The 514,840-nt window shown below is 56.3% G+C and overlaps 6 protein-coding genes and 4 long non-coding RNA genes across 62 annotated transcripts; 3 read left to right on the top strand and 7 right to left on the bottom strand.

Moving 5' to 3' along the window:
* Positions 1 to 57,954: 57,954 nt before the first annotated feature.
* Positions 57,955 to 226,821, bottom strand: ARHGEF10L (Rho guanine nucleotide exchange factor 10 like). 29 transcript variants are annotated; one of them, XR_015150051.1, is made up of 29 exons: positions 226,629 to 226,787; positions 171,989 to 172,064; positions 163,299 to 163,484; positions 162,608 to 162,647; positions 150,902 to 150,993; positions 149,127 to 149,210; positions 139,937 to 140,109; positions 131,845 to 131,953; positions 129,185 to 129,291; positions 126,742 to 126,819; positions 125,394 to 125,573; positions 124,492 to 124,608; positions 123,185 to 123,277; positions 122,274 to 122,447; positions 117,113 to 117,258; positions 115,006 to 115,020; positions 114,605 to 114,786; positions 111,201 to 111,316; positions 110,651 to 110,778; positions 109,246 to 109,346; positions 102,716 to 102,837; positions 97,252 to 97,338; positions 95,639 to 95,865; positions 93,694 to 93,848; positions 86,639 to 86,787; positions 74,486 to 74,587; positions 68,145 to 68,319; positions 60,459 to 60,581; positions 57,955 to 59,079 (listed from the first exon to the last, which is right to left on the bottom strand). XR_015150051.1 is itself a non-coding variant. In XM_086364597.1 (29 exons), the coding sequence occupies exons 2-29, from the start codon at positions 172,020 to 172,022 to the stop codon at positions 58,541 to 58,543; spliced, it is 3,849 nt and encodes a 1,282-aa protein (XP_086220723.1). In that variant the 5' UTR covers positions 172,023 to 172,064; positions 226,629 to 226,770; the 3' UTR covers positions 57,955 to 58,540. The 29 variants fall into 29 exon arrangements, 26 of the variants coding, with proteins under 26 accessions (XP_086220723.1, XP_086220545.1, XP_086220500.1 ...); XM_086364597.1 differs by lacking the exon at positions 74,486 to 74,587 and adding an exon at positions 134,835 to 134,951 and having other exon boundaries at positions 226,629 to 226,770; XM_086364419.1 differs by lacking the exons at positions 74,486 to 74,587; positions 226,629 to 226,787 and adding exons at positions 196,688 to 196,742; positions 197,330 to 197,548 and having other exon boundaries at positions 139,937 to 140,106.
* Positions 150,934 to 152,642, top strand: LOC147377243 (uncharacterized). Its single transcript, XR_015150072.1, has 2 exons — positions 150,934 to 151,072; positions 152,360 to 152,642. It is a non-coding gene; the product is annotated as an uncharacterized LOC147377243 (long non-coding RNA).
* A 16,871-nt stretch (positions 226,822 to 243,692) lies between the features above and the next one.
* Positions 243,693 to 269,835, bottom strand: LOC147377241 (uncharacterized). Of its 15 annotated transcripts, XR_015150010.1 has the most exons (7): positions 269,322 to 269,829; positions 268,664 to 268,792; positions 268,065 to 268,554; positions 265,706 to 267,076; positions 259,645 to 260,796; positions 258,346 to 258,436; positions 254,052 to 257,822 (listed from the first exon to the last, which is right to left on the bottom strand). It is a non-coding gene; the product is annotated as an uncharacterized LOC147377241 (long non-coding RNA). The 15 variants fall into 15 exon arrangements; XR_015149993.1 differs by lacking the exon at positions 268,664 to 268,792 and having other exon boundaries at positions 265,706 to 267,908; positions 269,322 to 269,835; XR_015149994.1 differs by lacking the exon at positions 268,664 to 268,792 and having other exon boundaries at positions 269,322 to 269,835.
* A 13,483-nt stretch (positions 269,836 to 283,318) lies between these two features.
* On the top strand, positions 283,319 to 309,141 carry RCC2 (regulator of chromosome condensation 2). 3 transcript variants are annotated; one of them, XM_086364270.1, is made up of 13 exons: positions 283,319 to 283,374; positions 284,522 to 284,807; positions 289,628 to 289,721; positions 293,276 to 293,419; positions 296,386 to 296,517; positions 296,884 to 296,972; positions 298,294 to 298,408; positions 300,083 to 300,249; positions 303,436 to 303,616; positions 303,899 to 304,004; positions 304,873 to 304,945; positions 306,329 to 306,406; positions 307,022 to 309,141. In XM_086364270.1, the coding sequence occupies exons 2-13, from the start codon at positions 284,529 to 284,531 to the stop codon at positions 307,124 to 307,126; spliced, it is 1,563 nt and encodes a 520-aa protein (XP_086220396.1). In that variant the 5' UTR covers positions 283,319 to 283,374; positions 284,522 to 284,528; the 3' UTR covers positions 307,127 to 309,141. The 3 variants fall into 3 exon arrangements, with proteins under 3 accessions (XP_086220396.1, XP_086220387.1, XP_086220402.1); XM_086364261.1 differs by having other exon boundaries at positions 283,319 to 283,484; XM_086364276.1 differs by lacking the exon at positions 293,276 to 293,419 and having other exon boundaries at positions 283,319 to 283,484.
* An 880-nt stretch (positions 309,142 to 310,021) lies between these two features.
* PADI6 (peptidyl arginine deiminase 6) lies at positions 310,022 to 330,316 on the bottom strand. 2 transcript variants are annotated; one of them, XM_086364250.1, is made up of 16 exons: positions 330,005 to 330,222; positions 329,071 to 329,254; positions 327,229 to 327,301; positions 324,524 to 324,588; positions 322,976 to 323,084; positions 322,074 to 322,199; positions 319,176 to 319,366; positions 318,872 to 318,975; positions 316,521 to 316,632; positions 315,095 to 315,202; positions 314,741 to 314,895; positions 313,897 to 314,053; positions 313,693 to 313,816; positions 312,613 to 312,683; positions 311,437 to 311,598; positions 310,022 to 310,494 (listed from the first exon to the last, which is right to left on the bottom strand). In XM_086364250.1, exons 1-16 carry the CDS (start codon positions 330,094 to 330,096, stop codon positions 310,261 to 310,263), a joined length of 2,067 nt encoding a protein of 688 aa, XP_086220376.1. In that variant the 5' UTR covers positions 330,097 to 330,222; the 3' UTR covers positions 310,022 to 310,260. The 2 variants fall into 2 exon arrangements, with proteins under 2 accessions (XP_086220376.1, XP_086220383.1); XM_086364257.1 differs by lacking the exons at positions 310,022 to 310,494; positions 311,437 to 311,598; positions 312,613 to 312,683; ... (8 more) ...; positions 322,976 to 323,084; positions 324,524 to 324,588 and adding an exon at positions 326,536 to 327,137 and having other exon boundaries at positions 330,005 to 330,316.
* A 3,721-nt stretch (positions 330,317 to 334,037) lies between these two features.
* PADI4 (peptidyl arginine deiminase 4) lies at positions 334,038 to 362,306 on the bottom strand. Of its 3 annotated transcripts, XM_086364228.1 has the most exons (16): positions 362,102 to 362,306; positions 358,955 to 359,135; positions 356,706 to 356,772; positions 355,127 to 355,194; positions 353,206 to 353,320; positions 351,705 to 351,830; positions 349,817 to 349,995; positions 349,597 to 349,700; positions 348,579 to 348,690; positions 346,366 to 346,473; positions 340,388 to 340,542; positions 338,067 to 338,208; positions 337,709 to 337,811; positions 336,810 to 336,880; positions 336,168 to 336,308; positions 334,038 to 334,776 (listed from the first exon to the last, which is right to left on the bottom strand). In XM_086364228.1, exons 1-16 carry the CDS (start codon positions 362,191 to 362,193, stop codon positions 334,543 to 334,545), a joined length of 1,998 nt encoding a protein of 665 aa, XP_086220354.1. In that variant the 5' UTR covers positions 362,194 to 362,306; the 3' UTR covers positions 334,038 to 334,542. The 3 variants fall into 3 exon arrangements, with proteins under 3 accessions (XP_086220354.1, XP_086220360.1, XP_086220370.1); XM_086364234.1 differs by lacking the exons at positions 356,706 to 356,772; positions 358,955 to 359,135; positions 362,102 to 362,306 and adding an exon at positions 355,633 to 355,815; XM_086364244.1 differs by lacking the exons at positions 334,038 to 334,776; positions 336,168 to 336,308; positions 336,810 to 336,880; ... (2 more) ...; positions 340,388 to 340,542; positions 346,366 to 346,473 and adding an exon at positions 348,105 to 348,380.
* Positions 362,307 to 388,334: 26,028 nt separating this feature from the next.
* On the bottom strand, positions 388,335 to 418,239 carry PADI3 (peptidyl arginine deiminase 3). 3 transcript variants are annotated; one of them, XM_086364174.1, is made up of 16 exons: positions 418,094 to 418,239; positions 410,786 to 410,966; positions 408,469 to 408,541; positions 406,240 to 406,301; positions 405,191 to 405,308; positions 403,764 to 403,889; positions 402,229 to 402,407; positions 401,918 to 402,021; positions 401,665 to 401,776; positions 399,670 to 399,777; positions 397,337 to 397,488; positions 396,044 to 396,188; positions 395,857 to 395,959; positions 394,012 to 394,091; positions 391,265 to 391,390; positions 388,335 to 389,598 (listed from the first exon to the last, which is right to left on the bottom strand). In XM_086364174.1, the coding sequence occupies exons 1-16, from the start codon at positions 418,183 to 418,185 to the stop codon at positions 389,365 to 389,367; spliced, it is 1,995 nt and encodes a 664-aa protein (XP_086220300.1). In that variant the 5' UTR covers positions 418,186 to 418,239; the 3' UTR covers positions 388,335 to 389,364. The 3 variants fall into 3 exon arrangements, with proteins under 3 accessions (XP_086220300.1, XP_086220314.1, XP_086220307.1); XM_086364188.1 differs by lacking the exons at positions 410,786 to 410,966; positions 418,094 to 418,239 and adding an exon at positions 409,166 to 409,416; XM_086364181.1 differs by lacking the exons at positions 410,786 to 410,966; positions 418,094 to 418,239 and adding an exon at positions 408,999 to 409,148.
* A 2,280-nt stretch (positions 418,240 to 420,519) lies between these two features.
* On the bottom strand, positions 420,520 to 465,137 carry LOC147377236 (protein-arginine deiminase type-1-like). Of its 3 annotated transcripts, XM_086364198.1 has the most exons (16): positions 464,949 to 465,137; positions 443,618 to 443,798; positions 442,450 to 442,522; positions 441,772 to 441,833; positions 440,335 to 440,452; positions 440,129 to 440,254; positions 438,030 to 438,202; positions 437,783 to 437,886; positions 436,712 to 436,835; positions 436,225 to 436,332; positions 434,326 to 434,477; positions 430,086 to 430,230; positions 429,173 to 429,266; positions 425,712 to 425,791; positions 424,939 to 425,064; positions 420,520 to 422,378 (listed from the first exon to the last, which is right to left on the bottom strand). In XM_086364198.1, exons 1-16 carry the CDS (start codon positions 465,038 to 465,040, stop codon positions 422,145 to 422,147), a joined length of 1,992 nt encoding a protein of 663 aa, XP_086220324.1. In that variant the 5' UTR covers positions 465,041 to 465,137; the 3' UTR covers positions 420,520 to 422,144. The 3 variants fall into 3 exon arrangements, with proteins under 3 accessions (XP_086220324.1, XP_086220340.1, XP_086220332.1); XM_086364206.1 differs by lacking the exons at positions 420,520 to 422,378; positions 424,939 to 425,064; positions 425,712 to 425,791; positions 429,173 to 429,266; positions 430,086 to 430,230 and adding an exon at positions 434,082 to 434,233; XM_086364214.1 differs by lacking the exons at positions 437,783 to 437,886; positions 440,129 to 440,254; positions 440,335 to 440,452; ... (2 more) ...; positions 443,618 to 443,798; positions 464,949 to 465,137 and having other exon boundaries at positions 421,996 to 422,378; positions 438,030 to 438,136.
* Positions 465,138 to 471,324: 6,187 nt separating this feature from the next.
* LOC147377235 (uncharacterized) lies at positions 471,325 to 479,226 on the bottom strand. Of its 2 annotated transcripts, XR_015149889.1 has the most exons (4): positions 476,940 to 479,226; positions 473,987 to 475,605; positions 473,211 to 473,874; positions 471,325 to 472,107 (listed from the first exon to the last, which is right to left on the bottom strand). It is a non-coding gene; the product is annotated as an uncharacterized LOC147377235 (long non-coding RNA). The 2 variants fall into 2 exon arrangements; XR_015149880.1 differs by having other exon boundaries at positions 473,211 to 475,605.
* Positions 479,227 to 485,635: 6,409 nt separating this feature from the next.
* On the top strand, positions 485,636 to 494,240 carry LOC147377234 (uncharacterized). The gene is made up of 2 exons (XR_015136346.1): positions 485,636 to 486,030; positions 493,929 to 494,240. It is a non-coding gene; the product is annotated as an uncharacterized LOC147377234 (long non-coding RNA).
* The last annotated feature ends 20,600 nt before the right edge of the window (positions 494,241 to 514,840 follow it).

Below are 514,840 nucleotides of genomic sequence, written 5' to 3'. Positions count from 1 at the left end.
AGGCTATTTATCACAGTGTCCGTTTGTGGACACATGTTCACCATGAATAAACAATTCATCGATTCTAAGACCCACATGTTTTCACATACTTAAAAACAGCTTGTGTCTTGCAGTCCATGGCATCTCACAATCTCCTTGGACAACGGCTGTGCTGACACAGTCGTCACAGCCTGTGCAGGAGGAAACCCGATCAAAAGGGTTCGTATTGCCGTCACTTCCACGTCTATGTAAGTATCAAATAGCTCTTTCCATAAGAATAAAAAAATACAGTGAGCTGAGAAAGCATCATGTCATACTTCAGTTGGCAGTCACTTTTCTTTCTTGGTGGTACATAAATTAATGGTGTATCTTACAGTTGATGGTTTCTCAGATTTGATGAAATGCAGTACAGTGTTATCATCACAGGCCTGTCTGTCTTCCCCCAGAAGATGATTAGATTATTGTTCCCTATTCTTCTTGCTTCCCTATTAGAAAGTTAGACATCTGTGCCTTTGCCCTGTGACTTTGCAGTGCCTCCCACTAAGTAGAAAAGGAAATTCCCCCCGCCCCATCAGTGCAGAGTTTGGCCATGTAACTTGCCCCAGAATTTGAGAAGCAGGTCAGTGCACCAATTTCAGCATGAAGGCTTAGAGGATACTGTATATTTATGCCCAGTCATGGAAGCAGAACTAAGTAGCCACCGTTAGAAGGCGATGGAGACAAGGGAAGCCATACTGGACCCAACCTGCAGCCTGAAGCAGAGCCATTCCAGCCGACCCAACCACTGTGAGCAAGAGGAATAATTGCTTAGAGTTATAAGCCACTGAGATTGGGGGGACTATTTGTTACACGGCATTAACATAGCAGCAATAGCTAGTATACTCTCTACACTATGAGCGCTTTGAGGGCAAGGCCCAGAGTCCATTTACATCTGTGTCTCCAGTATCCAAACTGGTACTTGGACATAGCGGGTGCAGAGGGTATATTCAGAGAGATATCAGAGGTGGGAAACGGCCAGGTCTGGAGTTAAACAGATCTAGATTCAAATCTCAGCTCTGCGACTTAGAAGATGGGTGACCTTGGGAGAGTAGTCTAGAGTTCCTAAGTCTCAGTTTCCTCATCTATAGCATGGAGCCTCATACCCCAGGTGCAATGAGAAGGGAAGCTAAGGGTGTACAGGGGTTTCACTCAGTACCCTGTAGCAGCAGGCTCTCCAGATGCACACCAGTTCCCTCTCTTCGTGATCAAGTACATAACTGAGACCCTTGTAACCCATTTCTACATTCTAGAACCTTCCAGAACACTCTCAGATGTTCCTGGTACATGGCAGGCAGGATCTGGCTAGGAGGAGACATCCCTGAGATGGATGGTCTGGCAGAAGCCAAGACAGACAGTTTCCAAGCTGATCCCAGCAGTCCCCCAGGGACCCTTTTGCTGCTGCTAAGTCACTTCAGTCGTGTCTGACTCTGTGTGACCCCATATACGGCAGCCCACCAGGCTCCCCCGTCCCTGGGATTCTCCAGGCAAGAACACTGGAGTGGGTTGCCATTTCCTTCTCCAATGCATGAAAGTGAAAAGTGAAAGGGAAGTCGCTCAGTCGTGTCTGACCCTCAGTGACCCCATGGACTGCAGCCTACCAGGCTCCTCCGTCCATGGGATTTTCCAGGCAGGAGTACTGGAGTTGGAGTGCCATTGCCTTCTCTGAGGGACCCTTTTAACTGATTCTATTTCCAGCCTACCTGATACCCAGCTGCCCATGTTAATGCCAGACTCAAACCTGGCAGACTCTGTATTCCCCCAGAATTGTCTTCTCCAGTTATTCCCTGTGGAAACACAAAGGTAGATAAGCCGGGGGTGACAGGGTGGCCCATCCGGCCCAGGCAGGGGCAAAGGCGGGTCAGCTCTCCTGGCAGTCGGTCAACCAGCCCAAGGGGGCTATGCACACAGGAGGCCTCTGGACCAGGGCATCCCAGGACACCCACCGGAGGCTCCACCCTGGGGGAGAGTGCTCAGCAAGGAGGCTGGATTCCAGGCCTGAGTCTGGCACAGCCTGCTGTGTGACCTGAGGCAGGCTCCTTAACCTCTCTGTGCCTCCATTACGCTTGTCTCTACAATGAGTAATATCTAGGAATTTTCCATGGTTCAGGTTACAGCCCCATCTAAGAAGCTGGGGGAAGCCATGGACAGCCTCCCAAGAATAATGCATCTAACTTCAGTTGTCCAGGACCTGGGAGCAGACGACCCAAGGGAGCCATCTGGTGGGTACTGAGAGCCCTGGGCTCCCTGGAATGTTGAAACCGGAGGCCCAGGGGCTTACCTCCCACTCAGACCCTCTTTGATATCTCTCTACCAAGAAGCCTCAAGAGGGCCAGGGAAACAAAGCCCAGTGGGCCTTCCTCCTGGGCCTCTTTCTTGGTCGCCTCAGAGATACCGTGGTTCCTGGCCTCTCCATTCCTGCTCGTTAATTGTCTCTTTGTTGCCATGGTTTTTCTGAGCCTTCCACAGACAGCAGGCCCAGAAACAAGCAGTGAATCAGATCATCAGCTGCTCTTGTGCTGAAGGGTCTTCAGAGGTGACCTACACACACACACACACACACGTGCACACACGTGCACACACACGCATGCACACGCACATATACACATGTGCGTGCATGCAAGTGTACATGTGTGCGTGTGCATGCACATACACACATGCTTGCTTGTGTTTGCACCTGTGCACATCCACATATACCATTACACATGTGCACACACATGTATACCTGTGTGCACACACAGGCACCCAGACACTATTCCTGTGCTCAGCCCTACACCCCCCTGCACATGCCCTGACTGCTCTCCCTCCCAGAGGCCCAGGGACCACCACCACCACCGTCACATCTTCCGCTCGCCCCCCACACCCCCTAGTCCCGCCATTTCCTTTCTGGCAAAGCCTTCGGTGCTCACCGAGGTCACAAAGCTTCAGGGGACACAAATGGTGAACACTGGCCATCTGGGAACCACAGGATCGTCAACCCTGTCACGCCCTTGCTATGTGACCTCGGAGCTGTCAATGATCTGCTTTACGCTCTCGCTGATTTACGTTTCACACAGCCTTCAGCACGCATCATGTACCATGCAAAGTGCTCACCTGAATTTCATCCTCACAACCAACCTGCAAGGCAGATAGCATTATCCCCGTGTGTTATGTACCCACTGCTGTGTACCAAGTTACTCCACAACTTTGCAGTTTAAAATGACAAACACTGATTATCTCCTGTAGCTTCAGAGGGTCAGGAATCTGGGAGTGGCTTAGCTGGATGGCTCTGGGTCTCCCATAAGGCTACAGGCAGGCTGTCAGCCAGGGCTGCTGTCCCATCACAAAGTCCAACGGAGGTCAGGGAATCCACTTCCAGGCTCATCCACATGGCCATTGGGAGGTCTCAGCTCCTCCCCACGTGGGCCTTTTCATATGCTGCCTGAGTGGTCTCAGGACAAGGCAGCTGGCTTCCCCCAGAGCGAGTGGGAGGGAGAGACAGAAACTCAAGATAGAGTCTCAGCATCTTTGATAACCTAGTCTCCTAACTTTGGAAGTGGATACCATCCCTTTAGACATGTTCTGTTGGTCACACAGACCAAATCTGGGACAATGTGGAGGATACTGAAAAAGGGTGTAAATAGCAGAAGGTGGGGTTCAGTGGAGGCCATCTTGGAGCCTGGCTATCACACCCCATTTTGCAGATGGAAAAACTGAGACTTGGAGAGATTAAGTGACTCGCCCAAGGTAACACAACCAGCATGTGATGAAGCAGAGATTTGAATGCAAGACTGTCTACCTCCAATATCTATACCCTTAACTGCGTATCTTCTCCTCTATCTGACCTCAATGTCCCCACATATCAGAGACGTTAGAGGAAGAAGTTAAACTGGATAGTCTTTAAGGTCGTGATCCGCCTGTTGTAAAAGTTCAAAGGCTTAATTAACAAGGAACAGAGTGAGACCTGAACCTCAGTCTCCTGATTTCTAACCATCAGGCTCTTGTCTACTTCAGTGTAACAGCCCTCATCCCCAGGGAGCCTCTCTTCTGTGTAAAATTGGCTGGAGCAGTCTCAAACCAGCTCTGGGTCTCAACTACCTCCTCTGGAGAATGGGAGCAAGAGAAGGCCTAGATGACAAGCTCCGGGGATGGCGCCAACCCATGAGGTCAGCGACGACGATGGTGATGAAAATGATGCTGATGCTGGCGATGAAGACGGTGGAGAGGAAGCAGCGGTAATGACGGTCGTGATGATATGAGGGTGATAAGCAGTATGTACTTCGAGCACTTCCTACCATGCTAGGAACTTACATTTCATCTTCACCACCTTTGTCGTTCCAAATGCGGTCCATGGGCCAGCAGCATGAGCAGCACTTGAACACTTACCGGAAATTCAAAGGTTGCCTCACTTGCCCACTCCAGGGGGTCAGCGTGCACAGCCGAAGTTGAGGAGTGCTTGAACCTCTCAGAATTAAGAGCCGACACAACCATCCAGAAGGGGACATACCATTCTTGTCCCTACTTTGCAGATAAGAAAACTGAGACCTGGAAAATCTCCCAGCCAACAAGGGGTGGCTAGTCGCTCAGTCGTGTCCGACTCTTTGCGACCCCATGGACTGCAGCCCGCCAGGCTCCTCTGTCCATGCAGATTCTCCAGGCAAGAGTCCCGGAGTGGGGTGCCGTGCCCTCCTCCAGGGCATCTTCCCAGCCCAGGGATCAAACCCCAGTCTCCCACATTGCAGGCGGATTCTTTACCATCTGAGCCGCCTGGGGAGCCCAACAAAGGGTAGAGCCAGACTACAGGTCTTGATCCTCACCCCAGACCTCTCCCACTTCGACCCCAGGACCAAAGACTGTGTCTGTCCTGGGCGAGCTGAGGTTAGGTTACAGCCAGAGGAGGCCTAGCCCTGAAAGCCTCAGGTCCGGTCCTGGCGCCTCCTCCATCGGTCTGCCTCTTGCTGGCTCAGAGCCCCTCCGCCTGGCAGGGCCGCCAGCAGGTAGACGAGAGGCAAGGAGGCCGCCTGCTAACCAGTGACCTTGTTCCAAATTACTCCGGGGGGAAGGACGTTCGGAATCAAGAAAGAGCGCTCAGCACAACAGCGCACAAACATTTCTGAAAGAGGGGGGAAATTAAGTCTTTGAAATAACATTAATCATGATAATGCTTTTGCTGGTTCCTTCCCTTGGTGTTTGCTGGGTGTTCTTTCCCAGGGCAGCTTTAACCCTTGCCAGCCCGGGCTCCCACAGAGCCCAGGGCTCCATCCTCTTCCCACCTTGGCCAAGAAACTCACCTGCACCCTGAAGCCCAGCGTGCTCTTCTCCCGCCTCTCACCAGCCTTCCTAGGACCAGGTGTCCCTCCGAGGCAAGGTCAACATTCAAGGGCCAGGCAGGTGAATAAATGAAGGAAGTGTGCTGTGATTAGGACTTGAGTGTCCAGCTCATCCTGGGTTTTGCCTCGTTTTAAAACTGAAAGACTAGAGTCCCAGGAACCCCCTCAGTCCTAAGCAAATCACGAAGGGCTGTTGTTGCCGTCTAATCGCCAGGCAGCTGCGACGGGCGCGCCAAAGCACAGGCGAGAGGAGCTACCCCACGTCTGAGGTCGGGGGGGTGGCCGAGAGGAGATACCCAGCGTCCGAGGTCAGGGGTGACGAGAGGAGATACCCCACGCCCTTAAGCCCGAGGCCAGGGGCGGTGGCCGGGAGGAGCTACCCCACACCCCCTAAGCCTGAGGCCAGGGCTGGTGGCCGGGAGGAGCAACCCCACGCCAGAGGCCAGGGGCAGTGGTCGGGAGGACCAACCCCATGCCGTGGCTGCGCGGGCACAGGAGGGCCTAGAGGAGCTATCCCACGTTGAAGGTCAGGAAGGGCGGCGGTTAGGAGATACCCCTCATCCAAGGTAAGAAGCATTGGCTGCACTTTGCTGGAGCAGCCATGAAGAGACACCCCACGTCCAAGGTAAGAGAAACCCAAGTAAGACTATAGGTGTTGCAAGAGGGCATCAGAGGGCAGACACAATGAAACCATACTCACAGAAAACTAGTCAATCTAATCACACTAGGACCACAGCCTTGTCTAACTCAATGAAACTAAGCCATGCCTGTGGGGCAACCCAAGATGGGCGGGTCGTGGTGGAGAGATCTGACAGAATGTGGTCCACTGGAGAAGGGAATGGCAAACCACTTCAGTATTCTTGCCTTGAGAACCCCATGAACAGTATGAAAAGGCAAAATGATAGGATACTGAAAGAGAAACTCCCCAGGTCAGTAGGTGCCCAATATGCTACTGGAGATCAGTGGAGAAATAACTCCAGAAAGAATGAAGGGATGGAGCCAAAGCAAAAAGAATACCCAGCTGTGGATGTGACTGGTGATAGAAGCAAGGTCTGATGCTGTAAAGAGCAATATTGCATAGGAACCTGGAATGTCAGGTCCATGAATCAAGGCAAATTGGAAGTGGTCAAACAAGAGATGGCAAGAGTGAACGTCGACATTCTAGGAATCAGCGAACTAAAATGGACTGGAATGGGTGAATTTAACTCAGATGACCATTATATCTACTACTGTGGGCAGGAATCCCTTAGAAGAAATGGAGTAGCCATCACGGTCAACAAAAGAGTCTGAAATGCAGTACTTGGATGCAATCTCAAAAACGACAGAATGATCTCTGTTTGTTTCCAAGGCAAACCATTCAATATCATGGTAATCCAAGTCTATGCCCCAACCAGTAATGCTGAAGAAGCTGAAGTTGAACGGTTCTATGAAGACCTGCAAGACCTTTTAGAACTAACACCCAAAAAAGATGTCCTTTTCATTATAGGGGACTGGAATGCAAAAGTAGGAAGTCAAGAAACACCTGGAGTAACAGGCAAATTTGGCCTTGGAATACGGAATGAAGCAGGGCAAAGACTAATAGAGTTTTGCCAAGAAAATGCACTGGTCATAGCAAACACCCTCTTCCAACAACACAAGAGAAGACTCTATACATGGACATCACCAGATGGTCAACACCGAAATCAGATTGATTATATTCTTTGCAGCCAAAGATGGAGAAGCTCTATACAGTCAGCAAAAACAAGACCAGGAGCTGACCGTGGCTCAGATCATGAACTCCTTTTTGCCAAATTCAGACTTAAATTGAAGAAAGTAGGGAAAACCACTAGACCATTCAGGTATGACCTAAATCAAATCCCTTATGATTATACAGTGGAAGTGAGAAATAGATTTAAGGGCCTAGGTCTGATAGAGTGCCTGATGAGCTATGCAATGAGGTTCGTGACATTGTACAGGAGACAGGGATCAAGACATCCCCATGGAAAAGAAATGCAAAAAAGCAAAATGGCTGTCTGGGGAGGCCTTACACATAGCTGTGAAAAGAAGAGAAGTGAAAAGCAAAGGAGAAAAGGAAAGATATTCCCATTTGAATGCAGAGTTCCAAAGAATAGCAAGAAGAGATAAGAAAGCCTTCCTCAGCGATCAATGCAAAGAAATAGAGGAAAACAGCAGAATGGGAAAGACTAGAGATCTCTTCAAGAAAATCAGAGATACCAAGGGAACATTTCATGCAAAGATGGGCTCGATAAAGGACAGAAATGGTATGGACCTAACAGAAGCAGAAGATATTAAGAAGAGGTGGCAAGAATACAGAGAAGAACTGTACAAAAAAGATCTTCACGACCCAGATAATCACGATGGTGTGATCACTGACCTAGAGCCAGACATCCTGGAATGTGAAGTCAAGTGGGCCTTAGAAAGCATCACTACGAACGCTAGTGGAGGTGATAGAATTCCAGTTGAGCTATTCCAAATCCTGAAAGATGATGCTGTGAAAGTGCTGCACTCAATATGCCAGCAAATTTGGAAAACTCAGCAGTGGCCACAGAACTGGAAAAGGTCAGTTTTCATTCCAATCCCAAAGAAAGGCAATGCCAAAGAATGCTCAAACTACCACACAATTGCACTCATCTCACATGCTAGTAAAGTAATGCTTAAAATTCTCCAAGCCAGGCTTCAGCAATATGTGAACCGTGAACTTCCTGATGTTCAAGCTGGTTTTAGAAAAGGCAGAGGAACCAGAGATCAAATTGCCAACATCCGCTGGATCATGGAAAAAGCAACAGAGTTCCAGAAAAACATCTATTTCTGCTTTATTGACTATGCCAAAGCCTTTGACTGTGTGGATCACAATAAACTCTGGAAAATTTTGAAAGAGATGGGAATACCAGACCACCTGATCTGCCTCTTGAGAAATTTGTATGCAGGTCAGGAAGCAACAGTTAGAACTGGCCATGGAACAACAGACTGGTTCCAAATAGGAAAAGGAGTTCGTCAAGGCTGTATATTGTCACCCTGTTTATTTAACTTCTATGCAGAGTACATCATGAGAAACGCTGGACTGGAAGAAACACAAGCTGGAATCAAGATTGCCGGGAGAAATATCAATAACCTCAGATATGCAGATGACACCACCCTTATGGCAGAAAGTGAAGAGGAACTAAAAAGCCTCTTGATGAAGGTGAAAGTGGAGAGTGAAAAAGTTGGCTTAAAGCTGAACATTCAGAAAACGAAGATCATGGCATCCGGTCCCATCATTTCATGGAAAATAGATGTGGAAACAATGTCAGACTTTATTTTTCTGGGCTCCAAAATCACTACAGATGGTGACTGCAGCCATGAAATTAAAAGGCGGTTACTCCTTGGAAAGAAAGTTATGACCAACCTAGATAGCATATTCAAAAGCCGAGACATTACTTTGCCAACAAAGGTTCGTCTAGTCCAGGCTATGGTTTTTCCTGTGGTCATGTATGGATGTGAGAGTTGGACTGTGAAGAAGGCTGAGCGCCGAAGAATTGATGCTTTTGAAGTGTGGTATTGGAGAAGACTCTTGAGAGTCCCTTGGACTGCAAGGAGATCCAACCAGTCCATTCTGAAGGAGATCAGCCCTGGGGTTTCTTTGGAAGGAATGATGCTGAAGCTGAAACTCCAGTACTTTGGCCACCTCATGCGAAGAGTTAACTCATTGGAAAAGACTCTGATGCTGGGAGGGATTGGGGGCAGGAGGAGAAGGGGACAACAGAGGATGAGATGGCTGGATGGCATCACTGACTCGATGGACCTGAGTCTGAGTGAACTCCGGGAGCTGGTGATGGACAGGGAGGCCTGGCGTGCTGGGATTCATGGGGTCGCAAAGAGTCAGACACAACTGAGCGACTGATCTGATCTGATCATGTCCGAATTTTTATGACCCCATGGACTGTAGCCCACCAGGCTCCTCTGTCCATGGGATTTCCCAATGAAGAATACTGGAGTGGGTTGCCATTTCCTCCTCCAGGGGATCTTTCCAACTCAGGGATCAAACCCACATCTCCTGCACTGCAGGCGGATTCCTTACCACTCCGGCTAGGAACCCCGGCCACAAAGCACAGTCACCCTAGCTGGGACTGTTGTAGCAGGAGAAAACCATCCTGTCCGAGGAAGCAGCTGCTGTCCACCCTGGGCTGACGCTCCACCATGGTCGTTTGGACTGAATTGTGTCCCCTGAGTTGAAGTAGTAGCCCCTAGTGTGACTGTGTTTGGAAGTAGGGCCTTTAAGGAGGTAACTAACTAAGACTGAACGACGTCTTCAGTGTGGGTCCTGATCCTCTTGGACTGGTGTGATTGCAAGAAGGAGCACACCCCAGAGATGCCCGTTACAGAGGAAAGGCCACGTGGGGAATCAGGGAGCCACTGTCTGCAAGAGAAACCGCCCTGCCAGCGCCCTGACCTGGGACTGCCAGCCTCCAGACCTGTGAGCAAACGGGTTGTGTAAGCCACCCAGTCCATGGAATTTGGTTTTGGCAGCCCTAAGCAGGCTAATACCCCTAGGGGAAAAAAATCACAATAAGAAAAGGCAATATTGACACAGCCCTCCCTGAGTTCCAGACACTATTCTAAATCTCCACGTGCACTGACTTATCTAGTCCTCACAATGACCCTGTACAGTAAGTGCTATCATCATCCCCATTTTACAGATAAGGAAACTGAGGCACAGAGTGTAAGTAACTTCCCCCAAAGACTCACAGCTGGAAAAGGTCAGCACTGGGACTCGAACTCCTTCTGACTCAGGGCGAAGCTTGGCCCTTTGCCACTAAGTTACTCTGGGAGTAGGAGCCCATGTTGCCCTACCGTTCATTTTTCCAAGGGAAATTGAAAAATTGCCTGATTCGTAAATGCTGGTTGTTAATTAAGAAAAAACAGTATTTATGGAGATGAACAAAAGAAACCTGTGTCTAAGTCTCAGCTGCCAGCTTTGAGTTGCCGTTCTTTGAGAATTTCCACAAGTCAGAATTCAAGTTGTGTCCAGTGCCACCACCCACACGGTGAGCGCTGCTTTCCAGTATGAGCGCGAGTCTCACAACTCTGGACACCACCCACACGGTGAGCGCTGCTTTCCAGTATGAGCGCGAGTCTCACAAGTCTGGAGTTGACAGACTTAAAAAACCATTGGAGTTTTTTAAGTCTGTCAGAGACCACTGGAGTCCAGTGGGAATTCAGAGAGTATGGCGATGAAGCCCTCATTTCACAAATGAGACTACCATGCTCAGAGGCGTTCAGAGTGTCACTGAGGGCACGCAGCGGGGTGACGTCGGGGTCAGTGAGGACTGCTCACTGGGTCCCCGCCACATCAAGCCCAGAGAGATCTGTGCAGCCTCTCTTCATTGCCTGTTTCCTATGTCCCCACATTTGGCTTTCTTCATCTGTCTGTCCACCCGTCCATCCATCTCTCCATCCATCCATCCAGCTGCTCATCCGTCCACTCTGCCAGCCAGTCAGCCTTGTTCGAGGCTTGCCCTGACTGTGAGCATCTTGAAGTCACAGGCTTTGCCCTGCCTTGCGTATTTCCAGCTGTTATGCAGCACAGCGTTCAGCACACCCTTCTCCAGCTTAACCCCTACCTGGCTGCAATCCTTGGAAAGGTGCTTCACCCTCCAAGCCTCAGTTTCTCCATCTATAAAAATGGGGCCATGACAGGGCCTGCTCTGCAGAGCCATGAGGAGAAGGCAGCGACGTGGGCGCGTGGTAAGTACGCGGTAACCCAATTGTGATCATCGGCTGTCCTGCGGGGCGGGAGCCCATGTTTCTCAGGGCCCTTCCAGCTCCTTGCTGCTGGTCTGTGCTCTCTGAGGATGCCACAGAGCAGGTGGGGAGCTTTGCTGCAGGAGAAGGAGTCGAGGGCAGAGAACTGCAGTGAATGTAGGAGGAGCACAGGCCAGGGCTGTAGAAGGCTGACTGGAGAGTTGACGTTCCAGAAGACAAAGAGGGACAAAGGTCAGCCCGGTCGCAAGGGATGCCAGGCCGGTCAGAGTGCGGATGCCTGGAGGGGAGCAGAGGACGCAGCCTCAGACCCCGCCCGGAGCCGCACGTGCTTTGGAGGCGGGACCCGCGCCCCCCGCCCCCAGCCTGGTGCAGGGGATGCCAGGCCGGTCAGAGTGCGGATGCCTGGAGGGGAGCAGAGGACGCAGCCTCAGACCCCGCCCGGAGCCGGAGCCGCACGTGCTTTGGAGGCGGACCCGCGCCTCCGCCCCCCGCCCGGCGCTGCTTCCAGAACCACGTGAGGCTGCACTGGTTTCCCATCATCAGCCTCCGAGAAGAATCGACTCTGATAGCTGAACTTCTGCTCCGTTGTTGTTATTGTTTTTAATTATACTTCTTTTACTTTTTGTAGCTCAGGAGCCAAATTGGATCCAACCAACCTGAAATTCATTAGTGGCATAACGCGGCGATGGAGAAAACTGGGCCATCCGCTCTTGGGCTGCTGGGAAAAGGAGGCAAGAAGCCGGGTCTCGGGCCAGAGGCCAGAGGGGACGCAGGGTCCTTGGTGATCACCTCTCAGCTCCTTTGCCTCCTACACTCCCCTTCCCTGGGCATATATGCATCTTCCCACAACTGCTGATAAGCACCCACTAGGCACCAGGCCCCAGCTGGGCATTAGAGACATTGCTGTGAACTAGGCGGTCAGGGTTCTTGGCTTAGGAGTCTGCAGTCCAACCTAGTCATCAAGACTCAGATTCTAGAGGAAAAAAATAAGCCACTGACCACTCCTAGTTGTTTTCTCCAGACCTTCTATCAGCCTGAGATTTAGTGCGAGATTATGTTGTTGTTGTTAAGTCGCTTCAGTCGTGTCCGACTCTGTGCGACCCCATATAGGGAAGCCCACCAGGCTCCCCCATCCCTGGGATTCTCCAGGCAAGAACACTGGAGTGGGTTGCTGTTTCCTTCTCCAATGCATGAAAGTGAAAAGTGAAAGTGAAGTCGCTCAGTCATGTCCGACTCTAGCGACCCCATGGACTGCAGCCTTCCAGGCTCCTCCGTCCATGGGATTTTCTAGGCAAAAGTACTGGAGTGGGGTGCCATTGCCTTCTCCGAGTGCGAGATTATACTGAGGCCTTAATTACATCTTATCAAAAGAATAAAAGATGCCTCCCGTAGCCTTCGCTGGGGCAGGCACTTGATACAGATCATCTCATGTGATTGTTAGGGTGTTACTAGCACACCCACTTCATAGATGGAAAACTGAGGTGCAGAGAGTGAGGAACCACGGGAGGCTTGCTTCCAGTGAGGAGGTGACCAACGCGGGCCTTACACCCAGGTCTCAGTGATCCTGTTCTTATAACTATCAGGTGCTTTGACTCTCCTGGATCCATGCTCCCAGAGCAGACCCACACGTGATCCCAGAATGCCCATGACTGGAAGTGAGTGGTCGAGGGCCAAGATGCGGGGACACCAAGGGGGGTGGTGGGCGTGGGCCCGGCCTCGGCCTTGAGGGAGCGGTGCCCCGCCTCGCCCGCCTCACCCACCTGGACGTGGAGACACGTAGCTGGCCCGGGGGCAGCCTCTCCTCCTCCCTTCTTCTCCGTCCTGTCACTGATGGGGAAAGACACTTTCTCCTCCACAGAACCGAGACTGCAGGAAAGCCGATGTCTGGGACCTTCGGCTCCCGTTTCAGGGCACAGACAGCATTAAGAACCCACAAGGGGCTTCAGGCTCCCCATCCCCCCATCCCCAGGAAGCCCGGGAGTCCTGGGGGCAGTGGGAGCTTTTTTCCGAGACTAGATTTCTCTCTACCTCTTTGTACCCTCCCTTTTCCATTGATTTAGTGCATTTTTGCTCAAGGCAAGGCAGTGAGCAGGCCAGCCCCTCCCAGTGCCCCAAGCTGGGAGAGCCCCTCAGGGCAGCCAAGCCCCGTGTGACTCAGGACTCCCCTTCCTGCTGCCAAGAACTCCCCCGTCAACCATCAGCGGTGTGTCAGGGTGCCCACCCCACTGCTGGGTTCAGCACGTTCCTCCTAAGGACACCAGGCTCCCGGCGGCCCGGCTCCCTCCCCTTCCCCCCTCAGCTGGCGTGCAGGGGCATCCCAGGGGCACCAGGCCGCTCCCCGGGAAGGAGGTTCCCAGGAAGGGAAGGCCACCTGCTTCATTTCCTATCCCCCTGAGCTTCATTTCCCAGCCGCCATTTCCCGTTTTCCTTTCAGCTAGAGTCAACTTGGAATTCGAAATATAACAGCCTCAGTAAATATGGTCTGTACAAGATGACCTTTAAAAGGAATGTGGTGTTGGGACAAAAATATATACAGACATTAAACTGCGAACAGCCGGTGTCTTTGAGAAGGGGGAGGGTTACCAATGACTTTCACCTTCTATATTAATTTTTTACTATAAGCAAACATTACTTTTCTAATCAGCAAAATGAAATAAAGCAGTCTCAAAAACACAAGCCAGAAACTCCTGGTTCAGTCTTCGTTTGACAGTCAAATCTAGCACAGGGGTCAGTAAACCAAGGCAGGGGGGCCAATCCAACCCGCCATGTGTTTTATAAATAAAGTTTTATTGGAACACAGCCACACCTATTCATTTACATATTGTCTACAGGCTCTTTGGCCACCTGATGCAAAGAGCTGACTCCTTGGAAAAGACCCTGATGCTGGGAGGGATTGAAGGCGGGAGGAGAAGGAGACGACAGAGGATGAGATGGCTGGATGGCATCACCGACTTGATGGACATGAGTCTGAGTGAACTCCAGGAGTTGGTGATGGACAGGGAGGCCTGGCATGTGCAGTCCATGGGGTCACAAAGAGTCGGACACGACTGAGCAATGGAACAACACAGCCCCTTTAGCCCTACAACCGTAGAGCTGAGTAATTTTTACAGAAATTGTGTGGCCCACCAAAAGGAAAACATTTACTATTTGGCCCTTGGAGAAAACGTTGACCAAACTCTGGTCTAGAAGAACATAACTTTGTGAAGAAAATATTAGTCTGTGCCCAGTGTCAAGGCAAGATTACCAACACTCATGGGCTGGTGACCTGGGTGTTACAGAATCCTGTGTCATTCGGGATTCAGAGGCCACCCAGCCCATCCCCCACGTCCGTCCCCCATAGATGAGGTCTCCTCTGCTCTGACCCATCACCCAGGGAAAGCAATGCCACAGCTACCCTCTGACGAGGGAGGTCCTTCCTTAAGTCTAACTAAAGTCCGGCTCCCACAGTCCTGCCTTGGGGCTCAGACCCTTGGCCCAACCCCATCACTTTGTTGGGTCTCCCATTGTTACTGACCAAGGCTTGGACCCTCCTCAGTGCCCCACCAAAAAACAAGATCTCAACCATGAGAAGGGGAGGTGGCATCACCCCACTTCTGTGCTCCCTGGGCTCCAGGACCTGGCAGCGTACACAGGCAGGGGCTGACCGATAGGGTCGGCCACACCAGCATCAGGAGGGAACTGATGGCTTTGAAAGCAATTGTTACTTCTGGAAGAACGATTACCTTCGCATCGCATAAACACCCATCCAGACCCGTTCCGCAGGGGTAAATGAAAGTACGAGAGCATCTGGGCTGATTTATCTCGGCCAGAGGAAGCCAGAGAAATTCATTCCCCCTCTAAACGATCTGCTTCTGGTCCTAAATATTCAGTAATTTCCTAGCTGGGAAATTATTTCCTCCACTTCCCCATGGCAGACGGTTTTCATTCTTACGCCTGACGCCATTGAGGTATTAAGGGGCACACTTTACAGCAGGCTCTGGGCTGCAACCCCTAACCCAGCTCAGGCAGACCTAGCAGCTCGTCAGGACCACAGAGGCCTTCGGAGCAGCGTCAGGGCAACCCTGCCCCATTCCTGAGCCAGGCCTGCGGTGACGGTCCCAGCCCAGGCCACTCAGCGCCCAGCAGATGGACTGAAGAGGATCTGATCAGAGCTCTGAGCCCCTGAACTGTCGGCTTGTCTATCTTCCCCACTAGGGGATGATTCTGACGGCAGAGATGTCTCGCGTTTACTTCTCTGTCCCCTCTGTATCCCCATGTGTCTGTGACGTAGAAGGTGGTCACTATTTGTTGAATGGGTGAACGGGTGGATGAATGAGCAAATGAACAGGGAAGGAACGGAAGGGTCGATGAATGGCACCTTCAGCATCACTGACTTGACTCCTTAGGGTAAAGACTGTGATTTATTTCTCACTCTGTCTCAGCGCCTGAAACATTACTGGTGGCCCATAAATGTTCATTGAATTCACGTCTCAGAGAATGAATCAGGGTCGCTTCCCTAACTAATCTTGAGGGCTGGGCTTCCTGACCCAACCAAGATCGGAAGCTCCTCGACGGGGACTCTGACCGTTGAGTAACCCCCAGCTGCTCCAGGTCCGTGAGGAGGGAGAGAGGCAGGATGCTGGAGTCTGCTCTGCGGGCCTGGCCAGGGAGGGAATTGGCATCCGTCGGCAGAGGAAGGGAAACCAGTCAGGCTTCCCCAGGGGACTCGTGGAGCTTCGGGCTTAGAACACGTGCATCAAGAGGAAACGGATGTGGCCAGAGAAGAGGGATCCAATCACGAGAGATGCTTCCAGAAGCCTCAGGGTGGTCAGGGGTCTGAGTGTGCCTGGAAGGATGGAAATGGGCCAAGAAAGGGAAAATGGAGAGAGAGAAGCAGAAAGAAGTGGACAAAAACAGAAGATTGAGATGGAGAGAGAAGAGAGGGGGGCAGAACCAAAGAAGGAAGAGAAGAAGCCAAAGACGTGAGAGAGAGGGGGGCTTCAGACCCCCCACGTGGGGCACGCCCCAGGGGAAGACCTGCCATCACCTTCCCTGGGGGCAGGGGCATGGACTAGACAGCGTCAAGATGCCTGTCACCTGAAAGCTGAGCCAAGGTCTGCTGACAGCAAATAGAACCCAGAAGACAGTTCGACTCCCTTCTCGGCCAGGTTTGGGAGAATCTACCCCGAGGGGGCACTGGGCGCTTCCTCCATCACCCCATAACCAGCCCCGACCTCACTGCCTGCCCCAGGCCCCAGGCGCCGTCATTTTGCCAGCCGTGAGTATGAGCAAAGGGACGCGCAGATGCCAGGTGCCTCTGGGCCACTTTTGGTGGCATCAGCGCCATGAACTCAGACTTGAGCTTCATGAGGGCAGGGATGTCTGTCTATTTCGCTCACAGCTGTATACCCCAGGGTCTATAACAGTGTCATGGTAGATGCCAAATACGCGTCTACTAAATATGGCTGAATGAACGAACAGACCCCCCTCACAGCACCAGAGCCAGGAGAAGCCATCTCAGTAGCTCTCAGAAGAGGGTCCTGGGATGCCTGGGCCTTGAGTCTGGGGTGCTCCTTCTGGGAGCTCAGCCCAAGGTTCTCCCCCAGAGACCCAGTGCCCAGCTTCGCCTCTCCCGTCTCAGACGCTCTAACAGGACGCAGCGGCTAGTTCTTCACCTCCCCCAAGCCTGCTGAGCCCAGTGGGCTTCCACTCCTGACCACACCCTGGAATCACCTAGAGAACTGTTGGAATTATTAGCTCCACCCAAGATCAATCAAATCAATTTCTCCGAGTAGGACAACAGTTTAAAATCTTCACCAGCGATTGATTCCAAAATGCAGCCAGACACATATCCAGACAAAACTGTGATTCAAAACGACACGTGTGCCCCTGTGTTCATAGCAGCGGTATTCACGACAGCCAAGACGCGGAGACGGCCGAAATGCCCGCTGACGGAGCGCAGACACGGACGTGGCACGTGACAGTGGAATGCTGCTCAGCCACAAGAATGAGTGAAATAACGCTATTATTGCAGCAACATGGACGCAACCAGAGATTATCGTGCCGAGTGAAGAAGAACAAGACAAACGCTGCACGATGTCGCTCTCTGTGGAGCCTGAAAGGTGACACGGATGAATCTATCTATGAAACAGACGCACAGACAGACTTGTTGCCAAGTACAGGGCCCTGGGAGACGGGTGCAGTGGGGGCAGGGATCAGCAGATGCACACTATTATACATGACGTGGATAAATGGCAAGGTCCTACCGTACAGCACAGGAAGCTGTGTTCAACACCTTATGTTAAACTACAGTGGAAAAGAATATGAAAGAGTGTGTATGTAGATACGTGTATAACTGAGTCACTTTTCTGTACAGAATAAATTAACACAACATTGTAAATCAACTATCAGATCAGTTCAGTCGCTCAGTCGTGTCCGACTCTTTGCGACCCCACGGAGCGCAGCACGCCAGGCCTCCCTGTCCATCACCAACTCCCGGAGTTCACTCAGACTCAGGTCCATTGAGTCGGTGATGCCATCCAGTCATCTCATCCTCTGTCGTCCCATTCTCCTCCTGCCCCCAATCCCTCCCAGCATCAGAGTCTTTTCCAGTGAGTCAACTCTTCGCATGAGGTGGCCAAAGTACTGGAGTTTCAGCTTTAGCATCATTCCTTCCAAAGAAACCCCAGGGCTGATCTCCTTCAGAATGGACTGGTTGGATCTCCTTGCAGTCCAAGGGACTCTCAAGAGTCTTCCCCAAAACCACAGATCAAAAGCATCAATTCTCTGGCACTCAGCCTTCTTCACAGTCCAACTCTCACATCCATACATGACCACAGGAAAAACCATAGCCTTGACTAGACGGACCTTTGTTGGCAAAGTAATGTCTCTGCTTTTGAATATGCTATCTAGGTTGGTCATAACTTTCCTTCCAAGGAGTAAGCGCCTTTTAATTTCATGGCTGCAGTCACCATCTGCAGTGATTTTGGAGCCCAGAAAAATAAAGTCTGACACTGTTTCCACTCTTTCCCCATCTATTTCCCATGAAGTGGTGGGACCAGATACCACAATCTTCGTTTTCTAAATGTTGAGCTTTAAGCCAACTTTTTCACTCCCCACTTTCACTTTCATCAAGAGGCTTTTGAGTTCCTCTTCACTTTCTGCCATAAGGGTGGTGTCATCTGCATATCTGAGGTTATTGATATTTCTCCCGGCAATCTTGATTCCAGCTTGTGTTTCTTCCAGTCCAGCATTTCTCATGATGTACTCTGCATAGAAGTTAAATAAACAGGGTGACAATATACAGCCTTGACGAACTCCTTTTCCTATTTGGAACCAGTCTGTTGTTCCATGTCCAGTTCGAACTGTTGCTTCCTGACCTGCATACAGATTTCTCAAGAGGCAGATCAGATGTTCTGGTATTCCCATCTCTTTCAGAATTTTCCAGAGTTTATTGTGATCCACACAGTCAAAGGCTTTGGCATAGTCAATAAAGCAGAAATAGATGTTTTTCTGGAACTCTGTTGCTTTTTCCATGATCCAGCGGATGTTGGCAATTTGATCTCTGGTTCCTCTGCCTTTTCTAAAACCAGGTTGAACATCAGGAAGTTCACGGTTCAACTATACTTCAGTTTTTAAAAAATTAAAGTAATTTGAAGCCTAAGAAAAGATATTCAGTTCAGTTCAGTCGCTCAGTCATCTACGACTCTTTGCGACCCCATGAACCACAGCACGCCAGGCCTTCCTATCCATCACCAACTCCCGGAGTTCACCCAAACCCACGTCCATTGAGTTGGTGATGCCATCCAACCATCTTATTCTCTGTCGTCCCCTTCTCCTTCTGCCCTCAATATTTCCCAGCATCAGGGTCTTTTCCAATGACTCAGCTCTTTGCATCAGGTGGACAAAGTATTGGAGTTTAAGCTTCAACATCAGTTCTTCCAGTGAACACCCAGGACTGATCTCCTTTAGGATGGACTGGTTGGATCTCCTTGCAGTCCAAGGGACTCTCAACAGTCTTCTCCAACACCACAGTTCAAAAGCATCAATTCTTTGGTGCTCAGCTTTCTTTACAGTCCAACTCTCACATCCATACATGACCACTGGAAAAACCATAGCTTTGACTAGACGGACCTTTGTTGACAAAGTAATGCCTCTGCTTTTTAATATGCTATCTAGGTTGGTCATAACCTTCCTTCCAAGAAAAGCCATACTTCAACAAAAAATAAATTTTTAATAATAAATAAATGAAATGCAGCCAGAGTTAACCCTCAATACGAGGGTTAGGAGAATATGTTGCCTCACAGATTTAAGGACGATGACCCTTTCCCTAAGCAACATAATCCTCCTAAAAGAAAAGGGGGGAACGAGAGGGTAACAGGTAGGAAGGCTGCTGCTGCTAAGTCACTTCAGTCGTGTCTGACTCTGTGTGACCCCATATACGGCAGCCCACCAGGCTCCCCCGTCCCTGGGATTCTCCAGGCAAGAACACTGGAGTGGGTTGCCTTTTCCTTCTCCAATGCATTAAAGTGAAAAATTAAAGTGAAGCCACTCAGTTATGTCCAACTCTTCGCGACTCCTCCATCCATGGGAGTTTCCAGGCAAGAGTACTAGAGTGGGGTGGCCATTGCCTTCTCCAGGTAGGAAGGCTAGGGATCTCCAGATGAAGGAAATAGGCTGCAAGTGTCAGACACTTTTTATCTCTCTCCTAAGCGGCAGGAGGAGACAAACTACAAGTCAGACGTTTGGCTTCCCTGGTGGCTCAGCTGGTAAAGAATCCCCTGTAATGCGGGAGACCCCAGTTCGATTCCTGGGTTGGGAAGATCCCCTGGAGAAGGGAAAGGCTACCCACTCCAGTATTCTGGCCTGGAGAATTCCATGGACTGTATAGTCCATAAGGTCGTAAGAGTCGGACACGACTGGGTGACTTTAAATGTAAATGCAAAATGTAAGAGTTGAAAACTTAGTATCTACGCTCTAGAACAGAAGCTTTCACAGTGTGGTCCCTGGGATCAGCAACCCCAGTGTCATCTGGGAACTTGTTAGAAATGCAAACGCTTGCACCCCAGACCTGCCCAATCTGCAGCTCTGAAGGGGGCCCAGCAGCGTGTGCTTTGAGAAGCCCTCCAGATGATGCAAGTGAGAGCCGTGCTCTAGAGCAGGGGTCTCAACCTCCGGGATCAGTGCCTGACGCTCCGCGGCAGAGCTAGAGCAGGGGTCTCAACCTCCGGGATCAGTGCCTGACGCTCCGCGGCGGAGCTGAGGTAATAGGAACAGAAATTACGTGCACGATGAACGTTCTGCGCTGAGTCGTCCCGCAACCACCCCCACCACGCACGGAAAAATCGTCTTCCACAAAACCAGTCCCTGGTGCCAGAAAGGTGGGAACCGCTGCTTGGAGTCCAGAAGCATTTCTCCAAAACTCCTCTGGGGAGAAAAATCCCTCACAGTGTCTCCATCAAGGCTGGATCTCCCGGGAAAACCAGGCGGCCAGGGGCCTGAGGACAAGGAAGGATTGTTTCTGGGGCACCAACAGTTCCAGGAATCAATGCTTTGGGAGGATGGATTTCCTGGAGTGGTCGTCCGGGACATCCTGAGTAACTGCCTTCTTCGGTGATTAACACTCCTGCAATCACAATTCCTCGAGATTGTGGCTCCAATGATCCTTAAATATCAGTGCTCCTGGGGCATTAACTTTCTGGGGTATCAGCAATCCAATATCAAGAGTTGGAGACCAGCAAGAGGGAGCATCAATCTCCCGAGATGGAATTCCAATCCCCCTTGAGTAGGCGGTCTGGCAGTGCCCATTTATTTCCAGGCTGTTTCTCTCTGTGTCCTGTGGGAGGCCCTTCCTTCCCATCCCATTTGCCAAACAGGTCCTGTTCCCTGGCTTTCTCCTCCAGCCCCAGAGACTTGAAGGAGAGGGCAATGGGGATTCTGCAGGTTCCAAAAAATGCTTCCTCCTTTGTCCCCCAAGTTGTTGATGGGCTCCTAATGGGATAGAGGGGGGTTGAGTGGCTACCTGGTGAAACTGCAAGACTCCTCCTCAGTCCACCGTCTTAACGACGCTCCAATCAGAATGTTGGTTTCTCTGGGGCATGTCCATCCAGCTCTGGGTGGGGACAGGGAAGGTGAAGCCTCAGATTCTGGAACCGTGGCTCTGCAGGGCAAGGTTTGTACCCGGCTGGACCCATCAGACGAGGCAGAAGATGGAGAGGCAAGGAGCAGAGGCCTGCGGCCTGGAGATGGGTTAGCCCCCCGCCCGCTGGGGAGGAGCCAGAGGTTTCAGCGGGAGAGAGGGCTCCCGGGGTCACCCCCTGAGTGCTGGCCCTAGAGGCTGGAAACTTCTGGCCCTGGCAGCATCCTAAATGCTGTGTGACCCTGGAAGCTCTCCTCTTCTCCAGGGTTCAGTGACCACATCTTTCAAAGGACAGAATGAGCCTGGATCGTTTCTGAGGCCCCTTCCAGGCTTCCAGTCTAGTCCAATCCATCCAGTCCAGCTGTCGGCCTTCATTCAGCAAAAGTAACATGACCATCTGAAAGATGGAACAATTGAGGCTCAAAAAGGTGACGCGGCTTGCCCAAGGTCGTGTGAGGAGTCAAGGACAAAGGGGAGAGCCAAGGCCTGGCCCTTGCCCTCTAAAAAAGGACAGTCTCCTCTGGGGCGGGAGGCTTCTGAGGCTTAAATCTCAGCTCTCCCTTTACAGCTGTGTGACCCTGGATAAGTGACTTCCCTTCTCTGACCCTCAGTTTTCTGAAGACCTCTCAGAGGAGTCTCACATGAAGACAAAATGAAACAGTGACCATAAACACTCTCACAACCCTAACTTTGGGCCACGTCCCGTGCTAGGAATTTACACGGACGGACTCATTTGTATCTTGGCCTGTCGTTCAGTTGCTAAGTCGTGTCTGACTCTGCAACCGCAGGGACTGCAACACGCCAGGCTTCCCTGTTCTTCACTATCTCCTGGCATTTGCTCAAACTCATGTCTATCGAGTCAGTGATGCCATCCAACCATCTCATCCTCTGTTGTCCCCTTCTCCTCCTGCCTTCAATCTTTCCCAGCATCAGGATCTTTTCCAGGGAGTCGGCTCTTCACATCAGGTGACCAAAGTATTGGAGCTGCAGCTTCAGCATCAGTCCTTCCAATGAATATTCAGGGTTGATTTCCTTTAGGATCTACTGGTTTGATCTCCTTGCTGTCCAGGGACTCTCAAGAGTCTTCTCCAGCACCACGATTTGAAAGCGTCAGTTCTTTAGCACTTAGTCCTCCTTACGGTCTGACTCCCACGTTCGTACGTGACCACTGGAGAAACGACAAGTTTTGACTACATAGACCGCAAGGTACATACTGCTGCTGTAGCTCAGAGTTCACAGAGAGGAAGTGGGCTCAGCAAAATCAAATTCCTTCACCCAAAGACACTGACTTTCTAGCGGCAGAATCGGGGTTCCACAAGATCCACGCACCGAGCCACCCAGAAGAGCCCTTGGGGTTGGACTCACGTTACGTGGTTTAGCATCATTTGCATCACTTGATTTTCTTCTCAACGACAAGGGCCTCCCCTCTGTGACAAATGAACCAACGAAAGTCAGCTGAGCAGGAGAAACTTCTTGGGGGCCACGGGGGGCGGATGGGGAGCATCAGCCTCGCTTCTCTGCAACCTGCAAGACAAGAGCCCTGGCGGTTCCACTGGTGAATGAGACCTCCTCTTTCATCACAGCTGGGAGGACAGTGAGCCAGCAGCCACGAGGGTCCCGGGTGGCGACCTTCTCGTGTGCTACTATGTCCAGTACCAGGCCCGGCGCAGGCTCCCGTCTCTGCAGGCGCGAGCTCGCAGCCTGACAGCGGCCCTTGCACAGACTCACAACCTCCACCCCAACAAACCTGGATGGAGAGCCAGCCCTTCCAGGGGAACGCGGCCACCACCGGCATGGTGACAGAGGAACGCACCCAGTAGCCCCTGGAGCCCATCCAGCCCTGAGACTTCAAACCAGACACTCAGGGGAACAGCTCTGCAAAGAAGCCCTGGGCTCTGGGGAAATCCCGGGCAGTGGTCAGGCACCCGCAGCCACAGCTGGGGACAGGGACTGGAAGCCGCCAGCAGGCGAGATCATGGAGCCCTCTGGTCTAAGAAGGGAAATCTGAGCCCTGCCTGCAGATAGACAAAGAAAGTGTCCCCCGCCCCTGGCCAGAGGTGCGCGGCAGCCCCAGAGTCGGCTGGGGCGAGATAAGGTTATTAATTCCCCAGTCCAGCCCTGTTCGGTTGTTCCATCCTTAATTGCAATCAAGCGGGCTGGAGGCTGCGGGAAGGATGGGAGGGGCCTGGAGCTGAGGCAGCGGGGACGCAACAGGCAGCAGGGCGTCTCAGGGACACCCCCGACCCTTGGGGCAGGAGGCTGCCGAGGTGGGGGGCGTCACCCCTGCTGGGTTGGGTCCCCACTATGCATAGGAACCCAGCGTGTGTAGACGAAGGGGGCTCCAGTCCCAGCCCTGACCCCCGGGCAAGCTCCCCCACCAGCCTGCGCCTCTTTGTCTTCATCCAAACAGGGATCATAAAAACCCACCTCAAACAGTTATTGAGAGATCAAATGAGAGAATCCATATGGAGCACGTGTCGCGGTGGTAAAGAATCCACCTGCCAACGCGGGAGATGATGGTTCGATTCCTGGGTTGGGAAGGTCCCCTGGAGAAGGACATGGAAACCCACTCCAGCATCCTTGCCTGGGAAATTCCATGGACAGAGGAGCCTGGCAGGCTACAGTCTGCCACGGGGTTGCAAAGAGTCAGACACGACTGAGAGACTGAGCATGCACACAAGCGGGGGACACAGCCCTGCCTTGTGCCCGGGGTCAGTGAAGGTAAGCCTGCAGTATTTCTGAGTCAAAAATGGCATGAAAGCACTGTTTTTTAAATAACCACCTCCACAAAATGCTCATTTGAAGGCTCTGAAGGGAGGCTGGTGCCTTTAAGATAGAAATCGATCCAGCCCTCGGCCAGGCCAAGGAAGATCAATCCTTGGGCACGTTAGGAGCAGGATTGATGGGGGCCTGGGAGGTGTGATGGATGGAGGCCGTGGGGACCAGGCCCCGACCCCAGTCAGGCCCCATGGGCTACTCCTTGCAGTGGGGCTCGGGGGGCACCCACAGGACCCTCAGGCCTGAGCCGTGACTCCGGGGCCTTTTCCCAAAGGAGCAGCTGGGAGCTAAAGCCCCTGCACACACACACACACACACACACACTCTGAGTAGTGTCCACATCCCAGGGACAACTGCAAGTCGGGGGATGGATGGCAGCTCGCAAACTCCATTCAGTTGCACTGCTGTTCACTGAGCACCCACCGCGAGCCGGGCCCTGGAGCCAGGAACGTGAGTGCCATCATCCCTGCCCTCCCGAGGGTTCAGGGCCCAGCTTGGAAACAGATCTGCAGGAGGGAATCCGTGCTCAGGCAACGCTGACTGGGAGAGCCCAGGAGCTGCAGGAGCCCCCAAGAGAGCGCGTGCCCAGGCTAGTAGGCAGGGAGGAGGCCAGCCCCCTGCTGAGCCCTAGAGGTGAGTGTTAGGGAGAGGAGGAAAGGCTTGTGGTCAGGGGCACAGCATGAGACAGCGTCAGGGGCGTGTGGGCTGGCAGAAACCACCCCGCGGGAGGCCAGGGGGAGGGGTCAAGGGATTCTCGGGGGTGCTGATTCTCTGAGATCCTCAAGACCTGCACTTCCTTCCATCACTCGAAAGTTCCTCTCTACTAAATTGGCCATGTGACCTTGGGCTGGCCATGACCCCACTCGGGACCTCGTGCTATAAAATGCCATTGTTGGGACCTCTTGCCTTTAAGGACTCATGTGTATGTGCATGCTAAGTTGCTTCAGTCGTGTCCAACTCTTTGCGACCCCATGGACTTAGCCTGCCAGGCTCCTCTGTCCGTGGAATTCACCAGGCACGAAGACTGGAGTGGGTTGCCATTTCCTCCTCCAGGGATCTTCCCATTCCAGGGATGGAACCCGTGTCTCTCAGTTCTCCCGCATTGACAGATGGGTTCTTAACCACTAGCACCACCTGGGGAGCCCCCTATAAGGGCTCATCCAGAGCTAAATGGTGCAAAGAGAACCACTTCCAAGTCAGAGTCCTGGCTCCTGGGCCATGAGATCTCAGGCAAGCGTCCCAAACTCTCCAGGCTTCATTTTCTTACGCAGGACAGAGTTAATAACCCCCCAGCCACAAATGGGCACAAATAAGACCACTTATGCGCAGCAGCCAGCATGTCCTGGGCACACAGAGGCTTCTTCCCACCTCTGTGGGGTTGGTTGTCTGTGTGGCTTCCTGGCAAGGAGCTGGCCTTCGTCCAGCCCAGATGGGCTCTGGTGGGGCTGGAGGAACTGGGTCTGCAGCAAAGGACAGAGCGGCAGAGAGGCACGCAGGCCCTGGCTGTTTGTTCAGGCATTCCGTTTGGAATGAATCTCCTTTCATCCCTGCAAGTGAAGTCTCCACGCTGGGCAGCTCGTCCGAGGTGAGTGTCTGTCGTGACTCGGGTACCCATTTATCACGCGGGCGTTTGATGGAATATTCCTCCTGGAGGAATTGCATTCCCAGACACTCCTCACGCTCCGCCAGGGTCTTTGAAACTTAACAGCAGGTTCTTTAAAGGGACCGGAGAGGCACGCTGCATCCCAATTTGCAGCTTTTGAACACGTCAACATTAATAGAGGTCACTGTTTCGGAGGCCGCAGGGCCCTTCCCAGGAATAAATCAGCAACTGGTGCCCCCGGCTGGCCGATCCATTCAGCTTGCGTTTCCTTTTCAATTGTGCCCTGGTGCCCGGGGTTGGAGGGGTGGGGAAGCAGGCATGTCTGCACCTGCTTTGCTGGGCTTTGCGGGGAGAACCTTGTCAGAAAGATGCCTTAAGAGGTCATCTGTCATCCTGTCCCTTCGGCCACTTTCGGGCAGGACGGCAGGATTTCAGTGTAGGATGACAGAGAACACCATGGAGGGATTCTGGGAGCTGGGCGCTGGGCACAGGGCTCAGGTTTCCTCTGGGGAAACTGAGGCCCAGGGACCGTACGGGTCTTGCCTGAAGCCCCACAGCCATTCAGGGACTTGGCTGAGCCTCAAAGTCCAGCTCAACCCAATCCAAAGTCTGACCTTAACCATCTACCAGGCTGCCTGTCAGAAGGGCTTTGGGGTCAGAAAGTGGAGGAAATGAGATTTCCTGACCTGTAGACCCACTGGCTATGATCCCCAGTGATCCTATTTCATTTCAGTATGGTCTTCCCCTTCCTCCAGAGCAGAAGCAGGAGGCTGCTGCCCATCTAACCGCCGGCCACCTTCCCTGACCCCGCCTCCCAGAGGAAAGCTCCAGGAGGAAGTCTGAAGGCAGCCTGGAAGCTGGGCTTTGCAAGCAGTCAGTCCTGGTTTCCACCCCTGCTTGGCTGTGCCCTAACTGTGTGGCTTTGGGCAAGTGCCTTGACTTCTCTGAGCCTCGGTTTGAAACATACCCTCAGCCTTGGTTTGAAAACACGGCCCCTCCAGAAGGGCCCCTGCCAGTCACGGGACGGGGGTCTAGGGTCTGTGGACCGTCACCCACACTGCCCCCAAGCCCCTCTAACTCTTCTCCCAGCACGTCACTGTCTGCAGTAATTCAGGCAGAGAACAGCCTACCCCCGGGATGGTCCTGCCGCGTTCCAAGCTCTGAACCCACGCTCGGATGTACATTTCATGCTTCTGTCATTTCTGTTACTGATTGCTTTATCAATAGCGCTGCTTGTGTGAGGCCCGTGATGTATCTGCTCTGCCCCTACCTCCCTGGGTGGCCCTGGGCAAGTCATTTATCCTCCTGGATCGCAGAGCACAGAAGCTGGGAGGGAGGGACCTGGGAGACCATCAATCCAGGTCTTTCATTATATCATTAAGAATCACAGCAACAACCCGAAGCACCTAAGAAGCCGGGAGGAGACCAGTGCACTGGCACCTCTGCAGCCCTGCCTGCCAGCCCACAGCCAGCCCCAGCCGCCAACCAACCACACGAGTCATGCCACCCTGCACCCCGGCCCAGGCTAGCCCATCACCACACGAGTGACCCAGGCAAAAGCAGTGACGATCTCAGTGTTTCTCTGGGACTCTCCAGTTTTAGGGGCTTCCTTCACAGCTCAGTTGGTAAAGAATCCGCCTGCAATGCAGGAGACCCCGGTTCGATTCCTTGGTTGGGAAGATCTGCTGGAGAAGGGATAGGCTACCCACTCCAGTATTCTTGGGCTTCCCTGTGGCTCAGCTGGTAAAGAATCCACCTGCAGTGTGGGAGACCTGGGTTCGATCCCTGGGTCAGGAAGATCCCCTTGAGAAGGGAAAGGCTACCCACTCCAGTATCCTGGCCTGGAAAATTCCATGGACGGTATAGTTCATGGGTTCGCAAAGAGTCGGACACTATACTGAGTGACTTTCACTCACTCTGGTTTTAGCACGGAAAAGTCTCACCTCCCATTAACATGCCCCCTCTCCCACCCCTAGACACCTTACCAAAAGCAGATGGAGCAGAAAAACTAACCCATTGACTCACAGAGTCAAAAGAAGCAGCAAGCAATTTTTGTTTTAAACCTTCAAGTTTAAGAGTGTTTTGTTATGTAGCCAATGGATAACTGAAACATGTGCCAAGCACCGGAGTTGGCCTTCAGTATAAGCGATAGCCTTCACACAGTCCTTCTAAGACAGTTTTATTACCCAGTACATGAAGAACACGAGGCTCAGACACATCAAGGGATACTTCAAGGTTCGGCATTCAGAGAGCGGTGGAGCTGGTGCTCAAACCTCAGTCTAACTCCAGCAGCTTAGCCACAGTTGTCATCACAAAAGCCCTGCGTGTTATTACTGCCCTTTAGCAAACAGGAAGGATAGCTGAGACAGGTGTGACTTCCCCGAGGCCACACAGCAAGTTTGTGCTACAGCTGCATCCTCTGATACCCAAAGTTTACCAGTATAAACGTCTGTATCAGTCATCTCAATCAGTTCAGTCACTCAGTCGGGTCCGACTCTGTGACCCCATGGACTGCAGCACACCAGGCCTCCCTGTCCATCACCAACTCCCAGAGCTTACTCAAACTCATGTCCATTGAGTCGGTGATGCCATCCAACCATCTCAACCTCTGTCGTCCCCTTCTCCTGCCTTCAGTCTTTCCCAGCATCAGGGTCTTTTCCAATGAGTCAGTTCTTCACATCAGGTGGCCAAAGTACCGGAGTTTCAGCTTCAACATCAGTCCTTCCAATGAATATTCAGGACTGATTTCCTTTAGGATGGACTGGTTAGATCTCCTTGCAGTCCAAGGGACTCTCAAGAGTCTTCCAACACCAGTCATCTAGGTCATAGCAAAGCTGTGTAACAGCCATAAAAACTCAGTGGCTTAAAACAAGGATTTATTTAGCTCGTGAGTCTGTGGGTCAGTTGAGAGGCTCTGATTTGGGCTGGGCTCCTGTGTCTGGGGTTTAGTTGGCTGGTGGTTAATCAACCGGGGCAACTCAGCTCCTCTCCACGTGTCTCTCACCCTCCATCAGGCTAGCCTGGGTATGTTCTCATGACAGAGCAAAATGCAAAGGCAAGCAAGTGGAAATGTACCAGACCCCGCCTTGGAACTGGTGCGGCGTGGCTCCGGCCGCGTTCTCCCTGGTCCCAGTGATCACAGGGCTAGACCAGGCACTAGGGGTGGGGAGCTGGACTCTGCCTGCTGAGCAAGATCAGCTGCACGACCTTATTGCAAAGGACAGAGGCACAAGGAGGTTGGTAATACAGTCAATTTATCTCAGTAGAGTTTTTACCACGTGCCAAGCGGTGTGCCGCATCTTGTATACTTGCTGTTTATTTCTTGAACCTTTCCTGTCGCTGAATTAGGTACTATTAATATTATTAACCCCCATAATCCAGTTAGGGAAACTGAGTCCCAGGTCATACAGAAAGTAAGTGGCAGAGTCAGAATTCACGGCCAGGACTGTTTCACCCTTAATGCCTGAATCACATCAGCTTACCCAACGTCCTGCCGCCGCTCAGCCCTGACAGTCCAGAGGGCTGAAGGCTGGGCTCTCTGAAGGCTCCCTCTGGAGTTAGGAGACCGTTTCTTCCCAGCCAGAAGTTTCTGCTGATGCGGCGGCAAGTTCTGCTCACAGAGATGAAAGCCCTCTGCCGGGCGAGGCAGCTCTGCTGACAAAGGACGGGCCCCCTTTGGAGCTGGTCCTCCGGGCGGGGAGCCGGTGGGAGCCACGGTGGACGGCGGGGGGGCTGCAGAGTGCAGCTGGTACTGGGCATGCAGACCGGGGCTGGGAGCCCACGGGCTCTACCTGCCTCGGGGGCCCAGGGCAGCACGAGTTCTGGAGACAGAGGCCGCCTGGCTACTGAGGCGCTAGAGGTGATCTCCCCCCCGGCTTCCGGTGCGACCGGGAAACTGCGGCTCAGAGACTTAGGGACGCACAGGACAGCCAGACGGAGGCCAGCTAGACCCCAGGCCTCGCCCCTGCCTGGCGTGGCCCAGTTCACCCCTGCGCCACTGCGGGGCTCCCTGTGGGCTCCCCCTGAAACAGGGCCTCACGCGGCAGGGTCTTCACATCCCCAGGGCAGTCACGTCTCAGGGCATTCGGAGCCTGCTGAGTTATTTCTGTGTCTTCCTCAAGGAGATTCAGGGAACATGGGCTCATCGGCAAACACCATTCATCCCGTCCGCTGCTCCAGGAGCTCGGCTCACCGAGGCAGATAACGCCCTTATCTCAGCTTGGAGAGCGGGGTGGGGGAGGCCCGGAGTAGAGCCCCGCTCTGACGATAAGGGTTTGGAAGCACCAGCCTCCGCAGCGGTGAGCAAACGCAGCCCCAGGGGCACGCGTGGCGTTTGCAAGGGGAACTCGACGACGTGGAGCCCCTAGCAGCGCAGAGGACACGGGGACACACTCCCCTGGGTGCTTCGCCGTGGTCTCCATAGCTAGCAGACCTGGTGGCTACGGCCATGCCTCCACGGCCTTGCGTCTGCCCCCGACCCCCGGGTGACCTTGAGCCTGTCGGGGGCCTCCCTGGGTCTCCTCCCCATCTCCTCTAGGAGGCTGTGGATAAAAGTAGAGGCTGTCAAAGGGGATTTCTTGGGACCCATGGAATGGTCTCAGAGGCATTTCGAAGGTGCGTGCTAAGTCACTTGAGTCGTGTCCGACCTTTTGGGACCCCATGGGCTGTAGCCCGCCAGGTTCCTCCTTCCATGGGGTTCTCCAGGCAGCAACACTGGAGGGGGTCGCCATGCCCTCCTCCAGGGGATCGTCCCGACCCAGGGATGGAACCGCGTCTCTTACGTCTCCTGCCCTGGCAGGCGGGCTCTTTACCACTGGCCATTTCGAAGGTCGAAGGTACGGGAGAGAAAACGGAGCTCTGGCCCTGACCTCCAGCTGCCCCTAGACCAGACTCCTTTCATCTGCTCGATGTGCTGCGAGTCATGTAAGATGTCATTCCAACAAAGGACTTCACTCCTTTCAAGGAACCTTGAAAGCCTGGACTAGGGCGTCACGAAGGCCCTTCTGGGAGTCTCGGGGGCTGAGGGTGGGGCGCAGGGGGTGGTGGGGAGAGGGGATGGGGCTGCCTGATGGGGGAGGGGTGTCGGGGCTGAGAGCGGACACAGCCCCACCCTCCGACTTCCCCATCCCCAGCTTTCTACCTCCTCCCACCAGGGCCTCCCTCCCCACCCCCCACCCCCGCCCCTAACAGTCTGTTACCACCTCCCATTAGGTGTCTGGCCCCAGTGACAGGGCATGCAGACAAGGCAGGAGAGCAGGGCGGGCAAGCCAGCAGCAGGAGCAGGGTCTCTGACTGCCCGGCCCAGCCCCACTCCATCCAGTGTGACCCGGGGCATCTGACTTCACCCCGCTGAGCCTCCACCTCCTCCCCACTGTGGGGGAAGAGTATACAGCCTCCCACATAGAATTGTGAGGTTCAGATCATCTGCACACTGCTTAACACAGGGCCCGGGACAGAACAGGTGGGCATTCAGAAAGACCCAGTGCAACAGAAGCCTAGCTGAGTTTAACTGCAGACCATTGTCAGAGCGGGGTACGCCCGAGTCCCCGTGGGTTCAGGGAGAGGACCTGGAATGAACAGGCAGAGACGCTGGTGCTGCACGCCCCCCGTGGAGCTCCACAGGTCCACTCCCCCAGCCCCAAGTCCCACCCCTTCTCCAGCCACCACTCCAGCAGCCTCACCCAGGGGGCACTTCATGGCACCCAGGGTACCAACCTCCCACTTCTGGCCCCTCTTCTGAAGCTGCAGCGGGACCCACATACACGACCAACCATGTAGGGGAGCCCAAACCCCTGGGGATGGGAGCCAGTGGGGAGATGTTTCCCTCTGTCAAGCGTTTCCCAAGTCCCCCCAGAAGGTTCCAGCAGCAAAACTCTGGCCCCCAGTATGCCAGAAGCCCACCTGATGACGCTTGCCTCCATCTGTACTCTGTTCCCCTGGCCCCAGGGATTAGACCCCAAACAAACTGCCTCACCCAGCGTCGTCTCAGAGCCTGATTGCTGGGCGGGGGCCCAAGCTGAGACAGATGCTCCAGGAGACGAGTCTCTGCAGTGATGAGCCCGTGGGTGCTGTTTGGAAGGCTTTTGGGGAGTCTGCTTGGGTGACCCCAGGGCCCACCTCCAGCTACCTTGTGGCTGCAGGAGGTTGGGATCTGAGCTGGGAGCCCCAGCAGAGTGTCTTCCCCCAGCGATGTTCCTGGAGAGTGTCACTGTCCCTATGGGCAATATTTCACAGGCCTGGAGGAGGAGGGAGGGAAGAAAGGTTGGAGGCAAGCGGTCGTTAGGCCTCAGGAAGAGACAAGAGGACCCACGCCCTCACCCCCAGCAGCCCATACTCACCAGGAGTACGAGGAAGCTCGTGGAGGATTCCTGCAAAACCCTGAGCCAGCTTCCGCAGGAGGCACCACAGCATCAGAAGTAGCAGGGCCCCAGCCCTGGTGTGAAAGGGGCAGGGAAAGCGAAGGTGGAAGAGCCATGGGCACTCGAGGTAGACGGGCCAGTCGAGCCCCAGGCTGTGCTGTGTGGCTCAGGCAGGTGGGCTACCTCTCTGAGCCTCCCCCACCCCCCGCATCGGGGTGGTGGTGTTCAGTCGCTCAGTCGTGTCCGACCCTTTGTGACTCCATGGACTGCAGCATGCCAGGCTTCCCTGTCCTTCATCATCTCCCGGAATTTGCTCAAACTCATGTCCATTGAATCAGTGATGCCATCCAGCCATCTCATCCTCTGTCATCCCCTCCTCCTCCTGCCTTCAATCTTTCCCAGCATCAGGGTCTTTTCCCACAAGCAGGCTCTTCACATCAGGTGGCCAAAGTATTGGAGTTTCAGCTTCAACATCAGTCCTTCCAGTGAACACCCAGGACTGATCTCCTTTAGGATGGACTGGTTGGATCTCCTTACTGTCCAGGGACTGTCAAGAGTCTTCTCCAACACCACAGTTCAAAAGCATCAATTCTTTGGTGCTCAGCTTTCTTTATGGTCCAACTCTCACATTCATACATGACCACTGGAAAAACCATAGGCTTGACTAGACGGACCTTTGCCAGCAAAGTGATGTCTCTTGTTTTTTAATATGCTATGGAGGTTTGTCATGGCTTTTCTTCTAAGGAGCAAGCGTCTTTTAATTTCGTGACTGCAGTCACCGTCCACAGTGATTTTTGGAGCCAAGAAAATAAAGTCTGCCACATCTCCACTGGGTTGTAGTGAGGATCAAATGAAGCTAAGGGTGTGAAGGGCTAGGTTGGTGCCAAGGGCATGGAAACACAAGGATTTTGGCTAAGGTCGTGCGCGGACTTCGTACATTTCGATCTCAACAGTCAGGGAAGCACCGTTATAGCCCTTCTCTAAATGTGAATCCTAGACGCGGAGGGCACAAGGGATTGTCCCAAACCACACAGCTGCTGGCAGGCAGAGCTGCAGTTTCCGCTGGACTCTGTGATTACAGAGCCCGTCAGCTGACAGCCGAAGCAGATGTGTCCCTGCCACCGTCCCTTCTCGCTCACGTGGTCCCTTTGAAAGAACCCCCTCAGAAAGTTCCGACGACAGCTGGACCATGTGGACGCCTCAGATGACGGCACACAGGTTCCTCAGCGTGGCACTCGCAGAGCCCGCCCTTCCCCCCAATGGTCCTTAGTCCCACAGTATCCCCGACCCTGGCTCTGTCCCCTCGAGGGCCTGGTCGGGTCTAGAACCCCAGGGCAGGGACCAGCCCTCCTACTCACATCCCTGATGGAGTGGAAAGAGCTTACGCCAGTTGGGGTTCAACCCCAAGCTGCCCCCTAGCTGGCTGTGTGACCCGAGGTGAGCGACTCCACCTCTCTGAGCCTCAGTGCCCACAGCTGTAAAAGGTGACTTGTAACACAGGGCTAATGTGAGGTCCACTGAGACAGCATATAAATATATAGAGAGTACACAGCAGGTGCTCAGAACTCCACCCCCGGCTTGGACAGGACTGAATGTGGGATCCGAGGAGGCTGGGTCTCCCAGGCCCACCACGCAAGGATCTGGCCTCCAAGGCTCTTGTGCAAAATGCATTCACTGCTGGAAGCCTCGAGAGGCAGGGATCCAGGGCTCCCCTGGCAGAGCTGAGGTCAAGGCTGGGGGGCCCGAGGCTTGGTCACCACAGAGGACACCAGCTCGTGTACCTGCCACCAGAGAGCTCAGCCCTGCCCGGGGAAGGGCTGGTCGTACGAGCAGGAGGCGGAGGAGGGGGCCTGACCCTGAACCTCCTTCCCCTCCTTGATGGCCCTGAGCTCCCAAACCACCAACAGCCCCTCCCAGTCCCTGCTGGTCACGGAAGGAATGACTGGGAGCAGGAAGTTTGAAGTTGAACTGCTTGGGTTCAAAGCCCTGTCCTATTTCCAGCTATGTGATCTTGGGTATAAAAAATCCATAGTCTGAACCTGTTTCTTCAACAACCAAAGTTGGTTTGAAGACAGATTAGTGAGCTGATGGGACGTGGTGCTAGTGGTAAAGAACCTGCCTGCCAATGCAGGAGACAGACGGGAGAAGGGCGAGTTCGAGCCCCTGGAGGAGGGCATGGCAGCCCACTCCAGCATCCTTGCCTGGGGAACCCCATGGACAGAGGAGCCTGGAGGGCTGCAGTCCATGGGGTCGCAGAGGGTCAGACGCGACTGAGCGGCTGAGCCTGCACGATAAGGAATACATGTAAATCAGTTGGAATAGGGTCTGGCACATAGTAAGTGCTCAACAAATATTAGCTGGTTTTTCGTTTGTTTGGCTTTGTTTGGCTGCCCCACGGCTTGTGGATCTCAGTTTCCCAGCCAGAGACCAAATTCAGCCCCTTAGCATTAAGACCACAGAGTGCTAACTGCTGAACCACAAGAGAATTCCCAATATTAGCTGTTCTTATTTGGGGTTCTAGCCGAGATTACCCCAGAATCCTCCTTCATGTACCAGCATCTCTGCCCCACCCCACACCTTGTCTAGGCAACTGCGCTGTCTTGGCTTCTGACCTAAGGCAGAAGATGGGGGAGAAAGCAGAAAGGTCTAAGAGCACGGATCCCGCCCCAGGCCAGCTCAGGAATCCCTGGGCTGAGCACAAGGGTATCTGAGAGAGCAAGGAGATGGTAGAGTCTGGTGGAAACCCTATAAAGGCTCGGGAGTCTAAGGCAAGGAGGACCCACCTGCCACCGCCCAAGTCCCTGCGTCAACACAGAAAGCGCAGAGGAGATCTCTGCCTGCGGGTCCAGCAGAGGGTCTGAGCTTGCCGCCATTAGGGCCTCACGTCCAGAAGGAGAATATCCCCTGACACAGACAGGGAGAGGAACCCGGGAGACAGGCCGTGATTGAAGGCATCAGGAACAAACACTCACACAGGATTGAGAGAATCCCAAGGAGGGAAGGAGGCAGCGGGGAGTAGGGAGCCTGAGCCACAGAGATCACGTTTGTGTCCCTGGTCAGAATGGAATGTTGAAATAGAAATTAAGCTCCGGTTTAGAGCAAAAGAGACAGCTGCATCGTTTTTGCACGTTGCAATCAGTACACGAGCAACTGAGAACACAGGCTTACGAGGGCTCCCCTGCTGCATGTAACGCAGCCTGGACAGCGCTGTGTCTTTACTGAATGGCCCACATCACCTCAGGATGGATTCCTGGAAGTGAGATTGGTGGGAGTCAAAGGCTACCAACTGCCAGAGGCTCTTAACACGATCCAGATGCACTCTTTCCCAGAAAGCTCAGACCAGCCAGGGATAAACAGCCTGCCTCAGTCCACACGCCCAGCAGCAAGGATCGGTGTTCTCAGTCCACACGCCCAGCAGCAGGGTCAGTGTTTTTTCCTCCTTTGCCAATTTGTTGAGCCAAAAAATGAGAGTCTGGCTGTTGCTATTTGCATTCTTCAGTTGCTCAAGTGAGGTGCGACTGTGGGTTTTAGGAAAGTGGGAAGTGTTAGGAAAACAAAGCCCTTGTTAAGCACGGGTGTGTGCACAGAACTTCTGATGTAAGATGCCCACAGTGGCGAGCTGGCTCTCCTCTCCCGGAAAGACTCCCTCCCCCACCAGAGAGCACCATCCAGGCGCATGGCGGCTCCGACCCTCAGTTTCTTCACCCATTAAATGGGTGCGATACCTTTCTGGTCAGAGGTGTGTATGTTTATTCAGTTTGCCATCCTCTTCCTTCTTCCTGCCATCGCCCTGAGTTTCCTGGCCGTGTGATTTGCCCACAGGAGGGCTTGGCTGGCCACAGTGACTGGTACAGGAATGGGCACGTACCCCACATGTAGCTAACCACAGGCCAAATCCTGGGACCTGGACTCAGCTGTTGAGTGACCCGGAGCCTTGCTTACTCGCAGACGTGAACGGGGAATCAGCTGGTGACCATCCCAGAGGCGGGAGGGACAGACTTGCTGAAAATGATGCAACACTGAGGAAGCAGAGCCAAGAAATGAAGACAGGGAAAATGCACTGGCATCCTGTGTGCACCAAAGGATGCTGGGAGCTGGATCAGCCCTTGCCTGAAGCAGTCCTGTGCACACCAAAGGATGCTGGGAGCTGGATCAGCCCCTGCCTGAAGCAGTCCTGTGCACACCAGAGGATGCTGGGAGCTGGATCAGCCCCTGCCTGAAGCAGTCCTGTGCACACCAGAGGATGCTGGGAGCTGGATCAGCCCCTGCCTGAAGCAGTCCTGTGCACACCAGAGGATGCTGGGAGCTGGATCAGCCCTTGCCTGAAGCAGTCCTGTGCACACCAGAGGATGCTGGGAGCTGGATCAGCCCTTGCCTGAAGCAGTCCTGTGCACACCAAAGGATGCTGGGAGCTGGATCAGCCCTTGCCTGAAGCAGTCCTGTGCACACCAGAGGATGCTGGGAGCTGGATCAGCCCTTGCCTGAAGCAATCCTGCCGTGAACTCCCTTTATTATTTAAGCGATTCCGAGTTAGGTTTCCTGTCCCTGGCAGCTCATGCGACAGGGCAGGGTCACTGGCTGGTTAGACACACAGATGGCCCTCGGGAGCCCGTGGCCTGTGGACAGAGCCCAAGAGCAGAGTCCCTGCTGTGTGGCCCTGAAAGCAGGAGGCTACACCTCTCCAGGGAGACTCCATGGGTTTTTATGAGAAGTATAATAAAATCCGCGCAAAGCACTTTACAGGTCTCAGCCCAGCGCAACAAATGGTCATTATTTGCTAACAGCATTATTGTTTCAGAAATGGATATTACTATTGATGCCTATCTCTCAGGCTTGACGGTGAGCTCCTCGGCAGCAGGGCTTCTTTGTGTGGCTCTGTGCATCTACAGCAACAACCCGAGTCATCACTGAATTGTCGACTGCGCGTCGCGTTTCACCTACTTGAGCCCGGTGGCAAGTTCCCTCCAGGACTCCCCTCTGCACTCCGCCAAAGGTGGCGAAGAGGGCCGTGTGCCCGAGCCCGTCCTCAAGCACAAGTGAGCCCTAAGGCTTGCCGTGTCTAAGGGTCACACGCACCGGGAGGCCGTCAATATTCCCTGCTTCGGCAGCTGAGGAAACCAAGGGCTGCCATGGTGACGGGGCAGGCATAGGCGGGAGGTGGAGGCCCGGGGCCACAGCGAAACCAGCATTTGAACTCAGATCTGTGCACCGCCAGGGCCGTACTCCCAGCGCGAGTCTCGGAGTTGGTGTTTGGGATACTGAGAGGCTTCCGTGAGCCTGGGACTCACCCCGATGGTGAAGAGATGAAGGCGGCCCAGAGTAGACTGGACTGGGCTTAGAGGCAAGTGTTAACATTCATTAGTATTGCTGCACTGTTATTATGGATTTATATATCCATATATATAACCCTAGATGGTTGCTGCTGCGTAAGAAAAATGGTGGAGCTAGAGGAGACCAAAGGGCCCAGAAGACTCATTGGGAGGGCTCGGGGGTGAGCATCTCGTTCCTGGGCACTCACTGCCGCCCCTCACGCAGCTCATTCAGAACCCCTAGCCTTGTGCAGACAGAATGCATGGAGAAGGCAGTGGCTGACAGCCTGAGAAGGCCTGGAAGGACCTGGAAAGTTCCAGAAAAGAAACAGAAGTGGGAGGTCGGGGAGACTCCGTCCCCCTCAGACACAGGACTTAAGGATCGCAACAGTCCTGGCGACAGAACCTGAACTCTGGAGAAAAGCAGGCTCAGGAAGGGAGGCTCAGCGGCTCACTAGAAGTCTGAAGCTGGGCTGGGGAGGCCGGTAGACTGGCAGTCTGGGCTCTTCCCAGTGCCAGGAGCCTCCCTCTCGGGTCAGAACCAAGAGACACGGGCAGGCGGAGGGCCCGCTTCCCTCCCTGTCACAGGCCTTGCCCGGGGCTGCCTGCACCAAACTGATGTGTGTTCGGCTCCCACATCTGTCTCTCGGGCCTGAGATAGGAAGCCCTGACCCCCTACAAGGCCCCCTACACGGCCCGAAAGGCTTAGGATACCCATTGTGCAGATGAGGACACTGAGGCTCTCAGAGGACCACAGCAGGCTCAACGACTGCGGGAGGCCGTGGAGGTGTTGGAAGCCAGCCGTGTCCCCATCCCCGGTCCTTCATGGGTGACCCCAGACTCTGCGCTTCCACGGCCAAAAGGAAGCGGCAGGCGCCTCCCTGCAGGACTTGAGTGCCTCCAGGAGGGGCCGGAGCTCCTTAGGTGCTCAGGAAACACGGAGGCCAGACGCTGTCCTCCGAGTCCGATGGAGGCAGACGCGACAGTTTACAAGCACCCTGGGTCGGCGGGGACGCACTCCGCAGCCCCCCAGCGCCTCTGGACACGCCTCGCTTTCTGCTCCTCCCTGCCCCGCGCCCGGCAGCCCCTCTGAGCCTCGGTCTCCTCTGAAATGGAAGGTGATAAAGCCACACGCCAGGATTGTTCCGAGGGTGCCTCCCGGCACACAGGTGGACTGTGTCAGCTGAGTCCTCGTGGAGAAGCAGCGCACCCTCCATCCCCGTCCACACGGCAGGCCTGTGACTCCCCCTCCTCAGGGTGAGGCCCCAGCGACACCCTTCCTGCCCCTTTGCGGGGTCGGAAATGCCCTTTCCCTTGGAATCATTCCTCCCGGTCCTGTCCTCTGTGGTCCCCTGGGGCTTGCAGCAGCAAGTGAATAACTGCTGAATGGCCAACCAACGGGAAAAACGGGGTCCAAGAAGCTGACACGAGGGACGCCTTCCTCCAGAAGACTCCCTGACTTTCTACCAGGCTGGCTTCTACCAGGCTCTTCGTATGAGCTTCCCTGAAGCCCAGAAACACTTCTTTTTTTTTAAGTGTAGGCTCTGGGGCCCAAGCTCTGGCTCTGCCCTGACCAGCTATGTGCCTCCGGGCAAGTGGCAGAACCTGTCTGACCCCGTGGCCTCCCTGTGAAAGGAGGATGATAGTAACAGCGCCCGCGCGGGAGAACTGTCAGGGCTCGGGAGACAGGCGGCACGGGGTGGCGCAGCGGGCACACTCCGGGAGCTCACAGGAGTCAGTGGCTTCCGTCAGCGGCCACAGTGCTGCCCAGCGTTACCTCGTTGGCCAGGCTGTCCTTTGCCCCTGCTCGTGAGCTTGTCCACACCGTCGGGAAGGCTGTCGGGCGCTCCCGCAGACCCCCTGGAGCCCCTTCGTGAGTCTGCTCGCCGCCCCTGCCCCTCAGGACCTGTGCCCACCGCTCTCCCCCAGAGAATGGGCTGCTTCGTTCAGGGCTGCAGGGCACAGAGCTGCCCGGGACTCTGCATGCCGGAGGCTAACCCTTGGCCGGTGACTAACAGGTTGCCAGCCAAGACCAACTCAAAGGTGTAATGTGGACCCCAGAGCCCCCTGCCCCGCAACGGGATCAGGTAGAGACGGCTCTCCGAGGGGCTTTGCCTGAAAACACACACCGGCTTGGTGGGCCCCCTGCCATCTGCATCCTAGCCTGCCTCTCCTTCCTTACACCTAAATGCTCACCACGCCGTGTGGGGTCTTAGTCACCCGAAGCTGCTGTCACTCAGTCGTGTCCGACTCTTTGCAACCCCGTGGACTGTAGCCCACGAGGCTCCTCTGTCCATGGGATTTCCCAGCAAGGATACTGCAGTGGGTTGCCGTTTCCTCTTCCAGGGGATCTTCCCGACCTAGAGATTGAATTCTTTACCACTAGTAAAACCTGGGAAGCCCAGGGATCAAGCTCGTGCCCCCTGGATTGGAAGCATAGAGACCACCAGGGAAGTCCCGATCCCGATTCTTAACACAGTGCCCAGACACAAGCTGTATGGTCGGAGCAGGGGAACGGCTGAACCAAGTGATGCCCAACAGAAAGATTTAGAGGGTCAGCCAGGGGAGGAATTCTAGGAGGGAGCAGACCCCCGACGCCGTCTGTACACAGCCCTGCCCTTGCCCACACTGAGCCATCTCAGCCATGAATATTCACTGGAGCATGTGGTCTTTAATGCACAGGCCTTGAGTTGCATAAACAAGGTTGTAAAATTTAAAGGCAAACCAGACGGGGATCCCAGGGGCAGCCACGCTGACATCACAGCTGGGGGCAGGGCTGGCGCTGAGCGCAGAGGAGGCAGCTTTCGGCAGTGTTCATTCTGGGACAGAAGGAAGGGGCAGAGTGGCCGTGACTGATGGTTGCTGCTGTTTATTTGTTTGTAATTATTGGGTTTGAAATGCTCCGATGGGAGCAGGCCCACATTTCGACAGTACCGCAGCCAAGGTGAGGCTTCCTGGATGGTGCTAGTGGTAAAGAACCCACTGAGGGATCTGAGTTCGATCCCTGGGTCGGGAAGATCCACTGGAGGAGGGCATGGCAACCCACTCCAGTATTCTTGCCTGGAGAATCCCATGGGCAGAGGAGCCTGGTGGGCTACAGTCCATGGGGGTCACAGAGAGTCAGCACACGCTCGCAGGCTCCATCAGCAGGCCTCCGGGCTCTTCCCTTGCCTCCCCTCACTGAAAACCAGGCAGCTCTTTGCAGATGAGACTCATCTTCTGCAGCCTCGCCGGGGGGATTCCTCACCCAGCTTCCTGTCTCCACACAGCACTGGTTAAGCATGTGAGCTCCCGAGCCACAGTTCTGGGTTCAGATCCCAGCTCGGCCGCTTACTAGCTGTGTGCCCCGGGGCCTCGTTTCTGGTCTGCGGGATGGAAGTAGCGACAGCATCTACCCGCGGGGATTAACAACATTGGGAAAGTCAAATGAGGCAGGGCCTGGCACCGAGCAAGCCCTCAACAGCACTAGCGATTACCGCTGCTTTCTCATTATCATTCCTTCCTTCTTGTGATCCAAGATGGCTCTGCAGTCACCGTAGGCAGACCCAGGGGGTTGGGAGTCACGGGGAAGGCACAGAGTAGGGGCTGGGGGTGCCTGCTCCAGAGTCTGGCTGAGACAGGAAGAGAAGCAGCCAGTCAACTGGGGACAGAGAAGCTGGGGTGAGGAGGGTGGGGCTGAGCAGGGGAGGAGGGTCCTGGGGGCTGGGGATCAGGACAAGAAGGAGCGCGGAGCCCAGGGAGGCTGCTCGTTCAGGACACACCACAGAGGGCCTCGAGGAGCAAGGAGAATGCTCTGGGACGCTCAGACATGCCGTCGTCAGGTACCACAGTGTGTAGGATGAAGCGAAGCAGAGGAGGGGAGGCCGTGGTCTGTTCTAGCTTCAGCCATTTAGCAGCTGTCTTACGAAACGCTCTAAGCCTCACTGGCACCATCTGTAAAACGGGGCTACCAACCCTAGAACTCTCCTCTCAGGGTCATTGCAAGGACTGAGATGTTACATGAAGTCAGCGCTCACATAAAGGAATTACAGTGAAGAGTGTGATTTTAGATTCAGTGAACCCAAGACTCCAGGTTTTACGATTCTAAGTGGCTCTCGAGTTTAAGACTAAATCTTACTAGAATGCTGGCTCTGTGGGGACAGACATTGTTGGTCTATTCTGTTCAGTAGTTTTATTCCCAGTTCCTGGCTCCCAGGACTTGGCAAATAGGTGAGTAATGTGCGTGTGTGTGTGTGTGGGTGTGTGTGTGTGGGTGTATGTGTGTGTGAGTGTATGTGTGTGTGAGTGCATGTGTGTGTGAGTGTATGTGTGTGTGAGTGCATGTGTGTGTGAGTGTTTGTGTGTGTGAGTGCATGTGTGTGTGAGTGTATGTGTGTGTGAGTGTATGTGTGTGTGGGTGTATCTGTGTGTGGGTGTATGTGTGTGTGAGTGTATGTGTGTGTGAGTGCATGTGTGTGTGAGTGTATGTCTGTGTGGGTGTGTGTGTGTGTGAGTGTATGTGTGTGTGGGTGTATGTGTGTGTGAGTGTATGTGTGTGTGAGTGCATGTGTGTGTGAGTGTGTGTCTGTGGGAGTGTATGTGTGTGTGAGTGCATGTGTGTGTGAGTGTATGTCTATGTGGGTGTGTGCGTGTGTGTGAGTGTATGTGTGTGTGGGTGTATGTGTGTGTGAGTGTATGTGTGTGTGAGTGCATGTGTGTGTGAGTGCGTGTCTGTGGGAGTGTATGTGTGTGTGAGTGCATGTCTGTGTGAGTGTATGTGTGTGTGAGTGCGTGTGTGTGTGAGTGTATGTGTGTGTGAGTGCGTGTGTGTGTGAGTGTATGTGTGTGTGTGAGTGCGTGTGTGTGTGAGTGTATGTGTGTGTGAGTGTGTGTGTGTGTGGGTGTATCTGTGTGTGGGTGTATGTGTGTGTGAGTGTATGTGTGTGTGAGTGCATGTGTGTGTGAGTGTATGTCTGTGTGGGTGTGTGTGTGTGTGAGTGTATGTGTGTGTGGGTGTATGTGTGTGTGAGTGTATGTGTGTGTGAGTGCATGTGTGTGTGAGTGTGTGTCTGTGGGAGTGTATGTGTGTGTGGGTGTATGTGTGTGTGGGTGTATGTGTGTGTGAGTGTGTGTGTGTGTGAGTGTATGTGTGTGTGAGTGTATGCCTATGTGGGTGTATGTGTGTGTGAGTGTATGTGTGAGTGTATGTGTGTGTGAGTGTATGTGTGTGTGAGTGTGTGTGTGTGTGAGTGTATGTGTGTGTGAGTGTATGTATGGGTGTGTGTTGGATAATCGGTGAATGAATGGGTAAGTGAATGAACGCGCTGGCAGGACTGACCATTCTCTGTGCACTTGCCCAAACCTGAAGCAAGGGTGCCATGCCTGGCTTCCTCCCCACCCACCCATCCATCACACCTCCTAAGGACCAGCGCGTCCCAGCACCTCACCGCCCCTCTCCAAGCGGAATGAATCCTCACTCAGCTAGAACATGCAGCCTCCCTTGCCTGCCCTCCTTTCCCACCTTAAAATCTCATTTCCAAACAAAAGAAGTTCATTAACCAAATTGGGGGCATTCTGCTGCAGGGCTGAGCCATTACGGGCAGAAAAGAAAGTCTCACCTCATCACTTACCAATTAGCTCAGAGGGACCCAGGCCCAGCCCCACACAGCACAGCCCCTTCCCGAGAAGCCCTGGAGTCCCGCCAGGAGCGGTGGCCACCCTGGTCCCGCCCAGCCCCGGACCGTGGCGGAGCGGGAGCCCCACCGCCGTCGGGTCAGGCCCTGACCCAGGACTCTCTGAACATGAGGCCAGCTGCCCGCACATCATTAAGCAGCCAGCACAGGGCCCTGGGAAATGTCTTAATTAGGTGGTCACACTGGGTCGCATACATTAATTAATTTGATAAAGACGATGAAGTTCAGCAGAGCACAGCCGACCGTGTTTCTGAGAGCCGCTGCCCTGAGCTCTAGGATCAGGATCGAGGCACAGGTCAAAGGGCTTGTGGCCGGTGCCTCCAGGGCACGCTGTCCCCTCCCCAGCGGTCCCCACCGCCCCCCCTCACCGCCAAGCATTTCATCCTCAGGCTGCAGGACCTGGCGAAACACTCTTGTCCTAAAGGGCTTGGGAAACAAGCCCTGCTTTGTCCTGGACCACAGGGATCAAGTCACCTGAGAGAGCCTCGGTCTTCTCCGCTGTAAGAGGCGCGGCCATCCCGCTGCTGCTGCTGCTGCTGCTGCTGAGTCGCTTCAGGCGTGTCCGACTCTGGGCGACCCCCTAGACGCAGGTCAAATGAGACGCACATACAGCACTTGACAAGTGCCTAGAGGACAGGCACGTCCCTGAGGCCGCTGCAGCGCAGGAGACCCCGGCTCAGTACCTGAGTCAGGAGACCCCTGCAGACGCGAAAGGCTACCCACCCCAGTATTCTTGGGCTTCCCTGTGGCTCAGCTGGTAAAGAATCCGCCTGCAATGTGGGAGACCTGGGTTCAATCCCCGGGTTGGGAAGATCCTCTGAGGAAGGGACAGGCTACCCACTCCAGTATTCTGGCCTAAGGAATTACATGGACTGTATAGTCCACGGGGTCACAAAGAGTCAGACATCACTGAGCGACCTGCTTCCCTGGTGGCTGAGACCGTAAAGCATCTGCCTACAGTGCAGGAGACCTGGGTTTGATCCCTGGGTCAGGAAGATCCCCTGGAGAAGGAAATGGCAACCCAGTCCAGTACTTTTGCCTGGAAAATCCCATGGACAGAGGAGCCTGGTGGGCTACAGTCCACGGGGTCACAAAGAGTCAGACACAGCTGAGTGACTTCACTTTCCTTTCCTTTAGAGTACACAGTGGGTCCTTAGTACACAGTAGCAGTTACCTTTATTACTGAAATGAAACAGTGAAGCCCTGTCCCTGACCCTGTGTGTCCATTTGGAAAATGGTCCTGCCGGATAAACAGTGGACTCCTGATTTTCAAGAGACCTCTCTCATTCCAGGCTTTCTGCTCCCTTCGGGATTCGAAGGGTTGAAGAATGCGGTGAACATCACACAGCTGGTCAGTGGTAGATGCAGGATTTGAACCCGGTTTTTCTGACCTTAAATCTAAGCTCTTCCCACCACCCTCTGTGCTAAAAAGGGGTGGCCGTGTGGACGTGCGGGCCTGCAGACGGATGGGCTATCCACGAACACACTCACTGACCATGCTTTCCTTCTAACCAATTGTCAGCTGCACAGGAGACTCTGACAAGCTTGCATTCACACTGGCCATATGCGGCAAGTGGAAAGCCTAGTGGACTGGGGCTCAGGAGGCCAGGGCCCAGGCACAGCTCTGCTGGAACTTTCTGTGGCTCCTTAGCTGGGTCACACCCCCCTCTGTGCACCTTCTCCATCTGTAAAGGGGAAGGAAGCTTTCTGACCCTGAACAATTGGTTGTTGCTGTTTAGGTGCCAAGTCAAGTCCGACTCTTCACGACCCCACGGACTGCAGAACACCCAGCCTCCTTGTCCATCACCATCTCCCGAAGTTCGCCCAAGTTCATGTCCATTGAATCGATCATGCCATCCAACGATCTCATCTTCTGTCACCCTCTTCTCCTTCTGCCCTCAATCTCTCCCAGCATCAGGGTCTTTTCTGATGAGTCGACTCTTTCCTTCAAATGGCCAGAGTATTGGAGCTTCAGCTTCAGCATCAGTCCTTCCAGTAAATATTCAGGGTTGATTTCCTTTAGGATAGACTGGTTGGATCTCCTTGCAGTCCAAGGGACTCTCAAGAGTCTTCTCCAACACCACAGTTGAGAAAGAAAAATTCTTTGGTGCTCTGCCTTCTTCATCGTCCAGCTCTCACATCCACACATGACCAATGGAGAGACCGTGGCCTTGACCAGATGGACTGAACGACGTTCCAGGCCAACTCCTGCCCTGGGTGCTCCTCTGAACCCCTGCTCTCAGGCCTGGAGATGCCTGAAGCCTCTCCCCGCGCATCCTGCGTCCGACACTGCGTCACCCCCGGGGGCTGAGCGCACCGGCACCTGCTCTGTCTCCCCAGAGCAGCCAGAAGGACTGAAGGTAGGCTTCAGGAGCCCCCCGATGGCACAGGACAGTTTTGTGGGGATGGAGGAACTGGGAAAAGGAGGTTCTCTCTGGGATGTAAAATCCCCAAGCTAGGGTACGTGATAACTGCTGATCAGCAAAGAAGAACGACAATGATACCGCGAGGTCTTTTTTTCCCCCTTGTTGTAAATGAGAGAGATGCATTGGGTGTCTAATTAGCAAAATATTAGATAATTGGTGTGATCTGGTCCTGTTTCCTTTCTGACAGCCTTAGTCTCCTGTCCCATTTCAAGCTTGAGCTGCCAGTAATATCAGCTGATAATTGTAATGGTGAAAATGAAAAATGAAATCAGAGTCATCGGAGGCTCCCATTAAATTGATTTAAGGCTGGAAAAATTAATGGGACTCCCTCACCTCCGGCCTCCTCCCCGCCTGGTCTCTGCCTTGCTCTGCCCCTGAGCAGAGCTGCCACGCGACGCCATGGGTGGGGGTCTGCCACTCGGCCTGTGACCCGCCCCCACTCTGCCAAATGGCCAGGGGCCACCTCCCCTGCAGGCAGCGGTGAGCGCTCAGCGTCAGAATAGAGCCGAGCGCCCAGCACCAGGGCCCTGGACACAACAGGCTCACCTTTTCTTTCCTTTCCCGTGAGGATGGAGCCTCTGAGATAGAACAACGCTGCGTAAGCCATTTAAAGCCAAGAAATAGAGTCGGTGTGATGCGTCCCATTGGTTCCAGTGACGGAAACCTCCTCAAACCAGTTTAAAGAAGAAAGAACATGTAACTCATGAAACGATAAAGTCCAGGGAGAGAGCTGGCCCAGCAGTCACTGCACCACCTTCGAGTCCTCTCAGACCACAGCTGGAATTGACCTACTTCCAGCTGGCATGCGGAGGCAGGTGGGGAACAGGACCACAGACAGCTTCTGGGTTCACATCACCCCAGCTCAGCAAACGCAGGAGACATAGCTTCTCTCACCCATCAACAACATATCAACCCCAGGAAGGGCCCTGACTGGTTCTTCTAGGGTCACATGCCATCTCCGAGCCAATCACTACTGCCATGTGGTTTAATATTATCTTGACTGGGGCTGGGTCCCAACCCTTCCTGGGACTGAAGGAACAAGGTGTTAATAGGGTTGGTACCACCCCCCGGGTGAGCAGGTGAAAGGGCATCTCCCAAGGATGCTCTATTACCAGAAGGGGAGGAGGCATGTGGTCACATAAAGCGAACTGCCCCAGCGTTTAGTGTCTTAGAACAAGATCCTCTGTGATGATCTGCCATGATTCTGTGGGCTGACTGGGCTCAGTTCCATGAGTCTTCTGCTCGACATGACACATCTGGATCTGTCGTCATCTGGGGACCTGACCGGCAACAGGGTGCAAGACAGCTCACCTGTGTGTGTAGAGTTCGTCAGCAGGACTCTCTCAGGGCCCCTCTGACTCTGGGTCTTCCCAGCTGTGTCTCCATCAGGGGAGCTGGACTTTCCACACAGGAGCTCAGGGCTCCCAAAAGCATGAAAGAAGAAACTATCAGGCCCAGAACCGGCATAGTGTCGCATCCATCGTGCTCCACTGTCGGACACAAAGACAGACTCAGATTTCAGAGAAAGGTGAGGAAGCGTCTCCACGAGAGAAGTGACGGAGAATCTTCAGCACCCTAGCCCATCTCTGAGGGGTAACCCGTCCCCCGAGGGTAGCCCATCCCCCGAAGTAACCCATCTCCCGAGGGTAACCCATCCCCCGAGGGTAACCTGTCCCCAGAGGGTAACCCGTACCCAGAGGGGAACCCATCTCCGGAGGGGAACTCGTCCCCTGAGGGTAACCTGTCCCCAGAGGGTAACCTGTCCCCGGAGGGTAACCCATACCCTCAGGGTAACCCATTTCCAGAGGGGAACCCATCCCTGGAGGGGAACCCATCCCCCAAGGGGAACCCATCCCCGGAGGGTAACCCGTCCCCCGAGGGGAACCCGTCCACAAGGGGAACCCGTCCCTGAGGGGAACCTGTCCCTGGGGGGCTGGGCAAACCGTGGCGGCAGGCATGCCCCCTGTATCTACTCAGCTGTGAATTAACTCCAGAAGTACTCACAGAGGCCCTGCTCGGTGCCAGCCCTAATGCCAGGGGCTGGGCCTGGCATTCCTTCCCTCGAGGGAACTACCCGGCCACTCCCTCCCCATGGGGGATGGAGGCTGTTGTGCCCTTGTTGCCAGGGAAACCAAGCGTGCTGAGGGCACAGGTCCTCCTGCAGCTCTTTCCCCGCAAAGCAGTCCCGTGAGACTCGGGGAAGGAGAGGAGGGCGGCCCTGGGAAAGAGATGCTTGGGGGCTCCAAGGGGGAACGCTGAGCTGCCAGTGGTCGGGTTTCTCATTCTCCCCAACAGAAAAGAAAGGTTCTGGAACCAGACTGGCCTGTGTTAGAGTCCAGGATCTCCAAGGACCTGTAGCCTTGAACAGGTCCCTTCCACTCCCTGCATCTCAGTCTCCTCATCTCTAAAATGGGGTTGATAATACCTTACCTCATTCAGCTGTAATGAGAACAGGGACTCCTGTGGAGAAGCTAAGACAGTGCCTGGCATAAAGGAGGCGCTCAGTAAGGAAGCCCTGTTAGCGGGGCTACAACCTGTCCCCAGGCCCGTGCTGCGCCCCAGGCCCGTGCCGCGCCCCCAGGCCCGTGCTGAGCCCCCAGGCCCGTGCTGCGTCCCAAGGACACCTGCCCTGTGGCTTCACCACAGTGAGTCAGCTTCTCTGTGCCCAGAGAAGCTCGGCTCAGAGAAGCTTTGTGCTCAAAGCCCTCCTCCCCGCCTCAGTCCTGAGCATCCTTGCAAAGAGCTGGCCCCAGGGCTCTTCCTTGATCTGATAAACCCCAGGGAACCCTGGCCCCTCTGAGCTCCTCCATCCCTGCCTGTGGGGTTCAGGTCAACTCAGAGAGGTTGAACTCGACATACTTATTTCATTTCACGCACATTGAGTTTGGGCCTCTTGAACCTCATATCCAAAGGAATATGCAAATGGATGCAAATGAGCCCCTGATTTATGCAAAATAGCATGCAATTCTGTGTCCCTGGATTTGCCAGAGAAAAAGGCCTGGTCACCTAATTTAGCAGAAATAACAGGGGGGAAAGATCATGTCTGTCAGTCAGTTAGGTTCAGGCTCAAAGAACCCTGGAGGCCTTCTGGAATGGAGCTGAGGGATCCCTGATCACCCTGGGCCACAGACCACCCCCCAGCACTTGGAACCAGAAGCCCCCAGCCCTGGGCTTGCCAACAGCATCCAGCTTCACAGTCATGCCCAGTTCCCCTGCAGCTGGCTCCCAAGATCTGCCCCCATCGGAAGGGGATGCCCCCCAGTCCCGTCTCCCTGCCCACATATACCTACATGGTCACTACTGACCAGGCCCATTGTTAATATCATTCTATTAAAAAGAGGGACCATCAGGACTTCCCTGGCGGTCCAGTGGTTAAATCTCCGGGCTCCCGATGCAGGGGGCACAGGTTGATCCCTGGTTATCAGAGAACTAAGATCCTGCATGCCTCACGGTGCAGCCAAAAATAAAGAAAGAAAGAGAGAAAATCTGCCACTGAGTGAGCAGACCCTGTGCTGAGCACTTTCCACAGCAGCTCCTTCAGTCCTGGCAGCAGCCGGGGAAAAGGAAGCGCTATCACCATCTCGCAACAGGAGACTGAGGCCTTCCCGCTGGGCTGGCGTCTCACGGGTGTGGAGCATCCTCTTCCCTGCATGTTGGCCTCCACAGACCTTCTCATTTCACACCTGTGCTGTCCGTGAGGCTGGGGGCTCAGCTCCGGGAAGGCAGGGACTGTATCTGCTCTGCAGCCCCACCCACACCCTGGTGCCCAGCCAACTCCTGGGTACTGCTTGCTTAAACACAGATATGTGTTCTGCAAACTTGTTAGTCACTCTGCTGCTGCTGCTGCTGCTAAGTCGCTTCAGTCATGTCCAACTCTGTGCGACCCCATAGACGGCAGCCTACCAGGTTCCCCCATCCCTGGGATTCTCCAGGCAAGAACACTGGTGTGGGTTGCCATTTCCTTCTCCAATGCATGAAAGTGAAAAGTGAAAGTGAAGTCGCTCAGTCGTGTGTGACTCTTCGCGACCCCATGGACTGCAGCCCACCAGCCTCCTCTGTCCATGGGATTTTCCAGGCAAGAGTACTGGAGTGGGGTGTCATTGACTCAGTCACTCAGTCATGTCCAACTCTTTGCAAGCCCATGGAGTGAAACACGCCAGGCCTCCCTGTCCATCACCAACTCCCAGAGTTTACTCAAACTCATGTCCATTCAGTCGGTGATGCCATCCAACCATCTCATCCTCTGCTGCCCTCTTCTCCTCCTCCCCTCAGTCTTTCCCAGCATCGGGGTCTTTTCCAATGAGTTAGCTTTTTGCATCAGGTAGCTAAAGTATTGGAGCTTCAGCATCAGTCCTAGTGAATATTCAGGGTTGCTCTCCTTTAGGATGGACTGGTTTCATCTCCTTGCAGCCCCAACCTGCTTTCTGGACCCCTTAAATGGCTCACAGTGGGATGTCTATTGGTACTGAGTTCACCACACTTTGCTCTTACAGTGTTTTCCCAAAACGCCTGGTGCGGGTACCAGGGTCTGTGTGAACTGAGACACCAGAACCGACAGCACTTTCTGCGCACACTGCTGGGTTCTCTGAGCTCCGCGTCTCTAAGAGGGGTGCAAAGGGCCCATGACGTGCCTGGGCGCTAAACGCTCTAAAGAGGAGCGTCTCAGATACAGGTGCCGGGCAGGGCCCCTGTGCGAAAGGATGACGGCCCAGCTAACGGGCTCACCACGGGCCAGGGGCTGCTCAGAGCGCTTTGCACCAGTTAACTTGGCATCCTCAAATCAGCTGCCGCAGGCGGTGCCCTTCCTAGCCCCACGTTCTAGAAGCGGAAACTGAAGCGAAAGTCCCGCACACGTCCTGCGACCACACTGCCAGCTGGGCCCCTGCCCTCACCCCTCTGTCCTCTGGGGGCACAGGGACAGGGCAGGGCCAGGCGGCAGGGTGTGGGTATCAAGGCTTTCCAACTGTGGTGGCGGGGAAGACTCTTGAGAGCCCCTTGGACTGCAAGGAGGTCCAACCAGCCTATCCTAAAGGAAATCAGTCCTGGGTGTTCATTGGAAGGACTGATGCTGAAGCTGAAACTCCCATACTTTGGCCACCTGATGCGAAGATCCAACTCCTTGGAAAATACCCTGATGCTGGGAAAGACTGAAGGCAGGAGAAGGGGACGACAGAGGGTGAGATGGTTGGATGGCATCACCGACTCAATGGACGTGAGTTTGAGCAAACTCTGGCAGATAGTGAAGACAGGGAAGCCTGGCATGCTGCAGTCCGCATGGTCGCAAAGAGTCGGACACAGCTGAGCGACTGAATGACAAAGCACCTACTAAGGCCACAGCCCTAGGATCTTCTTCTGTGCTGTTCGACCCTGGGCCAGTGACGTCACCTCTCTGAGCCTCAGTTTTCTCATCTGTAAAGTGGGGATAATAACAGAACATCGTTGAGAGGGGAGGGGTTTCCCAGATTCCTTGCCATCAAGGTTATAATGCACTTAACACGGTGTCTGGACTTGTGATCAGTGCCTCTAGATTTGTACTGGGCAGGACTCGAGCTCAGAGAGGTGGGGACCTCCAAGTCACACACAGAGTGGTGACAGCCCAAACTCGAATCCACATCTGGTGACTCAAGGCCCCGTGCCCTCTCCACCACACAGCCAAGCCATCTGTCAGGGCTGGCTTCCAGAACGGGGCGTCTGCAAGGCTCTGCTTCCTGCAGAGAGGAAGCCAGCTGCCTGCCTCGGGGAGACAGTCCATCATGGCCAGGCTTCTCCCCAGGAAAGTTTTGTGATTATTGTTGATATGAAAAGATGACAAGAAATAGCTCAGGTAATTATATTAATCTTCCTCAATTTACACATTCTTGCTATTTGCCATTTCCCCAGGAAAGTGTAGATGAGGAGTCGAGAGCAGGTCAGCAGCGCTGTAATTAGGTCTGTGTCGTGAAAAAGTTTCCGTTGTGGGTCTTGTCATTAGATCTCTTCACTGTCGAGGGTCCTGCCTCCCCCGTCAGAGGCAGGGAGCTCACCAAGGGCAAGGGATCAGCTCCCACTTCAGGCCGGGCATCTCCACCATCCGACCGGAGCATCCTCCAAGGGCGGGAATGGATGCCCGCTTCAGACTAGGGTCTCCCCCTGGGGAGAAATTGCATCTTCCTCGTCAAAATGGCAGGTCCCCGGGACCTGGATTGGGAGTCCCCCATCAGATCTGGGGGTCCCTAGGGCAGACCCATGTCTCCCCATCGAACTAGCAGCTCCCGCATAGAGCTCGGTGAGAGGGGCTGTGAGCCCCATCAGACTGGGCACTCCCTGAGAACAAGGATCCCTTCCCCATCGGGCTGGGAACATGCTGGGTGGGCTCTGTCTCACCCATCAGACTGGGGGGGGGCTGGGTGTCGTTTACATCCCCATATTCTGTGGCGGAAGCTGACCTTGTGTGAACCCCACCCTCATAAGCACACGCGTACACGCGTGGCAGCCTAAAGAAAGCAGGTTTCGGAGGTTCTGAGACCCCTGGTGAAACAGTAGGGCAGGTCCCTCACTTATATGTGTGACTACAGAGCTTTCACATGGGCTTCCCTGGTGGCTCAGTGGTAACGAGCCCACCTGCCAATGCAAGAGACACGGGTTCGATCCTTGTACTATGAAGACACACTGGAGAAGGAAATGGCAACCCACTCCGGTATTCTTGCCTGGAAAATTCCATGAACGGAGGAGACTGGGGGGCTACAGTCCATGGGGTTGCAAAAGCATGGACAAAAGAAGCTGGATCTCCCTCTTTGGCACCAGCATCCTGCTTGCTGGACTGCATGTTCCATGAGGAAAGGGACAGTCTCACACCCCCAGTGATCCTAGCCCGAAGGTGCCCAGTTGTGTACCAAGGTGATGTGTTCAAGATGTAAGTCCATGGCTTACTTTCATCCCCTATGAACCTTGGTGAGTCCACCTCTCCTTGCCTGCCCCCATGCCTCCCACTAAAACAATGCCAGATAGCGTGTGTGTGTGTGTGTCTGTGTGTGTCTGTGTGTGTGTGTGGCAAGGGAAGAAAGGGAAGGTGTTATGGGCTGAATGTGGGCCCTGATCCCCAGTGTGATGGGACTGTATTTGGAGGTGGAGCCTTTGGGGTTATTAGGTCATGGGAGTGGGGTCCTCATTAATGAGATTAGTGCCCTTGTAAGAAGCAGAGAAACCAGAAGTTCCTCTCTCTATCACGCAATGATACGGCAAGAAGGCAGCCTGCAAGCCAGGAAGAGTTCTCACCAGACACTGAATCCTCCAGCACCTTGATCTGAGACTTCCCAGGCTCCAGGACAGAGAAACTGTTTCAGCTACCCAGAGATGGTCTTTTGTTATAGCAGCCTAAGCTGAGACAGAGGGGGATGAAACCTACAAGAAACAACCAGCTTTGAGGTCCTAACTAGATATTTTTGTGTGCATAGCAAGATTACCTTCCTGAAAACCTGCCTCTGTTGGGGAAGAAACCATTTTAAAGTTGTAAAAGCCACAGCCAGCTCTACTGGGCTGTGCACACTCTCCTGGGGGTAAGGGGGATGCTCAGCCCAGGACCCTCTCTCTGGCTGAGCAGTGAGGCAGGCTGGAGGGCCGGGACGAATGGCTCTGGGAGCAGCGTCCACCCAGGGCACTACTGGTGAGAGGTGGGGATAAATGCCAGCATCCTCACCCTGTGCCCAGGGCAACTCTGAAGCTCTGCATATCTCCCAAGCTCCTCCGCACAGGCCACCAGCTCAGCTAACACTCCTGGCTCTGACTTTTGTCCCTGTCTCACGTCCCCCTCGGAGAAGGCAATGGCATCCCACTCCAGTACTCTTGCCTGGAAAATCCCATGGATGGGGGAGCCTGGTGGGCTGTAATCCATGGGGTTGCGAAGAGTCGGACATGACTGAGCAACTTCACTTTCACTTTTCACTTTCATGCATTGGAGAAGGAAATGGCAACCCACTCCAGTGTTCTTGCCTGGAGAACCCCAGGGATGGCAGAGCCTGGTGGGCTGCCGTCTATGGGGTCGCACAGAGTCGGACACGACTGAAGTGACTTAGCAGCTTAGCAGCATGTCCCCCTCAGTGTCCCCAACTGGAATCAAAATCCTCATCTCAGGATCTGCTTCTGGGGAAACTCGAGATGAGCCACTTCCTGTTATTAATGGAGATCAAAGCTCCTTGTCTGAGCCCAGAGGCTCCCACGGGCCCCAGAGCTGCTCTCTCCTGGCCGGAAGTCCCATTTCAATCTGCAAGTCGGAAACGGGGCCGACCAGAGGGAACAAGCCTGAGGATGGACGCTACCTGGGTTCCTGGGGCAGGAAATGCACTTTCCATCCACACCCTGGGCCTCGCACAGGCAGGAGAAAGCCAGGGAGGTGAAGGGAGACAGAGCTGTGGGCAGAGGTCTGCATCCTTGACATGCCCACCAGGGCGGGAGAGTGCTGCTGAGTGCAGGGCAGGGAGGGTCTCAGCCCCCGGGTCTGCGATGGCCCAGGGGGTGAGTGTCCTTGAGTATATGGGAAAGGACCACAGGCTGGAAAGGACCACAGGCTGGGGTGCCCAGCTGGGAGCAGTCTGCCAGCAGCCCGAGATCCCCGGTCAGCAGCTGCACAGAATCCCAGCTGGGAGAGGGTCCAGCTCATAGCTATCTCCTGACAAGGGGCTTGTCTAGAGGCTGCGTCTGCTCGTCGGATGCTCCAGCGTCACAACCCATCCACCCTGACCTTGGGCACACCCGCCGTGGTCCGGGCCACCAGCATCTTGCACTTGGATTGCGGCAACAGCTTCCTGGTGGTCTCCCAGCCCCCACACTTCCACTCCCGCCGCCACGCATTTTCCTCCATTTAGCAACCGGGAGATTGTCACAAAGCCAGAGGCAGGCCATCAGTTCATTGCTCAAAACCCTCCCACAACTCCGCCTGTCCCCCGAGATCTGGCCCAGTAGTGCACGCCCACCTCCAGGGGCCCCTCCCCACCCCCAGGGCCCACCTGCACTTTGCACGTGGTGCTCCCTCCACCCAGGATGCTCTGCGGCCTCGCGTGTGCTCCTCCTGTGGCTCTTTGCTCAGTGAGGCCTCCCCAGCCGCCCTGGTTAACATCACCGTGCCCGCCCCGGGACTTTCCACCCCCAGCCCCGCTGCGCCATTTCTCTCCAGAGCACAGACACCATCTGACACATTTCACTTACTTATCTTCTGGTTCGTCTGCATCCTCCATCGAATGGGGAGGGGGCAGACGTGAGCAGTGTCTGGCTCACCAGTCTTCCCAGTGTCCACCTCGATGCAGGCCCTGGCACGTGAAAGTGAAAGCCGCTCAGTTGTGTCCGACTCTGTGACCCCATGGACTGTAAGGTCCATGGAATTCTCCATGGCCAGAACACTGTAGTGGGTAGCCTTTCCCTTCTCCAGGGGATCTTCCCAACCCAGGGATCGAACCCAGGTCTCCCACACTGCAGGCAGATTCTTTACCTGCTAAGCCACAAGGGAAGTCCAAGAACACTGGAGTGGGTAGCCTATCCCTTCTGCAGGGGATCTTCCCAACCCGGGAATTGAATTGGGGTCTCCTGCACTGCAGGCGGATCCTTTACCCACTGAGCTCTCAGGGAAGAGTGAGTTTCTAATAAACACTGACTAAAAGGCACTCGGTTCCCAAGGCAGGGCTTGTTCACTCTCCCCTCGCTGGGACACAGAGAGATTAAGGCTCGTGCTTGACGCCACACGGCTAGTGTGTGGGGAAAGCGCAGGTGGAACTTTGTCTCCCAAGTTCTGCTCTTGGGGGCAGAGTCACCTGGTGGCTCAGAGTCTGGCTCTGGCGGCAGACAGTCCTCAGTCTTTGGCCTTGACACTTTCTGGGAAGCTGCTTAACTTCCCGGTGCCTCAGATCCCTTACCTGCAAAACGAGGCAAACAGAACAGCTTCTCAGAGTGCGGCTGTGAGGATGAGACGAGCGGGGGCACCCCGAGTGCTTGTGGTTATTATTACTCTGATCAGTATCTAAAGCCAGGGTCTCCTCTCCTATGCGAGGCACGTCCTCCTCGCGTCTCGGGAGCTGCTTCCTACTCCCCCAATTCCCCCCGCGCTCTGTCGTCAGAGGCTTGCGAGATGAGCTGTTGACTGATATGATAATTTCACTCCAGTAGCGGAGTCAGTCAATTGCTCGGTGACGGATTTCACGGGCCCCACCACATCTCGCAGGTGCCCTTCTGCTGAGTGAGCTCCAGAGCTGGGATCTAACAGAACCGCAGAGCTCTCAGATGCTAACTCCTGCACAAGAGGAGGGACTCCTTGATATGAACAGCCTGCCTCAAGTCATCTGGAGCAAGGCTGAGTAGGATGACACAGGGATCATCACAGAGCTGCCGCGGGAGGGTCTTTCCAGCACTTTCCACGGACTTCGTGGAAATAAGTATCATTAATACCACTCGTCCTTGGCACTCCTGCAAGGTCTCGTCATCCCCATTTTAGAGATGAGGAAACTGAGACCTGGGGGTGAAGGGAAGCTCTGAAAGACACACATCGGGGCTTTGGCAGAGCTGGACGTGAGCACAGGTCTGCTAGATCTGAGGCTGCAGGCTTGTCCATCGTCCCAAGCAAACCCTACCTACAGTTACTGTCCCAGGAAAAGTCCTGTCCAGCTCTGCCTGAGAGCCCCACCCAGACAGGGCGTTCAATTAACTTGAGCAATGAGATGAACACCTGATCTTTATCCCATTTGCACTTAGCAAGGCCCCTCCTCTCCCATTAGAGGCAGGCAGGACAGCAGTGAGCCTCCCTTTGATAGAAAATGTGAAACTGAGGCCGGGAGAAGGTGGGTGCGTCTGGACCAGATGCAGCTGGTCAGCGTCCAGGGTCAGGGTTCCCGCAGACACAGCTCCCCCTCCCGCTCCCTGGGACCCACACTGGACACTCACCCTCCAGAAATCAGACCACCCCCAGGCAGCCCGCTCCCGCGGGATGGCCTCCCACACTCCTCCACACACCCTGCCCTCCCTCAGCCCTGCACACAGACACCCCGCCTGCCCTCCCTTTCCACATGCCTTTCCTGGGGACAGTCACGGCTGTAGACCTGCTCACCTCTGTGGCTCCAGCAGCCAGCACGAGGCCTGAGAACCGCAGGGCTCGAGGGCCGTGTGAAAGGAGTGGACGAGGGAATGACTCCTCAGTGGGCGGGTCAGGACCCGGCTGAAATGTCCCCTCCTTGGCGGCTCTTGCCTGGGTTCCCATAGACACTCACCGAGCCGTGTGACCCCACCTTGGGAGGTCTGCCTGCTCCCTCGGCTTCCCTCCTCCCCGCATGCCAGTGCTGCCACCGTTAAGTATGCAGGAGAGGACAGAAGCGTGGCTGGGGGTGGACAGACACATGGAGACAAGAGAGAGAGGGATGGGCGGATAGGCGGAGAGAACACTTCCCTTCTGGGTGGTGGGTTGGGTTTGGTTTTTTGTTTTTTTCCTGCAGGCAGCTCTAGAAACCCAAGAAAAGCCAAGAATTGGCCCGACCTGCCAATCCCACCCTCAGCATGGGCTCTGCTCCAGCCCCCTGGAACTCACCACACCCTCCGTCACACCCTAGGGTCTCAGGCCCCTCCCCGCAGAGCTCTACGGCCCACAGCAACAGCCCCAGAGCCCCACCCCAACCCCTCCACACAGTGACGCCCTCATCTTTTTTTTCCTCCCAGGCTTTCCCAATCGATGCCTAGGCCTGTGCCTCCACACCATTCCAGAACTGGGGCCCAGTCTTTTCTTCCAGAAACATTCAGAAAAGAAGCTCCCAAGAGCCCCTCTCTAGCAGGAGAGGGCTTTCTGGGGTGATGGAAACAGTCATATCTGTGCTGTCGAATGCAGTCGGCATAAAACCTCGTGTGTGCAGCACCTCAAGTCACACTAGAAATGTGGCTAATGGGACTGGAAAATAAAATAAAATCTGCGATATTTCATTGTAATTAATTAAAAAACAGCTACATGAGGCCACCGGCGACTGCGCCAGACAGCACAGTTCTAGGGCCTGTTCTCACACTGCCTCGCCTCAGTCCTTCCTGCTGGTTCCAGAGCAACCTGGAACAGTGACAGCTGCTTTCCTTCCTTGTTGCTGTTCAGTCACTGAGTCGTGTCCAGTTCTTTGAGACCCCATGGACTGCAGCATGCCAGGCTCCTCTGTCCTTCACTATCTCCAGAGTTTGCTCAAACTCATGTTCATTGAGTCAAAGATACCACCCAACCATCTCACCCTCTGTTGCCCCCTTCGCTTGCCCTCAATCTTTCCCAGCATCAGGGTCTTTTCCAGTGAGTCGACTCTTCACATCAAGTGACCAAGTATTGGAACTTCAGCTTCAGCATCAGACCTTCCAGTGAATATCCAGGACCGATTTCCTTTAGGAGTGACTGGTTTGATCTCCTTGCAGTCCAATGAACTCTCAAGAGTCTTCTCCAACACCACAGTTCGAAAGCATCAATTCGTCAGTCCTCAACTTTCTTTATGGTCCAACTCTCACATCCATACATGACTACTGGCAAAAACATAGCTTTGACTATACGGACCTTTGTCAGCGAAGTGATGTTTCTGCTTTTTAATATGCTGTCTAGGTTACCACATATCAAACAAAACAAAATTAAAAAGCAACCCGCAACCCAAGTACTGACGTTATTCTCGCCTTTTATTCCAGCATCTCCCAGAGCTCCAATATGTACAACCTTCATTTATACACATATAATATACACCATATATACGTATTTATATATATTCACACACCAGCCCACACGCTCTCATACACTCACACGCACGCACCCCTCCAGGAGGGTCGTGTGGCCGCCCTTGAGCCCCGCTTGGGCCCAGACAAGAGGCGCTGGGCTTGCCAGGCAGTCGTGAGGTTTTGTGTTTTTTTTTTTTTTTTGCTTTTAAAAAGAAGGTCATCTCCTCCGGAGGTGTCCTCCATCTCCCCAAACCCAAACCACTCCCCTAAACACTGAAATTGTTTTTTTCTTAAAAAGGAAGAGGTTTCCCTCTGCTCCGCTCAGGTACATGGCGGAGTTCCAGGCCCGTTCTCGTGGCCCCGTGCAAGCCCCTTGAGGGCGAGGCCACCCAGTGCTCCTGGGGACCCTGGACCCCCGGAAGGGCCCACTGCAGGCCGAGAGTCGGGCGGGCTGCAGACAGGCCCGCCGCCACGTGGCATGGGCGGGGCTACGGCGAGGCCTGGGCGGGGCTACGGCGAGGCCTGGGCGGGGCTACAGCGTCAAGGGCGCCTGCCAGATGAGGAGGGTGCTGTCCGTCTCCCCGCACGGGGTTGGCTTCCCGGGGCTGCCAGCGGCGCTGCCGAAGTTGCGGTAGCCGCGCCCTCCAGAGATGATGGCCACGGAGCAGATTTCCTTGCGGTGGGCGTCGCGGGCACAGGGCCGGTTGTGCACCCAGACGTCGGGGTCATCCACCATCTCGTAGATGGAGCCGTCCTCCTCACTGTGCTCCAGGGCCGAGCCGTCTGCAGGCTCCGGCTCCCGCACGGACAGCAGCGGGCCCGGGAGGTGGGAGGTGGAGCGCAGGCGGTACTGCAGGAGGATGCCCTTCTTGCGGATCAGCTCCCCGCCCACGTGGCTCGCGGGCACGGGCGCTGGCTCGGGAGCCGGCCCGTCCGGCTTGTCCTCCTCGGCCTGCTGCCCCTCGGCCTCCTCCTGGTCACTCCGCAGGATATCGGGGGCCAAGATGCTGGTGGCCACGGCCAGGAAGGCCACAGGCCCACAGTGCCCGTTGAGCGACACCATGCCTTTCCCTGCAGGAAGGGGGCAGAGAGAAGGGGCCCAAAGGCCCAGAGTTTTAAAGACCCATTGAGTCTGGAGAAGGGGACGACAGAGGATGACATGGTCAGATGGCATCACCGACTCAACAGACATGAGTTTGAGTAAGCTCCGGGAGTTGGTGATGGACATGGAGGCCTGGCGTGCTGCAGTGCATGGAGTTGCAAAGAGTCGGACATGACTGAGCAACTGAACTGAACTGAACTGAGTCTCTTGGAGAACTTCCTGGGTTTCATTTTTGGCTTATTTGGGTCACTGCCATCTATGTTGGCAGCTTCCCGGAAGGCCATGGGTCTGGAGGAGTGCTTGCCACGCTCCAGGGCTACTTCCTTTGGAAGAGTGGAGAAGGGGAACACAAGAGATCGTATAAACCACAAGGGGAGCCTTGGTGTGGAAGCACCTGCAGCTCCCTGCCTGGGCCATCCTCACGTCTCCATGCCTTTGCCCCAGCCATCGCCTCTGCCCAGAGAGCCTTTCACATCTGCCTGACTCAACACCTTGGCCTCGAGGCCCGGTTCAGCCCCTCCGCAGGGCTCCCACCCATGAGAGATGATCAGTCCTGTCTCTGCTCCGCCGACCCCAGGACGCCTGCCATCATAGCACCTGCTGCCCTGACTACACCACCCCGACCAGGCTGTCAGTATGTGGGGGAAGGGTCTCTGCCCAGCACAACCCTGCAACCCCAGGACAGATTCCGGGATGAGAAAAATGACCTAGTGATGAGACCAGGAAAGCAGTAAGTCCCGCAGTTTAGGAAGAGGGTCTTCTTGGGCAGAGAGGCTTGCGGTCCACCTGGGGTGGGTCTCCCTCAGGCCGTCTCCCTCCCACTCCACTCAGCCCTCCCCTCCTGCAGCGGCTGGAAGAGGCCACTTCATCATCCATCCCTCAGGGCAGAGGCAGAGAGGGGGCCCAGAGCTCTGGGGTCCTCCTGACCCTAGATCCCAGCACCGCATCAGGGCGGCCCCTCCCCTAACCCAGGCAAACATAGTTGTATCTGGACCTCCGTCCCCGTGAGCCCTCAGTTATTTCTGCCTCTGGAGCTGGGACACGTGGAAGCTGCTGTGGCATCAGAGCGGGAGGCCAGCTGAACCTCTCCTGTTAGTCGAGTGTCTCGGCCAATCATAAACCATCTGGCCAACGTGCCTCCTGTGCCCATTGCCAGATGAAGTAACTGAGTCTCAGAAAGAAGACCTGCAAGGAGACTGCCGGGCCAGGTGCTTTAATTCCACCAAGCCACCAACAGTGACAGCGGACACTGGGGAACGAACCCCTGTCCCCAGACCAGAAGAGCGCACACATCTGGGCACAAGACCCACCCTCCCCTGGCCACGTGCAGCTGACTCCCGGGTCTCACCTGTGATCTTAGGGATGCCTTCCAGCCGAGGCACCGGCAGCAGCACGATGACGCCCTGGTCGGTGCCCACCCAGAGCAGACCCTGGCAGATCAGGAGGCTGGTGACACACAGGTGCTTCTGGCCTGCAGAGGGAGAAGCCAGCATGAGCAGCAGGTCCTCTTGGGGGCTGGCGGTGCATGGGGCCCCCAAAGCTGAGAGCATGGCTCCTTGGGCTGCTCTCCTGGGACAAGCAAGAAGCTGGACAGCCCTGGGATTAGGAGTGGGGCTTGGGAGGCTGACCTGGCTGGGGTCTGGCCCTGGGTCACCCAGCCTCCATTCCCTCCTGTGTAAAGGGGGGCTGCCTTGGGGATACAATGAGGGAATGCCACAGTACTGGCCCACGTCGGCTCTTGATGCAGTGGCCGGCTCACCTGGCATGAGGTGCAAGCTGAGGGCCCGCCCATGCCAGGGACATAACTGGCCAGCTGGGGAGTAGAGAGAGGTCTGGGGAGGTGCGGGTTGAGGGTGAAGCAGACAGTGCAGAAGGGATGTGTGGGGAGGGGTCTGGGCGAGCTGGCAGCCCCGTGGGTTCCAGCCCGGCCTTGACATCCTGCCCGCACGGGCCTTCCTCCGGCGGGGGCACAGATGCAGTCCCAGGCCCCGCGATACATGGGCTCCCAGCACCGGGAACTAGTGTGTTTCTGACGCCGGTCCAGACTTGCAGACCAGTTCTTGTCGTCACCCCCTGGCTGGCTCTGCCTTTGAGGGGGAGCAGCGGTGGGGGAAGGTGGGTCCCTGTGCCCTTCTGGGGAGGAGGCGCAGTGTGGGCAGCACAGCCCGAGCCGAGAGCAGGGCGCCAGGCGCAGGCACCAGGTCCAAACCCCGGCTCGGCCACCTCCTGGCTCCACGTCCTCAGGCCGGAAACAGAACCCCTCTGTGCCCGGGTTCCCTCACTGCACAAGGCGACGATGATGGCATTTCACAACCTCGTCCCGAGGAGTAAATGAGCCAGTGGCTGTGAGTCACGTAATCCAGAGCCTGGCACACGGCACGCGCGGGTGGGCGCTGGCCTCCATCGCTGCCGCTCTGTTGCTGACTATTCTGGGCAACGGGAAGGGGCGTGAGGCAGGCGCTGGGGGCCCAGGCCTGCCCTCCCAAAGAGGTGTCTCACCTCCAGCCTGGATCCTTCTGCCCACTGACAGACCTAGTCTCTCCTCAAATTCCAAGTCACGCCACGACATGTGAAGTGATGCTCGGAACAGGGGGTTCTCAGGCTGGGCTTGTGTCAGCACCAGCAGGAGAGGGGACACCTGCTGGCTGACCCCAGAGGGGAGGTGCAAGCCCACATTTCCAGCAGGTTCCCAGGGACACCCAGGCTGCTGGCCCCGGGGCCACACTGTGAGAACTACTGCCTTGCAGGTTCCAGAGCACTTCACACACCTGCCCCAGCCCGATGCAAGCCTGAAACAGCTGAGAGGTGAGCACGGCCTGGATGTGTGCCCATTTTCCAATGAGGATATTAAGGTCCAAAGAGGTCACCCAGCCGGTGAGTGCAGGGCGGGGTGGGGGGCAGAGCGCGAGTCTGTCACTTATTACAGCCTAATGCTTCTACACCGCCTCTCCGCTCTTTCTTTGCCCGTGCCTCATGGCAGGTGGGGCCTCGGCTCCCTGACCAGGGGTTGAACCTGCGGCCCCTGCACTGGAAGCACGGAGTCTTAACCTTTTGACCTCCAGGGAAATCCCTGCCTCTCTACGCTTGAGCAACTTGCTTGCGTTCCACACCTGCATGTGTATGGGCTTCCTCTGCAGAGTCTCAGAGCAGACTGGTGTGGCTCCCAGAAGGAGGGTTACTAACTGGGGTTCACACAGCATTACCTAACACACTGGTCTGATACCTTCACCACCCATTCACTCAGCACCCCGGCATATCCCCAGGACCTACTATGGGGGGGACACTGCATTTGGTGCTGGAGGCAGAGGGGAACCGCACAAAGTTCTGTTCCTAAGGAGCAAACATTCTGGAACTTTCTATGACAATGAACATGTTCTCTGCCCATTTCAGTAGCCATCAGTCCCCTGTGGCTACTCACACCTGAAATGTGGAGTGGCGCTGAGGACCGAGTCTGTAGTTTCACTTCGCTTCACTTTTAACGGAAGCTACCGTATTAATGGGGCTTTCCCTGGGGCTTAGACAGTAAAGAATCTGCCTGCAGCGCAGAAGACCTGGATTCGATCCCTGGGTCAAGAAGATCCCCTGGAGAAGGGAATGGCTCCCCACTCCAGTATTCTTGTCTGGAGAATCCCACGGACAAGAGGAACCTGGTGGGCTACAGTCCATGGGGTCGCAAAGAGTTAGACACAACTGAGCGACACTCTCACACACACACACACATACACACACACCGGTATTAATGCTGCCCTGGGAGGGGACGGAGGAAGGGGAAACACAAGCAAGGAGTGTAGACACCAGGCAGAGATTCCAAGGGGGTGCTGAGGCAGACAGTAGGTGCGAGGAGTCTTGGGTTTCATGCCTCATTCTGCTTCCTGGGAGGATGGGGGGGCAGGAGCCAGGAGACCAGAGCTGATGACAAGGGGAGGCAGCCACGCCAAGACCCAAGGGAAGCTCTGGAGACGACACGTGCAAAGGCCCGGTGATGGGAATGAGCCAGCGGCTCTGAGGAGGACGGAGCCAGCGTGGCGCAGGGACCAGGCGCCGTGAGATGACAGAGGGCGGGTCGGAGGGTGGCCGGGCTAGGGCGAGGGCGGGGACTGTTCACTCTGAGCACGACGAGGCGTGGCTGGCGGGTCTGAGCAGGGGAGCAGCGCACCCCGATTTTAGAGAAGCCTTTTGGTTACAACGTGACAGAGGGTGGGGTGGGTGCAGCGAGCAGAGAGACCAGCAAGGCAGGAATGATGGGGTCCGAGGCGCGGTGGTGACAGGGAGGTGGTGAGAACCAACACGCTGGACAGACAGGGGTGGGGAGGGGAGGAAGGACGGCTCCCAGGTCTTTTGTGTCCAGCAGCCGGGTGAAAGGCAGCGCAGCAGACAGCCCGGGATGGGAGGGGAGCAGGCTGGGGGGACGCCCAAGTTCAGGACTGGATGTCGTCTGAGACGCACATTAGACACCCAGGTGGAGCTGTCGGCAGGCAGTGGGATATGTGAGTCCGGCGACAGGATGCAGGTTCCACAGGTCACGTTCATGGAGTTGATTCCACGTGCAAATGCACCAGAGTGGGGGAAGAAGCCGGCACGTTGGGCTGTTTCACAGACAGCGTCTGGGTTGGGGGAGCTGGGACTCTTTTCCACCCCCGCACCAAGTCGGAGAGTGTGGGCCCCCCTTACCACCAGGACCGGCTCCTGGGACATCAGGTGCCCCAGCCCTTGGGACTCAGGAAGGAAGTGCAGGAGGCTCTGGCTGCGAGCCCCTCCATGTTCTCTTTGTGGCTCTGCTCAAGCTCTGGAATCCCTTGTGTTCTCTGTGACGTGCTGTTTGCCTCCCCAGATGTAAGCCTCCCGAGGGCAGCAGCTTATCTGTGTGTCAAACGGACTTCCCAGCACGTTGATCAAATGCCCTGGCTCCTGGCAGACACGTGCAGAGGATCTGAGAACTCAGATCCAGAGAACGACTACTGGTCGCCAGTGGGGAGAGCGAAGGCGGGGGCGGGCAGGAGAGAGGCGCGGGGTTAGCAGGTATGAACTGCTGGCCTCAGACAAACACACTGCAAAGCACACGGCACCGCACATGGAGCACAGCCGGCATCGCGCAGTAACTGGCGAAGGCGTGCGACCCTTCAAAACTGCGGGTCGCTGCGTTGCACACCTGCGGCTTCTGTAAGAGTGCAGATCAGCTAAACCTCAACAAACACTTTATAAAAGGACCTGTGATTAAATGAGAGGATGAACGAATGACTGCAGAGAAGGGAACAAGGATGTGGGCGCTGGCGTCTCCTACCAGCTGCGTGAATCGACGAGCCACTTTCTACCATCGCTCAACGTACATGCCCTGCTCAATTTTATGATTATTAGAAATTTTATATAACACACAGTGTGTATATAAATATGCACATATATACCCACACACTATAATACATATACACACAGTTCAGCACAACTCTTAGCCCATAATATACAATCAATAAATGGAGGCTATTAGGAAAATGTGATTATTAAAAGGACCTAGACCCGAATGTTTTAAGATCAGCTCCATCAGAGCCAGAAATCCACGAAATAATCAAAGCCAAGAGAAGCAGCAGTGGCAGACGTCTCCCTCCTACACGCCTCCCTCCTACTCCAGGGCCCCGGGGACCTTAGGACCAGCAAGCGACCATTTCCTGATGCCCTTCCCTCCCTCGAGCCCCCCGGAGCACAGACACCCGGCAAATGAGAGGAAGGCGGCCAGAAACCGCAAGAGGTGGCAGAACGGAGAAATGACTTCATCTGCAGACCTCGTTCCGGGCCCTTCCTCCTCCCGCTTTGCCTCGAGGAAAAGAGCAAGGCACTTCACCAACAGTCCAAAAGGGGAAAAAAAAAGTCTAATGGTGGATAAATATTTTATCACAGAGACTTAATGCGGCAGTGCTCAACTCACCCAAGCCATCTATCTGGAGATATACAACTTTAAAAAGCTCAGGCTCTCGGAGAACATTTTCTTAATGACCTGTCTAGTTAAGAGGAGGAGGGAGTTTAGGTTCAAAACTGCATTAATACCAGTCGGGGAGGCGAGTGGAGGAAAAGGGTCCGGGGGAAGGAAGCGCGATGAATTTTTAACACGTCCTTAAAAAAGACCACACTTAAGAAGAGGAACAAATTCATTAGTAATTACACAATTATTTCATTTGGTGGTGTGGGGGGAGAAAAAAAAAATATCTAAAAGCCTTTTAAAAATATCTCTAATAAAGAATTTAAGAATCCTGCTCTGCTCTCCTGCCAGGACACAGTGTGGGCTGGATTTGAAGGCCCCCTCCACCCAGGGCTGGCTCCTCTTGGGCTTGGGGCCTCCCGGCCAGCAGGGCCTGGGGCTGTAACACCTGTGGCTCCTGGTGTTAGGAAAGGCCAGGCCCGTGGGGAGGAGGCCTGGGGCTGTGACACCTGGAGACCCTGGGGCGCTGTCCTCACCGGCTCAGGTGAAGACCCGCGCCTGCACTGAGGTGGGGCTGGAGCGCCTGGTCACACAGCTGGCAGGGCCTGTCTGACTCTGGGCTCCTATCTGGCCCCATGAGCTCAGCTCCGATCCCAGGCCCTTGTTGTTCAGACTGGGAAACAGAAGCTGGAGAAGCGGGAGGCCGCCCAGTTAGCCCGTGAGACGGCTGTGACCCAGGTCCGGGCTCTGGGCCCCTCAGCAGAGGGACCTGAAGCTGGTCGTTTAACCCCCAGGGACTCTGGTTACCTGTCTGCAGTCATCCTCACGATAACGATCGCCCTTTCTTCTGTAAGTGTCTTGAAAGCGTGTCAGTCACTCAGTCGTGTCCGCCTCTTTGCGACCCAATGGACTGTAGCCGGTCAAGCTCCTCTGTCCATGGGATTTCCCAGGCAAGAACACTGGAGTGGGTTGCCATTCCCTTCTCCAAGGGATCTTCCTGACCTTGGGATCGAAACCGGTCTCCTGTATTGCAGGCATATCTTTTACGGTCTGAGCCACCAGAGAAGTTCTTTTTTAAGGGTGACTAACTCCTAAGAACAAGTCAGTCACTGGACGTGAAGACGCGTTTTAAACCCGCGGGGAGGTGGCAGCTGTGCAGCAGGAGCTGCTGGTTTTCCGCCCACAGCAGGTCAGTCCACAAAGCCTGCCCCCGGCCGCTGGACACACTCGACTCTTCCTCTACTTGGCTCCACCACCCCCCAGACTTTACTGAGAAGATGAAAAAGGCCCAGAAGGTTATCCATTTTTTCCCCATTGTTCCACTAATGTGAAATAATTTAGCTATCAGCGCAGATGTGGAAATACTTCTGTGATACTGAGAAATTTTTACTGTAATTAAAATAGATTTACCTCACGTAATGGCTAAACACTATGCGAGACAATGAAACTGAAGCTAAAAAATAAAAAAGGAGAGAAGGGAGGGAGGGAAGTAAAGAGGGAGGGAGAGAGGGAGGGCCCATGACAAAGTTCCCCCAAGCTCCTGCCCCACACCCTGGGGGGCAGGTTAGAAAGGCGTCTGTTTTCCTCATGGATGACCCAGGCCTAAGCAAGGCATCTTCCTGACAGTATTTACCCGGAGCCAGGAACCACTGCCCACGCCACAGAGGGACCAGAGGCTCCTCTAGGCAGAGAGACCTGCTGTGACCCCACAGTGGCCGAGCCGGGACCCTGGCCACTTCTGAAACCACCTCTCCCCCGTTACACGCAGCGAGGCTCTGAACTGAGTCCAGCCTGATGTGACTCCCGGTCCTGTCTCTGGCCGTGCGACCACGGGACAGCCACTTTACCCTGCCGAACAAGCCTCAGCTTCTGCATCTGTAAAATGGGGACAGTGAGGTCCCGACTACGTAAAGCCCTTGGCGCCCAGCCCAGAGTAGGGCTCCTGGCGGAGTGCAGCCTCTGCGTCCCGCCACTGTTGCTGTTGACCGTGTTGTTGGTAAGCATCCCCTGCTACGGCCACCCGTCTGGACTCGAGGACTGGCCGGTGAAAGTGGCTGGGGTGGGGGGCGGCAGGAGCAGGGTGGTCGCCGGGCAGCCTGTGTGGCGTGAGGGACCAGGCCGCTGGGGTGGAAGCCTGTGGCCTGAGGTGCTGCCTGGCATGACTGCCCTCTGCCCAGCCTCACCAGGCAGGAGCCCTGGCCCCCGGCTCAGCGCATGCCACTCCCAGCCTCTGTGGTGGCCCTCTGCCGAGTCCCTGTCACCATCAGCTCCGGGCCAGCCCGCCACACCTGCTGTTTCCCTGGCCCTGGGGTCCTTCCCAGCTGCTGCCCCCAGCCCAGCCGGCATCCTCCCAGACCAGCTCCGGGTCAGTCTGTCTAGTGGAAACTCAGGGGCAAGTCAAGCTGAGGCCCGTTGGCCCTGAGGGCTGCTCTCAAGCTGGCTGGGGGCAGCGGTGGGCCCTGAGCACGCGTCCGTCCTGGCTCCCAGCATGGCTCACAGGGATCAGCTAAGGGCGAGGCCTGTGGCCAATTCCACGGAGGCCTCGGCAGACTCTGGGTGAGGGGAAGGGTGCAGGGCGCGCCCAGATCGTAGCCCTCCCTGTGGGTCCCACAAACAGCCCTGCAGGGTGAAGCGCCGGCCCAGGCAGAGGACATCAGAGCCTTCACCCTCCCCTTGACCCACACCCTGATGGCAGACTCAGAGGGACTCCAGCCTTTCTTCAGAGACCTCTAAGGAAATAGGTCCGTATTTGGCCTCTCTGTTTCCCTTTGCTCATTTTGAAGGGGATTTGAGGCAGAATTGGGTTTGAGGAGTGGCAGGTATAGGTGGGCTGGGCCTCCTGTCTGACATGGCGTGTTAGGCAACCTGGCTTGCGGGAGTCCCCGAGCTTGGAGCCTACCTCCGCGGGTGCCAGCCTGCTGTGCTGCGGGGACAGCTAGAAGGGCTTCTGGAGGGCAGGCCTGGGTCGGAACCCTCAGCCAGCTGCTTACCCCGGGGGGCCCGGTTCTCATGGCTGACCAAAGGCTGCCTCGAGGTTCATGAGATGGGCTGGCCCAGCTTGGAGGCCGCCTCCCCCGTGTCTGTTCCCCCGTCCACAGCCCCCCACCCGGGACAGCAGGGTCTCACCTGGGAGCAGGAAGGTGGTCCTGGTGGCGATGTTGATCTCCTGCAGATGCTCCAGCGTCTCAGTGTGGAAGAGGCGGATGGAGGAGCCGGAGGAGAAGGCCATCCAGACGCCGCTGCCCGCCTTCACCATGTGCGTCACGCTCACGGCTTCATCCTGGTGCGCCTCGAAGCTTTGCTGCAGACAGAAGGAGTGCTGTCCGCGACGGGCCGGCCGGCCGGCCGAGCCTCTGGGGGCCAAGCTCACCCAACCCTGAACCGGGTCAGAGGGAGGGGACCTCAGGAGCTCTGGGCCAAGCTCACCCAACCCCGAACCGGGTCAGAGGGAGGGGACTCAGACGCTCCGGGCCAAGCTCATCCAACCCCGAACCGGGTCAGAGGGAGGGGACTCAGAAGCCCCAGGCCAAGCTCACCCAACCCTGAATCCAGGTCAGAGGGAGGGGATGCAGGAGCCCCGGGCCAAGCTCACCCACCTCTACCCGAACCTGGGTTAGAGGGAGGGGACCTCAGGAGCCCCGGGCCAAGCTCACCCAACCCCGAACCCAGGTCAGAGGGAGGGGACTCAGACGCCCCACACTGTGTGCTGGTAAACGCTTAACAACTGGCGGGTGAATCCTGGTGTGCTGTGTCTGTTGATTCCTGGGGTGTCAGTACTTCTAAGGTGGCCCAGCTCAGGCTACCCACGGGATAGCACTGAAGGAGGAAGAGGGAAAGACGAGCGCACGCCAGGCTCGACCGTGACACGAGGGAAGGACAGGGTGGCAAGTCTACGGAAGAGGAAGTGGCAGCTCGCGCACATTATCTGAAGTTACAGAGGCACAGAAAGGAGAATCGAGGCTTACTAACTGTCCTACTGAAAAAGAGTCCCTTGGACAGCAAGGAGATCAAACCAGTCAATCCTAAAGGAAATCAACCCTCAATATTCATTAGATGGACTAAAGCTGAAGCTTCAATTCTTTGGCCACCTGATGTGAAGAACTGACTCATTTGAAAAGACCCTGATGCTGGGAAAGATTGAAGGCGGAGGAGAAGGGGACGACAGAGGATGAGGTGGTTGGATGGCATCACTGACTCAATGGACATGAGTCTCAGTGAACTCCGGGAGCTGGTGATGGACAGGGAGGCCTGGCGTGCTGCAGTTCATGGGGTCACAAAGAGTCGGACACGACTGAGCGGCGGAGCAACAACAACAACAAAGGCACCAAGGGAACAGAACGCTGGGGAAGGGAGGCGGGTGGTATGAGCCAAGCCTCATCTTCACTGCAGGGAGACAAGGCGTGCCCAAAACTTGACAGATCCAGAGCAGTGGCGCAGACAATTAAGAGTCACAAGGGAAGTTCCTGATGGCTTAAACACAGGACAGGTGAAAGTATGTCAGGGAGCAGGACTGGAGATGGGGATGGGGGGTGGGAAGGGCCTTTCCAGATAAACCTTCCCATGCTATTTGATTTTCCTTTAAACAGGTGTATATGAAAGTTTGATCTTAAAAAAATAACTCTTGCAAAGCAAGGAGATAAACACCCAGCTTCCCATCCAGCTCAGAAGAAAATCCAAGTTCCCTAGCTCAGCGTTTCAGGCCCAGCTCTGCCCCAACTCCCGCATTCCCTGTCCAACCAAAGCCCGGGCCCAAAGCATGCTCAGGACACACTCTGCAGCCACATCACTGCTCTCGCGATGGCCTGCCTGCAACGGGCATCACCCACTGCCCTGCTGGGAACAGCTTTGCAGCACCTGAAGACTTGGCCTCCACGAGGCCCACCCCAGGCACCCTTGCACTGGCCTTCTGCCTGCCATCTTCCAGCCCGGCGACATCTATTCCACTCTGGCCACGCTTGGCTCTCTCCTCCTCTGGTCCATGGACTCCAAGGACACACACTGAGCCTCAGGCCCTTCAGCGTGCCCGGCAGACGCCTCAGCACACGGTGAAATTTGATCAAAGAGCAAATGGATGGATGCTTGAAATCCAGCTACGATACTGGGTTGTTACTTAAACATCAACAACCCCCAGCAGAGCAGACTAGACAGATGCCTGACCACTGGGGACAGTCAGGTGGCTCTGGGACATCCACCCAGTGGACTGTCCATCTACTCAACATCGTGTTATCGTCTACAGAAACTGGGTGATGAACATAGAAAAGGGAGAATGTCATAGCAGTTATTATAAAAAGAAACAAAAGAGGCCATCTCCAAAACCAGGGGAGGGGGAGGGGGCGGGGAGGGTGGGTGGTGGGGGAGGGGCGGGGGAGGGGAGGGAAGGGGGACAGGCAGTGAAGCCTGCACGGTGAGGATTATTCCAGGGCAGAACATGGTGACTTTCCTCCTTTCTGTTTTTTCCATTTTTTTTTTCTATAAAGAACAGATTTGGGTGGAAGCCCATGACCCTAGGAGATGCGGGCTAGAACACGGGCGTGGAATCAGACCTGCCGCTAAATCTCCTTTCCTCAGTAACCTCCCAGGCTGGCGCCTCCATCTCCCCATTTGTAGGTGGAGATTGTCACAAGGGTTATAGGGACTTCTGGGTGTTCTTAATACAGCCTCCTTCGTGCAGCAGATGTTCTGGAGACCCTACGATATGCCTGGCAGGGGTTTAGATGCTGGGAATACTTGGTGAACGATAACCAAGGAGCCCACACACTTAAGACAAAGGTTACTCCCAATAGTGATAACCACTGCACAGAAAAATACTGAGAGCCCACTAAGATTGGGTGGCCAGGGACAATCTCTCTAGGAAGTAGCATTTATCAAACGTAAAGGAATCAGCCCTGGGATACGGGGTAGGGGAGAGAACCCGCTGGGCAAAGGACGCAGCAAGTGCAGAAGCCCTGCGGCAGGAATGAACTTGCCGAGTTACTGGGTCTGTTGGGAGCGCTGCGGCCAGACGGAGGTGGGAGAGGCAGGCGGGGCCGGGTCACACCAGGCAGCCCTGAGGACCCTGGTGGACCGATTGAAGTGAGGGCGGGGCCCGGCCTGCTAAGCGACCAGCTCAGGTTCACCTCGGGAAGAAGCTCGGTTTGAGAGCTATGTGGCGGCAGGCAGGAATTCTGGGCCTCGCATGGGCTCAGCGAGTGAGAAACGGCAATAAGGCTCTCCGTTTCTTCTGCCGCAATCACCCCAACCCTCGCTCAGCCCCAGGTCCGTCCCGGCTCAGACTACCAGAGGCTTCCCGCCACGATAAAGAAGCTGGGGCAGGGGGTCTCCACCAGGGAGCCAGGCCGGTGAGCTCGGTGCGCACCCCGATGAGGACGCGGGGCCCCGGCGGGCAGGACTGCGAGCTGGCCGACGAGATGGCGCTCTCTGAGCCCGGCCCCGATGGCAGGACTCTGCAGCCAGGTGGGGAGGCCGGGCGGGCTGGGGTCACAGCAAAGTCCAGGGTCCTGACGGGGGTCTGAGGGCAAAAGCTGCAGCTCCTCTGAGGTGGGAACGTGTCACGTCCATCGGAGCGGGGGCTCCCCAGGGTTGGGGGGGAGGGCCTCGTATCAGGCCGGGGCGGGGAGGGGGTCTCGTATCAGCCCGGGGGTGAGGAGGGGGTCTGCTATCAGGCCAGGCAGGCATGCTCAGAGGCCAGGTAGCACCTCCCTCCTTTTCAGACTGGGGACTCAGACTAGGGCCTTCTGTGGGGGTGTTTTTCTGCTCCTCCTTCCTCAGCACCCCTCCCCAGCCCCAGAGAAGGCCCCGGGGCTGGAGGCTCAACCAAGGAGCCCCTGGGATGGAGGGGGAGGCCCAGCCCCCCACAGCCTCCAAAAATCCGGCTCCGTCCATGCAGTGCAGGGCAAGGAGGGGAACGTCCATGTCTCTGGCCTCTCACTCAGCCCCGGCAGCGCTGGCCGGAAGCTCCTTTCTCTAGAGGAGCTCTTCTTCAAAGAAAGAACCCCTTTTGGTGGGGTGGGGGGTTATCTTCCTGCAGCAGCCTGCACTCAGCTTTCCTGAAGGCCCAGACCCAGGCAGAGCACAGGGTTCCAGCAGGACACCCCCTCCGCCAGCCGAGGCACCAGCAGCCCCATCGCAGGTGAGACTCTGCAGCCAGATCCACAGTGCCACCTAGAGAAGGGACAGGGTGAAGGGACAGGGCAGCTGGACGGAAGGGGCCCCCAGCAGGCTTTGTCTGCAGACTTCTCCAAAAACCGGCACACACACACTTACACACGGATGCACACACAGACACCAACAGGAAGGTGGGTGCGTGCTCACACGTGTGTGAGACTCCTGCCTGGCTCCTGAAGGGAGGTCAAAAGCATTTCCTGACTCCTAAAAAGCCAGACTGCACTGCAAGTGCAGAGAGACCTGGGCCCACGGAAAGCTGCCCCTGACTTTGCAGCCAGCCAGCCCTGCACGCTGCTGTCGGAATCTAATTAAAAGAGAAGTCAGCAGTGGAAATCCAGGCTCATTTCTCCAGAGGCGTAACAAGTCTGTCTCCAGGCCCAAAGGGCTTTGCCTGAGGCCTGTGCAAACCTGCCAAGTCCAATGGTGAGGCATGGCAGGGGCGGGGTGCGGGGCAGGGATGGGCATGAGCGGCGGCAGCCCCAGCCCCCCCCTCACTCCTCAGTCACCTCTGCGCCGCCCAGCATCCCTCCCCTCACCAGCAGCCTGCTGGGGGAAGCTGGGTCTGGGTGCCCTGGCTGGGTCTCCTGGGCATATGGGGCAGGGATGGGTGGCACCCTGGCACCGTGGGTCCCCAGGGGGCTGAGGGCGCTTGAGTGCAGCACCCCTGGGTGGCAGGGGCTCAGTGCTGAGAGGCACACACCTCATTTTGTTTCCCAAACATGGTGTGTTTGGAGACAGGGGCTCAGAAATCCTTTCCCAGGAGGCAGCCAGGCCATCCATCAAGGCTGGATGAAACGCTACCCACCTGGCACCCCGAGTCCAGGCCATGGCTCCCCCTTCTCAGCTCTGGACCCCTCCTCTAATTTCTGGCCAGTCTGGGGCGGGCAGAAGTGGGGCACTACCTTACCGTCTAAGAGGCCTCTACACGCCTTGTCCCTGAAGAAGGTGCCCTGCGCACCGGCACCACCAGCCCAGCCATGCCCCTCCTCTGGGCCCAGGAGGCCCAGCGCTTCCTGCCCACGGGGCCCCCACGTTCCAGGCGTTTACTGGTGCCTCCCTGGCACCGGGAGCTGCTCTGTTAGGATGCGAGTCTGGACCACAAGCCTGCACACAGTGGCCCTCCGGCTCTACCAGCCTGACACCTGTCTTGCTGAATCTAGTTTTACTGGCACATGGTCACACCCGCATAGACAAGAATCCATTCAAGCAGATTGGGAACCTGCCCTCTGACTACACAGCCTCGGTCCGTGTTTAAGGACAAGAAGATCCACGAAGAAACCCTGAACTCTGCTGAGCAGGCTGGGTGGTGGTGGTGCTGGAACAGGCACAGCGACCCTGAAACCACATTGCGTGGCTGAGGCACACGCTATTATTAGGAGCCAGGGTCGGCGGCGGAGCTGCCCAGCTGGCGGCAGTGGCAAAGAGTCTGCCTGCCAGCACAGGAGAGGCAAGAGATGAGCCTTAGATCCCTGGGTCGGGAAGATCCCCTGAAGGAGAAAGGCAACCCACTCCAGCCTTCTTGCTTGGAGAATCCCATGGACAGAGGAGCCTGGCAGGCTACACTAAGGCTACTCCACTAAGCAACACGGGGAGGGGGGCGGGGGGTAAACAGCAAGAGTCAAGCGTAGCCTGAGAGGCGACAGGAGAGCTCTGCGACCTTGGATTGAGTTAGAGGTATCAGTATGAACTTGAGATTTTTTTTTTCCCCTGGCCCTGTGCACCCCAACGGCAGTGAGCACACCCCTCCTTGGTTTCTAAATACCATCCCACGTGAAAGGGAAACAGGCAAGGAGCCCTGGAGAAATGGTGACTGGGGCAGGGGAAATGCCAGGTGAGCGCAGAGCATCCTCAGAGGCAGAAAGCAAGGGGGCAACCAAAGAGTGATGGGGGGCATCCAAAGGAGCCAGGAGCCAGCACAAGGGGCGCCTTACGGCCGAGTCTGAGACCATGTGAGCATCAAAACTAGTAGCAGTGGTCCTGGATGATAGCTCGCCAGGCCTTAAAAGTAATCCATGCGTTTGAAGTGGTAGTCAAGGAGGGTAGTTATGTGGCCGTGAAGGACAATCCTCTTTAAATAAAAGTTTGCAGTGAAAATTCGCTGAGGAACAGAGTATTCTCCCGTTTTTGCAAGAACTGCCCACAGTAATTACAAAGAGAAGCTGGTACCTTGATGACAGGGACACCTGGCAGGGCCCACCTCAACCAAGCGACCAACGATGGGACCAGCCAACACCCTCCCGCCTCCCAGCAGCGTGACGGGAAAGCCCTGCTTCCCTGCAGAGAACCTGGCCAGACGCTCCCACCTCATCAGGATGGAACGGTGGGGCAACTCCAGCTGGTGGGACCTTGGACCAGACACAGGCTTGGACTTCTCAAAAAAGTCACTCTCGCGGAGACCACACACACTGGAAGAGGAGAGGAGTTCTAGATTAAAAGGAGATGAGGGCTTCCCTGGGGGCTCAGGGGTGAAGAATGCGCCCGCCAAGGCAGGAGACACAGGTTCGATCCTTGATTCGGGAAGGCCCCACATGCTACAGACCAACTAAGCCCGAGAGCCCCAACTACCGAGCCCATGTGCCCAGAGCCGCTGCCCCGATGAGACGCCCGTGCCGCCACAAACAGCAGCCCCCGCTCCCACAACGAGAGAAAAGCCCACGCACGGCCACGAAGACCCAGTGCAGCCAAAAGTAAGTAAACACATAAAGTTATTTAAAAAATAAAAGGAGACAAAAGAACGACGACCATCAGGTGCAACGTGGGATTCCCAGCCGGGTGCTGGAGGTGGCGAGGTGCGGTGGCCCTGAAAGGTGCTTTGGGGACAGACTGGGAAAACGGGTCCCTGGGCAGTAGACCCACGCGACGTTCCCAGGCACGATAATGCTTTTGAAGTTCGGTCAGAGGGTTCTGCTGAAGCATTTAGTGTGACAGGTAAAGACATCTGCCGCTGGCTTCTAAATGAATTAGTCCCAAATGGCGTGTGTGTTTATGTATGATACGGGGTACATGCGTCAGAGCCTATGGTACAGAGTGAAGTAAGTCAGAATGAGAAAGACAAATGTCGTATATTAACAGGTGCATGTGGAATCTAGAAAGACGCTACCGATGGAACTATTTGCGGGGCAGCAGAGGAGACATGGGGCCTGGATTTGTGGACACAGCGGTGAAAGGAGAGGGTGAAACGGGTGGAGGTGGAAACACACACACTCCCATATGCAAACGAGACGGCCAGCGGGCTGAGCCCAGGGCTGGGACCACCTGGAGGGATGGGATGGCGTGGGGGGTGGGGAGCTTCCAGACTGAGGGGGCACGCGTACAGCTGAGGCTGATTCGTGTTACTGTGTGGCAAGAATCAGCATGATATTGTAAAACAATTATCCTCCGATAAAAATTGAAAAATTAAAGTTGTGTGGGGGTGGGAAGAGTTATTAAAAAAAAAAAAGGCTGGCCGCTGTAGGGGAGGGCCCGGGGCTGCCTCGTGGTTCCAGCCCGTCTCCACGGGGTAACTGGATCTCCTCTCTCGATCGTCACAGAGCTGGGAGAACCTGCCTTGGGTGCCGGGTGGTTCACGGGACACGGCCGATGGGCCGTGAGGGCCCAAAGCACAGGGCTGCGGGCAGGAGTGGGCAGGCAGTGGGGACGGAGCCGGGGTCCCGCGGCTGCCCACAGGGCCGGGCCCCTCGGCCTCTCCCTGCAGCTGCTGCAGACCACTGCTCGGAGGGTCTCAGGTGAGCGATCCCGTCCCAGACAGGGCTGACCCAGCCCAGCTGCATCCTGCACAATTTACGTGCCTCCAGGTGACGCGTCTGGGCCTATTTCCATAAATTCCCAGGGTGAGCAGCTCAGCCCTCCAAGTCGTTAGGGCTGAGATCATGCCACGGAGCCAGAAAGGGGGCTGGGGGCTCTGGGGGCTGGGAGCTGCGGAGGAAAAGCAGGAGGCCGGCAAAGCTACGGCCCGCTGAGCGCCAACTGTCCACGCCCCGTGGGGCACTTCATCTTCCCGGAGGTCTTCATGGAAGAAGAAGGAAAGAACCCAGGACGGGACAGGGTGAGCCCAGGAGATCCGCCGGGCAGGGGCAGGGCGGGGGCGTGGGGCCGACCCCGACACCCTCCTGCCGAGTGCCCCGCAGGGTGGGGGCTGAAGGGGCCCTTGCTTCCTGGTCCCCACTCACCTGGGAGGTCCAGTCATGGGCCCAGAACCCACCCACGGAGCGCCCACCAGCACCTCCCCACCCCGCCTCCGCCTGGGGGGCTCGGTGCCCCTGCAAGCTGGGCGGAGGGCGTCACCCTCCACCCTCTCCTAACAGGCAGGTCTGAGGCTCTGAGAAAGCTGTGGGGTCAACTCTGCCAGGCAGGGGACAGCCCAGGGTTGAGACCAGAGGTCACATTTGGAGCCAGTGAGCCGAGCGGCCAGAGGTGGTCTTTTAAAAGCAATTAACACACAATACCCTTCCCTTATCTGCCTTATTCTTACCAACATTTCACAGCTGAAATAAACAAACTAAGAGGCTGAGTGCCGTCCACAGAGGTGCAGTGTTTGGAAAATTCGGGGGGAAGCCAGGATTCCGACACAGGGTGCCACTCACCCTGGTACGCCCAGACAGGCCCCGGCTGTAGCACTGGGAGTCCAACTCCTTGTCTGGACAAAATGGGACCGTTGGTCACCCATTTACAGGACTCCACAGCACACACCTGACCTCCACGGACAGACACCTCTGGAGGGCTCCGTCCAAAGCTTAACACTCTGCCTCCAGAATCTGACCTGGTCAAGACCAAGGGATCCTGTGCCGGGAGGGAGGCTTAAGGCGTGCCTGCACCTCTGCCTTTTACCAGCAAGTCCATTAAAGCCTCTGGGTCTCAGTTTACCCATCTGTAACGTGGGGACGAGGCCATTCCTGTCTAACAAGAGACTTCAACAAGTGCGGGGTCTCCTGGCTCAGGGCCACCCCGGAGCCTAGAAGGGACAGAGTGATGGGCGACATCCCTGCCCCAGACCGACAGCCAGTCCCAAACCTGTCTTCAACAAGCCATTTTCGAATGGACTGGGCAAAGATTTGGTGTGCGTGGTACATTTTTCTAGAAAGATGATCAATAGTTTTTACCAACATCTCTCAAGTGTCTGTAAACCACTCACCCCTCCACAGTTAAAAATTCCTGCAACAGAGGTGCCTTTGTCACTAAGCACATAAGGAGGTGGGTGCAGACTCCCTTTGGCACCGCGGCCACACCCAGAGCGAGACCCACAGGGAGCGCCCCCAGCAGGGAGGCTGTTCCGCTACCGCAGTACACATTCTGTCTCTATAAACAGAACTCAACGTCAACATCCCGGATAAATCACAGCGAGAACCAGAAAATAAACGACGACGATGGACAAAAACAAACAACGCGAGAACCACTAACACAAACTGAAATCCCCCGTGCGGCTGGAAGACGCCTCAGAGCCCGGGCTGCAGGCACGCTCCTCATTAGTCCTATTTAATCTCCTTCTGTTCCCTTCAATTGTAGAAGCCAGCCGAAGCGCGGAGGCGGAGGAGGGAGCCGGGGACCAGGTGAAGACCGAGCAGAAGATGGCTCGGGCAGCTGGCACCTGCTGCGCCTGGGCGCCCTCGCTGCCCGAGCGGAGGTGGGACGGCAGAGCCTCTGTCGGCGGGGAGACCAAACCAGGACTCAGAGGGGCAGCGACGTCCTGGAAGCGCGGGGCTGACCACACGCCCGACTCACCTCTGCTGGGATGTCGCGCGGCCAGAGCATGTCTCTTCACTGTCTCCTGCCTGTCTCCCCTCTCCTCACACTGAGAAGGGGGGCAGGGAGGGGACCACAGGGTCGCAAAGAGCGGGACGTGACTGAGCGGGCTCAATCGGAGGACCACTGCAAAGATTCCACGGGCTCCTCCTCACTAAGAGCCGGGCCAGCCTCTGGGTGAGTCTCCATCAGCCTTAACCCACGGGAGAGGGGTGCCGTTCACCCTGGGACCCCCTCATCACAGCTCCACCGGGGGGCCGGTCCAAGAGGGTGGGGCCACTGCTGGAGCCGGGAGCAGGCGTGGAGGCTGGAGCCGCCAGGGCAGAGGGAGCCGGGGTGGTCAGGCCGGAGCAGGGCGAGGCGTGAGGAAGCTCCATTCCAGAAAGGTCCACCACGGAGGCCTGGCTTTGATCCCAGCCCCGAGGGACGGATGGCACTGCACCCGCCCGTCCTGCCCAAGCCAGTCCACACAGCGCTAGTCCAGGCCCCCCCTTCACAGGCCTGCACTCAGCACCCACGGCACCCGCTCAACCCACGGGCCCCTGCTCAGGACAGCCTGGACCCCAGGGCCCCTGGGCTCAGTACAGAAGGTGAGCGGGCCCTGCCAGGCAGCGTCCCGCCCTCCCACGCGGGGTGAGGCCCCGGGAAGGGCCGTGCCTCAGACCACATGCAGATCAACACCTTGGATGCAGGGGTCCCCTGAGACATCAGGATGCACGCTGACCAAGGCGAAGCCGGGACCCGTGCCGGGGGGCTGGATGCGGGGGGCAAGGGGACCAGGGCTTCCCGGGTGGCTCGGTGGGTGGAGAGTCCGCCCGCAATGCAGCAAAGTGCAGCAGACGTGGGTTCCATCCTCAGGTCAGGAAGATCCCCTGGAGGAGGGCGTGGGCTGCCATCTCCTGGGGGGTCCCTGTGACCCTGAGGAGGTCCTGCATTCACCACAAAACGAAGGCCGACTCCTCACCGGGCAGGACTTGGGAGTTTTACATGCAATGTGCATCTCAGTGCTGAGTCCTGAGGCAGGTTCTGTAATTTTCTCCCCATTTTAGAGATGGGGAAACCGAGGCAATTGGTAGTGGAGCCAGGGACTGGAACCAGCCAGACCGGCTCCTGAACCCACACGGACCCACCGTCTAAGCCCACTCAGACCACAGCAGGGGCAGCAGGCAATGCCTCTCGAGGTTCCCACTGGGCAGATCCTCCCCCAGCCCTGCAGCCAGGCTTGCTAAGGCCATCATGTGACCGACCGTGTTCACCCTCAACACTGGGCACCAGCCCAAGCCTCTCCCCGTGTGATCCCTCCTGCCCGAGCGTCCAGTCTCCACTGTGCTGAGGCCCAGCCCGAGGCCTGGCATCCCGTGGCTCCATCCACGGCGTGCTGTGTCTTCACCAAATCCCAGGGCATTGGACAACAGCTCCTATGGTGTCTCCTCCCCTAATTCTGCAGCAGGGCTCGGGGGGAGAATAACCTCGGGGGGTGGGGGACGCGGAAGAGCTACGTGCAAGGGGACAGCCAGAGACGCGGGGGGACAGGGCTCGGGGGGCAGAGAACCGCCCTCCAGCCACTGCCATCCCCTGCCTCCCGCCTCAGCCCCCAGGCTGTACTCCCGCCATCACCCCGCCCCACCCTGCCTTCCCTGCACCGTCTCCCCTTTCTCCCTCCATGGATTCCTGGAACCTGTTCCCTCGGCCAAGGGCGTCAAACTACTTTTTTTTAAACCATGAAATCCTTCCCTCAACCCACATCTTTCAGGACAAGGGGAGGCCGACTGTTAGAAGACAGCCCTGCAGTCTCGGTGAGAAGAAGGGGAGCTAGACCCCGGCCCTAAGCCCCCCGAGCCCCGCCCGGCACCCTCGAGGTGGGTCCCCACAGCCCCAGACCTGAGGGCAGAGGCCGCAACCACGGCCGGGAGCCCCTTTCGACCCCTCGGCACCCTCCTAGGAAGGAAGCCCCAGGCCCAGGCCCACACTCCGTCCTCCAGAAGCGGCCTAAGAGGAAGTCCCTCTGAGCATCTAACCTCAGTCCTTCGTGCTGCTAGAAAACACTCACACTCCTTTGGAGGGCAACCTTTAGAAAATCAATTTCTCAAGTTTCACCTGCCAACTTTTAATTAAAGCAAAAAGAACAGGATGACAACGATAAACGACGACAGACACATTAAAAAAAATAATAATTAAAACTGCTGAATTGAGACAACTCCATAGAGTAACAGGACCCCGGACCCAAAAGCCTGAGCGGCCAGAACACCAGGGCTCCGGGCCTCAGAGGCCCCTGGACACCCGCGGGCTTAGTGAATCTTTCCGCCCCTCACGCCGATTTGCATACCATTACCCAAAAAGCCCTGCGCCTGAATTTCGCTTTTGCAAATTCCCACCCGTTTCATGTCATAAATAAGATAGGAGACAGAAAACTAATACAGCCCAGCAATGCATTATTCATGCCGCGTCACACTGTTATGATAGATTTACAACAGCTAATACATGCAAACTGAGTTTGGGCATTAAACGTGAAAACCAGGGTGGGGAAGGCGGTGGGTGTGGGGATGCGCAGGGGAGGTCTGGTGGGCGCCGGTGCCCAGGAAGCAGAGGAGTTTCTTTGCTGGCGCACCTTGGTATCAGCAGCCAGCACCCAGGTGCCGGGGAGGCAGACGGACAGGCGGCGCTGGGCCCCCGGAGGCCGGAGTGCCAACAGCACGCCCGTGGGGAAGCGCCTTCCGCGGCCAGAGTGGAGCTCTGCAGCTGGCCGTTGACCCGCCCCAGACGGAGTGCACCTCCCTGAGCGAGACGCCCTCTGCCTGGGCTCCCTGGCATCCAGTGGCTCAGACTCTGTGCTTCCGATGCAGGGGGCGCAGGTTCAACCCCGCTGGGGAAGATCCCACAGGCCACGTGGCAAGGCCAGAAAAAGTAAAAAAAAAAAAAAAAAAAAAAGGAAAGGAAAAGAAATGCCTGCTGTCTTCACAACCCTTCACAGAGCATGCATCAGCCTGCTCCCAGCCCCAGGAACATGGTGGGGGCTGTGGGAGCCCACCAGACGTGGTCCTTCCCACGGGGTCGCCATCCGGTTAAGCTCCCACTAACCGTCCCCCAAAAGTCAGGCGCTGTGGAGCAGAGGGGCCCGCGGCTGGTGCTGCAGCTGCAGGTCACGAGGTGTGACCCAGTGCCCACGAAATGGGGGGAGGAGGCGGTCCAGACAAGCTTCTGGGGGGCGGTGGGGTCGGAGACTAATGGGAGACGGCTGCCCCCATCAATTCTCACAAGAGCCCTATGGGGTGGGAGCCAGGCCCGGGGCCCAACCGGGCGCCCTGCGTTCCGGCACTTTCCAGGCAGGGCCGGGGGAGCCTCGACCCCAGGCCTGTTTTGCTGCAATGGCACCCAGGAGGGACTGGGAAGAAGGGGAGCAGCCAAGGCTGGCAGGGGGCAGGCCGGCGGGGCACAGCCGTGCCACTGCCGAGCCCCTCTGCCCTGCGCTGGTGGCCGCTGTTGAGCGGGACCCGCCCCTGCCCCGCCTCCAGACCCTCTGCCCCGTCCCTTCCCTGGGCCCCTTCCCGCCTCTTCCACTGCGACCTCCCTCCCTGATCTGCGGCCTCCGAGGCCAACTCCTCCCGGGCCGCTTTCCCAGCTGGCCCCAGAGCCCCAAGCTGCCTCCCACCCAGATTTTCAACATTTGGCCCCAAAAGAACATGTAAAGCAGTGGGCAGCTGCCCTGCTGACCAGCCCTGGGTTGGGGGGCGGTTTTGCAAGCGCCCAGCAGCACTGACCGAGAGGCTGGCGCGCACACGGCCCTGGAAAGCTCTGCTGGACAAGACAGGCCGTGGGCCGTCCCCCGGGCCATTGCCTAGGAAGGACTCTGCGCTCCTAGTGCAGCAGGCCTGGGTTCGATCCCTGGTCAGGGAACTAAGATCCTGCCAACAAAACAAAAAAAAGACCAGGCCCCTCCCTGCTCTCATCTCTTTACGGCCGGGTGGGTGCAGAGAGACAACAGCCATCTGGAATACAACTGCAGACGGTGACCAATCCTCTGGGGACAGCGAAGCCGCTGACGTGTGCAGACCCCGGCCGGGGTGGAGGTCGGGCAGGGCCCACCGAGGAGCTGGCCGCCGAGCCGAGGCTGGGGGACGGGAAGGAGCCGCCCGAGGGACAGCCCACGGGCACGGCATTCCTGCTCCAGGCAGGGCAAGAGCGGAGGCCTCTGCCTGCATGGGGAGGGAGCCTGGCACGTTCAGAGGACGGCAGAGGGGCCAGCGGGGCCTGGAGCAGAGGCCAGAGACCCCACCTTCCAGTGGGCATCCCCCTCGGTACAAGGGGCCCAGCAGGAAACCCACCCAGCTCAGCCCCTTCGCCCGCGCCCAACACGACCGCCATCTTCCTCAGGTGAGGGAGACCCCCGCCCTGCCCCGGGGTCCCGACCACGCTGGCTGGGTGGAGAACGCCCCACAAGCTTCAGGCCTCCTGTCCTGATTCTTTTTTTTTTTTAATTAAGATGCAACAGTCATCCCACAGACCCGCGTCCCCTCCAGCGATCAGTTAAAATGAACTCCAGACGACTGGATTAGACTTTGAAGGTGGCAATCGAGATAATGAACACGGAGGATGCGGTGTTGACACAGGCCCTGGTGAGCTACATTATTATTTAACAGGCCTCGCCATGGCCTCCGCGGGGATCAAGGGGCTGAACAAGCAGTTTGGGGGCGAGCAGCCAATGCAGACAGGCTGGGCGCCACCCCACGCAATCCGCAGGGTCGGGGCAGCTGCGAGGCCAGCGGGCCTAATGGAACAGCAGCCCAGGGGCACTCCCAGGAGCCCCGCCCACACAGCCGGCCTGGCCCTCCCCGCCCCCAGGCCCCCATCTCCATCTCACCTGCCCCGCCTAGACCTCCCCTGCTCCCACCCCTCCTCCCTGGTCTGGAAGCCCTCTCTCCTCCCCTGGGCCCCCACAGGGCCTGGGCCTGCCCCCACGGGCCTGCCCTCCCTGGGCCAGCATTGACCATCCCAGGTCTGCCCTCCCTGGGCTGGCATTGACCATCCCAGGCCTCCTCTCCCTGGACCGGCGTTGACCATCCTGGGCCTGCCCCCCATGGGCCTGCCCTCCCTGGGCTGGCGTTGACCATCCCAGGCCTGCTCCGAGCTCCTGAAGAGCTGAGATGAGGTCTCCCTCCAGCCCACCCCTCCAGCCCTCTCTCTGCGCTAAGGCCTGCCAGGCAGGACACCTCCTATCCATCCTCCGGGACCATTGACTCAGAGTACCTGCTGTGGGAGCCAGACAGATGCCAGGAAATGAACAGGGCATGTCCTTAGCCCAGAAGACACACTGGTGGAGGTTAAGAGGTTACAGAAAAACCCAAATGAACTTTTTGGCCAAAGTGGTACTTAAAGGGATGACACTGCCCGAGACTCACACACGACAGAGACTGTGGTGGACGGTATGGCCCCGGAGACCGCCCCTCTGCCCCCCGCGGCCAACCCGGGACTTCAGAGCAGACTCAGAGGCGGACGCCCGGGCTCCCATCCCACCTCGGCCTCCTCCTGGCTGAGTGACTCTGGGCGATCACTGACCCTCTCCGGGCCTCTGTTCACTTATCGGTAAAGTATGAATAATTAAAGTACTCACCTCACAGGGTGGTTTGAGGGTGAAGTGGGCTGAGACGTGTAAAACGCTTAACCCCAGGCCGGGTCCACGCTAAGCACTCAGTGTGTGTTGGTTATTATTTCCCTTCCTGGTGGTGGAGAAACTGCAGAAAGCACCTTCGTGCTGACACAGTTCTAAATGAACCCCCATGTCTTCACATCGGCCAGAGCCGGGCGTCCACACCCGGGGCCGCCAGGAACCTCCCCGGCCCCCTGGCGTGGAGGACCTCCAGTCCCCCGGGGGCTCCTGGTCCCGGGAGACGGCCTGGCACAACAGCCCTCTGAGCGGAGGCATGCCCCGCAGTGAGGATGTGCCTGAGCCCTGGGGACCAGGGCAGTCTGGACAGCAGCCCAGCCGGAGGCCAGTCCTCTGGCCGGGTGCACAGAGCCCCCGGCTGGGTCTGGCGGTCACTAGCAGCAGCCAGAAAGCCGTTCCACAGCCCGGCGCAGAGGCAGGCCGGCCGCCTCTTCTCCAAGCCGGTGGCAGAGCGAGGCTCTTTAAATATGCATGGCGGTCTCCTCGTTACTGTGTGGAGGATGGCATGTGCTGAAGGCGAACCGCCCACCCGCACCCACACAAACTTTTCCATTTCCAGGCCCCTCGCACCCTGCTGCGGGGCCTCCTCAGCCGCCCCTTCCTCCATTCCGCCTCCCCCCACCCAGGGCCTGCCTCCCCCTACCCAGGGCCCGCCTGATGCCCACCCCGCCCCCGTGCGTGCAGAGCAGGGCAAGGGCCACACTGATCCCCTTTCTAAGAGTGGGTGGTCCAAACTAATCTTAAATCATGGCAGCCTCGCGCTGGATGGAGCCTTGTGGCCCCTCCACCCTGGGGACGGTGGGGCCGGAGCTGGGCTGCAAGCCTGGGCAGGACGGTGCGGCCGCTGGTGAGGGGTGGGATCGGGTGAGGGCGGGCAGGGTCACGCCTGGGCCCTGTCTTTCCCTTCATCCATCTGTCTCAAGCTCCTGGGAAGGCTGTCGGCAGAAGGGGGCCTTCCAGCCAGCGGAGCAAGGGGATGGCAGACCCGCGATGCACACACACCCCCCACCAACACCAGCGACTCCAAAGGAGCAGCTCGACTTCCCCAAAACACCACACACCCGGCAGGAAGGAAGCGAGTTAGGCGGTTACAACACTAACGAGGCCCATCCACCACTGCCGAGTAGGGCCCCTGCTGCTGCTGCTGCTGCTGGGTCGCTTTAGTCGTGTCCAACTCTGTGCGACCCCAGAGACGGCAGCCCACCAGGCTCCCCCGTCCCTGGGATTCTCCAGGCAAGAACACTGGAGTGGGTTGCCATTTCCTTCTCCAATGCATGAAAGTGAAAAGTGAAAGTGAAGTCGCTCAGTCGTGTCTGACTCTTAGCGACCCCATGGACTGCAGCCCACCAGTCTCCCCCATCCCTGGGATTCTCCAGGCAAGAACACTGGAGTGGGTTGCCATGTCCCCAAGCCCAGGAAAAATCCGGGAAGACACTGGCCCTGGCGAGGGGACAGCAGGGGTCTGCTTGGGGGGAATGCAGGGGGCATTCATCCTTCTTCCTCCCAAATGCCTTGAGACCCAGGCCCGTCAGTGACCCCGGCTGCCCCGGGGAGCCACCTCCCTTGGTCATCTTTCTCCCAGAAGGCCGAGGAGGTGAGAGGCCCCTGAAGGCAGTGACAGGGCCGGGCTGGGAAGGGGGTCTGGGCTGCAGCTAGTCAGGGCCCCCCGTGCCCACCCATCTGCCAGGGAGAAGGAGGACCAGGAAATCCAGACGCAGAGAAGGGCCGACAGTGTCCTCCCGGTGGGCCCCTCCCTGGCCTCCCCCACCAGAGCCCGCCCCAACAGTGAGGTCAAAGGTCCCTGGTGCCACGGCACAAGCCTAAGCGGGGGTGGGGGGGGAGGCCAGGTTTCACCGTGAGCCCCCACCCGCTTCTCAAAACCTGACAGCTGCTCCGCACCCAAATCCTCTGGTTTCGCCCACAGCGCGGCCTCTCGCCGCTGTCCAAGGTGCTGCGGGCAGAACCCACCCCACCTCCCTTTCCAGCGCCCTGAAGGGCGCTAACCAAACACCTCCCTGGCCGGGACTGGGGCTCCCGAGCATCACCTCACACAGAGGCGAAGGGACCCCGGGGAAGGGGCAGGAAAACGTGGGCTCACAGACAAGGCCCCAGGGCCCCAGAAGATGAGGGCCCAGGACCGGGAGGCTGAGCCAGGAAGGCATGGATGCAAAGGCTGAACCTCAAGCTTCGACAGAGACAGTGAGTTAGCACAGGGACCCTGAGGTTCAACCCCGGGTCTCGGGGCTCACCCTCAGCTCCCTGGGCTCAGGGTCTCCACCTGCCAAACCAGGACCTGTCATGCAGGATCCAGCCCAGACTGCCTGGCTGCTAAGTAAGCTGAGGCAGGACCAAGCGGGAGAGGAAAGATGGTCCTGGCAGGAAGGCACGCAGCAGGGTCAGGTTCAGGCTCCCCCCGGCCTGGAGGCCAAGCTGGGAATCCAAGCAAATCAAGCAATAGGGGTCGCCACCAGAACACCATGCAGGGTGGAGCCTGGGCTGTGGCGAAGGGGCTGGGCATGGTTGCTGGTCAGTGACAGGAGAGGGTCCAGGCTGAGCCGGGAAGGACCCCCAGACGCGGCCCACATCGCAGCGGCCGAAGATCAGCAGCACGCACGGCGGGACGAGGCAGGACCCGGTGCTGGCTGAGTGCCCCTTCCCCGTGGGGTCCACACTGGCTGAAGAGCCCGGCGCCCCGAGTGCCAGCATCCACACCAGCTGCTCCCTCAGCACAGCCGGGTCCGGGCTATCCCTGGGGGCACAGGGACCCCAGCCCCACCTCCCCGGGAAGCAGCAGACACGACCGAGGAGCGAACCCACTGCCCAGGGAGCCCTCGGGGGACCCTTCCCCTCTCGGCAGCCCTGAGGGAGCGTGTCGGAGGGGGTAGGGGGCGGCCCCGCGGGGATCCTGGCCCCCTGTGCGGCCCAGGAAACCCTGACGACCCTGAGACGCCCCCGGGAGCCCAGGGCAGCGCCCGGCAGGGTGTGAGAGGGGTCAGCAGAGGGGATGCCTGGAGATGGCCCCCTGGGGCCACGAGCTGTGAGGCAGGGCCAGTACCTGAGTCTGCAAGCTGGTGGCATCCAGGACGGTGATCCGGGGCCCACAGCTGGCCCACACGGCCTCCTCCAGGCTCAGCAGGGCGCAGACGGGCCCCGGCCCCACAGGCAGGCACATGGGCGGGCTCTCCAGGTCCCAGGGGATGCTTCCTGCAGGGAGAGGAAGCCGGCAGGTCAGCAGGGGGTGGGAGGCAGCAGACAGGTTAGGGCCCTCCAGCCCTCAGAAACTAGGCCCCCGGGGGGTCGAACTCGCCTCCAGGCTCCTCCCGGCCCGGGTCCTGCCCCCTAGCCCCTGCTCCCAGCCTGGCTCCAGGCTCCTCCTGGCCCCGGCTCTGCCCCCCAGCCCCTGCTCCCAGCCAGGATCCAGGCTCCTCCCGGCCCCGGCCCTGCCACCCAGCCCCTGCTCCCAGCCAGGATCCAGGCTCCTCCTGGCCCCGGCCCCGCCACCCAGCCCCTGCTCCCATCTGGTGCTCTCCACTCCTCTCTCCTCCTCTCCCCTGCCCTCTGCTCTCACCCCACACGCACGCCGAGTCCGCACCGACTCCATGCCAGGCCCCGTACTCAGGGCTGCAGAAGCAGAAATAAATCTGCCCTCACACACCCTGCCCTCAAGAAAACCCCCAGTGGTCGGCGAGACCAAAAGGTTAATCAACAGCTACCACACAGGAAGGCAGGATGACGCGAGGGGAAGTGTCCTGCCAGCAGCTCACTGCGGACCTCGAGAGCCTCTCTCCCCTCCTCAAGGCCTCAGTCTCCCCATCTGCAGAACGCGGAGGGCGCCGCCAACAAGACTGTCTCTGAGGACTTTTCAGACACCATAACTTACTGAGACTGTCCTGCCTTCTCACAGACCTTCTCACTCACCCCAAGGCACTCTATCACCTCTACTGAGATCTCCCATGACCTTCCTCCTCCAGAGATGCCACCACCCCAGGTATGGAAGGAGGAAGTCCTCAGAGGCCATCGGCCCTCAGCCCATGATACCTGAAGATGGGCAGATGAAGGGACCTGGCCCAGCGTGGAATGACGCTCTCCCCTGCCCACCCCAGGGATGCTCAGCTCACCCAGAAACAGACCAAGGATTTCCCCTGCTCTGAAGTCACACCTGATGCCACACAGAACCCCCGTGGCTGTCCTGTCCTGCCAGGGTACCAGGTGGGCCAGGAGGGTTGAGCAGGAAGTAGGGCCCACCCCTGAGGGGTGGGCGGAAGAGGGAGGAAGTAGCCTGGGCTGCGTGCCAGGGCCCAGCCCCCCCAACCCTCCTCCACAGGGTCCCTGGAAGGGTGCACGGTAGCCCTGGCACAGGCCGTCCCTCCGAGGCAGCTGCTGGGCGGCATGATGGGCACCATTGTCCACAAAGGAGCCCCTGGGCGGCAGAGCAGATTCCACCCCCACCACATCCTCCCCTTCCGTGAAACGGGTCCTCCTCTCCCCTTCAGCCCCCCTTAAACTCAGAAGATTCCTAGCTCAACTGAGTTAGGAAACACACAGACACACACACCCCCATCAACCCTGCCCAATCAACACACGTCCGGTTCTTCCCAGCCGTGAACGCGGGACGCAGGCTGGGCCGGAGTCCTGGCTGCAGCCTCTCAACCTCTGCACGTCCCTGGACAGGCGCCGCCGCCACTGGGAACCTCAGCTTCCTGGGCTGTAAAGCAGGCGTGATGGGCACGCCCACGCCTCGCAGACGCGGCCGGGCTCGAAGGAAACGGCCGCGTTTAACTCGGGGAAAGCGCGGACAGCGGTCGCCACGTTCTGTTATTCGTGAGCGTGCCGGGCGCTCTTTCCATGAACTCTCACCAGCCTGGGTGCAAGATTCTGTTCTTTTCCGTTTTACCACTGAGAAAAGCGAGGCGCAGGGCTGAAAGAACCAGACCAGATCCCCCGGCTGGGCAGGGCCGGCGCGTGCAGCTCTGGGCGTCGGCTGTCCCTGCCTCGAGGCGGCCGCCTGCGCAAGCGTGCGGACCTCACTGGACGCTCGCGACCGCAGGGGCCCGGGAGCCCGGGACGTGCGCGCAGCCACCCCAGGCGGGGGCGTGCCGGCCAGCCAGGGCTGCAACTCAGCTGACCCTGGCCCCCATTCCCGGCTGCTCTCTCAGGTTCCACGAGTTTCCAAAGACCTCCGGGCCCAGGGCTGGAGTCCAGGAGGGAAGAGTGACCACAGGCAGCCGGGCCTCCACAGCAGACCATGACCCCACCCCAGGAAACCAGAGCCACCGAAAGCCGGGCTCTGAGCGCCCCCCAGCGGCCAGAAGCCGGAACGCCCGCCACTCGGGCAGGTTAGGAAGGCAGCGGTCAGGGACGCTGGCACCACGCCCCAGAGCGGACACGCAAGCCCTGCCCTGGGAGCAGCTACAGCCCCCCGAGCCCTCGTGCCCTCTGCCCTCCCGGGACAGTGCCTGCCTGGGGTAGGGGGTAGTGTCTGATACCCTTGAGGGTCACACGTGTCCTGACCACCCTTCCACTTGCTGGGTGTCTCTTAAGAGACCTGGCTTCAGGACAGAATGATTAATGGCTAAAATGTAATAACGCCAGGGAGGTTCGAGAGGGAGGAGGCACACATATATTTACAGCTGATTCACGTGTTGTCTGGCAGAAACCAACACAACATTGTAATGCTTCCAATTAATTAATCCTCCAATTAAAAATGCTTCTAGAAAGAAAAAAAATTTAATAACACCAACATCATTATATCAAAAAGAACACAGGACAGGAATTCCTTGATTCAGGGGCCCATGGTAGGACCCTGAACAAGAGGCTTTCCCTTGCTGGGACTCCGTTTTCCCACCTGCCCCCCAAGGGGATGGAATTCAGCTGAATCAACGCTGGTGCCTCCCTGGATTTGTCTCAGTTCTCTGGGGCATCCCTGGTGGCTCAGCTGGTAAAGAATCCACCTGCAATGTGGGAGACCTGGGTTTGATCCTTGGGTTGGAAAGACCCCCTAGAAAAGGGAAAGGCTCCCCACTCCAGTATTCTGGCCTGGAAAACTCCATGGGGCTGCAAAGAGTCAGATACGACTGAGCTGCAAAGAGTCGGACACGACTGAGCAACTTGCACCTTCAATTTCACCCCTGGTGGCCAGCAGGGTGACACATGTCACAAGCAGATCACCTCTCACCCCAGAGTTCTGGGCTCTAAGAATCTTACCAGCCTCCACAGGCCGCAAGCCTAAGAATTCAGTCAGGATCAGTGGGCGCTCTAGGCAGGGCCAGCACCCTGCCCACCCCAAGCCTGTGGGGGTATCCATCCCTCCTCGCTCTCCCTGCCCTCCAGCGGCTGTCCGTACACAATTCCAGAACAGACCCCCACACCTCCAAAGTCACACCCGCCCGGCATGACAGTCTGTTCGTCTGGGCCTGGACCCGCGCACGCTGGGTGAACGGAGACCAAGGCCTGTCACAGCAAAGGTACCTCTGAGAGGCAGGCATCCCCCGCCGCGGGCTACAGGGCAGAAAGCCCAACAGGATCCTCGGGGGTCTGAGGCCAGAAGGGAGGACAAAGAGAAAGTCACTGAGGCCAAGGGGAGCCGAGGGGCACCCAACACCCCGAGAGTGGTCGACACAGTCACAGAAGCCGAGGGTGCCCAAGGGGCCCCCAACACCCCGAGAGTGCTCGCAACAGTCACTGAGGCCGAGGGAGCCAAGGGGCACCCAACACCCCGATTTGGCCGTGACAGTCACTGAGGCCCAGGGGAGCCCAGGGGCAGCCAACACCCTGAGAGTGCCCGTGACAGTCACTGAGGCCGAGGGGTTCCCAAAGGGTAGCCAACACCCTGAGAGTGGTCACAACAGTCACTGAGCCTGAGGGGAGCCCAAAGGGCAGCCAACACCCCAAGAGTAGCCGTGACAGTCACTGAGGCCTAAGGGAGCCCAAGGGGCAGCCAACACCCCAATTTGGCCGTGACAGAAACTGAGGCCCAGGGGAGCCCAGGGGCAGCCAACACCCCGAGAGTGCCTGTGACAGTCACTGAGGCCGAGGAGTTCCCAAAGGGCAGCCAACACCCCAAGAGTGGTCGTGACAGTCACTGAGGCTGAGGGAGCCCAAGGGGCAGCCAATACCCCGAGAGTGGTTGAGACATTCACTGAATCCGAGGGGAGCCCAAGGGGCAGCCAACACCCCGAGAGTGGTCGTGACAGTCACTGAGGCCGAGGGGAGCCCAAGGGGCAGCCAACACCCCGAGAGTGGTCGAGACATTCACTGAATCCGAGGGGAGCCCAAGGGGCAGCCAACACCCCGAGAGTGGCCGTGACAGTCACTGAGGTTGAGGGGAGCCCAAAGGGCAGCCAACACCCTGAGAGTGGTCGAGACAGTCACTGAGGCTGAGGGGAGCCCAAAGGGCAGCCAACACCGGGGGAGTGGTCGGGACAGTAATGACGATGTTGGGATGGGAGAGGCACGCGTCCGTCCCCGAGCTCCGTGATATGCGCCTCTGACTGGCTGCCCCTGGTGCTCACAGCCACCCTGTGAGTAGGGGTGGAACATGCGCCCACTTTACACGTGGGGAAGTCAAGGCCCCAAGAGGAGAAGCAGCAGCAGGTCCAGTCTCTCACAGCGGGACCCGATCCTGACAGCCTGACCCCTCAGCCCACCCCTCACCCGTCCCGTCTTCTGGCTCCTCCGACGGTCAACTGTGGCTCCCATCCCCAGCGGCTAACCAGGGACAGTCCTGCAGCCCCACCAGGCCTGGTCAAGTCCCTGTCTCTGCTCAGAGACGGGCCGGGAGTGCAGGGAATGGACAGAGGGCATCCAGGCAGCTGTGCCCAAACTCAGGATGGCAGGGGCGGGCTCACCTGGCACCTCATGAACGCGTCCCTGCTGAGTGAGTGAGTGAAGGAAGGAAGGAATGAGCGCCGATAAGCAGAGATCCTGAGGGCAGCACACACTGCCACGGCCACACTGCTTGGACTCCGAGGCCCCCCAGCTCCGACAGCCCAGGGCTCCAGGGGACCCAGTGACCCCAGAATCCTCACAGCCATCTCACAGCTGCTGGACGCTTCAGTCTCGGCTTCGGGGTCCCACCCTGGGCACTGAGGGCCCGGCCCTCCCCCGACACCGTGCAGCTCCCCTGAGGACACGGTCAGCTTCCTGCCTGCTCGCTCGCCCATCTGTAAACCTGTCTCGTCTCCCTCTGTAAGCTGTGCGGGTGGGCTCACGGCCGGCTTGCTGGCACCACATCCACGGGGCCTAGTGGGCGCTTGGTAAACATCTGGGGGACAGACATCTGAAGGCAGGACGGCTGCCCGCGCACCTCGACTTCCTCCTCCAGGCCAGACAGCACCCCAGAGCAGCCAAAGCCCCCTGAAACCTGGAGGACTCCAGTCCTGGGAGGACACTGAGGCTCAGGCCTTGGCTCACCCGTGGGACTCCAGAAACGAGGGTGTTGGGTCCATGGTCCCCAGTGGCTCTTATGGATCTGAGCAACCCCAGGCAGAAAGTCAGTGGTTAGACCCCAACCCCCGGTGGGTTGAATTGTGTCCTCCAGATTCATTCATTCATGCCTCAACCCCTAGCACCCAGCACATGACCTTGTTTGCTGGTAGGGGTGCTGATGGAACTGGTTAAGATGAGGTCACGCTGGAGGAGGGTGGGGCTCTGAGTCCAAGAGGTTCTCTGGACACAGGCTCCCCAAAGAGAGCCCCACGTGAAGATGGGGGTTATGCTGCCACAAGCCAAGGACCCACCTGAAACTGGGAGAGAGGCCTGGAACAGACCCTTCCCCAGCACCTTCCGGGGAGAGCACGGCCCTGCCAACACCCTGCTCTCAGACTTCCAGTCTCCAGAATGGCAGTCAGTAAATTAGACCACGGAAACCACTCGGTCTGCGGTACTTGGTCATGGAAGCCCCAGCACACGGATACACCCTGCCCACCTCCTCCCAACCCGCACTCCCAAACTGAAGAGTCAGGAGCCAAGAGGGAAAGGGCCCGAGGCAGCCCATCTGGAAGCTGGGGGGTGCAGAGCAGGCCGGGCTGGGCTCCCAGACTCCCACAGGAGCCAGAGGGTGGCCATCTCCCCAGAAGTCCTGGTGTAGATTGCCGAAGATCTGAGCCCGGACTGACATTCACACACACGGTGTGTCTGACGGGGAGAGGGATCGCCCCGCCTCCCTCTACCCCCTTTAATTAAAAACTATAAATGCCTTATCAAAAGCTAATTTAAAATACCAACACAGTGCCAAGTGGCAAAAAAAAAAAGCTCAGTACAAATATCTGCTTATAAGCTGCAGCAGGCTGTGAAGACGCAGCAATCAGAGGCAGGGCGGGGAGGCGGGGGGCGGGGAGGGCGGAGCAGGAAGGCTGAGGCTGAGGCACAGCAGCCTCTGGGGGTACTGGTCTTGGACCCGCTTCCCTCCTCTCCCGCTCTTGTCCTTGGACTGGGAGCTGAACAAGCCATGAAGGACGGGGACCATAGCACTCCATATCCCTTCCTGCACCTCAGCATCAGTATCCATGAGGAGGTCATTCTCGAGGGTCATGGTGAGAATTAAAAGACCGCACCACTTGATCCTGTCCTGGAGCACAGCAGCTCAAATGCTGTCCACCTTCCCTCCGGACGTCATCGTCTGTGCCAGTGCCAGCTCGATCAAACAGTGGAGGCCAAAGTGCCTGACCCACTGGGCGCCGACTGTGCCGGGTGCTGTGCTCTGCCTTCACTGAAATGCTTACCCCACCTGTACCTATGAGCAGCGGGTGTTACTATTATCCCCATTTTACAGATGAGAAAGCCGAGCCACGGAGGAGCAGCTGCTCGCCCACGGACACTGCTGTCATCAGGGCAGAGCCCAGATGTGAAGCCAGGTCTCTCCGAGCCCAGAGACTCGCTTCCTATGCAGCAGAGTCTCCTGCCAATGGGCTGAGCTGTCCATACGACAGGGAGCGCCCCGTCCCTTTGGGGACCCCGATGGGGATGAGGGACCTCCAGTCTCTCTAGCACCTTCACTCCCGGACTCTGCTGAGCTGCCTCCTTGGTCTGCCTCCCACAGCTTCTCTGGTCCTGGATCTGACTCTTGGTCGGGGCCCAGGGCAGCTCCCAGAACCCCCAGCACATCCTTACCGCTGGTCCGAGGGTAAGCGGCGAGGGTGCCATCCTGCAGGCCGGCCAACAGGTGGAAGGGGCTGTGTCGCAGGCAGAGCACGGGCTGCAGGCCTGGGCTCCGGCAGGCCGCCAGGCACTGGGTGCCTGTATCCACGCTGCTGTAGAGCAGGATGCTGCAGGGAGAGGCGGTGACTCACTCAGCCCCCCGCCCTTCTGGCGAGAGGGTCCAGCCCCCACCTCCACCAGCTCAGCCTGCCTCCCCCTGTGTGACCAAGCCATTGCTCAGACTTCTCCATGGGCAGCCTTTAGGGGGCAGAGCCACGGAAAACAGGGGGCTCTGGACACAGCACAGCCGGGGGGCTGGGAGAACGGTTTTCAGGGTCACATCTGAGGGCAAATCCTGCTGACTGTCCCCCTCCAGCTGGCTGGCCTGGACCACTGAGCCTCAGTCCTCTCTGAAAAATGGGGCCGTGATGCTTACCTCACGGCCATACCAAGGAACAAATCCCCAGCGTGTGGACTGCCTGGATGAAGCTTGAAAACGTTAGGGGGAACGAGAGAGGCCAGGCACAAAAGGCCACACACTGGGTAGGCCTGTTTGGATCACGTGAGCAGAAGAGACAAATCCAGACCAATGGATGGGGAATGTGAGGTGATGCAGAGGTTCTGGGGGATGTGACGAGAATGTTATAGGAACAAGTAGTGGTGATGGATACGCATCATGGATACTGGATGGACACATGGATGGATACTGGGAACCACTGAATTACATGATTTTTAATGGCTAAAATGATCAACTTTATGTAGTTTGATCTCATTAAAAGCAAAAAGTGTTCACCAGGCCGCTGGGTTCCGTGAACCCAGACCTGGACAGCACGAAGCCTCTAGTGCCTCCAAGTTGGTTCTAAGTATACTGGCTTTCAGCTCCTCCCCCGGTCGCTCGTGCGGGGAACAGGCCACTGCAAGGCTCATGCTCCTGGCCCAGGGAGCAGCACACAGCAGGTGTGCATAACATCCCCGGACTCTGCGGCAGGTGCGAGGAGCACGCAGGCACGAGGATGTGGGGGTGCAGCCCATCTCAGGGTCCTCTTCACAACCGTGTTCACAGTCCAGTTAACGGGATGAATATTCACCCTCCATCCACATGGCTGGGCCTTCCAGCAGGCCAGGCTCTGCCAGGGGCGGCCCCTGCTGCACGGAAGTGTTTGCTGACTCACCAGCTCCAGGCAGGTCTTACAAAGGGGGAGCCCCCTCTGCCAGCAGGTCTCATAACCTGGGCACACTCCGCACCCTCACCTGCCCTGCAAGGCCAGCTGAGGCCACAGACGGGTGGACACGGCCAATGACAGCAAAGGGACCTGAAGTCTTCACGTGGCCCACGTCCTGGTGGGCACTCACAGCAGCCCCATGTGTGGGGGATGGTAACACCCTTCACAGAGTGGTCTCACAGCACACGGAAGTACAGGCCCCAGACCCAGCTCTGCCTGACACGGAAGCCAGCGGCGCCCATGGTGCCACACTACCAGGAGGAAGCCGGGTGGCACAGAGCAGCTCCTGACACTGGCTGGGCATTGTGGACCCCACTTCCTGCTCCTGCTCCCCTCTTCCTGCTCTGGGCCCCCACTTCCTGCTCCTGGGCCCCACTTCCTGCTCCTGAAACCCACTTCCTGCTCCTGGCCCCTCTTCCTGCTCTGGGCCCCCACTTCCTGGTCCTGGCCCCCACTTCCTGCTCCTGGCCCCCACTTCCTGCTCCTGGCCCCGACTTCCCGCTCTGGGCCCCCACTTCCCATACCTGCTCCCCACTTCCCGCTCCTGGCCTCCACTTCCCACTCCGGGCCCCCACTTCCTGCTACTGGCCCCCACCTCCTGCTCCCAACCAGGGGCACCGAATGTTGGGGGTGAGGAGCGAAGCTGGAGGGGCAGTGCCCAGGGTGCCCAGCCCGCCCTGGCCCAGGCCCCTCACCTGCCGTCCTGGAGCCCGAGGCAGATGGTGGGGTGCACCCCGGCCGAGGCGTCAGCGGCCGGGCAGCCCTTGTCTCCGTTTCTGCCGTCGCCCTCCTCTGGCTCTGGAATGTACTCCATGCAGAGCACGGGGGCCGCCAGTGGGAAGGACTTGACCGTGCGGGGCGAGGGCCGGTTCAGGGAGAAGATCTCCACCTGGCCCCCCGCCCCCTCCTGCCCGCCTCCAACCTATGGCAGAGACCAGAGAGGCCGTCAGGTGAGCGCCTCGTGGGCGGACGCAGACGCAGCCCCTGCCCCCAGTGACCCACCCCGAGCATCTGCTTGTCACGGGGCTTAGGCACCAAGAGAAACATGCCCTCTCCTGCCCACGGGCATCCCGCTGTCACTGAAAGCCACGTGTTCCCAGCTGCCACGGCAACAAGTGAGATCCGGGGCCCGAAGAAAATCAGGAAAAGAGCTGAGGTGGACTAGGTACCCAGCCAGCTTTCTATTTCCTTATCTTTAAGGTAAATTTCAAGCAACAGAGAGCAAGTGTACACCCTGCCCTGTCTCCTTCAGCTTCGTCTCTGCATTCAGCACATGGTAGATGCTCATTATATCCCTGCTGAATGGATGGAGGGATTGATGGATGATCACAAGGATGGATGGACAGAAGAACGGACGGACGGGATAGAAGACTGGGTGAATGGATGATGAATGACGGATGGATGGATAGAAGGGTGGACACATGGTTACAAGGACTGATGGATGATGGATGGATGGATGGATCAACAGATGGATGGAAGGGAGAGCAACTAACTGAATGAATGGGTGGATGGATGGGTAGATGAATAGATGATTATAAGGCTGGATGGATGGATGGAAGGATAACAGATAGATGGGTGCATGGAAGGAAGTGGATGGATGGATGAAGATTAATGGATGGATGGAAGGAAGTGGATGGATGGATGAAGGTTAACGGATGGACGGAAGGATAGTGGATGGATGGATGAAGGTTAATGGACGGACGGAAGGATAGTGGATGGGTAGATACATCACATACTAGACACTGGACGCCAGTGAAGAAAAAATCACCCTCAGAAGGGACAGTTGGGCTGGACCCTGAAGGGTAAGCCAGAGTTTCCCTGCCTGAATGCCTGGAGACTGACTGGAGGGGTGGTGAGGCCGGGACCTACGGGAGGCCACAGTCTGTACCGCGAGCCACATGGGGAGCACAGCGCCGAGTGGATCAAGGCAGGCTCTGCGGAACGCCGGTGCAGAAAGGTGGGCTGGAATCTCTGAGGGAGAAGGGCAGCCCTGCCTCCTGACGCCCGGGGGGAAGACCTGCCACCCAGATACTCCACACTGCTAAGTTCATGTCCGTCACAGCACCAAGGACAGTCACAAGAACCCCACTCTCTGATCGGTCCCCTGGCTTTCTGTTGTTCCTGCTCAGGTCACACGTGCCAGCTCTGAGCACAGAGCCTGCCGCGGAAGTCCCCAGAAGACCTTGCTGGATGAGGGTGTGCAAAACGGGGCCCACGGGCTGGCCGCTTTCTCCAGCATCTCCCCTGGTGCCTCCCCTGACTCGTGCCCCGAGGCCCGAGGCCCCGGCTGGACGTGGGGGTTACTCACCCAGAGGTAGCCCTGTGGGAGGGAGGTGCTGACAGCCGAGAAGCCCAGCAGAGGACAGCTGACGGGACTGTGGACCAGGGCCCCGAGCTGCAGAGACAGACGGCACACACAGGGGTGAACACCGAGGTGCCGGAGATGCTGACGTCTGACAGCACGACCTGGGTCTGGACATCTGTCAGGCTGTTAAACCTGCAGGTTCCTGCATCCCCTTCGGGCCCCCAGCCAGGCCCCTGAGGGTGGGCCCAGGGAGGGGCAGGTTCCTCCCCGGCAGCCCCCAGGCACTCACAGGGGACCTCCGCCCTCCTGGAACCTTCTGGAGCCTGAATGAAACTCTTTCCAAACTGGGCTTTGTTGAAAACCACGAGATGCAGCCCTCGTATTTCACACGCAGGGAAGACAAAGACCACAGAAGACAAGCACCTGCCTGAGGCCACGGAGGCGGCACGCACCCTCACCCCGGCCCCGTGTCCCCCAGAGCAGCACGTGCCCAAGGCTACGGGGGCAGCACGCACCCTCACCCCTGGCCCCGTGTCCGCCAGAGCAGCACGGCGGAGGGGTCCCGGGCCGGCAGAGCCCTCCTCGGCTGACCCCACCAGGACCAGAGACCGGTCCGCAGGCCGGGGGCTCCGTCTGTGCGGGGCTATCACTGAGGACTGCCGGCTGCTCACTCCTCGGCATCAGCGGCCCTCAACCCCACGCCAGCGGCCCTCGGGCCTGTTCCTGAACTAAACCTGCCGTCCACGTCTCTGGCCAGGACGGCAGTGTGAGGGGAGGGCCTGGCCCTTTCAGGGGCCTTGCTGAAAACTCCAGCCAGACCAAAGGAGGAGGCTGGCTGGGGAGCGCGCAGGTGCCCCCCGGAGGACGCGGCCACCGCGGGGCGGGCCTTTGAGCAGGCAGGTGCTGCCCTCTGCTGGCGCCCGCGGCCTGCTCGTGCCGGCCCCGCTGGGTGATCTGACGAGGAAGCCTCTAAAGGCCACAGCTGAGGGGACCCAAAGGGTCACCTCCCGCAGCCCCCGTGCTGAGCGGCCGGCAAACGTGAACTTGGAGGGCGGGGGGACGTGACTGGCTCAGGGTCACACAGCAGGGAATGGCTGGTGCTCTTTTCCGTTAACACGCTGGAGCCGTGGCCCCCTGGGGACAGCGTGGGCCGGGCCAGGAGCTCACACCTGGCTCCCGGGTGCCCTCAGGCCCTGCCCCCTCACCCCGCCTCTTGGGGGACCACAGCCCGCTCACGGCCTGGCCCTTCCTGCTCCTCTCCCCTTGGATTTGGGGCGGGGGGTGGGGGGCAACCGCAGCCTGGCTCCGGTGTTTCCATGGCAACCCCAGCGGGCCAGACGCCAGCCGGTCAGCAGAGCCTGGGCCCGAGACGGGGGCAAAGACTCAAAGGCTCCTTGAACGGGCCGGGCTCTGGACCCAGAAGGGTTGCCCGTGACAGGAAGCTGACTTCCGAGAACCAAGGAGCCCCACGCGGAGCAGGGGGAGCACGGCGGGCTCTGGGCGCGGGCAGTGGGCTCCAGCCCCAGCGCAGCTGCTAGCAGCACGCGTGCCTGGTCACCGCAGTCGTGTCCAACTTTGCGACCCCGTGGACCGCAGCCCGCCAGGCTCCTCTGTCCATGGGATTCTTCAGGCAAGAATACTAGGGTGGGCTGCCACGTCCCCCTCCAGGGGCATCTTCCCGACCCAGGGATCCAGCCCACGTCCCTTAGGTTTCCTGCAGCACTGGGACCACCTGGGAAGTGCCGCCAGCTGGGTGACCCCACAGACCAGTTCCTCGTGGTCACAGGGACCCCGGCATCTCGGCAGGACCCTGACTAGAGATGGTGGGCACAACGCCCTTGGCAGGGGCTGGGCACCCAGCAGCGGTCACTGGTCAGGAGGGCTTCTGGTGAGACATGTTAGCACTTGACGGGCAGTAACTCCATCAGCTGAACAGCACTGTGGGGGAGGGGCTGTCCCAGACCAGCAACGGGGGCAGAGTCAGGGGACAGGGACCCACCGACGGTCACTGTGGCTGATGGGGGTGGCAGCCAGCACCGAGGCCCGAGCAGGCCGCCTCCGCAGCTCCGGGCCGCAGCCCTCAGGCCCCCGAGACACCATATACGAGAGCTGCCTGGAGTGGGCAGCAGCCCACCCACGCCCCTCTCCCCTCTCCCCTGGCAGGCCTGTCATGGAACCTCAGCCCAAAGCGGGAAATGGGTTTGCCTTGAGCCTTCCCCTTGCCCCCCCGTCGCCCTCCACGGATGGGCCTATAGCTCAGATGGAGCCCAAATCCAAGAAGGACCTCCTCCCACCTCAGCAAGCAGGCCATCGGAAAGCTCCCCAAACCACGACACCAGTGGGGCTGAGGGTGCTTCAGCCCCAAGGGCTTCACATGGGGAAGACGCCCTGGTGACAGGAGGCGGGTGGCTCCCCACTCAGGGGTGGGGGAGCGTCCTTTCAGGGAGGCCCTGGGGTAGTGGCCTGTCTGGGTCGCCTCCGCCCCGGGCGTGACCTGTCAGGTCACCTGCGTCCTGCATCCCCCAGAGGTCCAGTGCCCTGGGGGGAGACGGGATGATGCGTTCCGCACCCAGATGTCCTTCTCCACGGGATCTGCTCGAGTCAGGAGAGCCGCAGGCAGGTGGACCGGAATCTGCCCCATGGCCCACAGGCTGTGCCCCTGGGGCAAGAGCCGGCAGGACCCTGCAGGCAGCCCCTTACTAATGGGGTCAGGACTGGAGGCCCACAGAGGCCGGCGATGTCTGAGGGGGAACTGCACTGGCCGCGTGCCACCCAAGGCCCAGGGAGACAGGGGGAGGAGAAGGATGGGGCAAGGGTCAGGGCACTCCCCTTCCCAGGGCCATGAGCAAGTGACGGCCCCTGGCTCCCCGTCCGTCTCAGGGTGGCTGGGGGTCATGGAGTCCATCTCCGGGAAAGGCCCAGAGCGGAGCCTGCTGCAGACATGTCCCAGAAGGACCCGCCCCTTGTGGTCAAGACTCAGGTCAGGTCAGTTCAGTTGCTCAGTCATGTCTGACTCTTTGCGACCCCATGGATTGCAGCACACCAGCCTCCCTGTCCATCACCAACTCCAGAGCTTCCTCAAACTCATGTCCATTGAGTCAGTGATGCCATCCAACCATCTCATCCTCTGTCATCCCCTTCTCCTCCTGCCCTCAATCTTTCCCAGCATCAGGGTCTTTTCAAATGAGTCAGCTCTTCGCATCAGGTGGCCAATGTATTGGAGCTTCAGCTTCAGCATCAGTCCTTCCAATGAACACCCAGGACTGCTCTCCTTTAGGATGGACTGGTTGGATCTCCTTGCAGTCCAAGGGACTCTCAAGAGTTTCTCCAACACCACAGTTCACAAGCATCAATTCTTCGGCACTCAGCTTTCTTTATGGTCCAGCTCTCACATCCATACACGACGTGTGGTTGTCAAGACTAAAGAACTTTAAGTAACGTCACTGTCGTTTTCATTGTTATTAGTGTTACCGCTACACGACAGCGACTAAGCACAGCACAGCGGTGCGGCCACTGTCCACCGAGCACTGGCCAGGAGTCAAGCTCACAGTGAGGAGCCTGACTCGCACAGGGACCAGCACCGCACCGAGCCCAGCTTTCAGGAGCAAAAGCCAAAGACCCAGCAAGTCCTTCGTCTCCTTCACCCCCAGCCCCACCTTCTCACCAGTTCAGCCAGTCCAAGCCCAGAGCACTGCCCAAACCTGTCCCCAAGGCCCCCCGCCCACTGCCTCCACCAGAGCCAGGACCAGGGGGAGGAGAGCAGGGTGCTCACCCCGGGGACACCCCTTCAGGGGGGCCGCAATACTCAGCCACCAAGAAAACGTTTCAACGTAAGTTCTTACAATAAAAATTTAGCTCCCACACACAAAACATCATCAGTGAACAATTACTAAGAACGGAAATAAAGGCAGGACTGGATGCTGCCTTCCTAATCCTGGCTCTTTATTCACTTAAAAAAAAAAAAAAACAAGGCAGGCAAGCCAAGCCCACAGTGGGCTGGTCTGAGTTTTTTCTTTAAGCGTTGCAATAGAACATCACGTTGACGATCAGTGCCTCTCTCGCCTCGCCACAGCCGCCCCAGTCTCCGTTCACCCCGGCCTCCCTCCACCTGCACCAAGTCCCGGCCCGGCTCAGCGGGACCCCGGCACCGAGCTCTGCGAGGGTCTCAGCCTCCCGTCCTAGCCCCTCCGGGTCCACAGTGCCCTCCCGCACATCGGCCGGAAGTGTCTGATGATCCTTCCAAAAGGCAAACCAGGTCCCGCCGGTCCCGACTGGAGCCATGCTTGGTTCTTCCTTGCTCCAAGGATGAAATCCAAACCCGATGCGGCCTGCAAGGCCAGCTGAACCAGCTCACCCACCATCGGGTCTCAGAGCCCAGCCTCCCCTGCTGGCTCCCGGAGCCACGGCCATGCCAGCTGCCCCGACAGCTCCAATCGCAGGCTTCTGTGTCGGTTTGTTTGATTTGAATTTTCTCCCCCGGACCCTCCCATGGTTGGGTCCTCCTCACCAACAGGGCCTCAGTTTATACGCCACCTCCTCTGAGAGGCCCTCTCTGACCCCCTAACTGCTGCTGCTGCTAAGTCACTTCAGTCGTGTCCGACTCTGCGACCCCAGAGACGGCAGCCCACGAGGCTCCCCCGTCCCTGGGATTCTCCAGGCAAGAACACTGGAGTGGGTTGCCGTTTCCTTCTCCAATGCATGAAGGTGAAAAGTGAAAGTGAAGTCGCTCAGTCCTGTGCGACTTAGTGACCTCATGGACTGCAGCCCACCAGGCTCCTCGTCCATGGGATTTTCCAGGCCAGAGTACTGGAGTGGGGCGCCACTGCCTTCCCTAACTACACGCCCCCATCTCTGTTCTCACTGTATCTGATTTATTCTCTATACCACTCAGCACTCTTTTCTCTTTGCTTGTTTGCTGAGGGGGCGGGTGGGAGGTGGTGGTAACCGCCTGTGCTTATGGCCAGGGGTGCAGGCGCCAGGGAACCAGACTCCTATTCCTCCTGTCATCCTCACTGGCCATGACATTTAAAAAAAAATCATGTCATCTGAGCCTTTACTGAGAAGGAGACCTAGAGACATCTGCTCATGGGGTTCTTATAAATAATAAAACTAGCAAGTGATGGCAAAGCACTGAGAGGGGTGATGGCCGTGGAGCCAAAGCCAGCTGCCCCAGCAATGTCGTAAGAGGTGAAACCTCCCAAGTGGGGCACAGCGGTCGGGTGCGTTCCAGTTTGTCTGCTGAGCGGGCGTCACACCATCAGCTGACAGATCGCTGCTGTCTGTTAGGTCAGAACGACTCAACTGTCAGTTCCCTGACCCACAGAGGTCGCCTGCCCCCTTCTCTGGGGGGACGCCGACCCCGAGAGCAACCCCGTGGGCCCTACGTGGAGAAGCTGGGGTGGCAGCCAGGCCTCCCCTGCCTTGGGCCCCCCACCCGGGCGCCCCGGCCGCCCCCACGTGCACTCACCTGCAGGCTGAGGCCCCTGAAGGAGAAGGCGGGAACGCAGCAGGCCAGGATCGGGCACCAGAACGGGGCTCTGCTCTGCTTGTCCTCATCCGGACACAGCCAGCCCGGCTGGTTCTCCTCCCCTGCGCGAGAAGAAGGGGACGGGGAGGGCCCGTTAGAGACGGGACGAAGTGGTCCACGAGGGCCCCCCCCCAGACCACGCCCATGTGCTGACCCCGCCAGCTGGACACTCACTGCTGCCCCTGCAGCCCGCCGGCGGGTTCTCCTCCCCTGTGCGAGAGGATGGGGGTGGGGAGGGCCCGTTAGAGACAGACGAAGTCGTCCACGGGGGCCCCCCCAGACCACGCCCACATGCTGACCCCACCCCTGGATGCTCACTGCTGCCCCTGCAGCCCCCCCTCCCCGCGGCAGCCAGCGCCGTCCTGCTGAGCCTCTCCCCGACCTCACGGTTCCCCTCTTCTGCCGGGTCCTTGTCCACCTGCAATAAAATCCAGACTCCTCCGGAAGAGCTGCGAGGACCCTCCTTCCCTGTCAGCCTCACCCTCAGCAGCAGGCCCCACTGTGCTAGGTTTTCCTCTGCGGCTGAAACAGGACCAGCCCGCAGGAGGGAGGATCTCTGCCCTTTGCCCTCTGCCCTCTGCCCTCTCCAGGGCCAGCTCGGCTCCTCCTCGCTGAGGCTGACGCTGAGCCCCCGCCTTCTCAGAAAGGCCTCAACCGACCATCGCCCCATTCCCCCACCTCCATCGCTTTCTGTCTCAGCCCTACGGGTGTGCACAATGGCCCTGATCACCATTTCTGGCTTTTATTAATAGGCTTGCGTCTTTTTCCCTCTGTGTGCGTGTGTGCGCAGGCGCACAAGTACATGTGTGTACACGTGTGAATGCACGTGCACGTGTGTTTCATGTCCTCGCATGTCCACCGGCCTCCCACTACACCCGTTTTCTGGGAAGGCTGAAACTTCCCACACCTCCTCCTCTGCTCCACTCCATCCTTCACACGGCACATCACGCACAGCGGACCCTCATGCCCTTGTGTGGCATGAACGAAGCTTCACCTCCGAGCCCCATTTCCCGGATTAGTCAAATAAGAATGATGGCCTCCAAGAGCAGTCACCTCCCCAAGCCCCGCTCAGCCCAGGGAAAGCGCTGGAGAAACAGGGCCAACTGGGAAGGGCGTGGAGCTTTGTTCTCACAAGATGAATAAATCCCAGAGATCATCTGCATGGCCTACAGTCAACAGCTCTGAATTATGTGCTTTGGGCTTCCAGCTGGCGCTAGTGGTAAAGAACCCGCCCGTCGATGCAGCAGGTGTACGCGACACGAGTTCAGTCCCTGGGTTGGAAGATCCCCTGGAGGAGGGCATGGTAACCCACTCCAGCAGTCTCGCCTGGGGAGTCCCACGGACAGAGGAGCCTGGCGGCTGCAGTCCATGGGGCCACAGAGCCGGACGGACTGAAGCACCTGGGCACGCACTGCGCACTTTAACATTTGCTCAGAGGATAAGCCTCATGTTAAGTGTTCTTATCTCACACACACAAATAATAATGAGGCAGAGCGCAGGGGGGAAGTTTGCAGAGGACGCGTTTGTTCAGGGCATAGACTGTGGCGATGGAGTTCACGAGGTATGCTTACCTCTGAACTCACCCAGTCGTGTACATGAAACACGCATGGCTCTTTGTACGTCAGTCACACGCGCAGGGGCTTTACGACTGCCATTCCACCAGACAAAGGTGATGTCTGGGCGCTGGATCCCGGCGGCAGGCGCCGTGGCTGAGAAGGCGAGGATGTTCACAAATGCAGGGATTTGCGAACAACCAGCTCCCGCTCCGGCAGAGGCTCCGGCGCCGGCCCACCCCCTCGAGCAGCGGAGTCTCTGGGCAAAGAGCTCCCTCCCTGAGTGGGCCAGGGGCACCCCCAGCGCCAGGCGCTCCGCTCCACCGGGCCCTGGTTCCCGCCACTGGGGAGGAGAGGCCACCAAGGAAAGGTCAAGCTGAGCCCAGGACGCGCACCTCTGTAAGCAGATGGCCGTGTGCACCGCACTTCACACTTTCCACGGCGCTGTCCCACGCACCCGCCCACAGCCAGCAGGCGAGCTCAGAGTCGCCGCCCCACTTGCACAGGGCGGGCGGGGGTAGGCAGGGGCAAAGACAGGGCTCAGGAGCCAAGGAACAAGCCCCCGGAGGCAGGCCGCACAGCACCTGCAGGACAGGGGACAGCTGAGACAGCCCGCCCGCCCTGGGGACGCAGCCTGGCACGTCAGGACCGCCCACCACCCCTGGACAAAGCCCGGGCGGTGAGTGAAGAGTATGGCCCTGCTTTCAAGGCGCTCACAGTCAGGCGGACCCAAGGCGCTCACAGTCACGAGGACCCCCGCCTCGGCAGGCAAGGGCCCGGGAGAGCGGTCCGAGCCCACCTGCCCGCCCAGAGCTCCATGAGTAGAAGCGTCCGCTCCCCCATCACCGTGTCACCCCGAGCTCCGTCCTCCCCTCCCTTCCATGCGCTCCCAGCCCATCAAGTCCTGGCAATTTATCCTGTCTCTTCCTTTAATGATCTGACCTTCTCCTTCCAGATGGTGCCTTCCCTGCTTGCGAGTGGGAACGTTAACAGAAAATGGGGCTGTTGTTCCCCATCTGCCGCTGCCATTGTTCCCGTCACAGACCTGGGGCAGCTGAGACCAAATCAGAAGCCTGCCTCCTCGGAGACGGAAAGCCCGTGTTGGGTAAGTGACATTAAGCACGACTTCCAGCTGACGTTAAGTGGGGCCTTATTTAGCATCGGCTGTGTCCGCCAGCACCCACCCAACCCGGGGGTCCTTGCCCGCGCCCCAGAGCCCTCGGGACCGCCCGCCTGCCGCAGGAGGCTGACTCTGCCAGCTCTGCCAGCGTGGCTCAGAGCCACACACGTCACCTCTCTCAGCCTGTGGCCTCGTCTGGAAAACGGGGGAAATAATTCCAACCGTTAGGAGTTGTGAGCACCGGGAAGACTGTACACTAATACCCAGGGGCGCCAGACACTCAAGAAACGGAACCCAGGGGCTTCCCTGGTGGCCCAGTGGTGAAGAATCGACCTTGCAAAGCAGAGGACGGAGATTCGAACCTTGGTCAGAGAACTGGGATCCCACATCCCGCAGGGCAGCGAGGCCCACACACCGCAATGAGAGAAGCCTGCCCGCTGCAACGAAGCGGCCTGCCTCAACCCAGACCTGACGCAGCCAAAGAAATAAATAATTCTTTAAAGCATATTTTTTTAAAAAGAAATAAAATCCACTATGATCACTGTCCTCGTGAAGAGGTTGGACCACCCCTCGCCCCCAGGCCGAGCCCCCACCCTGGCCGGCTCTACCCAGCATCTCCAGCCCTGCCTGCCTCCCACTCCCCTGACACTCAGTCCCGGCCCTGCACCCTCGCCCTCATGGTGGCCCCAGCAGACAGCCCAGCCTACCCCGCTCTATGTGCTAAACCCAAGGCCCCTGTCTCACCTGCCCACCCCACGGAGACACTGCAGACCGAGGCCACGGGCATCCCCACACGCGTCTTGTCCGGACACCTCGCCCCTGCAGAGACGCTGGGGTCCGGGGAGGCCTTCCTCAGGCCACAGGGCGCAGCGGCGGCCACACTGGGGTGTCAGTGGGGTCCCCAGACCCCCCAGCACCCCTGCCCTTCCTATCCCAGTTCCCAGCAGCCCCTGCCCAGCCCCCTGCTCTCAATCTTTGGTGGATTATGATCTCGGCACACTGGACTCAGGGAGAGAGGAAGATACAGGGAAAAAAATTAAAGGAATAACATCCTTTGTGAATAAACGTTTTTAACATATTCTAACAGGCTCATATTATTCCCACCCCCCTCCCCACCAGGCACTGCAGATAAAAAAACAAACTGGGAAAATAAAAGAACCAAATTATTCAAGCCCCAGGGGAGCCCAGGCGTTCAAATAAGATTTCAAATGACTCTCTTTCCATTAAAACTTTTGCTGCAGTGAAACCCGGTGGAGATAAGGCAGTTGAGTGTCTTCACAGGCCATGGAGAAGGGAGCTGCTCACATTAGCAAGGGCCTCTCCCGCCAATACCGGGGCCCTCTCGGCAAAGCATCTGAGCTTCAGACGGGAGACAGGCACAGGCCCGCACACGGGGCTCAGGCCCTGGACACCTCCCCACGGGCGGGAAGAACGGGGCGCGTGGCCCACGCCCGGCAGGCAGGCCACCTTGGCCAGAATCCCCGCCACCCTCGGCTTAAGACCCCTCCTCCACCGTCCACAGGCCTCGTGGTCACAGAAACAACCCGCGGAGGCCCGTGTGGGTCAGCACCAGACCCCAGAGGGCCCGATCCCCGCTCCTCCAAGCCCAGGCCTCCTCCCTGTTCCCTCCCCCACCTCCCCGCGCCCCCCCAACGCCCCCTCCACGCCAACGCCCCCTCTGCGCCCCGCCCCCTCTGTGCCCCCCACGCCCCCTCCACCCCCCACGCCCCCTCCACCCCCCCAACGCCCCCTGAGCCCCGCCCCCTCCGTGCCCCCAACGCCCCCTCTGCACCCCCAACACCCCCTCCGCCCCCCCAACACCCCCTCTGCACCCCTTGCCCCCTCTGTGCCCCCAACGCCCCCTCCGCCCCCCAATGCCCCGTCCATGCCCCCCATGCCCCCAACACCCCCTCCGTGCCCCCTAACTCCCCTCTTACACCCCCAACCGCCCCCTCCACGCAGCAGCCAGATGATCCACTTACACGTTAATCAGGTCACACCGCCCTCAACCAAGCCCCCACACTTCCAGACGAACTCCGTACACCTCACCCTGGCTTTCCAGTAAACCCGCTCCCCATTTCCACGGGCCTCCCCTCACACCCAGCTATGCACCAGCTCTGGCCACCTCAGGACCTTTGCACTTGCTGTACAGCCTGGCTCACTGGACCGGGACCTCCGCCCAGCTTCAGAGCCCGCCCTAAGCAGTCCAGACCCCAGGCTCTGTGCCGGTCTCAAGTCGGCTCCAGCCCCTCCCCGTCGGTTTGCTCCTCACAAGCCTCTGCCTGCCCTTGTAAACTGACTTCCTTGAGAACAGTGGCCTGTTCTTCGTTGCTCTCGTCCCGTGCCTGAAATTACTGCACTGTTGCTGTTCACTCAGTCGGGTCCGACTCTCTGCAACCCCACGGACTGCAGCACACCAGGTCTCCCTGTCCATCACCAACTCCCGGAGCTTGCTCAAGCTCATGTCCATCGAGTGGGTGATGCCATCCATCTCATCCTCTCAAATAACTATAGAGACCCAATACTTTTTTTAATTGATGAAAGCCTTTGACAGAGGTCCTGACCCCTTCCCAGCAACATTTTTAAATCTATTAGAGATATCTATTGAATACTTATCTCGAAAAAGATCACATCAGTAAACAGAGACAAAATAAAATAAAACAAACCTCCCAAAATCGCTGCTACTGACTGGAATCGGCATATGGGGATTCTAGCATGTCAAAGACAATAATGGTTCTGATCAGCAACCAACCAGGCCTTTTTTCAATTTAAAAAAAGCACAAATAAAGTGCTTATAGCTTAACGAACGTAGTTTGGCAGACAGAAGCTCACCAACTTGAGGAAGTAGAATGAACAGGAATTAAGAGTGGGCTCTAAAGCCGACTGCCCAGGTTCTGAACCCCCTCCTGCTGTGTGAGCTCCGGCAAGTCGCCGTGCCTCTCTCGGCCTCAGACTCTCAACCGAACACAGGGGTTCACAACAGACTTGCCTCGTGGTGTTACTACGAATGTGAAATGAAAGAGAGATGTGTAAAATGCTTAGAAAAAGGCTCGCCACACAGGAAACACTTTATAAATAGAAATGTCCCTTATTTCATAGCGGATGCATAGGAGAAAAGAGCCTGGTGGTTCAGACAGTAAAGAATCCGCCTGCAACGCGGAAGGCCTCGGTTTGATCCCTGGGTTGGGAAGATCCCCTGAAGGAGGGCATGGCAATCCACTCCAGTATCCTGGCCTGGAGAATCCCATGGACAGAGGAGCCGGGCGGGCTACAGTCAGTGGGGTCACAAAGAGTCAGACACGACTGGGCGACTAAGCACTGCACAGCACAGGAGAAAAGAATTATAAAGAGGCCTCTGGGTGAGAATCAGTGTCGTCTAACCTGCATCATTCTTTGTACAACTGTTTTACTGAGATATAATTCAGCTACCATAAAATCCATCCCTTAAATAAAGAGTACATTTCACTGGTATAGTCGCACAGCTGGGCAACCATCACCACTCTCTAGTTTGAGAACATTTTCATCATTCTCACCAAAAAAACCCTTAGTGGTGACTCTGCAGTCTCTCCTCTTCCAGACCCCGGGCAACCACTAATTAACTTTCCATCAACTCCCACCATCCTACAGATGGGGAAACTGAGGCTCCGAGCAGGGAAGTGACATGTCCAAGGTCACTACAGCATCTCCCTTCACTCAGAAGCCTCCGTGGCCCCCGAGACTGAACGCCCCCCTCGCACCCACACATATACACACCCCAAACCTCCCGCTGTCCACCCCGACCCTAGGGCTTTACTCACGGAGTCCAATCTTGGCCAAGTGCAACCTGTTGACCCAGGAGATCTTGCTCAGGGGGTTGGGGGTGATGAAGACCACCATGAAGCTGATGGGGCGGCCGGACCTTCAGGGAGAGAGCAGGGCATGAGTGCTGGAATGGGGCCTGGCTTCCCAGGAGACTGCCAGCCCATCTCCCACCCCAACCAGCCCTGGAGACGGAGCGCGGTCTGTGCAGAGCATGGAAGCACGGCCAGAGGGGCCAGTGGCCTGGCAAAGCCTCGGTCCCTTGGGGAAAGAGTTCCTCCACCCACCACAGCCACAGGGACAGGTAGGTCCCCAGAGCGACAAGGCCACAGCCTCCCAGCCCGGGCCAGGGGCCCAGCAAGGCCATAGGGGTCTGGGCCTCTGCAGGCTGCAACTCAAGCGGCCCCCGGGCCCGACTGGTCAGCCTTCCGCAGGCCTCGCCAGCCGCCTGCACACACCTGGCCCAGAGCCTGTGACTCGGGCCTGTTCTGGCCCCTGATGCAGGACAGCTGCTTGGTAAATGTCGGCGGAACAATACGTGAATGCATGAAGGAGGGAGAGGACGCAGCTGTGTGCAGGCTTGGGGGGCAGAGGTCCCTGCTGTCCTTGTCACCTCACCTCGGAGTGGCCGGGCGCCTTCACTGTTTCTGAGCTTGTCTCACCCCTGTGGTCCACCCCAGCCCGGAGAGGCGGGTGGGCCCGGGGTCCCAAGCCCTCCGTGGGGCGTGGGGAGGAGGAGGCACAGGGTAGGGGGGACAGGGTGGCTCAGCAGGGCGCCGGGAGCCAGCAGGAGGGCCACGCACAGGTTCAGGCCCCCACCCAGGGCTCTAGTCCCCCCTGCCCTGCAGCCACAGAGCCTGTAAGCCTCTCCCCGCCTGCCCCCGCCACACACGTGTGCGTGCACTCAGTCGTGTCTGACTCTTTGTGCAACAGGCCCAGCGGGTCACAAACTGGGCTCTGACGGCTCACCACCCGGCCTAGGCCAGGGAGTGAGGACCCTGACAACCCGGCCCCGCCTCCTACATCTGAGCCCCGCCTCCCACGTCTGAGCCCCGCCTCCCCACCTGCAGAGTGGGGACCACACGGCTCCCTCTCCATCTCTGCGTCAAGTCCACAAACGCCTGTGGAACGGGTGTGGGTCTACGGAGCGCCAGCTCCTGGGCGGGCATCTGGGGGAGGCTGGCTGCACCTGGTCCCAGGGGATGGCACGGTCGACCGACCGCTGGCAGCGTCCGAGCAGCCCAACAGAGGATGGGCTCACCCGGGTAGGAACGGCTCCTTCGTTCATTCATCCATTTGGCCACGAGCATCTGCTCTGCGCCGGCACAGCCCACGCCCACCCCCGCCGCGCCCCGCCCAGCCACAAGCAGGCCAGACCGACGCCCTCCTGGCCCCTCCTCTCACTTGTCGGGCTTCCCCGGAAGCAGGAGCCGCAGGCGGCACTTGTTGGCTGAGTGGATCTCCTCCTCCTTCACGCGCATGAGCCGCTGCAGGGCCAGACACCAGTCCTGAGCCACCGTCATGTTGAGATTCTAGGGCGCAGGGAGCCAAGGACGTCAGCACACAGCTCGCTGTCCCCCCGAGCCACCCTCGACGACTCCAGGGCAGTGGGGGCCCGCCGAGGGGAGAGGAGCGGGGGTTCGCACGCTCGGCCACTCCCCGGGGGCCAGGCCTTGGTTCTGACCCCCCAGCACCCCTCCTTCGAAAGGGACACAGCCTCCCAGCCTGGGATGAGGCTTGGGAAGGCGCTGCAGGACAAACCAGACTCTGTACAGGGAACAACAAAAAGATGCCCCCAGTTGGGCCCTGGTCAACCGGAACCAAAGCTTCCGCCCAAACCACAGACCACACACACTGGGCTCCCAGCAGCCACAGGGGCGTCACCCGGCACTGCTGGGGGGCCCCGAGGCCAGGGCACGCCGGGCACCGAGCGAGGGGAGCTGGCGCTGGGTACCTGGTAGGTGCCGTGCAGCGTGCTGACGAGGAGGGTGATCTGCTCCACCACGGCCAGGTCCTTCTGCAGGTCCTGAAGCTCCTGGAAGAGGCGCGGGGGCCCGAGGTACACCTTATCTGGGCAGAGAGAGACCCTGTGGGTGGGGAAGGCACCAACAGGAACCCCAGCAGGCACTCACCGCAGTGGCAAAGGGCTGCCGGGCCTCCCTGGGGGCTCAGCGGCCGCGAGTCCGCCGGCCAGTGCAGGAGACCCTGGGGGATCCTCGGTCCGGGGGGATCCCACGAGCCGCGGGACAACCGAGCCCATGCACCACAGCTCCAGAGCCACCGCTCCAGAGCCCATGCTCCGCAAGAGAAACCGCTGCAGTGAGCCCGCACAACACAGCCAGAGAGGAGCCCAGCGCAGGCAAGGAGAGAAAGCCCGCGGGTGGCAGAAAAGCCATAAACAAACACATCTTAAAAAGAAAGAAGAGCTGTCGCCCTGGGGATATGGCACTATAGATACGGAAGGAAACGTCACCAGGCTCTCGTCTACGGCGGGGACAATCCAATCAGGGAGATAGTCTGGCGCCTAGGGTCTGGGCCACACTCAGTCTATGCAGAGGGTCACAGGAGACCAGAAGACTGAGAGCCAGCTGTGCCAGGAGCGGCGAGGAGCCCTCGCGGGCCCAGGAGGATGGTGAGCACCGCCTTGAAGGAAAACAGCCGTGCCAAGGGAGCCCGTGGACAGCCAGCAGCTCAAAGACGCTCTAAGAGCCGGCTCTACGGCAGGTCCGATTGTACATGTTGGAGAGAAAGAGGCACGAGACAGGCAAGGTCCCTGTTCCTGTGGAGCTGACGACCTGGTCAGGGTCACATGCGTGCCAGGTCGCTTCCGTCGTGTCCGACTCTTTCCGACCCTGCGGACTGTAGCCCGCCAGGCCCCTCTGTCCATGGGATTCTCCAGGCAAGAATACTGGAGTGGGTTGCCATATCCTTCTCCAGGGGATCTTCCTGCCCCAGGGATGGAACCTGTGTCTCTTCCGTCTCCTGCGTTGGCAGGCGGGTTCTTCACCACTGGCACCGCCTGGGAAGCTCAGTGGGGTGGGGGAGGCATCAGTTAAGATGGTGGGAGGTACTAGGGAGGAAGGTATCGGGGCGATGGGACAGAGGTGGGACAGGGGTGACGGCACCCAGATCTCTGAGGATGATACAACTGCAGTGTCGAGGCCCTGAGGGGAGGGCAGCGAGAAACAGAGCCGGGGGCCCCGCAGGACCAGACGGGGGGCTCTCTAAATGCGAGGCTAGGGAAGCCGGCTGCATTCTCCCCGCCGTGGTCACCCAAGCTGAGGTCTCACGGAGCCCCAGGGGAGGGTGGCGGCAGGTAATCTGGATTCTCATCCGGACGATCATCTAACAAACAGCTGCACATCTGGGTCACCTGGATGCAAGGGCTGCAGAGCCACAGCATGGGCTTCCCTGGCAGCCCGGGGCTGAGAATCTGTGCTCCCACTGCAGGGGGCGTGGCTTCTATCCCTGGTGAGGGAACTAAGATCCCCGAACCTCGTGGCGCGTTCAGAAAAGAAGAAAGGAAGAAACCCACGCCTGCTGCCCAGGGTGAGGGCTTCCCGACTTTGGAGCCACGTGGACTTTGGTACCGTGTGCTGGCCTCCAGGCAACGGACACGGAGCAAGGTGGGCGTGGGCATAAGAGACAGGCTCCCACCGAGTGAAGGGCAGAGGAGGGCTCTGCAGAGACCCCGGCGGGACGAGCTGGAGGGACACGGGGCCCACCACAAGGCACCTTGGGCGCAGAGAGCTCAAGAGAAGCTGGCCCGGGAGAGAGTCACACGCACGCTGAGCGACTCCATTCCAGCAAGACCACCTCATCCATCACGTTCCATTAATGCTGCTAATTTGAGTTTTACTGTTTTGTGGCTTCGTTTCTATTCCGCTTGTGAATCTGTTTAGATGTGGTGGTTGCTCAAGGGATAGAAGCAGAGGAAGCTTATTAATATTATACCTCGTCTTAGATCTGCACACATTTGAATAACAATATAATAAAAACTCATCCGAGGCCAACTGGGGCTCAACAAGGATTTCTTCTCTCCTCTTTGAAGGGGATCTGGAACCCTAGCCCTCTACTTTGAGAAATGCGGTCACAGATAAAACAGTGGCTGGAGGAGGGGTCCCAGAGCAGAAGTCCAAGTGGTCCCGGGAAAGTGGAGCAGATCCTGGGCTGGAGGTGCCTCTGAGGACAGCAGGCGGGCCGGGAGCCCTTCCCGGGGGGCTTCTGTGAACAGACAGCCAGGAACGCAGAACAGCCCCCACTGCCTGCCTCCCAGCCTGGGGAGGCAGACCCCGCGGGTGAAGCGGGTATGGCCCCCTGAGGGCAAGAGTGTGCGGCGAGCCCCTGCCTCAGAGGCACCCCCAGGGTTAGGGCGAGACAGGGCTGGTGGGGAGGGCCAAGAGGGCCCTCCCGCTGCCCCGCAGTGACCTCCTCCGTTCACTTGGCAAATGTGTGTAAACACCCACCACACGCCCGGGCGGAGGGCCACAGTCACACCAAGGAGCAGACGAGATGGCAACCAGAGCATCGCCTTAGAGGTGAGAACACAGCCGGGACTATAGAGCACAGGGCCAGCCCCTGGCCAGCCCAAAGGAACTGGGAAGGCTTCTTGGAGGAAGTGTCACCTGAGCCAAGATGAGTCAGGGCAGCCAGACAAAATCCAGGCAGCAGCAGAGCACGCGGAAAGGGCAGAGGCCAGGAGAAGGTTCTGGGGCAGGAGGGCACTCAGCCCCCAGGAACGGGGGCCAGGGCAGGGTGGGGGTAGGCCCCTGCGGGCCTCACCCCAGGGCAGCAGGAAGCTGCCAGCACGCTTCAGGTGCAGGGGGACACACGGCTCTGGTGTGCACTTGGCAGGTCGGCCTGGGGAGGCAGGCGCGCAGGACAGGGAGGGCAGCCAGGAGGTCCTGCAGCAGCAGGAGACGGGGGAAGCGGGCGACGGGGGAGCCGCTCACCCCCAGTTCTCACTGTCCCCACCATCGGACAGAGTCTGAGGGGATGGTCAGGGTGGGGAAGGAGCATCCAGGGGAGCCAGGCCACCCTGAGCCTGAGCTCTGCGGGTTTCAGGGACAGGCCACCCAGGCCCCTCACGGAACAGACGGGCAAACTGCGGTCCCACAGGGAGGCAGGCAGTGGCCAGGCAGGCCCTAGAGGTCATGCTTCGGATCCAAGGTCGCTGCATGTGCACGCCTGTGTGTGCCTGTGTGTGCGTGCACGTGAGGGTGTACAAGGCTGGGATGGAGGCGGCAGTGGGGCGGAGGGGTGAATGCGGGGGTGCATTTGCACGCTCGAGTAGGGACATGGGTGCGTGCTTGTGCACAGCTACAAACAGCAGGAAAAGGGGAGGGCGCGGGCACTCACTCTGGGCCTGGCCCGCGGCCGAGGCCTTCTTGGCGCCGGCGTGCTGGATGAGCGCGTTGTCCTTGTCGTAGGGGCCGCCCTCCTGGCCCACCTCCACCACCTGGACCTGCGGCAGGGCTGTGCTCCACTTCACCACATACTTGGGCCCCAGGGGCGCCAGGCTGCTGATCTCCAGCTGGCCCCTGCCAGGGACAGAGGACAGCCCTGGAGAGCCCGCCGCGCCTGCCCCAGGGTCAGCCCGGAGCCACTCCTCCGCACGTCAGCTCAGCCAGGCACCTCGCAGCCCAGTACAGCCCTCGGCCAAGCCGAGCAGGTGGAGCAGGCAGCGGGGGAGGCACAAGCATCAGGGAACCCAGGCCAGCCCCAGAGGCGCACTCCCACCCAAGCCTCAGAACCCCTACCTGTGGTTGGCAGGCCTGAGGAAAAAGACAAGAAGGGTCATTATTGTTACTGAGCGACTTCTGCAGGCGCTGAGATTGTTTGGGGGGGCGGCCGCCAGGCTGGGCCACATGAGGGCAGAGGGCGACCACGTGAAGGGCTTTCTCCCTAGGCCGGACGCTAGCCTTCCATAGCCCCCTATTCCCACCACGGCCCTGCTAGGAAGCCTGCCTTATTTCAGAAAAGGATACTGATGCTCAAACAAGTCACATGACTCACCCCAAGTTACCCAAAATGACCCCCCAAATGTGGGCCACCAACACCCTCATCACTTCCCTGGTGGCTCAGATGGTAAAGAATCCACCTGCAACGCAGGAGATCCTGGTTGGATCCCTGGGTCTGAAAGAGCCCGTGGAGAAGGGCATGGCTCCCCACTCCAGTACTCTTGCCTGGAGAATCCCATGGACAGAGGAGCCTGGCGGGCTATAGTCCACGGGGTCACAAAGAGTCGGACACGACTGAGCGACTAACACTTTCACTTTTCAACAACACCCCCATCACACGTTCACACCCTGGAGGCTCCAAGCAACAGGAGGGCAGAGAGGGTGTCGGTCAGATCCCTGGCACCTGCATGGAGCCCAGGATGCAAACAGGACTTAATTGAAGAGCTTAGGGACACCCCTGGCAGTCCAGTGGTTAAGACTCCATGCTGAGCGCTCCATGCAGGGGGCTCAGGTTCAATCCCCGGTCAGGGAAGTAAGATTCCTCATGGCACACACTGCAGGCAAAAAAATAAAAAAACTACAGTGTTTGCATGAGAGAGAGACTGAGTGAGTGCATGGAAGAGTCAGTCCTCAGCAGAGCCACACTGATCTGGGTCAGAGGCTCCCTGGCCTGAGGCCCCTACCAAGGCCGGTTCCCGCCCAGACCTGTGAACTGGCGCCAAGTTAGGGTCCAGTGGGCATCTGAAGGACAATCAGATGGACAGAAGAGGGGGCAGAGGCTGAGCGAGCAGGAGAGCTGGGCAGGGTCAGCACCTAACTGTGGGCGACTCCTTCCGCGTGGGTCTGGGGTGTTGCTGCCAGCTGTTGCTTCTGGGGTTTTTTAAAGCGCTGCCAAGTAGTGAGGAATGAGGTTCTCCTCCACTGGCAGGGCTAAGAGTCTGGCGGGAAAGGTCCCGCTGGCCTTCACGGGGTCAAGGGTCACGATCCCCGAAGCACAAAGGACCGAGCAGCAGACGGGAGTGACCCGGTCACCGGGAGGCCCAGTAAAGGGCTCACAGAGCCCAGACACAGGCCCGCGTGGCCCCGGGCAGTGTGGGCCCGAAAGTGGGATCTTCCATTTTCAAGAGAAGCTGGATGTCTCAATCTTTCTGTGAATTCCCCAGAGGAGCCAGACATAAGATTTCCGGAGGGCTACTGCAACCCTCGGGCCCCAAGTCTGCGGACTCCGGCCTCAGGCATGGCCCTCGCCCCCTGCAGGGCTCTAACTCCAGCCCCAGCTCCAGCCAGGCCCGGCGGCCTGGCCCCAGGCATTTCTGCAACCTCTGACCCAGAAGCAGGAAACCAGCCTCTGGCAGGGAGGCGGGGGGTGGCGGGAAAGGCAAAGCCCCGTGCTAAAACACTGTGGTCCAACTAGAGGAAACCTACTTGATTAAAGCGGCAGGTCTTGGGGGCTGCCCCAGCAGTCCAGTAGTTAAGACCACCGGCTCCCAACGCAGGGGGCACAGGTTCCAGCCCTGGTCTGGGAACCAAGACCCCACACGCCACATGGTGCAGCCAAAAATAATAATGATGATGATGCTACAGCAGGGATTTGGGATCTGGGCTGGACACAGGGAAGACCCTCTTGGATTTCAAAGTGGTCAAAACTCAGGCGGCTGTTCCATCCTGAGGACAAAATTCCAGAAGAGCCCACCCTGTGCAGTGGCCAGCTGTTGGCCCTCAGTGACCTCTGCAGGTCCCTGCTCTGGGGACCAGGGACATAGCGGCAAAGAGAGATGAAGAGGAAGTCAGACAGTCGGAGGCCTCAGCCAGGCTCACAGCGGACCCGGCTCACAGCGGACCCGGCCGGGAGGCTGGGACGCAACGGGAGGGCTCCCCGGGTGGGGCGATGGCCAGGCCCGCTTACTTGAAGTTGATGTTGGCACAGACCAGCATGTCGTTGAGCAGGAAGACCCTGCGCTCCTTGGACTTGATCAGCTGCCCTCGGTCACCATACACGGTCTCTGTCAGCGTCTCACACAGGAGCAGCTGCCGCTGGCCCGAGGTCAGAAGCTAGGGGAGCAGACAGAGCAAGATCAACGCCAGCATTGCTCAGGGCTGCTCCGCAGACATCACTGTGCCAAATACCCAGAGCGGTCCTTCCACGCCCAAAGGGGACCACGGCCGGGAGGGGCGGGGGTGAGGCGGGACCACGCCCTCCACCCCTGGGGACCAGAGGCACTGACCACCAGCCCCTCAGCGCCAGCACCCTGCTCGGGCGAGCGGGCCCCCGCCAGCCCCGCTCCGTCCCTGCCGGCAGCACGGCTCCAGCACGCGCCGACCCCGGCCCTGAGGCACGCCGTGGAGCCCCCTGGCAGGTGCCAGGCTGCCTGCCCATACCTCGGCCTCCTCGGTTGTCAAGTGGGTGACGGCACCAAAGGTCACATCGCCAAGGAAATGCATGACTCTGGCTACATGACCTGCAGAGCCCTGGACGGGGCTCACTCAGAATTATTAAGAACTTTAAGACATTGATGGCAGAGCATTAACCCAAATGCAGGGCCCCTCTAAGTGCCTGCCCTACGTGACGTCCAGTGAGCTGGCCCCATGGTGGGACACCCCGCAGATGGCCCCTGTCCCCACAGCTCTCGCAGCCTCAAGCAGGCAGACTCCTGGCCCGAAGGCAGGTCCCACTCTTCACCCTGACCTGTTGACCCATGTCGGCCGCGGGCCTCAGGGAAGGCCTCGTGCGGGGCTGGGAGGGCTCTGCTGGCCAGCGAGGCAGCCCTCGGACCACACCGACCAGGCTGAAGACCTTCACGCCTCCAGGCAGGCGTGTGCCCATCCCAGGCTGGACACCAGCCAGCACATGACCGCCATCAGAGCCAGGGACCCACGGAAAACATGTCTTTGCTAAGAAGGGGTTTTGCGGGGGAAGAAGAAGAGTATTCAGACAAGTTCATTTTCATAGCAGCCACCCCCCTCCTCCCCATCCTCGCAAGGAAAAGGGCCGGTCACTCCTCTCCCGGAGAGAACACCCTGCCATCCTCTGAAGAACCATGTCTCTCCGGGCAGCACGGAACCCTGAGCTGCTCCACATGCCACCAGAGAGCCCACCTCTCCTTGCACCAGCTCGAGGGCCCCAAGGCCCCCCATTCCCAGATGAAGGGACAGACATTCCCGAGGTAAAGCAGCCTGCCAAGACCCCATGCTGGCTGAGCAGCGGGGCAGGCTGGAGCCGGGCCTCATGCGCTGTCTGCAGCACGAGGCAGCTGGCCGCACACCCTCCAGCTCCAGGCTGGGGGTGAGAGGAGGCAGGGAAAGGCCCGTGGCTCCCAACACACACACACACACAAATCTCAGGGACCCCAGGGGTCCCCCCACGACTGCAAAGGCTGGGCTCCCCCACCTCACAACTTCCACCACCCAGCTGACCACCGGCTTGTGAATACACAGCTGGGACCCCAAAGGCCGCAGAAAAGATGGCCACATGTGCCGCGACCTGGAACGCGGGACAGGAAAGTCCCCTGCTTTCTGGCAACCACTCTCCTGCCACTTAAGCAGATAAAAAAAAGACAAAAGAAAGCTCGGATGTTGCACAAGCGGCCCCCTGCAGCCAGGTCCTGAGCAGGCACATTTTGAAACAGCCGACACGGTTCCGCTCTGAGCACACCCAGTTTCGTTTCCACTTCTCTCTGGGGGACGGGCGGCGAGGGGGAAACCTCAGCGCTGGGCTCAGAGCGGCCAAGACCACGCTGGGGACCAGCTCCCCTGGCCAGGGAGGACGCTCTGTGCAGCCGCCGCCGCCCCCCGCACGCACCCAGCACGGCCACCTGATGGCGGGAAACTTGGGCTCGGGGCTCTTGTCCCTCTCCCAACACCAGACAGGTCTCCCTGACCTCCCGCCAGAGGCCACTGCTCCTACGGCCTGGGTGTCCCCCCAGTGGACAGAGGAGAGGGGAGCACAGCTCCTTCCCGAGCCGGCATAAGGAGAAGGGGTTCCTTCTCCCGGGTGACCTCACAGGTGTGTGAGCCAAAGCAAGAGAAACGCTCACGATGCAGAAGAGGAACGAAAGCAGGAGACAGAAGATGCTTCTCGCGCGTAAAGACCCTCAGACGCCAGCACGGCGGCTGTGACGGGGCCGGAGTCACTTTCCTGAGAGGCATTCCAAACTAGAGGGCTGCGGGATCCCTGCCCCGGGGCGGGGAGGAGGGACGCCCTCACCCCTCAGGACCAGCCTGGGCAATCCTGGACGAGGTACCCCGGGGCGGGGGCTCCTCTCCTGCCCTATCTTTCTTCCCAGCTCTATCCTCCTCGAATGGGTGGAGCAAACCCAGCTGCCAGCAGGTAACCTCAGGGGAAAGACCCGGATGGGGACTGAGGGGGCGTGGGCAGCCGCTGCTCAGCTGACCAGCCCCATGTGGGAAGGTGGGTCAGGATGCCGGCTCTTCCAACCCTTCGAGAGGATGAACGTGTCTACATTTTGTGGGACGCTTCTCCATTTCTAAATGCTGGCAACCAATTTCATCTTCTTAAAAGTCCTGTGTGGGCCCGAGCACGCGTATGCAGCCTGAATCTGGCCTGAGGTGGGACCGTCTTAAGATGCAGGACCCCGAAGCTTAGAATATCTTGTGCGGGCCCTACTCCACGGGCCCGTGGTACAGATCAAAGATCACAGTGAAGGTCAGAGAGCATCACAGGCTGTAAAGCGCGGGCCATGTGGGGAGGGCGCTCATGGTGACGCTCACAAACATTAGAAAGTCCTCCCCTTGTGGCTGAAATCCCACTGACCTTAGTCACCGGCCCTAGTTCTGCTTTGGGGGCACAGAGCCAGGAGGCTCCCAGTTTCTCTCCCGGATGATCTGAACACCTTCCTGTGACCCTGCACGATGTCCCTTCCCCAGAGAACAACTCTTGTTCTTGCTAAGTATCCTGGGGCGTGGTCGCCTCCCCGCAAATCATCAGGGCCAAATCCCACCCTCTACTGAGTGAAAGGAGGCAGAGCCCGGGGTTGGGGACCTCCCAGATGTGGGAGCAGCTGCAAGCTGTGCGTGCCACAAGCCGCCAAGGAGACACAGGACTGAAGGTCACCGACAGCTGACTCCGGGAGGTGACTGAGTCTCTCGGACCAACTTTGTGCTTTAAAAACAGGGTTCTCTAGGGACCTCCCTAGTGGCACAGCGGATGAGAATCCAGCTACCAATGAGGTGGACACGGGTTCGATCCCTGGTCCAGGAAGACTTCACGTGCCTCGGAGCACCTAAGCCTACACGCCACAACTGCTGAGCACCGCGTTCTACACCCACGAGCCACAGCTAGGAGCCCTCGAACCACAGCTCCTGAGGCCTCGTGTCCCAGGGCCCAAGAGCCACAGCTACGGAGCCCTCGAACCACAGCTCCTGAGGCCTCGTGTCCCAGGGCCCAAGAGCCACAGCTACGGAGCCCTCGAACCACAGCTCCTGAGGCCTCGTGTCCCAGGGCCCAAGAGCCACAGCTACGGAGCCCTGGAACCACAGCTCCTGAGGCCTCATGAGCCTCAACCACTGAGCCCTGGAACCACAGCTCCTGAGGCCTCGTGTCCCAGGGCCCACGAGCTGCAACTGCTGAGCCCTGGAACCACAGCTCCTGAGGCCTCGTGTCCCAGGGCCCAAGAGCCACAGCTACGGAGCCCTCAAACCACAGCTCCTGAGGCCTCATGTCCCAGGGCCCAAGAGCCACAGCTACAGAGCCCTCGAACCACAGCTCCTGAGGCCTCGTGTCCCAGGGCCCACGAGACGCAACTGCTGAGCCCTCGAACCACAGCTCCTGAGGCCTCTTATCCCAGGGCCCAAGAGCCACAGCTACGGAGCCCTGGAACCACAGCTCCTGAGGCCTCGTGTCCCAGGGCCCACGAGACGCAACTGCTGAGCCCTCAAACCACAGCTCCTGAGGCCTCGTGTCCCAGGGCCCACAAGACGCAACTGCTGAGCCCTCGAACCACAGCTCCTGAGGCCTCACGAGCCTCAACCACTGAGCCCTGGAACCACAGCTCCTGAGGCCTCGTGTCCCAGGACCCACGAGACGCAACTGCTGAGCCTGTGAGCTGCCGCTACTGAAGCCCAAGCGCCCAGAGCCTGTGCCCACAAGAGAAGCCCCCGCAATGAGACCCCGTGCAGCACAACAAAGAGCAGCCCCTGTTCACTGCAAATTAAAAAAAAAAAAAGGCAAAGAATACCCATCGAAGCCAAAAGTAAAATAAATCAATGATAGTTTAAAAAACAGCGTTCTCTAATAGACTCATCTGAAAGTTAAGATTTTTTTTGCTAGAATGTTTCTAAGTTGCAATCTCAAAATATGGCATGGACTTTTTTTTCTTAAAAAATAACACTAATAATAACCACGGCCACCTTGCGTTAAGGGCTCTGGGTCTGCCACTTGGCCAGCGCTCTCCTTGGCCTTGCAGAAGCCCTAGGGGTCAGGTTCTGTCAAACTCATTTCAGAGGAAGGTTTCAGAGGAAGCAGCTGAGCTTCAGGGAGTTGGGTGATTCCCCACCGTGAGTATCTGTGGCAAAATCCAGATTCAAACCCAGACTCTGACTCCACAGCCCAGTCGTTTAAACATACTACTAGGCTATCGTTTCAGGCATCTTTACTGGCAATTCTACTGCTAAATAAAATCAGCTTTTATCCTAAAAACGCATGACTGGTAACTAATGTCGGGGTGGGCGGGAGGGGGTCTAGTCAAGACTGCTCCTCGGGACTTCCCTGGAGGTCCAGGCGCTAAGAAGCCGCCTGCCGACGCACGGGACACGGGTTCGACGCCTGGTCTGGGAAGATCCCACAGGCCGCAGAGCAACTGAGCCCATGCCCCCGAGAACCCGTGCTCCAAAGCAAGAGAAGCCTCCACGCTGCACCCAGAGAAAGCCCACACGGCAACAAAGCCCCAGCACCATCAGGGTAAGTAAATAAATATTAGGGGGAGGAAAAAGAGAGACTTACGGTCAAGGTAAGGTCTGCAAACCCCAGGGAGCAAGGAGCCACCCCTCTCAGCCACCTGGAGGCGCTGGGAGGCGGGTGACAGGGGTGGTGGGCGAGGGCCGGCACCCACCTTGTTGAGGCTGCTGCGGTCGCTGACGCTCTTGGTCAGCTGCTGGATCTCCGCCACCTGGTCAGCCAGCCGCTTCTGTTCATTGAGCTTCTCGGCCAGCGTCTCCAGCTCCGTGAGGGCCAGCTGCAGGGACAGCCTATCCGGGTGGCCCCTGGGCGTGTTCTTCAGCATGTCCTGTGGGGGGCCAGGGGGAGCCAGGACTGAGACCCCCCACCCCAGCAGACCCTCCACTGGCTGGGGCCACAGCCTCAGCCTCCACAGTCCCCACAGAGACCCAGCTGGACAAGGACCCAGCCAGGAGCCCGGGGAGCTGGGGCCTGACAGGGAGCAAGGCCTCGAGAAACAGCCACCGCGTGAGAACGTGAAGTCACGTGACCGGGTGGACCCAGCCCTGACTCACTGACGGAGAGTGTGCGGAGACGAGACCCACTCCTGCAGCTGTCCACTCTGAGGACAGAGGAAAGACGCTGCCGGGGCCCTCGGGGGCTCACCTCCTGACCGAGGACCCCCGGCAATCAAGGGGGCTGTCCCAAGCTCTTGGGGCCAGAGTGGGGGCTGACACTCCCTAGGGAAGCCTGGAGCGCCAAGACCAAAGCCCTCACAGGGCCTCTCTGCCCTGCCAGGGGCCCCAGGGCACTAGATTCCATGTGCCCCCCACCGTTGTGGGCGACTGTCTGCAGCCGTCACCAGGTTCCCACCAGGGGAGGGAAAGGACGCGGTCGCACTGAATGGGCTCCACCCCAGGGGCGAGGAAAGCGGGGCTGGGGGCCGAGCCCCTGCCCACCCTGCACGGCCTTCGTGAGGGCTGTGGATGGCGGGGCAGAGCCAGGCCTCCCACCCGACCCCACCGGGCATGCACCAGCCCTGGTTGCACCCTGCGGGGCGGCGGCCGCCAGAACCGGCTGCGGTACCTGCAGCAGGAGGATGAACTGCGGGAACCTCTGGATGGGCTTCACCATCAGCCCGTAGAGCGTGACGCGGTCGGGGCTGCACACTTGGCGTCGCTGTTGGGGGAGACGGCGTCACTCGCTGAGCGTCTGCGGCGAGAGGCCAGCACCCGGGGCACACCTGTGCCAACCCAGGCTCCTCTCCCCAGCATGCTGGTCAGCCTCGGGCCAGAGGGAAGAGCCAGGGAGGCCCCTGGGTCCGCAGCCAGGGGTCCTTGCCAGCACAGGGGCCCCCTGTGCAACCCCACACCCTCGGGGGCCTGGAGCACCGCGTTAAGGTCTCCGGGCCGAAAGTGCAAGAACTAGGCCCTTCAGCCGTTTATTCAAGAGGCCAGGCCTCTGGAAGGAGCTGAGACCACCTTTCCCTCCACGTCAAGTAAGGTGAACGGGCCCGATCCCAGGGTGGGGTGGTCACGGGGCTTCTCACTGCCCTGGGTGTCGCTTCTGTCTCCACCACGCCACCACCTGCCACCTTGACACCTCGGCCCCCGCAACCCAGGGACGTCCCCACCGGCCTCCGCTTCCACCCAAAGCTTCACCGGCACCCCAATGCCTGCATTATGACATCCCAGGCCCTGGGCTTGAGGCCCGGACCTACCTAAACTGAACTCAGAGGCTCTGCGCCTCTCTCCCGGGCACCCCGTGCCCAGGATCCAGCTGGACTTGCCTCTAACCTTTGCCCACCGCCCTGGTACCTGGAAGACACTCTCCCATCTCCCTCTGTTTCAACCCCACCATTCCCCCAGGACCCGCATCATGTGGCACCCCGTTGAGAAAGCCCCTCCGTCCCTCCGGGATCTAGACTGTGGGTGTGTCTTCTGAGGCTGGGGGTCATGGCCCACCTGTGCCCTCTGCTGGGCAGGGTCTCCGTCTGAATTATGACCGCGCACCAAGGAGAGGGGTGGGGACGTGGCCGCATGGCTACCCCAGGCCTTTAGTCCTTTAAACTCTGTTCTCCACATGACCCCCAGCACTGAGTCCCACCTGAACACCCACCCAAGCCCAGCCCCCTTCAGCAAGACATCACGGCCCTCTTCTTCCTGTCAAAGCTCCAGACCCCATGCGGCTTATAGACCCTCTAATTCTCAATCACCCCCTTAGGGGTGGGGAGCAGGGGCTCATCTCCCGTGGGACTGGGGATGCCCCAGAGGAAAGAAGAGAGGTGCCTGGGCCAGAGAAACGGTGGACAGTGCCCCTCCTCCTGAGAAGCCTCCTTGCCCCCGCCACCGCCGCGCTCTGCTGGGAGGAGCCCCAGACCGCCCCGCACCCACCTTGAGGAACTCGAGGAAAGCAGGCTTGGTGAGACAGGCCTTCTTGATGATGGACATGGCGTTGGTGAAGTTGTTCACGTAGTCGCTGTACACGTCTAGCACCATGGACTTGGAGAACTGAAACAGGCGTGGGGGCAGCCAGGGAGGGTCACATCCAGGCGAGGGGGCGGGCGGCACCCCCACCTCCCCGCAGCCACAGCCCTCCGCTCCCGGGGGGTCTCAGCTACCCTGGAGGTTAGGAATCCTGTCACCTAGTGCGGGCAGCGGACAGGGCGCAGAGAGGCGCAGACACCAGGTCACGGGGGTGCCGGGGAGCCGGGCTGCGGGCAAAGGGAGCGGGCGGGCCTGTGCTTCACGGACCCCTCCAACCCACGCCCCCCACCGAGGACGGTGCTCCCAAAGCGGGCTCTGCTAACCTGACCCTCTCTCACCCCAGGCATCTCTCTGAGGCCCACAGACGTCCGTTTCAGAAACCTTCAATCCCCTCCTTACACAGATGGGGAGCTGAGCCCAAAGGGAGCCCAAGTTTGCAGGGGCGCTGGGAACAGGCAGATCGCCAGGCGTATGACCCAGCGGGCTGGCCCTGACCAGCCTTGGGGTCCTCCCGGGCCGGGCCCTGCTCGGTGTGAGCGCTCCGCGGGGGGGACTTGAGATGGGCCGGGTGGCTGCCCACAGCGGCCAGCCTCCTGGGGGCGAGCACCAAGCCGGGACACGTCTGCCAGGACACGCGGCACGGTGTCGCGCCCTCCCCGGCTTAGGCCGGGCCGACTGGGGCGCTGCTACCCTCGGACCCCGCTGGCGTGGACACGGGGAGCAGAGACGCAGGAGGCCGCCCCGAGTACGCCCGTCAGGGCCGCGGTGTGCGCCTCGGCGGGCCGGGGAGGGGGCTTGGGGACACCTACCGAAGCCACGAAGAGGTCGCCGATCTTCTCGGTGGAGTCCCACTCAGCCACGCGGGAGGACAGGGCGATCTGGAACATGGAGTGGCAGTGCAGGATCTCCTTGACGCGGAAGAACACCGCGCGGCACTTGCGCGCGCTCAGCGCCTTGGGCTCCATCTCCATCAGGGGGTTGCGGTAATCCTGCGGGGCGGCGGCGGCGGGTGAGCGCCCCAAGGCCCGCCCCCACTGCCCTCAGGGCCCCCTGGGCGCGGCCAGCAGAACTCCGTGGACCGGCGCTCCCCACCCCGCCTGGACGGGTCTCCGTGAACGCAGCAGCCTGGGCCTTTCCACCGTCCGCAGCCCACCCCGTGACTTCGGTGGGAAGCTGGGTTTGGGGCAGACGCCTGCCTGCAGGGGGCGCCACGGAGGCAGGCCCCAGGGGCTGGCGCCGATCGGCTCTGCCCACAACTGAGCCAGTCTGCCTGACGGAGCAGGGGCAGCGACGTCACAGTGAGACCAAGAGCCACTGTCTCCAGCCGGCTGTGTCAGAAACACGGGGTATCCTGTCTCCACCTATCCGAGGTCTGGGCCCCTCCACTGTGGATCCAAACTCGGCAAGGGAAGCGAATGTTCCGAGTATTCTCCCACCCCAACAATGCCCCTCCCCGGGGTCCTTACAGACAGCCCACAACATCCCTGAAGAGTCTCTGATTCAGGAACACAAACTAAATAGACCAGGCCGGCACACCTTGGTCATGCAGGGATCTACTCAGCACTTCCTGGGCATTCTGATGGCAAGGGAGCGGGTGAGCCCGACACCCCACCCCAGGAGCTCCCAGACATGGGGAGCTGTGGCCCCTCCCCGGGGATCCCAGAGGGACGAGGAAGCAGGATCTCCTCCAAGCACCAGAGGGCCCACAGTCGCAGGTCCAGGCCTGGGGGCTCAGATGGTAAAGAATCTGCCTGCGGTGCAGGAGACCTGAGTTAGATCTCTGGATCAGGACGATCCCCTGGAGGAGGGCATGGCCACCCACTCCAGTATCCTTGCCTGGAGAACCCCATGGACAGAGGAGCCTGGAGGGCTGCAGTCCGCGGGGCCACAAAGAGTCAGACGTGACTGAGCTCCGTTGGGTTTTCTCTCAGGGCCACGGGACAGACCTCATGTCATTGAACCCCAACGTCGTTTCAGAAAACCCAGTCATCCCGTGAGCACCAAGGCACCTGGAATTCTCGGTCTCCCCCATTCGCAGCTCCTGCTGCTCCATAGAAACACTGGCTTTTGGCTCCTTCCCTTGAAAAATGCCCACAGCCCCCAAACACTCCTTGTAACGTGCCCCTCGCAGGGCTCCCCAAGCCCCTGGAGTCATACCTGGAGGACCCGCTTCAGAGAGTCCACGTAGCTGCCCTCGCTCTGCACGATGGAGCCAAGGATGTGCCTCCGAACCACCTGCTCAGGCAGAGAGCATGATCAGTCAGCACCCGTGCCAAGGGTGCCCAGGTGAGCACCGAGATGGGGAGAGGCGTCGTGACAGCCAGCGGAGCAGCAGGAATTTGTCTCTCCCAGAGCCACTCCTGGACCACTGGAGCCTGGCAGGCTGGCATCACCACCCAGAGCCCCTGCCCACCCACTCCAGACAGACGCCCCATGCTCCCCAGATGGCAGCATGTGGTCCGGGGACGCGGGGACTCCCGGGTCCTGCCTGGTCTCTGCAGGCCCATCCAGGGATTGGGAACCACCACGCTTCTCCACGGGACGTGGTCTCTGGACCACCCTTGTACAGAGCTCTTAGACGGAACTGAAATCTCAGCTCCCGCCACTTACAGATCTGATCCTTAACCTACCCCTCTCCCAAGAGACAGTCCTGAGCGTGTACCCCAACCCTGCTCAAGTGGACTCTGCTTCAGGCTAAGCACCCCAGCCCTTCCCTTCCCCTTTCTCCCCGTCTCAGCCCAAATCAGCACCTCCCCGGGGCGGCCCAACCATCACCCACTCAGGAAGCCCTCACGTGGACACAGCAGCACACGGGGGCGGAGGCGGGGCCTTTGCTGCACACAGGGGCAGGGGGCGGGGCCTTTGCTGCACACGGGGGCAGGGGGCGGGGCCTTTGCTGCACATGGGGGCAGGGGGCGGGGCCTTTGCTGCACACGGGGGCAGGGGGCGGGGCCTTTGCTGCACACGGGGGCAGGGGGCGGGGCCTTTGCTGCACACGGGGGCGGGGCCTTTGCTGCACACGGGGGCGGAGGGCGGGGCCTTTGCTGCACACGGGGGCGGGGGGCGGGGCCTTTGCTGCACACGGGAGCAGGGGGCGGGGCCTTTGCTGCACACGGGGGCAGGGGGCGGGGCCTTTGCTGCACACGGGGGCGGGGGCGGGGCCTTTGCTGCACACCGGTGAACCCATTGTGCAGCAAAGCTGGGACAGGGCCTATGAAAGGTGTCATAGGCAATTGGTGTCTGAGGGGGTAGCCTGCCCACCTTGGCCCGGGGCCGGGAGGGGACCCCCAGTGTGCCCCCGAGCCGTCCTGAGCGCGGCGGTGCAGGTGCCCCCTACCACCATCCCTCCTCACGCTGGGGCACCCTGTGCCTGTTTTCCCACTGCCCTGCCTGGCCTGCGCCTGACTGTGCCACCCCTCCGGCTGTGTGACGAGCCAGGCCACCGCCCCGCGAACGGAAGCTCTGTCCAGGACTCCCAGTCCCCGGGGCGCCCAGAGCAGCCCTCGGCCTCCGCCTGCTGACATGGGGGGCGGTCCTATGCCGCGGGCGGCCAGAAGCTCCCCTGGCCTCTCTCCAGTAGACTCCAGGGGTCCCCACCCCCAGCTGTGAGCACCAAGCATCACTGGACATGGCCAAACGTCCCCTGGGGGCAAAATCACCTCCACTGAGAGCCACTGGCCTAGAGCAACTAACATCGCTGCTCCAAGAAATGAAAGAGGCTCCTGACCCGGCCAACACCAGAAAGGGGAAGCCCGGCTGCTGGGCGGGCAGGTTGGGGTCCCGCCTGGCTCTGAGCTCTGACAGTGACTCACTGCACCAGGGAGGAGGCTGGGGGCCACCACCCCGATGCTGCCAGGGCCCCGGCAGAAGAAAGAGGGAAGGAAGGAGGCAGACGGGTTCCCGAGATGAGAAGTGTGGCCAAATCTCTCATTTTCAAAAGGGGTGCAACCCCAGGATGTCCTGCCAACGCCAACCCGGCTAATCGCTCGATGCATTTGCCACCCCAACGCGTCTTGCCCAGAGCCCTCGTGACCAGAGGGAGGCAGGGTCGCCTCCCAGCCTCGTAGAGGCCAGCCATGGGCAGGACCTCAGTCATGGCTCTGCCACATGGGGTCCCAGGGCACAGGTGCCCTGATCTCGATGTGACCCTCCGGGAGAAGAAGGCACCACCCAAGAGCCAGGCTCCTGGGAAATCTGCAGCGCCTCTGGGTCCGAGCTGACGACAGGTGGGCAGACGGGGGGCCAGGCGCCCCCAGGTCTCCTCCGAGCTGGGTGGGCTCGAGGCTGCCCAGCTCTCTCTTGACTGCAGTCCGTTTCTTCCAATACCTTCATTCTTTTTGCAGGAGCTGCTCTGGCTGCCTCGAGGCTGGGCAGCGAGGGTGCCAGGGGCAGCCCCCCACCCCCGGCACAGCAGCGCCCACCCACGGGGTCCACTGTGTCCAGCGTGGTGCAGGTCGAGTGGGGTCCCAGGAGGCCCCTTGCCCAGCTGGACTCTGCCACTGACTGTTGCCTCACCTTCCAGACCCAGATGGGTGCGGCCCCGGGCAGCAGGCTGGGACCCGCCATCCCACCCCCTGGGGACACCCACACCCCCACAGACCTGCTGCGGGGTCAGGCCGGCTGGCATGGGGCCCAGCTCCGGGGCTGGGGGTTTGATGTCCGAAACGCTGACCTCCAGGAGCCCCATGTCCTCCTCCTCCGAGTCACCTGCAAAGGGAGCTGGGCTGGTGACACATGCCGGGCAAGAAGGACACACCTGCTCAGACTCCAGGAGCCGGAGCCGCCACCTCCGCAGCCCAGGGCCCTGAGACAAGCAGCTCCTCAGAGCGGCTCAGAGGGTGCAGCCCTCCTCGCATCCTCTAGGGAACAGCCTGCCCGGACACACAGGTGAGGGGCGATGGAGCGAGCAGGGAGAAGGCCACGGGGGGCTCAGCTCTCAGGACCCACTCTACCAAGTCCCTGGCCCTGCTCAGACCCGCCCGCTTCTGCCTGCCAAAGGCCAGGCCGCCCATGTCCCCATCACCAGGCACTAAAAATAGTTTTCTTCTGGACGCCGAAAAGAGGGAAGAAAGCAAGCCCTGAGAACAAGCTGTTTGGCTCTGTGTTTTCATCTCCCCCCCCACCAAAAAAGAGATCCAAAAGGGAAAAGGCTCAGCTGGAGTCCAGCAGGGGACATGCACGCGAGTGGGGGCGGCTCTCAGAGGGCAGAGCCGGCAGACAGAGTTGGGTGGAGAGGCAGAGTCAGGCAGGGCGCGGGCCCAGGAGCCGCGGACCCGGGCCCGGAGACACGGGGCCCGGCGCGGCAGACGTGGGCCCAGGGACACGGGGCCCGTGGCCTGCAGCCCTGGGAGCCGGGTCAGCAGCTGGGGCCGCGGGAGGCGGCGCAAGGGAAGAGGGAGGAAAGGCGCCCGGGGCGGGGCGGGGACGGGCTGGCGGGCCTTACCTGAGCAGGAGACGGAGGAGGAGGAGGAGGACGGGCCGCGCCCGGCCGCGGTGGGGTGGGCAAGGGGGAGGGCCCCCTGCCCAGCCCACATGGCCCCCTGGGCCCGGCCCCGCACCCAGCCCGGCCGCCCGGCCCGCGGCTTCCTCTTCCCCCACGCGCCCCGGGGGAACATTCTTGGCCGGTGATTCGAGCCAGCCGTGGCTATTAATAACGCCTCTGGTGGGAGGGTCACTTTAGGAAAGGCTCCGGGCTTGCAGGCGGGGTGGGGAGGGCCCAGGGATGGGGAGGGTGATCAGGGACCGTTCTGGCCAGCCAGCCTGCCCGCCCCGTCCCGGCTCCAGGCCTCTCCGGGTATGGAAGGGCTCCCCGGCCCAGCGTTCCCTCCCTGATCGGAGCCGGGGCTCCCCACACAGCTTGTAGTCAAGCACATGCCATGGCGGGATTAAGCCCATTTCACAGATGAGGGGAAGGACCGGGCAAGGTCACGCGGCCAGGAGGCTGTGGCGCCAGGGCGGCAGCCCTTCACCAAGATGTTGTCCGAGCACCAAACACCTGCTTTCTGGGGCTCCCCCAGGAAGAAGGCCTGCCTCACGGGGCGGGCATCTGTGCTGGGTTCTTCCCACATGCCACTTGGTCATCCCCCTGAGGCCCCCCGAGATGCAGGCCCGATCAGCCCCAACATACAGATGAGGAAACCGAGGCACAGGGAGGCTCACGTGCACAGATTTCAGGAGGGTGCGGAGCCTCACCGTCCTGCCTGGGGTGGACGCCTGCGCTCACGGGGCCCTGAGCCCTCACCCCCGGCCTCACTCCAGCCAGAGGAAGCCTCTTCCGTCCCCTCCACGCCTGTGCATCCCCAGCAAGACACTCACCCACTCTGTGCCTGTTCCCTCGTGTCCAGGTGGGAACAAGACAGCCCTCTGCACCGGTTTGGTGCTTATAAGGATTGAATGAGAAACCGCAAAGCTCTTAGCAGGGTGCCTGGCACCCCAACAGACACTCCACAAACGCTGACTTCTTGAACGTCTCATCCTCCCCACCTCCGGAGCGTTACCCACGCCGGCTCCTCGGCCAGAAGTGCCCGTCCCCACCCTGTGCCTCTGCCCGAGGGCCCTGGGTCTGCTTCTCCTCTGCTCTCAGCCCTGGTCCTTTGTTCCCACGTTCCAGACTCCCTTCCCCACGCTCTCGCCATGGTGCCCCACCGAGCAGCTGGCACCTCCTGTTGCACGCCTGCCTTCCGCACAGTACCGGGCGCTCCTGGGGCAACTCATCTAACAGTGTCCCTGCACTCAGCATGGAGCGTGGCACTTAGCAGGGCTTCCATGAACGCTGGCTGGTGGGGAGGCGGGTGAACGGACACAGGCGCATTCAAAGAGGAGGTCAGGAGGGACTTCCCGCTGGCTCAGCCGATAAGACGTTGTGCTCCCCAGGCGGGGGGCCAGGGTTTGATCCCTGGGCAGGGAACTAGATCCTGCAAGCCCCAACTAAAGTTCCCACGAGCTGCAACTAAAAAGGTCCAGCTCGCCGCAAGGAAGACCTCACGTGAGTCAACGAAGACCCCTTGTGCCCCACTAAGACCCAGCTGAGCCAAATAATAAATATTGAAAAAAAAGCAACGATGAGGCCAGGTGAGTGTGAGAGGCAGGAGGCTGAGGGCAGGGACGCTGAAGGGAGAGGCCCACCGGCCCCAGGAGAGACAGGGCCCGCCTACCAGAGCCTGGGAAGCAAGCTGGCGCCTGTGGGGATCAGGCCCTGGCCCCACCATCAGAGGAGCCCGGACACCCGGCGACCTCGGCCCACGTGCCCCAGCGCCTCACCCAGGACGTCCTTCCTGTGCAGAAAAGACACTTTGCGCATGACGGCGATCCGCGTCTTCTCCAGCCCGTCCTTGGTCCCGCTCTTGGCCGCCTTCATGAGCTGGGTCATCTGGGCAGAAGCAGAGGGGCTCGTCAGGGACGTGGGAGGAGGCCTGGGGACACCTGCCACCACCCAGGGGGGGAGCCCGGAGCCCACCCCCTCCCAGGGCGCTGGCAGCTGAGGCCAAGGGCGGGGCCACCCCGAGCCTCCTGGGAAGGGGCTCACATCGTGGGGGCCTCCCTGGGGTCACCCTCTTAGGGCAAGAGGACTTCCTCACCCAGCTGTTTATCTTGAGGGTCCAGTTAAGGACATGGAGGGACACTGGGAACAGCCTCGAGGCCTGGAGTCCTAGGCCTGGTTCAAGTTCCAGCCCCACTGCCCCCTGGCCGCCCGACCCTAGACGAGACACTCAACGTCCCTGAGCCTCAGTTTCCCCCAAGACCCACCAGGGCCTGAGGACTGAACGGACAGGGTGCAGGCGAGCACGCCGACCGTAAACGGGTGGCACAAGTGCCCGGGTTCCCTTCAGGGCTCACGACGACCGCAGGGGCTCCCTCCATCCCACTGGGGGCACCCCTCCCCCGCCCAGACAGCCACGCTTCTGCTGAGCCTCTGCCTGGGAACCGGGGAGGCTGGGCGCCACAGAGCTGGGCACAGCTTCCCCGGGCGGGCACAGGCCCAGGATGGGGGTGGCAGCCTCACCTCCCCTAACCCACTGCCTTGTCCCCTCAGCCAGGCCACCTCGCCCCCCAGCGAGGCTGCTTCCCCAACGCACGGCCAGTGCTGGAAGTTTCTGCAAGGCAACCCCACTGCCCAACAAGGCAGATGCCAGCCACACGTCACGACTGGCACTTGAGAGCTGACTGGTGCAGTGGAGGACCTCAAGTCCTGGTGATATTTAATTTTAATTAACTTAAACATGAAGAGCCACATGGCCATCACAATGGACAGTGTAGTTCTAGGAAACCGCCTCCTCCCTGAAGCTCTCTGCTGCAAGTGGGGAGCACTCATCTGGGGGGCCCTGTTCTCTACCCTCACTATCACCATCCTCCAATCCATCTCCCAGTCCCCACTGTAGGAGCCCTGGCACTTCTCGAGGGTCTGGGCCAGGAAGGCTTGCTGAACACCCAGTGGGCGCTGAGGCTGCAGGCTTTCAGAACAAACCAATTCTCTGGAAATAAGCAACAGCCAGTGGGGGTGGAGTGCGGCTGGGGAGGGAAGGGAAGCTCCCAGGCCCCTCCCTGCACCTAAATGGTTCGACTGTAGAGCAGTGATTCTCGGCCTTTCGGAGAGATGGTGGGGGTACCACACGTGCCTGTGAGAATCTAATGAGAGAGACAGATGCTGACCCCAGAAACTGCACAGAGATGCCCACCCTCCTCTGGGGGGTCATACTCCCAGATGGAGGCCTTGGTCCTGGAGCCCAGTTCCTGTCTCAGCAGAGAGCCATTGGGGGGCTGCCCTAGGAACCCCCAAAGTGGTCTTTGGAGGAACCATCAGAAGCTCTTCCTGGGCAAAAAAAAGAGCAACAGGCAAACATGCAAGAGGCATCAACCTACTGGGTCAACCTGCCACCTCCTCCATCGCATGGCGCTGAGGACGGGACAGGCCAGGAGAGCACCCTGGCCCCCACACTGCCCTCCACCATTGCACGGCGCTGAGGTTGGGGCAGCCCGGCCACCTCCACCATTGCACGGCGCTGAGGACGGGGAGACCCGGGCCGACTCGGGGGACAGGCCGGGAGAGCACCCTGGCCCGCACACCGCCCTCTACCATCGCACAGCGCTGAGGACGGGACAGGCCAGGAGAGCACCCTGGCCCGCACACCGCCCTCCACGCGCTCTCTGCAGCCGCTGGGCTGAGGCTCCCTGAGAAGTCACACCTGCCCCTGCCCCCAGCACGGGCTCTCAGAGGGGCTCCGAATAAGGGACCTGCAAACTTTAAAGCGCCTCTCCCCCTTCTCCGGAGACGCCTCTGGTTCTGAGGAATGGGCTAGGCCGCAGGACGGAGGGCGAGCAGGCTCTGATTCCTACAGACCCAGGCTCGAGTCCCAGCTCAGCTGCTGACCGCTGCTGTGACCACCAGCCACTCACCAGCCTCACTGATGCTAAACGGCAGGTGTAGGGTGGCGGCCTCCCAGGCACCCGGGGAGAAAACGGTCAGACACACATGTACCATCGGTCAATGCGCTCTGAGCTCTGGGGTGGCGCCCAGCGCAGCACTGAGCGCAGGACAGATATGAGCTCACATCCCCCGGGGACCGGCTCTCTTACTGCCACCACCTCACAGGCAAGGAACCCGAAGCTCAGAGAGGTCAAGAGGCCTGCCTGGGACCACATGGTGAGCCAGGGGCAGAACTGGGACTCAGATGCAGGCCTGTAGGGCCCACGGCGCATAGTAGCTGCTCAGTGAATAGAGCCCACTGCTGTCGGCAGCGCCCCCTACGCTGAAGCAGGAGTCCCAGTGAAGAAGTGGCGCTGAGGCTTCTCACTCTGGCCTCCTAACCCCGGGGCTCTCTGAACAGCTCAGAGGGGGAGGGATGTTAAACATCACCAACAGTCACACTTTGCAAGGTGTGACCCAGACCCACCTAGCCAGAGTCATCCCATTTGCAGACTCCCAGGCCTTGACCCAGATTGGCAGAATCAGGCTCTTTGTGAGTGGAGCTCAGGAATGTGTGTTTTTCAAAGCACCCAAGGGATTCTGAGGGCCCTGAAGCTTGAGAGCCCACCCAGGAATTCCCATAGACAGATAAGGGGTCACTGAAGGGTGGGGAGAAAGAAAGGCGAGGACGTGGACAGGAGCAAGCCAGCCGGCAGCGTCAGCCAAGGCAACTGGTGCAAGGCGCCGACAGGGCCCGGGGCTCGAGGCATCCCACCCTCTGCGGCCCCCGAAGCAGCAGGAAAGGCCCTTGGGCACCCCCAGACTCGGAGGGACAGGCAGACAGTACCTTACAATCGCACTTGTGCTTCAGCTCCTGCATGTCTCTCCCCCCGACTCTTAGAGCCAGGATGTCTCTCTTAGTCCTGACGCATCTCTCCTTTAGCCTAGTCAGGTCTGGAGAAAGCTGGAGCCCCAGGCGGCCAAGCAGAAGGAGCAGGTGAGGGGCAGGGCAGGCAGCAGACCAGACACGGCGACAGAGGAGAAAGGAGACTCGGGTGAGGCAGCGGAGAGACAGCTTGGGGCAGCGGGATGGGGGCCTGGGGACCAGTGGGCTGCTGCTTGGGGTCAGCTCCAGCAGCGTCCAGCCCGACACGCAAGCCAGCTGGGGGTCGGGGCTCAGGAGCTGGGGGCAGGGCGCGGGGAACAGCCCAGGCCCCTTCCCAGCGCTCAGAGGACAAGAGCTGTGTCTCCGTTATCTCCCCGTCTGGGGGGCCCAGCGTGGCGCTCCTAACATAGGAAGCTCTCGGTGAGTTTCTGAGATGGAAGGGTGGTAGGTGTCTGGCTGGGTGGGTGACAGACAGATGGTAGATGGACAGGCCCACGGATGAATGGATGGACAGATGACTGGATGATTCTACACCTGGGCAAATGGGTAGAGGGACAGACAGACAGTCGTAAATGAATAAAAGCGCGGATGGATTAGTGAGTGGACGGAAGCAGTGCTATGCTGGCAGACAGTCAACCCATGGTTCTCCAGGAACAAGCGCTCTGCTCTGTTGTATTTCCTGGTGGGAACACACGCGCCACGGACATTTTCAGGCTGCCGATGTGACGTCACTGAACGTGAGGCTGGGAAGGGATGCGCACATTTGGTTCTTGAGCTCTTACGAGCTAGGACGAACTGGCTGGAGCCAGTCTCTTGGAGGAAGGGTGGACGGACAGAGGGAGGAACAGCTCGGGGAGGAAGGGGCGGGCGACTGGATGGAAGGACAGGGGCTGACTGGCTTCGTACTATCTGGGGAGATGGGCAGAGATGCACGAACAGACAGCCACTCAAACGCATGAACTACAGGAGCAAGGGTGGCATTTGGCAAGGTACAGAGACGACCAAGACTGGAACTTACAGGAAAGCAGACAAGCAGAGGGAACAAAAGCATGAGCGAGAGGCAGGGAGGCTACTCTCAAACCTCTGCTCCCGCTCACCAGCTGCAGAGTCTCTACCTCGCTGAGTGACAGCTTCCTCGCAGGTGAAGTGGCCATAGAACCCAGCTCACAGTATCATTAAGGTTAAACAGACAAAGCAGACAGAACCTAGAGCTCAGTGCGTTCAAACTAATGCAAGCTAGTGTTCTTGGACTGTCTCTCAAATACCAAGTGCCCAATACTTGTTGAATGGATGGACAGTTGGCTGGATGGACGGATGGACAGATGGATGGATGGATGGATGACTGGACACGGTATTTTCTTTCCAACCCAATGTGATGCTGAGTTGGGGTTCTACCACTTACGGGTGCGTGGCCTTCACCACATCATTTAACCTCTCTGAGGTTCTGTTGCTCAGGTTCTCTGATCCTAACAAAATGAGACTCTTTTTTTAATGAGATTCTTAAAGCAAATGATATACAAACCACTCTGAGGTCTCAGGAACAATAAATGAAACTGCTCCGTAAGCTGTACCACACTGGGCAAAGGTTCGCTATTGATAGGCAAAGTAGCGGGACAGGGAAAGTCCTGAGAGTTACTCAGACTCCAAAAAAACTGGAGTCCTGTTGCATCTGCAAAAAAGACTGACGTGACACAATCCTGAAGGCCCCGGGCCTCCGCCTCTCTGACCCTGAGGGTCAGAAGGACTAGGTCAACTGCAGCGGCCAGATTGGAGTCAACCAGCTGAGCTCCCAGCTGGCTCTGCCGCCCAGGCCTCTGACGGCCAGACCACGGTCACCTTAATTATGAAGAAGTCCCAGTCAGAAAAACGTTCAGTGCAGCTCATTTCACAGCTGGAAAAGGCACCTCCCACTGACCGTGGCCCTCGCGAACCTGGACCAGGCTTCCGCTTAGGTCTGGTCAGGGGCTGCTGAGGCGTCCCTCTGCAGACCCTCAGTCATTCTCTTTGGCAAAAGTCCGCCCGCCGGGGGTTGGCCTGGCCAGACCCCTGCAGGAGGGGCTCCCCTGGTTCTTTCACAGCTGCACAGGGTGCCAGGCCCATCAGTCTCTGAGGGCAGGACCCGACACAGCCCATCTCTGCTGTCCGAGGCCCCGGAGCGCACAGCACGCAGGCAAGCAGAGCAGCGGCTGCCGTGCAAGGCGTGGGGGCAGATGCACCCCCGCAGGTCAGGAGGGGCTTGGGGGGGGGGGGCGCCTGGGCAGGTGGGTGTCAGAGGAAAAGCCCTCCACCATCTGCAGGGACCTGCTCTTCAGGGAGCAGGTGGGCCGTGCCCGAGGCCAGGGAAGAAGTCCTCACGGTAAGAAATTCCAAGAAGGCTGCCTCGCCATCTGTGTGCTGAGGAGGAGCTGGAGTGGGTGCGGGACACAGCCCCACAGGCAGCCCCCCGTGTGTGCTGAGGAGGAGCTGGAGGGGGTGCGGGACACAGCCCCACAGGCAGCCCCCCGTGTGTGCTGAGGCGGAGCTGGAGGGGGTGCGGGACACAGCCCCACAGGCAGCCCCCCGTGTGTGCTGAGGCGGAGCTGGAGGGGGTGCGGGACACAGCCCCACAGGCAGCCCCCCGTGTGTGCTGAGGAGGAGCTGGAGGGGGTGCGGGACACAGCCCCACAGGCAGCCCCCCGTGTGTGCTGAGGAGGAGCTGGAGGGGGTGCGGGACACAGCCCCACAGGCAGCCCCCCGTGTGTGCTGAGGAGGAGCTGGAGGGGGTGCGGGACACAGCTCCACAGGCAGCCCCCCGGGGCCCACCTGGGGCCAGGCCAAGCTGAGGGCTCTCCCAGCGTTTCTCAGAGCTCTCTGTGGGCCCCCCTGCCACCCCTGGGGACCCAGGGCTGTTAAAAAGCAGGTGGCCAGGCCCCATCCAGCCCTGGAGCTGGGAGTGAGGCCCCAGTGTCTGCAAGTTCAACCACCTGCCCCCATGATCCCGATGCCCATGGGAGAGGCCAAACTCCACATTCCTCGCCTCCTGCCCAGACAGGGCCCAACGCTTCCCTCTTGGTCCCCAGCAAGAAGGCAGGGGGCCAGGAACGCGGCCACGGGGGACTCGGAGGGACAGCCAGAGGCTTAGGACAAGGACTGGCCCAGGCCTGGAGTCCCACCTGCCCGCACTCTCCAGAGCTGCGCTGGGCACACAGGGCCCACCCTCCTCTCAGGAGGCTCCCCTTGGGGCATGGCGGCTTCACACCTTGAAAGCGCAGAAGCAGGAAGGGGCCTGTTCCCCAGCTCTCGCCTGGGCCATTCCTCCCACCAGGGACCCCCTTCTCCTCCGGCTCCTGCCGCCTGGCTCCCAGCCACCTCCCTTGGAAACCTCCTGTGATCAGGCCCATCCAATCCCACCTGCATCAGGCAGGCAGCCATAGGAATGCGGGCTCATGTTGACAGAAAGGCCTGTTTTCCTTCATTTATGACAAACCATTTCGGACTTGGCGTCTCCTCCTAGAGCACACGGTTTGCCGGAGCCTGGGTCGGGTCTTCCTGCCCCCGGACCCCACCAGCACCCTAAGAGGTGCCAGAGATGCTTGACTTCTCTGTTAGCAAGAGGCCAAGGCCGCTTTCTGTGGCCCTGCCGAGGGGACTGGCCAAGAGGAGACCGGGGCCCAGGGGACCCCTGCTCAGGCCCTGGCTTCCCGAGGACTGGGGCACCTTCTTCATCTGAGTAAAGTCTGAGGAGACCAGGACCCAGGGGTCACGTGCTCAGGCCCTGGCTTCCCGAGGACTGGGGCGCCCTCTTCATCTCAATAAAGTCTGAGGAGACTGGGGCCCAGGGGTCACGTGCTCAGGCCCTGGCTTCCCGAGGACTGGGGTGCCCTCTTCATCTCAATAAAGTCTGTCTGAAGACTCCCAGGTGTGGGTGCTGCTCTGGCCTGCACCCCTCTCCCCTAGGGGATCCCCAAACTGGGAAAGGGGCGGGAGGCACTCTGGAACATGGAGTTGGACACCACCCATAATCCAGCCCAGGCCTGAGGACCGTGCCTGGTCCCTGCCCTCCCTGTGGGCAGGACTCGCTAACACCTCAGCCCACCTGCCTGCTCCGGTCTTTTCCGAAAAGGAACCTGCGAGGGACCCAGTCACCTCCGGTTGGGCAGGCCTGTCTCAGAGAAGCGGCTCCCATTAAACCCCAAATCTCAGCGTGGATACAGTGTGCCTTTCAGTGGGTCCTATAGAGCAGAGGAGCCTGGCAGGCTACAGCCCGTCCATGGGGTCACACAGAGTCAGACACGACCGGGGACCGAACAGCAGCACAGAAGAGACAGGACGGGCAAGACTGTCGCAGGGGAGGGGGAGCCGGGCAGTCCACCCTCTGGGCTTCCGCGGCTCCTTCCGTGAAGTCAGCAGCAGGAACTGCGTTCCAGGAGGGAACACCAGAAGCTACCAACGCGCGGCTGGCACTCTGAAAGGCTTTGGAAAAGAAGCCCTCTGGCAGCTCTGTCTCAGCCCGCTTGGTCACCTCCCCAGGGCAGAGGGCTATGGGGTCTAGGACTGATCTGAGAAGCAGAGTTGAATTGATCCACGTATGTGCTAAGTCGCTTCAGTCGTGTCCAACTCTGTGCAACCCCATGGACCGCAGCCTGCCAGGCTCCTCTGTCCCTGGGGTTCTCCATGGCATGGGTTGCCATGCCCTCCTCCAGGGGATCTTCCCGACCCAGGGACGGAACCCGCGGCTCTTGTGTCTCCGGCACTGGCAGGCGGGCTCTGCACCACTGTGCATGTGTCAGTCCATCAGCTAGGCTGCCCAAGCGTGGCGATGAGGACGATTCTGAAGCCGGATCTGAGTTCGTGAGCATCCTTATCAGTTGCCGGGTCTGCCACAGGCACTGACCACGCCCATTCTCAGTACAGGGTGCGCCGTGGCCAACCAGCAACACGGGTGAGATACCCGGGCCACTGCTCCCTCTCTCACCACACACTCCTGGGAGTCACTGAGGCTTAGCTACAAGTCTCAGCCTTGGCCCTCACCACCCGGCTCTCGGGGGCCTGCGGCTGGGGTGACAGATACCCCCACCCTTCACCTTGGGCTGGAAGGACACTCGGTGCTTGGTGGGCTCTGCCTCTGGCTTGGCCTCCTCTCCCGAGTCCTCGCTGTAGCTCTCGAACTCGCTGGAGCTCCAGCCTAGGTCCTCCGGCTCCTGGGGCGCCCTGTCCTGGCGCGCATCCTCGTAGGGCTGGTTCCTCTCCGCCTCTGCTGGCCAAGAGACGAGGCTGGTGAGCAGAGGTCCTGAGGCCAAGCCCAGCAGACCCAGATTCTGAACTCAAGGGGGCAGGCGGCTGCGGGGAGCCAGTCAGGGTGGACCTCCAGCTCTGCTTCCTGGTCCATAAGCGGGGGGCAAGGAGAACACGACATCCACCCCACAGAGTGAGAAGGGCGTGAAAAATGCAGAAAAGCACAAGAAATGAGCCTGGCACATAACAGGCTCAACAACATCCTCCTGGCGGGGGAGACAGATTGGGAGTCCGGAACATGTACACACGGCTGTATGTAAAACAGGGAACCAACACGGACCTCCCGCACAGCAGAGACGTGTGTGCTCCGGCCCTGAGTTGTGTCCGACTCTTTGAGACCCCAAGGACTATGTAGGCTCCTCCGTCCATGGGATTTCCCAGGCAAGAAAACTGGAGTGGGTAGCCTATTCCTTCTCCAGGGAACCTTCCCAACCCAGGAATCAAGCCTGCGTCTCCTGTACTGCAGACGCTTTACCGCTGAGTCACTGGGAAGCCCTATTGCACAGAGAACTCTGCTCAACACTTTTTAATAAGCGAAACGGGAAAAGAAAGTGGGAAAGAACCGATACGTGTGCGTGTGTAACTGAATCGCTTTGCTGTACGCCTGAAACTAACACATTGTTCATCAACTCTGCTCCAACAGAAAACCAAAGTTAAAAAATAAATTGCTTCCCCCTATGGGCGTCACCTTTCCAGGATCTGAGCGCTCATCCTGGCCTCTTTGGCATTTTTTAGTGGAAAAGAGAAGACCTAGGACCCAGTCCTGACTCAGGCCCTCAACTCTGGCCCCAGCACCCTTGGGGGGCACGCGGGCAGTGAAGATGGTCTGGACCATTGAACGACTGGGGTCCCTCGCCCCACATCTGAGTTCCCCGTGAGGCTCCAGGACGGCCCAGTAGAGGGCGCGCCTGGCCCAGCGTCCAGGAGTGTCCCCTCTTCTTCCACTGACTCACGGGAAACTGCGGGACAGAGACCTGGGAGTCCTTTGGCCTGGAGGGACAGGCGACATCAGGGCTGGGCCCTCTGTGGCCCCTGTAAACGCGGGTTTGAGATGCTGCTTCCAAGACGGGAAATCCACTTTCCTGGGCCCAGAACCCAGGGTCCCAGCCTAGCCTCCACTTCACTGATGGGGTTCACGTCCTGGGCTGTTACCTGGAGAATAACTAAACCACAGGCCTCGCAAAGGTGAGACCAGACTCCCAGAACCGCACGAAGGTGAAAATGCTTGCTGTCTACTCAGAAGAAAGGGCACTGGGATGGGTTTTAAATTAAAATTAAAAAAAAAATCTGCTCAGAAACCACGCATACTGAAGAGCTGAGAACTTTGGTTTTCAGAGCTGTCTCTGCAAAATGGGGATAATAAGAAGCTGAAAGGTGAAGGAAATAAAAAACAGAGATGAAAAGCCCTTAGCCAAGAGCCTGGTACATGGCAGGCACCCAGCAAAGAGCAGCTGGTCCTGACTCATGGGGGCTCTGGGTGAGCTTGAGTGTCTCCGCACTGACCCCAAGCCTCCACCTCCCAACACAGGGCAGCTGGGGGTGAGGGCTCTGGCGAGACTGTCAGCCAAAGAGCAGAACAGATACACCGGGCTTAGCTGGAGACTCTGGTCCCAGGATCAGGAGGGAGCACAGAGTTATTTTTTCAGCAAAACATAATAGTGACCAGTGTCTCCAGAGAGTCGAGCGGCTAGAGACCAGGCTGTGGCCTTTCCTGGGGTGACTGTCCCGTTACTGCAGCAGAGGCTCCAAGACCCATGAGCCAAAGGGCAGAGCTCAGTTCCTGGGGCGCCCCGGAGCAGGAACCACGAGGCACCCACTTCCCCTGACTTCTAGGCCTGGCCACCTACAGCTACATGCCAGGTCCTCCCAACGGTCCTTGGGGCCCGGAACTACCACCTCCTTCTATCAGACAAACGAGACCAACGGAGCCCCAAGTCAGGCAGTGAGCGGGAAGGGGGCTCCATCCACCCACCGCGCTGCCTTCCACAGAGGCCATGCTCACAATCCCCAGGCTCGTTGAGAAACACTGTCTCCAGTGGAGACAGAGTCACCAAATCCCTGAGTCTTCAGGGGCCTCACAGAGGTCTGCTTCCCCACCTCCAGCCCCGGCCAGCACCTTGGGCTTCACTAACGCTCAAGATCATGGCCTGTTTCAAAGCACTCACCGCCACCCGCTCAGGGCTCCGCATCAGCCCCCTCGTGGTGTCCTCACGGCAACCCCAGGAGGCAGCTAGCACTGCCCGATTTTACAGATGCAGCGAACGGGCCCCGAGAGGATAGGCAGAAGTTCTGTGCTGCCACCCTCCCCGAAGTCCTACAAGCTCAGGGGGACATTCTGATTTCATGTGAAGAAGCCGAAGCCCAAGGCACAGAACCTGTGCCCGAGTCAGTGGCAGCGCCCGGGTCAGAACCCAGGGCTGTGTGTCCCCTGCCTGTGTGGTCTGCACCACAGTGGACACCCTCCCCATGCAGGGCCCACGGAGCCCACAGGCCACGCAGAGCATTGCTGGGCCTTGGCTGGTATGACGCACACAGCAAGAGCGCTTCTTGTGGGGTGCACCTGCTGAGGGCCGGCCACAGCCTCGAGAGAGAGCGGGTGTCCCAGGGCAGGGACCCCGGTCCTCAGTTTGCAGGCTTGGAGCTGTCCTGCCCATCTCAGAGTAAACTGCAGGACATGCCATATCCCCACACAGGGGCGCCCAGCAAAGACTGTGACCAAGTAATGACTGGCTTGATTGGATTCAGGAGGGAGAACAGCCCAAAGGGGCCAAATAATGGCCTCAGGCCACTCAGCTCTCCCGGCTCGGGCACCTTCCTATACCCACCCTTTCCCACTCTTCCAGATCCGAGAGAGCCATAAGCAGGAAAGGGCTCCAGGCTCCTCCAGGGATCAGCTTGCTCAGTGATGCCCGGATCATAGGCCCAGCCTCCCAGTTGCTGGAACGGGCGTCAGGAGTGTGCCTCCGGGGACCCTGGGCCTTGCCTTGCCCCCCGTTGGACCATACGCTCCCAGCATAGTTGCGGCTGCCCTGTCAGACTGCTGCTGCTGCTGCTAAGTCACTGCAGTTGTGTCCGACTTTGTGCGACCCCTCAGGTGACCAGTATATCTACTACTGCGGGCAGGAATCCCTCGGAGGAAAAGAGTCCGAAATGCAGTACTTGGATGCAATCTCAAAAATGACAGAATGATCTCTGTTCGTTTCCAAGGCAAATCATTCAATATCACAGTAATCCAAGTCTATGCCCCAACCAGTAACGCTGAAGATGCTGAAGTTGAACAGTTCTATGAAGACTTACAAGACCTTTTAGAACTAACACCCAAAAAACATGTCCTTTTCGTTATAGGGGACTGGAATGCAAAAGTAGGAAGTCAAGAAACACCTGGAGTAACAGACAAATTTGGCCTTGGAATATGGAATGAAGCAGGGCAAAGACTAATAGAGTTTTGCCAAGAAAATGCACTGGTCATAGCAAACACCCTCTTCCAACAACACAAGAGAAGACTCTATACATGGACATCACCAGATGGTCAACACCAAAATCAGATTGATTATATTCTTTGCAGCCAAAGATGGAGAAGCTCTATACAGTCAACAAAAAGAAGACCGGGAGCTGACTGTGGCTCAGACCATGAACTCCTTATTGCCAAATTCAGACTGAAATTGAAGAAAGTAGGGAAAACCACTAGACCATTCAGGTATGACCTAATTCAAATCCCTTATGATTATACAGTGGAAGTAAGAAATAGATTTAAGGGACTAGGTCTGATAGATAGAGTGCCTGATGAGCTATGGAATGAGGTTCGTGACATTGTACAATGTCATTGTACAGGGATCAAGACCATCCCCATGGAAAAGAAATGCAAAAAAGCAAAATGGCTGTCTGGGGAGGTCTTACACATAGCTGTGAAAAGAAGAGAAGTGAAAAGCAAAGGAGAAAAGGAAAGATATAAACATCTGAATGCAGAGTTCCAAAGAATAGCAAGAAGAGATAAGAAAGCCTTCTTCAGCGATCAATGCAAAGAAATAGAGGAAAACAACAGAATGGGAAAGACTAGAGATCTCTTCAAGAAAATCAGAGATACCAAAGGAACATTTCATGCAAAGATGGGCTCGATAAAGGACAGAAATGGTATGGACCTAACAGAAGCAGAAGATATTAAGAAGAGATGGCAAGAATACAGAGAAGAACTGTACAAAAAAGATCTTCATGACCCAGATAATCACGATGGTGTGATCACTCACCTAGAGCCAGACATCCTGGAATGTGAAGTCAAGTGGGCCTTAGAAAGCATCACTATGAACAAAGCTAGTGGAGGTGATGGAATTCCAGTTGAGCTGTTCCAGGTCCTGAAAGATGATGCTGTGAAAGTGCTGCACTCAATATGCCAGCAAATTTGGAAAACTCAGCAGTGGCCACAGGACTGGAAAAAGTCAGTTTTCATTCCAATCCCAAAGAAAGGCAATGCCAAAGAATGCTCAAACTACCCCACAATTGCACTCATCTCACACGCTAGTAAGGTAATGCTCAAAATTCTCCAAGCCAGGCTTCAGCAATATGTGAACCGTGAACTTCCTGATGCTCAAGCTGGTTTTAGAAAAGACAGAGGAACCAGAGATCAAATTGCCAACATCCGCTGGATCATGGAAAAAGCAAAAGAGTTCCAGAAAAACATCTATTTCTGCTTTATTGACTATGCCAAAGCCTTTGACTGTGTGGATCACAATAAACTCTGGAAAATTCTGAAAGAGATGGGAATACCAGACCAGCTGATCTGCCTCTTGAGAAATTTGTATGCAGGTCAGGAAGCAACAGTTAGAACTGGACATGGAACAACAGACTGGTTCCAAATAGAAAAGGGAGTACGTCAGGGCTGTATATTGTCACCCTGCTTATTTAACTTCTATGCAGAGTACATCATGAGAAACGCTGGACTGGAAGAAACAAGCTGGAATCAAGATTGCCGGGAGAAATATCAATAACCTCAGATATGCAGATGACACCACCCTTATGGCAGAAAGTGAAGAGGAATTCAAAAGCCTCTTGATGAAGGTGAAAGTGGAGAGTGAAAAAGTTGGCTTAAAGCTCAACATTCAGAAAACGAAGATCATGGCATCCGGTCCCATCACTTCACAGGAAATAGATGGGGAAACAGTGGACACAGTGTCAGACTTTATTTTTCTGGGCTCCAAAATCACTGCAGATGGTGACTGCAGCCATGAAATTAAAAGATGCTTACTCTTTGGAAGGAAAGTTATGACCAACCTAGATAGCATATTCAAAAGCAGAGACATTACTTTGCCAACAAACGTCTGTCTAGTCAAGGCTATGGTTTTTCCTGTGGTCATGTATGGATGTGAGAGTTGGACTGTGAAGAAGGCTGAGCGCCAAAGAATTGATGCTTTTGAACTGTGGTGTTGGAGAAGACCCTTGAGAATCCCTTGGACTGCAAGGAGATCCAACCAGCCCATTCTAAAGGAGATCAGCCCTGGGATTTCTTTGGAAGGAATGATGCTGAAGCTGAAACTCCAGTACTTTGGCCACCTCATGTGAAGAGTTGACTCATTGGAAAAGACTCTGATGCTGGGAGGGATTGGGGGCAAAAGGAGAAGGGGACGACAGAGGATGAGATGGCTAGATGGCATCACTGACTTGATGGATATGAGTCTGAGTGAACTCTGGGAGTTGGTGATAGACAGGGAAGCCTGGCGTGCTGCAATTCATGGGGTCGCAAAGAGTTGGACACGACTGAGCAACTGATCTGATCTGATAGACAGCAGTCCACCAGGCTCCCCCGTCCCTGGGATTCTCCAGGCAAGAACACTGGAGTGGGTCGCCATTTCCTTCTCCAGTGCATGAAAGTGAAAAGTGAAAGTGACGTTGCTCAGTCATGTCTGACTCTTAGCAACCCCATGGACTGCAGCCTTCCAGGCTCCTCCATCCATGGGATTTTCCAGGGAGTGGGTGCTCCTCAAATGCAGGGGCTTGAGATGGGGAGCCCCTGAAGACAGGCAGAATCGTGTTGTAGAAAAAGCAGGACCAAACAGATGTCTATTCGAATTCTGGCTGTGTGATCTGGGGCTGGTGGCTTAACCCTCTCTGATGTGACTGTCAACTGGAGCCATAGGCCCTACCCAACCAATCTCTCAGGTTGATTGAACAGGGGGAGCAACTGTGCTTCATCTGTCATAAAATGCCATCCAAATCCTTTGGAGTGAAGGGACAGAGCACTGGACTTGGAGTCAGAATGACCCAGGTTCAAATCCCAGCCCTGCCTCTGTAGCTTCCTCCACTGGAGAATAAGGAAGTAATACCCTAAGTCAATGGCATTCTAAGGCAATGCCAACGAATGCTCAAACTACCGCACAACTGCACTCATCTCACACGCTAGTAAAATAATGCTCACAATTCTCCAAGCCAGGCTTCAGCAATACCTGAACCGTGAACTTCCTGATGTTCAAGCTGGTTTTAGAAAAGGCAGAGGAACCAGAGATCAAATTGCCAACATCTGCTGGATCATGGAAAAAGCAAGAGAGTTCCAGAAAAACATCTATTTCTGCTTTATTGACTATGCCAAAGCCTTTGACTGTGTGGATCACAATAAACTGTGGAAAATTCTTCAAGACATGGGAGTACCAGACCACCTGACCTGCCTCTTGAGAAATCTGTATGCAGGTCAAGAAGCAACAGTTAGAACTGGACATGGAACAACAGACTGGTTCCAAATAGGAAAAGGAGTACGTCAAGGCTGTATATTGTCACCCTGCTTATTTAACTTCTATGCAGAGTACATCTTGAGAAACGCTGGACTGGAAGAAACACAAGCTGGAATCAAGATTGCCAGGAGAAATATCAATAACCTCAGATATGCAGATGACACCACTCTTATGGCAGAAAGTGAAGAGGAACTAAAAAGCCTCTTGATGAAAGTGAAAGTGGAGAATGAAAAAGTTGGCTTAAAGCTCAATATTCAGAAAACGAAGATCATGGCATCTGGTCCCATCACTTCATGGGAAATAGATGGGGAAACAGTGGACACAGTGTCAGACTTTATTTTGGGGGGCTCCAAAATCACTGCAGATAGTGATTGCAGCCATGAAATTAAAAGATGCTTACTCTTTGGAAGGAAAGTTATGACCAACCTAGATAGCATATTCAAAAGCAGAGACATTACTTTGCCAACGAAGGTCCATCTAGTTAAGGCTATGGTTTTTCCTGTGGTCATGTATGGATGTGAGAGTTGGACTGTGAAGAAGGCTGAGCGCCAAAGAATTGATGCTTTTGAACTGTGGTGTTGGAGAAGACTCTTGAGAGTCCCTTGGACTGCAAGGAGATCCAACCAGTCCATTCTGAAGGAGATCAGCCCTGGGATTTCTTTGGAAGGAATGATGCTGAAGCTGAAACTCCAGTACTTTGGCCACCTCATGCGAAGAGCTGACTCATTGGAAAAGACTCTGATGCTGGGAGGGATTGGGGGCAGGAGGAGAAGGGGAAGCCAGAGGATGAGATGGCTGGATGGCATCACTGACTCAACGGACTTGAGTCTGAGTGAACTCCGGGAGTTTGTGATGGACAGGGAGGCCTGGCGTGGCGCGATTCATGGGGTTGTAAAGAGTCGGACACGACTGAGCGACTGAACTGAACTGAACTGACCCTGAGTCAAGGGGCTTGCCAGGTGGCGCAGTGGTAGAGAACCCACCTGCCAGTGAAGGACATGCAAAACATGTGGGTTCGAGCCCTGAGTCAGGAAGATCCCCTGGAGTAAGAAATAGCAACTCCCTCCAGTATTCTTGGCTGGAAAACTTCACAGACAGAGGAGCCTGGCGGTTTACAATCCATGAGGTCTCAAAGAGTGACTGAGCACACACGCGCACACACACACACACACACACACACACACACGGCGTAAGTCAAAGTTTCAAACCAAATTATATGAGACGAACCATGAAGAGCCGCTGGCGTGTTCAAGCAAAGATGCTCTTATGGTGAATGGATGTTAAATACCCCTCCTCCCTGGATCGTCCTCCTTCTAGCCAGGTGAGCATGTGGGCCTGTGCCAGCAGGACTGGCCCTTCTCTGCCCTGTGCACTCTCTGTGGCCACAATCTCCCCACCTTCCCAGCCCACCAGGGGCCTGTCTTCAGAGCAGGGCCCAGGCTTTCCCAGGCCTTCCCTGCTGCATTCAGCTTTAACAATCTGTCATTTCCAACAGCCCTGGGATGTCTGAACTATTAACCCATATTCAGGAGGAATGGAGGCACGGAGAAGTGAATGACTTGGCTGGGGATCCACAGAACCCAATGGCTCAGCGGTAAAGAATCTGCCTACAATGCTGGAAATGTGGCAGGAGCCACGGGTTCGATCCCTGGGTCTGGAAAATCTCCTGGAGAAGGAAGGGCAACCCACTCCAGTACTCTTGCCTAGAAAATCTGGACAAAAGAGCCTGAAGGGCTACAGTCCATAAGGGTTGCAAAAGAGTGGGATACGACTTAGAAAAGAATCGGACACAGTCGGGGATCCACAACCCAGCAACCCCCTGCCAGAGAAGCCCAAACCCCACCCCCTGAAGCCCCAATATTCCCCTGGAAGCTCTATACCGCTCCCATGGAACCCTAACCCCGCCCCCATGGAGTTCTAACCCCGCCCATAGAGCCCTAACCCCACCCCCGTAGAGCCATAACCCCGCCCCCTTGAAGTCCTAACCCCGCCCCTGAAGCCCTAGCCTGAAGCCCTAGCCCCACCCATGCAGCCCCAACCCCGCCCCATGCAGCCCTAGCCCCGCCCATGCAGCCCTAGCTCCGCCCCAGGCGGCCAGCCAGCAGCCGGCTCCCACTTTCCCGGTTTGACTGCAGCAGTTTTTAAAAACAGGGAGGAGGGGCCATGCGCCGGGTAGGGCCAGGCAGGAAGTGCAGGAGGAGACCCTCGCCAGGCCCCGCCTCCCCACTCCGTCCCCCACTCTGTCCAGAGAGAAGAGGTTTACCGGGCTGCTGGGCGTCCAGGTTCTCGCAGGGGACGTCGTCGTAAATCACATCTTCTTCCACGGCGGGGAAAGTAAACCGCTCGACTGCGAGAGAAGGACAGGGAGGGAGCACGAATGAGGTTGTGGCGCCGGGCGGGAGGCGGCCGCCAGACTGACATCAGGACTGCACCAGCTGGCAGCTCGCTCCGCCCGCCCGCGTCCCCGCGGCCCGGACAGGCCAGCAGCCTGCAGCCCGGCCCCTGGGGAGCCCCCGCCGGCCACTGCTCTCAGAAGACTGGGACAGCTGCCTCTTCCCGCCCCCAGTCCTCCAAGGAGCCCTCCCAGAGGCTGCGGAAGCCCCGCCTGCTTCAGCAGGCCTGCGCACCTGGCTGATCGCACCTGCAGAGAACCTGAAGCGGACCCAGCCCCGGCCCCGGAAGCCTCTTCAGCCGCCCAGGCCCCCAGGACTGCCCCAAAGGAGTCACCTGGTACCCAGCGGCGGGGGAGGGCAAGGCAGCCACCCTGTGCCCCAAAGGAGTCACCTGGTACCCAGCGGCGGGGGAGGGCAAGGCAGCCACCCTGAGTACACAGGATGGCACGGAGCAGGGGATGATGGGATTTGGAGAGTGGGGTTAAGGACAGTCCCCCAAAACTCAGCCAGTGGGGTCCTGACTGGTTAAAAAAAAAAAAATCAGCAAATGAGCATGCTATTCTCCTAACACTTTGCTGGGTAGACACACCCTGCCCATGTTAGTAGCTCCCAAAACAGAATATTTACAGAGGTCTTGCCCCCTAAAATTGTGTGCCCAGTCTCTGCCCTCTTTAGGGACGTGCAGCCCTGCAGAGAGAGGCTTTGGAAAACCAGCCCCCACCCCTGAGGGGAGCCTGTCCTCACCCCACAGGCCTTCCAGGAACAGAGGGCCAGATGGACTCTGAAGTTCCTCCCTCCTGTGTTGCCTCCTGTGGTCACAGGGTCCCCAAAGCCCTGTAGGACCCTCACTGCCCCTCCCCATCAACACAGATTCTGCCCCCAAAGTGGCCCTCAGACCTGCCCACCTCTCTCCAGGTCCCTAGCTCCAGATGTCACCTGCCTCCCCTGGACAGCCTCCAGCCCACTACCTTCTCCCAGAGTATCAGTGATGTGACTGAAATGCAGACATGGCCGCATGGCTGTCTCCCTGGCACCTTCGGGAAAGCAGGGCCTCCAAGGCCTCCCCCACACACCCTGGGAGGACCTGGGGAGATGGCAGCCTCACCGGGCCCTGCTCACCCCTAGACCCTCCCCTCCACCACACCAAGGCTCACTGCTTCCCCGGTGCCAGGCGTCCCCTCGCCCTCAATCTGAACACTCTGGCCCTGACGCCTGCTTCTCTGCACTCTGCCTCGGTCCTCGTGGGCTCTCTCAGCTCCCACCCTCCTCCTGGCACCTGCTCTCTGCACCATAAGAGCCCACCCATGTGTCTGGTACTGCTGTCAGAGGGACCCCCTCATCTTGGGCACTGGGGAACACCCACCACCCAGATTGACCTGTAGGAGCTTGAGGGGGAAGGGGACAGATGAACAGCTGGATGTGTGATCTACTCCGGGACCATGGCTCCAGGGTGGCAAAAGGGGCGAGTCTCATGGGTGGGCAGTGGCCCGTCTGCCTCAGAGCTGCCACTAAGCCCATGTAGCGAGGACAGCCCCTCAGGGAGCACGAGCCCGAATCAGCTCCCTTGGCCTAGAGAAGGGGGGCTCTCCTGGCACCAGCCTCCTGGGGCTGAGACCTGGGGGGCAGGGTAGGGAGGGGGACTTACTGCGACGGGAACTCTTCCGCCTCCAGCCGGAGCGCTGGACCTCGGAGAAAGCTGCGTCCACAGCGTCCCCATTGCTCACGGCGGCCGGCCTCCTGCAGGACGAGAAACGGGGCCGTGAGCCAGGAGGGCGAGACAGCTGGCTCCTCGAAGCCTCGGGCAGCTCCTCACCAGGTGACAGGGCCACTCACCCCCAAGGCTGGGAGTCAGAAGGGCTGGGGAGGCCACGGCTGGGTCAGCCACGGACAAGCCCCTTCCCCCCTTGGCGTCCTCACCTTTAGAAGGCATTGCAAAGCCGACCTGCTGCTTTACAAGAGCATAAAGGTCAAACGTATTCACGGTGATAACTGACAAGGATCAGATGCGCTCCTGGCCAGGGCACCCTGACTCTCCTCGTCCAGGGCAGACCTGGGGGGAATCTCCGTGTCCCCAGTCTCCACATACAAAACGGAGGCTATGACTGGGGGTGGGGAGTGCTGCATCTGAATGACAAGGACCTGCAAAGTTTCAAAAGACTGCACACAGAAAGCAGGGCTTCATCCCCACACACACTTGAGGATGGGCTGGACCAGAGATGTGCTTCCTAGGAGGAGAGACGCCAAGGGAACGCAGTGGGGAAAGAGCAGACTCCAGTGTAACCGAGTAGTCAAGAGAGCATCCCCAGTGACACCACACAGGTTTTGTGTCCCCGGATATGACACGACAGGGTGCTCAGCCCTGTGGGGCTCTGACCCCAGCCCATAACCCCAGGCGAATCGTGAGAAAAACACCAGACAAACCCAGACTGGGGGACATTTCTATAAAACACCTGCCCATTACACCTCAACTCTCTCAAGATCGTGAAACAAACAAAAACAAACCCAGAAAGTGTCGCAGAGCAGAGCAGGGTAAATGACGACTGAACGCCACGTGAGCCCTGAGTGGGTCGCGGGACAGAAGAGTGCAGGCAGAGAAACAGTGAGATTCAGGTAAAGTCAGAAGTTCGGGGAGTGGTGAGGCGGCGACGCTGATTTCTTGGTTTTGACGCGTAGCCCGTGCTCGTGTTGCACGTCAGCCCTGGGGGTGCGGGGCGGGGGGGTATGTGCAGCCCTGCCTGCTTCACAGTGTCTCCGCAAATCTGAAACTACCCCAAGGTGGGAAGGGTTTGCTTGCGGTTTTTTTAAAAGCCCAAGCTCAGGGGACTTCCGTGGTGGTTCAGTGGATTAAGCATCCACCTTCCAGTACAGGGGACACAGGTTCGATCCCTGGTCGGGGAACTAAGATCCCTCATGCCAGGAGCAACGAAGCCCACGGGCCACCACCACTGAGCCCACCCATCCCAACTAGAGAGAGGCCTGTGCCACAAAGAAACAGCCTGTGGGCCACAGTTAGGACCTGACACAGCCAAAAGTAAATAAAGTAAATATTTTATAATAATAAAATAAAGCCCATGCTTGACTACTCTCCCACCCGTTTTTTCAGAAAGAGAGAAAGAGCACTCAGCGTGGACACAGAGTCAGAGACACAAGTTCAAGTCTCCGTCCTGGAGGAATCGTAACTCCCAGCACCCAGGCGTCTCCACTAGAGGACACAGCAGGCCCTGGATAATTTTGAAAGGTGACATCGAGAACGGATGTGGGTATTTGCGGGTGAAGTCAGATGGCTTTAGAATGGATCTGGAAATATTTTATGACATACTAAAAGCCACGGTTGGGTTGAAAATATGAGCCCCTGTTTTGCACATTACCAAAACACAGTGAACTTATTTTTTCGTCTCATTTCGTTTTAAGTAATTTAAATAGCTACATGTGATTAGTGGCCCCTGAGCAAGGCAGCGTAGGTCTAAGCCACTGGCCCAGCTACAGATGCTGGTCTGGACTCGGGCTTCTGTTGAGCAGCTGCCAGGGTACCGGTCCTGCCTTCCTGGGTGGGGAAGCGGGGTCTAACAGTCACCTTCACGCCTACCCTGACTGTCCCCATGGCCGAAGGAAGCAGAGAGACCAGGAGCCCCTAAGGAAGGAAGAGGCTGGTGCCCGTGGGTGGACAGGCCTTCCCAGGCTTGGCTACAGACCACCACCCCACCTGCCCTGCACGTTGGAGTATCTCCTCTGCACCCAGGGCTCTGCAGAATGCTTGAGGACAAGTGCGTGTCCTACTATGACCATCTTACAGATGAGAAAGGTGAGGTTCAGAATAGGCAGTTACCTTGCCCCAGATCACCTGACCAGCAAGCACCAGAGCCGCCATTTACCTGCAAAGTCTTGTCCTGGACCCCAGCTCTGCTGCCCCCACACCAGGCGGGGGAGGGAAGAGACCCCCCAGGCGAGGGAAGCAGTGGGCGTGGCAGGAGATGAGGCTGGGGGCCTCCACCTGCCCTGGCCCTTCTGGCTGCGTGCCACAGCCATGCCCCACCCACCCTGTGCCCACCCAGGGCCAGCCCCTCCCCGCTGCTGCCTGGCAGCAAAATCTAATTCTCCCTGCGGGCAAACACGCCTCCTGGGGCCTCCCCAAAGGTTTTAGATAATGAAAGAGCCACAAAAAAGCAATAAGAGGCCAATTATCTCGCCCTTATCTGAGCTTCCTGCACGTCTAATGCCTCTCGGCCTGCAGGTGCAGAAAGGCCAGCCACTAGATGACACCGTCTTACAAGGTGAGGTCACTGTCACCTGCAGGCAAAGGAGAGGAGCCAAGTGCACAGAGAGGAACCAAGGACGGGCTGGGAGGGAAAGAGGCCAAGGAGAGGAGCCAAGTGCACAGAGAGGAACTGAGGAGGAGGGGCTGGGCGGGAAAGAGGAGGCGGGACGGGTAAGAGCGGCCTCCCAGGCCCCGAAGGCGGTGTTCAGACTTAGGAGGCCACCTCGGGGCTCAAGGCGCCTTCTGAGCCCACCTCCTCTCTCTCCGGGGATGAGCCTGGACGAGGGGGTGAGTGTCCTGTGACAGCAGGGACCTGCTTTGTCCTGGTCGCCCCGTTCCGTCAGTCCCTTCGCTCGGGGGACACTCAGTGATGACGGATGCCCCCGCCCCCCCCAGCCTATTTTATGCATTTATTTATTATTTTTAAATTAAAATCTATCTGGTTGCACCAGGTCTTAATTGGGGCACAGGGCATTCAAGATCTTTAGTTGTGGCATGGGGCTCTAGTTCCCTGACCAGGGATGGAACCCAGCCCCACTCCGAGAATGGCAGTGCCCCCAGCCTCTCTGCTGGTGGGCCCAGTTGCTCAGCAGATTCCCGGGGTCCCTTTCCAGAGGCTACACAGAGTGAGTTGTCAGGGAGAAGACCCCTGAGATGAGTACAATCTGAGGATCCTGGCTGGCTGGGCACAGACAGGCACCTAGACACACACACACACACACACACACACAGTGTTCCTGATGCCTTTTCCCTCCAGGCCAGAATACTGGAGTGGGTAGCCTTTCCCTTCTCCAGCGGATCTTTCCAACCCAGGGATTGAACCCAGGTCTCCCGCATGGCAGGCAGATTCTTTAACCAGCTGAGTCACAAGGGAAGCCCAAGAATACTGGAGCGGGTAGCCTTTCCCTTCTCCAGGGGATCTTCCCGACCCAGGAATCGAATCGCGGTCTCCTGCATTGCAGGCGGATTCTTTACCAACTGAGCTATCGGGGAAGCCCTTTTCAGGACAAGGTATGAAAAATATGAAAGAGGAAAGAATTCCACCTTTAGGGACTGAAAGGACCAGAATAACATGAGCCTTATAAGGCCTCGAGCACACCCAGTCTGCAGCAGACGGCAGGGAGGGCTGGGGTGGCGGGGCTTGCCCGACGCGGCCCGACTCCCAGCATCACCCCCTGGAGAGACGCCCCTCCAACAGCACCACTCCCACCGTCCCGAAATCCAAGAGGCGCAGAAGAAAGGCAAACCCCGCTGGCCCGGGTGAAGCCTGCTGCCAGGTGTCAGCCTGGCCATTTTCTAGCTCGTGTGGCACATTAAAGCCAGGAGGCCCCTGGAAGTCACCTGGGCAGAAGGCTCCCAGCGCGCTCACTGTGGTCCCCTGGGAAGCTCCTCTGAGACGACTCGGGCCCCGCCTCCGAGATTCTGTCCTGTCGGTCCAGAGGGGCCCAGGGATCGCATATTTAAAGCTCCTGCTGCTCCAACGTGCCGACAGGGTGGAGAACTGGGGATTGAGACTTAAGGGGGAAGACACACACGTTCCGGAGCCAGCAGCCCTGGATAAGACCGCAGCTACGCCCGTGGCTGCAGACCAGGACAGCGGCTTAACGTCCCGGGGCTGCCGTGCGACAGGGTGAACAGCTGCTCTGCTTCCTGCCGTGAGGGTTGAGTGATAACACATGTCCAGCTGCTAGTGCCAGCCTGTGCCTCGGTCTCCATATCTGTGAAATGGGGCGGCAGTACCTCCCTCTTAGGGTTCCAAGAAGGAGTAGATGAAGAGGACCTGTCGGCAGAGGGTCTGCCCAGGACACCACTTCCCTGCCCCCTCCCCTCCACCCCCCCAGTCACGGGGTCCCTGCGCGCGTTCATCTCTTCACGCAGCCCGGCCACACCTCACATACGGAAGGGTCCTGGGCCCTCCTGTCCCGTGCCACCCCCCACATGGTCACACATCCACTTATGGAATGAACAGAGAGGGGCAGAACCCCCAGGGAAGTCGGAGGAGGGGCCCCCAACGTGGTGTCTATAAGACAGCCCTCACTGGGGGTGAGTACCAAGACCCCCGGGGAGCCTTCTCAACACTCGACCCTGGTCCCACTGCGCAGACCCAGCCTTCTGCCCTGGGGTGCACGCACCCCCTGCCTGACATCTGCTCTGAGGTCACACCCCAGAGAGACACAGCTCTCCTAGCAAGCCAAGAGCCTTGTGGGGTGCTGACTACAGCTTCCCGTGGGAAAACGCTCACCCTCTGTAATTAGATCAAAAGGTGAGCCGGGAACCAGCACATGCAATAAAACCATGGGTCCGTAAAATGTGTGTGTGTGTCTGTGTGTGTGTGTGTGTGTGCGCACGCACTTCATATACACAGCAGAGAAGCCGAGCAGGAACACACAGTGCTAGAATTAAAGGTCACTCTTAGTATGTCATCTTCTGTACTTCCCAACTTTTCTATAATAAATATACACGACTATTACCAAAAAAAGAAATCAAGAGAAAGAAAGGGAGAAGGCAAACACCCCAGGGAACACTGAGCAACGGTTGGCCGGTGCAGGGCCCCTCGGTGGCCTGGAGCCGCCCCGGACACACCCGCACCCCTCGGAGACGCTGAGTGAGGCGAGCAGCTCGCTGACAGCGTCTAGTCCTCACGTCTCATCCAGCCTCCGCTTCACAGGGACCACACGGAAGGTTAGGCAGATCAGACAACGACCGGGTCCCGGATGTGGAGGGCCGGCGGGATCGAAGCCAGATCCCTGTGGGAGCGCAGAGCTTGACGCTGGAAGGGTCTGGAAGCCGATGGGGTGCCACCCAGGCTCTGCCTCCTCCCGGCTCCGTGACCTCAGGCTGACGACGTGTGTTCTCTGCGCCTATAAAACGGGGATGACAGAGCCCCCACCAGAGTGTCTTTAGGATTAATGGAGGCGGGCGAGTCTCTTAGAACAGGGCCTGGTGAGTAATACGTGCAGAAGACGTGCAGGCCATTATTACGCGGCTCCAGAGCTGATAAACGCACCCAGGCACCGCCCATCAGCACCCCGGGGGCAGCACTATCCGCCTCGGTCACCACAGTGCCTGGCACGCGGCAGGCACTCAGTACAGAGAGGCAGGCTGGAGGGGTGGAGAACGGGGCTGAAGAGCTGACTTGGGTGGGCAGGGGGCTCCGGAGGAAGAGCAGACAGAGCCCCTGCCTGACCCCCACCCCCCGGCTGTGAACCCAGCGCCACCGCCAGCTGCTCAAGCCCCTGGGAGCCGTGAGGGCTCTCTCGGGCTGCACTAGGGGACCCACAATCGGCCCCTCTTCCCAGGGCCGCTGCGTTGGTCTCCTGCTGTGGCTGTGACAAACGACCACACCCTCAGCAACTTCACACAACACCGGTGCATCATCTTGCGGCCACAGAGGTCAGGCACCCACAGAGCGTTTCACTGGGGCAGAAGCAAGGTGTTGGCGGGGCTGGCTCCTTGGGGGCTTTCAGGGGGAATCTATTCCCTGTCTCCTTCCGGCCTCTGGAGCAGCCCTGCCTCGTGGCCCCTCCTCGTCTTCAAAGCCAAAGCGCAGCATCTTTCGATCCCTCTCTGACCCTGCCCCGCCCCCCGCATGGGAATCCTCGCGATCCCACGGGGCCCACCCAGGTGATGCCAGCCCGTGGGCAGCACAGTCCATCTTGCCTGGATAAACCAGGAAAGGGCAGGACAGGGCCCCCAGGAGCCACTAAGAGTCCCTGCAGCCAGGCTGGGAGCCAACAGGAAATGCCAAGGCAGCAGAGGGCTGTGGGGATGACAGCAAAACCGGGCAAGAAAAGCAAACAAATCCAGAGGGCTCAGGGGTGAGAGGCAGCCTGCGTCCAGGAAAACAGGGAGCCAGAAACCCGTGCTGGGCGCTCACGGAGGCCCTGAGTTCACGGGGTTCAAAATGCACCAGAAAGGCCGATGCCGCAGGCTGCACTGACGGATGGCTCTGCAGTCAGACGGGCTCCAGCCCCGCTACTGACCAGCTGGGCCACATCTCGGGCAAATTGCTTCAGTGCTCTAAGCCTCAGTTCTGACCTGCAAAATGGGCACAACGGGTGGCCCCGCTGCCTGGGGCTGCGTCACGGGGAGAGGAGACGCACAGCTCAGAGCGCTCAGGGGGCGGCTGGCCCCACGGCAGCGGCCGGGTCAGCGCCTCCGCTGGCGGCCTCCCTTCCCGCTGGCCCGCCCTCGCCCCGCTGGCCTCGAGTCAGAGCCTGGTTCAGAGATTCTGCTTCCGCACAGTTTGGGCTCCTTTTCACAGACACTGAGAATCGCCCTGCAGACCCTACTTGGCCCCTGCCCATCGGAACCCTCGTTCATTCAACGGGGATGCCTTCAGCACCGGCCCTGGATGGGCTCCGCGCTAAGCCGTGAGGACCGAGCAGCAAACAAAATACCCCCCCACCACCGCGAAGACCGCCTGTCCCCACGGAGCCACCCTGCAGGAGGAGAGAGACCCCACCCTCGACCATCACAAGACCCCGTGTGGGCCCGAGGGGCAGGGGCTGCCCGACTGCTTCCGTCTCAAGGGCACAGCACAGAAGCACACGGGCAGAGTCGAGGCCGCTCTGCCTGGCTCCCCAGATGGGGTCTATGCGTCATTCCAGTGACAGCTGAAAACTACTCTCCCAAGAGCTCAGAGAGGTCAGGTCAGCTCTCACAGGAAGCAGAGTTCTTAACCCCCAGTAAACACACACAGAAGGGGGTTGTCCATGTGGAGCCGGCCACATCCCCCAGCAAGAACCAAGGTCTGGGGTCCTGAGCGAGGACCCAGAGTCGTCAGTGCACCCTTGCGGGTAGCGTGATGGTCGAACAGCTGGCCTCTGCTCAGAGAAGCCCTGGTGAATGAACAGGCACAATCTGTCTGCAACGCCAGGTCTGTCTGACTCCTGGGGGGCAGAGCCCAACTTCCCTGAGCCTCGATCTCCCCACCTGTGAATGGGTAACAAACTGGCCACTTCCTAGAGAGGGGAGACGCAAATGGGACTGTGCGTTTAGCTTGGTGCCTGGTACACAGTAAACACCACCACCATCGTCGCTACCATCAGCAGCAGCTGCTACCATGGCGGCCGCGGAGAAAGGAGGCGGCCGCGGCCCGCCGGGCACTGTGAAGGATGGGCGCGGTCCCAGCCATGCTCACCCCTGGACTGAGGCGGGGGACGACCCTGAACTCGCCCCAGGGGCCTTAGCACAGCACACTGGCATCAATGCCCTCAACTCTGCTTCCCCATCAGCCTGGCCACCTCCAGCAGGCAATGCCCCCCCTCCAGGTGAAGGGACGGGGAAGTCCTCAGGCCTAAAGGCCAGAGATGGACCCAGCGGCCCTGCCCAGGTCACCGGACCCCCCAGCGGTCTCGGGCCTCCTCATGACATAGGCCCAGCCGGCCCAGCTGTGATCCTCTGTAGCACAGTCAGGGAGATGGCTCAGACCCAGGGCTGCTGACTCCTCCGGGGCAGGCCCCAGCGAGTTCCCCTAACGTCACATTCAGACCAGGACCCAGAAGAACAGCAGTAAATACATCTGGAGCAGCCAACACACGCTAGGAGAAGACAGCACCGAATAAACGTTGATTTATGTACACTTCACAGAATCATCCCGTGTTAGTGATTTATCATCCCCGTTTTATTGATTAAAAAAGAACTTTCAGAAAACAACTTTCCCAGTGACACCCAGCTGGCGAGTAACGGCTGAGACTTGAAGCCAGCTCCGTGCAGCTCAGAACCAAGCTCCCGGCCCTCGAACCCCGGATTCCAGGCCTCACTTCACACTCCGAGCTCCCGCCTGGGATGCAGACGGTGAGGAGCGGCCCTGCCTCCCTCCCTCCCCACGCCGGGGAGGCAGCAGCCCGGCCGGATGGGGGCAGTGACTCTAACAGGCTCAGGAGTCAGGCAGCCCAGCAAAGCCCAGGGCCATTTCCAAGCCTCGGGGCAGGGACCGTGAAGGAAACGCAGTGAAAAGAGGTGAAATGTCGTCCACTTGGGAGTTTTGTTTTTTCAAAGCAGTGTTTGCTTAGTGACTAGGTTGGGGTAAATTTTTTTTAAAAAAGAAAGAAAATCAAAATTTTTTCCCCCTTTCTCTCAGATAACAAAGAGAAGGAAAGCGATCTGGACTGGCTCTTCTCCCAGAGGAGACCAGAGTGGAAATTCACCGTCTGGAGAAGAAGCTGGAACTTAAGTAAACGGAGACCAGGAAGGGAGGGAGCGAAGCTGGGAGCAGCAGAGACTCTGGAGGAGGCTCCCCGGGTGCCTGGGGGCAGGCCCGCCCCTCAGTCTCCGCGCCTGCAAAGTGAAGGGCTGGACTGGAAGTCTCCGGACTCCCAGTGACGTCAACATTCCGCGGGGCCGTGAATGTTTGCCCCAGAGAGGGATCTCAAAGTGATGCTTCTTCACACGCATGCTAAGTCCCTCTAGTTGTCTCTGACTCTTTGTTACCCTAAGGACTGTAGCCTGCCAGGCCCCTGTCCATGGGATTCTCCGGCAGGAACACTGGAGTGGGTTTCCACGCCCTCCTCCGGGGGGAGGGGGGGTCTTGCCGACCCGGGGGTGGAACCTGAGTCTCCTAAGCCTCCTGCGCTGGCAGGCAGGGTCTTTAACCACCACAGCTGCTGGGGGTGCAGGCCCAGCCAGGACTCAGCGGCCCGGTGCACTCTGCCCCCCGGCCCACGGCACTGGGGACATCCAGGCTGGTCAGGAGCGGGGCAGGAGCAAACACTGTGGCTATGGAGCGCTTCCCCACCAGCCTCTCATTCCTCAGGGTGCCATTTCCACCTTCCAGAGAGCTTCCCAGGCAGCGCAGAGCCACCCGGCTGGCGAAGGGCTCAGGGAGGATTGGAAGCTCCGGGAGCTGGTGTTCACAGGGGCTGGGCTGACTCCAGGAGCAGGTGGAGGGCAGGCCGTGGGTAGAGCGGAGGCTGGGCTCCTCCCCAGAACCCGGTGACCTGCTGGGCCATCTCGACAGAGCACAGCACCAGCTCCGGGGCCGCCACGACCAGGCCTCTGGGCAGGGCCAGTGCCGGCCAGACACCCCCTCTGGCCACCGTCACCAAGCCTCCAGGACACACCGAAGAGGTGGGCAGGGCCAGGCCGGGCTGCCATGTCCTGACCCAGAGACCAGGGAATGAGGGTGTCCGGAGAAAAGCCAAGAGCCAGACCCCTGGGAGGGGAGCCCTGGCTGGCTGCACATAGCTTCTCGCACTCTCTCTCACACACACACACACACACACACGCACGCACACACAGGCCCCTCAGCGGCTTCCTTGTCTACACAGACCCCTCCCCTCTCTCCACTGGTGAATTCACACTCCCTTGCTCAGCCACGACCCCCCAGCCCCTCCCCATCAGCACCCCGTCTCCTGTGTCCCACCTGGACGCGTCCGTATCCCTGCCCAGATGGAGTTTGCAGGCGGCTTCATGCCTGGCTCACCCAGGAGGGACACAACCCCTGGGAGGTCACCCAGGACGGGACTGCCAGGCCAGTGCCGGAGCACTGATTCACTTCATGTCTCCAGTCAGGGAGGAGAGCCTGGCCCCTATTTCTGGCCGTAATCAGTCATGCAGGGGCAGGCCCGGCAGAAACCATCCTGGGGCCTCCCACTCCATCAGGCAGATGAGCACAAACAAGCTCTCCTCGGCTAGAATTTGAATCCAGAACTGCCTTGGCTCCAGGGGCTCCGGGCCACAAGCCGCATCTCCAGGTTGGCAACACCTGCCTGAGTCAGCTCCCCAGGTTCAGCTCACTCCAAGAAAATAAAAGGAGGCTCAGATCGTCCCCACCTCCCAACCCAAGCAACCAGGATTTAAACTCAAGGTCCCAGATGCCAGGGCCATCAACCACTGAGGCTTTCCTTAGAAGTGAGACTGAAAGTCACTCATTCATGTCCCACCCTTTGTGACCCCATGGACTGTAGACCCCATGGATTGTAGCCTGCTAGGCTCCTCTGTCCATGGGATTCTCCAGGCAAGAATACTGGAGTCAGTTGCCATTCCCTTCTCCAGGGGGTCTTCCTGACCCGGGGATTGAACGCAGGTCTCCCGCATTTCAGGCAGATTCTTTACCATCTGAGCTGCCAGGGGAAAGGACTCTCTAAAGCCCCAGGTCCCCAGAGCCTGGCAGTGAGCAGCCGTGACCAGAGCTCTTAGAGACCTGGGTTGTATGGCCCCCAACCCCCAAATGCACCGTCCAACTTGCCAAAACCACAGACAAAACAGAGGTAAAACTGCCTCGATTAGGCGCCTGCAGTGTCTCCGGCTGTCTGACCCAACAGTTCATTCTTCTATGGAGGCAGCAATGGCCCACTTTACAGATGAGAAAACCAAGGCCTGGAGGACTGAGACTCACAGCAGGACTGTGGCCAGTGCTGGGCCCAGAGGGTGATGTAATACCCAGACTTCTGGCGGTTAGGCTGCCCTGCCTCAGGCAGGCTCCCGGGTGGAGAAGGGCAGAGTCCCCAACAACAGTCACGGGAAAGGGAGCAGAAAAACAGCGAAGGCAAAGACCAGGACAGCGGGTGACACCAGAGAGCTATTAATTCCCAGCTACAATCCAGTGCAAGGGACACTTCACTTTTTCCACCTTGCATACGAACAGTCTGACTTTTGGGGCTTCCCTGGTGGCTCAGATGGTAAAGAATCTGCCTGCAGTGCACGGGACCCGGGTTCAATCCCTGGGTAGGGAAAAATCCCCTGGAGAAGGGAATGGCAACCCACTCCAGAATTCTTGCCTCGAGAATCCCCAAGGACAGAGGGAGCCTGGCAGGCTACAGTCCACAGGGGTCCCAAAGAATTGGACACAATTGAGCGACTGACACACACAGCCTGACTTTGGAGTGTTTCTGTGACTCCTTCCAGCCACACAGCTGGCAAGGGACAAAGCCAGGGTGTGGAGCAAGACCTGCTTTCTATTTCACAGGCTTGTGGGGAAAATAAAGGAAAAAGTAACACATTTCAGGACTGACCTCTCCCCTCTGGCCCAGTAGGTCCTTAGCCAAGGACTGCCCTGAGCCCCTATGGCTGCAGCTCCACCCCTTCCCACACCTCCCGCCCAGTCTCTTCCCATTTTCCAGCCGCCAAAGCAAAGGAAGGAGGCTCACTTACTGTGTCTGGGGCTGTGCGGGCTCTGGCTTGGGCTCTAGGTCTGCGGGAGGTGAACAGGAGCGTCCATCAGGCCGGCGGCCCAAGGGACTCAGCACACCCCGCCCCATCCCCAGCCTCCCCCAGCCCCACACTGTCATTAAGCTCCCCTGCCTGTCCCGCCGGACCCCACCCCGTGGCCACGGCCCACATTCTACCAGAACTGGTCCCCCTGCCAGCTCTCGCCTGCCCCCACCCTCAGCTCCCCAAGGAGCTCCTTGCCCCCAAGCCTGCAGGAAGTTCCTGCTGGGCTAGTCCCCAGTCCCTCCTGGGGATGGTCTTATCGGGGCCTTCCCGCCCACAGGGCTCTGGGCAAGGCTGCTCCAGCTGGGGTGACTCCCTGGAAGGAGCTGCGGGGAGGGGGAGCTTGGGAGAACAAGCCCTGGGCAGTAACTGTCCCCGAAGCATAACCAACGGCCAGTCGCTTCCATTTACGACATGCGAGCGCGCACCAGATGCTGCAGGCATGCCAGGAGTCTCCAGGGCCCAAGGGAGGCGATGGGGTGCAGCTTCCGCCCAACAGTCTCTCCTCGGTCCCCGCGTCCTGGGGACAGCACGAGGCATCACGGGAGCCGGAAGCCTCCAGGCGGCCCGAGCCCCCTGGAGTCCTGCAGACCCGGAGCCGTGAAGACATCAGGCTCCCAGAGCACCTTACCGATGACGGGGGCGGAGTCCAAGTGGATCAGGGGTGTGTCTGCCTCAGTCTCCGGCGCAGAGCGTGGGACGTCGGGGCCGGCATTGGTGTCCTCATCATCATCGCTGTCGTCAAACTCAAAGCCCTCGCCAGGGTCGTCTTCCGCCTCGGGGGAGGGGCCTGGGCCTCCGGGAAGCAGCCGATCTCCTGGAAGGAAGGAGGAGTTACCGCGTCTGGTCCAGAGAGAGGGCTGCAAGGGGGAGCAGCTGGGGTCCAAGTGAGGGCAGGTCCCAGGGACAAGATCAAACCCACGTGAGGGCCAGAGGCTCTCCTGTCCCCTGAGGGGCCTGGGGTTGGGTTGGGACTCTAGACTGACGGGCAGTCGGCGGAGGGCAGGGACAAGCTTCCGAGGTGAGTGCATCTGGGCTCGAATACAAGGGAGCCTTTGACTTTCTTGTTTTCTATTTCCCTATTTTGTAAGCAAGCAGGGGGTTATAAATGCATCTGCCTGGGGCGGGGGGCGGGCACACACCTTTGGGTGTATTTCCACATGTGCGTTTCCATCTGTGCATTTTGCATACATGCAAATGAGCACAGCCAGGCTTGATGGGCACCCCGAGCTGTCTTTTGCATGCACAGGGCAGGGAGCAGCTGTCCGGAAGTGTCTGGAGCCTGAAGACAGCCAGTTTGGGGAACCAGGGCACAGAGTAGCTGCGGCGGGGCTGGGGGCCTTGCTCCCAGCCTGGAGGGCTTCCCGGCCTCAGAGCCTGCTTCTCCCTCCTGGGAGACCCACTTCGGGGCCAGGTCTGCCTGGTCGTCCCTCAGAGCTCAACTCAGGCAGGGACGGCCCCCTGCCACATCCTTCTCTGTCTGTGCCTCCTGTTTACTTCACCTGCTCCTGTAACATGTGTAACGATTTGTTCTGCCCCCTTGAAGGGGACAGGTCCCGGCCTGGGGTATGTAGATGGAGGTCACCAGCCAGGTCGGTAAACAAGGGTGTGACAGCCACCAGGGCAGCAGATGCGGGGCACCCCGATGGCGCTCCCTGGGGGGATTCAGGGGAAAGAACAGGACTTGGCTGTAGACAGCTGAAGCGCACATGGAAGAAACGATGTCAACAAGCCCAGCCTCTTGCATCTCTCACACACTGAAAAGCGCTAACTTCATCAACCTGGTTTTCTTGACAGTGACATTTGAGGGTCTCACTCTCTGGTCTTTGTTGCAAACACTCCCATGCATCCTGGCTCCTCACTGTCCTCTGCAGACCCTCAGAGCTACCTGAGAGCATCCTGCAGGGCTTCAGTCCTCAGTAAGTCCTCCAAGTAAAACAGAATTATCAGTTTTTAGGTTGGGCATTTTTTCTTAGTCAACAAGTCGAATTCGGGGCTTCCCAGGTGGCTCAGACGGTAAAGAATCTGCCTGCAGTGTGGGAGACCCGGGTTTGATCCCTGGGTCGGGAAGATCCCTGGAAGAAGGAAATGGCAACCCACTCCAGTATTCCTGCCTGGAGAACTCCACGGACAGAGAAGCCTGGCGGGCTACAGTCCATACGGTCACAAAGAGTCAGACATGACTGAGCAACTAACAGATACAACTCAGAAACTTTCATTAAACGGGTGAAGAAATGGACTCTCCATCCTAAAGGGCATCACAAGCCCTCGCCTTCCCACCCATTTCATCTGGCTGAGGTCTCCCAGTCTTCTTCCTTGGAAGACTTCTTTCCTGGAATCTGAAGCTAAACAGAACCTCAAGTGTTCATTTAGCCCATCTCCCTGGCTCATGCAAACCTTGGACATGACTTAGGAACTGAACAAGCTACCTCGTCCAAACTTTGCACTCTAAAACCCAAGGACAGAGCGGCTGGGTTCAAGTCTAAAGCTGATCACCCCTCCCTGGGCTGCCCTGAGCAGACTGCTCACAACTCCTGTCACACCGGTCAGGGCATGAGGTCTGGGCCCGCCAGGTCCTGTCTGAGAGCCTTTCACCTCTCTGAACCTTAGTCTCTTCCCCTATAGAGCAGAGGATGAAAGGGCACCTACCTTATAAAGCTGACGTGAATGGGACCCGAGATGTAGGTCAGGGTTTCTCAGCCTCGTGTCCAGGCTGCGAGGTCTCTGTGTTGGGGCCACTACAGGAGGTGTACCAGCCTTTCTGGCCTCTGGCCTCCAGCTGTGACAACCGAAAGTGTCTGCAGACATTGCCAGCCAAATGTCCCCCGGGGGACGAAACTGCCCCCAGTGGAGAACGCTTGAGTAGATGCAGGGCTTGGCACACTGCCTGGTACGTGTTACACAATGACACCTGTTGTTGGGCTTTCTGCCCCTCCCAGCCCGACATCCTTGAGGACAGGATTGTCCACGGATGCCTCGATAAGCAAGTGGGTGGGGAGGGGGATGGAGCAGAGAGGCAAGTGGACAGACCAGCGGATGGACAGACCGGCGTATCTGATTCTGGTAGTCTCTCTGACCAGAAAAATCCAAAAATCCACAGTGACTGGGGGGGTTTCCAGAGCAGAATGTTTTAGGTGCAAGTGTATGAAATTCAAGAAGCCCCTTCCAGGACTTCCCTGGGGTCCAGTGGCTAAGACTTTGCCTTCTAATGCAGGAGGTGTGGGTTCGATGCCTGCTCAGGGAGCTAATATGCTACATGCCATGTGACCAAAGTGGGGGGACATAAAAATGTAGAAGCAATATTATAACAAATTCAATAAAAACATTTTGAAAAATGGTCCACATCAAAAAAAAGTCTTAAAGAAAAAAGAAGCAGCAGCCCCTTCCTCCGCTGTGTGAGCACAGTAGAAAGCCGGAGCTCACCCCCCTTCCCTGACTCCCGGGGGTGATGACCGAAACAAGACCAACTGAGGCGGGGATGCAGCCCCTGCTCCTGGGAGCTGTGGGGACCCTAAGGCCCAGGCCATCGGGGTGGACTCCTCTGGGCGGTGACGTGGCCAGGGGTATGAGCTCCTACCCAGAGGTGGAGAAGCAGACACTCAGGGCCTGCGATGAGCCCACGTGACTCTTGCCGAAGCCTCCCAACCACCCCCGCTTTACACGAGGCCTCAGAGACTTCTCAAGGTGAGGCGAAGCCTCCGGGCACCAGCTGAAAGTGGGGAGCCAGGTTTGAACCCTGATCTGCCTTGGTTCCCTCTCCGCTCAGCCCAGTGGCCTCCTGGAAGTCCCTCTTGAGCCCCCTGCACTCTTGGCCCCGTGATGCTGAATTCAGGAGGAGATCCAGAAGCTGGGCCAGAGGCCAAATTAGTAACCTTCAAACAGTTCTCAACCCACTGGGGAGTCATAAAATCAATTAGGGGGCTCCCTGGAAGCTTTTTGCTTTATGAACTGATTACTGAAGATCTTTTTTAAAATTTTATAATACTAATAGGCTTCCCTGGTGGCTCAGTTGGTAAAGAATCCGCCTGCAACGCAGGAGACCCGCCTGAGCACAAGAGACCTGAGTTCGATCCCTGGGTTGGAAAGATCCCTGCAGAAGGACACGGCAAACCTACTCCAGGATTCTTGCCTGGAGAACTGCACGCACAGAGGAGCCTGGCGGGCTACAGCCCATCGAGTAGCAAGAGTCAGACCTGACCTGACGACTCAGCCACCACCACACTGGTAAAAAATTCACACGTGGTTTTACTTTTGATGTTGCTGTCGACACTTCCGTTCTGGATTTACGCACACAGCACACACATCCGTACAGTGCGTATCGCAGACGCTCCTGACGCCCTCCTCTGCTCACTCCCCGCAGCCGTGTGGCCGTCCTCGCTGGGCCTCGCAGGCGTCCGCTCTGCTACTGCCTCTGGATCTTTGCACCTCAGTCCTGGGGTCCAGGCTGCCCTTGCCCCAGGGAGCAGCTCCCGCCCTCGGGGGCCTCCAGGTCTATTTACAACCTGTCACCTCCCGAGGGTCCCGGGGACCAGAACTGCCCACAGTGGCACCTGGGCTCCTGACGTGCCTTGCCTGCTTCTCTTGTCTCTGTGGCCCTGATCAGCAGGCTGTACTTTTCCCTGTCTTTCTGTCTCCTCTACTAGAGCGCACGCCTCCTGGGCGGGTGTTTCACTCACTGTCGTACCCCCAGCATCTGGTACTGTGCCCAGCACGTGACAGGCACGGAATAAGGACTTGGTGAATGCACACGTATGCTCCTATTGGCAGGTCTGTGGGCTGCAATTTTAGACGATTTAAAAAAATCCTGGAAAAGGGCTTCCCGGTGGCTTAGTGATAAGAATCTGCCTGCCAGTGCAGGGGACACGGGCTCAGACCCTGGTGCGGGAAGATCCCACGTGCCATGGAGCAACCGAGCCCGCAAGCCACAACTACCGAGCCTGTGCTCTGGAGCCCAGGAGCCCCAGTTACTGAGCCCTTGCACAGCAACTGCTGACGTGTTGCTGTGCGCCCTAGAGCCGGTGCTCCCCGACCAGAGAAGCCACCGCGATGAGGGGCCCAGGACATCCCTGGTGGTCCCGTGGTTGAGAATCCGCCTGCCAATGCGGGGGACATGGGCTCGATCGCTGGCCTGGGAAGATGCCAAGAGCAACGAAGCCTCGGTACCTACAACTGCTGAAGCCCGAGAGGGCCTGTGCTCCGCAAGAAGGGAAGGCCCTGCAGGGAGAAGCTGTGCCCCGCAACTGGAGAAAAGCCCGCACCGCAAGGACGACCAGCACAGGTGTGAATGCAGAAATAAGTAAAATAAAATAAAATGAGATGCCCACTCGCCAAAACCTGGGAGTGGCCTTGGCTCGCCTTAACCAGACAAAAGCCCGCACTGCAAGCACGACCAGCACAGCCATAAATAAAGAAATAAGTAAAATAAAATAAAATGAGATGCCCACACGCCAAAACTTGGGAGTGGCCTCGGCTCGCCTTAACCAGACAAAAGCCCTCACTGCAAGGACGACCAGCACAGCCATAAATAAAGAAATAAATAAAATAAAATAAAATGAGATGCCCACACGCCAAAACTTGGGAGTGGCCTCGGCTCGCCTTAACCAGACAAAAGCCCGCACAGCAAGGACGACCAGCACAGCCATAAATAAAGAAATAATTAAAATAAAATAAAATGAGATGCCCACATGCCAAAACTTGGGAGTGGCCTCGGCTCGCCTTAACCAGACAAAAGCCCGCACTGCAAGGACGACCAGCACAGCCATAAATAAAGAAATAAATAAAATAAAATAAAATGAGATGCCCACATGCCAAAACTTGGAAGTGGCCTCAGCTCGCCTTAACTAACTAGAGGAAAGCCAGCACAGCCATGAAGATCCAGCAGAGCCGAAAATAAATAAATACAAAGTTATTTTTAAAAATACTGGAATAAGTGACCACGAAGTCCCTGCCCACTACTATTTCTGGGCTGCCAGAGTCAGACCTGTCCTGACCAAGGAAGCTTCAGGGCCCACGGTCCTGCCCACTTGAGTCTGCTGGGCGGACAGTGGGGAGGATTCCCTTTGCACGCAGCCTGCATCACTGCAGTGACTAGCCTGGGTTCAGACCCCAGCTGTCCTATGTACTGGCTGCTGTGTGAGTGCCGCGTTATCTCACCCTCGGGCTGCAGCCTCCTGGTCCATCAAATGCGAACAGCAGGAGTAGCTGGCTGACAGAGCGCTGGGAGGGGGGATGGACGGGCACACTAGACGCGCTGGGAGCCCAGCCTCGCGGGCTGAACGCGAGCTCCTCACGATGGCGGCTCTGCTCACCATCACCATTATCGCTGTGCTCACTCACTCAGTCGTGTCTGGGCCTGTGCGACCCTCTGGACTGCAGGCCTCCACGCTCCTCGCCGTGGGATTCTCCGGGCAAGAACACTGCAGCGAGTTGCCATTTCCTCCTCCAGGGGATCTGCCCAACCCAGGGATCAAACCCGCATCTCCTGTGTCTCCTGCATTGCAGGCAGAGCCTTTACTCACTGAGCCGTCGGGGAAGCCCCAGTCATTATCGTGATGACTGTTATTATCGCTTTGAGTCATATAGCCCAGGCTCTGATCCCAGGTGGGGTGGAGACCACCTCCCCATCCACAGACCAGGCCCAGCCCCAGGCGACCCAGCCCCCAGGCTGTGTCCAGGGACTTAAGTTACTTTTGTATTTTCTCTCTTTGTTGTTGTTGTGGTTCCCTTGCTAAGCCGTATCTGACTCTTTGTGACCCTACGACTGTGGCCCCCCAAGCTCCTCTGTCCAAGGGATTCTCCAGGCAAGAATACTGGAGTGGGTTGCCATGCCCTCCTCCAGGGGATCTTCCCCATCCAGAGGTCGAAGCAGCATCTCCTGGGTCTCCTGCATTGGCAGGCTGATTCTTTACTGGACCACCTAAGTACAAACAGCAGGACTTCCCTCGTGGTCCAGTGGGTGAGAGTCCACACGGCAGTGCTGTAGATGCAGGGAACCGGTCATGGAACTAAGCTCCCACGTGCTGCAGAGCAGCTAAGCCCGTGAGCCACGTGACTGAGTCCACGTGTCACAGCAGAGGCTCCTGCCCGACACGACAGAAAGCCCGCGGGCCACAGCTAAGACCTGATGCAGCAAATAAATGCTAAATTAAAAAAATACAAATAGCCTCGGTCAGCCCAGCAATCTATCAGTTCAGTTCAGTTCAGTTCAGTCGCTCAGTCGTGTCTGACTCTTTGTGACCCTATGAACCGCAGCACGCCACGCCTCCCTGTCCATCACCAACCCCCGGAGTCCACCCAAACCCATGTCCATCGAGTTGGTGATGCCATCCAACCGTCTCATCCTCTGTCGTCCCCTTCTCCTCCTGCCTTCAATATTTCCCAGTATCAGGGTCTTTTCTAGTGAGTCAGTTCTTCGCATCAGGTGGCCAAACTATTGGAGTTTCAGCTTTAGCATCAGTCCTTCCAATGAATATTTAGGACTGATTTCCTTTAGGATGGACTGGTCAGACCATAGAGACTGTACAGTATCCAGTGAACTGTCCCAGGAGCCCCTGGGCCAGAAGATTGGACAAAAGTAAGACACAGTGCCTCAGTGTCAAGGCTGAGGCAGGAAGAGCTGACCAGAGAAGAACATAAAACCCCGAAGGCTGAGGCAGGAAGGGCTGACCAGAGAAGAACATGAAACCCCGAAGGCTGAGCCAGTGCTAAACAGAGGAGGGGGCTTGAGCTTGCCAGGGCCTGGGGCACAGCTTTGGCACCAGGCTGCCCCTGCACAGGGCCTGAAAGGGTGAGCAAGGGCCTGACAGGCTCAGGCTGGGGGGCGGCCAGGGCCACAGCAGGAGCGGAGAACAACAGTGAGTGGCCCAGTCAAAGCGAAGACGCGACTGAGGATGACGGGGTGAGAACACGGCTGCAAGGAGGTGGGGGGATTTGAATTTATCTGGGAAGACGGTGCGAAGCGCTCAGAGAATCGGAGAGTGGCCAAGAGCCTGCTTCCACCAGGTATCAGCCTGCGCATCAGATACGCCCAGCAAATGTTTGCTTAATGAAACTGAATTGATTTCATCATAAAGTAGTCCTGCTCTCAGTTTGCACGTCTGGCCCCTCGGTGTGGAGGAGAAAGGGTGCAGGGTGCCGATGACGGGGAGCGGGGACATCCTGGAACCCAAAGCCATGGCCATGAATCAGGAAATGCCCTTTTCCCCAGACTCTGTTCCCAGGATCCTGGGACCCAGCCAACTAGCCGGGGCGCCTTATCAGAAGGAAAGTCAGACAGCCCATCCCTGGGTGACTGAGAGCTGAACTGAGCTCTCCCCACCCAGACAGACGGCAGGACTGGAGGGAGCCACGCACACCTCTGATGTTCCTGGACGTTCCCCTTCTCCAGAGAGCCAACCCCAGTGAGCCCCCAGCGAGTCCAGGGGGCCGGGACCCAGGAATTCACCCCACGCTACAGAGGAGGCGGGCCCACCACGCTGGTCCCCTACCCTGCGGAGAAGGACACGGAGGCTCAAGGGGGAAGAGATTCCTCCTGGGCTCGGCCCCGGGGCCCAGAGCAGGGCACGGGCAGCCGGTCCTGCTGACGCCCCAGTGATGACATGTCCCAGGCAGTGAGCCATTGATTAGCACACGCTGGAGCCCCACCTGTTCCTAAACCCTGCAATCACATGTGAGAGGCTGTCGTTACTAACACCATGCTTGTGGGAGATGAGACAGCCAGACAGACACCAAGCCACTGGGCTGGTTGGACTTGAGAAGCAGCCCTTGCTTGTTACCATTCTGCCGTTGGCCGCCCCCAGGAAGAACAAGAGGACGGGAGGCCGGGCCCAGCGGGACAGACGGCCTCGAGCCCAGCTCCTCCAGGGTCCGGATCTACCGGCACTGTCCGAGGCCCCAGTGTTAGGATCGCCACGTAAAAATACAGGACATCAAACTGAATTTCTATGAAAAAATTTTTTCAGCATAAGTATGTGTTTTTCCTTTTTTTTTTTGCCGACTCTGGCCACCCTGCCATGGCCAGACGGCCTGGCTTTGGAACCTCAGCAGATGGAGATGGATGGGCAGCACCCCCAGCCCCTACCTCCTGCTCTCAGTTCTTAGTTTTACCCCCGAGGACGCCACAGTCCCAGGGGTTCTGCTCACCTCCCCAGGGGCCCTCAGGTGGACAGGCGAAGAGTCTGCAACCCCCGCCCAGAGCCCACTTCCCATTATTTCCCTGTTGCAGAGGCCACTGGTCCAAGGCACCCAGCTAACCGTGAGTGGGGCCAGATTCACATCCAGGGTCAGAGGCCCTGGGCGGGACACCAGACGAGAGGACTGTACCTGCGGCAGCCTGCAGAGGACGGGAGGAAGCCATCAGACGGGACCCAGCTCAGACCAGCACTGTCCAGCCGCTCGCCTGTGAAAAGAAGGCCAGGAATCTGATTAGAGGGCGTTCAAGGCCAAAGTTCCAGCCACAGAGAGGGGTCACCAGCTCGCGACCGACGGGTGCACGCCAGCCGGCCGCTCTCAGCCCATTTCCCAGCAGCTTCGGGAGCCCAGGATGGCGCGAGCACGGTGAATCATTAACCTGCAGAGAGACCAGCAGCTGCAGGATGGCCACCCACCACCCTAGAGGCCCTGCCGGCCCAGGCCTCCCTGTGCCCAGCCCACGCAGCCGAGCTGGGCTCGCAGGTGGCCCCTCTGGCTGGCAGGGGAGCTCCAGCCTCGGACGCCAGGATCATGCTCAGCCCCCGTGTTCCAGAACCGGATCAGCCTGAAGGGTCACGGGTGAGGGCCGGATGCTTCCTGCTTCTCGCTGCCTGGTCACCACGGGTGCCCTGGGGCCACCCCCGCCCCACAGGCCCCATCGAAGGCCGTCTACTCTCTCTCTGTCTCCCCCTGCGCCACCCCCGAGCTTGGCCGGCAGGCATGTGGGTGTGAGGGAAGGAAAGGGCTTCGTGGAGGCGGGTGGCTCCAGATCAGGGCGGAACCCTAAGTGCTCGGAGCAGGGGGGCAGTATCTCCAGGCCTGGCGGTGGAGGAGCCCGCGACCGAGCCGCCAGAGCCTCCTCTGGGCTTACAGGACCCTGGAGCAACCTTGCCAGGCGCGCCCGCTGAGCTCTCCCCGCTCCCTCTCTGCACCGAGTCTGAGCCGGGGGCACTTCGTCTAGACGTCCCTGTGGAAGAGGGGCTCGGCCCTGAGGGAGAGCTCCAAACCCTCCTTTCTCATCAGGGCCTGCCGCACTCTGGCTGCCTGCCTGTTTCCCGTTCCAATCCTAAAGCCTCTGTTTACATTAGCTGGCTTCCTAAATAAAAGTAGAATGCATGTAAATAGCAATTGATTAATAATAGCAAACATCTATGCAGTGCCTACTCTACCTCAGACCTTATTCTGAGCGCTTTACAAATATTAATATCTATTCATCCAAATTAGGACAAAAGTGAGGCCCAGAGGGGAGAAGTAAAGCAGCCCAAGATCACACATAGTGAGCGGCAGAGCCAGGGCGTGAACCCGGTCTGTGGACCCCCGCGTGTGCTCAATTATAACCACAGTGCTCCACTTCTCTCAAAGTCCAAACAACACAGAGGCTGAGCTGACCATGAGAAGGCAGTCTCTCAGGTTCCCCAGGAGTGACCGCTGCGACCCGTTTCTATGAATCCTTCCAGGACTGTGCCGTGCGTGCACCAGCCTGTTCATCTGTATAAATGCCTTGCTTTATGCAGAAGGAAGCACACTGCATACCCTGTGGTAAAACCACTTTTTTAAAAATTGAGGTTTATTTATGGCTTCTCGGGCGTCACTAGGGGTAAAGAACCCACCTGCTAATACAGGAGACTTAAGAGATGTGGGCTCAATGCCCGGGTCGGGAAGACGCCCTGGAGGAGGAAATGGCACCCACTCCAGTATTCTTGCCTGGAGAATCCCATGGACAGAGGAGCCTGGCGGGCTACCGTCCACGGAGTCGCACAGAGTCGGACACGACTGAGCGACTTGGCACACACACGGTCTATTCACAATGCCCCAGTGTGCAGCAAAGTGACTCCGTGTGTGTGTACATTTACACACACACCTATTCGCTTTCAGATTCTTTCCATTATAGCTTTTTACACAGTATCGAAAGGTTCCCTGTGCTATACAGATTGTTTATGTATTTAATACACGTGCGTGCACGCTAAGTCAACTCAGTCGGGTCCAACTCCTGGCGATCCCGTGGACGGTAGCCCACCAGGCTCCTCTGTCCATGGGATTCTCCAGGCAAGAGTACTGGAGTGGGTAGCCATTTCCTCCTCCAGGGGACCTTCCCGACCCAGGGATTGAACCGGCATCTCCTGCATCGTCTTCTGGGTGCAGGCGGACTCTACCCCTGAGCCACGGGGAAGCCCGTTTTACGCGCAGCACCGCGTCAATCTCAAACTCCTGATCTTTCCGTCCACCCCGCTTTCCCCTTTGATAATCGTAAGTTTGCTATCTACGTCTGTTTTGTAAAAAAATTCATTTGTGTCAGTTTTTTAAGATTTCACATATGAGTGACATTACATAACTGTCTTTCCCTGTCTGGTTGACTTCACTCAGCAGCTCCTCCTTTTTGGCCACGTGCAGTATGTGGGGGTCTATCAGGAGCCCTCCAGCCAGGGATTGAACCCGCAAGCCCCGCAGGGGGACAGCAGACAGCCGCTGCATCACCCGGGGAGCCCTAGCAACCGCTGCTTCTGCTGGAGAAGCTCCAAGGTCATTTCAGAACAGCACAGTACATAGACATGAGTCTCGCGTTAATGCCTGCAGAGTGCTGGGGGCGGGCGTCTGGCATGATTGACATAATCCCTGAGTGGACGCTGAGGTTGTTTCCAGGCTTTGGTGCTATAATCCGTTCTCCACACACCTGGCCTTGAGCCATGGATGCGTGAACCTGGGGGGCACCCTCCTAGGCGGGATGGGCTGGGTCAGAACCGCACTTTTCACTCTGTGAACCTGGGGGGCACCCTCCTAGGCGGGATGGGCAGGGTCAGAGAACCGCACTTTTCACTCTGATTAAAAGCCAATTAATCTCCACAAAGTGCGTGACCGCGTCGTTCAGTCCCACGCTGAAAACTCTCAGCAAAGGGTTGGGGAAGATTTAAGAGATGTGGGCTCGATCCCTGGGTTGGGAAGATGCCCTGGAGGAGGAAATGGCACTCCAGTACTCTTGCCTGGGAAAGTCCACGGGCAGAGGAGCCTGGTGGGCTACCATCTATAAGGTCGCAAACGTCAGACAATGAAGCAACCCCGCACACAGCCCAAGGCGCGATGATTAACTCGAGCAGCCAGACAGACATCTGTTTTCCCTCCTCTCTTCCCCAGGCAAGGACACACACCAGCAAGCCCCCGGCACACCCAGAGCCTGTGGTGATCGTTCTGCACATGTGTGCCAGGGCTCAGGGTGAGTGAGTGAGGAGGGCAGGCTCAGAGCAGCCAGGGGCCCTGCGAGAGACCCTCCTGGCACAGCAGCCAGCCGAGAGTTCAAGGCTAGCTACCCAATACCGCCTAGGCCCCACTGCTCAGGGGCTATCATACTCGGATGAGCTATTTAACACCACCTCTGGGCCTCAGTTTATTCATCTGCAAAATGGGGATTAAAAAGGACCAACTTCATGGGGTCCTCAAGAAAATTAAGAGTAAATACAGGTAACACTCTTGGAAGGGTCCTTCGGACCCACCGTTCTTCGGCTGTCATTAGCATCCAGGGCACAGGCTGTGACGACCAAGCTCTGCCTTGGGACCCAGGCTGGAAGTGTCTTCCCCACTGGCTGGTGAGCTGAGCCTCAGTGTCCTCGCCTATAAAGTTGGGGTCCTGGTACCTGGCCCACAGGGCTCCCAGCAGCACCCAAGCTCAGCCTCAGAGCCCTGGCAGGCTCGGTCGGTGCCAAGATGCCCGTTTTTGATGTCACCACCAAAACGGGGCCAGTGGCTGGGACCGGGGGTCTGGATCCCGTGCCCCAGGAGTGCAAGAGACCCTGGGGAAGGCTCAGGGGGGAACCCGAGGGCTTAAAGCTGCGGGGACCTGGGCGAAGTCAGATCCATCTGCAGGAGGGGTTCTGCCTCAGCCGCACGGTGGGACCCCAGGCCTCCCCTTGGCCTCCCAGAGCTTCGGGCCACATCTCCGTAAAGTGGGCAGGACGGTCCCCGCCCGGAGGACGCCACAGGCTGGCAGGGCCAGGAGCGGGGCGTAGGTGTGAACGTGTGGAAGAAGCAGGCGGGTTGCTTGGCTACTTCCTTGATTAGTTTTTAAACGTCTCTCCTGAGCTGCGTGTGGCCTGGAAGCTTCAGGCTGGGAGGCTGAGCCAGGAGAAACGTGCTGCGATGCCCCTAAAACGAGCCTCTCTCTGCAAAGCGACCCAGAACCTCCTGCCGGGCCGGTCTCTGGCAGAAGAGGCGGCCTGGCTGGGGAGGGAAGTCGACTGAAAACCAAGAGCGGCTTGGATCGCCCACATCCAGGGACTCCCAGTGGGCTCCTGAAGCGCAGGGAGGGACAGGACAGAAGGAAACGCACAAAGGGGATGAACAGTGCTCGCTAGGGTGGCAGGGTTCCACAGGTTTTCTTCCCACTTTCTTTCCATTTTTCTGAGTTTTCGAGCTCTTCTACAGTGAGCATTGCAAGGAGGGAAGATGAAGACAAGCGTTCTCATTTTTTAGAGATTTTTTTTGCTGTGGACCGTTTTTAAAGTCCATTGAATTTGTTACGATATTGCTTCTCTTTCGTGTTTTGGTTTTTTGGCCATGAACATCTCGGCTCTGAGCTCCCTGACCTGGGATCAGGCCCCCAGCCACCACTGTGGATTCAAAGTCCTAACCACTGGGCTGCCAGGGACGCCCCAAGCATTCTCATTTTCAAAAAGGCTAAATAACATCACAGGTCGGAGCAGACAGTAGCTTCAAGGCGGCGCGGAAAGGGTGGAACCCGTTGGTCGATCAGAGTTCACACCCCAGCTCCGCCACTTGCCACCGTTACAATCTAGCCTCTCCCCCGCCCACCCCACGGAAACCCTGTGCTCCTGAGCCCGGGGCTGCAGTGCGGGCGGGTGTAGCTCCCGGCGCCCCGGCCACTGTCTTCACGGTGCCGTTCACAGCCCTCCGCGTGGGTGGGGTTTAGAGGAGACTTTCTGCTCTTGGGGGTCATCGCTCTCTCAAAACGACCACCAGCACTAGACAGGCAGGCAGGCCCCCTGAACACGGCTCTTCCTGGTGACGCCGCACAGAATGGCCAGAAGCAGGCTGTGCTTCTTTAATATTTATTTTTGTTTGTTAATATTTTATTTGGCTGCACCAGGTCTCTGTTGCAGCACCAGGATCTTTAGTTTCGGCACGTGGGATCCAGCTCCCTGACCAGGGATCGAACCTGGGCCCCCTGCATTGGGAACTCGGAGTCTTAGCCCCTGGACTGCCAGGGAAGCCCCCAGGCAGCGCTTCTCAAGTTCATTCAGGCAGAGAGAGAAGCAAAGGACCAGCCCAGCTCTGGGTGTGCCCACCAAGCAGGTCAAGTTCAGCGACCGGAACCCCGAGAGCAGCCGGATTCACACTTGCCTCCACCCTCAGCAGCCCTGCTCGCCACAGCAGGTGTCTTCCAGGCTCTAATTTAAGCAAAGCCTTGTCAGTCTGTCCTTCCTCTAGAGTTCAAGGTCACAGGAAGTCATCCTCCGGGCTGCCTGCACCAGGCCCTCCTCACTAGCTCTTGAAACTGGCCATGAGTGCTAAGTCGCTCAGTCGTGTCCAACTCTGCGACCCCATGGACTGTAGCCCGCCAGGCTCCTCTGTCCTTGGGCTTCTCCAGGCCAGAATACTGGAGGGATTGCCAGGCTCTCCTCCGGGGCTCTTCCCAAGCGAGGGATCGAGCCCGGGTCTCTAACGCCTCTGCGGCTGGCAGGCGGGCTCTGTAGTACTGGATCCTCTCCCACCTCCCACGCCACTGACTGGCCCCATCCACTCGCCCAAATGAGGCCGAGAGGAGCACACAAGCAAGCCTCTCTGATCGTCACAAATCAGGCCAGGAGGGTGAGGACCGGGAAGGCTGGACGCTGGAGGGAGAGTGCAGCTGGGGAGGGGAGGGTGGGCTGCAGACTCGCCAGAGGAAGGGGAGACGCCAGCCCGTCCCACACAGCCAAACAAGGGCCAGGCTCTGGCCTGGCCTCGCCCGCAACTCTGGCCTCAGAGGCACCGTGTCCAGCGCCTGGAAGCCAGGAAGAAAGTGCTGGACTGGAGGTGAGACGGGGTTGGGGGCGGGGGGTCCTGCTGCGGGCACACCCTCCGGGGGCCACGCTTGCTTTCAGCCCTTGTCAGCTGTGAGCCCGGCCCACCCCCCCAACTCTGCCATCACAGCGGCTGTCCCGAAATACACACCCTCGGGCTCTTCCTTGTCACCTCAAAATGAAACCCAACCCCTCCCCCGCTCCCCCCTGCCCCTCGCCAACTCCCCGCCACTCTCTCTCATCTCAGCAGCTCCTGGGCCTGGCCTGAGAGCTCCAGCTTCAGGCCCATCCCTGAGCCCACTTGTTCTGCGTCTCTGGGTCTTTGCTTGGTCTGTTTATTCCCTCCAGTGAGACCTCTCAGAGCCAATAAGCAAAATCCTACTCAACCTTTAAAACCCAGACCCTGCTCCTCTGCGAGGCCTCCCCAGACTCATCTTATGCAGTGTTTCCCAAGCTTGGTTTAAAAAAATACCTGTGCGTGTTGGCGGGGGAGAGGGTACCTCCCTGGACGTCCACTGGTTGAGTCCGCCTGCCAAGGCAGGAGACGCGAGTTTGATCCCTGGTCCAGGAAAATTCCACATACCTCGAGGCAACTAAGCCCCTGCACCACAAGCCCTGAGCTCACTCAACTAAGCCAAACCCAGCCACAGCTTCTGAGCCCACACACCCCAGAGCCCGTGCGCCAAAGAGAAGCCACAGCAAGGAGACGCCTGGGGGCCGCAGTGACAAGCCCAGCCCACCATGACCAGAGAAGGCCCGCACACGGCAACAGAGGCCAACACAGCCAAAGTAATGTTTTACAGAAAACTAAAAAGACCTGTTGCGGGGGGCACTTCCCTAGGGGTCCGGCGGTTAAGACTCCACGCTTCAAAGGCAGGGGCCGAGGGTCAGAGAACCAGGCCCCCACGTGCTGCGTGGCGTGGCCAGAAAGCCCCCAGCCCTGCGCTCCCGCTCGCAATCCTGAACTGGGAGCTCACGTGTGCCGCCAGAGAAAGGCTGCTTTCAAGGAGCACAGGTGACCCCGGGACGCCTGCCGGCCCCGTCGGAACTGTCTCCCTGCCTAGGCTGGCCGCTTCCTTTCCTCTCAGGGGCTGCAGCGGGACCGGCAAACCGCCCACCGTGGAGACGCACTCACTGAACAGAGCCGAGGGCCTGCATCTGCCCAGGGCACCTCACCGAGGAGCCCGGGGGCTGGGGTGCCCCTGCCCCGGGAGGGGGCCCAACCCGGCTGACAACCTCCGCTGCCCCGGGGGTCCTCTGCCCAGAAGGACCAGGGCCGGGAGGACAGCGCACGCAGCACCCCCGGCTGCAGACCGTGCAGGGCGCTGGCTCGCGGGGCTCTGGAGAGACGGGGGCTTAGCCGAGAAAACACAGGCGGGGCGACAGCGAGAAGGACACGTCCAGGGCTCAGAGCCCCGGACAGAGCGCGATGAGACGCATGGACCGTGCTCCGCTGGGGCCGCAGAGACCAGCTCCAGACACTGAACCTGCGGCTCGCCGTCCCGGCTAGACCCAGGCAGGCACTCACCCTCTGCTTCTCGTCGCCCGTCAGACGCCGGTGCAGGAGGAGAGACGTCTGACGGCGCCCGAGGGGCCTTCACAGACTTCAGTCCCCTTCCCGGGGCTCCCACTGCCCCATCCTGCTGATCGCTCCATGGAGGCCAGGCTGCCCGAACACAAGAACGCCGGCCTGACCTCCGGAACCCTCGCCACCCATGAGATCACACAGCGATCGCCTTGGAAGTGGTCATCGCGGGTGTCTCCTGAGCACTGCCGTGCACCAGACCCCCTGCCCAACTGGGCTCCCACAACCGGCGAGGAAAACGGGGTAGAGAGAGACGCTCTGAGCCGAGTCCCTGGGCTGCGGGAGGGGAGGCCCAGGGCGGCTCTCACGGGAGGGCAGCGCAGACCGGGCATCACGGAGATGGACTGCGGCTGAGGGCAGGGGTGACAGGCAGGAGCCTGGAGTGCTGGAGGCACAGCAGCTCCAGCTCCGCTCCCTGCCCGCCGGGCGCCAGGCCGCTCAATGGGCTTCCTGCCATGGGCAGGGGTGCGGCTGGCCAGTGGCTGAGCCTCGGACAATGGAGGCCCTGTCCCGGCCCCGGATGAGCGTCCCCTCTCCCTGCACTGACCTCCTGGGCGTGCTCTGGGTCCAGGATCCCCAGGCAGGACCGGTGGGGGGCAGTCACCCAAAGGGGGCCACCGGGCAGAGGATCCCACTGGGCCCCTGGCGGCAGGGACTCGTGGGGGCTGTTGCTAGGAAACCAGAGCCAGCACAGCCCCCAGAACAGCCCCTCCCCTTCTTTCTCCCCTTCTTTCTCCTCCTCTTCCTCCTCCAGGTGCCCCCCTACTCCTGCCTCCAGCACATTAACCCCTTTGTCTCCAGCAAGCCAGTTCAGGCAGGAGGCCCCAGGCTACAGGGCCAGGTGAAAAACTGCTGATCGGAGCATTCTGCATCCTTGGTCACATCCTGGGCGGCCCACGCGATGGGGCCCTGCACACACACTTGGAAGCACGGACTCTGCACCACCCTTTCACCTTTCTGCTCCTCAGTTTCTCCATCCAAAGCCCACCTCGCGGGCAATTTAGTACCAGTGTAACTCTAGAATACTCATACCATCAGCAGAGCATTTCCAGGCTGGAAAAAGTGAAAAGTCAAAGTCGCTCAGTCGTGTCTGACTCTGAGACCTCATGGACTACACAGTCCATGGGATTCTCCAGGCCAGAATACTGCAGTGGGTAGCCTTTCTCTTCTCCAGGGGATCTTTCGGACCCAGGGATCAAACCCAGGTCTCCCTCATTGTGGACGGATTCTTTACCAGCTAAGCCACCAGGACAGCCCAAAAGGTCTTTTTCACGGATTCACGGATGGGAAGCTGGGGTTCACGCTGGGGAAGCAACTTCCCAAAGTCACCCAGGAAACACGAGGCGGGACCAGGAGGTGGAGGGGCTTGACTCCAGGCCTCCCGTCTGAGTGTCGGACTCCAATCTGACGGGACGTGGCCAAGGATGGACGGTCCAAGCTGCAGAAAGGGCCAAGGACCTCCAGATACCGGGCCTCGTGGAGCCTCAGCCACTGGACCCCAGGAACACCCCATTTCTGTGGGAAGACCACCTCTACCATTTCTGTTTTAAAGACCACTTCTACGGTCACACTGCCAGCCTGACCTCCCCAGGAGCTCCGGACTTCTGCCCAGAAGTGCGCCTGCTCAACAGGTGCATTCCAGGGTCCACACCTGCCCTCCCTGCTCCCAAGCATCCCACCTCAGCTGGGGGCAGTCCCAGCATGCCGGAGGCGCAGACTGAAGCCCTCGGACCCAGCCCTGGCTCCTCTGCCCCTCACACCTGCGTGCCTCCCATCCGCCAACCTCGGTGGCTCCCACTCCACCACCCCCTCCGAAGCGCCATCTCCTCGAGGGCCATCAGCCCCTGACGGGCCTCCTGCTCCCCCTTCACCCCTCGCCCGACATACTCTGTTCTCAACCAGCAGCCGAGTCACTCCTCTGAGCAAACCCTCAAATGCCTACTTCATTCACAGTGGAAACCGGGCTCCTCACCTTGGCCTACAAGACCCCACCCGATGAGCCCCTCCCCGTCCTCCCTGACTTAAAAGGCTACCTCTCTCCACAGCTTTTCCACCAGAGGCACCAGGACCACGTGCAGGCCCCCACACGCCCCACCTCGGGGCCTCCGCACTGGCGGCTTTGCTTGCTTGTTCTCGGCTGTGCCGGGTCTCCGCTGCTGCCCGGATCTCCTCTTCCCTGAGGTGTGCGGGCTGCTCACTGGGGTGGCTTCCCTTATGCAGCACGTGCTCTAGGGTGTATGGGCTCAGCAGCTGTAGTCCTAGGCTCCAGAGCATAGGCTCAACACCGTGGAGCTCAGGCTTCCTTGCTCTGTGGCACGTGGGATCTTCCCGGTCCAGAAGGCAAACCCGTGTCTCCTGCATTAGCAGATGGATCCCTAACCACTGGATCACCAGAGAAGCCCTGCACCAGCTGGTTGCTCTGCCTGAAACACTCGTGCCCAGTTACACTCAAGGGCAACGCCTGCACCGCGTCAGGGCTCTGCTTCAAGGCCACTCTCAGAGGCCCCTCCAAGCACCCGCTTCTCAAACAGCACATGCGTGACCACAGCACACCGTGTCCTCGGCCTCTGCTTTCCCCGTCTTCGTGGTATTTAACCCTCCAGGCGTCTATACATCCAGCTGCTTACACTGGACCAGAACGTGGACATGATCGCTTATGTCCACCGCTCCATCCACGGCCCTGGAGCAGCGCCTGGCACACAGCAGACCTCGACACACACTTGCTCATGAGTGAAGGAAGGCCAGTTCATGCCAGCCCCGAGGCCTGTCCCACCTCCACCTTGAGGGGCGGGGAAGAGGCGGCCAAGGCCTGGGGCCCCCACACCAGGCCCGCCCGAACCCAGCCTCAGCCAGGACGGCCCCTCCCCAGAGAACTGCACAGACAACTCAGGGCCAAGCCGTGCAGGAGGCAGCTCCCCAAAACCCATCTGGGAAGAGGCCCGGGGCCTGTGTCAGGCAGTGATCAGAAGAGGGGTGGGGTGGGCGGGACTATTGCTACAAACTTGCTCCCCAAAGACCAGGTTCTTGCTCCGGTGAGTCCGGAGCATGGGGATGGGAGAGGGGACAGGACCCTGAGGCAGCCGTGGCTGCAGCCCTTTGCCGCTCTGGCAGGCAGGTGAAGGACCCTGGCACATGCCTGGCTCTCCCGCGAAGGGTCACACAGCCCCCACGGGCAGTCTGCCCGCGTGGAGGGAGCCTCCCGGTCGCAGCCCACAGGGGTCCACTCTGGCTCCAGCCTCTTCTTCTGGCCCAAGCCTTGCCTCCCTCAGTGAAGAGGCTGTCACTTTGTCCCAGAGAGAGCTCTGGGCAGGAAGAAATAACCCGTGCAGAACTCGGAGCTAAAAAATAACTCAGCCCACCCCAGCAAGGCGAGGCAAGCTGTCTGGGCAGCATCTGGGGTCTCCTAAAATGCCCTGTGCGGAGCTCCAGGGAACCCAGAGGCCTCAGCCCCAAGGTGCAGCACTGAGAGTCAAGCCGCCCCTTTAATATGTTCCACAGCCTCCCCCAGGGAAGACGTGGGTGTGTTCCCAGAGCTCCCTGTCCTCCGCAACTGCCAGGGAGGCACAGAAAAGCCCGTCCTCCCACCAAGCCCCAACAGCGGGGGGCACCCACGAGGGACGGGATCAGCCCATTTTACAGAGGAAGAAACTGAGGCCCAGGGACGTAAAGAGATCCATCCACAGCCAAGAAGGCCATCAGAGGCCGATCCGTGACGAAGCCCCGGGTGGAGACGTCCGGCCACGTCTGTCCCCTGTAGCGCCTGCCTCTTCCTCAACAGACCGAGGGATCCATCACTGCACACCCCTGCAGTGAACGTCTCGCCTCCCAGAGGTGCTGCCTGGGGCTCGGGGCAGAGAGCAGAGGAGGCTGGGCTGGAGGAGCTCGGTGGGAAAGGAGGTGGTTTCAACCATGAAATGGATTGGCCCTGAAGCCTGCTATCCTGGGAGGGAGTCAAAGCCCGGACTCTGACCCCGGGGCGGGGGGCGGGGGGGACCGTTCCAAACACCAGGCCGGTGCTCAGCAGACCTGTGACTGGACTCCTAGTGGGTGGGGCAGCTCAGACGCTGCCCACTGCCCGCCGCCCGTCCTGCAGAGGACGCCTGTGCCCCTCCTCACAGCCCTTGGTGCAGAACCCACACGGGCGCCACGAGCTCCAAGCCCACCCGCTGCCTGGTGGGAGCGAGGTGCCCCTTGCACCCAGGGCTCCCCACCCTGAGGCTGCCTCCGGCCCTGCAGGGTGTCCCCTGGGAGCCCCTTTTTGCTGCCATCAGGCCTCAAGCGTGGCTTTTACTTGTTTATTTCTGGTTGCTCCGGGTCTTCGCTGCTTGCACAGACCTTCTCTAGTCGCACAGAGCAGGGCTGCTCTTCAGCGCAGCGCAGGCCTCTCCCCCCAGGGGCTCCTCGTTGCAGAGGGCAGGCTCCAGGGCAAGGACTTAGCAGTTGCTGCTTGCGGGCTCCAGGGCTCAGGCTCAGCAGTTAACAGCACCAAGAGCGGGCCTCACTCACTGAACAGTGCTGGCGCACCGGCTCAGTCGCTCCACAGCAGGAGGGACCTTCCCAGACCAGGGATCGAAACTGCGTCCCCCACACTGGCAGACGGAGTCTGATCCACTGAGCCACCCGGGAAGTCCCAGGTAGGAGTGACCGGCCCTTCACCTCCTCACTATGACACAAAGACGTTATTTCACCATTCTATCCCTGGTTCCCTCTTCCACAGTGAAAGTGAAGTCGCTCAGTCGTGTGTGACTCTTTGCGACCCCGACTGTAGCCTACCAGGCTCCTCTGTCCATGGGATTTTCCAGGCAATAGTACTGGAATGGATTGCCATTTCCTTAAGATCCCCATTGCAAAGGGCTTTTATGAGGATTAAATAAGATATCCCTGATGGCTCAGACCGTAAAGAATCCGGCTACAATGCAGGGGACCCAGGTTCAATCCCTGGGTCAGGAAGATCCCCTGGAGAAGGGCATGGCCACCCACTCCAGTATGCTTGCCTGGAAAATCCCATGGACAGAGGAGCCGGGCAGGCTACAGTCCATGGGGTTGCAAAGAGTCGGACAGTACTGAGAAACTAACACTTTAACAGTTGCTGCTACTGCTGCTAAGTCACTTCAGTCGTGTCCGACTCTCTGCGACCCCATAGACAGCAGCCCACCAGGCTCCCCCGTCCCTGGGATTCTCCAGGCAAGAACACTGGAGTGGGTTGCCATTTCCTTCTCCAATGCATGAAAGTGAAAAGTGAAAGTGAAGTCGCTCAGTCGTGTCCGACCCTCAGCGACCCCATGGACTGCAGCCTTCCAGGCTCCTCCGTCCATGGGATTTTCCAGCCAAGAGTACTGGAGTGGGATGCCATTGCCTTCTCCGACTTCAACAGTAACTGAGATAATAATTCACATAAAATGCTTTGAGGAGAGCTTGGAACTCAGTAGGTGCTCAACAGACGTTCGTTGAATGAATGAATGAGCACCTCCCTCTAACTGGACAGCAGCCCCGTCTACAAGAAGGGGGTCCCAGGCAGAGCTGAGTGGTCCCCGGGCCCTCCCCATCACTGTCGTCAGGAGCCTTCTTGGGCCAGTGAGAGCCAGATGAGAAGGGGGCAGCCCCTCTCACAGCGTCTAACTGTGCCGTGACCCCACTGAGGGCCAGGGCTGCCCACTGACGGCTCAGGGACCACTGGACCCGGCCCTGAGGCTAACACTCGGCTCCACAAAGTTTCCACCTGCGTCCTGCCCCTTGCAAAGTCAAGACTCCAGGGGCTTCCCTGGTGCTCCAGTGGTTGAGAAAGGCTCTGCTCCCCGTGCAGGGGGGCCCGGGTTGGATCCCCAGTCAGGGAACTAGATTCTGTGCGTTGCAGTGCAGACCCTGCGTGTTTCAGCGAAGACCCTGTGTGCTGAGACTAAGACCAGGAACAGCCAAACAAAAAAAGGTCAAGATTCCAGAAAGGGGGGTCGCAGTCAGGAAGAAGGCCCCAAAGGAGGCAGCAAAGGTCGCAGTCAGGGAGAAGGACCCAAAGGAGGCAGCGACGCTGAGTTTCCTCAGTTGGGGCGAAACACGGCGACCACCGAAACCCAGTGTATGGAGCCAGGAAGACGGTCCAGCCGCCTGAACGCTGCGGTCGCGGGGCGGGGCAGCCTCGCAGCCTGCTGCCGAGGGGCCCTATGCAAAGCCCCGGCCGGAGACTCGGCCTGCAGAGAGCCACAGACATCAGGCTGCTTTCCTTGCTTGAACCCAAATGCTAAACTCAGGGAGAGCAAGCCCCCTCCAGGCAACAAGCTCACAGTGCCTCCCCCGCCGCGGCTGCCCCTGCATCCTCAACTGACCTGTGGGAAGAGACGGACCTGGGAAGGCAGGATCTGTGGCTCCAGGATCCAGGGCTCGCTTCCCTGCTTGCAGCCACCAGACCGAACAGGCGCTCCACAAAGCCACACTGGTGTGGGCTGGGGGGTGGGCAGAAGCTCAGACACCTGTGCATTCCCTGCCAAGGCTGAGCCCCTCACCAGGTTCACCCAAGGTCTGTCCTGTGGCCAGGGTCTCAGTCAGGGGCAGAGACAGCATCTCCTTTCCCAAAAGGATGCAAACCGGGAGGTGAGTGATGAAGGGCCCACCTTGCACATGTGTGCCCCACACGTTAGACCAGCCTCCAGGCCCCACGCCCTCCTCTGGGGAGGGCGGGAAACCAGGCTTTTTTTTGTTTAGCCTAGCTGGGTCTTTGTTGTGATTTATTTGCCCCGAGGCAGGTGGGATCTTAGTTCCCTAACAACCCCTGCACTGGGAGGCGGATTCTCAACTACAGACCACCAGGGAAGTTCCCAGGAAGCCAGCTGTTCTCTCTCTGGATCCATCCAACAATCTCTCTTAATCATCCCACAAAACTTGACTGAGCACTACCGCATGCCAGGTACCACGCAAGGTTCTGGGGATTCGGTTCCTGCCTCGCTGAAGTCCACAACCCCACAGGCAGGCAGATGCTAAACAATCACGTAAGTCCATCATATGGGCTTCCCTGACGGCTCAGCAAGCAAAGAATCTGCCTGCAAAGTGGGAGACCCAAGAGACTCAGGTTCAACCCCTGGGCGGAAAAGATCCCCTGGAGGAGGAAAATGGCAACCCACTCCAGTATTCTCGCCTGAAAAATCCCTTGGACACAGGAGCCTGGCGGGATAGAGTCCACGGGGTCGCAAAGACTGACACATGCACGCAGTGGAGGAGAATGCCAGGGCCCAGCTGAGACTGAAGGCAACAGTCCAACATTCCAACTCAACTCTCCAAGGGCTGACGCTGGTCCCGTGGACTCCACGTGGTCACTGGACCACCCGCCCTACACCGTAGCTGCTCAGAACAAGGGGATCGGGCCTGGTGATGGCTCCGCCCATTTCGCCACAGGCTCCGCCTCTGGGCCAAAGCTCACAGCTGCTCCAGCTTCCAAGGGCCCTCCCACCTCCCAACGGATGTTTGGATTTTAAGCCAAAGCCAAGGAATACGGGATGTTGTGGGCGCTTTTTTTTTTCCTCTTTTGCTTTTTTTGGAGGGAGGCAATATTGGAATTCAAATTTTCCATTCCATTTGGCTTACACAATTACAGTTTCACGGATCCAGCTAAGGCAGTGGTTCTCCACAGGGATGACTTTGCCCCCAAGAGACATGTGGCAACATCACGAGGCATTTGCGTTGTCACAGCTGGGGGGGCAGGGGAAGCGAGTGGCATGCAGAGGGCAGAGGCCAGGGATGCTCCGCACAGCCCAGCCCCGCAACAGAAAATCGTCCGGCTCCGGTGTCCACAGGGCCAAGGTGGAAACCCCTGGTCACAGGGTGTCTGGTCAAGTCCTCTGAGGATCAGAGCAGACTGTGGCCTGTTAATTCAGGGTCGCCTTACTGCTATCAGTCACAGGGACACAGAGACCAAAATCACCGCTACCAGTTTCCATGGCAGATAATACCAGGCTCCAAGTCTCCAAAGGACCTGCGCTGTTTTCGTGGATCTCGGAGCAGAGACTGTGGGCAGAGACCATGGCCTGCTTCTCCGTGTGCCTCCACCACCTGGCGTGGCATCTGGAACACAGGAAGTGGGCAGAGGGGCAGGAAGCGGGGAGAGAGGGCAGCCTCTTCAAAGCGAGGACCATGGCTCACCCCTCCCGGGCTCAGCACCCAGCACTGTTTCTGGCATCTCGCAGCCATCGCTGATTTCATGAACAAACCACCAGACGGAGCGCTGTCCGGGCCAGGGGCGAGGCCCCCCTCCCCGCTGACCCCCAGCCTAGCCGAGGCACACAGCTTACTCACCAAGCACCTCAGCGAGCTGGGTGCAGGCGCAGCCCCGCTGGGCTGGCACGGTGGTGAGAAGGACAGACATGGCCCCGAGACCCCGAAGCTCGCGGTCCAGCAGGGATCGGGCACCCACGGTCGAAAGCAGGCGGGGGCTTCTGCGGGAGAGACCTGGGGGCCTGGGGGACTCCTGGGAGTGGCCCTGAACACAGACGGGGGTCGATGCTCCTTGAAACAGTGAACGAAACCACATACAGTTCACCTCAGCACGCCCTGGAGCAGGGAGCAGGAGGGAGGGAGGGAGGCGGCAGGGGGCTTCCAGTGGGAGTCGGGGCCCCTCCGCAGCCCTGACCCGCCTCTCCCCAGAGACCTGGCCCAGGAGCTCAGCCCTGAAGGCAGTGCTGAGTGGGTGGAGTCCAGGGCCCAGGCACTAGGCCCCGTGCCATCAAGGACCGGGTTCCAAAGTGAGCACCGCAACACCGAACATGCAATCATTCCTGCCAAGGGCCCAGAGTGAGTCCAGGCCCTTCAGTCCTATGATCACGTCAATCTTCATAACAACCTTTCGAGAGAGGAACTGTTATCACTCCCATTCTACAGACTGGGAAACAGAGGCACAGAGAGGAGAAGAAAAGGGCTCAAGGTCACGCAGCCAACACACGGGGGAGCTGGGCTTGGACGCCAGGCCACCTGGCTGCAGGGCTGTGCCTGGAACCCCGGGACAGTCACACCTTCGTCCCCCAGCCTCGAGCAGGCACCCTGCACTGGGCTGCCCTGCTGTGTGGGAAGCACTCAGGTGAGCGGTGGGACCGGGAGGACCCCACTCGGGGGCGCTGGTAGGACGGGGCCCCACGGGCAGCACGTCAAGAGGAGAAGCGGGGGACCGGTAGACAGGGTGCTCTAGCCAGGGCCCCGGCGAGGGGTCTGGCCACGCCGTCCCCAGCAGAGCCTCAGTAAGCGGGCCCCTCCCAAGGCAGCGGGACGCAAAGGCAGTAAGTCTTGCGGGGCATCCTCACAGGAACCACCTGGGGGCTGAAGGCAGGGAGCTTCCCGAGAGACCAGGGATCCACCCTCACCCCTTCAGCCCCCAGCCCAGCACTGGAGCAGGCCCCCAGGCAGGGACGGCCGTGACCCAGGCCCCACTGTGCCTCTGGGTACCAGCCAGCGCCCTCCCCTCTGCTGCGGGGAGGGCCACCAGACATCAGGCCGAGCCTGGCTGGAGCCCCTCAGGGCAGGCTCCTCGTCCATGGAATTTTCCAGACCAGAATACTGCAGCGGGTTGCCACTTCCTTCTCCGGGGATCTTCCCGACCCAGGGATCGAACCCAGATCTCCCGCGTTGCAGGCAGACTCTTTACAGTCTGAGCCACAGGGGTGCTCTCCCATTAGAAAGGTCTAACCTGCCCTCATTCGGTCCTGTGGAGTTTCCCAGGACAAGGCTCCTCCCTGCTGCATGGACGCTCATAAGCTGGCCCTCCTTCCACATGTCAATTGCTAGGAGGAGTCCCAGGCCGCCACTGTCCGCCTCTTTAGCTCAGCAAACACTTCTTGGGTGCCCGCTACACGCCAGGGGGTGAACGGCCTGCGATGTGACCTGGGTCGCACGTCCTCCTCGCCAAGGTCAGGGCACACGCGGGAACACGGCAGGTTCAGCTCACCCCCGGGACGCTGACTCACACTGCCCACATGCACGGACAATCAAGGCCGTCCCTCCAGAATTAGGTCCTGCGCTTTCCTGCTCACAGGTGTGAAATCCGAGTGACAGGAACTGACAGGGGAGCCCAGCGACTGCTCTCACTGGCACGGACTCAGACGCACTGGATCGCTGAGCTTCTGGTGAAACCAGGAGCCGGGTGTGGGGCTTCACGTGCGCTTCGGGATGGACCAGCCCGGTCCCCACGGGACGGGCCCCTCTCTCTCGAGGCTCCCAGAGGACCGCAGCTGAGTCCGCTCGCTGCTCTGCCCGAAAGGCCCAGCGCCACACCTAGCAGCCAACAGGGGTCAATAAATGTGGGTGCAACTGAACCCAGCCCGAAGGCGGGGCTCAGAGAAGCACAGTGACCTGCCCGAAGTCAGGCAGCCGGAGAGCAGAGAGCCTGCCGCCCTCTGAACTCCCCCAGGTTTGAGCCCGGGCCGCCCAGCAGCACCCCAGGACGCGTTTCCCGGGGCAAAGCCACCGCCCCTCCAGGCCCCGAGAAAGCACAGGCGAGCGCCACGGGAGACCCTATTAAGGAAAAGCAAAGAGAGGAACACCCGAAGCAAGCTGGTGGAGGCAGGGCCAGCCTGTGAGTCACGCACCCCAGAATATCCGGGTCTCAGCTGGCTCCGGGGCAGGCCCGGGGGCCGCGGCCCCAGCAGAGGACAGAGCAGCGTCAGGACCCGTGGGCCTTGGGTGAGAGGTCAGGCTGGCTCTGCCACCAACTCCCACCAGCGCAGGACAAGTCACTTCCTCTCCCACGCTCTGACTGTCTGGTCTGGGAGAAGGGCCAAGGGTTTGGGGCTGCTACTGCCCATGGGGCTGGGGGTGGGGGGCCGAGCCGAAGGCAGCCTCCTGCTCCCTCCTGGACAAAGCTTGACCCACATCCCCCCGTCCTGCTGCCCCATCCCCGATGCCTGCAGGACGACCCCACACTCCGGGGCTGCGGGCATCACCAGGAAGCCCCTCTCAGACCTGCGGGTCACTCTCAGCCTGAGAAGACTACCCCCTGAGGGCCTGAGGAGGGCGGGCAGCTGAGCACCGACTTTACACCAGGAGCTTTGGGAACAGTCTCACCGCCCCCGACCATGGCCTGATGAGGCACGAGGTACAGTTCCCATCTTTCAGAGGGAGCTGTGGAAGCTAAGCCAGACGAAGGCACTGCCCATGGGTCACAAAGCTAGCAGAACCAGCTCCCTAAGCCCTGATCCTACGTCCTCATTCCTGCTGGTGGGTCAGCTCCCGGAGGACAGGGATGGGGAGCCTGGGTGTCCCCCTTGTACAGGGTCCCCAAGGGAAGGCTTAGGTGATTGGCCAGGCAGTCAGTCCCACAGCCATGCCCAGGCCCCAGGAGAGCTCTGTATGTTGCAAAGAAGAAGAGCTCCCTGGGATCCTACCTGCAGAATCACTGCATCCGGGTGTCCTGGGCCCGGCCCTGCCTGCCAGGGACCCCATGCCAGCCTGCCCCCACCTGGCAAAAGGAGACCCTGAGGCCCCGGCTCAGAGGAGCCAGAGACCAAACCTCGGCACCTTGGCGTGGCCCCAGAGGAGCGGAGAAACCGCTGGGAGCCCAGTGTGGGGAAAGCGGGGCTTTGCCGGGAGACCCTCCCAGCCCAGCTCCAGCCCCCGCCCCTCCCCAGCTATGCAAACCTAGGCAGACCGCCTGCCTTCGCAGTGCCTCGGTTTCCTCCCCACTGTAAACCAGACACCACCGCTGCTGATGGCGAGACAGGAGCGTCAGGCGAACGCAGCCACGGGGAACGGAGCACCTGCCCTCTCCCTCTCCTCCGCTGGAGGGTGCTCGCCCATCCCGCCCCTCAGCTGGGCGGGAGGCGCAGAACCTGGCGGTCCTCCAGGCAGCCAGCCCAAACAGGTTTTCCCTGGGAGTAGACTCCGTGATTAATATTCACCTGCTTATGACCCAAATCTTCTAGGGCATCAGGCCTGCCCGAATCACTCAGCCCTGAGAATTCAAACCAACTGGGGATGTGAAGTGGGTGGGGTAGGGAGCTGGGCCAGGAGGGGTGATGGACCCCAGTCCCTCCAGGCCCCCAGGCCCAGGCTGCTGGGGGAAGGAGGGTCCCTCCCATGACCCTACAGACGAGTGAGAAGCCCTGCCTGCAGCAGCCGGCTCTGAAGACTCCAAGCCCCTCGGATGATGATCCATTTCCAAAGGGCCCCGGAAACCAGTGTGGGCCTGTGAAGGGGAGGCTGGGACCGAGGGAGGCGGCTGTGGACGTGAGACTGACCTGCCTCCTCCTGACCCTTTCTCGGCCTGGAAGCCGTGCCCTGTGTCATCTGCCTGGGACCCACCCATCTACATTCTGAACCTTAACACAAGCCAACTTCAGGGAAATCTTCCAAGAGGCCAACTGGGGGAGCCAGCCACTCAGCCCTCTGAGAGACTAACACTCCAGACGGGAATCATCTGCTTTGTTTTCTGACTCCCCCATGGGACAGTGAGCTCCCTGAGCGCAGAGACAGTGCTCTCCATGCCTGTCCTTCCGGTGCCCAGGGCAGCCCTCAGCACATGGGAGATTCAAGAGTGAAGGGCAGATGGATAAACAAACGGGTGGATTAGGGATCTATGGATGGATGGAGGAATACATGGACGGATGGGTGGGTAGATAAAATACTAAGTGAATGAAAAATGACAGGGTCCATGAGTAGTGAGCCAAGGCCACCCGTCTCAGGCTCTGCTTCAGTCTGGAATTTACCAGGAGGCCAGACAGAGGCAGAGATGGTGGGATGGCATCACCGACTCAGTGGACATAACTCTGAACAAGCTCAGGGAGATAGGGAAGGACAGGGAGGCCTGGCGTGCTGCAGTCCGTGGGGCACAGAGAGTCGGACACGACTGAGTGACAGAACAACAACCAGCTTTGCCCAGGTATTTAGTCTGACCTGGTCATTTTCTAGACACGTCTCCCCATCTGGCTGAACACCCCTACGTGATCACTCTGCCCCCTTCACCAGGCTGTAGCACACGTGACGTGATGTCCGAGACTGCGTCTGACCTGACAGGTATGTCCTGAATGCCTTCCCCAGACCTAGACCACTGCACCCGAGAATGGCAAACAACCAAAAAAAGACCTGGAGGGCGTTCTAAACACGGTGACCTCTGATCCCAGCCAAGATCTGCTGGTTTAGAATCACTAAGGGTGAGACTCAAGAACCCACATTTTGTTCAAAAGCTTCCTGCGCATTCTGATAATCGGCCATGCTTGGGAAATGCGAGCTTGTAAGAAGCAGAGTACCTGGCTACTGAAGGCTGTGACCAAGGAAGGGGGCAACATGGAGCAGGGTCACGAGGAGCCATCACGGAGCCTGGCAGGTTGTCGCTCTCCTAAGCCTTCTTCAACACAAAGAGTCTAACAGCCCTTTCCAAAGTGTGGCCCCTGAACTACCGACTTCAGAACAACCTGAATGAGAGGGGGACTTTTCAAAATGTAGATTCTAAGGTCCAACCCCAGCCTACAAGCTTACAGTCTCCTGGGGTGAGGCTCAAGAATGGGCACTCTTTGCAGGCTGTCGGGGCGATGGCAGCAAGAGCGTATGAGAATTACTGACTCCAGGTCCCCAGGGTGCTCAGGGCACCTGCTTGCGTCTGGCACCTTCAGGCACATCTAACCTCTTGAGAGAGAAAAGTTCCCATCTGCACACTTAGGAGTTCCCTGGTGGCCTCGTGGCTGGGACTCTGGGCCCAGGTTCAATCCCTGATCCAGGAAGCGAGATTCTGCAAGCCACGTGGCACGGCCAAAAAAAGAAAACCAGGGCACCTTGGGGGATTCCAAGAAGCCGGCAAGGGGAGGCATGAGACGAAAAGGTACCCACTGTGCCCACCCCCACGGACTTCCCTGGCTAAGAATCCGTGTTTCCACTGCAGGGGACGCAGCTTCGATCCCCGGCCGGGGCGCTATCCTGCATGCCATGTGGTCAAAAACCCAAGCAACAAGTGTGCCCACTGCTCGGAGCATCAGCCCTAAAGGGGCCAACAAGGCACCACACCCAGCCGCGCACCGCACGGGTGTGGAGACTGAGGCCTGCGTCTCGCCCACGGTCAGCAACGAGTGAGGGGCAGAGCCAGCCCAGCAGCCGGGGGCCCGTGCCCCAGCCTCCCCTCCTCCGAGCCTGCTCCGGGTGAGCGGGGCACCTCAGCCAGTCCTGCAGCCCCTGGAAGACAGCGTGGCTTTCCTCGGAAGGCTCCTGCCGTCTCCACCACGGACGGTGATAAAGCGCCTCGTGCTCCAGGGAGGAGGGGGCCTCAGAGAATGGAAGGAGCAGAAACAGTTTGGTATGGATTCCAGGGAGATTGGAGAGGGGGCTCATTATCACAGCTCAGTAGGGAGGCTCCCCCAAACTCAGCAATCAGTCCACAGGGCCTGAGTTTAAACCGTCCCGGGAAACCACCAACATCAGTGTTTCTCAGTCTGCACAAGTGTTCTGGGGAACACCTGTGTCCTGAAATATGCTAGTAGAGTCTTACCACAAAAAAAAGTGTTCAGTGGTCAGACCATGAAGCACCAGTGTAGAAAGCAAAGTGCTACGACTTCAGAGTCTGCTTAAATCGTGACACAGATGAAGCAGGTTGGAGGCCGAGAGGATTACAGGCCTTGCCCAAGTCACAGGGCTGGGGCGGGGGGATGAGCCTGCAGCCCGCCTCCAGGGTCCCCACGGCACCCAGCGTGCTTATAGGGTCCTCTCGGGAAGACAGAGGACAGACTGCAGACAGTGAGGGGAGGGGAGGGGGCGGCGAACGAGGAGACGGTCGCGGCCTGCGTCCAGGGCCGGGCTACCCGTGAGGCTGAGCTTCGGCCAACAGCGGACTCAGTGCGGTTTTGCTCTCCCGGACGTGGTCCCGTCAACATCTCCACTGTGACTCATCCAGCGAGCGTGTGCAGATCGGGCCCCCATCACCGCTGCTCCAGGGTGGGTGGACGGTGTGGGACCCAGAGGGCGGGTTTTGCCCAAAGCTCCATATGATGGGCTGAGAGGCAAGACGATCCCACAAGGACCCCCAGCGCTGCTCCCAGGCGTCTAAGTCCGGCCCTCGCATGCAGGTAACTACGGCGTGGCCCTCGGGAAAGCCAGCCAACCTCGTCAGACCTCAGTTCTCACATCTGCAGCGCAGCCAGTAACACCCACCTCCCCGTTATCAGGGAGCCTGCCGCTCAGTTACACACGAAGCGGCCCGGTCTGGGCCGGGCACACAGTGGTGCCCGTCAGTGCTTACACCATATGCGCTACCTAACTATACGGCTCCCTGAGGTTTTCTCGGTTCAATCTCCCCCTCCCCCTCAAGGGACAGAGGATGGGAAGTAGGAAAAAAGTGGCAAACATCTGATTCTTGCAGACTCCTGGAAACCAGAACCCTCATACTCATAGATTAAGTTCAGTCAGTTCAGTCGCTCAGTCGTGTCCGACTCTTTGCAACCCCATAAACTGCAGCACGCCAGGCCTCCCTGTCCATCACCAACTCCCAGAGTTCACTCAGACTCATGTCCATCGATTCAGTGATGCCATCCAGCCATCTCATCCTCTGTCGTCCCCTTCTCCTCTTGCCCCCAATCCCTACCAGCATCAGAGTCTTTCCCAGTGAATCAACTCTTTGCATGAGGTGGCCAAAGTACTGGAGTTTCAGCTTTAGTATCATTCCTTCCAAAGAAATCCCAGGGCTGATCTCCTTCAGAATGGACTGGTTGGATCTCCTTGCAGTCCAAGGGACTCTCAAGAGTCTTCTCCAACACCACAAAAGCATCAATTCTTTGGCGCTCAGCCTTCTTCACAGTCCAAATCTCACATCCATACATGACCACAGGAAAAACCATAGCCTTGACTAGACGGACCTTTGTTGGCAAAGTAACGTCTCTGCTTTTCAATATGCTATCTAGGTTGGTCATAACTTTCCTTCCAAGGAGTAAGTGTCTTTTAATTTCATGGCTGCAGTCACCATCTGTAGTGATTTTGGAGCCCCAAAAAATAAAGTCTGACACTGTTTCCACTGTTTCCCCATCTATTTCCCATGAAGTGATGGGACTGGATGCCATGATCTTAGTTTTCTGAATGTTGAGCTTTAAGCCAACTTTTTCACTCTCCACTTTCACTTTCATCAAGAGGCTTTTTAGTTCCTCTTCACTTTCTGCCATAAGGGTGGTGTCATCTGCATATCTGAGGTTATTGATATTTCTCCCGGCAATCTTGATTCCAGCTTCTGCTTCTTCCAGTCCAGCGTTTCTCATGATGTACTCTGCATAGAAGTTAAATAAGCAGGGTGACAATATACAGCCTTGACGGACTCCTTTTCCTATTTGGAACCAGTGTGTTGTTCCATGCCCAGTTCTAACCGTTGCTTCCTGACTTGCATACAGATTTCTCAAGAGGCAGGTCAGGTGGTCTGGTATTCCCATCTCTTTCAGAATTTTCCACAGTTTATTGTGATCCACACAGTCAAAGGCTTTGGCATAGTCAATAAAGCAGAAATAGATGTTTTTCTGGAACTCTCTTGCTTTTTCCGTGATCCAGCGGATGTTGGCAATTTGATCTCTGGTTCCTCTGCCTTTTCTAAAACCAGCTTGAGCATCAGATTAAGAGACCCTAGATTCTCCATCTGCCCGTTTTGCAGAAGGGAAAACTAAGGCTGAGGGTGAAGTTAGGGGTAGGGTGAAATGTTGCCCACGCTCTCCTGGCTGGTTTGAGGAAGGGGTGGGAGTAGAACCCAGCTGCTGGGCTCCCAGCCACGGCTCTTCCTGAGGCCCTGGGCAGTAAAAGGGCAGAAGGTCAGAATCTCTGAAGTGCTGCCCCCACGTGGCTGTGAAATGACGTTGCTGTTTAGTCCTGCAGTCATGTCCGACTCTCTGTGACCCCGTGGACTGTACCCGCCAGGCTCCTCTGTCCACGGGATTTCCCAGGCAAGAATACTGGAGTGGGTTGTCATTCCCTTCTCCAGGGGATCTTCCCAACCCAGGGATCGAACCCGCGTCTCCTGCATTGGCAGGCGGATTCTTTGCCGCTCAGCCACCTGGGAAGCTCATGAAATGATGACCAAGGGGCTTCGGGCCACTGGGGCTCTGAGGGCTTGTGATAAAACTTAAGGGGCTGGACCAGCTTTGGGGTGCCCCCAAAGTGGGGTGGCAGAAAGCAGAAGCCCCTCAGGACCGTCTCGGGTGATTTGCCAAGGAAGTCTGAGGGGCCCAGAGGGGCTTCAAGGGGCGGCTCCAGAGCCAGGCACAGGTTTACCTTCTGTCACTTGCGAGCTGTGTGACTGGGCAAATTACTTACCCTCTCTGATCTTCAGCTGCCCCATCTGTAAAATGGAGACAATGACCCTACAAACCTAAAAAGAACCGAAAGAAGACAATGTGTACTGCCCGGCACGTTCAGCGAACACCGTGTATTTTTTCCACTCCCTTGGAAGCACGTTTGGTATCACCCTGCCTCACAGGTGGGTAGAGCAGACTCCAGAGAGCCGAGACAGCCGCCCAAGTGACCGGGCCTGGGACCTCCTCCCCGTGTCTCCCCGCCCCCAGGAGGAGGCCTCTTCCTGGCATCAATGATACACAGCCACTGCCCCCCACGCCCCTCCGCCCTGAGACCGCCCCCCGCAGGCCTCACATGACCTGGCCCAGCCCCAGAGTTTTCCAGTCACTCACTGGGGAGGGAGCCAATGCCCCAGGAAACTGCTTAAACAGGGCTGGCTACTGGGAAGGCAGGTTCCCAGCTCCCAGCAGTGACCCAGCTCCTCCCCTGCCCCCCCCAGGGGCACCACCCATCCTCTGGGACGCCAAAGGCCAACACTTAAAGGCACGAGGGGGCCTGCAGACGGTGATGGTCCACGGGACTCCAGCGAGCCCCTCTCTGCGAGTTACTCACCACCTGCTTCCACCCTTGAGACTCTGGCTGTTTCACTTGAGGAACTAGTACCTGCCACGCTGTGTGGCCTCAGGCCAGTTGCTTAACCTCTCTGCGTCTCAGGAACCTCTTCAGTCAAGAGAAATGAGCAGAGTTTGGGAAGCACGGAGGAGGCAGCAGAGTTGGAACAATGACCCAGGAGTCAGAGCGCCTGTGACAGCTCTAAGGCCTCCCTGACCTCTCCTGTCCCTTCCAACGCAGTCTCCACCCAGGACAGAAAGTTCTGAGCACACTGATCATGTCCCTCCCCAGACTGAAACTCTTGAACAAGATACACTGTGAGGTCCTAGTGAGACAGCAGGTTCTCGGGCGGAGTCCCGGGCCACACCTCCTCCGCCAGGCGGGGCGGTACAGTGCGCTCACCCAGCCCCTGCGCACACCGGGGCCACCTCCTCTCCCTGCTCCGCCCAGCACCCCCTGCCCCGGGGTAGTTCCCTGAGCACTTCTGCCGGGTCAGGCGCACCCCCCCGCCCCATCAGTTACCTTCCTGTCCCAACACCCACCCCAGACACGTGGTCACCGTATCTCACTCATCTCTAGCTCCGAGCCCAGCGCCCGGCTCCTGGTAAGTGTCCAACACAAACGTGCCAGGCGGGGAGGAACGAAGCAAATGACAGCAAGGTAACAGATCCGTGAGCTCCGGCGGCGTCCTCGGCAGGCTGGGCAGCCCTGGGGGAGGTGGCCGACTCGCTGGCCGCGTGCCTTCACCCCCCTGCCCGGGAGCACCTCACCTCTCGGGCCTCTCCCCCTCCCCCAGCACCCGCAGCTCACCCATGGTGAGGGCTGGAGAGTCAATCCCCCTGGGGGCGGAGTTCAGTGTCTGGCAGGAAAAGGGGGCTCCTTGCACTTGACCTCTGGGGAAGGCAAGTGGGACGTGGGTGTGCCAGGGCGCTGAGCTTCTGCTGCAGGGTCCTCCGAGAGCCTGGACACCACCCTCCCGACCGGCTCAGGCACTGCCCTCATCTGCCACCCGTGTCCCGCGACCCAGCCGCCCAGTGCCCTGGAGAACACAGACCCCGTGGAGTCAGGGAACGGGGGCTCAGCCCCATTGAGCCATCTCAGACCAGCCTCCGACCTCTCTGCTCCCTTCTCTCCACACAACAGGGGTCAGAGGCTGCTTCCGCCACTGTGGGGACCCAGGCATCTCTGCCCGTTCCTTTAGGGGCTACAGAATGACCTCCCCGGGCGGCCTGCTCCCTCCCCATTCTTGCCCTCATAGTCCTGGTGGGCCCTGACCTCACCACCCTCCACTCAAGGTTTTACTGAGAAACACGAGGCTGTCAGTTGGGACTGTCTCCAACGTTCCTTCTGGACAATCCAAATCTACCCCATCTTCTCCCATTTCCTAAAAGCATCCCTGGTCCCATTAAGGAGCTGGGATGGAAAACTGTGTAAATTCTTAAAGAGATGGGAATACCAGACCACCTGACCTGCCTCTTGAGAAATCTGTATGCAGGTCAAGCAACAGTTAGAACTAAACATGGAATAACAGACAGGTTCCAAATAGGAAAAGGAGTACGTCAAGGCTGTGTATTGTCACCCTGCTTATTTAACTTATATGCAGAGTACATCATGCAAAATGCCAGGCGGGATGAAGCAGAAGCTGGAATCAAGATTGCCGGGAGAAATATCAATAACCTCAGATATGCAGATGACACCACCCTTATGGCAGAAAGTGAAGAGGAACCAAAGAGCCTCTTGATGAAAGTGAAAGAGGAGAGTAAAAAAGTTGGCTTAAAGCTCAACATTCAGAAAACTAAGATCATGGCATCTGATCCCATCACTTCATGGCAAATAGATGGGGAAACAGTGGAAATAGTGACAGACTTTATTTTCTTGGGCTCCAAAATCACTACAGATGGTGACTGCAGCCATGAAATTAAAAGACATTTGCTCCTTGGAAGAAAAGCTATGACCAACCTAGACAGCATATTGAAAAGCAGAGACATTACTTTGCCAACAAAGGTCCGTCTAGTTAAAGTTATAGTTTTTCCAGTAGTCATGTATCGATGTGAGAATTGGACTATAAAGGAAGCTGAGCACCGAAGAATTGATGCTTTTGAGCTGTGGTGTTGGAGAAGACTCTTAAGAGTCCCTTGGACTGCAAGGAGATCCAACCAGTCCACCCTAAAGGAAATCAGTCCTGAATATTCATTGGAAGGACTAATGTTGAAGCTGAAGCTCCAATACTTTGGCCACCTGATGTGAAGAACTGACTCATTAGAAAAGACCCTGATGCTGGGAAAGATTGAAGGCAGGAGGAGAAGGGAACGACAGAGGATGAGATGGTTGGATGGCATCACCGACTCAATGGCCATGAGTTTGAGTAAACTCCAGGAGTTGGTGATAGACAGGGAGGCCTGGCGTGCTGCAGTCCATGGGGTCGCACAGAGTCGGACACGACTGAACGACTGAACTGAATGCCCATCAAGGGCCCAGCACCTCACCCCACCACCCCCACCCACTTCATCACACCGGGGACCACCCTCTCTCGTTTGCCTAAAGAACAGGCTCCTGGGGACGTCCTCGGCAGTTCAGTGCTTAAGACTGCACCTTCTAATGCACGGCCGGGTTTGATCCCTGGTCACAGAACTAAGATCTCTCATGCTTCAGGGTGTAGCCAAAAAGTGAAAAAACAACTTCTTTTGTTTTTGTTTTTGTCCCCTCTTGAAGCAGTCCTGGCCCCCAGCACAAGCCACTCCCTTGGGTCTCCCCACTTCCCTCCCCCGGGACACCTTTTCCCAACCCCTCTTTGCTTGGCCAGCATCTGGCACTTGGTCCCCTCCTGGCCCCTTAGCCACTCCCACTTCGGACTCCAGCCCCATCAATCTTCCAAAGGTGCTCTGACAATAGAGGCCCACCCGCCTCTGTGCTTCCATCTCGTCTGACTTGCACTCTCAACAGCCTGCAGCCCTGGCGACACCAGCTCTGCGCTGCGGACACCCCACTCTCCCTTCCCGGAGCGCCCAGCCGCCTCCTCCCAGCCTCCAGGATCCCCTGACCCCTGCGTGCCCCCTGACCCCTGCATGCCCCCTGACCCCGCATGGTCCCGCCTGCACCATCTCTATGCTAATGACACCCAACCAAGGGGCCCCCACGTCGCACCTGGACTTCTAAGCCAGTTTCTCAAACCCGACCCCAATTGGATTCTTGGATTCTCCAAAGCTATGCTTCCAGCCTCCTCTGAACCACCTTTTTTTAATGACATCAACACCCACCTAGACACTCAAAAGAAGATTCTAGAAGTCTTGACTCCACTTGATTCCTCTCTTTCCCTCACCCCATGACCAAGGAAAGTGGAGTCACTCAGTTGCGTCCTACTCTTTGCAACCCCGTGGACTGTAGCCTACCAGGATCCTCCGTCCATGGGATTTTCCAGGCAAGAATACTGGAGTGGGTTGCCATTTCCTTCTCCAGGAAATCTTCATGACCCAGGGATTGAACCCAGGTCTTCCGCATTGTAGGCAGACGCTTTACTGTCTGAGCCATGAGGGAAGTGGTGACCACCCCATGACCAATCCACCAGCAATTCCAGCTGACTCTTTTTCTGACAAGCAACCTGAATGCGACAACTTCTCTCCAGCCCCGTGGCCTCCACTCACACCCCGGCCACGGTCACCCTTCATCCAGGCCCGAGTCTACCCGGCCCCCGGGTCGGTTCTCTTCCTGCAGCCAGAGGACCCTTCCCCGAGGTACGTTGGAGCCCACGAGGCTCCAGCGGGCCGTGGAGGGCTGGAGGGACGGCTGGGGGCACACGGCCACCTGCGGGCAGGGCTTCCCCTTTCCCATCCGTGCGTGAGGCCCTCGCCCCGCAGCACCCACCCCAGTGCTTCCACGTCATAGGCACTCAGTTTATTTCTGAATAAATTATCTGAAAAAAGGTAAACTTCTTTCCAGCGTTGTTAATAGCTGAAATCTTGGGGATCGTATGTCATTAATAAAGTACTCACGGGTAACTAAAAGGAGACTGCCTAAGACTTCCTGTTGTACCTGGATTAACCATCCCAACCTCCTGCCTCTCACACTGCTCCCTCCCCTCGCCTGCTGCAAACCAGGCCTCGGGGCCTTTGCATCTGCTGTGCCCCTGCCTGGAACACCCCTCTCTGCTCCGCGCAGGGGGAGAGGGAGGGGTCCCTTAAGACTCAGCTTGGGGACTTCACTGGGGGTCCAGGGCTTAAGACTCCAAACTCCCAATGCAAGGGGCACGGTTGGATCCCTGACCGGGGGACTAGCATCCTACCTGCCACGTGGTGTGGCCAGAAACTTTGAAAATACAACATTTTTTAAAAAAGACTCAGCTTAAATGCCTCCCCCAGAGGCCCCTGACCGCCTTGAGCTGACAGAGTCTGCACCACTCGCCCCACACGCACCCCTTCTCGCCCGCCCCCGCCCCAGCCCCGCCCCATTATTCCTGCCCTGTCACACCAGGTTGCTCCCTTCCAGGGCTAGTTTCCTGGCACACCGTTTCGTCTGTTGCCTTGTTTGACTTCTCTGGCTTTCATCACAAAAGACCCACAGGGCAAGTTCTCTCCCTGCAGCGACTGCGGGCAACCTGCCAGGCTCTGGTCGGGGCGAGGCCCGGTCCTGAGCAGGGTGCTTGTATGACCTATGACCCCACTTTACAGACAAGGAAACAGATGCAGAGGGACCAATACAGGTGCGGCAGAGAAAGGCCTGGCCAGGAGCTGGGCACCAGTGCCCTGCACAGACCCAGCCCTTGTGGGCCCTGAAGGGGCGCCTGCCGACTGAGCAGATGAACCGCTGAAGAAATGAAGGTTGCACACCGCGGTGCCGAGAGCGGTTGTCTTCAGGTGGCACGACAGAGGCCGATTTTAAACGTCTTCTCCCTGAGCGCTCCAAGTTTTCGTCAATGGTCACATAATATGTGCATGATTTAACAGTAAAATAAACCCTGATTTTAAAAGAAATTCAAAGGTTCTGAGTAATGTCTGGGTTCAGGAATATTCTTCTTCAATTTCCAGAGATTGTTATGCCTCTACTTAATTTAAACCATTGTTTTCGTAGAGAAATTGAATAAAAAGCCCACATTTTTAAAGCTTGCGCCAAGCCTGCCCACTTCAAACAGTGCAGAGAGGGCAGCAACGGGAGCCGGCTCCCGCCTCCCGCTCAGGGCTGGACTCGCGGACGCGCCCGATCAGGAGCCGCTGGGGGGGGACCTGTGAGGGCCAGGCTCTCGGGGAGCAGGGGGTTCAGCCCCAGAAACGCCGCCCCGCCTCAGGCCCCAAGCGCAGCCGTGCACAGGGCTCACCCCAAGCCACCCGCCCTGCCCCAGACCTGGGCTGTCCCTGCATGAAGGCGGTGGGGGGGCCTGGACCAAGTCACCCTCCCGGCAGGCTGGTGGCAAGGTGAACTCCTTGGCAGAAGGGCTGGTCAGGGGAAGGTAAAGCCCATGGCTCGGCGCAGGCTCTGACCCGGGGTGGGCACAACGTGTACTTCCGGCCGAGCGACCCGTCGCCTGCCCCGAGTCCCCACCGTGTGTGCGTCCTGCTGCCAGGGGCCGTCAGGGGCGCAGCCAGGCCCCGAAAGGGGTGGCATGGCTCCACGGTACAGGGGTGAGAGCCGGGGCTGCCTCCGATCCTCTGGGCAGGTGAGATAACCCACCCGAGCTGCAAGGGGAGCTGATGAAAAAGGCCACTCGTCAGGGTGGAACGAGCTCCCTGAGCCCTGTGCCCGCTGCCGAGCCTGCCACGCGTCAGTATGAGCTACGGCCGTCAGCGCTCTCCCAAACACCAGCCGTTACTGTCTGCTTTTTCCAGATGCCAGGCCCAGCGGTCCCTCTGAGCACCGAGTTCTGTTCTAGGCCTTAACCCTAAACTGCGGGGCGATGAACACAGCTATGTGGGTGAGAAGACACACATCCTTCCAGTGAAGGGCAAGGTGTGTGAAAGTCCAGACGTGGGTTAGTCTCTGCTCCCTCCCTTCTTCAAAGGGAGAAGGGAGACAGAACAGAGCGGGACTGTAGCAAGAGCTCAGGGCCCCAGGGTTTGAACCCTGCTACTCACGCTGTGGCCTTGGGAAAGTCACTCAACCTCTCAACTGAGTCTCAAGACTCAGTATCCTCATCCGTGGGGCTTCCCTGGTGGCTCAGATGGTAAAGAATCCGCCTGCAATGCAGGATTCGATCCCTGGGTTGGGAGGAGCCCCTGGAGAAGGGAATGGCAACCCATTCCAGTATTCTGGCCTGAAAAACCCCATGGACAGAGGAGCCTAGAGGGCTACAGTCCATGGGGTTGCAAAGAGTCAGACATGATTGAGCAACTAACACACTCCCTCATCTCTAAGATGGGATAATGGTACCCACCTGCAAGATCAGTATGGGAGTTAAATGAATTGATGCATGAAAAATGTCTTCCATAAAATATAAGCATGAGTTGTCTTTAAAAATCAAGCTCCTGATTATCTGCCTAAATGAAGGGCAGGAGCAGCAGAGGTAATCAAAAGCTCTGAATAACCAGGACTTCCCTGGCAGTCCAGTGGTTAAGACTCTGCACTCCCAGTGCAGGGGCCTGGGTTCAATCCCTGGTCAGGGAACTATGAATGAGATCCCACATACCACAAGTTGAAACCAAAAATAAAAGGAAGAAAGAAAAGGCACCGAATAACCTAAATAACCCTTACTTTTATCTTTGGGGTGAACAGAAGGAAGCAGATACACCTTCCCAACTCTGTCTTTTTTTGGCCTGATATTAAAATGGAAATCTTTTAAGACTCCATCAGCCACAGATGCTTGGTAGCAACAAGTTTAGGGGATAAGAAGAAACTACCCCCCAAACTATAGACTTTGAGGGGCACGGATGACTCATAGAGCACGACGCCCCTGGAAGGAGAGGTGTGGCGGGGTTCCTTTGCAGGTACCCCGATGATGCTGAGCGCTCAGACTTGAGAAAGTTTCAGGACTTGCCCTGCTCTGTCGCAAGCCCTGCAGACTCCTAGCTCACTGAGTCCTAGCTCACTAAGCTTCCGATAGCTCATGGCTCTGAGCCTTGGCTGTTCCCTCCACCCAGACCCCTGCCCCTCCCCACCCACTCTTCTGCCGCACTCTGCACACCCTCCTGTATGTAGCTGGGCACACACCCCTCTCCCAGCCAGGGCTCTCAGACTGTCCAAGAGCTACAGGCTGCCCATTCGACAGTCCGATTCTGCTCTGCCCCTGACTCCATACAGATGCGTCCTGCCCGCTGCTGCCAAAGCCAGCCCCAGGCAGCGCCGGCCACCTGCGTCCCGGCCACGACACCTTCAGCAGCCCCGAGCTATTCAGCTTGGCCACAGCCTCTCCTCGGGCACGCCAGCCGCATGGCCCCCCGGATACCTGGGCCGTCTTGAGCGTGGTCTTCCCATCAGTGGCCAAGCAGGCTCTCAATTAACTGAAACGCATCCATATCCGACGTGCCTGGGAAGGTGAGCTCTCAGTGTCTGAAGTGCAGAGCTCATCTGAGGGCCACTTACTCAGTGTAACCCTGCCATCCCAGCAGACCCCGCCCCAGGGTGAGCTGCCACGCTCAGTCTGCTCCTGTGAGGACCCTGGAGGGTCGCCACGTCAGAATGCCAGCTCCAGGGAGGGGCTGTGCCCGGGGAGCCCACTGCCAGATCCCCTTGGCATGCATGTGGATGTCTAACCACTGGTTCTCCAGAGGGGGAAGGAGGGGTGGCTTGATTTTCAGTGTTTCCCAGTTTCTGTGCTGTAAATACTCTTGTGTGCTCGGTCTCCCAGTCGTGTCTGACTCTTTGCCTAAATTCTCCAGGCAAGAATACTGGAGTGAGTTGCCATTTCCTACTCGGGGGGACCTTCCCGACCCAGAGATGGAACCCAGGTGTCTTGCGTCTCTTGCATTGGGAGGTGGATTCTTTACTGCTGCATCCGATTCTCTGACTGTGGCCAATTTCAAGCTACAAGGTGAACCACTGAGCCCAGAGCTGGGAAGAGACGGGCGGCAGCGGCTGGGTAGACATTAAGCCCCCACTGATGAAGGCCCCATTTACGATTGTTCAGTCTTACGATGCTCTGAAAGTGCGCGTCCAGTGGAGCCTGCACTTGGGATTCTGAGGCCGGATCTTCCCCAGGCTGGCGGTGTGTGCAGGACAACACTCTGTCATGACGCGGGGCCGGGCAGCACGCCTCCACTCCCGGCCAGACCCGCAACCTCCAGGGTAAACAGCCCAGACGCTTACCACCACTCTGCGCCCAGACAGCCATTCTGCGTTTCACTTTCAGTCCAGTGTTCGATAAACTGCATGAGACAGTCAACACTCTGTTATAAAACAGCCTTTGTGTTAGACGATTCTGCCCAACTGTAGGCTAATGGCAGTGTTCTGAGCCTGTTTAAGGTAGGTGAGGCTAAGCTATAATGCAGGTCAATGGCACCCCACTCCAGTACTCTTGCCTGGAAAATCCCATGGATGGAGGAGCCTGGAAGGCTGCAGTCCATGGGGTCGCTGAGGGTTGGACACGACTGAGCGACTTCACTTTCACTTTTCACTTTCATGCATTGAGAGGGAAATGGCAACCCACTCCAGTGTTCTTGCCTGGAGAATCCCAGGGACGGGGGAGCCTGGTGGGCTGCCGTCTATGGGGTCGCACAGAGTCGGACACGACTGAAGTGACTTAGCAGCAGCAGCAGGTGTATTAAATGCATTTTTGACTTATGATATCTTCTTTTTTAACGTTTAATTTATTTATTGGCCACACCATGTGGCTTGTAGGATCCTAGTTCTCTGACCAGGGATGGAACCTGGGCCCTGGCAGTGAAACCACTAACTCCTAATTACTAGATCACCAGGGAATTCCCTCAACTTCGATTTTCAATGGACTATGGGTTTATCAGGAGCCATCATAAGTTGAGGGAGATTTGCATAGGTATATATTTTTATATATACACAGATAGAGACAGAGAGAGAGAGAAACATATATACATACAAAAGATACAAATAACCATAAACACAGATAATAGAAACTGAAGTAATAAGGAAGTACTACAGTTTGAGTATTTATTACCCTTGTTTTCAGTATAATTTATTTAAGTATAAATTTATACACTACAGCCAGTTTACTATATACTATAAGCTGGCAAGTTCACAGCCCAGCTCGCAAAATGCTAACAGCAATCGGCTCTCGCACTTCGGTACAAACAGGGCCCAGCACACGACTGCCTGGGGCCAGGCCCAGGCTGCGAGGGGCCAGGCCGCTCTGGGAGCTCATCGGACTAGGCCTCCAGTGGGAGTGACACCAACCCCCCATCAGGGCAAAGAGAAACCAGGGAACTCGCTGGGGACACACGGCGAGGAAGGAGCTGGGGCGGCCCGGCGGGGCGGCAGGAGAACTCTGGCCCCCTCCCCGTCTACAAGTCTGACTGTCTTTCCCGGTCTTGAGGGCAAAGACAGCAGATGGGAATCCAGAGGTACTAAAGACAAGCTTGCAGAAGAGAGCAAGGCCTGGGCGGTCAGGAAGACCCCGGCTTGAGTCCTTCTCTAACTGTGACCTTCGGCAGTCACTTAAACGCTGAGCTTCATCCTTCTCACCCGTAAAATGGGTCTGAGCCAGCTTCACTGCCTAAATATCCGAGCAGTTGCAGAAACAGAGAGAGTGTACATGGAAAGAGCAACATAAATCTGAGCTACTATTGTACACACATACGCAGTATGCATCACTCACTTTGTCTTTTCAAAACTAATCTGAGGTCATATTCTTTCCACTCTGCTCCTTCCCGCTGTTTAAAAGATGACCTATGCGCACCAGCTAGCCCAGCACTTGGCACATACCAGGCTCCATAAAGATTATTCACTTATCTGTTGGTTCACCACTTATTTAAATAGCAGTGTCAGTCGCTCAGTCGTGTCTGACTCTTTCTTACCCCACAGACTGTGTAGCCTCTGTCCATGGAGATTTTCCAGGCAAGAATGCTGGAGTGGGGAGCCTTTCCCTTCTCCAGGGGATCTTCCCAACCCAGAGATCAAACCCCGGTCTGCCCAACTGCAGGCAGATTGTTTACCATCTGGGCCACCAGGGAACCCAGTGGGCCTTCCTCTTAAATGAACCTGGTACCAGGGCCCCAGGAAGTCCGCCAAGTGGAATCCCCACACCCCTTCAAAGCTAAACTGAGAAACAGCACAATTTAGGAACCGTTAGCTCCTGGTCATCCCGGTAATCAACACCGGTTTACTGAGCGCCTCCTGTGCGTCAGGCCTGGAGGTCAGGACAGATCTGGACCCTGCTCTCCTAGGCCTACAGGTCCACGGGGGGCCGGTAAAAACTCACTCCGACCACAGCGAGGGCTCTGCGAGCACCACCAACGGCAATTCTGCTGCCCGGAGAGGAGGAGGACCCCGGGAGAGACGTGAAGAGGGGAGAACCGGAGCAGCTTTCCGGAGAGAGGGAACCCCGGGGGCACAGGTCCTCTGACGGAACAGCAAGGAGCGGGGGGGCCCGGATGGGAAGGCAGGAGGGGCAGCGGAGTGAGAAAGACATGGCCCCCCGCCCCACCCGAGGCCTCGCGTGCCGGGGGAAGGGTTTGGAGCCCCCTCAGAGAGGTTTTACCCCAGTCACAGGGTGCGTGGTTCCCATCCCCGGAGCCCGGACGCTCTGGGGCACCGTGCTGGGAGCACAGACAGAGGGCCCGCAGGGAAGGGCTGAGTGCTCAGCGAGCCGCTGCCCTCTGTCCCTGGGGAGCCGCGGAGGGCTGCAGCCGGAGAGGGGCGGGACGCCTCCGCCCCCGACGGAAGCCCCGGCGGGGCCGAGGGCTCTGAGCCAGTCTCAGCGCCAGAGACCCCTCCCCACCAACCCCTGCGTGGCCCGAGGCAGGGTCCTCGGGCTCTCAGGCTGAAGGGGGCTTCCTGACCCCTTGCCCAGGGTCCGCGCCTGGGACAGGGAGGAAGCACTGCCCCCTGGCTCCGCTGTGTCAGGGGCGCCTCCGTCTCAGGACCAGCCCGGGGGCCCGGGAGGCTGGTCTTCGCCTTCCCGCCCTGACACACGTCTTCGGCCTCCAGCAGAGGCCAGGCCTGACTGCGCTCCACGGGGGCCTCCCCACAGCAGCCCAGGCGTCCTCGCCTGCCTCCCACACTCTCCTCCTCCAGGAGGCCGCCCTGCTCCGCCTCCAGGCAGGGCTCCAGGGTGGGAGAGGCCTGCCCGGAGCAGAAACAAGAAGAGCACTCCCTGACCCCTCCCAATCCCGGGACTCCGGGTCAGCGCGGGGGAGCTGAACCACAGGGACAGCAGGACCTAAAGGCCGCGGGAACCAGAGGAAGGGAAGCGCTGGGTGCGAGTGAGAATTCCCGCGCTGTCTGCACAGAGCCTGCCACACACACAGAGACACGCAGAGACAGAGACACACAGAGAGACACACACAGAGAGAGACACACAGACACACACACACACAGACACACACACATAGACACACACAGAGACACACAAACACTCACACACACGTAGACACACACACAAAGAACGCACACACACAGACACACAGAGAGAGACACACAGACACACAAACACTCACACACACATAGACACATATACAAAGAACACACACAGACACACACAGGCACATAGACACACACACAGATATAGACACATAGACACACGCACTCACACACAGCCACACGCACAGCCACATGCACACGCTGATGCACAAAGGCCGCACCGGGGCTGTGCAGAGGCCGGGACACGCGAGCAACACAGAGCCGGCCGTGGGGGGCGCACACTCGGGCGATGCCGTCACTCCAGGACGCAGGGCTGACCCACACACTCAGACAGAAGACGCGGCTCCGGGAGCCTCCCCCAGACACACGGGGACGCTCGGACACACCCGGACACGCGGGGGCGGCTCCCCGGGGACACAGGACGGAGCGGGGCCCCGGACTGGCGCGGGGACGCCCGCGGGCCGCTCGGCCCGGGACCGGGATCGCGGAGCCCCCGCCCGCCGCGGGCCGCACTCACCGCTCGGCCTTTGTTGTCCGCGCCGCTCACAAAGGCGCCGGCGGCCGCGCCTCAGCTGCCCGGCGGCCGCGGGCGCCCATGGCCGGGCCGGCCCCGCCCCGCGCCGCCGCTGGCCGCCGTGGCCGCCGCGAGGTCACGCCGCCCGGCTCCCCGCCGCCGCCGCCCCGCGCTCGGCGCCGCCCCGGCCCCCCGCGCGGCCGCGGCTGAGGTCACCGCTTAACCCCTGCGGGCCGGGCGGCCCGGAGCCGCCCCCGGAGCTCCCCGCCGGCCCCGCGGCTTGCATCCCTCCCGCCCGCCCGCAGAGACCCCCGGGTCACACGGGGCCCCCACTCCTTCTCCGCCCGCCGCGCGTCCCCTCGCCACCCCAGGCCTCCCAGCAGGGCTCTCACGCCCATTCTTGCTTCTCCTCCTTCCAGGAGTCTGCCCCGGGCTCTCCCCCGAGGGGTGAGGATGCCTGGGTTGGCCCAGAGGAAAAGTCAGACCTGCGATGGCCCCCATCCAGTCTCAGCCGCAGAGGGGCCTCCTGAGGGCTCCGACCAGCCCCTGCACACGTTTCCGGGGACAGCCTCAGGACCACAGCACTGGCAGCTGCAGGCAGTGAGGGCTCTGAGCTTAGCAGCCAGCCTGCCATGTGGCTCCATTTTCCTGATGAGAAAACCGCGGCTTAGAGCTGCGACTTGGCAAAGCCCACCCAGGAAAGAAGCGGTAGACCCGAGATCCTAGCACACCCTTCCCTTCCAGCTCCCAAAGCTGCCAAACACTAGTTACTCCCTCTCAGAAATCCAAAGACGCATCCGGATATGATGCAATTAATTACAGTTATCAGGCCATTAATTAAGATTATCCCTGTTGTTAAACACTGCCCCCGCTACCTCCCTATTTGCAAAGAAATTCACACTCAGGCTTATCAGCAATTACTCGGGTTGATAATGATGAGTTTTGCAGCCTCCAAAGGGCACAGGTGTTATGCAGGCTGCAGTCTGTGTTGGCCTGTGTTTATTCATTCAAACAACCAGAAAAAAAAAAAAAAAACACCATTTTTTTTCTTTTAACTACTCCCTGTTTGGGCACCAGTCTTAGGGGCTAGGAATGAAACAAGGAACCAGAGAGACCTCGGCCCTGCCCCCTCAACAAGGAGACACGGATAACAGGCCTCTGCAGTCCAGTGAGACAGGCCACACCAGTCCGCGATCTCTGAAATCATCTTCCTCATTGTTGGGGTTGCTTGTTTATTGTCCATCTCCACACGAGAACATAAACCCCATAGAGCTTGTCTTAAGAGTTGTTCAGAATCATCCTAACCCCCAGGCCTAGGGCAACACGGCTCAGAGTGTATAGCCAGTTAATATTTGTTGAGCACTTATTATGTTCCGGGCTTCCCCGGTAGGTCATATGGTAAGGAATCCGCCTGAGATGCAGGCGGCCCTGGGTCAGGAAGATCCCCTAGAGAAGGGAATGGCTACCGACTCCAGTATTCTTGCCTGGAGAATCCCATGGATGGAGGAGCCTGGCAGGCTGCAGTCCATGGGGTCGCAAAGAGTTGGACATGACTGAGCAACTAACACTGTTATGCTTCCAGACATCATTCTAGGCACACAGGAGACATCATGGAGCGAGACAGGCAAGGCCCCTGCACTTCTGGATTGTCCATCCCTGGGACAAATGAACAATGGAGAAAGGTTTCAGGAATGCCAGAAAAGCGGCAAGAACATCGTCAGGTGTCTATCGGGTGACCTCAGAGCCAGAATGCCAGAAAAGCAGCAAGAACATCGTCAGATGTCTACCGGGTGACCTCAGAGCCAGAATGCCAGAAAAGCGGCAAGAACATCATCAGGTGTCTATCAGGTGACCTCAGAGCTCATGGCATTAAGCCCTGGACCAGAATTTAGACATTCGGATTCTGCTGGCACAGAGAAAACCAGTACAAGCCCTTGGACCTGCATCCACGACCGTCCAGACCTGTCCCAGCCCCTCCTGGGCCTGAGCCCTCGTGAGTCCTCTGGTCTGGAACACCTGTCCCAGGTTTGGCTGCGCTGAAGCCCACCCTCTTCCCAGATCTAACAGAGGCCCCGCACCTCCAGGACGTCTCTCCACGCGGCCCCTGCTCCCCAACCTCCTCTCCCACTGAGCTCGACAGCGCTTCACCCTCTGGTCAGTTGCTCCTGTTACCACTTCTGTTTCTGTTAGTTGATTCTGGGTAGGTACTGACTTGAACTGTCTCTCAGGCAGTTGAACTGTCTTGAGGGAAGCTATGATCCAAGCCTGGGGGTGGAGGCCATACCTCAGGCTCCCATTGTGTCCCCAAAACCCGGCAGAGGTTAGAAGCACACCAAGTGAGCACCCTCAGACGCCTATCAGTAGACCCCTCTGGAGCCAGCATTGTGATCCACCAGCTCGTAGGATGAATGGAGCCGACGGAAGCCTTTTGTTTTGCCCACAGTGATTTTGTTAATGTTGTTAATTAGCTCCCAACATTTAAAAATTGAGAGATTTCCCATGAGTTGCTGGACTGCTGGCTTCTCTTAACACATCTGAAGATCCGCTGATGCCTGGCTCCCCCGGGCCACACTCTGTAGGCCCCAAAGGGCCAGGGCCCTGTAGAAAGAGCTGTGTCCTTCCACTTGTCACCGTCCCTCCCAGCCCTGTGTCACCCTTTTGACCTTGACCCCCTCTGTGAATTAGTGTTTTCATTTCATTTTCTCTCTGTGTTCTACTTATATGAGAAGACAATCACAACATGGAAACACATACTCGAGAATAAATGAGCCCGCAGCCCTCCCCTTCTCGGCCAGGCCAGGCCCCAGAAGTAGTCGCTCAGATGTGCCCAACTCTTTGCGACCCCCTGGACTGCAGCCCACCAGGCTCCTCTGTTCATGGGATTTTCCAGGCAAGAATACTGGAGTGGGTTGCCATTTCCTTCTCCAGAGGATCTTCCCGACCCAGGGATCAAACTTGGGTCTGCACCGCAGGCAGGTTCTTTACCAGCTGAGCCACCAGGGAGGCACAAGCCAGGCCGGTCCTCCTGCATTCTTGCTGTCTTCGTCATCCTGCCCTGACCCTTGCACACCCCTCCTCTCCCACCTGCCCAACTTCCCATGCCGAGCTCCGCAACATAAACGAAGGTGCAAAGCGTGTCCCTGGGCCTTTGACTTCGTTCCTTCTGCCTGGAACACCGTTACCGTTCCGCACCGCCCCCCACCCCACCCCCACCCCCACCCCCCACAAGACACCATGGCTTTGGATGCTCTCCGCACAGGTCACACCTCACGGATCTGCTCTCCAGAGACCGAGATGAGGCTCCTGGGCTCCCATCGCGCCCTACAGTCTCCCCCTCGCCCTCCTGCAGTGTTTTGTGTGGGATTTGCCCCATGTCCTCCCTGGCACGTGAGTCCTCGGGAGCTGGGACTCTGCTGCCTCACTCATGCTGGAGTCCCCAGCACCTGGGACAGAGCCCGATGGAGTGGAAGCGTGAGACAAATATTTGCTAAATAGATGAGCGAATGGCTTTCAATAGCCACAAAAGGAACAAAAAGGATTTCTGGGACTGTTTCCATGTCCCAGAACATTCAATTAACCAAAATTTCACACTGGCCGAGCATTCTGGTGGTGCAGGATCTATTGTGTAAGCATAATCACAAATGCTACATCTGGGTGGGACTGGGACTCTTCTCCCTAGGCTCCACTGCCCAGCGGGGAAGGGGGCAGGACCAGGCACAGTGCTGCCTTCTGTTGGCCAGCGAAGCTCAGCGACCTGGCCACGGCTGCTAGCAAACTGATGGCACTGCGAGAGTGAAAGCCCAGGGCTCCCGCCGCTGCCTCCCAGCCCAGCCCACTGCAGCAGCCTGGCCTTGGAGCAGGTCAGAAGAGAAGTGGGTAGACGGCAGAGTGGACTTCCCAAGCCTAGATACCACCCTGGCACAGGCAGTGTAAATGGAAAGTGTGCGTAAAGGAACTAGCTCTTATTTCCCGTGTCATCAAAGCAATCACAAACAGACTCTTCTCTAAGACACGCTGGATCACATTTTGATTATGAATGAGGACGATGGGGTCTGTCTTACCAGAATGAAACCTCTTCCCGTGACACTGCTGTCCCTGTTCAGTAGGACAGGCATTTCGAAGGGATCTGGGATGCCCTGAGCCGTCCCCCCGCTGCCTTCTAGGTTCCTTCAAGGCAACACCTGCGTTTGGACTTCCCAGGCAGTGCCATTGCAGGAGATGCAAGAGATGCCAGTTTGTGCCCTGGGTGGGGAGACCCCCTGGAGGAGGGCATGGCAGCCCACTCCAGTATTCTTGCCTGGACAATCCCAAGCACAGAGAAGCCTGGTGGGCGACAGTCATGGGGTCGCATAGAGTCAGACACGACTGAAGCGACTTAGCATGCACACATGCTGAAGTCAAAGGCGTAGCCACAGCTGGAGGTGGTTCCAGGGGCTCAAGTAGAGAAGGAAATAACTTTCCTGAGCTACTAATTTATGGCCCTCGGTGTAAGGGAGAGGACAGTTTGAGCAGCTCTTTTTCTTAAGGATGTAGTCTCAAAGTTCTCCCAAAACAACCACCAGGGGTGATGGACACCCATGTCCAGAGGGCTGGACGCAGACAGCACGGAGCGCTGCCCCCCACTCTCCTTAGGACCCTCAGCCTCTTCCACTCAGTCCCAGTGCCTGTAAAAGCACAATAATCCTTTTGTTCCTTTCTATTTTAAAGAGATGGGGGGAAAAATTCTTAAACAGATGGGACTACCAGACCACCTGACCTGCCTCCTGAAAAATCTGTATGCAAGTCAAGTAGCAACTAGAAATGGACATGGAACAACAGACGGGTTCCAAATCGGGAAAGAAGTACGTCAAGGCTGTATATTGTCACCCTGCTTATTTAACTTATATGCAAAGTACATCATGAGAAATGCCAGGCTGGATGAAGCACAAGCTGGAATCAAGATTGCCGGGAGAAATATCAATAACCTCAGATATGCAGAAGACACCACCCTTATGGCAGAAACTGTAGAAGAAATAAAAAGCCTCTTGATGAAAGTGAAAGAGGAGAATGAAAAAGCTGACTTAAAACTCAAAATTCAGAAAACTAAGATCATGGCATCCAGTCCCATAACTTCATGGCAAATAGATGGGGAAACAGTGGAAACAGTGAGAGACTTTCTTTTCTTGGGCTCCAGAATCACTGGAGATGGTGATTGCAGCCATGAAATTAAAAGACTCTTGCTCCTTGGAAGAAAAGCTATGACCAACCTAGACAGCATATTAGAAAACAGAGACATTACTTTGCCAACAAAGGTCCATCTAGTTAAAGCTACTGGTTTTTCCAGTAGTCATGTATGGATGTGAGAGTTGGACTATAAAGAAAGCTGAGCACAGAAGAATTGATGCTTTTGAACTATGGTGTTGGAGAAGACTCTTGAGAGTCCCTTGGACAGCAAGGAGATCCAACCAGTCCATCCTAAAGGAAATCAGTCCTGAGTATTCATTGGAAGGACTGATGCTGAAGCTGAAACTCCAATACTTTGGCCACCTGATGCAAAGAACTGACTGCTTGGAAAAAACCCTGACGCTGGGAAAGATTGAAGGTAGGAGGAGAAGGGGGCGACAGAGGATGAGATGGTTGGATGGCATCACCGACTCGATGGCCATGAGTTTGAGTAAGCTCCAGAGCTGGTGATGGACAGGGAGGCCTGGTGTGCTGCAGTCCATGGAGCTGCAAAGAGTCGGATATGACTGAGCAACTGGACTGAACTGAACTGAATCCCGTAGGATTTTAAAGGACTGATCGAACACAGTGTAACAGATTTTTCAACATCTCACTGACAGAATTGGATACATGTGCTATTTGATACCACAATATCATAAGCATACTTATCATATATCATAAGATATTTTTGATGAGAGACAGCCTAGTGTAGTGGTAGTCAGGAGTTCAAACTTCAAACCCTGTTTAAAGGAATGACAAATATCAAAGGGAGAAAAGTAGAATGAATTCTGTGGTGTTAGACTGGAACTGGAGATTTTGGTGTGAGTTCAGAGCTCTGTCCCCTGAAAGAGCCTAGGAGCAGGGATACCCAGTCCCAGTGAACACACTTTGCAGCCAGGTCATGGATTCCAAATAGCACTCTCTGCTGAAAGAGACCAAAGCTCCTTGGAGAGATGACTGATTCCGGGGGAAGAACAAGCTGTGCCTGAAACATATTGTTGGGCCAGAAATTAATAAATTGCTCAACAAGTGGTGGAAACACAGCAGAAGGACACAGAAACCAACTCAAAAGAGGCTTCCGCCAGCCAAGCTCCAAGCAGTCAGTTCAGTCCAGTCGCGCAGTCGTGTCCGACTCTGCGACCCCATGAATCGCAGCACACCAGGCCTCCTTGTCCATCACCAACTCCCAGAGTTCACTCAAACCCATGTCTATCGAGTCAGTGATGCCATCCAACCATCTCATCCTCTGTCGTCCCCGTCTCCTCCTGCCCTCAATCTTTCCCAGCATCAGGGTCTTTTCCAATGAGTCAGCTCTTCGCATCAGGTGGCCAAAGTATTGGAGCTTCAGCTTTAGCATCAGTCCTTCCAATGAATACTCAGGACTGATCTCCTTTAGGATGGACTGGTTGGATCTCCTTGCAGTCCAAGGGACTCTCAAGAGTCTTCTCCAAAACCACAGTTCAAAAGCATCAATTCTTCAGTGCTCAGCTTTCTTCACAGTCCAACTCTCACATCCATACATGACCACTGGAAAAACCATAGCTTTGACTAGATGGACCTCCACTAGCCAAACCAAGGAGCAAGTTAAGCATCAAAATAAGTAATGATTGTAAGGATTCATATTCTGCTAAATACAATAGGAAACCAAGAGTCCACACTGATGTAATAAGTAAATGAATAAATTGAAAGCTGGGAATGCTATTTGCATACTCAGAGTACTTCCCCATGAAATACTTATTAACTGCAAAAAGGGAAAGAACAACTTTACTGTAGAGAAACCTGGCAGACACCTCCTCACCCAGCGGTCTGATTGGGTTAACGTGACCAGTCTGGGGACATTTGGACGTCATGAGGCTCCTGATGTGATTCAGTGAAAAAGACACACCATCACTTCATGATATTCCTGCCACACGTTTACAACTCACATGAAAATTTACAACTGAGCCTCTGAAGAGGCCGGATTCGCTGCAGCAGGACACATGCACGTCCACGTGCCGGGACAGCCCACTCCTTCCCGGAGCACCTGATTGGACCAAAGGGTCAGCAGCTGGCCAAAACCGGCCAATCAGCTCACTTCACCCAGGGATTTCCAACTGGAGAGCTGAGAGCCCGAGTCAGTCAAATGACCACGGGGCGCTGAGCCTGAAAGACGGCCGAGCCAGGGCCGGCATTCACGCTGCAACAAACCGCAGCCAAGTTCAAGCTGAGGTTCTGGGAGGCCAGAAACGCCATAGAAAAGCCAAAAAAAAAAAGCAAAGTTGGAGGAAAAGACAGAGAGACAGAGATCATCTAGCCCTAGCAAAAATAGTAGCAACAGTAATAGCAAACTTCCACAACACTCTCTACTGGTCTCTGTTTAATCGGTTAACGTGTGTTAACTCATTTCATCCTCACAGCAACCCTATAAAGCGGGTACTTTTATGCCTGGTTTACAGATGAGGAAACTGAGGCACATTGACATCCTGTCCTAGCCTTGAATGTCCATCCGAGTGACTGTTGGGTCATCACAGAGACCCCCCGCACACACTTCACTTGCACTTACCTGAGTGGGCTTTTAGTCCGATCATAAGAGGAGGCTGGTGCCCACTGCCTGTGGTCACTGTCTTGCTGCAGGATGAGCGGGGATTCTGGGGCCATTCGCGTGTCTAAACATCCTGCTCTAGCCTTTCTTCATTCCCCAAAAGGGAAAAGACAAAGGGGGAAGTGCCAGCCTGGGCCATCAGAGGCACCTAAAAACACATAAAGACCCTCCGCCCATCAGTCCAGACCCCACAGACCCCGTGTGCCCGCGGCTCTAAGCTGGGCAGCCAGCGGCATCCACTCGCCGTGGTGTCTGCAGCCTCCGCAGGGGAGGAGTAGGCAGAGCGCTCGGGGCTGTCTGCTGAGCCCAGAAGAGGCTGGGTTTCTCTGCTTGGTCCCTGGCCAAGGAGTCGGAAAGGACAGAGAGACAAGGTCTTTGCTCCTGGCATCAGGTTACTGCCCCTGCCCGGGGCTCGGGGGCCAGGCGAGCCTCCCAGGCAGGGAGAGTTGCCGGTCAGCTGACAGCAGACAGAGCCCAAGGCCTATTCTAGAAGCCACCATAAGCATGAAGAGGCTGTGACACCGGCCGCTGACGGAGGGAGCAGAGAGGGAACCCCGCAGACCTGTGAGCCTCCAGCCTTGCCAAGCAGACCGGGCTCCGGACTCGGGGCCAGACAGCAGGTCTCCAGGAGAGACAGTCCAGGCCTGGGCAAAGGGATGCGCAGCAGCTGGCAGCCTGAGGCCGCGGTGACACTCCGGGGAGGCCTCAGCCCGTGCCAGCAGGAGGGCCTGACCATGGCTGCGGCCTGGCACCGGCCCCAGGGCCTTCAGCATCCCCCAGTCTCAACGCCCAGGGCTGGGAGGTTCCATACGCTCCCTGGTCTCCCAGATGAAAGACGCTTTCTAAGAGTCATAAAACCGTCCCCACTCGGAACAATGGGCCCTTATCCCGCTGTGTCCTTCACATAAACTCCCATTAGCAACGCAACAGAAGCTGCAGGCAGGAGTTTCACAGACTGGATTTTTGGACCAGCCCCAGCGTTCATTAACATCTACTCCCTCGCCCTCTGTGGAGACTGCACGAATCACTCCCCTTTACAGAGAACCCACTGTGTGCTTGGCCTCCAGGGAACCCTGCAAGGAAGGTGGCTTTGTCCGGTTCTGTGAACACAGACATCGACCCAGAGAGGTTAAGTGACTCGCCCAGGGTCGCAGCGTGGCAGAGTGGGGGAGCCGGGGTTTAAATTCAAAAGCTGCTGCTTGCCCCATTCCCTGTGGGCTCGGGCTAAGATCCCCCAAGTCCAATGTGCTTCTCAGGGTTTTGCCTGGAAGCGGACATCTTCTGGGACCTCAGCGCCTTCACAGGACGGCTCTGTCACCTTCCCACCTGTCAGCAGAGATACAGCGGGCTGGGGCTCCCGACACGTCAGGGACGGACCCCAGCCCCTCCCTCAGGGGAGACCAGAGCCCCCCGTCTGCCTCACATTCATGCTTGCAAAGCCCCTTCACCCACTCCCCGACTAATGCCGCCAGTGATAAAGCTAGCTCCCTTTACAGAGCAGGAAATCCCCCTTTACCGAGCTCTGCCAGGCCCTGTGCCTTCCACATATGACCCCATTTACTCTTGAAAGAACGCACTAGAATAGCTGCTTTCAAGGTCCCCTTTTTTTCACATGAGGAGCTTAGGCACAGTAAGGTAGGCAAGCCACCCAAGGTCACACAGCAAGCGAGCGATGGCTTCCAAGTCCATCCGACTCCAGCTACCACCAAGCTACTACCCCAAGACTTCATAATGCAGGGTTCGGCAGACACTCCATCCCCACCAGCCCAGTCCCACGGTCCTAACTCACAGCTCCGGATGTCACCCCAGATCCGTGGAAGATGACAACAGCTGTCACTTCTAAATCCCTTCACCATCTCCTCTCTACCCAGCAACCCTCAAGGCTGATACTGCAGTTCTTGTCTTGCTGATGAAGAAACTGAGGCTCAGAAAGGGGAATGCCTTGTCACAGCCCCACAGAGCTGGTAAATAGGGTGCTAGGGTTTGACCCACTTCTATGGATTCCAGGACCACTGCTTCCTATTGGCAAACCCGCTTGGTGGTTAAACCAGACCACCCAACAGAGTCGTGGTATGTGTTGGGCTGCACCCCCCAGGCTGGCAAGCCCTGTACCAGCACAGCCTCAAGACCAGAGAAAGAGCCCAGAGTCAGCGACAAACATTAATGGCTTAATAGATGGGTGATCTCAGACTCTGAAGCAGGATTCTGGAGCAGCACCCTGCTGTGTGCGGCTGACGGCAGGCAGTACCTGCTGCAGTCCAGCTTCCCAGGGACTGGGAGGGAGAGGTTCCTAGTTATTGGGGGGAACTGATGTCGGGATGGCTCACCGGTGACCCAGAAACCAGCAGAGGGTCACGCCCCTCATGCCCCTTTGCCAGGGGTGTTTCCCCTTCCTGAGCCTTGGTTTCTTTGCTCGGCTATGGTGGACATGTTCTGATCTGAAGATTAGAACAGCCATCAACGGGGCCAGGGAACAAGTACATGGACGTGGACAGATTAGGCTCTGTGAGTGAGGGGAGAGTCAGCCACGTGAGTAGGGGGCAGGAGAAGTGGGGATGGGTCAAGCCAGGGATGCACGGAGAGCCAGACTGCAGCCATCCTGGGTGGCCTGATCATACACGTGCATTCGACTCTGCTCCCCAGTTAGGTGCCTAAGGTTTTCCTGCCACTGTTCCGGGGGCTGGGGGTACAGCGGTGAGTAAGACTGCCATCTTCAGCCCCCGTCAGCCCCGTGGGGGCCCCCGGCTGCCCTCCCTGGGACAGCATCCACAGCACCCCCTCCCCGAGCCCTCAGCGCTGGGGTCATCCCCGCCTCCGCTGCCCTGCCCCCTTTCAGATTCTGGGAGCTTTCCAGACAGTCTGCCCCAGCCCTGCAGAGGCAGTCTCCAGCTCCTTGTCTCATGGCTGATTTCACCCTAAGGTTCCTCACAAGCAACTCCTAACTGGACCAACCAGACAGGCAATTGCACTGGCCCAAGCTCCTGGAGAAGCCCTCAGACCCACCCCCAACCCCCGCCACCGGACGGCATGGCCAGCATTTATGGCTCCTTTGTTGAGATGACTTACTCATGGGCTGCCCCACCCTGAGAAGCTGGCGTGGGTCCTGCCCTTGCTTACCATTCCCCTGTTACCTGCTGCCGCTGCCAAGGAAAGCCAGCCTGCCCAGAACAGCTCACCGATGTGCATGGCTGCTCACGTGAGTGCCGGGCACTGTTTTCCGTGAGCTTAGTCTAGCATCGTTCTTCTCACGGTTAATGCTTACTGAGCATCTTACTCTGTGCCAGGCACTGGGCCAGCTCTTTGCGTGTGTCATCTCATCAGAGCACCACAGTAACACCAGGAGGCAGGGACTACGATCGCCCCATGCAACAGATAGGGAAACTGATGAACGGATAAGGCCATAGCTCCCCAGGCACTGAGTTCCCTACACTGTCTGTCAGCCCTGCCGTACCGTCCTCTCCCTAAGGGCAGGATGTCTGTTTTGCAGATTTGTATCTCCAGAATGCAGTGTCCAACACAGAGACACTCAGTGAGCAGTCTTTGGATGGATGGATGGATGGATAGATGGACGATGGAGGGATGAATACAGTTGATGAACTAGAGAAGAACTAGAGGACAATAGCTCCTCCACTTCCAGCCGCTCACCCCCTCACTGAAGCCGGAGGAAGGTGGATGTGGTTTTTCTGCTAACTGGAAAATCCCCTAGCCAGGATTCCAGGAAAAGTGGAGAAAAATATGCTGATCTTTAGGGGAAGGGAAAAAAAATATCTTTTCGGTAATGAGTTTTGAGATAACAGCCAGGGAAGCCTGCAGTCCATGGGGTTGCAAAGAGTCGGACATGACTGAGCAACTATCTGAACTGATCAGGCACGTTCCCCCTTTCCCAGAAGCCACCAATGGCCAGGAAATTCCATCTGCTCCATCCCCAAGCCCATGTCTGAATCAGGGGCCTCCATGCAGTGTGCCCTCTGCAGTAAGCTGCCCGCCCTGTGGCTCCAGGGCTGGGCCAGACCCTGGGGTCTGAGCGAAGGCGGCCCCAACCCTTGTCCTGGTGCTGTCTTCAGAATTCGGAATCCCTCTCCAGGAGCCTTGAGCTGTAGGTGGCTTGCTCTCTAGTTAACTGAGATCACACCCTGACCCACAGATCGCATACCTTGTGAATTCTGATCAGTCTTTTGAGTCAGCCGCACGTGGGGGTGAGGTCTGTGTGCAGTGGGCTGCCCCTTCCCCGCTATTATGCAGTTTTGTAGTTTTCGGAGCAGCTTTAAGAAAGAGGAAGAGGAACACGATGGGGAAGGGGAGGGGGGATGAACTGGAAAGCGGCATTGACCATGTGTAAAATAGACAGCTAGTGGGGAGCTGCTGTAAGTACAGGAGCTCAGCTTGGTGCTCTGTGAGGACCTAGAGTGGGGAGGGTGGGAGGGAAGGCATATATGCATGCATGTGGCTGATTCACTTCGTCATACAGCAGAAACGAGCACAACATCATAAACAATTATGTGGTCGTTCAGTCGCTCAGTCGTGTCAGACTCTTTGCAACTCCCTGGATTCAGCATGCCAGGCTTCTCTGTCCTCCACTATCTCCCAGAATTTACTCAAACCCATGTCCATCGAGTCGGTGATGCCATCCAGCCGTCTCATCCTCTGTCATCCCCGTCTCCTCCTGCCCTCAATCTTTCCCAGCATCAGGGTCTTTTCCAATGAGTTGGCTCTTTGCATCAAGCGGCCAAAGTATTGGAGTTTCAGCTTCAGCATCAGTCCTTCCAGTGAACACTCAGGGTCGAGCTCCTTAGGATTGACTGGTACAATCTCCTTGCAGTCCAAGGGACTCTCAAGAGTCTTTGCCAACACTACAAGTCAAAAGCATCAATTCTTTGGTGCTCAGCCTGCTTTATGATCCAACTCTCACATCCATACGTGACTACTGGAAAAGAACGTAGCTTTGACTATACGGACCTTCGTTGGCAAAGTGAGGTTTCTGCTTTTTAATACACTCTCAAGGTTTGTCATAGCTTTTCTTACCTTTCATGACCCCTTCATGGATCACAGCTTTGTCGTAGTGAAGGGGCTTGGGTAACTCAATGAAGCTATGAGCCATGCTGTGCGTGGACGGACTGGTCATAGTGAAGAGCTCTGACAAAACATGGTCTACCGGAGGTGGAAATGGCAAATCGCCCCAACGTTCTTGCCGTGAGAACACCATGAACGTTATGAAAAGGCCACAAAACAATTCTACTCCAATAACAACAAAAAAAAAAAAGACGAAGAGGAAGACCAGAACGAGGGCCTTAGCATGCTGTCACACCTGGAGACACCTGCTCATCTGCAGGGAATGCGGCATTGAGATCCCGGAAGCGCCCTGAGGCGTCCTGACATTCTGGAGCCGAGAGGGGCCAGACGGCTGTGGTGCCAGGAACAGGTCCTCCCTTTTGGTGAGCATCTGCTATTCACGGGTCAAGTGCTCCGCCTGGGAGAACTCACCGCCCTCACGAGGTCTCAGTGAGTTCAGTGTTATCCTCTTTCTCTTCAGATGCAGCAACTGAGACGGTGCAGCTCACCCCAGGTCACACCATCAGGAGGGACGGGGCTAGGATTTGAACCCAATTTCTTACCCCAAAGGACAGACTTTTTCTACAAACAACAAGATGGGAAGAGCCTCAGGCAGCCTCTCCCCTGTGGTCAGACAAACATTGGTACCCTGGGTTGATTACAGAAACTCAGCTGGACAGAGAGCGCGAGGGTTTCGACAGCAGGCACCCTGGTCCTCAGCGGGCTTCCCAGGTGGGGCTAGTGGTAAAGAACCCGCCTGCCAATGCAAGAGACGTAGGAGATGCAGGTTCAACACCAGGGTGGGGAAGATCCCCTAGAGGAGGAAATGCCAACCCACTCCAGTACTCTTGCCTGGAGAATTCCATGGACAGAGGAGCCTGGTGGGCTACAGTCCACGGGGTCGCAAGGAGTCGGACACAACTGAGCGAAGTAGCACAGCACACGTAATTGCTTTACAATGTTGGTTTAGTCTCTGCTGTATAATAAAGTGAGTCAGCTATATGTATACATATAACCAACCTGATGTGAAGAGCCTACTCATTGGAAAAGACCTTGATTCTGGGAAAGATTGAGGGCAAGAGAAGGGGGCGGCAGAGGACGAGATGGTTGGATGGCATCACCGACTCAATGGACATGAGTTTGAGCAAACTCGGGGAAATAGTGATGTACAGGGAAGCCTGGCGTGCTGCAGTCTGTGGGGTCGCAAAGACTTGGACACGACCGAGCGACTTAGTTCGCACACACGCATTTGGGTCCTCCTTGTATCAGAAGCGAATGGTCCCCATGTCCACGTGTATCCTGGACCACGCGGGTCCTGGGGAGAGCTGGCAGGGAGCTCGGACAGTCCCTCAGGGCCCCCATTCAAGCAAGTGAGAGCCTTTCTGGCTGGCAGGGCCCTGTGGGATATTCCAAGCCAAACCCCTCCTTTCACCGAAGGGGAAACCGAGGCCCAGAGAAGGTAAAGGCGTTGCTCAAGACGGCTGCGGGCCTGACGAGGGGAGTGGGTGCAGCGGCTGCCTCCTGGCTCCCAGCCTGGGCGCCCCCCCAACCCTGGCGGTCTCAAACAAGCCAGGGCCTTGGAACCCCTCTTATCAGATAGAACGGAGGGCTGCTTATCAGATGTAATGACGACACCGCTCAGGAGGAGAAGCAGAGGACGGGAAAGGTGGGGAGGGAGGAAGTGGACTAAAGGCAACCCGACCCCACGGTCCCCTCCCGGCTCTCTGCAGGGGCTGAGCCGGGCCAGGAGGCGGGATCGGGGCTTCCTGTAGGGCAGGTCCAGACGGCTCAGGTGAGCTCCCTGCTCTCCTGTCCCCTTGGAACAAGGGCCGCCTCTGTCCCTGAGAACAGGAAGAATGGGGGAGGGTGGTCCCCCTCATTCTGCCAAAGGGCTGACGGGAGAGGCCTGAGCAGGGATCCATCTCACTCGCCCTGCCCACTTGCTCAGGGCCCATCCCCTAAGCACCCCGACCGCTCCTGCGAGTCTGATCTCCTGAGACCAAAGGGCTGCCTGGGCACCCTGGGAGATCCCCCTCCCCGAGGAGCTGCCTCTCATCGTGACGGGGGGTTCACTTCTGGGGACAAAGCCCTGCTCCCCCGCCTGCCAGTCCTGTGACTTCACGTCCCTGAGCCTCGGCTCCCCTGCCGTAGGGCTGGCCTGTGTTCTGCACCCCGAGGCGGCTGTGGAAACTCAGCGTCGAGGCTGCCCCAGGCACAGTGGGGCCGGGAGCCGCAGCTTAGGTAATCACCTCTCCTCACACTCACTCTCTGCATATGTATTGGGTCAAGATTTGCTTTTTTGTTTCGTTTTTGGTTTCTTTGTGGCCGTGCCATGCAGCTTGAGGGAGCTCAGTTCCCTGAGCAGGGACTGAACCGGGGCCGGGGCAGGGAAAGCCCTGATCCTAACCACTAGGCCACCAAGGAGTTCCCTGTGTCCAGGTGTATAAGGCTGTCTCAGCCGCGACTACAATCCGCAGTTCTCAGTGATACCACAGGAAAGAAGTGACCAGCTCCTGTCCCCAGGTAGGGGTGACCCGGGGCCCCAGGGGCTGGGTGGCTCGCCCCAGGTGCTGTACTCTTCAGAAGCAGAACACGGCCTGCACTCTTGGCTCTGGAGCTCCGCCACAGCACAGCCCGGTCCAGAGGAGCCATGTGGGCGAAGCCTGAAATCTGAAGTCGACCACGCCGGACCCTGGCCCTGGCTGCCCGGTGAACTCAGCACGCAACTTTGGAGGATGAGAGCTTTCCACTTTCTGCTGTCGCTCTCCGTGCCATTGGTCAGCTGTGCGACCCTGGGCAAGACTTCCCCTCCCTGAGCCTCAGCTTCCTCATCTGCCAAATGGGGTTTTCAGACCTGAACAAGCTATGACATGGGGCTACCTGACTCAGAGCTTAGCGTGTGGTAAGTGTCAGATAGGTGGAGATGGAGCCGCGGTGGCAGGCCCAGGAGTCAGTACTGCGGCTGCCATTATTATTATGGCCAGGCGGGGAGGACAGAAAGGAGTTACGCTGGGGACCTCTTACCCGTGTGACTGTCCCAGCCCTGAAAGGAGACACCCGGGACTCTCCTCACCTTCTAGGTGGGGGGGAAGGGAATGGGGCAGGGCTGATCGCCCCCTGAAGCCCCTAAAGTCCCAGTGACTGAGGAGATCCAGCTGGGAGGGCGGGTGGCATTGATGCCCGGGAGCTCAGTGCTCAAGGGGATGGAAGGGAGGGTGGTCCCCGAATGAACCTCAGGAGACGCTGGTTCAGGGCCACAACCCAGGGAGGCAGGCTCATACAGACATCCCTGAGCATCCAGACATACCAGGATCTTCTGGAGGCAAAGCCCCCCGGGGAGGGGCTGGCTTGGGGAGGTGGACACTCTGTTGAAGTCGGGGGGAGGGTCTGACTCTCCGCCGTCTCTGAGCCTTGAAGTAGGTCACCTCGCCACTCTGAGCCTCACCCCTCCCCTGAGAGGTCAGCCAGAGAGAGACCATAGTCATCTGAAGCTCCCAGGCCAAACCTCAGCCTCCCCATGCTTGCTCAGCGTTTCGCCCGCCCTGGGAAGCCTCCTCATCGCCCAGCCGCAGCCAGGTGATGGAGCTGAGGAGTCAGCTGGGCTCTAGAATGAGGCTTGTCTGGCTTCAAATCTCAGCTCTCTTTGTTCAAGCTGGGAAACCTTGAGTAAGTTACTTAACCTCTCTGGGCCTGTTTCCTCAGCTATGAACAGGGATGATAATAATAAGACTTACCTCACGGGGTGTTGGAAAGATTAAATGAGCTCATCCATGTAATGCACTCCCTCAGCAAAGCATCTGGCACAAAGTAAGCTCCCAGCCAGCGTGATGCCAGCCCCCGGCGGACAGCGGACATGCAGATGAAAGGCCGCCTCCAAAGGCGGTGAGCTCTCCACCGCCGGAGATCATCAAGCAGGGGCTGAACGGCCACCTGTCAGAGACTCGGGCCAGGCCACCAGGGTGACCTTTAAAAGGCTTCCAACTGAGAGCTCATGACATCGCCCCCGTGAAACTGTGCGCAGTGCCTTGCTCCCTGCTAAGGCGGCCAGGATGGGACGAGGCGGAGAGGGCGCAGACAGAGGAGCAGGCGCTGTCCGGGGCGTGTCCGGCCCCTACGCCGCCCCTGACCACGGTGTGGCCCGCAGTCGCTGCCTCCCCTTTGACCCCAGGTTTCCCAGCAGGCAGCTGATGCCTTTGAACTAGGTCGGATCCAGCTGCAAGGGTCACACTCTGACCCCAAGAAGGGATCTGGGGAAGGTTTCCAGTGCGCACACATACGGGCCAGGCCTCCCCCCAACCTGACCACGAGGGTTAGGGTCACACCCACTGAGGCCCTCGGCAGAGTCCTCCTCCCTGAGTACAGCACCAGCCATTACCAGCCCCACCGCCACCTGCCAGGGAGCAGGGTGTCCCCGAGTCCAGAGCCCAGGGGTGTTGACAGCAGCAGAGACCAAAACACACACCCACTGACCTCCAGAGCATTCTGCTCCGATTCAGCAAGGGACTGAGATGCTTACAACCCGAAAGCCTGACCTGGATTCTGTGCAGTCCAGTTCCGACCGAGGAAGAAGCAAGCGCAGGTGATGGGGCAGTCCCCGGCGGCACAGAAGGGTCTCGTCCGCCGCAGAGGCTGGCTGGGCTGGCCGGAGCCTGGGGGTCACGTCCGCTGGCTCCCTGCGCGGGGCGTGCAGTGGGTCCAGGTGGGTGAGTCACTCACCTGCCAGACCTGCCGGGCGGGCGGGCGGGAGGCGGTCCCTGGCAGCCCACAAGGAAGAGCTAGACTGAGTCAGGCCAGGCAGGGCTGGGCAGGGCTGGGAGCACGAGGAAGCTGCCAGGATGAGAAGGGAGGCGGGGTGTGAGCAGAGCGGGGCCGCCTCTGAAAGGGGGCTCTGAGTAGAAGGGCCGGGCCCTGGCCGTTGCGTGCGTGCCCGGAAAGGGGCACAGGCCACAGACGTGTGTGGGAACGTGACTTTCAAGTCGGCGCATCTCAGGCTTGAATCCCTGCCCTCTCCATCTGCGTGCCTTGTCTCTCGAGCCTGTTTGCCCCTTGGCCAATTGGAACAGTTGTAATAGTCCCGATATGACAGCATGCTCGTGAGAATTAGATGAAACTGTAGGAATGGAGGCTCTAGGGTCCCGGCTGCAAGGTGATGGACTAGATGGTGACGGAACACGGGATGAATTTTCCGGAAAGCAGGATGGCATGCTCAGGGCTGGCCCCGGCTGCGTTCTCGCGGTCTGTGTCAGTCACTTTCCAGGTTTTAGTCAAACATCTGCTGAGCTGATGAACAGCACGAGTATCTGGTCTCGAGGGAAAGGTCACCTACCCACGAGCACTCTGCCCCAACTGTGTGTTCCTGAGATTCCAGGAAGGGGGTCTCAGAGGAGATCAGCCCCTGCCCGTAACATGTTCATGGACAGCTTGCACTTCACTCCAAACCTCACCTGGACCTTTCTCCACCTTCTGCTGCAGGACACTGACAATCAAGGCTCCAGGGTATTAGATCAGGGGCCAGCCAAATCCGGCCCTTCACCTGCTTTTGTAAATAAAGTTTTATCAAAACACGGGCATGCACATTGGCTTATCAAAACACTGGGCAGGCTTTAGAGAGGGAAAGGCAAAACTGGGAGTGGTGACAGACACAGCAGGGTCTGCAAAGTTAAAAACAGTTGCTATCTGGCCTTGCAGAGAAAGTTTGCTGATTCCTGCCTTAGACGATGAAGTGGATGATAACAGAAACCCTGGGTTTTGGCTCTTAGATGTTTCATCCACTCCATGAATAATTTCCTATGAGCCTTGCAAAAGTGTCTCCCCTCTTACAGAGAGGGAAACACGCTTGTGAGATCAGTCACTTGTCCAAGGTCACGTGGGGAGCACAGTAGATGGACATTTTTTTTTAATTCACTTATTTATTTATTTGGTGGTGCCACGTCTTAGCTGCGGCATGTGGGACCTCGTTCCCTGATCGGGGATCGAACTCGGGGGCCCCCTGCATTGGGAGCGTGGAGTCCTAGCCACTAGACCACTAGGGAAGTCCCTAGATGAACATCTTGAATCATGGGCAGACGGAAGCAGAAGCCTCTGGTGAGCACAGAGGCTTGGGGCACAAAAAGCTCAGCAAACCCAGGAAGGATCAAAAATCCTGCCCCATGGGAGAGAGTAAGCAGGCCTGGTTCACTGGATTCCCACCTGGGAGGCTGCCAACCTCTGGACCGGAGTCAGCCGGCCTGGGTTTGAGTCCAGCGGGAGCCAGCTGTAAGGCGGGAAGGGGACTAATACAGAATGGAAGCCCCCGGGACAGTGTTGGGGGCAGCAGGAAGCCTCCATGGCTAGAGCTTCCTTGTTATTGGACTTAAAGTGTGAGCAAAAGGCAAGGGCCCTCCACCGCAGATGTGCAGAAGAGGAAGGCTCTCCCTGCCAGCGGGCCTGGCTGGGGCTGGGAGGGCCTGATTCTGGATCTGGGCTCTTGAGACAAGAGGCACCGTCTCCTACACGCCCCTTGCCTCCATTCCAGCACATTCCCTCAGGCTGGCCCGGGAGAGGCTGGCCCACCGGGCGGCTGTGCCCTCACCCCCGGAGCCCCATCCCAGAGGGCACGGCCTTCACCCCCCAGCAGGGCGGCCTCGTCCCCCAGAAGTGGTGGCACCAAGGGTCACGGAAAGAGGATGGGAGAGGCCAGGGCTGCTCTGGGTGTTTTTGTCTGAAAGCCCAAGCCGCCACCCCCGACACACCCATCTTCTGGAACTTCCTCCCCTGCTTCTCTGGCCCCCCCTCTCCCAGCCCATCTCCAAGGCCCAATGGCCGAGGAGGGGCTGAATATTAGTTAAGGAAAAGCCATGAGTCCAGAAAAAACTCAATGAATTCACCTCCACTTCTTTTTCCCAAACTGTTGGTGCCTCAAGAAGTTCGGGGAGGTCTGCTTTCTGCCATTGACACGGTAACCGGTTGCCTGAACAACACTGCAGGTGCGGCTGCGGGACGGCACTTGGAAGCACCTGTTTGCCGACACGGCTGTGCTCACCCACAGCAGCTGATTTATTCGCTGATCCAGTGTTCCGAAGGCCCCCTGCCCACACCGAGCCTTTTACCCTTAGTCTGTGCCGCCATCTGTGCAGGCTCTAAACAGCCCCGTGCCAAGCTTTCCACCAACTGAGGCTAAAAACAGAACCTGAGTGCCCGCTACCTGCCAGACCCTCTGCCCTGCCCCACGGTGGGGAGGGGTGGGGTCCTTGCCGTTCTTACAGCCTCACCACCTCCCTCCTCCCCCAATCAGAGCCCAGCACAGAAAGATGCTCAGAAAGGCTTGCGGGGACTGCCTGGTGGTCCAGTGGCTAAGACTCTGTGCTCACAATGAGGGGGCCCAGGTTCCATCCCCAGTCAGGATCCCACATGCAAGAAGAGTGTGCAAAATGCAAGTGAAAGTGTTAGCTACTCAGTCGTGTCCAATTCTGTGCAACCCCATGGACTGTAGCCCCCCAGGCTCCTCTGTCCATGGGATTCTCCAGGCAAGAATACGGGAGTGGGTTGCCATGCCCTCCTCCAGGGTATCTTCCCGACCCAGGGATCGATCCCGGGTCTCCTGCACTGCAGGCAGATTCTTTACCGTCTGAGCCACCAGGGAAGCCCAAGACTGTGTATGCCACAACTAGAGTTCCTGAGTGCCACAGCTAAGACCCAGCACAGCCTAATAAGTAAGATAAATATTTAAAAAGGCTTGCTGCACGAATGAATCTTCGCGGCTCTAGGGCAGCGTTTCTCAGCCATGGCGAGGCGAACATGTTGGACCAGCTAACTCTTGTTTGGGGCTGTCCTGTGCTCTGCAGAACGTTTAGCAGCTCCTCTGATGCCAGCGGTGCCCACTCCCCCCAGGTGTGTCAACCAGAAGTGTCTCCAGATGTCACCAGGTGCCCTCGGGGGACCGAGTGCCCGGGTGGAGCACCCTGCCCAGTAGCCATCAGTTGCATCTGACGCCTGCAGCAACAGACAGGTGTCATCAGCCTCTGTATCGCTAAGAAACTGAGGTTTCACAATATCAAGAGATGTGTGCGAGTGCGTGCTCAGTCACTTCAGTCGTGTCCAACTCTTTGGGACCCCATGGGCTGTAGCCCACCAGGCTCCTCTGTCCATGGGATTCTCCAGGCAAGAACAGTGGAGCGGGTTGCCATGCCCTCCTCCAGGGGATCTTCCCAACCCAGGGATCGATCCCGGGTCTCCTGCATCTTCTGCATTGCCAGCAGATACTTTACTGCTGAGCCACCCTTCAAGAGATGTGCCCCATGTCAATTAGTCAGTGGCTCTTATTCACAAAACAGAAGTTGGAAAAGGTGCAAGTCGCTCTATGGAGGGGCTGAAGGACGAGTGCGGACGCTGAAGTGGAGTCAGGGCAGGGTCAGGGACCACCGCCCCAGGGGGGCTGGGTGAGACTCCCTCCTCGCACACCGGCAGCCAACTGGCCTCCAAGGCAAGCAGGTCCCCAGGCCAGGTCAAGGCGGCAGTGTGACCAGTGTCCAGGGTGACTTACAGAGGCCCCCGCAAACAACAAGCCAGCTGACTCAAAGCACATGTTTATGCAGAAATCGCCGCAGCATCTTTCTGAGTCTTCTGACTTTTAAGTCCCAGACAGGTTCATCAAAGTGGGAACATTTCCATCTGTGTGTGCTCTGGCCCAGTCCCCAACAGCTCCCATTTCCTTTCTCAGAACCATTCCGTGCTCCCAAGGATGGATTTCCCATTGTCACCACGTAACCCCACGGCACGCACACCCAACAGTCAGTCTCTGCCTCAGAAATTTGGAACTGGATTTCTACTGGAGGCCAGAAGTGAGCACTTTTAACTCACATGCTGCAGGGCGGCCACCCTCTGCCACGCACCCAGCGACGCTGAGAAACCCAGTCCCAGACGCAGTGGGGAGCAGAGACGAGACCATGCTCTGGGTGTTATTCTCAACAGCCAAAAAGCCAAGACCACCAGACTCCACAGACGGATGATGAACAAACACAATGTGGCCGTCCATCGAATGGCGTGATATTCAGCCTTAAAAAGGAATGAAATTCCGCCGCACTCTACAAAGTAGATGAGCTTCAGTAACGCTGTGCTACGTGGGATAAGCAGACCCAAAGGGTCATGTTATTATGGGGCCACTTCCATGAAGGACTGGGAACAGGCAGATTCACAGAGGGTAGAATGGCGGTCACCGGGGGATGGGGAGGGTGGAGAGCTGCTCTTCATGGGTGCCGAGCTCGCATCAAGGGTGATAAAAGTCATGGATGGTGGCAATGGCCACACAACGTTGAAAGCGCACCTGAGGCCATTAAATCGTGCACTTCAGAATGTTACAAAAACAGGGTTGATGTTCCCCGAGCTCGCGTGCACGCTCAGTTGCTCAGTCGTGTCCGTCACTTTATGAGCCCATGGCCTCCACCAGGCCCCTCTGTCCACGGGATTATCCCAGGAAGAACACTGGAGTGAGTTGCCATTTTCTTCTCCAGGGGATCTTCCCGACCCAGGGATTGAATCCACGTCTTCTGCAGCTCCTGCATCAGCAGGCGAATTCTTCACCCCTGAGCCTCCTGGGAGATTCTTCACCCCTGAGCCTCCTGGGAGATTCTTCACCCCTGAGCCTCCCGGGAGATTCTTCACCCCTGAGCCTCCCGGGAGATTCTTCACCCCTGAGCCTCCCGGGAAGCCGCATGTTACACATATTTCACCTCAGTCTCAAAACAGAGCAAGACCGTGGGAGTAGAGACGGGCGATGCTGCCTGGGTTCCCAGCCGCTGTCCACTTCCTGGTCTCAGCTCCCTTAAGGCCAGGCTCTCTGGATTTCTAAGACACCCCTGAATTCTCAGAATATATGTCCCTTTTTTGCTTAAGCGCACTCTCTCAGGGCTCTGTACCTGCCAACAAAAGGGTCTTAGTCAAATATCAGGGGACAGTTACTTCTGGGGGGCATCAGCCTCTGCTCAAGGTCAGCCCCCAAAAAGGCCTGTGTAACCCAAGCATCTCTTCCTGACCCAACAGAGAACCATCCTCCACACATTTATTTTAAAACTGCTTAAATTAGATCCACAGCCCTCCCTGATAGAAATTCTTTCTCCACCCTCCGCCCTCCCCCCACCCCCTGCATTTTAATTCTAGTTTTCCCTTGTCAGCATTTCCCAGTTCAAATCTCCACCCAAAGTCAGCAGTCTTGGGTCCAAAAGGTTCCTTGCTAATTCCAAACACCAGACCCACCCTCAGAGGATGAATGTGCCTCCGCTGAGCAGGTCCAAAGTGATGTCGCAGGTTCTGGGACGTTTCCAACAGCCGAGTTCCCTGAAGAGCCTCTTGACCCGCGACCGCTTTGAAGACACAGTAGTCTCTTATCTCCTACAAGGGTAAGCACTCATGTGCGTGCTAAGTCGCTCAGTCGTGTCTGACTCTTTGCGACCCTACGGACTGTAGCCCACCAGGCTCCTCTGTCCATGGGATTCTCCAGGCAAGAATACTGGAGCAGGTTGCCATTTCCTCCTCCAGTAGATCTTCCCAATCCAGGGGTCAAACTCCAGTCTCTTACATCTCCTGCGTTGGCAGGCGCGTTCTTTACCACTAGAGCTGCCTGAGAAGCACTCACGAGTTAAAATCACAGAAAGAACATTTGTGGATCACGCTCTGTTCTGCAGATGGTTTGCATCAGTTGGGGACATGCCAGCACCCCATGTTCCCAGAGGAATAGGATTCAGTTTCACGCTCCTTGTCTAAGACTACATAGCCAACCAGGAACTGGGCGAAATACTCTTGCATAAACCATCTTATTTAATCTCTCAAACAGCTTGAAAGGCAGATCTTATTATGCCCATTTGAAAGATGAGGAAACGGAGGCTCAGAGAAGTGAAGCAACTTGCCGAAAGTCACACACGTAGAAAGGCGGGGTGCTGGAACTTCAATCTAGGCTTATTTTCATTTCCACGGCCCAGGCTCTCACCCATGAGGAGAACAGGACTGGTGCTGTGGAGGGCAGAGCAGACTAGAAGCGGGGAGTCCAGGTTCTGAGCCTGGGTTCCTCCATACTGGCTCCCCGTCCTCCTAAACCACCTGCCCACAGCCTTGAAAGGGTGGAAGGTCGAGGCCACGAGACAGGCTGGCCATTGGGGCTGTGTGGATGCCATGCCGGGGCTTCCTCTCCCAACCCCATCGTCTCCACCCAGGTTTTGAGAGCAGATTTGAGGCCAGGCGGGCTTTTCCAGGTGGGGCGGGGGAGGGGGCGGGGGTGTGTCTTGAAAATGGACGTCATTTGCTCCCATTGGTTGAGAAACAAGCCTCTGGGACTCCCTGGTGATCCAGGGGTTAAGACTGCACTTCTGGGCTTCCCTAGCGGTCTCATGGTTAAGAACACACCTGGTAATGCGAGCATGGTTTGATCCCTGGTCTAGGAAGACCGCACGTGCCACGGAGCAGCCAAGCCCGTGGGCCACAACTGTGGCGCCTGTGGGCCCTAGACCCCTGAGCTCTGCGACTAGAGACACCACTGCAGTGAGAAGCCTGTGCTCTGCAGCTGGAGAGCAGCCTCTGCCCACAGCTAGAGGACGCCCGCGCCCAGCAGCAAAGACCAGTGCAGTTCAAATTAAAATTAAAAAAAAAAACAAAACTCTGCACTTCCAATGCAGGCGGTATGTGTTCGGTCCCTGGTCGGGGAACTGAGATTGCACAAGCCACATAGTGGGGCCAAGAACCAGAGAGAGACAGGCCTCAACCGAGCCTGGACATTAGCGACCGCAGGTCTCACTGCCTGCCGTCCCCCTCCCAGCTTGTCCCGAGGGAGGGGACAGGGTCAGTCCTCGCCTGTCGCTCTCCCAGCCCTCCGGCCACACAGCGTTAGAGCTCCCTGCGCAGGCTCACCAACAAGACTGCCAGTGTGCACGAGGCCCGGCAGCCCGCACGGTGGAGTCTGCAATTACAGCAGCGATGGATCAAACGAGCCCAAGTTGGAACCCAGCTTCCTCAGCAAGCCGTGTGGCCCTGGGCAAGTCACCTGGCCCCTCGACTTCTGTGTGCTCGTCTGTAAAACGGCATAGTGAAACTCACCCAGGAGGGCCGTCACAGGCAGTGAGTGAGCTCCATTACGTAAAGCGCTCGCCGACGCGCTTAACCTCGGCCAGCCACTGATGTCTATGGACGCTGCCGTGCTCATCACCATTTTTATTGTAATGCTCCAGGAAAACCTTCCGTGGGCTAGGCTGAAACTCACCTTTGGATTATTTAAGCTTTAGTAAGCAAAGGAGTTTGTTCCGTCCAGGGCGCTTGTGCAATTTGTAACTAGTAGCGTGTAGTGTGTCTGCGTTTGCTCAGATTTTATCTGCGCGTTCCACTCTGCTAGAAACTCCATGAACATAGAAGCCCGCCTGTCTGGTTTACCAGTGCCCTCAGCTGCCAGCCTAGAGCCCAGCACATCCCAGGGGTTTAAGTAACACTGAGTGAGTGAAAAATAAATGTAAGAAAACTGAGAAAGTGACCTGGAGATTATCACACTCAGTGAAGCAAGCCAGACTGAAAAAGACAAATATCGTATGACGTCACTCATATGTGGGATCTAAAAGTCGTGTCCAACTCTTCACGACGCCATGAATCGCAGCACGCCAGGCCTCCCTGTCCATCACCAACTCCCGGAGTTCACCCAGACTCACGTCCATCGAGTCGGTGATGCCATCCAGCCATCTCATCCTCTGTCGTCCCCTTCTCCTCCTGCCCCCAATCCCTCCCAGCATCAGGGTCTTTTCCAATGAGTCAACTCTTCGCATCAGGTGGCCAAAGTGATGGAGTTTCAGCTTCAGCATCATTCCTTCCAAAGAAATCCCAGGGCTGATCTCCTTCAGAATGGAATGGTTGGATCTCCTTGCAGTCCAAGGGACTCTCAAGAGTCTTCTCCAACACCACAAAAGCATCAATTCTTCGGCGCTCAGCTTTCTTCACAGTCCAACTCTCACATCCATACATGACCACAGGAAAAACCATAGCCTGGACTGAGCGACTGAACTGAACTGAAAATAAAGAAAGATACACAGGAACTTGCAAAGAAGTGGACTCGCAGAAACAGAAAACGAGCTTAGAGTTACCAGAGGGGAAGAAGGGAGGGATAAGTTAGGAATTTGAGATTAATATATACACACTACTGTATATAAACTATTTAAACAAAAAGCAAGGGAGACTATACTCGATATTTTGTAATAGCCTATAAGAGAAAAGAATATGAAAAAGAGTATGCATAAATGTGTGTGTGTGTGTGTTAGCCGCTCAGTCGTATCTGATTCTGTACAACCCCGTGGACCGTAGCCCACCAGGCTCCTCTGTCCATGGGATTCTCCAGGCAAGAACACTGGAGTGGGTGCCATTCCCTCCTCCCTGGGATCTTCCCGACCCAGGGACTGAACCCGAGTTTCTTCCAGCTCCTGCACTGGCAGGCGGGCTCTCGTCACTGCTGCCACCTGGGAAGCCCCAGATGATTCTTATGCGTCAGTTAAACAGACTCACTGAAAACCTCAGGTCAGTCCATTAAAGATGCACATAACAGATTGAACTTCTCCCCCTGGAGTTCAGGCTTTCAGCTGCCCCATCGACACCGACCGTCCTGAACTGACAAGAAGGCGGGAGGCTCCAGGCAGGACACAAGTGGGGAAACGTTACCTTAAGGCAGCGCTGCAAGCGTCAGAACTTAGCAGCTGGATTTGCCAAACGCCTGCCCCGCCCCCAGCACTGTGCCACAGGATTCACCCCCACAACTTATTACAGCTTTATTAGTGTATTTTCCATTTTGCAGATGAGAACATTGAGGTTCAGAAAGATCTGTGTCTCGCCCGTCGTCACACAGAGAGAAAGGCAGAGTTGGCACTGAAGCTTCTGTTTTGTTCAGTCTGGGCCTGACTTGGCAAATGTCAGCCCATCAGAGGTCCATCCCAGGCTGGGGCCTGGACAGTGGCATCCAGGTGGTGGCAGTCTGCCAGGTCAGAAAGCTGGTGGCACTGCCATTTGGGGCCATCTCTTCAACTGTCTGGGCCCAGAAAGGAGGATTCAGGAGACAGGCAAGGTAAGAGGTCCAGAGCAGGGAAACTGAAGGGGTGCCCAGGTACAGAGAGCGGATAAGGCAAGGGGGCCACGGAAGGGCTGAGCCGCCAGGGTGCCCCCCGGTGCCATCACAGCCTGCTTGGTGCCCACAGTGTCACACAGCGCTCAGCCCACAGGCCTGTGCCATCAGGTCACCAGGCTGCACCCAAGGCCAGGCTCCCCCGAGTCCTGAGAAGTTTAACAGCCGATTCCCTGAAAAGTGGTCCCTCCCGGCAACTCCATGCCCCAAGGCCTCGCTCTCCCCTCTGCCTCTGAAGGCCCTGGTTCTGGATGGCTGCCACAGGCTGTGTTTTCTTTCTTTCTGTCTTTCTTGCTGACGCCGCAGGACTTCTCTGGTGGCCCAGGGGCGACAAGTCTGTGCTCCCGGCGTCGGGGGCTGAGTGCGACCCCCGGTCGGGGAACCAGACCCCGCGTGCTGCAGCTGAGAGCTGGGACAGCCAGAGAGAACGATCTGATGCTTCAAACACCTGCACACAGGCCTCGGGATCACAGCCCACACCTGGGAGGAAGGGACGGCCAGCACAGATTAGTGACCTCTGCTGCTGAGAGAGGCTCTCAGCTGGAGCCTCGTGACACTTAGCTCCACTCTGCAGGCAAACGTCAGCCGCTGATGAAGAGAAGCTGAGACCCTTGGGGCTGCCCCGGCCCTGCCTGGGGACGTGGAGAGGTGGCGGGGGCAGGAAGGAGAGACGGAGGACAATCAAGGCCCAGCCTCCGGGGGTGGGGGGGAGGGCAGGCAGGAATTTCCAGGACCCCAGTGACTCGGGGCTCCCATCTGGCAGAGCCGTGAAGGCAGGGAGGGCTTCCTCAGCCCCCACGAACGGCGATGCCCTTCGCAGCTGGAGGATGGGCTTCTCGGTGTATCGTAGGTGCCCATTCCCAGGAAGGCTGGCTGTTACTGCTCCTAGCAAAGTCCCCAGTCTTTTCCCCGGACCTCAGTGTCTCCTCTGGGCCTCAGGCCTGATGCCCACCTGCAGTCCAAGATGACGCCCACACAGGGGGCCTCGGGCTAGGCCTGGGAGGGCAAGTCATTTTGTAAAGACAAGAGGTATTCTCAGCAACCTCACTCAGATCACTGGAGCCACTGGAAGGCGGTCCCAGGAGGCCTGCTCCTGGAACTCTGGGTCCAGCCGCTGTGACAGCCGGCACCCAACCATCTGCACTCTCCCCGAGCCCCCAGGAGATCCGAGGGGACTCGTGACTCATGAATCTGCCTCCTTGGGCTCTTCTTGCAGGAAGCTGTCAGCGACCACCTACTAAGGTTGGGGCTTCTCTTAACCCGTCCACCTCCCAGTGACTCCGAGGCAGGCGTTGTCGACATCCCCATTTTCCAGATGAGAAGACTGAAGCCCTGGGTAGTGCCTTGCCCGGAGTCAAGACAACACAATCTGTCCCCAAGGAGCTTGCAGGGGTCTTGGGAGGGGAGCGTTCCCCTAAGAAATGCAGGTGCTCCTTGGAGTCCTAGAAACCAGAGGGGGACGGAGCCCAGCCCCCTCAGTCTCACCTCTGGGGAAGCCCAAAGTCCAGACCAGGGGTGTGGTTTGTCCCAGTTCGCGACCTGCCAGGCTGCAAAGCCAGTGCCGGAGCCCCGCCTGGGGTGTGGCCCCAGGGGGCTCGTGGAGCTGGCGCAGCTGGTGAGAAGCAAGGAAAACCAGCAACAGCCTATTTGGAGTCCGTAGGGAGGGGTGTGGACACAGCTGGGGTCCCCTCGAGGGCTCCTTGCTGGGCAGTGGAGGCAGACGTGTCCAGAGAGGCACCCTCTCCTGCCCGCTGCTGACCTGGGGATGCCAAGGGCTGCTGGGCGCCCCCTGCTGGCCACCAGGAGCGTGTCCTCCCGGACCAGCACCCCAGACCCCGCCAACGGGCTTCCCCTGCTGACCAGTGACTGAGACGCTGCTCTGCCAGCGGAGGGGCCAGGGTCCAAGCCCTGTTCAGGGAATGCAGGCCTCACATGCTGCGACTAAGTACTCGTGCCACAGCTGGAAAAGCCCGCGTGTGGCAACTGAGATCGAGCACAGCCTAAATAAATAAATAAGGGGGAAAGTTTTTTCTTTTGGCCAAGAGGCAGTGATGGGCTGCTGAGGTCAGCGCTAACCTGAGTCTGAGTTGTCCCGTTAGCGTTCCACACTCACTGTCCCAGCTTCCCATGGCCCGGGGGGGTGGGGGGGTGCGGCAGGCATGGCCAGGTATCAATGCCCTCCCTGTGGAGTTGTAAACATGCCCACAAGTGCTCTGACTCCCCTCTCGTGGAGAGAGAGGGTCTGTGCCTGAATCTGGGCAGCTTTGTGCCGCCAGCAGAATGCAGCAGCAGGGACTCCGCCCCTCAGACGAGGGTGTGTGACTCAGTCCTGTTAGCTCCCACTCAGCCCTGAAGCCACCCCGTGAGACACCGGTGACCAGAGGTCTGCCACGACGTGAGAAAGCCCCAGCTGCACAACGAGGTCCGGAGTCAACAACCCAGGTCTCAGCCGGGATCAGCTGCCAGCAGACGATTCCAGCACCCTGCCCTCGAGTCAGCTCAGCCTTTAGGCCCTTCAGCCGAGGCCCCTGACAGCACAGAGCAGAGACGCACTCTCCCTGATGTACTTGTCCAAGTCCCTGAGCCTGTAAGCATCACAAAACGGTTGCATTATACCATGAAGTTTTGGGGTCTGTGTGTGTTTGGGGGAAGATGAGTTCAGGGATGTAAAAGCCCTCTTAGTGGTTAAAAGTGAGGATGTCGGGAGGCTTCCCTGGGGTCCAGTGGTTAAGAATCTGCCTGCCAATGCAGGAGATGTGGGTGCGATCCCCAGTCAGGAAATAGATCCCACGTGCCTTGGAGCCCACTAAGCCAGGACACCACAGCTACCGAGCCCAAAGCTCTAGAGCCCGCGCGCCCAACTGGAGGAGCCCACACACCGCAGCAAGACCCCAGCGCAGTCATAAAAACAGAAAAGAATGAGGATGTGCGGCCAGGCCGCCTGACATGCAGTTCCTCACCAGCTGTGCGACCTCGGACGGGACCCTTAACCTCTCTGAGCTTCTGTTCCCACTTGTGTAAAACGGAGCTGATAACAGAGGGCTGCAGAGAGGTTTCCATAAGAAAACGTTCATGAAGCAGCTGACACCATGGGCGAACAGCACAAGTGTGGTAACGGGGACAGTTGTTACAAACGGCTCTGCAAACGGGAGGAGCCTGCCTCCAGTCTGATGGGGTAAGAAAATCCTGAGCGGGCTCATCTGGAATTCCTCAGAGAGACAATGTGTCGCGAAACCGGAAGGGGCAAGGGGATCCAAGTGCACAGACAGACGGCCTTCTGGGCTTCTGATGGTAACCGGTAGGAGCCCAGGGACAGCCTTGCCTGGCCGGCCCTGTTTATGGAAGCCTGGTCTGGCCCTTGCCTTACCTCTGGGCATTCTTTCAAATGCCCCTTGGTCAACCTCTGGGGACTGTGAAAAGGGGCACACAGTCTGCTAGAAAGACAGTGAGCTTTAGAGTCCTGGGTCTGGACTCAGGCTCCGCCACCAGCCTGGAGCCCCAGGCCGGCTGTGTGGTTCCTGGAGCCGCATGCTCCATCGTGGAAATGAGGATTTGATGACACGCGTTAGCAGCCTCTCACAGTGCCCGGCCTGAAGCGGGCTCTCAGTAAACAGAGCTGACTTTTCCACTCCCTGGCCTTGAAGAGCAGGAAACAATAGCTACCATTGACGACCTCGGTCCAGCCAATATTTCCGGCTCTCTCCTGCTAAGAAGAATCACTTCCTGACCCCTGGGTGCATGGGGCCCGTGAGCTGTGAGCGCCCCACGCAGTCACTTCCGGGCTGAGCGCTCAGTCACCAGCTGAGACTCCAAGTCCTGGCACCGTGCCCGGCTCAGCACCACTCAGGACGGGGACCTCAGCAGCCCAGGTCTCTGCACGGCCAAGATGCGCCAAGCCCCAGCCCACGGGCCATCAACAAGTAGTGAAAAGCCGAGCTTTCTTGTTTTCAGTTGCTAGGATTTGGAGGTTGCTTGTTTTGTCTGGACCTTTTTGGCCACACTGCACAGCATGTGGGATACTGGTTCCTTTGACCAGAGATCGAACCTGTGTCCCCCGCTTTGGAAGAGCAGAGTCTTAACCACTGGGCCGCAGGAAAGTAAGTCCCCAAAGGTTGTTTCTTTACGGCAGCGCAGTTGAGCTTGTTCCAGGATCCTTGCCACGCCCGGCACTGTGCTGAGTATTTTGTGTGCATTTTATATCCACCCCCACCACCCCATCATTCCTCTGGAACACAGAAGCTTATTGTTCCCATCTCACAAAGTCAGAAACCGAGGCTCAGAGAGAGCAAGCGATTTGATCATGACAGGAACCTGTCACCGCATCACAAACCAACCCCCACTCAGCGGCTTGTAACGACAAGCCCCCGTCGTGGTCAGCTGTGGCTCTCCCAGCCGGGACCAAGCTTGATCTCAGCTAGACTCGACTTGCTCCTGCATCTGCTGTCTTCTGGTCTAGGGCAGCCTTTCTCGGGCCACTCTCCACGGCCCGGCCTCCAGAGCACGCTGGTCTCAGGTAGAGGTTACAGAGGTCCGAGAGAGGGGACATGCAGGGGGCAAGGCCTCTTGAGACCCTGGCTCGGCAACCACGCGCCCTCACTCTGCGTAGGTTAAGACAAGGAGTGTAAACCAGATCCACACCATAGGGAATCAAAGCATGGCGGCCCTCCTGTGCCAGGAATTGAATGCAGGCCTGGTACTTCAACTTTATGCCAAGCCGTCTCTAAACAGTGAAGCTCAACGCTGCTCGGCTGTGTCTGACTCTTAGCAGCCTGCCGGGCTCCTCCGTCCGTGGGATTCTCCCGGCAAGAACACTGGAGTGGGTTGCCATTCCCTTCTCCGGGGGACCTTCCAGACCCAGTGATCGAACCCAGGTCTCCTGCATTGCAGGCAGATTCTTCACCCTCTGAGCCACCAGGGCAGCCCATCTTGGCTCTAATCTCGGCTCAAGTCAAGTGCTGAACTTGAGCCTTCTCCCTTTCCAGCTCAGGCCCTCGAACAGTATTCTAAGGATCTTACCCCCTCCTAAGAGGTTGAGTGGCACAACTCAATCACACCTGTTTGCCTGGCCACCTGTGCATTTATTAGATCCCTATTGTGCCTCTCTTCTATCAAGCTCAAGGCCATTCTGGGAATTAAATTCACAGCACAAACAGCTGGGGCACACTCAAGACTTTGCAGAAATGGAAAGCAAGTCAGAGGGCGACCAAAGCCAAAGGCTTGAGGGAACCAGTTCCCAAGAGGCCAGGGATGGGCATTTATGGATCATTACCAGCTACAGAGCTTTTCTCCAAGAAGTCAATGGTCGGCCACTACTGTGGCCCAGAGGGACAGCCCTGGGCGCCAGGCTTCACCAGAGGGGTCTACCTGGTGGACGGCGCCCCTGGGTGCTGAGCACTGCACTGAGCAGCAGGCACGATGGGGCTGTGTCCAGGGTTGGACAAGTCCCGGGGAGGCACTGTGCTCGCGCCTCAGGCCCTCTGCCCCATCCCTGGGTCAGCTGGTCCTGCACATGTGGATCTTCAGCAAGTGACTCCACCTCCTGGAGCCTCAGTCTTCTCATCCATAAACTGGGATGATGATGTTGCGATGAGGACTCGGTGAAATCATGTAAACCAAGGGCAGTGGAGACCACCAGCGGCCCAGGCGCTGGCCTGGGGAACGTTACCCGTGCTCTTTAACTGAAGGCTGCACAGGAGTCCGCGTGGCTTCTAACATAATAACAACAGCAAGAGCAACACACACACACACACACACACACACACACACACACACACACACACACACACGGCATTTTCAGTCTCCCAGCTTCACTCTGAGAAACAGACCCAGAGAGTGAAGCCGCGTGCTCAGCATCACACAGCTCACTGGCGCCAGGGTGCAAAGCCAGGTCATCTGCTCCAGAATGTGGGCTTTTCCCCCACATCTGGATAAGGATGCTGCTCCGCCAGCCTGCCCTGGAAGGGAGAGAGACAACAGGACCTATCGTTCCCACCGTGTGGATGGAGAGAGAGAGAGGGGAGGTCCAGGCTCCCCCGGCCTCCCACGCTGGCTGCAGAGCTGACCCGGCCACCGCCCCCCGGCTGCCTGCTCCCGCCCCCTGGCCCCTCACAGAGAGCAGGGCCTGTTCAGGGGCTCAGGGCCGGCTCGGTTTCTGTGGGGTGGGTGTGGGAGCACCCTGGAGCACCCCGGACTCCCACTCCTGCCCTGAGCTGCAGCCACGTTCAGGGAATCCAAGTTTCCAGATGCCAGCTGGCGCCCCAGCTCATACCAGGAACTCAGTAGACTCTTCCCAGGAAGAGCTGGGGTGCTGATCTTGCCCCCACCAGGAGAAACGGCTCAGGGCAAGCAGGAGGAGCCAGGAAAGTGGGTGGAACAACCTTTAATCTCGACCCACAACCAGCAACAATGGAACAGGTAAATATTGAGGCTTGATCATCATCATTATCAAGTAATAACAATAATAAAGGGAACTGAGGCAGTAGTCTATAAGGGGGTACTTTAAATTATCCCCATTTTACAGATGAGGAAACTGAGGTGCAGAGAGGTGCAATCACTAGCCCACAGTCACCCGTGCACGTGCTAAATCTGACTCAGGCTCCGGGCTAAACAAGTCATGTGACCAATCTATTCAATGTTCAGAAACTTCCACGGGGCATTACTATAGCCGATTTACAGAGAGAAAATTGAGGGTCAGCTGGGTGAGTCACAAAGCCCAGGATCACACCGCTAGAAATGTCTGGACCCAGGTCCCGGCACTTAACCACAGATGAGATAACCAGGTCGTCTCAACGCCTCCCCTTTGCCCCAAGGCCTTCTGAGGACAGGAAGGTCTGGGTTATTCACCCCCAAGGCTGAACCCAGCGGGGTAGAATTGTGGTACTGAGCCGCCCTCTGCTGGTTGAAATGAAAAGAACGCCGAGTGGACTGGGGATGCATCTTCCTTGCCGGGACAAAGTGGACTTTATGCACAGTCGCCTCAGAGGAAATGGCCCATTTATGAGAGTGGTAAGCAGACAGCTCAGAAGAGACACCTGCTGGGTCTGAGCAGTCCTGGAGGGCTTCCTGGAGGAGGTGATCTGCACAGAGCAATGGGGTAGCCTGATTCAGGAGGCCAAAACAATTTAGGTTTACTTGGCCAGGGCAATTGGCATAGGCCATCCTGCCCACGATTTTTTTAAAAAAGCTGAAAATGTTATCTGAGCTGTTATCTTACAGAATGATAAGGTATTAGTGAGTCCAGAAAGATGAGAACCACACATGGAAATGTACATAAGGACAGAAGAGGAATCCCAGGGCCGAGCAGGTAGAAGTAAAGCCACAAGCTTGCAGGAGGCCGTTAACCATCTGGAGAAGGAGAGGTCATACTGGTCTATGAGCCGGGGGAGCTGGCAGCACCTTGTCACCTGGGAACTTGCTAGAAATGCAGGTTACCAAATAAGCTTCCCACCACCTCACCCCACCCACCGCAAGTGATGCTAAGATTTGAGTACCGCTGCTCTAAGCAATCCCTGAGGATGGCCAATTCCTGGCTGCATTTCTCATCCCCTTCCAAACCAGGTGAGCTCAGAGAAGGAACACTGTCTGGACAGAGTCTTGAGAACCATGTGGCTCTGTGTCATGGTTTTGTGGGTTCCTAATTTGCTGACATTTGCTGCTCAGTATTGCTGGGCAGGGCAGCTCACCCACATGCTTCCAGCAAGCGCCAGCCGCAGCAGCGCACCCATTCTAAAGGTGAGGAGACTGTCGGGAGGTGAAGGACGGGGGTCCGCTGCGACACCGCAAGGACCGAGCCCAGCAGCTGGTCTGGAACATGGCCTCCATCACGACACCACTGCCGCGGCCCTGACCTCAGTCTCTTTCCTCGTCTCCCCTCGGTCTCCTTGTCTTTAAAATAGCGGGGTCCCACCCCAATGGTCATAGAAGCACTCTCTGCAGCAGTCAGGAAGTGGGAACAACCGAGTGCCCATCAACAGACAATCGGTTTAAGAAGCCGGTGACGGCTTCCCTGCGGCGCAGACGGTAAAGCATCCGCCCGAAAGGCAGGAGACCCCGGTTTGATCCCTGGGTCAGGAAGATCCCCTGGAGCAGGGCATGGCAACCCACTCCAGAATTCTTGCCTGGAGAATCCTGTAGACAGAGGAGCCTGGCGGGCTACAGTCCATAGAGAAGCAAAGAGTCAGACATGACTGAAAGACCAACACACACATATTTACACATACACACACACACGCACGCACGCACATATATATGCATATATATACATGTATATGTTAGAAGATTAGTGATAAAAAGAATGAGATGTTGCCATTTACAGCAACGTGGATAAACCCCGAGATTATCATGCTAAGTGAAGTAAGTCAGAGAAAGATGAACACCATGTGACACCACATAGGTAGAATCGAAAAATCAATACAAATGAACTTATGCACAAAACAGAGCCAGACTCACAGACAGAGAAGACAAGCTCGTGGCAACCGAGGGGAAAGAGGTGGAGAGGGATGAACTAGGAGTGTGGACTTAACAAATACACACTTCTATACACAAAATAGGGAAGCAGCAAGGGTTTATTGAACAGCACAAGGAACCATATTCAATATCCTGCAATGTACCTATAATGGAAAATACTCTGAAAAGTGCATGTAAATGCATGTATATATGTAACTGAACTGCTTTGATGTACACCTGAAACCAACAGAATATTGTACATTAATCCTATTTCAGTTAAGAAACCCGGCTTTAAAAAAAAATGCCACAGTGCTGAAAAGATCTTAAATCTTAGGACTCTAAAAATAATTCCTAGTACCTGGGACCTGGTAGTCACTCTAATTTTCCATTCAACAGACGTGCAGTGGAGGAGACAGAATTCCGCCATTTGCAGTATGTGCTAGAAGGGGAAATAAAGCGGGGAGGGGATGGGGTCCTCCCTGAGAAGGTGACCCCAGGCAGGGCCTGAGAGGGACGGGGGCTGCGGGGGTCTCAGGCCAGCCCACTCCAGGCGGGCAGGACCAGAGGACACAGAGCCCCGAGGGCAGGGCTTTAGCCAGCTTGGAGGGCAGCAGGGAGACTGTGCCTGGACCAGACTGAGCAAGAGGGCAGGGAGAGGAGGCCCGAGGAGCACAGAGCGACTGGTGGGAGACTCTGAGACGTGGCAGGCGTCCTGACCAGCTGCCCACCACCGTCCTCAGTCTTTAAAGGAACTTACAGCTCTACAGACTGTAGAAAATCGACAGGGATTCAAATAATTCTTATATGAAAGTGTGAACTGTGCTATTTACACTAGCCAAGACATGGGAGCAACCTCGATGTCCATGGGTAGATGAGGGCACACAGTGGAATACCGCGCGGCCGTAAGAAAGAAACACTGCCGTTTGCCGCAACACAGACGCATTTAGAGGTCATCACGCTGGTGAAATAAGCCAAAGGCAAACGTCCTTCAACATCACTATGTGTGGAGTGTAAAAAACGATACGGGAAATTCCCTGGCGGCTCAGTATTTGGGACTCCATGCTTTCACGGCCGAGGGGCAGGTTCAATCCTCGGTCAGGGAGCCAAGAGCCCACAAGTCCGTGCGGTGCAGCCAGAATAACAATGGCAGTAATAACAGTAATGACAAGGCAGATGAGCTAATTCACAGGACAGAAACACTCACAGACACAGAGAACAAACGTATGATAATCAAAGATGAGAGGGAGCAGGGAGGGACACCTCAGGCGACTGGGACTAACAGACACACCCCGCTACATGTGAAATAAACAACGAGGCCCCTACGCAGTACAGGGAACCATGCTCAATGTGCTATGTACTCAGTATGTTGTAATAACCTATACAGGAAAACAGTCTGAAAAGAGAATACGTGTACATACGTATGAGTGGGATCATAAAGAAAGCTGAGCGCCGAATAATTGATGCTTTTGAACTGTGGTGTTAGAGAAGACTTTAGAGTCCCTTGGACAGCAAGGAGATCCAACCAGTCCATCCTAAAGGAAATTAATCTGGAATAGTCATTGGAAGGACTGATGATGAAGCTGAAACTCCAATACTTTAAGGTCTACCTGATGGGAAGAGCCGACTCATTGGAAAAGACCCTGATGTCGGGAAAGATTGGGGGCAGGAGGAGAAGGGGATGACAGAGGATGAGATGGCTAGATGGCATCACCGACTGGATGGGCATGGGTTTGAGCAAACTCGGGGAGACGGTGAAGGACAGGGAGGCCTGGCGTGCTGCAGCTCCTGGGGTCGCAAAGAGTCGGACACGACTTCACAACTGAAAAGCAGCAAATATATACGAATCACTTTGCTGTATACCTAAACCTAACACAACCTTATAGATCGACTACATTTCAATTTTTTAATGTAAATTGTGCCCTGGGAACTCAGGTGATTGTTTCCTCTCACTCATGGAGCTGGGGTGGGAGCGACTAGGGTTGCGTTTAACTACTTAGGGTTTTGCCAGGTCAGTGCCACTGGGTGGACGGATGGAGAGATAAATGTGGAATGAAGGAAGGAGGCATAGGGGCTTCCCTGCTGGCCCAGCGGCTGAGACTCCGAACTCCCAATGCGGGGGGCCCAGGTTCAATCCCTGGTCAGGGAACTGGATCCCACAGGCTACAACTCAAAGATCCCACATGCCTCAACTAAAACATGGAGCAGCCAAAAAAACAAATAAAATTTCTTTTAAAAGGAAAGACAGAAGGGGAGGAGGGAGAAAGAAAGCCATGGAGGGAGAGAGAATCAGGGTCTTTCAGATCTTTAAATCCAGGATTCTCCAGAAGCAGATACTGGGCCATCCAGTCCGAGCCCAAAAGAAAAGAGCCTCATATTGATCAGCCCCGTGCTGTCGCTTCAGTCGCGGCCAACTCTCTGTGACCCCACAGACTGTAGCCCCCCAGGCTCCTCTGTTCCTGGGACTCTCCAGGCAAGAACACTGGAGTGGGCTGCCATTGCCTGCCCGGGTGACCAATTCTTCAGTAGGTCTGGCTCACTTTTCTCAGTCGCCATTAGTCAAGTTAAGAGAGAAGTAACCTGTTATCTCCTTGGTCCTGTTCAAAGCAACTTCCAGTCTTTCTGTGGTCACTGTGCCTCCTGCAAACCTGGGTGCGATTCCCAATCCCATTCCAACATAGTAACATAGACCTGTTCCCTAGGGGTCTGCGGGGGCCAGGTGGGTTCCCTGGGCCGGCGCTGCTAACAAAGGACAGGGAACTTAGCCGTCCAGCCTCGCTGTAAAAGCTGCCCGTGCACCTGTGTTTCCTTCATCTCCCCCGATGTTTACAAGAAAACATCCAATTTTCCAAGAACATTTGAATCAGTTCAGCACACACCACGGAGTCACTGAATGAGCGCTCAGGCTCTTTCCTAGCTCTTTGATTCTTCTTCCTGGAAAGAGGCAATGTTCTGGCCCCCACTGCGGCTTGCGCTGCGTACGTGCCAGACGTTTACTTACCGTCACATCTAACACTGGGTAGAGAATCCCGACATTTGGTTTCGGTTTTACAGAGCTCAACATCACAAAGCCATTAGGAAGCCCAGCCATCACGCGCAGCATCGTTCAGTGTTAAAATGGAGAATTTGCATTTCCTGGGCAGACCAATGCCAACTATACACTCTCTGGGCACCTCTCATCCCTGGGTGCACTTGGTCCTCGCAGCTCAGAGACGTTAAGTGACTGCCCTGAAGGCACACAGCCATCTAGAGCTGGGCCAGGATCAGAACCCAGACTCCCCCTTCTTCCCCTTCCCTTTGAGGAAGTGGCCTTTTCTTCTCACTAATCAAGACATCCCGCACGTGTCATCACCTTTCACTGCGCAGAGGAGCCTGGTCATTCTCAGAATTTGCCAGCACCTCCAAGACAATGGGAAAGCAGTCTCTGGGGCCCCCTCTAGATTCAAAACACATGGCCAGCAAGTGAGCTGCAGTGTGACGATCAGAGCGATGCATCTGGTTCTGGTCACTTCCCCCTGGAGAGGCCCCACACCAGCCCCCTTCCTGCTCCCACAGCTGCAAACAATTCTTCCCAGTGACTCGGGGGTTCTCAAGTGGAGGAGGATGCGATTTTACTCTCAGGGAACAGCTGGCGAAGTCTGGAGACGAGTTCGGCCGTCGTAACTGAGAGCAGGTGCTGTTGTTGTCCAGCGGGCGGAGCCCAGAGACGCTGCTCGGTGCCTTGCAATGCACAGGACCGCCCCCACGACAAACCCTGCCGGCCCAGATGCCAGCAGTGTCTGCAAAACGCCTGCATTGGCCCTAGAATGTAAGAGCTCCTCACAGACCCGAGGAAGGGGACAAATCACAGGCGCTAAGTGGGGAGGAAAATTCTTTAGCAAAGGGCATGGCTCTGAGAGGGGGAAGCTTATCTGGGCTTATTCACAATGAGAGGCAAAAGTTCCTATGCTCTGTATCTGGAAAAGCTCTCATTTGAAAAGACACATGACCTCAGTGTGCACAGCAGTAGAAGCCAAGACATGGAAGCGATCTAAATGCCACTGCTAGATGGAGAAGAGGTGAGCATACATGGTGTAATACACGCGGATAACGTGCACAGAGTGTGCCTTAGTTGCTCAGTCGTGTCCCACTCTGCGACCCCATGGACTGCGGCCCACCAGGCTCCTCTGTCCACGGGATTCTCCAGGCAGGAACACTGCAGTGGGTCGCCATTTCCTTCTCCAGATGAGGAATACGACTCAGCCATAAAGAAGGATGAAATAAATGCCATTTGCAGCACCATGGACGGACCTGGAGATTATCACACGGGGTGAAGCCAGTCAAACAGAGAGACAGACACCGTGTGATATTCCCTACGTGTGGGACCTAAAACACGACAGAAACGAACGTATTCATAAGACAGAAACAGACTCACAAACAGAAAACAAGCTTACGCTTACCAGAGGGGAAAGAGGGTGAGGGAGCAATAAATCAGCAGTCGGGATAAGCAGACACGCTGCTAACCCAGGGCAGTGCTGTACGCGGGAGATAAACAGAGAGGGTCCACCCCCAGCACAGGGGGCTGTACTCACCGTCTACTACAAAGTACACCGAAGAAGAATATGTATAACTGAATCACTCTGCTGTACACTAGAAACTAACACATATTACACATTAATTATACTTCGATCTTTAAAAATACCCCCCAAATTCCTATGCTCACACCCAAGCCTTGGCCCGAGGGACAGAGAAGGCTACTGGACATGTCCTCCTTCACCAGTGGCTACAGACATGTCACCCCAAAAGCATGAACGTGGACCACAGGATCGGGCAGGTTAACCTTCCAGATCTTCACAGGGCCACTCACACGTCCCTGGGGCTGGGCCAGGCCTCATGCAGTCTACAAACGTGATCGACCACCAGGGTCCCGCCCCTGGGGGCTTATTCCTGCAAGATCACCACAGACACGCTTCCTACAAGATGGCTCCTCCTGTAAAAGAAAACATTTGCACAGCACCTGTTACAGAGCAGACGGGCGGATTTTATTCAGGGACTATTGCAGTACAGGGCTTCCCGGATGGCTCCGTGGTAAAGAATCCGCCTGCCAGTGCAGGAGATGCAAGAGACCTGGGTCCAATCCCTGGGTCAGGAAGATTCCCTGGAGAAAGAAATGGCAACCCACTCCAGTATTCTTGCCTGGGAAATCTCATGGACAGAGGAGCCTGGTGGGCTACTGTCCACGGGGTCACAAAAGTGTTAGACATGACTTAGTGACTAAGAGAGGGAGAAATCTCCCAACTGTCAGCTCAGAATACAACCAGGAGAAGTGGGAACGTATAGCCAAGGAGCAGGGGGTGGGGGTCTGAGGATAGCAAATTCCTAAGAGGGAACAGCAGCTCTTGGGGGGGATTCAGAACTATAAACAAAAAACACACTGTTGTTCTCACTTACACCCCCAACCACACACACAATACTCTGAACACTTCTGCACTCTGTCACCAAATGTGGGGGTGTGTGTTGGGAGTGGGAGGCAGGATCCCAAACCACGCAGTTCTCCAACACCAGCTTCATGCCCGCCAGTTCAACTCCATCTTGACGCTGGCCACCTTGAATTTGCATCAGATCCCACAGGTTAAGGCTCGGTCCCACAAGCTACTCACACACACTTCAGACACTCATTGAAGTCCAGGTTGCTGTCTGTGCTTCTGACCCATAGACTAGAGATCAGAGATTACCATGACCCCTCCTTGGGTTTGATGTAACTGGCAAGAATGGCTCACAGAACTCAGGAAAACACTTTATTTACTAGATGCCTGATTTATTATTTGTTGTTACTTAGATGCTCCATTGTGTCTGACTCTTTGTGACCCCATGGACTGCAGCACGCCAGGCTTCCCTGTCCATCACCAACTCCTGGAGCTTGATGATTTATTATAAAAGGATACCAGTCAGGAATAGCCCAGTGGAAGAGATGCGGAAAGCAAGATATGTGAGGAGGGGGCACCATGATTCCAGCACGTTCCTGTGTTCACCAACCCAGAGGCTCTCTGAACCTCACCCTCAGGTTTTCATGGAGGCGTCATGACATACACATGATTGATTCCACCACTGGCCACTGCTAACTGAACTCAGTCTCCTGAACTGCTCCCCTTCCGGTATATAGGAGGGAAGTTGAGAGGTAGGCTTAAAATTTCCAACCTTTTAATCTTAGTTGGTGTCCCTGGCAACCAGCCCCCATCCTTAGGGGCTTTCCAAAAGTCACCTTATTAACATCAAGTCAGGTATGGGTTGAAAGGAGCTCGTTATGAGCAACAAAAGACATCCATCACCTTTATCCATCTGGTGGTGGTTTAGTCACTCAGTCGTGTCCGACTCTTGAGACCCCATAGGCTATAGCCCACCAGGCTCCTCTGTCTGTGGGATTCTCCAGGCAAGAGTACTGGAGTGGGTTGCATTTCCTTCTCCAGGGTTTACTCCTCTGGAGCTATTCAATATTTCAGGAACTAAGTAACAAAAGTAAATGTTATAACCAAAGATGCCCCCTATGGCTCTTTTATAAGAAATGACAAGGGTTTTAGAGCTCCATGCCAGAAACAGGAGAAAAGCCTAATGTATATTTGTTATTATAAATCACAGTATGACACAGACCTGGCAGGATTCCTGCTGAAGGCAGGTCAGGGTGATCTGACATCAGCAGGAAGAGGTGGAGGAGAAGGAACCCAGTCAGATGTCGAGGGCGACCAAACATCAGGGGGAGATCCTGGCGGAACTAACTTGGCAGGATTCTTGAGAAAGCAGGACAAGCAGAGGCGGACACGGAAGCCCAAAGTCAGAGCCCCCTCGACAAGACAATTCAGAGGAACCCACGCAGAGTCTGGCCAAGGAGAGAACCTTTGTCAACACTAAACGGATCTAAAATGACAAAGACCCGAACCCAGCGCGAGGGAAGATGAGCAAAAGACAAAGAAGATCCAGGGACGGTCCAGGCGTGAGAGACAGCTGGCTTCCTGGAGGAGGTGGCAGGAAGGGGGCTGGGGGGCAAGGGCACCGGACCAGGAGTCGGAGTCCCTCACCCTGACTTGCCAGGAGGCTGTAAGGGGTCATCTTAGCTTCTCAGCTCTCTGATGACCTCATGAGCTTTGCCATGAAGTGAAACGGCAAAGTGTTAGAGGCCGGGAACCTTTTCCATCATAAAAAGTGCAATGACAATCTGGGTATAGGAAAGAGGCTCTGCTCAGCAATCAGGAACCAAGGTCTTGTCCCTAGCTTCACCATCAGCTCACTGGGTGACCTGAGACCAGGGACCTCCCACCTCTGGGCTCCACTTTTTTCCTTGTAAAACTCGAGCATCAGATGGGCAGAACTTTGAGAAGCTTTCCAACGCTATTATCTGAGGTTTTATTCCTTTGAAGCTCCTACGTAATTTCAAGGCTTTAAATAGTGTGCCTACGCCGAAGCTATGACTCATATGTTTATACCTCTGAGCCTCTCCCCAACCCCGGACTCTGAAAGCCAGCTGTCTGCTCAAACTCTCCACTTGGTGTCCAACAGCATCTCACACCAGCAGGTCCCAAACTGAGCCCCCGGGAGGGCCCCGTCTTCCAATCTGCTCCCCTTACCCCCGACTTCAACCTGCTTCCACTGGGTGGGGCTCCCCCTCCCCGCTGATGACAATCACTCCGTGTTTCCAGCGACATCCTTCTGCTCTTCCCCCGCACCCTGCAGTCGATGAGCCCAAACGGCGTCACCTTCCAACGGCATCTCCATGCGACTCTCTCTCACCGCCTTCCCTGTACACGGCCCTCCCTTTGATTTCACGTCGGTCTCCTAACTGATCTCCCTGCGACCCCCGTGATCTTCTGTCTCTCAGTCGTGTCCGATCTGAGTACTCCTCTGTGCCTCCAACTCAGTGCCCCACGGACAACAGCCCGCCAGGCTCCCTGCACTTCACTGTCTCCCAGAGTTTGCTCAGATTCATGTCCACTGAGTCAGTCGGTGATGGCATCCAACATCTCATCCTCTGTTGCCCTCCTCTCCTCCTGCCTTCAATCTTTCCCAGCATCAGGGTCTTTTCTAATGAGTCAGCTCTTTGGAAAGGTGGCCAAAGTATTGGAGCCTCAGCATCAGTCCTTCCAATGAATATTCAGGGTTGATCTCCTTTAGGATGGACTGGTTGGATCTCTTTGCAGTGTAAGGGACTCTCAAGAGTCTTCTCCAACACCACAGTTCAAAAGCATCAATTCTTCAGCGCTCAGCTTTCTTTACAGTCCAACTCTCACATCCTGCTGGAAAAACCATAGCTTTGACTATATGGACCTTTGTCAGCCCTCCCTCAACATAGCAAAGGGATCCACTTGAAAGATAAGAGAAGTGTGTCCCTCTTCGGCTCAGTGCTCTCCAGGAGCTGCCCTGCCATTCAGAGTACACGCCAAAGCCCTAGATGACCTACCTGCATCTCTCAGGCTTCCCTAGAGGCTCAGACGGATAAGAATCCGCCTGCAATGCAGGAAGTCCGGGTTGGATCCCTGGGTCGGGAAGATCCCCTGGAGAAGGGGATGGCTACCCACTCCAGTCTTCTTGCCTGGAGAATCCCATGGACAGAGGAGCCTGGTGGGCTGCAGTAGATAAGAGCCCCCTCTCGGGCCCTGGAAGGGGGGTCCCCCTTCCTGCAACAACACCAGCCTCCTTGACTGGGGATGCTCAACACGGGAGCGTGCACCTACCTCAGGGCCTTGTAGCCTCCTTCTCCCTTCTCCCTGTTTCCCACAGGCATCCTCCTGTTTCCTGGCTAGCTCCATAGCCAGGGTGTCTCCTTCCCAGTGAGACCGTCCCTGCACAGCCCCGTTTGCAATTATAAACCTTCCCACACGGCACTCTTTCTCCCCTCCCACTAACTGGCATCGTTCCCTCAATCAGGTCACAAGTCACATCTTTATCTTGTTTACTATTGATGTTTGGTCATTAAGTCATATCTGACTCTCTGTGACCCTATGGACCGTAGCCCGCCAGGCTCCTCTGTCCATGGGATTTTCCAGGCAAGAATACTGAGGTGGGTTGCCATTTCCTTCTCCAGAGGGATCTTCCTGACCCAGGGATCAAACCCATGCGTCCTGCAATTGGCAGGCTTTGGCAGGTGGATTCTTTACCGCTCAGCCACCAGGGAAGCCCTGCATACTGCCCATCTGCCCACGACGCACGGAAGCCCGTGGAGGACAGGGTCTGTTTCTGCACTGCCTACTATTGCATCCTTGGTGCCAGAACAGCGCGGGGCTCGCGTCCAATAAACGAGGCCAAAGGAATTCTTCCAACAGGTGGAGCTTTGGAAGAAGGGAAGGAAAGCATCGTAGGGAAGGAAACGTTCCCTTTCTTCCCTCCGAGGTTCTTTGGCTGGTCTAATAATTAAACTGACGTAAGACAGATGAACGGGAGAAAGACAAATTTAATTTCGTACATACAGGAGCTCAGAAAAGTATGAGACTCAAAACAGTGACAAGAGCAGGACGCCTCTATGCCTTTAGACAAAGAGACAACTTGTGAAGGACAAGACACAGAAGCCTGGGCTCGGGCTGGGAAATCGGTGAGGAAGTACCAAGGTTCGTTTATGCACGCGGGCTCAGTCACTTCAGTTGTGTCCGACTCCGTGCGGCCCTGTGGACTGTAGCCCACCAGGCTTTTCTGTCCATGGGATTCTCCAGGCAAGAAGACTGGGGTGGGAGGCCGTGCCCTCTTCCAGGGGATCTTCCCAACCTGCATTGCAGGCAGATGCGCTGCTGCTCAGCCAGCAGGCAAGTCCAGCAAGATTTCCTTATACCGCCTTCTCGGCCCTGAATTCCCTCCTGCACTAAGATGCCACCATCGACCCTCCTCGTAGAGGGGGCACACTCCATCTGGGAGGCTTATTTCCTGCTTTCCGGGGACCAGGAAAGGGGGAGTGTCCTTCTTGCACTGGCCGTTTCTCAAGTAAGTTTAGTTCAAGATAATCAATATGCCAAAATGGCGTATTTTGGGGGTAGGATATTCCGCTCCCCTTCAGAAGACCAAGTTAATTCTCAGATATTCACCTTAACTCTGAACATGGCTTACATTTCAATTTTGCGTTCCACCGTCCCCTCCCCATCTCTACCTCCCAACTTCCCCCCCAAAATAATTTACACAAAGGGCCGCCTGCTCCGCTATTTGTGGAAATACTCCTGGGCCGGGGCACATAGATGTCCTGAGTGAATCAGGCGAGCCTCCCCCTCCTGGTAGAGGTCACTGTTAAAGACAAATGGTTCGCCTGCCTCACTCTGCTCCTTGGCTACAAATCCACTCCTGAAACCACCTCCCCTCCCCTCCCAGCCCATCTGCAATGCATTCAGGCGGGTTGTCTCTCTCCATATTGCAATAGTCTCTCCCCTATTGCCGTCATTGTTTCTAATAGTCATTTATTTGCCTGCTCCAGCATCTTCACAGCGGCATTTGGGTCTAGTTCCCTGACCGGGGATGGAACCTGGGCCCCTGCACTGGCAGCAGGGACTCGTAGCCACTGGACCCCCGGGGACGTCCCTCCTGTGATCGTTTTCATTCATCCTCCTCACAGTTTTTAACCGTGTCCGGGGCAGTCCCTCTTCTCTTCAGCCGCGTGCATTGCCGTGGCCAGGCCTCACACACGCGTTCCTGACGGGCTGGGCTCCGGGCCTCCTCCAGGCACCTTCCCCTTGGCAGGAAAGCCCTCTGCTGCACTGTTTCTGTATCTCTCGTTAGCCTCTCTCTCCTTACCTGGGTCCCCACTCTGAAACCAGGCAGCTCGGTGAAGGTTAACGCTGGGGGACCCTCGCCCCAGGACCCTGGAGAACAGGCGCTGAGCCCCCCAGGTGTTTGGCCAGGCGTCTGGCAAGAGTCCTCCTCCAGGCGCATGAGGGAGAGGAGGGACCAAAGGGAACTTCTGGAGTGACTGGCACGGTCCATACCTCGACAAGGAGACCTACATTGTCATATGCATTTGTCAGAACCGATCAGACTGGTAGCGGGCAGTGCGAAGAGGGTATTCATGTGTGCTTGCGGATGGTCGGGGGCCTCCCCGGGGGCTCAGACAGTCAAGAAGCCACCTGCCATGCAGGAGACCCACGTTTGATCCCTGGGTCGGGAAGTTCCCCTGGAGAAGGGAACGGCTCCCCACTCCAGTAATCTTGCCTGGAGAATTTCATGGACAGAGGAACCTGGTGGCTCCGGCCACGGGTCACAGCGAGTTGGACACAACAGTGACTGACAAACAGACGATCCACGCTGTTCACACGGGAGCCGACACGACGGCGTGATCCACGCTGTTCACACGGGAGCCGACACGACGGCGTGATCCACGCTGTTCACACGGGAGCCGACACGACGGCGTGATCCACGCTGTTCACACGGGAGCCGACACGACGGCGTAAAGCGATTATCCTCCAATTAAAGACTTTAAAACCTGATCAGACTGTGCCTCAGCCCCGACGCCTTTCACTGCAGGTAGACGTCCCCTTGGTGGAGAGAGTCTTAAGGAAAAAAGCAGGGGAGGGAGGGAAGGATTCCATTCGAGGAAGAGAGGGATGGGAGAGCAAAGGCTTAATCTCCCAGCTGGCCTGAATGAACTGGAAGGTAGAAAAAGCAGTTTCCAAAAAATGCTGAAACTGCTCTTAAAAAGAGAGAGCAGGTGTAAAATTCACACATGGGGCCTGTTTTTTCCACCATCCCGAACCCGTGGAGATTGTGGCCAAGCCTACAAATAAGTGAGAGGAGCCGGCCGGTCTCAGCCTTTGTCCGGAGAGCGTCTCTCGGCCCCGGGGAGGGAGGGGCCATCCCTAGTGGAGTCAGGAGGACCCGAGGTTCTCAGCGGGAGCAGCCAAATCCCGAAGGCCCCCATCCCAGCTCCAGGCTGAGATCAGCACTCAGGTCTGCCCAGAATGAACAGCCAGTGTTGGGACGTCCCCACTGGTCCAGTGATCCCTCGCGATCTGGGGGACGAGGGTTAGATCCCTGGTCAGGGAATGAAGATCTCACATAGCAACCTAAGCCCACCAGCCACGACTACTGAAGCCCGGCGTTCTCAGGCCCGCCCACCACAACTGGAGAGTCCTTGGGCCACAAGGAAAGATCCTGCAAGATGCAAGGGAGATCCTGAGTGAGGCGGCTAAGACCTAAGGCAGCCAAATAAATAAATAGATTAATATATATATATACACATATACACACACAAAACTGGAGAGTATTATACAAGTACAGAGTGGCTGGGAAGAGGCAAGGCTTTAGACTCAGCCAAGAGGTCAGGGGTCAGGATCAGCCAAAGGTTAGCTACAGGTGCTGTGGAGGACCTAGGGTCACGTCCTAGCTCCGCCCAGGGTCACGGATGCTGCTCTGAGAGAGGACCTCCCTGCTTCAGGAAAAGGAAATGGCCACCCACTCCAGTTTTCCTGCTTGGAGAATCCTGTGGACAGAGGAGCCTAGTGGGTTGCTGTCCATGGGGTCGCACAGAGTCGGACACGACTGAAGCGACTTAGCATGCATGCATGCATTGGAGAAGGATATGGCAACCCACTCCAGTGTTCTTGCCTGGAGAATCCCAGGGACAGAGGAGCCTGGTGGGCTGCCGTCTATGGGGTTGCAGAGTCGGACACGACTGATGCGACTTAGCAGCAGCAGCAGCAGCTCCCTGCTTCTCAGTTTCATCCTCTGTAAAATGGGGATGATGATGAAAATAGCTCCCACCTCATGATCCTTCCCATCAGGTTGTAGACCCTCTTGGCTGGACGGATACCCATTCAGCGGCCACAGGGACCAGCGGGTGGGAGGGAAGGACATCCGAAAGCAGAGGCACATGCAATCTCATCACCCCCAGCAGAAGCCCCGCTCTCAGCTTGCATGCCTCCAGGACGGAGGGAAGGACATCCGAAAGCAGAGGCACATACAATCTCATCACCCTTCCAGCAGAAGCCCCGCTCTCAGCTTGCATGCCTCCAGAACAGGAAGCTCACCACCCAAGCTCAGCCTTGCCCTTCCTGGAGGCTGGCTGTTGGACTCTGGGGAGTCCTGCCCTCTCTGGACCGCACCGGGCCAGGTGGCCACAGGCCCAGCTCTGCAGCAGGATGATCTTATGGCACAGGGAGCAGAAACACAGAATTATATAAAATTACTCCCACATATGAGGCTTCCCAGCTGGCACAGGTGGTAAAGAATCCTCCTGCCAATGCAAGAGATGCAAGAGATTTGAGTTTGATACCTGGGTCAGGAAGAAAATGGCAACCCACTCCAGTACTCTTGCCTGGGAAATTCCAGGGACAGAGGAGCCTGGCGGGCCACAGCCATGGGATTGCAGAGTCAGACACAACTGAGCTCGCACGTGTGCGCACGCATATATCCATGTAAGGATACACGCATACACACATACAGCGTCCCTGGCGGCGCAGAGCGTAAAGAATCCGCCTGCAAAGTGGGAGACCCCGGTTCGATCCCTGGGTTGAGAAGGAACCCCTGGAGGAGGGCATGGCAACCCACTGCAGTATTCTTGCCTGGAGAATCCCATAGACAGAGGAGCCTGGCGGGCTACAGTCCATGGGGTCGCAAAGAGTCGGACACGACTGAGCGACTTCGCAGACGCACATACATGTAGTACATAAAACTTAGCCCAGCGCCTGGTGCTGCTCGCCCCGGACTAGTTCCCGTCATTATCAGCATTATCTCTGCTTTACCAAACGTGAGCTTACCTTAATCGATTCACCTCTCTGAGCTTCTGTCTCCTGGAAGGAACAATGCCTTATTCCAATAAAATAATGTGTGCAAAGTACTCAACATTTCCTAGAAAAAGCACAAGAAAAGGTAGCTTTAATTATGATGATTTCTCAAAACAGCTGCCCTTTGTTTGCCAGCATTCTTCTGGGCCCCTGATCCATCTGTGTTTAGCATTTAGATCCCTCCTGGGCAGGAACTAAATTGCTTTCTGAGGGCCCAGCCCCGGAGCAATGAGAATTTGAGGTTTAGCCACTGCTCCTTGATCTGTTCTTACAGGTCATCACCACAACAAAATCAGCCAAAATGGCTGTCTTTAAGTTTTTAAAAATAAAGGCCTTCAGAGGGAAAACATTACAGTAAGAAGCTAAGGTAGGGGAGTTCCACGGATAAAGAGAACCAGGAAAGACTTTCTCGACACCAGAGAACCCATTTTGGCCGAGGCCATTCCCCAGTGCTAGCCCAGGAGCCCATCCCAGTAATTAGAGCGCTTACGGGAGAAAATGCAGAAATGAGGGAGGAGCAGGCCAGAAACAATAGGGCAGCCTCGGGGCGGTCGGTTCCTCCAGGGATTTACACAGGAACAGGACTTTTTTTTTTACCTCACCAAGCAGCTTGTTAGACGCTATTTCCCCAACCGGGGATCAGAGGCAATCCCCCTGCAGCGGAGGAGTGGAGTCCACCGGACCACCGGGGAAACCCCACATAATGACACACGACCGAGCTCTGCAGGAGCCGTGGCCCCACCAGGTAGAGGATGAGAGTTCAACCCACTGAGCCTGGACTCTGTCGACCTTTGCCCCAGTTCTGTGCTGAATTCTCTACTCAAGCCCTCTCACACATCAGCATCTACCCTTAGCTTAAAACGTCCCCAAATTTGCTGTTGGGGGAGACCCTGCTTTGGGAGAGATCCCCAGGGTTCTTCCTATTTGCTCTGAGGAATAAATCCTTCTTCCTCCCGATTTTTGGCTTGGTTGTGTCTATTGGCTCAGCACCCACCAAGAGGTGGGCCCAGCTGTTAGGTATCTTTGCCTGGCTGAGTCACTAGCTGGCTGGGCAGGGGAGGCAGAGCAGCAGAGAGACACAGCCTGTGGGTTTCTGAGTGTGAAGTCAGGGGCTTTCTGTGCCACAAGTGGGGTTCGCAGTGCTTCGAGGGAGAACTGTGGAAAGGCACCACCATGGAGAGGCCCAAGCGAGGCCCTGGGTCTGCAGCTGGTTCGTTAAAGTAAGTCCCACAGATGCAAGTCAAATCATGATACTGCACACCTTAAACTTACCCAGTGCCGTGTGTCAATCAGGAAATGAAGTGAAAGTCACTCAGTCACGTCCGACTCTGTGGCTTATAGTCCATGGAATTCTCCAGGCCAGAATACTGGAGTGGGTAGCCCTTCTCCAGGGGATCTTCACAACCCAGGGATCGAACCCAGGTCTCCTGCACTACAGGCAGATTCTTTACCAGCTGAGCCACAAGGCAAGCCCAAGAACACTGGAGTAGGTAGCCTATCCCTTCCCCAGCAGATCTTCCCGATTCAGGAATTGAATCGAGGTCTCCTGCATTGCAGGCGGAGTCTTTACCAACTGAGTTATCAGGGAAGCCCATGTAGGTCAATTACATCTCCATAAAATGAAGGAAAAAGTTTCATCGTTCACAGGTCTGGAAAATGTCTTCAATTAAGTCCACTGAGTCTGGTCTCAGGCCATGCCAAGTTCATGATCTTTTTTTTTCCCCTGTTTTTGGTTGCACTGCCTGGCATGCGGGATCTTAGTTCCCTGACCAGGGGTCAGGGACGACTGAGTCGCCTGCAAGGGGAGCGTGGAGTCTTAACCACCGGAAACCCCTTCGATCTTTCATCACCTTCAGCATGCTAGAGCCCCCTGCCGTGAAATACAGCAATTCTGTTGTTCTTCTTTTAAAGTACAGCTGACTTACAATAGCAGTTGCCCTGATGGTTCCCAGAAAGTGCTGCTGTAAATGGAAACACATTTACAGAGAGATGGCTCATCGGACCGTCTTTCTCCCCCTTCTTTGCTTCAGTGATCTCTGTATCGTTTTCATATTTTAAAATGACTTTTTTTTTTTGTCCATCACGTCCACTTATGTGAGAGTCCTAGAGTAGTCAAAGCCGCGGAGACAGAATGCAGAAGGAAGGTGGCCCGAGGTGGGCGTTGCTGTTTCACGGGTTTGCAGCTTCAGTTTGGGAAGACGCGGAAGTTGGGGAGATGGATGGTGGTGCAGGTTACAGGACGATGTGAACGTACCCGACGCTGCTGCACTGAACACTTCAAAATGGTTAAAGCGGGGAACTCCTTAGCTGTCGAATGGTTAGGACTCCCCACTCTCATTTCCGAGGAGGGCCTGGGTTCAATCCCTGGTTGGGAAACCAAGATCCCACAAGCGGCTCGTTGAGGCCCAGAAAAACAAAACACTTCTAAAAAAATAAAATGATTAAAATGGTCAATGTTATGTTTTATGTATGTGTATAACCACCATCTAGGACTTCTAACTGAGAAACACCGTCCTGGGGTGAAGCCCACGGTGGCTGTGACGGCGGAACGGACCCCCGCAAGCTCCCATCCTGAGCAACCGGTAACTACGCAGAGCAGCTGCAGCGGCAGTTTGCAGGACTGAACCACAGGCAGCACAAAGACAGGAGGGAAAATCACAAGAGGAGCCCCTGCCCTTCACCACTTCCCTTCTTCCTGGCGACAGTTCCCCAAACACCACACAGCAGCTGGAACCCAGGCGGAGCCCCAAGGGCCTGCCTTTGGGCAGCAGAAATGGCTGGAAGCGCCAGAGGGGCATTCTCCCTGGCCAAGCCTCCGATCTCGGTGCCTCAGCTTCCTCATCTGTGACAGCGAGATAAAAAGACCATCGACTTCATAAGACCATTATGAGGCTTAAATAACCAAGTTAAAATATGCAGAAGCATCAAAACCTTTATACGGCGTGTGCTAAGGGCAACATGTCTACCCTTTCAGTCCAGTCGCTCAGTCGTGTCCGACTCTTTGCAACCCCATGGACTGCAGCACGCCATCCATCACCAGCTCTTGGAGTTTACTCAAACTCATGTCCATTGAGTCGGTGATGCCATCCAACCATCTCATCCTCTGTCGTCCCCTTCTCCTCCTGCCTTCAATCTTTGCCCGAATCAGGGTCTTTTCCAATGAGTCAGTTCACATCAGGTAGACAAAGTATTGCAGCTTCAGCTTCAGCATCACTCCTTCCAATGAATATTCAGGACTGATCTCCTTCAGAATGGACTGGTTGGATCTCCTTGCAGTCCAAGGGACTCTCAAGAGTCTTCTTCAACACCACAGTTCAAAAGCATCAATTCTTCAGCGCTCAGCTTTCTTTATGGTCCAACTCACATCCATACATGACCACTGGAAATAGCATAGCCTTGACTAGACGGACCTCTGTTGGCAAAGTAACGTCTCTGCTTTTTAATATGTTGTCTAGATTGGTCATAACTTTCCTTCCAAGGAGTAAGTGTCTTTTAATTTCATGGCTGTAATCACCATCTGCAGGGATTTTGGAGAACAAGAAAATAAAGTCTGTCACTATTTCCACTGTTTCCCCATCTATTTGCCATGAAGTGATGGGACCGGATGCCATGATCTTCATTTTCTGAATGTTGAGTTTTAAGCCAGCTTTTTCACTCTCCTCTTTCACTTTCATCAAGAGGCTCTTTAGTTCCTCTTTGCTTTCTGCCATAAGGGTGGTGTCATCTGCATATCTAAGGTTATTGATATTTCTCCCGGCAATCCTGATTCCAGCTTATGCTTCCTCCAGCCCAGGGTATCTCATGATGTACTCTGCATATAAGTTAAATAAGCAGGGTGACAATATACAGCCTTGACGAACTCCTTCCAGATTTGGAGCCAGTCCATTGTTCCATGTCTGGTTCTAACTGTTGCTTCCTGACCTGCATGCAGGTTTCTCAGGAGGCAGGTCAGGTGGTCGGTCCGGTATTCCCTTTACATTTTCAGTGAAGATATGCTAAGTGTGCGGAGTGTTTGGTGTTCGGAGTTTAAAATCATCTACCAGTGATGACGGGGGCTTTCCAGGTGGCACCAGTGGTAAAGCACTCGCCTGACAATGCGGGAGACTCGGGTTAGATCCCTGGGTAGGGGAGGAGGGCATGGCCAGCCACTCCAGTCCTCTTGCCTGGAGAGTCCCGTGGGCAGAGGGGCCTGGCAGCTCCAGTCCCCGGGTCACAGAGAGTCGGACACGGCAGGGGGACTGAGCTCACACTCAGTGATGACGCCAGGAACGCGTGCTGCTCTGGCAGGGTCTGCAGCATCCTTGTTCTTTCGGGGAGCAGTCTGCATCAGGAGCCTTAAAAATAGGCATGCCCTCTGCCCCAGTAATTCTCCTTCTGGGAATAAGCCTGAAACAATAATCCTAAGTGCCAACAAGCTCTGTGATTTTGTTTAGTCACTGATTCAGAACTTGTTTTTAACACATGCATGAAATGGTTTGGGAAGGAGCCGTTCTCTAGTGCAAGGCGTAGTAAGGATCGAAGGAAGTCTGTGTTTCTGGTTGAGGTTCTTATTTCAGTTTGACTCCTAAGACGGGGAGGTTTCCCAGGCTTCTCTGAGTCTGAGCAGAGCTGCCGACCAGAACTCCGGTGTCCACCCCTGGTGCAGGCCTTACGTGTACCCCCTGGAGGAACCTAGGGAGCCCACTCTCGCAGGCGGGTGTTTTGCCTGAAGCACCCTCCTTGGCCCCTGGCACGGCCAGGCCGGCAGGTGGAAAACTGGGAATGCCCCCAGCCCGTGGTACCCTGGGTTGAGGGCCGTGCCCAGCAAAGCAAGTTTGACCTGGGCGCCTCTCCAAAGGCTTCTCCTCTTCACTTTCACACCCAAACCCAAGGTTCTCCAGGTTCCCAGGACCCAGGGTGTCCTGGGCTGAGCTGGGTGGGAGGAAGGCAGTGGTTTCAGGAAGCTGATTGGCTGCAGAGGAGGCGGCAAGCCAGGACCCAGGGTCCGGAGGGTGGGGGACTCCCGGGGATGCAGTGCCCCTGGGGGACTCTCCCGGGAGGTTTCACCAGGGCCTCAGGAGGAGGCCCAAGGTGCGGGGTCCCAGCCCCGGGACCGTCAGGGAAGTCCCTCTGCTGAAACTGTTGTGCGACTTCTGAGAACTCCGTTCAGCTTTCTGAGCATCGGAAAAACAGCAGTGGGGACGATAATAAGACCTCCTCCTCGGACTGTTCTGAAGATGATGTCACAGAATTTGTGAAGCACCTGATGGGGTTCTGAAACTTTTGGACACACACGTGAGAAATTGCTCATTATTTTCCAGAAGCGGTAGAGTGTGCGGTAGAGATCACTGACGCGGAACCGGTGGGACCTGTGTCCTGATCCTGCATCACTAGATGCTTAACTTCGGAGCACTCACGTGGCCTCTCTGGGCACTCTGTAAAGCAAGGTTGGTAACAACAGCACTGAGTCACAAGGGCTGTTGTGAGTAATACATGGAAAAATATTTACAGGAGAAAACAAGGCCTGTTCTGTCATCGTCATCACCAAGGTCACTATCATTACTGGTAAATCAGAGAAGGCTTCCGGAAAAGCGTAACCCCGGAAGGCTGGAAAGGAGTTTAAAGGACTCAGGATGGCCCTGAGCACAGGACAAGCACCTAAGAAGTATTCTGCAGAACATGGCGGGGAGGCGGTGGCAGGAAGGCATAGACCCAGCTTCTAGAGACAGCCTGGGGTCCAGGAGTGAGATGGGTCAGTCTTGTGTTTGAATCTGTATTGGGTTCTCCAGAGAGTCAGAATCAGCAGGACATACAGACATAAAACACAGAGATTCATTGTACACAATTGGCTCATCTGCTTCTGGAGGCTGAGCAGGCCTATGACCCGCCGTCTGCAGGCTGGAGGCTCACGAAAGCAGGTGGATAGTGCCAGGTTTGATCCCTGGGTCGGGAAGATCCCCTGGAGGAGGAAATGGCAACCAGTGCAGTATCCTTGCCTGGAGAATCCCATGGACAGAGGGGCCTGGCGGGCTACAGTCCTTGGGGGTCACAGAGAGTCGGACACGACCGAGTGACCAACGAGCCCAAAGGCCTGAGTGGGTGTGAGTCTGAAGTGGTAGCGACAGTGGCGGAAGGAGCCGGGCGGTCCCCACTCCTGCAGAGAGAGCCATTGGCCCTTTTGTTCTGTTCAGCCCTCGAGGGTCTGGATGGCAGCCATTCACCAGGCCAAGGCGGCTCTTCACGCTCTATCAGTTCAAAGGCTCACCTTTTCCAGAAACAAGCTCCCAACCACACCGGCTATCTGCGCGCCCCTGAGCCCAGTGGGCTGACACACAAAGCTAACCGTCACAGGCTCCTGGCTCTGCCTCCCACCGGCTGTGAGGATTTTCCCAGCCTCAGTCTCCTGGCAGGAAAGCAGGGTCCCGACAACACCGCCCTGCAGGCCGGGAGTCTGTGCAACGAGCGTGATGGGGACTTTGTAGGGGACAGTCACTGTGAAAGCGCCGTTAAGAGTTCAACCGAGTAAATCTGAAGACCTGGCTTTAGTCAAGGATCCCTACATGGTGCAGCAGCTCACCCAGCATCTGGAAGGCCACTCGGGGGAGCAGACAAATACTAGGCTTTTACGGGAAGAAGGGCGAGCAAGGGAGCTGCTGACGCCAGCAGAGGAAGAGCAGGGTTTCATTTCAGGCCAGGATGGCTTCCTGGGTGGAGGGGGGAGTGGCGGGCATTTTATCACGGAGATGCCTCTTCCCCTGGGGGATGGCGAGGTCCCACAGGACAGATGACCTCAGAGGTGCTGACCGGAACATTCCAGGGTGGTGGATGAAGGTTACATTTCTGGGAAAGGTTGAAACTGCAGCTTGACCAGGTAGGAAGTCTTGGTCTGGTACCACGGGCTTTATTTAGTATCAGCGATGCCACTTTGGACCTGGAGCTTTCTCCGTGACAGGCTCTTTGGGGAAACGGCAGCGCTGTGCCCACTCCTTAGAGCTGCTCGCCCCCTCCCCAGCCCCGGGACACAACATCTGTCACCCACCTCCTCATCCCTTTACCTGAGCACTCTCCCATCTCCTCCAACATTGGCATTAATCTCAAGTTTCTCTCTGCAGTTGGGGTTGGCAAACTTTGTTTTGCAAAGGCCCAGATTGTAAATATTTTTGGCTTTTTGAGCAAAGAGGCACCCTTGGGGACCCTATGTGGATACTCATATAATGAGGGAAAATAGACTTTCACAAATGCTTTAGCGTTGGTTTACAAATTCTTAAGTAATAATTGAATAGAATTTTTTAAACACAGATCTACCAATGAACAGAGCAAAATCCTTTAGGGAAGGGGATAACATCTTGCTTACCTGGGGTTCAAACGAAGAACCGGTTCTCAACTCCCAGAGTTAAGAACTTCTTGGCTTGAATTGGTCTGAGTGCTTCTCCTCTTTCTGAAGGTCTTGGACCGTTTCCCACCAACTCCTTCCTGTCACTTGTGATTGGCTGGATCATGTTGCAAAGAGAACCGCCAGGGCTGTTATCCAGGCTCCGCTGTCCTGACTAGCTTTATCCTCTTGGGCATTGCTCACCTGCCCGGTATTTACTGAGCGACTACTAGGTTCTGGAAGCTGTGCTTAGACCTGCGGACCCAGCAGCCAGCAAGGCGGGCCTGAGCCCTCCCTCTCCAAGCTTCTGGCCTAGTGGACAGAAAAGTCAACGTGACCTTTCTGAGCCTCAGCTTTCCTGTCTATAAATGGGCATAATAATCTGTGACAAACGCCCTCACCAGATGGTTGAGACCCGAGACAGAAGACTGACTTGCAAACTTGAAAGCATCCTACTGTTGTAAACAGGGGCCTTCCGAGTTTATGGTTTTTAGCTGCCTTTTATTGGCAGAAATCAAGAGACTTTGACAAGCAACCTTCAAGATCTCAATGCAGTTGGTAGGGATGGCAGAGAAGGAATGGGAGAGACGTCAGTTACCAGGGGGATCTGGACCGTTCCTGGTATGAGGCTAACCCTGGAGCATCCCATGTATTTGGGGAGAGGGGGTGCAGAGGGAAGTGGTCCCGCACGCCCCTGCGGCCTCTGTAAATGCTCTTGCCTCAATTGGGGCCTCACTGTACAGTCGCTAAGTCGTGTCCGACTCCCTGCGACCGCGGGTACTGCAGCACGCCAGGTTTCCCCGCCCTTCATGTCTCCCGGGCTTTGCTTTGAGCCGGTGATGCTATCTAACCATCTCATCCTCGGTTGCCTGCTTCACCTCTTGCCCTGAGTGGCTGGAATTCTCTCCAGCTTGAAAGAGCCGGTGGGTGGAGGCAAGTATTTAAATTCTCACTGTGAAGCCCCGCCCCAGCCCTCCGGGCTGGTCTCCTCCCTTGATCTCCTCCCTTGATCTCCTTCCGCCCCCGCAGCTAAATTACCGGCTCTTAACTGCTCTTCTCCTGGGGGCTGCCCGCCTCTTGCCCCAGGCCAGGGATGTCGTTTGTCCCACAAATGAACCTCCAGGCAGAGAACAAGCTTTTCTAGGGAGAGAAGCCCCAGACAGTGAGAAAGGGGACCCAGCAGAGGCCAGGAACCCAGGAATCCCTTTTCCTGCTGAACTTTAGGCATGACCCAAGACTTATTAGCTTAGAACTAACTAATCAGATACTTAAGAGTCATGGGAACATTGGCATTTTCTTGTTTAATCGTTTTCAAATTATTTTAGCAGTGCAATCTTTTCTTCAAACAAAATCCTGCAGGGATCACAAATAAAGACAGGAGGTGGTGGAGTTTTTTGTTACGGTTTTTTAAAATCCACGCTGGAAAGGGTAGGCATAAAATCAACTTCAATTTTAAAAAAGGTTAGAAAAAAGGTATAACTTTCAACAAATAATGCTGAAGCCATGAACTTGACCTAAATCACACACCTAATATAAAAACGTGCAAACATTTTGCTGTACAGAAATGAACACAAATGTTGTACATTGTAAATCAACTATACTTCAATACAAAACTAAATTTTAAAAAGCATGCAAAGATTAACTCCAAATGGATTACAGACTTAAAGGGAAAGCATTAAACTATAAAACCTTTAGAAGAAGCATAGGTGACTGTCTTTCACACCCAGGACTAAGGTCCTCAGCAAAATCCATGAAAAAAATTGAAAGAAAAAAAAATTGATAAACTGGACTTCATCAAAATGAGAAAATATTTGTAAACCACAGACCTCACAAAGGACTTATAGCTGGGGCAGGGGGGGAAGCCTCTCAAAACTCAAGAGAAAAAAATCCAATTTGAAAATGGGCAAGAGACGTTTCTGGGTTTTGTTTGTTTTTCTTTTTGGCTGTGCAGGAGTTTAGTTTTCAACCTGGGGATCGAATCTGGGCCTTCATCGAAGTCCTGACAACTGGATCTCAGGGAATTCCCAAAAGACGGAACTGAAGAGGGCTTACAAACGGCAAACAAGCATGAAAGTGCAGTTGGCATAACCAGCGATTCAGGTCAGATCAGTCGCTCAGTCGTGCGGTTAGGGAAAAGTAGATGAAGACTCCCGTGGGACGTCACTACCTCTTCCTTCTAGCACAGCTAAAATAAGATCGTTTTCAATTTAGAAAAAAAGATGGTGACAACAAATGCTGGTGAGGGTGTGGAGAAAGCGCTCATACATTGCTAGTCGGAGCGTAAAATGGGGCAGTCACTCGGGAAAACTAACCCTAAAAAAAAAAACCAAAATACTCTTACCTTCAGTTCCGTTCAGTCGCTCAGTCGTGTCCGACTCTTCGAGACCCCATGAATCGCAGCACACCAGGCCTCCCTGTCCATCACCAACTCCCAGAGTTCACCCAGACTCACGTCCATCGAGTCAGTGGTGCCATCCAGCCATCTCATCCTCTGTCGTCCCCTTCTCCTCCTGCCCCCAATCCCTCCCAGCATCAGAGTCTTTTCCAATGAATCAATTCTTCGCATGAGGTGGCCAAAGTACTGGAGTTTCAGCTTCAGCATCAGTCCTTCCAAAGAAATCCCAGGGCTGATCTCCTTCAGAATGGACTCTTACCTTACGATGCAGCAATTACACTCTCAGGCATTTATCCCAGAGAAACAAAAACTTACGTCTACACAAAAACCTTTATACAAATGTTTACAGCACTTTTATTTGTAATAGCTCAAAACTGGCAATCAGCAAATTGTCCTTTATTTGGCTGAATGGGGCATCTGTACCACGGAGCACAACCTGTTAAAAAAGAGGAACAGACCACTGATGTGCAGAGCGGTTTGAGTGAAATCTCAAGGGAGCGCACTGAGTAAAAAAGTCAGCCTTAAAAGTGTATGATTCCACTTACTGGGCAGAAGGTTTGCTCGGGGTTTTCTGTAAGATCTTTCGGAAAATACGTAACCTCTTGAAAGAACCAAATTATGCAGGTGGAGAACAGATCAGGCAGGGCTGGCAGGTAGGCGGGATGTGGGTGTGGCTAAAAAGGTTAACAAGGGGGATCTTTCGGTTGTGAGGCAGTTTCCTATCTTGATGGCTGTGGTGGTTACACAACTCTACCCGTGGATACAAGCAGGCACGGACTATACAATATGTGTAAGTAACCATGTCAGTTTCCTGGTTTTGATACCTATCACAGTTATGTAAGATGTAACCATCAGGGGGAACTGGGTGAACGGTTCACAGGCCCACTCTATCCTATTTGGCAACTTCCTGTGAAGCTGTCATGATTTCACAATGAAAAGCAAATACATAAATGTGTGCTCAGTCGCTTTAGTCGCGTCCGACTCTGTGCGACCCCATGGACTGTAGCCCACCAGGCTCTTCTGTGCCTGGGATTCTCCAGGCAAGAACACTGGAGTGGGTTGCCATTTCCTTCTCCAGGGGATCTTTCCGACCCAGGGATCGAACCGGTGTCTCTTACGTCTCCTGCACTGGGCAGGCAGGTTCTGTCCTGGGAAGCTATAAAGATTGATTTCACAATAGAAAGCAAACACATACATACATACCCAGGCTCAGGGGTCACTCAGAATTGAGTTTAAATCCCGCTGCACTGCTGGCTCGCTGTGTGACCTCAGGCAGGTTGCATCGCCTCTGGGCTTCATGTCTCCCTCTGTAACACGGAACCATCTCAGGAGTTTGTACGGGTTAACTGCACTTCTGTGAAGTACCCGGTACTTAACAAGGACCCAACTGGTGTTGTTGTTGTTATAAAAAGGAATCTGCCCTGACTGGGCTTCCCTGCTGCATCACGGTAAGAATCCGCCTGCAATGCAAGAGACACAGGTCCAACCCCTGGGTCAGGAAGATTTCCTGGAGGAGGAAACAGCAACCCATGCAGTGTTCTTGCCTGGAGAGGCCCAGGGACAGCGGAGCCTGGCGGGCTTCAGTCCATGGAGTCGCAAAGAGTCACTAAACCACGCCGTGCCCTGACTGGAGCGGGGCTGGGGGCGCAGGGCTCGCCCCTGGCTCTTGGAGACTCAAACCGCGGGCTCCCAGCCCCTGGCCCTGGGCTCCTCCCCCGGGCCTCCTCCGCGGCCCCGCCCACCCACACACCCGGGACACTCACTCTGCGGGCATCCTGAGCACGGACTGTGAAGCAACAGGATCCCAGTGACGCGCGGGCCAGAGTCTGGCCTCACACTTCCTCTTTCTCGAGGATGCCCTCTGGGCCAGTCTCTGGGCTCAAGGCCTGGACGCCTGAGAACCCCAGGAATAGGCTCAGTCTCATCACCCTGGTTTTACCCATGAGATAACTGAGATCCAGGGGAGTATAGTCAGGGGCCCAGGGTCACGGTACAAGTCGGGCTCTGTGGATCTTGGGCTCCCCTCCTAAGGTCTAGGAAAATAGCAAGCCGACAGCATTTGCCAGCGCCATCCTAAGACTAGGTCACTTAGGCCACCAAATGTGGCTCCACGGTAGCTTCTGTGTCATCACTCCCACTGGGAGAGGAGAAAAGCGAGGCACAGAGAGGTTATTTAACTTGTCCGAGATCACACAGCCATTGGCAGAGCTGGGATTTGAACCCAGAGCAGCCACTTCCGAAGTCTGAGCGCTCCACCTCCTCCCACACTGTCTCTCACCCCGTGCAACCCCTACTCCCTCTTGGGGTCACCTGTGCTCACTGCTGCCCTGTGGGTCACCGGCAATCCCTTTCCAGCCAGACTGGTCACCCAGAGGTCCCCAGAGCCCTGACTTAGACACAGAGAGCTGGGGGATGATGGCGTGGAAGAAGACCGTGCCTGTGTCCAGCCAAACTCCTTCCTTCCCTCCAAGGCAGGGAAGGGGCACCAGCCCACGACTCGGCAACTTAACGAGGTTTGGCAAGAAGCGCACTCTTTTGAAAAACGTGCACATAATGATAGTTATTTAAACCACCCAGGAGATAAAAAGTCATGAGTGGTTTAGTTGTCGGGGTGGCTCCTGGTGGGGACTGGGGAGTCGACGCAGCGTCCACCCTCCAGCCTGTACTCCAGACAGCTCTCCTCCCCTGGCTCTTATTCCCTTCGTTTGCTCATTCCTCAAAGGAGGGGGCTAGACTCCAGCTGGAAAAGGCTTCTCTTCTGATGGACACAAGAAGGATGCTCTTTCCCACATGCACACAAGACTCGGCAGGCTGGGCGCAGCCTCCTCCAGGCCGGCTTCCTGCTCCTAAACCCCATAATCAGGCTGGCGCTCGATGACGGGCTGCACACCTGGTCACACATTCAAAGCCAAGAAGTGCTTCGTGGCTCAGGGCCAGACTGCGTGATCCCACGTGTTCACTCAAATGAGCCTGCATTCTTGTCCGCTACCAGAGTCCCCTTTCACAGAGGATTGTTCTAGATCGTCAGAGTCTGGTCCATCATAGACCTGAGACCATAAGAGCTGGGAGAGGTGTCAGAGCAGCAGATCTCCGGGTCTCTCAGGCCAAGGTTGTATCTGAACCATCTTCCCCATTTTTGCAAGATCTATGTAACACCTGGGGGCTTACCCAGTGGCTCAGCAGTCAAGAATCCACCTACAATGAGGGTTCGACCCCTGGGTCGGGAAGATCCCCTGGAGGAGGAAATGGCAACCCACTCCAGTATTCTTGCCTGGAGAATCCCACAGACAGAGGAGCCTGGAGGGCTACAGTCCATGGGTTGCACAGAATTGGACACGACTAAGCACCTGACCACACACACAGGCACAGTAACGCCTGATTAAATCTCTCTTTAAATAAGCACCTCCTCATGTTCAACCTGGTTTTAAAAAAGGCAGAGGAACCAGAGATCAAATTGCCAACATCCGCTGGATCATGGAAAAAGCAAGAGAGTTCCGGAAAAACATCTATTTCTGCTTTATTGACTATGACGAAGCCTTTGACTGTGTGGATCACAATAAACTGTGGAAAATTCTGAAAGAGATGGGAATACCAGACCACCTGACCTGCCTCTTGAGAAATCTGTATGCAGGTCAGGAAGCAACAGTTAGAACTGGACATGGAACAACAGACTGGTTCCAAATAGGAAAAGGAGTATGTCAAGGCTGTATATTGTCACCCTGCTTATTTAACTTCTATGCAGAGTCCATCATGAGAAACGCTGGACTGGAAGAAGCACAAGCTGGAATCAAGATTGCCGGGAGAAATATCAATAACCTCAGATATGCAGCTGACACCACCCTTATGGCAGAAAGTGAAGAGGAACTCAAAAGCCTCTTGATGAAAGTGAAAGTGGAGAGTGAAAAAGTTGGCTTAAAGCTCAACATTCAGAAAACGAAGATCATGGCATCCAGTCCTATCACTTCATGGCAAATAGATGGGGAAACAGTGGAAACAGTGTCAGACTTTGTTTTTCGGGGCTCCAAGATCACTGCAGATGGTGATTAAAGCCATGAAATTAAAAGACGCTTACTCCTTGGAAGGAAAGTTATGACCAACCTAGATAGCATATTGAAAAGCAGAGACATTACTTTGCCAACAAAGGTCCGTCTAGTCAAGGCTATGGTTTTTCCTGTGGTCATGTATGGATGTGAGAGTTGGACTGTGAAGAAGGCTAAGTGCAGAAGAATTGATGCTTTTGAACTGTGGTGTTGGAGAAGACTCTTGAGAGTCCCTTGGACTGCAAGGAGATCCAACCAGTCCATTCTGAAGGAGATCAGCCCTGGGATTTCTTTGGAAGGAATGATGCTAAAGCTGAAACTCCAGTACTTTGGCCATCTCATGTGAAGAGTTGACTCATTGGAAAAGACTCTGATGCTGGGAGGGATTGGGGGCAGGAGGAGAAGGGGACGACAGAGGATGAGATGGCTGGATGGCGTCACTGACTCGATGGACGTGAGTCTGGGTGAACTCTGGGAGTTGGTGATGGACAGGGAGGCCTGGCATGCTGTGATTCATGGGGTCGAAGAGAGTCGGACACGACTGAGCGACTGAACTGAACTGAACTTAAACTGAAATGAATCATTTTGAAAAGGAATCATTTATTACTGGAAGCATGGACTAAGTTGCTAGTTAAACACACATGTACAGATTTCTAATATGCACTGAAATAAACGGGCAACAACTGGAATTTTAAAAATGTCCATCAGTGTCCCAGCCAGAACCCCTCTGGGTGCAGAGCCACGGTGCCTGCGTGAGCTGTGCGTTCACGGACCACGTCCGCGGTGTGTGTCTGTGGAGTATGTCCACAGGCTCGTCCACGGAGCCCAGACCCAGCCCTCTGTTTTGCAGTGAGGATACCTGGGGTCCAGGAGGGTTGCCCGCAGCCCAGGCCCGACACCACTGAGGCAGTTTCTGAGAAGAGGCCCAGGTCTCAGGGTTGAAGGGCGGTGAGGGGTGGCATCAAGGATGTGGCTTTCAGAATCGCAGAGTCCCAGCCTCCACATCAGGAGTTGTCCGCTGAGCAGCCTGAGCCTGAGCTGCAGTTCGCCTCGTGCCTGTTACAGAGATAACGGCTGCAGCTCCAGGGCGCATCCCACAGGCACCTTGAGAGCACCTGGTCTGCAGTCACCCTCTGCTCCTCCACTTTGCCCAGAGGAGCAGACTGCACTCCTGCCCCAGGGCCTCTGCACAAGCAGCTCCTACTGCCTGAGCCGCAGAGTAAAGAGAGGAAGCTCAGGCTTGTGGCCCCCGCCTTGGTCCTGGCAGCTGGGGGTCCAGGGAGAGACCTGCTCTAAGGCCATGATGGGGAGGTGACACCGAACTGACCAGGCTGGTGCCAGTCCTGGTCTGAGGCGGGAGCAGCACACAGCAGGCCCTCGGCCCACACTGAAGGCGAGCTGCCCGTGCAGTCCACCCCCCAGGAGCAGCACAGCCCGGGGTAGAGGCTGGGCTCCGGCAGCACCCAGCCCGGAGTCACCGCTGGCTGCGTGTAGAGAGATTATCTTCCAAGATGCAGCCTCTGCTTGAGATCTGTGTGCTACTGCTGCCCATTCCAAAGACGGCCCTTCTGGTTCCAGCCTCTGAGCATAAGTGCGGTGTTCCTGGTGGTCCAGTTGTTAGGCCTTGGCGCTTTCACTGCTGAGGCCTAAATTCTATCCGGGGTGGGAGCCCAAGTGAGAGCCCTGTAGAGATAGCAAGATAAGAAATTAAGAAGGGGTCATAATTAATAGAAGGGGTCTAAAATTAATAGGAAGAAGATTGGGATCCCCAATGGCTAGTGAGTAAACAATCCGCCTGAAACGCAGGAGACAAAGGAGACATGGGTTCGATTCCCTGGGTTGGGAAGATCCCCTGGAGAAGGAAATGGCAACCCACTCCAGCGTTCTTACCTGGAGAATCCCATGGACAGAGGAGCCTGGGGGGCTACAGTCCATGGGGTCACAAAGAGCCCAACATGACTGAGCGCACAAGCTCATTATGCATTAGGAAGAGGAGGTACTTAAGGAAACGAAGGAGGGGGCTTCCCTGGGGGTCTAGTGGTTAAGAATCCACTTGCTAACGCAGGGGACACGGGTTCGATCCCTCGTCTGGGAAGATCCCACATGCTGCGGAACAGCTAAGCCTGCGACCCACACCACTGAAGCCTGTGCTCCCCAAGAGAAGCCACCGCAGTGAGAGGCCTGGGCCCCAGCTAGAGAGAGCCCAGCACAGCTGAAAATCAAAGAAATAGAGAAAGACGGTGCTCGGCTTAAACAAACAAGGTCCTACTGTGCAGTACGGAGACTGTAGTAAATATCCCATCAGTTCAGTTCAGTCGCTCAGTCGTGTCCGACTCTTTGCGACCCCATGAATCGCAGCACGCCAGGCCTCCCTGTCCATCACCAACTCCCGGAGTTCACTCAGACTCACATCCATCGAGTCAGTGACGCCATCCAGCCATCTCATCCTCTGTCGTCCCCTTCTCCTCCTGCCCCCAATCCCTCCCAGCATCAGAGTCTTTTCCAATGAGTCAACTCTTCACATGAGGTGGCCAAAGTACTGGAGTTTCAGCTTTAGCATCATTCCTTCCAAAGAAATCCCAGGGCTGATCTCCTTCAAATGGACTGGTTGGATCTCCTTGCAGTCCAAGGGACTCTCAAGAGTCTTCTCCAACACCACAGTTCAAAAGCATCAATTCTTCGGCACTCAGCCTTCTTCACAGTCCAACTCTCACAGCCATACATGACCACAGGAAAAACCATAGCCTTGACTAGACGGACCTTTGTTGGCAAAGTAATGTCTCTGCTTTTCAATATGCTATCTAGGTTGGTCATAACTTTCCTTCCAAGGAGTAAACGTCTTTTAATTTCATGGCTTTAATCACCATCTGCAGTGATCTTGGAGCCCAAAAAAATAAAGTCTGACACTGTTTCCACTGTTCCCCCATCTATTTCCCATGAAGTGGTGGGACCGGATGCCATGATATTCGTTTTCTGAATGTTAAGCTTTAAGCCAGCTTTTTCACTCTCCTCTTTCACTTTCATCAAGAGGCTTTTGAGTTCCTCTTCACTTTCTGCCATAAGGGTGGTGTCATCTGCATATCTGAGGTTATTGATATTTCTCCTGGCAATCTTGATTCCAGCTTGTGTTTCTTCCAGCCCAGAGTTTCTCATGATGTACTCTGCATAGAAGTTAAATAAGCAGGGTGACAATATACAGCCTTGACATACTCCTTTTCCTATTTGGAGCCAGTCTGTTGTTCCATGTCCAGTTCTAACTGTTGCTTCCTGACCTGCATACAGATTTCTCAAGAGGCAGGTCAGGTGGTCTGGTATTCCCATCTCTTTCAGAATTTTCCACAGTTTATTGTGATCCACACAGTCAAAGGTTTTGGCGTAGTCAACAAAGCAGAAATAGATGTTTTTCCGGAACTCTCTTGCTTTTTCCGTGATCCAGCGGATGTTGGCAATTTGATCTCTGGTTCCTCTGCCTTTTCTAAAACCAGCTTGAACATCAGGAAGTTCACGGTTACAGCAGCCCTCACAAACTCATACAAGGACCTGCAATAGGAGCCAGGCTGCACTAATGTTACAAAGATTAAACAAGCTTTTTTCTGCTTAGAACCATCTCTGGCACATAGGTGTTCAACAAATGCCCGGGCTTGGTTCAGTTTGAGACCTGTTCGCCCTAGAGGCTCAGCGGTAAAGAATCTGCCTGCAATGCGGGAGACATGGGTTCAACCCCAGGGCTGGGGAAATGGCAACCCACTCCAGTGTTCTTGCCTGGGATACCCCACGGACAAAGGAGCCTGACAGGCTGCGGTCCGTGGGGTCACAGAGAGTCGGACACAACTTAATGACTGAACGGCAGCACCTACACGCTGCCCTCTGGCCGACGGCGTCCACCCAGCGAGGGCGAAAATCGGGCAGTCAGGCAGCTGGCTCATGGGGTCCCCGTCGGCTTGCTTCGGTCATTTTCCAAAGGGTTTTTACAGTTCGGGATGGCATGACGTGACCTGAAATGCAGTGGTTCCAGCCGGCAGGGCCACCTGACATTCATCAGGCTGAACACCTTCTGCTGTATCACGAACCTTCCAGGCACATGACCCAGTTCTGCAGCTGATCCCCTGATTTATCTTGGCCATTCAAACTGTCTTTTGAGCTCACCAGAAAGTCACCTGGCTTCTTGGCTCCGTTTCTGCAGATGCAGGTGAACATCTGTGAGGCCTGCAAATGTTCATTCTTTTGCCTCTTCCTCTAATCTCAAAGCCGTATATCCATCCTGCCCATGGCCAGGGCAAAATGGAATCTCTGCAGTAGACGGCTTTTATTTGCAAGCTTGGATAAGGGATAGTCTTAAACAATGACTGGAGAGCTATTGATTAGAGACCAGTTCTGCCAACTGGGGTTCTGTCACAGGCTGGGAATGCGCCATGAATTGTAAGCATCGTTGCAGAGGCAGAGAAGGGAGCGCCTGGAAGATATAAACAACATACAGACATTGATGCAACTGATTTTGGTCTTGTTTTTCCTGGATCTGAAAAATCAGACTGGACTCCCAAGGTGTACCTGGTTCCATTCAAATTTCTCCTGGAGTCTCTGACATGAAAGCAGGGACAGTGCTCAGGTGAAGGCTAACTTCTTCCTTGAGGTGCTGTAAGATCGTGACCCCCTCAAACCCTCAGGAAGAAAAGCGGGTGTACTGGCTGCAGGTGCTGGACAGAGCAGAGGCCCAGTCAGTACTACCTGAGTGCCCTTCAGTCTTAGTGTTCCTTAGCCAGCATGGAGTCTCGATGACTAGCATTCTATACTCTACTAATAGACTAGAGCATAGGGCATAGCTGGAGAAGGGAATAGCAACCCACTCCAGTGTTCTTGCCTAAAGAATCCCATGGACAGAGGGGCCCGGCGGGCTACAATCCATGGGGTCGCAAAGAGTTGGACACGACTCTGTGACTAAGACCCACGCGCTATGAAAGTGAAAGTGAAGTCGCTCAGTCGTGTCCAACTCTTTGCAACCCTATGGACTGTAGCCTATCAGGCTCCTCCATCCATGGGATTTTCCAGGCAAGAGTGCTGGAGTGGATTGCCATTTCCTTCTCCAGGGGATCTTCCCGACCCAGGAACCGAACCCCGGTCTCCCTCATTGCAGGCAGACGCTTACCGTCTGAGCCACCAGGGAAGCCCCAAGACCCACGCGCTACAGAGCACAGGGATGGCACCTGGGCTCTCAGCGGACTGCTCTGTTTATTTACGTGTTTGTTTGGCTGCGCCGGGTCTATGCTGTGGCGAGCAGGATCGTCAGCCTTCGTTGTGACAAGCAGGATCTTTGGTTGCTGCATGTGGGATCTGTTTCCCTGACAGGGGATCAAACCCAGGCCCCCTACGTGGGGAGCATGGAGTCTTAGCCTCTGCACCACTAGGGAAGTCCCTGGAAATAGACTGAATAGCTTCTGCAGGGCACAGACAGGGAGGCTTTCCTTGAGGAAGGTGACATGACTTCAGGTAGCACTTTTCATACTTTAAGATGCATACAAAGCGCCTGGGGGATCTTAATAGGAATGCAGGTTCAGAGTCGGTAGGGCTGAGGCCTGAGATTCTGTTTCTAACAAACGTCCAAATGATGCAGCTGCTGCTGGGCCAGGGACCACACCGAGCGTCTCCCAAACTGATTCAGGAGGACTGAGTTCTTCCTGACTCTCCTCCCAGCCTGCTGTGTGGTCTCAGGTACTCTCAGTGCCTCTCTCGGCTTTGGTTCTTCATCTGGATATGACATAGGTCAACAAACATACATGGGTGGCTGACTACATGCCAGGCTGCCCTGGGTGGTTGCTGGAGAAACAAAGACGAATGAATCATAAGACTAGTCCAGGAGAGGCTTACAGACTGGGGAGCTTAAAGATCCAACGATAACATTTAAACCCCTTTGGATTCTAAAATTTCATGACTTAATGGTAGAAAAGGCTTAAAAGATCTTCCCTTCCTAAAAAACATCTTTCCAAACAGTATGACAGGGACCCACCACCAACCATTGTCCTCAGAATTAGGGAACATTTAATCTAGAAGTAACACCCCATCAGTTTAGCCCAGACCCTCTCTTGCCATTTTACTGATGGGGAGAACTAGAGAATAGAGGCAGAAAGCGCTGGGTCCAGGGCAAATTGCTGGGTTCCAGGCTGTTTCATTTGTCTGTTTTTCCACCACATCGCACGTGGTTGGGGAGCTCAGCTCCGGGTCCGGGGTTGGTCCCACTCCCATGGCAGAAGTCTCCACCGTTGGACTGCTGGGAAAGTCCTCCAGTCACACTTTCAAAGGTAGTGTTCTCTAATCAAAATAAAATAGGAAGAACCACAAAATTTTATAAAGGTCATTTAAACCTTTATAAAGGCCACACTGAAAAGATGAAAAAGAAATACTACATTTACCTAAAGGTCAAAAATGTTATCATTCCAACATGGGATCGATACAATAAAATCAGTGATGATCGATTCCGTACTCCTTTATGCTGCCCTGAGACTTGGAAACCCAGGGTGAGCACACCAACGGTAAACCTCATTTGCACTGGTCACATTTCCAGCACGCTCCCCATGTTGGATGGTGAAGATGCAAGGTGTATTTCCTTCTCCAGAGCATCTTCCCAACCCAGGGATGGAACCCAGGTCTCCCGCATTGCGGGCAGACGCTTTACCATCTGAGCCACCAGGGAAGCCCTATATTATCTTAGCCTAACCCAGAGAAGGCAATGGCACCCCACTCCAGTACTCTTGCCTGGAAAATCCCATGGACGGAGGAGCCTGGTAGGCTGCAGTCCATGGGGTCGCTAGGAGTCGGACACGACTGAGCGACTTCACTTTCACTTTTCACTTTCATGCATTGGAGAAGGAAATGGCAACCCACTCCAGTGTTCTTGCCTGGAGAATCCCAGGGAACGGGGAGCCTAGTGGGCTGCCGTCTCTGGGGTGGCACAGAGTCGGCCACGACTGAAGCGACTTAGCAGCAGCAGCAGCAACCCAACTGCACAGAGACCAATTTTTCAGTGGGCAGTAGCATCATTACCTAACCCATGATCAGTGATCATTTTTTTTTATAGACACTGGACCAGAAAGTTAATCTTCCAACAGGAGGTGTAGCTTCCTGTGGCCGAGTTGAATAGCATTCCATTTGGGGAGGGGCCTTAATCGGAGACTACTCTCACTTGAGTATGACTGTATGAACACGCGGGGAGGCAGCCTTGGGTCCTGGTGATGGCGGGCTGGAAGGCAGAACCCACACATCTGAGGTTCTGTGCTTGCAGTGCCTACAATGCAGTGCCAGCCGCCCAGCAAGTGCCTGAGAAACCTTAGCCACCTTCTCTCCTTTCTCCTCTTCCAGTTTTTGCACCAAGCTGGTCTGTTCCCGGAGAAGTGGCTCCATTCAAGTGAGATCCAATCAGAGCCCATCTCGGAGGTGGAAGTGTCATTTCCAGCCTGTCTGGTAGGTGCGTCTCCCTGGGTGACATTCGTTACATAAGCCGCAGCACGGCACACCTAAGTGATGAATGTCGGCCGCACACCCATTTGGAAAGCCACACCGGCTTCCCCTGGGAGAACACTGGTGTGGAATTGAGGCATGTAGTTGCAAACATTAATTCTGCCATCTGACAAGTAGGGCCAGTCTCGGGTGTTCTACCCGAAGCGCTTTTCTATGGCAGCACAACCTCAAGAAAAACCAGTTTCAGGGGCACCACACCTAGGATCGTATGATGCAATCTGATATGAGCGTCTCATTGCATCAGTGTTTCTGACGCCGTGTCTTTCAAGCCGGCAAAAAGCTTTATAATGGAGAAATAGAAAAAAGAAAAAGACTCGCTGGCTGACATCTAAAGGTCCTGTCTGTACGGCTCCTAACTGGCCACACAGGGTGTTGGGCGGATAACCACCCACCCACCCACCGCAGCCTGACAAGCATTGGCATGCCATTTCCTGGAGGGGTCTTGATGGCATATTCAGGCAAAATTCTTGTCTGGTTGGCTCTGCTTATGTTTTGTATCAAAATATCAAGGTTTAATCTCCTAAATCTTTTTAAAGGCACAACTATTAAGAAGAGGCTTTCAAAGGGTGTTTCTACAGCCTGTCTTGACCTTTCTGAAAATCTCTGAAATGCACCAGCTGATTTCTTATTTCCCAAGTTCTTTTACATAAACGGCCTTGGCCCCCTGGACACACAGACTTTCGAGTCTGATCAAATGCTTTAGGTTTAGGCCTCTTGCTTTTTCTGTCTTCCTTTAAGCATTTGTTGCCGCCTGAGTCCTGCTTCTTGTAATAATGGTTAAGAAATGAATCAACTGCAAAGAATCCTGGTAGTCTAGCCATCTTCAGCAAGTTGCCTAAAAGAGAAATTTCCTTGCGCAGAACGCTTAAGGAAAAAGAAATCAGGTAAAAATCGTTGTAGGAGGCTGAGTGATGTTGGAATAAAGATGTGGAAAGGCGGACCAGGAGGAAAGTCAGCCTTTCTCCTCCGGTTCCCAGACTGAGGTAACAAGATCTTCCAGCAAAAGGCAACCCTTAACGTGGCAACCAGGCTCTACACGAGCTAGCACTTGCCTGTCTCTTCAGCTCAAACCACACTGTTCTTCTCTACCAACCCTGTAAGTGCTCCTGGTGGCTCAGATGGTAAGGAATCCCCCTGCGATGCAGGAGAGCTGAGTTTGATCCCTGGGTTGGAAAGATCCCCTGGAGAAGGGAATGGCAACCCAGTCCTTGAGGATTTTATGGACAGAGGAGCCTGGCAGGCTACAGTCCATGTGGTCGCAAAGAGCTGGACTCGACAGAGTGAGTGACACACACACCAATCCCATGGGATACCTAGAAAGCAGGTCTCTCAAGGTCCCTAGACTTTTAAAAAACATTTATTTATTGTGGCATGGGGGATCTAGTTCCCTGACCAGGGATCGAACCTGGGCCCTCTGCATTGGGAACGATGAGTCTCAGCCACTGTCCCAGGGAAGCCCCAAGGTCCCTAGGCTTTTGTGTGAATTGTTCCCTCCATTAAAGCTCAACATTCAGAAAACGAAGATCATGGCATCCGGTCCCACCACTTCATGGGAAATAGATGGGGAAACAGTGGAAACAGTGTCAGACTTTATTTTTCTGGGCTCCAAAATCACTGCAGATGGTGACTGCAGCCATGAAATTAAAAGACGCTTACTCCTTGGAAGGAAAGTTATGACCAACCTAGATAGCATATTCAAAAGCAGAGACATTACTTTGCCAACAAAGGTCCGTCTAGTCAAGGCTATGGTTTTTCCTGTGGTCATGTATGGCTGTGAGAGTTGGACTGTGAAGAAGGCTAAGTGCAGAAGAATTGATGCTTTTGAACTGTGGTGTTGGAGAAGACTCTTGAGAGTCCCTTGGACTGCAAGGAGATCCAACCAGTCCATTCTGAAGGAGATCAGCCCTGGGATTTCTTTGGAAGGAATGATGCTAAAGCTGAAACTCCAGTACTTTGGCCACCTCATGTGAAGAGTTGACTCATTGGAAAAGACTCTGATGCTGGGAGGGATTGGGGGCAGGAGGAGAAGGGGATGACAGAGGATGAGATGGCTGGATGGCATCGCTGACTCAATGGATGTGAGTCTGAGTGAACTCCGGGAGTTTGTGATGGACAGGGAGGCCTGGCATGCTGCGATTCATGGGGTCGCAAAGAGTCGGATACGACTGAGCGACTGATCTGATCTGATCTGTTCCCTCCATCCGCCCTGGAAGTCTTCCTACCCCAGTTCATCTGGTGAGTCTTACCCACCTGTCAGTAACTCGGCTCAGATGATCTTTCTACAGGGATGCCCGTCCCTGACCCAGAATAGGATGGATTCCCTTGCCAGGGCAGTCCTACATAAGTATCACTTTGCAATGCTTATAGAAAGAAAGTGAAAGTGAAGTCGCTCAGTCGAGTCCGACTCTTTGCGACCCCATGGACGGTAGCCTGCCAGGCTCCTCTGTCCCTGGGATCGCAATGCTTATGGAGGGAGAAAAAGCTGTCCTCCACCTGGTCCCTGGCTGGGTTTGAAAATTTTGCTGACAAAGACAGATCAACAGGAAGAAAAGCATTACAGACTTATTTTAACCTAAGTTTTAGGTGACACAGGAGACTTCATAAGGAAGTGAAGTCCCAGAGAAACAGCTGTGTACTTTACTGCGAGGTGTGATGACGAGCGGACAGTCTAGAGGACCGGGAGAGGGGGACCAGCGTGAGGTTAGGTGTAGCACACTGGAGGCAATTTAGCAAGTCTTGTTTATCAAGATTCTTCCGAGTTTCCCTTCGTCTTCAGAGATAAGGATGTTCCTGTCGTCCTGGAATGTGAAGGGCATCTCTCACCTGAGGGATTTATGATTGGTTTTTGGGAAGAAGGTCAGCATGACCTTCTGATTCCTTCTGTTTTCTCAAAATCTTTTCTTCAGTTTATTGGTGGCATAATTTGGGATAGCGCGTCCTGAACCACATCACACACTTGGAAGAACTCGTTTAATCTTTCCCGTTACACTGTGCATTCCACTAGGGCAGAAGCCTGGTTCTCAACCTTTGCACCTAGCACTGCGCGTCTTGCATGTACGGGGGCCTCAGTAAGTACTGGTCTCTAAGTGAAAATTTTCCATCAGGAATTCCAGTGCCTCCCTGGCCTCCAAATTTATTACTCTTTAATTCGCTAATACAGGAAACATGTATGTATGTAACTCGACCATGTTAACAGCATCTTGCTATAGTGGGGCACGTTCACAGGCAAGTAAAACACACAACTTCTCTCGGCGCTGGAGACAATTATTCAAGTTGTATTCATCTTTCATTCCAATCACTCAATTAGGGCACGTCCCTTGTTGGCAGATTCGTAAGAAAAGTAACTGTTTTCCAGCGAGTGTCCTCAGGTGACCTGTCTAGACGTGCCCGGGAAAAACAGTCCAACACTCGCCTAACCCCCAAAGTAATGTCTGATGCGCGGGGCACGTGGCACCGCCCACGAAACGCGCAGAGGGGAGCGGTGCCTGCCGGCGGGGCGCCGGTCGCAGGCTCGGGTGGGCCGCGCTGCCCTGGGACCGCGGCGAGGGCCAGGCCGCCGGGTCCGCCGGCCGGCAGGGGGCGCGCGCGCCCCGGGCCCCGCGCCGCCCGCCCTGCCGCGCTCGCTTGCCGCCCGGCCGCACATGTGTTTCTGTTTTGTGTTGTAGCATTTGTTCTGGAAGCTCGTATTTACATTTTAAGTGTATCTGGTGAGTGGGTTGGAGCCCTCGTCTGGGCCGGGGAGAAAAAAAAGCCCTTCGGTTCGTCTTTTAGCCTCGCCTCTTCCTTTTTCTGTCCGGTTTCTCATTACTCTGAGCAGGTAGGGGCTGAAAATGAAATCGACAGCGATCAGTTTGTGGGGTCTGGGAAAGTTTGTTGGGTTTTTTTTTTTTTTCCTCTTTTTTTTTTTTAAAGAGGAGAAATGGTAAAAAAAAAAATGGGGAAGGGGGATGGGGGAATTGAATGAATAAAAAGGGAAAGAAGGCGGATCCACGTGGTTTAATCGGAGACAGACAGAGATCCCATTGTTCAAAATCAATAAAAAAAAAAAAAAAAAAAAAAGGGCAGACAGGGCTGAGGCGCGGGGACGCTGGGGAAGGTAGCGGCGGAGCCGGCCACTCGGCAGCTGGGATCGGGGGACCGGCCGAGCCGCACGCTCGGGGAGGGGCTGGGAGACAGGAGAGCACCATTAAAGTTATTATTTTTCGTGTCTGCGAGCAGGTGTTTGGGGCTGGGGGCCGGCTTTATTCGCGCCGCTCCTCACTTCTCCGCGGGGGACAGCCCCCCCACCCCGAGGGGTTCGGCTCCTTAGGGCCGGAGGTCGGAACCCCCTGGCTGGAGCAGAATTGGGGATTCAGGCGGGCGGTGAAGAGAAGCGCATTTGAGTGGGCTTGGGGAGGGGGTCGCGGAGACAAAAGCAGCAGGTGGGGCCGCCAGAGAGGGGTAAGCTCCTTCACCCCCCAGGTGCCGAAAGGGGACCTCTGAAGTGCCCCGAAGCCTTCTGTAATGAAAACCTGGTGGACCAGAGACTCCCTTTTTCTCTCCCATTACTTTTTTGGGCACCGGGCTGCAATTAGGATGCGATGTGGGCAAAGCTAACTTGAGGATGGGCCTTGGGGGCTTCCCATTTATTTGTTCTTTGCTTGAGCGGATTGCAGTCGGAGACCTGGGCTCCCGTGCGGGATTCCCCGGAGGCGGCGCGATTTCCTCCGGGCTCGCCCCCTCTCCGCCCGCCCCGTGGCCGCCACTTCGGGGCGGGCAGGGGAGGAAGTGGAGGCCGCGGGCTCGGCTGGCTCCCCTCCCCCCGCGCGCTTTATAACCCGTCCATTGTGCGCCGCTGCCCCGTGTCTCCTCCAGCGCGACCATGCCCAGGAAGAAGGCGGCGGCGGCCTGGGAGGAGCCGAGCTCGGGCAACGGCACGGCCCGTGCGGGGCCCAGGAAGCGCGGCGGCCCGGCCGGCAGGAAGCGCGAGCGGCCGGAGCGCTGCAGCAGCAGCAGCGGCGGGGGCAGCAGCGGCGACGAGGACGGCCTGGAGCTCGACGGGGCCCCCGGCGGGGGAAAGCGCGCGGCGCGGCCCGCGGCGACCAAGGCTGGCGGCGCGGCCGCGGTCATCACCGAGCCCGAGCACACCAAGGAGCGCGTCGTGAGTGCGGGGCCGAGCCGGGGGGGCGGCGGGCGGGGGCCGCGGCGCGTCACCGCGCGTCCCGGCCGGGGGCGGCGGGGCCGGCGCAGGCCGCGGGCTGAATCATCGCCGCCGCCGCCGCGCAACAAAAGGGCGCGGGCCGGGGCCTACCCGACCGCGCGGCCGTTGGCCGTTGGGGCGCGCGCCCCGGGCCGGCGGGGGAGGGGCGGCCGGAGCCCGCCCGCGGGGGTCAGGGCCCCGCCCCCGGCGCCGCGCCCGCGGACGCCCTCCGCCTCCCCCGCGCGCCGGGAAGGGGACTTCTGCAAGTTGTCTCCGGCCGGAGGCGCGCGCGGGGCGCGGAGGCGCGCGCCCTCGGCCGTCCCCGGGCCCCCGCGGCCGCCGGGCAGCCCGGGTGCTGCGGGAGGGGTCCCGTCTGCGCTCCCGGGGCGCGGCGATCCTCGCCGGGGCTTTGAGGTTCCCGCCGCCTCGGCTCCGGCGCTCCGGGGGGGCGGGGCCTGACGGCCTCGGCGCATGCCCCGTGCGGCTCCGCGCGGTCTCGCGCCGGCGGGGGTGGCGGGCTCCGGGGCCCGGCGCGAGGGCGCATGCTCTGGAGAGCCCTCCCCCTCCCCGAGGTCGGGAAGAGGTCCCCCCCCCGCCCCCCCCAGAGGTGTCTGAGCTTTGTTCGTCGCTTGTGGTCATGGTCAGAGGGCCCGGGCGCTCCGTGTGGGCTCTGCACAGGGTTCTCCTCCACCTCCCGTGGCCTGAATGGGCTTTAATTTGCTCGTTAGAGTTGGATCTTCCAATCTTAGTTAAGGTTGTGACCAGTCCATGTGCCTGCAAAACCTTGCAGAGCCATAGATCTTAATCTGGTGTCAGGGGGACATGTGTTTAGGGAGAGGGCCAAAGCTTTCAGCAGATGCTCGGATAACTCCAAATAGTGCGAACTTGCACTTGGGCTATAGAGTCACGGTCTGGAGGAATCCTTTTCTCAGTCCCAACCAGCGTGATTTTCCCCAGGGAAGCTCAGGCAGTATTTAAATGGTTAACAACCGTGCCCTTCTAGGTCCACTTTATAGGTGAGGAAATTGGGGCACAGAGTCTGAGGGCCTGACCCAAGATCACATGGAGCTAGATTTCCACTGGGCTCAGGGTTTTTTTCTCCTGATGTCATCCTTAACACCTCTGCAGATTGTGAAGAGACGCTCTGTAAGTGCCATCTCGTCAGAAGGGTCAGTGTGTTGGATGGTGGAGGAGGGTGATGAAATGTGTCACCTCGGCTTGGGGACCAGCCCAGGCCAATGTGTTGAGAAAAGGAGCACAGGGACAAGCATGACCCTCTGTGCGGGACTCTGGACATTTTTCCCTCCAGCCCGGAGGGAGCGGAAGTGAAGGGCCAGTGCTTCCAGTGGAAACAGTGGGCGTTTCAGAGCAGTGAGTTTAGTTATCCCGAAGTAGGGGATTCTTACCCTGCTGCTGAGACTGACCCCAGGAGGCAGTCATGGGGAGAGCATGTGCAGTGAGCTGGCCAGCACCCCGTCCTCGGCTCAGGGCACGCAAGAGACTGAGGGTCCGACGAGGGATACTCCTCAGTGTTTCATAGCTCAGCCTTTAAGTTCCTTTTAGCATCAGTTGGTCCAAGGTCAAGGCCAGGGCCAGGCTGCCCCCATTGCATTCCCAGTGCCTTGCCATACGTGGGCACAGCCCCTCTCTTGGGTGTGTTCCTGGACTCCAGGGCAAGCACCCAGGAAGCAGCCCTGGGAATCCAGTCTGCTTCTGCAGGCCAGCGACCGTCCTCAGCTCGTTTCAGAAGGAGGCTTTTTACTGAGATTTTCACAAGCCTCGCTGCCTTCCAGGACTTTTGGAAAGAGGTTTGCGTGAGGGCAGCTGCCAGGAGTTGTCTGAAGCCATGCTGCCTTCAGTTAACAAAGCTGCAGATGTTGGGTTTGTGAAAGATAAACCTCAAATACTAATATGGTTGAGGGACGGAGTCACCTTGAGGAGAAGCTGTGTGTATAAAACATTCTTAGCATTTCAGTCTCGGAAAATGCTCTCTCCGAGGACCTCAGGTTTCTATGTGGCTGTATCAGATGAGCATTCTCCGATCCTCCAGTGTCGGTGCAGCCTGAATTCCCTGTGAACTTCACAACCCTGTAGGTAAAGTGAGCAGCCTTGGGTGACTCCTGGAAGACAGCTGAGTGTCGCCAGCTGTCCAGGTCTTTGTAGTTCGTCCAGCGTTGGGTTGCTCAGGTTTTGTGGACCCTGAGACAACTCTGCCTCATCTGAAAGGACCAGATAGATGCAGCTGAAAACTGAGCTTGGAGCCTGTTTCGGTTGATAGCCCACTAGGGAGCTGCTGCTGGCCTGTCTCTGAATGGTCTTCCCTCTGCCGGGAGCGGCAGCTTTCTCAGTGGATGTATGTTCCCGGCTGACTCTCAGTCTTGTAAACACGCTTCTTGTACAAGGGCAGTAAACGTCGTGTTGGACAGAAACCCCACTCTGTTGACTGAGGAAGCTCAGTACGTGTGTCTGCCGTGGCCGTTCTTCCGCGGCCCACAAAATGTCACCCATCCTGGTGGGAGACTGTTCTCCCAGCTTTTCTACCACGTGATCTATAGGCACTGGCAGCATGGCTGCTGATGGCAGCTAAAAACCAGTTTCGGCCCCACGGTGAAGGCCGGTTACACCTGGGCGGCCCGGGACCCTCTGGGGCTCACAGCCCTGGCAGCTGTCCTTGGGGTGCCCTGCGTGGAGCCCTTCCACGTCTGGGGTCCCCCACGAGTGTGCAGGTTCAGCTCTGTGGCAAAGAGGAACCTGGGCTGTGATCTTTAAGGGATGTTAGAGGAGTTCCAGTCCGTACTTGAATCTTTTATTTCATGTCATGTGAAGGGAAGAATGGAATAATAAAGAAATAAGGATAGGCAGCCTACAGCAGAGAGTTAGGTAGACAATACAACATTTCGTGTGAATGTTGTATTAACCCTAACCGTGAATGTTGTATTCATGGGCCATGAGGCCCATGGCATTAAAAACCCAGACGAAGTACCGCTCACCCTCCTTCCAGGACCACTGACCCTGGAGGAGACACAGCTGACCAGTTCACCAAGGATTCTCACAGAGCACCTTGTGTTCCCCCGAAGGCTTGGGGGTTTGTGTAAATGCTCAGCTGGCTCAGTGGCCACTCATGCAGCTGCTGGCACCTCCAGGGCACGGGAGACACTTCTGCCCAGGGTGATGGCGCTAGTTCTGGAGGACTGCAGGTCCTACAGCGGCTGCCAGCGCCGTGGCCTGTTAGTGTGTCGAGCGGACGTGGTATGGAGCAGTTTACCGGTCTCTGCCCGCCTAGGGGGTCATGGGCAATTCCGGTCTCTTCTGTCCACTGTTCTGGCCTGATAGCTCATTCCATGGTGCTTAGGTTCATCCCGAGTCTCTGCTACCCCTCCACGTGGACCTGAGAAACAGTGGAGAGCAAGTTGGTAATGAAGGCAGAGACCCGGGGCTGCTGCATCCATGGGGGCTTGATGGTCTCCTGATGCTGTTGGTCTCCTGCAGTAGACCTGCAATGTTCCAGCCAGGGCTGCCGGTTAAACAAAGAAGGAGAGATAACTGGGGGAAACTCGGCTCCCGTTCAAGTAATCGGAGTCTGGCTGCTGTGGGGTGGACTACCCCAGCTAAGGTCATTCTCTGAATAATTGAAATGTGGCAGAGTCGCTCTGCAGCCCTGGCTGCTTCGTGGCCCTTTGCATGCAGACGGCAGATGGACTGCCTGCCTCCAGCCCCTGCACGTGGCCAGGCCAGCGAGCACGATGGGATTGGGGCGGGGGGTGCCTGTGACGTCAGGTTAGGTCACAGAGTTCCCCAAGAAGTGGAATCCGGCCCCCCGCCCCCACCACACACACGCTGGGCTGCCAGGACGCCTTGCCAGGGCGGTCAGCGCATAGGGTTAGATGACTGGAGTTGCAGCTGTTTGGTTTGTTTCTTCTCAAAGCCTTCCAAGAACTTCTCTAAACTGAAGGAAAACCCCTTCTTTGCCTTTAATGCCCTGGGACGATGATGGCGTGGAGGATGAGAGCAGAACAGGAAGTAACTGCTCCCCTGGCCTGCGTGGAGCCGAGTGGAGACTCAGAAGTGATTCTGACAAACGGTTGGCCTTAATGAGTGTACCGGGCCGATCTCAGAGTGAATCCAAGGCGGGACTGGACAGTAGCCTCTTGAAGCGGCACGTGCTCCCCCGACGGTGGGCGCCTAGCCCTCAGGACAGAGGTGTGCTGGCCCACAGCCCCTGGCTCTGGGCCAGGAGCGAGGACAGGCCCGCCCAGCCCGCCCGCCCTTCCTCCCTGCAGTGGAGCCCTGGACCCAGGGCGCTGCTGTGGCCAGGAGCGCCCAGGGAGGGTGGGGAGGCGCCGGGCCCCAGGGTACAGGTGCACGTGTGGCTCGCCGCGCTCATGTTGGGAAGGTGCCGCCTTGGCCCCGAGGACAGTGGCTTTAACGCGCTCCCTGCGTACCGTGGCAGGCCTCTTGCAGACACCTGTGTGGCAATCTGCAGAGCCGAGAGGGCGAATGTCATTTGGCTGCTTTTGCAGTATTTAGCCAAAGAGATCTTAAAGAGAAATCAAAGGATAACGCCGAGCCTGGGCTAGACTGGTGAGTTGCTGGGCGCTCACCAGTTTCCACTGGGAAAGCGATGGCTGTGCCAGGCCCCTCTGTCTGCTGTGCAGGCCTCTGGGGGCAAGCATTCATGTTGCATTATTACTGTTATCTTGGTTGCTGCTGTCGTTGGACAGGTGTGGGAAGTTAGAAGCAGCACTGCAAGCTAATTTTCCCCCCTCTCTCTCTCTCTCTAGAAACTTGAAGGGTCTAAGTGCAAAGGGCAGCTTCTGATTTTTGGGGCGACCAACTGGGACTTGATTGGTCGAAAAGAAGTGCCTAAACAACAAGGTGAGAACCGCGTCTAGAGCCGGAGGCGCTCACCACCCTGGTGCTCCCCACGTGCGTCACCGCCCGGGTGCTCCCCGCGTGCGTGTCCAGCGTGGTTCTGCCCGAGTGCTCCCCGCGTGCGTCACCTTCTGGGTGCTCCCCGCGTGCGTCACCGCCCGAGTGCTCCCCGCGTGCGTGTCCAGCATGGTTCCGCCCGAGTGCTCCCCGCGTGCGTGTCCAGCGTGGTTCCGCCCGAGTGCTCCCCGTGTGCGTGTGTCCAGCGTGGTTCTGCCTGAGTGCTCCCCGCGAGCGTGTGTCCAGCGTGGTTCTGGTGTGCCTAAACAACAAGGTGAGAACCGTGTCTAGAGCTGGAGGCGCTCACCGCCCGAGTGCTCCCCGCGTGCATCACCGCCCGAGTGCTCCCCGCGTGCGTGTCCAATGTGGTTCCGCCCGAGTGCTCCCCGTGTGCGTGTGTCCAGCGTGGTGCCGCCCGAGTGCTCCCCGCGTGCGTGTCCGGTGTGGTTCCGCCCGAGTGCTCCCCGTGTGCGTGTGTCCAGTGTGGTTCCGCCTGAGTGCTCCCCGCGTGCGTGTCCAGTGTGGTTCCGCCCGAGTTCTCCCCGTGTGCGTGTGTCCAGCTTGGTTCTGGTGTGCCTAAACAACAAGGTATGAACCGTGTCTGGAACTGGAAGGCACTGTCACCGACTGAGTGCTCCCCGCGTGCATGTGTCCAGTGTGGTTCTGATGGCCGCCGCCAGGTAGGTGCTGTTTACAGAGGCACTCAGAGAGGCCACATGATTGGCCCAGGCCACACAGCCACTCTGTGATGGGACTGGGTTTGAACCCAGGTCTTCAGCAGGACTCTCACTTGGGCACAACTCTGGTTTTGATAATTCTGTTGAGGTAAAAATATAAATATTAGCCTCAGATAAGCATTGATACTTTTTTCCCGTTTTTCTTTCCATGTCACTTGGCTTCATTAAAACGGAGAGGCTGGTGCTGTGGAATGTCAAAGTGTCCTCAACATGGGTCGCATGTCAAATGTCAAACTTGATAGACATTTCAGAAGAGCTCATGTTTCTTTGCAGACTGCCAAATGGTTGCAGAAACGGGTTTGACAGAATAAGGAACAATCTGGAGTTGGGAGTGGAAAGGTCCCAAGAAGTATCTTGGTCCCCAAATGGTTTTTGAAAGGTGGTGTCTTTCCTTGGGATGAATACCAGCCCGTCCAAGAGGAGTGAGGCTGGCGCTTTGCCATGTCTTATGGCTTCTTGATTTCACTTGGAAAGATTCCCAAAGTACTTTCCAGCATTGCCCAGTGAACAAATATTTGCACGCTGACACTCCCTGGGGCCTCAGGGCAGGCATTGGAGATCATCTTAGTCCATGAAAACAGCAGGCGGGGGCTTTGGTGACTCAGGGTCCAGCTGAGTTAGAAATGGGTTTGAGCCACTTCCCTGTTGGGGCCAGCGCCCAGCCTTCAGGACCCAGCTGTCTGGGCCCGAGCTGCCTGGTGGCTGGTGGCACCTGGCGCCTCTCCCGGGGCGTGACAGCATCAGTCCCCCTGCCAGCTCCTGTGCAGGTGCTGCATTTTCTCGAAGCTGCTCTGTAAATGAGAGGCCTGTGTTTGCGACTAGAGACGCTCGGGGCCCTGAGTAGGAAGTAGATTCCAGAGGGGAGCCCTTGGCAGAGCAGGGCAGCGTCTGGTTTGGGAATAGCGCCCTGCTCGGCCTCGCTCTAAGAGTGCCTTTTTGTCTTCTCCCAGGCCTACCTTTGCTTCCCAAATGTTTCTCCCTCTGAATGAAACAAAGAAAATTTTTAAGTGTTTGCGTGTCTTTCGGCTGCCATGAACTTTCCAGTGGACATGAAGGGAAGGGAGGGGGAAATAGGTTTCCCACCTGTGCCAAACCTCAAGGGAAGGAGGGTCTCACCGCCTGCCCCAGCCTCCCCCCAGCAAAGCGGCCTCCCGTCCAGAGCCCATCTGCCCTCGGGTACGCATCGCTGGGCCTCAGACAGGCAGCTGCTTCCTCCCTTTTCAAGACGGCACAGGGATGGCGTGCTCCCCGACTCGGCCTGGGCCCGGGCATTAGTGAGCTCCAGCCTGGCCCGCTTGCCTGGCCCGCTGCATTGCCTTTCATTGGGAGGCCCTGAGAACTCCTGCCTCTCACGAACTGATAACCTCTTGGCCTCTGACACTTGTGGAGCTCAGCCAGAGAAGACGCTCTGGCAGATCAGACCTTCCACCAACCGTGAGGGTCCGTTTAGGGCCATTGGGTCGGCCGTGGTGCCCCGGCCCTGTGTGTTGTCCACAGACATGGTGCCCAGCACTCACGCCACCGTGATGAGCCGCCCTCAGCACAGGCGTGAAGGCTGTTGTTTCCAATGTGCTTTTCCCAGGAAGTTGCTGGGTCTCCTCTCACCTTCTAGTAGTAGAGCAGTGTTTGCAGGTGGAGAAGCCCAGGGGGTCCTGAGTCGTGCTGGAGAACTTCCCACTGTTGTGGGACCCTGCCCGTGTGACTCCCCTGGAGAAGGAAACGGCAACCCACTGCAGTGTTTCTTTTCTGGAAAATCCCATGGATAGGAGCCTGGCGGGCTGTAGCCCGCAGGGTCACAGTCAGACTGAGCACACACACGCCACATGCTGTGGAAGTGAAAGCTGGTTGCAGTCATGTCCAACTCCCTGCAGCTCCACGGACTGCAGCCTGCCCCTCTGTCCACGGATTCCCCGGGCACGAGTACCGGGTGGGTTGCCCCGCGCCCGAGGCCCCGTGTGAGTGCATGAGAGGCTGGCCTGGCGCCCTCTGCTGGCGGGGCGCTCGGCGCGGGGACTGACTGGGCCCGCGAACAGACTCCCCCTGGAGCCAGGTGCACGACGGCCAAGTCGACCTTTCAGTCAGTTCCTGCCTCCAGGTCAGTCTGACACGGTTGGTTTGGCAGCAGCTAGAAGAAGATGGCAACCCACTCGAGTGTTCTTGCCTGGAGAATCCCAGGGACGGGGGAGCCGGGTGGGCTGCCGTCCATGGCGTCGCACAGAGTCGGACACGACTGAAGCGACGCAGCAGCAGCAGCAGTATTTCATGAAAGTCACCACAGGCCTAGAAACGAGCTCGCTTTTCTGCCTGAGCGCCTCCAGTTGAGAGAATTAGGCCAGAAGTTGGCCACACCCTGTCCACTAGGAAGGCGAAGTGGGGCTGTGAAGGGGGCCTTGTGCCTGGAGCAGCACGTGGGGCGCGCTCAGGGCAGGAAGCAGGGAGGTGAAGGAGGCTCAGTCCGCGCTGGCGCGGAAGGGCCGAGCTGGAAGGGGCCTGTGGGCAGGGAGGGCCTCCCAGCGCAGGCTGCGGGGTGGACGGGAGGGAGACGCGGGTCTGCAAGCCCCGGGCTGCGGGAGGAGGGCGCTTGTCTTTGGTCGGCAGCAGCGTCCCGGGCGAGGCAGGGCCAGAGACGCGAGCCGTGTCCTGACGGCCGCCCTGGAGCCCCCGAGGGGGTATTGGAGGGGGGAGGGGGTGGTGACCCAAGGGCGGCTCTCCCATCAGTTGAGCTCTGGGGGTGTTTGACGCGCGGTCCTTTGCTCCCCGCAGCTGCTTACCGCAACCTGGGTCAGAACCTGTGGGGGCCCCACAGGTATGGGTGCCTGTCGGGGGTCCGGGTGCGGACGGTGGTTTCGGGGTCGTGCGCCGCGCACAGCCTCCTCATCACCACGGAAGGGAAGCTGTGGAGCTGGGGTAAGTACCTGGGGTCGCGGTAACTCACGGAGGGGGTCGCCGGGGGGCTCGCGTCCTCCGTCCCCTGGGTGAAGACCCTCAGCTGCCCCTGCTCTTGTGTGTCCTCTTCCCGACGCCCAGCCAGCCTGCCCCCAGAGCACGCCACTGGTCTCTGCCCTCCTGCCCCCGCTTTCTCGGAATCCTCTTCTTTAAGCAGCCCTCTCCCGAACGTTCTGCCTGAACCTGCAGCTTTCTGAGATCGAGGGGCCTAGAACTGAATCCTATTTTATTTTAGGCTTGCGGTCCCCCCCAGCACCCAGCACAGTATGACGTAGACCTCTGTTCCTGCCACTTTAAATGCCACCAGCTTTTACATCCGCCACGCGGTGACACAGCCCGAGTCTCTGCTGGGCTGTTCCGCAGTTTCTTATTCCGTTTGCCCAGAGAGTTGAGTTAACTCTCCTGAAGTCATCTGCTATCACTGCTCCTGGCCTCCCTGGCCTGGGTGCGGGGGGAACTGTCCCTGGGTCTTCACCTCCCTCATTTCAGGGTCCCCTGCCAGGGGGCTTCCGTGCCAAGTGCCGGATCCCTCTTGCAGATCCTTCGTGCAGGCTCTGGCTGAGGCTCTGTCTCCTCCACGCCCTCTGCTGGCTCTGGGACTCTTCTTTCCGCGGGGGGTGTTGGCATTGATCCTCACCCTTTGTTTCTGGCCCTTTGGCTAGCTTTGAGTCCATATGACTGCATTTTTATTTTGGGCTGTTTGAACCATTTTTTACAATTTCATGAGCGGCTGTACCAAAGTCCAAATACATTAACATCTGTTGTCTTCCCTGCACTCTGCTAATTTTGTGATTCTGTTGGAAAAAAGCTAAGCAGCGTGTCTGGCCCAAATTTAAACTTTGTAGTTTCTTGGTGACACAGTGGCACTGCACGATTGCCATTCTCTCCCGGGGGTACCGAGGTCTCTCCCCCAGCGCCCTCCTCCCGGGGGGCACCGAGGTCTCTCTCCCCCAGCGCCCTCCGGGGGGCACCGAGGTCTCTCCCCCAGCGCCCTCCTCCCAGGGGGCACTGAGGTCTCTCCCCCAGCGCCCTCTGGGGGGCACCGAGGTCTCTCTCCCCCAGCACCCTCCTCCCGGGGGGCACCGAGGTCTCTCCCCCAGCGCCCTCCTCCTGCTCACTGTCCCCAGCTCTGGGTGCAGCCTTATGTGTCGGGGTCCCCAACGTCAGGTGTCTTTATTTCTCATCTTTCTGCTGAATTTCACTCGTGGTGTTTCTGAAAATGTGCCCTCTCTTGACCCTGTGGGCAGAGAATGATTGTAAAAGATGTGCATCTGACCTGGCCCCAGAACCCAGCCGTGTCCCATGAGCACACTTGTCACTGTGGGGCGGGGCAGGGCCGGGGGGACAAGCTACAGGGGGTGTCCCGAGGCCTGGGAAGGTCCCGGGCCCAGTCCAGCGCCCGGGAGCATTGGTGCAGGGCCCTGGAACTCACGGGGTCTGCACGTGCCGGCCACCCGGGCCCCTCGTGTTTGTAGAGGAATTGCGCCCCGGCGTGTTCCCGCCTTTCAGTGAACTTGGGCAGTTTCCACTTGACCTGGTGTCCCTCTGCCCTCCTGGAGCCTGTGATCAGAGCCCGAGGATGGTTTTCCTCTCGTAGTGGCAGCCAGTCACCCCTTCTTGAGCCCCGTCCAGGCCAGTTGGGGCTCGCCTTTGTGGCTTTCCTCGCCCTCTTTCATGACTGCAAGGTCAGAGTTCATTGTTGGGAAAGGATATGGAAACCTCCCACGGTTTCCAAATTGCCTGGCTTTCTGGCCCCATAAAATCTCCCAAAATGTTTATTTACAAGTGTGGTTCTTAGAGAGACCTGGGAGAGGCCCACCAAGCTGTTTAGATTTGGAACTACTGTGACCTGAGTTGAAAACTTAGGGAAGGTGAAGGGCAGGCCAGCCTTCTGGTCCACCCAGCCCTCCCTGTTCCCTTGGAGCTGAAAGGCTCTGTTAGGGGCTGGATGTGGGTGTTGTGCTCAGTCATGGGAGACTTTATGACCCCAGGGACTGTAGCCCGCCAGGTTCTTCTGTCCATGGGATTTTAAAGGCAAGAATACTGGGGTGGGTTGCTATGCCCTCCTCCAGGGAATCTTCTCAACCCAGGGATCGATCCTGCGTCTCCTGAATTAGCAGGCGGATTCTTCACCACTGTGCCACCTGGGAAGCCCTGGGGGCTGTGCAGTGCAGGGGGCGGGGGCTGTGCAGTGCAGGGGGCCGGGCAGGGCCCAGCCTCCTGGAGCCTTCCTGCCCCGATTCCATGCCAGCACAGCCAGCCAGAGGTGGAGGTGGACCCGTGTCCAGGAGAGCCTGTGTTCAGAGCTCTGTGTTCTGGCCTTGGGCCCTTGCTGGGGTTCACATGGCTCAGGGTCCTGTGAAGGCTGACCAGCAGGAGGTGGGGTTGGAGAGGAGAGAAGTGCGGGGTCTATGGTAGATGCCCGGAGCACTGCGGGAGTCAGACTCCTGTGAGGCAGGTGTTACTGTCTTAAAATACCTTGGAGTGGAGCGGATGAAGGGATTGGCGTCTGGCAGGAACGGGGAGAAGCGAGAGCTGTGAGTTTCCATGAGCTTGTCTGCTCGTGTGTGACGTCCTGGCTGAACCTGCTTTATATCATTTCCCTGGAGGACAGAGCTGACGAAAATGCCAGGATGGGTCCTAGCCCTGCCCCAGAAAAGAGGGTCAGAGCAGGTGAGGTGGTGGCTGGTGGCTGCCCGCAGAGGTGACTCTAGGGACAGCTCTGCACATCTTACCTGGTCACCCAACCCAACCCCACCCGGCAGCCTTGAAAGGCTGGCATTGCCTGCAGAGCTGGGCTTGCTGTCACCCGGCTCTCAGCTGTAGGTTTGGAGGGCGCCTTTTGGGAGACCCCGACTCGCCCTGCAGCTGCTCTGGCTGCCCTGTCTCCTCCTTCCCACTGTATCTGTCCTGCTCCTGACCCACAGGGCGAAATGAGAAGGGGCAGCTGGGCCACGGCGACACCAAGAGAGTTGAAGCCCCCAGACTCGTCGAGGGGCTCAGCCACGAGGTGATCGTGTCTGCGGCGTGTGGGAGGAACCACACCTTGGCCTTGACGGGTAAGGAAGGGCCACTTCCCTCCAAATGGGGTCAGAGGCCAAATAGTCCAGCTGGGTTGGGGGTGGCGCTGCCCCCTTGACTCACTGTCACGATCGTAAGGATGTCCAGGGAGCCTGGTGGGCAGCTTCTCAAGGCATCATGAGCCACACCCACGGGTGTCAGTGGCCAAAGCTATGGGAGGGTCTGTGCCGGGCAGTGGTTCTGCTCTGAGGTGTCCATCCCACACCCTTGTGGAAAATTGTCTCACTTGCGTTCTTCCTGGCAAAGGAGCTGTTTTTCTGATTTTAGAGTCTTTGATTCTCAGTCTTGTTCAGGGTCCTCAGCATTGTTTTCCCTTTGCTAACGATGTCGTTCTCTCCTTCCAGAAACGGGCTCCGTGTTTGCCTTTGGAGAGAACAAGATGGGGCAGCTGGGCCTCGGCAACCAGACCGACGCCGTCCCCAGCCCCGCGCAGGTGCTGCCCGCGCCCCACCTTCAGGGCCTTTGCTTCTCTTTGTTTCGGGGGTGGGTTTTCGAGGGGAAGATCAGGCATCTCTCCCCCTTGTTTGAGTTGCTGGCTCCTTTCTAAAAGCAAGGTCTCCATGCTTTTGAGTGGATCGGGTTTAATAGACAGCCACAGTTGAAGAACGCCCTAGAAACAGTTTTTTATTCTGACTGGAAATAATTTGTTCCAGGGGCCTGTTTGAAGCCTGTTCTGCTCTGCAGTGAGAATTGTTCCATGGATGTGATTTGTCTTTGTCTGAAAATACTTTTGAGTTTTGACCTCATAACAAGTGACTTGCCAGGTGCTCAGCACACAAATAGGTTAGGCCATCTCTTGTTCCTGAAAAACTCTGGAGTCAGCTGGGGGCTGGGATTTATACCTAAATATTGAACTTCTGCCGTAAGGCAGCAGGAGGCTTGTTAGTATCTTTGAGGGGAGGGACTTTGACGTCTTAGTCTTAAAAAGAGACCTTGGACAAACAGACCTGTCGTTTGGAGGATTTTTGAAATGTTTTGTCAGCCATTTGCTCTGCAGTGGGATGAGATGGTTTCAGAGTGAGCCGGGCCGGGTCAGAGCCCGAGGCTCAGCGCCCCCTCCCAGTCTCATCGCCTTTCCCTACGATTTCCTGCAGTGCTGACACTCCTCGCCCCCTGGTTCCTCCAGTCTGGCTTCCCCAGGCTGATTAGTTTGCAATAGAGAGTCTTAAGCGCTTTGTCAGATTTGTGTCCAAACCCCATGTTAAATTAGTCAGGGCCTTTGCTGTCTTCTACTTCCTAATTTCAAACCATTACATTTCCTATTCACACTTTCAATTAAGGCTAATTAGCAAGCAGCTTTTACGGTAGTAAAAAAGAGTGTAAACCAGTTCATTTTACTGGTTAGTAGTAATGCTTATGAAAGCTTTTCTTTTAGTCGCCTAACATCCGAGGTGGTGAGTGGAGGGAAATCTGTGGACTAAATGTGATTATAGCTTCTGTTTTCTTGTACCCTCTTGCCCACACCCCCAGTCAGTTGAATTCAGCGTTCACTGGGCACTAGAAGGTGTGAGGCACGATGTTAGACATTTTGAGGGTTAGAGAGGCCCAGCGGCATGGTTTGCCCATCTGTGAACGGATTCTGTACTGCGTGTGTTTTTACATATGTGCAAAGCCTTGCCTTCAGCGTTGTGGCATTGTGGAGTCCATTAGAAATCCTTAGTAGCCTAGTAATTGTTTCACACCAACCTGTGGAGACTTTATCAATCTTTAAAAAAAAAAAATATGTCTGCAAGTCTGCTGTCTTTTCTTTTCAGATAATGTACAACGGCCAGCCAATTACCAAGATGGCCTGTGGGGCTGAATTCAGTATGATAATGGACTGCAAAGGAAACCTCTATTCCTTTGGGTGCCCTGAATATGGTCAGCTGGGTATGCAAGTACATTTTTAAAAAGCTCTGTAATATAACTGTATGTTTAGAACCAGCAGTCAGCGCGGGGCTGCACACACATGGTAGAGATGTGGGTAATTGATCGCAGATAATGGCCTTGATCCATTACGTGGATGTCCCGTTTGTGGAGCAGCTGTCGTAACTCAGGGGCTGCGGAGTCTGACGGGGACTTGCCTTAATGAAAGTCAGGGCGTGAGTCTGTCCAAGGATTTTTTTCTCATTTGGGAATTCATTTTTGTATAAAAGGATTTCAAGGTTTTGCTTTTCTTTTCCTTATCAATTTTTAATCAAACCTCTGTTCATTCATTTTCATGTTTAAAGATTTGCCTTTATCAAAAGTGAGGAACTTACACAAGAGTAAGGTTGTTTTGAGCGCCCTGGCCTGGGCCACTGTTTCAGGTATACGGAAGAGCCAAAGTCATTTCAAAGTAGGATTCCCTTCCGGATTTTCACCCCTAAACAGAAGGGATGAAGCTGACTCGCATTTCACTGAGTAGAAAAGTCAAACGCAGAAGGAGCCGGCAGTGAGTGGCGGGCCTCCGTGCTCGCTCCCCGGCGCCTCCCAGCCCCGCGCGCGCGGGCGGCGCGGGCGCCCCCTGCTGGCCGCGCGGCCCGCGCGCAGGCTCCGCGCCCGGCCGGCCGGGGCTGCCGGGCTCCGCGTCCCCGGGCGCGCGGATGCGAGGCGGCATAAATAGACTCGGAACAGCGCCTTTGTGAAACTAAATATACCTTAGTCAGAAGTGAGAGAGCAGGAACAGCCCCGTGCACACGCCTCTTGGTTGCCAGGGAGTTGCCAGAGCCTGCCGGAGAAACCTTCTCCGTGGCCGTGGGTGCCGGTGCTGGCCGGCGAGGCGCCGGAAGTGAGCCTCCGGCCTGCTTCCGGGACCGCCGCCTGGCTCCGCTGGGCAGCCGGCTCTTCGGGCGGCCGGCGGGCAGCTGCTCCCTCGGGGATGCGAGGCGCCCTTGGCGACGGCGATGGCGGCTGCCGTTGAAACGTCAGCGGGTCCCGGGCGGCGCGGATGCCTAGACTCCCGGGCTTGGTACCCTCGCTGGAGGGGCCCTGCGGGACTGGCCTCGTTTGTGTCTGGAGCCCGTTAGTCCTAACTCCCCAGCTTGCTGGAGAACAAGCCCTCAGGCCCGTTGTCTGAACCCACGGTGGTCTCGGGGAGTTAGAGCTTGAGTTGCGCGCTGTGCACGCGCCCCCGCGACAGACTTCCTGGGTCAGCGCAGCAGAGACGACAGCGTGCCTGGTTCTGACAGCCACTCTAGTATGTGGGGTCGCTGGGGACGGGTTGGCCTTTCTGGCCCGTGGAGGCCCCCGGAGGCCCCAGCGTGGGCACGGAGCAGACCAGCCTGTGGGTATGAGAGCCTCCCGCGTGTCTGGCCCCAGCCCAGCCTTAGCCACGCAGACAGAGGGGTTTTCACAAATCTCCCTGTTAGGGACCGTGCCCTTGGGTGTTTCTTATTCTGATTTCTGTTCATTTTTTAAAGTAACTGCTTTCAACCCACAATATCAATTCCATGCCCTGGACATGCCTCAGATAGGAGGATGCTACCTTGGCTGACCAAAGTCCCCGTGAGGCCCGGCTAGACTGGACAGGTGCCCTGCACTCTGGTCCCTGCTGACTGATGGCTACCTCTGTGGTCACTGCAGGACACAACTCGGACGGCAAGTTCATTGCCCGGGCGCAGCGGATAGAGTATGACTGCGAGCTAGTGCCCCGGCGTGTGGCCATCTTCATCGAGAAGACAAAAGACGGCCAGATCTTGCCCGTCCCGAATGTGGTGGTGCGGGATGTGGCCTGCGGCGCTAACCACACGGTAAGGCTTCAGTGCTTCTCACCTCAGTGGAGACCCTGGGCTTTGCAAAGCAAATAACGGCCCCTGGCCGCCTGGAGGGCGCACACCCTCGGATGTCTGGGGGCATCATTTTCACCTGCCAGCTTCTGCATGGCGTCCACAGACGGGGCCGAGTGGACTGACTTTAGCTTGGGGTCAAACCCTTCAAACAGAAGGGTTTTCTGTTTCTATCTTTAGTCTTCTGTCTTTCCAGGTTGATGGTATCTCAGGGCGTTGAATGGGTTCAGGCACTGAGGGTGTTTACTTACACGTCAATTCGGATCAAGGCGATGAAATGTGTGTGTGTGCGTCTTTTTATCTCAGTTGCCTGCAAATGGCTGAGCGTCGGACTTGGGGCTTGTCTTCCTTGTCCTGCTGAGCGTTGAGGAACGGGTCAGTCTCTGTATGTGGGCAGCTGGCTGCGTGACCTCAGGACTGGGCGGTCTCAGTCCCTTCACGTCCAGTGCTGCTGCTCGCACAGCGTGTCAGAAGAAGCGGATCGTACTCACGCCTCTGACCTCAAATCATGTTTATGGGCTCTACATTTACACGATCCAAACACCAGACGTCAAGGAGACGGGAGAGAGGAAGATGGATTTTTAATTGCAGTGTGGCTGGGTGATCGCGTTGTGCTTGTTCATGCTTTCCAGCAGAGGGGTCGTACGCGTTCCGTGTTCTTTTCTGTATTCCTCCCCATGAGGGTTTGCTACAGGACACCGGATGTAGTTCCCTGCGCTGCAGCAGGACCTTTCTGGCTGTCTCCTTGGTGTGTGTCTGCTAACCCAGACTGGGAATTTACTTCCCTGCCCCCCACTTCCCCTGTGGTCGCTGTGAGTTTGCTCTCTTGGTCTGTCAGCCTGCTTCTGTTTCATAAATGAGCTGCTTTTCGTTGTGTTCTGGACCAGTGATGCCCTGTGGCTTTCCCTTCCTGACTTGGTCTCACTTCCTGTGATGGCCTCCAGGCCCCTCCGGCCGCTGCAGACGACAGTCCTGCTTTGATGCTGAGTCGTAGTCCGTAGCGTTTGTATCCTTTTTTTTTCCAGAAGAGGAATTGGTGTTTTAATTTAAAAATTTTTTTAACTTATTTAATCTTACACTGGAGTGTAGCCGGTTAACAGTGTTCTGTTCATCTCAGGGGCATTCTCCCCTAAACTCCCCTCCCGTCCAGGCTGCCACGCAAACACCTCGTTTGCCCGTTCGTCTTCCGTGTTGTCCATTCGGCTTCCGTGTTGTCCATTCAGCTTCCGTGTTGTCCATTCAGCTTCTGTGTTATCCATTCGTCTTCCGTGTTGTCCATCCAGCTTCCGCGTCTTGCCTGTTGTAAGGAATGCTACGGTGAACGTTGGGGTGCACGTGAAGATGGGTTAAATTGTGACTTGTCACCACGCGCACTGCGCCTTGGCCAGGTGGACATCAGCTGTGTGATGTGAACCCACCTGAAGAAGGATGCAAGGTGGGCAGGGCTCTTCCTCGGGGCTCTGTCTGCAGTTGAGTCAGGGCTGAAAGAGGAAGTGGAGTGCGGCGGCCTGCTCTAGAGACATCACTGAAATGGGGAAAGGGGAAGGCTTACACCTTGAGTAGCCGTGTCTTAGGGACATCACTGAAATGGGGAAGGGGAAGGCTCACACCTTGAATAGCCGTGTCTTAGGGACATCACTGAAATGGGGAAGGGGAAGGCTTACACCTTGAGTAGCCGTGTCTTAGGGACATCACTGAAATGGGGAAGGGGGAGGCTTACACCTTGAATAGCCGTGTCTTAGGGACATCACTGAAATGGGGAGGGGGAAGCCTTACACCTTGAATAGCCGTGTCTTAGGGACATCACTGAAATGGGAAGGGGGAGGCTTACACCTTGAATAGCCGTGTCTTAGGGACATCACTGAAATGGGAAGGGGGAGGCTTACACCTTGAATAGCCGTGTCTTAGGGACATCACTGAAATGGGAAGGGGGAGGCTTACACCTTGAATAGCCGTGTCTTAGGGACATCACTGAAATGGGAAGGGGGAAGCCTTATACCTTGAATAGCCGTGTCTTAGGGACATCACTGAAATGGGGAAGGGGAAGGCTCACACCTTGAATAGCCATGTCTTAGGGACATCACTGAAATGGGGAGGGGGAAGCCTTACACCTTGAATAGCCGTGTCTTAGGGACATCACTGAAATGGGAAGGGGGGAGGCTTACACCTTGAGTAGCCGTGTCTTAGGGACATCACTGAAATGGGGAAGGGGAAGGCTCACACCTTGAATAGCCATGTCTTAGGGACATCACTGAAATGGGAAGGGGGAGGCTTACACCTTGAATAGCCGTGTCTTAGGGACATCACTGAAATGGGGAAGGGGAAGGCTCACACCTTGAATAGCCGTGTCTTAGGGACATCACTGAAATGGGAAGGGGAAGGCTCACACCTTGAATAGCCGTGTCTTAGGGACATCACTGAAATGGGAAGGGGGAGGCTTACACCTTGAATAGCCGTGTCTTAGGGACATCACTGAAATGGGAAGGGGGAGGCTTACACCTTGAATAGCCGTGTCTTAGGGACATCACTGAAATGGGAAGGGGGGAGGCTTACACCTTGAGTAGCCGTGTCTTAGGGACATCACTGAAATGGGGAAGGGGAAGGCTCACACCTTGAATAGCCATGTCTTAGGGACATCACTGAAATGGGAAGGGGGAGGCTTACACCTTGAATAGCCGTGTCTTAGGGACATCACTGAAATGGGGAAGGGGAAGGCTCACACCTTGAATAGCCGTGTCTTAGGGACATCACTGAAATGGGAAGGGGAAGGCTCACACCTTGAATAGCCGTGTCTTAGGGACATCACTGAAATGGGAAGGGGGAGGCTTACAACCTTGAATAGCCGTGTCTTAGGGACATCACTGAAATGGGGAAGGGGAAGGCTCACACCTTGAATAGCCGTGTCTTAGGGACATCACTGAAATGGGAAGGGGAAGGCTCACACCTTGAATAGCCGTGTCTTAGGAACGGCCGAGGAAGCAGTAGGCGTCCTGGCTGTGCCCCCTGCTGCTGGCGGGCCCCTCCCCTGTCCGAGGCAGGCAGGGGTCGCCTCGCTGTGTCTGCCCTGGGCCCTCGGCCACGGCCGCAGACTCGCAGAGCAGCAGCCCCCTGTGCGTCCCATCCCAGCGCTGTGCTTTGTCCCTCCTGCAGCTGGTCCTGGACTCCCAGAAGCGGGTCTTCTCCTGGGGCTTCGGAGGCTACGGCCGGCTGGGCCACGCCGAGCAGAAGGACGAGATGGTCCCTCGACTGGTGAAGCTGTTCGACTTCCCGGGGCGTGGGGCGTCCCAGATCTACGCTGGCTACACCTGCTCCTTCGCCGTCAGTGAAGTAGGTCAGTGATTCCTTGTCTGGGCCTTGGGAGGATGGCGTCCAGAGTCCCGGTTTCCCTGCCTGGCTGCGTGCTCCACTGGGGAGACCAGTGGCCGTGGCCTCTGCCGTGTTTGAGACCAGGGACCTGATTTCGTCAACCGCCCGGGCTCTTTGGCCAAAGCTCTCTGTGGTCCCTCGTGCCTCGCGGGTCCCCTTCCTCTCCTCCTCTCGTTGATGCTGCTGAGATGAGGAGGCGCTCAGCTCCTGGGATGACGGTGACAGTGGGCGTGTTTCTCTTTCCCAGGTGGTCTGTTTTTCTGGGGGGCCACCAACACGTCCCGGGAGTCCACCATGTACCCGAAGGCTGTGCAGGACCTCTGTGGCTGGAGAATCCGGAGCCTAGCTTGTGGGTACGTGACCGTATCTCCCGTAAGCGGGACGTCTGCCCCTGCCTTGGGCATGTTGGACACGCACAGGAGGTGCCCTGTTCCTAGAGGGCTCCTCTCTTCCACTGGGGTGTCAGGTGCCCCGAATTCCGGAGTCTGGAGGGGAGGGACTCTGCTCAGAGCAAGGGGCGTTGGGAGGTCCTTGGACCTGCCGCTGCAGAAAGTCACTGAGGGTTTCACTTTTCAAAGTTGATGTGCTCTATCCATGGTGCAGGTTCAAAATCCTGTTTAGTTAGGACATTTTAAGTTACTGTGATACAGTGGGACTGAGAAAGTGATTTTAAGTCGGTGGTTTTCTGTTTATTTTGAGGGTACTTGTTGAGCTATGTAGCACTTCTTAGGGAGGAGTTTGGTGATGTCCGTCACCTGCCAGGTTTGGGGGAGGTGGCTCTGTGGTGGTTGGGTCGGTGTGGCTATAATCTGAAACCTGTGGCCCCACCCAGGTTCCTGTCCAGCAGGTTCCACCCCTTCGGAATGAGCTCTTCATCCTGGTTTGGGGTGTCTTCCTTTTCCCAGTGTGTTTGTTGCTCTGAAAGTGACCTCCTGCCCTAAGGGCCCAAGGACTAAGAGTGGGCATGGAGGGGAGATGGGGGCCCGTGTTTCCGGGCGCTGAGGGCTTCTCCTGTTTGGGTCTGCTCCAGACAGCGGCTTCAGGAGGCGCTCCCTGGCCCCATGCTGTGCTGGCGCAGATGGAGGCTTGGTGGGGCCAGCTGGGTTTATGCTGGTAGTTTCGCGCCCTTCAGGGAGCCCACGAAAGCGCCTGGGGCCGCTGGGTGGTGGGGTGCGGGGCTGGGCTGCTGGACGCCGGGCTGACGGCTGCGCCCGTTTGCAGGAAGAGCAGCATCATCGTGGCTGCGGACGAGAGCACGATCAGCTGGGGCCCCTCGCCGACCTTCGGGGAGCTGGTAAGCTGGCCCCTGCCTGGTGGGCAGAGCCCCGCTTGGGCTCCTGAGCCGCCTCCTGAAAATGCGCAGAAAGGAGGTGTGTGCGTGTGTGGGTCCGTGTCCTTGTAGCATGCAGGTCTGAGGTGTCGCTTCAGCTTTCAAAGATCAGGTGCTTTTTTGAAAGTCCTTTCTGGCCACATTGTTAGTGGAAACTGGGAAGTTCTAGGTCCTATTTCCCCTCACATTGTGTAAACGGTACTTGTGGGATGACGCGATAGGAGAGAGGCTGGTTGCTCTTCACTCTCCCCAAGAGGGTTTCAAGCTACAGGATCAGCGTGTCCTCCTAAACCGTGGGCCCAGCGGTGACCATGTATCCAGTCTTCCTGGTTTCCAGCCTATGAGGTCATTTGGGGACATTGTTCCCTCATTTTTCCCAATAAGTTTGTCTGTGTTCCTGCTTTTAACCTCAGTTACTGGACTGATTAACCTTCCCCACACACTTGGTCTTCTCACCCAGAGCTTCTGGGCGTGATGAGTTCCGAACTTTCAACGTCTTCATCAAGAACAGCTGGGCCGGGGCTCACCCTGACGCCTGCCTGTCCTCGTGGTTTGATCATCAGCCTGGCTCTTGTGTTTCCTGCTGGAAACGAGGCCTGTTTCCTATCCCCCTGCCATGGGTGTGGGGCAATGGGGTGCTTCTCGACCCCTGTGCCATCTCCAGGGCCGGTGACCTTGAACATGCTGGAACCTTGAAAGCGATGAGAACCTGGCCCAGTCTTTACGGGCTGTTCTTAGAGATGTCCCTAGCATCTGTCAGAAATAGACTCTGAGTATCGATTTGGAGACTTGGAGGGAACAAGGTGGACTTTGGGGGCAGCCTCTCAGAGTTGAGGAGCCCGTGTGGCCCTTGGCTGGTGGCAGAGGAAGCTGGCCCTCCGTGGGGGCCCTTGTTGGAGCTGGGCTGGAAGGCCTTCACACCGTGGCACGTATTCTGTGCCCCCCCTGCTCCTCCATCCCCAGGCCCGGGCTGCCCCTCCGTCCCATGTCCTGGAGTCCCTGCTGATCGTGGACACAGGTGGGGAAGGGGACAGCCAGCACGTGCGGCCTAGGAGCCCTGAGGGCTGAGGCCACCTTTCCCCCGGGCTCACCGTGCTGCCGTCTGGGGACTCTCCCCAGAAGGGAGCAGAAACCCTACAGCTCACGTGTTTAGCACCTCGGTCCTGGGGTTAGGACAGGGCACCTGCTGGCGCCTAGGGGTGCCCGTTGCTGCCCAGGCCTGGCCTCGGGTCTGAGACGGCGGGGCTTAGCCACAGAGGCCCTGGGTCCATGGGAGGCCCAGGCAGGCTGCCTTGGTGCCCACTTGCCGGCTGGTGTGCACGAGCATCCCTCTCTTTGCCTCACCAGGGCTACGGGGACCACAAGCCCAAGTCTTCCACAGCAGCTCAGGAGGTGAAGACGCTTGACGGCATCTTCACAGAGCAAGTGAGTGGGGAGCCCTGGGGAGCAGGGAGAGAAGGTGGCCCAGGCCGCGCTCGTCTGCCTCTGCCCTCCGCACGCTGCCTGGTCTCGCCTGCCGTGTCCCTGTGCACCACTCTGGGGCTTTCTGGTGGGCGACCAGGCTGGCACAGAGGCGAGCCGCACTCACCCTGAGGGCCACCGGCCATGCCCAGCACAGCCAGTTCGCTCCAGTGTGGGCGCCTGCTCCTGTCTGCATCTTGCCTTCCCCCGAGGCTGTGGGGCAGGTGGCGGGGTGAGGCCCCTGCGGGCGCCAGCCCTTGTCACTGAGACGCGAGGGGCTTGTCCTTCCCACGAGGCAGGGCTGTGGTTCAGAGGGGCAGAGGGAGCCGCTGGCCTCTGCCGGCCGTCGGTGTCCAGGCCTGCTGGGGGGGCCCAGACGGTTGGAGGCGGTCTCGCCGACACTGGGGGTCCTCAGTCGGGGCCTTTTTGAGCTTTCCAAGGTGCTTCCGCTTTGACCTCTGTGCTGACCCCTGGCCAGCCTAGCTTCCCAGTGTCCCATGGTCAGCCTTGAGCTTGTCAACCCCAAACTCAGTGCGTGGCTGACGCGCCCTTGCCCACCCGGTGCCCGTGTCCCCCTAGGTGGCCATGGGCTACTCACACTCCTTGGTGATTGCAAGAGACGAAAGTGAGGCGGAGAAGGAGAAGATCAGGAAACTGCCAGAGTACAACCCCCGGACCCTCTGACGCCCCGGAGCCCCCACTCCACACCTCTCGCGGCAGCTGGCATGTCCACTTGCACTGGGACGGGAAGTCAAGCGAGGAATTTCAGAAGCAAAAGTTGACCGAAGGTGCATTTCTGTTAGACTCCCTGAGGCTCCGTTTTATAAGTGATTCAACGCCAACTACCTTTTCTGTATGCTTTCCAAAGTGGGTTTTTTTTTCCCCCTCCTTAATGTTTAATTAAAATATTTGCTCATAGTTGACTTACCATTCCTACGAAAGAGGCAGAAACTTTGAGCAATCTAGGCTTTTTTTTTTAGGCCCCCCTCTCCCCCACCCTGTACACTTCTCAAAAACACCCCTTTCCATTGTGGTGAGCATTGTGAGCCCAGCGGGTGCCGCCTGGCACAGGTCTCCACGTGCTCAGAAAACACATCGGCCGTGGGGGCAGCCCGGTTCCCGCGGTCCCCGCCGCCTTCCCGCTTCTCCTTCTAGACTGGCCGCGTGCGCTCTGCTCTTCCCCCGGCCGCCTGTAAGCCCGTTGCCTTTTGGCTGTGACATTAATAGAACCTGCCGTTTCCCCCCCGGTGGGGGCTCGTGGGTCTGTGTTTAGCCATTTATATCTACTTTAGGTGTCAGAGAAGTCCAAGTGAAAACCAGGTGATCATGGAACCAGTGGGGACTTGGGGGTGGACAGACGTGGTTCCAGAGCCGGGGTCGCCTCGCCAGTGCCTGCCGTCGGCGGCTGACCAGCAGGACAGTGCGTTCTGGAGTCCCCGCGGAGGAGGCTCATCCTCTGTGTCCCGGCCTTTATCGCCTTCGTGTTTCTGTGTTTATCCCGAGCCCCTGGCTGGATCCTGCTGGAACAGCCCAGTCTGTTTACGAGGCCCGGGTTCCTGCTCCATGAACCCAACTCGCTAGTCACATTTGCTTGGCTGTGCTACCAAATAGTTGGGATCGTGGAAGAAGTCCCCTTCCCCGAGTCAGCGCAGAGGCTGCGACCAGCTCCCCGCAAGTGCCCTGCGCACCAGCATGTCCCTGGCGCTGCCTGAGTTACGAGGTGCCTTTCCCGGAACCCTCCTCTTGCTCGGACCCGAGAGAGGCGGCGGCTGTGGCCAGGTTCTTGGTTTCGAGAGGGTCTGGACTGGTTTGGGTGCTTTAAAATAGCCGTTTAGGTCAGTGGTGCTTGTGGGGAGATGGGAGAGAGGTGCAGTGTGAGATTGGGTGGAAGGGAAAGTTCAATATTGGTCTTTTTTATTATTTTTTTTCTTTGCTTTGCTCTTGTTACCATTTTTGTCTCGATGTTAAAATGCCAAAAATGACTAGTCGTTGCTTTTCCTCTTCTCTTCCCTCCCGCCCCATCGCTCCTGACGGTGGCTCCCTCCTCCATGGGGATGTGGTCGCTCCTGTCCTGGCCAGTCCTGAGGCCTCGTGGCAGGAGGCCGGCCTGCACCTTTGCTAAGGTTTAGTCTGACTTCACGCTCGTCTCTGCCGTCTGTGTTTATAGTCCAGGGGAGAAGCTTCTGCAACTCCAGAGCTTCTGCTAAACTAACCTGATTGGTCCAAATCACCCTCTAACCACCATCTCTGACTCAAGCCTCCCCGCATAGAGCCCCTCAGTTTCCCCCGACAGAGCTCTTCCTGAAGCGGGCCTGGCGCCCGCGCTCCTGGACAGTGTGCGGCTCCCTGGGGCTGTGCGCCCACCCAGGTCCTGGCCCCTTGCCAGGGCTGGAGCAGGAAAGGGACGTCCCCTCCACATGAGGCTGCCCCGTTCTCTCCCAGTCACTGCTTGGAGCTCAGAATTGTAAAATGAACTTCCTAACTGGGAAAACCCTTTAGAACAGGGAACTGGGAGACAACTTGGCCCAGGGAGCGGGTGCGGCTCAGGAAGGAGACGTCGCGGAGCCTGGGTGTGAGGGGGAGCCCAGGAGGAGGAGGTGGTCCGGCTGAGGTGCCTGGTTTAGTGCTGTAACTGTCTTTTTTATATATATATTTCTCGGAGTAAACATTTTAAATAAACGGCATCGTTGTTTGCTCTGTTTCGGCTTCTGCATTTTTTTTTCAGTGGAACAATGAAGAGCACAGAAGTGCTTCCCAATGTGCCCCCCCGCAGCCCGCGCGCCCCACCCCCCTGCCGTCCCTGGAGGCTCCCAGTGACCCTCAGGGAGGCTTCAGGCCCCATTGGCCCAACTCAGCTGGCTAAGGGTGAGGCAGGGGAAGCTTCCTCGCCCCGCCTGCCTCCCCCGCCCTTCATAGGGAGCCCTGCAGATCCCCACCTGGCAGTGTGGCGAGCTGCCCACCAGGGGGCACCCTGTGGACTCTGTTCCGCCTGAGTTGACAGCTTCTCCAAGCCACCCGCCTTCCAACACCTTCCCTGAGATGCCAGCTGCTTTCTGTACTCAGATCAGCCCCTCCTGTCGGCCCCACCCCACTCCCAGTGTCTGGACTGCTTGGAGCTTCCAGGGGGCAGGGCGGGAGCAGCTGTGGTTAAACCTCAGCATCTTCGTGCTGTGGACACAGGAGTGGGCCCCTTTCTCCTGGACATTTCAGGCTTCCTAGGGACTGAGACACAGCTTGCCCTTTAGAGGCTATACCTACCCACCCAGGAGACTGGAGCCTGTCCTTGCTGAAGCCCACTGTCCACAAGGCCCAGGGTCAGTTCCTTAGGACTGGCCCCCAGCAGCTCCCACCTGGCCAAAGGGGAGCCCTCTCCCTTCTCCCAGCCTAGAGTCTCACGTGCGGTTCAAGCATCAAGATCCACTGGGGAAGATGACCGTGACCCGAGCCGAGCCACTTCCTGCTCCAGGCAGCTCCGAGGCAGCCTGACCCCGGGTGTCCCAGCTGTTTCACTTTCCGTCCTGAGCGGTTAGTCCCTGTCCCCACCACCCCCCGCCCCAAACAAGGAGGTCACGGCCAAGGTGCAGTCGGAACAGCTAGGACTTTACTGGGCCTTCAACAACTTCTCCACCGAAGGCCGTTTCCAAGCTCTCCCCAGGGGCTCAGGCTGCTAGCACTGCCACCACTGAGCAATGGGGAGCTGGAGACGCATAGGGAGAGGAAGGGGGGCCCTGAGCAGAGCACGAATCACGCTGTGGGGGGGCGACAGTGGGCCTTGCATGCTGCGCAGGGCGGGGCGGGGCTGGCGGCGCTCACGTGGTCTACGGGACCATGCCCCACCACTTGAAGGCAAAGGGCACCCGGCGGATGTTGGCACAGGAGCAGAAGTCTCCGATTTCGGTCAGGTAGCAGTCAAAGTCATCGATGAAGGTGCACTGGAAGCCCAGCGGCTCCAGCAGCTGGCAGATCCGCTCCTCCAGGCAGCAGGTGCCGTTGATCCGGGGCCCGAAGGGCTTGGGGATGCCCAGGTTCAAGCCCATCACGACCATCTCCAGCTGTCGGGGGGGCGGTTAGGTGGGTCAGGCCTGGACAGGGGTCAGAGCCGTGGAGGAAAAGCCCCCCAGTTCTCTAGGCTTCAAGGAAGACCATGGGGTTCAGTGCAGGGAAAACGCAGCTGCGTCTGCGGTTGGGCTAGGAAAGACGAGCACAGTGCACCCTTCCCCGAGCCTGTGCTCAGGCAGGTGTCGCTCATCCCTCTGAGCAAACCTCCCCACTCCGCTGAACCCTCCAGTGACTCCTGCATTTCTCAGTAGCAAGACCAGATCCTGCCCGGCCGGGGCCCAGCTTCGCAGCTTCCCCGGCCCCCTGTACTGCATTTCTCCTGCCTGGACGTTCAGTCGCGTTTGTGTCCCCTCTCCTGCCTCTGCTGGGATGCTCTCTACCCCTGGTTTCGTCACTGGACTTCTGTCCACTTCACACTCCAGCGTCTCTTCCTCAAACACAGCTTCTCCCACCATTACCCACACCTCCCTTCTCCCGGGGCCAGGAAAGGCTCCTATATTCCACGCCCAGAGGGCCTCCCTGGTTTTGTAAAAAGAACCATTAGCGATTGAATGCAGGTCCTACGTCCCCAGGGCTTAGAGTTTAAGAAATTGTCAGGTGTCTCAGATCGTTTTAGGCGCCTCCATCAGGAGTCACAGTGGTAAGAGAAAGGTCAGGTGTAGACCACGGTTGGAAGAGGCTTGGCCTAGCAGAGGTCTCTCATAATACCCACACTGCCAAATGCCCCATTCCTGTTCTAAATCGGAGGGTGCTGCAGATGCACGAAGACCCCACGAGAGAGACTGTCTGGTCTTGTGGCCAGCAGATGGGCCCCGCTCACCTGCTCCCTGCAGGGGTCTCCCCTAACGGGGGGCCGCCCCTTCCTCTCAGGCACCCCTGTCTGCGGGCCCCCTCCTCTAGTCTAGCCCCGAGGCCAGCCAGCCCACAGCCCTCACCAGGTCGGGGAAGTAGGGCCGGGCATAGAGCTTCTTGGTCTGCTCGCTGGGGGGGGCGTTGGCGATGTGCTCTAGGCAGAAGAGCTGTGGGACGGGGATGATGTCCTCCTCCTGCAGGCCCAGCTCCCTCTTGAGGATGCCGCGGTTCAGATGGATACACTTCTGCGGGGGATGGGGGCAGGAAGGGAGGGCGCTCAGGCGCAGCCCCGAGGAGCTGACCTCCTTGGCAGTGACTGCGGGCAGGGGCCCGGCCCTCTGCAGCGGGGCTCAGCGCAGACGCCTGGTCTCTCAGGCCAGGATCTGCCAGCTCGTCAGCACTGGGCCGGCTCCTAGTCCCAATTCCATGGTAACGTGGGGGCCCCCTGGGCTTTGATCCTGGCTAGAGTGGGGGACCTGGACGAGGGCAAAATCGGTCCTCAGGTCGTTGTCAGGGAGACGGACACCAGCAGTGGACTGCCGGGCACGTCCCTCCCCAGACCAGCTAATACCCAACGCCTGAGCCGCCTCCCAGGTTTATGACAAAAGGCTCACGACCCTACGCCCAGGGTGCGTGTCACAAGGACTCAGGGGCGCTGTTTGGACCCCCACCTGGCTGCTGCCCACCCTGCAGTGCCCAGAAGCTTCCCCTGCTTCCAAGGTCACAGCACAGTGCATGCCTTGGCTGGGAGCCCTAAGGACTCAGTGGGGCAAGCAGCGTTGTGCTAACGGGTGACCTTGGGCCCGTCCTTGCCCTTCAGGCCCCAGCTTCCCCATAGGAGGTTGTTTACTTTCTGGGACATCCGCTTCTCACAGCTCGTGATTCGCGTTTTCAAAGATTTGAGGTGCCGGGCAGTTTCATCCAGGAAGAGTCGAGAAGGCCCCGGGGTGCTCTCTGGAGCTCAGAGCTTCCTGGAGAAGCTGGGGGTGCTGAGAGGGCCCCGACTTTGGTCCAACACTAGCTGACTTGGGCCACCCTGGGGTTCAGACCAGTCTCCCAGCTCATTGGCATCAGCTCTGAGCCTCGCCATCGCGTGGACAAGGCAAGGTCACTTCATAGGGTCCCTGTGAGGACTAGAGTCGGGTGTTGTGCGTGATGCTCGGTCAGTTACCACTGTGCAGTTGGGGACCCGTTGCTGAGGTGGTCCTTGCCTTCCCCCGCCTTTTGGAGCAGGTCCCCCCACCATCCTTGGTCCGTACCTCTGCATAGTCATTCTGCTTCCTCATCTTCTCGTCAGCCAGAAGCTGGTTGATGGTAATGGCCTCCCTCCCTGTAGGAAAGAGGAGAGGGCAGGCAGGCTGGGCGTCAGGGGTGGGCACCGTGGTCCAGGGCTGGGCAGACTCCTGTCCTGGGGACAGCTCACTAGTCAGGCTGCCATGCCAGCCAGGGGCTGTGGCGGGTGGCCTGACTCGTCTCCAGGGGCCCACTCTAGGTCAAATGTCACAGCTGGAGACCCATTGGGGTCCGTCAAAGGCCAAGGAGGACGCCCACCGCCACAGCCGGCCCCTCCGTCCCTGGCTGGAGTGGGGGAGCCTGCCACAGGCTGTGAGGCAGGCAGTCTGGGCCAGGTTAGCAGCGCCGTCAGCCCGCGCCCGCCTGGGCGCCCCCTGCCTCCCGACCTGGCTGCCTGCCGCCTGTGGTCTTGACTGCGTTATTCAACGTTGTTCTTCAGTTGCCCAGTTCTGCCATCAACTGAGACGACAGGGTCACTGGTGTGTGATAGGCAGTTCATGCTCAAGGTCGCCTGCGCAAGTCCTCGGACCGTGAGATCCTGAGCCCCACCCCAAAGACTGGTCTGAAGTTCTGCGTTTCTAGCAGACTCCCAGTTGGAGCGCTAAAGCTGCCGTCCTCAGGCCACACTGAACGACAGAAGCAACCCCCACTCCCCTTCCGGGTCCCCAAAAGGCAGAGGCCCCAGTCCGCCCACTACATCCTCCTGAAGGGCGACCAGAGACCCAAAGTCCCCACGCCCAGATACTTAATCCGGCGTTCCCAGGGAGGTCCAGACGCTGGTGTTGGTAGCATCTGGTTTGTCCCCCTGGAGCACGAGCCGCCTGTGTGTTAAGCTCCCCGCTGCATATATCCTAGCAGCCTCTCAGCTGCCCCAGGGTTTCTGGCTGATCTGCCCTAACACCACCAGAATTACCCTGAAAGGGAACACGACGTTCTAAGATGGCGTGTTTTATGCTCCCATGCTTCTTGAGGACCCCTTCCATCAGGAGGGACAAAGCGGAGGTGGCCGTCTGGAAAGGACACAGGGGCCCGAGGGGCTCCCTTACCGTTAGAAAGGAGCTGGTCCTTCCTAAGCCCTTCAAAGAGCATCGCATCTCCATAGCCCTCCTTCTGCCTCTCCTTGAACAGTTTGTAGCAGGAGCTGGGGCTGGCCAGGAGCAGCCGGAAGTCCTGGGGAACAGAGGAGGAGGAAGCTTGCAGGAGTCTTCGGAAGAGGGCGGGAGACATCCCCGCCTGCCCCCGACACAGACCTTTTTGCCCTCCACCTTGTACTGTGCGGGGATGAAGCGCATGAACTCGCAGGCATGGCCGGTCATCAGCCAGTCGGAGAAGAGCTCCACCGGGGCCTGGACTTGCTGGGCACGGAGGAAGTCCTGGAGGCTCCGACTCATGTTCCGGGAGTCCTTGCTAAAGGGAAGGTGGAAAGAATAGCCCCAGGGGTGGTGTGGCCCAGGTTGGCGGCCAACTGCTCCCTGAGAGCCAGGCAACCTTCAGGTAATACGGTGCGCTAACCATTGGCCAGGCCGTGGCGGGGGACGGTGGTTATTAAGAATCCCTTACTACTGCACAGCGCAGGGCACGACATTGGACATCCTGCGATAAGCCGTAATGGAGAATATGAACACGTGTATGTATAACTGAGTCGCTTTGTACAGCAGAAATTAAGACATTGTGAGTCAACTACACCTCCATAAAAATTGAAATTCTTTACTCTGGCTCCACTCAGGACTGAGCCAAGGGATTCTAGATAAAGACTGAGCCCCAGGACGCAAGTATTTCCTGGCTCTATAACAGATGAACAGCCACCAAGAAATCTAGCCACACCGCCTGTGGCAGTACATCCCGTTGGGTCAACAGGCCGACCAAATGTGATGTGCTTCCTTTGAAACCCTGGAAATCGCCACTCGGAATGAGTGGTTCGTCTGCCTTTCTCCCGCCAGTCTCCTACATGAGGACTCAGGGGGCCTGACTTGATGGGTTAAGGCCCAGAGCAGATGACCCGTTGAGTCCCCTGGGAATCAGGTGGATCCAGGCGAACTCTGAGGGTCCCTCCCCTTGGTTTTAAGGCAGCCACCACCTGGCCTCCTGCCTCACCTGGGGTAAAAGCTGCTGCCAATGAGGACCCTGCCCAGAGGGTACTCTCTTCCTTGGGCCTTCACAGGGGGGGACACCATCAGTTTCCCAATGACATCTATGCTGGCCACCGTGTGGTCCTGGGTGTGTAGAGTCAGGTAGCCAACCCCAGGGCTCTGGAAGGAGACCCGGCCGGGGTGGCCGTCAGGAGACAGGGGCTTCAGGCCTCCGTCTTACCCATTCCAGACTCCTGGTAGAGTCCCAACGCCTCCCCCAGGCACCACCAGGGCCCTCTCCCCGGCACCCATCGCTTCCCGGCAGGCACCAGACCCGAGAAGGTGGACCAAGTTCAGATCAGTCAAATCGAGCCCCCACCAGTGAGTATTTCATGGGGAAATCGTCAAGCTTGGCGACCCGAGGGGTGTCCAGGACCAAGGAGACAGTCTTGTGGGGAGCCTGGGTATAGCAGAAAGCCATTTCATCCTGGAGGAGACAGGGAGATGGGGGGTGAGTTTCTCTCGCTCCATCAGCTACTTTCCCAATGCTCCCTCTACCCAGGCCCCCTCTGGGTCCAGAGAGACTCCCCCTGGCTTCCTGCAAACTCCTGCTCCACCCTCAAAACCCTGCTCAGGCATTCCCCTGCCTTGGGGGCTTTCCCTGACCAGTCGCCCTGATGAGTCATCCAAGATTCTTCCTCCTCTCGTCTCCCTAGTCCATGAACAGACCTCGCTGGCTTTATTTCCAAAATCTGTTCCCAGTGGACTCCTCTCTGGGACTGTTCAGGTGAAGCCACCTGGGGTTGACGGCCTCTTGCCTGTATGACTGCAAGACCCTCCAATCAGCGTCTCTTCTGTTCTTGTCCCTTCCTAAGGTTGGCTCTATTTCTCAACCAGAGGGTCTCTTCAAAACCTAAGTCAAGGACTTCCCTGCTGGCCCAGTGGTTAAAAGACTCCACGCTTCCCCTGCAGGGGCACGATCAGGGAACTAAGACCCCACGTGCTGTGCAGCACAGCCAAAAAGAAAGTTTTAAAACCCTAAGTCAGAGTATTCAACTCCCCTGATTCATATCTTTCCGTGTCACCTTGCTTGGGATTGGTTTCTCCCCTTCCTTAACTTGGCTTAATATTTCCCCAATAAATAAAACTCGGCTCTTAGCTCTGACGACTGTTGGGTCTGGTCTGGCCACACCAGCTCTTCTGTTCCACACGGGGTGGATGTCAGCTGTTTCTGTGCCCGAAGGCCTCCTACTTCCAGCCCACCCCCACCCCAACCTTTGCACAGCCAGCCCCTGCCTCCTCAGCTTGAGGATCGTCGTGAGCACCCACAGCCCCGAGGCTGATCTAGGAACTCATCCGATCGTCTCGCTTTCCCGCTCTCACAGCACTTAGAGTTCTGCTGAGGTGAGATCTGGGCAGAGGTCGGTATTCTTTCATCTCTGCCACATAGAGCGGGGCTCGTTTGTGAGCAGAGAACCGGACCTCAAAAGTCTGGGCTTGACACTTCGTGCTCAGCCAGGGCTGAGCTGGACCCTGTAGCTGGAGATGTCAGGTCCTCGGAAACCTGGGGCTTAGGGCTGTGTGTCCTCTGGTCCCGAACATGACCATTCCGGAAGGGGAGGAGGCTGGACCCTAAGCTTTACCCTTAGTGGCTAGGGCTTGGGCAGGTCGTTTCATCTCGGCCCCCGCTGAGCACAGGGCCGTCCCTGGCCGGCTTAGCTCCGCCGGGGGGCTGAGTGAAGCTGGCGGGGCCTGCTGTGTGTCGCTCCTGGGCCCGCCCCCGCCCCTCGCCACAGGGCTGTTACCTGGAGCCACCGGCCCAGGCGGTTGGGGTCCTCGTAGACGGACGCCACCTGGCTGTTGCTCCTCTCGCTCAGCTCCGTCACCGTGCTCACGAAGCCCTGGACCTGCAGCTCTCTGCCACAGGAGACGCGCTGGTCTGGGGAGGCCGCCAAACTCTCCCACCTGCCGTGACCTCTCAGTCCCAGAGGAAAGGGGTGCCCCTGCCCTCGAGGGGGGCAGAGTGCCGTCCCCCCGCTCATGGAGCCCCGGCTAGGATGCCCAGGGTGTGCCCGCCCCAGCCTCACTCTGCCCAGCCCACGGCGAAGTCAGATCAAGAGTTGCTACCGTCAGTCTCTGCTCTGGGGTCCTAGGACCGGCTCGTCCCTGCCCTGCAGTCCCTTCCGCCCGCTGCCCAGCAGTCTGGGAACTGCCTCAGTCTACCCAGGGGCGGTCTCTTCTCTCCCCACAGAGGCTGCGATTTTTTCCTCAAGAAGCCGAGTGCCCCCTTGAGATGGCCCTGCGGCTGTCATATTCACAAGGGGGTCGGGGCTGGGTGCTGAGCCCCGAGGCCTCGGTGCCACCGTGTGTAGCCCCAGGCTGACAGGCCCACAGCGCGCCCCCGTTCAGTGCTGGAGAGAAATGAAGATGTTTGAGGCGGACACTGAGACCACCCCATTCTACAAACAGGTCCTCATGAACTGAAGGCCAGCACGGTCACCCTTGGGAAGTGTAAACAATTTGGAGTCTACTCCAGATCCAAAACTTGAATTGCTCTTCCATGCTCGTGTTCCAAATGAACCTATTTCTCAGCTCTACACAGACAAGACTACAGGGAACGGAGCAGCTTGATAAGGTCTGGGACGTCTGAGGTGCGTGCTGGGGGGGAGATGCAGCCCCAGGCTCGCACACCATCTGTGGCAAGGCTGGGTCAAGCCATGCCTGAATACCTCCCCCACGGGCGAGTCTTTAGGTCAGAGTTTCAGCAGATGCCTCCTGTGAGTGAACTTCTGTCTTCAGATACAGAAGGCAAAGACACACCCGGAACCTGGATATCTGTTGTCAGAATACCTCAAGCTCTGCCCTCCTCCCTTCTCATTCTGAAGCCTGGCTTTCCTCAGCAGACCCTACTTCCCTATCAGCCCCTTCCACGGCAGAGCTGTTTCTACCCTATCCCTCCACTGGGTTTGGAGGAGGGACGGAGGTCCTTGCCATAAGATGCTACATCCAGGCCACCGGACCTCTTCCCATCCTGGACTTGACAAGGTCTTATCTCTGCCCTCCCATCCCGGTGGTCTCCCCAGCTCCAAGACCAGCCGTCCCGCTCCACCACCTCCATCTTCCCCTCACTCGGTCTGCTCCCTGGGTCCGCAGCTCGACCTCACCGGGATGCCTGGCTCTCAACCGCTTTTATCCCATCGGCCCACGTCTTCGCCTTTCTCCATATCCTACGTCGAGTCTGTGATGCCCCATAACAATCACATGCTCGTCCTTCTCCTTGGGCTTATCTGCCTGGAAAAACCCCCACCCTGGTTGGATTTAGTTCTGTATTTATTCTTCTCTAGAACTCTTTACTGAAAACAGTTGGGGAAACCCCACACTGGCAAGTCTCTAAGGTGGCAACTTCACCAGGTCCTTGGCGCCAGGCAGCCTCTCACCTCTGGCACTTCCTCCCGTCAGTGCGTCCCGCTTTCCCTCCTAGAAAGTGGGTGGGCTGGCCATTTAAGGCCATGTGACTTGTCTGCTCTTTGCCCCATTAAGTTTTCCTTTCTCCGCTGGATCTTATCCATTACCATCATTTTTTGCTTCCCTTAAAAAAAAAAAAAAAAAAGACAGCCTTCCTGGGACTTCCCTGGTGGTCTCGTGGCTAAGATTCCATGGTCCCAATGCAGGGGCCCTGAATTCAATCCCTGGTCAGAACTAGATCCCACATGCCATAACTAGAACCCGGCACAACCAAATTAAAAAAAAACCCAGTGTTTGAGGGTCTGTTGCAGCCCCAGAGGCCACAACCTAAGCACGCCCAGCCCTGTCCACCTCGCCTGTCGTCCTCCCCGCCCCCTCTCCCCACCGTCTCCTGGTAGCTCATGCCTCCTTGCTGGAACAGTCCCAGCCTTACCCTCTGTCCCTTTATTAATACCTGGCTTTATAGCCCTCGATCCTATGGGGAACTCTGCTGTTTGCCTCTTAGTAAGAGCAGGCGGGGAACGTCGTGGTCACTGCTGCAGCCCTTCTTTAAGTATCCAAACAAGCCCTGGATGACCGTCTCGGGGGGAGGAGTTCGCCTTCCTGGTGGGAGGTCTAGTCGCCCTTTCCCGCCCTGCCGCAGACATAGCAGTTACGGAAGCGGCCCGGCCCGGCTGCCGGGGTCTCCTACCTGCACAGGTACACCTCTAACGGCATCTGGGTGCTGGGGACAAAGATGCAGGGGGCCACCCGGAACAGCACTGTGTCCTTGCACAGCACGGCCTCTGGGACCAGCTGCAGTGCGAGACGAGGTCCCGCTTACACCGCGCTGCGATGGAAGACCTGGCTCCCGCCCGCCCTCCCCCGCGGCCTCTAGCTGTTCAGCTCAGCACACCCCCGGCCCCACCGTGCCCCCATCTTCTGCCCGGCTGTGTGAGGTCTCCTGCCTCCACAGTCCCTGCCCCGAGGGCTGCTTGGCTACTAGCGGGTCGTACCGGGTCTTGAGGCTCTTCCACCAGCGAGGCCGAGAAGGAGATCAAGCCCGAGAAGCTGGCGGATGGAAACTCCAAGGCTTCAACGTAGAAGGTTTCCCTCAAGGTGCCCTTCACATCATCCCACTGGGGCGCCAAGGTGTAGGCGTGCTGCTCAGGCCCCAGAATCAAGTCGAAGGTCATAGAACCATCATCTAGAAGGAAAGGAGGGCAGACCACACCCGATGTCACGTTCCTCGGGTCAGAAGCCAGGCTGGGAGCCCCGGGCTGGCTGTGCCCCTAGGTTCCTGGCGTTTGGGGCTTAATGAATAGTTAGATGTTTGTTCATCAGTGAGGGCCAATTGCTCTTTAAAAAGCTGCCGGGGGCTGGGACTCAGAAAAACACCTGCCTTCAGGAAGTGAAGGCTCATGGTGGTTCTATGCTTTGACCCACTTGGGAGGAGTGTTATAAGTCTTCAAGGCGAAAGACTGTTCAGAGACAGGCTTGGGAGCCTCATCCAGTACAAGCCAGGGCCCAGGCCCGGGCCACCAGCCTCTTGCTCTGGGTTGTAACAGCGATCACCGAGCAGGGCTGTGGCTCCCAGGCAGACGGGCTCCAGGCGGCTCAGAAGAGCCTCGTCACAGGCACTAGGGGTGCCGGTGCAGGCTTGGCCAGGGTGTGCGGCGGCCCAGCCGGCCACCCCAGCGCTGGGGACGCGTGCTCACGGCCCCTGCTCCCGGTGCGGCGGGCCAGCCGGCCACCCCAGTGCTGGGGACGCGTGCTCACGGCCCCTGCTCCCGTCTGCCTGCGGGGCTCCTTGCTGTCTGGGGCCCGGCCGTGAGGGGGTGAGACTCCCCCACGTCCCCGCAAGGCCCCTGCTCCCGTCTGCCTGCGGGGCTCCTCACTGGCCCGGCCCGGCCGTGAAGGGGTGAGGCTCCCCCACATCCCCTGCTCCCGTCTGCCTGCGGGGCTGGGGTGTGGCCACCCGCCCCTGGGTCTTTCCCCTCTGCTGGGGCCTTCTCTCACATCTAGAAGCATAGCCGATTTCCCCGTGGGCTTCCCTATAAACTGGCCGCTAAGTGGGGGGTTGGGCTCACTGGCATCCTCGCCCCTTTGGGGGCAGGTGCTTAACGACCATCCGCGTCACACAGAAAAAGCAGCCGGGGACTTCCCTGGCGTCCATGTGGTTAAGCATCCACCTTGCAAGGTAGGGGATGCCGGCCCAATCCTCAGTCAAGTGATTAAGACCCCACATGCTGCGGAGTAGCTAAGTGCACATGCCACAACTCCTGAGCCCTTGTGCCCCAGCCCCCACGCACCACAGCAAGAGCGCCTGCGAGATTCAGCAAAGACCCGAGAAGGCCAAATTAAAACAAAAATAAGGCGGCAGCAGGACCGGCCACAGCGGTTACCTTCGCCTGGAGGCCCTTCCTGCTCTTGTCCACCCGGGCCTGGCCCTGCTCAGCCTGGCTCCCCCGTGCCCTCCCCACCTCCATCCCAAGCCCCTGCTCGGTCCTTGGCTTTCTGTCCATCGCCCTGGGCTTTGGGAGCAGGCAACACGCTTATCCTTCTAGAGCTGGTGCCCCAGGGCACAGAGTAGGCACTTGCTTGAACCGTGCGGCTTTCTCCTACCTTCCGTGGACCACTGGCCTAGAGGTGGGGCAGATGCCCTCTGATCTTCGATGGCACTTCTAGACCACCTCTTCATTCCTCAGGACTCCCACTCCTCTGACAGGCATGCTCTCAGATAATGCCACCTGCCGCCTTCCCCCCCGTACCCGACTACCCCCTCACCATCCTCCGTGGGCTGTTCCAGCAACGGCTGTCTCCACCCCTAGCGTGGTGGGAACCATCTCCACCAGAGACCAGACCCTCCAGTCCACTTCTGCGACCTTATTTCAATGAACTCGAGGTCTGCACCGCCTTGGACGCCGGCGTCAAGGCTCACAGCTCAGACGCCCCCTGCAAAACAGAGCTGGCACCTTCTTTAGTCTTCTCGGCTCCCCCACACTCTCATCCCAGCCTCAGACCTTTCTACGGGCCCATTTCCAGCCCCCGCCTTCACTGCCCTTGGTGTTCCCCTTGTCTTCCAAGATCTGTTACCCCCACGCCCCCGCACACACTGCCAGCTGCCCACCGAGACCTCAGACCCTGGCATTCAAGCCACTGGAGAAACCGCCACCCTGCAACCTCTGAGGCCGTGATCAGTCAGAGAGCTGCCTCACAGCACGTGTAAACACTACTCTGTGTCCACTAACTCGTGCACTTCCTGTATTCAGAGTACTGATTACTCATTCCTGTAACTTCTCCTAAATCCACGTCCCACCTCCACTGGGGGGTCCCGTCTGCACACGGATGTGCTGTGTTCTGCCACGTTTACATCCAGCCCCCACCCCGCTGCCCGGCTGTGCCAGCCCTCAGCCAGTTACTGCCGTCATACACGTCCCTCTACGGTAGGTCCCTTCCGTGGCCTGTGTCCACTCGGCTTGCCTGTTTCACTGGCTTTTTGGCCACGCTGCACGACTCGCGGGTTCTTAGTTCCCCAAGCAGGGACTGAACCCGGGCCACTGCAGTGAAAGCTCCAAGTCCTAACGACTGGGCCACCAGGAAACTCTACTCGAACTGTGTCTCCACTGTTCTTCTCAAGGGCGTAATGACCGGCTCCGAGGACCGAGACTTTCCTGTTGACTTGGCATCTTCGTCTCCCAACCACATCGGCTATCGTCAGTGGCGGCTTTCACAGCAGCGGCTTTGTTCTAGAACCACGTGGGGTTGGGGGGCGGCAGCCAGAGGGCCTCAGGGACACACGTCCGGCTGCAACAGACCCTGAGCTGCTGCCCTAGGTCCCTAGCAACCTGACGGGAACCCTGCCCTGGGCGGCGATGGCCACAACCTGCCCTGACATGCTCACACTCACTCACTCTGTGGCCGGTAGACTCTTGCCTTCTCCGACTCTTCCTTGGAGGTGTGGAGAACCACCCGGTAATTCTTTGTAATGCAGCTGGGCCCCTGAACTTTCAGCACCATCTGGGACAAACTCTTTACTTCTGAACAAGAGAGAAGGTAAAGGTTTAGGGGCTTCTGGAGGCCAGAGCCCCAGGGGTGGAGGGGGCAGTAGGGCTGGGGGTCGGGGGCTTGTGTTAACACTGGAGCTCCAAAGACCCCTGACCTCCTGCCCTGGCCCAGGCCCGCGTCACTGTCTCTGCCACTCGCCTCCCACATGGCCACAGGCAGCTTGCCGTCCTGGGGGCCTACTCCAGTGAGGCTGGCAGTTACCCTTTCCGTTGTAAGGGGCAGATGGGTCCCCACAAACTCCTAGATCAGGGCCTGGCACATCAGCCCAGCAGGGGTTCCCCTCCAGCTTTGGTGTGAACCAGGACACCCCATCCTACAGCTGAGACTTGGGATCTACATCCTGATCACAGATCAGGACCAGATCTAAGAGGGCTTTTGTCAGGACACTCAGGGTCCTGCCCCCAGGCTACAAGTGGGTTTTCAGGAAGTGTCTGGCCTACGCCTTGTAGGTCCTTGTTTAGTCCTCAAGCCCCCACGATGTCCTTTGTATGACCCCCGTTTTACAGGTGGGGAGACAAAACCAGGAAAGTTCACATACTCAAGTTCATGGCCAGGAAGTAACAGCAGTTTGTTTTCTGACATCGGAGCCTGTGTTCTTGCCTCGGGCCCCTTCCTGCCCAGTTACCGGCTCAATCCATCGACAAGAGGCCCAGAGCAGGGAGTCAGCTTGGAGTCTGGTTTGCTGCAGGGTGGGGCGGAGCCCAGGGAGGGGAGGGGTGATGGGCCTTGGTCAGAGGCCCGTTCTCACCTTCAGAGGAGAACACCTTGCTCTTGTCCACGGGCTGGCCTGAGACAGAAGGGCTGCAGTTCACAAGCAGGATGGCACCCCAGCCACCAGGGCCCCAGACCCAGGTTTTCTGTAAAGAAGACAGGAACACTTGTTCAGGCCAAAGCCAGGTGCGTCCTCAGCTTTATAGATACTGCTCCACCTCAGGGCAGAGTCAAGCCTTCCTCCAGGGCGAACTCTTCATCAGAGTCAACTCAAAGAGCCTACAGAATGGGAAAGTAGCATCAGGTAAGAGCGCTGGGAGAAAGGCAAAGATCTAGAGGTAGGTTACCAGTTTCCAACCTTGGCTCAGGGTCCCAGGAGGTAGGGTTTGAGGAAAGTGTAACTCACTCAGTTGTGTCTGACTCTTTGCAACCCCATGCACTGTAGCCCAGCAGGCTCCTCTGTTCATGGGATTTCCCGGCAGAAATACTGGAGTGGATTGCCATTTCCTCCTCCAGAGGATCTTCCTGACCCAGGGATCAAACCTGTGTTTCCTGGGTCTCCTGTAGTGTAGGTGGGTTCCTTACTGGCTGAGTCATAGGGGAAGCCCCTGTGGGTTTGAGGAGACATGTTCCATCTGAGGAGAGAGCTGACCCTTTGGCCTACCTGGCTACATGACCAGGCTAGGATGGGAGCCTAGTGACACCTAATTACTGACATTTTAATTTTTTGAAAGTGTTAGAAATTGATGCCACCCGTTCTGATTTGTATTGATGCTTTTGAACTGTGGTGTTGGAGAAGACTCTTGAGAGTCCCTGGGACTGCAAGGAGATCCAACCAGTCCATCCTAAAGGAAATCCATCCTGGATATTCATTGGAAAGACTGATGCTGAAGTTGAAACTCCAAAACTTTGGCCACCTGATGTGAAGAGCTGACTCATTTGAAAAGACTCTGATGCTGGAAAAGATTGAAGGCAGGAGGAGAAGGGGACGACAGAGGATGAGATGGTTGGATGGCATCAGAGACTCAAGGGACATGAGTGAGTAAACTCAGAGTTGGTGATGGACAGGGAGGCCTGGCGTGCTGCAGTCCATGGTGTTGCAAAGAGTCGGACACGACTGAGCGACTGAACTGAATTTGACTTAAGAGACACTAAGACCTCCCTAGCATTGCAGTGGCTAAGTCTCCGTGCTCCCAAAGCAGGGGGCCTGGGTTTAATCCCTGGTTCGGGAACTAGATCCCACATGTTGCAGCTAAGACCTGGCCCAGCCAAATATATATGTGTGTGTGTGTATATATATTTTATAGAGACACTGTGGACACAGGACTTCCCGGCAGTCCAACAGTTGGGACTTCACCTTTCCCTGCAGGAGTGTGGGTTCAGTCCCTGACTGGAGAGCCAAGATCCTGTGTGCCGTCACAGCAAAAGAAACCAAAGCATTAAAAACCGAGAAGTAATATGACAAATTCAATAAAGACTTTAAAAATGGTCATTAAAAAATAAATCTTAAAAAAAAAGAACTACGGAGGCCACAACGGGCCTGTGGGCCAGGCCTGGCCGAGTCTGCGCTTGCTTCCAGCCTCACCTTAGCCTGTTTGTCGGCCGCCTCAAAGCGCCCGCTGCGGTAGATGTCCACGTCCAGGGAGAGCTCTGCAACAGAGGGGAAGCGGTCTCAGCCACTGAGGCCTGCGGACGCAGCCTCTGAGCTGAAGGCAAGGACCCTCCGGGTGGCCTCGGGCTGGTGGTAGGGTCCTCCAGCCTTTGGGGCAGGCTGCTGGCTTACAAGACCGTTCTTCAGAGACAGACGGCGTCTCGTGAGCCAGCCTGGAGGGTCCCAGGCATCCGTGGGTCTCTCCCAACCTCCCGGGGGCCCACGGAACAGGGGCACTGTGGTCACGATGCTGTTTGTGCCTCTTGGCTGCTTCCCCGGTGATGCCTACTTGGAAGGCCCACCTCCCTAGACATCAGGAACACTCTTGGCGCTGAGTCACAGCCAGGGCTCAGTATGTGGGAATTCCAAGCCCCTTTAGGGCTGAGGATCTAGCCTGCTGCCAAGTATCACCATAGAGGCTCCTCCTGGGTCTTTATTTCCCACCTCCCGCGCCCTCCTCCAACCCTACTGATTACCATGTGGCTTTACCCCAGCTCATAGCTCTTGACATCTAGGGTGCTCTCTCTCAGCTGGAATGTCAGGGCCAAGGGAACAGCCCTCCTCTGCTGCCGCCCACTCAGTGAGGCCTGTTGCCAACCAAGTACCGTTCTAGGTTCTCGGGATCCGGCAGCACGCAGACAGGCCCTGTCTGCTTTGATCTTAGGGATGCGTGCGTGTGCCCAGGCACACACCGCAGTGGCAAGGGGTGAAGAAACAAAAGGCACGTCATGTCCGATGGTGACACGCTGCAGGAACAAGGGGACAGCGGGGTGTCTCAGAGTCAGATCAGAGAAGCCTCCTAAGTGTGAGCAGAGGCCTGCAGGAGACAAGTGACCCGTGTTAAATCAGAGAAGCCTCCTCAGTGTGAGCAGAGGCCTGCAGGAGACAAGTGACCCGTCTTAGTATCTGGGGTAAAAGCTGTTAGGATAAGCAGCGCACGGGGGCAAGTTCCAAGATCAGAGGCCAGAGTACCTAGAACAGGATGAGCAAAGTAAGAGAAAGAGGGGTCAGAGGGAGCCTGGAGCCAGGCTGGGTAGGTTGCGTGGGCAGTGATGATGCCAGCTTTAACCCGAGCATGGGCAAGCAGGAGCAGGCTCTGATTGGATGAAATGTTAGACAGTCTTCTAAAGAGGGGGCCTCTCTAGGGGCCGAACTGAGACTGGACCTGCAGAAGATCAAGGACGGAGCGGGGAACCCCCTTGAGGACCTCGCCGAGGGCTGATCAGTGACCCGGGCAGAGGTGACCAGGCTTAGGCCAGGCTCAGAGCTTCAGAAGCGGCGGGTGGCTGGACCTGAGCTAGATTTGAGGTAACCCGGCAAGATTCACAATCAACTCGGGGAAGAGAATTCAGGGTGAACCCAAGGGCTTCGCCCTGACCAGCTGGAAGGACGGAGCTACCATCGAGCCGCACGCCAGGACTATTAGGAAAGAGACGTCTGGGGTAGGGGGAGTCAGCCCAGTGTCATTCGGTGTGAGACTTTGCTCAGATACTCAAGGGGCTATGCTGGCCGGTAGGCCTCCAAGTTTATGGGAGACGCTGGGCTAGGGGGTTTTGAGTCACCCACGGGCTGCCCGAGCCTGCAGCACTCCGCCAGGCGGGTTGGGGGCGTGGGTGTGGCCAACGAAGGATCTGGAACCGGAATCTGGGAAGGAAAGGGCAGCCGTGGAGGAGGAGATCTGGGCACAGGGGCTCTGTAGTGTTTCAGGTGAGACAGCTCCAGAGAGGACCGCCAGGGTCACGAATGCTGCAGGAAGGCCCAGAGGGAGGAGAGTGGGCCACCGAGGCGAGGACAGGAGAGACTGTTCTGGTACCTGGGGCGGTGGGCATCTGGTCTGAGCAGGCTCAAGGGAAGGTGAGGAAGAGCTAAGGATGCAGAGAGGCAGGGGGCAGAGTTTGAAGACACCATGGAATTAGGTCTAAAAGCAGACATTATAGCTAGTTCCTTAAGAGAACAGGCATCACAACTTGTTTCTATTAAGGGAATAGTTTGCTCTGGAACAATCTAAAAAAGGGCAGGGACTTCCCTGGCAGTCCAGTGATACAGAACTCTTCTGCCAGTGCAGGGGACACAGGTTTGATCCTCAGTCCCAGAGGATCCACATGCCACGGGACCACTGAGCTCCGTGGGCCACAGCTACCGAGCCTGAGCTCCAGAGCCGGTGCTCGGCAACAGGAGACGCGCCGCCGTGAGACGCCCAAGCCCCGCAGCTGGGGAGCGGCCTCTGCTCCCGCAGCCATAGAAAGCCCCGGCACAGCAACGAAGATCCGCAGCAGCCCAAAATACAAACAAAAGTTTTTTTGAAAGAATACAGTGGAGGGCAGGAGGGGAGGTGGCTTGCTCCAACAGTAAGAGCTGCTGAAGGAATACTCTTGAATGAGGGAGAGTTCGTCATCGCTAAGATCAGCTTGGGACCAGACATCACCGACTATTAAGAGAAGCGGCCGTAGGGCCCTGACACAGGTGGCTGGGGGACGTGAACACAAGGGGTCCCGACGGCCTGTGTTCTGCTTAGAGAGCGAGTGAGGCTGGCAGAGCAGCGGCTGAGCTTTGAGGGAAGCGGGCACCGAATGAGCCCACAGGGGCGTCTCGTTACAGGGAGAGCCCCTGCCATTCCCCCCGGGCCGGGGGACACTCACCAATGCCTGTGAGGTGGAGCACAGCTGTGGCCATGGGGGCATCCTCGTCGGGCTGGTGGTAGAAGATCATGACCTGTGGAGACCCCCCAGGACCCCCGGAGCATTAGTGGATGGGCCGGGGACAGGGCCCCGTACCCGGCTCCGGCCATTTGCCTTCGGTCTCACGTCACAGCTTCTGAGCTTCCAGTGTCTCCCGGGAGCCAGCACAGGGTGACTGGGCTGTTAAAACCCCCGGTGTAATGCGCCACGACCCTCCACCAAGCCCTTCCACACCAAGGCCTCACCGCTGCCCGTCCAGGAGGGCTCTAGCCACAGGACAGAGAAATCAGGACTAAACTATTAGCCAGTAAAAGGGGTGGAACCGGATTTATGATCTGGGCTGTGCAGCTCTAGAGGTCAAGCTTTAAGTTGCCCTCCATGTCCTGCCCGCTACACCACCCCTCCTAGGACCCCATAAGATGGGCCGTGAGGATGTGGGGCCTCCGACGGGCCAAGCTGCCCAGAAAGAGGCTGCTGGGGGTGGGGGGTGCCTGTCCTGGGTCTCACAGCGACCTCTGCATGCAGAGGAGTCTTCATACTTTCAAGAAAGCTCTGGCCTTGACCACAGGCCTTCATCACGACCACAGAACCAGCTGTTAGCTGGAGTCTAGGGTAAGCATCTCAGTCCTGGTGCTGCTGAGGTGGAGCCCTGGGCAGAGGCGCTTCTCAGGCGCCCTGGGCTCAGCTGGGCCACATTACAGCCTCAGTCCTTATCTGAGACGCTCGGTAAGTGTCCCACCTGTCTCTTGGGCTTCCCTGTGGCTCAGCTGGTAAAGAATCTGCCTGCAGTGTGGGAGACCTGGGTTCAATTCCTGGGTTGGAGAAGGGAAGGCTACCCACTCCAGTATTCTGGCCTGGAGAATCCCATGGACTGTATTGTCCATGGGGCTGCAAAGAGTCGGACATGACTGAGCCACTTTTTCACCTGCCTCTTGGGGAGTCACCTGCCCTGGGCACGGGTGTGGAGGGTGCTGTGTACTCCCTCTCAGTCATCCCAGCTTAGCCCCCTGCTGACTATCCTCTGGAACATTCTGGCAACAAGAGCCCCTGGGTCCTAAACGTGCTTCCCTCAGCTGTGCTGGCTCAGCCTCACACGGGAGTCACCTGGGAGCTATGAGGCCCAGAGGATGGTTTGGTTGGCAGGGGCCGAGGCCTGGGCATCGGGTGATTTTAATTACTCAGCCACCACTAACCGCTCAGATTTAGCTGAGCCCATTGTTCGAGCTGAGAGTCCACCTCTCTGCCACGGGCCCCATCAGGGCGGCATCCCGCCCAGAGGATGGGCTCGGGCTCGGATCCTGGGTCTGCCCCCTTAGGCTGGGGCTCCGTTTCCTCACACATGAACAGAGGGAACGCCGACCTCGGGAAACGTGACCTGGTAATCGGACCTGTGGTAGCTCTTAAGTTTCAGCAAGAGGCTCCATGTCTGCGAGACCAGCCTGAGCCAAAAAGCCTGAGTCCTACTGCTGAAACCTTTTAGGCCAGACTTTAAAAAAGCTAATTTGGAAGCTAGTGCGGTGGTCAGAAGCACGAATGCAGGAGACAGACACACTTAAGCTTGAATCCCTGCTCGGCCAGCTACTGGCTTGGGCAGGGTGCTTCCCTGACTCCGTGCCTCAGTTACTTCGTCTGTAAAATGGGGTCAAAGTTTGATTGCAAGCACTGAATGTGATCAAAGCATTTGGCTCTGAATTTTTCAGACTCGGAGCTCAGGAAACCCCAGCTGTCAGGAGGGAGCCCCCAGGGCTTTTGTTAGCGCCTCCTGGGAGAGCTGCCCTCACCTCCCCCCACCCCAAGGCCTACCTTGCCCTCGTCTTCGGCGAAGTTGGGGGACGTCATCGCCACCAGCACGTCCGTGGGGCGCGACAGGGGCCAGCGGGGCGCGGCCGACTTCTCCCTGCTCTCCACCGGGTCTGCGCCGCAGACGCGGACCACGACCCCCAGAGACGCGTCCACGGAGAAGGACTCGCACGCCCGCGGGGCACACCTGGGGGCGGGCGAGCAGACAGAGCTTGGCGCACAGGAGCCCCGCCTTCTCGTCCCGGAGCCCAGCTGAGGGGGTGCCCCCCGCCTCTCCGCTGCTGAGGCCCTCCAACTCACAGTCAAGGCACTTTTGGGTCCTAACACATCAGCCTTCCCCTCACCACGCCCTGCTCCCAGGACCCCTGTGCAGGCCCGAGACAAGCTGCAGCCCAGACCCCACCTCCCGCGGATGCTCTGGAAGTTACCAAGCTACATCTTATTCATGAACGCCCACCTTCCAAGGAGGGGAGGGCCCCCTGTCTGAGCCACGAGGGCTCCCTACGGGGGAAAAGCAAGACCCGGCAGGTCTGTGCCATGACCAGGGGAAGGCAGGGGCCTTGAGAGTCACCTCCCATGGCAGCTCCAGCTCACAGGAGCCTCCTTCATCAGTCCGCACAGCCTCCTCAGGGGTCACCCTCACCCCATTTCATGGGGAAGGGGACCGAGAGAGGGCAGGGCACGTGCCTCCAAGGCCCCACAGCCTAGGAGCAGTAGAAACAGGACTGGGAGGCCCTAACGACCCAAACTCGGCTCCTTGAGATGGAGCAGGACAGCGGGGTAGGTAACAGAGCGTGCAGTTAACCCCCGACTCCCGCATAAGCCAAGGGAGGCCCAGGCAAGGAGCAGTTAACCCCCGACTCCCGCATAAGCCAAGGGCGCCCCAGGCAAAGAGCCTCGCCAGCCTCCCCGCCCGGACCCGCTCCCAGCTCCTCACCCGCTGATGTCTAAGAAGATCTCCATGCCCAGCACACACACAGCGTGGGTTGGGCTGTCCAGGGACAGAGGGACGATGTTCCGGAAGGCCATGGCACAGCCCTCTGGGCTGACTACCCCCACCCGGCACGGTAACCTCTGACAACCCAGGGGTTGCTCCCACCGCCCGCCCCTCTTATGGGCCAGGGCCCTCCCCCTTGCTAAGGAGGCTGTAGCAGCTGCTGGAGGTTTGCTGGGAGGAGACATGCTGCTGAGGAGCAGCTGGGGTCAGAGCCAGGGCGGCACCAATTCATTAAGCAGCTAATGCCTGCAGACGTGCAGGGGCTGGGGCTGGCTGCCTGGAGCTCTGGCCTCCAGCTGGAAAGCTGGTGCCTGGGATTGGTCAACCTGGCCTTGGCGCTGGAGGCTTAACTAAGCTGGGAGCTGTCAGGAGCAAGGATCTGTAGGGGGTGCATGGGGCCCTGGTCAGGAGAGGGGCACGGGGCATCCCCTCTAGACTTTGGGGCCTCCATCCTAAGGTGTGGACTTCCTGGAAAGTGGTAATTGATGGACCAGTGGTTCCCAGGGCTCTGATGGCTGCAAAACTGACTAGGGGGTGGCTCCTGTTAAAGCTGCAAACTCCTGGGGTGTGGTCCAGGCAGCTGCGCCCCTCCCCAGGTGATTAGGGGGCTCCTTGAGCACAGCTGTGTCAACAGCTCCCAGCAGGGGGCAGGCAGGGATTGGTGGAAAGAGCGGACGAAGGATCCCAGCTGCACAAGGTCGCCAGCAGCTCCACATCTCTGCTGAGTTCACTGAGCCAAGAGATGAGAACACCTGCTCTAGCCCACGGGGCTCACCAGCGAAGTTTAAGACTGTTTTAAGGGTGGGTTAATCCAGTACTTTGGCCACCTCATGCAAAGAGTTGACTCATTGGAAAAGACCCTGATGCTGGGAGGGATTGGGGGCAGGAGGAGAAGGGGACGACAGAGGATGAGATGGCTGGACGGCATCACCGACTCGATGGACGTGAGTCTGAGTGAACTCCGGGAGTTGGCGATAGACAGGGAGGCCTGGCGTGCTGCGATTCATGGGGTCGCAAAGAGTCGGACGCGACTGAGCGACTGAACTGAACTGATGGTTATTCTTGAATACATATGACAGTCATATGGGTCCAAGTTCAAAAGGGGGCTTGCAACACAGTTCCCCTCCTCCTGTCTCTCCCATTAGTTCCCTAATGTGGATGCAGCCAGTGGCATCGGGTTCTAAATCTTTCCAAACAGATGTTACAGGTCACGAAGCCAACAGAGCCTATGTCCGCCCCTCCCTTCACTTTTATACTGCTCAGTGTTCCATACCTTGCTACATTCACTTCACAGTATAACTCAGAAGTTCTTCACATCATGTACGTATGAGGTGTGTGAAAAAGCACCCCGATCCTTTTTCAGGGCTGTGTAGTATTCCGAGTAAGTCTCATCATTAACAGACATTTGTTTTCAATCTTTTGCCCTGGCACGTGATGCTGTGATGATTAAGCCACATATAACAGCCTGGGGGGACATAAATTGGGTACCGTGTGAAGGTCACTCAGTGAGCCAGGCTTGGTGAATTTGAGATTAAAAGAAAAACCTTTGCTGGAGGTTTCAAGTTTGCAGTGTAACTGTCAGGGGTGGCTTTGTTCTGGGGGCTCTTGCAGGCAGGGGGTGGCCAGGAAAACTCTAAAATTTTAGCCCCTCAGATAGGAGGCACCGGCCATGTGTAAGCTCACACCCCAAGTGTGAGCTTCCTGGAATTGAAGGGGGCAGGCCCTTCACTCACACCCAGCCATCTGCTCATACACGTCAGCCAGAGGCTGGCTGGTGGGTGGGGCGGCCTGACTAGGGAGGGCTCGAGAGGGCTGGGCTCAGGGCTCAGGGCTCTGGAGCAGAACAGCTCGGGAGCTCGGTCCCTCCCACCCGGGGGCAGCCCTGCCTTGTGTGGGGCTCCGAGTATGGTTGTGGGGGGCCCTCGGCCTGGTGCACAGAGACATCTCAGGCGCAAGAGGGGCTTGGCTGTGTCTAGCGCAGGTCCTACTCCCCCTCTAGGGGATGCTTATTCGCCACTGACTCCCCAGCACCCACAAAAGGGAGGGGCCTGGACACAGTAGGTGCTCAATACACTCTTGTGGCCTCAAATGACTAAATGACCCCCACTCCCCTCCCCATGCCGGGCCGAAATAACCCAGTGGGCTTCCCCAGGTCTCCCAATGAAGCGAGGTGTTTGTGACCTTAAAACAGCTCTGCATGGATCTCTACACTTCCACGCATGCTCATCCCATGTAGGAAGTCCTGCCTCAGCCCCGCAGTGACATTTCCGCATCACTCTGAGGTGGTCAAGTCCCAGTGTTCCTGGCGGACACCGTGGTATTTGGGGCGGAGGCACTAACTCCCCACCTGCTGCAGGCGACGGCTTCTGGCTGCTCGAAGCAAGTCCCCTCCTAAAATCGTCTGCTGCCAGTTCCCGAGGTCATCATCACCCCGCCTTGGGGGCAGCTACACCCACCGTGGGGAGACAACGGGCAGGCTGCTTGTCTCAATTCAGGACAACTCTGAGGACCCAGCCCCAGAGCGTCCCGGGGGGGTTTCCCAAACCTTCGGTGGCCGCTGCTTCCCAGCTCATTATCTCCTGCTGCCCCGCCCTCATACCCTCCCAGGTGTGGTTCCTAAGAGCACCCCCACAGCCCCCCAAAAACCTCCTGCGAGGAAGCCTTCATCTCAGAATCTGTTTCCAGGAACCAGACACAAAACAGTCACCAATCTCAATTCAGATGTTTGAAAGTTGCTGTGCTGTGCTCAGTCGTGACTGTCTAGTCAAAGCTGTGGTTTTTCCAGTAATTTGATGTGAGAGTTAGACCATAAAGAAGGCTGCTGCTGCTGCTGCTAAGTCACGTCAGTCGTGTCCGACTCTGTGCAACCCCATAGACAGCAGCCCACCAGGCTCCCCCATCCCTGAGATTCTCAAGGTAAGAACACTGGAGTGGGTTGCCATTGCCTTCTCCAATGCGTGAAAGTGAAAAGTGAAAGTGAAGATGCTCAGTTGTGTCTGACTCTTAGCGACCCCATGGACTGCAGCCTACCAGGCTCCTCTGTCCATGGGATTTCCCAGGCAAGAGTACTGGAGTGGGGTGCCATTGCCTTCTCCAAAAGAAGGCTGAGCTCTGAAGAATTGATGTTTTCCAACTATGGTACTGGAAAAGACTCTTGAGAGTCCCTTGGACTGCAAGGAGATCAAACCAGTTAATCCTACAGGAAATCAACCTTGACTATTCATTGGAAGGACTGATGCTAAAGCTGAAGCTCCAATATTCTGGCCACTTGATTCGAAGAGCAGACTCATTGGAAAACATGCTGATGCTGGGAAAGACTGAAGACAGGAGGAGAAGGGGACAACAGAGGATGAGATGGTTGGGTGGCATCACCGACTCGAGGGACATGAGTTTGAGTAAGCTCCAGGAGATGGTGAAGGACAGGGAAATCTGGTGTGGTGCAGTCCGTGGGGTCGCAAAGAGTCAGACACAACGGAACGAATGAACAACAACAACCCACTCCAGTATTCTTGCCTTCTTGCCTAGAGAATCCCATGGACAGAGGAGCCTGGCGGGCTAGAGTCCATGGGGTCACAAAGAGTCAGACACAACTGAGCGACTAACAGAAGGGCTGCTCCGGCTTCTCAGGTGACTCAGTGGTAAAGAATCCACCTGACAACTCAGGAGACACAGGTTCAATTCCTGGGTCAGGAAGACCCCCTGGAGAAGGAAATGGCAACCCACTCCAGTATTCTTGCCCAGGAAATCCCACGGACAGAGGAGCCTGGTGGGCTACAGTCCACGGGGTCGCAAAGAGTCGGACACGACTGAGCGACTTCGCTTCACGACTACAGATCTGCAGTACTGTTGTCTCACGTCCCTCTAAAGCTGAGACGGTCTGTGTTTGAACTGTCGGTTGGTGTGAGTCCTGGAATGAGTGACTGTGTCCATCGAGAGCGCCAAAAACGGTCCTCATGGCAGCTAAACCTTGAAGTGGTCTTTGAATACCTTTAATAAATTTATTTTGATAAATGATGTTATCGAATATTTGGTCCAGATGTGTGTTGGGGTGTTTTTTCGGTAATTAAATCTGGCAGAAACAAGTATCTCCTCTAGGAGAGAGGAGGTATCAGTTGATGGGCCGGTTGAGTAAGAATTGACCATCCTTAGAACTGGGAAATCACAGCTGCTGGAAAGATGCTGCTCCCATCTCTAATGCTTTGGTGGGTCACAGGAGGTCAGACCATCACCCTGGGATCAACCTTCTAACATAGTCTTGTAAAAATCAAGCTTATTGTTGAAAATAGAAGAACATTGCTTTAAAGCCCTTCGTGAGTATAGAACAGCTAAACATGAGAAGTAAATTGCTGTAACAGAGACAAAGCACCGAAATTATTCACGTAACTAAGCCGGAGCCAGGCCAGGCGCCTCCCGAGGCGGCCGGCTCAGGGCTCCATGTGCCACCGAATCCAGGCCAGGAGCCTCCCGAGGCGGCCGGCTCAGGGCTCCATGTGCCACCACTTGAAGGAGAAGGGCTGCCGGCGCACGTTGGTGCCGCAGTGCACGTTCCCTTGCCGGACGTGGTAGGCGTAGTAGTCGTCTAGGAAGGTGCAGTGGAGGCCCAGCGGCTCCAGCAGGGACCGCACCTTCTCCTCCAGGCAGCAGCGGCCGTTGATGACGGGCCCGAAGGGCTTGGGGATGCCCAGGTGCTGGCCCAGCACCAGCATGTTCACCTGCAAAGCGGGCGCCCAGGTCAGGGGCAGCCGCGTGTGGCTTGCGGCACCACCTGAGTGTCCCCTATAACAGCCCACTTCACAGGCCAGCAAACGGAGGCCCGGAAAGGCGATGTGAGCTACTGAAGGCCAGGGAGTGAGGCTAGGTCCTGTACCCAAGCCTTCGGACTCTGGACTCCATGTTCTCAACCCTTTCCCGCCCCCCTCGCTGCCACCCTCCGGCAAACTCGATTCCTCAAGGCCCGGCTCCAATGCCACGGCGTCTGTGAAGCAGCCTGTGGCTCTCCAGACTCTGGCAACTGGTCATCCTCTGGGTTCCCACAGCCCCCAGCTCAGTGCCTGGCACACAGGAGGCACTTAATGCAGACCTGTCGATACTACGATCCGGTGAATAAGTGACTACACACTTCATAGCACTTTCCATACACAATGCGTTATGTAAACGACCGTGTTTCCTCCACAGTGGTTTAATAAGGTATTACCCTGGGAGGCGGCCTGTGGATTCGAATCCCAGGACCATTCTACAGCTGTGCGGCCTCGGGCAAGTCACTTGGCCTCTGCGCCTCATCAGCAGAAAGAGCCAACCAAACACATTTCCAGGTGTGACAGCTGGATGAGGCTGCAGCCTGGGCACCGTGCAGTGAGCTCAGGGTCAGTCTCCAGGGCTGAGTCACTGAAGGGACATCTCGGCTCTCAGACTCGTGCCGGCTGCCTGGCACTCTCAACTGCTCCGCCTGCTCCACACCCAGGCCCTCGCCCCAGCTCCCATCACGGCACCCTGTGAGGCCTCACAGGGAGGAGGAACCGAGTCAGCCCTCAGGGTGGCCGATTCTGAGACGCTGCAGCCCCAGCCTCAGGCACCCGCTTTCTTTCCCCCTGGGCTAGACTGCAGAAAGAAATGAAATGCTTGGGGCCAAGGAACTATTCAGCAGTGGGCGTTAGCAGGATGGTGCTCCCTCCTGTCTTGTTTGAGCCAAGGAATCTTTTTTCTAAGCAAAATTTTCTGCAATATCTCAAAGCGTAAAACGGAGACGAGTCTAAACCATGCGAGGGAGGCCCTGTCTTGGAACCCCAGGGTCCCGGAGAACCCAGTTTGCAGACCACCCGGCCTGACACAAGGGAGCCCACAGCGGGCAGTGCAGCCACACCCCAAGCTCTGAACCCCAGCTCTTGCCAGAGACCTGACTCCCCTGCGCATCATCTGTAAAGCGGGGTGACGACAGTCATTCACCCCTAGGTGGTTGCCTCTTAAAGGTGCTGTAAGCTGGAGAGGGCCACGCAAACCCCAAGGGGTGAGGAGACAGCCAAGCCTGCTGGATCCACAGCCAAGTGGCCTCTTGGGCTTAAGACTGCGGGCAAAGCTGGGCGGGCTCAGGGGTCCGCCTCCTCACCATGTTTGGGAAAAAGGCTTCGGCCTTGGGGGTCCCTCGAGAGTCTTTGATGAGCCTGAAGAGCTGCGGGATGTCCACGATGTCCCGCTCGGTCAGGCCCAGCTCCCTCTTCAGCACCGCCCGGTTCCAGTCGATGCATTTCTGGGGGGCGGGAGGAGGGGTGGAGGTGGGGCGGCGGTGGGCGGGGCAGGGCGGGGACTCGGGGTTCGGGGGTGGGGGTGCAGGCCGGTCGGTTTAACCGGAGGACCTGAGACAGGGCCAGGAAGGCAGCGGGGCACCTCCTGGCCCCACTCCTGCTCGCCTTTGCTCAGCCCCTGCCCGGGCTCTGCTTCAGTGTCCTGCCTTTCCCGCCACTCCAGCGCTTGGCCTCTTGCACGCCTCCGCGCCTGTTTCTGAGTCTGCCCTGTCTTTCTCTGACTTTGCCAACTCTTCTCTCTCTCTCTCTCTCTCTCTCTCTCTCTCTCTCTCTCTCTCTCACACACACACACACACACACACACACACTGACCCAGATCCCGGCACTGATCACCCGGAAGGCTCTGTCCTGGGCTTCTAACCTCAGGGAAGACAGCCGGGCGTGGGGGTGGGGGCGAGTGTCAGGTGGCCGGGGCTGTGACGTGCCCTGAATGGCCAGGCTAGTACCTCCACGTATGAATTGTGTTCTCTCAGTTTCTTGTCTGACAGAATGTCCTTTATTTTCTGCTGTTTTTTTTCTGTCATGGAGAAAAAGAAAAAGAAGCAGGTGAATTCAGAGATCCACTTTGCTCTTCCCAGAAGGTCCAGTAGGGACTCAATTTTCCCATCTATAAAATGGGGGCAGTGATGATTCAGAACACACAGGTTTGTTATGAGTATCTGGGAGGTAAATGACTTTAATAAAGTAGTTTACACGGGGTAAGTTCTTAAGAGCATTACTTTCAGTCCCGTAAATTCTCTCGTCTCCAGAGGGATCCTGTTTCCTGAGGGGCAACACAGGCCTGACCATTGCCTGACACTCCAGGACTTGTACAGACACTACGTGAAAACCCTCAGCTGTAGTGACTTCAACCTCTGACTCCAGCCTCAGTCTGTGCACATCATTGAAAAAAATATTTCATTCTCTGCTCCATCCGGATTAAACTTTTTTTCAGGTCCTCTTGCTTTCTCCTGCCTCTGAGCCTTGGCAGTTCCTTCTGCCTGGATTATCTGGACTATCTTTAGTCCCCATGCCACTGCCCCGTTTATCTGGCCAACTCCTGCTCACCTCTCATACTCAGGCCTGATCTTTGCCTCCTCCAGGAAGCCTTCCTGGGGCTCCTCCCAGACACCCCTCAAAGCCCCTGTGTTGCTGCCTCCTGAACTCACTCTCCCCGGACTGTGAGTCCCGAGGGCAGGGACCTCCCTCTCCCTGTTCACGAGGCACCCCCAGTGCCCGGCACAGCGCCGGGTGCCCGGTGGCTGGGCGGAAGATGCCAGCAGCCTGAGTGATTCCATCTGGGGATGGGAGACCACATGCAGGCAGAGGAAGCTTCCCGGGGAAGGACCAGGCACGGCCGACTTACTCTTGACCCCTGGAAACAGCAGGGCCTCCCCGTGGCCCTCCTTCAGCTGCTCCTGGAACAGTTGGTAGCAGGCCCTGGGGCTGGCCAGGAGAAGCCGGAAGCCCTGGGGGCAGAAAGCCTGCGGTCAGAGGTTAGTTTGGTCCCTGGGGCTCCCGGGAGGAAGGCTCTGCCAAGGGTGTGGGGAGTGGGGGCTTGGACCTAGGCTGGCTGCTTCTTCCATGCCCCCTTCTGGGTGAGGGAGAAAGATTTGGGAAGATAAGGTCAGTGTCCCCCACCCTCCCCGGCAGAGGCAGAGCTGAGTCTGGGAACCTGGGAAGGAGGCCTGTGGCTTCCTTCAGGCAGCCCCCCCAGACCACACCTTCTTTTGCACCGGAACGAAGCTCAGGAACTCGTCCACATGGCCCACAGACAGCCAGTCAGAGTAGAGTCTCAGCGGGGCCTGCACCTGCTGGGCACCCAGGAAGTCCTGCAGGGCCCGGTGCATCTCCTGGCTCTCCTGGCTGCCAACACAGGGTGTTATGGGGAGACAGGTATGCTTCTGGGCTGTGGTGCTGGAGAAGACTCTTGAGAGTCCCTTGGACAGCAAGGTCAACCCAGTCAATCCTAGAGGAAATCAACCCTGAATATTCATTGGAAGGACTGACTCTGAAGCTGAAGCTCCGGTACTTTGGCCATCTGATGCCAAGAGCCGACTCATTGGAAAAAGACCCTGATGCTGGGCAAGATGAGGGCGGGAGGAGAAGGGGACGACAGAGGATGAGATGGTTGGATGGTATCATCGACTCAGTGGACATGAGTTTGAGCAAGATCCAGGAGATGGTGAAGGACAGGGAAGTCCGGTGTGCTGCGGTTCATGGGGTCACAAAGAGTTGGACGTGACCGAGCAACTGAACAGCAACAGCAGCAATGGGAGATGGGCTTCCCGGGTGGCTCAGCTGGTGAAGGATCTGCCTGCAGTTCAGGAGACCAGGTTCAATCCCTGGGTTGGGAAGATCCCCTGGAGAAGGAAATGGTGATCCACTCCAGTATTCTTGCCTGGAGAATCCCATGGACAGAGAAGCCTGGTGGGTTACAGTCCATGGACTCACAAAGAGTTGGACACAAGTGACCAAGTGACTAACGCTTTCCCTTAGTGGGGGCGTCCACAAGGGTGGGAGTTACCAAGGAAGTCTCTGAGGGCCTGGGACTTGGTGAAGCGGTCAGGATTCTTCAGGGAAGGGATTCAGACCCTGGGATGCCTTTTGTTATTATCATATCTCCTACCACCTGAGAAGTTTAGAAAATGTCACCCCAGTTTTACTGGGGACAACCGAGGCATGGAGTCAGTGAAGGACGTAGGACCAGTCCTTAGCCTCTGCAAGCGCTGCCTGTTGACTCTGCCTGGATGCTGGTGTCGTGAGCAGCGTCGCGGGGGGTGTGGAGCTGGCCCCACCGAGTCCATGCCCCCTTGTCAGCTGTGCGTCCTCGGGCATACCCCTTCACTGTCCCGGCCTCTGTGCTCCCCCTGCCCTGACCTCCAGGGACCCTCATGACCCAGCCTCTGTGCTCCCCCTGCCCTGACCTCCAGGGGCCTTCATGACCCGGCCTCCATGCTCCCCCTGCCCTGATCTCCAGGGACCCTCGTGACCCGGCCTCCGTGCTCCCCTTGCCCTGACCTCCAGGGACCTTCGTGACCCGGCCTCCGTGCTCCCCCTGCCCTGACCTCCAGGGACCTTTGTGACCCGGCCTCCATGCTCCCCCTGCCGTGACCTCCAGGGACCCTCACGACCCAGCCCTTCACTCTTGCTCGGTTTCTGTTTTAGCCTCTCTGACCTTGAACCCACCAAGTTCATTTCTGCCTCAGGGCCTTTGCCCATGATCTTTTAAAAAAACTATTCATTTATTTGGCCGCACTGGGTCTTAGATGTGGCTTGTGGACGCTTTGGTTGCAGCCCGCAGACTCTTAGCTGCTGCATATGGGATCTCGTTCCCTGAGCAGGAGTCGAACCCGAGCCCCGCTGCGTTGGGAGCTCGGAGTCTCAGTCGCTGGACCACCAGGGAAGCCCCTGCCCAGGAGCTCTCTGCTCCGGATCTCCACGCGGCCACGTCCTGCTTGTCATCGGGCCTCGGGCCCCACCCCAGAGAAGCCCTCCTCGGTCTCCCTGCCCCGCTTCCCTCTCCTCTTCTGCCCCACTTTTGTGCTTTCTTTACTGCTGGAAATTATTTGTTAGCTTTTCTGTGGCACATCGTCCCACCAGGACAGCGGCAGGGCTTGCCCGTCCTGCCCAGGGCCGCACTCCCTGCCGGCTCCTGGCACAGGGCCTGCGCAAAGCAGATGCTCAGCAAACATTCACCGACCCGCGGCATGCAGGTGGCCGAGGTGAGCTTGGTCATGCTGGGCTCCTCACTGGGTGTTCTTTGCTGTATGCTTTGATTCCCCACAGTCCCTCAAGTTTGTTGAGTCCTCTTTTTTTTTTTTTCTGCACTGAGAAGCATGTAGGGTCTTCGTTTCCCAGCCAGGGATCCACCCCACGCCCCCCATGTTGGAAGCGTGGAGTCTTAAACCACGGGACCCCAGGGATGTCCCCTATGAGCCCTCTTGGCCAGGAGCCAGCAGGGAAGCCCTCTGCTCTGGCCTCTGCTGCGCCCCACTCCCCTGCACTCCTGAGTCCGCCGCCCCCTCCCCCCACCTCTCCTTACCTGGGGTAACCGCTGTCTCCAATGAGAATCCTGCCCAGCGGGTACGCCTTCCCCCTGACCGTCACGGGGGGGCTCACTTCCAGGTTCCCAAAGGAGTCGAGGTCAGTCACACTGCCCGTCTGGGGCCCGCGAGTCACGTAGCCAAAATCTGGACCCTGGGGTGAGAGGAGCAGGGGCCAAGAGTTAGAGAACCCAGGGTCTTGGGGAAGAGAGCGTGGGGTCCAGGTTTAAAGATGAGCTTGGTCTCAGAAGAAACCCTTCGGCCACTGGTTCAGAGCAGGTCCCGTTACTATCTGAGGGATTCTGAAGGAAGGCTGAGTCAGCGCAGGCAAGAGAGGGGGTTTGTGAGTCTCTGAGGGGCGCCCGCGGCTTCTAAACCTCTAAACCTTGTGTGCGTGCTCAGTCGCTCAGCTGTGTCCCACTCTTTGTGACTCCGTGGATTTATAGCCTGTCAGGCTCCTCGGTCCACTGGATTTCCCAAGGAAGAATACTGGAGTGGGTCTCCATTTCCTCCATCAGGGGATCTTCCTGACCCAGGAATCAAACCCACGTCTCCTGCGTCTCCTGCGTTGGCAGGTGGATTCTTTACCGCTGAGCACTGGGGAAGCCGCATCATAAACCTTAACTCGGGTGTGAAAATGAATCTGCTAGGTACCATCTCTGTCCTCGGAGCAGAAACTATGGTCAGGAAGACTGCGACTCGAGCTGTCTCTACAGCAGACGCTCCTGCTCCACACGGGCGCGTCCCGACCTGGGGCTGCAGCAGGCCTCCCCACGGGGCTGCGGCCCCTCGTCCTCGTGAGAAGACCACAGGGGCGGCGCCCCTCCTACCCCGCGTTGGTTTCCGGCTGCCGCTGTGAGCCGACGGCTCTGAGCTCAGAGGTCTGAAGTCAGCCTCACGGGACTGAAATCAAGGGGTGGCAGGCTGGCTCCTTCTGGAGGCTCTGGGAGAGAACCCGCTTCCTTTCCTTTTTCAGCTTCTAGTGGTCAGCTGGCTGGCAGCTCTTCTGCCATATTCAGTGCCCATCACTCCAGTCTCTGTTGCTGACATCAGAAGTCTTTTCCCATCCCGACCCTGCTTCCCCCCTTTCATGAGGAGCCTTGTGATGGCATAGAGTCCTCCCAGATCACCCAGGGGAGTCCCCATCGCAAGATCCCTGACTTAATCTCATTCACAAAGCCCCCGTTGCCATGTAATATGGCATCTGCTTCTGGGGGTTAGGGCCCATTTGAGGGGACATCGTCCAGGCCACCCACTGAACCTCTAACCCTCTGCTTCTGTGCGTGCTCAGTCACTCAGTCATGTCTGACTCTTTGTGACCCCATGGACTGTAGCCCACCAGGCTCCTCTGCCCATGGGGACTCTCCAGGCAAGAATACTGGAGTGGGTAGCCTATCCCTTCTCCAGGGGACCTTCCTGACCCAGGAATCGAATTGGGGTCTCCTGCATTGCAGGCCAATCCGAGGGATCGAACCTGCATCTCCTGCATGGCAGATGGATTCTTTACCAACTGAGCCACCAGGGAAGCCCACCTCTAACTCTACTTCCTACAGACTGATGATTTGTACCCTGGGGCTTTACGGGGGCCACAGACGCCCTGAAACTCGATGCCAAATAGTGGGCTTGGGTGCATTTTTTGTGGGAAGATGAGTAGTCTGAAGGGGGTCTGTGACTCCACAGGTCTAAAACCCATTATTTCCAAATCCTTCTTCTCTCTCTAAAACCCTTGCCAACCTGACCTCCTCCCCTGCCGGGCCATCGAAACTGCTCCCTTGAGCTCCTCTGGTGGTCCTGTGGTTAAGAGTCCACCTTGCAATCCAAGAGACACGGGTTCAATCCCTGGTCCGGGAAGGTCCCACTTGCCACAGGACAACGCAGCCCGTGCCCGCAACTACCGAGCCTGTGCCCGAGACCTGGGAGCTGCAATTACTGAAGCCCGAGCGCCCGGAGCCTATGCCTTGAAACAAGAGGAGCCACTGCAGTGAGAAGCCTGCCCCACAGCTGGAGGAAGGCTGTACACAGCGGAGAAGCCCCCACAGCAAACACCAACCAAGCAACAGTCAGCATGGAAAAGATGCCGCTCGGGGTCTCTGTGGCCGCAGTTAGCTCAGCGGGCAGTGCCTGGGCTCCCTTGTCCACGAGACCTGAAGGTGGAGGAGCAGCCAGACCCTGAACGGGGCGAGCACTGCAGGCAGCAGAAACAGCAGGTGCAAAGGCCCGGGGTGAGCACAAGCCAGGCACATGTGAAGACCAGGAAGGAGGCCAGTGGGGCTGGAGCCAGGAGAGGGGCACGGAAGTGGCCCAGGGCTGGAGAAGCAGATGCGGCTGTAGCCTGGTGAGGAGGTTGATTCTTATCCCAATTCATGTTATAAAATTTATTTTTATTTACGTATTTGGCTGCATCAGGCGAGGGGGAGTCTTAGTTCCCCAACAAGACGTTGAGCCCGCATCGCCTGCATTGCAAGGAGGCTTCTTAACCACTGAGCCACCACGGAAGTCCCTCAAAAAGTAAGTGTGAAAGTGTTACTCACTCAGTCCGGTCTGACTCTTTGCGACCCCATGGACTGTAGCCCGCCAGACTCCTCTGTCTGTGGAATTTTCCAGGCAAAAATACCGGACTCGGTAGCCATTCCCAGGGATCGAACCTGCATCTCCTGCATGGCAGATGGATTCTTTACCATCTGAGCCACCAGGAACGCCCAGGGAAGTCCCTATCCCCTATCCCCAATCCCCAATTCTTTTCCTGAGTGATTTGAATCAAGATACCCCAGACCTGGTGGCTCAGATGGTAAAGAATCTACCTGCAATGCAGGAGACCTGGGTTTGATCCCTGGGTTGGGAAGATCCCCTGGAGGAGGGCATGGCAACCCACTCCAGTATTCTTGCCTGGAGAATCCCCATGGACAGAGGAGCCTGGTGGGCTGCAGTCCATGGGGTCACAAAGAGTCGGACACGACTGAGTGACTAAGCACAGTGACTAACACCCCTGACTGATGTGGGGGGCTAAGGGGCCACCACAGCCTCCCTCCACCTGAGGCTGTCTATAGGAAGGTCAGTTTTCATTCCAATCCCAAAGAAAGGCAATGTCAAAGCATTTTCAAACTACCGCACAATTGTACTCATCTCACACACTAGCAAAGTAATGCTCAAAATTCTCCAAGCCAGGCTTCAACAGTACATGAACCGTGAACTTCCAGATGTTGAAGCTGGATTTAAAAAAGCCAGAGGAACCAGAGATCAATTCGCCAACATCTGTTGGATCATCAAAAAAGCAAGAGACTTCCAGAAAAACATCTTCTTTTGCTTTATTGACTATGCTAAAGCCTTTGACTGTGTGGATCATAAGAAACTGTGGAAAATTCTTAAAGAGATGGGAATATCAGGCCACCTTACCTGCCTTCTGAGAAATCTGTATGCAGGTAAAGAAGCAACAGTTAGAACTAGACATGGAAAAACAGACTGGCTCCAAATCGGAAAAGGAGTACATCAAGGCTGTATATTGTCACCCTGCTTATTTAACTTCTGTGCAGAGTACATCATGAGAAATGCTGGGCTGGATGAAGCACAAGCTGGAATCAAGATTTCTGGGAGAAATATCAATAACCTCAGTTATGCAGATGACACCACCCTTATGGCAGAAAGTGAAGAAGAACTAAAGAGCCTCTTGATGAAAGTGAAAGAGAGTGAAAAAGTTGGCTTAAAGCTCAACATTCAGAAAACGAAGATCATGGCATCCGGTCCCATCACTTCATGGTAAATAGATGGGGAAATAGTGGGAATAGTGACAGACTTTATTTTTCTGGGCTTCAAAATCACCACAGATGGTGACTGCAGCCATGAAATTAAAAGACACTTGCTCCTTGGAAGAAAAGCTATGACCAACCTAGATAGCATATTAAAAAGCAGAGACATTACTTTGCCAACAAAGTTCTGTCTAGTCAAAGCTATGGTTTTTCCTGTGGTCATGTATGGATGTGAGAGTTGGACTATAAAGAAAGCTGAGCGCTGAAGAATTGATGCTTTTGAACTATGGTGTTGGAGAAGACTCTTGAGAGTCCCTTTGGCTGCATAGAGATCCAACCAGTACATCCTAAAGGAAATCAGTCCTGAGTATTCATTGGAAGGACTGATGCTGAAGCTGAAATTCCAATACTTTGGCCACCTGATGTGAAGAACTGACTCATTTGAAAAGACTCTGATGCTGGGAAAGATTGAAGGCAGGAAGAGAAGGGGACGACAGAGGATGAGATGGTTGGATGGCATCACCGACTCGATGGACATGAGTTTGAGCAAACTCTGGGAGTTGGTGAGGGACAGGGAAGCCAGGTGTGGTGCAGTCCCTGGGGATGTAAAGAGTCAGACACGACTGAGCGACTGAACTGAACCAAATGGCAGAGACGTCATGACCCCAACTAAATCCCTGCGTCGGCAGCACGCAGCACGGGAGAGCCAGTGAGTTAAACTCAGGTTTCCTTTCAAAGCCTCCTGCGTGGGCCAGGTCACCCCCTTTCCCTTCAGGAACAGAGGCTCCTTGGAAAGCCGTTCACCGCAGCACAGCGTTTACCCTGCGGTCTTTCCTTCGTCTTCTCTGGGTGCCTGAGGTCAGGGGCTGTCAGGGCTCAGAGCACAGGCCTGGGGTCTCTCTGACAAAGCAGGGGCAGGGTGCTCACGGCCTGCTTTGCGTTCCAACTTAGCTGTCTTTTTGTGTGACCTCGAGAAAGCCGCTTCACCTTTTGAGCCTGAGTTTCTTCATCTATAAAATGGGCCTAGTAATAGCACCTACTATTAGAGGTTGTCAGACAAATTAAATGAGCTCATGTAGGCACTCAGCACTGTGACTGCCCCAGGACGTGAGCCCCCAGATGTAACCATTATTATAGTTGTTATCATTTTTATTATTCTGTGCTGAGTTTGCAGGAAGCTACCCAGTTAGTCAAGCATGACTCAATAATTTGTCGCCCTCACCTGACCCCGTAAACACATGTAGAGACCTTGGCTGATAAAGTCACACTGAGGAAATGCCCACTCTGGTCCTGAACACCCTGCGTGTCCCAAGGGGAGCCCCTGAAAGTCACACTCCCACCCAGAAGACAGAGCCTCCAGCTGGATGCTGAGGAAGCTTCTGGTCCGGGCCCTACCCCCACCTTGCAGAAGAGCATCTTTTTTTCTTTTGGCTACACCACAAGGCATGAGGGACCTTAGTTCCCTGGCCGGGGACTGAACCTGGGCCCCGTTCAGTGGAGGTGCAGAGTCCTAACCGCCGGACACCAGGGAGGTCCCAAGAGCATCTGCAGCGGAACAACGGTGCCCGCACCCCACCTAATGCTCAGCAGGGTTTCTTGAGGGAGGCTCGAGCTCATAGCCAGAAAGGGCTTTGGGAAAGGCAAACCCAGATCTCATCACATAACAAAAATATCCCAGCCAGAGCCTTTCTGAAGATTCAGTGGCTGAGACTCCGCACTTGCAACACACGGAGTGCAGGCTTGATCCCTGGTCAGGGAACTAAGATCCTGCAAGTCAAGCCATGCGGCTGAAAAAGAAAATTAAAATAACATAGTAACTTTAAAAAGGGCTTCCCTGGTGGCTCAGCAGTAAAGAACCCGCCTGCCAATGCAGGAGACTTGGGTTCAATCCCTGGGTCGGGAAGATCCCCTGGAGGAGGAAACGGCGACCCACTCCAGTGTTCTGGCCTGGAGAATCCCATGGACGGAGGAGCCTGGAGGGCTACAGTCAAGGGGGTTGCAAAGAGTTGGACACGGCTGAGCATGCACACACACAGAGAAATACAAACTTAAAAACAAAGATAACGACAGATAAGATGGATAATTTAATAAAACTGCCCCTCCACCCGTGCAATGGCCGCTGGGCTCCTGCGGCTCTAGGCACGGGCGGCCGCTCAGTGCGGGGTCGGGGATGGGAGCCAGGAAGGAGGCGGGAGCCGGGCGTTCACCCTGCGCCCAGCCCGCGCGGCACGTACCAGCATGCACTTGATGGGGAAGTCCTTCAGGCCTCTGTTCCTCGGGGAGTCGAAGACCACGGGCAGCGTCCTGTGCGGGGCTTGGGTGTAGCCGATCTCCATCTCATCCTGCTCGGGGACAGGGGCAGGGAGGCTGTCACGCCTGCTCCCGTCGCCCGGGGCAGGGCCGGGGGCTGGAGAACCATCTGCTCTCTCTCCCCGTGGGGTCAAGGGCAAATGCACTGGGTTATTCAACCCCAGAAGAGGGGCTCTGGGAAAGCAGAGCTTACTGTCCTGTACTTGAATCCACGTGCAGCGGAATCAACCTGGGTGCCCTTCACTCTTGCTCCTGATGGGTGCCAAGGACCCATGGTGTACCAACCACGGGCCCTGAGCTTGAGGGGCAACCCAAGAGCTGGGCGTTCAGCACCCAGAACTAGGAGGGGGGGGGAGGGGAGGCGTCCGCGGGAACACAGAGGGGGACTCCCAACGCAGCCGGGATGGCGCAGGGGAGACTTCTTAAAGAGGTTCTAGGGTGGTGCAGGGGACTCTACCCCGCGCTCCATGATGACCCAAATGGGGAGAGAATCTAAGGAAGCGTGGATAGACGTGTATGTGTGGCCGTCCCTGTGGCTCAGCTGGTAAAGGACCCGCCTGCCCTGCAGGAGACCCCGGTTCTATTTCCGGGTCGGGAAGATCCCCTGGAGAAGGGATGGGCTACCCACTCCAGTGTTCTTGGGCTTCCCTGGTGGCTCCAGTGGTAAAGAATCCGCTTGCAATGTGGGAGACCTGGGTTTGATTCCTGGGTCAGGAAGATCCCCTGGAGGAGGGGATGGCAACCCACTCTAGTATCCTTGCCTGGAGAATCCCATGGACAGAGGAGCCTGGCGGGCCACAGTCCACGGGGTCGGAAAGGGTCAGACACGACTGAGGGACTAAGCGCAGCCCAGCACGTGTATGTGTATAGCTGACTCACTTTGCTGCAGAGCAGAAACTAACACAGCACTGTGAAGCACTGATTCTCTAATACAAATGAACGATGAGAGTGAAGTGAGAGCTGCTCAGTCATGTCCGACTCTGCGACCCCGTGGACTATACAGTCCATGGGATTCTCCAGGCCAGAACGCTGGAGTGGGTAGCCTTTCCCTTCTCCAAGGGATTTTTCCAACCCAGGGATTGAACCCAGATCTTGCACATTGCAGGTGGATTCTTTACCAACTGGGCCACAGGGAAGCCACAAATGGATAATAATAATAATAAAAAGTGCTTCTGAGTTGGAGCCTGGAGGGCAGAGGTAATCCTGTCCCAAAAGAGGGTGAGTAAGGCCCCAGCTGAGCCCCTGGGACAGAGCTGGGAGGGTGCAGGTCGGATCGGGGCACACCTGGTTTGTATTCCAGCCGGCAGGCGTGACGTTGGCCATAAAACACTATTAGGCTGGACCATCTTGGGGGTTCAAACTGCCATTCTCTGAGATAAAGAATGGTGACGTTTCAGCCATTTCATCTGCTTGATCTAACACAGGTAGAATGATAGGAGAGGAAGAGAGGGCATTATTTGGGGGTTGTGTGTGTGTCGCGTCTGACTCTTTGCGCTCGACCCCGTGGACTGTAGCCCGTCAGGCTCCTCTGTCCATGGGATTCTCCAGGCAAGAATACTGGAGTGGGTTGTCATTTCCTTCTCCAGGGGATCTTCCTGACCCAGGGATCCTCCTGACCCAGGGATCCAACCCGGGTCTTCTGCATTGCAGTCAGATTCTTTACTGTCTGAGTCACCAGAGGAGGCCACATTTGGGGGTTAGAAAGGAGTGCTGATTGAGGGTGGCAGACGTGGGGCCACTGGATCGGGAGGTAGCCGAGAGGGGGAGACGGGTGCCTCGGAAGACGCTGGAGCAGGGCCGTGGCCTGGCCTGGAGGCAGGCCGCTGGACCGGCTGATTGAGCCCCAGCCCCCGAGCTTCGCAGCATTTGTTCAGTTTCCTGAGGTCGTCTGAGAGTTTTCAAGCAGGAAGGAGGTCATCTCAGTGACACAGCTAGCAGGCTGTTTAAATGTCAGTAGGGTCACTTTCCTGAGCCTTCCCCGTCTGCGGGGACCCTAGGATGCTCTTAACTCCTCCCCAGGGGGAGGAAGGGTGGCCAGCAGGGTGCGGGGCCAAGCCCGTGAAGCCGGGCCCCGTGTCCTTTGACCCTCGGGGCGTGCCTTCCGAGTGCCCAGCCCGCCTGCCCCGAGGGCACACACCTGCATCCACCGGTCGTCCACGCTCTCCTCCTGTGCACAGACGGTCAGCTTGCAATTGGCTTTCTTGGCCAGCGCGGTCAGTGATTTCAGGAAGTCCTCGTTTTCAAATACCCTAGAACGATCAGGAAGAAAGAAAAGGTCCTCGGTGCCCCTGATTCCGCACCCAGCGGCCTTGGCTGGGCTCTGAGGAGGCCGGCTGGACTCAGGGTGGAGCAGGCGCAGGAGCTGAGGCCAGGACACAGGACGGGACCCCCGCGGTGCGTGCTTCGAGACCCCTGGAGCCCGATGGAGACCCCCGCTTGCCCTGTCTGCCTGCTCTCAGCACGCTGCCTCCCTGAACTCTGCTGACAACCCGGGGGGGACCAGCGGGCAACCTTCCAGCGAGCAGAAGGCAGAGCGCGGAGGTGAGAGTCAAGGTCATGCCACATGCATTCAGGTCCAGGCCTTGCTGGCTTCCAGGTTGCATCCTGACCACCAGGTTACACTCGCAACCCTCCTGCCCCCAAGCGACAGGAAGAGGCCGGGGGGAAGGGGGAAGGCCCCCGAGGCCCTGTGTGGTTATCAGGGGCTCCCTGACCGCGGGATGGACGCCCGGGGCCCCCCCGCCGTGTGTCCTGCCCCAGGGTGGGGAACGCGAGCTCAGAGGTTGGTCAGGAACGGGCGTTTGAAATGAGTGTCCGGAGTTCCGCGTGCAGGGCCGCCCTCGTGGGAGCCCCGAGGCCTCACCCGGAGGACCAGAGCTCTCATCTTCTGGGTCTGGTGAAGTCCAAAGTCCCCCAGGCGCTAAAGCCACCCTCAGCATGCCTTGGGCCAGAGAGTGACAGGGAAACAGTGCCCACGATGTTCCCTGCCCGCTTACGGCTCCAACCAAGCCCCCGCCCTCAGCCGGCTGCAGCGGGAGCACCCCTGCCCCCATCCACACCGCCGGGCACGAAGCACTCCGGGGTCCTGCTCCAGGTTCTCCCTGGGGGGGTGTGTGTGTGTCTGGGCCCCGCCTCAGCCCTCCAGGGCCCCTCACCTGCACACGTACACCTCCTTCGGGGGCTGGGTGTTGGGGGTCATGATCCAGGGGGCCACACGGAAGACCACGCTGTCCTGGAAAAGCAGGCTTTGGGGGAGCTCCTGTGGGAGGGGGGAGGGCGAGAGAGGGGCTGTGAGAGCAGCCAGGCATGCGGGGAGCCCCTCCCCAGCTGGGCCGGGGCCTGCAAGCCCAGCCGCCCCCTGCTCCCCAGGCCTACCGGGTTGGACACGTCCAGCAGGGAGAGGTGGAGGGAAACGAGCCCCGGGAAGCTGGCGTCGGGGAAGGCCAGGCCCTCCACGTAGAAGTGTGTGCTGCGCTGGCCGCCAGGGAGCTCCAGCAGGTGAGACGGGCGCTCTGGCCCCAGGACCGCGCTGTACCGGGAGGGCTGCCGGCCCCCTGGGAGCGAGCAGGGGGTCAGCGCTGCGTCCCTGTCTCTGAGGAGCCCGAGCCCCTCCTCAGGGGGAGAGGGCTGAGCCTCAGCCGCGACATCACCGGATGGAGGCCCAGGACCGGCGCGATGGGGGCGGCTGCGTCCCCCCAGTGCTACAGAAAGCCCAGCGTACGTGATAGTCCGCTCTCTCTCGTCCACTCCCTGCCTTTCACCTGCTCGCAGCTGACCCCGAAGGATCAGGGAGACAGCCTTTGTCCTTGGCCCCAGGGAGCCCACGGTCTACTGGATAAGTCACTCCAGTCGTGTCTGACTCTTTGTGGCCCTATGGACCCTCGCCCACCAGGCTTCTCAGTCCATGAGATTTTCCAGGCAAGAATACTGGAGTGGGCTGCCGTGCCCGCCTCCAGGGGATCTTCCCGATCCAGGGATCGAACCCATGTCTCTTATGTCTCCTGCATCGGCAGGCGGGTTCTTTCCCACTACGGCCGCAGCAGGGAGAGGAAAAGACAGTCAAAATCACAGACAGCAGTAAGTGCTGGAAGGTCAGGGAGGGCTTCCTGGAGGAGGTGATACCTCCACAGAGGCAAGGAGTTGGTTTGTGGCCAAAACAATGTCAGTCTAATCCCTGCGGTCTGAATGGAAGTAAGTCAGGTCGGGCTGGTCCTCGGCACAGCCCTCATAGGCCCCCACCCCGTACAGACGAGAAGCCACAGTCATTCCCTGCCTCTGAGACCGGCCCCTCCCCTCTGGCCTCTCTTCTCTACCCTGTTCACCCTTGTAAACCTTGTCTGGTGCTCAGCACACTGGCCTCCCTGCATCCTCGAGCCCGCGGGCACATCCCACCTCAGGGCCTTTGCACCCGCAGTCCCCCCTGCCCCAGAGTGCCTGATGTTCCTCCATCTCCCAGTGCTCAGCAACCTTCTGGGGGGTCTCCCCGACCGCCCTCCCCCTCCCCTGCTGCATCCCTCTGTGCAGCATTTAGCGCCTTCTGAGGCTGCAGACAACGATTTTTCACATATCATCACCCCCATCCCACCGAGGGCAGAGACTTTGCTAAGTTCTTTGCTCTGTTCCCTGCGCCTAGAGCCAACCTAGCACGGGGTGGCGGGGGCTCCTGAGCCACTGAGAAGCTACTGATGCTTCTGATGAGCAGACTGTTGAACACATGGTTACATGTCACAGTTATTATGTGCAGTCGGCTTGGATTCAACAACCCCTGTGGGAACTTCTTCGGCAGCCCCTTGGGTAAGACGCCGCACTTCCACCGCAGCGGGAGGAGGTTCAGTTCCTGGTTGGGGAACTAGGGCCTTAGCATGCCACATGATGTGGCCAAAAAAAAAAAGGAAAACAAACAAAAACCCAATTGCTTTAAGAAACAAGAACAAAACAGCTCCTGCAAGAGTTTGCGCATGTGTGTGAGAGAGAGGAGCCGGACACACAAGATCAGCTTCGGCAGTGCTTGGGAGGGAGGGCGGGCCCTTCTCTGCATTCGCCCAGCACCAGATCTCGTCTGTTGCCTGCGTCTTGTCTGCCCCCTTTCTGTGCCCATCCGTTCAGAGAGGCCCTCCAGCTCGCTCCCTGCTGCTTCCTCGATTCTTAGACCCTGGCACGGGGGAGGTGCTCGGGAGTTTCCCCCCGAGCAGGGTGTGGAGAGGCTGAGTCCCTTTGGCGGGGGCGGAAGGCGACACTGAGATGACAGCCGGAGACGACTCACCGTTGTCTTGAAACACCCGGACTTTGTCCATCTCAGCTTTGGCCACGTGGAGCACCAGCTGGTGCTTGCTGAAAAAGTCCCCGGGGGTCCTGGTGCTCAGGGTCACCAGGGACAGGTCCTCCAGGTCTGCAAAGAGAAGGCGAGGCCTGAGACAGCCCCTGAGGCCACCCTCCCCCCAAGACCACCCTTCGTCTCGTCACCTGGCTTTATTTTCTTTACGCTCTTTCCAGTTTTTAAGTGACAGTTTTCACTTTAGAATTAAAGCGAATCAGGGTTTGGACACGCCCTCTCCCACCAGGATGAGCTTAGGACGTTGGCTTGGTGAGGCAGAAACCACATCTGTCTTGCTTGTTGCTTTGTTCCCAGCTCTGAGAAGCATCCAGACCAAGGCCGAGCGCAAGGCAGATGCTCAGTAATTGTGGACTGAATGAGTGGAGAAGTTTCTCCCCGGGGCCCGCGGGAGATGAACCGGCCTGAGTGGTGGCTGACAAAGACGTGGGGAAAGCAGAGCCGGACAAGAGTCGCGTGGTTAAGGGCGCTGGAGTGGGCGGGGCGTGAGCCCTGGGTCTGTGTGAGCTTGGGGAGTCGCTTCCTCGCTCCACGCCTCTGCTTCCTTGTCAGCACACAGGGCTAAGCACAGAGCCCTCGCGGAAAGGGTGCAGTCACAGGCCCAAAGTCCGTATTACAGCGCCTCACCCTGGGAGGGTCCATACAGGCACGTGCGTGCCAGGCGCCATGGAGACGCGCTCCCTGGCATCAGGACACACCGACTGCATGCAACTTCAAACCGCATCCATCTAGGCCATTCCAGCAAGTCCCGCAGGAAGGCAGTCGCGGCTGCCCTTACCTCACTCCCTGGGCGCCCTCCTCCAGTGCAGCTGAGCCGAGCATCTCCCATCCTGGCCCCCACTCGGAGGTGTGCCAGCAGGGCTCCTAGACCTGCCCTGGTGCCAGGATGCCCGGGCTCAAATCCTGAGCCACACACTACTGGCTCTGTGACCCGGAGCAAATTGCTTAATTTCCTGTGCCTCGGCTTTCCCATCTGTAAAGTGGGATGAGAACCATGCATACTTCTGAAGGATCAATTGAGTTAATAATTCTGAGCTGGTTGGAGCAGTGCCCAGTCTGGCCGGGGCTCAGGGCCGCTCTGACCTGAGTTTGGGGCTCTAGTCAGGCTTTTATTTTAAATTATTTGGGGCCCCAGACTTGACCTGAGAGCAGAAGTTTGGATTAGGCAACAGGCTAGGGATGGAACCTGGGCCCTGGAGGAGGCGCTGGGACACTCGACATTGCCCCCAACCCTCCCCTGGCTGCTGTGTGAGCTTGGGCGGGTCACTTGCCCTCTCAGGACCCTTGTCTATTCCTTCACCTACGTAACCCGTGTGCTAACAAGAGCATGCTTCCAATAAGCCTGATTTCTGAGCGCTGTTGCCAGGCTCAGGATGAAAGCCTTTACAAACAGACAAAAGCCCTGTTTCCACTAGATCTTGGGGGTCTTTACCGTGGCTGTCAAGCTGCTCATCCTTGTAGTCCACGGCGGAAGAGTCGGGGTTGTCTCTGTCACAGTTCACCAGCAGGATGGCGCCCTGCCCTCGGGGGCCCCAGGTCCAGGCCCTCTGTGGACCCAGCAGAGACGAGCACGCTTAGGAACACGTGTCTGCCCTCCCGCTCTTGGGGAAGCCCGCCACCTTGGCCAGCACCTTGCAGGCTTGCGTGTTTACACATCTTGCTCCCACATCAGGTAGTATTTTGGTCCCGAGAGTGGATTTTTGCCTCCCTCCAAAGCCATAAGCAAATTCAGTTCATCCATTTTAGAAAAGGAACCCAAGGGACTGCCCTGGTGGTTCAGTGGTTAAGACTTCGCCTTCCGGTGCCAGGGGTGTGGGTTTGATCCCTCAAGGAGGGGCTAAAACCCCACATGCCTCGTGGCCAAAGAGGTCAAAACGTGAAACAGAAGCAATACTGTAACACACTCAGTAAAGACTTTAAAAAGGTCCAGATTAAAAAAAAAAAATCTTTAAAAAAAATTTTAAAAATGAAGATAGGCGCCCAAGACAGTAAAATTGATTTCCACAGCTTTTAAAAACTGTTGAATTGGCAAACCAAGCTGAGCTAAACGTTTGTGTCAAGATTCAGATCTAAATAGTTCCTCTTATGAGAACTCTTAACTCTTTCATCAAAGTGTGGGCACTATCCTTCGCAGCTGGTTGCTATCTCTGTGAAGATGAAAGCAAATGGAGCACCCCTCCCATCAAGACTCTAAACAGTGACGACTCTTCTGCTTGTAGCAGAGCGTTCTGCCCCGGGCGATGACTGCAATTTGGGAAAGACAGAAGGACGGGTTCCACCCCCAGAGCTGCAATTCTTCCCTTCACTGCTGACCGGTCCCACAGGGGACCTTAATGTTTGACGGGCCCTGTTGTCCTTAAGAGCACACCAGCGTGTGGGGTCGCCCTGACGTCCAGTGAAAAGGTCTTGGCATTTTCCCTGCCTGGGGCAGGGGAACAAAGACCTTGCAAGCTGCGCAGCGTGGCCAAAAAAATTAATTAGTTAATTAAAGTCCAGATCAGCATAAAAATGTGCAGGCCGCTTTGGGGTTTCCCCTGAGGTTTAAGGCAACTCATCACCTGTGTAGCCCAGCACACTACGTTTCTGCAGCATAGACTCCCTGCCCCACCCGCCCCCTTCCCTCCGCCATCCACCGCCTCTGTTTTCTGTTATCCACCCCCTGTGAACCTTGCCCGCCAGTCGCTAAACTCTAGCACAGGGGATATTTTTTGGCTACGAGGCACGTTGTTGCTGTTCCCTCGCTCAGTCGTGTCCGACTCTGTGACCCCGTGGACTGCAGCCCGCCAGGCTCCTCTGTCCGTGGGATTCTCCATGGCAAGAATGCCATGCCCTCCTGCAGGGGATCTTCCTAACCCAGGGATTGAACCCGCATCTCTCATGTCTCCTGAGTTGGCGGGTGGATTCATTATTACTGGGAAGTCCCACGTGTGGGATCTTAATTCTCCAGCCGGGGATTGAACCTAGGACCCCTGCAGTGGAAGCGTGGAGTCCTAACTACTGGGCCATCAGGGAATTCTCCACAGCCTAGATTTTTGGGCCAGGGTCCTGACCTGCCTGCAAATTTTCTCTGCTGTGCATGAATCTAGTTTTCAGTTTGTGGGATGACACGTTCTCTGAATGTGCCATCATGAAAATCTAGTTTTGCAGACTCGATGGGGCCTATATAAACCAAAGCAATAATGGTATTGGAGATTTAAATTTTCTTTTTCTTTCTGAACTTGTGTTTCTTGGCCTATTAACACGGATATATGAAGCACACTGCTGTTCATCCATCACCACCAGGGGGCGTGTGAGGCGAGCCCAGCAGAGTCCGGAGGCCATTCAGGGCCCAGCCAAGGTCAAGCTGTGCATACCTTGTCCTTCACGCTTCCCGTGGGCTTCATTTTGCCAGTGCGGCTGATGTCTGCACTCAGGGAGATTTCTGAAATCCCAGAAAATAAGAGGAGAGGGTTGGTGAGGATACCAGCCCAAGGGTGGGGCACTTAGTCTGGCCCCAGACGGACAGTCCTTTCCCCAGGAGACTTACCTGCGCGAAGGCTTTTTTGCCTCCCCTTCAGAGGAGACACAGGGTGTAAGACTCCCCATGTCCCCCAAGAAGAAGTCTGGCTGCAATTCAGACAGAAGTGCAGGGGCTCCTGACCACAGGCGTCCTCCTTGGGTGGGAGGCCATGCCACAACCTGGATGCCAACCAGACCCGTGCGCCCCCCACCCCAGGGCTTCAGAACGCGTTCCCAGCCACCCCAACGGGAGTGTGAGGCAAAGCTCCTGCAAGGACACCTGCCCCTCACAGGAGCCTCTGGCCACAACTTCAGGCCCCGTGAGCTTGCAGAGGGGGCGCAGTGGCTGCTTGTGTCCCACCCGACTCTCCGTTCTGTGCACCCTGGGAAAGCACAGCCTCAGGCATAGCTCCTCTGTCCACACGGCTCGGGGGAGAAAGCACATGCTCCCCTCATCAGAGCACTCGGCAACACGGCCATTCCAGTGATAACCGTGCGGCGACCTTATGAGGTCACAGAATGAGACTGGCCTGGATGACCTTGTAAACACACACACAGCCGTGTGTCAGTGCTGGGCCAGAGCGCACGGCACTCGGTGGCCAGAACGTCCTGGCTCCCTGGCTAACCAGCGGTGTGGTCTTAGCCAAGTCTCTTTAGCTCTTGTACCTCAGTTTCTTCACCTGTAAAATCAGATAATAATAGTGGCAATTTCATTGGATTTTTGTAAGGTTTAAATGTAAAGTCTTGGCACTCTGTCCAGCATAGAGTAAGTGCTAAATAACAATAATAAAATTATTAAAATGTGTTTTAGTGAAATAATGAATGAAATTTATTTATATTCATATTTATTAATGAAATAAATGACATTTATTATGAAATAAATAAATGAATAAAACCTTCACATGCTGTTCATATATTTAATGTACATTTAAATAATGCTGGTATTTGATATTACTGCCCTATATGAAGGCAAGTTCAAACATACTTTATTTGAAGAAGAATATTTCTTCAAATATTCAAATATATTCAAATATAGATCACTGATACGGCAAAAATGGTGAAGGTGGGATGTAAATCATTTGGGGAAACTGGTCTGTATTATTGTATAAGACAGTATCATCATCTATTTTTCTCATAAATATTTGAGGTTTCAAAAAGGTATAGAGACTCATATGTCGAAAATCCACATGCCAATTCCTAAACTGAGAAATAAAATACTGAGATGTAATTGAATCTCCCTGCAAATGCCTCATCTCCAGCTGTATTTGTGGTTCACTGACTGGGGAAGGAATGTTTATGAACTACCAGATGTATGGCTGTCTAGAATTTTTCTTTTCTCCACTTGGTCTCAAGTAAGCGTCGGGGTGTAGTCTCTCCTGCGTGGGGTGTGTGGAGGGCAGGGGGCTGAGCTCTGAGCTGCTGGGCATCACTTACCGACCCCAGTGAGGTAGAGCAGGGCTTCAGCCGGGGTGGGCGCGGGTCCATGGTATGAAATCTGAACCTGCGGAACAGGAGCGAGCCATGAATGGCGTCCTTAGCCATTCAACACGCTCCACGCGGCCTGCTGCATGCCGGCTCAGAGCGGGGTGCCAAGGAGACAGGGACGGGCCCCCAGCCCATGGGGAACACCCCAGCGCGTGGGCTGGAGGGGCAGCAACACACTCAGGTGACCGTGATGCGTAGAAGGGGGTCCTTCGGGAGCCTGGCCAGGGCCCAGTCTGCCTGCCTGGTGTCGGGGGGTCCGGGAGGGACCGCAGGAGTCCAGCAGTTGGGGGTGTGATGGGAGAGGCATGAGAGGGATGCTGGGGTGACAGCCGCAGGGAACGCTGGCCAGCAGGGGCAGGGAGGAGGCCTGAGGAAGCAGACTGGGAAAGGCTGGGCCCCAGCCCTCAGGGATCAGGGAGCAGGGGCTTTGAGCGGGGCTGGCCTCTTCAGGGCAGGTGCTGTTGAGGTCAAGAGACACCAACCCCTGTCTCCCAAGGCTCCAAGTCCAGGGAGAACCCATCCGATGGGCCCTGCCTGGCTGAGCATCAGGAACCAAGCTTCCAAGCAAGAGGGCGGAAGGGAGTTCCCCAGGGCAAAACCCAAGCGATGCCCCCAGAGGAAGCGGAGCTCCCGCGGGCCACACTGAGGCATCTGGACCTGCCCTGTAGATGGCGGGCACCCAGAGAAACGCAGCTTCCATCACCTTGCGTCTAGACCATGGCGTCCACCTCCTGACCGGTCGCCCTGCCTAGATCTAATCGACGCACTCACTGCAGCCAGTGGCTCTTTCTAATGTACATTTATGGTCTCGCTGCTCCTGCATGAAAGGTTCCCGTTGGCTTCCTGTTTCCCCAAGAGAAAGAGGTCCCGGATGCCAACCCTCTGACACCGGCTCCCTCTCTCCCTGCTCCTTTCTTTCCATACAAGCCTTTTTCAGCTTCCCCGACACACATCTCACCCTCTCTTATCCAGAGTGCGCACTCGGGCCACACCCTCTGTGCTGAGCTCTAGCTCCTCTTTACCCCTCTCAAATAGGTCGTGCAGAGCACCCTTCAGCTTGCCGCTTCTTCCAGGAAGCTTTCCCTGAGTACTCACTCACTGACCAGCTTTGATGCCCAAGGTCTGTTCCTACAACAGGAAATAACTCTCTGCCCCCGCGGAGAGACTGCTTGGCCTCCCCTGCTGGGAACAAGTGGTTATTGGCCCAGATCTGTGTGTGAGACCCTCTGGAGGGCCCTGATTATCTATCTATAGTCAATGTGAGTACAGCGGGTTAAACGGTGATTCCCCAAAAGATATGTCCACATCCTAATCCCTGGATCCTGTGAATGTGACCCCATTTGGGGGAAAAAAAATGTTTGCGGATGTAATTAAGGACCTTGTGATCATCCTGGGTTATCCAGACAGGCCTTAAGTCCAGTGACAAGTGTCCTGCTAAGAAGGAGGCCGAGAGAGACTGAGGAGGAGGTACGGGCCCCGGGGCAGAGCCTGGAGCCACGTGGCCATCAGTCCAGGGCTGCCGACAGCCAGCAGCCGCTGGAAGAGGCAAAGAACTGATTCTCCTCAAAGAACTGATGCCACACAACACGGTCCTGCTGACACCCTGGTTTCAGACTTCCGTCCTCCAGAAACGTGAGAGAATATGTTTCTGTTGCTTTAAAATTGTGGTCCTGTGTTACAGCAGCTGAAGAAGCTAAATACAAGGGCAAGGATCAGTGTCCCGGGGCTGCCGGGCTGAGCGCTTCCCAGCCGCACCACCGTTTCCAGTCGTTTGTCTTGTCTGATGCTCGCCCACAGGCCGCAAGCGCCACGCGGGCTGCGATCTCACCTTCTTCTTCATTAGAATCTTCAGGGTCTGACGGTGCCCGGCACAGAGAAGGCGATTATTAAGCATTTGCTGGGTGAATAAATTTAGTCAAAACCCTGACCTCCGTAAGCCCCCGACATCATCTCAGTGTGAGTATGCTACGGCTGGAACAAGCTGTCATGAGCTCTGCCAAAGACAAGGAGGTTCTGTCTTGTTAGGACCTGTCGGACCTGCTGACCCCGGACGGGCCGAGGGGCGGGCCTGTCGGACCTGCTGACCCCGGAGGGGCCGAGGGGCGGGCTTGTCGGACCTGCTGACTCCGGACAGGCCGAGGGGCAGGTCTGTCGGGACCTGGTGGCTGCCCCGCCTCCCAGCCCCGTGCTGCCCTCACCTGCTGGTCCCCTGTGCTCTCGCTGGCCGCTCTCAGCTTCAGGCTCACGTCCAGTCCGGGCTCCAGGTGCCACTGGGACGAGCCTGTGGGACTCTTCTTGGCTGGAGGCCTGTGGGCGACCTTCACAACCACTCCTGGGGAGGCGGTGATGCTGAAGGACGTGTAGCCCTTGGGGGCAGAGCTGTGGAGGAGACAGATGGGGAGGACAGATGGACATGGTGAGGTGGGGCCCGGCCCACTGTGGCTGGCCCCAGGGCTCCTCCTTTCCCACCAGTGCGGAAACCACAAGGCAGCCACACTGACCCTGACCGGTGGTAATAAGGAGGTTTTCAGGAGGCAGCGGGCTTCCCCGGTGGTGCAGTGGTAAAGAACCTGCCTGCCAACGCAGGAGACATAAGAGACACGAGGTCGATCCCTGGGTTGGAAAGATGCCCTGGAGGAGGGCGTGGCAACCCACTCCAGTGATCCTGCCTGGAGAATCCCATGGACAGAGGAGCCTGGCGGGCTACAGCACGGGGTCACAGAGAGTCGGACACGGCTGAGCGACTTAGCACGCACGCACGCCCGCAGGAGACAGTGAGGAGCAGAAAGGAAATCCCCTGACCCGGAGGACTGATTCTTGAACTGGGAAGGGACACACCAAGGCACATGCACGGGTATGTGTGGAGAGTGGGGTGCACACCCAGAGGTTTGCACACAGACGTGCACGCATAGGGGTGTGCACACGTGAAGAATCACACAAGCTTCTGCTTCTGGAGTGGTGGCAGCTTAGTACTCTAGCAAAACACTGGACTGTGGGTAGAGTACAGTCTTGTTTAAAAATTTATTCAATTTCTTTATTTGGCTGCTTTGGGTCTTAGTTGCGGCACTCGGCCTCAGTAGGCTCAGCATATGGGACTTTAGTTTCCAGACCAGGGATTGAACTTGCGTCCCCTGCATTGCAAGGCTGATTCTTAACCACTGGATCACCAGGGAAATTCTTAGAATGTACTCTTTGATGCGTTGCTGAGATATGGAGAATAACAGAAGTTGTCAATAATTCCCCTTCTCTATGTGTACACACACACGTGTACACCCACAGACACACACCTCACTGTGGTTGAGAATACCAAAGACAAACAGATCTTGAAGGTTTCCAGAGAGAAGAAAAGTCTGGTCACCTATAAAGGAATAATAATTAGATTGAAAGTAGACTTCTCAACAACAGTAATGAAATCCAGAAGACAGTTAAGTAACATCTTCAAAGTATCTTGAAAAAATAACCATTAACTTTTATTTGTGTACATAAAGTTATATTTTAATAAAAATGTTTTCAGATGAAGAAGAACTGGCATTTTAATTTAAAACCAATGCATACCTTAAGAAGAAGATATCTAATGTTAGAAGCATCTGGATGCAAGGAAGAATGGTGAGCAAATAAAATGGTAAATACTTTGGTTAATCTAAAGAGTATTGTCTGTATTTTAAAAGTTTATAAAAATATCAAAATTGTGAGATTAAGAAAAAAAAAGGCAGAATGTAAATTGGGAGGGGTATTGACAGTTAAAGTATTCTGAGGTGCTTGATTGAAGAGAGGATTAAGATAGTGTTTAATTCCTGGTGGCTCAGGTGGTAAAGAATCTGCTTGCAATGTGGGAGACCCAGGTTTCACCCCTGAGTCAGGAAGAGCCCCTGGAGGAGGGCATGGCAAACCACTCTAGTACTCTTGCCTGGAGAACCCCATGGGCAGAGGAGCCTGGTGGGGTACAGGCCACGGAGCGGCAAAGGGTCGGACGACTGAGCAACTTTCACTTTAAAGATTCTATTATTAAAATGTAAAGGTATTCTCCAAAAGAATAGAAAAATAAATAAATTTCCATACATGGAGAAAATGCAATAATTTTTCAAGAGAACAGGAAAATTTCCTTCAAAAAGGCAAGTACAGAGAAAAAGTCAACATAGAAAAAAATGGACGACTGAAAGGTAAATGGAAAAAACAAGTTTCCTCTTCCGTGAACTGGGGACGGCGCTGCCCGCCTCACGGGGGCTGACTGAGCTGCGCGTGCCGAGCGTGCCGCGAGTGTGTGTGCCAAGCTGTGTGTGCCAAGCTGTGTGTGCCAAGCGTACCGCGAGGGTCGCCGTGACCGTGTGAGCCAGCGGGGCTGAACCCGGGCTCGAGGCCTCCCCGATGGACACACTTCCCCGGCGCAGGGTGGCCTGGATGACGGCGGGCCTCTTCTCCCCTCAGTCCTCACCCTCTCAGCCCCCTGCCAGCCTCCGTGTCCCCGGGAGGCCCAGACACTCCCTGCAGTTCTGCTGCCCCCCTTCAGGAGTCAGGCGACACTCAAGGAGCACAGGTGCCCACCTGCGGTGGTGGAAGCTGGAGGCTGGCACTGCGCCCCCCGACAACGGCAACAACCCAGCCATGCCCACCACGAGCAGCTTAGACCACCCTGTTCAGCTAGAGCCTGGCAGGGGCTTGGATACAATAGGGGCTCAATTAGCATTTGTCGAAGGAAGGAATGAACGAGAGAACAACCACCGGGGCAGGTCCAGCACCGTACTAAGTACTCAACAAACATTTTCAAGTTTTTCACACTTGATCCTGCAAGCACCCTACAAAGTGGGTATAATCCCCATTTCACAGATGAAGAAACTGAGGCTCAGGCGCCCAGGGCATCTCAGCTAACCAATAGCAGGGCCAGGCCTCCGCCTCCGCCGCTCCATGCCAGAACCTGTCTCATCACACCGTGCTCTTACCCACCCACGGAGGGAGGCTTGACTGAGCAGCGCAGGGCAGCACAGCACAAGGGGAACCAGGCCGGGGCCGTGAGACCCGGAGGCCAGACTCGTTCCCAGGATCCACGCACTCTGCGACCTTAGGCAAGTCACAGACCCTCCCTGCGCTTCACGGCCTCAGGCATGAAAGGATGTGGTCCAGCTTGCCCTACTAGATTTCCTTTGCGGTGAGGCCCTGGGGAAGCCCCGCTCATCTGTGGCGATGAACCGCTGCCTCAGGTCCAGGAGAATCCCAGGGCCACTCGGCTGTTGGCTCTCCGGCTTCTGCCCGCAGTGGCCGAAGCTTGCGCCAACCCGCTTGTGTGGCAGCAGAAGCCGTTCATCCACAGCCCCAGGGCTGCCCGCGGCCCCAGAACGTCCCCCGCTCACCTGTAGACATCCAGCTGCGTCTCGGTGCCCAGCACACACACGGCCTGGGTGGGCTGCCCTGGGGCCACGTGCACCACCGTGCCCCAGGCCATCGCTGGCTGGTGCGTCCCTGCGGCTGCAGGAGGCCCTGGGGCTGCTTCCTTTATCTGCCCAGCGCCCGGTGGAGGCCATGAGTCAGCGCCTGCGGTCTGTGGCTCAGCCCCTCCTTCTCGGCCCCTCCTCTGTCCTGGAGCTGCCCCCAGGCCCGGGACCCGATTTGGCACTGACGCCAGGACTGGTGGCAGGCCGGCTCGGTCAGCGTCCTGGCAAGAGCTGAGGGCTTCGGAAGCCTGTGAGGGGGAGTGCCGGTCTGAGGACTCATCCCCTGCCCCATCCCCCCCTGTAGCTGTGGACACCTGGGCCCATCCAGACAGGGTATCAGAGAGGAGAAGGCGAGGCTGAGGCACAGACTGGGCTACACCTTCAAAGAGGAGCCAGGAAAGACAAACACCGTGTATGAACGCACGGATACGGAATCTGGAAAATGAGACTGATGAACCTGTTTTCAGGGCAGGAATAGAGACCCAGGCTTAGGGGACCGACTTGTGGACGCAGCGGGGAAGGGGCGTAGGGGGACGAGTTGAGAGGGTAGGACTGACACACACACGGCCGTGTGTAAAGCAGACGGCTAGTGGAAGCCGCTGCTCGCAGCAGGGAGCTCGGCTCGGTGCCCCGCGATGGCCTGGGCGTGGGACCAGGGGCAAGCAGGAAGAGCTCCGGAGGGAGAGGGGTGTGTGTGTGGCGGATGCCCTTCGCTGTACCGCAGACACTAACACAACTTTGTAAACCAATTACACTCCGATTAAAATAAACAATAAAATAAAAGGGATTTAAAATAAAAGTCTAACCAGGTTTGGGACAAGTCACCCCAGGCTGGGTCACTCCCGTGATGGCTGTCTCCTGGGTTTTCTCCTGGGTGTGTGGGGCATCTTTCTCTGGCCTTGGCGTGGAAAAACTCACTAAGGCAAGCCTCTGAGGTGGGTTAATTCCCTCATTTCATCCTCACAGAGGCTCTCTGAGGTCGGCACCATTATCATCCCCATTTTCCAGAGGAAGAAACTGAGTCATGAAGCGATTTCATGGCTGGAAAGTGGCGGAGCCGGGGCATGAACCAAAGGCATCCTGCTCTGGACGCAGCATTCACCGCCTGCCCGAGCAGGTGAGGGGATGGGGGGATGGGTCCCACAGCCGATGCCCAGAGCAGGCGTGCTCGGGGATCTGGAGTCAGCAGAGTCCTCGCTGAAACATACGGATCTGCAACGGTGTCTAGTTTCTGCTGTACAGCGAGGTGGATCGCTTACGCACATACACGTTCCCACTCCTTTTTAGAGTCTATGCCCGTGTCGGTCATTACAGAGCGTTGGGTCGAGCTCCGTGTCTACATAGTAGGTTCTGCTACACGTAGGTTCTTGCCATTAACAGTTAGCTGTTTCGCATCTAGTCGTGTGTCTAGTCAGTTCCAGCCTCCCGATTCGTCCTTCCCTCCTTCCTCCCTTGGTGACCACGCTTGTTTTCTGCATCTGTGACTGTTTCTGTCTTGAAAACACATTCGTTTATACCACTTTTTAAGATTCTGCATATAAGTGACATCACATATTTGTCTTTCTCTGTCTGGCTTTGCTCATTATGACACTCTCTAGGTCAACCCATGTCACTGCAAATGGCGTTATTTCCTTCTTTTTCGTGGCTGAGTGATATTCCGTTGTGTATACACGTACACCGCATCCTCTTTCCTGCTCTCAGCGGCCGTTCCGGCTGCGTCCGTGCCCTGCTGTTGTAAACAGTGCTGCAGCAAAGGCTAGGCTGCACACGTCTTCTCCAATTGCAGTTTCCTGGGAGCTCTATTTTCAGTTTTCTTTTAAGAAACCTCCACACTGTTCTCCATAGTGGCTGAGCCAATGTACATGCCCACCAACAGTTAGGACACTTTCCTTTGCTCCACACCCTCTCCAGCATCTACTGTTTGTAGACTTCTGATCATCACCGTTGTGACTGGTACGAGGTGACACTTCACTGCAGTTTTGATTTGCGTTTCTCCAATAACGAGCGCTGCTGAACGTCTTTTCACGTGACTTTGGACCATCTGTATGTCTTTGGAGAAATGTCTATTTAACATATATGGAAGTTTGTTTGTTTATTTTCTCTGGCTTTGAAACAAAGCATTTGCCTTATTAATTAAGAGCAGGACTGTGGGATTAGTCAGGCCTGAGTTCCAATCCTGCTTCCTGCCAACGTCCCCATGAAGTAGCTCCTATTGCGATGTCCCCGTTATAGATGGGACCATCGAGGCTTTAACACGTGAATTGGGGGTCAATCAGTTCAGTTCAGTCACTCAGTCGTGTCCGATTCTTTGTGACCCCATGGACAGCAGCATGCCAGTCCTTCCTGTCCATCGCCAACTCCTGGAGTTTACCCAAACTCATGCCCACTGAGTCAGTGATGCCATCCAACCATCTCATCCTCTGTCGTCCCCTTCTCCTCCTGCCCTCAATCTTTCCCAGCATCAGGGTCTTTTCCAATGAGTCAGTTCTTCACATCAGGTGGACAAAGTATTGGAGTTTCAGCTTCAGCATCAGTCCTTCCAATGAACACCCTTTAGAATGGACTTTAGAATGGACTCTCCTTTAGAATGGACTGGTTAGATCTCCTTGCAGTCCAAGGGATTCTCAAGAGTCTTCTCCAACACCACAGTTCAAAAGCATGAATTCTTCAGTGCTCAGCTTTCTTCACAGTCCAACTCTCATATCCATACACGACTACTGGAAAAACCATAGCTTTGATGAGATGGACCTTTGTTGGCAAAGTAATGTCTCTGCTTTTGAATATGCTGTCTAGGTTGGTCATAACTTTTCTTCCAAGGAGGAAGTATCTTTTAATTTCATGGCTGCAGTCACCATCAGCAGTGATTTTGGAGCCCAAGAAAAAAAGTCTCTCACTGTTTCCATCGTCTCCCCATTTATTTGCCATGAAGTGACGGGACCGGATGCCGTGAACGGGAGTGGGGGGATGCAGCTCCGTCCGTTGCACCACTGGACGTGAAGGCTGTTTACAGATTTTCTGAGTCATAAGCAACACTGACGCATTCATTATACCCGTGCCTGGGGTTATTGGCAGGGCCTTTGTGGATTTATCTTTGTCCCTCTTTATCCTTTTGCAGAGCACTCAGTTCTTTTCCTGAAACGTGCCGCAGCTTGTCATTGTGTGTGTGTGTGTGTGTGCGTGGGTGTAAATGTCTGTGCCCCGACAAAGCCTGACAGCAGGGCCCCTGTTGGTTTCGGCTGCACCTCGGTACCCAGCACAGCTCCCGACGCATCGTGCGTGCTCGCTAAACCCCTGGGACTGAAGACCAGGGTGTTCTCCAGCACCCAGCCCAGCACTTGACCCATGGCAGGGCCCCTGGGGACAGCTTCCTGCGAGGCTCCCTGAGGCCCGCCCAGCCATCGCTCTCGCAGAAGACATTAACCCTTTCAGAGCCTGAATGGGACTTTGGGGCTTGGGAAGCAAAGCCTTTTTCACGTGAGGGCAGCTGGCTCAGAGTCTAGGCCAGAAACCCTGGAGAAAGAGGGCATTTCTTCCCGCTGAAACGCAGAAACTCCAGCCCAGCTGCTCCTTGGGAGGAAGTCAGGCTAAGCCAAGGGTTGCCCAGTGCCCTCTGGGCATTTGCCCCTGCGCTGATGCCCCAGGGACCAGCCTGGCTCTCCTCCTCTGGGTGATCGTGATGGTGTCACTCTGGGCAAAGGAACTGGCGTCAGGAATCTTTCCCGGAGACTGAGGACAGGACTGCGTATGCTGCAAAGTCGCGTTTGGAGGAGACGGCGGGGCCATTCCTTCAGTGTTCTTCATCCACTGATACAGTTCAGATTCAGTTACTTAGCTCCTCACGCAGCAGCTATTCATGGAATGCCTCTGAAATCCCTGGCACTCTTTAGAGTCTAATGAGGTTTTGTCTAAAGCAGGTTTAAAGGATGAAGGTGATAACAGACACGGCCATGTGCTAGTCTTGCCGCCAGGTCCTTGGGCTGCATTCTTTCTTTGTGTTTTAAACATTTAGTTAAGTTCAGTCGAGTCTTGGTGTCGGGATCTCTCGTCTGTGTCTCAGCACACGCACTCTGAGTTTCAGCGTTTGCACGCTTGGTTACGGTACGTGGGCTCGAACCCTGGCCCCCTGCATTGGGAGGGTAGTCTTAGCCACTGTGCCAACGGAGAAGCCCCAGGCTGCGTTACTTCTAATTCTCACCGTAACCCAGTGGGCAGGACTTGGTCTTGTTTCTGCCGAGGTGAGAAGTGCCGTGCTCGAGGCCAGGCGGCTCCTAGGCGGGTTTCAAGCCCAGCTCTGTCTCACTTGCTCTGCTCTCTGACGTGGCCCTTAGCTGCGTCAAGCTGCTGGTAGGCAACACCTGTCATCCTCATAGCAAACGTCGTCTGAATTACACTCTCCCCGTTTTCCAGATGAGGAAACTGAGAGCTGCAGGGGTTAGGGAACTCGCCGCGGCCCTCACCGTTGCAGACGGGAAGTGGTGACTCGGGCTGAGCTCTGCTCGTCTCCCTCCATGCACCACGCAGCTGCCTCCTGCTCAGATCCCTCGGCCAAGGGCTCTGAAGTCCCTTGGAGCACAAGGCCCCCAGCCTGTCCATAGCTTCAGGTAGAAAACAGGAGTGTGTCTGCATTATCCAGACTGGCCCGCCCTGGCAGGCGCCCCCTCTTATTAAGGGGCTGTCTAAGGGCTCCGGGCCGGCCCTCTCTTCCCCTTTCTGCTCCCGCAGGCCTGCCCCGCCCCAGCACCTGGTCCTGCTCTTCTGCTCAGGATCCATTCAGGCTCGGGAAGGATTTGGGGACACTGACTCTGATGGACCGTTTTTACCGCACCCACTCATGTGAACCCCACAGCAGTGTGATGGAGGGAAAACCTGTGGGTAGTTGACAGATGGCATTACATCAGGGGCTGAGATGGGAGGTGGGATACTCATGACTTTCACTATGTCATCTTTGAGAAAAGGCCGGGGAGCCAGCTAGATGAAGGTCAGTGCCCCTGCATCCCTTCTCCAGAGCTGTCCAAAGGTAGCACCCACCCTACCTCTGACCCCTGGTGTCCGCACCCCTTCCCTAGCATCCAGGAGTTCTCCTGGGGACCGCGAACGTGAGCATGTTAGCACCACGAAAGCAGGAACTTTCTCTGCTCTTTGCCAGTGTCTGGCTCAGAGCAGCTGTACAGAAACACTGTCTCTTGTTAAGAGGAAAACACCATTTGTTTTAAGGTACAGCCTTGCTCGATCACAGTTTGCAGAAAAGACTCTCCTTCCTCCATTGAATCTCTTTTCAACTTTGTCAGAGACTCGGCTGGCCACACTTGTGTGGGCTGGGTTCTCCACTTCCCTTCAGTGGTCTGTCTATCCACAGGCTTCACTACTGTAGCTGAATCTTGAAATGGGTAGACTAGTTGCTCCCCCTTTATTCTTCTTTGTCAAAGGAGTTTTAGCTCATATTGTTCCTTTGCAATTTCTATAATTTTAGAGTAATCTTACATATACCAACAAAAAAAGCTTTCTGGGATTCTGATAGTAATTGCATTAAACCTCTGTATCAGTTTGAGGAGGATGGACATTTTCCTGTGTTGAATTTTCCCATCCATGAAAACGGTCTGTCTCTCCATTTATTTAGACCTTCTTTCATCAGCCTTTCATAGCTTTCAGCATACAAGTCTTACACATATTTTGCGAGATTTACACCTAAGTATTTGATTCTGGGGGACTGATCGTAAGTAGTATTGTATTTTTAATTTTGCCCCTCTGTTCATTGTTAGTATATCAAAATTTAATCGATTTTTATCTATTAATCTTATATCCCATGACTTTGCTAAACTCAGTTACTAGTTTTGGGAGTTTTTCAGTGGATTCCCTGGGATTTTCTGTATAAATAATCCTGTCGTCTGCAAACAGGGCGGCGTTACGTCTTCCTCATTTGTGTATCTTTTACTTCTTTCGTTGCTTTCTCACTGGCTAGAAATTTTCAGTACTAAGTTGAATAACAGTGGCAAGAATGATCATCTTGTTTCATTCTGTCTTGTGAGGAAAGCGTTCAGCTTTTCACCGTTAAGTATGTTGTTAACTGTAGGCTTTTTGTAGATGCCCTGTATCATCTTGAGAAAGTTCCTCTCTCTAATCTGCAAAAATTTGAATCATGAATGACTATTGGATTTTTCAAAGGCTCTTTCTTCATCCATTAATATGGTTTTTCTTCTTTACCGTATCAAGGGGGTGGATTACCTTGCATTTTGTCAAACAGAACACTGGGCATCGACAACCAGTGCGAGGAGAGGGCGCCAACTGCTTGGAGGATAACAAGGTCATCACAAGGGCAGGCACCGACAAGAGAAGTCCAAACACTTCTGCCCACCGTACCTCGGTACTGAAGTTGCCGAGAAAACAGCCCAGTCAAGCCCTGGATGGAAATGCTTTGCTCACATGGAGAAGAGAGAGCGCGTCAGCTCCAGAGCGTCCAGCAGTCCCTGGCAGCTACCAGGTGCCCCCCGCACCCGTGGCAGGGCTACTGGCTGAGGGCACCCAGCTCGTGCCTCAGGAGGAGAACGGCTCCGCTTCCTCCAAGAGCCTGAAATGGTGAGAGCTGAGGGTGTGCCTCGGAGCCGTTGAGTACACGTTTAAGCAGAGTGCTTATTGATTCTGAAATAGGGACGATGTTCCCAAGCAAGGCGGCAAGACTGGCACAGGCTGCAGGCCTCTCAGTCTCTCGGTGAGGAATCTTTCCAGGCCCAGGCCCTGCTCTGAAGCGGCCTGCTGCTGCTGCTGCTAAGTCGCTTCAGTTGTGTCCGACTGTGTGTGACCCCATAGACGGCAGCCCACCAGGCTCCCCCATCCCTGGGATTACATTTCCTTAATAGATAAAAGGATATTCAAATTACCTATTTCATATTGGGTAAGTTGCATTCCTTTGTGCTTTTCAAAGAATGGTCCATCCCATCCGAGCTGTCAAACGTCTGTGTGCGGAGTAGCCTGCAGTATCCTTTTATCAAACTTTGATTGTCTATAGGCCCTGTATTGATTATCTCCACTGCATTCCTGATACTGGTAATTTGTGTCTTTTCTCTTTTTTAATTTGTCAATCTAGCTAGCTGTTTGCCAATTTTATTGATCCTTTCAAATAACCAGGTTTTTTTTTCATTGATTTTCTCTATTATTTTTGTTTTCAGTTTCACTACTTTCTGCTTCTGTCTTCCTTCCTTCCTTCGGCACGTTTCTGTGTCTTTTGCTCTTCTTCATAGAGTTACTCAACGGGAGCCGTACTGACTTTAGATTTTCCCTTTTTTCTGGTTTAAGCATTGAATACTATACATTCCTGCTCAACAGTGATGAATATCACCTATTTGGGTATGCTGTCTTTTCATTTTCACTCAGCTCAATGTATTCTGAGATTTCCCTTGAGATTTTCTCCTTGACCCATTGATTGTTTGGAAGTTCATTATTTAGTTTCAAAGCGTTGTTTCCAGTTGGACATTTTCCTGTTATTGTTTTCTAGTTTGATTCCACTGAGTCAGAGAACACACTCTGTATGATTTCAGTTCTTTTAAATGTGTTGAAGTTGCTTTATGACCCAGGGTATGATTTATCTGGTACATGTTCTGTAGGCCCTTGGAAAGAATGTTTATTCTGAAGTTCTTGGATAGTTTAGTTCCGTTCAGTTGCTTAGTCTTTTCTGACTCTTTGTGATCCCATGGACTGCAGCAAGCCAGGCTTCCCTGTCCATCACCAACTCCTGGAGCTTGCTTAAACTCACGTCCATCGAGTCAGTGATGCCATCCAACCATCTCATCCTCTGTCGTCCCCTCCTCCTCCCGCCTTCAATCTTTCCCAGCAGCAGGGTCTTTTCTAAGGAGTCAGTTCTTTGCATCAGGTGGACAAAGTATTGGAGTCTCAGCTTCAGCATTACTCCTTCCAATGAATTTTCAGGACTGATTCCTTTAGGATTGACTGGTTTGATCTCCTTGCAGTCCAAGGGACTCTCAAGAGTCTTCTTTAGCACCATAGTTCAAAAGCATCAATTCTTCAGTGCTCAGCTTTCTTTATAGTCCAACTTTCACATCCATACATGACTACTGGAAAAATCATAGCTTTGACTAGATGGACTATTGTCAGCAAAGTAATGTCTCTGCTTTTTAATATGCTGTCTAGGTTGGTCATAGCTTTTCTTCCAAAGAGCAAGCGGCTTTTAATTTCATGGCTGCGGTTACTACCTGCAGCGATTTCAGAGCCCAAGAAAATAAAGTCTCACTCTTTCCCTTGTTTCCCCACCTATTCACCATGAAGTGATGGGACCAGATGCCATGATCTTAGTTTTTTGAATGTTGACTTTTAAGTCAGCTTTTTCACTCTCCTCTTTGACTTTCATCAAGAGGCTGTTTAGTTTTCTTCACTTTCTGCCATAAGGGTGGTGTTATCTGCGTATCTGAGGTTATTGATATTTCTCCCGTTAATCTTGATTCCAGCTTGTGCTTCTTCCAGCCCAGCGTTTCTCATGGTGTACTCTGCATAGTAGTTAAATAAGTAGGGTGACAGTATACAGCCTTGACGGACTCCTTTCTCAATTTGGAACTAGTCTGTTGTTCCATGTCCAGTTCTAACTGTTGCTTCTTGACCTGCATACAGGTTTCTCAAGAGGCAGGTCAGGAGGTCTCATATTCCCATCTCTTTCAGAATTTTCCACAGCCTCTTGTGATCCACAGTCAAAGTCTTTGGTGTAGTCAATAACGTATAAGTAGATGTTTTTCTAGAACTCTCTTGCCTTTTCAATGATCCAGTGGATGTTGGCAATTTGATCTCTGGTTCCTCTGTCTTTTCTAAATCCAGCTTGAACATCGGGAAGTTCACGGTTCATGTATTGCTGAAGCCTGGCTTGGAGGATTTTGAGCATTACTTTACTAGCATGTGAGATGAGTGCAATTGTGCAGTAGTTTGAGCATTCTTTGGCATTGCCTTTCTTTGGGATTGGAATGAAAACTGACCTTTTCCAGTCCTGTGGCCACTGCTGAGTTTTCCATATTTGCTGGCATATTGAGTACAGCACTTTCACAGCATCATCTTTCAGGATTTGAAAGAGCTCAGCTGGAATCCCGTCACCTCCACTGGCTTTGTTCTTGGATGGAGGGTTCTGTAAATGCCGATTCAAATCTGTTATGGAGTTTTCCGTTCTGCATTTTTTCATCTGGTTGTTCTCTCAAGTGTTGAGAGAGGGGTGTTGACGTCTCCAGTTATTACTGTGAACTTGCCTGTCTTTCCCCTCAGCTCTGTGAGCTCTTCACGCCTCTCGCAGCTCTTGTGTTTGGAGCACACACGTGAGCCTGCTGTTTCCTGGTGGGCTGAATCTTCACCATCGTCTTACGTCCCTCTCTGTTCCTTGTACATTTTCTGCTCTCAAGTCTGCACTGTCCACGCATGCTCAGTCGCTCAGTCGTGTCTGACTCTTTGCGATCCCATGGACTGTATCCCGCCAGGCTCCTTTGTCCACGGGATTTTACAGGCAAGAATACTGGAGTGGGTTGCCATTTCCTCCTCTAGGAGATCTTCCCAACCCAGAGACTGAACCCAAGCCTCCTGAGTCTCCTTCACTGGACAGACAGATTCTTCACCACTGAGCCACCTCGGAAGCCCAAAGTCTACATCATCTGATATTAATAAAGCTATTTCCAGCTTTCTTTTGGTTGGTATTTGCATGGTATATCTTTTCCATTCTTTTGTTTTTCAACCTACTTATTTTTATATGTTTGAAGTAAGTTTCTTGTAGACAGTATATAGTTTTAAAATGTATTCTCCTAATCTCTGTCTTTTAATAGGTACCTTTAGAACATTGATGTTTAATGTTATTATTGATATATTAGGGCTTAATTATTTGCTTCTGTTTTGTTTTCCCTGCCTTTATGAGGGTTACTTCAATATTTTTGAGGATTTCATTATTTCGATTTATCTATAGCACTTTTGAGTTCATCTCTTGTCATAGGAGACAATGGTGGGGCTTTTGGTCTCAGCCGATACCATCCTGGTTGGGAGACACAGGCGTGCCCTGTTATTACTCTCCACCCCTGGCCCCGTGTGTGAACAGGTAGTCATGACAGTTCTCCTCCTCCACTGGCCTCCTGTAAAATAAAGGAGCAGTTTTATTATCTCAAGAAAATAGCAAAAAAAAAAAAAAAAGAAAATAGCAACTAGATGTGTTTTGGGGGCAGGAACCTGAAACATAAAGTGATTCTCCCCTGGCCACAGAAGAACCACTGAGCCTGTGGTTTTTAGTTACTATGACAACAGAGAACTCCAAGTCCTTGTCATTTGGAGGGGTAACGATTTATCCGAATTCAAGCTATACCTTCAAGGTAATTCTTTCATTTGCTTTGAGTCTGGACTCCTCTACGGGACTGAGGCTAACTTTTTTCAACTAATTGCTTTGCTGCCTGGTTGAATTCCAAATGCTTTCTCTCTCTCCTCTGGTTTTCAGCTATTCACATTTCATCGAGTTGGGTAATGCAGATCTCAGGCATTTATCTGGACTGCCAGGGATCTGAACAGGCGTGTGGACCCAGGCAGGCTCAGAGCCCAAGCTGTCTTCCCTCCACCACTACCTGACCTGGATGGTGGAGAGTAAGGGCTCAGATCCACTTCCCTCTTTGTGGGGAGGAGGCCTCCCTGCTTTGGCAGGGATTCATTCAAAGGGCCAATTCTTTTCATCTTTGGGGAAAGCAACCAGCTCATTATTTGAGAGTTTAAAGTAGGCATTTCCTCCACCCCCATAGTCGAGGTTCTGTCTGTAGCTGCTGGAGGAAACTCAAAATGCCTCCAGGGTTGGAGCTTTGTATCCCGCTGATGGATACTCCCCAGAGAAGACTTCATATTTCACGTGGTAGGGTTACTGAGTTCCACAGTCTCCTTTTAAAAACATTTATGGGACATTTCCCCCTTCTTACTACAAGTGGCTGATAATAACAAGTCTGCGGGGGAGAAGGCTAGTTGGAGGAAACACAAATAAAAATACTCCCTGATTCCATCCATCACTTTTGCTGTTCGGTCGCTGTCGTGTCCAACTTTGCAGCCCCATTTCTGGCACATAATTTTATTTCCTTCTGTATTTTATATACAGAATTTTAAATTTCATGTCTTATGGATTCTTTTCTGTTCTTATATAATTTTTTTTAAATTTCCAGTCCTTATCCCAAAGGTAATATTATTTTTTTAAGTAGAAAGAGAAATTCCTCCTCATTGACGTCTCCTTGTTCCACTCTCCGCTGCAACCTCTGTTATCAGTTAAGCGTGGATTCTTCTAGAATTTCTTCTAGAGCATTATAAATGATTGGATTAAGGCCAAAACTACTGTTGCACAACTTTTTTCACTTTACAGGACACCAACAAATTTCTATCTTGTACATTTAAATCCGTTTTTTCCTTCTTTTTTTGTACATTTAAAATTTTAAAAATGTGTTCGAAGTAAATCATGCAGAATTAAAACCATTTCCCTAGGTAATGATGACTACAACCACCCCGACTAGTCCAGTTAGTCATTTCACAGGTCACTTCCTTTTTTAGCCAGATTTTTTCCCTTAACTTGAAGGCACTCATCCTATTATTGTAAAGACCTGGCAGGTTCACGCGGTGGTGGTTTCATATAGTCCATCAAACAAAAGGACCGTTTTCCTGCCTATTCCCAAGTGCCTTTACATTTTGAGCAAGCATGATTCTCGTTTTTTGTTATTATGAATCAAAAAAATAGACATGTATCTCTGAATAGGATCACTACCTTGTTTATTTTTTGGAAGATAGCATTCCTGCTATTTAAAACTGTTTCCAAAGGATAACATAGAATCACAGCTCTATGAGCAGTTCACAGGGAAGCTCACTTCTTCCCGGCCTTCCCAGCAGCTTGTGTTTTTGGTTGCCTTTCTGCTATCTTGACGGCTGTATTTTGTGTCTAGCTCCTGATGAGGCTGAGAAATGCTCCAGATGCTTGTCATCTTGCTTGTCTGCCCTTCATGCTCCGGTTTTAAACCGCTTTTGATCAGGCAGGAGCTTAGGGAGGGAAAGGGCTAGAGCAGGAGCCGGGCCTGTGGGCAAGCTGTCGCCTCCCGAATCGTAGCTTAGGGAGGGAAAGGGCCAGAGCAGGAGCTGGGCCTGTGGGCAAGCTGTCGCCTCCCGAATCGTAGCTCAGGGAGGGAAAGGGCCAGAGCCGGAGCCGGGGCCTGTGGGCAAGCTGTCGCCTCCCGAATCTAGCTTTGCCTTTTCTGGGTAGATTGTCGATTTCTCCAGCAGCAGCTTGAGGGCTGAAACTGGAGCTGCGTTAAAATAACACTGCTATGCAAACTTGAACCTAGAGCCGGTTTAAAATAACACTGACACCTCACGTTCCTCTCAGCCAGGCTTGTGGGGCCAGCTTGCCCTGATTTGTTTGTTCAGTGGTTTGACTCCCAGCTGGGAAGCTGGCAGGCGGGGCTGGGGATGGTTGTGGGGGTCTGGGCGCAGCCTGCCTGCTGGGGTCCGCTTCTCCCGCGCTCCCTCCTGGTTGCTCCAGACCTCACTGTGCGGCCGCTCTCCAGGGAGGGCTGCCGCGCAAGGACTCTGCGAGGGCAGCGTGAACAGACCTCTTGGGCCTATGACGTCCCGGGCTCAGAAGCCTTCGCGGAGGAGCAGGAACCCTGGTTGCTGCTTGTCTTCGCGTCCAGGGCTCTTGTCCCGTCTCTCACCGAGCGGGGCCTCCAGCGGCTGCTTCGTGTTCCTTGCGCACGACTCTTTCACTCGGGTATCAGGCATTCGCTGTATGCCAGGACCTCTTCCCTAGTTGAAGGGGGAAACCTTCGATTTTTCTGGGATGTCCTGCTTGCAAGTGTGATATCCCAACACATGCTTTCTTGACTGCCTTCCTGCAGAGAATTTTCCAGTGTGTGCCCAGCGTTGACTAGCAAGTCCTGGGCTCCGGGCAGGCTCCAGGCGAACCCTTGGCACACATCACCTCAGTGGTCCTCATATCAACCCCAGGAGGAAGGGGTTGTCACCCTCGTTCTGTAGGCAAATAAACTGAGGCTCAAAGAGGTGAAAGGGCTCAAACAAGATCTTATACTGGTGGTAACGGAAATCAGGATCTGAACCCATATCGAGCTGATGGCAAAGCCTTAACCACAAGGCTCTGCTGGCCAATTAGGAGGGAAAATGAAAGACACCAGCCTGCTGGTCTACTGATTGAGACTCATTCAAAGACATCAGCTGAGCACACTTCTGCACCTGGTATTGTGCCTGGTATTAGGGCCACAGAGACAGAAGGGTTCTTGCCTTCACGGAACATCAAACAAAAGTCAAAGACACAGAACCAACAGGAGACCTCTCTCTCTCTCAGAATATATACATATGGCTTCCCCAGTGGCTCAGTGGTCAAGAATCCGCCTGTGATGCAGGAGACATGGGTTTGATCCCTGGGTAGGGAATATTCCCCGGAGGAAGGCATGGAAACCCACTCCAGTATTCTTGCCTTGAGAATCCCATGACAGAGGAGCCCGGTGGGCTACAGTCCATGGGGTCTCAAAGAATCAGACCCGACTGAAGCTCCTGAGCATGCTTATACACACTGTGTGTGCATGGGAGAAGTTTTAAGGAGTCAGCTCACATGACTGGAAGCTGCTGCTGCTGCTGCTGCTAAGTTGCTTCAGTCATGTCGGACCCTGTGCAACCCCATAGATGGCAGCTAGTGAGTCCCAAATCTGCAGGGCAAGCAGGAAACAGCCCCAAGGAAGAGCAGATGTCGTGGCTTGAGTGTGAAGGCAGTCCACTAGAAGAATTCCCTCTTCATTGGAGGATGTTAGCCTCTAGTCTGCTAAGGAGAGAAGGAAATGGCAAGAACCCACTCCCGTATTCTTGCCTAGAGAATCCCATGGACAGAAGAGCCTGGTGGGCTGCCGTCCATAGGGTCACACAAGAGTCGGACACGACTGAAGCGACTTAGTAGCAGCAGCAGCAGTCTGTTAAGGCCTTCAACTGATTGGATGAGGCCCCCCACATTACAGACGGTGATCTGCAATATTAACCTCATCTAAAAATACCTGCGCAGCAACATCCGGACTGATGTGTGACCAGATATCTGGGTGCCATGGCTTAGCTAAGTTGACACATAAAATTAACCACCATAGACCATGTAATTTAAGATAGGTGTTCCTTTTTATCCCCCTTATCTTTACAAAAAAACTTTGTTGAGCAGCAGTTGGCAAGTATAATTGTGAACATTTAAAGTGCTCAGCATGACGATTGATATGTGTATACACTGCAGAATGATTACCAAGATCAAGGTAATTAGCACATTCGCACTTCACACAGTTACTGTTTGATAATCTGTGTATCTGGGTGTGTGAGAGAATCCTTGCCATCCACTGTCACAGCCTCTAAGTGTGTGACAGTGTGTTATTAACCACAGTCTCCATGCTGTGCATTAGCTCCTCAGAAATCATTCCTGCAACTGAAAATTTGTACTCAAATCGCTCTATTTTGATTTAATGGGGTTAATCACTCTGTTTTGATTTTAACTTAACTCACTCTACTATTTTCTCCTCACCCAGTCTCTGGCCACCACCATTCTAGTCTCCATTTCTGTGAACCAGAATGTGCTTCTATTTTTTAGATTCCACACATGTGTGGTGCCATACAGCATTCAGTACAGGTTTCTCTCTCTTGTTTACTTCGTTAAGCTTTTTATTTGAAATAGAAGGTTCACAGGGGGTTGCAAAGGCATTACAGAGAAGCCCCATCTACTCTCAAACAAGTTTGCCCCAAACCAGGGCGTTATGGACACGGACATGGGTCCAGTTTGCGTGTATTCGGTGCCATTTTACGACACAGTAGATTACTCCAGCTTCATCTAGACTGTTCTTTCACTGCAGAGACACCCCTTGGCGCCACCTCTTCAGCCACTCCCACCCACCCACCCCTCCACCTTCCCAACCCCTCCACCTTCCCAACCCCCTGGGAACAGCTGTATGTTCCCCATTATCATAATTTTGTCATTTTGAGAATATGACAGGTGGTCGTTTTTCTTGTACACTGGTGTTTAGCTGATTAAAGGACAAGGCATAGCTGATTAAGGACGGGTGTTCTTAATGCTTATGGGTCACTTTCTCTTTTGAGCATTTACCTCTAAACCAACAGAGATGCCCTTAGCTTCCCTTCATTTTTGAATGGGGAAACTGAGGCTCGGGGCAGAGCCGTAACTGGCCTGAGGTCATTGTCGAGTTGGTGCAGAACCCAGACAGGAGTCTGCCTTCTTGGCTCCCCGTGAGCAGTCTCCATCTCCCGGCAGGGGCCCGGGACAGCGTTCATAGCTTTGGTTTCCCCAGAAGGAGATGCCGAGATAAGAGTTTGAGAGCAAGTCTTTATTTGGGAGGAGCCGCACCCACTGGAGAGCAGTGGGAAAACGAGGCAGGGAGGGAAGTCAGGGAAGGTGTGCCAGTAAGCCTGTTTCCATGGTTACCACCTGGGGCTGCCGGGAGCTTGACCCACTGGGGAGCCTGGGAAGCGGAGTGGAGCTCACGCCCCCTGAGCGAGCCCACCCAGGGGCACCAATGCGCCTACTCCCATTGGCCTTGGTTAAGGGCCGCTCATGGGGGGCGAGTCCCCTGCACCCTGGGCCCAGCACTCAGAGGATACCTCCGGCAGACAGCAGTGCTGGCACTTGGGGGCTGGAGCTCTGTGAGCGAACGGCAGGGGATGGAGGGCACCGGCAGCATCTGTCAGAGCAGGTAGGGGTGTCTGCCCCCTTCAAGGAGCAGAGGACACTGGGGACACGCTCCACCCAAACACGCGCGTGGAACGTTCTGCCGGCAGAGTGACGGTTCACAGACGCTGTGGACTCTCCCTCCGGCGACGATTCCTTCCTCTCCCCATCCCTCCCACCCGGAGAGAGTCGAGGCTTTCTGACCGCTGCCCCCCACCCACACGCACCCAGGAACTCTTCCAGAGAGAGGTGCCCGGTGATTACAGGCTGGTCGCCCACGTGTGGGCACCCTCCTCTTCCCTGAGCTTCAGAGCAGCTGGACTCCTGGCCGCCCACCCCCAGCTGCCCTTCCCGAGGTTGGCAAGTCCTCTGCCATCTGCTGCCGGAGGTGGGGACCTGCCCTGGCTCCGTGTGGGCCGTGTGCTTGAACTTGAGCCACGCCTGTGCGCTTTCTGCAGTTGCCTCTATCTGTGTGCACTTCTGCAAAGGGCAAAATGTATCACGTATTCAGAGGAGGCTGTAACATGCAGCCATTTTAAGGGGTAACAACAGAGTGAATGTCACGTCAACCCCACCCAGGCTGAGGAATAAAAAGTCCTTAGCACCCCTGAAACTGTGTGAGCACACCTCCCTCCCCGCTTACAGCTTGCAGACTGCTTTGGATTTCTACATAGGAAACCATTCTTTCCAAACCTTCAACCTTTTATTTCTTTCTCTTGCCTTACTATACTGCAAGAGCTTTCTGTTCAATGCTGAATAAAACTAATGATCATGGACACTCTTATCTTGTTCTGTACCTGGAAGGAACGGTTTCAACATTTCCTCATTAAGTATAGTTTTTGATGTGGGTTTCTTGTACATCGGTGGTTGTCAAGCTCTACCAGCACTAGAGTTACCTGGAAGGCTTATTAAAACCCAGACTTCTCCCCAACCCCAGCCCCCAGGGTTTCGGATTCAGTAAGCCTGGATGAGGCCTGAGGGTTTCCATCTCAGACAAGTTCCCTGGCCATGCTGATGCCCTCTGAGAACTACTCTGGTAGGAATTCTTTATCGGGTTAAGGAAGTTCCTATCTATTCTTAAAGTTTTATTTTAAAATCATAAATGGAAGTTTTTTTCAGCTTTTTTTCTAATTTATTGAGACAATTGTGTCTTTTCTTCTTTGCTCTATTAATCTACCAAACTGATTTTCTGAGACGAAGCTCGCATTGGTGGGACCCATTTGATTTGATCTGATAGTGTACAATCTGATCCTTATCCTCCTTTCTGAATGCAGTTGCTAAGAGCTTTACTGAGAATTTTTTTCCGTTTATGAGTTCCCTGGTGTGTCTATACGTCTCCTCTCTCGTGCTGTTCTTGTCAAGTTCAGTGCTTAGCTTGGGCTTAACATGAAAAATACGGAAGTCATTATAGTCACTGCCACTGCTGCTGAGTCGCGTCAGTCATGTCCGACTCTGTGCGACCCCAGAGACGGCAGCCCACCAGGCTCCGCTGTCCCTGGGACTCTCCAGGCAAGAACACTGAAGTGGGCTGCCATTTCCTCCTCCAATGCATGAAAGTGAAAAGTGAAAGTGAAGTAGCTCAGTCGTGTCCAACCCTTAGCGACCCCATGGACTGCAGCGCACCAGGCTCCTCCGTCCATGGGATTTTCCAGGCAAGAGTACTGGAGTGGGGTGCCACTTCCTTCTCCACATGCCCTTACAATTGAACTTCTCCTGCCGTGTTCTCCTTGCCTGTCGGCCTCGCCTCTCTGCTAACCTGTGAGCCTCCTAAAGAGAGGGTTCACGCCTGCTCATTCACTGCTATATCCTCAGAACCTACCCCTGAGCTCGATACAGAGTAGGGATAGCTGTACTTGTTTAGAGTGGTGTGGAGTGGGGTCACGGGGAGGCCCCAAAGGGAGGGGGTGTATGTACACATGGCTGATTCACAGGCTGCCCTGGCGGCTCAGTGGTAAAGAACCCGCGTGCTAGACAGGAGAGGTGGTTTGATCCCTGGGTCGGGAAGATCCCCTGGAGAAGGAAATGACAACCCACTGTGGTATTCTTACGTGGGAAGCCCCATGGAGCGGGGAGCCTGGTGGGCTACAGTCCATGGAGTTGTAAAGAGTCAGACTCAACTTAGCAACCAGACAACAGTGAGCTGATCCCCGTCGTTGTACAGCAGAAACTAACACAGCCCTGCAAAATAATTATAGTCCAATGAAAATATAATAACGTAGGATTAAATAGAATAAAGTGAGGATTAAATAGCTATACAATAAGAAACCAACAACTATAGTAAGGCATTCATCCTGTAGGGAATGAAGGGGGACAGAAAGTCAAGAATAAGTTTTGGTTGGATGCTTCCTGTCTGCCAGGAGCTGGCCCAGTCCTCAAGCCATGCAAAAGGTCAGCACTGTTCACAGTTTCCAGACGAGCAGAGGCCCCGCCCGGCAGCCTCTCACCAGAGCTTCGAGGTGGCTGAGGACACGGGCACTGCCCATCCTTTGAAAAACATGCGTGTGTGGCAGGAATCGCTTCACATGCCGCCTTCCTTCTGATAATGAGAAGTAGATTCCCAGCTGTGGCTCCCTTCTTGCAGGGGCCGCTAGGAAGCTCAGAGTCTAATTTGAGCTTAACCAGAAGTGCTGGCTCGACCCTCACGGCCATAGATGCGCTTGTCCTTCCCCACGGCGTTTATGTCTGACACTGTTTCCTGCTTTGAGGTCTTTATTTTTCTCTACTTTTTAGTCACCTTTTTGCTGAACGTTTCCTTATTCTAAGTAGGCTAGAATCCCTTGAGAAACGTGTCAAGGGAATAGAAAATGAAAAACAGGCAATAAGTGGGCCTCCCTGGTGGCTCAGTGGTGAAGAACCCGCCTGTCAACGCAGGAGACGTGGGTTCAATCCCTGGTCTGGGAAGATCCCACGTGCCGTGGAGCAGCTAAGCCCATGGCCACAACTACTGAGCCTCTGCTCTGGAGCCCGGGAGAGGAAACGACTGAGCCCACGCGCCACAGCTACCGACGTCTGCGTGCCCGAGAGTTCGTGCTCTGCAACAAGAGGACGCCCCGCAACGAGGGGCCCACGTGCTGCAACTGGACAGAGCCCCGCGCCCAGAAGAAAGGGCTGCACGCAGTGACGATCCGGCTCAGCCAGCATGAAGAAATAAACTGCAAAGTAGGCAACGAGTACACTGACTGAGCTGCCCCGGGCCGATCGCTCACGCGAAAGCTCCTTCCTGAATGATGGCCTGTCCATGCCCACTCAGGTCTCTGCTCGCCCAGGCCCTGGGAACTGCCTGGGGCAGCTATCACTTCTGTGATGAAGATGTTTCAGATTGAGATAATTAACACTGAGATGCTGTTCCTCAGGATGCTGAGACTCATTTAGAGACCCAGGAAGTGTTCAAAAAAGAAACTACGGCGCTATCTTTGCTGTTGGCCTTAAACCCTTCAAAGACAGGTCACTCCAGGGAGTTGCTGATTGCGCTTCCTTTGCATCTGCTGATTCACGACACACACACACACTCACACACTCTCACACACACACACACACATAGCTGATGAGGGCTGATAACACTCTTGGGGTTTTCCAAGCATATGTTCCTCTCTAGGAATTCCAGGGTGACTCCTGATCCCCTCCTGCTGATCAATCAGCAGCCACGTCAGATCCTTGCTACCCACCTAACAAGAAAGTGCGGGGAAGCAGGAGATCCAGCTCTGGTGCCCAGAACTGATGGGGACAGACTTGGAGTGACAGAGTTCAGCCCCTCTTCCACTCCGAGCCTCGTGAACACCTGCCCAATGCTGGGTTCAGCTTCAGCTTGTAAGGGAGTAACCGCTGGCACATCACGGCGGGCAAATGGGAGACGCCACGGCCCGCCCTCCAGGGAGCAGCCAGTGCTTATACCTATGGCTTTTCTCGTTTATTTTTTATTTAATTGATGGATAATTGCTTTACATGGTTGCTTTGGTTTCTGCCATGCCTGCTGCCTTAGTGAGGGCTTTGCTGACCCAACTTCTTATGGTAGCCCAGCTGGTAAAGAATCCACCTGCCATGCCGGAGACCTGGGTTCAATCCCTGGGTCGGGAAGATCCCCTGGAGAAGGGATAGGCTACCCACTCCAGTATTCTTGGGCTTCCCTTGTGGCTCAGCTGGTAAAGAATCTGCCCACAATGTGGGAGACCTGGGTTCGATCCCTGGGTTGGGAAGGTCCTCTGGAGAAGGGAACAGCCACCCACTCCAGTATTCTGGCCTGAGAATTCCATGGACAGTCCATGGGTCGCAAAGAATCAGACATGACTGAGAGCCTTTCACTTCACTTTCAACTTCTTATGTGTCCAGCTTAACCTAAAAAACATTTAACATCAGAAGAAAAATAAAGCAGGCAAGGGACGTCCCTGGTAGTCTAGTGGTGAAGACTGCGTTCCCAATGCGGGGGCTCCGGGGTGGATTCCTGGTCAGGGAAGTAGATCCCACTCGCTGCAACTGAGACCCTGCACAGCTAAATAAATAAGGCAGGAAAGCAGCGAGAGGCTCCCACGGTGGCAGTGCCGAGAAATCAAGGCTTCAGAGATCAGCACCCCTGCCTTTTTCGCTTGCTCAGGCAACCTACTTCAGGTTACAGCCTCCGTCACACGGCTGCAGTTTGCGGGGTGCCAGCCCCTCTGCCAGGCTCCTACTCAGGCCTGCCACTCTGCTCACAGCAGCGCCTTGATGTGGGTACTGTCACTGTGCCCGTTCTACCAGGAGGAGAGTAAAGTTCAGAAAGCTTAAGTAATCCGCTCGAGGTCTCAGACCGGCAGTGGCAGAGCTGGAGAGCACGCCCTGGCCGCCTGGCCCCAGCACCCAGGCTCTGGACGATGCCGCAGTCCTCGTGGGCACACAGTTGGTGCTTACCAGGCATCCGCGGGACTAAACGAGGGCGGGCTGGGGAGGCAGTTCCGGCTCCTCCCCACCTGCAGAGCTCTCCCATGCTGGCAGATGAGCCTCAAGCTGCTTCCATGTTGGCACAGTGCTGGCTTCGTGGCTGTGGGCAGGGGAGCAGGGACCACGGAGATGCGTCCTCGTGCACCTCCGGCCGCCCCTGAAGCCCTCCCTGAGGCCGTTCCTCCACTTCCCTCGCAGAGACCCTTGACTCTTTCATCTCTCGCCGGGAAATCCCACTCTCAGGGGCCCTTGCTCAGCAGGCAGGACCCAGGACCACCGCGTGGATGCGGCTAGGGGGGTGAGGGGCAGAGAGGAGCCTGCGGGGTGGGCCTGCGCTGTCTGGCCACCGGAGAGGAAGACTCGTCTTCGTCCTGAAGGGAGGACACGAAGGGATTAGGGATGAGACTCGAGCTGAAGACAGACGGCGGGGCCCCGGCAGGCTCCCTCTGTGAACCACATTTCTCTCCTGGTCCAGCCTCCCTCTCCTCCGGGTTCAGGGTGGCCAGAGGCCGACAGGGAAGCCCTCTCCTGGTCTGTAAGGTGGACCCGGCACTGGCAGTGGTCGCCCAGCCAACGCCACATTTCCCAGCGTCCCTGTGCCACGGGACGCTGAGTCCTCACCGCTGGAGAGGAGGCAGGGGTGGCGTGGCCCCAGGGGTTCAGGGTGGGCGCAGTTCTCCAGCCTCTCTTCTCCTCCGGAGGCTCGCGGTCAGGGCCCAGAGTGAAGCTGATAGGGCCTCCGTCAGCCTGGGCCCCTGAGTGGCAGCATGGAGCAGAGTGCCCCACTGCCCCCAGACCTGTACTCACCATTCAGACCCCAAGCGCCTTGGACTGTTGGCCTGAGCAGGAAGGAAGCGCATAGAGTGTCAGGGCCATCACAGTCTCTCTGTTAGAGCAGCTAGCCTCCCTGGACCCATGCTGCTGCTGCTGCTAAGTCGCTTCAGTCGTGTCCGACTCTGTGCGACCCCATAGACGGCAGCCCACCAGGCTCCCCCGTCCCTGGGATTCTCCAGGCAAGAACACTGGAGTGGGTGCCATTGCCTTCTCCTCCCTGGACCCATACTTACTCCCAAACCACTCCCGTTCCTTTTTCCTCCCTGGCATCACCATTCTTAGTGAAGTCAGTAAAGCTAAACACCTTCTAGATACGTGTTCCAGACAGACTTGTGGATGCATACACCAGGAAACTGCCAAGAATGGCCAGAGCCATGTGGTCTGCTAAGGAAACATGGGAAGAATCTGAGACATGCTGGCAGAAAAAGCTCATTCACAGCAGTGAAGAGGAATGGATTACAGTGACCCGGCTGTGTGTCAGAACTGTCTGGGAAGCTTTATAATATACAGATGCCTAGGCCGAGAGATTTGGTCTCGGGAGGCCTGGCTGGATGGGTTGGTGGCCCAGGAATCTGTGGTTTTAATGACTCTTCCAGGAAATCTTGTGCAATTTGTTAAAGAACCTCTGGCCCAGCAAGAAAATTTGAAAGCAGCAGGAACTGTCTGGTTATTGGAGATGCCATCACAGCCCAGGTGGCTGCCATAAAAAGGAAGCCGTGTGTGAGCTGAGTCGCTCAGTCGTGTCCAGCTCTGTGCAACCCCATGGACTGTAGCCCACCAGGCTCCTCTGTCCATGGGATTCTCTAGGCAAGAATACTAGAGTGGGTTTCCAGTTCCTTCTCCAGGGGACCTTCCAGACTCAGGGATGGAACCAACGACGCTCACATCTCCGGCACTGGCAGGCAGGTTCTTTACCACCAGCGCCACCCAGGAGGCTTGGAAGAAGACTGGGGCGGGCGGCCACGCCCTCCTCCACGGGGTCTTCCTGATCCAGGGATTGAACCTGGGTCTCCTGCACTGCAGGCGGATTCTTTACTGCTGAGCCACCGAGAAGGCCCAGGAGGAGGCCACGGCCCCCGAGACTGCTGGCTGCAGATGAGGGGAGGGTGCTGGGTCAGGGGAGGGGCAGAGATGCCCAGGAGGACGGTATGGTGGGGGTTGTAGACTCTCCATCCTGGCTGCGGGGCGGCATCATCGGGCCGCTCTCGGCAACACCCCAACCTCCAGACGGAGTCTCCCAGGGGGAGGAAGGCTCTGCCAGGTTTGAAAGCCTTCCAGATGATTCCAATTTGAGAACCACAGGAATGTCTGGTTAAGAACCAGGTTACGGAGGTCACCCATCCAGGCTCGAACTCGTCTCCCCCACAGACTTGCCATAGCTCCGTGACCCGGGCAGGTTTCATCATTCGTGCCTCAGTGTCCTTGTCTATAAAGTGAGACTAATAACTGCAATTTCACGCTAGCCTGTCGTGAAGAGCAGACAAGATGATGTGTGTAAGCAGCCCGGCACACGCCCAGCGCAGCCCACACTCACCGTCACTCCGCCGTAGGGGGTGGGCATGACGGTGACTTTGTAGGAAAGGACAGCTCTGTGGACTCTGTCCGGTCGTCCAGAATTCCTGTCCAGCCACCCTCCCCTGGAGCCTCAGCCATCCCGCCCAATGCTCCCATCCTGCGGGGCTGCGGGGGAAAGGTCAGGAGACCACAGCGTTGGGCAACCTCCTGCCAGGGCCCCGCAGTTACTCTTTCCTGATCCTGAACGCAGCGTGAGTCAGGCGGGCCCAGGGCCGCCCGAGCCGTCAGTCCCTACGAGAAAGACAGGCTCCCCTCCTGTCTGGGCAGGAGCCTCCCCCGGGTCACTCTCAGGTTGCTGAGTCCAGCGGGCTGTGACCTGAGAGTTGCCAGGACAGCCTTCCCTTCCTTCCTCCCAGGTCCGACCTCGGGGTCTCCAAGGGTCTTTGCCCTCTATTAGAATGCAGACATCGGGAGTATATACACAGAGCGGTCACGTGGAGAGGGTCTGGGGGGTGTTATATGACACTCATCATTTATCAGGTATTACACGCCGGGCACGACTAAGCACCTCATATAACCCCACACAAGCTCGGTGAGGCAGACAGTGTCCATGCCCATTTCACGGAGGAGGAAACAGACTCAGAGAGGCAAAGTGTGCCTCCGAGAAGGGCCGTTCAGCATCGGGTCAGCCGACTCTGGGGCACGTGGCCCTTCCACTCCGCGTGACGCTTTGTCCCTGGGCTGCGGTGTGCGGGGTGTGCGGGCGGAGTGCCTGGGCGTGCTCCGTCCTCTCTGCCCTGAGTCAGGCCCTGGCAGGGAGTGGAGAGGGGCAGGCCGCTTCAGACTGGGCGCAGCGAGGCTGCAGGAACGCGGGCCCCTCCTCCTCCCGCCGCCGCTCTCCACCCTGCGGGGCTGCCCCGCTCCAGGCCTCAGCACGGCCTTCCCAACGCCTGGAAGCTGGCTTCCCGCTCACCCACCGCTCCAGGCCACCCTCCGGCGTCAGCTCAAACAGCACCCCCTGTCCCACCGAAGCAGGTCACCTGCCCCTAATTCTCCGGCCCTCGCTGGCTCCACTTTATGGCACTCATTACAATTTCTAGCTATTTGTGCTTCTTTTCTCGCTGCCTCCCTAGATACGAACTCCTGAGGGTAGAGATTGTGCCTGGCAAACAGGAGATGTGCGTTGAGTATTTCTGGAATGAACGAGTGAGGAGCTAACAGAGGTTTTGAACCAGCGTTTGCTAGGATGTGGCAGCCGGCCCAGTCAAGCCCTTCCGGCTCCCTTGGGACCTCTGTCTTCACTCCTCAGGGTCAAGCTGACCCCGTGTGGAAGGAACCACAGTGTGGGTGGGGGAGAGGAAGGAGTTGCTCCACAAGAACTCAGGCCTCACTCTGGTCTCCCCGGGGCTTTCCAGGGACCAAACGGTGCACCGCAGGCAGCCATCCGGGGCGGCCCGGGTGGAGGGGACCCCTGCCCCAGGCTTGAAGAGGCAGCCTGTGGTGCTCTTAGGAGCCACCCAGCCTGCATCCATGGGACCCCGGGTCTCAGGCCGGTGTTGAGGGTCAGGACTGAACGCAAGTCCTGGAGGAGGAGTTCACGGACGGCACCTCTCTCCTGCTGACTCCGTGACACCTGTTCACGGACGGCACCTCTCCTGCTGACTCCATGACACCTGTCAAGAGGCCAAGCTGGATTTCGGAGGGGGCGATTGTGGTCCAGATTGTGGAGATCAGAGGGGCCAGTCTGGTTGCGGTGGCCAGAATAACCGCCCCCCAAGGGCGTCCACGTCCAAACTCCCAGAACCTATGAACACGTTACCTTACATGGCAAAGGGGAATCGAGGCCGCAGATGGAATTAAGGTTGTGAATCAGCTGACCCAGAGACGCTGGAGGAGCCTGGCTTATCCATCTGGGCCCGATCACAAGGGTCCCAGGAAGTGGAAGAGGGCAGAAGAGTTGGGGGAATGTGTGACGCTACAACACAGGCTCTGAAGCTGGAGGAAGCGGCCACAAGCCAAGGAGTGCAGGAGGCCCCTGGAAGCCGGGAAACTTAGAGAAGCGATCCCCCACTCGGGCTGCCCGGAGAAACAACGCCTTCCAGACTTCTGACCTCCAGAATCTAAGATTATAAATCTGCTTTGTTTTAAGCCACTGAGCCGGTGGCAGTTTGCTAGAGCAGTAGAGGAACGCATGCACTGGCTATACCGCTGCCGTGCGGACAGGTGACGGCGTCTGCAGGGCCCAGGTGGGGGCTGATTTTACTTCCTCTGCCATCGAGGCGAGGTTCCTGCAGGAGCCTTCCTGGAGCACAGGAGTCACGCTTGAGCCGCAAGAAGTGTCTCAGACGTGTTGCTGGGTCCACCCTCGGCCTCACGAAGAGGACCTCGTGGTCAGTCTGGGGGCATCCGGGGCGAGAAGTGCCTGCTTGGGAACCCATCTGAGTTCTTCCGATTTTAAGCACTTGCCATCTGGAGGCATGTACCTCCACTGAAACTCTTTCAAAAAATACAGTTTTCTCAACACCCTCATTGGTCTCAGTTTCCCTTGGAAGTGGGCTTATTCTGTCGGAATCTGGTCATGTGAGGGGCGGTGGGAGTCTATTTCAGAGAGTCTAGGTAAACGGTGGCCAGGAGGGATGCTGGGGGGAGGCTGTGGGGTCTTTGCTAACCACCCGGAAACCACCCAGCCCTGGGGCTGAGTGAGTTGTTCTGAGGCTTGCACCCCCAGAGAGAACACCGGGGTTCGCAGGGAGGAGCACAGGGAGCGACTTCCTGGGGCTCCAGAGCAAGCCCGTGGGGCCTTTACGGGGTGGCCACAGCCTCCCCGTGGACAGGAAGGAGGGTGTCACTCAGGGCACACGCAAGCTTCCCCAAGGTCCACACCCTGGCTTCACATTGCCACACTCACAGTGCAACTTTCCGGCCACAGCCCAGACCCTCGCCCTGCCATGCTCACTCGGTCCTGGCAGCCGGGCATTTGACCCCTGGGCTTGCATTTTCACATTGTATCATTGCAACTGGCCATGGTGACCCATGGGATGAGTCCCGTGGCCAAGATGGAACAACCTCACAGTCTTAACCAACGTTTGGGCTGTTCAGCCTCAAATTCCTGGAGGCCTAGGCAAGCAGATGCTTCAGCTGCAAGAAAGCCCTCTGCTCCTGCTGTCTAGAGGGAGCCAAATGAGGTTCACGCTGTTTGTGTTTCTGTCCATTTATTAGCCAGTGACGGAAGCACAGCTGGCCCCACACAGAGCACCCATGGAACGGACATACACCTGGAGAAAGCCACCACACCCCTTTCCCTGCCCACCTGAGCTCAGACTGGTCCATCCCCAGAGCCCTCCTGTCCTGAGTGGTCTCAGTGGGTTTGGCCCCACCAGGCCCCTTCTCCTGAGGGAAAGCAGGACATGGAACGTTGACCTGGGGTCAACAGAAAGCCCAGGACTGATCCTACCAGGGGTCTCCCCTCCTGCAGAGAGCCCCAGGGCCACTAAAGCACCTTATGTCTTATGAAGGATGTTCTTCACCCTTGTACCCAGTCTTCCCAGTCTCCAGGAATTCCCCAAGCCAGATTTCTAAAGGTCAGATGATGAGATGTTTCTCAGGCTAAGTAAGGAGTCGCTAATGTTGCTTCAGCATACGTCTAGAAGCACGTGCTCTGCTGGGCGCTGGGCAAGGGCGATTTCCACAGCTGGTCAGAGTTGGAATGCTGGTCCCACCTCAGTCTAACAGACCTCTGCTCCTTCCCTGTGGGTGAGGCTCTGGGCTAAATCTCTCCTGTCCTGTGACTTTAACAAATGAGTTCCCCTGCAGAGCGAGAGGCAATCAGACCAAAGCAGGATCGTGGGTCCTTCCTTCATTAGAACACACAGGCCAAGAGGGCAGAGGAGGGGTGTGGATGTTTCTAGACTCCGGAGGGAACTAGGCTCCACACAGAGGATTTGGGGAAGGAGAGGGGAATGTTTGGAGGAGTCCCCGTGAGTCATGCAGATCTGCAAGACAGACCACAATAAACGAGGTCCTTCTTGGGAAGCCAAGGGGATCAAGTCTGAGAACCGCATGGGCAGCAGGCGAGGCGTGTGAACACTTGGAGGAAAATGCCTCCGAGCGGGTGCTCCGTCCGGAACCTTGGGGTCTCTTGATACTTATTGTTCAGGGGCCTGTTTCGGCCTCCATCGCCCAGGCGGACGGCCCACCCCAGGGCTGAAGGGTGGAGGCGGCTGGCTCAGGGCTCCATGTGCCACCACTTGAAGGAGAAGGGCTGCCGGCGCACGTTGGTGCCGCAGTGCACCTCGCCGTGCAGCATGTGGTACGGGGTGAAGTCGTCGATGAAGGTGCAGTGGAGACCCAGCGGCTCCAGCAGGGACCGCACCTTCTCCTCCAGGCAGCAGCGGCCATTGATGACGGGCCCGAAGGGCTTGGGGATGCCCAGGTGCTGGCCCAGCACCAGCATGTTCACCTGCAAAGCGGGCGCCCAGGTCAGGGGCAGCATCGGCTCCCACCCAGCACCTTCTCTATGCTCAGCAGGGCCTGGTGCTGTCTTTGAAGCCACCTCGCAAACAGCCACTCGCCTCTCAGACAGCGAGGGAGGGACGTGGCCTGGCAAGAACCCTAACCAGCTGTGCACGTGCAGAGCTCACGATGAGAACTTCTCTGGCGGCTGCCCTCCTCGTTGGTAGGCAGCTGCCATGTCTGTGCTACGGAATCCTGAACTCCCAGGCTACAGCTGATGGGACCAGGGTAGATGTGTGACCCAAGCGGGGCCAATCAGATTCCCTCCTCGGCTGGTGCCGTTAACATGGTGGGAGAGCTGAGTCTCTCTCTCCCTGTGTCTGCCCTTCGGTGTGGCCATATTCATGTCTGTCCCCTGGGACACAGAGGCTAGGGAGGCCAAGAAAAGGAGGAGGCAGTGGTGGGGGTGGGGGTGGATGAGCAGTGTAGCCGTGGAAACAGGAGCTGGTTCCAGGCCCTCCTAACGCCCCCCACAGCGGCCACCCCGCCACAGGCCTTCCTGGGGTCTTTAGGCTAAATCTTCGGCTCTGGCCGAAACCCACTTTGGTGGTCTTCTGTTTCCTACAAACACAAGAATCTGGAGCACTGCACAAGCTTCTGGGGGCACGGGCCTTATTGCAAAGCCTCCTTGGAGATGCAGGAAGGAAAGGGAGTGATAAGAGGCTTTGCAAGAGGGGAAATCAAGGAGGGCAAACAGTCAGAAAGGGGAAGGAGAAGGAGGGATGAAGCAAGGGTGGTGTGGACAGGCTGCCCGCAAGCCTCTGATGATGGGTGAGTCTGGTTCCTCCGAGGGATGGAGGTGGGGAGGGCTCGAGAGGGAGGGAAAGAGGCAGGAGGGAGCTGTGCTGCTCGAAGGGTGGGCCTCAGAGAGCGCCTGGGGGTTCGCTGTTAGAAAGGCAGCGAGTCTCAGGCCCCTGCGGGATCGGAACGCCTGGGGTGGGGCCCCGAGGTCCCCGTGTTCCAGATGCAAGTTCAAGTTTCAGAGACAGCAGAGGCAAAGCCCCCAGGCTCAATCAAAGGCCACTTCTTCCACGGAGCCCTCTTGGGTCTCCAGGCCTACCTCTCAGGCTGGAAGTGCTTTGTTTCACCTCTGATCTGGCACACCACTTTATCATACAAGGTAGATCTTTGGGACAAACCCTCAGAGAGGTGAAGCGAGTTTCTCCCCGACCAGATTTGACTGGTAGCTCCTTGGGAGCAGGGAGCAGCCTGAGTCATCTCTGCATCTCACACAGGGAACGTTAAATATGCAGGGGGTGGGTGAGCGTCCGGGAGCCGGGGGAAAGGGCTGTCTGACCTTCCGGTGGATGCTACCCGCATGGCCTCACGCCATCTTTCGCTCACTGCACAAATACCAGCTGGGTCCCTGGGAGGAGAGGACGGCCTTCCCAGACGGCCCTGGAGTGCAGGCTTGGCCAGTGAGCATTCCGTGGTGATTGTAACAACCGGTCAAGAAGAGGTCCTTCCGCTGGGACCGTGGGACCTCTGAGTCTCCCTGCCCCCAGCCCCGGCCCCTCAACCCCAACACAGCGGTGCCGGGCGTTTGGCCCCCGGGGGAGTAGAGGCTTGGCGCCTAATCTGACAAAACCCAAAGTCCCGGCTGACGGCCTCACCAAGTCCGGGAAGAAGGCCACGGCCTTCCTCCTCTCCATCTTGAAGAGCTGCGGGATGTCCACGATGTCCCGCTCGGCCAGGCCCAGCTCCCGCTTCAGCACCTCCCGGTTCCAGTCGATGCAGCTCTGGGGAGGGGGACGGGGAAGTCAGGGAGGCCTTGCAGGTGTGGTGGGGGGAGGCCCACGGGGGCACGTCTGGTTAAGGATGGACAAGATGCCCAAGTGCCCACAGGTCAGGCCTCCACACGAACCTACTCCTTGTGAGCCTTCATCAAAACATGCCTGCTCAGGTCCCCCCGCCACAGCTTCACCCCCTGGCAGGGGGCACGAGAGTGCGGCTCAAGGTGCCCTGTCCTCCACCCGCTGGTCCCCCCGCCACAGCCTCAGCCCCTGGCAGGGGGCACGAGAGCGTGGCTCAGGGTGCCCCGTCCTCCACCCGCTGGTCCCCCCGCCACAGCCTCACCCCCTGGCAGGGGGCACGAGAGCATGGCTCAGGGTGGCCCGTCCTCCACCCGCTCCCTTCTCGAGCCTCACTCCTCCGGGATCTCCTTCAGTCTTACGTTCAAAACACTAGACACCGCCAACTTCCATATTTCCACCCCCCAGCCACTATCCCACGGACAGAGGAGCCTGGTGGGCTTCAGTCCATAGGGAAGCAAAGAGCCAGACATGACTGAACACTCACACAGGAGCCACTTTATAAAGCCCAATGCTTTCCCTCAGCTCAGACGTGCAGGCACAACCAGCCCTGCGCATCTCCACTTGGGTGTCTGACGGGCACGTCAGAGGTGAGGAGTCATTTCTACCCACCCCTCCACACCCTCCCTTCCGCATTCTTCAGCCCTGGAAACTAATCGCTGCTCAGGCCCAAATGCATGGACATGTATACGCTACCATACATAGCCAGCAGGAGCTTGCCTACAGCACAGGGAGCTTAGCTAGGGGCTCTGATGACTTAGAAAGGTGCGTGGAGGGTGCAGGAGGGCAAGGAGGGGTGTTATACAACAGACCCACTTCCTCCTAAAGCGGAGGCTAACACACCATCATAAAGCAATCGGGTTCCGGGTGGCTCAGTGGGTAAAAAGTCCGCCCCCAGCGCACGAGGTGCAGGGGAGGTGGGATCCATCCCTGGGTCGGCAAGATTCCCTGGAGGAGGGCCTGGCAACCGTTCCAGGACTCTTGCCTGGAGAATCCCGCGGACAGAGGAGCCTGGCGGGCTATGGTCCACGGGGTCGCAGAGGGTCGGGCATGACTGAGCGACTAACCACGCGCACGCGAACCCCAGTGAAAGAGAAAACCCTGCTCGACGCCGCCCCTCCTCTCACTCTGCCTCCGTGTCAGCAAGTCCCGGGCTCCTCCATCTGCTTCCAAAACGCGCCGACCTGACCCCGCCCCCCACGCGGGTACAGCGCCGTCCCCTGCGGCCGGGCCTCCGGCTTCTTGCGCCACGCGGTGACCACGACAAGGCTCTCACAGCTGCCCCTCGCAGGACTCGAGCTGCCGAGGGCCCGCTGCGAGCTCCAGCCCTGCAAGCCAGCCTGTGCGGGCGCCCAAGGCCCACACCCGCTGCGCACGGACAGTGGCTAAGCGCAGGGGCAGAAGGCGGACGGTGTCTGGCCCGCGGCTCACCCCGCTTTGCTGAGCCTGACCCGGGCTGCAGGCCGTCAAGGACCAGCTCGCCCTGCCTCCTCCACTCGCTTCCTCCCTCCCTCCTGCAGGCATGGTCCCTAATTTGGTCCCTGCGACGGTCACCCCCGCCCGGGAGTGCGCTTCTCAGAGGGCCCTGTGCTGGATATTGTCTGTCCTTCTGGACCCACTGCCCCTTCTTCCCTGCGCTGCGTCCTGGGAGGCTGACCTTTGGGAACCAGGGGCTCCTGTACCCGCAGGCTTCCCGCTGGGCTCAGCCCGTGGGGGCGGTGGCAGAAGGTGGGGGCGCTGCTGGGAGAGTGTACTTGGGGTCACGGCAGGGTGGCTGTGCAGTCCCAGCTCCTGTCTTACAACCTTTTTTTTTTTTTAAATTTCTTTCTTTAATTGGGGGCTAATTACAATATTGTGGCCGTGTTTGGAGCGACCCCTCCAGGCTCCAGTAACATGCTCCTCGGCCAATTCCTCCAGGCCTTGGGGAGGTGAGAGCTCCCCTCTTCCGACCCTGGGAATGTGGAATAGGCCCCTGCTGATTTCCTCAAACTGCCCTGCGCCTTTGTAATCCTCCCTTTACGGAAACCCCTCTCTGGTTATCCGATCGCAGTGCCCTTGCTTCCTGCTGGGACCTCCTGTCACCACCCCCGCCCCTTGCCCTAATAGAAGACAGATCCCTCAGCCCAGCAGCAGAGAGATCATTCCAAAGCCTAAGTCTGATCGAGTCTGTCCTGCACTCGGATCCCCAGACGGCCTCCAGTCGCGCTCAGAGTCACAGCCAGGGCCCCAGCGCTGCCCTGCGGGGCCCTGGGTGGCCCCGTCTCTCCTCGTTCCTCTGGGGCCCCCAGCTTTGTCCTTAAACGCTCCAGGCCTCTTCGTTCCGCCTCAGGGCCATCGTGTGTGCTGTTCCCTCTGCCTGGAATGCTTGTCCTCACATGCACCTGGCATGGCCCCTCATTTCTCTCGAGTGAAAGCCGGGATTTAGAGACTCTCTGTCTGGGCCTCTCACCCACCTCCCTGAGCTGTCCTAAACCGTGAGCCTCAGACCTCTGTCCACAGCCCCGTCCCCAGCCATGCCTACCCCCACGCCTGGCCCGTGGCCCTGGTACCTGCACAAACTTATTGTAGCTGATGAGGTTTCCGTTGGAGAGGACCTGGCTGATGGAGACGGTGTTGACCTCCTGGTTGCCTGTGAAGGAGAGGGGCAGGGTGGGAGCAGCACCAGCAGAGGCCAGGCTCGCAGGCGAAAGGCTGGTGAGCCGGCAGCTCCCAGGCGTTTCCTCCTGGCCTCTAAGCAAGCCTGGGTATGCGAGGACGGCAAGGGCGGGCTGCTGCAGCGCATGGACCTGAGGCCTTCATCTGAGCACATCAGAAGTGGTGATGCTCCTTATTGGAAATGTAACCCCCTACCCCCACCGGGCATTGGATGACGATCGCTCGTTTTTTGGCTAATGGTGCGGCGTGGAGCTGGGTCACCCACCTGCCCACCAGGACCCGCCCTGATGGACACTGCTGAACCCAGTCCCTGACCTCCAAGAGGCGACTGCACGGCAAAGGGGCTCCCCCAGACTCATCTCTCCTGGCCTAATGAAGTGCTCGTGGAGACAGGCAGGACAGGGGAGGTCAGAGCCAATATCTTGAGACGCTCACAGCTTCCATTTACTAATCTCTTACCCTGCGCAGGCCCTGAGTCCAAGGCTCCACACTCAACACCTCATTTAGTCCTCACAGCAACCCCACGAGGCATGCGTCAACACCCCCACTTTACAGATGAGGAAACTGAGGCTTAGAGAAGTAAAAAGATTTGCCCCAGGTTTTGCAGCTGGGAAATTGGGGTACTGGTGATTCAGACCCAAGCCAAGTGCTCATGAAGGGCTGAAGCCTCGACCAAGGGCTGGACCCACCTGCCCATGTGCAGGCTCGGTTCCCCCCACTCCCGTCGGAGTAGAGATGTGGGTCCACAGCATCCCCCTGAGGCCGCTGGGCCAGCAACTTCCCCTTGCTGAGCCCTACATTCTCGGGTGTAAAGCAGACTGAGTCACCCTCACAGGCCCCCCTGAGGTCAGATGGGGTCACATGCCTGGAGCACGCAGCCTGGGGCCTGACACACGGTGGGTGACCACTGAGACGCCAGGCATCAGTGGCTGCTGCGCTGGTATCAGCTCTCTGGGGCCATCCGGTGGTTACACGTGGCCCGACAGCTGTGGGCTCAGCCTCTCTCTGGGCCCTGCTCACTGCAAACCCCTGCTTCTAAGGAAGGTGAAGACGGCTTTCCCTCTGCCCGGTACATGAAATTTGGATTTGAGAATTTTCCAGGTTTGATCTGAGCTAAAGGAGTCTGTTCACAGTCCCAATGGGAGAGAGGGGGATGGGGGCAACTGTATTTCTTCCATTTTACAGCTGGGGCTCCGGGGGGTGGGAAATAGATGTAGGAAGTTGCATGTGGGAGCTTTTAAGTTCTATGAATGCTTTTCTCTTGGAGGGAGGTTTGGTCCATGGCAGGAATGTTCCTGAGCCCGGGCTCCAAGCTCCCAATAGATGTTCCACTGATCAGTCAGATTTCACTCGCAAAACACAAACTATTCAGACTTTCAAGACAGGGAGGGGCAGAGCATCGAATCCCAAGTGCTAGGCCCTTCGGCACAGAGGCCCCTGTATGACCGCGCTGGTCACACGCCCCAGAGTGGACCCTGTCTCTGAGTGGCCGTGGCCAACCCCCCATCATGAACCGTGGCGCTCCCTGCCAGACTGTGACTCTGCTGTGCCCGCGGCCAACCCCCCATCATCCTCCGGGGCACTCCCTGCCAGCTCTGCTCCTGCTGTGGACTGCGGGGCCTGCTGAGCCAAGGGGTCTCAGACCTGGGGGACAGGCCACCTTAGAGCAGGACATTTCCCTCTCGAGCCGTGATGTGGCAAGGGGGACAGGAAAGCGGTGATGGGGGCACAGCACCCACCGGCAACCCCTTGGAACAGGAGGGCGCCCCCGTGGCCCCACTTCTGCTTTTCCTGGAAGAGCTTGAGGCAGGCGCTGGGGCTGGCCAGGAGCATCCGGAAGCCCTGTGTGCAGAGAACAGACTCAGCTGAGCCCCTCTCCTCCGCTCGGCTCAGTCTCGGGCCCAGATCTGTCCCCCGGGTCCTCACCTTCCCGTCAGCGACAGGGACGAAGCTCAGAAACTCATCCACATGGCCAACTGCCAGCCAGTCCACGAAGAGCTCGACGGGCGGCTGCACCCTCTGGGCATGCAGGAAGTCCCGGACCACCTGAGTGACCCGGCGGCCCCTTGACCTGGGGCCCAAGGGGTCAAAAAAACTTTAACTGAAGAGAATATACACAGAAACAGAAGGACGAGAGTTCAAGATTCTGCAACATCTGTAAAAAGCTTGCACTGCCTTTGTAATCAGGAAAGATGATGAATAAATATACATTTAAGTTACACTCAAGGTGAGTTCTCTATGAGGCAGACACAGGCAGCTCAATCACAGCTTACCATCCCGGTCTCCCCATCCAGGTAGATCCTCAGGATCACCCTCAGACCCACCCTCATGTTCTCCAAGTGACAGATGTCACCCGCATATTCAACCCGCGGCTGGGCAGTTCTTCCTAGAGTCTAACTGACATCTCTCTTGCTGCAGCCTCAGCTTCCCACATATCAGCAGGGAGAGAGGGTGATCTTGTCTCACAGCCCCAGGATTTTATTTTCGTGAACTCAAACCCCCTTTTACTCTTGCCTTCTGAAAAAGTATTGAATGGCATGGCCCAAACGTCCTCTGTCTGTGAGATCATGCGTTTGAAGACAGGTGGTCCCCTTCAAAGCTTCCGGTTTCACCTGTTATCTGAGCACAAGTCTGCTCTAACCACTTTGCTGAATTTGGTTGGCTCTGTCTTGCTCTCTTCCCACAGCAAATAACCGTTGTCACACGATTCCTTTTGTTTTCCGTCAGCACCCCTGTATCGTGTTACTCCCCTTCTTTGCGTCACTGCTGTCTCCGTTTTCATGTCCTGTACCCCCCTTTCGCTCTCAGGGAAAGATCTGATATTAATCATTTACATCGCAGTGTGAACAAGCCTTGATTTAAATGCAATTTCTCCTGGGACTGTTGAGGCTTAAAACCGTTTTCTTCTATAATTATTCACTGGTATTGACATGGATTTATTTTCTGAATCCAAAGACCCAAGTCTGGTCATAACTTTGCCTCCTGTGTGACCTTCCCTGGGTGACTCACCCTCTCTGGGCCCACTTGTAAAATGAGAGTGTTGGACGGAATGAGCTCTTGGGGCCCTGCTTGCTCTGGGCGTCTCAGACCCCTTGAGACGAGTGTGGACGATGTCTGGGGGGCAGGACTGCCATTTCATCACTGATCCTCTCTGCTTCTCTTCCAGGAGTGGGACGGCCCTCCCCCCGCCACCATCACCACCCACCCTCAGTCTCTCACCCAGGCAAGTTGCCTCCGAAGAGGATCCGCCCCAGGGGGTACTCCTTCCCGTTGGCCACCACAGGGGGGCTGACCTCCAGGTTCCCGAAGGAGTCCAGGCCGCTTACAGAGTTGTCTTGTGGTTCCCGGGTCACATAGCCGAAATCTGGACCCTGGTTGAGGAAACGGAGTCAGGCTCGGAGTGGGCAGGCTCACCAGGAAGAGCTTGAACCAACCTGCTGGGCTCTAAGCTCCTTAAAGATGGGGCGAGAGTGGCCACCCATTCTTCAGATGCAAACACTGAGTCAAAGATGGACATCTGAGCTGACTGCTATTTCCTGCATGCTCATGCCTGCCGAATCTGGGACATACACAGCCCTCCAGCTCTGCTGCCGTTTCAGAGCGTGTTATTCCCCCTGGTCACGGGGATACAGCAGAGAGGGCCAGGTGGTCCCCACACCCCCGTTAGATGTGGAGCCGGGGCTGTGGCCACTCCTTTGTCCTCTGCGTGGCCTCCCATCAGTCCTGCCGCGGGGCGGGTATCTGGCTGCTCTAGAGGGGCCTGTTCTCAGGGCCTAAGGGGCAGGTGATGGTCCTTTGAGCCTCAGCTTTCAATCTAGGAAAAGGGACAACTCCCCAGGGTGTCTCTTAGAAGGAATTTAGACAGTCCTGAGGCCAGGAGAGAGCTCCTCCCACCTTCATGCCCCAGCGAGGGGTGGGAAAAGCCTCCACTCTCTATGGCGCCAAGGGGGTCTCCCCTTTTTTCTCAGGAGGGGTCTGTAGGACATATTCTCTCCCTTTTTATGGAAGCAGAGTTGAGTACGACGGTTTGTTAATTTCTGATGTGAAGAAAGTGACTCAGTTATACATATATATACGCGTTCTCTTTCTTATTCTTCTCCACTGTGGTTCATCGCAGGATACTGAAGTCGGTGCCCTGTGCTGCACAGCAGGATCTCGTGGTCTGTCCATCCTGTGCATTAGCTGAGCCCAACTGCCAGTCCTCCCCTCCCCTCTCCGCGTCCCCCTTGCCAACCACAAGACTGATCTCAGTGTCTGTGAGTCTGTTTCCGCTTCACAGGTAAGCCCATTTGAAGACACCCGCTTTATTACCAGTGATAACACCAGCTATCTATGTTTGTGCTTTCTCTGCTTCACAAACATCTCTGAGACCTGGGCTAACACATTTTTACTGATGAGGAAATTGAGGCTCAGAGAGGGGAACTTACTCATGTAGGGTCACATAGCACGTGGGTGACAGAGCCGGGCTATTCTGACTCCAGAGCCCACGTTCTTCTCTTTTTACTTGGAGGACAATTGCTCCACAGTGTTGGGTTGGTTTCTGCCACGCGGCGTGAAGCAGCCCTAAGTATCCAGGCGTCCCCTTCCTCTTGAACCTTCCTCCCACCTCCCACCCCAAAGTCTATGTTCTTAACAGCTGCACTCTCCTGCCTCCCCTCCCCATCTGGGGTTCCCAGATTTAATAAATGAATATAGAGCATGCTCAGTTCAATTTGAATTTTATATAAACAATAAATGTATTTTTAGTATACTCCATGCAGTGTCAGACTTTATTTTTGGGGGCTCCAAAATCACTGCAGATGGTGACTGCAGCCATGAAATTAAAAGACGCTTACTCCTTGGAAGGAAAGTTATGACCAACCTAGGTAGCATATTCAAAAGCAGAGACATTACTTTGCCAACAAAGGTCCGTCTAGTCAAGGCTATGGTTTTTCCACTGGTCATGTACGGATGTGAGAGTTGGACTATAAAGAAAGCTGAGCACTGAAGAATTGATGCTTTTGAACTGTGGTGTTGGAGAAGACTCTTGAGAGTCCCTTGGACTGCAAGGAGATCCAACCAGTCCATTCTAAAGGAGATCAGTCCTGGGTGTTCATTGGAAGGACTGATATTGAAGCTGAAACTCCAATACTTTGGCCACCTGATGCGAAGAGCTGACTCATTTGAAAAGACCCTGATACTGGGAAAGATTGAGGGTAGGAGGAGAAGGGGACGACAGAGGATGAGTGTTTGGATGGCATCACTGACTCAATGGACACGGGTTTTTGTGGACTCCGGGAGTTGGTGATGGACAGGGAGGCCTGGTGTGCTGCAGTTCATGGGGTCGCAAAGAGTTGGACACAACTGAGTGACTGAACTGAACTGATGCAGAATATGGGACATACTTATGCTAAAACAGTTCTCATGGTTTAGCTGACATTCAGCCTTAGCCCGGCTTCTCCTATATTTTACCTGGCAACCCTACTCCCATCCCTGAAGAGCACGGCTCCCAGTCTGGCCCTCGGGGCAAAGCCCCTCGGCCTGCAGGCCCAGCTGTGGTCGCGAACACTCACCAGGATTCTTTTGTAAGGGAAGTTCTGCAGCTCGCCATTCCTGGGGGAGTCAAAGACCACCGGGAAGGTTTTGTGCGGCGCCTGGATGTAGCCCAGCTCCATCTCGTCCTGCAGACCCGGGGGACACCAGTGGTGGATGGTCAGCAGCTTACCCCCCTCTCCTGGCACTCAGGGCTTTGGGGAAGACTGTTCACTCTGCCTCAGGCCTGCTCTACCCTTTGAGGACTGAGGCGGGCAGAGGCCGTGATACCTGCTGGCTGGAGGAAGGGCTGGAGGTTTGGGGGTGGGGCTCTTCTCACCTAGGGCCACAGAGCAAGGCAGGTCAGGAATGAACGAGGACACGGCCTCAGGGTGTCCCTGTGCTGGGTCACAGGGGAGTGGGGGCAGAGAGGGCTTTGGGGTGGCCTGAGTTGGACAAAGAGGCTGCTGGGCACCAGCCATCACACGTGGCCTCCACGTGCGGCCCTGGGGACTGATAGCAAGCAGGTCAGAGGCGGCCTGAGGAGGCACAGATCTGCCTCCTTTCGAGCACGTGCCGCGCCCAGGTCAGTCCTGAGCCCCCTGGTCCTGGAGGCAAAGAAAACCAAGCACTGATGGACCGTGTGTCCAGCGAGAAGCTCGCTAGAGTGTCCCCGGCCCAGCTCCAAGCGTTTCACGAGCGCTAACTCCTGTAGCCTCACAATACGCCTTTGGGGAGGCACTGCGATCATCCCATATCACAGCAGATGAAAGTGAGGAACAGCCGGTCTCGTTATCCGCCCAAGGACACACAGCTAGTCAACAGCACAGCCAGGATCCAGACCAAGCCAGTTCTTGCCCTAGCGTCCCGTCCTGAAACAACTCCTGGGACGAACTTCCAACTGAAACGGAAGCTTCTTAGCTTGGTGTTCAAGGCCTCTCACCTCAGTTCTTACCCTTTGCAGAAGCTTGCGTGCATGCTAAGTCGCTTCAGCCACGTCCAGCTCTGTGTGACCTTATGGACAGTAGCCCACCAGGCTCCTCAGATTCTCCAGGCAAGAACACTGGGCTGGGTTGCCATGCCCTCCTCCAGGGGACCTTCCCGACCCAGAGATCGAGCTGCTATCTCCTCTGCCTCCTGCATTGGCAGGCAGGTTCTTTACTGCTAGTGCCACCTGGGACGTCCTCACAGAAGCTTGATCCTGGCCAAGGAGCACAGCTGATGCCCCTTCTCACATCTCCCACCTCTGGGCCTTTGCGCAGGCCAGCCCTCTGCCAGGACCACCGCTCACGGAGCTCCAGCACCGCCCTCACCAGCTCTGCGGCCCGAGGCATCTTGCCTCACTGAGAGTTCCTTCTTCACTGACAGGGCATTGTCAGGAAGATGAAATGATGCTGGGCATGGCCTGCAGGGAGTGCTCGATAAACCGCACAAGTCATTATCCATTTGCCAAATCTGGTCCAGCTCAAATGCCCCCTCCAGGCAGTCCACACTGATCTCCTTCACAGACAAGGGTGATTCCACCCGCCTCCAGGCCCCCAGCACCCCTGATCCGTCTTAGACAGCTGGAACAGCGATTTCCGTCCCATTCATTCTCTGCACCAGGGCTTCTCAGCCTCGGCTCTCTTGACACTTGGAACCAGCTAGTTCTTTGTCGTGGGGGCTGTCCTGTATATCGTAGGATGTTTGGCAGCATCCCTGGGGCAAAAACGACCTTCCATGGAGGATCACTGGTCCAGGCCGTTGAGGACAGGGAGCCGGCGTCCCCACCTGTGCCATCCCGCCCCCCCACCCAGTACCTAGCCCAGACCTGTGGGTGAATGGATGTCATATTCAATGTCAGTGTGCCTGAGTCTCCAGAAAGTTCTGGAGAGGGGGGAGAGCTCTGGGTCTAGAATTAGAAAGAGCAGGGCCCTGGGGAGGGCGGATGCAACCCTGGTCCTCCTGGATATTCCCAGCAGCCCCTGTGTTGGAGGGGCCACCTCTCCCGCAGGCCGGGGTCACTCGATGCGCTCACAGCCCAGAGGCCACGGTACCTGGATCCAGCGGTCATTGCGATTCTCGGCCTGCGGGCAGACAGTCAGCTTGCAGCCAGCCCTTCTGGCCAGCTCCGCCACCGCATGCACGAAGCACGTGTTGTTCTTCACGCTGCGGACAAGCCCAGGGAGAGTGTTCAGGACGAGCCCGGGGGGAGTGTTCAGGACGAGCCCAGGGGGAGTGTTCAGGACACAGGCAGACACAAGGGCCAGAGCAGCCAGCAGGGTCAGAGGACACCCGGCCCCGACTCACCGGCACACGTACACCTCCAGGGGCGGCTGGGTGCTGGGTGTCATGATCCAGGGGGCCACTCGGAACACCACGGTGTCGGTGAAGATGGGGGACTCGGAGAAATCCTGCAGGTTGAGACCGGAGGGGAAGCAGACTGGCCTCGGGGCCCCGCGCCTGGCTGGGTCAAGGACCACCGTGGACTCAAGCAAGCTGCTAGCTCCTTAGTTTCTGGAGAGGCAGCTGTGGGTGGCCAGGATCCTCCACGCCGGGGGCGCCCACCTCTCCTGGGCAGGGAGGCCGTTGCCCACCCTGTCTGTCCTGGCCGCCCCTACCTCGTTGGAGTCGTCCAGCAGGGTGACGTGGAAGGCGACGAGCCCCGAGAAGCCGGCGTCGGGGAAGGACAGGCCCTCCACGAAGAAGCGCTCCTCGTCGCCGTGGAAGCGGTGCACCTCGTAGGACACCTTGTTCTGGCCGAGCACGTGCCGGTACGCCTCGCAGGAGTCCTCGGGGCCTGGCAGGGGCAGAGGGGCCTCGCGAGGGGCCCGGGAGCAGGAGGCATCACGCAGCCTCCCCAACACGATGGAACCACCACAACACAACCTCCCCAACACGATGGGAGCCACACAACCACCCCCGCTTCCCACCTCCCACTCGCAGAGGACAGAGAGGCTCACACCCGAGTGCGGGCAGGTCTGGGTGGGGCAGGGAGGGCGTTCCTTTCTAAGGTGGCGCTCAGATCTTTCAGAGGGCAATTTGGTGGCATCTAGCAAAGCAATGTTTGCCCCTAACCAGCAAGTCCCTGTCTAGCTGTCTTTCCTATAAAATACAAGTGGCAGGCGTTCACAGATTATTTACTGAGCATCTACGATGCCCCTAGGAGGTGTGGTTCAGGGCTCAGGACACCGCTGTGAGCACGGTCCCTGCCCTCCAGGAACCAAGATTTCTGCAAAATCAAACCACCACAAAAACCGTACGTTCACAGGACCAGATCAGTTACAGCACCTCCACGCTTTGAAATATGACGCGGCTGTGGAGGAAGGCAAAGCAGAGCTAAACAAACACACAGAGAGACGTGAAGGATGCATAACTCGGTGAGAGAAACCATGTGGACAGCAGAATGTGGACGCACGCTCACGCACGCACCAAGCACGATCAGTGCACATAAAAAAATGTCCGGAAGAACACACACGAAATGGCCAACAGAGGACACGTGTTAAGACTCAGGTTTTGGAGTTGGGTAGAGAACTCTCATTTTTAACTTTACATACTTCCGTATTTCTAAAATGAGCGTATTACTACTCGTATTGTGTTGCCCCAAAAGTTACATCTTACAGAAAAACCCAAATACATATTTGTATTTTTTGAAGTATTATATATCCTTGCTTGCATTCGTGATAATGACACTGTAGCTATGTAAAGCAATGGTTTGGGGTTTATCGGGGTGGGCGGGAGATGCAGACTGAACGTAGGAGCCAGGGTGTCTGGGACTGGCTTTGAAACACTTCAGCAAACAAGAAAGGACAGATCAAGTAAGAGAAGCAAAATAGCGATCCTTGTTGAATCTGAGTGGTTGGCATATAAGGGTTCTTCACAGTGTTATGCTTCTGGGTATGCTCAAAAGTTTTGATAATCAAAATTTTTAAACGTGCTTAAAATATGTTTAAAAATGCATTCATCTGCTAAAACCATCTTGGGCACGGCTGTGCCAGGGACACCAGGCAACCAGTCGTGAAACTCGCGCATCTGATGCTTCTTCCTCTGGGCCCTCAAGGCGGCCCCGGAGCCAGAGCAGAGCCTGCACCCCAGCCTGGGTGGGGAAACTGAGCACCCCCCACCCCCCGGGCAGGGAAGGAGGGCATCAACTCACCGCAGGCGTGGAACACCCGCGCCCGCTCGGCGTCAGCGCTGGAAGTGTGGAGGACGAGTTTGTGGTCGTCAAACAGGGCATTGGGGCCTTGTGTCCGCAGAATCATCACAGACATGTCTTCTAGGTCTGGGAAGCCAGACCCAGGGCAGCGGCTCAGGGGGCCTCCGGCACCCCAGCCCTCCCCAGGGCAGAGGGTGCCAAGTCCTGGGTCTCTGAGCCCCAGCTCTGCCCGCCCCGTGGAAATACTGAGAACCACCAGGACAAAAGCCGGAGCATGCCTGTACGTGTGTGAGTGGTGAGATGCTTCCTGCCCTCTCTGTGCCTCCGTTTCCTCCTCTGCCCATAGAAACAGAAGTGCCAAGTGGCCAGCCCGCTGCCTGGCCCAGGGCAGGACTGCAGGAGCAACGTACGGTGAGAAGGCCGTCCGGGCAGCAGGCGGGTAAGGGCTCTCCTTTCAGGCCCAGTGTCACTTGCTGCTGCCCTGGGCCGGCCCCTCCCTCCCGGAGCCTCAGTGCTCCAGTCTCTGAAATGATCCTGCCACCTTTCAGAGTAGCTTGGGCATCTCGTGGGTGAAGCCCCTGACCCACACCCAGGACACTGCCAAGGCGTCCTTCATGGGGCCATGCACACAGCTCAGGATGGACTTAGAATGTGGAAAGTGCTCAGTTGTGTCTGACTCTTTGCAACCCCATGGACCATACAGTCCATCGAATTCTCCAGGCCCCCATGAACTACACAGTCCATGGAATACTCCAGGCCAGAATACTGGAGTGGGTAGCCTTTCCCTTCTCCAGTGGACCTTCCCAACCCAGGGATCGAACCCAGGTCTCCCGCACTGCAGGTGGATTCTTTACCAGCTGAGTATACCAGGGAAGCCAAAGAAGGCTGGAGTGGGCAGCCTATCCCTTCTCCAGGGGATCTTCCCGACCCAGGAATCAAACCTGGTTCTTCTGCATTGCAGGTAGATTCTTTACCAGCTGAGCCACCAGGGAATATGGGGCATCTCTGAAATCCAGGCCAGTGATGCCAGCGGGAAAGAGGCTGGATTTGGGTTTATAGGAACCTTGGACCTGCCGCAGGCTGACTGAGTGACTTCGGGGATCCCCTGACCTCTGAGTGTCAATATCTGCATCTCTGAATTTGGGGGAGGCTGCCCTCCTGCTTGGATGCTTAGATGAGAATTTGGGGAAAGGCTCTGACGCACAGTAGGTGCTCAGCATTAGCACTTTCCAAGCCTGGAGGGGGAGGAAGAGGAGGCTGCTCCTCTCCAGAGCTCTGCCCTGGCGGGGGTGCCTGCTGGCGCTGGGGTGCTGGGGAGGGGCAGGTTTTAAGGAACATTAAGGCTTGCCTGGAAGCTGAACCTCGGGCCCCAGGCTCTGCCTTCAGAGCCCCCTCGTGGGTGAGACTCCTGGCAGGGCGCCCCTCACCTTGCAGGCAGCGCACGTGGTGGTCACAGTTGTCCTGGTCGTCAGAGCTCATACTGTCTCTGTCGCAGTTCACCAGCAGGATGGCTCCGTGCCCACCGGGTCCCCAGACCCACTGCCGCTGCCGATGGCAAAGCACAGCGGTGACGGGGGCTCTGGCCAGGCCTGCGCCCCGCTCCCCGGCTCCCTCCCGGCCTCGTTCCTCAGCCCTCCTCTCTTCTCTGCCCTGAGCCAAAAGGCGAGCTAGAGCTCGAGGAACGTAGCAGCTCCTGCTACTCAAATGACAGCCTCTTTCACAGCTGTCTGTGGCATGCCTCCAGCCAGCATTCCCTTTTCCAACAGGCAGCTTTCTGAGGATGAGGTCCGTCTTCCCTCCTTTGCTCCTGCTGCTCCTTCCAGCTGAAACGCCCTGTCTCTTGACGAACTCTGGAGCCCAGCTCAGGTGGACTTCTCCCTTGCTCACAAAGCCCAGCGTGACCTCTGAACTCCCAGCGTCTTCAGTGCCGCCACAATTCAGCCCAGAGTTCTTCTATAGTTTCGGACTTGGTAGATTTCCTTTTCACATAGGTCAGGGGGTCCGCATGCTACAATCTAGCTTACTGCCTGTTTTTCTAAATAAAGTTTTATTGGAACACCGTCACATCCTTTTCCCCATATTGACTATATAGCTCTTTCATCCTACACTGGCAGAATCGAACCGTTGCAGCAGAGACAGGATGGCCTGCAAAGCCTAAAACACTTACTATCTTGCTCTTACCAAAAAAAAAAAAAAAAAAAGTTTGCCAACCCCCAGCCTAGATTGAAAATCCAGAAGGACTTGTCCCTACAAAAGGAGACCTAGCCCAGGGCTGTGCACGCGTGTGCTTACAGTCCTTGATGATGCTTTTTCTGCCAGTGAAAGACGATCCCCAGCCATTCTTGGGTTGGCTCCACAGGCCTTGACATCAGCTGGGAGGCAGGGGGATACCTCTAATGACCTCACCCCTTTTAACCCAGCCTAGAGCAGCTGCGAACTCCATGTCCCTTTCTGGGTCCAGGCAGAGATAGCCTACCTTGTCCACAAAGTCCCTGTCCTGCCTGCCTTCACAGTTCAGGTCACAGTCCAGGGTGATATCTGCAAGGACAGGGCAGAGGGTGAGTCACGACAAGCCTCCCAGGAGCCCAGCACAGGCCCACGACCTCCGCCTTTTAGCCTCAGTCTCAGGGCCCATTCTGGGGCCAGACAAATGCAAGTCATTTCCAAGAAGACGCTACCCAGAGGTAGGAGCATTTGGAGCCTCCCTCCCCGGGCTGGGGAAAGAGGCCTTGGGGAAGATGCAGGGTCAGAGTGAAAACCCAGGTCAAATGCTGCCCTCTCCAGGAAGCCTTCCCTGAATTCTCCCTCTTCTGCCCCCCTGTAACCCTCACTGTCTGGGGGACACTCTGCCCCGCGCCTGGGTTGCCTGGGACATTCTGGGTCTGTATGAAGCTCCCTCGTCTCCCAGGGATGGGCCAGTGAGCCTGGACTTTGGTGTCAGATAATCGTGGATGTGGACCTAGGCTCTGGCACCTACTGGCCGCGTGGTTCTGGGCCTCAGCTTCCCCTCGTATCCCCACCTCCATCCCACCTTCTTAAGCACTCTCCCCAGAAGCTGGGGGAGGTTTTACAGTACACATGAAACCTTCAAGGGAGAGAGAAAAAAAATTGAAATGATTTTTAAATATGTGAAGAGATACTCAACCACCATACAAGAAGGGGATGAGTCTCAGAAACGTAAGGCGGGGCGAAAGGCACAACGTGACCCCCCCAGACAGAGGCCAAGGCAGGCAAAAATAGACTGTATGAATTGGGTGTGCCTATTCAGATGACAAAACCATAAAGGAAGGAAAGGAAATATTTATCACAAGACGGTGGTTACCGTAGGGGAAGGAGCGAGTTACGATCAGAGAGGGCCTGGGGGTACTTTGGGGTGCTGGTCATGTTCCCTGTTCTATGTCTTGACCTGGGCGATGGCTGCTCAAGGCTTTGCTTTCTAGCTGTTCTTGTATCCGCCCCTCCAACCCCGCCAACACACACACACTCATATCGGGTTGGCCTAAAAATTCGTTCGGGTTTTTCCATAACGTGTTAAGAAAACCAAACTTTTTTTGCCAAACCAATACATACGTACTTTTCTGTATGTGTTATTTTCCAGTAAACAAGGTGTGGGTGTGTGTCCAGGGAGGCGTAGGCAGGGAGATCCCCAACCTCAGTCCTAACTAAACGGAGGCAGAGGAAAGCAACCCTGAGGCGCTGACCTCTCAGGCCGGAAAAACAGAACAGGCTGGAAACGGACAGTGTTGGCAAGACACTCCCCTGAGCCGTTGGCAGGCATATAAGAAGGTAGGCCTTTCGGGAGAGCCATCTGGGAGCATCTATCACAGCTGAAATGTTCCCTCCCTGTAACTCAGCGGCTCTGCTTCCAAACACGCCTCCTGCAGGCAGAGCCTTTTCAACTCTCTTGCTAACTTTCTTGCCCTCCGAAATGGTTGCCCCAGCGTGAACCCCACGCCTGGTAGAAGGAGTTTCAGTCCTATATCCTTGGCAGCTCTATGTTGAGTATCTTTTCATTTGGGTTCTGAGCACTAGGATTTTCTCCACTCTGATTTGCTGGTTTCTGTCTTTTGCTTATTTCTATTAATTGTTTGGTTGTTCTTTCTTATTGATCAGCATTCTCCGTTACCTGCAAACGCTGATCCAGGCATACGCATTGCAAATTGCTTCTCCTAGTCTGACTTTGTCCTTGTCCTCCGTTGCATAGAAGATTTCCATTTCAGTAGAGTCTAATTTAGCAATCTTGCCCCCAATGGGCTGTGCTTTTGTTTTGCCTTGTTAAAGAAAACTTCTGACTACTTTGAAGTTGAAGAGACATTCTCTTCTAAAAGCTTTAAAATGTTGACTTTCACCTGGACTTTTTTTAAATTTTATTTTTAATTGGAGGATGATTACTTTACAATATTGTGATGGTCTCTGCCATACATCAGCATGAGTCAGCCAGAGGTATACATCGTCCCCTCCCTCTTAAACTCGAGTCGTCCCACCTCCCTCCCCGTCCATCCCTCTAGGCGGTCACAGCACCGGCTTTGGGTACCCTGCGTCAGACAGCAAACCCATCTGAAGTTTGTCTTGAGGATGATATAAGCTGGGGTCCAAGTTTATTGAGCACCACAGGATCTGAGTTCCGGTTCTCCATTTGCCCCACTGGTGTTTATCCAGCCTGACACCACCTTCACCCTGCCCTTGGCTGAGGCCCCCAACTTACCCACACAGGTGAGGTAGAGCAGCGCGTAGGCCAGGGGCGAGGAGTCTCGGCTGGAATGGTAGGAAATCTGAACCTGTGGAGAGATGGGCCCAGGGTCAAGCTGGCTGAAACTAGGAGCCTGGCCCCAAAGCACAGGTCTTACGGGATCTGGCAAGGAGGGAAGGTGCTCCCAGGAACCTCTGTGCAGCCACCAACCCAGCTCTTCCTTTAGCCTTCTCTGCCGCTTATTTTTCCGTGCCTCGGTTAGCTCATCTGTAAAATGGGAACTATCTGTGAGGGATTCCATGGAGACCTGCATCCCAGTGCTGCTGCTGACTCCTGTGTGATTTTAGCAAGCCCCTGTTCCCTTTGGATCTCAGTTTTGCCATGGATAAACAAGGAGCTTGGTGCTGAGACTAAGACCCGGTACAGCCAAATAAATAAATACATTAAAAAACAAATAAAATAAAATGAGGAGTTTGCACTGGGCAGGGCGTAGGGACACCCTCCTAACTGTGGGATATGGACAGGCCTTTACTTGAGCCCAGCACCTCTGGGTTCTGTGACCTCCGCCGAGGCCCTTCACATTTCTGAGCTGCCTCAGTTTGCTCCTCTGCAATATGGGCTTTATACAGGTCCCTACAATCAGAGGACGGTAGTTCAGATTTGAAACAATCCATGGAGAAGACTGATCTGGTAGGAAATGCCCAAGAAATACCAGCTCTTGTTATGAGAGAGCAGGGGGCGTGGTGTATGAGCCGGTGCAGCGCTCCTGAGTCAGATGGCCTGGGCTGGCAGAGGACACCCGGGAAAGTTACTGTGCGTCCGGGTCTCCCTCTCCTCCGCTGTGGAGCGACGCTGATGATAGCTCCGTGGGACTGATGACAGGTTGTTCGGATTAAAGCCGGAAAGCGTGGGACGTTTGGCACGGTGCCCACAGCACATGCCCGACAGCTGTTAAAGGTGAGGCTGAAGACGGCGATGATGATAAAGCGAACTCCAGGCGGATGCATCGAAGCCATTTCACCCTCCGCCCTGCTCCGGGACCCTCCCTCCTGATGCGGTCCCTCAGCTCTCGGGCTCTGATGTCCTGTCTCCCAGGGGGCTCAGGAACTTACCGAGACCCGTCCCTCCTCAGTCCTGAGAGCCCAGAAATCCTGCAGCTGCGAACCCCCAAGTGTCAAGCCCCAGCAGGGATGCTCGCTTCAGGCACACGGTTACCTGGACCCCGGACAAAGGCAGGGATGTTCTGATGGCCCTCCTCTGTCCCTGTGGTCCTCGGGGCCAAGGAATTCAGAGAGTGGCAGCCTCCGCACTGTCCCTGGCTCAGTGCTGGGCGCCCATCGCAGGCTGGCCCACCTTCTCGCCGGGCTTCGGGGGCCTCTGTCCTGACCCTTACCCACTCGGCTACTCACTGATCACGTGACTTCAGGTAAGCCATGCCCCTTCTTGGTCTATCTCCTTATAAAACAGATTCGTGGAATCCTGCCCCACCTGCCGCATGAAACTCCCTGGATAGGCTAATTCGGATCCCTGGGTGGGAAAGACGTGGGGCTCACGGAGGGAGCTTGTCCCCAGGAGTCAGGCAGGTCTGACCCCTGAGCTCTAGTTCCCCGACTGACCAGCTCTGTGGCCCCGGGATGGTTGCTCTGAACCCTAGTGCCTCCCCTGAGAACCGCACACGAGACCCCGCCTCTGAGGCCGTTGTCAGGGCTGGACGAGGGCACGCTGCCTAGTACTGGGCGCCCGGTCAGTGCTCCTCAAAGGGCCAGTTTTCCGAAATGGCGCTCCTGAGGTGGAGCGGGAGCCTGCGCCTGCATGACAGACCTGGCTCCCACTGCACCAAGCTCACGGACCACCCATCTCCTCCGTTTTTCGAATGTCCCCTGCCCAGGGGCCAGAACACTGCCTCCAGCCCAGCCGTGGTAGACTCGCTCTTGTGGCTGAATGGGCAGAGAGAGGAGAGGAGGGCAGGCACCCTGCCTGAGAAGGGAGTGGGGTCAGGAAGGCGGCAGGTTAGGGAAGGTGAGGCCCTTAGGGAAGGGGCCCCCGAGGCAGCTGCTCCCCTGTCCACCTCTGCTTTCTCTCCCTCATTCATAGTAACGGGGACCACGAATCAACCCTCAGCCTCAGGTGGGGAAACTGAGGCTCCGAGAGGAGACGAGAGTGGCCAGCAGACCCACGGCTTGTGTTCGTATGTTGCAGAGCTGGCGGCTCCAGGGCCAGGCTCTTGCCCTCTGGGTTACCCTGCATTCTGGATAAGAGAGGGCACTGGGCCCTCAGGGAGCTGGGTCGCCTCCCCACCCCCAGTCACCCCCAAACAAGGGGGTGCACTCACGTGACTGTCGTTGAGCTCGTTGCTGGGAGAGTTCATGACCACGATGATCTGGGAGCCCATGTCAAAGTGCCACCGCCGGGCATCCGCACGCTCCCGGTCCCTCTCCACGTTGGGGCAGATGTAGATGTCCACGCCGGGGGTTCCGTAGACCTCGAACGTCTCTGTGCCCTCGGGAACTGACCTGGGAAGGATGCAAGCCATGGGAAGTGCTAGAGGGCAGCCCTCGCTCAGATGCTTGAACTCTGGCTCAAACTCTTGCTTCCTCCAGGAAGCCTTCCCAGACTACCCCAGGCTTCTCAGATCCTTCCAGCAAGCTCTAGGAGTCAAACTTGGAGCCCACACGCATACACACAGTCTCATATTCCCAGGTTCTGTGTTGGTTAACATTTCCCTTGTGAGCTCCCCAGGTACTCATTGTAGGCTTAAAAAGTCCGTGCTGCCTGATGGCCCTGGACTTCCTTTCAGCTCTTGCTGGTCGGGCATCTTGTTTGAAATCAGTCTGCTCCTCCTGATGGTGTGTGTGTAGGGTGCCCATGCGCATGCGGGAAGGAGCGCCCACGGCCCCAGAGCCTTCAAGCCAGCTGGAGTGCTGAGGACAGCCCTGCCCAGGGCAAAAGGTGGGTCAGGAGGCAGTGGGGTCACACAGGGAGAGGCCTCTGTGGGGAGAGGACCCGGAAGGCTTCCTGGAGGAAGCGGCACACACCCCAGCGGGGGGGACAACTGGCTGAGCTCTTGCTATGTGCCAGCCGTATTCAAGTTTCATTACATATATTGTCATGTAATCCATTAAAAAAAACCCAGATAGGTACTATTATTATCTCCCATTTTACAGACGGGAAAACTGAGGTTAAAGTAACCTGTCCAAGCTCATGGAGCTAGTAGGTGGCAGGACTGGGATCCACATCCAGGCCTCCTGGCTCCTGAGTCCACTTTCTTACCCAGGCATAACGACAACAGAAGTTGAAACCCCCAGGGCCCCTCCCCTGCATGATTAGCATGGTGGGCTTCCCAAATATTGACTCATCTAATCTTCTGCACAGTCCCATTTAATGTGGGGAAACCGAGGCTCAGGATGGGCAAGAGGCATGCCCAAGCTGCACTGCTGGCCACAGTCCCCCCCGCTCCGCCCCAAGGCCCTCTCCCTTCTCTGCCTCCACATGGAAGAAAGCAGGCCTCCTTCACTCCTCTGCTGGCATGATTCTGGCACTTCTCAGCCCAGCTTCCCTTTATAGAAAGAGAAATATACAGGGCCCAAACAGTATTCCATCAGGTGGGTCCCTCTCCAGGGCTTGGCCTGCTAGGCGTCCTCACCCGGTAGGAGGAGCTGACACACCTGTGTCTCCTCCCAGGCAGGGCTGCCAGGTTTAATAAACTATAGCACATGCAGTCAGACTCAAATGTCAGGTAACCAACAAACAGTTACCTTAGCGTAAGTACACCCCGTGTGATATTCGGGACATCCTTCGACTAAAACATTACTCATTGTTTGGACCTCCGGTTTAACTGAGTGTCCTGGGTTTTATCTGGTAACTGACTCCCAAAGCTGATGTTTCCAGAACTCTATTATGCTGAGCCCTGGGTCTGTGAGCCAGACCGTCGGGGGACAGGGAGAGCCTGCAGTGAGAGGTGTGGGGACACAGAGACGGAGAGACAGATACGGAAGCCAGAGACACAGAGACTCACGCAGCTGGACCTGGTGTGAAAGACGCCCCAGCACCGCCCCCCCCCCCCGACAACCCAGGTGCTCCTTGGACCCCAGGCCTCCCCAGCTAGAGCGGCACAGCTTGGGTGGTCCTTCAGACGTGACGCCCACCCAGTTCCCAGGCTGCAGACTGTGGTTTGGGGTATTTCAGCCCGGCTCTCCTGTACCTTCCCAGCCCAGGCCCCATGTGAGCCTCCAGGGGGACCCCAGATGAAGACGGAAGCAGCCCTGTGCAGGAGGGTCCCAAAGAAGCCAGGGGCTCAGGAGTGCCAGCACCAGGGTCAGGACACAGGTTCTAGACCAGGCCGGGCTGCCCTACGGCCAAGTGCCCTTAAACAACTCACCTGGCCCTGCAGCCTTGCCTTTAAAGCGGGGCAATGACAGCCACTGGGCCAACCGCAGGCAACCGTGAGGCTCAAACACGATAACAGATGGGGCAGTCTTGGAAAACCACCGGCCAGGAAGGGGGACGGGGTTATTAAGGTACATTAGGACATAGGAGGTGGGCGTACGGGAGCAGGCTGAGGCTGGGACTGGGGCGTCTGGGGAAGCTTCTCGGAGGAAGGGGTGAACTAAGGGCAAGGAGGAGACACAGCTAAAGGGAAGGGGTTCCCAAGCGGAGGAGGTCAAGGGCGAACTCAGGCTGCAACGAGCTTGTTGTCATTTCATTCCTATGTAGTGGGAGCTAGCGGTGGTTCCTGCGTACGAGGGTGACCGGTGGAGCCGTGGTGAGGTGGCTAAGCCTGAGGGCTCTGGGGTCAGGTCGCCTGGGTTCCGGTCCAGCTCCACTCTCACTAGCTGCGTGGCCTGGACCTCTCTGTGTCGGCATCGATTAAGTGGGGGTGATGAGCAGAGGAGATGAGTGTGTTTGTATGCTGAACAGAATGAGCGAAAGTTGAAGGCCCCTGCACCTGCGCCGTTGTTTCCCTGCTGGAGAAACTGGGGCCCAGAAGAGATCAGACCCCCGGTTCAGGGTTTATACCCCCAACACAGCTGTGTGTTAGGAAGACTGAAGCGGCGGCTGCTGGGGGAAGCCCTGCAGCAGGATGGGAGGATCCGAGCTCCCCAGTGCCTGGAGGGTACGGGAGGTGGCCCGAGGCTTACCTGGATGAAGTTCCGCCTCCCGTCAGGCCACCCCGAGCACAGCCTGCTGTTCCAGATGGCACCCCAGCCTAGCCCTGGGCACACACAGCTGGGGGCTGTGCCCTCCCCCACACGCAGGACCGTCCAAGACCCTCTCCATCACCAAGTCCTCTCAGGCAGCTTCAGGACGCCACAGCCTGGGAGCTGGTGCGCGCCGGGAAAAACACGGTGGAATGACCCACAGTTTTGGTTGCCAGGGACCGGGGCATTTCCTGGGGTGCAGGACATTCAGTAATAAGACCTAGAAAGTCTTAGGCAAGCAGGGACCGCTGGTCACCCTCATGGCATCAACCTCAGACCTACTTGTTGAAAATGCCGATTCCAGAACCATAAGCTCTGCACGCAGAGCTCTTTTAAACCACCTGATGTCCAGTGAAGTCTGAGGACATAGCTAAGGAGGGGTGTCTCAGAAATGCTGGACCTGCCACCCCGCCCAGGGGGCGTGGGGGGACGCAGCATGAGCTCACGCGCTCCTGGGCGTCCAGACAGCTCAGGCCTGCCTTTAGACTCGTCCACCCTGTCAGTGGCGAGGATGATGGTGAGAGTGATGGTGCAGATGGCGCCCCAGGCCACCGGATGTCAGTACTGTTCCCCCACCTTACAGATAAGAAAAGGGAGGCTCAGAGACGACAGGCGACTTGCTCAAAGCCACGCAGCTGGTGAGGGACAGAGTCAGGACTCAAGCCAGCTCTGTTCCCACTCCCTTGCAAACTCAAACCCACCCTCTCCCTCCCAGCTCTTAGGACCTCCACCTCTGGGAAAACAAAACTAGGCATTTTAGAGCCGGGAAACTGATGGGAAAGGTTCTCTGTGGCTGAGAACAGAAAGGTTGATGAGATGACCACCAAGGTCCCCAACGAGCTGGCCCATGGCAGCAGGGGAGACCAAGGCTCAGAGTGCTCAGGATGCCAGCAGTCCCTCTCTGTTCGGTGAGGTCCCAGATTCCAAGCCCCACCAGCTCACCAGAAGAACGCGGTCCAGGAGCTCACTGCCCTTCCTCAATCCCACGTCTTCCTGCCCCTGGAACACGGCGGACACACACACCCTTTCTACAAAGTCCACATAGTTGAGAGTTAAAGATGCATTTGCCTCCTCTGCTCTCCGCACAGGCAGGCCAGAGCCGTACACCAAACAGAGTTTGGGGGAGACCGAGGGGAGCTGCTTTGTCTAACCAAGGAGGAGGCTCAGAAGCCTCTGTGAGCAGAGCCTGAAAGCCACTCTTCAATGCCAACCTCTCTGGGGCACATATGTGGAAACTGAGTCCCAGGAAGGAGCAGAAATGTGCTCAAGGTGACATAGCAAAGGGTGAAGGCACCAGGGTCAGCACTGGGTCCCTGCCCGGCACCCCAAGCCTCTCCGTTCTGTAAGATGGCCTCTGCTGAGGGTCAGCACTGGGTCCCTGCCCGGCACCCCAAGCCTCTTCATTCTGTAAGACGGCCTCTGCTGAGGGTCAGCACTGGGTTCCTGCCCCAGGCACCCCAAGCCTCTTCGTTCTGTAAGACAGCCTCTGCTGAGCATGCGGTGAGCTGTCTGCCCTTCCACCTAGGGACGGCGTTCTCAGTCCTGGCTGCAAGCCAGTGCGCGGCTCATCATGTCTGTGTGTTACCCCGAACAGGGAGAGCAAAACCCCTTCACCAAGCCTGGGCCACCTCCAACTCAGCGGAAAGAAGGAAGATAGGTTTAATCTGCTAGTGATTAGAGATCCCGAGGGGTCTTGCTCATCCTGCAAGGCTCTGCCTCCAGGGAGCCCGCCCTGACTGCTCAGTTCAGTTCAGTTCAGTCGCTCAGTCGTGTACGACTCTTTGCGACCCCATGAATCGCAGCACGCCAGGCCTCCCTGTCCATCACCAACTCTCGGAGTTCACCGACTCACGTCCATCGAGTCAGTGATGCCATCCAGCCATCTAGCCTGTGTTAATTTCTCTTTTCTCCTCTCCGCCTTCTCCCAGCAGGGCTCACAGGTTTTTCTGCCATCTTGTGGATGGTTTGGGGACACTCGAGGCTGTCTCGAGAGCCAGGAAAGATACTTAAGATGATGATGGTGGTGGTAATAATGGCAGCAGTTACCATAATTGAATGTTCACGTGCCAGGCATCGCCTACGTGCCCTACATGCACGATCTCAATCGTGCCCACAGCCCTTTGAAGTGAAGGCCAAAGTGCCCGGGCTGCATCTGGCCCTGCCTCTCCTCTCTGGCTGTGTGACAGGGGCAAATGACGCAGCCTCTCTGTGCCTCAGTTTCCTCATCTCTGAGACGGGGAGGAAGACAGTACCCACCTCACAGAAGGGCTGGAGTCTTAGTTAGCGTTAGTCACACGCGCTCTAGGGCATGGGCCAGGCTCTAGGCAACTGCTGATATAATTACGCCCTTCATTCTACAGATGAACAAAGAGTGACATGGGCGTGAAGTGACTTTCCCAAGGTCAGACGGCTCTCAGGAGGCAGAGCCAAGACCGACCACCACACCCACTGCCTTTCTCCTGCTGGCCCACAGTCCGAGCACCCAGGATTGCCGAGTCACAGCATCTCCGAGTCGGAAGGGGCTTTAGAAGTAATCTGGTCCCGCTTGCTTGCAAGACAAGAATCCTTCCCACAGCACCCCTGCGAGGTGGTCCAGCCTCGGCTAGAATTTCGGGACAGGGTTCTCAGAGGTCAGGGCCACGTCTGCTCGTTCACCACTGTGTCCCCATGCCTAGCACACACTAGACCCCGAAGGAATATTAATACCTGATGAATGTGCCGATGAACAGACTAGGAGCTCCTCCCCATCCCCAAGACGGGCTGGTCATTAGAGGCCCGAGAGTCTCTCCTTTGAGGCCAGAGGCTGTCCTACCCACAGCCTCCTCCGTGAACCCCAAGGATGGCCTATCATTCCACATCACCCCAAGACACTGCTGCCTCTGCCACTCACGGTCCAAGGCCATCCTCCATCCTCTAGAAAGTTCTGCAGGGGAGGAGCCGGTCCCAGGCTTCCTGTGGCAGGTCAAACAAGAGACACAGGTGCCCGACGGGCATGGGGTAGGCAGGGCAGGTGAGTCACCCCCGCGGGCATGCAGAGCTGGGGGAGGCGGTGGCGCCAGCTGGCACGGGCACCCCTCCTCATCATCTGGGGCTTCTCTCTGTGTCGGGAGCAACCAAGACCCCATCCCAGTCCTCACTGCCTACCCACCCTCAGCCTGCTGCAGACCAGCTCCTCAGCTCCTCTCCTCTAGTGCCCTGGGACCAACCCTGTCTCTGCTTCTAAGTTAACTCCAGTTTTTAAAGTCCTGGTTTAAAATGCTGGTTCTCAGGTGGGGGTGACCTTCCCTCCAGGGCACACTGGGCGATGTCCAGAGGTGTTTTTGGCCATCACAAGTCAGGGGTGATCAGTGGCATCTGCTGAGCGGGGGCCAGAGACACACTGCTTAACATCTCCCAGGGCACAGGCTGGCGCCTCAACAAGCAATGACCATGCCAACAGTGCTGAGGCTGAGAAACGCAGGCTCGTCTCAGGAGAGCGCGGAGAGCTTCGCGATGGGAAGAGCAGCATGGTGCGGGCTTCTCCTCTCCTACCCCCAGAGTACCTGCGTTCCCCGCTCAGCCTTGGACCCAGGTCCCCCGAGGACGCCTTGAGAAGTAAAGAAGCCGGCTTCCTGGTGGTTCCCAGCGCCCAGCTCCTGAAACCCTGCCCGAACTCTCCTTTTCCTCCAGGGGGAGAGAGAGAAGACGGGGGCCTCCCCCCAGCCTCTGGCTTTACGGCCACGGCCGCGGCGGTAGCAGGGGCATAAAGCACGGGTGCGGCTCCGTAAGCAGCAGGCAGCAGAAAGCAGACACGACCAGGAACAGCTTTAAGCGCTGGCTTCGCCGTAGCTGTGTGGTTGACCCAACGGCTTGCTCTGCCTGTGCCTCCATTTCCACATCCATTGGGCAAAAGAAAACTAGTAATAAACTCAGCTCCTCGGGTTGTTGTGAAAGTCAAGTTTGGGAGTTAAAGTTCAAGGATTAAATTCAAGAGGCTTGTCAAGCTCTTAGAACAGTGCTTGGCACAGAGTAAGTGCTTTGTTGAGTGTAAGTGATTTCTTTTTTTTTTTTTACAAAAGGATTGATGCCCAGCTTGCAGAGCTCATAAGCTGGGGGTGTGGGTACCCCTCTTCCTAGTCTTGTGTACCCAGTGAGATCCCCCCAGCTCAGCCTGCAGGATCGTCAGGACGGGGGCAAGTGCCCAGCAGCCTCTGAGGCCCTGAACCAGAGCGACAGGGCCTTTCACCCTCATTCAGTCCCCTACACTTCACGCCCCCTGGCTGGGGTCTTGAAGAAGCCCGGCTGAGAAAGGCAAAGACCTCCTTGCACGCCTGGCTGCTGTTCCAAGGCCAAGACTCAGGAGAGGGCAGCCAAGTCAGGAAGCACCCAGGACGGCCTGCAGGGAGAGCCCGGGGTCGGCACCAGGGGCCTGCAGTGCCCACCCCCAGGCTTCTGGCTCTTACCCATAAATGTCCACCAGGGTCTCGACTCCAGCCACACACACGGCACTGGTGGGGTGTTCCAGGGACACGCGCACAATCCTCTGCAGAGACATGCTGGCCTCTACCTGGGCTTGAGCCTCAGATGCCCCTTGGCATGCGGTTTAAAAGACCCTGGCCCCGCCCCACCAGCCCCAAATGCTAGCTCATTGGCTCCAGTCCCAGAAGCCCAGCCCCTTCCCAGAGCCACGAGCTCAGGATTGGCAGGAAGAAGCCGGGAGTTTGCATATGAACCTGTGGCTCCCACCCAGGCCTGCAGACAGTTAATTTCTCACTTTAAGGGGAGAACGTTAAGTCCCTTAGGTACCTGGCCAGGGCACCAGGACCCTGGAGGGGTCACAGATGCAGGGTGTTGATCAGGGGACTGTTCTCGATTTCCACTCTCAGCCTCTTCACCCTCTTTTTCTGTCTTTTCAGAGACAAGATGTTGTCAGTGGGGAGCTTCTCTGCCGTGCTGGGAAAACTGATGAAAATGCAGATCCCCAGGTCCAGCCTCCAACTTGATAAGCAGCCTGGCATCTGGAGTCTTTTTTTTTGCACTGATTTTCAAGTCTTTATTGAATTTGTTACAATATTGCTTCTGTTTTATGTTTTGGTTTCTGATCCTGAGGCTTGTGCAACCTTAGCTCCCCAAGTGGGGGTCCGACCTGCACCCTCTGCCCCAGAAGATGAAGTCTCAACCACCAAGACCCCCAGGGAAGTCCCCTGGAATTTTTGTTTTTTTACAAGCAGCCCTATAGCATTTCTGAACTGAACTGAACTATAGCATTTCAAGGCATTTTGAGCAACACCAGTCTTTTTCTTAAGAGCATGGATTTTTCAGGCTGGATTGCCGCCCTGCCGCAATTACTTCCTGAGTGACGAGGGGCAAATCATTTAATTGCTCTGTGCCTCAATTTGGCATCTGAAAAATGGTCATTGTGAGAGTTAATGGGGACAACGTGAGAAGAGCTCTAGTGTGGAGCTCAGCATTATTTTATTATGGGTGTTGCTGTTATTGTTTATTATTATTATTATTAGATGCAAAAAGCTTCTGGAAACACTCTCTGGCCAGGAGGAGCATAGAAGGTCAGAGCAGGAAGGCTCCCACTTGTCAGGTGGGGAGACTGAGACCAGGGAGGGCGTTTGGCCACCTGACACGGTGGGAGCGAGGTCTCTGGGAGAGGAGTCTTGGGCTGGGACCCAGGCTCCACCAGGCGCCGGCTGTGCAGCCTTGGGGCTTTGTCCCCTTGTGGTGCCCTCATCCGTGGACAATGCGGCTAGGCAGCAGCCCAGCAGAGATAATAGCAGACACGCCCTGCCCAGGGAGGCCCAGAAGGTGCTGAGCAGAAGTTTCCACCCTCCTTCCTGGTGATGCTAACAGTTTGGGGCAGGGTGGGGACAGGATCTGACCCCGAGTCCCTGGCTGGGGGTGTTTGCACAAGTTCCGGGATCTCAGCAAGTCTAAGACGGGTGCTCCGGTACCCCACTCGGTCTGCAGAGGGTGTTCTTCTCAAGGAGAGAGGCTGGTTCCAGCGACAGCTTTGCCTTTCGGGCTGTAAAATGGCTTGGGGGCTGAGCCTGCTCTGGCAGCAGTCAGAGCTGAGGAGGAAACGCCAGGCAGGGGCCTTAGCCTGTCTGTGGACAGTTGGGAAACAGACGCACAAACCAGGGCATCCCTCTGGGCCTGGCCCGCTGTGCAGGGACAGGAGCAGCCTCCTGCTCAGAGCCCCGGAGCTCTGTACGTGGAGGTGGACCCCTGCTTCCCCTCTCCCCAGAGAACGCACGCCAGCTTTTAGAAAGGGATCTGTGGTTTAGTCAGACTAAAGTGTCTATGACTGACAGGCAGTCAGCTTTTGCTTTTTAGTCCACAACAAACCTCAAATAAGGTGAATGAGTGAGTGAGTGTCAAAGGAGCATTTCAAGGCAGCACCAAGGATGTAGGATATCTTCAGGCCTCCAAAATCAGACCACTGAGGCCTAGCTTAGTAGGTTTCGAGGCAGGAATGAAATGGTTTGTGGCCCTGAACATCAGTCCTGCTGGGTACTGTCCCACTCTGCAGACAAACCCCCCCTCAACCCTTTCTGAGAGAGGAAGCAGACAGCCCAGGGAAGGGAGAGGAATTAAGAGACAGGATCCACCCTCCTCTGATAACCATTTCAGCAAAGCAGGAAGCCTCAGGGCAACGGGCATGTGCCAGCCATTCTGCTGTGTCAGCCTGCCTGCCTGGCACTGGGGGCTCTCCCAGCTGGGTAGGAGCTGCCCATGGCCAGTGGAAGTTGAGCCAAGGAGCTGATAGCATAGTGGGGGGAACTGAAAACGGCCCTCCCCGCCCCCGCCCACAACCGCCACCATACTGACTTCCCCCGCCTCCTGCTCACGGCCCAGAGAACAGAAGCGAAGAGACAGGTCCAGGAAGACATGCGTGTTGACATTTTTATTCATCAGAAGGAAGGTGACCAGTCACCTAGAACATTCTCAGAGGGAACATCGGCCCCACCCCCAGCCCAGCAGCCGTTCCAGAGCTCCCGGCCCCCGTGCCCTCCGGAAGGCCCGCCCCGCCCTCCCCGTCCCTCATAACGCCCGCTCCCCTCCCGCCAGCGGCCCCTTCCCCGAACCCTGGCTGCACACCTTCGGCAGCTGAAGAGCCGCCTTCCCCTCTTGGCTCAGCCCGGGGCATCAGGATGGTGAGCGGAAGGCGCCCAGGTTAGACCAGGGCGTGCAAATCGGGTTCCACGGAGCCTCCTGGAGGGGGAGGAGCCAGGCACCCCGCCCCGCCCCCGAAACCAGAGCCGCTCCGTTTTCATCAATTTCACAGGCCAGTGTCTGTGGTCGCCTGTGACGGCCAAGTGGTCCGCGGTTAAGAGGGTTTAAAGGGCAGGAGGCTCGGTCTGAGTCTCAGCGGGAACCAGGGGCTCAGAGCTTCGAGGCTGGCCCCAGAGACTGGGAGGAGGAAGGCTGGCGGGTTCCCTCTGCCCCTCCTTGTCGGGGGAGGCCCCCAGCCCTGTGCGTCTCGGTGCCCTCACACGGGGGCCAGGCTGCCAGCTCCCGTGGCAGCTCTGCCTTCCCTCCCGGGGGTGGGGGGCGCACACAGGGCCCTTCCGGCAGAGCTGCTGGGAGAGACTGGGCAAACCTTCCCTCCCACTGCCTGCAGAGCGGAGGGGAATAATTAAGAGCTATTAAAGGAAATTAAACCGCACCCGCAGAGATAACCTAATGGTCCCTCCCACCCTCTCTGACATCGGGGCCTACCCTCCTTGCTGGGTCTGGATCAGCCAGGCCTCATCGCACCCGGAGCCCAGGCTTCAAAGCCTGGGAGGCCGCGGGGGCGGAAGCGGGTCCCCCTCCCGCCGGGCCTGCCTCCCCGCTCTGGCCTCTCGGTGTTGTCTGAGCCAGATAATTAAAGGCTTTCCAAACAGGAAACAAGCGCCTTTCTGAGGATGGAGGCAGGCATTAACAGGAGTTTTGATGCCTTTTCTTTTTAAAACAGGCCCAGGGACACAGAGTTTCCTTGTCCTGATTTGCCTATGTAAATATGGCTGAGGGGTACCGGGAGGTCACAGACTGTGGGTCTGCCGCAGGAGACAGTAGCTGGTAAAGGAAAGAGGGGCCCCACATCCCCCTTCCTGGTCTTACTCGAGTCACAGGTGGCCTGGAGACCCAGGGCCCGGGCCCTGTGGGCCCCACTCTTGGTGCAAACACGGAGGGAATCATCTCAGAACCGAGGGGGGCAACTGAAGTTGGGGCACCCACTGAGGGCACACGTGGCCAGCCTGGACCGTGCTAAGGCTGCTGAAGGTCTCCAGAACCTCTGGGAGCCATGGGTGGGGAAGAGGCGAGGGGGCAAGGAGGGCCATCCTTCCCGAGCTGAGTGTGCGGTGACCCTCCCTGTATCCTGGTACCCGTGGCGACCAGCACGCTTGGGGGCACTTGTGGGGGGCGCACACGGCCCCCCGAGGATGGCGGCCAGGTGGAGGCTCTTCACGCTGGCTGGCTTCCCTGACGGGGGGTGGGGAGGACGCCGGGCGGGCTGGCTCAGGGCACCACGTGCCACCACTTGAAGGGGAAGGGCTTCCGGCGCACGTTGCTGCCACAGTGGATCTCCCCGAGCAGCTTGTGGTAGGCTAAGTAGTCGTCGATGAAGGTGCAGTGGAGGCCCAGCGGCTCCAGCAGGGACCGCACCTCCTCCTCCAGGCAGCAGCGGCCGTTGATGAGGGGCCCGAAGGGCTTGGGGATGCCCAGGTGCCGGCCTAAGACCACCATGTTCACCTGCGGGGAGGGGCGAGAAAGAGGCCTCGCTGCCGGGGCTGCGCTCCACCTGGGCCCCTTCTTGGTCCAGGTTTGGGCAGACCCACCCCCCAGGGCCTGCTCCTCTCCTCTCTCATCCCTGGGCACCAAGGGTGGCCCTCAGGACTAGGGCCTCTGGAAGCGGCAAAGATACAGATGCATAGTTGGAAGAGACGGTTGATAACAGGCAGGGCTTGGGATTTCCCTGGCAGCCCCGTGATTAAGATTCTGCCCTGTCAGTGTAAGAGGCGTGGGTTTGATCCCTGGTCAGGGAACTAAGATCCCACATGCCACGCGGCATGGCCAAAAATTAAAAAGTAATGATAATAACAGGCAGGGCTGCCAGTAACATACGTGGTAACGTCACACCAGTAAAAGTCACCCTTCCTCCAACACTTTCCTTATATCAGAAGATTAGATAACAGTTCTGTTAGAACAAGACTTTACCATCATCTGCCAGAAAACTTGTCGAGCAGAGGTGCTCGTCTACAGGTGCACAGGTCACAGGTGTGGAGCGTCTGTGCAGAACACATCGTGCTTGGCCGTTCCTCCCACCCACCATTAATCATGGCTACCGTTTCCTGAGCATGCTCCAGGTGCCAGGTAGTATCAGTAAACCTCACAGCCTCGCTGCGAGGCCATGCCTTGGACAGGTTAAATAGCATAATAAGGGCACACAACCAGAGGACGGGGAGACTGAATTGTGACTCAGGTCTGACTCATGCCGACGCCGCACTCCCTTCCCTCTGCCAGAGCACAGTGCTGCGGCTGCTGCGGCGCTGAGAGGTGGGGGCAAGCCCCAGCAAGGGGGCAGCTGTGTTTGTCTCCCTGGAGGGGGCCCTAACGATGGGAAGGGAAGTCTGCCCGTTGCAGGCAGTGGAGGCTTCTCAGAGGTAGCGTCTGGCCCCAGCGGCCGGCCCGAGGAGCTGTCCGTGGTGTTCAGAGGGACACGGGCTCACTGGGTCATCTCAGGGTCGGGTGGGCGGTCCGACGCGCGCCTCAGCCCTGGCCCCACTCCCTCCAGCCTGCCCTGCAGGGCCATCCGCTGCCGGGACCAATGTGGAGCTGGGAGGTCCGCGGCGTCAGTCCCATGGCCTTGCCCTGCGCTGCCTTGCTGCCCGCTAACGGGCCGGAACGTCAGGGATGGAAAGGGGGCATGCAGAGGGGTCAGTGCAGGGAGAAGACCCGAGGCTGGCATTCAGGGATGGGGCCAGCCCGGCCCTGCGCCCCGGGGACTCGGGGGACAGCAGGCCGATCCATCTGCTCCCTGGAGACCCCAGGCAATGACCTCTGTGCTCCAACAGTCTCTCTCTGCGTCTGACAAACGGGGGTTAACCGAGCATTCCCTGAGAGTCCTCCGGTGTGGACACACCGGGGTCCTCTAGCTGGGTCTGCCCTGCAGCCGGGAGATTCCCATAAAGGGCGGCGTTTCGGAGAGGGGGCTCCCAGTAGGTGTGGACAAGGCTGCAACCCAGGGAGGGCGACCACGGCTGTGGGCCCCCCCTCCAGCCTCAGCAGAGCCGGAGCCAGGCCGACCTCTGGGGCTATGACGCCTGGTGCAGTGGCGTTAGCCACAGTGGTGCTGACTGAGAGGATATCTGCTCTTCAGTCGCACTGGCCACATTTGAAGCACTCAGAAGCCACGTGTGGCGGCTTCCACGTCATACTGGCATAGAAGTCTTCCGTCGTCCGCGAAGGTTCTGACAGCACCGCCTCAGAGCAGCAGTTCTCAGCCGGGCCGACGTTACCTTTCGGGGTGCTTTTCAACCATCCTACAATTCACAGGACATCCCCCACCCCCAGCAGACAGAATCTGCAGCTCCGAATATCAGCAGAACCGAGGGTGTGAAGGCCTGTCTCCAGAGGCTCTACAGGGAGCCCACAGCGAGGGGTGAGGAGTGAACGCGGTCCTGCCTGAATCCAATCAGGACCTCACGATTCACACCCCGTCCTTGGCTTGTCCAGCGACAGGGATTCGAGCTAGAGGCCCCAGGCTGAAGGGGGAGGGTCTCCCATCCTGGGAGCCCCTACTCGCTGTTGCCAATGCCTCCACATCCTTTCCCAGGGGGTTGAGGGGCACTCTGGGCAGCAGGGGCCCCAGCCGTGAGATCCCAGTGGCTCATCTGCTGCTCAGCTGCCCGTGTTACTGACAGCCAGGGTGCCCCTGGGGAGCAGGACAGGCAGCCAAGGCACCCGAGCAAGAGCTTGGAGCACTGGACCCAAAGCAGGCTCCCGCTCTCCATTTTCAGGGGAAAAGCGCTCCATCCTGGGGCCGCCCTGGGCACCGCAGGGTGTCTGGCTGTCCGTGGCCTCCACCCACCAGATGCCGTGGCATCCTCCTCGTCGGACAGAGTGCCCCCAGGCAGGCAAAGTCACCCCGGTGGGAACTAGTGATGAAGATGCTCTCTATCTGCCCCCAAAGGTGAGCCCTGCAGAGGCCCTCGGACAGGGAGGGCTTTTCCCCCGGACCCCTGACTGGCCGCCCACCAGGACTCCCGGGCCCCCAGGGCAGAAGGAACCCCACCTCCCTTGGCACCCTCACCATGTCGGGGAAGAAGGCTTCTGCATAGGCGTCCTTCAGGGAGAACAGCTGCGGGATGTCCACGATGTCATGCTCGGTGAGGCCCAGCTCCCGCTTCAGCACCTCCCGGTTCCAGTCGATGCACCTCTGGGGTTGAGGGGAGAGGCCCCAGAGCCCAGGGAGCCAGGAAGGGGCAGCGTCAGCTGAGGGCCCCCTGCGCCCTTCAGCTGGTGTGAGCCTCACGACAGCTTTCTGCCACTGCTACCCCGGATGGGACCCTGAGGCTCGAGAGACCTGCCCAAGGGCACAGAGCGAGGAAGGAGTGGGCCTGGGGTTTGCACCCCGGTGCTTTCTGGTTCTTTGAGTGCCTGCTGCCATCCCCCCGGCCACAGCCAGGCTCACGCTCTCGCCCAGCTCAGCGGGCAGGGGAGAAGTGGGCCTCTTCCCACTGACTGCGTGGACTCTGCCAGGCCTGCCCTGGGCACACTCAGGCATGGGCCCCCCACTCCTGGGGCCTCCTCCCACCCCATCTCCTCACTAAGTCTCCCGGACCCCCACCTTCCCACCCCTCACCCCTGCAGACCCCCACCTCTCCCGTCTCACAACACTTCTCGGGGGAGTCAACATTACTCCATAGAAGCCCATCGTTTCCCCAGAATGGACCAAGATCTCCCCCGTCACACTAGCACGACAGTGTCTGTTCCATCAGACTGTGGGTTCCCAAGAGAGAGGCCCTGCCCTGCCCACAGGCCTCAGCAGGCCCCAGGAGAGTCTCCCCCCTCCACTCCCCTCACCTGTGCATAGAGGTTGTCGTTCCTGAGACGCCTGTCGGCCAGCATCTCGTTAATGCTTCTCTTCACCTGGTGCTCTAAGCCTGCAAGAGAAACAAGACTGTAGCCGGCTCAGCGAGCACTGCCTCGGGCTGCCTGGGGCCTGGGCTAAGCAACCTGGGCCACAAGCTTCCACCCCAGCCCCAGGGTCTGAAGCTAGAACAGAGAAAACCAGGAATTGGAAACCCTGATGGGGCTAAGGTTTGGCATTATAGGGGACTGGAATGCAAAAGTAGGAAGTCGAGAAACACCTGGAGTAACAGGCAAATTTGGCCTTGGAATACGGAATGAAGCAGGACAAAGACTAATAGAGTTTTGCCAAGAAAACACACTGATCATAGCAAACACCCTCTTTCAACAACACAAGAGAAGACTCTACACATGGACATCACCAGATGGTCAACACCAACATCAGATTGATTATATTCTTTGCAGCCAAAGATGGAGAAGCTCTATACAGTCAACAAAAACAAGACCAGGAGCTGACTGTGGCTCAGATCATGAACTCCTTATTGCCAAATTCAGACTTAAATTGAAGAAAGTAAGGAAAACCACTAGACCATTCAGGTATGACCTAAATCAAATCCCTTATGATTATACAGTGGAAGTGAGAAATAGATTTAAGGGCCTAGATCTGATAGATAGAGTGCCTAATGAACTGTGGACGGAGGTTCGTGACATTGTACAGGAGACAGGGATCAAGACCATCCCCATGGAAGAGAAATGCAAAAAAGCAAAATGGCTGTCTGGGGAGGCCTTACACATAGCTGTGAAAAGAGAAGCGAAAAGCAAAGGAGAAAAGGAAAGATACAAGCATCTGAATACAGAGTTCCAAAGAATAGCAAGAAGAGATATGAAAGCCTTCCTCAGCGATCAGTGCAAAGAAATAGAGGAAAACAACAGAATGGGAAAGACTAGAGATCTCTTCAAGAAAATTAGAGATATCAAGGGAAAATTTCATGCAAAGATGGGCTCGATAAAGGACAGAAATGGTATGGACCTACAGAAGCAGAAGATATTAAGAAGAGGTGGCAAGAATACACAGAAGAACTGTACAAAAAAGATCTTCACGACCCAGATAATCACGATGGTGTGATCACTGACCTAGAGCCAGACATCCGGGAATGTGAAGTCAAGTGGGCCTTAGAAAGCATCACTAAAAACAAAGCTAGCGGAAGTGATGGAATTCCAGTTGAGCTATTTCAAATCCTGGAAGATGATGCTGTGAAAGTGCTGCACTCAATATGCCAGCAAATTTGGAAAACTCAGCAGTGGCCACAGGACTGGAAAAGGTCAGTTTTCATTCCAATCCCAAAGAAAGGCAATGCCAAAGATGCTCAAACTACCGCACAGTTGCACTCATCTCACACGCTAGTAAAGTAATGCTCAAAATCCTCCAAGCCAGGCTTCAGCAATATGTGAACCGTGAACTTCCTGATGTTCAAGCTGGTTTTAGAAAAGGCAGAGGAACCAGAGATCAAATTGCCAACATCCACTGGATCATGGAAAAAGCAAGAGAGTTCCAGAAAAACATCTATTTCTGCTTTATTGACTATGCCAAAGCCTTTGACTGTGTGGATCACAATAAACTGTGGAAAATTCTGAAAGAGATGGGAATACCAGACCACCTGACCTGCCTCTTGAGAAACCTATATGCAGGTCAGGAAGCAACAGTTAGAACTGGACATGGAACAACAGACTGGTTCCAAATAGGAAAAGGAGTTCGTCAAGGCTGTATATTGTCACCCTGCTTATTTAACTTCTATGCAGAGTACATCATGAGAAACGCTGGGCTGGAAGAAGCACAAGCTGGAATCAAGATTGCCAGAAGAAATATCAATAACCTCAGATATGCAGATGACACCACCCTTATGGCAGAAAGTGAAAAGGAACTAAAGAGCCTCTTGATGAAAGTGAAAGAGGAGAGTGAAAAAGTTGGCTTAAAATTCAACATTCAGAAAACTAAGATCATGGCATCTGGTCCTATCACTTCTTGGGAAATAAATGGGGAAACAGTGGAAACAGTGTCAGACTTTATTTTGGGGGGCTCCAAAATCACTACAGATGGTGACTGCAGCCATGAAATTAAAAGATGGTTACCCCTTTGAAGGAAAGTTATGACCAACCTAGATAGCATATTCAAAAGCAGAGACATTACTTTGCCAACAAAGGTCCGTCTAGTCGAGGCTATGGTTTTACCAGTGGTCATGTATGGATGTGAGAGTTGGACTGTGAAGAAAGCTGAGCACCGAAGAATTGGTACTTTTGAACTGTGGTGTTGGAGAAGACTCTTGAGAGTCCCTTGGACTGCAAGGAGATTCAACCAGTCCATTCTGAAGGAGACCAGTCCTGGGTATTCATTGGAAGAACTGATGCTGAGGCTGAAACTCCAGTACTTTGGCCACCTCATGAGAAGAGTTGACTCACTGGAAAAGACTCTGGGAGGGATTGGGGTCAGGAGGAGAAGGGGACGACAGAGGATGAGATGGCTGGATGGCATCACTGACTCTATGGACCTGAGTCTGAGTGAACTCCAGGAGTTGGTGATGGACAGGGAGGCCTGGCGGGCTGCAGTCCATGGGGTCGCAAAGAGTTGGACACGACTGAGCGACTGAACTGAACTGATCCATTACTGAACACGCACCGTGCTCTGGGACTCCTATTATATTTAGTATTGATTGATCGTTCCAGCAATGCTGGATCGGGTTGGTTATCACAGCGCATTCAGAAAGAGGAAACACAGGCCCTGGGAGGTTCAGAACGCACCCTTGATCCCAGAGTCAGCAGGCGGAGGCCGGGCTCTGGATCCAGACCTGCCCTTGCGGAAGGCTGCGCCACATGCCTTCCAGCGCTGCACGCCCCAGGTGAGAACACTGAGCTCCATGGTGGGGAAGGCGGGGATGCTCAGGGGGCCAGCTAGGTCTGTAGAGGGGGCTCCGCAGAGAGGCCCTGAGCACCCTCCTGGCTCCGCACCTCTCCCCCTCCCTGCTGCATAACCCTGGGCAAGCTGCTGCTCCTCTCTGAGCCTCAGTTTCCTCCTCCGTGGAAGGGGATACAAAGAAGAGGTTGGATGATCTGAGTGGGCAAGCGGGTGGAAGTGTCTGCAGACAGGCATGAGGGAGGGCCCATAGCTTCCTGCTTCTTTCTCCTCTTGGGCTGTGGCCAGGAACAGCCCCGCGCTGGAGGGGGCCACTGTGCCTGGGGCAAGCCGCGGGCCGTTGGCTTCCATCCCCGGCCCAAGCAAGGGAAAGCCCTCATCTTTGGCTACCATAAGAGGGTGTTGGGAAGATCAGTGATGAACTCTGAGCTGAGAGCTGGCAGACAAAGGGCCTGTAAGCGCAGCCTGGCCATGATGGGCATCAGTGGTGCCCAGGGCTGGCAGCCAGGGCAGGGTCTGGTGGGGTAATGGGCTCACTGGCACTCACCGTCAAACTGGGCTGCTTCCCCATAGCCCTCCTCTTTCTTCTTTTGGAACAGTTTGAGGCACGCGCTGGGGCTGGCCAGGAGAAGCCGGAAACCCTGGCACGGAGGAGGAGGAGTGGCTCAGTGGACAGGCATCCCCCGAGGCACGCGCCCCCGACTCAGGAGGGGCCTGGGTTCCCAGGCCACACTGCACGTGGCGCTCCCCTGTCCATCTCCCCCACCAGCCACAGGCCTGTCCGAAGTTCCGATCCTCCAAGCCACGCCACACTTCCAGACATTTGTCCGTGACCTTCTCCTCACCTGGAAGCCCTTCCCCATTTTGTCCACCAAGAAACTCGACCACTGGTCACTAGGAGGCCTCCCCTCCCGGCTGCCTGCCCCCCATGGGCTGTGCCCTCCTTGGTCACCTCTGGAAGGAAGTGAGTGTCTGACATGTTGGTCCAGAGCCTGCCATCTGGAAATCTCACCCTGCTAGTTAACTACCCTTCTGAGCCTCGGTTTCTCCATCTATAAAATGGGGGCAATGATAATAGTGCCCTCTTCTTGGGTTGCTAGAGGATTCAACACATTAAGACACGCACACCTAATACGTGCTCAGTAAATGTTACCAATTATTACCAGTGTCATTCCTGGGTCTTGGCTGAGAGGTTTGGATCAGAGCAAATACCCAGTAAGTGTGAAAATGGGTACATGAATCATCAGAATATGAGTGCCCTGCCTCCAGGAAGGTAGCCGGATGCACACCGCCTCCTCCAGGAAGCCCGCCCGGATGCACACCGCCTGGCCCAAAGGGCATCTGACCCCAGGCTTTCTGTGGACGGAGGTCATGACCCAGTGTCAGGTGGCCTCGCCCTCTCCCGCCCCATCAGGTCAGGGTGGGGCAGGGTGGCTCAGGCAGGAGGAGGGGGGACTTACCTTTTGGTCGGAGGTGGGCACGAAGGTGAGGAACTCGTCCACGTGGCCCACGGAGAGCCAGTCGGAGTAGACCTCCAGGGGCGCCTGCACCCGCTGGGCACCCAGGAAGTCGCGCACCACCTTGGCCATGCGCCGCCCGCCAGACCTGCCGGGGGGAGAGCGCAGGGTCCCCTCGTGCCCGCCGTGTGCCAGCGTGCCGCAGGCCCTTCCCGAGCCCCGCCCAGGCCTCCGTCAGCCCTCTGAATGGGCCTCTTCAATCCCCGCGTCCCGGCCCCCGTCTCCAGCTGCTTCCAGGGACTGTCCATCCTGAGCACCACACGAGAACCTGTCCCTCCCTCACTCCGAGGTACCCTCCCCTGCCCACAAAACAGTCAAACGAGAGCCCTCCCTCTGCCAAAGAGAACTGGAGACCCTCATCTCAGCTCCCGAGACGCAGAGAGGGTCAGCTCCTCACCGAGGCCCTCAGCCTTTGGTTCCCAGTACGACCAGAACCTGGCAAGCCACCCCCACCTGCTTAGCCCAGCATGTCCCGTCTCACACTTTCTTCTTGTTTAACTCCAGGGTCGCCGTCTTCCCCCACGTGGACTTTGGAAATGGCAATGACCCTCCCACTCACTCCCGAGCTCTATTTTCCTTTATAGTCCTTGGTGCTACTTGGCACACTGGACATTTCGTTTGCTGTCTGGCATCTCACTAAGCTCCCGAGGAGCCTGTATTTCCCTGTATCCCTAGCACCTCTTATAGAACAGATGCTCAGACATATTTGTGAAAGTCTGTTGGACAGCTGTGTAAGAGTCCACAGTATATAACTCGAATGCGTCCTCGACAGAACCAGAAGGGAGACCCGACCCGCAGTGACACGTGAGATGTTGATTTGATTTGGGGATGGGAACGTGGAAAGTGTTTTCCCTCTATTTCTATTATTTTAACTTAGTGTTGGCAATTTTAAAAGACCTCTTTAAAAACAGTGAGATGGTGGAGAGGAATGAGACTTCGGAAATTATTCATGAGCAGAAAGCAGGAATCGGAAATGAATCAGGGGGAGGGGGGACAGAGCCCTAACCTAAGCCTGACCCCCCTTGGGGCTCTGCAGCCCTCTGCCTGGTGGCTGGGGGATGGACCGGATGACTCCCCCCTAGGAAGCGTCAGACCTGGTCTCTGAGTCACATCAGAGCTGCCACCAGGAGGCAGAATTGCCCCAAGATCGGTTTAAATGTGAGGCGCAGAGCATGGAGAGCTCAGGGTAGTGGGGAAGGAGCGGGCCTTTGCTGAGCCCCTCCTGCGCGTCTGCCCGGGGCTCCTCACACTCGGCGTCTTACGTAATCCCCGTGACGACCCTGTGAGGGGTGTACAAGTACCAGGCCCAGGTCGTGGTCTGCGCGCGCCCCACACCCTCGCTCACTCCGCTCACCGCTCTGGCTCCTTGCTGGGCCTCTGATGTCTCCAGCTCATCCCTGCTTCAGGGCCTTTGCACTCCCTTCACGTTCTCCTCCCAAACAGCCACATCTTTAACGTCTCATTTCCTTCAGGGAAATGTCAGCCTCCCACCAGTGCTTCTTCTCTCTAACATACTGTATTTGATTTACTTATTTATTATGGTGGCTTACTGTCTGTTTCTCTCTGCTAGAATGTACGTAGGTTGTCCGTTTTGTTTACTGCTAAGCTCAGAAGCCGAGACAAGAATATAGGACAGCAGCCTGGAGTTAAATTTTAATTTGGGGTCCAAAGAGGAAATCTGATTTCTGACTATTTGGCTGACTTGCTGTGTGATCCTAAGTGGTAGCTGTCCCTCTCTGAGCCTCAGGGCCCCATCTGTCCACCAAGACCTTTGCTCCTGGTTTTCAACACGATGGCCAATGGACTGGGACCCAAACGTGCTGGAGACCCTGCATCTTCCTATCTGGGGTCCTTGCTCTGGGCCTGGGAGTTTCTAGAACGTTTTTTTTATCCCCAGCACTGGGCCTCAGACCTGGCATATAAGAAGTCTCAGTACGTATTTATTGAATTGACAGATGCATGCATGAATGGGTGTGTCCTCTTCTCTAAACCTCAACCTTCTCATCTGTAAAATAGGGATCGTAGTCATCCCAACCTCATAAGGCTGTTGTAAAAATCAGTGGGTGTGATCTGGGTAAAGCCCCGTGTTCATGGCATGTAGGTGATCAATAGCTTTGATCCATTGAGTTCCAACCTGCTTCATGGCAGATCCACTGCTAGGGGTCCAGCTAAATAATATCTAAGCATTTGGAAGGTGCTTAATCTGAGTCCTTTTATCCCCAGGAACAGCTATTATACAGCTTCAGTTCAGTTCAGTCGCTCAGTCGAGTCCGACTCTTTGCAACCCCGTGAACCGCAGCACGCCAGGCCTCCCTGTCCATCACCAGCTCACGGAGTTTACCCAGACTCATACGACAGGGATTTTTTTTTTATGAGCCCATTTCACTGATGAGGAAACTGAGGAATGAAGTATAGAATAATTTGTTCATTTAACCATGTGCCTGATTTATCCCCAGTACCTTCACCAGTGCCAGGGACATAGTAGCTGTGAAGTCGCTCAGTCGTGTCTGACTCTTTGCAGCCCCGTGGGCTGTAGCCCACCAGGCTCCTCCATCCATGGGATTTCCCAGGCAAGAATGCTGGGCTGGGTTGCCGTTTTCTCCTCCAGTGAAACTTCCCCACCCAGAGAGCAAATGCATCTCCTGCATTGCAGGCAGATTCTTTACCGCTGAGCCCCCAGGGAAGCCCTGCGCATAGTAGGCATATAATAAATATTTTTAAATGAAGTAATCAAGCACCTGCGAGGTGCCAGGCCCTGTGGTAGGCACCGGTCAGGCTCTGTACCCCAAATCATGTGGCCAGTGAGTAGCAGAGCCAGGACTCAAACCCAGACACACCGGATGTTCAGAGCCTGTGCGCCTTCCCCTCAGATCCCTCCAGGAGGCACAGAATGACTCCCCAGACGTCCACGGCCTTCTGCGGCCAGGGCTGTGGGCAGGATCCGGCCCCAGGGCGGGGCTGGGCTTGAGTCACCAGCAAGGTGAATGGATTCCTCTAGTCCTGGCCAACCTCGGCCCGGGGCATCCAGCCTGGGCACCCAGCTTCACACCTGGGTTGGCACCAGGAAGCCTCACCTGACCCAGAACGCTGAGGCTGCCAAGGTCACCCTTTGAGGCTGGGTGACCTTCCCTCAGCATCTGAGGCTGCTCCAGGCCCCAGACCAGACAGCCAGGGCTTGGAGAGGCAAGCGGAGGTACACCTGGGCTCCAGGCCAACCCCACACACAGGGAAAGGCCGCCCCTGGGGCCTGTGGTGGGCTCAGTCTTTAGGCAGGAAGCAGGGGCTTACATTGGGATCCCTGGGCTACACACCCCATTCTTCAACTGCCCACAGGCTGGGTGGGGACCCTGGGGACCCTCCCAAGAGGATTTAGCAGACACTGTCATCCATCTGGAGCCCTAAACTCTAAATACCTTGTTTCCTGCTCGATGACAGCTGCCCAGGGTGGGACCCATCGAATCACCTCTGTCATCCAGGTATCCTGACTGCAGCCCCGTGGTGATGCCTGTACCCTTTCCAACTGTTGCTAGGACAGCACTTATTTTATCTCCTCCCCTGAGAAGTCAAAGGATCCATTCCTACTTCTGTGCTGGATTATAAATCACCTCCTTGCTCTTCTGATGTTTCAAAAGCAGCCAGAAATCTGCTTTTTATATGAAGGTTCCTGATATATATATGTTTAATGTTGGCGACTGGGCTTCCCCACGGGCTCAGTGGTAAAGAACCCGCCTGCCAATGCAGGAGACTGGGGTTCAATCCCTGGGTCAGGAAGATCCCCTGGAGAAGGAAATGGTGACCCACTCCAGTGTTCTTGCCTGGAGAATCCTATAGACAGAGGATCCTGGAGGACTGTAGTCCACAGGGTCACAAAGAGCTGGACACCACTGAGCAACGAAACAGCAGCAGCAATGTGGGGACTAATTACGCCCGTAAGATTCTAGGCACGTCAGAACACTGTGGGCCACTAGTTTGGTTTTTCCAAAGATTCTGTGAGCTTTTCGATCCAAGATTCCAGTCCTCTGAGTCTTGGATTCTAGGAGTCCATGCAGGAAGTTAGGACCACTTCTCAGACTGAAGAGCTGTGTCTGTGTCTGTGGGGGGGTGGGGGATAGATGCCACCTTGCATGCCCCGGGACCCCCAGAGCCCCCAGCCCCGTGCCCTCCCTGCTCCCCGGCTTCTCACCTGGGGAGGCAGCTGCCGATGAGGATCCGGCCCAGGGGATACTCCTTGCCCTCCACCACGACTGGCGGGCTGACGTCCAGGTTGCCAAAGGAGTCAAGGCCAGAGACACCGGTAGACTGGATTTCCCGGGTTACATATCCAAAGTCAGGACCCTAGGGGAGAACCAGGAAAATCCACACCCCCCCGCCAAGGAGGGGTCAGTTTGAACAGGAAGAGACAGCTCTCGGGGTAGGGGCCGAGCGGTGCTCCTGCAGGAATCTACTCCCTAGAAACAACCTCTATTCGATTTTCACAAGGTCTCTCTGTTCCCTGAGCATTGTGCTATTGAAACTCACCCCCCAAAAAAAACGATAGATTCACGCATGGGCATAACTGAGTCACTTTGCTGCAAGCCTGAAACGAACACAGCACCCCTCATCAGCTGTTCTCCAACAGAAAATTAAACATTTAAAACATAAGTTCCATTTGGTGAGCGATACCCAAGCCAATAACAGAACCATAAGTAGAAAATCTCAGATGTTTGGAAATGAGACAACACACTTGTAAAGAACCCGTGGGTCGAAGAAGAATCAAAGGGGAGATCACACCGTATTCTGAAGTGAGAGGTAATAAGCACGCAGCATGTTAAAACCCGTGGGCATTCCAGTAAACAGCATTTCTTGGGAACGACACAGCTCTAAACACATTAGGAAGAGAAAGGGTTGAAAAATCATCATTTCCATTTCCAGCTAAGAAAAGAATGGCAAATTAAACCTAAAGGAAGTAGAAGAAAGGAAACGATCTAGACAGACCAGAAAGACAGTGTTAGTCACTCAGGCACGACCGACTCTTCGTGACCCCGTGACTGTACCCACCAGACTCCTCTGTCCATGGGATTCTCCAGGCAAGAATAATGGAGTGGGTTGCCATGCCCCCCTCCAGGGGATCTTCCCAACCCAGAGATGGAACCCGCATCTCCTGTATCGCAGGCAGAGTTTTTACCATCTGAGCTCCCAGGGTAGAGCAGAGATCAGTGGAAAATACAATGGACTGGTCAAGCCCAGGGCTTGGGGTCAGGCCCTTTGTTGATGCAGACTCAGCCTGCAGGGCTCATGGTCACCTCCCTGGGGACTGACCTCTGACCCGTCTCGGGTGGGGTAACGGCCCTGTTCTGTGTGACCAGGAGCTCCTGGACATCCCTAGTGGAGCCCCCGGGACTCGGGCATTGTCCTGGCCGTGGGGGAGGACGCTAGTAAATCGGCCAAGGCGGGTGCTCTGGGGCAGGGACCCCTCAGAAGGCGGCTTAGCCTAGCGGTCAAGAGCGGGGACCGTGGAGGCGGCCCCTCTGGCTCTACACCTCAGTGCCGCTGCTACCTAGCTCTGTGGTCTCGAGTGCTTAGCCTCTCTGAGCCTCAGTAAGGAGGGAATAATCATAGTACTCGCTCACAGGAGTCCATGTGGATTAAATGAGCAACTGTGAGAAGCTGCGGGGAGGGCCTGGAACTCAGGGCGTGGTCGCTGGAGCGGCTCTTGCCGCCCTCCTGTGCCCAGCAGGCAGCGTGGGGCCTGGCACATAGTAGGTGTTCAGAAAACATCGATTACTGAGTAGAGGCCCCGGCACCCAAGCAGGAGCTGTGCGGGTCCTGAGGATGCACGCCCTCCAGAGGGCGGTTTGCTCTCCCCGGAGCTGACTCGTCTGTTCACAGCCCCTGGGGGGAGACCAGGGCCCCTCCCAGAACAGGGGTGATTTGCATTTCATCTACATACTCCTCCCCAAGCTTCCCCCTAACTCCCGCTCGCCAGAGCCCCCCTCCTGCGTCCCTTTGCAGCCCCTGAAGGACTGGGGCCAGGCAAGACTGTGCAGTGGGTCCCGCAGGGGCAGGCACCCACGGTGGCTGCACTCTGCCCTTTGCCACGTACCAGTATCCTCTTATAAGGGAAATCCTTCAGGCCTCTGTTTCGGGGGGAGTCGAAGACCACGGGGAAGGCTTTGTGCGGGGCCTCAGTGTAGCCAAACTCCATCTCATCCTGGGAAGGCGAGAGAAAAAGGCCTCTGTGACCACCTCGGTCTCGCATTGAGAAGGGGCTAGCGCCCCAGGCCCGGGATGGGCAGGGCAGCAGACCTTCCCCAAGACCTCGAGCGGGCAGGAGGTCCCTCGGGAACCCAGCTGGGGGAGGGCTCTGCCTGAGCCAGAGGCCCCGGCGGGGAGCAGGACACACCGAGCGATGCCGGCCGTGGGAGGAGAGGGCTCCCCCAGGCCGCGCGCCCACCCCGAGTCCTGGTGGCCGACCCAGCTTCTCTAGGGAGACGGAAGCTGGGCGAGAGCCGCAGAGGCCGCTCCCCGAAGCCAGGGTGGGGGACGGGGCTTGGGCTGCCCCCCCGCGCCCAGGGCTGCTCCTCGCCCACCTGGATCCAGCGGTCATTTCGGTTCTCAACCCGAGGGCAGATCATCAGCTTGCAGCTGGCTTTCAGCGCCAGATCAGACATGTCACTCAGAAACTGCGCATTCGGGCCATGAGAGTCTAGGACACTGCAAATCACAGGAGAGGGCAGGGAAGCGGGGCTGCTGACGGCAGCCTTGGAGGTGGATGGAGGGGCCTGGGTGCTGTCCATGCTGGGCCGGGGGCCGCCCTCGGCTCCACACAGCCCCGCGCTGGAGAGGCTCGTGGGCGAGAGACAGAGACGGACCACGTCCCCAGATGCCATCAGGCAGGAGTGATGGGGAGGGGCAGGCCCGGGGCTCTGGGCCCTGCTGAGGAGACCAGGGACTGAGTCTCACGGCCACGGGGACAGTGAGGGGGAGGCGCCCATTTCCTCCTGTCTCTCACGACTGGCCTCAACAAAGGCGAGTCAGCAAAGCGAAAGAAAGGGCCCCCTCCTGTCTGAACACCTGAGCCGGCTCACCAGAGCAGGCCCGTCTGACAACAGCCTTCCTTTTGACTTAAGCTCCCAGCCGTCTGCAGCCCTTTCGGTGGTCTGACCGCCTCTGCAGGGCCCTGGAGTAGCTGTGCCTGTCCAGGCTGCCCTGCCCATCCAGGGGCTTGACAAGGATTCTGAGAGATGGCAGAAGGACCAGGGACCCAGGGGTGGCCGGGACTCACAGACGGTCCTGGAAGCTGAATTCTCACGTGCTCTGCAGGCCCAGGGACACAGCCGGCTCAGAGGGAGGCTGGGACTCCTGCCGCCCCCAGGAACCTGAACAGGGCCTGGCCCCTCTGCCTGGAATAAACCCAGGATGTTCCGGGACTACTACAGGCAGGGCAGGGTAAGGATGGGGAGCTGGAGCTGGGGCCTTGGCTGCTCAGAGCCGGTGGGCTGATGGCCCAGACAGCTCACTGCTGTCTGTCACCCAGGTGTGCCCACGGGGGCCCTCGGTGAGCCCGGCCGGCGAGTGTGCAGGGCCAAGCCCAGTACCGCGCTCTGCTCCTGTCTCTGGGAGTCCAGAGGGGACAGGAGAGCGGGAGGGAGAGGCCTCACCTGCACACATACAGCTCCAGGGGGGGCTGGGTGTTGGGGGTCATGATCCAGGGGGCCACGCGGAAGGCCACGGTGTCTGTGAAGAGGGGCACCTCAGGCAGGGTCTGGGGGGAGAATGGGGACTCAGTGGGTCCCGCAGGGAGCCCCCTCAGGCCTCGGGAGCCCCAGCCCCCAGCCTCCCAGCCCTGGAGCCTCCGGCTGGGCCCTGAAGCTCCCCAACCCCGTCTCTGCCCCCAGCCCCACCTACCTTGGTGTCTACCAGGCTGACGCTGAGGGAGACCAGCCCCAAGAAATTAGCGTCGGGAAAGCTGAGCCCCTCCACATAGAGGCCGATCTTCCGCTCCCCGGGCTGACGGGCCACTGCGTAGGACAGGTGCTGGGGCCCCAGCACCTGCTCATAGTCCAGGAGGGAATTCCCACCTAGGGAGACCCGAATCAGCACGGGGGCCAGGCTGGCGCAGGGTCATGTGATAGCCGGGGGCACTCACTGTCACGGTAACTCCGCTGCCCAGCGCTGACGCAGGGGTGTGGGACATGGGACAGGAGACCCGAGGCCAGGAACGCAGGTGCAGAGCCAGCGACTCGGGCTCCTCCCCAGCAGTGTTTCCAAAGTGCTAGCTGTGTGACCTCAGCTCAATGACTCAACCTCTCTGAGCCTCAGTTCCTCATCTGTAAAATGGGCTAACATTACGTTTCTCACGAGGTCGGTGCAAGCTTTACATCGGACAAGGAAATAAAAGCAGCTGGCCCCGAAGGTGGAAACAAGCCAAATGTCCATCCACGGATGAAGGGATAAACAGAATGCCCACACGGCATGTCCTTCATCCATAAAAGGAATGTAGTACCGATTACCGATAAGTGCTACAGCACAGACGAGCCTTGAGGACACTATAGTAGCTGAAAGAACACGGTGAAAGGCAAACACGGTATGATCCCATCTGTAGGAGACGCACAGCATGAGGACGTCCATAGGGACAGAAAGGAGGTTAGCGGTGGCCTAGGGCTGGGGATTGGCTGGCGCTAGTGGTAAAGAACCCACCTGTCAACCCAGGAGACATGAGAGGCAGGGTTCAATCCCTGGGTCGGGAAGGTGCCCTGGAGGAGGGAACGGCAACCCCCTCCAGTATTCTGGCCTGGAGAATCGCACAGACAGAGGAGCCTGGCGGGCTACAGTCCATGGGGTCACAAAGAGTCGGACGCAGCACAGGGATGGGGCTTGGGGGATGTGACTGTCGCTGGTTAATCGCTCAGGCGTGTCTGACTCTTTTGTGATTCAACGGACTGTAGCCCATCAGGTGGAATTCTCCAGGCCAGAATACTGGAGGGGGTAGACTTTCCATTCTCCAGGGCATCTTCCCAACCCAGGATCGAGCTCAGATCTGCATCGCAGGCAGATTCTTTACCATCTGAGCCACCAGGGAATGTCACTAAATTGTTTACTTGAAAATGGTTATTTTTATTTTCTGTGAATGTCATCTCAATTTTTTAAACAAAGCTCCTGGCGCTTAGCAGTTCTGGCCCGTCTCCTTTCCCGGCCCCCAAGGGTTGTCTGGGAGGTGGTACCCTAGCGTGTTCTTACAGCAGGAAGGCTTGTCAGCTCACCTACGGACACAGAGCTTATGTTCTGCAATCGCAGTAAGTAGTTCCAAGCCAGACCCCTCCCTAACTTTCCAGCACTGGTGCAGAGAAGAAGCATTCTGGCTCCTGCTGGAATTTAGCTGCAATGAGTTCTGAGTCAGTCTGAACAGACAGTGAAGAGGAAGAAGGAAGAGGTAGGAAGGTCTCTTGCTATTTATAAAAACGAGTAAGGTCACCTCAGGGTTAAGGATTGGTTTTGTTTTGTTCTAAGCCACATAGTTTGATTAATAAACTCTCCGGCAGCATAACTGGATTCCAAAGGCAGGGCTGGGCCTTGGCTTGCTGTTCCCTGCCCCCACCTCACCCAGCCTGGACAGCACTTGTCATGCCTTGAGAGCTCAATCTGTACTGACTCAGCAGAGGAGGGATGGGGTCGGGGGGAGGGCCAGGGCCGTGGAAACAAGAGGGGCTTTGGTGCCCAAAGAGACTGACTTGGAATGCCTGCTCCACTCCCAACTGGTTGTGTAAACTCAGAGCAGTGAATTCACATGTCTGAGCCTCAGTTTTCCCCTCTGTAAAATGGGTCTAGCTTGGGACCCTCTTCCTTGGGCCATGGATCCTGTTGTGATGCAGTGGCTGCTTTTAAGTGGTAGTGAGAATTACAAAATGATGATGGAAGAAGGGAGAGATGTGGATAAGAGAAAAAAGAAATGATTTGGGAAGCAGAGGCTAGAGCAGGGAGGGAAGAGGCCCCTCCAGGCCACTCACCCCGGGCGCAGAAGACCCGCATTCTTTTGGAATCAGAAGGTGGCACGTTCAAGACCAGCTTGTAGCTCTCAAAGAGTGCATCAGGGGCATCGCAGGTCAGCACCACTGGGGACATGTCCTGAAGGTCTGGAGAGCGTGGTCCCTGTGAGACAGCCGTGCGCCGCCCCCCGCGCCATCCCGGGCAGCCCGTCCCGTCTGTTGCTCACCATCCCGCGAGGCCAGCTGGGTGTCGGTGAGGTCCGTCCCTACGGACCTGAGGCTGTCCCGGTCGCAGTTCACCAGCAGGACAGCCCCATAGCCCTCAGGGCCCCAGCGCCAGCGTTCCTGTGCAAAACGAGAGGCCTTAGGGCCAGCGGGACCCAGCAGTCTCTGGGAAGGGGTTCTGGACATGGCTGGAGCTGTCTGCCTTGTTAGCTTGGAGACTTTTGTATTCCAGGTTTACTTGAAGATTTAAAGAGGGATAATAGATTTGGAGCCCTCCAGCTCTCCAGACCCAGAGTCACTCCATGCTTGTTCAGCGAGCAACCTGAGCACCCGTACACGGCAGCCCCTCCCAACCGCCGCCCGCAAAAGGAGGGGGCAGCTCCAAGCCCAGAAGTGGCCTCTGCCAGGCTCTCCAGTCCTGGCCCTGCCTGGGGGCCGAGACGCCTCGCCCTGACCTCGGGAGGGTGAGAGAACTACTGGGACTCTCCCCACCCGGGTCCTCTCCTGGGCCTGTCCCAGTGGTCCCTGATGTGCACTTGTGATCCTGCAGGCCCTACAAGGAGGATGGAGCTGACAGGTGGGGAAGAGGGCTGGAGCCCTGCCTCTGTGACCGAAGCTCTTCCTGACCTGCCTCTGCTTTGTTCTCACAGACTCTGCAAGTCAGAGTTTGTTTTCCCCATTTACAGAAGAGGGAAAGAGGCTCTGGGAGGGTGAACCCTAAGTCACAGAGGTGGGATTCAAACTTGGGTCTGGGGGACCTCACAGGACCACTGCTAACCTACATGGCACGCTTGTCCACCCCCTCCGTATCAGGGCCCAAGACACGCTTTGCATCCCAGGCCGCACTCACTGCCTTGCTCAGCAGCCTTGTGCAGTGAGCAGCCTGCACAGCCATCCAGGGAGGTCCTGCCCCCTCTTGTCCACAGAGGACCTCAGGCTTCCTCCCTGGGGTCCTTCCCCACAAATTTTACTTTCTATCCTTCCAGGATAGCCTTCAGATACTTCCTGTGGGATAATGCCCGGAGCCCACCCCACCCTCTCTCTCTTCGGAATCTAACCAGGGTAGTCCATGCCGCCTCCTCTACCGGAAGTCTTCATTCAGCCATTTGACAACCTTTTATGAAGCACCTATCATGCTTAGGGGTCCAAACACAGCCCAGGAAATAGAAAAGACCTCAAGCAAAAGATCCCAGGTGTAGGGTGGCACCAGAGAGACCCAGAGAGGGTAAGCTGTTTTCCAGGAGTCACACAGCACGCTGATCACACAGTGTCAGGCCCTCTCATGCTGATTGGAAGTCCTCAGATGGCTTCCCCACACTGCTGGATACACAGAGCCCAGGAATCCATCACCCTTCTGGAGGCAGAGCCGTCCCACCCTAGGACCACCCCCAGGTCTGCCTGTCGACCCTGCCGTCTTGGGACAGCTAGAGGAGGCCCACCTTGTCGGCTTGGCTCCTTTTCACATTGCCCGTGCGGCCAGTGTCAGCGTCGAGGGAGATGTCTGAAAAGAGATGGGGAGGGGTTACCTGGGCTCCCCGGTCCCCCGTCCCACCATAGCGTCCAGGTCAGGGCAAGCTTTGACCCCTCCCCAAGCCCAGGAGAGCCGGGCAGCCCTGTTCTGGGGACCACACCCAATGCCTGGGAGGCCCACCCCTGTGGCTCTGGGTTTTGAGGGACCCAAGCCTTGGGCTCTTGACTTTCTCACTCGTCTGCATGCCCTGAATTGCTAGCCCTTGGGGGCCCTGACTCTGGAGGCCAGGACGAGGCCTGAGCTTCCAGCTGCTGGCTCCGCAGTTAGGGCTGCTGCCAGGGATCTGGCTGAACGCAGCGTGCAGGTCCCCATGTTTAGTGACGAGCCTTGAGGCTCGGGGACTCTGGATGGAGGAGGCCTGCTGTGGTCTGGCTGGAGACCCATGGGCCGTGCAGTTTCTAGGTTCCTGTGGCTGTGAGCACAGCTGGGGCTCCGGCGCTGGGGGTCTGGAGCAGACGGGTGGCCTCTGAAGACGCCAAGCTCCTCGGTGGACGAGGAAGATGGCCATGGGCCTCCCTAAGCCCCTCAAGCAGCCAGCGTGGCGGGGAAAGGGCAGGGGCCGAGTTGGACCGGATGCGGGACTCACCGGCGCCTGTGAGGTAGAGCACGCTGTGGCCCAGGGCCCCGCGCGCCGGCTGCCCGAAGTAGGAGATCTTCACCTGCGGGGACACGGGCAGCCCTCAGCGGGCACGGCCAGGCCTGCGGGGATGGCTGAGGCGGGGGGCGGAGGGGACACCCCAAGGGCCCTGTGTAGATGGGGGATGGGGGCCCCGGCTGCTCCCTGCTGGTGAAGGCCCGGGGCCCACGGGCTCTGCGCCCGGACCCAGAGCCACTTTCTCCAGCTGGAGAGAGCGGATGCCTCCCTGGCTCCCAGAGCTGGGCTGAGGGGCTAGGAGGGCCAGACAAGGTGGGGGCAGGTCCCCAGCGGGGGCAGCCGGACCCTTAGGAATCCATGGGGAGGTCAGGGAGAAAGAATGAGGGAAGGGGCAGTCATCACCAGTGACTCGGGCAAGGTAATCAGTCTCCCTAAGCCTCTGTTTCTTCATCTGTAAAATGGGAACAACGACCCTTCCCACCCCACGATCGCAGCCCATGCTCACAGAGCTTTCCCCATGGCCCAGAGTCCATGCAAAGGGCTCGACCTGGGCCTCTACGAGAGCCCCCAGGCTGGGCCCAGTAGTCGGGGCTCAGAGGGGGAGTCTGAGCTCCAGGGCCCCTGCTCTCAACAGCTGCACGGCCCTCACTTTCCCCGTGTCACTGGAGAAAAAGCTGAATCAGTGAGTCTGGGGTCACTGTGTGTGTGGCAGGCGCCTGGGGGCGAGTGAGAAGGCGTTGTGTTGTCTGTGAGAGAGGTTTCCCGCTTCCTTAGGTGGGAGACACGCACGCATCCAGGTATGCTCCTATGTCCGATGCATGCGTGTATGTGTGTGCTCGGCTGTTGCTGAGGACGCCTGTCTGCATGGGAGTGGGCAGGGCCTGTTTGGGATCGGTGTGGAGCTGGGATCCAAGCAGGTGTCTGTGAACTTGAGGGGGCGAGCAGGCAGGCTGTGCATTTATGGGAGTGTCCATTCCTGCGTGTGTGGGTGCTGGCGTGGGTGGGTTCACAGGCTTAGGTGTCTATGGCTTGTTTCGGGATGTGTCCTGGGTGTGGATTTGGGTGTCGTAGCCTCGTGGGGCTGGCTGACTAGGGCGGTGTGTGAATGGGGTGTGCTTTGTCGGGGGCTCTGACCTTCTGCAGGGAAGGGACCTCTTACCTTGAGGTCATTTAAAGCCTTACTGGCTGCGTCCACCGATATGACCACTTCCACGCTGGCATCCAGGGGCCAGTAGGCCCTGCCCGTGGGCTCTGTCACCCGCGCTGGGTCATAGACCATGAAGATCTTCACCCCGGAGCTCCCAGAAACTCCAAAGTTCTCAGCACCCTCAGGCACATCACTGACAGAAAAGAGAGAGGGGAGCGTCGTGGGTGCAGAAGAGACCAGCAAGGTAGGGGGTGCTGCCAGGCGATGCAGACAGCAGCCCCATGGCTGGGGTGGGGCGTGGGGCGTGGGGGGTGCCCCTGGCCAGGAGACCAAACTGGTTAGGCCCCAGGGCCCCATCCCAGCTCTCCACTGATGCCCACATGACCTGCCCTGAGCCCATCACCCCCTGGCCTCAGTCTCCCCATCTGCAACACGAAGGGCTTGGAGCAGAGCAAGGCCGCAGAGCTTTGTTTCAGGGGCAGAGTTGTTTCCGCGGACCTTGAATGGAGCCCTGGGCAGAAGGTGGACAGAAGGGGCCTGATGGTGACGCCGAATCATAGTGTTTAACCCTTCCGCTCCCATAGCGGCCCCTGAAACTCCAGAGCGCAGAGACGGAACCCCTCTGGACAACCCCAGCCCCACCCCTCTCCTGAAACTTCTAGCTCCGATGCTTCCAAACTCTCCAACCCAATGGGAAACCCACCTCTCACGTCCTCTGCTGCCATCCCTGGCCCCTTAGAGTCCTAGACAGCTTCCTCGGCCCGCCTGCGCGTGCTCCAGTCTGTTCCCCAACGAACAGAGCACGCTCTTCCTGTGCTCAGAAGCGCTGGTCCCAGCCACACGCAGCATCGTCTCGGACGGCACACGAGGCCCTCCTGGTCAGCCCTCTCCCACCTGCAGCCCCTGCCCACTCCCGGGGCCTGCTCTTCCCCACTCGCTCTGCTCAGGCCTCGCTGACCTTCCCGATGTTCCCTGAAGCTGCCAGGCTGTCCTGCCTCAGGGCCTTTGCACTGGTTGTTCCCTCTGCAGAAAACGCTTTTCCTGCAGATCCCACTAGGCTCCCTCCCTTACCCTCTTCAGGGCTGAAATGTCGCCTTCTCAGTGAGGCCACCCCCCCAACCTACCACTCTGTGTAATGCTACACCTTTCCTCATGTCCTCTTCCACTCCCCTTACCTCTGTCATTCTGTTCTGATTCTTTTTTTAAAAAATATTTCTATTTATCTATTTAGTTGTGGTATGTGGGGTCTTAGTTCCCCAGCCATGGATTGAACCTGGGCCCCCTGTATTGGGAGTGCAGTCTTAGCCGCTGGACCGCCAGGGAAGTCCCTCTGTTCTGATTCTTAATCACACCGTTAGTCGCTCAGTCGTGTCCGACTCTTTGGTGACCCCGTGGACTGTAGCCCGCCAGGCTCCTCTGTCCATGGCATTCTCCAGGCAAGAATAATGGAGTGGGTTGCTATTCTCTGCTCCAGGGCATCTTCCTCACCCAGGGATCGAACCCAGGTCTCCTGCACTGCAGGCGGGTTCTTTGCCATCTGAGCCCCCAGGGAAACCCCAGTCAGACAGTTATGTGTTGCTCGTCTCTCCTGCTAGGAGCTCAGGTCCCTGAGGGCACGGAATTTTGTCTGTTTTGCTCGTTGCTGCAGCCCAGAATCTGTAACAGTGTTCGGCTTGTAGTCTTTCTCATAAACACTTGTTGAATCAATGAATGGACTCAGTTTTCCCTACTCCGCCAGGGCATTCAGGCCCCTCTCTACCCGGCAGTGCAGCGCTTGACTGACGCCAGAGCCCAGTGCAAACTTCTCCTGTTCCCCTGACGCCCCACAGCCACCTGGTAGCCCAGAACTCAGGGCTCCAGAAAGGGCGGGTCGTGGAGCCCCTGGTGTGCCAGCCCCAGGCAGGGGCACCCCTCTTCTGGGCCTGCACGCTGCTTCTCACATCACAGCTGCTCCCAGCCACAGCAGAGAGGGGCCGGTCTTCTGGACCAAAGACCCAGAGGGGTGCTCTGCAAACTCGGGCTGCAGAGCACCTGAAGCCAAGCCGGCGGGGCCTCCGAGGGCGTACCTGTCCTTCCTTGCTCCCTGAGTGACCCTGTGCTGTGCGGCCCCCTCTGCCGTCCCTGGGGGAGGCCCCAGGTTTCCGTGAGGCCCTTGGCCGTGTAGAGTGCACTCTAGAGGGGAGCTGGACAAGGGAACTACATGCCAAGCTTCTCCACCGCCATCCCCCAAGAGCCATCAGCCTCAAGGCCACCACCCAAGGTCAAGGCCACGTGCAGATGTCCACCCGACTGCCAGAGGGGTCCTTCAATACAGCTCCTGTCTCCATTCTTTCCCGGACTCCTGAGAACCCAGCCAATGTAAACTCCCCTGGAGAAAACAGACAGGCCTCCCTAATCCCCAGCGTGGCCCCTTAGTCCCCACAAAGCACAGGGCCCGGTGACAGTGGTGGTGACGGTCATGGCTCCAATAACCCCTGGTCCCACGCAGGGTCTGGAGCACCGATGTACATCACAGCCCACAAGGCGGCTACTATTCTCCTTGCTGTAAAGATGAAGCTGGAGCGAGGGGCTGCCCCGGCCGTCCAGTGGTTAAGAGCCTGCGGGCCGACGCAGGCGCCACGGGCTTGGTTCCCGGCCCGGGAGAATCCCGTGTGCCGCTTCAAAGCCATTAAGCCCGTGCTGTGCCCCAAGAGACTAGGGATCTCTTCAAGAAAATCAGAGATACCAAAGGAACATTTCATGCAAAGATGGGCTCGATAAAGGACAGAAATGGTATGGACCTAACAGAAGCAGAAGATATTAAGAAGAGATGGCAAGAATACACAGAAGAACTGTACAAAAAAGATCTTCACGACCCAGATAATCACGATGGTGTGATCACTGACCTAGAGCCAGACATCCTGGAATGTGAAATCAAGTGGGCCTTAGAAAGCATCACTGTGAACAAAGCTAGTGGAGGTGATGGAATTCCAGTTGAGCTATTCCAAATCCTGAAAGATGATGCTGTGAAAGTGCTGCACTCAATATGCCAGCAAATTTGGAAAACTCAGCAGTGGCCACAGGACTGGAAAAGGTCAGTTTTCATTCCAATCCCAAAGAAAGGCAATGCCAAAGAATGCTCAAACTACCGCACAATTGCACTCATCTCACACACTAGTAAAGTAATGCTCAAAATTCTCCAAGCCAGGCTTCAGCAATATGTGAACCGTGAACTTCCTGATGTTCAAGCTGGTTTTAGAAAAGGCAGAGGAACCAGAGATCAAATTACCAACATCCGCTGGATCATGGAAAAAGCAAGAGAGTTCCAGAAAAGCATCTATTTCTGCTTAATTGACTATGCCAAAGCCTTTGACTGTGTGGATCACAATAAACTCTGGAAAATTCTGAAAGAGATGGGAATACCAGACCACCTGATCTGCCTCTTGAGAAACCTGTATGCAGGTCAGGAAGCAACAGTTAGAAGTGGACATGGAACAACAGACTGGTTCCCAATAGGAAAAGGAGTTTGTCAAGGCTGTATATCGTCACCCTGTTTATTTAACTTACATGCAGAGTACATCATGAGAAATGCCGGACTGGAAGAAACATGAGCTGGAATCAAGATTGCTGGGAAAAATATCAATAACCTCAGATATGCAGATGACACCACCCTTATGGCAGAAAGTGAAGAGGAACTCAAAAGCCTCTTGATGAAAGTGAAAGTGGAGAGTGAAAAAGTTGGCTTAAAGCTCAAGATTCAGAAAACGAAGATCATGGCAGCCGGTCCCATCACTTCATGGGAAATAGATGGAGAAACAGTGGAAACAGTGTCAGACTTCATTTTTCTGGGCTCCAAAATCACTACAGATGGTGACTGTAGCCATGAAATTAAAAGATGCTTACTCCTTGGAAGGAAAGTTATGACCAACCTAGACAGCATATTCAAAAGCAGAGACATTACTTTGCCAACAAAATTTGTCTAGTCAAGGCTATGGTTTTTCCAGTGGTCATGTATGGATGTGAGAGTTGGACTGTGAAGAAGGCTGAGCACCGAAGAACTGATGCTTTTGAAGTGTGGTGTTGGAGAAGACTCTTGAGAGTCCCTTGGACTGCAAGGAGATCCAACCAGTCCATTCTGGAGGAGATCAGCCCTGGGATTTCTTTGGAAGGAATGATGCTGAAGCTGAAACTCCAGTACTTTGGCCACCTCATGTGAAGAGTTGACTCATTGGAAAAGACTCTGATGCTGGGAGGGATTGGGGGCAAGAGGAGAAGGGGACGACAGAGGATGAGATGGCTGATGGCATCACTGACTTGATGGACGTGAGTCTGAGTGAACTCCGGGAGTTGGTGATGGACAGGGAGGCCTGGCATCCTGTGATTCATGGGGTCACAAAGAGTCGGACACGACTGAGCGACTGATCTGATCTGATCTGCCCCAAGAGGGCAGCCCCGCTCGCTGCAACTGGAGGAAGCCCAGAACAGCCAGCAATAAAAAGAAACAGTTTTTATTCCAGCCCCAGTGGCTCTCAGTCTCAGCTGCTGTAGAGAATAAAATGCACCTTGTCCATCAAAAAAAAAAAGAAAAAAGAAATAGTTTTTAAAAATCTCTAAAGATAAAGCTTTGTCTGGTTTAGTCTCGCTCCACCGGGACCGCTGACTCTAGAGAATGCCTCACCCGTGACTGGAGCCTACGACGGCTGCAGCTGCATCACGTTTCCACACGTGGAGTTGCACCTGATCTGCTCATTCTTTCCCCGATTAATAAAGCTGTCCTAAATGCACAGTCACAAACGCACGTGGTGTGAAGGCTGATGGGTTTTCTCATCTGCGCTCGAGAAGAAGAAGAAACTGAGACGATGAAGACGCTGCCCCTTCACTGGAAAGTCCCGGACGAGCGCCTCCTCACGGTTTTGTGTCAATCTCAGCGCAACAGCTACAGACACCAAGTTTAATCTGCGTTATTCACCTTGTCTTCATCAATAAAACAATAAACGGAGTCCTGATTTGTAGACGTTGCCAATATCCCTGGTGTAAACACTCCCACTAAGGTCAGTTTCAAGTTATCATCACAACATCATTGAACCCAGAGTTGCAAAGAGATGCAAAAGAGGCCCCTACGTGCCGCTCTCCTGCAGACAGAGGGAATGCTGGTGGAACACAGATGACGGTGGGATGCAGTGAAATATTGGAAACAGATGCGTGTCAAGTGTTTTTATCTTTTCAAGTACTGCCCGTTTATTTTTTGATTGATTTTTTTTAATTTGGCTACATCTCACAGCATGCAGGGTCTTAGTTCCCCGACCAGGAATCAGACCTACCGCCTGTATGGGGAGCACAGAATTTTCACCACTGAACCACCAGGGGAATCGCTACCATCACCTTTTTAGATTTTTTTATTTTTGGTTCCGCTAGGTCTTCATTCAGTGCTCAGGCTTCTCCTGGTGGTGGTTTCTCTTGTTATTACTGTTAAATAAACTGTATTTAAAACAATGGTGGGGGGCTTCCCAGGTGGCTCAGTGATAAAGAACCCACCTGCCAATGCAGGAGACGCAAAAGACAAGGGTTCGATCCCTGGGTCAGGAAGCTCCCCTGGAGGAGGGCATGGCAACCCACTCCAGTATTCTTGCCTGGAGAATCCCATGGACAGAGAAGCCTGGCGGGCTACAGTCCATAAGGTTGAAAAGAGTTGGACAGGACTGAAGAAACTTGGCACGACAATGCAGGAGACGGAGGAGACGTGGGTTTGATCCCTGGGTCAGAAAGATCCCCTGGAGGAGGAAGTGGCAACCCACTCCAGTATTCTTGCCTGGAGAATCCCATGGACAGAGGAGCCTGGTGGGCTACAGTCCATGGGGCTGCAAAGAGTCGGACACAACTGAGCAACTCAACAGGCAGGCAATATACAGTGTAATTTTAAATAATGGCTGTGTTTGACAACAGGCTTGTAAACTTCCTTAAAAAAAAAAAAAAAAAAGACAATCAGGTCCCTTGGGGAGGCGTCCTGCTTTGCTGCTGAGCGTTTGCACAGCCGCCGTTTTCCAGCCTCCCCTGGAGGGACTCCACCTTTCGCCAGGGCGACCGTGCGCTTCTCCAGTTGTGCCGGGCACTGGTCCTTGACTGTCTCTGCTGTGCTGGGTCTTTGTTGCTGGTGGGCTTTTCCCTCGTTGCTGCGAGCGGGGGCTACGCGTCTCTCATTGCAGTGGTGTCTCTTGTTGGGGAGCACAGGAGATGCTCCACAGGCCTTGGCGCTTGGGTTCTCTGCATTCGGAATGTTCAGCCGGGAGCATCCCCGGGGCCTCGGTGCTTCATCTCTTTTCCGAAGGTGCCCTGCCTGCCCTGTGTAAGGCAGTGGCGGGGGCTCACGGGTGGCGCCATGGGCCTCACACCCCCTAACCGCAGGCCCCAGCTGCATCGCCTCCAGCCCGTGGCGCCTGTCACCTGAGGTGCCACATTTATGGCAGGTATTTCCCTACTGTCTCTCCCATTTCTCCCCCTGGAATGCAGGGAACTTCCCGTTCTACTTTCACTAAAACTGTGGTTATCTCAGCACCCAGCGCGGGGTCTGCTTGTGGGCAAGAAGCACAGGAAGCCCTTGTCTGATGGACGAGGACGAGACAACCCGGGAACGCGGAATGGTACCAAGCAGAGCCCATGGACCCCCCCGGAACAGACGTCCCCGCCCTCCTCCGCATCCTCCACCTGCCTCTCGCTCGGAATAAAACGTTAGCCTCCTAGGCTTTCCTTGAGTTCCAAAGAGTAAACTTAACCAGGAAATCTAGAAAATGCAGAGGCAAAGGAAAACAGCTGAACAAGACAAAACAATATCTTGGCCGTTCAAACACTCAAGGACCTTTACTTCCTCCTCACAGAGATGGACAGGATTCTGAGCCATACCCTGGAACTGTTTTGCAGATACTGAACCCCCCCACCCTGGGTGGAAGAAGTTAATTGTATGCTGCCCACAGCACGTAGTCCCAGAAGGCTGATGAGGCTGACTCCCGATTACCTCACCACCAGCCAATCACGAGAATGTGCGCAATCACACACCCTACAGCCCTTTCCCTCACTCTGCCTTTAAACACCTTTCAGTGAAATAGAGCACACCCTCTCACCTCATGCAGAAACTCAAGATGGCGTAAAGGCTTAGACACAAGACAGGACACCATAAAAGTCCTAGATGAGATCATAGGCGAACATTCTCTGATATAAATTGTACCAATGTTTTCTTAGGTCAATCTCCCAACCCAGACAATAGAAATAAAAACAAAAATGAACAAACGGGACCTAATCAAACTTTTAAGCTTTTGCACAGCAAAGGAACCCATAAACAAAAACGAAAAGACAGCCTGCAGAACGGGAGAAAATATTTGCAAATGATGCAACCAACAAGGGCTTAATTTCCAAAATATGCAAGCAGTTCATAAAACTCAACAACGAAAAAAGCAGGCAACCCAATTGAAAAATGAGGAGAAGACCTAAGATAGACATTTCTCCAAAGAAGAAATACAGATGGCCAATAGGCACCTGAGAAGATGCTGGACAAGCTAATTACTGCAGAAATGCAAAGCAAGACCACAGTGAAGTGTCCCCTCACACCAGTCAGAATGGCCATCATCAAAAAATCTGCAAACAAGACATGCTGGAGAGACTGTGGTGAAAAGGGAAGCCTCTTGCGAACTGTTGCTGTGAGTGTAAATTGATACAGGCATTTGGAAAACAGTATGGAGGTCCCTTAAAAAGATGAAAAATGAACTATCGTATGACCCAGCAATCCCACTACTGGGCACATACCCTGAGGAAACCATAACTCAGAAAGACACACGGACCCCAAGATTCTTTGCAGCACTATTTACAATAGCCAGAACACGGAAGCAACCTAGATGTTCATCGACAGATGAACGGATCAAGAAGATGCGGTACGTATACACAACGGAATATTACACAGCCATAAGAAACGAAATCAGGTCACTTGTAGTGATGTGGATGCACCCAGAGCCTGTCATACCAAGTGAAGTAAGTCAGAAAGAGAAAAACAATGATTATATATTAACCCATCAATATGGAATCTAGAAAAAAGGTACAGATGAACCGGTTTGCAGGGCAGGAATAAAGAGGCTGACTTAGAGAACGGATACGTGGACATTAGTGGAGGAGGGGGAAGGCGGGGCGCACTGAGGGAGCAGCTTTTACACACACAAACTGCTGTCCATGAAATAGACGGCCAGTGAGGCGTGAGGCCAAGCAGGCCCTAGGAAGCATCACTAAGAACAAAGCTAGTGGAGGTGATGGAATTCCGGCTGAGCTATTTCAAATCCTAAAAGATGACGTTTTAGAGTGCTGTACTCAATGTGTCAGAAAATTTGGAAAACTCGGCAGTGGCCACAGGACTGGAAAAAGTCAGTATTCATTCCAATCCCAAAGACAGGCAATGCCAAAGAATGCTCAAACCGGAGCTCATTTCACAAGCTAGCAAGGAAATGCTCAATGTCCTTCAAGCTAGGCTTCAGCACTACCTGACTTGATGGTGAACAAGCCGGGTTTAGAAAAGGTAGAGGAACCAGAGATCAAATTGCCAACATTCGTTGGATCATAAAGAAAGCAAGGAAATTACAGAAAAATACCTACTTCTGGTTCATTGTCTATGCTAAAGCCTTTGACTGTGTGGATCACAACAAACTGTGGAAAATTCTTCAAGAGATGGGAATACCAGACCACCTTGCCTGCCTCCTGAGAAACCTGTATGCAGGTCAAGAAGCAATAGAACCAGGCATGGAACAATGGACTGATTCAAAATTGGGAAAGGAGTACGCCTAGGCAGCATCTTGTCGCCTTGTTTATTTAAGTTCTATGCAGAGTACATCATGCAAAACGCCAGGCTGGGTGAATCACAGCTGGAATCAAGATTGCCAGGAGAAATACCAACAACCTCAGATATTCAGATGATATCACCCTAACGGCAGAAAGTGAAGAGGAACTAAAGAGCATCTTGATGAGGGTGAAAGAGGAGAGTGAAAAAGCTGGCTTAAAACTCAACATTCAAAAATGAAGATCATGGCATCTGGTCCCATCACTTCATGGCAAATAGATGGGGAAAAAATGGGAACAGTGGCAGATTTTATTTTCTTGGGCCCCAAAATTACTGTGGATGGTGACTGCAGCCAGGAAATTGAAAGATGCTTGCTCCTTGGAGGAAAAGCTATGACCAACCTAGGCAGTGTATCAAAAAGCAGAGACATCACTTTACCAACAAAGGTCTGTCTAGTCAAAGGTATGGTTTTTCTAATAGTCATGTACAGATGTGAGAGTTGAACCATAAAGAATACTGAGTGCTGAAGAACTGATCCTTTAAACTGTCTTGCTGAAGACTATTGAGAGTCCCTTGGACTGCAAGGAGATCAAACCAATTAGTCCTGTAGGAAATCAACCCTGAATATTCACTGGAAGGACGGATGCTGAAGCTGAAGCTCCAATACTTTATAGTCACCTGGTTCAAAGAGCCGACTCATTGGAAAAGACCTTGATACTGGGAAATATTGAAGGCAGGAGGAGAAGGGGACGACAGAGGATGAGATGGTTGGATGGCATCACTGATCCATGGACATGAATTTGAGCAAACTCCAGGAGATGGTGAAGGACAGGGAGGCCTGGTGTGCTGCAGTCCATGGGGTTTCAAAGAGTCAGACATGACTTAGCAACAGAATAAGCAAGTGGGAAACTACTGCAGAGCTCAGCGAGCTCAGCCTGTGCTCTGAGATGACCTAGAGGGGTGGGAGGGAGGCTCTGGAGGGAGGGGATGTGTGTACACACACAGCTGCTTCACCTCGATGTCCAGCGGAAACCAGTACAACATCGCAAAGCAATTATATGCCAAAATGAATAAATAAATAAAAAGTCTACAAACAAAAACGAAAAGTAAAATTACCATATGATCCAACATCGCCACTGCTCGGCATACATCTGGACAAATCTGCAATTCAGAAACACGTGCATCCCTGTCTTCACAGCAGCGCTGGTCACGATGGCCAAGACGTGAGAACAACTTGAATGGCCATCAACAGATGAATGGATAAAGAAGATGCGGTGCATATGCACAACAGAATACTACTCAGCCATGAAAGAGGAGCTTCCCAGGTGGCACAAGTGGTAAAGAGCAGTCCTGCAATGCAGGAGACACAGGAGACACGGGCTCCATCCCTGGGTCGGGAAGGTCCCCTGGAGGAGGGCATGGAGACCCACTCTGGTATTCTTGCCTGCAGAATCCCATGGACAGAGGAGCCTGGCGAGCTGCAGTCCGTGGGGTGTCAAAGAGTTGGACACAACTGAACGACTGAGCATGCACAGCCACAAAAAGAATGAAATGACGCCTTCTGCAGCAATATGGTGAAACTAGAGATTATCATTCCAAGTGAAGTAAGTCGGAAAGAGAAATACCGTGTGGTATCACTTGCATGTGGAATCTAAATTACAACACAAATGAACCTGCCTCTGGAACAGAGAGAGTCGCAGACACAGGGAATGGGCTGGTGGTCGCCTACGGGGAGGGGCCGGGGGAGGGCTCGTTACAGATAAAACAAACAGCAAGGCCTCAGTGGACAGCACAGGGAGCCACCTTCAGTATCCTATGATAAGCACGCCCCTGGCCGTCCAGAGATTAAGAACCCGCCTTGCGATGCAGGGGACTTGAGTTTGGTCCTTGGTCAGGGAACTAAGATCCCACATGCACAGCACCACAGCTGGAGAGTCCACGTGCCACAAGGGAAGATCCTGCATGAAGCAATGCCGCTAAGACCCCGGGCAGCCAAATTAATTAATCAATTTAAAAAATACTCTATGATAAACCATAATGGAAAAGAATGTGTATTCATGTATAACTGAATCACTTTGCTGCACAGCAGAAACTAGCACATTGCAAATCGACTGGACTTCATCCAAAAAATAACTAGGAAAAAACACACCCAGCACCCCTCTCCATTACCCTGTCTTTAAAAACCTTTCCCTCTGAACTACCCAGGAGTTCAGGTCTTTCGAGCACCAGCCTCCTGGACTCCTTGCTGTGCCTGCCCTTTCCTTCGCCACAGCCCAGTGTCGTAGACTGGCTTTACTGTGTGCTGGGGAGCGGGCCCAAGTGGTTCATTGACGAATGGCTTTCCCTGGACCGCCCAGCTGGCAGGTTGGTTGAGCATGAATTTGAATTCAATCGATCCAGCCCCAGGGCCCCTGCTCACACACCCTAAGAGCAAGTCAGCAGGAGCCCAGTGTGTCTAGCTGACTGCAGAAGGGTTTCCAGCTCCATGGAGAGCCTGGGGACTGTCACTGCTCACGCAGCCCTTTCAAGGGAAGCAGGGTTCCTTGGAGCCAATCCCCAGCTTTGGGCAAAAGTTGACATTTCTAAGTCACAGCCCTGGGCACACTACCCTTTATTTGGAATCTTGGTAGAACATAATAATAATAACGTAAGAAGGGGTGGGAAGGGATAAATTGGAAGACTGGGATATAAGCACTGCTCTCCTGTAGGCTCAGAATCCATCCACCAATGCAGGAAACTCAAATTAAATCCCTGGGTCAGGAAGACCCCCTGGAGAAGGAAATGGCAACCCACTCCAGGATTCTTGTCTGGGAAATCCCATGGACAGAGGAGCCTTGCAGGCTACAGTCCATGGGGTTGCAAAGAGTTGGACACAACTTAGCAACACAACAACAGCAAATATATAAAATAGATGACTAATAAGGACCTACTGTATACACGGGGAACTCTACTCAGCACTCTGTAATGGCTTGTAGGGGAACGGAATCTAGGAAAGAGTGGATAGGAGTGTATGTGTAACTGATCCACCTTGCTGTACAGCTGAAACTGACACGGCATTGTAAGTCAACCCGTGCATGCCAGGTCACTTCAGTCGTGTCCAACTCTCTGCGACCCCATGGACTGCAGCTGTTTTGTGCGTGCGTGCGTGTGTATGTGCGTGCGTGTGTGTGTGCATGTGTATGTGTGCGTGTGCATGCGTGTGTGCGCGCGAGCGTATGTGCGTGCGTGTGCGCACGTGTGTGTGCGTGTGTGTGTGTGTGTGCATGTATGTGTGTGTGTGTGTGTTTGCAGCCCTCTGGGGAGGGCCTCTGCCTCCCGCGTCTACAGGCTGTGCCAGGCCGGCCCCTGGCCATCTGGATTCTCATTCCCTTGGCGTGCCCCCTCCTCCCCTGTCCCGGGCCTCCAGGACTGGCTCTCAGAGCCTTTCCCGGCCTCTCAGACTCCTGGGTCTGTGGGTGGAGCCGAGCATTAAGGGCCGCTCTGGGGGTGGAACAGGCAGGCATGGGTGAGCCGCAGGCCGCCCACAGTGGGACTCATCTCCGCTGCTCCTCAGCTGCTCTGCGGCTCACCCGATCCACGAGCCAGAACCACCTCCGCCCACCCTCACATCCCACCAACTCATCGGCATCTGTGTGGTCCAGTCTCCCAGTGCAGCCCCTGGACCGGACCAAACCCCGACTTGGTCATTACCATGCCGGAGGCACCCAGTCTCCCGGGTGTCATCAGTCATTAGCTTTACCGTCATCGCCACTGCCAGGCTGATGAGACTGTGAGCGTGTCCCTTCAACTCACAGCTGGGATGGGGATGGGAGAGGCAGCCTTCTGCACTCTTCGAAATGAAATGAAATGAAAGTTGCTCAGTCGTGCCCAACTCTTTGCGGCCCCATGGACTGTAGTCCATGGGATTCTCCAGGCCAGAATACTGGAGTGGGTAGCCTTTCCCTTCTCCAGGGGATCTTCCCAACCCAGGGATCAAACCCAGGTCTCTTGCATTGCAAGGAGATTCCTTACCAACTGAGCTCCTTCAAATGCCACCCCTTCCATGGAGCAGACTGTGGGCTGTGTGAGGCGTATGGCCTGGGATTCGGTCACTCAGCTGCTCTGAGCCTCGATTTTCCTCCTTAGTAAAATGGATGTAATCCAAAGAGCTACTTCCCAGGGCTGCTGGGCAGATTCAACTAGACGCTGCATTTAAAGTACTTGGCATGGGACTTCCCTGGTGGTCTAGTAGTTAAGACTCCGATCTTCTAAGCAGGGAGCATGGGTTCAATACCTGGTCAGAGAACTAAGATCCCACATGCCTTGTGGTGTGACCAAGAAATAAACGTTTTAAAAAGGAGAGAGCTATACCGAAGTGCGTGGCATACAGTAGGTGCTTAAGCGTTTGCTGCCATCGCTGCTGGTGCTATAACTCTTCCCAGAGCCCCCAGCAGCCCAAGCCAGTCAGGCCAGGACCCTGTCTCCTCCCGGTGCCCTGCAGCCCCCGTCCAGACCCTCCTTGCAGCCCCTCACAGTCTGTATCACCCAGAACAGCACCCTGACTCGTCCTCACCCCGGGCCCCGGCTCGGAGTAGGGCCAGGTTCACAGGTTAATCAGCAGGCTGCAAGGAGAATGGACTCAGCTCTTAGAGGGATCTCACAAACGGAGGCACAGAGGATGGGGAAGGGATCCAAAGCAACCGGTCATTCCAGCCTGGCTCACTTGCTTTAACTACATCCGTGCCCACCCACCTGGTCAGGTGTAAGGACAGCACGTTTCACAGGCGATATTGGGTAGGGTAATACCAGGGTGGCATTTTCAAGCACTTAGTATGTGCCAGGGGGCTTCCCAGGTGGAGCAATGGTAAAGAGCCCTCCCGCCAATGCAGGAAATGCGAGGGACGTGGGCTCGATCCCTGGGTCAGGAGGATCCCCTGGAGGAGGAAATGGCAACTAACTACAATATTCTTCCCAGAAAACCCCATGGATGGAGGAGACTGCTGGGATACGGTCCGTGGAGGTGCAGAGTCAGACATGACTGAGCACGCACACACCGTGGTAGGCACGTCGTCAGCTTCTGACACCTGTGATCTTATCTACACTTTACAACAACCCTCTTAGGTACGTGTTGCTGTCCTCGTCTAGCAGTTGAGGAAATCTTTTCAGCGAGGCTGAGTGCCCTTCCTGGGATCACACAGCTGGCAAAGAATGGAAGGGGCGGCAGGCTTGTCTTCCCTCTCGTGCCGTCCCAGCCAACGTTAAAAGGCATGTGCGTGCTCTGAGCGTGTTCCTGGCAGGGACTGGAGGAAGGAGATACCCAGAGAAGATGTGGGAAGGAAAAAGGGAAACGTTGAAACCTTGCCACACAAGCTCTTTTACATGATCCCGGGGGAGCTGACAGGATGTGGGGCAGTGAGGCAGGAAGGGCACGTGCCCTCCTCCCCCTCCATGCACCCCAACTTTGCAGGGGTGAAGTCAGTGCCAACCAGCAGGGTGGCATGACCTTCTGGCCCCTTTTTACCCTTAAAACAATGAGACTCTGGAGTGTCTTCACAGTCCTTGGGTCAGAGAAGGGTCCCAGAGGTCATCCTGGCCAGCTCCCTGCCCACTGCAGAACTCTGTGCTCAAACACTTCCTGTGACAGGGAGCTCACTACCTCACACCCTTTGGTACTTTGACAGTTCAGAGAAAGAATTAGGAAGTCTTTCCTTTTGCCTGGCTGCAACCTGCACCCAGAAGCTTCCTCCTCCCGGGGCGCCACAGGCACACTTCATCTCAGCTACTCGGAAGCTGACTGCCTGGTCCCTGGGGAGAGGAGAAACAGGGCAGGCATGGGGCCGCTCCCATGCTGTCCACACTCCATTCTTGGACCACACCAGCATCTGGGGATGACCCCAGGGTCAGGGGGCCCTCTGCCCAGCCGAGGGTCTGGGCGGGGAGGGCACACTGGTGCTGACCCAGCCTTCAGCTGGGGGAAAGGGTATGGGCCGGCAGCAGAGAACCAGGGTGTGCGGAGGCTTGACCACGACACTGTGCTGGGGAGAGGCCAGGGTGGAAAGGGGACTAATGTGACTGGATAGAAAGACTGAGGAGCAAGCTGGTAGGCAGCCCTTGGGCAGAACAGACTGGCCAAGCCTGTGGCTTCCCCTTCACACCTGATCAGCCACCTGCCTGCCCGGGAAGGGCCACCATCCAGGTGTCCTGGACTAGACTCGACAAGTCCTCTCTGACACGGTCAGCTCTGGGGTCCCCCCTGCTGGGGGGCGAGACCTGATGTGGCCAGCAGTCCCCGGAGGCAGCCAGCCCTAAAGGACACAGCTCCCCCAGGAGTTCATGAGTCTTGTCGCTGCCGCCGGCTGCTCCGCCTCAACACGAATTTCCCGAGCGCCTGCTGTGGCAGGGGCCACCCTGGGCACAGGAGAGCAGAGATGAATCACCCTGGCCTCACGGGACCCGCCCAGGGCAGGGACAGCACGGTCTCCAACGTGCTCTCGCTCTGTTCTGATTCCATCCCTGAGGCCCCTGCCTGCTGAGCAGGGCAGTTACCAGGCTTCTCATTTTACAGGTGATATGAAAGTCACGGAGAAGGCAATGGCACCCCACTCCAGTACTCTTGCTTGGAAAATCCCATGGACCGAGGAGCCTATTAGGCTGCAATCCACGGGGTCTCTAAGAGTCGGACACGACTGAGCGACTTCACTTTCACTTTTCACTTTCATGCATTGGAGAAGGGAATGGCAACCCACTCCAGTGTTCTTGCCTGGAGAATCCCAGGGACGGGGGAGCCTGGTGGGCTGCCATCCATGGGGTCGCACAGAGTCGGACACGACTGAAGTGACTTAGCATAGCATAGCATGAAAGTCACAGGAGGCCACACATGGGCAGGACCTGAGGTTTGACCTCACCCGGGTCTGACCCCAAAGCTCATTCTCTGCCCTGCGCCCACCACCCCTGCGGAAACCCAACCACACAGAGGATTCCCCAGTAATGGGCGGGCTGTGTGACTCTGGGCAAGCCTCTTGACCACTCTGTGTCTCCGTCTTTGCAAAACAGGGATCTCAGGAGTCGTCACCGCATAAGCTCGTGTGAGACTTGACTGAGAGAGTGCCGTACGCACTGTGACTGAAGGCCCTGCCATCATCATGTCATACTGTCTCCAGAGGCCTGGGCAGCAGGCAGACCTGGCGGAAGAGGATCCTGGCACCCCCTTCACTCTCCAGCCTGGCCAGAAACCAGGTGAGCGATTCAGCGGTGAGCGTCCACATCCTGAAGGCTCTCTTAGCCCCCAGAGTAAGGTGGGAGCCCCTCAGGGGTGGGCATAGATTGTCTCATCTCTAAGCGCCTCAGCACAGCACAGAGCTGGACAAGGAGCAGCTGTCTCGAAATGTCTAAGGGACCGCAGACGGCTCAGAGCCCCGTGTGGCTTTCTCTTTGGTCCTGCCCAGGTGTTGGCTGTGGCTGACACGGTGGGGAGGGGGATGATGAGGCCCGCGGACGCCCTGTTACAGGCTGGGATCGCCCCCTGCGTGCAGAACCACCCCAGGAGCAGCTGCATCATGCCCCTCTTTCTTTCCTTTCCAGAGGGACCTGACGCCCTGGCATTGCTCAGCCAAGGCCACACCCAGGGAGCCTGCATGGAGGGCCTGGGCCAGGCCTTCCTCCTCTGGAACCCCTGCCGGCCCAGGGATGGAGGTTGGAGGTGGCGGGGGCAGCTTTCATCCCAGCAGAGGCAAACAGGGGCTGGAGGCCAGGACATCTCAGAGACGAGCCCAGAATGGAAAGTCAGAATCACGGCTCACTCCTCCCCTCTCAGACTGTCTCCCCTTCTGCTACAGAGGAACTGCACAGCTGTGCTCCTCAGATCATGCAGCTTCTCATCTGTGAAAAGGGGGCCAAATTCACAGGCGATATCTTCCCCTTCTAGTGTGGGAGGACGCTGGCGCCAGAGAGGCTGAGTAACTGGCCCAAGGTCACACAGCCCTCAGGACCACGACGCATCGCCAGCCCTCCCGCGCTCAGCGGTCACCAAGCGGCCGCATCAGTGGGACCTCCTCCTCGGGGCCCAGTCAGCGTGGGGTCCAGCCTTCTTCCTCGTCTGTGTCCGGAAGCCCCAGCCTCCTCCCCCCGACACCTGTCAGCCTGGCGCAGACCACAGCCTCGGCAGGCTCCTCCTGAGGAATTCCTGACCTTCCCTTTGCCCACGCTCCCAGCAAAGTGATGGAGACCCAGGTGGGGGCCGAGGGGTCCTGCAGGTGGTTGAGAAGGTGTGTTGGAGAAGCGCTTGGCAGGGCTTCAGGCGGCCTTGGGCTCAGATGCAGGCCCCAGCTCCCCTGCCCCAGGCCCTGGTGGCAGCGTTTGGGGTCCCCACCACCACCCACAGCCCATAGCTGAGGCCCCTCCTGGGCTCCCGGGGCTGAGGTCCTCGGCTGGGTGTGGCCTTCCCAGTCCCTTCCGGCCCCACACCCTACACCCCACACACCTCTGAGCATCAGGACCACTCGGCGGAGCTGAACAGCTGCTTAGAAACCACAGCAGAGGGAAAGAAAGCGTCTCTGGACCGAGCAAAGCAGAGGACCACCCATCACAGGAGAAGCGTCTGGGGGTCGAGGCACCTCCATCGGGGCTGAGCCACCACCGCAGGTCCCCTGCCTCTCCAGTCTTTTCTCAGGGTCCACAGCCAGACCCTGCCCGCCCAAGGAGAGGGGAAGCTGGGAACTGCGGGGGAGGAGAGAGAGGTGGAGTTGGAAGTGATGGGAGCAGGAGACGGAAGAGAAGACGGTCAGGCACAAGGAGAGGTTCCAAGACCAAATGGCGGGGAGGAGAAGCGGGGCATGCGCGGAGGTGCCTGGCAGGGGCTGCGGGGCGGAGGAGGGGAGGGAAGAGAGACCGCCAAGGTCCGTCTCAGGACAGGGGGCGGCGCAGGAGCCGGGGGCCAGGGCATCCGGACGCTCAGGGGGTGGCTGACCACCGGTGCCCTCTCTGAAGCCAGGATCACAATCCATCATTTCACATCCAGATTGGGTGTGGCCTCTGCTGGCTCCAGGGACCTTGCAGAGGACCCCAACCTCATACCCTCCAAGAACCCTCCAGTCTAAACGCTAACATCACTTCCTATAAAGGAATGGATTCAGTTGCAGGATGGAACGAGGAGGAGGAGGGTTTCTCCCTGGAGCTTAAACCCGGGTCCCCGCCCTGCACCGGGAGCCTGTCGGTCATCAGGAGCTGGTGTTGGGCACCAGGCCTGTAATTACCCCACGAGGAGAACAATTACGCTTCACGGTACTTCTGCACAAGTTAAAAGCATTAATTTACTCAGTGTAAACATCAGAAATACACAGACCACGAGTTTTACAACTCCGTTTAGGCATGTTGGGTTCTTGAAAAGCAGGGAACCCCAGAGAAAGAAGCGGTTTGGGTCTTTTCTCCAGCTCACCTGAGAGGCCCTGAAGAGACCCCCCTTCCTGGGCTCCTGGAATTCCAGCCATCTCAGGTCTAAGAGTCTATCTGGCTTTGAGGCTTGTGCGGGGCTGGGGGAGGCTTAGAATAAACTCCAGGAGAGCATCCCAGCCTCACCCGGCCAGCCTTCCCCTCCATCCCCGGGGACAAATGTTCACGTGGTCTCCAGCCCAGGGCTCTGATTCTGGGCAGACAAGGAACTCCGGCCGGATCACTAATGCATTCCTCAGGCCACATTTCCTCCTTTTTGGCAGAAGTCCTCTGGGGACCGCTTCCAGGCAAGGAAAACAGAGATGGTCCGGGCTCTCTGGCCAGATGCAGGGGGTCATCAGCCTGCCAGGTTGAGAGGGCAGGGTCTGTAGCACATGCTATTTCTAGGGCTTCTCAGCCTGGGGCACCCCCAGGACACACTACTATCCCAAAACAGGTGTTTCCCCAAATAACCAGTCTGGAGCGCACACGGGGGAGTTAATCGCTTCCTGTGACGTCACCCCCACACGCCCATCTCCAGCGGCTCCGGAGGGCTGGGACCTCAGCCCAAGTGACTGGCACTCCTCTCTTCGGGGGGCGTCCCCCTTCTACCAGCAAGGCCAGTCAGAGGCCCCTTGCTCAGCCTCAGCTGGGGTGGGGCACCCACAGCAGGGGTGGGAGAGCCCCGAGTTCACCAAGTACAGCCCCTTCCTCTAGCCAGCCAGGGCCCCGGAATGGGCTTCAGGACCCCCTGCTCCCATTTTTCTTGGCCACGTGTGGGATATTCGTTCCTGGACCAGGGTTCAAGCCCACAGCCCCAGTGCTGGAAGCCTTAACCATTGGACCGCCAGGAAGTCCCAGGCGCCTCTTCAAACCTTCCGAGGAGACAGGCCAACCCCCTCCCTCCACCCGGCTCCGATGACTCCACGTCGCCGGGTCCCACCTATCAGAGACCTCAGAGGCCAGAAGTTCTTCTCAAGGTCTACTTTGGAAACAACTTGTTGCAGAACTAACTTCTGTTTTCCAGAGACCCTCACGGCTACGATGCTAGTCCCCATCAACATCCAGGGTGAGGGCTCCTGAAGGACCCTGGGTGCGGGTCCCCCACGCTGCTCACCAGGGCCCCACTGCAGCCCCTGCCCGCAGAGTCGGACCACCAGGCAGCTTCCCTGAGCCCGCAGCAGGGCCGCAGCCCTCCCTGGGGATGCCAGGGGGCTTGGTGAGCCTGAAGTAGGTTTACAGGCGCATTGCCCCGCGTACCCACCGCACAGCCCATCTGCTGTTCCTCCACCCTCTGAGACATGATGGGAGGAAAGCAGACCCACAGAGCCATTAGAGCTGTGGCACGGCCCCTCCCACAGGGCAAGGGCCCCACACAGGCAGGCTCACATTTATTGCCCTCCCCCAACACACTACCGGTGCTTCCCAGGTGGCACAGTGGTACAGAATCCCTCTGCCATTACAGGAGATGCAAGAGACCAGGATTCCATCCCTGGGTCGGGACGATCCCCTGGAGCAGCAAATGGCAACCTGCCCCAGTGTTCTTGACTGGGAAACCCCATGGACAGAGGAGCCTGGCGGGCTGTGGTCCACGGGGTGGCAAAGAGAAGGACCCGACTGAGCACACATGCACCCACAACCCATTACCATCAGTGATCTTGTGCCCCCATTTGTCGAAGAGGAAACTGAGGCTCAGAGAAGCGCGGCAGCTTGCCCAGGGCCCCCCAGCCACCAACGGAGCTAGAATGAGAAGCTGAGTCTGTCCAAGTCGAGTGCGGGTGCTTTATCACCAGCCTGAACTGAACAGGGGATTCAGCTCATCCTGCCGGGGTCCAGAGAGGGCCTGTGGCTTGGCACACGCCAGACAGCAAGTCAGCGGCGGAGGCAGAAGCAGAACTCCCATCTCCTGGCTCCCAGTCAGAGGCTCTCAGAAGGGCCTGAGTCTCTGCAGTTCCCTTCTAGAAGCAGCTGTCCCCTGGGAGGAGAGCAGGGGTGGAATAGGAAGACGGGGCTCACTAGAGACCCTGTCTCCGCTCTTGATGGTAAAGCGTAGTCGCCAGATAGAGTGAGGGACGCCAAGCTAAATCTGAATGTCAGTTACTTTTAAAAATACAAGTATGTCCCACGCAATACACTAAAAAAAGTTATTTTTTAAACCTGAGATGTAAACTGGGTGCCCTGCATTTTCATTTGCCGAGTCTGGCAACACTGTGTTAAGACGGCAGAAGAAAACGGGGTCTCCGCTGGCCGCCCAGATGCTGGAGAACCACCCCAGGCCAGGGCCTCCAGGACAGCTGGGAGCTGAGGCCTGGCCCCCAGGGCCCCTGGCTCCCCGCACCCCCAAGGTCCCCGCCCCAGAGCCAGGGCAGGGGCAGCAGGAAGGCCCCGGGGGCGGGGGCCCCCTGAGGCCAGGTGAAGCCTCTGGGCAGCCTCTGAGGCCAGCTCAGACCCCAGCTTGTACCAGATCCCAGCTCCCACCTGCTCTGGGAGGCAGACCCTCCTCGCCTTGATTGCCCCCTCCCCGCCAACACACTGGGCTGAGTCCTGGGCCCCGCACCCCAGCCTCATCCCCATCACCCTCTTACAGACACAAGCCCCAGGCTCCTCTGAGCGCCTCCCGGTATGAGCACACTGAAACATGCACCCCGGGCCTGTTCTCAGTCCTTTTCCTTTGCCAACACGTTCACTCCTTCCCCAGCTCGTCCCCTCTCATCCCAGTCGTCCTGGCTGGCCTCCAACGACCAAGCTGCCACACGCCGCCCCTCCGCCTCAGAGAGAGGGGCTGTCGGCAAGAAACGGAGGGCAGAATCAGCAGCACTTCATTCTGATGCTCCGCATGCGTTCCGCTGGGATGTCAGAACGCAGAACCCAGACCCCAGAGCGTGGCCCCAGGGCTCAGAGCTGGAACCCTCGCCCAAGGGCTTGAGGCCAGAGACGGGACCCCGGTGCCGGAGCCAGGGCCCCAGCAGGGACCTGCAGCCTCTCTCTCTCCTGGTGCTGCAGCAGCTCCGCCGGCTCTGCCGTCACAACGGCCCCTCGTCAGCATCCTCCACGGTGCCCGATTCGGCCTCCGGGGGCCACCCCGCTGCTGCAGGCGCCCCAGCCCCGCCCAGCCCTCTGCCAGCCAGGTGGGCACCCCTCGGCCCTCACCTGTGAACGTCCAGGTGTGTCTCAACCCCCACAGCACACACGGCGTAGCTGGGCTTCTTCGGGGACAGCCGCACAGCACTGCGCTGGGCCATCCCGACCCGCTGGCGTCTGACCTCTGTGCACCCTGCTCCCAGGCTCCGCGCCCAGGCACCTCGTTGCCAGGAAGGGGCGTGAGTTCTGACAGGCTGGCGCTTTCCTCCTCCCTTTTAATTTCATCCTCTGACCTGAAGAGCCTGCCCAAGCCCAGTCCCCACCTCCTGGCCCCATGCCATCCCTCTTGGCCTGTCAATCCAAGAGGCTCAGGGAGGAGGTACCAAAAGCCTCCCTGGGGAATGGGGAAGTGGGGCTTCAGCTGAGGCTGAGCAGAGCTCAGCTGCCAGCAGAAGACAAGCCCCCAGCCCCCGCCCCTGCCCAAGCTTAGCTTCCATCCTCAGACTCTCGGCGACTGAGTCCACACAGCAACGAGGCGATGGCAGCGGCTTCTGAGGGCCGGTGCTGCCTGAGTGGCCTGCAGATCTTATCTCGTAAGTTAGCACCTCATTGACCAGGGGATTTTCCCAGAAACTATTGCCCGTGGGCTTCCCTGGTGGCTCCGATGGTAAAGAATCCACCTGCAATGAAGGAGACCCAGGTTCAATCCCTGGGTGAGGAAGATCCCCTGGAGAAGGAAAGGGCAACCCACTCCAGTATTCTTTCCTGGAAAATCCCAGGGACAGAGGAGCCTGGCGGGCTACAGTCCATGGGGTCACAGAGTTGGACAGGACTGAGGGACTCACACTGCACCTCACTTCAGGGCCTGTGGTAAACACTGAAACATCTCCAGTTAATAACTCTGGGGCAACAAAAGACCTATTAATACATCTCTGGTCAATAATACGTTAAGGAATCAGTTAGCGCACAAAAGCACAGAGTGATCAGACTGTCCGGGTTCAAGTCCCAGCTCTGCCACTTAACAACCTACGATCTTGGCAGGTTTGTCAGCGTCTTTAAGGCTCCATTTCTCCACATGTAAGACCATAGTTGTAGCCATAGCACCTGCTCCATTGGACTGATGTGGGGATTACCCGAGCTAAGTGGAGGAAGGTTAGCACAGTGCCTAGGGCCTAATATTCACTAGAAGAAATGCTGGCAACTATTACTGGTCTCCTCATTTCACAGGAAGAGAACCGTGGCTGCAGATCACGTCACAAGTCAGCACTAGAGCCATGGCCAGATCCACTGACTCACACACCGTACCATCCCCAGGGGTGAGCTGATGCCTTTACCCGCTGACTCCAGAGATGGTGGGAGCCCCCCAGGTCGGCTTCCTCGGCCAGCCTGTGGGGAGGACACTTGAAAAGGGGCTCAGAGCAGTGGGCCGGGTGCTTGTTTCTGAAAATCCCCTCCTTGCAACTCCAGCAAGCACTGGCTCCACCTGTTCTCAGCAGTGGTGGAATTCCGTTGGTTCGCTTGACAAACATCCGTGGAGCACCTACTTTCTAGGCACCCCGTTAGGCGATGGCGGCCCAACTGTGAACAAAACAGACCACCATGGCTGCTCTGATGGCATTTATAGCCTCGGACAAGTAAAGGTACGTAAGTAAAGTGTGGGTGACGTCAAGTAGCGTAGCGATGCTCTTCTGCGTCATCCAGGCAGGAGTCGGTGACGGCTTGGTCCCGGCAGTAGCTCTGAAGGTGGTGAGGAGTGGCTGAATTTTGAATGCATTTGAAGATGGAGCTGAGGTTTGCTGATGGGTTGGAGGTGATGTGAGAGAAAGAGAGGGGTCAAGGGTAAATGGAGTGGTTTGGGTCTCAGTAACTAGGTGGCTAGAGTTGTTGTCAGAGAGATGGAGAGGGCTAGGGGTGGGTAGGTTGGGCCGAGGGATCAGCCGTTCGGGGTTGGATCTGTCAGATGTGAGACATTTGTTAAAGTCCTGAGTGGGGACAACTAACTTCAGAGGACACGCTTCCTCCATTCTGGGCATGGGCGGGGCAGGGGCACTGACAAGGAGGAAGCTGCCCCAGGAATTACAGGTTCGCCCTTCAAAGCCACAGGTCCTCTCACTCCAGGAAGTCACTGCACAGAGTGCACATCCCACATCCACAGGGCCAGGGTGGGAGGATGAGAGGCAGAGAGAGACAGAGAGAGGAGAAACACCTTGCCCGGGGAGCTGCCATTCTGATGGGGAAGGAGGGGGACACATCCCCACCTGATTAGGGAGATGGGGATCACAAGAAGGGCATGAACGTTTATGTGATTTCCAAGATCTTCCCGGAATGACCTTTCTCACGGCCGGAGTGCCTGGCTGCAGACGCTCCCCTCTCCTTTTGGCTGCACTGAGTCTTAGTCGCCGTGTGCAGCATCTTAGCGGTGGCATGCAGAATCTAGGTTCCTGACCAGGGATTGAACCCAGGTCCCCTGCATTAACCCCTGGACCATCAGGAAAACCTCATGCCTGATTGCAGATGCTCTGGATCTGCAAAGTTCATCCCACCCAAAGGCACTCAGGCAGAGTCTAGGTTTGCCCCCATGGAAACGGAACCTGGCAAAGCAGCACTTCAGGGGTATGTGATGGTTTTGTTTCCCTCACCTTCACCCCTCCGCATCAACCAAGATCTGAGCCATTTTATCTGTAATGCAGTGTGGAGTGTGAAAAGCAGGTTCCTGAAGAGTACGTGGGGATATTCTCATTAGAGAAGGATGGCTGGGTGGATGGATGGGTGGGTGGGTGGATGGATGGATGGGTGGGTGGATAGATGGGTAGATGGGTGGGTGGATGGATGGATGGTTGGGTGGATGGGTGGGTGGGTGGATGGATGGGTGGATGGGTGGGTGGGTGGATGGATGGATGGATGGATGGGTGGGTGGATGGATGGATGGGTGGATGGATGGGTGGATGTGCGGGTGGGTGGATGGATGGATAGGTGGGTGGGTGGGTGGGTGGGTGGGTGGATGGATGGGTGGGTAGATGGGTGGGTGGGTGGATGGATGGGTAGATGGGTGGGTGGATGGATGCATGGGTGGGTGGGTGGGTGGATGGATGGATGGGTGGATGGATGGGTGGGTGGATGGATGGGTGGGTGGATGGGTGGGTGGGTGGATGGATGGGTAGATGGTTGGGTGGGTGGGTGGGTGGATGGGTGGATGGGTGGATGGGTGGGTGGGTGGATGGGTGGGTGGGTGGATGGATGGGTAGATGGGTGGGTGGATGGATGGATGGGTGGGTGGGGGGGTGGATGGATGGATGGGTGGATGGATGGGTGGGTGGATGGATGGGTGGGTGGATGGGTGGGTGGGTGGATGGATGGGTAGATGGTTGGGTGGGTGGGTGGGTGGATGGGTGGATGGGTGGGTGGGTGGATGGATGGATGGGTGGGTGGGTGGTTGAATGGGTGGATGGATGAATGGATGGGTGGGTGGATGGATGGATGGGTGGATGGATGGGTGGATGGGTGGATGTGTGGGTGGGTGGATGGGTGGATAGATGGGTGGGTGGGTGGATGGATGGATGGATGGGTGGGTGAATGGATGGATAGGTGGGTGAATGGATGGATGGATGGGTGGATGGATGGACGGGTGGATGGGTGGATGGATGGCTGGGTGGGTGGGTGGACAGAGGCGTGACAAGGAGGAAGGCAGGTTGGAGCATAAGGAGCTGCCTGCAAAGGTGGTGATAACAGTGGTCCTGACGGCCGTGCCGACACCGGGGTGGTGCAGCACTGACGATGTCAGCCAAAGGCAAGGTGCCAGCCAGCGCGTCCATGGCCATCGCCATGTGCCAGGCACTGTTCTAGGCCCTTCCATGGATCCACTAAGCTAATCCTCACAATAATACTAGGTGACAGGTTCTGATTAAGCCTGGATCCCAAGTTCAGGCCACAGCCTGGGTGTGCAGGGTGTGCCTTTTACGGGTGGTGGGCAGCGCAGGGGAAGGTCAGGTCACAGCGTCCTAAACAGACATGTCCTCAGAGCTGCAGGAAGGAAGAGGAAGTAGCAGAGAGTGGGCAGAGAGGCTGAGACGAACACAGACATCCCCATTTTAGGGGGGATAAACCGAGGCACTGAGAAGTTAAAACCCCCCTCCAGATCTGCAGCTGGAAAGCGGTCAGTCTAGGACCTGAGCCCAGGCCTTCCGACTCCAGATAGACTCGTCCTGTAGCCCAGGCCCTTGGGAGGCGGAAAGTGTGTCCTTTTTACCCTCTTCCTCATGCTTTGCACAGATTCTGTGAGCAAATATTTTTACCTTTGAAAAAAATAAATAAAGTCTCTCTTGGCAGAAAAATAAGGAGCATTTCCTGCTCTCGGCCTCCCTGCCCACCCCCTTCCTCTGGTTCTCAGAACACGTAAGATAGGAGGACCCGCCCCGGCCCCTGCCCTGCCCGCAGCCCGCAAAGGGTGCACACCCAGGCTGTGGTCTGTGTGAGCTTGGGGTTTCAGGCATGACTGGTCAGATCTGGGACGTGGGGCGGTGGGCAAGCTGAAGGACATCAGGGTCCCCCGCCCTCTGGCCGGCAGGACACAGCTGGGTTCGCCTCACACACGGCGCCTGGCAGGGGCGGAGGCCTGGGGACCGCTGGGTGACCTTGGAACAGCAGCAGCGCTCCAGGATGCCCCCGGAACAGCCCAGGGAAACTGAGGCAGGGAAGAGGTCTGGGAGTGAGCTCTCGCCCAGGCCCTCATTTTCCCCATTCTTCAACAGTTTGGGGGGGGGGGGGCAGTTGACATGTGCCAGGCATGACTCATCAATGAGAAAGACCAGCCAAGCCCCTGTCCGCAGGGCACAGCGAGCAGCAGCAGGAGTAAACGGCGCCCGGAGGCTGGGGTGTCGGGAGGAGGTGAGGACGCACAGGACTGAGCCTCAGGCAGAGTGGACGGGGTGCTGCTGGGAGCAGTCTCATCAGGGAAGGCCTCTCTAGGAGATGATACTGGAGCAGAAATCTGAAAATGAGACCTTTGGGATCTCAAGGACTCTTCCGACCTCAGATCACCCAGGATTCCATTCTACCTGCACAGCCTCCCTGTTTACAAAGTAGGGTGGTTGAGCTCTGAGTTCCCAAACTCAAAAGCCTTCAGGGGTCAGGCAGATAACAGGTGTGGAGCTACCAAGTGTGAGACGATAGGGGTGAACGGCAACTGTGGAAGAGAGAAGAAAGCCCGCTTTGACCAGTGTATTGAAATTCAATATTTCCCAGAAAGAGAACACTTTGATTCGAGAGAAACTAACTCACTGACCCTTAGGTCTTTAGCTAGAGACCCCAGCATTGAGTGCTTATGAATTGGTAGGTGCTGCGTGCTCAGTACTTCAGCCGTGACTCTTTGTGACCCATGGACTGTAGCCCGCCAGGCTCCTCTGTCCGTGGGATTCTCCAGGAAAGAACAGTGGAGTGGGTTGGCATGCCCTCACCCCAGGGGATCTTCCCCACCCTGGCATCGAACCCTCGTCTCCTGCATTGCAAGCGAATTCTTTATCCACTGAGCCATCTGGGAAGCTGACGGGGAGTCACATGATGCCCATCGGCATAAACTACCTGGGCCCAGGTGAGTCTCGACACCTTCAGGGCGTGGAACCCGCCAGTCTCAGAGCTTGTGACCAGTCAGAGTGGGTTCTGGACGGTTGCCGCGATTGCTGACACCAGCCACGGGCTCTCCCACTCTGGTAGGGTGCCCCTCAACATGCACACACACCGAGTCTGTGCCCGAGCTTACAGGGACAGCCTTAGAGGGCAGGAGGGCTGAGGAGCGTGCAGAGCTTAGCTCCTAGACCCCCACCCTGTGGCCTTCTCCAAAGCCTGCTCTCCTGAGCCCCGCGGGGCCAGCCCCTCTGCTCTCCAGAATCCTGCTGTTAAGCTGGAACGGCTCCTGGAGGCCATCAGACCAGCCCCTCCATCCTCCAGCTGGGAGCGCCAAGATCCAAGGCTTTGCTTCCTTCTTCCTTCCTTCACTGGAAAACAAACAAGCTAGCATCTCCTGGGCGCTTCTGGGATATGGGCGCTGCTCTCGACATCGGAGCTCTCGCCACCTGCTGAGTCCTCCCAGGCCCTGATATGTGGATCTCGCCACCTGCTGAGTCCTCCCAGGCCCTGATATGTGGATCTCGCCACCTGCTGAGTCCTCCCAGGCCCTGATATGTGGATCACCCCTCTGGGGTCTCCCAGGCCACCCCCAGTCCCTTTCTGTGCCCCTGACATCCAGAGTAGGATCCTGGACCCCAGATGGGTGGGCGTGGCGCCCCAGGGACTCTGACTCAGCCACAGTGAGAAGGCTGGCGACCCACCAATTCCCGCAGGGCCAGAGGGCCGGCAGCTAATGGCTCTAATGGCAGGAAGTCGTGAGGGCCATGAGTCACCCAGTCTAGTCCACTCTGTCCCCGCAGAGCCCGAAACCCCAGCCCAGGTCACCAGGGACCTTCAGGAATCACCTGCTCTCTCCTGGGCTCTGGGACATCCGTGGCTCCATGTCGCAGCATCAGCAGAACTAATGATGCCACGTGGGCGGTTGGGCTGGGCAGGGTCAGGCCTGGTGGGCGTGCTGTGGTCAGGCCGCATCAGCCCCGCCTCCACAGGTGGCTACTCAAGTGCTCAGCAGCCTCCCGAGCGCTGGCTTCTCACCGTCTCAGCAGACGGCGCTGTCTCCACCCTAGGAGAGTGAGACCGAGACCCAGGCAGCCGCGGTGGTCCTCTCCCTTCCCCACCAGAACAGCTGTGATTATGGCCAAGAAAACAAGGACATACTCGCTCCTTTCTATGTTAAATTAAGATTATTTCTGAATATGTAATGATCATGCATAAATATTGTAGTGTTTAGAATTTAAAAAAGAAAAATCACCCCGCCTGACCTGTCCACTTCCCAAGTCTCTCTTGGCCCCACCCTCCCCTGTCCCCCACTTCAGCCCATGGCTGCCTTGGTCCCGGCCTCTGTCGTCTCTCTGCAGAGACCTGAGCATGCTCCTGGTCCCCCGGCTCCAGACTGACTGCACCCCACGCGGTGGGCAGCAGAGATCCATCTGGAACATGCGCCTGAAGACGTCGTTCCCTGAAAAGACTCCCACAGCTCCCTGTGGGCCCGGAGAAAGGAAGGTGGGCAAAGCTGAGATGTGGGGGCTCTATGGTTTGGGGTTCCAGTCTGGGCTCTGTCACTTCTTAGAACTTCTCTGAGGCTCCATCTCCTAACCTGTAAAACCTGGAATAATGCAGATGTTATCAGTGACATCTGTAAAGGGCCTGGGGTACAGCTGATCCTCAAAACCCAGAGATTCCGCCTGGCATCCAGGACCCTGGACCAGGCCCCTGATGACCCCTCCCTCACTCAGAACCTGACCCCGTCTGGACCGTTTTCCCTGGGCCGCCCTCCCTCCCTCCCGGGGCCCTGTTCCCATGGCCCTCCCATCAGCAGCCTCCCCGCCCCCTCCCCGCCCACTGCTGTTTCTCCAGGGTCCAATCCACACAAACGTTCAGCATGTCTGCTTCTTTCATGGATTCGTGGCCCACATCCTGATAAGAAGGATCTGAGACAGCTTACAAAATACACCCTGGATGTGATGTATCTTTTAAGTGACAAAATGAAGTCAAAGAGTGTGGAAAGAAAGAGAAAGAAAGAGGCATCTTATCTGTGGGTGAATTTAGCTGTGAGTTTCCTGGTGGCCCAGGGAAAAAGGGAAATACAATCAATTCTGTGAATCATAGTGCTCAGAAGGTAAAACTCAAGGCATTGAGGATGAGAAGGCTGGTTCTTCCAGGCCCTGAGAGCTGAGGGAAATACCCCCACCTGGGGTGGAGTTTATTATTAATAAGTGGGGCAAGGGTGGGATATTAAATTACGTGATTCACAGCATCCTTATGCTTGGGTTTGGCTTGATCCGCAGATGGACTGGGGAGGGGACTGTCTACAGAAGTATCTGCTTTGTGTTTTTCTGACTCTCCTCCATGAGCATGTTTGTTTTCTCCAAACTTCTGATCAAATAGGAAGAGGCAGAGAGTTGAGGGCTATTGTCTTTGATACTGGATCTTCCTTGAGCTAAGAAAGCAGAGATCCAACATCTTTCAGGGTCAGCCGAGCTGGCTACTGCTGACACCCCACTGTGAGACCAAGCCTGGGTCTGTCTTTCTTCCGGCTTCCCCTGGGCTGGAGACTCATTCCTGGAGAGGGGGGTCGGGGCAGGGATGCCTGAGAGTGCGCCCCTGGTGCAGAGCTCCACATTTCAGCGGGCCCTTCCAGAAAACTTGGTCCGCCAGCCTCACAGAACACACAGAGACAGGGAGCCGCAGAGAAGGCGAGCGACTTACCTCAAAGACACAGCCAGGCGGAGGCAACGTGGGGTGAAGGATGGAGAATCAGCCCTAGGACTAGAGACGCGGATTCTCCGGTCATCCGACACTCCAGCTCCATCTGACCTGTCCGACTGCGGTTCTTTTTTATTGTAGTGTTTATTTGTTTGTCATTTACGTATTTGGCCGTGACGGGTCTTGATGCGGCATGCAGGATTTTACCTGTGGCATGCGAACTGTTAGCCATGGCACGTGGGCTCTCGTTCCCTGACCGAGGAGGGAACCCCGGCCCCCTGCATTAGGAGCGCACTTTTAGCCACTGGCCCACTAAGGAAGCCCCCAGTTGCTGCTTTTACCATCCATGTTACTGTGAGACATCTCCGGCTAAGACCCCCGGTGGAGAAATCAGTGGACAGAGGCGTTCAGCATCGTTTATTCAAGAAGCATTTCTTGGGCATCTGCCATGGGCCAGGCTGTGCGTAGATGAAAAAGACATCACTCCAGTTTGCCTTACAGGGAGGCGTGGTTTGTGGGGAAGCTGGACGTGTGAACGCATTGTCTGTAGGCGCCCCCATAGGCGACGTGCCGAGCACCCAGGACGTGCTCGGAGGGGAGGGGTGCTCACTGGGGCTGGCTCTGTGCTCAGCGCACGGCCGGCATCTCCTTTATCCTTGCATCAAACCTAGGAGACAAGCACTGCTGTTGCCTCTGCTTTGCGGGGAAGGAAATTTAGTCTCGGGGAGTTTAAGCGACATGTCCAAGATGCCCTGCTATTGAGGATCCGTGGGACTCACCTGCGGGGCTCAGATCCTCTGTTAATCGGCGTGGTCTGCTGCCTCCAAGGAGGAGGAAGCCAGGGGAGCTCATGTGCTGTTGGTGCTTGCAGGCTGCCGCGGCCACCGGCCTCAGCCTCTTCTGCGGCCTCCCACACGCCCCCAGCTCCTGCCCCGGGAAAGGCTGTCCTGTGTCTGGCCTCCTGGACCCAGAGCAGCCCCGACCCCGCACAGAGGCCTGATGGCAGGAGGGCCCAAGAGACACCGGGTCCCAGAGCCTCACACTGTTAAGGTCCTTTGGACGCCAGCCACCCAGCTCCAGTTCCCTTCAAGCCCTGCAGCCTCCCAGGACGGGGGTCTGAGCTGTCCAGCCCCTGCTGACTCTGGCGCGGCCAGAGTCCTGGGGCTGGGGGCTGGCCTGGGGGCAGAGGGGCCCCTAATGGCTAGGCTGGGGGAGTGGGGGCACATATACTTCTAGAAATTCAGGAGAAGAGGGGGCTGGAGCGGTAACCTGGAAACCCAGGAGGTCACGTTTAAAACATTAAGACACTGGCGACCGAGCAGCCCTACTGCGGGAGCCGGTGCCCCTCAGAGCCCCTCAGAAAGCCGCCGGCCTGGTTTGTCACAGATGACATGCCCAGAGAGGGCCAGCAATGGATCCAAGGCCACCCAGCCCAGTCTTACCCCACATGCAGGAAGGAAAGAAGGGTCAGTGGGAGTCAGGGCGTCAGCTGTTGCAAAGGCTCTACCAACGCTGCATAAAGCGCAGGTCCAGCCTTGGCTGCAGGGCCGGGGGCAGCCCCTCGACCGCTCTGGGGCCACTTTGCCTCATCTGCACAAAAGGACTTATGTGCACAGCTGGCTGGGGTGCCCGTGCTGAGAGCCTTGGAGAAGCCGGGTTGCCTGGCCACCGCCGCCCAAGCAGCTGGGACCCTCGGCGGGGGTGGTGGGAGAAGCCCCCTGTGCCTTTCAGTCTCTTGGTTTCTGTCCCTCCCTCTGTCTTTCGATCGTCTCTCTCCATCTGTCTCTCTCCGCGTCTCGCTCTGTCTCTGCGCCCCTCCCCCCTCACTCTCTCCCTCTGTCCTGTTCCCTGATCCTCCTGTCCACACCCTCAGACAGGTACAGACCACCTACTGGGCCCCTGGCCCCCGTGCAGGGAACACCATGACCTCCTCGACACCTCCCAGGGGATCGCTGTGTTTATCCCCACTTGCAGATGAAGAAGCTGAGGCTGGAAGCCATCAGGTGACTCGGCCACATAAACTGGGTCCTCCAGTGCTGGGGTGCAGGCGGGAGGATCAGGGCTGGAGACTGAGGCCCAGAGACGGGCGGTGGCTGACTGGAGATCACACAGCAGTGAGCCGCGGGCCGCGGCGAGGGGCCAGCTTGCCCGGCACCCTGCCTGGCTCCAGAGAAACCACGTAAATCTCAGGAAGTCTTTGGCAAGGAGGCTGCAGGGCTTACCAGATGGGCTGTGGCCAACGCCCCCAGCCTCATCCTGCCTGCCTGCTTGCCGCCCACAGTCTTTTCTGGGGCTGACCGCGGGAACGCAGCCTCTCTCCTCCTGAGGCAGCTGGGACCTGGGACTTGCACCTGGGGCCCTCGGCTGCATGCTTGCACCCGGACAAACATCTCGTCTCCTGGAGCAACAAAATACAAAGACGCTGTAAGGGCCTTCCCTGGTGGCTCAGACGGTAAAAGCGTCTGCCTGCAATGTGGGAGACCCAGGTTCCATCCCTGGGTCAGGAAGGTCCCCTGGAGAAGGAAATGGCAACCCACTCCACTATTCTTGCCTGGAAAATTCCGTGGACAGAGGAGCCTGATGGGCTACAGTCCACGGGGTCGCAAAGAGTCGGACATGACTGAGCAACTTCACTTTCACTATAAGGGACTAAAATTAACCTCATGTGCAGTTGGGGGAAGTTATGGACAAGATCAAAAAGACCAAAAACACCCCGACTGCCACCTCTGAAGCACAAGCAGGTCCTGTGCGTGCCCCCTGCACTCAGCACCACTGCAGGGGTGGGCAGACAACCTGAGCCACGCCTCCAGCCTGACCCCTGGACGCGGGCCTAGCCTGGCCCCGAATAAGGAACCAGACTGAGCAAGGGAACCTGTTCCTTGTTCTCAGGGCCCGCTGCGGCAGCGGGAGCCCCGGTAAAGCCTCGCCTGCATTTCTGGTCTGGCCTCTCACCTTTCTCTTAATCGGGGAAGGCCAGGAGCCCCAGTGGGTGACGCCAGGGTGCAGCCCCAACAGCAGCGTCCCCAGCTCCCATCTCTGCCCTGCACCGGGCCTCCCGTGTAGGACTGACGAGAGGCGGGGTGGCTGTCCCTACAGCCCTAACTTGTGTCCCTAGGCTCCCCAAGTGCCCGGGCCCCCGGGGGAGGGAGGGGAGGATGCACGCAGAGTCCCTGAGCCCTCACTGCAGCTCACTGGGTCCCTCAGACCCAGCAGGGCAGATGTGGGCATTCAGAGTCCGGCCCGGAAAGGGCCAGAGGCTGCCCGGGGCCACTCAGCGCTGTCAGGACGGGCCCATCGGCCAGCGCCCCCCACCCCGGGGTCACACAGCTCAGACAGGATGGGCCCATTGGCCAGCGCCCCCCAGGGTCACACAGCTCAGACAGGACGGGCCCGTCTGTCCTCCACCCAGCGTCACACATCTCACTCAGGACGGGCCTGTCCGCCCCCCACCCCGGGGTCACACAGCTCACTCAGGACGGGTCCATCCAACCCCCGCCCTGGCCCCTTTGCTCTGAAGGTTGGCCTCTGTCCCTCAGCCTCTCATAGCCTCCTGAGTCCCCGTCAGGGTTGTCCCTGAAGTCCCCGAGGGTGGTGGGGGAGTCTGGTTCTGCCTGACGTGGTGCACAGTGACCCCGGGACAGGTGAGCAGTTCTAAACCGACCCAGCTTCGCAGGATATTCATCAGGCCTGGCCTCACCCCTAATCCCCACCCTCCCAGGCCGTGTGACTCACCTCCACCGAGCAGCAAGAACCGGGTTCCAAGGCTGAGAATCGGACCATGTCCTGGTGAAGCCACCCAAAACCAGGGCAGAAGCCAGGGGGAGGTCAGGAGTTGAGCGCACGTTCAGCCAACGGGGCTTGTAGCCAAGGAAGCGTCTAGAAGCCCTGCTCACCGAGAAGGATTACAGACCCAGCCCAGAAAGCAAACACGGGGAAAGCTCCTCATCCTGCCTGGGCTCTGAAGAAAGTTCTGATAAAGCTTTTGTAAAGAAAACCATGTTAGCTTGGCGAGAGAAACTAGCCTTTCCTCCCTCCTCATCTGAACGTCTGTCTCCTCTTCCAGAGGGGCGCTCCCTTTGAGGCCACATCACAGGCCCGTGGAGCCCCAGCACTCAGCACAAACAGGGCCCAGCCCCCTTCCTTATGTTTCCTTATTTTCTAAACTGAAGTAGACTTGGTTTACAATGCTGTGCTAATTACTGCTGTACAGCAAAGTGGCTCAGCAGCCCACCAGGCTCCTCTGTCCATGGGATTGTCCAGGCAAGAAGACTGGAGTGGGTTGCCATGCCCTCCTGCAGGGGATCTTCCCATCCTAAGGACAAAACCCAGGTCTCCTGCACTGCAGGCGGATTCTTTACTGCTGAGTCACCAGGGGAGCCTATGCGTACATGCTCTTTTCCATTATGGTTTATCATCGAGTACTGAGTATGGTCCTCTGGGCTATATAGTGGGGTCTTGCTATTGATCCATTTTATATATGAAAGCTTTCATCTGCCAACTCAACCTCCCAGTCCATCCTTCCCCGAGCAGAGGCCCCTCCTGGCCTCCCCAGCCTGCTCTCTGTGTCTGTGACTCTGTCTCTGAGCAGAGGCCCCTCCTGGCCTCCCCAGCCTGCTCTCCATGTCTGTGACTCTGTCTCTGTTTCACAGGCAGGCTCATTTGTGCCGAAATGTAGATTTCATGTGTAAGTGACGTCATGCACTATTTGCCTCCTTCTGACTTACTCCACTTAGTATGACAATCTTCCGTTGCATCCGTGTTACTGCAAATGGCATTGTTTTGTTCTTCTTAATCACCAAGGAGTAGTCCTTTCTGTGAGCTTCCCAGGTGGCTCGGATGGTAAAGCATCTGGGAGCAGGAGACGTGGGCTTGATCCCTGGGTTGGGAAGATCCCCGAAGGAGGAAATGGCAACCCATTCCAGTAATCTTGCCTGGAAAATCCCATGGACAGAGGAGCCTGGTGGGCGATAGTCCGTGGATCTCAAAGAGTCGGACACGACCGAGCAGCTGAGCATGCGTGCGTGCAGCCTAGACGACTGAGCAGTGTGCATGCATGCGTGCAGTAGCCGTTGGCTGCATGGACCACATCTTCTTTATCCGTGCATCTGTCAATGGACATTTGTTTTCATGTCTTGATAGTCCGTCCATTATGATGCTCCAGGAATCAGCTGACAATTTAATTTTCCATGTAGAAGAGATAATCCATATCTCTGACAAAGGACTTGTGTCCAGAATACATCAGGAACATCTACAAATCAACATGGAAAAGATAAACCACCAGCCCTGCATGGTAGAGCCAAGCTCAGAACCCACGTCCCACAGATGTCAAGGAGGAAACTTCCAGGAGCTTCTGCGCTCACAGTTAGCTTCCCCGCCGCTGCCCCAGAGTCCCCCGCCCCCGCCCCTTGGCCAAGGCACGCATGGCCGTTCCTCAGGGTAGACTTGGGGAGTATCAGGGGAGGTGTCCTTGGTCAGAGAAGCCTTCCAGGCGGCGCCAGACTTGCCGCCAGGTGTCCAGTGCCAGCAGTGAGGAGGCCACCGGGGCTGCTGCCCACCCTCAGGTGGGAAGAGAGGCCCCTAAGAGCGCGAGCTGGTCTCCCTAAGAAGCATGCTGGCAGAGTGGAGCGGGCACCAGGCCAGGGGTCAGAGCCTTCGGTTCCAGGCTTCACGCCCTGCAGACTGGCTGGGAGGCCTTGGGCCCCTCTCTACGACCTTGGTCTTTATGCCTGTCCAAGGAAAGGACGGGATAGCTCTGATGTACGGAGTGCTGTCCAGCGCTGACTCGGTGAGGCCAGGCCAGGCCCACCCCTCCTGCTGCCCCAGCAACGACGCCCCAGCGACCCCAGCCTCAGGGACTCCCTGACTCCAAACAGCCCACGGCTGGGGTGGGGCTGAGTCTGACAGCCAGCCAGCCCCAGCACAGGCCTGAATCACACAGCCCGACTCTGGCCCTCTGCCCTGAGCTCTGGGTGCCAGCTCGGCCTGGCAGGGCGGGCCCCTCGTTCCAAGCCACTGCTCTGCTTGAGTGCCTGCTTCCTGCCCCATGTCCGCTGAGCCCACGTGTGGCCCCCTTCCTCCCGACGTTCACAGGGCTAGTGCCCAAAGGCTGGCCCTACCCCCAGCGGCTACCCGCAGCACAAGCCCCTGGGTGCTGGCTGCGGGGAGAGAGATGAGGGGGCCCAGTCTGAAGCGGGGCACAGCCCATCCTCAGAGGGACCCCGAGAACAAGCAGGTGGCAAACTGCTCCCTCTCTGATGATGAGGCACAGCCCTGCCCTCTGGAAGCTTCCCTGCTGATGGGGAGGAGCAGCCCTGACCACACAGGCCCCCTCGTCCAATGGGGGAAACGCCGCTCCTGCCTACAGGAGCTGGGGATTAGGCTATGCCCAACTCCCTCTTTTTCAAAGCTTCTGATTTCACAGGCAGGAGAGGGACAGCCCCTGTCCTGGGGGAATCTCCCGTCTGACAGAGGCAGCGCCCTCAGGAAGCCGTCTTCCTGCCCGTCTGCAGGACCTGCTCTGTCTTTAGGGTCGCTCAGACGCCGCACACGTGCTCGGCCCTGGCCCTCGAGTCTCATCAGCATCTAGGAGCAAGGCCAGCCACGGACAGACCCCCTCGCTTGATGAATGGGGAAACTGAGGCCCAGAAGGGGAGGCAGCAGGGTCAAGGCCACACAGGAGGCAGGGCTGGAGCCAAGTTCACCCCCGGAGGCAAGGAGGCGGCGGGGACAGGACAGATGACTCAGGGAGCTGGTTCCCGTGCCCTCGCCCTGGGAGACCAGGCCGCTGGACGCCCTCTGCCCCACTGGCCCTGCCGCGGCCTGACTCGGGGCGGCCCAGAGCCAGCCTTCCTCAACCCTGTTTGGAAAACATGTTCTATCTCAGGGAGGCCTGCTGCCTGCCAGGCCTTCATGAGCCCGGTTCACGGGTCTGCTGCCGGGAGTCTGGGGTGCACTTTCTGTGTGAGCCAAGGCCCAGGCACTTCTCTGAAAGTCACGGCTGGTGGAGGCTGGAAATCCGCAATGACTGGAGCCAGAGGGACCCCAGGGCTGAGCTGACCCAAGCGCTGCCTGTTTCAGAAGGGAACAGGGAGGACCAGAGACGGGCGGTGACTTTCCTCCGGTCACACGGCACACAGCGGCGGAGCTTGGACCTGCCGCTGACCCCTTGCCCTTGGCCATGGCCCTTGCCTGGGGGCAGCTGGGAGGCTCTTTGTCTCAAGCTGTCCTTGTGAGGACGACTCAGGGGTCAGAAAGAGGGTCGATACTGAGGGTTTTCAGGGATCGCCTTGGGGCTGGACCCCCACTCCCGGCTCAGCCCCCGAGCCTCCCCTGAGGAGGCCAACCCAGGTCCTTGGCGCGGTAGGAATTCACCAAGGAGGGGGTCGTGCGGCTTGCGGGGGTCACCTCACTCCTCCGCCCATCCCGGCGCAGTCAGCCGGCAGGACGCCCCGAGCAGGGGAAAGGCTCGGCCGAGAGGGCTGGGGTAGGAGAGACTTGCTGCTTATTGAGCGCCTCCTGTATGCCCGCCCAGAGAAAACACTTGAGCGTGACATCCTTTGAGCCTCCTGCCGTTGTGAGGTGGGCATCTTTATGAGAGGAAACAGGGGTTCGAAGATGTTGAGACACTTTGCCCAAGGCAGTTGGATAGCCAGCCCAGCTCCGTCTGCTTCTGAAGCCCACGCTTTATTTCTCCATCCTACCGACGCCTCCGGAAGGGCCTCAGGGGACACCCGCCTCCTCTGGGGAGTGTCCAGAGCCTCCTGGAGACCTCCCCTGCTGACTTGGTCCTGCGGGGGCTGGGCTCTCCCCGGGACTCAGAGCTGGCCTTGCTGACCCCCACCCCTAGACATAGCCTTGCTCATGGGGTTCCCCAGGCTTCTGGGGAAGGAACAGTGAGAGCAGCCAGACCTGGCCTTGGTGTGTGCATATCCCACTGGCATCACGGGCCAGCGCAGAGCAGCAAGAGATGCCCAGGGACCTAGCTGAAGAGGGTTCACGGACCAGACTCAAATTTGCACAGCTCCAAGGCTGAGAGCGGAGGCTTGAGTTCCAGCAGAACTCTGCCATAGGCTGCTGTGTGACCTTGGACGTGTTGCTGGCCCTCTCTGAGCAACGGCCGGGAGCTGGTCACTGACGTTCTGTGAGGCAGGAGTCTAGTTCCTTTCAAACGTTCAGACCATTGGTCAGAAAGAGAGCCAGGCCAGGACAGGCTTTGAGCTTCTGGGCTGTCCCTCTCTGCCAGCACTCCGCCAAGGTCATTTCTCACTAGCAACAGCGTCACTGCCACCAGAGTAGAGGCGGGCTTGCTGAGACCTCATTTGCAGAAAGACACGGCAGGCTTCCCTTTCTTGTGTTAGAGCTCAGGGGTGTGACGGAGGCCGTCTCTGCACTCAGTGATGCCAAGTGAGGAACCTGAAACTGGCCACGGTGGGAATATTTACGCCGTGTAAATGGGTAGTCCACAGATGAGTGGCTTTTGCTTGTTTGCATGTCTGTTTGGTTGTTTTGGAAAACCAGCAGTTAAGCATTTGCTGGCACACCACTGGTTGTATGGATAAGTCACGTTTTTCTAGAAATGTGTCCATTTCATCTTAGCTTTCACATGTGTAAGCACATTTTTCTTTTCATTTAAATTTATTAACTAAAGAACAAATCAATCAGACTTCATCTAAATTTTAAAGTTTTGTGATTCAAAAGGCAATATCAAGAGCGTGAAAAGACAATCCTCAGAATGGGAGAAAATATTTACAAATCATATTCCTGATAAAGGTCTAATAGTGAAAGGTTGTTGTTGAATCACGCGAATACACCAGGATTCTTGGCCCCCGGAGGAGAAGAATTCAATCCGGGGCCAGAGACGAGGCTTGATCGCTCAGAGCTTTTGTGTAATAAAGTTTTATTAAAGTATAAAGGAGATAGAGAAAGCTTCTGACATAGGCATCAGAAGGGGGCAGAAAGAGTACCCCCCTGCTAGTCTTTAGCTGGATGTTATATAGTCACTAGCAGTCTGTTAATGAAAGAAAGGAATATCTTAAAATTCAGAATGGCACCAGGCCCCTCACCCATAAGATGCATTTTGGGATAAATGGTTTATCCTGGGCCATAAAATGATTAACTTGAATCTTGAAGAAGGGCAGACCACCATACAAATAGTTTCATTTACATAGATTAGGGGAACAATATCCATACTGGTTTGTCAAGTAGGTTCTGGGCCAAGAGGCGGAACCGACTTGGAGACAGAGTTTGGGGTAAAGGCATAGTACATTAGCATAGCTTAAGACAAACATTTCCATAAGAAAAAGGCATTGGTTATCTCTAGACTCGAGAATAGCTAACTTCGAAGCCGGGTGTCATTATGGCAACACAATATTTTAAGAGAAACCTCCCTTTAAATTTGTATAGAGAAGGAAAAAATATTGCTAGTTTGTTTCCTCCTGCCACTTAAGAGAGATAAAAATGTCGGACACTTGCAGGCTATTTCCTCTATTTGGAGACCCCTGGCCTTCCTGCCTGTTACCCTCTCAATAGTCAAACTATATGAAAAGCTCGCACAACTCAACATTAAACAGAAACTCCAGTTACAACATGGACAAAGGGTTTGAGCAGACAGTTCTCCAAAGAAGAGACACAAATGGTCAGTAGCACACAAAAAGGTGCTCAGTATCATTGGTGTGTGTGTGTGTGTGTGTGTGTGAGTGTGTGTGTGTGTTCACGCACGTGTGTGCGTGTGTAGTCACTCAGTCGTGTCCAACTCATTGTGACCCCCTGGACTGCAGCCTGCCAGGCTCCTCTGTCCATGGATTGTCCAGGCAAGAATACTGGAGTGGGTTGCCGAGCCCTCCTCCAAGGGATCTTCCCAACCCAGGGATTGAATCCAGGTCTCCGGCATTGCAGGTGGATTCTTTACCATCTGAACCACCAGAGAAGACCAAGAATACTAGTGTGAGGTGCCTATCCCTTCTCCAGGGAAAGTTCCTGACCCAGGAATCAAACCAGGGTCTCCTCATTGCAGCTAATTCTTTACCAGCTGAGCTACACGGCAAGCCCCATTGGTTGTAGGGAAACAAATTAAAACCACAAGGAGATGTCATCCCACACCCATTAAGATGGCTACTATTAAACAATAGATGATGACAAGTGTTGGTGAAGATGTGGAGGAACTGGAACCCCCGGACAAAGCTGGTGGGGCGCTCCATCGCGGGTGGGGTTCTCCATCGCCGGTGGGGCGCTCCATCGCCCGTGGGGCGCTCCATCGCCCGTGGGGTACACCACAGCTGGTATGGTGTGCACCATATACAGTGGTATAGCTGCTCAGAAATGTAGATTGGGGCAGCCCTGTGACAGTCTGAGAGTGCTTTTGCCTCTCAGGAAGAGGAGATGAGGAAGGAGATGTGAGAGGAGGGGACTGTGACCCTGGGGACTTTCACTGACAAGGAGGCAGGCACTTTTCTGGAGAGCTGGGCTCTGGTGTGCTTGCCTGTAGGAATGTGAAGGTCGGCCTCACAGACGTGGCTCCCAGAAACCCCGTGAGACACAAGTGCCCCCTCCCGCGGGGATTCAAAGGCCGGCTGTGTCCCCTAAGAGGATGGCGGTGTCCCCGCCCCGGGCACCAGGGTGGCTTCCTCGGATTTTCTGGGCACATCTTCATTCTTTCCTGGGCCTGCTCATTAGGTCCCTTTGTTCATGCCTCTCTCTTTTTTTCCAATGAGTCTTTTTAAATGATTTTTAAAATTTTACTTTCGTATTGGATTTAGTTGCTTTACACTGTTGAGTTAGCCTCTGCTGCACAGCTAAGAGGTCAGCTGTACATGTGCATATATCCTCTCTGTCATCACAGAACATAGAGTTCCCTGTGATACATAGTCAGATCTCATTAGTCATCTATTTTATACAGAGTGAAGTCAGTCAGAAAGAGAAAAACAAGCGTTATATATTAACTCATACCTGTGGAATCTAGAAAAATGCTCCAATGAATCTTAACCGAAATTTACCAATTAACTTTTTTCACACAGAGACTTTTTTGATTGTTTAAGAATTCCGTTATGTGTTTTTAACAACTCTCATTTTTACATTGACTTCTCTTTTCTTTGGGTCAATCTTACTTTTCTAATCTCTCAAGCTGAGTTCTTAATTCATTAATTTCTTATCTTTCTTGTTTTCTTCCACAAACATTTAAGACTATGTATTTTGTTTTAAGAACCATTTTTAGCTGAGTCCTGAGTTTTCGTGTGTTGTCTTTTCATTATCACTCACTTCAGTTCATAATTTCCATCCAAGTCTCACTTGATCAGTGAGTTCTTTAAAAGACTTTTAAAAATTTTCAGACAAATGGAATTTTCTTATTGTCCTGACTCAGTTCTAAGTTCATTGCATTGGAGTCAGACGATGTGGTCGGGATGATACAATTTATTTCGATTTTGTTGAGACTTGCTTCGTGGCCAATACGCATCATCAGTTTTCACAGATGTTCCCTGGCTTGAGTGTGTGTTTGTCCGCAGCTGATGCACAGTTGCACCTACATTGATTGGATAGAGTTTGTTATCTGTGCTTCGCAAATCTGTTGGCTCCTGATTTTTTGTCTGTTTCATCAGTTAGTGAGATGGGTCAAAGTTTCCCACTTGAGAGGACGTGTCCAGTTGTCAGAGTTCAACACACTTTGTGTGTGCTAAGTTGCTTCAGTCGTGTTCAGCTCTTTGTGACCCCATGGACTGTAGCCCCCCAGGCTCCTCTGTCCATGGGATTCTCCAGGCAAGAATACTGGAGTGGGTTGCCATTCCCTTCCCCAGAGGAATTTCCCAATCCAGGGATCAAACCCGAGTCTCCCAACTGAGCTACCAGGGAAGCCCTATTGCATTTATACATTAATGTGTAATTACATATTATTATATACAATATTATATATCATGTAGCTGAGGTGGTAAAGAATCTGCCCGCAATGCAGGAGACCCAGGTTTGATTCTTGGGTTGGGAAGATCCCCTGGAGAAGGAAATGGCAACCCACTCCAGTATCCTTGCCTGGAGAATCCCGTGGATGGAGGATACAGTCCATGGGGTCACAAGAGTCGGACACGACTGAGTGACTAAGCCACAACCCAATATATACATACACTATATATGACATCTTGATGAAATAAAAATTCATATTCTAAGCAAGTCAAGGAAATATTAAACATAAAAATCTTCTCTGCCCTTTAGCCTCCTGTCTGTCCTCTGTGCTTTGTATACCTGCATCATGCCTTGACCAAACCTCCTCCCCAGCAGAAATACCTGCTTGACCGTGAAGAGCAACATCCTCCTAGCACTAATAAGCCTCCTTAAAAGACAACATTCTTTCTGACTCTTGTGAGGGGTCATGATGACCCACCACTTCATACTTGTAGATCTGGCTCGTGTGAGTTATCTACATCCTTGTACGGTCGTCTGTCTCAAAAGCAAATGCACCAGAGCTCCGGCCTCTCAGGGTGGACCAGCTCTTCAGAGTTTCCAGGTTGTAATCCTCAACGTGGCTTGAATAAAACTTCCCATTTCTTTCTCAGACGGATTGATTTTTTAAAATCTATTGATAGACACTGTTCTGCTCGCTGCCGCGGCACTGCAGGTGTTCAGCGGCGCACGCCTCTCTACGTGCTTTTTCATGTTCGCGTCTGGGATGGTCCACCACGGGCTGTTGAACGTCATTCCCGGGCTGCACGGACTGACCTTTCCTTTGAAAGTATTCATCCGTATATGATTTATAGACATAACTGCAGTTTTGTTTCCTAATAATGTTTTACCCACAACTAACAATGCTACACCGGCTTCCTTTGTGTTGGCTTTCCTTCAGGTATGTCTTTTACCATTCTTTTACTTTTCAAACTTTCTGTGATTTAGTGTCTTGGGAGTTTCTTTAATGCAAAGGTGTGTTTGTTTTTACCCATTCTGACAGTGCTTGTCTTTAGATAATGCAGTCCATTTCTGATCGTTGTCATTGCTGACTCATTATTTTGTTCATCAAATATTCAGGTACCTACAATGTGCCTAGGTGTTAGGTTCTAGGTGCTAGGCTTGGACAGTGAACCAGCAAGCGGAAATCCACGGCCTGCAGAGTTAGAGTCTCGTTGGGGCAGACAGACAATAAACAAATGACTCACGCATGCATCGTCCACGGATGAGAAGTCCAGGTAGCTTATACAGATACTCTCCCCTCAAGGAGGGGAGCTTCCCAGGTGGCTCAGCGGTAAAGAATCTACCTGCCAATGAAGGAGACACGGGAGGCACGGGTTTGATCCCTAGGTCAGGAAGATCCCCTGGAGTAGGAAATGCCAACCCTCTCCAGTATTCTTGCCTGGAAGTTTCCAGAGGAGCCTGGCAGGCCACAGTCCACAGGGCTGTAGAGTCAGACACGACTGAGCAACTGCTTACACTCTGACACGGAGGTCGAGCCTAAGCGTCAGCCCCACATAATGACTTCCTTCCGAGGCGTAGAAGATGGAAACGGGAAAGAGTGATTTTAGAGCTCTGTGTTGGTATCCTAGGGCAACCCTAACAAAAGACCACAAACCGAGAGGCTTGAACAGCAGAGATTTGTTGTCTCAAGTTTGGGAAGCTGAAATATCAGCAGGGCTGGTTGCTTCTGAGGGTTGTGAGCAAAAGGTCTTTTCCAGGCTCTTCCGTGTGGCTTGCAAATGGCCGTGCTCCCGCTCACATGCTGATTTTCCAGTGTGGAGGTCCCTGTCGTATTGGATTAGGGCTCACCCTACTGAACACACTCTAACCCGATTGCCTCTGTAAAGACCCTATCTCTAGGCAAGGTTGTTACTGAAAGGTATGTGTGGGGGCGTCTGGCTGCTGGCTGCTCAAAAGTCAGTAAACAGGTCAGCTTGGTAGAAAGGAAAGTTTGGTTTATTTCAGATGCTGGCAAAGGGGGGAGGAGGGTGGTGGACATCTGTCACAAGGCCGACTCTGCGTCCTCCCCACCTGCCGAGCAAGCAGGGGCTGGGAACTTTTACAAAGTGGGGAGGGGGGTTACATGCAGAAGCAGCACAGCCGTCTCTAACAGTCATCTTCAGATTGGTCCTCAGCGGTCTGACTGGCGTCATCTTGACTGTTTTAGGCACAGTTAATCTTCGGCTCTGGGCGCGCTTGCTCCCATTTCTTTGCAGCCAGCTCTCAGAACTGTGGCGGTGCCTGGCTACACTCTGGCCGTCACGTAGTTATCTTCTCCACTGGGTGTTTTGGTATCGATAAGGCAGCTCACAGCACACGGCTCAGAATACCGTCTACAGCCCTTGAGGAAGAACTGAAGGTCCTCAACTATGTTTAATGACTACGCTCTTATTATTTAGTCTCTTTAGACTGTTTTCCTCTGTTTCAGCGTTTCTCGCTGCTCTGATTAAACGTATTCTGCGACTAATGTTCCCTGCAGGCTACAGGCTGGCAGAGGATATGGCGGGGACGGGGGCAAGGACCGTGGGGTCCCGCTCCGTTTGAAGACCTCACTCTGAGGTTCCAAGGGCTGGGACCTCAGCACGTGAATCTGGGTGGGGAAACATTTCAGCCCATAACAGGTGGAGAAACGAACCCACATACAGTGGGTCAGCCAGCTGACCGGGACCAGCATCAATAGTGATGAGATGTGCTGATCGATGCCGCAGAGCAGGGCAAGGCTGCTGCCTTATACAAGGGCCGGGAAGCCCCTCTAGCAGAGTGATACTCGAGCCGGGAATCGAAGGAAGTGAGAGAACAAGCAAGGGGTGTGTCTGGGGCATCCAAGTGCCAGGAAGGGCAACAGGAGTGCGAAGCCCGAGACAGGGGCTCATTCGTTCAAGGACCTGCCAGGAGACCAGCATGACGGGGGAAGAGGAAAAGGACAAGGTACTCAGAGATGGGGGCAGAAAGGTAGACAGTAGAACTGTGTTGACCTTGAGACCAAAGGAATGGTTCAGATGAGGAATCATTGGAAGAATTTAAACAGAATCCCTCTGGAGGCTTTTCTGACCAAGGAGGCAAGCAGAGACCAGCTGGAGGCGGTGTGAACAATCCCAGCCAGAGGCAAGCAGGAGCAGGAAAAGTGGGCAGATTGAAACCATGGTTTTGGAGGCAGATCTGACAGGGTTCACTGATGGATCAAATGTAGGGTGTGAGAGAAAGACAGGAGCCAAAAACGACTCCCAGTTTGGGGTGTGAGTAACCGGAAGCACGGCTCTGCGGGAGGCGCGGGTTTGCAGGGCTGCAAAGCAGGAGGGTGGTCTCCGGGGTGTTGACACTGCAGCGCCTATTAGACCCTCAGGAGGGGATGGGTGGGAGGGGCCGGGCCGCCCGCTGGAGTTCAAAGGGGAGGGCTGCGCTGGAGATTTGAATATGCGAGTTGGTGGGCAATTTTGAAGCCTGAAGACTGGGTGAGAGCTCCTAGGGAGTGTGGGGAAGAGAGGGACAAGGCGCGGAGGGCTTCCCAGGCGGCTCAGTGAGTAAAGCGCCTGCCTGCTATGCAGGAGACACTGGAGACGCACGTTCGATCCCAGGGTCAGGAAGATCCCCTGGAGGAGGGCATGGCAACCCACTCCAGTATTCTTGCCTGGAGAATCCCATGGACAGAGGAGCCTGGCGGGCTACCGTCCGTGGGGTCGCACAGGATTGGACACGACTGAAGCGATGAGCGGGAGGCCCAAGGGCCACATCCTGGAGCCCTCCATGGTGAGAGGCCGGGGAGAGGAAAGGCGCTGAGAAGGAGTGACCAGGGAGGCGGGGGGAACCGAGGAAGTGTGGGCACGTCTCAGAGGAGAAGGGCTCTCCAGAGGGGCACGGTCCGCTGCGGAGCGCGGCAGAGGAGTCTCAGAGAGGGAAGGAAAACGGACGCTGAGCAAGCCTCCCAACCTCTTTCAGGCCACGGCACACTCAGAAAGCACCAATACTTGGGCGACCCGCAGGGACACAGACACGCCTGTCAAGGAAGCAGGTGGTCAGCTTGGGTCCTCTGGCCGCCCAGGGGCCTGCCCAGCGCCTCACGAGTGGAGAGGACCCACATCTGGGCCCCTGAGACCTTTCCATGCTCGGGACTCCAGCTGGAAAACTGGACAGCTGGGCTCGGCGACAGGGAGGTCGTTGGTACACTTGGCCCGAGCTGGGACGGCGGGTCATGGGAACAAGCGCGTAATCGCAGTGTTTTGGGAAGACGCGGGAGGCAAGGTATGGAGACTACAGGCAGCCACCTCTGCAGAGCTCTGCTGAAATGGAAACAAGAGAAGTGGGCAGTGGCTAGAAGCATCTGGATTTACTTCAGCCATCTCACTTTGGGCTCTCTATTTTCTTGATTTTTTAAAAAAATTTCTTCTTTTCTTTTGGATTGAGTGTTCTCCTCATGCTTTTTTTCCCCTCTCTTTCTTTAAACGTTATGTCCTCTATTTTTGTTCTTCAGTAGTTAAAAGCTTAAAAGCAGAGGTCAGCAAACATTTCCTAGAAAGTGCCTTATAGTAAATACTTCAGGATTTGTGAGCCATACTGTTTCTGTAGCAACCACTCACGAAAACAGCCACAGAGTGCATGTAAAGGAATGGCCACGGCCACATGTCAATAAAGCTTTATTTGTAAAAGCATGCACCAGTCCTAATTTGGCGAAAGTGTCATATTTTGCAGGCTTCTGTCTTAAAGCATGTGTAAAAAATCACTACATTTACTCTCCTCCAAAATCATACTGCAGCCTTCAGTGCAGTGCAGTCCAGTCACTCAGTCGTGTCTGACTCTTTGCGACCCATGAAGCACAGCACGCCAGGCCTCCCTGTCCATCACCAACTCCCAGAGTTTACCCAAATTCATGTCCATTGAGTCGGTGATGCCATCCAACCATCAGATCCTCTGTCACATCCCCTTCTACTCTCAACTTCAGTCTTTCCCAGTACCAGCATCTTTTCAAATGAGTCAGCTCTTCGCATCAGGTGACCAAAGTATGGAGCTTCAGCATCAGTCCTTCCAATGAACACCCAGGACTGATCTCCTTTAGGATGGACTGGTTTGACCTCCTTGCAGTCCAAGGGCCTCTCAAGAGTCTTCTCCAACACCACAGTTCAAAAGCACCAATTCTTTGACACTCAGCTTTCTTTATAGGCCAACTCTCACATCCGTACATGACCACTGGGAAAACCATAGCCTTGACTAGACGGACCTTTGTTGACAAAGTAATGTCTCTGTTTTTGAATATTCTGTCTAGGTTGGTCATAACTTTCCTTCCAAGGAGTAAGCGTCTTTTAATTTCATGGCTGCAGACACCATCTACAGTGATTTTGGAGCCCCCCAAAATAAAGTCTGACACTGTTTCCACTGTTTCCCCATCTATTTCCCATGAAGTGATGGGACCGGCTGCCATGATATTTGTTTTCTGAGTGTTGAGCTTTAAGCCAACTTTTTCACTGTCCTCTTTCACTTTCAATCAAGAGGCTCTTTAGTTCTTCACTTTCTGCCATAAGGGTGGTGTCATCTGCATATCTGAGGTTCTTGATATTTCTCCCGGCAATCTTGATTTCCAGCTTGTGCTTCTTCTAGCCCAGCGTTTCTCATGATGTACTCTGCATATAAGTTAAATGAGCATGGTGATAATATACAGCCCTGATGTACTCCTTTTCCTATTTGGAACCACTCTGTTGTTCCATGTCCAATTCTAACTATTGCTTCCTGACCTTCATACAGATTTCTCAAGAGGCAGGTCAGGTGGTCTGCTATTCCCATCTCTTTCAGAATTTTCCACAGTTTATTGTGATCCTCACAGTCAAAGGCTTTGGCAAAGTCAATAAAGCAGAAATAGATGTTTTTCTGGAACTCTCTTGCTTTTTCCACGATCCAGCAGATGTTGGCAATTTGATCTCTGATTCCTCTGCCTTTTCTAAAACCAGCTTGAACATCTGAAAGTTCACAGTTCACGTATTGCTGAAGCCTGGCTTGGAGAATTTTGAGCATTACTTTGCTAGCATGTGAGATGAGTACAATTGTGTGGTAGTTTGAACACTCTTTGGCATTGCCTTTCTTAGGGATTAGAATGAAAACTGACCTTTCCCAATTCTGTGGCCACTGCTGAGTTTTCCACATTTGCTGGCATACTGAGTGCAGCACTTTCACAGCATCATCTTTCAGGATTTGAAATAGCTCCTCTGGAATTCCATCACCTCCACTAGCTTTGTTCGTAGTGATGCTTCCTAAGGCCCACTGGACTTCACATTCCAGGATGTCTGGCTCTAGGTGAGTGATCACATCATCATGATCATCTGGGTCGTGAAGATCTTTTTTGTACAATTCTTCTGTGTATTCTTGCCACCTCTTCTTAATATCTTCTGCTTCTGTTAGGTCCCTACCATTTCTGTCCTTTATTGAGCCCATTTTTGCATGAAATGTTCCCTTGGTATCTCTAATTTTCTTGAAGAGATCTCTAGTCTTTCCCATTCTGTTGTTTTCCTCTATTTCTTTGCATTGATCACTGAGGAGGGCTTTCTCATCTCTCCTTGCTATTCTTTGGAACTCTGCATTTAAACAGGTATATCATTCTTTTTCTCCTTTGCTTTTCACTTCTCTTCTTTTCTCAGCTATTTGTAAGGCCTCCTCAGACAGCCATTTTGCTTTTTTCCATTTCTTTTTCTTGGGGATGGTCTTGCTCCCTGTCTCCTATACAGTGTCATGAACCTCTGTCCATAGTTCATCAGGCACTCTATCTATCAGATCTAGTCCCTTGAATCTATTTGTCACTTCCACTGTATAATCGTTAGGGATTTGATTTAGGTCATATCTGAATGGTCCAGTGGTTTTCCCTACTTTCTTCAATGTAAGTCTGAATTTGGCAATGAGGAGTTCACGATCTGAGCCACAGTCAGCTCCCAGTCTTGTTTTTGATGACTGTATAGAGCTTCTCCATCTTTGGCTGCAAAGAATATAATCAATCTGATGTTGGTGTTGACCATCTGGTGATGTCCATGTGTAGAGTCTTCTCTTGTGTTGTTGGAAGAGGGTGTTTGCTATGACCAGTGTGTTCTCTTGGCAGAACTCTATGAGTCTTTGTCCTGCTTCATTTTGTACTCCAAGGCCAAACTTGCCTGTTACTCCAGGTGTTTCTTGACTTCCTACTTTTGCATTCCAGTCTCTTATAATGAAAAGGACATCTTTTTTGGGTGTTAATTCTAGAAGGTCTTGTAGGCCTTCATAGAACCGTTCAACTTCAGCTTCTTCAGCATTACTGGTGGGGTATAGACTTGGATTACTGTGCTATTGAATGGTTTGCCTTGGAAATGAACAGAGATTATTCTGTCGTTTTTGAGATTGCATCCAGTTACTGCATTTCGGACTCTTTTGTTGACCACGATGGCCACTCCATTTGTTCTAAGGGATTCCTGCCCACAGTAGTAGATATAGTGGTCATCTGAGTTAAATTCACCCATTCCAGTCCATTTCAGTTCGCTGATTCCTAGAATGTCGACACTCACTCTTGCCATCTCCTATTTGACCACTTCCAATTTGCCTTGATTCACGGACCTGACATTCCAGGTTCCTATGCAATATTGCTCTTTACAGCATCGGACCTTGCTTCTATCACCAGTCACCTCCACAGCTGGGTATTCTTTTTGCCTTGGCTCCATCCCTTCATTCCTTTTGGAGTTATTTCTCCACTGATCTCCTGTAGCATATTGGGCACCTACTGACCTGGGGAGTTCCTCTTTCAGTATCCTATCATTTTGCCTTTTCATACTGTTCATGGGGTTCTCAAGGCAGGAATACTGAAGTGGTTTGCCATTCCCTTCTCCAGTGGACCGCATTCTGTCTGACCTCTCCACCATGCCTGCCCGTCTTGGGTGGCCCTACATGGCGTGGCTCACACACTGCAGCCTTAGAAAGCTTTAAATCTGATCACCCCTCTTCACTTACCATGCTACTGGTATTTTTATTCTGGTGATTTTTTATATATATACTCTCAAAAAAAGACATCACCCCCACCAAGACATCACCCCCACCAAGTACAGATTCGGTATTTAGTTCAATTTAGTCACTTGTTTGGCAAGTATATTATTCACATTTCCAATGGGTCTCAGGCTTTCCTGTTAAAATCATTTTCTTTCCTTTTTGAAGCACATTGTTGATGATTTCCTCCGCTGTGCTTCATTCCGAGCTAATCTCTAATGTGTCTCATTCGGAGCTAATCTGCAGCTTTTCTTGGTCGAGGCTACTTGACTCCCCCTCGCGCCTCAGAAATAGTTTCACTAAGTATCTAGTTCTGATCAACAGCTATTTTTCTCAGCACTTTGAAGGTACCATTCTACTGCCTCTGCTTGGTGAAAAGTCAGTTATCAGCCTAACTGGTACTCCTTTGTAGCTAATCTGACTTTTCTAATCATTTTAAGGTCTTCTCTTTACAGTTGATATTCTGAAATCTCAACATAACTGTCAAGGTGTATTTGCATTTTGTTTCCTGTTGAGTTTCTGAATTTGAGGATTCATCTCTCATTAATTCTGGAAAATTCTCAGTCATGATCCTTTTAAAAAATGCTTCTCTTTTTTCTCCCTATTGTCGTCATCTAGAATTCTCAGTTTGTTTTAGATCTTTTCATGTCATTCTCTTAACCTCCCTTCATAATTTCTTTTGTCCTTCTGTGCTGCGGTCTGGAGATTTATTCAGCAATCTTTCAGTTCACTAATTTTCTTTTCAACTATGTCTGATCTACTCTCAACCACTGTATTTTCTATTTTGACTTAATATATTTCATCTCTACACAGTTCACTGCAGGGGACATGGGTTCGATCCCTGGTCCAGGAAGATTCCACATGCCATGGAGCAACCAAGCCCGTGAGCTGCGAGCACAGAAGCCAACACGCTTAGAGAACCCAAGCTTCACAGCAGGAGAAGCCACCACAGTGAGATGCACGTGCCCCGCAAAAACAGCAGCCCCCGCTCACCGCAGCTAGAGAAGGCCCACACAGCAGCCAAGACCCAGCACAGCCAGAGACGAATAAATAAACCTTAAAAAACGCACAGCAAAGACCCAGCATAGCCACAGATAAATAAATAAACCCTAAAAAAACACAAAACCGTGTTCAGTTCAGTTCAGTCGCTCAGCCGTGTCCGACTCTTTTCGACCCCATGAATCGCAGCACGCTAGGCCTCCCTGTCCATCACCAACTCCCGGAGTTCACTCAGACTCACGTCCATCGAGTCAGTGATGCCCTCCAGCCATCTCATCCTCTGTCGTCCCCTTCTCCTCCTGCCCCCAATCCCTCTCAGCATCAGCGTCTTTTCCAATGAGTCAACTCTTCGCATGAGGTGGCCAAAGTACTGGAGTTTCAGCTTTAGCATCATTCCTTCCAAAGAACACCCAGGGCTGATCTCCTTTAGGATGGACTGGTTGGATCTCCTTGCAGTCCAGGGGACTCTCAAGAGTTGCCTCCATACACACTGCTGATACACACAACACAGAGGAATCTCAGATACGTCATGCTGAGCAGAAAGAGCCACGAAAGGTGACCTGGGATGTGATTCCATGTATATGACATCCTGAAAAAGCCTAGAGGGACAGAAAACAGGTCCGTGCTCTCCAGGGGCTGAAGATGAGAAAAGAGGTTAAAGGAAGACACTGGGAAATTTGAGGGGAGAGGAAATTCCTCTAAATCTTGACTCTGGTGGTGAGTACACAACTCTATGCTTTGTCAAAACTCAAGGAGCTTCATATTTACAAAGGTGGACGTTACTGTATGCAAATCTGGCCTGGACTTGACGACCAGCAAAGCTCCAGTTCACAGGAACCTTTCAGGGGAGCTGCCAGTTCAGGGCTCACAAACCTCTCCTGACTTGCGCACACATTCTCTTCTATTATTTTTTAATTTTTAAAACGTGCTTGTCTAGTGTTTGCTTTGGAGTGCGACTGAGTCCTCGCTAGCTCAGCCATGCATTTTAAACGTTCTTTTAGGGGGTTTCCCTGGTGGTCCGGTGGCTAACACGCCCCACTCCCAACACAGGTGCCGGGTTTGAATGCTGGTCAGGGGACTGGATTCCACACGTCACGACCAAGAGCTCACGTGACGCCACAAAGGATTCTAAAGATCGAAGATCCCGAGTCCCGAAACGAAGACCCAGTGGCAGCCAAATAAATGAATAAATCTTAAACATAATATAGTCCACATTCTTTCAGATCTTCTGTCCAGAGGACCAGCCCAGTGAGGGAGATGCCGTCTTCATCCTCAAAGGGCTGCTAGTCCGATGGAGGAGGAGAGAGCCAGCCAACAAGGAAGAGCCTCCTCCCAAGCTCTGTCCTCAGATAGCAGCTCCTCCAGGCGATTCGGGGCTTCCTGGACCTGTGAGATCACATAACCTTTTCGTGATGACAGTAATGGCTATAATTAACTGGCAAAAAAAAAAAAAATGTGATGCATAGCAGGCAGCTGGCTGGGTTCACAGGCAGGGAGGTGGCGCTGCATGACTCATGGCACTGCGTTGAGTGCCAGCAGGGCAGGCTGGAGGGGCAGGTGGCCCAACCAGGCTCCACAGAGAGGTCTGGAGAGGGGCAGGCGGGCATCGAGGTAGAGAACGCCGGGGAGGGGCCTGACTCAGCTGGAGTCAGTGGCCAGTGCTCCTTCCACCAGGAGAAGAAATGCCCGCAGCATCGATCTCACTGGCCACTCTTAGTGCCAAGTGCTCACCAGGGCCAGACACGGAGCTTATCCATTCGCCAGCATGAGTGCCTGGAATACTCTGCTGCTGTTCCAGTAGCACCTGTCTTACATGGTGGCTTGAAGGATCCAGTTACCTGCACTTGTAAAGCACTTGGCACTGGGGCTGTGACTCAGGGAATGCTGGCCTTGTGGTCAGCACCCCCATTAAACAGGTGAGGTAGCTGAGGCCCAGCACCGTTAAGAGACTTGCCCACGGCCACACAGCTACTAGGCTGCAGAGCTGGGTGTGCCTGGCGCTAAGGCCTCACAGGACAGCCCCCCCTGAGCAAGTCACAGCTACACAGAATTCCTTCGGCATCCAAGGGGGACTACCACTAAAATATTCCAAAGGGGGCAGAGGTTCCCCTGGACCTTCTCCACCCAGCTCTTTGCATCTCTACGCTGTTCTCAGTGCCAACCACTCATCCCCGTCCTGCATTTTGCTTCCTAGCTCTAAACACCTCCTCCAGGGAGCCTTCCTCGACTGCCCCACCTTCCTGGTCTCAAAGCACAGGATGGACTCCATGCCGCTTGCTGCTGTTGGTCAGTCAGTCATGTCCGACTCTTTGCGATCCCAGGCCTCCCTGTCCATCACCAACTCTCGGAGTTTCCTCAAACTCATGTCCATCGAGTCGGTGATGCCATCCAACCATCTCACCCTCTGTCATCCCCTTCTCTTCCCGCCTTCTATCTTTCCCAGCATCAGGGTCTTTTCTAATGAATCAGCTCTTTGCATCAGGTGGCCAAAGTATTGGAGCTTCAGCATCAGTCCTTCCAATGAATACTCAGGACTGATTTTCTTTAGGATGGACTGGTTGGGTTTCCTTGCGGTCCAAGGGGCTCTCAAGAGTCTTCTCCAACACCACAGCTCACAAGCATCAATTCTTTGGGTTCAGCCTTCTTTTAATGAGGGCCTATTTGATACCAGGCACTGCCTGAGGTTCTGGGGATGTGGCAATGAAAGAAGTAGCCAAGTCCCTGCCCGCGTGGGTCTGATGTTCTAATGGAGAGAAGGAAAAATAAACAAGTTTTAGGACAGTTAAGGTAATTGCAGTCTGTGATTAGGTCTATGAAGGATTCAAATAGGAAATGTTTCTTTATTTATTTTAATTGGAGGATAATTACTTTACAATATTGTGGTGGTTTTCCCATACATTCACATGAATCAGCCATGGGTGTACATGTGTCCCCCATCCTGAGCCCCCTCCCACCTCCCTCCCCATCCCATCCTCGGGGTCATCCCAGTGCACCGGCCCTGAGCACCCTGTCTCATGCATCGAACCTGGACTGGCGATCTGTTTCACATATGGTAATATACATGTTTCAATGCTATTTTCTCAGGTCATTCCACCTTCGCCTTCTCCCACAGAGTCCAAAAGTCTGTTCTTGACATCTGTGTCTCTTTCGCTGTCCCGCATATAGGGTCATCGTTACCATCTTTCTAAATTTCATATATATGCGTCAGTATACTGTATTGGTGTTTTTCTTTATGACTTACTTCACTATGTATAGGAAATGTTTCTTAGACAAGGAAACATTTAAGCTGAAGCCTCAGGGATAAGAAGGCCCAGATATTGTCAGGAATAGAGTACTCCAGGCAGCAGAAAGAGCTTATGCAAGGGCCCTGGGGTAGAAAACAGCCCAGAGGATTTAGGTGACCACAAGGACAGGTCTGTGGCTGGAAGACGAGGGAGGGGAGGGGTGAGTAGAAGATGGATGTGACAGGTAGGGGCCGGGTCACGCCAGGACCCCTGTGGCTTTGACTCTGAACGTGGTGGAAATCACTGTGGGGTTCTGAGCGGAGGATGCCAGGCAGGGGGTGGGTTCCAAAGAGGCAGGATAGGAAAAGGGAGGACGCAGGGGTCCAGTGGGGCTGATGGGGCCTGGACCAGGGCAGGGGCAGGGAGGCGGTGGGAGGACCCAGGGCTCCCTCCTTTCTCTCTCTGCTGACCCCTCGTGACACCCATCCCTCCTCTGGGTTTATTTCGCAACCGCAAGCTTCCTGCTTCCAGGAAGCCCTCCCTAATTCTCACTCCCCCACTTGTATCTGAAAGGGCCCTTCCCCGTCCACATCACTGGCTGGATCACCGTCTTGGAGCTGCACACACCCTCCTTGCCCAGGGCCACCCCCTACATCTGTGGGGTCAACAGCTTTAGCCCAGGGTGGAGCCCAAGACTGGAGACAATTCCTGAGACTCAAGCTTAGAACCAACCGTCTCCAGAGGACATCTGTTTTCCCGTCCCTCTTAATACCCTCCACCTGCAGCTCTGGATATGAAGGGCTTAGGAATGGACTTGCAGAGGACGGAGCCTCCCACGCTGACGCCCACCGAGCCCCCTCCCCATCCACCCCCACCCCTAGAGCCGATCCTGACAGCCCTCCCTCCAAACCCTCACTCTCATCTTTCCCTGCCTCCTTCATTCTCCCAGGAGACACTTACCGGGCACCTACTGTGTGCCTGGTTCTGACTGGCCCCCGGATCAAAGGGAACCGGGGCACAGCCAGGCCGCACGGTCTGGGAGAGGCAGATGGGCGAGCTGCTGACGACAGCGATGCTGGTGATGGGTGACAGTGGGGGGATCAGTCCAGCTTGTCGGGGCCTCACTGCGTGCCCAGCACGGCGCTGAGCACTCAGAGTGCGTTAACTCATCTAATTCTCATAATAGCCTGATGAGGTCACAGTAATTATCTTAATAAGGAGTAACACTTACTACTTATTAAGCACCAGACACTGTTCTAGATGCTTTGCGGGTGTTAGCCCATTCAAGGTGGTACTATTATTACCATATTTCACAAGTGAGGAAACTGAGGCACAGAGATGTTTAATAACTTGCCAAGGTCACACGGCCAGTTTTTGGCATAGCCAAATGCATTTGCAATGGTGGCTGAAGGTAGAGTGTGCTGCGGGACACAGAGGAGAAAGGAGTCCATTCCTCCTGGGCAGATCAAGGAAGACTTCAAAGAGGAGGTGACTTTTAAGTCTTATGGGATTAGCAGGGTTTTGCCAGGTGGGTGGGAGGGAAAGGGCATTCCAGGCAGGTCAGTGGAGCAAAGGCCGGAAGGATGTTTAGGGCCAAGCCGTAGGTCAGCTTGGCTAGAGGGTCAGGCGGGGATGCTTGGATTCGAGAGACGGGGAGAAGCCAGGTGGCAAAGGGCCCTGGGAGTCAGGCTGAGAGGCTTGGACTGATCCTGGGGGCAACAGGAAGCTACCATTCCCTCCTCTCTCTCCCGACCTGCTAACACTAACTTCCGACCCTTCTGGATGCGGAAGAGATAAACCTTCCTTAAATGCGGCCCACTCAGCACCCTCACCCGCCCCCACCCCGGTCTTACTACACTCCGAAAGCGCCCGCGGTGGCCTCAGACCACCACACTGCCACCTCTAACACTGTGTGGGTTTCACCCTTCCAGCCCCCTTCCCTGCACCTCGTCCCCCGCCCAAATGCTCTCTTTCTGGCATCCATCTCTCCGCAACCTGTTCCTCCCCTGGGTTTGGCTGAGGAAAGCCCTCCTGGATCACTCTAAGCCACGCGAGTTTCCATCTTAATTCTTCTTGCTTGCACATCACTGGGCTTCCTCATCGCGGCCGGAACTATGGACTCTCAGCTTGCTTCTTACCAGTCCTGTCTCTTCAGCTAGAATGTGAGATCCTGAGGGGTCAAGATCATGCCCTATAGTTCAGTGTGAAAGGTGGGCACTGCCTTCTGAACGCTGTGCCAGGCGGCATGACTGTGAGGCTGTGCTCCGTGCTCACCTGTGCCTTCGGCCATCCTGCAGTTTGAGGAAACCAAGGCTCAGGGGGATGAAGGTGCTCCTCTGCACTCACCATAAGTCTGACTCCAAACTCCGTGCAAGGAGCGTTTTCTCACACCCCACCTGCAACCCACCCTCCTGGGTGGAGGCCCAGCTGATGCTCAGGAGGGAATCAGAGAAGGACCCAAGCCTGGTCCCTTTCTGTGCTGGGGCCTGCTTCAGCCCTGTTCTCGCTTCCTCCCCGCTTCAGAGGAGATGGGATCTCGCAGGACTGCTGGCCGCCTCCGAGTTACTGCCACAGGCACTGGCTGACAACCCTGAGGTCTGGGTGGCCCCCAAGCCTCCAGGAGCTGGTGGCTGAGTCTCAGAGGTTCTGAGTTCCTTTATCAGATGCTGGCCTGGGCTCATTCTGACAGGCGGTGGGCAGGAGCCTGAAATGAGCCCCAAAGGACCCAGCAGGGTGACAGGCGAGAGCCCACATCACTTGCAGCCAGGCGATCCTAACTGAGTCACAGCGGCTCAGCGGGAAAGAACCCACTGCCAGTTCAGGAGACCCGGGGTGATCCCTGGGTCTGGAGGATCCCCTGGAGGAGGAAATGGCTACCCACTCCAGTATTCTTGCCTGGACAACCCCACGGACAGAGGAGCCCATGTGGCTACAGCCCATGGGGACGAAATTAGTTGGACACAACTGAGCAATTGAGCCACAGTGATAATCACCATTGGCATGCATCAGGCACCTCCTGTGTGCCAGGCACCGGCTGTGTGAAGCCCCTCACAGGAATTCCTCATTCATGCTCCCAACAGCCTCGAGAAGTTAGTAACATGACCAAGTTATGCGCAGGTGAGGGCGCTTTGCGCATTTATTCCACCATCCGGTCACCCACTGAGCACCACTACACGCCAGGCATGGAACCCAGAACTGGGGTAAAAAAAATGTGCAAGATGCACATGTGGCCTGAAGGGGGGCCTGGCATAAGGCCGCGGGCATAGACCCTCCTGGGGGGCAGGAGGGGCAAAGGCCTCACTAATTGCTAAGGGTGAGGAAGGGGAAATAACTCCTAAGGTCCTGAATGTAGCACTGGGCATCACCGTGAGCACGAGCTCGTGCATCCCAGAGGAGATGCCCCGGGAGCAGGTGGACACGCACCCCGGGAGCTGCTGTCACTGAGGGGCGGCTGGGCCTTGCTGAGCGTCCCATCCCGGCAGCCTGCGAGGGCGAGGAGAGGAGGTGCCAGTCGAAGCAGCAGGAAGGAGACCAGGAAACTGCCACGCTCCCCAGCCCGGGGATGGCGCAGCGCACGGACTCAAAGCCGCTGTGCAGTCAAGGGCTTCCTCAGAAGGGGCTCTTCTGGGGGCACCAAGGGCTGACAGTGGGAATGGAGCTGGCCAGGAGAGGAGCCAGAGTGGAGGGGGCTTGGGGACCACGTTTCCCAAACAGGGCTTCCCTGGTGGCTCAGCTGGTAAAGAATCTGCCTGCAATGCGGGAGACCCCAGTTTGATCACTGGGTTGGGAAGATCCCCTGGAGGAGGGGATCAGTCCAGTTGCTCAGTCATGTCTGACTCTCTGCGACCCCATGTACTGCAGCACGCCAGGCCTCCCTGTCCATGACCAACTCCCGGAACTTGCTCAAGCCCATGTCCATAGAGTCGGTGATGCCATTCAACCATCTCCTCCTCTGTCAACTCCTTCTCCTCCCTCCTTCAATGCTGTCGCCCCCTCCAGTATTCTGGCCCGGAGAATCCCATGGGAATCTGGTCGCAAAGAGTCAGACAGGACTGAGCGACTTTCACTCGCTACATGCTTGCTTCCCAAACTGAAGCTCCTGTGGGTCTGGGGACTGAGGGGACTGAGTCACGGAGGGACAGAGACTGCCCAGGGCTCTGGCCTCACTGGCGGATGGGGACACTGAGGCCCAGAGGGCAAGGAGTGCTCCAGGGCCACGTGGGGCGGCCGTGCGCCACTGTGGGCCGCTCCTGAGTCACGGCCCCCGCGCGTGCTGCGGCTTCCTCCTGGGGCCCGTCATGTCCTCGTGACGGGTCTCCCGGCCGCCGGGCAGGTATCCACGGGCTTGTTGCCGAGGCCCCAGCAGGCAGGCGGGGGTGAGGCTGCGGAGACCCGCCGTGGCCTTGGCCTCTGGCCAGCCCCCTGCTCCGCTTCTCCCTCCTGGGGGCCTTCTCCCTGCTCCCTTCCCGGGGCCCCTGCGGGCGTCTGAACGCCCCTCCAGAGGAGCAAGGGCACTGCTAAGCCCCCTCGCTGGGCTGGGGTCTGCTCCAAGGCCAGACCTGCATCTCTGCAGCCTCACAAGGAACGCCCCAGGACTCCCCCCTCAGACTACGGATTCTGCCTGAACAGAAGCTTCTCCAGGACAGACCCGGGTGTCTCCCACAGCCTAGGAACTCCTGGACCCCCTGCTCTGGGAGACCAGTCAGCTCTGCTAAATGAACCCCTCCCTGTTTGGGGTTGGTAAGAATTCAAGTGCTTCCCTGGTGACTCAGATGGTAAAGAATCCGCCTGCAATGCAGGAGACCGGGGTTTGATCCCTGGGTCAGGAAGATCCCGTGGAGAAGGGACAGGCTGCCCACTCCAGTATCCTTGCCTGGAGTGGGCAGCCTGTCCCTTGGACAGAGGAGCCTGGCAGGCTGCAGTCCGTGGGACAGCACAGAGTAGGACGCGAATGAGCTTGAATGCAAGCGGTGACCTGGAGCCGCGTGCAGGGCCTCATCCCACCGCCGGCCCCGGGGTGAGAATCAGCCAGCCGCCAGGTCGGCCTGAGCGGGGTGTGCCTGCGGCACGCCACTCCTCACCCTGGACCTGAGGCAACTTCCCTAACATCTCCAGCCTCCCGCCTCACAGTTGGTAACAGCCGCCTGGCTTGTGGGGTCGGTGAGAATCAGTGACACAATGCTTGTCGAGTGTTTATGTGGGCAGCACACTGGAAACAGTGCTATTACCATCATCATGAAGAGAGTCGTGAGAGCCGACCGCGCCTCGGTGGTGCCGGCGCTCCGCGGATTACGCAGCACTTCCAGCTGTGGCCGCGTGGGAACCTCGAGGAGCCAGTGTGGCGTCTCGGATGGAGGCTCCAAAGGCCCACACTCCTTTCCTGGAGTCACGGAGCCCAACTGCCTGGCTCTGGCCTCGTAATCCTGACCCGCCAGCGGCTCGGTGTCTGTACAGCATCTGAATATTTACAGGCTGGATGCCTGGAGCATGTTACTTCACCTCTCTGAGCCTCAGTTTCCTCTTCTGTAAAACGGGGTCAAGAGGACTACTACTCTCACAGGCTTATTGTGAAGAGTAGATGACACGTGTCTTCAAAGGGCCCAGAACAGGGTCTGGCAGAGTGAGGGCTATGTAATTTTTTCGGGGAGGGGGGCATGCCATGCAGCTTGTGAGCTCTTAGCTCCCCAGTTCAGTTCAGTTCAGTTCCTCAGTCGTGTCTGACTCTTTGCGACCCCATGAATCGCAGCACGCAGGCCTCCCTGTCCATCACCAACTCCCGGAGTTCACTCAGACTCACATCCATTGAGTCGGTGATGCCATCCAGCCATCTCATCCTCTGTCGTCCCCTTCTCCTCCTGCCCCCAATCCCTCCCAGCATCAGCGTCTTTTCCAATGAGTCAACTCTTCGCATGAGGTGGCCAAAATACTGGAGTTTCAGCTTTAGCATCATTCCAGGGATCAAACCGGGGCCCCCTACAGAGGATGCAGAGTCCTACCCACTGGAGCACCGGGGGGTCCCCCCGTGAATGCAATTTTTGGGTTGTGCCCTTAAAAAAAAAAACCAAAAGAAATGAAAGGAAGGAAGGAACCTGGCCCCTCCTTCCCCTTCCTTCTCAGGAGATGGAATACAGATGGAACAGAGGGACACTGGGCAGCCAGGTTAGACCACGAGGGAGAAGAGCTGGGGAAGCAGAGCGACAAGACAGAAGGACCCTGGGGCTCAGCCTGACGCCAGCCCCGTCCCTCCTGAACTGTGCTCTGCCCCTTCCTCTGCTCTATTGTGGAAGCCTTTTGTCATGGGGTCGCCAAGAGTTGGACACGACTGAGCAACTGAACCAATGCTACAAGCCTTTGCTGACCTTTGTTACTACTACAAAACCCAAATGTCAACTGATACAGGCCAGGGCAGTCGCGCCAAAAGGGAACTTTGTGAACACTGGTGTCTCTGCTTCCGTTTTTTCCCCTCGTACATCAGTGTATGTGGGTGTATGTACTTGAATATGCAGTGGGTGCAGATTCCCCAGGCTATAAATGCAGGTGTGCAACAAATGCAGCTTTATTTGCTGCAACTGAACGTAGTTTATGTCTCACGCTCCTTGTTTCCCGCTGGTGGAAATCTAAACCAGCCAATGCATCACGTCAGTCACCTCAGATCAATTCCAGCTAGGATGTGTCTGCCGTGAGCAAAGCAGAGTGAGTTCCACCAGTCCAGGGTTCCTCCTGCCCCTCCCACACACCTCCCTCTTTTCTTGGTAGCCTTTCGGTTCTGCTTAGTAACTGAAACAGAGCATCACAGCCTCACTGACTGAAACCAGGCCGCCTGGAATTCGGGTAGGATCAGAGCTGGACGTCACGCCGTGTGACTCATGGCAGTTCTGAGATCCGCATTCCTGCCTGGTTTCCAGCTGTGGAGTCTCAGCTGCCTGGGCCCAACGTCACCTCGTTGCGACCCCACAGCGCCACTGCACACCTTCCTGGGGAGGCTTCTGGGCTCCAGACCCCAGCTGACGTTGGAGCATGCAGACTGCTTCCAGGCAGCCCTCCCATCATCACGGCTTCCTAGCTTCCAGGCTCATGTCCTCTCTGATCTCAGATTCCCAAACTCCTGGGCCCCTTCCCTTGCCTGCTGAGCTCCTCTCCAGGGAACGAGGGCTGGAAGCGGTGCAGTCTCCTGACTCTCCCTGCTGCGTACAGCGAGGCTGTTTCTGTGGGTTTTGCTGTGGTTCCCTGCCGGGAGCCGGCATATTGCATATTGAGTGCATATTGCATATTGCGTGCATATTGCATATTGTATATTGCATATTGAGTGCAGCACTTTCCACAGCATCACCTTTCAGGATCTGGAATAGCTCAACTGGAATTCTATCACTGCCGGGAGCCAGTGTGAGGAACTCCACCCATGACAAAGGTCATGAGGAAGGAGGCTCGGCATACGCAAAGGCGGGATCGAGCCTCAGGGGTCCCCCTGGAAATTCTCGAGCATCTACCCCCAAAACCAGAGTCTGCCTACTTTCTGCTTTGTGCTTTCACCTACACCTCTGACTTTACGGGGGGCTGTCCCCCACTACCTCTCTCTGAAAAAAGAGTTAGCTTACAGCTCCAGTTAATAATTCCTGGGTGTGACAGTGTTTCAACCTACAAACTCCTTTCGAAGTCCTCTAGCCTGCCTGAATAGGTTTTTCCGGCCACATGTGATTGCTCACAGCCTCCCAACTGTGAGAGGCATGAGATGTTCTAAACTGTCTAAGTACAGATTCCTTTGAGCAGTTAAAAGATTGATGAGAAATTGTATTGGTGAAGGGATTTTCACTTGTTGGGCCAGTGTTTGCTGCTAAGTCTCCATATCCCTTACCTGCTGTGTCCCTGGCAGTGTATTGATTACTATAATTGGTGTAAATAGTAGCTTTAATGTTTGTAACCTGGGACCCTTGAGTTAATTCTTTTTCTTGTTATAGCCCATCACACCTTTGCCCTGTAGGAATGTAACTTTATCTAACGCTTTTGGAGGGTGGCGCTTGACTTATTACCTTTAGAGAAAAATAAGTTTTCTGAAGAAAGGGTCTTAAAATGTTAACAGGCCTCCGGGGTAGAGGATGATGCAAATCACCTAAGCTTTTGCATATGATAAGTCTGCAGGAAGAAAGCCTGGCTTACTGCAGGACTCTACCCCTTCCCCCATTATCCTCTATGCATAACTTAAGGTATAAAAACTACTTTGGAAAATAAAGTGTGGGCCTTGTTCACCGAAACTTGGTCTCCCCATGTCGTTCTTTCTCTCACCTTCTGGCTGAATTATTCAGCCTCTTTTCTCCACTGAATTTCCTCACTGAGCTATCCTTATTTCAGCCTCTTTTATTCACTGAATTTTCCTACTGAGCTATCCTTATTCTATTACTCTTTATATCCTTAATTAACGTTTAATTAAGCAGTTGTTTCCTGATCCTCGCGGACGCCGTCCCGCTTCGAATTCCCTGGATCCACCGGGGCTGGACCCCGGCAGCTCCCAGTACTGGCTCCCCTGCCCTGGGTCAGGGAGGCCTCATGTCTGGGCTCGAATGCTGGAGGGTCGGGGGTTGGAAGGAAGTACAGGGCAGGACAAGCTCCCTTTTAAGAGATGCTGCTCACCCCTCCCTCTTTATTCCTGCCCACACGGAGGACACCATAGTGGGACAATGTGGTCCCCAGCAAGTCTAGGTTGAAAAATGATTCTGGAAAGTCAGACTCTGAATGTGAAGATGTTTGAGAAATATCTTGACTAATGCATTTCACTTATACTTTCCTTTAATGTATGTATAAGACTGATAATAAAGAACACTGCCTGAAAGAGCTCTTTTGGTAAGAATAAAATAAAACCTAAAAGATACTGAAGCCTTGTGTCCTAGTTTAGCTGGTGGCCTTCTTTCTTTCCGGTATGCAAAATGTCAGTGTTGGACAATTGATGGAGACTTAGATTTGATGAGCTTGGGTTGCTTCTAATATTATCCTCACTTTGCAGATGAGTAAACTGAGGCCCAGAGAGGTGAAGTCAAGGTCATGTAGCCAGCAGACAGGGGGGATGGGACGTGAACAGAGGCATTCGCACTTTAGCCACAAGGCCATTCTGCTTCTGTGGGGCATCCTTCCCTTTCCCTGTCCAGTTTTATCCTCATAGTCTCCTTTGTTGTTCACGAATATCTCATAGGGAAGACAAGAATCAAGAGGGCGGATTTCCCTGGTGGTACAGTGGATAAGAATCCGCCTGCCAATGCAGGGGACACGGGTTTCACCCCTGGTCCAGGAAGACCCCGAATGCGTGGAGCAACTCAGCCCATGGGCCACAAGCACTCACTGAGCCCCACCGAGCAACAAGAGCTGCCCACGCTCCGCAAGGAGGAGGAGCCCCCGCCTGCTGCTACTGCCCAGCAGCAAAGACCAAGCGCACCCCAAACTCGATCAGTTAATAAGTCAAGGCAGGGATGACCTCGGTTTCACAGCTAGGGAAACTGAGGTCCACTGGAGAAACGTGAATTGGCCTCAGGGATCCAGCTAAGGAGGAGTGAAACCAGCTCTAGACCTAGGTCTCCCCTGTCCAGGGATACGCCCCACGCTTGTGGACTGTCCTCGGCCACACACACACACCCCACACCCCCAAATGCACATATGTACCCACAGATACACGCAGAGCAGGGCTGGCTTCGTTTCAGGACGCAAAAACCATTACCCGGCCCCACACTCTGCAGTGCTCTCTGAGCAGCAGAGCCGGGCTGCTGGCGGGGAAAGTGGAACTACAAAGCTGTGGTTAATCCTCCACCCCAATTACCAGCAATACTTTGGGAAGGGCCTGTTGGCTCCTGGAACCAGGAGGAGCAACATCAAATGAGGCTCCTGAGTGCGCCAGGAGGAAGTCTGTTTCATTAGCCAGGAGGCAGCTACTGCGTGGGGAGGGAAGAGGCCGCGGGTCTCAGCAGAGAGAAGTGGAGGCTTGGGGGTCAAGTCCCAGCCCCACAGACGTGTGATTGAGGACATCACTCCCCACCCACGACTGGCTGGGGAGGCCCCTCTGGCATCCGCACCTTTTAACAATCATAACGACAACTTGTGTACGTGGGAACCTCTGGGCCTCTGGGTCAGGGACCACCTCTGTCCTGCGCATCGTTAGAGCTCCAGCACGAGGCCTGGCCCAGGGTCGGTGATTAATGAATGATGGTTCAAAGACTGCATGGCCATCTCTTCCTATTCACACAGCTTTTAGAAACCGCCTCTCGTTTGATTTCATGATACTGGAGTTAGTATGCCCATTTTAGAGATGAGAAAACTAAGGCTCAGAGCAGCTGAGACAAAGCACAAGCTGTGACATTAACCTGTGTGGGGCTTCTCCCAGCTTTATACTATTTGACCTTCATTTCCTCTTCCCCCAACTTCTTTTTCATCTGAACACCCCTACACACACACACACACACACACACACACACACACATCATACTGTCCGGACGTACAAACATGCCTGTTGCTCAGATTGTCACACACCACAAAGCCGTATGTCTTTACGAGGAGGACATGAAGAGGAGGAGGAGGGTGATGCCATCCACTCCTCAACATCCAATCGCCCTTCCTAATGGGACCCCGAATTTGCCAACTTGCTGCTTTGGGAGGAATTATTATAACTCCACCCTCAGCTTCAGAGGCAAGTGCTAATTAACCAAAGCCATTTAGCATGTCTTATTCTCCTGGCCACTGTTATTGATTGGGAGGTGGACAGATGACCCGAGGCAGGTCGATCAAGGCCAACAAGATCTCCTTCCAGTACTTTTTTGAGCCACTAGGCAACTTTCCTTTTTGCTACTGCGTTTGAATCCAGAAACAAAGAGTCCCAGAAACTTCTTAAGCTGTCTTAGGAACACAAGGGCAGAGTCTGACTGAGCATGGAGCTGACGTTGAGGCTGCATTGAGCAATTGTGAGCTGCTGGGTCAAGCCGCACCTGAAGGGTGAGCCTACCTCTGGCTTTTCAGTACCACGAGCCAACGAATTCCCTTTATCAGTGGAGTTGGGTTTTCTACAACTTGTAACTGCAGAAAAGTATCCTAACAACTGTAAACAGCTTCAGTAGTATCTCCACAATAAACGCGATGACTGCTTTTATAGGTCCTCATAATCCCGCTTGTTATCAAGGTGGACTGCAGGCGAGCAGGAAGCGGTATGAGGACTCTTCCTCCAGCTCCTTCCACACTTCTCTCCACAGTTTTGTTAGATAATGACCTCAAGGCTTTACCTCCAATGCAAATCTAGGGTGAAGCCCCAGAAGCTGTTCCGTGAGTGTGGAGCTCAAGAGACCGCAGCAGAGGGCCGCAGGCTAGTCTGCCCAGCCCCACCTGGAAGGAGCCACAGGGCCCACGAGCAGGTCCTGTCTCTCCCGCAGCCTTGGTGGAAAGCTTGGGGGAAGATCCCCAGCTTTCCATGGGCAATGGTGGTATTCACAGTCTCATCCTTCCAGCTCATCTTCCACTCTGTCCTCCACTAATCTTATCCACTGAGTAACTACCTTCTGAGATGTCACAGTTTCTCAAACGACTTATCAATTTAGAAGTTCCCTGGGGCTTCCCTGGGGCTTCCCTGGTGATCCAGTGGTTAAGCCTTTGCCTTCCAATGTCAGGGGTGCAAGTTTGATCCATGGTCGGGAGCTAAGATCTCACGTGCGTCTTCAATAAAGACTTTAAAAGTGGTCCACATCCCCCCCCCAAAAAAAAAAAACTTAAAAATAATTAAATTAAATTAAAGAAAAAAGAAGTTCCCTGAAACCTTCCAACAAACTTCACTGAGTCAAGAGGAGTTAGAACCAAGGCAGCAGCAGAGCACAGTGAGAGAGGCCACTGGGACGGGGCTTGCAGTTTGGGGTTTGGGTTCAAGTCCTGGCACTGCTGCTTCTGGGGTGCGTGGCTTTGGGAAGATCACATCACCCTCTTTGTGGGAGGCAAAATAACAGTCCCTCAAACATACCTGCATCCTAATCCCCCGAACCTATGAGGATGGCGAAAACTAGAGATGATGAGATTACCCTGGATTATCTAAGCGGGCTTTCCTGGTGGCTCAGATGGTAAAAAATCTGCCTACAACATGGAAGACCTAGGTTCAGTCCCTGGGTAGGGAAGATCCCCTGGAGAAGGAAATGGATACTGATGCCAGTATTCTTGCCTGGAAAACCCCATGGACAGAGGAGTCTGGTGGGCTATAGTCCATGGGGTCGCAAAGAGTCAGACACGACTGAACCACCAACACACACACACACCCCTAACCAAATCAGCAATTAAAAGTGGAGAACTCTTCCAGGCTATGATCAGAGGGAGACGTGACTACAGAAGAAGGATCAGAAAGACAAAGCATTGCTGGGACTTCCTGGTGGTCCCATGGCTCAGACTCCACGCTCCCAATGCAGGGAGCCCGGGTTCGATCCCTGGTCAGGGAACTAAACCCAACAGGCCACAACTAAACGACACATCACTGCCGACTTTGAGCTGAAGGAAGGAGGCTATGAGTCAACACAAGTGAGTGGCCTTGAGAAGCTGGACAAGGCAAGGAAACAGACGCTCCCCCAGAGCCTCCTGAGAAGAATGCAGCCCTGCCGACAGTTTAAATTCAGCCCAGCGAGACTCATGTCAGGACTCAGACCTCCAGAAGTCCACGAGGATCCGTGGGTGTTGCTCAGCTGCTGAGGTTGTGGCAATTCGCTACAGCAGCCACAGGACCCTAATGCAGACCCTGAGCCTCAGTTTGCTCATTTGGGACACAGGTAACAGCCCCGAACTCCACGGAAGCCTGGGAGAGCTAGAGGTTGAGAGCTCAGCCTCGAGATACCCAAGTCCTAGGTTCAAACCCAGACTGATGCAGGGGTCCAAACTCTCACCCCAAGTCAGACGGCCCTGGGAAAGCTGTTCCCCACCTCATGAGGCACCACCCCGACACTTGTGGACCTTGGATCTTGAGCTGTCTCACCGGGCCAGGCCGGGGGGGCGGGTAAGGATTAAGGGAGAGTCTTGGGTGGGGCAGGAAGTCCTGGGCAGGGCCGGGGTGCTGGCCCAGGTGTCAGGGGCCGCCTGGGAGTCGGCGGAGGGCAGCAACGCCCCGAGTCTCATCCCTCATGCCTTCCATCAGCCCTCACAGAACCTCTCTCCAGGGAGTAAGCAAAGGGGAGTCTGTCCCCCACCTCAACCGAGACCCAGGTCAGCCTCCCGTCTCCCCGGTTCTTTCACTAACCACTGCCCCCAGAGGCTTCATAAAGAGGGAACGGGGTCACATGTGGGGCAGAAAGATAAAACCAAACGCCAGGTTGGCCCCCTACTGGCTATGAGAACTCGAACCGAGGACTTTGTCTCTCTGAGCCTCCTCATTGTTCCTCATCAGAAAAACGGGGACAAGGACATCCCTGGTGGTCACGCGGTGAAGGATTAGCCTGCCCCGGCTGCCTGGTTGGAGACGGGCGAGTCAAGCTCGTTACATTCAGGGCAGCGTGCTACTGACTTGTTCACTTTAATAAAGACAGATTTTGGTAATGTCAAAGAAAAAAAAAGAATCTGCCTTCCAACGTAAGGGACCCGGGTTCGATCCCTGGTCGGATAACTAAGGTCCCACAGGCCACGGAGCAATGAAGCTCATGCCCCACAAGTACTGAGACCGAGCGCCATGACGAAGAGAGGCCACGCACTGCGGCTACTGAGCCCCAAGCTCCAGAGCCGGGCACCGCAACTGGAGGAAGACCACACACGGCAATGAAGACCCCGTGCAGCCAAAATTCAAAAAAAAAGGAAAGAAAAATGGAGATCAGAAGAGTACCTGGACAGCGTGTTAAATAGTGGAGACGTCACTTTGCTGATAAAGGTCCATCTGGTCAGAGCTACGATTTTTATCCTGACAGCCATGTACAGATGTGAGGGTTGACCATAAAGAAGGCGGAGCACCGAACAATTGATGCTTTTGAACTGTGGTGCTGGAGGAGATTCTTGACAGTCCCTTTGACTGCAAGGAGATCAAACCAGTCAGTTCTAAAGGAAATCAGGTCTGAATGTTCATTGGGAGGACTGTTGTTGAAGCTGAAGCTCCAATGCTTTGGCCACCTGAGGATAAGAGCCAACTCACTGGAAAAGACTCTGATGCTGGGAAAGATTGAAGGCGGCAGGAGAAGGGGACGACGGAGGATGAGATGGTTGGAGGGCATCGCGACTCAATGGACATGAACTGGAGCAAACTTCAGGAGACAGAGGAGGACTGAGGAGCCTGGCATGCTGCAGTCCACAGGGTCACAGTCAGACACAAGTTAGCGACTGAGCAACAGCAGCAACCTTACCACTCAAGTTGTCAATTTAGCACTACGTGAATAGTCATGTAAAGTATTTAACAAGGATTAGAAACGTAGTAAGTGTTAAATAATGGTTCCCATTAAGTACCCACCCCCACACGCACACAAAGGAGAAAGACATAATTTCTAGGTCAGCACAGTCAGACCTGACAAGTGCTTATTAATGACCTATTCTGTTGTTGCTCAGTAGCCCAGTGGTGTCTGACTCCTTGTGACCCCATGCGCTGCAGCGCACCAGGCTTCCCTGCCCTTCACTATCTCCTAGAGTTTGCTCAGACTCACGTCCATTGAGTGCCACCCAACCATCTCGTCCTCCCTTCTCCTCCTGCCCTCAATCTTTCCCAGCATCAGAGTCTTTCCCGATGACTAGCCTCGTCTTATCAAGTGGCCAAAGTACTGGAGCTTCAGCTTCAGCATCAGTCCTTCCAATGAGTATTCAGGATTGATTTCCTTTAGGATTAACTGCTTTGATCTCCTTGCTGTCAAGGGACACTCAAGAGTCTTCTCCAGCCCCACAGTTCCAAAGCATCAACATGACTGCAGGAAAAACCATAGCTTTGACTACACAGACCTTTTTGGCAAAGTGATGTCTCTGCTTTTTAATATGCTGTCTAGGCTTGTCATAGCTTTTCTTCCAAGGAGCAAGAGTCTTTTAATTCCATGGCTGCAGTCACCATCCGCAGTGACTACGGGTAAGGCCCAATCAAACCCTGACAGAAACTGGAAGACACACATCCTTTCCCTTCCGGGGGACTCGGCCTCAGGGAAAAAGGGAGACCAGAATTCACAGCCCAGCGGGCCAGGGTTCAGGGCGGAGCTGCTTTCTGGGAAAAGACAGCAGATGGCAGCCAGCGGTCGCAGAGGGCAGCAAAGGTGGGACACGAGAGCCCCTCGTGCTTGGCAGCTGTTTATGGAGTTGATACTCCGTCCCAAACATGGTTCAGTTCTTAAACCTTTAGGTGGTATAATCCTCACAACAGCTCTTAGAAAGCACACTATTATTATACCCATTTCATAGACAAGGAAACTGTGCCCAGAGTAACCTTCCCAATCTTGGATGCTGGTAGGAGGCAGACAGGGTCTACGGGCGGGTCCTGGCACTCCAGTGCTTCTCAGACTTCAGCACACATTGGAGTCTTCTGGGGATCTTGTTAAAATGCGGTCTGGCTCAGCAGGGCTGGCCGGAGGTCCAGCCACCCTATTTCTAACAAGCTCCACAGATCATACTTGGAGCTTCTGGCTCTATACTGCCCCTTACTAAGTGTCACTGGAGACTTAAGAGATGTGGGCTCGATCCCTGGATCAGGAAGATCCCCTGAAGTAGGAAATGGCATGTCTGACTCTTAGTGACCCCATTAACTGTAGCCCACTAGGCTCCTCTGTGCATGGAATTCTCCAGGCAAGAATACTAGAGTGGGTTGCCATTTCCTTCTCCAGGGGAATCTTTCCGACCCAGGGATCGAACCAGGGTCTCCTGCGTTGCAGGTGGATTATTTCCCGTCTGAGCCACTGAGGAAGTCCCAGGAAATGGCAACCCGCTACAACAGTCTTGCCTGGAAATTTCCATGGACAGAGGAGCCTGGCAGGCTGCAGTCCATGCAGCTGAGTGAGAGTGGAACATGGCAGCACAGCACACACGCACACATTATTGTTAACAAGGGGTTTTGCTGTGGTTCCTGTAAGGTGAGTAGGGGCTTGGAGAGCTTCATTTGCCAAGGCCATGGAGCCAGCAAACAGATTTAGGACTTGAAGCCATGGCTCACGATCACATCAGTACACCAGGCTGACGTAAAACAGAAGGACGCCCGGGAGGAAGGGTGCCTGAACCCACCGACAAGAAGGGACTCCTCGGGGGCCTGAGACCTCGGTTTGGCAACGCCAGATCTTGGTCCCGGGGTTGGGACCAACCTTGGTCCCTTGGTCCCGGGGGCTTTGTGGGGCTCCAGCAGGTCCGGAGAGGTGGGGGTGCCTAGTTTTCCAGACAGAGACGCAGCTGCCTTCGGCCAATCAGTTCTGGCTTTTCATCCTCATCCCGTGTGGTTGGAGGAGGGCACTCGCCACCCCCCCCCCCAATCACCCAAGGGCGCCTCCGCCACCCACCGCCAGTCCTTAGGGGCTGGGACACCTGGGGCGGTGGCTCCTGCCAGGAATCTGAGCTTAGTCACTAAGGCCCTTGCCGCCTGCACTAATCCTGGCTAATCTGTGCTAAACTCTGCTGCGGGCTCACTCCTGGCGTCGTGGATCTGGGCTTCATGGGGCGCGCCTCTCTTGCCCTGCTCACACCACGTGCTTCGCGCTTCCCCGACCCCAGCCCCCCAGCAGCACCAGCCGACCCCCGCAGGGAGCACCAGAGAGGGCTCCAGCAGCTCTTCTTGCGCAGGCTGACAAACCCACGTCACAGATGGGAAAACTGAGGCCCAGGAGGAAGGAGCTTGCCTGGGGCCAGCAGAGCTGCACTCTGTGGAATTCTGTTGACTGCATCTCCTATTCCCGTCTAAACGCACGCTCTCACGCTTAGGCCAGGCCCTGGCGGGTAGGTGTTGAATGAACCTGGGCCTTTGGGATCATCCCAAACTGCACACTGAACGGGCGAAAAAGACAAGACTGTGGCTGAAAAGTTAGTGAGAGAAATGAAGGGGCGGAATATTCTGGAAAGCTCAGGGAAAAACAGTAAAATGTGCCTTTTTATATGAAATGCACGCGTGCTAAGTCACTTCTGTCATGTCCGACTCTGTGTGACCCTATGGACTGTAGCCCGCCAAGCTCCTCTGTCCGTGGTATTTTCTAGGTAAGAACACTGGAGTGGGTTGCCATGCCCTCCTCCAGAGGATCTTCCCGACCCAGGGATCCAACGTGCTTCTCTTACGCCCCCTGCATTGGCAGGCGGGTTCTCTACCACTAGTGCCACTTGGGAAGTCCGTTTTATATGAAAACCTGCTAGAAATACTGGTTGTTGGAACCAGAATGTGCCCGCTTTTCTTTGCTTTTGCTTTCACTTTTAAAAATGTAAACTCGCGGGGCTTCCCTGCTGGCCCAGTGGTTAAGGATCCACCTTGCAATGCAGGGGACATCAGTTCCATCCCCAGTTGGGGAAGATCCCACGTGCCACGGGGCAGCTAAGCCCGTGGCTACACGCACTGAGCCTGTGCCCCAGAGCCCTCGCTCCGTAACAAGA

This window comes from Bos grunniens, chromosome 2 (genome assembly GCF_055505025.1).
Source record: "Bos grunniens cultivar Pamir isolate PY7600 chromosome 2, Bosgru_T2T1.0, whole genome shotgun sequence".
NCBI classification, from domain to species: domain Eukaryota; kingdom Metazoa; phylum Chordata; class Mammalia; order Artiodactyla; family Bovidae; genus Bos; species Bos grunniens.
Note: the sequence above shows the minus strand (reverse complement) of the source record. Positions and strands in the feature narration are given on the sequence as shown.

What these genes read in the sequence shown, in the direction of transcription:
- ARHGEF10L (XM_086364597.1), bottom strand. Translation starts at nt 172,022, where the DNA reads ATGGCTTCCTCCCGTCCTCTGCAGGCTGCCGCAG. An exon ending in CTTCCGGGGAAGCCCGACAA is followed by an intron (nt 109,347 to 110,650) that starts GTGAGAGGAGGG and finishes CTCTCCCTGAAG; the next exon opens with GTCCGGCCGCCCCATCAGCT. An exon ending in CTCGGGCTCCAGGACGGCAG is followed by an intron (nt 93,849 to 95,638) that starts GTGAGGGGCCTG and finishes CTCTCCCTGCAG; the next exon opens with CATCCTGCTCTACAGCAGCG.
- RCC2 (XM_086364270.1), top strand. Translation starts at nt 284,529, where the DNA reads ATGCCCAGGAAGAAGGCGGCGGCGGCCTGGGAGGAGCCGAGCTCGGGC. An exon ending in CCACACCTTGGCCTTGACGG is followed by an intron (nt 296,518 to 296,883) that starts GTAAGGAAGGGC and finishes CTCTCCTTCCAG; the next exon opens with AAACGGGCTCCGTGTTTGCC. An exon ending in ACGGCATCTTCACAGAGCAA is followed by an intron (nt 306,407 to 307,021) that starts GTGAGTGGGGAG and finishes GTGTCCCCCTAG; the next exon opens with GTGGCCATGGGCTACTCACA.
- PADI6 (XM_086364250.1), bottom strand. Translation starts at nt 330,096, where the DNA reads ATGGCCTTCCGGAACATCGTCCCTCTGTCCCTGGACAGCCCAACCCAC. An exon ending in TCGCCGAAGACGAGGGCAAG is followed by an intron (nt 327,302 to 329,070) that starts GTAGGCCTTGGG and finishes GGGTCTCCACAG; the next exon opens with GTCATGATCTTCTACCACCA. An exon ending in GGCCCTACTTCCCCGACCTG is followed by an intron (nt 310,495 to 311,436) that starts GTGAGGGCTGTG and finishes CCCCCCCGACAG; the next exon opens with CTGGAGATGGTCGTGATGGG.
- PADI4 (XM_086364228.1), bottom strand. Translation starts at nt 362,193, where the DNA reads ATGGCCTGGGGCACGGTGGTGCACGTGGCCCCAGGGCAGCCCACCCAG. An exon ending in CCGGGTGTTTCAAGACAACG is followed by an intron (nt 349,996 to 351,704) that starts GTGAGTCGTCTC and finishes GCTCGCTCCCAG; the next exon opens with GGGGCCGGCAGCCCTCCCGG. An exon ending in TGCTGGACGTGTCCAACCCG is followed by an intron (nt 349,701 to 349,816) that starts GTAGGCCTGGGG and finishes CCCCTCCCACAG; the next exon opens with GAGCTCCCCCAAAGCCTGCT.
- PADI3 (XM_086364174.1), bottom strand. Translation starts at nt 418,185, where the DNA reads ATGTCTCTGCAGAGGATTGTGCGCGTGTCCCTGGAACACCCCACCAGT. An exon ending in ACGAGCTCAACGACAGTCAC is followed by an intron (nt 408,542 to 410,785) that starts GTGAGTGCACCC and finishes ATCTCTCCACAG; the next exon opens with GTTCAGATTTCCTACCATTC. An exon ending in TCCCTTACAAAAGAATCCTG is followed by an intron (nt 397,489 to 399,669) that starts GTGAGTGTTCGC and finishes TTCCTCAACCAG; the next exon opens with GGTCCAGATTTCGGCTATGT.
- LOC147377236 (XM_086364198.1), bottom strand. Translation starts at nt 465,040, where the DNA reads ATGGCCCAGCGCAGTGCTGTGCGGCTGTCCCCGAAGAAGCCCAGCTAC. An exon ending in ACACACCTGGACGTTCACAG is followed by an intron (nt 443,799 to 464,948) that starts GTGAGGGCCGAG and finishes CTTTTCTGTCAG; the next exon opens with TGATGTGCCTGAGGGTGCTG. An exon ending in TGCCCACCTCCGACCAAAAG is followed by an intron (nt 429,267 to 430,085) that starts GTAAGTCCCCCC and finishes CCTCCGTGCCAG; the next exon opens with GGTTTCCGGCTTCTCCTGGC.